Source organism: Euwallacea fornicatus, chromosome 24 (genome assembly GCF_040115645.1).
Source record: "Euwallacea fornicatus isolate EFF26 chromosome 24, ASM4011564v1, whole genome shotgun sequence".
Classification (NCBI taxonomy): Eukaryota; Metazoa; Arthropoda; class Insecta; order Coleoptera; family Curculionidae; genus Euwallacea; species Euwallacea fornicatus.
In genome coordinates this window covers 1,584,740-2,161,455 of record NC_089564.1, presented here as the reverse complement: position 1 = coordinate 2,161,455, position 576,716 = coordinate 1,584,740, and the positions used below count along the sequence as shown (strand labels likewise).

At 36.6% G+C, this 576,716-nt stretch overlaps 15 protein-coding genes, 3 long non-coding RNA genes and 1 other non-coding gene across 48 annotated transcripts; 9 read left to right on the top strand and 10 right to left on the bottom strand.

Moving 5' to 3' along the window:
• Positions 1–21,815: 21,815 nt before the first annotated feature.
• Positions 21,816–177,090, top strand: LOC136346742 (neuroligin-4, X-linked-like). 5 transcript variants are annotated; one of them, XM_066296122.1, is made up of 15 exons: positions 82,790–82,987; positions 107,030–107,126; positions 115,546–115,840; positions 115,900–116,164; positions 116,521–116,673; positions 136,682–136,882; positions 138,766–138,931; positions 143,610–144,096; positions 146,800–147,076; positions 165,564–165,710; positions 167,990–168,163; positions 168,223–168,362; positions 170,308–170,511; positions 170,929–171,243; positions 176,953–177,090. In XM_066296122.1, the coding sequence occupies exons 3-14, from the start codon at positions 115,625–115,627 to the stop codon at positions 171,058–171,060; spliced, it is 2,562 nt and encodes an 853-aa protein (XP_066152219.1). In that variant the 5' UTR covers positions 82,790–82,987; positions 107,030–107,126; positions 115,546–115,624; the 3' UTR covers positions 171,061–171,243; positions 176,953–177,090. The 5 variants fall into 5 exon arrangements, with proteins under 5 accessions (XP_066152223.1, XP_066152222.1, XP_066152219.1 ...); XM_066296124.1 differs by lacking the exon at positions 82,790–82,987 and adding an exon at positions 83,067–83,085; XM_066296123.1 differs by lacking the exon at positions 82,790–82,987 and adding an exon at positions 83,657–83,675.
• Positions 93,586–96,545, bottom strand: LOC136346717 (uncharacterized). Its single transcript, XR_010733352.1, has 3 exons — positions 96,140–96,545; positions 93,719–93,873; positions 93,586–93,668 (listed from the first exon to the last, which is right to left on the bottom strand). It is a non-coding gene; the product is annotated as an uncharacterized lncRNA (long non-coding RNA).
• On the top strand, positions 175,924–176,041 carry LOC136346855 (5S ribosomal RNA). Its single transcript, XR_010733377.1, has one exon. It is a non-coding gene; the product is annotated as a 5S ribosomal RNA (ribosomal RNA).
• A 5,219-nt stretch (positions 177,091–182,309) lies between the features above and the next one.
• On the top strand, positions 182,310–188,450 carry sub (subito). 3 transcript variants are annotated; one of them, XM_066296138.1, is made up of 11 exons: positions 182,310–182,375; positions 182,457–182,723; positions 184,804–185,086; positions 185,144–185,384; positions 185,487–185,707; positions 185,979–186,237; positions 186,293–186,419; positions 186,631–186,764; positions 187,004–187,211; positions 187,701–187,933; positions 188,096–188,450. In XM_066296138.1, exons 2-11 carry the CDS (start codon positions 182,523–182,525, stop codon positions 188,100–188,102), a joined length of 1,914 nt encoding a protein of 637 aa, XP_066152235.1. In that variant the 5' UTR covers positions 182,310–182,375; positions 182,457–182,522; the 3' UTR covers positions 188,103–188,450. The 3 variants fall into 3 exon arrangements, with proteins under 3 accessions (XP_066152235.1, XP_066152234.1, XP_066152236.1); XM_066296137.1 differs by having other exon boundaries at positions 182,330–182,723; XM_066296139.1 differs by lacking the exons at positions 182,310–182,375; positions 182,457–182,723 and adding an exon at positions 182,985–183,100 and having other exon boundaries at positions 188,096–188,449.
• A 12,801-nt stretch (positions 188,451–201,251) lies between these two features.
• LOC136346682 (uncharacterized) lies at positions 201,252–214,340 on the top strand. The gene is made up of 4 exons (XM_066296029.1): positions 201,252–201,561; positions 205,930–206,037; positions 206,137–206,250; positions 212,821–214,340. The coding sequence occupies exons 1-4, from the start codon at positions 201,396–201,398 to the stop codon at positions 213,087–213,089; spliced, it is 657 nt and encodes a 218-aa protein (XP_066152126.1). The 5' UTR covers positions 201,252–201,395; the 3' UTR covers positions 213,090–214,340.
• Positions 214,341–216,057: 1,717 nt separating this feature from the next.
• LOC136346683 (uncharacterized) lies at positions 216,058–229,498 on the bottom strand. Of its 3 annotated transcripts, XM_066296030.1 has the most exons (6): positions 229,358–229,498; positions 229,216–229,278; positions 223,665–223,805; positions 223,216–223,236; positions 222,137–222,229; positions 216,058–218,456 (listed from the first exon to the last, which is right to left on the bottom strand). In XM_066296030.1, exons 1-6 carry the CDS (start codon positions 229,413–229,415, stop codon positions 218,317–218,319), a joined length of 516 nt encoding a protein of 171 aa, XP_066152127.1. In that variant the 5' UTR covers positions 229,416–229,498; the 3' UTR covers positions 216,058–218,316. The 3 variants fall into 3 exon arrangements, with proteins under 3 accessions (XP_066152127.1, XP_066152129.1, XP_066152128.1); XM_066296032.1 differs by lacking the exon at positions 223,216–223,236; XM_066296031.1 differs by lacking the exons at positions 229,216–229,278; positions 229,358–229,498 and adding an exon at positions 226,220–226,645.
• A 559-nt stretch (positions 229,499–230,057) lies between these two features.
• On the top strand, positions 230,058–238,428 carry mus312 (mutagen-sensitive 312). Of its 2 annotated transcripts, none has more exons than XM_066296004.1 (7): positions 230,058–230,468; positions 231,772–232,027; positions 233,306–233,876; positions 233,932–235,978; positions 237,185–237,632; positions 237,788–237,986; positions 238,053–238,428. In XM_066296004.1, the coding sequence occupies exons 2-7, from the start codon at positions 231,930–231,932 to the stop codon at positions 238,119–238,121; spliced, it is 3,432 nt and encodes a 1,143-aa protein (XP_066152101.1). In that variant the 5' UTR covers positions 230,058–230,468; positions 231,772–231,929; the 3' UTR covers positions 238,122–238,428. The 2 variants fall into 2 exon arrangements, with proteins under 2 accessions (XP_066152101.1, XP_066152100.1); XM_066296003.1 differs by having other exon boundaries at positions 230,058–230,497.
• Positions 238,429–239,861: 1,433 nt separating this feature from the next.
• On the bottom strand, positions 239,862–241,768 carry IscU (Iron-sulfur cluster assembly enzyme). The gene is made up of 2 exons (XM_066296034.1): positions 241,612–241,768; positions 239,862–241,557 (listed from the first exon to the last, which is right to left on the bottom strand). Exon 2 carries the CDS (start codon positions 241,542–241,544, stop codon positions 241,080–241,082), a length of 465 nt encoding a protein of 154 aa, XP_066152131.1. The 5' UTR covers positions 241,545–241,557; positions 241,612–241,768; the 3' UTR covers positions 239,862–241,079.
• Positions 241,769–241,774: 6 nt separating this feature from the next.
• Positions 241,775–248,603, top strand: AlaRS-m (alanine--tRNA ligase, mitochondrial). Of its 3 annotated transcripts, XM_066296011.1 has the most exons (12): positions 242,027–242,553; positions 243,577–243,750; positions 243,807–243,949; positions 244,012–244,203; positions 244,260–244,404; positions 244,455–244,594; positions 245,240–245,387; positions 245,856–246,919; positions 247,181–247,382; positions 247,548–247,705; positions 248,026–248,236; positions 248,287–248,603. In XM_066296011.1, the coding sequence occupies exons 1-12, from the start codon at positions 242,323–242,325 to the stop codon at positions 248,491–248,493; spliced, it is 3,015 nt and encodes a 1,004-aa protein (XP_066152108.1). In that variant the 5' UTR covers positions 242,027–242,322; the 3' UTR covers positions 248,494–248,603. The 3 variants fall into 3 exon arrangements, with proteins under 3 accessions (XP_066152110.1, XP_066152109.1, XP_066152108.1); XM_066296012.1 differs by lacking the exon at positions 248,287–248,603 and having other exon boundaries at positions 242,021–242,553; positions 248,037–248,200; XM_066296013.1 differs by lacking the exons at positions 248,026–248,236; positions 248,287–248,603 and having other exon boundaries at positions 241,775–242,553; positions 247,552–247,693.
• On the bottom strand, positions 248,600–264,562 carry wwk (white walker). Of its 5 annotated transcripts, none has more exons than XM_066296006.1 (22): positions 264,334–264,562; positions 263,723–263,879; positions 260,871–261,114; positions 260,537–260,778; positions 260,253–260,369; positions 259,610–259,716; positions 258,819–259,004; positions 258,139–258,321; positions 257,936–258,071; positions 257,783–257,838; positions 257,489–257,563; positions 256,668–256,821; positions 255,626–255,741; positions 254,604–254,801; positions 254,382–254,513; positions 254,158–254,324; positions 253,826–254,105; positions 253,561–253,671; positions 252,901–252,933; positions 252,393–252,570; positions 252,133–252,341; positions 248,600–252,076 (listed from the first exon to the last, which is right to left on the bottom strand). In XM_066296006.1, exons 1-22 carry the CDS (start codon positions 264,334–264,336, stop codon positions 252,020–252,022), a joined length of 3,141 nt encoding a protein of 1,046 aa, XP_066152103.1. In that variant the 5' UTR covers positions 264,337–264,562; the 3' UTR covers positions 248,600–252,019. The 5 variants fall into 5 exon arrangements, with proteins under 5 accessions (XP_066152103.1, XP_066152104.1, XP_066152105.1 ...); XM_066296007.1 differs by having other exon boundaries at positions 258,139–258,291; XM_066296008.1 differs by lacking the exon at positions 252,901–252,933.
• Positions 264,563–264,970: 408 nt separating this feature from the next.
• LOC136346680 (tigger transposable element-derived protein 4-like) lies at positions 264,971–269,019 on the top strand. Its single transcript, XM_066296027.1, has 2 exons — positions 264,971–266,511; positions 266,570–269,019. Exons 1-2 carry the CDS (start codon positions 265,450–265,452, stop codon positions 266,621–266,623), a joined length of 1,116 nt encoding a protein of 371 aa, XP_066152124.1. The 5' UTR covers positions 264,971–265,449; the 3' UTR covers positions 266,624–269,019.
• A 505-nt stretch (positions 269,020–269,524) lies between these two features.
• Positions 269,525–271,336, bottom strand: LOC136346685 (uncharacterized). Its single transcript, XR_010733341.1, has 2 exons — positions 270,315–271,336; positions 269,525–270,142 (listed from the first exon to the last, which is right to left on the bottom strand). It is a non-coding gene; the product is annotated as an uncharacterized lncRNA (long non-coding RNA).
• Positions 271,337–272,760: 1,424 nt separating this feature from the next.
• Positions 272,761–281,774, top strand: LOC136346678 (uncharacterized). Its single transcript, XM_066296024.1, has 8 exons — positions 272,761–273,427; positions 273,507–274,177; positions 276,650–276,790; positions 278,070–278,908; positions 279,589–279,903; positions 280,005–280,259; positions 280,319–280,513; positions 281,522–281,774. Exons 1-8 carry the CDS (start codon positions 273,294–273,296, stop codon positions 281,585–281,587), a joined length of 2,616 nt encoding a protein of 871 aa, XP_066152121.1. The 5' UTR covers positions 272,761–273,293; the 3' UTR covers positions 281,588–281,774.
• On the bottom strand, positions 274,263–275,784 carry LOC136346686 (uncharacterized). Of its 4 annotated transcripts, none has more exons than XR_010733345.1 (4): positions 275,303–275,784; positions 275,161–275,252; positions 275,023–275,109; positions 274,263–274,583 (listed from the first exon to the last, which is right to left on the bottom strand). It is a non-coding gene; the product is annotated as an uncharacterized lncRNA (long non-coding RNA). The 4 variants fall into 4 exon arrangements; XR_010733343.1 differs by having other exon boundaries at positions 275,316–275,784; XR_010733342.1 differs by having other exon boundaries at positions 275,338–275,782.
• A 1,282-nt stretch (positions 281,775–283,056) lies between the features above and the next one.
• LOC136346672 (uncharacterized) lies at positions 283,057–299,884 on the bottom strand. Of its 2 annotated transcripts, XM_066295999.1 has the most exons (22): positions 299,600–299,884; positions 299,390–299,536; positions 298,543–298,692; positions 298,358–298,498; positions 298,136–298,310; positions 297,307–298,084; positions 297,006–297,252; positions 296,131–296,685; positions 295,935–296,077; positions 295,683–295,881; positions 293,100–293,335; positions 292,876–293,048; positions 292,818–292,834; positions 291,062–291,186; positions 290,794–291,009; positions 290,610–290,734; positions 290,402–290,543; positions 289,239–289,467; positions 286,537–286,937; positions 286,288–286,455; positions 284,125–284,495; positions 283,057–283,395 (listed from the first exon to the last, which is right to left on the bottom strand). In XM_066295999.1, the coding sequence occupies exons 1-22, from the start codon at positions 299,853–299,855 to the stop codon at positions 283,260–283,262; spliced, it is 5,130 nt and encodes a 1,709-aa protein (XP_066152096.1). In that variant the 5' UTR covers positions 299,856–299,884; the 3' UTR covers positions 283,057–283,259. The 2 variants fall into 2 exon arrangements, with proteins under 2 accessions (XP_066152096.1, XP_066152095.1); XM_066295998.1 differs by lacking the exons at positions 283,057–283,395; positions 284,125–284,495; positions 286,288–286,455; ... (4 more) ...; positions 290,794–291,009; positions 291,062–291,186 and having other exon boundaries at positions 291,975–292,834; positions 297,307–298,310; positions 299,399–299,884.
• Positions 299,885–299,951: 67 nt separating this feature from the next.
• Positions 299,952–302,752, bottom strand: LOC136346679 (tyrosine-protein kinase hopscotch-like). Its single transcript, XM_066296026.1, has 5 exons — positions 302,096–302,752; positions 301,384–301,558; positions 301,066–301,325; positions 300,885–301,010; positions 299,952–300,253 (listed from the first exon to the last, which is right to left on the bottom strand). The coding sequence occupies exons 1-5, from the start codon at positions 302,644–302,646 to the stop codon at positions 300,067–300,069; spliced, it is 1,299 nt and encodes a 432-aa protein (XP_066152123.1). The 5' UTR covers positions 302,647–302,752; the 3' UTR covers positions 299,952–300,066.
• A 2,282-nt stretch (positions 302,753–305,034) lies between these two features.
• Positions 305,035–309,787, bottom strand: LOC136346681 (phytanoyl-CoA dioxygenase, peroxisomal-like). The gene is made up of 8 exons (XM_066296028.1): positions 309,630–309,787; positions 307,849–307,953; positions 307,404–307,515; positions 306,095–306,262; positions 305,871–306,014; positions 305,673–305,807; positions 305,397–305,537; positions 305,035–305,259 (listed from the first exon to the last, which is right to left on the bottom strand). Exons 1-8 carry the CDS (start codon positions 309,641–309,643, stop codon positions 305,185–305,187), a joined length of 894 nt encoding a protein of 297 aa, XP_066152125.1. The 5' UTR covers positions 309,644–309,787; the 3' UTR covers positions 305,035–305,184.
• A 4,849-nt stretch (positions 309,788–314,636) lies between these two features.
• Positions 314,637–554,038, bottom strand: Ser (Serrate). Of its 3 annotated transcripts, XM_066296001.1 has the most exons (18): positions 497,993–498,663; positions 481,797–482,093; positions 379,309–379,363; positions 373,455–373,709; positions 373,326–373,386; positions 364,906–365,039; positions 350,870–351,103; positions 332,821–332,934; positions 332,555–332,764; positions 329,640–329,767; positions 322,557–322,710; positions 320,026–320,175; positions 319,860–319,973; positions 319,231–319,800; positions 318,901–319,176; positions 318,115–318,371; positions 317,648–317,985; positions 314,637–317,590 (listed from the first exon to the last, which is right to left on the bottom strand). In XM_066296001.1, exons 1-18 carry the CDS (start codon positions 498,083–498,085, stop codon positions 317,140–317,142), a joined length of 3,891 nt encoding a protein of 1,296 aa, XP_066152098.1. In that variant the 5' UTR covers positions 498,086–498,663; the 3' UTR covers positions 314,637–317,139. The 3 variants fall into 3 exon arrangements, with proteins under 3 accessions (XP_066152098.1, XP_066152099.1, XP_066152097.1); XM_066296002.1 differs by lacking the exon at positions 497,993–498,663 and adding an exon at positions 553,737–554,038 and having other exon boundaries at positions 318,901–319,800; XM_066296000.1 differs by having other exon boundaries at positions 318,901–319,800; positions 497,993–498,666.
• Positions 348,361–573,432, top strand: LOC136346677 (GPI ethanolamine phosphate transferase 1-like). Of its 9 annotated transcripts, XM_066296021.1 has the most exons (8): positions 560,458–560,565; positions 571,671–571,864; positions 571,917–572,055; positions 572,107–572,227; positions 572,279–572,406; positions 572,467–572,611; positions 572,677–572,840; positions 572,896–573,432. In XM_066296021.1, the coding sequence occupies exons 2-8, from the start codon at positions 571,677–571,679 to the stop codon at positions 573,178–573,180; spliced, it is 1,170 nt and encodes a 389-aa protein (XP_066152118.1). In that variant the 5' UTR covers positions 560,458–560,565; positions 571,671–571,676; the 3' UTR covers positions 573,181–573,432. The 9 variants fall into 9 exon arrangements, with proteins under 9 accessions (XP_066152115.1, XP_066152111.1, XP_066152118.1 ...); XM_066296018.1 differs by lacking the exon at positions 560,458–560,565 and adding an exon at positions 348,361–348,388 and having other exon boundaries at positions 572,107–572,406; XM_066296016.1 differs by having other exon boundaries at positions 572,107–572,406.
• The last annotated feature ends 3,284 nt before the right edge of the window (positions 573,433–576,716 follow it).

Sequence of the window (576,716 nt, the reverse complement as noted above, 5' to 3'; positions counted from 1 at the left end):
ACCGGTTGGAACAACCATATGTAATCCTATCAGGCCATTACGGTTTTCGTGCTTGTTGGCGCTCCTCAGGCAGCTCTATCGCATTACCTGTCTTTCAGGACTTAGTATATTCTTAATAGGTGGTCGGTTTCGTCATCAGGATTGCCCTCTTTTTAATGATACCGATTCTGTGGCCAGATGGGCGGATGCGTCTCCTCATCACTCGATATTTTCTATGGTTCAGTTACATGCTTGCAATATGCACTTTAAAGCTTGCGAACGGAAAGAAAAATGGCGGATACTCTAAATTTATGCTCTACGTGCCGTCGAAAATAAACGCACAACTGTCGGGAGCTGAATCCTTAAAATATGTGGTTGCACTGAGCTAATCTCGAAAGGTTGTTTGTCTGTCATGTGCGGAAACAGTGAAAAACGACCCAGTTGCAAAAACCATTTGCAACGCCAACAACAATGGGGGAGAACTTTAGATTTCGAAACTTTTCACGACGTACAAAAACGTCGGATTTAGTTGAACGCCGGTTTATTTCTGCTGCAATGCAAGAGATGTTGTGAAATTTGTCCACTAAACTTTAGAAATTGCATGTCAGAGGGTGCTTGAGTAAAAGCCACTTTTCAATTTTGGCTGCTACGAGAATTAAACAATTATCACTTTACGTATCATACGCGAGATATACAGGGTGATTCGCGGTCGATGGGAAATTCCATATTTACGGGACACGGAGTTTTTCCGAAAATTTGTAAACGTCGATCTCACTTTGTCCACCTGAATTATACTATGTGACATAGAAAAGAGAGCACCCTGTAAAAGCGGCGTTATTTAAGTAATTTTTGGTGCGCGTGTTTCGCAAAAAAATTTAACAAATTTAAATGTTAAAAAGAAAAAAATTATTTGTCCGTCCTGCGCGGTGTGTCATACGTTCCTGTACACGTGCAGACGTGGATTTAACGAGGTGATTGGTGACCTTTTGGGGGTCTCATTGCAGGCTAATTGGAGAGCATGATATAGTGCTGCCAGGGTTTGTGGATTACAGCATGCGTCTTTCTACCTACAATATCTCATACATGTTCAAAAAAGTCTAAAAGACGAGGTGGCCAAAGTGCATTGCGTTGAAAGAATCCATAGTGAATCTAGCCACATGTGGTCGAGCACTGTCTTGCTGGATTAACAAGAGTTTCCAGATAATGCTCGAGCTGAGGTTCCAGACGTTCATGGATGCGTCATTGGGCTGTTATACTGCCTCCAATGAAAAGTGAAGGTGGCCTGCTACCATATGCAATAGCGTCCCAAACCGTTACTCCAACAGTCTGTTGGACGTGCCTTTGTATTGCAAACCGAGGATCCCGTCTTTCACTCCGTCTTCCTCTTACTCATGTCCGACCATCATACATATCCAAACGGAATCTGGATTCGTCACTAAACACGATATTATCCCATTCCAGATTCCAATGTATCCGTCCTCTGCACTACTACAATCGATTTTGACGATGATTTAAGGTGAGGGGTAACACAAGATGGGGATGATAGGAAATCAGTCCAAAACTTCTTATCCGGCGATAAATTTTTCGAATCCCAATGGGGCTTCCATACTCGGCAAACCACTGATCCGCCAGCGTCTTCGACGAGACAAACTTGTCTTTTAGGGCCATAATTGGAAAGAGGCGATTTTGTCGTTCTGTGGTTCCGCGGGATCGTCCAGTACCTTTCCTTCAGTCTGTTTGCTCTTCTTGGAACCATGTCGGACAATGTCTCACTATAGTGTTTAAACTACGGTTCAATCTAGTGGCGATTCCCCTAGATGACCAATCAGCCTCTCGCGGACCCATCAGTCAACCTCCCTCTAACTCGTTCATTGATGAAAATTTTAGCTGCATTTTGCATCTAGGCATATTTAATTGATCTAAAACCACTTTCTAAGCGTACTCTACAACAATAAATTATATTTTGCAGTCATTTTGTTGATATTTTACCGCAATTTTTATGGTAAAAAATAAATCTGAAATTCCTGTTAACTCGTAAATATATTGATAAACATGACTGAAAATTTAACTGTGTGTTGTGTTTCCACGTACATACATACATATCAAAAATTATTTAAATAAAACCATTTTTACGGGGTGTTCTATCTTCTGTCACGCAATATATTTTCAAACATGCTGCATTGCCGCTTATGTAAAAGGGTAGCAAGTACCGTATGTTTCATTTTTAGATTCGCTACTTCCCTTTGAACCATCTTGCGTAACAATTTCTATATCGAAGTATTAATCAATGTTCCCCTTGGTTTGCCCAAAATAGGGCTTTAATAAAATCTCTGTGGCAACGTTATTTGATTTCGCAAAAAGTTGAAATTTTGGAAATTGTTTGGGGAGGGCCCTCGACTTTGCTCCATGTAGGAAAAGTGACACTCCCTTGTAGAGGGTGAATTAGATTTAATATTTTAACGATTAGACCCTAAACCTGAGGGAAATATATGTTTTTTTTTTCGTAGAACATCCTGTGTATTAGCAAAGCGCCGAAAGATAATTAAATTTTGCCTAAAACGATGTATCATGTTCATATAACTAAACCGTCATATTTCACAAATAAATGCTGTTTTGTGTATTGCCTCTAAACATTGCATTATTTTGGCATTTTTGCCAAAAGTGCCCGTGGAACGTCATGATGGTTGAAAACAATTCATTTGTTCAAATAATTGTGCATATTCGTTTGTGCGTTTTTATGGCTTCAAAGCAGCATAAAACCGCACTTCAAAATGACCACAATTACAGACTGATTTGTCCGCTGGATTCCATTTGAATCAAACGCACGAAGGCGTAATTTCTCTTTACAATGTACTGGTGTGGTGTAAACTCGTTCTTTTGTTCTGTTCCACGAGTAAAAATCCAGTGGAGCAAGGTCGGGAGGTCTGTCAGGTCTGGGACCCGAACGCTTAAACCAGTGACCGTTAAACATTTCGAAAAGCCCTTGTTTACCTGTTAGCTGCAATGAGTCCGTGCTGCGTCTAGTTGAAACTAACAAATGCAACATTCTTCTCGAGTTAAATTCTCTAAAAAACAGTCTGCCAGCGAGTTTAGATTTTCGAGATATTTACTGGAATGTTACAATACGAAGTAAATGAATAAAAGTTATTTGATATCCTGCAGGAGATAAACAAAATTAAACTAAATGTTCCTAGAGATTCAATTTATTTAACTACATGTGGATTATAATCAACTGGGAAGTCTTTGTTTTGTGTGTCGAGAAGCCTCCTCTGGAAAACTTTATTTTTTTGAGCCAACCGTATATGTAGGCTTTTTCTTTCTATTGGGTAGGGTTTTATTGATGAATGGGACTTGAAAACTGAACTAAGAGGATACTTGCGTTCCTTGACGGCACTCCCGACACTCCGCAGCCTCATCACCTCGAATCAAAAAGAGGGCGATTTTTTTTTGGGGGTTTGGGTGGGGAGGGGGGTATGCGACCCCGGGGTTAAAAATCTTGTCAGGAAGACGTTACTGGAGCCCGTGCTACCAGCCTGTGTGGGGTTTCCACCCACTAAAAAATCCCCGTTAGTTTTGAGAATTCAAGCCCGCGCTCCAAAATTCCCAATCGCACATTCAGGTCGCTTTTGTTTTGGTCCTTTATTAACAGAGTCAAACCGTACCTCCGCCCTTTGCACTGTTCGCTCTTTGCTCTGTAAGAGGGCGATCCCAGTTTCTAGAATACCTTAAGTAGAAATTCCCGAGGCAATAAAGCAGCGTCGTACCCTGACCAGGAACCTGTTGCCGCTCTGCCACGTGGCCGGCTTCATTTGGACACCGTAAGCTGTCCTTTGTCAGAACCGTCGTCGACTGTCCTTCGACCCTTTTTCCTGGTTCTAACAGAGAGAGGCTCGACTTTCTTTTGCTTCACGCGTCGCTCAACCAAGGATAATAACTGGGAAAATTCCGGTTATGCTGCGAACCACATGAACTCAGGCACCATACCCATGGGCGTATCATCAGGGTACCTCACTCTCTATTCCCTCAGATTCCTCTAACTTAGCCTAAATTATACTGGCTAGTTTACAACTTATGTCCTGTTCGCGGCTCGATTGGGTCAAACAGCAACAATTATACATATTAATTATGTTCACAAAAGGATTGCAGCTATCCGACAAACGGACCCTTCATAGATAAAGCTGCGATACCTTTTCTACTTTTAGAGAATTGAAGTTGCGTTGCAATGGAAGCTTTCCCGGGCTGTATTTGGAACCAAGAATAAGGACATTAATTGATATTCCTAAGATAGTTAGAGATAGGCAAAGGAATTATTGAGCCAGGAGTGGCCAATTCGAAAGAGCGGACTTAAAAATGAAATAATATACAGGGTGTTCTATTTAATATATCGAAGTTGCTCTTGCTTTTCTACAATACCGGCAACGTCGCATTGCTGAAAATATTCAAGGCCGATGAAGAACGATTAATAATATCATACTTTCAGAATGATCATGTGTCCCGTTTTCCGCAAACGTCTAATCCATCACCGACCGTGAATCACGTTGCATATCTCCTAGCATTGTTCTTAACCTGATAATGGTAGAGTACGCTGCAACTACATAAAAGAGTCTAAAACTAAAAGTTTATAATGTTTCTCACAACTAATGACCCAAGCTTTCACACTATGAGTAGTCGGGAAGTTGAAGTTCTTCATAAGTTGCCGTGCTTCTCAATGCAAACTTCTCAAACGCCATTTTCGCGAGGGGCTGAAAGTTGTATTAAACTTAGGACTCGTTGAATAATATTATCTGGAGATTAATTGGAAGCAAACTGTTTCCACTCTAATTTTATTACTGAAAGTAGGATCTTTAGTCTACGTAACTTTTCGGTCTATAATAATGATGAATTAACATTTGAAAGCTGTTCACTGAAATCTTTACAATAGCTGCTAATCTTTTTAAACTCGGCAGTTGGCAGTTTAAAAACATCCAGATTCCAGATTTAATGCAGAAGAAAGTTGGACTTTTGGCTTACCTTCAAGTAAAGCTCTTGCCCGTTTATTGTACAGGGTGGTCCGGCCCAAGCAACGCGCATGATTGCAAGGAAACTATATTTAACTATTTATTTTACTGTTGTCCGGTGTGCTGCTGGTTCATTATTTATTTCGTACATTCACGTTTAAAAATAATTTTGAATTATATACAGTGGCTCAGTTGTAAATTATATACCAAAGGGATTTTTTTAAGCGGTGCATACTGTGCTTGCTCCTTTCCCGGTGCTATATTTTGATAGGAGCTAATGTTTCAGGGCAGTAATGACCTGGCCTGTGTGGTCTAATGGGTTTTAAAATAGTTGACTTACCAGTTGATGATGAAAAATCACTTATTTTTATTGATTTCCTTGTCGCTTGCGCAAACGGTATTTGATTCTTGTACTGTGATATTTGCTTTATTTTTCGTAAGTAGCATTTTATAGTACTTTGTTTTGTTCAATTTCTTCGCATGCTTTCGTCGATTTATCCTGTCGATATTAGTCTAGGAATGACTAATATTTGTGTTGAAGCTGTTAAGTATTTTTAAAAAATTAATTATCTTGTATGTGCGTGAAGAGTCTGCACAGTTCCCTTTTACTTCGAATCGGCCTCAATATAAATTTGAGCAGGGTAAGTTGGAGAAAGGTGTTTGATAGGGACTCTAAGTTACTGGCTTTTGTTTCTTTTTATTTTTTATTGTTGTTAATGTTGGGTTTATCACGTATTTGCATTTTATCCCTTAAGTTACGCCCATGTACTGCGATACTTATTCGGAGAATACCATCTGGGTGCCAGGCCTCATGGCCCATCAGGCCAAAGCTAAGGGCACGCTTTGGCTGGGGAATGTGCTACTATTCAAAGGAAGCTTTCTCGATTGGGACTGTTGCTGTGATGGTCAATTTGTTGGGCCTGCGATATCCCCAGAAAAGCGACTAGTATAGGTATTCCCCAGATGGCCGCGAGTTATGGGACCCGGCGTAGCCATAGCCCATAATGGTTCTTGGTGGTGGTGCGCCCCTGGTTGGAATTCCTCGGGGTTAGTACTTAAGGGATAATCGAAGTAATTTTTGCTCTCTTCTTTTTCTCTTTTTCGGGTGAAAGCTGCGTCGATGTCGGAATGTGATCAGAATCATATTGTGTAACCCGCCCAATTAAGCATTCTCCCTCTTCCTACTTAGACCAAGACTCTTTCATTATTTTGATATAAGTGCAAATTAAATTCAGTCCATTTTTACGTAAAACAAAGTGTGTTTGTAGTGTTTCATTTATCGAAGGAACACCTTAACAGTGTTCGTCAATCGTTGGGGACTTTTCACGTTATACAGGGTGAGTCGGGAGGATCGTGCCAAACTTCAGGAGCGTGTTGTACATGAAAAATAAATGTAAAAATACTCAAATGTTGTTATCCGATTTTCGTTTGTTTACAAGTTATAGCGTAAATAAAATTAAAACATAAAATTTAAAAAAATTATAAATTTCATAAGAAATTCCATAAATGAACGTTTGGATATCATAGTAAATGTTCAAAAATATTGCCATTAACTTCTAAACATTTTCGGCTTCGTCTATGAAGAGCATTCGTTGCGCTCCTGATTGTTTCATGTCTTTCTTTAATAGCAGCTGCAGCATTTCTAATGCTGCAGCTGCAGTGCATCTTGAGTGTCCACTTTTACTCTGTACACTTCAGTTTTAAATCAACCCCACAAACAATTGTCTAGTGGTGTGAGGTCTGGAGACCTTGGAGTCCAACTAATAGGTCCACCACGACCAATCCAACGTATTAATTTATGGAATTTCTTATGAAATTTATAAATTTTTTAAATTTTATGTTTTAATTTTATTTACACTATAACTTGTAAACAAACGAAAATCGGATAACAACATTTGAGTATTTTTACATTTATTTTTCATGTACAACACGCTCCTGAAGTTTGGCACGATCCTCCCGACTCACCCTGTATAATGGAAACATTGCTTCATCAGTCCAATACGTTGGAGCCCATATTGGAAAATGTCTATAACATCCACTGCTTTCATCCTATAAAGAGTTTTTAGTGCGGCAGTGAAATAAAACGCTAGCGATGACCGAATTTAAATAAGCAATGTTGGAAACGTTTGAACTGTGATACGCCATAAACCAATTTTTTATGAGGCATTTAAACTTTGTTGTCTTTTTAAGAAAATGCTTAAGTAAATCCTGAAAATTCGATCCTCCACGAAGGTCGGAAATCTAGCAATAAATGGAACTTTTATGTTCCAGTGGGTCCCACTTAAAGATTTTTTTTCGCATAGCGAATTTCGTTTTAGAATCTTTGCAAGTACTTCGTAGTTGTGAAAGCTAAGAAATGACCCAAAAATGTCGATTTTCACACTGTTGTCTATCACGTTATTGATACAGTGTTCCAACCTCATATCACTCAACGTTCAAAAGGGACTACTGTCCAAGGGTTCATTTCATTTATTATATATTTTTTGGAGCCTGAGCGTTTATTTTACATAAATCGTGGGTGAAGGAACAATCATAAATTATTCATCTAAAAAATTACGGATTACGTTGTGCCCCTGCTTTGCAGAAAATCTGCGGTTTTGGGTTCTAAATCGTCCCTTTTAATTTTAATGAATACCTCATCTGCCTTTTATTTTATTTCATGTTTTTTTGTGTGGACCTGATAGATGGTCGTGAATATTTCCATATTTAGAAAAACGTATTAGATTAGAGTATTTTAAACAGAACGTTAAAGGCTGGAAATAGCCCCATACCGCTTTTGGAACGCACCTTTCCAGCCGTAGATTTCCTAATTCCTTGTGGTTGCTAAGACAACTTGAAAAAGAGCGGTCGGAAAAGGAGGTTATTGTTCGAAGTTTCCTAGCAACCACGTAGAATTGGAAAATCCACGGCCGTACTCAAGCCTGAAACGTTTTGTCTTAACGTTAGGTGTTACCATGGATACAGATGTTTCTTACGGGTTGCGCCATTAGGTACATTCGAAATGCTATCTGTTGAGCGATATGCAGGGGTTCCTTCCTTGGAGGTCGGAGATACCACCCGCGAATTATTACACGCGAGCGCTACTTGTAGTACTTGTCGGTTCAAGGTACCGACGTTGCACTTCTAGTTACGAGAGTCCAGGATGGACTAGATACCTGCTTAGCAAGGTAAACACGTGGGATCTCCCGAAAGTCCTGGAATTAGGACAACCCGTCAAATTATTGCACTATTTATTAACTTATTCGTAAATATATATTACTAAACTTAATTGAAGTAAACACGGGATTGATTGATTGCGAGGCCGAGTATTAGTACGAGTTATAATTTGTTGGGGTATTCGAGATGCTGAACCGTCAGCAGCACTGGTCAGAGTCGTGAGTATGATAACGAGAAGAAATGAATGTCATGAATCCCATCCTCTCCCAGCCCTTAAGTCGTTCCGAACGAAACGTGACGGTACCCCCAATTTCGCCCACCGCCAAAAGGTAGCGATGGGGAATTCCGACACCCAAGAACTACGTCCGATGCACATTTTGTATTTGCTTGCTTCCCAGATGTCACGACCCGTCATAGTTAAACAAATGGTTTATTAGTCAAAATTCCTCGGCTTTGTGTTCTTCCAAAGAAACTATATTGCGAGGTAATCAAGTTATAAATGTGTATCGGACGTAGTTCTTGGGTGTCGGAATTCCCCATCGCTACCTTTTGGCGGTGGGCGAAATTGGGGGTACCGTCACGTTTCGTTCGGAACGACTTAAGGGCTGGGAGAGGATGGGATTCATGACATTCATTTCTTCTCGTTATCATACTCACGACTCTGACCAGTGCTGCTGACGGTTCAGCATCTTGAATACCCCAACAAATTATAACTCGTACTAATACCCGGCCTCGCAATCAATCAATCCCGTGTTTACTTCAATTAAGTTTAGTAATATACAGGTTGTCCTCGAATTACGTGGCCAAAATAATACCGCAGATTGTTTGAGTGAAAATAAGTCGATTTAACTAAACTTCCCTCAGTCAAAAAGTTGATAATTATGGAGCTACAGGGTGTTAAAGTTGAAAAAAAAAATCACATTTTCTTTAATATCTTTCGATTTCTTTGAGTTAATTTCACGAAATTTCATATTTAAGGGTGTTTTAGGATACGAAATTCAAATTTATTAACGATTTAGTTGTTTCTTCTAGGGGGCGCCACAAGTGACCATTAGGACACATTTAAATCTCTGTAAATAATTCTAATGCGCTGCATATTTGCGTTGGCGCTTTTAAGTAAATAACTCAGTTGGCTATGTTTTTAATTGACATTTTAACACTTGAATTTGTTTCTCAAATGTCAGTTTTTTTATTTAGCCCTCAGTTTTTCTTGTCAGTTTCGCTTCTTGTTCCTGTAAATATCCATAAGTATGGCCAATAATAATTTAATTAATTAGTAAGTGTTATTCTCGCTTGTTGTTGTTTCTTTGTTAATTATTATTTTTGTTTTCTATTTAATAATATCTGATTTTGAAAACTTATTGTTATACCTTTACTAATAATTATTTTTGAAAAACTTAATTTTTTTTAACGGAAAATAATTTTAAGGTAATTTGCATGCATCATCAGGCTTAGATGCATTTTTCTCCAAAACCGTTGCTTCTAGCGACGTCAATAAAGTATACCTTTTCCAAGCATAAAAGGTAGGGAAAAAGGTTTTTAAATACCAAAATAATATACACCGTGGCACGAAAAAGTTACAGAGATTTAAATGTGTCCTAATGGTCGCTTGTGGCGCCCCCTAGAAGAAACAACTAAATCGTTAATAAATTTGAATTTCGTATCCTAAAACACCCTCAAATATGAAATTTCGTGAAATTAACTCAAAGAAATCGAAAGATATTAAAGAAAATGTGATTTTTTTTTTCAACTTTAACACCCTGTAGCTCCATAATTATCAACTTTTGGACTGAGGGAAGTTTAGTTAAATCGACTTATTTTCACTCAAACAATCTGCGGTATTATTTTGGCCACGTAATTCGAGGACACCCTGTATATTTACGAATAAGTTAATAAATAGTGCAATAATTTGACGGGTTGTCCTAATTCCAGGACTTTCGGGAGATCCCACGTGTTTACCTTGCTAAGCAGGTATCTAGTCCATCCTGGACTCTCGTAACTAGAAGTGCAACGTCGGTACCTTGAACCGACAAGTACTACAAGTAGCGCTCGCGTGTAATAATTCGCGGGTGGTATCTCCGACCTCCAAGGAAGGAACCCCTGCATATCGTTCAACACTATCAGTTGAGTTCTCGATTCAATTGATCACGTAGTTGAATCTCAAACGAATTGTCGGTTGTTGGATTGAATTTTATATCAGTTTCCAAAAGTTGCAGTGGTTCAAAAACATGTTTAAGCAAATTCCCAGCCTTTAAACAATATTACCTGTACTAACTAATGCAGTTGCAATAAGCCCATTATGAGGCATTAACGGTCAATGCTTCGCAATAATATTATTGTAAATGTTACGCCCTGTTGTTCGAGTATATAGGAAACCGCAGAAATATAAAGCAAGCCCATTATTAACCATGGGGAGTAAGTAATTTATACATAGTTGAGTTTTGAATAGTCGTTATTGAAAATAGTAAAAGTCTGGACTGAAAATTCATTCGCGTTCACATACATCACGTTGAGAACTTTTCCTCGCTCAAGTTAGCACCATATGGTTCTCAGCTCAGATTTTGGTCGATTTTCTATTCATAACACCACCCCTGCAGCTCTGATAAATACAAACTCATTATAGTTTCATACGAAACTTCCCCATGGAAAACTTTTAGAAAGCAGTAAAATGTTTACGAAATACTACAAACGGAAATCTTAATCCGAATAATGCCGGCTGCAATTTCCGTTTTCCCGTAACGGGGTGCATTTAGTAGCTGAAACTGGAGTAGTTCCGACCAAATGACGCCCCAGATAAAAACGTTGCAAATGAAGTTTTCCCAGTTTTATTTTTGGGTTTGTGGCCCGATTTGCGACCGTAGCAGTAAACTGTACTGAGTTTTTATTTTTGTTTGGTTTTATTGTTCTTTTCCTTTAGTGGATAAACGGCTTCAGCATTGGAATTCCTTATCTGGTCCACATAGTACGTTACGATTCGAAAGGCCGCTATTTAATAACGGACTTTTGAACGAACGGCAAAGCCAGTTTTAGGAAAGATAATGGCTCAATGGCCTCAATCACCAACGAAATGAATGTCAGAATTGATATTTCTCCTATTTTCTGATTTTTAATTCCTCCGTCACGTTATGACGCATCGCTTCGAAGTGGTCAGGTCTAATCTTCGTAGTAATCTAAAAGTCATGAAGGTATCGAAGGCCCATTAAAGTCATTTTCTACGGGATGTCCGGAAATGACACAGAAATATTTTGGAAGGTGATTTTAGGGCTCGCAATAATAAAAAAAGTTCCTATAAGCATAATCGAAAAAATTCTCTTTAAAGGGGCTAAAACCCCTTAAAGGGGGAAGTTCGATGATGGTTTTTTCGAAACTATTCGTGCTAGAATTATGAAATTGGGAATGCTGGGATAAGCTGATGTGGGAAAACTTTTCGTTTTAATAATTGCAGATTTTAGTCAGAGGCGTCACATACAAGAGGTTTCCTACGTAAATTAGCGACTCGCATTTTTTTTTTTTTTTAATCTAAAAGTCCTCTTATTTCATCTTGAAAACGCCGTTTTCCAGAAATAATTGGTTTTTATGAACCCACGCACAATTACATGAAATGTGTCAAGAAAAGACTTCGAGGATCCATTGAGATGAACGGAGGCCATTTTCAACATTTTATTCAACATCCTTAATAATATTATTCTTGGTGTCGCTGGTTAATAAAAATATATAGCATGTCTATTACCAGGGCGTCTATCATGTTTATTAAGGTGCATTTCGAAGTTGACGCAATCCTGCATCGGTTCGTAAAAGCTCATTTTTCTAGAAAACGTTCCATTCTAACCATATGAAATAAAAGGCCCTTTTCTACTGAAAAATATTTGCGATTCAGTAATTCCATTTCAAAAATTAAGAAATATCACAATCAAAGAAGTTCGGGCAACATCTACTCAAGAGACCCTCGGTATATGCCTAATATCTATAAAAAACTATTCAAATTTAATTTTATCACGGTGCACTGAATTTCATAATTTCAACGCAAACCATTTAGAAAATATTCCAAAAAAACTATCTTCAGGGTTTCCCCTTTAATCTTTCGGGGGTCGCGCGCGGAGTCTCACTCCGCAAGATTAATATATTTAAAATAATTCCGTGATGCGTCACCTGCTGATGTGGCGCTGCACAGTAGTCTTATAAAATGCGTTAATAGTGGCGCATGCGCTTTTGTACGTCATTTAGTGCGTTTCGTCTCGGTACTTTCTTCATTACGGACGGTAATTCCCCATACGACCTTCCTTGCCTCAGTTTTGTGTTTAATAAAAGTATACAACCAAGTTAAAATTGTGTTACTAAACAAGGTAAGTTGGTTTTTTTCTTCAAAAATGACATCTAAATGTTACGGACTATTAATTTTTTAGATGTGTTCTTGGGAAGACGAACAGAACCATTTGAAAAAACTTATGGAAGAGTGTTTGTGGGAAGATATTCCACAAGATACTTTTGACGATGACGATAAAGATTTGGAAGAGGATGATCTGGTTGAAATAGAACGTATTGATAGCAGCACCGAACAAGAATATTCCGATTCTGAAAGTGGTGAAGAAATTTCAATGCAGGGACCTAGTTTCACTGGTAAAGACAAAACAACAATTTGGTCAAAACATCCAATAGCAAGATATGGAAGGACTCGAAAAGAAAATCTTATGAAAGATCTTCCAGGTGTCAAAACTTGTCTAAAACACGTAAAAAAAGAATCAGAAATTTTTAGTCACTTTTTTTCGGATAAAATTCTCAACGATATTGTAATTCACACAAATCAGTATATACTAGGGAATCGAGATAATTACCAAAGAGAAAAAGATGAAATAGACTGAAATCTATATTCTATCTTATCTATGATCTATAGCGGAATAGTAGTCCGCGTGCGACCTTTTATGTCTCGATTTAAGCGCGACCTCCGAAAGGTTAAGGGTTTCTAACCTCTCTAAGAAGCAATTTTTAGGGTATGTCTACAAGAATTTTTTTTATCATTTCAATCTCTGGAGTTACTTCCCAAAATACTCCAACGTTAATTCAAAACATCCTGCATAACTTTATACACGCTTAATGCTACACATTGTTGCATTTATCAGTTCAGCAAAACAATAAGTTCTAGCTTTAGCTGGTGAACACTTAGTTTAGACATCTAACCTCTGTAATTGATTACCTATTACAGTTCAGGTAACGATCGGCTAGAGCCGAAACGGCGTAAAACCGTCATGTTCTGGATTAATTCGTCGAGCGAAAATTTAATTGATACGAAATTTAATTAACTCTATTGAAATTAGTGAGAGAGACCGTTAAGTACTATCAGGAATTATACAACTGTTAAGATTTCTCACGAAGGATTATTATTCAAATGTGCGCCACTGACATTAATTAAATTTCGATTTTTTTTAGATGAAGCAATTAAGAATACAACTTTTTCGTCTTTCGAATTTTCGTTCTATCTTGTTTGGTTTACGAGATGAAAAATAAAAGCCATTTTATTGTATATCCATTTATCACACAGAAACATTTTCAAATATTCTAGAAATAGCGCCAAATCAGCCTGTTATTACTACAAACAGTGCTACCAAACGAACGAAAAGTCTTTCAAAATGTATTTGAATTATTTTTCAAAAACCGTAATTAAAAAAAAAATACATCCTATATCTTGGAAACAATACATTTTCAAACCTATGTCTATAGGAGCTTTTTTCGATAAAAAGACCTGAGAAACCATCCTCTTAAATATTGCTGCATATTTTTTAAACACCCTGTAAGTCAAAAATTATATATCTGTACCAACGAGTTTCAACAAGGCGTGAAAGGATGTCTGATACTTCCTGGAAAATCGAAGATGACGTCCATAAGAGCAAACGAAGTCTGAAATGGTTGTCAAAAATCGAAACGTCGAATTTCAAATATAGCATGGTCACGTTGTAGAATACTTCTACATAAGACATCGGAATTTTTTACATTTTGAAGCAACATATTCTCGAAGTCCTAATTGTGTTACTTTGCCTTAATCGAACCGACCTCCTATCTTTTGTAGTTACCGAGATACTCGGGATTTAATGGTTGACCTCCAGAAACGGACATTATGTTTGATTCTACAATTAGATGCGAATAAGTTAATTGAGAGCGGACTTTCCGAATGTAGAGAACTTTTTCTGAACTTAAGGTAACTTTACTAATGGTTTACAGAAAGTCCAGACGTTCCATGGTTGATTAGCCGAGACCCCCTTTGTGATTGTGCATGGTGTACAATATAACGTGATAGTAAGGAAATCTCAAAAATGGTGAGAGATACAGATTTTGTTAAATGGGAAAAACGTTGCGTTGCATTTGTTGTCAAACGTCACGTCACAAAACATCATCCAGAAATATCGAATATGAATTTCAGTTTTTTGTTTCGTGACAACGTTTTCTCATGGCATTATCAGACATTGTCATTGACATTGTCAAAAACTACGTCAAATTTTTAAACCGACCTTTGGCAATCGATGAACTGTCATTAATTTCATTATTTTTAATACGATCTCGATTTTTGAAATTAATTTCAAAAGTTACTCTTTTAATTTTTTTTGTATTAATATATTTTTTTCTAAATTTAAAAATAAAGACGTAGTCGATGATGTGGTTTTCAAAATGATCTCAAGCTGCTCTGCTTTGATAAGGTTTTATTAGATCTCCTGCTTTATGAATGTAATCGTCAAAAAAAATCTTTAAAAATTGTTACTTTTCGTATTATTTATATTTATTCGCAATATGTACAGGGTGATTTTTAACCTACATATAATAAATTTGGGAAATTGTAACTGTGGACAAATAATAATTAATAGTGGAAAGAAAGTGGTTAATATTTTTTGTTTCGGAGGTACCAATTTATTTCGAATGAAAATAAAAGAACACGAATTTCATAATATTGCAAATGCATTTAATATGTCACGGGTTCACCTGATAAATTTTTTATGTCTGAACCCAACTGTGAATTAAAACTCATGGAAACTACTTCGAATAGTTACTTTGACGAATTAAATGCATTTTCAATTTTATGAAAATCTATTTTTTTATTTTTATTCAAAATAATCTGGTATCTCAGATACTAAAAACGTTTTACCACATTTCGTTTTGCCATTAATCATTATTTGTTCTCAGTTATAATTTCCCAAGTTTATGCGTAAAGGTTAAGAATTACCCTGTATAAGTAGGGCTCACGATCGGCGTTAATATGATCAGATTCTTATCCACATTACAAGCTCAATAACGAATAGGCAAGTAACGAATAACGGGGATGATAAAAATATTATTAACGGAGAAAACGTCGAGGTTTGTACTCAACTGAAAGAAATTGTTTACGTTTAAAAGAAGTTTTACTGGATTGTGCAAACACAACTCCTGGCTAATTGGCCAGATGGAAGGTGTGTTCGAAAAAAGAATTAATAATCATGGCAAAAACGTAAATGAATGTGTGCGAGGAAAATAAAGAATTTAGCAGTTCGAGTCGAAATAGTAGAAGAGGCATTGTGGAATCGAGTTGCATGCAGATATACTGTAATTGAAAGTAAATATTGTTGAAGAAGAAAATAAATATGCATGTTATGTGGCTGCTTTCAGCTTCAGTAACCGTCATGCTTTAGTTAAAATTCTCAGAACGGATTTTCAAGTCTAATTTAATGTACGTTAAATGGAAACAAAAATAGGTATTGTGTAACGAAAATAACTATAACTGCACAGCGCCTCAAATTAAAAAAATGAATTTGGATATGCTCATTACAATTCTGAGTCGTAGGAACGTAGCAATGCTCACAATTCAAAACATCTCGTGTTTGGTCGTGAGACATTCAGAAGGTATACAGGCGTCTTCAAATCCCAAAGCCATTCGAATGGTAAACTCGACAAAGTTTTGAATCTTTTTTTTTTTTTAGTTTTGATTTTCGAATTGATCTTTTTTTTTAAAGTCATTTGAGCGAGAAGTTTGTAAAATATTGCTTTGACGTCGAAAAAAAGCTTTAGCGAAAGTTGGGGTTCAACGGCAACAAAAAATAGATATTTCCGAAAATAGATTAGTTTCCACAGAGAGGAAAACTCGGTCCAGATAGTTAGAAATACGCGCAGTATGCTGGTCGAGACTCTTTGCACGTGTTTCTTTCTGTTTCTGACGATCTAGAATTAGTTTTCTTTCATGTTCGAGCACAGCTGGTGGCAGCGAGCCGACATTGAAAAAATTACTCGAGAAACTTGAGGTTTTGGAGAAATGTGTAAGGTGATAGCTGGTCTACTATTCAGCAGTAGATTAGACCCGATGTTTCAGACCAAGGAGCATGCCCCCCGCTTCTGTCGGTCTGGACAGTCCCACAATAAGAAGAGTTTCATGCTAAACTGTCCAGGTAATATTCTCTAAAGTCCAGTATTTATAATGCTTATACCTCAATACAATGGAAATTTTCATTCAAATTAAAGTTCGTCAATGCACATTTTAAATTCTGAAGGCAGCTCCGTTCACTGAAATCCATTTCTACATATAACATTTTCCAGATGTTCTCAATTTGTATTAAGCGATATAGTCTCCATGCGAATGTTGAATATGTCATTATTAACAAGAAATAGCTGCGATTTTTCATGGAAACCTTCCGATTCTCAGCTATCGGAGCCGGATAAAATCGAAATCCCTGCAGGATTGGACGATAAATTAAACCCATACGATTTACGCGTAGAATCTGTTATTTAATATCTCCTAAACCCTGATGGAAAGTCTGTTATCGCATTTCATCAGAAAGTAATTATTACTATTCGAGAGTTTAATTACAATCTGTGTTTATGTATATAGTTTGGATTGGATTTCAAGTGGGACGAAGAATGTTTTCATGTTAAATTCAGCCATAATTGAAATAAGAGTTGACAACAAAACAGCCACTAATAAGCTGGAAAACAATGGACAAATTCATTGAAATAAAAGCTTAGGCACATAATTTATCTACTGTATCGAAATTTATAAATATTTAACACCCAGCACGGTTCTCCATGACTACTGGTTTTTATTGAAATTCAATTATCCAATTCGCATATTTATGACCATGGCATTGGTGTTCGTGGTCCTCGCATAATTATGGAGTGGTTTAATTCACGCCAGGTTATTCTGTTTATTTACTAGGGAAATAATATTGTTTTCAAATAAATCCGAAAGCATGAGAATGATATTTCATTGATCAATTGCTTTTCCATTAGGTCGGTTTAGAATAATATACTCTCCGGGTAACAACGCATACTGGTGTTTGTGCTTCTGTCTTAAAACCAACAAAGAATTGTTACGATTCTATTGAAGGCACGATGGGCCATTGTCTTCTGAAAAAATTATTACTGCGAAGATAAAATTCTGAAAGAGCCACTTTACGATTTTATGAAGGAAAGATCGCGCTTTCATGCAAAGTGTTAAGGATTATTTAGTGCTCTATCCTTAGAGGACAATATTCCCTTTTCTTATTCATCAGGTAGTAAAAGCGGTGCACTCTTTTTTCGACTTTTTTTTTATTAAGTACTTCAGTACGCCGAAACAACAGTTTTGGCGAAAAACTCCACTTTTGTAGCACAAGCAAAAGTTTAATTAAAACAATAACCAAGCTTTTTCAATTAAAAAAGTTCTCAAACGTGAATTTTTACACGATCTTTGCAAATGATAATTACTATTTAATTCAGCGTTGCCAGGGAAAGTCGAAACGTGTACTGAAGTGGATAATAATTACTACGGTTTATGGAAAAACATGAAATGAATATTCATTTGGCACAATTAAACCTGGTTTTTACAAAATAGTAAATAATGAAAATATTTCCAAACATTTAATTGTATACAAATAAATAATCAAATATAAAGGCACACAATCCAATAATTATGATATAACCAGTTTTTATGATAATACGCGAGTATTTCCATCACTTGCGAAAAATAATATTTTATTAATATTCTTTCCGAATTGGCTGCTTGTGCTTTGCTACAAAATAAATATACAGGGTGTCCCAGAATGAGGGGATCAAGGCCTTTTTTTTTATTTTATTTATTTTATTTTTTTATTTTTATTTTTTTTTATAGAGGGAAACCTTCAGAAGGTACCCGGTCTGATGTTATAGCGACCGGGTTATGTGGGATTCACCCCCTGATGGGAGGCGCCTACCCACTAAAACCCTCCTCTCTTCACCCAGAGTCCCCCCCTGGAACCGCCGTAAGGCATTCCTTCAGGGGATGAGGGGATCAAGGCTTACCCACATATTCCATGGTCGAAAATATAACGATTCATGGTGGTACCCTGGCCCGCAATAGTCTTGGTACCCTTCTATCAAACGCATATTATTGCCTATTCCTTTTTAACAACTAGTATAATTTTTATTTACACTTTACATATCATTAGGTCGTGTAGTATGAAATGAGTAGAATTGAATTGAAACTTTCGTCAATTTTTTTTCATATGAAACGTTTTTACTGTCAATCGAAACATGCACCGCCATTATCAATACACTTCTGCCATTTAACGGGAAGTTCATTGATTCCCCTGCTGTAAAAGGCTGCAGGCCGGGAGTCGATAAACTCGTGGAAGGCAGCTATGAGTTGAATGTTTTCCCTACCAAGAAGTTATCCAAATTTTGAAAGAAGTGGTAATCAGTGGGTGCTAAGTCGGGTGAATACGGTGGATGACGAAGAGTTTCCAATTCCAACTCCTGTAGCTTGGCCGAGGTGACTTGTGCGGTGTGTGGCCGAGCGTTGTCGTGCAACAATAGCGGTGCGCCTCGATTGACTAATCTTGACTGCTCAACCGTCAGTTGCCTCATCATTTCGGTCAGTTGTCGGCAGTAGACATCAGCCGTAATCGATTCACCAGGTTTCATGGAGCTGCGATGGATGACACCTGCGTTGGACCGCCAAACGGACACCATAAGCTTCTTTTGATGAAGATTTTTTTTCAGACAACGTTTTGGTGGTTCATCTTGATCCAACCACTGCGATGAACATCTGGTATTGTCATATAGGATCCATTTCTCATCACAAGTAACAATCCGATTCAAAGATGGATCGTTATTATACCGGCACAACAAAGAAGAACAAGCTTCGAGACGTCGTTCTTTCTGTAAGTCGCTCAACTCATGCGGTACCCGCTTGTCCAGCTTCTTCACCTCACCAATTGCAGTCAAATGAGTCAACATTGTTTTTTTGGTTACACTGAATATTAACGAAAATTCGAACGCACTTTGATGTGGATTCGCTTCCACCACGACTTTCAGATGATCGTTGTCCACTTGAGTTTCAGGTCGTCCACGTGGTTCATTTGTTAGGTCAAAATTGCCAGAACGAAATTTCATGAACCAACGAGATACTGTTTGCTGTGAAGTGGCTTCAGTACCAAACACATCATTAATATTGCGAGCCGTCTGAGCTGTTGTAGTTCCACGGTGGAACTCATATTTCATTAACACACGAATTTCACTATTTTGCATGGCTGCACAAAAATTTTTATAAAAATAAAAGTTTTCAATAATTTTTAACACTTTTTTGATCGAAAGAGGAAGAATGTGCCTTTTCCACATAAAAAAGTCAAGTCCAATTATAGATTTAGAGTGAAGTTATTCGCAGTTGAATGTGGCATTTCGAGAATCTACTCACTTCATCCTACACGACCTAATAATTCATACACTTCTGCTACATTAAATAATATAAATAATTAAAGATATAATTATCGGCATGTTAAGAAAAAAATACATTTTCGTCCGGCGGGCAAAATTCAACCTCGCAAAAGTCTTGGTACCTACAACAGAATAAAGTTATATTTATGGTACACACAATTGTTAGTACCCTGTTGGGTACCCCTTTAACTTTATAACTTGTAATAGCCTATTTGGCATTGAATGAACAAGTTTTTTTGTTACATCAGCGGTTGTCTTAGGCCATTCCTTCAAAATAATCCGTTTTAGACATTCTTTATTTTGAATATGGTGCTGACGAATTTTAGACTCTAAAACACTCCGTAAATGTTCAATCGGGTTTAAGTCTGGACTCTGAGGAGGTGTTTCCAACAAATGAGGGGCATTATACAGGGTGGGCCACGAGTAACGCCTCGGAATTTCATGACAAAGCCAAGAGATTTTTTAACTGTTTCTTTTTTGAGTTGTATACAGACTAACTAGAGCTACATTTTAAAATTATTTTCAAGGTATTCAGAGTGTCCCAAACACATTTAATTGATCAAAGTTGCATTTTTTTAAATGGGATCCCCTGTATATTATATAATTTTTGAACTCAACTATCAAAATAAAATTAAGTTGTATTAAGGTTTATGGTATCGAACTCTAGCAGTTTTTGAAATAATTCAGTTTTGTCAAGATGCAAGACAATTTTCAACTCCCATCCCATATTTAAGTTTTTAAAACAAAATTTTAATAGGAAGCCATCAAGGGACCAAATTCTGTACTGTAAGTTTCAAAAAGTCGGCGAATTGTACAGGGTGTTCTAAAAATAGCGCCAAATTCGTTCAACTTTTAACTTTTAATAACTTTTTTAATTTAAGTGGGACACCCGGTATGTTGTGTTACTGTTAGGTGCCAAATTTACTTATCTATCGAATATCATTAGGGTTCCCTATACCTAGCTTTACTAATTTTCGCAAAAAACATACATTTTTATAAAAATATCTAAATCCCCAATTTTGACATTATGCCATATCAAATTGCTAAGATATCCATGTATATGAGTCATTGACGTACATTGTAGGCCTTACGTTTGGGGTCGTTGTCTTGCTGGAAGTAAACATCCTCAGCAAGCCCCAACTTTTGAGCACTTTGCTTCAAATTTGTCTTTAAAATGTTGAGATACACCTTATGATCCATGATTCCCTCTATTATGTAAATATTACCCACTCCAGCTGCTGACATACAACCCCAAACCATGATGCCGCCACCTCCATGTTTCACGGTTTTAATAGTGTTGCTTGGACTCAGTGCCGTATTTGACTTTCGCCACACATTTATGCATCCATCAGATCCAAAAACATTAAATCGACTTTCGTCTGACCAAATCGCTTTATCTCAGAAGACAGTAGAAGAATTTTTGTACTCCTGAGCAAATTTCAATCTCTTCAACCTGTTCTGCTTACTAACATATGGCTTCTTGCGAGGAGTACAACTTTTAAAACCACCTCGATGTAATACTCGACGAATTGTGTCTTCATGCACCATCTTTCCATATTGTTGCTGCAGCTCAGCAACAATTTTTGGAGCACTTTGTTTGGAATTCTTTTTGGACTTCCATGAGTATCCATCTTTCTTCTCGTTGCGTTAACTTCCGTGGGCGGCCCGTTCGAACTTTATTTTGAATTCTTCCTTCAGTATTAAGTCGATTAATAACTTTTTGAATTGTGGATTTACTTCTTTTCAAAATATTTCCAATTTCAGTGTATCGGGGCACGTTTGCACAATGAAACCGCTGCCTTAAATTTGCAGTTCTTCTTCGATTTTACTAAATCTGAAAACGTCGCATGAATCATTTCTAAGACCGACCACCTGCAGCTATAAAAAAAAGGCAAAATAAACATTTTTTGCATGTTTTCGTACCGATATCACTTCGTAAATGATTCAGTCCAATACTGGTGCGGTTATGAGCGAGATTTTCGTAAAACGCGCTGCATTAATAATTGTGAAAATCGGGTTTCCTTTTGTTTTAAAAACTTGTGAGGTACTCTGCCAGTATACCCATGACTTAGTGAGTGAAAGTGACCTGGATTTAACCGTTATTTTGTGAGTGGAAGTGGATACTGGCGACTTCATAGTGGTGACGTCATTCTGATTCATGTCAGGTGCTCGGGGGTAAGTTCTGATTGTTGTTCTTCGTAGTTTTAAGTTAAGCTTCGGCGGGCCAATGAGAGACCAATTTATTGTGAAATTCGTAACAGTTAGCATGACTGAAAATATGTTATATACAGGGTGTCCCGGAATGAGGGGGCCAAGTCTTACCGACATATTCCTTGGTAAAAAATATATCGATTCATGGTAATATATACGAAATTGTCTCCTGCTGGAGATACAGCCCGTCAAAGTTTCACTTTCTTCGTTACTTTTGCAAATAAATCGAAAGCAGCTCTATGGATTGTAACGAAATTTGGTGCATAATCTTTCTCCTTCTCGGGGCACATTGGACAGGAGTTATTATTCCAAAAGCATCAGGGGTAGTGGTCAATTCCTGGAAGGTCGAATGTTAAATACGCCAGAACTTTTTTATTCGCTCATGAAGACTTTTGGTTTTTTTATGTGAAATTTCCGGTCTCTTATGCATCTTTTTTATCTTTTATGGAATTTTGATTTGGAGCCTCAATTAGTTGGAAAAAATGTAATTCTTCATTTGGATTTCTGGAACTGCTGAGTAATCGACAAGAACGCGGTCACCAGCTCAGCTCATTCTCGACAATGTCAGTGAACGCAAAACCTTCAAATTTGGTTAAATTTCGTAGATTTTAAGTAAATTTTGACGAATGTGTAAGTTTGGAGAAGAAACAGATATGTCGCTCACATTGGGATTTTGTCAGGGAAATTATCGTAAAAGTGCGAGACTTTATGCGGAAAGATTTCCAAACCGACGATCTCCAAATTGGAAAATGTTTGTGCGATTGGAGAGAAACCTCCGGGAAACTGGCAGCTTTGCTGCTCAACGTCATCTATGTGGGCGCTACAGGGCGCTACTGATCGAACGGGAAGAACAAATTTTAGAGAATTTGGAGCAGAATGCCCGTAACAGCATGAGGAGACTAAAACTTCAACTTAACATTCCAAAAACATCAGTGCGTAGAACGATAAGAGAAGAATTTTTATTTTCTTCGACTTGTGAATTTCTACACTCAAAAACGGGGTGGTCATGTTGAGCATTTATTAAATTAATTTTTTTTTGAAATTTATGCTTTTAATTCCTTGTGAAGTGACACTGACATTGTCGAAAACCAGCTGAGCTGGTGACCGCGTTCTTGTCGATTACTCAGCAGTTCCAGAAATCCAAATGAAGAATTACATTTTTTCCAACTAATTGAGGCTCCAAATCAAAATTCCATAAAAGATAAAAAAGATGCATAAGAGACCGGAAATTTCACATAAAAAAACCAAAAGTCTTCATGAGCGAATAAAAAGGTTCTGGTGTACTTAACACATGACCATCTAGGAACTGACCACTACCTCTGATGGTTTTGGAATAACAACCCCCGTCTAATGTGCCCCGAGAAGCAGAAAGATTATGCACCAAATTTCGTTATAATCCATAGAGCCGTTTTCGACTTATTCGCAAAATAAAAAAAAAAGTGAAACTTTGACGGGCTGTATCTCCAGAAGAAAACAATTTCGTGTATATCACCATGAATCGATATATTTTTGACCAAGGTATACGTGGGCAAGCCTTGATCCCCTCATTCTGGGACACCCTGTAAAATAGATTTTTTCTTGACGGTTACTGTTCCGCATTTATTTATATTTCATCTTCGAGTAATTTCTAAAAGATCAAATAGTTATCTAGTAGAAGTGGATCTAATTTTACGTTGGGAGTATATGCAATGCGACTTCAAAGTTTAATGATTACGAGAAATTACTTAGCGTATGGAAGAATTCGTATAAATTAAAGTTGAGTGAACAATGGATAATGAAATTATTCGTAATTCGGGTTATAAAACGGATCCTTTAGAATATAAAACTCGTTATTGAAACGCAATTGGGCCATAAAGGTTCGATCATTTAGGTGCATTAAACAGTTTTTTCTTAAATCTTTGCAGGGATGAAGAAGTCGAGGTAACCGATATCATCAGTTTCGTCCAAATTACCATGTCTATCGAACTTTCACCTATAGATCGTGTTTAAATGGGAATGAATCTGGCATTCATTTTCGATATTAGAATATTTAAAATGCCGCAGCATAATTTAATTAACACTCTTAAATAATGCATTCTTCAATTAAAAACGGTTCATCTCTAACCTGATGCTAAACCTAAGATTTGAAAATACATAATTGAAGTAATTGCTTTTGGATGTTTCCGTTGATGAGATTTTTACAAACGCGAGAAACACGGTTTTTCAAATTTCTTGATATTACATTCACTTCTTGTTCGTGAGATTCAAGCCCTAATGGTATATGTCTGCTGATATAATTAAACTTTGATGTAATAACAGAAGTTGAGGAATTTAAATTCCTCTCATTCTTAACGAATTATTAGTTACGAAACTGCTCAAGCTCATAAAGAAATGATTTCATTTGCTCCACTGATTATGAAATTATGATAGTGTGTGTGTGTGTGTGAAGAAGTGACAAGATCAGGATTCCTTCATTAAAGAAGCTATTTTTAATAATCATGTCAAGCATAGGGGGTGTTTAGGTCAGGGGTTTCCTGAGTTCCTGCCTAACAGTAGTGACTGCCTCACTAGGCACCCACAGAGGAATCCAAATACGCTGGCGAGGTTTCGTAGTTGAGTCGAAGGACTAGACGGGCTACCGTCATAAAATAATGGGGTTCTAAAGGTTCGAAAAGATATATAAACTCTGTTATACAAATTACATTAAATTTAATCACAGACTAGTTGAATTACAGGGTGAGTTGTGATTAACTTATTAACAATAATGCCCGTGTATAGGGTTCTATGGCAACGAGAGCGAGAGAAGTTTGCTGTTTTCGCGACGGGGTGAAAAATGGTTCTGCCCTTTGCTCCAAGAGGAGTTCGTGCCCCTTCCCGAAAAACGCAGGTTCCCGAGTTTGGTTTCCCACGATTTCGTTGGAAAATCACCACCTTGATGCTTTCACACCATTACCTTATCGCTAACACCCTCTGGTTCATGTCCACTTGCGAGTTTGTTGCCACATTTCATCCTAATTTACTGCTGCCCTTAATGTGTTTGGGCAATTTGCACTTCATAAATCAGGGTGGATGTGCACCAGATGAGAGGTGATTAGCGCGGTACCCATGGTTTGCCACCCAGTGGTATGTCGAGTTTTTGTTTCTGGTTTCTCTCTTTACCAGATTTATTACCCGGATGTTAGGGCAATGCGTGAGAGCGATCTTTATGTTGGAGTTTTTCCAACAGGGGGTAACTAGATAAGCTTCTATCAATTTTTTCGTCATCCCTTCAGTGTCAATATATAGTATTACAACATCATCCCGTAGAAAATATAAATTTTAAAAATTTCGCGTAATTTCAAATTTTCGAATCAAACAAATCGTATTTTACTATGACTATGGAGATATATTAGAAAATTCCTACCCTCGTTCGCTCTACAGAGACTTAAAAATATTTTGTCGTCTGTCTTTGGCCATTATGTCGAAATGCCAGAAGAGGCCAAGAAAAAATCGTCATAATTTTGCTGTAAATTTTGTATACATAAGTTGGTTAGTCCACAATTTACTGTTAACTTCATCATTTCAGGGATGTCAAATTTGAGCGAAATTGAGGTATACAGAGATATCGCCAATGTCCCGTATTAGCACACAGTACGTTCAAAGGGCCTCCGATATATTGCGTTTCGCAATAATCTTAGTTCTAACCTTCATAATGCAGCTTACTGGCGTTCCCATATCATTCTCAGAAATACATTGATAGTTTTAATGACCGCTGGTATCACTGAATTGGACGCACACTCTAAGATAGCGTTATCAAAATCATAGATCTATTATAGATTTTTTAAATGATACTGGACTTTGTTACTCCCCAAAAGACTATCTGATATGTCGATTAATCAAATGTCCCATCTCTATCTATTCCATGAAATAATCATAATCTCTTTCTTATAGCGATTGCGACCGGACTAATCGCATGATATTTCGAATTCATTGAAATATATAGAAACATCATTAGTTTCATTATTAATTAAAATATGCTGACTAAGCTAATTCTAGTAAAATAGGAATGGTGATATAATAACGTTGCACATCAATAATTAAAGAGGATTAAAATATTATTGCTTTTAATTTTAATTACTTTATCGTTTCCGATAATAGCAGGTAAGAATAGTTTTGCTGGAATATTTGTCTAGTTCAAGCCTTATCATGAATCATTTAGGGCGCGAATGCAGAATATGCTTAAGTTTCAATCAAAAGCATGTCGTATATGCTGTTAGGACTTGCGACGTATTGTTCTGTCATGGACTGTAGTTACGTTATGTTCAAAGTGAGTTTAAGAAACTGACGTTACGCCCATGGACAGCCCCAGCCTTTGGGTGATACCAGTGGAATTCCCAGCGCTTAACACCCGTCTTCGGACGAGGGAAGTTACTTTCTGATTGGGATTTCCAGCGCTATTCTTTGTCGGACTAAAATTGTGAACCTAAACTAAAGGTACCGCCAAACGAACACAAGGGCTGGGCTCCAACAGAAGTCCAGCGACCATGGCTCTAAGCGCTACGCTTTAACGCGACAAGGTAGCCTAGAAGCCGCTAATGGGTCTTATCGGAAGTACGTCTATGGGTGACGTACCTCCGTATCAGTACTTAAGGAGGGTGCGAAACTGAAGACCCTCTCTTCTCTTTTCCTTCTTACTTTATCACGCACACGCGCGCGCTACTCTGCAACATCCTTTATGTAGGACATAGTGATGACTCTCCTCATATCATCTCGAAATGCTCAGTGGTAAATAGAGGTCGTGAGTCACGTGCGCGTGAGGAATTGACTGCTCAGTTGTGATGGATCTTAACGTATTTATTTTAACAAGTGACGAAGATAACAACTAAGACAGCGATAACAAAAAATCCCCGAGGGATATCAAGTGCGCCCGTTTTGATCACTTGCCAAGGGTGTTCTGCCATCTTGCAGTATATCGCCATTGCCTCTCTCCCTGATCCTTAGTCATCTGCGCCCCGTGTGCGGCACAGATGTTTCCTAGCCGTTGTCCACTTGTAAAAGGTGCACGCGGACCTATGTGTCTCCTTTCCAACAAAGGGTATTCCTTCCCTTGGCCGTGATTTACAACGGGAGATGGACAATGATTTACAACATGCAAGAAGTCCGAACACTTTAAACAACGCATCTCTCGATATTGTATAGTTGTTAACGTCACGAATAAGTCTTTGTTAAATTAAGAAGGTTTAGTCTCTCTTATACGCGAAAACTGTGTCTCTGAGACTGCGCACTCAGAGTGGTCCTTCCTAATGGGTCAATCCAGTCAACGATCTACGTGGTTCGGGGTTGTCTCGTTGAAAGGGGGTGAATCGACCCAAACACGTGCACGTGCAAAATCAAGGACCGAACATATGTAGGGTTACGTAACTAACCCTCCGCTTCAGTTTCGTGTCTAGTCATTTTGTAAATATGCGTTAAGTGTAAGTTCGATAAGGGTTAGGCAGTAGGAATTATTTTTAAGTTAGAAATACCCCTTGAGGCACGGCACTGGTAGGCATTGGCTAGAGCATGAGAATTTCCCATGCCATGCCTTGTCGATGTCGGAAATCCCCGCAGTAAACCTGGTCGGCATTGGAGCTGCATATAGTGAGCTTTGTCGGCGCTGGAATTGCCCGCAATAGACCTTGTCGGTTTCACCGCTGCAGTTCCAATTCCCGGTTAAGACGCCACGGTTTGATGCGGCAAATGGTGCAGATGGCACCCTGGCCACGGTACGCCCATGGTTTATCACCACGGGTGTTGGTACTTAAGGATGGACAAGGCATGGAGGGCTCTCTTTTTCTCGCCCATGTTTTTGGGATACGGTCGGTCATTGTAACGCAGTCGTCGTGTCCGCGCTCATTAGATTCATTAGTCTGTATATTCCGTATTAATAAACGTAAGCTCGTATACCTTCTCTCTGACCTGTGATTTCATTACAAAGATATAACCAACATCATATATCTAAAGTAGTATCAAAAACACCCGATGCTACACATATGCAACAAATTCAAATGATATTTTTTCAATGAAAATGTTCGGATAAATGCTACAAGTAAAAACCAGCTGGAAACGCAGAAATTCCTTAATAAATAATTTGCCAATTTAAGGCGGTACCTGGATAAAATTTAATTATAGAATGGAAAGTTGGTAATTAATAGGTTTTCAATAAAATCGACATATTTTTCCTACAAACATAATTTCTAAAATTAGCGTGTTTTGATAATTATTCCAATATTAACTTTGGCGTCTAATTTATAAAATTATTAACTACTGCGGCTACATATATGTGATATTTTCATTAATGCATCAGGAATGCAAATCCAAATCAATTAATTGGCTGAAAACTAATTATTGTTTTAATGTATAGTTCATATTTTTCAGTTATGTACTTTGTTCACATACCGTACAGTTCAATTATTCCTGATATTACCGGTAATACGTAAATAAATTTGTAAATATGCGGGCAAGAAGGAAAATTAGTTAATCTTACGTCAGAACTGAAACGGACGTTCGGAATATTTCCTCCTCAAGAAATATGGACCCATCTTTTTTAAGACTTTATACTCTATTTTCCTTACCTTCTCACCAGGAAGCCTTAACGTAATTATTTTGTTTTAAATATTCACGGAGGAAAATAATCAAGCTTGTCTCTGAAATTCGCGCAAACTGTAAATAAATTCTAATGAATATTAATTTGAAATATTGATTATGTCAACGACAAGCAGATTTAACAAGAAAGGATTTTATCCATAACAGGAAGGTCGTTGACAAATTTGTTTCATTAATTTTAAAAGGTCGGAGACAACCTAACGGCGGAATAATGAGATTTTGGAGTTTCCCTAAATTATATTTTATCAATTTTAGGATTATATCAGTGTTTCAGAAACCGATACAAAAGAGGGGAATTATTGAAAGGTTTTCGAGAAATATTTTATGATTCCGGAAGCGTAATTGAAGTCCTTGAAAATAAAATGGAAAAATGAGTTACATTTTTTAGGAAAATTTCTAATTAATGTGAGTGCTCATTTGAGGGTGTGTCACGAAGTTTGTCGGGATAAGAAGTTTTTGAAATTTTGACGAGTTATTGCTGCTGCCAGAAGGATTATGGAGATTTATGGAAAAAGTGTTGGACTCTGCGAGTTTTCTGAAATTCATTAGAGGCCCGCTCTTTGTATATCTGTTTTTGGTTTTCACTGTTAATGTCGCGTGTCATGAGGAAAGTCTTGAAAACTTTCGAAGTAGTTACTGGATATCCAACAACTCGCAGGTTTGCAATAATTTTAGGTGATTTCTCAACGAGCCCTACCCGTATGAAATGAGCGCTATTTTGTGAAAATAAAACGCCAATTTTAACAAGGAAAGAAAAAACTATATATTCAAAATATTGACCGTTGCTTTCTACACATTTTGTCTACCTTTCTGGCAATACCACGCCAATAGAAATGTGCCTCTTTGGCATCAAACCAATTAGACGCCCAATTTTCTACTTCTTCGTAGGAATCGAAGTGCTGCTCAGCCAATGCGCGTCCCATCGATGAAAACAAATTGTAGTCCGAAGGGGCCAAGTCTGGTGAATACGGCGGATGGGGTGGCAACTCCCAGCCAAGTGTTTTGATGGTATCCTGTACCGGTGTTGCTTTGTGTGCAGGTGCGTTGTCACGGAGCAAAATTACCTTCCCGTGTCTTCTGGCCCGTTCTGATCGTTTTTCGATCAATGCATTGTTTAAATTAATCAATTGTTGTCCGTAGAGAAGAGTATTAACGGTTTCACCAGGTTTTAAAAGCTCGTGGTGCGCCAAGTCTTTCTGATCCCACCAAACACACAGCATTGCCTTCTTGCCGAATCGATCAGGTTTTGCAGTCGATGTCGATGGTTGTCCCGAATCAACCCGTGATTTTTTCCGTTTAGGATTTTGAAAATAAATCCATTTTTCATCTCCAGTAACAATTCGATGCAAAATTGATTTTCTTTCGTGCCTTTGAAGCACAATTTCACAGGTGTTTTTTCGGTTCTCCATCTGTCTTTCATTCCATTGATGCGGCACCCTTTTCCACACTTCTGGATCTTTCCCATAGCTTTTAAACGATCAGAAATTGTTCCTTGTGCAACATTTAACATTTCTGCCATTTGCTTTTGACTTAAAGTGTCATCTTCATCCAATATTGATTGCACTTCGGCGTCTTCGAACTTTTTTGGTGGTCTGCCACGTTCTTCATTTTGCACATCAAAATCGTTATTTCTGAATCGTTGAAGCCATTTTTTTGCATATTGCTTCTGATAAAGCATAACCACCATATGCCTCGACAAGCATTTGATGCAATTCTGCAGCATTTTTCTTCCAATGAAAGTAAAAAATTAATGCTTTCCGCAAATCATCATTTTGTGGTACAAAACCCGACATTTTTAGCACAATGAAATAATATATTGTTATTTGTTCAAGGACTTGATGTGTACTAAATAAGTTTGTCAGTTTGCATACCAACCAAGCAATAAAAACAAGGTTTGTTTACAACAAATTCCCTATATCGAGACATTTATATCCTGAAGCTCACTTCATACCGGTATACCTGATATATAAGGTTCTACATAGGTTTATTAGACTTACGACCGTTAAGTGTGTTATTGAATAGAATGCTACGCATCCTATGAAATTTTAGGAAACTATACAAGTTACTGTAAAATTCGGTTCTTGTTCGTAATTTTTGACACCTGGTCACGTATGGTCACCTTGTAAGAACTAATCTTACTATGGGCCGTCACAATGCATTTTCATCCACGGCAGCATGGCATCCCGTCAGGTATGAGTAACACATGAACAGTATAATTCACGATTACTGTACTGCAAGGCAGAACGAATTAAGGTTTACTCACCGGGGGTTACGTGGGCCCCTACTCTAACCGTGGCTACCTTGCTTAGGTATGTTAGATATCCTTGCCCTAATACCTCACAACAATTCCAAACGTTTACGTATAGAAATAAGAATGTCTTCGATAACTAGCTAGTGCCTTCCTAAAACAAGTATGGGCTCGCCCGGGCTCACACCTGTGGCCAACAGGTGGAATCCCAACGGAAACAGTAGGGGATTACCTTTCTGGCCTTCCCCAACCTATGCGTGTCGTTCAGGCCGCATGTAACACCTCCAAGTTACAAGACACGACATCCGAAGGAACGGCGCTCGCACCCTGATCAACAGGCAAGTGCAGAGGATTTCAACAATACCAAATTATGGCCATCAACACTCAGTTATACACCAAGTGTATATTATCATTAGTAAATAATGGGCCTAGGCGAACGACACACCTGCTCCTGTTTGCCACCGTTCTCACACACAGGGCTTCTTAGTAGAAGTTAATCGAGAACCCTTCAATAATTCAGGGTTTACACGGTTATCACAGGACAATACGATACCTTCGTGTGGTACCACATCTCTCGGGAGTGCCTTCTTTAGCTCGTGTCGCGAATCACTGCCTCTCATCCCGCACAGGGTTCGCCATCGTGGGAACCACAGTAAAAGAACTATTAGGGAAATTTAGCATGTGTTTTGTTAAAGTTATATTGTTTTAAAATACCTTAAAAAATACGTAATAACTCTCGATTAGGATTATATGTGTTTTAAATGGGCGTTCGCCCTCAATGATATAATTTTTTTTTCTGTTATTTCTAGTATTATTTCTATTCTGAATTTCATTTATGCCATTTGGTGCCTCTTTGACAAAAGCATTTTTATTCACTTTTATTGCATCGATCCCTACCTGAAATTAAACTGAATATAGATTAAAAATATTTTTTTTACCGATGGGGAACAACGGGACCAAACCGCTCTATTATTTGCAGTGACGAGGGACGAGAGTTTTATAGCCACAATAGACACAATTACGAGTAAGCTTGTTAAACTAGCTTTGTTGAAGCTAAAATGCCACTCGGCTTAGTGTTGATTTTTTGACTAATAATTTAAGCTCAGCAACTTGAAATTTGCATATGAATGTTGCAATTTCGTGATACTACATCGGTCCGTTTTATAAGTAGATCTCTGGCTATTTAATAAAGTAGACGAAAGATAGCCGGGAATGATATGCCGAAGGCATCATTATTCTAATAAAATTTCGCAATAGGGGCGTTTTCCTTCTGAGTTAAACGAGGGGAATACTAAATGAGATTTTTACACTAACAGCATTTCCACGCACACAATCCACTCGAATTAAATTGAGATGTTTGAAGACAAAGCGTAAGCTCTAAGTTAATTATGTCATGAAAAATCTGACTCTTATGGATTCTATTCCATTCAACTCGTTAATCTCGAAAAAGATATTTCTACCCTGTCCTTAGGCCGTAAATTTCCAGCTGCTACCTATTATACAGGGTTCGCCATTATTCCGGCCTTGGTTCCTGGTATCTTTGTATAAATATCAATATGAAATGTTTAGTACAGTACTCATTTATATTGCAAAGCTGCATGATTTAATAATATTTTTGTTTATACAGAGTGTTCCGTTTTCGCTGGGCGGCATAAAGTTATATTTTTGGTAATTATACCGTAAACGGTTTTTGCCCCGATCGTTCTGATTTTTTAATATGTTACTCTAAAGGTTATTTTGAACAACTTTTCTGAAGGGACAAGGGCGCGCAAATGCCCCTTTCACACTTTTTTTTAGGTTGAACATTTTTCCAAATCCAACTGTCTTACGGGATCGTGGAGCGAATAGGGGTGCTGGGTGGGGTAAGGTAAGGTCATATCCTTTATTAAGCGACATTCATTATTTCTCTATTGAAATTGCAAAGTTACATCCACCTCAGTAAGAAAATGTATTTCATTTAGTTCAGGTTAGTTCAGGTTAGTTCGGATCACCTCAGTAAAGGAAATTTATTTCATTTAGTTTCAATTCTTATCAAGCAATATGTTTTTCATTTACTTATTTTGATCAAAATTTTTTTTTTCAATTGCGATTGCAATTAAAATAAAATTGTAAAATTTGTGTGTATCTTTCTAGCGCAGGGGCGACGCTAGTATTTTAGTCGATTAAGTGAAGTGTCTTTCGGGATTCATGGAGTGAATTGGAGTGCTGAGTGAGGTAATTATCAACAACGTTTCAGATCTTTAAAGCAACAGCAAAATATTACATATCCATAGTGAAGCAGTTTACCCCACCCAGCACCTCTATTCGCTCCACGATCCCGCAAGACAGTTGGATTTGGAAAAATGTTCAACCTCAAAAAAAAAGTGTGAAAGGGGCATTTGCGCGCCCTTGTCCCTTTAGAAAAGTTGTTCAAAGTGACCTTTATAATAACATATTAAAAAATCACAACGATCGGAGCGAAAACCGTTTACGGTACTGTTACCAACATTTTTTAAATTGGTTGCGGCGTTGCCATATTAGAAGGTAGTGACAGGTAATATGACAACTAAATGAAATAAGTAATTTATGCTTTTGTTAAATAGAAGCAAAGCCTACTAGAACAAATCCGTTGGATTATGGTAATGCCTGTTGCAGTTTGATGGAAATTTTGTAAATATCTCCATAACTGTAAATGCTAGATGAAAAGGTGTTATTGCAAATTAATAGAGAATTAAAAACTACATTAGAAGGACATGAAAAAAATCATGGATACCATTAAAAAAAACGAGTTTCAGCAATTTGTAAAATTTGCAAATTAGCGCTTTTATACAAAAAAAGTATGGTGCATTAAAAAAATGTTTTAAAGTTTTTAAGTATCTCTAATTTTCATTTACTACTTTACAAAAACAAATTTCAAAATTTCAAAAAACACCATTTTTGTGATAATTTTCTTCTGATGCTGCATTTTTAAAGAAATTTCTCTAATATGGCAACGCCGCAACCAATTTAAGAAATGTTTAATGTATTTTCCTTCCAAATTAAGGTTTCATCGAATGGCATAAAAAAACTATGGGTTGTTATTTAAAAAATTATAATTTTATGCTGCCCAGCGAAAACGGAACACTCTGTATAAACAAAAATATTATTAAATCATGCAGCTTTCCAATACAAACGGGTACTGTACTAAACATTTCATACTGATGTTTATACAAAGACACCAGGAACCAAGGCCGGAGTAATGGCGAACCCTGTATACGGCTATAGTTTTACGTTCGGATTGGAGATTATTGACGAAACAATGTAACAAAAAGAGACGGTTTTTACAAGTTATGCTCATTAAGCAATTAAGCAGTGGTTGTTAAAGAAGCAAAAAAGCTGTCATTTAAAAGCTTCGTTGTCAATCGCCCACGTGGTTACAGGCCGCGTTCCTATAACTTAACCATTGTTGCAGGTTTTTTTATTTTTTTCGTTTTGGTTAATAAATTTTAGGGAAAATTTCTCTAAAGGTAAATAAGTAAAAATGAAATAATACGTGATCCATCATGTGTCGGAACAATGCTCGCCTTTTTTGGTTGTAAAATATCACACTGCGATAAACGCAAATTGCATCGGCAAGGGAAATTTTCCATCGGATATTGCATCGAACTTTCATGGTTTTTGGATAACTCATTTCAGTTCCACCTTTCGGTAATTCTGTTTTGAATATTTACCAGCAAGGGAGAGGTGAGCTGTTGAATGCAAACAATGAAGTATCCAATTAGTAAAGCCAATTAAATTATGTTGTTCAGTTTCAGGTTTGAGGGTTTTAAGTTCTGTGCAGCTAATATTTTTAACATTATGTAACAACGTAAAATACTGACAGCAGCGCAGAGGTACGAAATAACGAAAAAATGAAACGGATACTTTTAATTGAATTATCTGTGTATAAATAAAATGAAAAAGAAAAATATTTGATTGCGTCGCACATATTTATTTTAATCACAAATTTTATTTTATTTTAGAAGAGATGGATAATGGGTTTGCAATAAATTGGAGCTAAAAACAATGTCATATCTTTTCATTGTTCCAAAAAATATTAATCTCGTTGTAAATGTAATGTTGAAAACGGTATCTGTTCTGCACAATGCAAATATTTATTGAAAAGTGCACTTACGTAGTTATTACGCCGCCCGATCGGTCGTCAGAATTAGAAATTCCTTCAAATGAGAATGAAATTGAATAAATTAAATAAATTGTTTAACGATTTTATTTGCTTAAGTTTAATTTTTCGAATTGAAGTGGAACAGCTATTCAAGTGTTCCTTCGAATTTCTGCGGTAAAAAAGTTGATTTAAGTTTTTAAATTATAAAAATGGGGTCGGCGTGGTCAGGCTCCGTCCACGAGGTTGGTGCACAAGGGCAATTTAAGGGGCGGAACATGGGAGCGGCTTAAAAAATCCTTTCCGGAAGCTATGCGCATGTAGTCCTTTCCTCCAACGGGCATCTCCCTTGCGTTTGGGAATTTGACCAACTACAAACTATCCATATTAACATCACCGTTATTTTCAATATTGAATAACGTAAAAAAGGGGGAGTTACTTTCAACGATTTCCCCTTTTTTTTAGTATAAACTAGTTGCTTCTTTCTTAAAACTTGTATATAAACTGACTTTCAAAAAAACCGCAACACCAAGACGAACACATCGTACACGTTTGAAATTCTGGCATTACGTCAGGTAATAGACAAAAACGATCAAAATATCAAGAGAAAATTATCGTGAATAAGTGAAAAAATTTAATAATAATTTAATAATGGGTGGTATCTCCTCATAAATTAATACATTCCTGTAAGCGATGTGGCATGCTTAAAATTAAATTATCAATATCTTCCTGCGGTGTTGTATCCCAGGCAATCTGCACCTGCTCGCGGAGTTCATCTATGGTCTCTGGAGGGCGAGCTAAACGTTGAAGTCTCCGACCCATTATATCCCATATATGCTCTATTGGGGACAAATCTGGAGATCGAGCTGGCCAAGGCAAAGTATCCAAATTTTCAGCTTCCAAGTACGTCAAAGTATCGTTGGCTACATGTGGTCGCGCATTATCCTGTTGAAATGTGCTTCCAGGATGGTCGTGCATGTATGGTACAAGAACCGGTTCTAAGACACTATTAATGTACCTCTGAGCATTTAATTTATCATAAATGAAAACAAGAGGAGACCGACTACCATACTGGATGACACTCCAAACCATGACACCTGGAGTTAAACCAGAATGACGCCTTTCCAAAAAGTCCAAATTTAATCGCTCCCCTCTGCGTCGTCTAACACGTAACCGTCCATCAGATCGCCATAAACAAAATCGGTTCTCATCACTGAACACGATTCTTCTCCACTCATCCACCCATTGCACTCTCAGACGACACCACTCCAGTCGGGCCACCCTGTGGTTGCGTGATAATGGAAGCCGACCCATAGGGCGATATGAATTTAGTCCAAAACTTCGAATTCTGCGATACATCGTGCTAAGGGAGTCCCTACGATTTAGGGTGGCTACCCAAGAGAAGGAATTGTTTGAAACGGGGCGCCTATCGCTGAACGACGAAGTCGCCGGTCTTCGCGTCGGTTCGTCATTCTTGGACGGCCACTACCACGATGACGATTTACTGACCCTTCGTTAGACCAATCTCTTCAAGCTCTTAGCACTGTTGATGCGTTTCGATCCAATCTACGTGCAATTTCGCGGAAAGGTATACCTGCCTCGTGCATACCAACAATTCTTCCCCTTTCAAAGGGAGTTAACTGCCGATAAACTGCATTTTGGCGTACACGAGGCATTTTGCACTACCACACATTCCATATGGTACTAACAATGATACCTTTATCGCTATCCGCCTGTAAAAAAATTTGCAAAAAGAACGATCGTCACAGATAAAAAAGTAAAGAAAAACTTCATATCGCACTAAAATGCGAACTTGAAATTTTTATCATTTTTTTCTCTTTACAAGTCTAAAATCATACCAAAATTTCAAATACATACAGTGCGTTGTTCTTGGTGTTGCGGTTTTTTTGAAAGTCAGCGTATTTTGTTGCTTATTAGCGCAGTCGCACACGTACAACCTGATTGTGACGACACTAAAGAAAAAGAGCGATCAACTGTCACTCCAGCCTTAAGTGTAAAAAAAACCGGGCGCCATCCATGGGCGTACCCTGACTAGAGCACAATTAAAACTGTTTAGCATAGCATAAAGGCAGCTATCCTGCAGGATTTCATTTCTCGTAAAGGGTTCCGAGTCCAGACGCAAACGCTGCTCTTTTAAAATCAAAAGGAATACGCCGGGAAAATCCCTGCCGACGGGGCACCTTATGCTTAATCTTCAAAAGCAGCATTATGATTCTATCCCGCACGATAACGCTAATCATAGGCGTAACACAGGGAATACATCACCTGCCTCGTGACAAATTAAAATAATAACACAATAATGGTAAATAATTATTAAATCCAAAACGAATAATATACAGGGCTTTGTGTTGCGGGCTCACCACTTTTCCTAATTTATCTTACTCCACATAAGTCTGCGTCTTTAAATACGTCATTCGGAAGAGGAATAGTCAAAGAAGTTCTTAAAGATGCTCGACCGGCTCTTCCATTTGCGTTGCACTTGCATTTCTATCCGCTTACAGAGTCGACTTTCCACATTCAAGAAGTTCCCGTGGAGACTTTTAAAGAGCCACAATGTTTTTTCTATATGCGAACAACGTAGGAAATGTAGATTCCGTTGCATGTCTGATATCGATAAAATACACACTCGAGTTTCTACCAAAAAAAAAAAAAAAATTGACTCAAATCAAATATTCGACTGATTTTTTGTCGTAATTTATATGGACGCGAACAGCGAATTTGGCAAAATTCGGAAAAGTGACAATATCTCAAAAAGGGCGACTCTTTGTGTAATAGTATGCGCGATCGAATACGTACGTTCAAAATCATCCGCCCCGCCACCCCCTCTCGGATGTGTACCGGCGGTCCAGACACTCTGTATGTTGACATATCAAAAGAAAGCGTTGTGACAAAGGACTTCTGTGACTCTCCACAGCTAGTTTCTAAATTTAGAATTCTAGTGACGTCCCTAGACCTTCTCCACCTGCTACCCCCGATGCACTCATTAATATTCTTGTCGTTATTAGAATTGTTACACTGCCGCAGTTTGACTGCTGATTTGAGCTCGATTTATTAGCAGTGACGACGGCTTTTGTTTATAAATTTATGTATTTTGGCGACAAGTTTACAAACTATTTTGATTTATCGGCTACACATTACTCAGAGAGCCGACCTGAATGCTAAGTTATTTACCTTTAAGTCCAGGGTCCGCTACAAACTTACGACACGACATTACCCATCCTTTATAGTGGGCAGTGGGGTGCAAATTAATTGAATGCATTCAAAATTGCACCCTATTTGTTATCCTCGGTTGATGATCGATATGACACAGTTCATGGAGTTTCTTGCGCTCGCCTTTGACGACACCTCTCCACGTAGTACTAAAACTTTTGCAAATAACTACTTTAGTCTTTTCGTTGTGTCTTCAACAGAATCCAATCTAATTTCCATTTTCGCCTTTATATATTCCGCAACTGAAACTAAAATAGTTTCCACAAAATGACACCCCGGACAAAAACGGCGGAAACGAGCTTTCTGCACTTTTATCTCTGATGTTGCGGCCCCGTCGGGGACATTGCGGTAAGTTGGTGGATGGCTAATTTTTAGTTAGAAAAGCTCTTACGCTTTCTATCCCACAAATTGCGATTTCGTGACTGTCGGTAAGAAGATCCCATTCATAAAGTATGGAATTCATGAGCCACGATGTTGCCAGACCCAAAACAGTAATTTACGGTGGCAGTCGTGCAATATTTCATGCATGGCTGATTTGCTGCGGTGTCGATGCTATCTGGTTTTCATATACCCGTCGCTAACAGAAAATTTGTGAGGCCGTTTAAAAGCGTAGAAAGTTAGGAAGTATCAAACTAGGACGTGATTTATTGTTGAGGTGTTCCAGCATGATATAAGGAACAGTGCATTTCTCCAGAAAGCCGCTGTTCTTCTCCAGCCAGGCTTTAGGCTCAGCTAAGACTAACGCGGGAACATGCATAAGTAACCACTGTTCGCGGGGGGGTTGTAACGTGTCTACGACTATAATGTATTTCTTTAAACGTGAAATCTTAATGTTTCACCCACACACGTCCCCCTTTCCACGTATGCTTTTCAGGCGAATTTTTCATTCTTCCTTTTATTGTTAGAAATAATGTCTCACACATCTGTAGAGGTTGTTGAACCGGTGGAATTGCACACTATTCTCAGCTCAAAGTAGCTCAGAATAATATTTATTCTTTGCTAAGGACTCGGACAAACACTCCTGTTAACGTTTCGGTAATGGGTCTGTTACCGTCTTCGGAATCCAGCTAAAAGGTGCAGATAACTGCAAATAAACGGTAAATTGAAATGTTCGAAAGGTAAATTTTTAAACTGTGTGAAACACTCCCAAATTTCCCTTTTCGACTGCGAAAGGTTAATTTCAGATAAGTGTTGGTGCTTGATTATTCGATCTGATCAAACCTCTTTTTTTTCATTTTCCTTATTGGTGATTACTCTTTTTATGTGTTCGAGACTGACCTCTTCTTCGAGCTTTGGTAACTAATTGTTAACCAAATTTATTGAACAAAACACCGCACATGGGTTTTTATCAACTAAAATATATACACGTTCCCTGATAACGGTTTCTTGATAACGGTTCCATGATAACGGTTCCTTCGTAACGGTTCCTTGATAACGGTTCCTTCGTAACGACTAATTTTTAACATTTATTTATATTTAGAACTGGAAGCATTACTGAAGGCGTGCCACCACACAGCGTGTTATTGAATAAACGTCCAATATTTCACAGAGTGATCTTTCAAGTAGTTATAAGATGGAAAGTTCCTCGAAACATGTATCCTAACTCCTTTATTTTTCAAGATGCGGGGTATCGAATTTGGAGAAATAAATCACATATTCTTTGATGTTTTCGACCTTTTCCGACTAATTTTATAAAATTTCATATCCGCGGTTTTTTGGGATAAGAATTTCAAGTTTTCAAGAACAACAAGTTTCAACCATTTAGTTCTCTTGTAGAGCGCATCACAAGTGCGTTTTGGGGCCCTTATTCAATAACACCCTGCACATTTACAAGTAACGGTCAGTTTCAGTTGATTTCCCGTGAAAACTTGTTTCCAATCTCTGCAAAACCTTTTTGGGTAAAATACCTAAGGGAGGACGTTTTTCAGCCGTGGTAGCATATATTTCTCTCGTATTATTATTATTTTTTTTTAAATTTTTTATATATGACATTTTTTGTGTGGTAATTTTCGTGTTTAAGTTGTTTTTCGGTAAACACCTGTTTGCGCCATTTGTTAATATTTTTTCATTGAAATATCCAAGAAGCGACTTTTTTACGGTTTTCGGCGTTCCTAAATTTTATACAGGGTTATTTTAAACTTAGATAACCGACAAAATTGTCCAAATGATGCTCGTACATGATTTGAAGCTCATACATCGACAAAACATCATCATTATACCATATTTTGATGAAATAAATGTGACAATGATTATAAACGTGATTAAATTCAAAATTTTCCATGAAGAAATTACCTATTATGGGAGAAAATGAGGATTCCATTTTGAACTCAAAATTTCACTGACAATAATCATTTTAATACTGGAAATAAATCCTGCTCACATAAACTATGAGTGACTCCAATGGTCCACTCCATGGTAATGTTTATGTTTGATTTAGTACACTCCCCAAGATTGACGTTATTTCAAGTTAATTTCAACCATTCAAAGTGTTTTATCACTCATCGCATTTGTGAAAAATCTGAAAAATTACGCATGGGCGAAGACCTGAAAGACCATATGGATCGATGGCACCTTTCCATTGGAAATAAAGATTTGTTATACATATACGAATGGGCGATTTGGACTTAAATCTGTACCTTTTAATTTTCAAAGCAATAATTACAATGTGTAATTTAAGAACCTATTTCTTCCCAATAGGTAACTCATGGGTTGTTAAGGGGTTCCTTCGACAAACGAAACCACGAAAACGACAATTTGGTATTTAATTTCACTTATTTGAAATGATGACAGAATTTGTTGGTCTAAGTATGAAGAGGGAGATTGCTTAATTGGGCGGGTTACCAACTATGACTTGGATCACATATCCGACACCGCTCCAAGACGAAGAGAAGGAAAAAAAGGGCAAAGTTACTTCGATTATCTCTTAAGTACTAAACCCGAGGAATTCCAGCCAGGGGCGCACCACCACCAAGAGCCCTTGCGGGCTATGGCCGAGCCGGATGCCATAAATCGCGGCCACCTGGCGAATACCTACACGAGTCGCTTTTCTGAGAATACTGCGCAGGCCCACCGAACTGCATGTCGTGGCAATAGTCCCAACCGAAAAAGCTTCTTTTGACTAGTAGCATATTTCCCAGCTATAGAGCACCCTTGGTTGTGGCCTGATGGGCACCGTGGTCTGACACCCAGGTGTAATACTTAGCATAAGTATCGAAGTACATGGGCGTAACTTAAGGGGTGAAAGTACAAATAACAACTACTAACAAAAACAAAAAAAATGACTTAAAGTCGCTAACACGGGCAAGAACAGTTTACGCCTTTTGTGCGATGATTTGATCCAACTCTGAATTTTTTCGGTGTTCCTGTGGTAGGGTTTGAGCTGTTTCTTCTATGGCTGAAATGAAGTCAAACTTCCCTTTGCAGGGGTTAAGAAGATAAGCTAAAAAGGCCGAAGTCAAATTTGCAAATATAGTGAGATACAGAGTGGGCAGCAATAAATTTATATCACGAAGCTTTGTACCAGTGGTTTCTACGGGAAACATGAAAAATTGAAACATTGACCTCCCGTGTCATTGTAACTGTTTGTCATTCTTATGCCTCGGTTATGTTGGATATATGATATACTAGAATATATTAATCCGAGGGATATTTTTTCTATGAACCAAGATATGTAGTCCTGCAAATTGCATTTACAAATTTCCATGTGCTCATTATTCGATCCGCAGACTTCTTTTTATTTATTTTAATGTTTTGCTATTGCAGATGATAATCAGGTGGTAATTTACTTGAAGAATGTTGCAACAGAACATCGACCTCCACTTTCATTACGTGGGATGCAGATCCGCACTTCTAAGTTATGATGGAAAATTTCGCCCCATTTTTTCGCAGATGGATGGGCTGGTTTTCTTTGGTCTCTAAAGGGTCTCTTTGCTAAGATGTGGCACACAGTTCTTCGACCTCTGATTTAGCATTTTTCATTTAGTCCAATACATAGTCCATTTACATTTCCAATCTTCCACTGAATATCTTTTTGAGGTTTCTTGCTTTCTTCATTTGGAAAATTTGTGAATCGATCATCTTACAGGTTCTTCAGCACACCCATCAGGTTAATTATTACATTTCGCATTATTTATTGAATCACTTCCAATATCAGAGGGTCACGTGTGTTCAACCGTAGAGCGACTACGATTTCAACGGTATGAATGCCCCTCACTAATGATCAATTAAACTGCAAAATTGGCTTTCACATCGGTGTATTGCTGATTTCTCTGAAAGGTATTTTCGGTAACCGCGAAAAACGACATTCTTTTTATTGTAACCATTTTCCATGTTGCCCTTATTAGCAGCATGTGTGAAGTAAAGTTAACGGTGTGCAAAGTATCTATTTCGCGCATCGTTATTTTTAGGAGATGAGATGCCTCGAAGCTTTAACTTTTATACTTAAGTACCGTCAGGTTTAGAAAGCATATTGTTTACAGCTCGCAGGCGTTTCCTTATGCCTGATTTTTACGTGAACATTTATCATATCATCAACCAAAGTAGCGTTCTAATTAAAGTAATTATTACTATTTAATAAAGCGATAATTTGCAAACAAGAACGGTTATTTTGTATCAAGTGCATAAAATAATGTTTATATTTGTCTGAAAACAGTTCAAACTTTTCTGGAAATTCCGAATTTCTGCAATAAAGTATTCTAAAGGCCAATACCCGGGGGACCAATACACCCGCGGTATTATCAGGGCCTGAAATTCAAAGGGAAGCGGCAGTACAGTTTACTGTTAAATAATAAAAGTATCTGGAATTTTCCGAGACGTCTTAAACCCATAAAATATCGGTCGCACATGGGCAGTTATCCAAGATCCAACATCTGGGGTTGCAAGAAGTACATATGGCAACCGTAAATCAGAGATCAACAAAGGGCTGGTTCCCGGTTCCCATGGAACCCAAATTTATGGTCACTAAAATAAATGGAAGGACAGAAATTGAACTGACCGACGACGGAAATTTCCAACCGCCTTGTTGGACCACGGTTCAATCCCCTCCTGAGGGGGTGGCCGAGATCTGGGAAAGGAGGGGAACCGGAGAAACGAAGTCAAGTCAGTTCCATCGGTGTTTTCTCAGAAGAATCATCTTCAACCAACCCTCGCATCGCTCAGGGCATATACAGTGTATCAGCATCACTAACCGTGCATATTCAAGCAAGGTGCGGTTTCATCACTCAAGGGACTCAATTACAACCCTATCAAACTAGTCGTTCTTGTAAACACCAGTGGCTAATTATTATTAAACCATCAACTAAATACAGTCCCTTACAACCTGTATTGCGTGGAACTACTAGTTACATTATTTACGCAATAAAGCGTTAAATAATTAAACAAGAGAGCTTAAATCCAGTTTTTCTCTGTCTGGAAAAAACCACAGTGGTCCTTCGGAGTAAACTAAAACAGAACCAGCCGCGGAAGCAGATACTACTAAGTTACGTCAGTGTCCTGGAGAGGTACAACAGCTTCTTCAGCGTACAATATTGTTGGATGCGATGAGAGGTTCGAAGATCAAATTAGGTATCAAGTTTTACATACCGGTCACAAGCAAAATGTTTTCCAAAACTGGTGAAGGTACTTTGTGTGAAACGTGAAGTGGAAATAACAATGTACGAAATGTGCATCATGTGCATTTGGTTTCGCAATATGTGTAGCTATATTGTATGTGCACATGCCTGATGATGCCAATAAGTAGAAACACGTATTGCCGCGTTTCCCAATATACTTTTTCAGTTTCTATTCGAATGTTTAATCCCTTTTGCGCACTGGCCGCTCTCACACATAGCCCCAACTTTTCCCATGTGATTTTTTAACGGGACAATTGATGAATTCAATATTGATCCAGAGACCAAACACTTCTTTTCAAAAATGTCCGTTCCCGGTCTTTGCAAGGCGACATCCGATATTTTGACAACATTATAAGTTGTAAAATTGTCGTTTAACTAGGTAATTTTGCTGTCAAACTAGAAGACAGGTTTCGTCCCAGGCTCACAACACGAATATCACATCTCCCTAGGTTGCGAGAGGATCGCAATTCGCATCCAAATGTTGCAAAATGAGTGGGCCCATATTTCCTGGGATAAATCCGGTTTGTCCCTCGAAGTTACTATAAAGCTCCAAGACTGATCTTAATAGTCTCTGAATCTCGGAAACTAATTCTTATGTCGTTTCCAAACAGAGATTAAACATCTGATGTCCTCTGACTAAATTTACCGAAATAATCCCAACGTTATTGCTTGTTTGTCTTCATCAAAACATAAACATCAAGACCATCAATCCAGCTATCCACGCTTCTACAAATTCCCTGCAAACAGTATTTGCGTAATACATTATTCAATCGTGAGACGAAACTCCATTTAGAACTTCAGCCAAAATGTACCCTTCAACTTCTTTTATTGTTGCAATTTCGGAAATGTATTTGCTGTTATCTGCCATCGGCGACACATATCGGATTTGTTACTGTGCTTTCGGACCTTATTATTGCATTCAGACAAAATTTACAAGAGCTGTATATCGTAAACTCCGGAGTTATGACCATTGTTACGACAACCGTAAAATATGCTTGAACATAAAAGACGTATTGTGCTATTCATGATGTGACGCTGAATATTAATGTTGCTACTTCTGGTAGAAATTGAGTGGATACTCAGATGTTGCACTGGAACTTTTAACAATGTGCAACACTTTAACGTGTATGTGTTGCAATACAAAAACTCCGAAGGTGGCGAAACGGGAAAGATAAAGATGGCACAGGGCTTTCGCAAGGATTAAAATGCCTGCCCGAGTGCTGTGAGTTTATGGAAAAAAAATCTGGAAGCATTATAAGGAATCGACCTTTGCAAACGAACTGTGGAAGTATAAAACGGTGCTCGCTGTGCTGGAAAGCCTGAAAAACAACGATCGTTTTGGTGTCTCTTTTAAGTTCTTTATATTAAAAAGACGAACGAGTCTTGCCAGCTTGGTGTCGGAGCAACTTTTTATTATAAAATTCACGTCACTAGTTAAAGTGAAACAACAGTAAGGACAGCAAAATGCGAACGCGCCTCAGCATTTCAAGTTATTTATTGTTCCACTACAGAGTTTTCGGTTTATTAATATCTCCAAAACGGTTACCAGTCTGATGCTAATTTTCTTTTACAATGAAAATCACACTCATTACTCATACAATGTCGTTTTTTTGCGTTTAACTAACGTCCGGACTGATAAATACAGTGAAACCAAAATTGCATCGACAGGGGAAATGTCAAGCGAAAATTACATTTTGGTGGCCTTTTTGTGCTGGTCATTATAACTTTATTACTGCCATTGAAGGTTTAATAGTCTTTTTATGAAAGGGATGATGTGTGATGCTTTTATGATTTTTTTTTGGCAACTGAAGAGTGGCCCCAGGACTGTCTATCCACCTCTATCCTCTGCACTAGTTTTCGCGGAACTATTTCGTTGCCCAAAACATCATACATTCATGGTTTCAATTTGAAAACTTCCCACCCCCATTATCGCGAAACGTGGTAGATGTCTTTTAATTCGCAGCAACACATCGATTTTGTTATTGAGGGTGAACACTTTTTGTGCAGAATTCACTGCGCCTCGCTCAACCCTCTACCCCCCGGAACCGTCCCCTCAACCATCTTAAACGGTGAAGGGGGTCAAATGATATATAATTTTAAAAGGTTTTTCATTCTCTACATTTTGGTATTATTGCTTTGGTGGCGTTGAAACTGAGACTCTTTCATTCAAACGTGTCTCACGATTAGGAAATTGTTGCAATAAATCTATTTATTAACTTGTTGACTTATTATTGGTCGAGACGAGCATCAAACGAAAAGATGCATCGATCACTTGAGCAAATGTTAAACAACTACATAGAATATGAATTTTTTATTGTTAATTTTAGTTACCAACGGAATGTCGTTTCGATAAATTTTACTATTACATTGCATGTAAAATGTCATTGTTAAGACTTGGTGAACCAAGTCTTGATGTCTTCATCGATCAAGTTAAAACCCCAAGCTGCGCCCCTGCACATCTTACATTTGTTGCCTCCCAGATGTCGCGATCCGTTAGATTCACTAGAAATGGTTTATGGTTCAAATTCCTCGTCCTTTGTACTTTTGCTAAGAGCTAAATTGCGAGGTATTCAAGTCATAAATGTGCGTCGGAGGTGGTTCTTGGGTACCGGAATCCCCCACCATTACCTTTGGTGGTGGTCGTGATTGGGGATACCGTCGCACCCCGTTCGGGTTGAAGGCAATATTCGGGTCACGGGATAATCTGCCCGTTGGCCGTCAGGCCTGGCGAAATGGGCATTCTTCGGCTGAAACGCGCCCCGAGTAAGAGTACGCCTACGTCTGCTGGCCATCAGCTTCCAGTACTTAAGGGTTGGGAGAAGCTGGGCAGCATTATTACTATCACTATTGTCACTCTCATCAATTGAAGACGATTCGGTGCATCGCCAGTCATCAATCATAACTCGTACTCTTCATCGGAATCGCGATCATCCAATCTTGTGTTTCTTCAACTAAGTTTTAATCATATCTATGTGATACAAGTCAGTCATTAAGTCGCGTTAATGTTCAAAGGGTTGTCCTAATTCCAGGACTTTCGGGAGATCCCACGTGTTTACCTTGCTAAGCAGGTATCTAGTCCGTCCTGGACTCTCGTAAACAGAAGTACATCAGTACTTCGAACCGACAAGTATTACAAGTAGTGCTCGCGTGTAAGCGTTCTCGTACAATAATCGCAGGTGGTATCTGCAACCTCCAACCTCCGACCTCCTGCCTATCGCACAACAATTAGCTGCTTACCTGCAGTGCTAGTCGATGTTGCTGTGCATTGAAATCGATTAAGGTTTTTTTTGTGATAATTCGTGTGATATTGTGAGCAATTTTAAAAATTCAGCGAAGAACTGAAATTATTTTTATTTATGGGGAGCAAGAAAAATGCGGAAGATGAATAGCGAAAGCTTCTAATATTAAAAATCCTGATATAATAATATAATATAATATAAATAATATCATGTAATATAAATAATATAATATAAAATAATTCGAATCTGAATCAGAGGTACGTTTTAGACTTAATAAAAAATGTATTGAAACGTGTTCTAGAGCAAACAAAAAAGGGCTGTTTGCCGGGTTTTTTATGGAACTACTCAAATACAGATTCTGGAAACCTTCGGTGCAGAACGCGGCAATTCCCTGCATACGGCCGCAAGTCAAACTGGAATGTCACGTGAAACCGTACGAAAAGCACTAAAATTTAATCAATTTCATACCTGCAAAACATAAACTCTGTAGGAACTTTGTAGAGACGATTTTGATAGGGGAATCGAGTTTTGAGAAAACATGACCAACTTAATTAACAATAACTAAATTTCTTTAACAAACATTTGCGTCAGTGATGAGTGCACCTTTTTCTCTTAACGGTCGAATCAATAAACAGAACTTCTGATATCGGGGTTATGAAAATCCCCACGTCTTAAGGGAAGGTGCTACACGGTGATCAGAAAATATCAATCTTCGGGCTGGTATTCTCGGAAATGCCGTTATAGTACCGTTTTTAATTGGGGAAAATTTAACTGGACTGCTGTGTTTAAACTTACTTAAATTCACAATTCATCTTTTAAGAACAACTCATTTGGAAGATCGAGTTAGTGGAAACATATTGCCTGACGACCAAATATTACATTTTCCGCAAAATGGAGCTCCACCGTTTTCGCATCATTTTCGCCTAGTGCGAGAATGATTGGATGACCGATTTCCCGACAAATGGATTGGTAAAGGGAGAGCGATAAATTGGCCTTCAAGATCACCAGACTTAACGCCGCTAGATTATTTTTATGGGGGCGTACAAAATCGGTTGTTTTCACAGAGGCGAGCAGGGCTATCCCAGAGGCGGTATTTGAAAATGTCAGGGAAGAGTTTCAAAATAGGCTTTAGTTTGAGAATTAATGGAGAACATTTCAAACATCTAATAACTAAAAGTGGTGAAAATAGGAATTCCAATTTTGAATGTATTTTTGTTTTAGAAACGAGTAAAAGATCAAATATTTGTTTTATAATTGGAAACGGCCATGCAAAAGTTTATTGCAACCATTTTGTAATCGTTTTAAATGTTGGAATTAGAAAGTCTTGGTTTCAACACTGTTAAAACAGCAATAGAAATAGTGATTGTGGAGTGATCAGAGATGCTTAACTTGATCACGCAACCGTCAAATTTCATAAATTAGATATCGAAATGTGGAGAATTAAAAGCCCTTTGAAGTGGTGTGTCACTTAACCCCCTTTAGCGTTTAAGATATTTAAGAGGGAGGCTCTAGGGTGTAGAAAGGGCCACAGTGAATTTTACATAAAAATTGTTCCCTCTCAATAATAAAATCGAAGTGTTCCGGCGATTAAAAAAGAACCCATCCTGTTCCGAGATAATAGGGGTTTTCAAATTCGCACCCTCTACGAAACATTTTAATTTAATCCCTTAAAATCTTAAGCGGCTGTGAATCAATCTTTGAAGAATTTCACATGCGAAAAGGAAATAAGTTATATTAATACGAGCAACCACATTAAAAATTATTTTTAGCAACTTCTCACGTCTTAATGAAAACTCTTCACAACTGATATTAAAATCAACAAATACGCGATAATTTGAAATAAAAAAGGATTCCAGACGAGTACATGTAATTTTTTTTAACATTACTAATTTTGTATGTTTTTTTTTATAAACTTTATAACTATATTAAAAGTAATAAGAAAGCACAACATTAATATACAAACTTTTGACTGCCTTGTTGGTGTCGGCATTTTTGGGAACGAGTCGGACCGGGTCTAAATTCTTTTGGCGTTGGCCTATAAAATGAAGTCCGCTGCAGGACCGTACCAGCGCTCCCTACGCAATTTTTTAAGTCCCGTTTTCCGACGAATCAATGAAATGTGTTACTTCTGAATATCTCACTTAAGGGCTTACAGCCTTCGAAAATACAGTTTGAAGTATTTTTATTTTAACCTAATCTAGTGTCCAGATTTTGGCGATTTCGTGTCACATTGAGGGACAACGCTTAGCTTGCACTCAAAATAACAAACGCAATTTAAAACTGTGCATTTACAAAATTTAAAATGAATGTAAATAGCTATTTTCATTCATTTTACATTGAGCAAGGTCCAAAATTTCAGTTTCGATCAAAATTCTGTTCATTTTAGGACACTGTGCTTTTCCTCGAATAAAGCTCCTAGCTCGATGTCGTCAAAATATACAGGGTTCTTGATTGTTGTTGCAAAATCACTGCTAACTTTCATAGTTTTGTCGGCTCACCTGAAGCACCTCGATTTGCTCGTTCTACAGAATTTCACTCTTTACCCGGAACAATGCATTTACTAACCGTCTACATAGACAACACATAAATATCAATGCATACAGGTTGTATCAAGTAAGATCTGCGCCCCATGACATCTTCTATTTCGTTCAAATGTGGGAAAATTCCTAAAATGTGTCAATTCTAACTTGAGGAGGAAACGAGTTTCATCTTGTTTGCGGAATAATTTCTCACCCTCATCAAAAACTTTAAATGGCACGAGGGGCCGTATGACACATGATTTTGAAGCCGCTTCCATTCTCTATGCAACCAAGTTCTTTTCGAGTTTTTCGGAACCACCAAATTATCGTACTCTCATTGAAATTTGCAACATTACTAGTCCGGTACACTCTCATTCAAATTGTAATTTTTTTTTTTTTTTTATACAGGAACGGACTAAGAAGTTTTACTTCATTTGCACTAATTTTGAAATTTTTAAAGTGACAAAAAATTTGGCTTAAGGCGCAACGCTAAGAATAAATCATCTTTTAGTTTTGTACAAGAGATCTTGAAAATCCCCTGGACAATGGTGCTAGTCAGTGGGTCCTGCTTCCGCGGCTGGTTCTGGGGTATTTCTGTTGTATTCCGAAGGACCACTCTCGGTTTTTGTCAGGTCAAGAGAAAACTGAATTGTACTCATTTGAAAATTTAATCAATGTATCTTTATTTACGACTGAGTTCTTAAATTAACTAATCCTTGTAATCAACGTTAGTACGATCACACGGTTGATGGTGCCTCACTTCTCCGGGGTTGCAACAATGAAGTTCTTTCCCTTTTTTGTCACAAGTGCGGTCACCTGCTGGTATGAAAGTCGTTCAGCGTCTCTTGCCTTTTTTTTTGTCTCGAGCAACCTTGCTTCTTCTCTTTTTCCCTTCAACCTGTTTTTCCCCCCGCTCCACCCTTAGTCCGGGTGTTACTCAAGGATAACTTAAGATTTATTGCGGCATGGGTTTTCTTTCCTTGTAGATTATTCCTCGTTGACATCTGGTATGTTTTGTTTCACTCGGTTGCAACCACCAGATGTTGGCTATCACCTATCGCCCGTTGGAGTGGAGTATTTTGGAAGATTCCTTTATTGTGGGCAATAAATCAAACAGTCCGAGTACTTGAGTCACGTTAAGCGCCTTACCCGACTTCATGATTTGCCTTTCTGTACCCTTGTTACAAAATTTAGGAATTTTCCCAAACGTCTGAATTGAATTCAGACAAGTTTGGAATTTGATTTCGTGACTTATCGTCGTTCAGTAGAGTTGGAAATAAAAACCCTAAATTGCAAAATGGTTTATGGCACCGAGCAATGGAATTAAACTGGTAAAACTGTACTACAGACAACAATTGCGCCAGTGCTGCTGCTCGGCTTTTCAATCAAAATCATGTGGAACATCAAGTTAATCGTCAGTTACATTGCTAATTTAATTGCAAAATTGTATGCAACCGCCTCTGTTACAAACACAAAACAAAACCATTAACATCCTATCTAAAATGAACGTATTAAAGTGGCCGTTCTTAGTCATTTTTTAACGAATAACGGACAATCTGCAAGAAAAATTGCTCAAGAAAATGGTGAGTTTAAAAGTAGTGTAGATCGGATTGCCAACAAAATACAAATTTCGTCCATTCGAGATGAGACTTGGCCAAGAATTGAATGAAGATAATCCGGATCGTCGTTTGTGGTTGATGTGAAAATTTAACTCGTCATTTGATGAATGACCCAAGCGTACTGCACAACATTTCTTTCTTTGATGACAGTATGCTTCTGTTGAACGGAGAGGTGGACAGGCATAATTGTCGTCATCGAGGTGATACAAACCCGCTCGTGGTCAGTGAAAGTCACACAGAAAGGCACCAAAAGTTAAACGTGCGGGCGGGCATTCTGGGCGACCACATTACGTGGCCATTTGTTGTTGAAGGCACTTCGACCGAAGAAAGTTATTTTCAGTTGTTAGGAGACCTTATTGAGCCTTTAATCACCCAAACTCGGGAAAAAGATGTAAAGCTCCACGAAAACCAGTGTTTCTGTCAACACGGCGGAGCGCCTCCCCTTTATCATGTACAACTTGACAGTTTTTTAGATGCTGTTTTCCCCGGACAATGGATAAGCCGGAGAGGTCCCATCGAATGGCTGGCTAGATCCCCCAATTTAACTCTCCTAGATTTCTTTTTCTGGGGCCACTTAAAGTCTAAGTTTTATATTACACCACCTGTATCTCGACAAATGCCACGAGAACGTCAGCAACGTTTTGCGAATCGTCGCCGAGTGCCGTTTGATCAAGCCAGAAACGTTGCGAAACGTTACAGAAGCTTTTCAAAATTGCTCGTGTTGTTGAGTGGAACATGGACATTTCGAGAAATACATTTGTCGAACTTAGTTGTGTTTCCGTAATCACATTTCTTTTTCTATCGTCTAAGCGGTGTTCTGGAAAAATCAATGGAAAAAAGAAACATGTTTGCATAGAGGATGGAAGCGGCTTCAAAATGATGTGTCACTCGGCCCCTCTTGCCGTTTAAAGTTTTTGAGGGGGCGAGAAATTACTTCGGAACAAAGATAAAATTTGGCCCCCCTCAAGTTAAATTTGACATATTTTAGCATTTCGCTCGCATTTGCGCTGATTCGGAGGTTTCACGAGGTGCAAATTTTTGTTGGGAGACCGTATACAGGGTGTTTCAGAATTTTACGTCATAAATTTAAGGGGTGATTATATGAGTAACTTCGAGAAAAAAGTTTATTCGAACCTAGGTCCGTTTTCGCTTTCTGTCTGAAATACAGGGTGTTAAAATTTGCTATAATTTTCTGTTTTTTTTTTTTAATAACGCCGGACCTGCATTAAATATTTTTATCAAACTTGGTGGGTGTTAGGGGTAGAAACACATCTTTTAAGAGAAAAACGAATATTTAAATGCAAACAGTGGCGCCCCCAATGCCATGACCCTGACGATTTTTCGTGAAAAATGTGTTACGTCGCTGCTTTTTCAAAAAATAAAAATCGTTTTCTTAATTCTAGTTCTTTTTGTTGAAAAAAATGGCCTCTTAAATTTTTTTCGTAACATCCAGCGTTTTCAAACAACAAACGGATTAGTTAACGTTGCACGTTATAATAACGACCAAATTTGTTATAATAATACTTGATTTGTAGTAATTTATAACGACTGTTTAGACAAACAAAAATTAAATAAGTCGCTGAAAATGTCCTCCGTTAAGAAAAGGATTTTTATTTTTTGAAAAAGCAGAGGCGTAACATATATATATATATAATCTTTATTTCCAAAAGGAAAAGGGCTATCGACCGTTATTGGTTTTTCTACCCATGATATAAATTGCTAAACTTATTGTTTTATATAATCCAAGAGAAAAAAGAAGAAAGAACAAAAATCTTTTGAATCAGTTGCACTATTTACACTTACAGGCTGTAATGCTCTAACAGGGTTGTAATGGGGAATTGTAGATTTGACAGTCTTGTTTGTCTTGTCAGACACAGTGGGGTTACTATTGCCCAGTTGTCAGGATTGTCCTTCCATTTCGTTTGCATGTCCAAAATTCCTTCCGTTATTCGCGTAACACATTTCTCACGAAAAATAATCAGGGTCATGGCCTTGGGAGCGCCCCTGCTTGCGTTTAAAAATTCGTTTTTCTCTTAAAAGATGTACTTTCACACCTAACTTACGCCCACCAAGTTTGATGAAAATATTTAATGCAGGTCCGGACTTATTAAAAAAAAAAAAATCCAAATTTTAACACCCCGTATTTCAGAGAGAAATCGAAAATAAACCTATGTTCATATAATTTTTTTTTCTCAAAATCACTCATAGAATCACCCCTTAAATTTGCGGCAAACTATCACGGAACACTCTGTATTACTGCTTATTCAACCCTCGAGAAATTCCTCTTCCAAACCCAACTATTTTCTAATTTCGACAAATCAAGCGACAGTTTTCGTAACACACCCAGGCCACATAATGAAAATAGCTATCTTTATTTCACAACTCGGTTAATAAATTGCCCACGCAATAACAATTGTTGCTATATAGATAGGGCGCAGCTTGAATGCGTCCAAATTGGAGCTTTATTCTTCGGGTTTCTTTTATGGTTTTTGTAATGCAATTCGTATCTTACCTCAGTTTGCCTGTCTCACAAAATCCCAATAGTCATATAAAATGATGCATTTCCTAACTGCTCATATAAATAGCAACTTTAAAATCCAATTCGAGAGTTTGCCTTTCTTTTCGGATACATGCCTTAACTCTTAACATTTTCCTACCTGCAATTTTGGGACTTAGAATCCTATTACTCTATTCAAACTATAAATTAATATCAGTTCTAATATAGACTGTTTCTATAAAGTTAGGAACGTTCGTTGCCTATAGCAAATAACTTCCCTGACCACAGTGGTTATTGATGGCCGCAAAGTACCCTCGAAACTTATTGACATAGTTTAACTCCCTCTAGTCTGGTTAGGCAAAATAACGGCATTGTATGCATCCAGGCTATTTCTAATCGAAACTCCTATTGAAGTGTTTGATAATGGCCGAAATTGTGACTTATTAATTGCTAACTTTGCTAGGGGCGTTGCTTTATTGTGACCGTATTGCAAGGACTCAATAACTTCAGTCTTTTGAGAGGAATTATGGTTAATTGATCGAAGGTGTTGTGGGTTAAAAAGATTAATGACGTTTCCGTGTGGCTATAAGGAACGTAGACAAACTTGATGTATGTAGCATATGTTGAATGGATTTCGTTCGGTAAGTAGCGAGGAGATTGTTTCACGAGGAATGTGTGTGAAATCAAAAGTTTAACAATTGTAGCAGATAAATTCTACAGGGTGTCTCTAAAAGGTCTGTACAAAATTCTACCACAGATTTCTGAGGTCAAAACATGACAAAAAAAGGTCTCTTGTTAAAAATTTCTACGAGGCTTCCTTCTTGAGATATTTGAAGCTTAAAGTTCGCTGCGTGTCTTGAACAATAATTTTAATGTACTAAATATCTATTCTTACAGTTGGATCGAAAAAAATCAAAACTTAAAAACAGATTACAAATTACTTGAAAACATAGATACCAAACATAAACACGAAAAAATTATACTTTTAGTAGATGTTCGAAATGACCACCATTGACTTGCACACAAAGATTAATCCGACGCAAGAAATTAAAATGTACTCTATTCATCAATTCTTCGTCGTTCTTTAAAATATTTACTGCATTTTGAATTCGTCCCCATAGCTCCTCTTCACTATTTATGGCCGTGAAGTATACCATGAACTTTAGAGTCCCCCATAAAAAATAATCCATCGGAGTTAAATCCGGCGAGCGCGGTGGCCATGGTACTGGAGCATCATTTCCTCTACCTATCCATCTTCGTGGGTACTGTTGATTTAAATAGTTGCGCACATTTATAGTAAAATGTGACGGAGCACCGTCGTGCATAAACCACATATCTTGCCGCAGTTGTAAAGGAAGATCTTCCAATAATTCTGGCGTTGTATTTTGAATATGTTCCAAATAACTTTCACCACTTAATCGGGGCGGCAAAATGACAGGACCAATAATAAAATTGTCAATTATTCCTGCCCACACATTAATCTTAAATTCATGTTGACAATGTACCACTTTGTAGTACATTAAAATTATTGTTCAAGACACGCAGCGAACTTTAAGCTTCAAATATCTCAAGAAGGAAGCCTCGTAGAGATTTTTAACAAGAGACCTTTTTTCCTTAAAAAATGTAGGAAACCACAAGTTTAGTCATAAATAAATTTTATACCGGGTGATGAAAAAGTTATGCCCTTTTAAAGAGGGTTCATCGAGCGCTGACAACGCCCTCTACATTGTGCATCGAAAATGTAAACGGATTCTGATTTCTTATCCCCAAAAACCACCCGATACGACATTTTGTGTAGATAGCAGCATTACCAACCAAGAAATTAATTTTTTTGCTTTTTTTTGTTTTCACTTTCACGCCCTGTATTTCGAAAACCGTCCACTTTTGGACTAAGGCAAATTGAGTGAAATCGTCATGTTTTGACCTCAGAAATCTGTGGTAGAATTTTGTACAGACCTTTTAGAGACACCCTGTATAACTTGGACAGAGAGATATTGAGAATTGCATGATGCATCGCATATACGGGGGCGTTTCGAAAAAATGAGGACAACGTCCCGGAAATGGAAAGTGTGTGTCAAAAAGTTGTTCTTAAGCTTATGTAGGTTTTTCCGTTGTTGTCTAGGCGAACGTTGGGGTTCTTCAGTGATAATCACGTTGACTTAGCGACACGTATATTGGATAATCAGGAAGACTAGAGTTTACGAGAAGAAATAAACGCGGACGCGACTTCTTGGTCTCGAGTGACGGGCCGAAGAACCAGAAATCGATCAGTAACGAATAGAAAAAGAGGGGGCTTTTTTTTGGGGGGGGGGGACCCCGGGGATAAAAAATCTTGCCGGAAGACGATACTGGTGCCCGTGCATCCAGCCTGTGTGGGGTTTTACCCACTAAAAAACCCCGTAAATTCAGAGAAAATCGAGAGACTTTCGATAATTCTCAATCGCGCTTTTTGGGTCGCTATTGTTGTGGGTCGTTAATTATCAGAGTCAAACGGTATCACCGCTCTTTGCTCTGTAATCATAATTGGGCCCTTTGCGTACCTCTTTACGGGAATTCCATGTTATTCCCTAAAAGAGGGAGCTTCTCATTCGTCCAACCCTTAAGTAGACCCATCCATGGCTGTAAACTATGGGCGTACTCCGTCTAAAGCTCGAAAAGGGGCCTGTAAGCCGCCCTCCCTGGCGGACCGTTACGCTCACATCTGGCCAGAACCCAAGGCAACGGTCAACAACGACCATGGATGCGTCATTACCGCGAATGTCCTCCGAATACTTTCTACCCCTTAACTTATAATCTATATGATACAGATTTGCGATATTCAGATTGCATCTCGATCTGGATCTCAGATCCTACACTTACACATTGTCTTCCCAATACGAGTCTTTGCGGAAATGCAGCTCCTCAAAATTTGTTAGCGAAAATGTTTTTTTCTACATACAGGGCGTTAATTACAAAACGAACCACCCAAAATATCTCTTGATTGGGAGAAATATTGAAAATGATAGAAGAACGTCTATTTAGATACCTAGGGGGAAGTTTAATTTGACATTAAAGATAATTGTATTAGTTATCCCCTCACCCCCAGCAACCCTCACTTTGATATTTGAAATGGCACCCTCCATCGAATGGCACATAATTGCAAGCGGGATTCAATTTGCTGTGTGATGTAACTGTACCAAGAAAACTGAAGTCAATTAATGAATCCGGGGGTTAGAAGGAAAAATGTGTACTTGTTCAAGTGATTTATTGATATCAGAGAGTGAGCCGTTATTAATGAGGCAATAATAAAGGATGTTTTAAAATTCTTGGCGAACATTTTCCAAAGTTTTCCAGTAATACTTCTAAACTCCAAGAAAATTCAATCTTCAATTTTTGAATACTTTCAAGTGGAGTTCTAAACACTTTACGTTTTAAATAACGCCATTGGAAAAAGTCTAGTGGACTGAGATCTAAAGATCGTGCCGGCCATACTAATGCATCTCTCCTCGCAATCCATTTTTCGATAAATCGTCCATTGAACCATTCTCGAAAGAGACTCTACGATTGCTTCGCTAATAACGGTTAACATATTGAGCAGTTAACACAATGAATTATTTAATGTCAATAAGCTATTTGCTCTAGCACACGTTTTTCCTTATAACTCCCTACTGCACAAACCGATTTCAGTTTTCTGGGCACAGTTACATAGCAAACTGAATTCCGCTCGCAATGACGTGCCACTCGGTGGGGGGAGCTATTTCAAATATCGATGCGAGGGTTGCTGGGGGTGAGGGAGTGATTGATAAGATTCTTTCTAATGTCAAATTAAACTTCCTCCTAGATACCTACATAGATGTTTTTTTATTATTATTTTAAATTTGTCTCCCATTCTGAGAGATATTTCAGGGGAGGGTGGGGGGGGGGGGGGGTCAGTTTAAAATGAACACCCTTCAAATAAATTTTCTTGCACTTTATGAAATTCCATGAATTTATTTCAAAGTAACGTAGTATCCGGATTCAATGGGACATCAAATTCTAATACTAGAGTAGATGCGTGGTGGTGGTCATATCTACGAAAGGAATCACAGTTCGAGAAATAAGAGCTAGAAGTGCGCGTTTATTAACTAAAATAGAAGAACTGAAGGAGGAAGAGCGAGCGGACCGAGGCCTGTCTCATCTCAGTTCGTCGGTTTTGGGACTGGCCTGGTCGGTCTCTTCCTTTTACCAACTAACTTAACTACCACTTGGGTTTCTGGGTTTCTCACCCCCACTTGGTCACATCTGGGCACCAGATGCCCAGAGGATCGTCGCTCTAATTGTCTCATCATGTTGCCTTTAAGGATGGGGACACGGCATTGTGGAACGGAAAGAACCGACACATAGATTTAAGAAAATGTCGATGGTCAACTAAATTATGACCTGGTGTTGTGACCCTATAGTGATAAATTCATTTTTAACAATTTCACCACAGAAATGTTTATTTTCGTACCTAGATGTTTACACTAGTGAAAACTGCACGCAAAGCTCCGTTACTTTCGTAAAATGTGTCCATTAACAAAATTGTGTTTTTGCGGAAAACAATTTTGTATAATATACGTACACGAACCAAGAGTACTTTTAGTACCCATATAATGGTAAAAAACCCACGACAAGGTTAGGGATGAGGAATTTGAGGGTGGCGTTCTGTAATGTGACCGCGGGGAATAATACGAGAATTAAGGTAGAACACTCTTGTTCAACTCCTCAATGGTACAAGAGCAAGACAGCACTGGGCACTAACTATTGGTGTCTTCTTACATCGGTTTCTGAGGACGAATCTGCGTGCCTTCTGTAGGGAATCTGTCTTTTCGAGGGGTTACGAGTTACTTATATGCTACTGCTTGTCGTTAAAGGCAGTTGGTAGATTAAGCCTGAACTTAGAACTTTGCCCCGGCAAATTGCATTGGAATGAAATTACCGTATATGAACAAGGAGTTAATATCTAAACGTAGCAAGTAGCTTAATTGATCTGTGACGTGCTAAATGTTCAAAAGAAATATTCCATGAGAACTAAGGTAATACGGGAGGTACATTGCGCTTCCCCTCGCCTCCTTGGAGATGTAGAAAGAAATTTCGGGCCCCATATCGTTAAACTCGGGATGATGGACCCAAAATTGATTATATTTCATCATCTGGGAGGAAATTTATTTAGAAAATACCATTTTCGATGTCGAATTTTGAAGCGGTGTTTTTCCGCAAGGTTAAATTTCTGGAACAGAGCTTATAAGCACAAGTAGAATCTTTCGACGGGAACTTTTCATTCTCAGGATATTGCCCACATTTTCGGAAACGCCCTGTATATACAAATAATTTTTTTTTAAATTTAGTCCTTAAGATTAAAACAAAATAGGCATCGCATTTTTTTTGCCGTATTGGCACTTCCAATGCAATAAACAGAGCCGGATCTGATTCAATATTTTCATTGATTTTCCTTTTTAAAATCGAAACAGTGAAAACACTTTATGTGTTGACAAGCAAATGTTTGTTGTTCCGATTCGAATTTTTAATTACAAATTTAAATACTGCGCGACAGATTTTTTAAACATTGTTATTAGTTGTATCCGGAAATTAAAAGTGTTTGCTGACTTGTAGATCGTTTAATCGATATGACAGAGTTTTTATCGTTAACATTGCGGACATGAGCACTGAGTCCATATAGAAAAATATTTAACGATTTTTATGTAAACAGTTTATGTATGTAAATATTACTTGATTCCAACTGAAAACGAGTAGTTGCGGCTTTGATAAAAACATTTATCAATAGTCCAGGCTAGCTCATTGCACTGCTGAGGAGAGCCGAAGCTCGAAATAATTAGAAATGATCAGAGATTTTTTCAAACTCAAAAAAAAAAGCAAAAACTGAGGTAGTTCGAGAAAACCACCTCGAGCCAGGAAAAACAGAGAAGAATTAAAATCGCTAGCAATTTGTTTAACTAATTCACTTATTTTTAATTTACCAGGTCTGTAAATATGAAACCGGAATTTGCCTCCAAATATCCCTAGTGGTCAATATAGGTACTACTTTATCGTGTTATTAGGGTACTACATCTCTTATTTACATCTGAGAATGATTTTCAAATCATAACAATACAGGTTCAATACCGCAGTACAGTTTGCAATAGCTTTGAGTATGTCGAATTTTGTGTCTACAAATTACGATTTGCCAACAGCGTTGATCTTCTGTCACCACGTGATAAAACGGCTGCAGATTCACATCGCATGCTTGTTGAAGCTTACGGTGAACAAGCATTTGGAAAATCACAGTGCTATGAGTGATTTAAAAAATTCAAAAGTGGCAATTTTGACGTCGATAACGAAGAGCATGGAAAACCACCGAAAAAGTTTGAAGACGGCGAGCTGCGAGCTTTGTTAGATGAGGACGATACTCAAACGCAACAACAATTAAATGTTACACGAGAAGCCATTTCCATTCGTTTGAAAGCTACGGGAAAAATTCAGAAGATAGGAAAATGGGTTCCACATGAACTCGATGAAAGACAGCATGAAAATCGAAAAACCACTTGCCAATTGTTGCTTACCAGGTATAGCAGAAAGTCATTTCTTCATCGAATTGTGACTGGTGACGAAAAATGGATCTATTTTGAGAATCTCAAACGTAAAAAATCATGGGTAACTCCAGGCGAACCATCAGCATCGTCAGCAAGACCAAATCGATATGGACGGAAAACAACGCTCTGTGTTTGGTGGGGTCAAAAAGGCGTAATTTACTATGAGCTGCTAAAACCTGGAGAAACAGTTAATACTGAACGTTACCGACAACAAATGATGAACTTGCATCGAGCTTTGCGTGAAAGACGACCAGAATATCATGAACGGCAACACAAGGTGATATTGCTTCATGATGATGCACCATCACACACTGCGAAACTGGTGAAGGAAACGATTGGGAGGTTTCATTGGGAAGTACTATCGCATGCGGCTTATTCACCCGACTTGGCACCATCCGATTATCACTTATTTGCATCGACGGGACACGCTCTTGCAGAACGGCACTTCACCTCTTACAAAACAGTTCAAAAATGGCTCGATGAATGGTTTGCCCCAAAAGAACAACAGTTCTTTTGGCACTTTTTATTAAAAGATTCCGGTTTCATATTTACAGACCTGGTAACTATTGACAATCAGAGCTACTGATACTTTTTAAAATTGATATTTCATGAATCATTGTCGAATTGTAGGTGAAGTTCTGTATAACATAGCATTAGCCGATATCCCCGTGATTGAGCTCCAGACACCCTGTGCGCGCAGCATACAGGGTAGCGCACCGAAAAGTTTCCACTCGGGCTATTTTTCTTGTAAATGAATAAATGAAATTCGGCTGGTGCTGGAGAAACTCCAACGTAAAGATCGCTCTCACGCAACGCCCCGACATCTGGGCAGTAAATAACAATAGATAGAAATCGGAACCCATACCTCGACATACCGTTAGGTACCGAACCATGGCTACCGCGCTAATCACCTCTCATCTGGTGCACATCCACCCTGATTTATGATGTGCAAATCGTAAAATAGATAAAGGGCCGCAGTAAATTAGGATGGGATGTCTCGCGAGAACCACGTGGGTGGCCCAAGAACCAGGGGGTGTTAGCGATAAGGCAATGGTGTTGTTTAGGCCAGGGGCTTTTAGTCTCTGCCTAACAGAATCGACTGCCTCACAAGGCACCCGAAGAGGTATCTCCCTTTCACTGGTGAGAGTTGTTATGATTCGAAGGACCAGACGCTGCTGCGTCAATTGAGATATACGGGGTTCAAGGGTTCGGGGAAAACAAACTCCGTAGCACGAACTAACGAATTTACTTCACACTAAAGATATCACTCTAACTTACACACTACAGCTTTACGACTTTATATACACTACAGATTTACAGAGTCGGTACTGGGTTGTCCGAGATCTGAGAAGGTTTACGTGTACGGTTAGAGAGGTGTTTTACTTATAAGTTACGGAACAGAGGCTGGAAACAGAGAGTTTCGCGTTCACGGATCGGGCAGAGTCCAAGAAAAACGAGAGAGAGTTGAGCGACCGACTGTGAATATTTAGGGTATAACAGAGTTAGAGTTGAGAGCAAGAGGGTGTTTCCCTTTGGGGTAGTGGTTTTTGAGTAATGTTATGAGAGAGATTTGAGATAGAATTTCGCGTTCACGGATCGGGAAGTGTCCGAGAAACGGGAAGGATAGCGTTCGCGAGCACTGTTATTGAGGTAATGTCTTGGTAAGAACTGTTAGATTTTTTGCGTCCCAGGGATGGTGGAGCTGGAGGGAGATCACCACGATAAGCCCTTGACCAATCCCAACCGATACCGCCCCCTGGTTCGTGGAAAGTTTTTTCCCAAGAATCTCCACGGTCAAAGCCCAAATGTGGCTCGCTGGTTCCTTTGGTATATTTATTGGTGCCCCCCCCAAATCGGAAGAGCGATAAATCAAGGAACCAGTGCCATCACCGTGGCCGGGTTTAAGCACGTAGGGGTAAGATGTGTATTGGGATTGTCCCAATGTCTTTAGGGCCTAATTGGAGCCCAGCGATGCCGCTGGTTTATGTTGGGTTTTTTCCCAACAGGTGTGAAAGCATCAAGGTGGTGATTTGCCCACGAAACCGTGGGGAAGAACCAGTTTCTGAGACCTGTTTTTTCGGGAAAGAGCATCACCCCTCTTGGAGCAAGATCAGAACCGTTTCTCATCTCGTCGCGTTAACAGCAACTTCTCTCTCGATTTGCCAAGATAGAATAAATCACTTTGCCAATTTCTACCTCATCTTGTCGCAATAGAAATCTCTACCCGGGCGTTATTGTTAATGGTTTAATCGCCGATCAACCCAGTATTCCAACTACTCTGTGATTAAATTTAGTGCGATTCGTGTAACAGAGTTTCCGTACCCTCTGGAACCTTTGGACCTTAATTATTTCATGACGGCAGCCCGTCTTGTCCTTCGACTCGAGTACAAAACCCCGCCAGCGTTTTGGATTTCTTCGTAGGTACCTAGTGAGGCAGTCGCTGCTGTTAGGCAGGAACTCAGGAAACACCTGGGTCGAAGATGTTCCTCTCCGACTTCCACGCAATTATAAGGGCACCGTCCGGAATGTTCAGGAACATTATGGAGTATTTCGGGAGTTACTTGTTCGCATCCATACACCATTCGTTGCCGCAAGTGTCCTTAAGAACTGAATTCCTCCACAAGAAAAAGTCCAATGGTAACAAATCAGGAGATCTTGCGGGCCACTTACATCACTTACTTCATTGACGCGAGTGGCAAGAAGTTTTGTTACTTATAAATTTAGTTTCTTTATTTCTCACGTACTACGCAATCGATTCCGACCAGGACGGTTCCATAACAAAGGGAATTCAATTTCCTTTAAAATAAGATATCACTTGTTCCTCCCTTTCCATTTAAGATTTTAAGGGTAACAGTCATCACTCCGCAGGGATTGGGGCAGAAGGGGTGCAATATGTAAAAAGTGCGTCCTTCGGAAAACTAGGGTTGACGTGTCCGAGCGTATCTTCACTTATTCGTGTACAATAAAGAAAATACGATAAAGAAAACTCGAATGGAAACTTTTCGGTGCGCCGCCCCATGTATGTATATTCTCTTTTTTGCTAAGCTTGCCACTTGTCGTGGCTTTGACAATAAGTGAGACTACTTCTTGAAATTTGTAAAACCTTAGCGAACGAGGTAGAAAGGTTTTGAGAAGGGCTAGACGAGTGGAAAAATTGATCAGGACCACCAACGGGATTTCGCGAGCTTTACAACTGATGGTAATTGGATTTAAAGGCATCTCCAGGCGAAATAAGCACTTCGCACCCTGTTATTTCTACTTCGCGCTCGCTGCCATAGGCAACGTCAATAAATAACAATGAAAAGTATTACAAATTCCGAGACGGAACATCCAAAAATAATATCGGGGGGCTATGTCTTTGGCGATAGAATAAAGGAGCTGTTCGCTGAATTCGAAATGAATTTTGTTACTGATAAGCTCAAGAAGAGTTTCCAACAATTATATTTGATCGTCTTGGAACCTCCTAAAATTACAATTATTGGAATATCGGAGAATATTACATTTGCCATCCATAATCCACGTTAAATTGATACGTCTTCGCAATTACGTGCAACATCTTATAAATAACTGTTGTCGTGGAACTACCATTACCGCTTTAACCCGAATTACTTAATTATTAATGAAATCTACTCAATATGTCTTTCAAATTTAATTCTGCTTATGTCTCAGACGAAAAACTCATTTATCTTACTCGTGACATAATAAACACCAGCTTAGATAAATTGCCTAAGAGTTGCCTTGGGAGCACGCTAAAGTAAGAAGAGACTTTGCTGCTTAGTTTTCCAAATATTGTCTTTGCATTAGGACGAAGTTAGTTTGGTAGTTTTAGGATGGCAAAAATAGGCTCGTGTCTGCAATATTAAACTTTTCCTTGTTAGAGACTTTAAGATTGCATGTGGAATTGCAAAGTTTTACCCTTATACAGTAGATTACACAGAGGCGCAATTGCATAAAGCTATTGAGAACAACTTCCCGGAACTTTCTTGGAGTTGACATCAACTCCCTTCTCTAAGGTAGAACTTTCTAGTTAATAGCTACGTAGTAAACATTCAATGTGCCATGTTATAATAAATAAATTTATTCAAACTGCAGTTGACCCCAATTTCGCTATCTTGGGGATGTTTACAGCCCCTAATCTGATTAATTCAGAAAGCGATCGTTTGCAACCCTAGAGGATTACAATCTCATTTGAACCCAAATTAATCGGCTTATTGGCTAGTTTCCAATTACGGTTGATACAATTTAATTTTTGTTTTTCTTCTTAAGGGCATTTTTCCAGGTGGGGACAATTAGCGGAAAATGTGGGCGCCACTGGCGGAAAACAGGTGCGTTGAAGTAATTATTTCTAATATTTGCGGGGCATTTTGTCATGAAATAATGCGGGAATATTAGAAATTAAGAGTAAAAGAAAAGGGCGCCAATTCCATTTTGCAGTGTTTCGCTGCAGGGAAAAGCGGAATCAAGCGGATGATTAAGGCCACAAAGGTTGAAGTGAAATTATGAGTTAAGATTCTCGGAATCTCCCTTGGCAGACTGATTGATGGCGTCGATTTACACTATTTAAAAAAAAAAAAAAAAAAAAAAGAAGAAGAAGAAGAGAAGAGAAACACGGCTTCGTGTCTATTCTATTTTTAATAATCTAAGGCGAGCTTTTTCAGAAGCTCAGGTAGAAATCTTGTTGCAAAAATGTGTTAAATTTTTAAAAACTGGCAGATTCGAAAGCTACACTCAGGGCCTTTAAAGCAAAGGCTTTTGGTTGCTGCAATATACTATAGTAAAGTAATTTATATAAGCACGAATTTTATCCGAAATCATATGGAAATTCCAAAAACGTGGCAAATAAATTTTTAAAGAAGGAACTTCCAACTTAACTCGAATAATTCACGACACTATAAATCGGCTTAATATAAGCAGATATAAACCGAAAATTCCAAAGGCGTTATCAAATAATCGGCTTTTCATATGCTTATTTCTCACATTTTATAGTCCCCTTTCAAGCCTCTTGAATAAGTTATTACAAGCGAGAAATAGGTCAGATTTTTCTTGTGATTTCCAATATTTGAAGACCGATTTACTAGTAATCTTCTGTGATAGAGGCGATAAATTCGACTGGCAAGGTTCGAATTTCAGACTTATTCCGTTTACATAATATTATGGATGTGCGAAAGTTGTCTGTAACGCCCTTTTCGCATACAGTTACTCAAAAAAGTATCCGTACAGCCGGAAAAAAATTCTGTAAACCGCAACTTTTGACTGATTTTGTTCGAATTTTGTATAACGAAAATTCAAACCGAAACTCAATTTGCGTAATTGAGCAACTTTTGAAAATTTAACTTTTAGAGTGCTTTCCAGCGTTTAAAAAAAACTCCGTTTTGAAAACTTGTTGTGCGGTGGAAATTTTTCAATGTGGTTTTAACGTTCTTGCAGAGAGGATTTTTCTTCATACATCCTGAAAATTTGATCAAAATCGAACCGCAAATAAGGGAGTTGCAGTTTTTTAAAGTCGTCAAAAATGTCAAAGTTTCGTCATTTTGCGCGAAAATCGTCACTCTTTGGCGTTTTTGAAAGGCTGCAACTCCCTTATTTGTTGTTCGATTTTGATCAAATTTTCAGGATATATGAAGAAAAATCCTCTCTGCAAGAACGTTAAAACCACATTGAAAATTTCCACCGCACAAGAAGTTGTCAAAACGGAGTTTTTTTTAAACGCTGGAAAGCACTCTAAAAGTTGAATTTTCAAAAGTTGCTCAATTACGCAAATTGAGTTTCGATTTGAATTTTCATTATACAAAATTTAAACAAAATCAGTCAAAACTTACGGTTTACAGAATCTTTTTCCGGCTGTACGGATACTTTTTTGAGTGACTGTATTTATGGTTCGATCGGTAACTAATTTGAAACAATCAATTCGTCGATGAAACATTTGTCATTTTCACTATCGCAGCTTACTGAACGGTTGAATTGCACACCATCTTCTGAAAAAAATCAATTGGGAATAACGTTTACCCTTTGCTGAAGACTCGGACAAATGCTCATGTTAACGTTCAGATGACAAAACCGCCATTACTCTTCAAAACTTAAGAAAAGTTTTAATACGTTTATGAAAGGGGGAAATTAACAGACTAAAACGTCTAAAATGTGAGTTTTTAAAACGTGTGAAACACTGAAAATTTCCCATTTCATTCTCTGGGAAATTACTTAAAACTGTCATTTACCGGCGATTGAGATGAGTAATTTTCTGAATATAAACTGGGAGGTTTCAGGGCGAATATGATTACTTATGCATTAGTGTTTGAAATTTTCGTTTTTATGGCAATTTTTTCCTAGGTGCAGAAGGTGGTGACAGGTTTGACGCCGAAACGTTAACAAGGGTTGCACTTTAGAATCCTTTGGAAAGGGCGGATTATGCGTTGACCCGTAAACGAGTAGCGACAAGAATTTTTATTGCATAACGGAAGCTATTAAGTCCAGCTTAAGAATTTTAGTAGTAGATCGGAAACGTATAAGTATGTTAGACGCAAATACTACGTATTGGTAGTCAAAGGGATAACTAACGCACGGCCTCTGTACATACTACTACCCCCTCCCCCTCCAAAAAAATCACAAAATCCCTTAAACACCTTACCTCAGAAGAAATTTATTTCTCTATCGAATACCTTTGACGAAAACAAAAAACTTTCTTAATAACATTTCTGCTGGTAAAGTGTGCACGGTAATGTTCGCAATATCCCACATACTACATAGATCCATATAATCCGTCTCTATGTTTGGTTTTTCCATAGAACATTTAATGCAAACAAAAATTAATCCTGTATCCCGGCATCGACGCGTTTAGGACCTCTAGGTATTACTAAACCGATTTATGGATTAAAACGCTATTTGACGAGGTGAGTAGAGACGGTAGAGAAACTACAATGTGAATTACCTTTCTGGCGATCCTTCATATCTCTACTAGACAGTTACAGTCCCAATTTGCAATATTGTCGCTTTTTGGGCATTTGACAGAAATTTTGACTCGTGAGGATCTCGGTAACCGTAAAAGGTCTGAGGTGAGTTAAATCGGGAGAAAGATGCACTATTCAGTCTTCGAGTTTAAGAAAATATTGTTGGTTCAAAATTTGAAAAATTTCGATTACACTTTTGGAGGTGTTCGAAAAAAAATTTTGACGTTTAAAAAAGTTTTCGTCGTTACAACTCTTCTTGTATATTTACAATATACAGGGTGTTTCCTAAATGTTAGGCAAAAATGTATAAGTAATTTTAAGACATTTTTCTTCTTCGATAATTTTTGGAAAACGCTTCATTCCCCAAATACAAGGCCATAAATGTTTGTTTGACTAAACTTTTTATTTTTTATTAAAATGGTTAAAATAAGCGTAGTAAAACAGTGTCAATCTTGTAAAAACACCGGTAAATACATTGAACGAAATTTAATTTGAATATGTATCCAAATTTGTCACTTTTAACCTTTTTTTTTATCATGAATATCTATACAAATGCTGTGATGACTGACATGCATTTCATGTATGGACTTGTCGATGGAAATTCGTTGCGGGCCAGGCAATTTTACATTGAACGATTTCCGAATCGTAATGTTCCCAATCGAAAAATGTTGGAGAGAATTCATCTTTGTCTTTGTGAAACAGGTACATCAAAAGGAAGGGGAGGTGCAGGAAGACCAATAATAGTGAGAACGGCAGAATTGGAACGAAATGTGCTAAATATAATAGAAAAAAAATCGAAGTGCTTCTACTAGAAAAATTGGAAGGGCTTTGGATGTTAGCATCGAGCCTGTGTGGAAAGTTTTGAGGGAAAATTTGTGGTACCCGTACCACATAAGACGTGTTCAGGCTCTTAGTCCTACAGATTTTCCCTTGAGGATTGCAATCGTCAATGGCTTTTCCACACATTGGTGCCAATTCCGCAACTACTGTCGTTGATTCTTTTTACCGATGAAGCAAATTTCTCGAGAAATACAATAAAAATTTTTCTTAACATTCATGCACGAGCTGAAGAAAATCCACATGAAGCGCTAAAAGTAAATTTTCAACAACAATTTTCGTTAAACATTTTAGTTGGAATTGTGGGTGATTGGCTAATTGGACCAATATTTTTACCAGAAAGACTTACAGGCGCAGTTTATTGTGACTTTTTGGAACAGTCGCTTTCTGAATTCCTTGAAGATGTCCCATTAGCAACTAAAAATGCAACGTGGTTTATGCACGATGGAGCACAAGCGCATTCCAGTAGGATTGCTAGCGATTTTTAATGGGAATATATGGAGATCGCTGAATTGGTTGCGTTAGACCTCACTTATGGCCAGCTATATCCCCAGACTTGAACCCTCTGGACTATTTCCTACGGGGTGATATAAAATCATTAGTTTTCACTTATTCAGTGGGAAACCTGGAAAATTTGAGAAATCGCATAATTGATGGGTGAAATTGAATAAAAAGCAGTCCTGGTATTTATGAAAGAGTTCGGCTGTCCATGAGGAGAAGATTAGAAGCCTGTGTCCAAGCTGGCGGCAGTCATTTTGAACAATTATTGTAGATTTTAATAAATTTCATGAAATCACATTTATCAACTTGTATCTAAGAAACTAGGCATTTTTCCTAATATCGTCAAAGAACAAAAAATTCTTAAATTCCTCAGAGAATATCCCCTTAAATTTTTCACTAACATTTAGGACACACTGTATATTTTTATACACAGGGTGTTTGGATAAGACGCGGCAATATTTAAAGTGGTGATTTTTCTGGTTATTTTAGGAAAAGAAGTTTTGTAAACATGGGTCCGGAAATTGTTCCAAAGATACAGGATGTTACTTTTTTTTTTAAATAACGATTTTGAAAAATAATTCGAATGTCTTTTAATCGATTTTTTTTTAATTTCTTAGCGTTGTTCGTAGCAATAAGGGGCTAATTTGGTCCTAACTGGATTAAAATTATTAATTCCAGTTGCGTTAGGGAAAGACACCTTAACTAAATTTATTAATAAAAGAAGGCATGTCATTGACTTTAGTTAAATTTCGTTATATTTTTTTTGAGATGAAGCACCTAACAATAGAAATATTTTGGTTCTTGAATTTTCATGGTACCTTGCTTCGTTTACGAGATAAAAAAACATTTTATTTCACGTCCATTTATCGTACAGAAACAATTTCAAAAAATTCAAGTGTTTATTCCTTAGTTTCCCAAGAATATTTGTGAATCGATGATTTAAAAAAAAAATTAAAAATCGGTCTAAAGATATTTGAACCATTTTTAAAAAACTATTATTTGGAAAAAAAATTCACCCTGTATCTTGGAAGCAATATATTTCCGGACCCAGGTTTATAGGATTTATTTTCATAAAATGAACCGAGCAATCACTTCTTTAAGTATTGCCGCAACTTTTTTAAACGCCTTGTATAACATTTTACTTATAATATATTATAACGTGACGATGTAATATTTAAAATTCGAAGTTTCAGTTTTGTTCACCATCACCACCATTGTTTTATCACATCGGCGCAATCTTCAATGTTCAAATCCGGAAAATTAGCTCCTTTTCTTGTCGTTATGACGTAGCGTATGTCGAGGTGCAGTCTTGCAGTTTCGTGAAAGTGTTAGAAATGGCGTTTTTACACACAGTACATGGGAAATAAGAACAAAAGGAGCAAATAAATAAGGGAAATTATAAGAGGTGCTCAAAGGCTATATAATCTTTCAAGCACAGCTCTCTTAAATTGCACTTAAAACGTCTCCCTTTATTTTGGTAATTAAAGTTGTGATGATTTTCCTTCGCAACTCATTAATATTGGTGGGTACCGGTTTATAAATGAGGTCTTTCATAGTTCCCCATAAATAATAGTCTGGTGAACGTCTCGACCAACGTATGTCTCCATTGTTTGAAACGACTTTACCAGGAAATATTTCAGGCAAACAATCAGTCACTCTCATCTTTACCATCCATTTCATCTTATCCATTTTACTCATCGTCTCTAAAATATCCACCTCATTCTTATTTGGCCTAAAAAACACTCCTCGTAGGCTCAGAAAATGCATTTAATTCCGCCGGATGTCTACAGAGGAATTGAAAATTATTTTGAGCTGTTTATTATCATATTTCTGGATACCGCCGTAGATGCGTTTACGAAGGAACTTCTACATTTCAATGCGAAGCGTGATAAATTTCTGGCATATCTCGTTCTTCGTTACTTAAAAAAGGCATTTTTCTATTATTAGTATGAAGCTAATTCATTTGTACTAATTTTGGTCGGAAACTGTAGGTGACTTCGAACGAAAGACGTTTAATACAAAACAGGAATTATTTTTGTATTTGTATCAAACTATTACGTGTATACCTATGACTGCGCGTTTTTATTTCTAGTTCTATTTTCTTTGAAAAAATATTTTTTTATTTAAGGAATTTTATTTCATTTTTTGCTCCGTATTACCAGCTTTCTATTTATATATGATAATTGCCATATGACCTTTTAAAACTTTTCAATTAAGGTTTAAATACGTCCAATTTTGTGCCGAATAAACATCATTTGCGGGAAGCTTTGCTCTTCCTTTCCCATCTTAAGAAAAACGCCACTGCCGCTCACCAAATGCTCGTTGAGGCTTATGGCAATGATGCTGCATCTGTAAGAACTTGCCAACAATGGTCTCAGCGCTTCAAATCAGGTGATTTCGACCTCAACGACAAGGAGCATGGTAAGCCATCGAAAAAATTTGAAGACGAAGAACTGCAGACTTCGTTGGACGAAGACGCCGCGCAAACGCAAGAACAGCTCGCATCTTCCCTTAACGTCACGCAGAAAACGCTTTCGGTTCGTCTTCACGCTATGGGAAAAATTCAAAAGGAAGGAAAATGGATGCCTTATGAATTGACGGAAAGGAACAAGGAGCAACGAAAAACGACGTGTGAGATCTTGCTTGAACGTTTTCAAAGAAAGTCTTTTCTACATCGTATCGTGACCGGAGATGAAAAATGGCTTCACTTCGACAATCCAAAGAGGAAAAAATCATGGGTGAGCCCGGGTGAGCCGACAACCTCGACCGCAAAGCCAAATATCCACGGGAAGAAGGTATTGCTCTGCATTTGGTGGGACCATCGCAACATACTGTATTACGAGCTTCTCCAACCTGGCGAAACAGTCACTGTCAATCGTTACGTCCAACAACTAGTGCAGTTGCGTAATCAACTCGCAGTAAAGAGGCCAGAATGGGCGGATCGACACGACAAAGTCATACTGCTTCATGACAACGCAAAGCCTCATGTCGCTCAACCAGTCAAGGACACCTTGAAGGATTTCAAATGGGAAGTCTTACCGCACCCGCCATACTCGCCAGATGTCGCCCCGTCGGATTATCACCTTTTCCGTTCAATGGCTCACGGTTTGGCAGAGCAGCGCTTCCAGAATCGCCAAGAAGTCCAAGAATGGCTTGATGAATGGATCGCTTCGAAACCGACGAATTTTTTTTACCATGGAATCCATAAACTGCCTAATCTCTGGGAAAATGTTGTCATTAACGATGGAAATTATTTATAATAAACATTGTTAATAAATTTATACAGTTTCAAGCAGTTGAAAATGCGTAAAAAAACGCGGAGTCGTAGGTATACACCTAATAGAATATTTAACGTTAACGCTTGATCGATTTAATAAAGATGGTGCCCATAAGAAAAGACGAAGTTGATGATGGTCGTCGAAAATCGAAACGTCGGATTGCAGGGATGAAATGTCAATCAGTCAAAAGTAAAACACTTTTTTTTCCAATACCTCCGAAAATCGTAAGAATTTTTCAAGATTTGCGACTCGTGATAAATTCATTATCAAGCCGAAACTCTTTAAGACAGGCTTACTGCTATGAGTACTGCGTACTATAACGATTCTTCGGCTTCGTGGTGGTTATGGATAGAGGAATGCCCAACAAGCACCCACTAAAAATGTATCAGTCACAAGGCACGATTTCTCGAAGTTCTCTGCGTGTCGGTAGTCAATATTTGATATTCCACCGAGTCCTCGTAGTTATTGAGCTTAATCTTGAAGAACGATAATTATTCTTTGCATGAGAGACCTTTTATCTCCCGAATACAATGGCCACCAGAGGAAAACTAGTCTGTTCCTTGAAATTTACGCTATCGCTAATTCTCGAGAATTCCCGAATACGGAATTAATTATCGTACAGGGTTCTGAGCTAGACACCTCGCCTATTTACTACTGTAACGTATTGCCTTCGTTATTACCCTCTGGCTTTTCACGTGAACTGGTGCAGTAAGTTAATTTCTGCAATAATTTATTATCAGTTTTATTGGCAAGGAAAACTATATTCCAACCAATAAATGCCAAATATGGATAACCAATCGGATTTATTGTCCTATCTCTTATTGAGTCATGGTTTTGAGGAATATAGACGGGCGCAGCCGAAAATATCAATTTACTCACTTTTCATATTTTTAAATCTTCAGATTTCTACCGTGTGCAGTGTCAAAAACTATATACGGGGTGGCCGTTTGAAAGCGAAACACGCCCAGTCGTGAGCGGCCAAAAGAATTTATGAAAAAACGCTCTAACGCGTGAAGTTTATTTTTGAGGGTAGAACATTTTAGGTTAATTCAGATACTTCTATCTGCAATCTCTTAAATCTTAAATGGAAAGGGATGTAGAGTGACACCTCACGTTGAAGGTAACTTAATCCACTTTATAACGCCCGAATTTGCGGTCTCCGCTATCAACATAACCAAGATGGCGGCTTCAGATATTCACGTTCAGTCATTTTACCTGTTTCACTTTACTGCGGTGACAACAAATATTCAGGTCAAAGTTAAAGAGCACAGTTGAAAACAGTGCTACCTACGCATGCGCGAATAAAAATGTACTTAACAATATACGACAATTTTACTTAACTTCAATTAGATTCTAACACAAAAGCAGACATTGCGTCTTAAGTTCTGTAGAGAAACGTTAAACTTATTACGAGTGAATCGAGTAAATGTGGGAAATGCCCCTCCTTCGACCTTTATACAATAGAAATGGTTTTGTTCGAACCGTCGTAGGACGTTCTGAAGCGTCCGTGGAGTGATTTGATTACACTCGTTAACAATCCGCTGGGACAAGTCGTCCAATGATGTTGATTTGGTGACATCGATTCTACTTTTATGCGGACCCCATAAAGAGAAATCCAATAGGCTTAAGTCTGGAAAACGTGGAGGCCATGACGTGGGACGCCTCCTTCCAGTTAATTGCCCAAAAAACGTTCGATGTAAACACTGAGGAACGGTCAGTGCATGATGAGGTACCGCACCGTCTTGCTGGCATATGCCAGCAAGACGGTCAGCATATGAAATGCTTTTCCATATATTGGTTACGGTTTGCAATGGATCTGTATTGATACTGAACTAACCTTTTTTTTTCCCGAGGAGGGGGAATCTTCTTAAGACACCCGGCTTGCTCCTCAGCCGGGTAGTGTGGGATTCGACCGACCATTACGTCGCCCGCCTACCCACTAAACCCACCTCCCCTCTTCTGCCCCGGAACTGCCTCTCAGCATTTCTTCAGGGCTTGCTCGGACTAGGTACGGACAAGGCTCCGCACCCCACTCTTCTTCCTCTCGTTCTCTTTTACAATCTCGGCCCTCAAGATCTTCTCTATCAGGCCCTCAAACGCTACCCACTTGCTCTTACTTTCAACCAGCTCGTTCCCTATAGTACTTCGGTTCAGGTCGAGTCCCCCCGCCCTTGCCTCAGCGCGATAGCTCTCCCACTCCGGACACATCCACAGTGTGTGCTCCGGTGTGTCCTCCCTTTCGCTGCAAAACCAACATTCGACACTTTTCTCCACTCGTATCCGCTTCAGGTATTTCCCGAACACGCCGTGTCCGGTGAAAACCTGAGCCAACATGTACCCGCTCTTGGTCCGCTCGCACTCGTACCAGTCGCGAATCCGGGGTACGAAGGTCTTTATCCAACCCTCGTACTTCTCCCAGTCCCGCTCCCACTCGGTCATTACCCATTCCTTCGCTCCACTTTTTCCTTCCCACGTCATACTTTTCTCCATCACTCTGATTTTCACCGGAGGTATTTTGGCCAATGCCAGCACTGCATCGGTCGGAGCCGTCCTGTAGGCACTGGCCACCCGGAGCGCGAGCAGACGGTTCGCTCTCTCCAGTATGGCCGCGCGTATCTTCCGTATTCCAGTTCGAACACTGAACTAACCTGAACATTGGGGAGTCCGAATTAGCCAAAAAATTTTTCCCCTCAAAAATAAGTTTTACGCGCCTGAGCATTTTTTCAAAAATCCTTAACTGTTCAAAACTGTAGGTGTTTCGTTTTCAGACACCCACCCTGTAGGTTTGTGGTACTTCCATGCATTATTATTGGAAAATTTGCTTATAAAAGGCACAATCGCATATACCAATCGCAGGAATACAATTTGGAGTAGCAATGTATTCTGATTCAGCCATTCGCGTTGCATTTCACCTGAAAATTAATCGAGGAACGACCATAGAATTCGACATGTATGAAGCACGAGAGATGATAGCTTTACTTTCTTCGAAATCCTAAAACGAGAATTTGTTTGGTTATTTTTTAATTAATTTAAAATCCGGTTGAAAAAACATACAAAATTTAATATCTCTCATATGACGAACATACACACAGTTTTATCTCTCAATATTATCTTTATTAGACTGCTTAAATATAATTAAAAGCACGGAACATGGTGTTTGTTTAGTGAAGGGCACATTGAATTAATTAAATTTTAAAGACACAATCGTTAAAAGGGTTATTTATTATTTAGCCCTTACAGCGTTAACGCCCGTCTAAGTTACTTGGCCACCGTAACTCATGGTTTTTTCATATATTACATGTGTTTATTTGCAAATGGTCCAAATAACAAGTGCATGTTTCCAGACATTTTGGTGGTTTGGTTTTAAGACAAATGGTTGGTAGGTAGCTGAACTGATATTTTAACATTCTGCCTCTTGTGCCCCTCGTACGAACTTTCTTCAACGAATTTCGCCGCGATATCTATCAGAAGCTGATTAAATGCTCGGTCATTCTTTTCTTTATAATTTTTACGCCGGGAATCACCCGTTTCTAGATGCTTACCCGTGAACTAACCTGAACTAACCTACGGTCTCCAGGAGGGTTCGGGGGTTGTAAATGGACGAGCATGGAATTTCTGGACAAGTATGGATTAGTGAAAGTATCTGGTTTTTGCAATCTCAGCCTAGCTCTTAATCAAGTCCGAGGCTGCGATCGTATCATCTTTGTAACTAACACGGAATTAATCTCGTTCGTGCACCTATTTTATTGCTCTATGTCCGCAAGGTAGCGAGAGGGTTAGGAGTCGTCCATTTCATGCACCGTTTAGGGATACCGAGCGTTTTTTCCATTAGGCCGAGCTTTTTTTCACTTTGCGAGAGAAAGAAGACGAAAGCTTCCAGATAATGAAGCAGGCTTAGCCTTTTTTAACTTTGGAGTTAAATTAAAAGTGGGTCAAACCATTTGACTTTCAATTTATTCCCGGATGCCCCACAACAGTGATTATTTGTGAAAATTGAGGAGATGAGCGTTGAGATTTAAGATATACTTAATTTCTAGCGTTGAGTGAGAATTTCGTAGATACAAATTCGGTCGGTTTAGTTTGCAAAAGAGGAAATGTAAAATATTCTCAGGGTTGCGACCAAATTAGAAAATCTGCGGTTTTGTTTCGTAGTTAACACAGTGAGAACAAATAAATCAGGATAAAAACTCGCGGCTTTAATCGCGGGTACGCAATGCTAAAACTCCCAAATTTAAATGTTTAAAATGTGGGAGTTTCACCAGTTCCAACGGAAAATGAATTTTAGGCATTCCAGCTGAACAAGAGCACTCACAAAAATGAGCCAGTCCCCAAGAATTGGTAATTTTTCCAAATTTGCGCTTCAACTCCAAATTCGAATCGATCCAATCCGAAAAAAAATTGAAAATTTGAAAATTTCGGCCGGGATTCGTTGGTTCAATATCGGGGTAAATGAGGGAAAAATTCTGAAATCTGAAGCGAAATTGGGAATTTTATGAATTTGTTGAGTAGTTTGAAATTACGCAAGTCAAAACGCTGACAAATCCTGAAGTTTCAGAGTCACAAATTTTATAATTTCACCCAGCAATCCAAAGGGCTAAAAATTTGAAAGTTCTGGTCGGAAAACGAAATTCCGTGATTTCTATCCGGGATACCGAAAGGCAAAAAAAATCTTAAAATTATGAAATTTGAGATGCATTTCCAAACATTGAAGCTCTACTTCACACGCTACTTTTTCACTCCGCCACCGTCACCGCTGCAGACTTTTTCAGTTTAGAAAGTTCTTTAATCGGCAAAAATATGTTCGTGTGTGGGCATATTCACCAATTCGAAATTGGCCGATTAAAAAGATTGATGGACTGCATGAATAGGAGGATGTGCCCCGATACGACTAAACTATCGCCCCATTGTGTTTAGGTTGTAGCCCGAGTGAGCTCGAAAAAGTGAAATTCGGTTTTCGCGCAGAAAACAAATTTCTGCCCTTCTGTGGATGAGAGGATCGAAATTTTTTCAATTCTGGGCAAAAAACAAAATAAATTATTTTAATTGTGTGTTAAAAATGTCCAAAATTACTAAATATTAATAAGAATTGAGACTTTGATATCATCGCCCATTTCCTGGGAATTTCTATGATGCTTCTAAATGTTCCGTTCCTTTTAACATGGAATTTCTGATAAAAAATTCTCCTTGCCGAAATTTTGCGACGATCTAGAGAGGTTTTTGATGTTTTGCTGCATTTGATCTTACCATCTTTCAGCGTTATGATGGGGGAAAGGTTTACGTGCAGTACCCTTTCACATAGGCTCTAGGAATTTTTCGAGTATTTAATAATATTCTCTTTTCATTTTTTTTTTTTGCAAATTCCACAGACACCCAGCGCGTAAGTATTTCAAGTAGAAAAATGTTTGAGGCTTCCAATTACGTAAATTAAAGTGCATTCAAACCTCGTTATTAAGGAAATGTCTGTAATAATTTTCATCTGAATATCCCAGTTTTGAAACTTCTGCTCCAGCAGCTGCTCTAAAATGATTTTGTGTGTTCCCTAATGTAGCGACGAATCTTGGGTGATTGTTGGGAAAAAAACAAGGGCAGTAATTGTTATTTTTGTATTGGGGTTTGAAAACTGCACGACAATTATTTTTTCAAATTTGAGGAAGAGCTAATAAAATTTAGGAAATTGGGTCTACTCGTGTGAGAACATTTAACAGCGCATTTTTCATTTTTTTTTGCATGCGAAATCCAGCTTTCTTACTTTTTTTTAAATTAGAATCGTTGAAATAAGCAAAGTTGTTTTACTTTAAATATTACATTTTTGTATTTCAAGTGTCCTCACGTTATTGATTCAGAGCTCTTTTTGCTTGTTACGTCTGTTTTATACAACGCGCACAAAGAACTATAAATTTACAGGGAAACGTGAATTTTAATTAGATAAATTTCAAAAATGATTTAAAATTTTCTCACATGAGCGGATGCAGTTTCCAAGTTTTGATGATGTCTTTCTCGTCAAGTTTATGAAAATTCTTAAAATGCAGTTTTCACCCCCAATCTTTTGTAGATGATAAGTTAAAAATGGGGCACTTACCGATATAAATTTATAGGAATTTATTATGAATATATCTTGTACTGAAGTTCTTTGCGCACATTCAGGAACACCCTGTATGTACTGCGGAAAAGGTCAAACGTTACGTATCTACTAAACATCGAAATCACAATACTCACATCATGAGCTCAGCATACATGAGTAATTATGTACTAATTCCATGGAATTAATTTTGTTCATAGTTCCATTTACCACTGCATTTTCATATGTAAAATACTTATCCAACCCCATGTTTCCCGGAGCAAAAGTAGCGAAATTGAAACATATATTATACCCCTTTATATTAAGTCTCAGTCACATATTTTACATCAACGACCTGTGACCATTTAAGTAAATTTAGCAGAGGAATTTCATCAATATTCAAATACCCCGATATTATCCCTTAACAGAACGTGTTTGGAATTCCCTAATTGCGTAATATGTAACCTCAGTGGTAGGTAGATAGTATGACAACAAGAAAATTGTTATAGTCGATTAGGTTTAATTAGAGTTAATTAGAATCTAGTTTCACCAAAAGATGAAGAAATGTTGCGTTATGGAGATTCGCAGCCCTTGTAGTTTACCATAGGGCGATTGAATTCATGGTTTAACCGGACTATTGGCTCACAGGTTTCTTTAAATGTCGTAGCATGCCATAAGCGATTTTTTAGCACGGTTTTATTGTGAAATTCGTATCAATTAGCATGATTGAAAATATGTTATATACAAGGTGTCCCAGAATGAGGTCAGGGCTTAACCACATATTCCTTGGTAAAAAATATATCGATTCATGGTGATATATACAAATTCGTCCCATTTTGGAGACACAGCCCATCAAAGTTTCACCTTTTTTTTCTATTTTGCAAATAAGTCGAAAACGGCTGTATGGATTATGACGAAATTTGGTGCACAATCTTTCTGCTTCTCGGGGCAGTTATTCAACGGGGGTTATTATTCCAAAACCATCAAGGGTAGTGGTCAATACCTAGAAGGTCGAATGTTAAATACGCCAGAACTTTTTTATTCGCTCATGAAGACTTATGGTTTTTTTATGTGAAATTTCCGATCTATTATGCAACTTTTTTCAAATCTCTGTTGAGTTTTGATTTGGAGTTTTAACTAGACGAAAAAAATCTAATTCTTTATTTCGATTTCTGAATCTGCTGGGTAATTGGCAAGGACGCGGTCACCAGCTCAGCTCATTCTCGACAATGTCAGTGAACGCAAAACCTTCAAATTTGGTTAAATTTCGTAGATTTTAAGTAAATTTTGACGAATGTGTACGTTGGGAGAAGAAACAGATATGTCGCTCACATTGGGATTTTGTCAGGGAAATTATCGTAAAAGTGCGAGACTTTATGCGGAAAGATTTCCAAACCGACGATCTCCAAATTGGAAAATGTTTGTGCGATTGGAGAGAAACCTCCGGGAAACTGGCAGCTTTGCTGCTCAACGTCATCTATGTGGGCGCTACAGGGCGCTACTGATCGAACGGGAAGAACAAATTTTAGAGAATTTGGAGCAGAATGCCCGTAACAGCATGAGGAGACTAAAACTTCAACTTAACATTCCAAAAACATCAGTGCGTAGAACGATAAGAGAAGAATTTTTATTTTCTTCGACTTGTGAATTTCTACACTCAAAAACGGGGTGGTCATGTTGAGCATTTATTAAATTAATTTTTTTTTGAAATTTATGCTTTTAATTCCTTGTGAAGTGACACTGACATTGTCGAGAACCAGCTGAGCTGGTGACCGCGTTCTTGTCGATTACTCAGCAGTTCCAGAAATCCAAATGAAGAATTACATTTTTTCCAACTAATTGAGGCTCCAAATCAAAATTCCATAAAAGATAAAAAACATGCATAAGAGACCGGAAATTTCACATAAAAAAACCAAAAGTCTTCATGAGCGAATAAAAAGGTTCTGGTGTACTTAACACATGACCATCTAGGAACTGACCACTACCTCTGATGGTTTTGGAATAACAACCCCCGTCTAATGTGCCCCGAGAAGCAGAAAGATTATGCACCAAATTTCGTTATAAACCATACAGCCGTTTTCGACTTATTCGCAAAATTTAAAAAAAGTGAAACTTTGACGGGCTGTATCTCCAGAAGAAAACAATTTCGTGTATATCACCATGAATCGATATATTTTTGACCAAGGAATACGTGGGCAAGCCTTGATCCCCTCATTCTGGGACACCCTGTATATTTAACATGGATTATCCATTATATCTTTTATTAAAAAAAAAGTTTTTGCATGGTTTTGAAAATCAATCGAAATTAATATTCTTTAAAGATTATTTTTGAGGTTCTAGCGCCTCAGTAGGCGAGCCCAGGACTAATATAAAAGGAAGAAAGGATGGAGGATGAGAGCAGCAAACATCACCTCAAGAGGTTCGAAAAAATTTCTGAAAACTCTCTGAAGTATTGGGGACTTCCAATTTTAACTATTTGTCAACATTTACAACTAAAAAATTCCTTCGTTAAGAATAAACTTGAAAACGACGTCAATCTTGGAGAGCGTATTGAATTAAAACATAAAATCTACTATAGAGTTACTAATGCTCTGTGCGAAAACGATTTATTTTTAATATCAGAATAAATATTATCAGCAGGATGCTGGTCCTGCAATGGGATCTCCATTGGCTCTCGCACTAAGTAATTTCTTCGTCGAAAATTTTGAATCCGATTTGTTACAATTATAATTTTAAACCTTTAGTGTAGTGGAGATATACGAATGATGAACTTTTTCCACGATTTTAACTGGAAAGAAAAGTCTGGATCATAAACCAACTCACGCAGAGCATTTAAATTATAACTCCAAGCGCAAAAAAAATAAAATACCTACTGATTTATAAGTTATTTAAAAATCGTAACCGTCTCGAAAGGGCGATCATCGAAGCTGAATATCTGAATATAATGTCGGAGACAAGAACTGTACTAGACTACCGTTCCTTCTTCATATTCATCTAGGGCTTCCTGGCTTCATGCTCGAGACTCCTTTTTAATTTGCAAACACGGTCTTGATTAAACAGCGGTAAATTCGAGGACGACCCGTTATAAATGTGTCTTAGAAACTAATTAAGGACCCGGAGAATGAAAATTTGTCAGCTCAATTAACGATCAGCCAGGACTAAACAACCGAAAACTTATTGCCGAGTATTTGATGTATTATTTTCAAATATACGGTTTCAGATATTCTTGCTCTCCTAACCCTCATCACTCTGAAACCATTGATACCCACTTGTGGCACGCTGAATGTTCCCTTCAGATAAGGGTTTTGCGTCCGTTTATAGAATTCCAACGCACATTTGTTCTACGCCCTTAATGTCGAGAGTCCAATTATTTCAAACTTGTATCTTTCAATTTTGCTAAAAAATGATTAGAAGTTTAATACGTAAAAGACTCTGTGCTCCCTCATTTTCTTTTGTATACCGCACGTAGCAGGAATATCAGGCCAACTCAGACGATTAGGAAATAAACCAAAGGTTAGGTTTTTGGGGTAAAACACGCTACGTTGAAAATTCACAAAGACAAAAGGGAAGGGAAGTGAATACGGAAAAAGTAGAACATTCTAAACGAGAGACGTTCATAGCGTTCCGCGGAATCGAGATTTAATGTGATCTATAGAGCGCTCCACCTAAATTAAGCGAATCGACATTCAGTTCCGGTCTAACCAGAAGTGGTAGTTTCAAGCAAATACTTTTAACCAATAGACTTCTTCACTTCAGTACGATACCCATATTTCAACTTTTTCCAGTCGCAGCACTCAAGATCTGGATAGAGGCCCACATTAATGGGACACCCTATATGGTACGTTCGCCATGGCGAAACTCAACCACATGTAAAATTCCTTTTGGGAAGTGAGAAGTTTTTTATTAGCAGGATATCTAGAATCTTAAAAAAGGGCACTGACGAAAACCAAAGTTGCCTTATAAACTGCCTTGAAAGAATGAAAAATTATTTTCATTTTTCTGCCATTACTTTCTCGGCGCTAAGGATGGTGACAGATTTGCCTCCAATACGAAAGAAACGAAAGAAGTAAGATTGAAGGTGTTCGTAGGCCTGCTGTAATCGGCTTTCTCGAGGAAAGCAGATCACGTTTTTGATATAAGTTTTCGATTTATTTACTGTATAAAATGCGCCTTATAGGTCTCTCATACATATTTAATAGAAGACAATAAGGGAAAACAAAACGCTTCCCCTTATTTAACATCAAGTTATATAAATTCCGATTATGAATATAGTTAAGTCACATTCAACCCCCTTAACAGCCAGTGGGGTCTTAAATTACGACACATTAAATAATACCCCATGTGTAACCTTTGTTATCTCCAGTCTAACCACTATTATCTTACGTTCTGTTATGGAGGAGGAATGTCTTTGCACTTAACGTAAATATTATCGAATGACGAATCGGGAGGCATTTGTAACAATAAACACCTAAACATAACCAATTAACTTGGCCTATTAGCGAGTGTTATTGCAGGAGATTAGCAATTGAAAGGGAAGACTGAACATGTCCCAGCGAGCATGTTTCGCCGGAAACCTTATGTGGCTTAATTAACTGCAAAGCTTCTTTGAAACCTTGAAAATGGCAAGTAAAATTTAATCCTGCAAGCCTCGACGGCAGATTTCATTTACCATGCTACAGGATGCAGCTGGAACCAGCGCTGCAGATAAAGGCAGTGCAAATGAAGTTTTCCGCTGTTGCACCTTTATTCTTGTTACCCCAGTGGGACTGTAACGATTAACTTTTTTGTCCCTTTTTGCGGACTGAACATCGGGGAACATGCAGAAGTAAACACATTCTCCAGCAGCACATCTCCTGCGCTTTGAAACCGACGTGGAGGCTCCATTGAAATCCATCCGGAGCCAGTAGCGCTTTGGATGTGGGAGATTCGGGCTGCGGCGGGAGTTGCAACGTCTCGGTCACTGGGAGAATACGCGAAGTGAAGTTTAATCGAGTTCGATAAAAAAAAATTCGGGATTAAGTTGTGGATTTCGGTTAAATTTTTTGTGATCTCTGTGAACTTCCTATTGCTCCTCTAAGGTGGGTTTTCGGGTTGTTCTGGGACATCCCAAACTTTTCAAAAGAAATCCCGTTAGTCGGCGAGGTTACGGGTTTCCCCCTTTTTTTTTATTGAAAAAGTTAGTTTTTCGCAGGAAACACATGCGAAAATTGATATTAAGATTCCGATTTAAAATGAGATTTATCAATAGTAATAAAGGCTTTGCCAGCGGGACAAAGCCATTGTAATAGCGCCTTTTGATGTGGATTTCATTGCCTGGAAACATGCCCGGATATTACTAACACAACAATCCATTTCTCTGAAAGCTTTGTGCGATCTTATAGATTTATCTGATTATTTTCGTAATAATTATCTTCCTTTGTGGCGTTTTAATTAGTTCGGCAATAAAACCCATGGCCGCCGTCCCTATCGCCAAGAAAATAAAGTGGGATGCATGCAGATATCCCCGATGGTCGAGGAATAATTTATAACGACCCGACAAGAGACGCACAGATAAGGGTAATGGTATTGAAGGAATAATTGGATTCTCGATATTGAGGACGTAGAATAAAAATGAATTGGGCATCCTTAAACGGACAAAAAAGACTTACGTAAAGGATCCATTCAGTGTGCCATAAGTGGGTATCAATGGTTTCAGAGTGATGAGGGTCGCGAGAAGAACAATAATTGAAACTGTACAGCTGGAAATAAAATAGCAAATACACTGCAGTAAGTTTTCAGTTGTTTAGTTCCGGCTGGTCATTAATTGAGCTGATTAAATTTCATTCTCCGGCCCCTTAATTAGTTTCTAAGACACATTTATAATACGTCATCCTCGAGTTTACCACTATTTATCAGGACTGTCTGCAAATTAAGAAGTGGTATCGAGCACGAAGAAATTGAGCCCGAGGAGAACCTGAAGTAGGAACGATGGTCTAATAGATTTCCTATCTGCGACGTTGTAATCAGATTCGATTATCGTTTCCTCGGAGCGGTTACATCAGCGGGGGTTGTTGGACCGGTGGAATTGACACTTTCCTGAATTAAAACTAACTGAGAATAATATTTATCCTCCGCTAAAGGGCTCGGGCGAGAATTCTTGTAAACGTTTTAGTGAAAAATTCATGGTCTTCTCCAGGACTCAGGGGAAAAAAATTGAAAAATTTAAACTAATGCTTAATTGAGAATTGTGGGACGTCATTGCGGACCTTTAGTGAAATGCTCTGCAATTCCTTACTTCAGTCACCGACGAATGACAATTTTACAAAGCTGACCGCGAACGAGCAGCAGCGCGTACCCGCGTAATTCGTTTAAAATAAGAGAAAATCTAAACACGAAAAACCTTTTTTTAATTTTAAATCTAACAAAGTCAATTTAAGTCACTAAAAGTGGATGGAAACTCGTCCGAAAAAAATTTTTTTTTTAAACTCGAGCGTTAATAATTTAAGAAAGTTTGCAAATGTTATTTTAAGTTTTAGACCGCTGTAGCTCTAGTAAATTAGAAAAGCGAACAGGGCAAAGTTTTCTGACACACTATTTTGAAAGTTCAGATGCGAATGTAATAAAAATTTAAACTACTGACGATGGACTAAGAGATACTGGCCGTAAAATGTATTGTGTAATATACAGGATGTTGTGAGTTAGTAGGCTAATTGCTGACCACAGATTGCTTGGGCGAAAATAATTGGACTTCCCTTATGCGGTCTTTTTTGGCGCTTTATGCTCACCAAGCAGAGCGTGGAACAAAATTATGTTGTTAATAACTTCGCTGTTTCCTGACATATTTTAATGAAGCAGAGATGCATAGCTCGATAAGGCGCATTTTTTCCATAATTTTGGGTTAAAAAAGTTTGAGACTAAAGAGTGGAGAAAATCGAGGGTCATGGACACGTCCCCCCTCCCCTCCCCGCCCCGCCCGCAACACCTTCGAACATATTTCCAGAGTAACTTTTCATCTTATTTGCAAATAAATTTATAGTTTTTCACTCTATACTATTTTTATTCACTAATTTTACCAACTCGAACGGCAAATGGAGAAGAATTTCTATCATTTCCCATAATAACCGATGTGCTCTTAATTACACAGGGTCGCTCATTAGTGCGTCAAAGTGCGATGTCTAAGTAAATATAAGTTTTGGGAGGAAATTTGTGTTAGTAAAGTTTTTGGGGAATAAAAAAAAATAATAATTTTCACAAATACATCGAAAATGGTAATTTTTTTATATAAGACCTATTTCATAAACTAGCCTTAAAATTTGACGATAAATCCGAAAATTGCAAAAAAATTGGGGGGTTCCATTTAAAAAAACACAATTTGGTACTACCACACTTTTATGACAGACCCTGTACATTTGAAAATAATTTAAAAGCACGTGCCTTTTAGTCCCCAAAAACTTTACTAAGACAAATTTCCTTCCAAAACTTATATTTACTAGGATATCGCACTTTGACGCACTTATGAGCAACCCTGTATAGCTAACATAATAAAATCAGCAAGAGTAATGATTTTTGACATCGCGGTTGACGGTTTGCACCATTTATAGGAAAATGCAATTCTAATGGTAGCTTAGCTGATAGATGCTATGCAGATACGTTTCCTATTCAGAACCACAATAAAAAAGAGATCGCTTCTCCAATTTGGTTGTTCCTTTGAGGGGATCGGGAGAATTTGAGAAACGGAAGGCAGGACAGGGCGGACTATCTCGCAAGCTATGGCCAAATCAAGAAGATCGTATTCTTTAAATAGCGGAAGTGAACTCGGGCAGAAGTACTTGACTAATCGCCACATAAATAAACGGGATTATCGAAGATGCGCATGTTCATACTTAAAGTCTTAGAACAAAATTTATTATATCCATATCGTGTTCAGAAAGTGCGCTTCTACCACCAGATCCTCTAATAAGAATTACTCTTAGCAATTGGCTTTGCCAGCAAAATAATCGTGACGTCAGATACCTTAGATTCTTTCAATTTTGGATAAAGCCACATTTACGCGTAATGGGCTTACGAATGTTCATAATACCCTCGTATGAGCAGAAGATGATCCAAAAACTACGGAGGTCGTCAAGTAAATTTTCGCTTAAACGTATGAGCAGAATTGGTTGACAATTTCCTCTTAGGTCTGCTTTTCTTGCCTTCGCGTTCACATGCTGAATAATTTTTTCGTTAGATATTCGTTCAAATATTCACTTGACGATTTGCCTTTAGATGTGGGCCAAAATATGTGATTTCAGCTAAATAGTGGTCCATCGTATTACGGTCCGAATGTTCGGAACCATCCAACCGTGGTCTTAAACAATCGCCGGATTGGCCGGGAACAAACACCTATTCAGTTGCCACCTGGTTCTTCCGACCTTAATCCACTAGAGTGTTATTTTTAGGGATCGATGAAAGATTTCGTTTGCATGTTTTTGATACTAAATGAACAGCATTTCCGAGAAATAAGCATAGACGGAGCAGAACAATTTAAAGTGAACCTTAAATTATTCGCATTTTCTGTATCTCTGTACTGAAAACGGCTCGCGCATGCTCTTAAAAAGGGGGCAGTTATGTTGAACGTTTACTTTAGATTCATCAATGAATTTAGTTCTAATATCATCATTTCTTTTTAAGTTTCCAAAATCGCCGTCCTTTTGGTCAAGCAACTCATTTTGCGTAATATCTAGAAGAAATATTGAGGGAAAGATTTTTTAAAAATTATTATTCAGATTATAGTGCCTCAACTACTTAGGTTATTGGCACTCAACATACGGTTTACAAAACGTTTTTAGTACAGGTATATTTCAAGTAAACATAAAGATTACGTTTAGATGGAGTTAAAAAGATCGATTGACTTCAGGAATTCTATGGTTGTTCTCTGATCCACTGTGGAGTGCAAGTTCTTGTGCAGTTCATCTTTAATTTGGAAGGAGGTCCTATTGGCACTACACACTGGACACTTTGTGACGATATGGTCGACTGTCATCAAGACACTGCTCCTATCACATTTTGGCGGAGATGTCCTTTCCATTAGATGACCATGAGTTAGTCTTGTATGTCCTATCCTTAGTCTTCTTATGGCCACGGCGTACTTTCTGTTCAGTTGAAGTTGTTTAGATGGGAGCAGAGACGGTTCAATTCGTGACAGTTTCGTGTTGGATAGATTCCAGAGATTTTGCCACTTACCTTCAATAGATGCTTTAAAATATTTGCTTACATCCTTCGGTAGGTAAAAATGTTGCTCTATGACCCCTGAACGGGCCGCATTTCCCGCACTCGAGTCCGCAAATTCGTTACCTGCTATTCCAATGTGTGATGGGATCCATACCAAGTGGATCTTGCAGTGGTTGGTAGATAAGGTGTGGATGTCGTCTTGGATGTTTTGGATTAGAGGATTAGTGCTGTAAGGGTCCTTGATTGCTCGTATTGCACCTAGTGAGTCCGAACAGATAGCAAATGTTCTGTTGTCTCCGTTCAACACTTTCACCGCTCTATAGATAGCGAACAATTCACCAGTATAGATGCCGCACATTTCTGGAAGACTAGAGCTTGCCACCAGGTCTCGCGCGCTCGTGACTGCCCATCCCACGGAGGGAAAGATTTGTTTCACTCACAATATGATATTTGAGATAGTCATTTAACAGTACATTGTATCTTTAAAGATACGTTCCCGAAATAAACGAAAAATACATGCTACGTAGTGAGAGGCAATATTCTGGAATATCTTCTGAACTAAGCGGCAAATTCTAATTTTTCGAGAATGAAAAAATTAAGGCAAAGAAACATTTAGTTTAAAAAGTTAAACGCGTTCGCCATTGGCGGGCGCAAAGAAAATTCGTGCCGGGGACGTGTCCATCACCCCCCATTTCCTCCACTGTAGTTTCAAATTTTTTAACCCTAATTAGGGGGAAAATGCGCCTTATTGAACTGTGCATCACTGCAACATTTCATTACAATACGTCAAGAAACGCCCCTTTTCAACAACGTCATTTGTTCGACAACTTCAACGGTCTGCATAGTGAGCATAAAGCGCGAAAGAAAAAAAGTCGCATGAGCCAAATCTAATTATTTTCGCTTAACGAACCCGCGGTTATCGGTTTGGCCTAGAAATTTGCGATACTCTGTACAGAATAGATTGGATATATGACTAAATTCAAACCATGTATCCTCGAACCACTACGGAAGATTCTGAACCGCATTTGAAAATATGAAATTGATAATAAATTTTCGAGCACGAAATATTACGTAAAACACCCGACGATTTCAATTTCAGTGTAATTTAACACTCGGTTAAACAATAGGCCTTTGCAGCATTCCTCCGAAGATATGGAGCGATTTAGTTTTCGTGGTTCGCCACCTGCTTTTATCGAAACCGAAAAATATATTTTTTAAATATTCGTTTAAGCATACTAGAAAAAAGCTCTTTTGATCTTTTCTTTGGATTTGCGTTTTCCGAAAAGCCGATGGCGCTATTTACTCATTAGAAATATCCGGTCGCGTCTGTCTCCGCCACTGGGGAAACCAAAACATTTTCTTTCCTGTAAAATGTGTGTATTTAATTTTAACGCATGCGCAAGTTCATTAAAATATCTCATGCGTTTTAACAGAAATTTAAAAATTCGTTTTTGTTTAATAAAAATTTTTCACCCCGTATCTCCGTAACGATTCTGTAAAGCCCCATGTGCTTTCAAGCGGTGTATTACTAGAAATTTCATTGTTTTGCGTCAAATTACACCCATACGTAGTTAGCATCGGATGTAAATTGGTACTGAACCTAGGCCCAATTGCAACTTCAAATTTCTGCACACACTTCAATCATTTGGACCTTACGTTGCTATTATTACATTCACGTTGTTGTAATTTGAATTTTATAATTACTACATTTGCTATATCCCATAGAAAGCTTAAAAGCTGGATAGACCCTATACCCACTTAGATTAGATGAAACTGTAAGGCCATTACGAACGTACCGTTTTGAAAAATTCCGCTTTCGTCTTGATGCTATAGTTATTGTCTTTAATATAACTTCATAATTCAAATTAATTAAAGAAGCTCTAGCTATTAATGAATTGCCTCTAGTAGCCACAGACATATGTAAGGAAAAGGGGGTAATTAGGTTAATTTCGAACTAAATTGAAACTTTCTTAATTAATACTCTTCGTGCTTCTCAAAATGCACTGCGTGTTTGTTTTAGAAACTCGAGATTTTTACCTCTTCTACTACTCATTTAAAAAGCAGCAATTGCCTTATTGACACCTCCCCGGGTCAGGCCTTTTACCCCCCTCCTTGCCGCATTTTCAACAATTTTGATCTTGCAGTTTCGAATCTCCGTCTTAGTTCTGTATCCCAGAATTGTTGCTTAAGACGAAAATTTATGAAAAATATGATACAAAGATTAAAATGCTCTTACAGAAGACTTTCCATAAAATTTACATTTCCCGTTCACTCAAATAGCAAATAAGAAAATTTCGCAATTTTCTTTTGATCTTTCCTGAAAGTAATTTTATATTTCAGACACTAAAAACCTGTTCGCTACGCTATATGAACCGCGCGGCAAGAAACCTTTGAAGTCCTTGGCTTTACCTTTGTCACAAATTGGAATTTTATTAAATTTTTCAGCAATTACAATGCAACCAAAAGGGTGGAAATTATGTTCAGTTGAGCTCCAGTGTATGCACTTTAATAATGAAGGACTAAGTTCGTTTGAAAAATGGTAATTTTCCTCTAAAGTTTTCACATGAAAGTGCCCTCGTCGTTTTCACATAGTGCAGCCTGTTTGGCGTTTAATTGAAATATTTAGACGTCCTTCAAGTACCGAAAACTTCGGAAAAAAAACGTTAATTGCTTTAGATCCGATGCATGGAGTTTATGAGTTCAAGAGCATATGTCGATCATTATCACGTAATTACTGGTGCGTTGCAGCTTGATATTGATGATTTGTGATTGTCCACTTATAATTGCTGACATGTAGAGTGATCGAAAGCTATGAGTTTAACCATTTCCATTCAGTTCGTAATAGGGTATATTAAAACGCTTATGTCTGTAGAAAGCTGGGAAAGCTTCACAATAGGGAACTTTTCGAACTGTTTATATGTCGATGGAAAAATATTCATTTGTAACTTTGTATCTAACAGCGAGGGTGCAAAGATCGTGAGTATTAAAAGTGCAATAAAGAAAGGAGATACCTACTTGTCGAAATTTATCTTGCTATCCTGGCAAGGCCTCTTATTTCATAATGGAAAATATTTCTTTGCAGCCCGACATAAACACTTTTTGAGGAGAAGATCATTTCTCTTATATTTTTTCACTGAAACATTTTCAAAAATTATTATCCCGTTAGGGGGCTCCTTTTCCGGACCGTAATTTGATACTTAATTGTCAAGAGTTTTCTCGTCGTTTTACTGACTATTAAGGTCAGCCGAGACTAGTTCGATTCCTCTTTTAAAGTGATGTTCTCAATATCTGGGGTAAGATTAAATTCTTCAGAATTTAGTATGTGAAAGTCCTTATAGCATTGGGAATGGTTCTCTGTGACCCATTTGTTATGAGGGACTAAGACTATCCCAAGCCAGTTAGTAAGTTTACAGGTGTGTTAATTTGTAATAACGCATCCGTGACGTATTTTAGTATCTATAGGAGCAATCCGATGTTCATCAATCATCGTACCCTGGCCCTGTTCTCTGGGAATATCTCTAATTCTCAATTTACTGTAGATCATCTTTAGGATATCCTTTTTAAAGAATATTAAACTCCAATTAATCTTCGAAGAGGCAGAGAGAGCGTTCTCATCTATATTTCCATTCGTTATTATTATTTTTTTGGCATGTTCGTCCATTGTTTTCGTGCGGAAAATTCGATCTAGTTTAAATCGATGACAATCTAAGTATCGAGAGATCGGAACGATTAAAATTGTGGTGAGGGGGGTCGAGCAAGTTAAACCCAACCAAAAATACGACAATTAAGATGGGGATGCGCAAAACAAAGTCTTAAAAATATGTAATGGAACTCGCGAAACAAAACTCGGGAACACTTTTGTAGATTTTATTCCACTCGTTATGACACACACAACACTGAATCGTTACAAAACTAAAGACCTTAGGCTTTAAGTAGCATTTAAATGGAGAGAGTCAAGAGTTAAGGATGCAAGATTTTACAAGATTCCGGGAGCGTCGAGCTATATCAGTCGTATCGTTATTATTAGAAAAATAGAATAGAATAGAATAGAGTAGAATAGAGAGTGGTACAAGGTTCGGGATATCTTAAGTACTAAAAATGGGGGTCTGTACCCATAGGCGTGCTCCGGTTTTAGACAATAGGCAACATAACCCACAGATGGTAACTTTCCAAATTCTTAACCCGTAAAGTCAAGACAATGGTAAGAAAGGATAATTTACAAGGGTGTTGCAGCTGTAGTCTGATTTTGGCAAAAATGAGGATACTTTAGTGTTTTGTCTTGACGAGGAAGAGGAGTGAAAGTTTTTATGAAGGGTAACCCTTATTGGAAGATAATGGGTTCCCGACATATGGCCATCCTGGACATACCACTAAGGCAGTGGAAATCCATAGGCGTAGCCTAAGGGTACATTACAAATAAAGGCCCTTACTGTAAAGGAGAAAGCCATCTCTCCATTTTTCCTCGTTCTTGCTTTTGGAACTGGCTCTTTCGGTCTTTGACGCTTCCTCAATAATAGTACTGTTAAGCAGATTTTTTTGTAATTTACTTTTTGGACTTGAAAAATTGTTTTGTCGCTCTATACTCTGACAAATGATAACTGACGCCATTTCGTTCCTGAGAAAGGGAATGAATCGCGCTTTCAACTACCATTAGAATGAACAAAATGAAGTCAGTCCTTTCGGAGAAACTGTAGCTTTAACAAAGGAAGAGAAAATACTGTGTGCTATTCCTTTTGATGGCCCGTCCATCACGACGTTTTTAAAAATATATACATATCAACAAGACCCTTGCAAACGAAGACTCACTTCCCTTCATTGTTCACTGATTAGTTTTTTGGCTTTGCTTTTTTGATACAACTGATCCTGTGAAGTATTCATACAAGGCAAAATAGACATTTATGGCTCGTCACCAAGAAACTTCAAACATAGGCCACACAGGCTGTCCCTGCTCCATTTGCAATTCATTAATTCTGTAACAAACCCTTATATTTTTAATGGCTTACTCCGTAATTGCTGCTCCACTTTCATTAAACTAAAATTACACAACAAAGTATGGCTTTTACTAACCGGCAGTACATTGAACCCTCAAATTTATCTTCACCCCTGAGAAAGCCACTTCCATGCCCTTCTGTATCATTAAATCATTAAAAACCATTAAGTAAATGAACGGCGTGTATACCAAGAGAGGGAAGTATCATTTGCAGCATCATAAAATTTATTTGAGCTGTATGACTAAAAAATTAGGTGAGCGTCACGCGCACACCTTGGTAGGCAGCATGGCGGTGTAATGTTATTCCTGGATATGGACACGACCAAAATAAGTTATTAAAGCTGCATGATGCATTTTATTTATATTTATAAAATTCACTTTTGTTCAAATTTCAATTGCACAATTTTTGCCCCACATCCTATTTGTTCTTATGCACTTAAATGAAAAACTGCAAGGGACTCTTCCCCATAATTTCAAAAGCGAAAACTAAAAAGCACTCGGTAAATCTCCACTGATTTATCTCAGGCACTCCTTTCAGGTTTAAATGCACGAAAAAGCACCCAAATTGCATTTCCATGCCGCCTTCTATAGTTTTTGCAGTTACATAATATAATGTTATTTCACAGGAATTGTTAAAAGCTATTACGAACAAACGCATTTGGTTAATAAATAATTTAACGCAGCAATATGTTTTGCCAATGGGCTTTTTAATCAGAATTTAAATTAGCATTATTCGACTGCGTTTGTGAAAGTTTAATTGCTGATGAGAGATATAAATTTGCGGGGAATTACACATTATTAATTAATTATTCAATAATCGCTGTTGGCTGCCGCAATTAAGAATTTTCGTAAGCATGACTTGCCGTTCATGTTAACGCGTAAATGGCCACAAAGGCGAGTCGGAAAAATAACTCTTCACCCTCTATGTCTCCTGCTCGAGCTTCCGATATGAGAAAATTCGATAAAATTCGTAGAAAAATGTAATAAAATCGCAATACATAACAAAGGTGAACCCATAAACATCAAAGCTTCCTGGTTGCTGGAGCTGAACTTTTTCCTGAATAGACGATCTCTTTAGTGTACCAGGTTACTCCTAAAAAAGATCAAAAGAGTTCTCGATGATGTTCAAATCTTTCCTTTTGCTATTCGAATAAATGGAAACGCGCTTCTTCAAGAGTTGTCATAAGTACAAGATCGTAGCTTTGTAAGTATTCAAGGATATCCCTTTATGCAGTTTTTCGTTATTAGTTTAGCTTGAAGTAGGTTTCAATGCTTTGAGGTACCGAACCCATCAAATATTGAATAAAGAAATTGCTTCCAGCTCCTCGAGATAAAAGGAAGCGATAAAAATAGCGACACCGAAACCTAATTACGAAAATACAAATTTATCGCTGCTTTTACCTTAGCTGAAATTGTTTATGGGCTAACTCGTTAAACCGAAAAAAGGTTACCTCTGGGTTTTTGCCGGTAAATTTGTAGTCCACATTTTACGTCCGCTCATAATTTTATATTTGTTTTTAACGGCCATTGTTGAAATAATAAAACCGAACTCCCTCCTTCCGATAGTTGCTAAATCCCAACTACCTGTGGAAATTTGTCTTTTATCTAGTGATGTGAAAATTGCCATTACTTGCCAATCCGAAGGTGGGGAAAATCTGTACTTTTGAACTTGGAACTTGAATGCGAAAACAGTTTGAAATGTTCCTGGAAACACTCTGTCAGTGGACATCACGAAATGATCTCAACGCGTGCGATGTGAACACAGCGGTGAATGTTCATAAGTTCCTGCAAAAAAATTCATGGCTCGAATCAAATTTTTCACGTTACACGTGTTAGCATTAAAATTTGTGATAAAACTCTTTGCAAAGATATTTGAATGACACCTTTAATAGATATTTCAACGTGAAATTTTTAGTCTTCGCGCAGAAGTAAGCTCAATATGGTAAGCAATAAAATTACAAAATGTCGACAAAAAAAACATTAAGATATTTAATTCGTAATTACCTGAAAATTGCTTGCACCTACAGTAGTGGAAAAAATTATAGCAACTTTTTTTTAAAAAGGTTCAAAATTAGTTTGCACCTTGGGACACAGATGGCGATTCTATCATTAAATACATTATTTTATTGGTAATCTGTCCAAACGTATTTTAACGCATTCTGCCTTATCTCTGGAATTTGACACAAAAAAATTATTTACTAGTGGAAAAAAATATAGCAACTTTTATTTAAAATTGAAAGAATTTATTTTTTTTTGTAGGATATCATCGGGTTCAGTCATTTTGTAGCAGTTGTTTGAGGTTGTTTCACTATGGATAGAACGAAAACTTTGTCATTAGATATGAGAAATCGTATAATTCAGTGTTATTGTAGTAGAGAAAAACAAGTTAAAATAGCTCAACGTTTTTGTATACATTGTATACATTGTATACAAAAACGTGTCAATTGTGTCCCGTGTTATACTACCGATTGTCGGGAAAGAAGACAGTTCGAAAAAATCCAGAAAAAAAATAATAAGTTTCAAGATAAACAAATTATCAAGTTGTGTAGAGAAAACCCTTTTAAGGGATCAGACGAGATTCGTGCGGATGTTTCGACAAATTATGGAGTAAACGTCACAGCAAGGACTATTAGAAATAGATTAAAAGATGCCCAACTTTTTGCCAGAAGACCGGCAAAAAAACCTCTGCTCTCTGAAAGAAACAGACGAACCCGTCTCCAATTTTCCAGGTCTCGTCAACACTGGACTTACAATGATTGGAAAAGAGTCATATGGAGCGATGAATCGAAATTCAATTTATTCAAAAGTGACGGTATGACTTATGTACGACGTCCGATTAACACGCGACTTAATCCAAAGTATGTGTGCCCCACGGTGAAACATGGAGGAGGATCGGTAATGGTGTGGGGTTCGTTTTCGGGCTTTGGGATGGGACCACTGCACCGAATTGAAGGAAATATGGATCGATTTGTGTAACGTGATATCTTAGAGATGCACGTGGTTCCTTATTCTGATGACATTATGCCCCTAAAACACTTTTTTCAGCAGGATAATGATCCAAAACATAAATCGCGTTATTTAACAGCTTGGTTTCGTGAAGGAAAAATTTTCCTATCGGATTGGCCATCCCAAAGCCCGGACATAAATCCTATAGAAAATCTATGGGAGATTGTAGATAGAAAAGTTAGGTCTAAAAATCATTCTAATCTAAATGCTTTGTACAACGAAATAGAAAAAGCTTGGAAAGATATTGACAACACTGTAATTTTTAACTTAGTTAAATCTATGCCCAATAGATGGCATGAAATTGTAAAAAATAAAGGTTATTATACAAAATATTAATTTTTATTCATAAATTAATTGTTAAAAGTTGCTATATTTTTTTCCAATTCATGATACTATTTTTGAGGTAAATTTTAAAAAAGGAATAAATATTAGTTAAAAATGATTAAAATTGATAAAGAATATCATATTTTAATTTCTGACTACTGGTTGTTGCAAAAAAATTATAATAACATTTTTACTTGCTATTTTAAAAAGTTGCTATAATTATGTCCACTACTGTACTTCCACCTATAACTTTCAAACTCGAACTTACAGACATCCACAATAACGTTAAATTTAAGCTGAATGGGTCTAGGGGGCCTCCACCGAGGGAACTCGCAGTTTGGGTTTCGAACGCCAGAGCGCTATATTTAAATTTACCAGATTTTAACGTCCGCTTATACTCGTTATTTTTCGTTTCAATGATTTTAATAGGTTACAGTACGGGTCTGAAACAGCCACTATGGAGGCATGTAAATAAACCAGTGAAAAATAGAAGCTCATCAAACTGGACCAAGTGTCCCATTCATCTTGCCTCCCTATGAATAGTTTAGTAATTTATCACAATGATAGACAACCCGATTATCAAACTTTAAAAATTCTTTATGACGAACTGGGTGAGACTGGCTTACCACGTCCAAGGTTCGATAATGAAAGACCAAATGAAGGGGTATGGGTAAAAATAAGGTACGTCCTAGAGGCAGGTTTTTGAACTAGATGAACTAACCTGTTCTTTTCGCATGTTGGAACTTGAATTTTTACTAGCAACTCAGCACATTCTTCCTTTTTTCCTCCGATAACTTGCGTGCACATCAATTCGATTATCCTCTATAAGATAGTGCCAATGGTCTGAAAACTACCGAAACGTGACCATCTTTGTTTTTTCCCCATGCCATGTAAACATTCTTAGTGCGGATGAAGAAGAGATTCGCCGAACACTGCAAAGTCCGGAGACAGGCACCAGACGTATCTTTCAAGCAACGGGGGTTGGCGAACCATGAATTTTAGATCTCGCGTAAAATATAGTTCACTGCCGAGGCAACATGTACAAAGAAATGTATATTTAATTTGAAAAATTCCCTGTATATTCCTTGAAAATAACACAAAGTTTTGATGGAAATATACGACGCGAGTTGTGGGTTATTAAAAAGAAACGAACGAAAGTTTTTTGAATTAACCCTTTTAACACTGAAATGCTCGCGTTCTTTCCGCGCTTTACCGCGAAGGTCAGTTCAAGGTGAATAAATTTTGCCAGTTAAAGGGCAAAAAAACATGACGGTTTCAAGAACCGGTTATATCCGCATTCCACACATTCCACTGCAAAGTGTTTTAGCGCAAGTTAAAGGGGATGGTCAATTTAATAGAGAGATAGCTCCGAAGCGAGTCGATGTTTCATCATAGGTAAGACAGAGCCCCGAAACATCGAGACTAGTGCTAAACAAGGATGGTTTAAGTGCGTAAATTCGACGATTGATTGTTCAGTTCCGATCATCAGAGTCGCGTAATTTAAACCATATTATCTATTCTTGTCTCGGGTTTCTAGGTGATACGCCTCAGATAGAGAGAGAAAGAGAGGGAGAGAGAGAGAATGGATAATATTCAGGACCTTCTCCCAGACGTAAACCGTTCGTGACGTCCTAACCTCAAAAATATTCGTTTTTATTTGAGTTTAATTAGAAGACCTTTGCGATATTACTTTATTCCCAACTTAAATGTACGAAATGTAGTTGAAGTGTTTACTTTTTACTATATACTAGTAAATGCTTGAATCACTACTACATTACATCGTAATAAGCAATGTCATTTAACCTTAAGAAATAAACCAAATTGCTTTAAGGGAGTAGATAACTGCGCCATTACACGTTGTGAAAGAGCTTACAAAACACAAGAAATGGTGGTTACTGAGCCGTGTAGTTGCATTTTCGATTAGTGTGGTGAGTGGGGTGTGAAAAAGGCCATTCTTAAAACACAGAAAATTCTCGCTTAATGCCATAACATCACTTTCAATATGAATTTTCATTTAATGTTGCGAGTTGGGATTTTGGGGGATATGAGTGCGATTAGTTGCACTGCCGTTAAAACTGAATAAGGGGAGGTACGTGAGCTTCTTAAGAAACAACTTACGTCTAGTTTCGGAGGATGTTTCTCTAGCATTAATATAGTGCTTCTGATTTATGCAAGATGATGCTGCCTTTACATAAGGGGAAGTTCTTGTACATAAATTTTTCACTTAGAAATACTGGCCGAGGAGTGAACGTCTATGGTCACCGCTAAAAACTGGCTTAAATCCATTAGATTTTTTTTGTATTTTTTTGACGTCATTGGTGTACAAATCCATACCTAACAGCAGAAAGGATTTAAGGTATAATATTCAAGAAGATTTAAATGTAATTCGAAATAATAAGACGCTTAGAAACTCATGTTTATTTAATTCGAGCGCACATGTTTCCGAAATAGTATTTTTTCTGGTTCAGGTCTGTAAATAACAGTGACAGAAAATTCTAACTTATTGGTTATAAATAAACTTAATAAATACCCCCAAGCAACGTAACCGCAACAACAGAAAATACATGAGTGTTCCCGACCTCAAAGAAACCGAATTTAACTTCCAGTCTGAGCATCTTCTAAAATAATATCTTTCTCCATCTCAAGAAGGCGCTTAGTTTTAATAGCCTCCAAAGAGAGACATAATACTGTTTCTGTTCCCTAACGAGCCACTTTAATAGCTACAGTTATTTTTAACGTTGTGCAAAATGCTAGTCACATATCACTTCAACCTATTGAGAGAGTAAATTTCAAAAGTCAATTAAATGAGTTTAAATTACCACTACAAGTTTGAAAAGAAAGACTTACGTCGAAGAGATAAAGTGTCTTTTTCAATTGAGGCTTAGAAAGCATGTTTTACGATTGTTGGGAAGTTGTCGTTTCGTTGTCTTCAACTAGAAATGAATTGAATAATATTTACGATTATTTATCTAGTATACATACAATATGTTGTTTATACAAAGTGTTAATTAGATACAGGTACTTATTTCAAGGGATGAATCTTTAACTGATTTTATCACAAAAAGTTCTTATGCATGTAGGTCCGCAACGTCTTCGTTTAAGAACTAGAGGGTCTTGAAATTTAATTTTTAATTCGGTTTTTAAAATTGATTTAATAACAATTATTGAAATTATCAAAATTTATTTAATATTTTAATAGTTTTTGAAAATGGTCACCTCCCACTTCTGTACGTGCATCTGTGCTCAATATTAATTGGCGAACTCTCTCAAACACACCAGGTGTACTTTCGATTTCCATACAAAAGTCGATTATTCTATTTCTCGGGTGTTCTTTATTTTTTACGGGAGTTTTGCACTAAAAGTCGGACGTGGCCATTTTCAACAACTATGATAATATATTAATTTTAATAATTTCCATTAGTGTTATTAAATCATTTTTACCCAAGTCATGATAATTGCAAACCCGTTTATCACCAAAACGGTTACTTCCACAGACATTTTCGAAAGGTACCTTTTTCAAAAGAAGCAAACGTACAATAAGTCTTGATACAAAAGTTGCATACAGTGTAGCGCAAAAAAGTTAGGACCCATTAAAATATGATTGAACCCTGTATGTGGCGTCCTCTATCAGTAATCAAAAAATAAAGATGATATTTGGATTTACCGTGACAAAAAATCCCCGTATACCAAATTTTGTTCGATTTCTATCCAGAAATCTTTATAAAAAAATAAATTTTCATACCCTCTGGTTCTTACACGAAAACGTTGCGGGCCTGCTTTCATAGGAATTTTTGGTGACAGAATCAGTTAAAAAGTCATCCCTTGAAATAACTACATATACTTAATTAACATCCTGTATAACATATGTGGAAGAAATGCAATACTAAATTTAATCGTTTGAGATTCTTTGCACTACAGAAGTATATTAAATATTTCCGCCTTTCACGCTGAATATACCGAAGCTACAGCCCTTGAGCTTCGCTACTGCTGAATGAATATTTCTGGCTTTAGCCGAAATAAGTCGACAGAAATGTGATATAAAGAGGAGTGTGATATAGAGTTTAATGCACCTTAAATTCTCTTTCCAAGTAGTTATAAGAAAACTTAACAAACAAACTTTCCAAAGCAGTAAAAATGCAACTTCGCTTGCAGTGCGCAATTATTTTTCTCATTAACCAACACAATTGAAAAGAAATCGATTAATCTAAGAACTCGACCCGTAACTCCGACTTTGTGAGATTACCAAGGACTTGAAAGTTTATTAAGAATTATGCTGGGTCATTTTTAAAACTCCCTCGTTTCTAATTTATTACTCTCAGCAGTTTGCAATTTTGCAGAAACCCATGAAAAACGTACGTAACTTTTAGCGCTGTTTTCCCTCAGAAGCAAGGTGCAAACCTTTTATGGAAGATGGAGAATATGATGGAGTCAGACTGTTTGTGATATAATATCTCTATAATGTCACTCTAAAATATTTTTGTTTCTTTGAGCCTGTAGATAAACGAACAGGAAATCATCCTTTACTCGTCTATCTATTTTGTAGCTCTTCGTCTTCCCTTCACAAATTCAATAACTGCCCTCTCTCAATGTAAATGTCCTAATCCTAAAAGCGGCCCCTTGGGGCAATAAAGACCGAAAAGTTGCCCCTTTTATTTCCATAACAAAGACAATAGGGTCTAATATTGGGTCGCCAAGAAAATCGACTTCTTACATGCAGCTTTTTAGATTTTAGATTCTTTCAGGCTAATAAAATGAGATAATCAAGGAGAAAAGAAATACGTGTAGGAGGAATTCTGAGTATTCTGACAGTAGGTCCTTGTTGCAAAATTATATGAAGCATATCAAGGTACGATAACTACTCAAACCGTAACTCCCTCATTTACGTACCGAAAGCAGTTTATAAAATATGGAAAAAGCTCGATATTAAATTTTCACTCAAGTTTTAGTTGCATAGTGCTAGAGCTGCTATTTCACATTTTCATGATTTTTATTAGTCTTACCATTTTTATATTGAGAATTTTACTTATTTTTTATTTCCTCTTGCATGGACAGTTTCCAGATCCTTCCTTCTGGATTAACCTGAAAAATATCTACTCTGTTTCTGGCAGATTTGTTTTTGCATTAGAACTGTAGTAAAAGAAAAATGTATTATTTAATTTTGTTGTGCGTGACAGTGGTACAGGAAGTAACATACGGGTTTGTGAGAAAAACTGGAGAAAAAGACAATTTTACCTCCTCTTTATCATCGTACGTGATTAATCCTGAGCAGGGTAAATGGCCCTTGAAAAAGTGAAAGGTCCATTAAAAAGACCGACAAAGGTAGGTTGCTAGGCCTTTATATCATGATATGGAATTATATTAGAGTAACTACAACTCTCCTCAAGCATTACCTGCCGAAAGGTATCTTTTGTGATTATGCGACAATGAGTCATTTTGCCTTCAACCAATAATAAGTATTAAGCACAAACACCGATCCCGCGTACATGTAAGTATAACACAATTCATTACATGCCCGCAAAATAGTATTTTATAGGCCGAGCCGAGCAAACAGAGAAGAGGCGAGCCGCAGGCAAAGCCTGAAAGCTCGAAGAGCACTGCTAAACACATTTCGGTCGCCTGACGTACAATATTTGTTTTACGACAGACTTTAGCTGACACTTTAATCGTTCTTTATGTTTTATATTGGATTTCGTGGAATAATGACATAAAAATATTTTCCAGAATTTTGCAGAATTATTTCGCAGGCAGAGGACTCGGAAAAAGAAAATAAGAGAGATTGAAAAATGGGTATACCGATCCCTTAGATCAGCTTTCCGATCTTATCCATCCAGTAAAATGCATTCTTTCTGATTGTTTTTAAAAAACGATATGTAAGAGAATCCATGAAGAAGATTGCCTTTGAAGGATTATGAAAGTGGCGAAAATAATAGAATGACGCATTATCGGAAGGTGTTTCCTTCTACTTCTGGAGATTTACTTCTTCTAGGAAACAAACTATAAAATAAGGATGTTTCCCTTGCGCTTTTTCAAAATTTCAGTACTGCTGAAAATATAGAGCGTTAAAACTTTATTTAAACAATTAAGAGTTTTGGATTTCTTTGAATCTGTTTGAGATACGCATATCATTAAACTTTTATAAATGTTGATAATTTCTGGGGATCCACATTTACCATTAATATATATGGCGCTTATATATATGTATATGTCGGAGCATCAACAGGAAGGTTTTCCATGATGATGCAATATATTTAGTTTTATTTCAATAGCAAGAATAGAAAAAGGGCAAAGCCAACGAATTCGCTACCACACGAGCGCTTCTCGTCACTTGCCAATCTAATCTGCCTGTCCCTTTTTGGTTTCTGGTTTTTCAGATCTCGCGAGTCCTTCAAATTCGAGGGACAAAGTACCTGCTAGTCCCTGTTTCCCGCGAAGGCTCGCACACATGGCCCCTCGATTTCGCCCTTGGTGGTAGCGACCTCGTTCGACAGTACTTTATCTCCACGATAAGCCTGTCAGCCTGCTCTTCAACCTTATTGCTAACTAAAATTTTACATTTCTAAACTTAAGGACTAATAAATCTCCGACATATATAAAATAAATACAGCAAAGGCAATGAATTAATAGGAATCCCATTATAGTCAATCATCAGTATAATATACAAGGTGTAAGTGAAATAAGAGGACACATTTTAAGGACTCATTTCATATTCAAAAAAATGCCGAAAGGTTGGAATAAACATGGATTTGAAGAGCCTCCTAAGGGAGCTGCGGCCCTTCGAAGGGGACTCCCAAGAAATGCGGAATGGCGTGCGGAACCTCTGGAGAGCTATATTTACTTAATATATTCCTTTATTCTTTAACTTTTATGACAATTCAATATTGGACTATAATTTATTGTCTAAAATTACATAAAAAAGTTACTCTTGATAAATTATCGTAGAACGAACCATTTAAAAGGTGTGCGGCTTTAAAGGAAGCATTGCAAAGTGCGAAGCTGAAATTGGGTAGTAAAACTGTCTAGCCAAATAAAACTTATTTCATTGATAGAAGGTATGAAACGATAACGAAGCTTAAAATATCAAATTCAAAATCAATTAAAGTAAAATTGCAAAACTATGCAAATTAATAGTCTTAAAATCACCTTCAAAGGATCGCAGCTCCCTTACGATCCTTTTGCGGACCCATGTTTACACCAACTTTTCTTTATGAATGTAAAATCAGACCTTAAAATATGTCCCCCTCTATCATATACAAATTGTATGGGTATGCATATATTATTTTAATGGGTGACTACAATATACATGTAATATACATACATATACAGAAAGCAATTAAAAATACAATCCAGAGGAATTCACTCTATTGTCCTTTCCGTACAATAAAACGCCCATTACTGACATTGATTCTTGGAGACGGCTTTACAACCCGTGATCTACTACTAAGAATGATTAGAATATTGATTTTTAAGGTCAATATCAACCCTTTCATTGCCGACTCTACAAGAAGGGCCAGAGATGCTTCAGTTTTCAGCGATTCAGCTCTTCCTATATAAGCATTACTTATTTTCATTTAATACGGGGTCAAAATATTTTTTCATTCTGTAAATTACAGCAAAACATCCCAGTTTTTGATTTGTAGACTTGAAATTTACTTCTAGGTTTGGCTTGAGTACAAGCGAGTTTACTTTGAATAAAAAAATTAAAAAAAACTCCGGTGATTATTAATGGAGATAGTGACGAAGCTTAATTATCCATAATTGATTAAATTGCAAAATAGAATAATATCTTGCAGTAGTTTCAATTTTTTACTTGTAACATTAATGAATACGAATAATTGATACGCGCTCTCAGTTTTTCGCTTAGTTACTTACATGTGTTACGGCACTTTTTAAAATATGAAATTTTTACAGGAAATAGTATTGGAACCATATTATGACATGTATTTAATTTGTGACTATCACTCAAAAACCGCAATTAAAAACTAGCACTTAAAAGTTTTTAGAAATGGTGCGACCCTTTAAAAATTATTTAAAAAAATTATATATATTCTTCAGAGTCTCAATTATAAATTAGTTTTTTTTTCATTTTTGTATCTCTTTTAGTTTCTGAGATATTCGAGTTTAAAAAAAATGAAAGCATTTACGCGATCTCTTTAATATATTTCAAGGCCATTTTGGAAAATCCACCCAAAGTAAAAAGAAATATTCTTTTTGCAACCCAATAGATCTATTTTACCCAGAAAAGTTGAATTCTCATATACATATAGGCCTATCCACCATGCTCATTTTGCTATACACTTAATTTAAAATATTTATTTAAAACTGGCTGACAGGTCTTGATCTACGCGCTGAGGAGTAAAAAATCGACTTAACTTTTTCTTATTACCGCCGATAACTTGAATGTCTACGAATTCTGATACTCTTAACGGTTTTACATCAAGAGATATTCTGCACCTTTTACACCAATACATTTTCCAAGTCTTAAACCAAAATTTTGTCGCACCTCGGAAAGGTTTAATCATAGTTTTTAAATAATATCTCATAACTTGTCTCTACTGTCAAGTACTGATTGGCTTATCAGGGATCCAAGAACACCAAAAAAAAAAAAAAAGAAATCTAATGGGCTTAAGTCGGGACATCATGGAGGCCACCGATGTTTACCACTCCGACTAATTAATCGATATAGAAAATTGATATTCAAGAACTTCTTTACACGCATAAGGTAATAAGCAGGTGTGGCATCCTCCGTAAACCAAAAACATTGGTTTCAAACTAGAAAGACTTCCTTGAAAACTAGACGTAAGTCGTGTCTTGCGAAGGCTAAGTACCGTTCAACAAAATTGGTTTGAGGTACGAGTTTTTTTACAAAATACCTTTTTTAATGTGAAGTACAAGAATTCGTACAAATTTTGAAGTTATCGGCACCGATGAAAAAATTACATAGATTTTTTTTATTATCTCAGCGTATCAGCTGGCGTAAAACAGAGATTGTAAATGAATTTATCATACCGAGGAACTCTCCATAGAAACAATGCCAAGTCGGAAAATCAAGAGCTGTGAGATTTATTTCCCAACTTTCGGAATTGACAAAATCACTTTGATCTCATAGAATCAATATATTAACTTTCGTACAATACAAATTTAGCTGCCGAATACTACCTTGTACCATTTTTTTTCTGGGACGTCCGGTATATAACATATAATATCTCCCGAGAAGAAATAAGGTCTGAACGTATTATACGTGTTTGTGACGATGGATAAACGACACAGAATCGAGAAACATCGAGGATATTTGTTTGTTTACCCTTTGGCGATTTGTTCGCATTGGGAACCAGAACAACATCTACAATACAGGGTGTCCCACAGGAAACCACCGTTAGATGTTCTGGGGAAACTATGAATAGCAAAATTACGAAAATTTGGCGATTTGATGGGAGCTCCGGGGCGACTTCATCTAAAATATCTTCAATGACGTCGCACTTCCGGTTGTACCGGAAGTCGGCATTCGCTTGGTTGTTTTAAATGGCACGCACTGTATATGTTTTGCATTTTTGTTTTTCGTAATATTTTCTATGGGACTTTCACAAAAGTAAAACCAACTCGGGGATCGGAAAATGGCGAAAAATTCAAAATTTTGAAAGGAACCCTCCTCTTATATTGGCGTGTTATGAAAATGCGTGGAAAAAGAATCAACTTTCACACATTTAATCACCTAAAGTAAAGTTGCATAGTTTTTGGGTAGTTTCCCTTTATAAGTCGATGCAGAGATAGAACATTCCTAATTTCAAGCTACAATGCTATAATTAAAGTTGTTTTATACAACTAATTGTTTTATTTAAGTATGCATGAATTGTGTCTCATAACAATGGCAATTTACTGGCATTTCCATTTTCCATATATACATGTTTCATATACTCATCAAAGTTTAAAATTTGGGATGAAGTATCCCTGCGTCAACTTATAAAATGAAATTATCCAAAAACAATACAACTTTACTTTAGGTATTTGCCTAAAGTAGAGTTGCTAATCTAATTATGCGTAAAAGTAGATTTTTTTTCGACTCAGTTTCAAACACGTTAAAAGAAGAGTAGGATCCCTTTTAAAATTTTAAAGTTTTCACCATTTTTTGATGCTTAAGTTGGCCTCATTTTTGTGGACACTCTATAGAAAATATTGCGCAAAGCTCGGCAGGATACTAAAATATGGATCTTTTATAGTATAGTGGCGACAAAGAGGTACAAAATCCTTTCGCTTTATCAACAATTTTTAATTGTGCAGGCATCTGCATATGTCACTTTAAACATTCAATTATACATATCCTGAAAACTCTTAATTCTAAAAAAACCCAACACATTAATAATTTATTTAATCGTAAAAAGTTGCTTTTGAAATTGTATTAAAATTGCACGTAGGATCCAACACTGCAATAATATATAGGGTGTTCCGTTTGAAATAAGCAAGGAAGTATCGACTTCCGGTACGACCGGAAGCGTGACGTCATTAAAAGTATTTTAGATGGGAATGCCTTAAGACTCTTACCATACCGCTAAACATTCGCAACTTTGCTGTTCACAGCTTTTCCAAAACGTCGAATGGCGGTTCTCGGTGGGACACCCTGTCTAGCTGCGACTTTTTTTTTATCTATTCAGTGTTCTTTACCAATTGATGTGATTGTTCTATTTTAAGCTAGATTTATTATGATGTTTCATTTGCTTCTAATACGTGTATTATAATACACGACTTGAGACGTCTAGGTCGAGTACTTATTCGCAAGAACACTTCTTCATTTTGGTTAAATTTGAAATAGCTATTAGATGATTACAAAAACACCTAGGGTAGGCAATGCTTTTGCGAAAGGAATATACTGAATTTCACACGATTGACTCATTTGGAATTTATAGCCATTTATTCTTACCCACGCCCCATTCTCCGGCCTTCCCTGATAGCTCCTGAATTGCACCAACCTCCAGCTACCTGCACATGTGCTTAAATGGAAATTAATACCATATACACGCAAATGAAGTTCTTCCATGTTAGTGCACAACACAGGCCCAATTTTAGGCCCCCCAGGAATAAATTTGCACCGGAACGTTATAGCCAATTAACAACTTGAATGACAAATTGCCTAATTGTATATAACTTGTTCCGCATTCCTGTTGGGTAGGTATCCGTTCTAAAATTCACTTTGGGATGGTGTATACACGCTAATTGGCTAAATATTGATTCTGGATGAGGGATTTTCCAGAGAAAATTGTATAATGCAGGTTCTAAATAATCGGTTTCTGAAGCGAACAATAATACATACAAACGGTAAGGACGGAAGAAGATCACAGAATGTCGAGTCGGGGCTTAAGAAACGTTTTTCTCGTCGATTAGAAGAGGGCAGATGCAATGCTCATAGTTCTGCCGAAAATGGTGTTCTTTCTCTCCAAAAAATTCCCTCTGAGTGTTCTCAACAGCTCGAACTCGCGATATTTACGTTTTTACATGGGCTCAAGCTGAAGCGACCCCGACACAATGACTTAAGTAATAGTAAAACGTTTTTATGAAATAAATAAAAAATTATCTCCGGCTTATAGTGTGGGTTTACTAACATCACTCGTTTCATTTTCAGATAGTGGAAATATCACTGATGTTGTCAAACCTTTAATTATCATGTCTTGAAGATCAAGCGTCTCCATAATGCGGTTTAAGAACAGCGTTCCTCCCAGGTAATCAACAATACAAACCTTTATTGAGAGTTATAGTAATGTGCGAGGTGTCCCAAGTGGATGCAATCAGGCGATACCACTTGCTGCGAAAAATGGTGCCAACAATTACGTTCTAAAATTCTCGCTAAAATATTCAAATTTTTTCACATATAAGGTGGATTTTTAAAATTATAACTGCCAATGTCTTAAAAATAATGTCTGCAATGGAAAAATCCAAAAACACGTTTACCATACTATGATGGGTATGACGGACTCACCCTAAAAATTCGCTCCCTTAACCATTCAGTTGTTTCTGGGTGGGTTTCGAACACTACAGATTTCAAGTGCTCCCAGAAAAAGAATTCTAAGGGCGTGAAATCGAGAGACCTAGGGGATCATTTTATCGCTCCTCTCCTTCCAATACATCTTTTGGGATACTTGTTTCCGAACCAATGCCTAACGGGTAAAACGAAATGTGGCGGTGCCCCATCGTGTTGAAATTTTAATAAATGTTCATTCGGTTGTAATTTGCCATTTTCGACCTTCTGATTCACTAACTCGTGGATTATCGATAATTCAATAGCATTTCCTAAAACGTCGCGGTAGATTTCACCATTTAGATTATCGTCAATAAACAAACGGCCTAGGATACTATCTCCAAGGAGCCCAAACATTCAGTGTTTGTGAATATTGAGTGCTTCCTTCTCTCATAACACGAGAAGTTGCATCATTCTCGATTATATAATTATACCTATTGAGAATACCATTCGAGTGAAATTTGCACTCGTCACTGAAATCAACGTTTGGCAGTAGCCGGTGTTGGTTGGTGATCAAAACTTATGTCACCTCGCAGTATTCAATTCGTAGGGTCTGGACCATCTTCATTCAATTCTTGATGAAACTGAATTCTACACGGATGAAATGTGTGTAATTTTAGATCTTTTCGCACTGACTCTGTTTATAATCAGGTTAAAGAATATAGATGCTACACAGATAGATAATGATCGATATTGAGCAAATTGTTCAAGATGTTGTTTGAGTAAGCTCATCTAATATCCACAAGGTTGATTCCATTTTTCGTTAGCCGGTTTCGTTAAGTTTTCGTGTTAATTTCCTAATGTAGGAAAGACGAGTTCGTTCCAGAAATGTCGCTGGCGAAATATTTCTGTGATTCATAAAAGACAATGTTCCTCGTCACCATAAATAAAAACGATTTCGACCCGATCCGCAATTTGAATAAACCATGTTTCTATTGAAAATCTGCAAGAAGCAGCACGAACCGACTCTCAGATAATAAAAAGGATTTGACGATTCGCTGAGTAGAAAATTTTCGTAAATATCAATAAAAGAAAAATATCAAATTTTTTACATTTTTTCATTATTAATTTTTTAGAGAGGGCGGATATCGTTTGTACTCTTGTATGAGAAATATTGAACACGTATTATAAAAAATTACTATTAGAGCAGGACAAATCTTATGCTTTAATTTAATTACAAGAAAACTTCGAATTAATGGTTACTTCTATTACTTGTTCCTGACTGAAAACCATTTAATTCTACAGCAAGGTGTCTTACTCATGGAATTTGCATTTTGGACCTTATCCAGACACTATGCTACCATTGAAACGCTTATTGAAAATGCTTTCCGACGATCTATTGGAACCACGTCCGTATTATCAAAAAAAAATCGACTTGAGGTGGCTGGGAGGCATTTGGTAGAAGGAGGTGGGTTCATCGTACTCTCAATCATCTTCGCCCATCATATCATGGTAAACGTGTCTTTGCATTTTTCCGTCGCCGGTATAATTTTCAAGATATTGGCATTTATATATAAAAAAAAACATTCTGCATACAGGGCGTCCGTTTCTGGAGCTCAACCGTAATGTATCCCTCTGCTACGCTTATGTATTAATACATACATATTGAACATGACATATTATACATCACAGACAGATTTCAATATCCGTTATTCTCAAAAACATGTGGTTCTGCGTAGCAAAATTTTTATCCAGTTTCTGTACAAGAACTAGAATTTAAGTACAACCCCGTTCTGCTAAATCGGTATAACTGCAACATACCAATGAAAGGTCCATCTCGCTATTCAACTAAATATCACTATCTAAAAGATCAACAAGAAATTAGCCGATAATTGTCTCTCAGCCGCAGTACGCCTATGTATGTGTGTTAGCCCTTGGTCTTTGTACTTAAGAACTTCGCAATACTTGCAAACCTTCTCTTGGTCGAGATGTCTCGTGGAGGTGTATTTCATTAACCGAGTTCTTTATTTTTGCATATCTAATTGAATGTGTTGCGTGTGCATTTTGTAACAGTGAAATAAACTACTTCACCAAGACCCATTACACAATCGTGAAATAAAAGATACGGGGTCGGTTAAATTGGGGCAAGGTTGAGTAATTTGGAGTTAAAAAATATGCTGTTTCAAAATTTGAAAAATTTCGATGACTTTTTGAGATATTCGAAAAAAACTGACATTTTTGAACGACGTTTTTATTTTTTCTCAGCTTATTTGATGATGAAAAGTCAAAATCTTCAGTACGTTGCCACATCGTTGCCTCTTCTACAACGTAGCGATGTCCAATTTTAAATCACACGCTTTATTTCTCGCCAATAATCATCCACTTTGTGTTTTTATCAGGGGCATTATCGTCAATTTTCAAAATTCCAAATTCAACTTTTTTCCTGATTACTATTATGTGTCACATGTTAATGTTCGATTTTGCAGTTTGGTGGAGATATTCGAAAACCTGTTTGCGGAAATATTGCCATGAAGGTAATAAAATAAAAAACAAAGAAATGGAGAAAATTATAAGAGGTGCTCAAAGCGTTTACCCTCCACTTTCAAGCACCGCTCAATGCACGCTCTTAAACTCTGCATTAATTTCAAAGCGCCCCTACTTCATGTTTTTATCCTTAAAGTTGTGAGGATCTTCTTTCGCAAGTCCTTAATATCGGTGAATGCGGATTTATAAATGAGATCTTCCATAGTTTTCCATACTCAAACAACAGATAAGCAAACTCTGGTGAACGTGCTAGCAAACTTATGTCTCCATTGTTTCCAATTACTCTAACGAAATGCGATGATGATGTTCCTACATATCGCTATCTTCCTTTGAGAATATTTTGGATGCAAAATTTGGTTGATATGAATTTTAAACGGACGATATTTATGTACTGCGTGGCATAGAAAAGAGAACACCCCGTAAAAATGGTTCTATTTAAATAATTTTTAATATATATGTAGGGTTTTTATATCGTTAGTCTAGGGTCCAATTCAAAAATGGATATTTAAATGTAACTCTTGAAGATGCCCCGTAAATAGAATAGATTCGAATCGAATGTCAATAGGAATCGGAATTGGAATAGGAATTCCCCGTCTTCGGGAAAGTCTTAAATGCTAAACCCTCTGGCGGTGCACCATGGACGTACCCTAGTTGGGGTGCCATCGACACCACGTGCACTACCCGCCGCATTAGATCATGGTGGCGAAGCTGATAAGAGGTCCTTCGTCACTGGCGATAATTGAGTCTGCAATATTGAGGCCGACAAAGCTTTTCATAAGTAATACCGATGCCGACAAAGTCTTCCGCGGGGAACTCCCATGCCGACAAAGTAACTCGGTGGGAATTCTCACGCACCAACCAAAGTCTACCATGGACGTGCCAAAGGGATACATCATCTCCTTAACAATAACTTAACCCTAACTCTATTTACAATCTACAAACGTTCCGATAGTCTCGACCTGATCGGAATACACAATGCAATACAATTAAAAACTATCTACAGGGTGGTTGATTTAACTACTGGATCCTACATACATGTTTGTATATGGGAACACAAAACACGATTTACAGTCATATTTATCAACGTATTTAAAAATTATAAGGAATTTTAGAATTTTTTTAACTATAAAAATTGAAATAAAATATCAACAACATAACTGCAAGATATCATTTATTGATGTATAACGTCCTTAGAAACTGCGTTTAGATTAATTAAATATGTACCAGACGCAGAATGCAGCGAAAAGTTCATCAATTTAGCGAGTTTGAGAGAGGTCGAGTAGTGGGTTTACGAGAGGTCATTTGTGGAAATCGCCACTACATTGAACCGTAGTGTAAACACTATAGTGAGATGTCCGACATAATTCCAAGAAGAGCAAACAGAAGTACTGGTCGATCCTGAAGAACCACAGAACGCCAAGATCGCCTCTTTCGAATTATGGCCCTAAAAGATAAGTTTGTCTTATCGAGGACGCTGGCGGATCAGTGGTTTGCCGAGTATGGAAGCCCCATTGGGATTCGAAAAATTTATCGTCGGATAAAAAGTTTTGGACTGATTTCTTATCATCCCCATCTTGTGTTACCCCTCACCTTAAATCATCGTCAAAATCGATTGTAGTAGTGCAGAGGACGGATACATTGGAATCTGGAACGGGAAAAAATGGTTGGTAACGAATCCAAATTCTGTTTGGGTATGCGTGATGGTCGGACAAGAGTAAGAGGAAAACGGAGTGAAAGACGGGATCCTCAGTTTACAATACGGAGGCACGTCCATCAGACCGTTCACATGATGGTTTCGGGTGCTATTGCATATGGTAGCAGTTCACCTTTACTTTTCATTAGAGGCAGTATAACAGCCCAATGATACATCCAAAAAATTTTGGAATCTCATCTCGTGCCTTATCGGGAAACTCTTATTAATCCAGTTTTCCAGCAAGACAATGCACGTCCATATACGGCTAAAATGATTACGGACTTTTTTCTACAAAATGAAATCAATTTGCTACCTTGGCCTTCTCAATCTCCAAGCCTCTAACCGATTGAACATGTATGAGATATAGTAGGTAGAAGGGTGCACAATTTACCTCATCCCTCCCCAAACTCTAACGACGCTATGTCATGGAATCCAGTTAGTCTGGAATGAGATACCCCAAGAGGACATCAATCACCTCATTAGATCCATGCCCAGACGTGTACACGAATGTATAAAACTCCTCAGAGAACTGACAAATTATTTATTTATTTTTTGGTTCATTTAAATTTGCTCAATTTTGCAATGAAGTATTTGTTTTAGCACAAGAAACATTTAAATAAAACCATTTTTACGGGGTGTTCTCTTTTGTATGCCACGCAGTACATTTTTACAAAATTCTCCGCCTACCTGAAGCCATGTTTTAAACCAGAAGGATTTTTTTGAATCTAATGGGGAACTCCATTCATTATCGTTTCATTATATTTAAGTAGGGTTTAACATTTTAGCTAAGCGCCTACAGTATTGGTCTGGAGGTTCCCTTCCGATGATCGCATGAGCGACATTGGGTATGGTCGGCAAATGGATGGAGACCGCTGGTAAAGGATGACCTTGTGCATCACCACAAAAAGAATGGGGTCGTGGTGCAAAAAATAAACACGTCGGAGGCCCTAAGTGCCAAGACGAAACAGCAGAATACCCACAAAGAGGAAAATTTTCTCCGGCACTGACGATATAAATCTCAGGGACAATTCCGGGTCCGAGAGGGGTTCCTACATTTCCAAGATTTTTAATGGGTAGGCGCCCCGGTGAATTCCATACTACCCGGCCGATAAGACATTAGGCCGGGTGTCTTTCGAAGATTTTCTTTGTGATAAAAAAAAGGTTTAACAGTTTGCTCACTCATTGTAAAATTTCCACGTCATTCCCATTTGGCCTATAAACGCGTCGTTTGGGCTTAGAAAATGGACCAAACTTGTAAATTCAAACTCATTTCACTTCGCTTGAAAAAGATATTTTGCAACTAAATGTATATTGATTTTGTAACTCGGAATAACGTTAAAGGAAAATCAATCAAACTGTGAAAAATGTTTTAATAAACAAAAACATTGACGATATTTTCCAATGCATAATCTGCAAAAACTGGATTTTTCATATTTGTACTAAACTACAAAACTGAACTTTAACATGTGATATATCATCGTAATCAGAAAAAAAAGCTGAATTCAAATATGGTATCGCCATATTACAGAAGCGGTAAAGTTGGAATAATGCAATGTCAATCATTTTGATTTATCTCGTTAGATAAGCTGGGAAAAAAGGAACTTTTTTTCAGTATTTAATTTTTTTTTGAATATTTTCCTTCGAGTTTCAAAAAAAGGAAATTATGTGTTTAGCAAATTCGTACTTCTAGCTTTCAGCGTTTTTTTTTATAAGCATTTGATCATATGAATTAGGTAGAAGCTGTGAAATATCTTATTAAGTTCTATAAATAGACCTCGTGATCTTTTAGATACGTTTTTATACACGTACGTTTCCAAATTTATCTATACCCCCCCCCCCCCCCCCCTCTGGCTGTGTTCCTATTTGAAGTAATAATTTCTTTTTATTCAGAAACAGCATTAAATAGAGCAAAAACACTTTTTTTTTGTTTTTATTTATTTCTCTAAATATTGTTTACGTCCCCGGCAGGGCAAAAGGGCCTATTTAAAGGAAATTGGAGCACGGATCAAGTGATACCTTGAGTTAAAAGCGTTTTAAAGCTGCACCTAATGACGGAATGTGATTTAAAAGAGATTAATTAGTCTTTGAGTAGAGGAACTATAAATTGAAAAAATTTATGTAAGAAATGCAATGCAAGTTCAGTTTCATAGCGCACAAATAACTAAAAATACTTTTTCGTTAATAGGAAATAGAAGAATAATCCGATGACTAATATAATTTATAATGATAGTAACAACGATAAAAAATATTTAAAAAAGTTTTATTAAACTATCTAGTGACATCATGGTAGTGTCGGCTAGCTTCAACAAAAATAAAAGCAACTTAAATTTTTTCTTTTAACACACACATAATTAATAAATTATTAAGACTCATTTATACAGGGTGAGTCGGGAGGATCGTGCCAAAGTTCAGGAGTGTGTTGTACATGAAAAATAAATGTAAAGAAACTCAAATGTTGTTATCCGATTTTCGTTTGTTTACAAGTTATAGCGTAAATAAAATTAAAACATAAAATTTAAAAAAATTATAAATTTCATAAGAAATTCCATAAATTAATACGTTGGATTGGTCGTGGTGGCCCTATTAGTTGGCCTCCGAGGTCTCCAGACCTCACACCACTAGACTATTGTTTGTAGGGTTAAAACTGAAGTGTAAAGAGTGAAAGTGGACACTCAAGATGCACTGCAGCTGCAGCATTGGAAATGCTGCAGCTGCGATTAAAGAAAGACATGAAACAATCAGGAGCGCAACGAATGCTCTTCATAGACGAAGCCGAAAATGTTTAGAAGTTAATGGCAACATTTTTGAACATTTACTATGATATCCATACGTTAATTTATAGAATTTCTTATGAAATTTATAAACTTTTTTAATTTTATGTTTTAATTTTATTTACGCTATAACTTGTAAACAAACGAAAATCGGATAACAACATTTGAGTTTTTTACATTTATTTTTCATGTACAACACGCTCCTGAAGTTTGGCACGACCCTCCCGACTCACCCTGTATACTATAAGACTGAAATCGAAAACCATTCAATTACACACGTACACGCGATTCGCGTTATTGCTTATATTCTACTAATCTGAACTTGTATTGCACTTTTTCGATTTAATTTCTTTAATTAATAGCCCTCTCATAAATTAATTTCGATATATAATAATCGATACGTAAAATAATTAATCGACCGATTTTAAATCGCATTACACCATTAACTGTATAATACCTTTAAGACATCTTTAGTGCACGATGTTACTTGGCCTACGCTTGAATTGAAAAAGATCGATTCTTTTGCTGTACCAATCACGTAGAAAACATTTAGACAAATAAATAAAACTAATAAAAAATAAAAAGTGTTTTTGCTCTATTTTAGTGCTTGTTTGAGTTTTAAGAAAATAATAATTTGTCAAAAGGTTAATAGGAGGGGAGAGGGAATAATTTATAGTTGCACTGCATGTTGTCAGCTAAAACAAAGAGTCAGTGAATAGCTGAATGTTCCAGTTTAAAGCTATACTGATATATTGGTATTTGTATTCCGATCAGTTCCTGAAGTCTTTTTTGTGCGTTCGAGGACTTTACTTAGCAACGGACGTAACGTAAAATATCTATACTTTTGTGTTTGTGTATTGTGCAGTCCATTTTTTGGGACAGATGTTTTACCTCTTTTTTCAGTGTGTCCAGTTTTTAAAATCTCCCTGTATAAGTGTAAGTTCGCAAAGAAGAAGTTGGCACGTTTCAGCAGTTTGTTTGGCGTACTACGGTTCTAGAGGCGTAAAAAATAATGACAAATATTATATAGGATTTTTTAACGAGTCATAGATCCTTCGCAAAAAATAGATTTTACTACCTACGCACCCTGTTTGGCACGCCTCTGTTCTTCTACGAATTAATTTCTACCAGACAGATGTTACCTCGATTTTCTCACGGTAGATGTATTTGCCTAGATCGCCTCCTTCTCCGGTCTCTGATCACCTGAGGAAGTGGCCACAGTAATGCAGGTCCCCCTACTTCCCACAACGGATCATGCTTCCCCCATGCATCACCACAGACAACCACTCAACAACTTTCCTGATTTTGTTGCGTTGCCGCTTAATTCTTTTATTTCTTTTCTTTGCGACTGGCCCGCAGGCAAAAGCGGGAGGTCCTCCAAGGTACAGCTCTAGGATAGTAGATATACAAAACGGAGCCATCAGAGGGGTGATCATGGAGCTGAATTCGAGGCACTTGGAGCCGGTAGAGGTAGGCCGTTTGATATCTAAATTACAAAACATTGCAACGCGATGAACATCTGGATGCAGGTTTTTCGTGGGGTGCCGTACGCAGCAGCTCCAATTGGGCAATTGAGGTTTGAGGCTCCTCAACCGCCTCCCGCTTGGACAGGGACTCGATTGGCGGACAGCTTCGGCCCGGTTTGTCCACAAAAGTATCCAGATATCAGCAACAGGACGGCAGCTCTTGAGTTGATGCCCAAGGGACGGTTCCAATATTTGAAGAAATTGTTGCCGCTGTTAGAGAACCAATCAGAGGATTGTTTGTTTTTAAATATCTACGTACCTGGGAGCGGTAAGTAAAAAAAAAAAAAAATTCGTTAACGTTAGCAGGCTAGAAAATACAAAAGTGCTGTCATGTAATAAGACGCAAACCTCACTACACCCCAAACTTCAACTTAATCTTACCATTAGACCTAACAAAGCAAAGTCACCAACAAGAAACTTAAAACCAGGATTATACTCCATATACAAGACTATTACAGTAAATTAGTGCCGACCTTCCTGAAAGGCAAACATAAGAACGGGGCCCACGGGAGGCCTAACATCTGCGACTCGGTTTATTATCTAAACTGCGTTCTGGAATTGTTTGGCTAATCGCTCTTAAGATAATTAGGTCCCATTAGATCTAAATGCAAACAACCGTTGCAGGAAATCGGGGTTTCGAGGCCCCCTACGCAGTTTTAGTCTTCGTGCACGGCGAAAGCTTCGAGTGGGGTGCAGCCCATCCCTACGATGGTAGCGTGTTGGCATCGTATGGTCACGTCATTGTCGTTACGTTAAATTATCGTCTGGGAATTCTTGGTAAGTTTGTTTTATTATGAAAAAGCAAATGTTACTTTGTTCTTAGAACGGAAACTCCTTTCAGGAATTCATTGAAACCATTTGAGATTTCGTAGGCTATCTATAAAGTATGAGGGTTTTGTAGTATACCATATGTAGCGCTTGTAAAACGTTTTTAACTTTCATAAACCTGATATTTTTTAAAACTGCTAAAAACACGTATAATTTTGTCTAAAAAGGGCATTTAACGCATTATTTTCGGTGTTCAAATTTTTCATCACCATCCAGCTAGTCTTGCTAACTTTTTATTTGGAAATGCAAGGGTAGCCATTCTAGTATATCAAATGAAAGGTAATTTAATAAGAGATACAACAGTATACTCAAAATTAATATTGAATCTACAGTTCCTTGAAAAAATCAAATTATTTGACACGAAATAAACTAACTCACTATTGGGTCAAAGAAAATTAAAATTCCTTCAATAGATGCTTAAACTGAGCTCCAGTAACAATTTGACAATGGCTCAGTCGTTCCTCGAACTCTTTTATTCGATTATCCAGTGTTGCTCCTTTTTAAATTTTAATTCTGTTTCAATTTTAAAACGTTAAACAATGAAATTTTGGGGTCTATTTTTGTAAACGGAACATTTCAAGTGACCCCACGGGAAAAAATCGAGGGGCCTAAGATCTGGACACCGTGGCGGCCATTCCATTGCTTCTCCTCTGTCAATCCGTCTCCTCGGTGAAGTCTCATCTAGATATTTTCGCGCGATCATAGCATTATGTGATGGTGCACCACATTGCTGGAAGCGAATATTGCTGGCCACTTGTTTTCCATTTTATCCAGAAAAAATTGCGACGATCGCTGAAATTATTTCGTTTTGCAATAAGAACAAGTATGATGCGTTGTTTACGCATCTGTGTGAAAGATGGACCGATGAACTACTATGGGCGACTATATTCATCCATGCATTGAGTTTTTTGCGGGTGTTGTGTATGCAGAGTCTGCATCCAATAAGAGTTGTCTGTAGATCAGTATCGACAATTATGTCGCTGAATAGATCCATTTAAGCAAAACGTGGCTGCATCCGAACGTCAAATTCTAGAAAAGAACCTATTATCCTGAATGCCCTTTTCTTGCATCAATTCACAAAATTCGATTCTGCGATCAAAATCTTCAGGCGTCAACTCTTGAGTAAGAGAAATTTTGTGTGGATAAAGTTTATATCGTTTTAAAAGATTGCTTACTGATTTTGAAGATACATCAAATACATTGATAAGAGTGCTGATAAACGGCAATGGGTTTTCATCGATTGATGAAGGAACGTCTAGTGCTTTGTCGTCATTAGTTGCTGTTCGAGGTCTTTCACATTTTGGAGGAAATTTCACTCTTCTATCAACAAGTCGGTCTGCATATCTCTCATTAAATATGAGGAACGCCTCTTCGTACGTTCTTTTGGTATCTCCATACGTCAGAAAAAAATTAAAATTTCGATTCTTTGATTCTAAGATAAACGATACATTATTTGATATTCTAGCTGTGGTAGATGCCCAAGAAGTGAATTCCATGAAAATCAAAATATTTTGCTTAAAAAAGGGGTTCATATAAAATTATTCCCCTTTTTTTTAATATAAACTCGCTGCTTCTTTATTAAAACTTGTATATTTTATTTATTCACGGAGTCGTGCACGCACAGCTTATTTGCGGCGACATTAAAGGAAAGAGAACGATGAAGGCGTCTTTCCAGTCTTAAGAATGAAAAACACTGAGCACTAACCATGGGCGTACCCTGCCTAGAGTGCAATTAAAAACTGTCTCGCATCGAATTTTAAAGGATCCATCGTGAACGTAATAAAATAATTATTTGTTTAGAACATAATTCATTAATGAACGAATTACGATCTACAGACGTTAGATCAATCCGGCAACCATTCGGGACTTAAGAGCTGCCCATACTCATTGAATCCCCTCTATATAACAGAAAAATGCTATCGTTAGCAAAACCAGGGAATCTGTTGGTCTATGTTACGATTGTAATAGATAAGCTCATATGAAATTTGAATCCCTTCCGGCATCTTTAACGTTAGCTCATGATTATTCATCGTTTTCTAAACGCACCATTCAGGTTGTAGATTTGTGTGTTATATGCTTATACTTTTAGATCAATAGGTCTTTATGGGGTGGTCATGTGACCATAGAATAAAGCAGTTATCATGCAGGATTTCATTCTTTATTAAAGATTCCGACACTAGACGCAAACACTGCTCTTTTAAAATCATAAGAAATACCGCTAGGAAAATTCCTGCCGACGAGACACCGCATGCTTAATCTTCAGAGCAGCGTTGTGATTCCATCTCGCACGATAACGCTAACCAAAGGCGTAACGCAGGGAATGCACCACCCTGGCCTACCTTATGACAAACTAAAAAAGATAATTATTAAATCCTAAACAGTTTGTGTCTAAAAACGTGTGTACACTCATGGATGGAATTTCTAGGTCGTATTGTCTTTTTTTCACTCTTTTTCAAAGTAAAATGAGAACAGAATGTCTGTCTAGGAAGCATAGATTAAAACTTTAAATTTAATTAAGATATAAAGTTTGTCCAATTTTGTTTAAGGAAACTGTAGATACAACTTCAGTTCTAGTATACCGTTGTATCCCTTATGGAATTACCTTTTATTTGATATAGCACAATGGGTACCTTTCCATTCGAAAATAAACACTTAATAGCTATAGCCAGATAGGGGTGAAAATTTTGAACGTCGAAAACAATGTATTAAATGTCTTTTTTATTTAAATATATAACTTTTTATTTAAATAAAACTATGCAAGTTTAAAATATTTTTTTAATATCGGGTGCATGAAAGTAATAACCGTGTTGTAATACTTTTTGCAAGCGCTGTACAGTCTCATATTCCGTTTTGGAATATTGTTCTAGTATTCGAGTGCGAAAAGGTGCACTTTGACGACCAATTAGGCACAATCGATGATACTAAAGAGGCCGGTTGGCTGCGTCCAACCGGAATATGACCTTTGTTTCTTACCATTTAAACAGCCCAGTTGCACGAATTCGTGTCGATTGTTTTGCGTTCGTTAAGACACATAGAGCACATTGTGTCCATATATTTCACCGCTACGACATATAGATGTAAGATTCACGGCTCAAGGGCGGAGAGAAAAAAACACAATTCTCAGAGCACTTCTTTATTCTCCGTGAACCAAAAATGGAATCCCGATACAACCCGGTATCCATACAGAGAACACATCCCCTCTTCGTGAGAGAACCGATCAGAAGGAAGGGCTGTCCACCCTTTTTCCCACGGGTACCAAACCCCTAAACGTCATTCTCACCTACGCTAAAGGAATTTATAAACAACGCTCTCTTCCCACGCTAATCTGGGGAAGAGTTTGGTACCAAAAGCCTGTACCACTGTCAGATAATGCCAATTAATGGTCTTAACATAAACAAGAAATGCGAAGAGATTCATGACAGCCCTTTTACCATTTTCCCGCACTTATCTTGGGAGGAATTTAGAGCCAGACCCCCATGATATTTTCAGATAATTGATTAATTGTTTCAACATGGACAAAGAATGCTCACATGAATATTTCACGATACGAATATGAATTTTACCGGCCTCAAATTTCCACCGAAAAGATTTTATGTTCGTCTGAAGAGGCCTGATGTAAATTCAATTAAATAGTGAATTCTTCTGGAAATTTCGAGACTTGCGAAGTCTAATTATAACGAGCATTTTATTGCTATTACTTTATTGTCTCGGAATAGTCGCAGTTGAAACTATCTGACAATAGTTCTACCCTTCACTAAGGACTCTAATGAACGCCCTTATTAACGTGTCGGTGACATCGTCCTCTTTGGAATCTTGGAAAAAAAATGGAAAACCGAAAATAAACAGGAAACTAAAATGCATGAAAGGTGAATATCAAAAAGGTATGAAATAGTCTAATCTGAAATTCAACGTTTCGATCGCTGAAGAATGAGAGTTTCTTCGATACGAGTCAAGCCATCATTCTAAATGGTTGATTTGGGTAAGCATTTGGTATTCGATATCCCCTTTTTTAAATTGCAGTTGCAGCATTCATGATTACTCCATATGGTGTTTGTTTGTGTCTTACCTATCCGAGCTATACATGGTGGCCGACCAAAAACATTCCACTGAAGTGTTTTGTCTTATGATGTAGGAAACACGAAACGGCTCGGCCCCCTCAATTTTAACTTTGAAGGGTTCATATTTCTTTGGTATAATCATGTTCCTATGTTAAATCTCGAAGTTGGGGCGACTTGCACCATAAAAGCCTTAAGGAATGAAAAGGAGTATCATGTTATATATCGTATTAAAAGGCATTCAATTACCTTTTCAATGCTATTTTATTTCTTAATGTCCGATGATGTTTTAAAAGCGATTTTATCGATTTCACTTATCAGTCATTTGAATTTATTAGATGTTGAAAATGACTACCATCGACCTCCATACGGTAGTGGAGCCGTTGTAGAACGTGCTTTCTGAGATTATTGAACATTTCTGGTTATAAGATTACATTCGTGTACAGTACGTTGCAACAAGTCTTCAAGTGATTCAGGTTGTGTGGTATAACTTTTTGAGTTTAAATGGCCGCGTAAAAAAGTCCAGCAAATGTCGGAAACGTAAACGCCTTCGGCCTTTTAAGCTATAATACGAGGATAGTCCTGGAAGTGTCCAACTTCACATATAGATGGCGCTTTTTAGTCAAAGATTTGCCTGTATTACAGAGATCTAACCGTGAAAAGCTTATGATTGACGTTTGAAGGTGCTACGTTAATTCGTGTTTGTTTCGGGGCCATTTTTAGTAAACGCTATTAGAGATTCTATGAACATGAAAAAATTGGTCATCAGAACGTGATTCGATATTTTCATTTGCAAGGCCTTGGTCTTAGTAACATTGGGCAGCACAGGGTCGTACGAGCTGCCAAGAAGAACTCCGCAGTGGTCGACCTGATGACACTCTTGATTTCCCCACTCTAAGAAACTGTGATGAAAATTCACAAAATTATACTGGAAAACGTCCGGCTAAAATAACACGAATTAGCAGGCGTGAGAGGCATTTTAAAAAGTACTGGACGCCGCATTTTGATCGGACAATTGGACATGAGAGAGCTGTGCCCGAGGTAGGTGCCGCGATTACTCACAACTGAACAAAAACAGCGTCGTGAGGATGTTTGAAGGGAGCGTTTAAGGCAAAGTTTCGCAGCAATAAAGGCGAGTTTTTGCTTCGGTTCATAACGATGGATGAAACATGAATTCATCATTTTACATCTGAGACGAAAGAACTATCAAAACAATGGACTCGAAGGGGAGAATCAACTCCAAAGAAAACGAAAACTGTTCTATCTGCAGGAAAGGTGATGACGTCGTTTTTTTAAGATGTACGAGGCATAATTTTTATTGACAACCTCCCTGAAAGAAAAACAATAAGCGGAGAACATTATATAAATTTATTGCAATATTTGAGGGAAGAAATTGGAAAAAAGCGATCGCATTTGGCGAAAAAGAAAGTCTTGTTTCATCAAGACAAAACATTAGACCACGCTTCCGTCATAGCGATTGCCAAAATCAATCAGGCTGTTTTCTAGCTTTTTCCTCGCCCACCCCATTCGCCAGATTTAGATTATTTTCTATTTCCAAACTTGAAAAAATTGCTCCATGGAAAGAGATTTGCCAATAATGAAGAGGTGGAATCTGAGGGCGATGTCTATTTAGAAACGTTCAAAGCTTTTGACTATAAACGGGATATAGAAACTAAAGAATATCGCCGGGAAAATGGATCAATCTGCAAAGAGACTGTTGAGAAATAAGGTAATAATTACCAATTTTTTTTTCCTTCAAGTGTTGGGTCGGGTACTTCTGGGACTATCCTCGTACTATCTAACTTTCGAAATAATTGCTTCTGCGCTAGACCACCTGTAACTTCATTGGGAGCACTCCAATGCAATTTTCTTCAAGTCCACTGGGACCTCCGTCCTTTCCATTGTTCGACTGTGTTAGGAAGAGCAACAAATCATTCTTAATCCACTTCGCAAAAGCTACTTTGTTTAAGTATTGATCTATGCAGAGTAAACGAATAACTTGCTAGATACAACACATCTCATCTGGTCTCATCCGCTGTATCGTAGAAATCCTAAATCTTGGCGTCTTTTCTACGTGCTGATTTAACTGTATTTAGCTGGATCCCTAATCTCCTATCGTTAGTTGGAAATTAGCTCTGAGCTCGTAAATTCCCTAATGTATAGCTGAGATTTAGATAAGGCGTTTCGGGGATTCGTGGCAATTCAAAAACGAGAATCAATCACACAGTTCAATTCGGGGGAGTGAAATACTTTTTATTCACGATTCGGGTGCAAATTTAGAGCGACATCTGAGATGAGTGATTTATTGTGGGGGAATCGGTATTTTCGTGCGGTGCCAAAACCAATTTTCCTTGGAAAAGATTTTAGACGTCTTGATCGCCGTCGTGTAAAAAACATACGACAAAACCCTGGATTCAATCGGATGGATGGGAATTTTGTGTATGTGACGCCCGATGGGATAAAACTTAATCGATGGCGTGATTCTGTGTTTGGAAATGAGAGAGATTAAGATGGATGTGGCGGGTTAATTCAAATTCAGACGGTGATGGTAATTGTGGCAGGGAGAAAAAGAAAATTCACTTAGCAAAAACCTTAACGGAATCGAGGATAATGATAAATTATGGGTATTGTTTTGATTGCCCTCCAGTTAGTCTCAGTGTCCATTATTTCATTGATGTGGAATTATTAATTGTCATTTCCTAAACGATAGATCAATTTCGGACATACAAAAACAAACCAAATACTAATAAACACTACATAGAGCAACCACCAACGTAGAAAATTAATTTAAAAGAAAGAGATTTGGATTGAGTGCATGATTCAAGTTAAAAAAAAAAAAACGCCTCATCCTCAGCTATTGAAACGGTGAATTTCGGAGTGTTTCACACATTTCAAATATTTACCCCTCATACATCTTAATTCACTACACGGGACGGTGCCTAAGGGTGTTTTAATATATAAGCGAATTCTGTGGATTGTTTCAAGGGGGAAATGCTACATAAATATATGTCCTAAAATGAATCGATTCCGAGATATAGAGGGTTAAATAATAAGAAAAATACAATTCTTTTTTTTGTATTTTCATAGTAGTCAAAGATACGTTATTAAAACTCGACCCACACACAGCAGTCCAAACAGTCCATTTACCTTATATTTAAAAAAAAATGCCGTAACCATAGACGTGCGTACGAGTTACCATACTAATTGAGGAATGGGGGCTACGTCACTGCCAGTAATAAGTAAGAAAGTTCCTCAATCAACATTATCACAACCACTAGATTGGTCTGCGGAATCTCAGCCATGACTTGTTTGGTCCCCAGACCTTAATAGCCTGGACTTTTCTTCTGGGAACATCTTAAGTCATTGGTATACCAGACCTCAGTTAACACAGAGGAAGAATTGCGAAACAGAATGGTGACCTCATGTGAAAATATTCCTGACACTCTTGGCATTTTTGAGACAGTCCACTAGTCTGTGAGGCACAGAGTGGGAATGTTGCGCATTAGCAAGAGGAAGACATTTTCAGCAGTTCCTATAGTTTTGTGTTTATTCAGATTTACTCACTTTTACTATTAGTTTACTAATTTAATGCATATTCATTATTAAGAAATGCTTCAGATTTTCTCTTGCTCCCTTTACACCTTCCTTAATACGCGTCGATAGCTATTTACGCAAATTTTTCATAAATAGTGAAAGGGGAATGGGGAGATGAGAGGATAATGTGAGAGATCCGAAAGTTACAGAAATGAAGAAGAAATCTAGATGTGACATTAGATTCCATACGGGCGTCTCAAGAAAGGGTACAAAGCAAAAAATAGCACGTAACCCAGGAAAACGTAAGACCCTATATGTGGAAACCAACAACTTTGGAAATTTTTTGTAAAGACTCTTAAAAACATAGGAATGAGTAATTTAATTCAGTTATCTTTAGGCATAAAAATTAGATAAAGAAAATAGTAAAAAAAAATTGTCACCCTGTATATAAAAAATGGTGCCTTTTTGAACAATGGGCATATTAGCATTTTTTTCTTATTTTACTAAGTAATACTACTTCCCGAACCATCATGCATGATGATCTGTTACACCTAGTAGATTTGCCACGAAAACGCTATCAAGGGTGTTTCTCCGAGCTCTTAGGGCACATACGCACTAAGCGGCCACCCGTAATGCAGCAGCGCTCCGATTAGGCAATAAAAATGTGTGTTAACTTCCGGGGAAGTTTCATATCTGTACCTCACCATTATGCGGCTGATACGCACTTGGTGCGTATGTACCCTTAGTTGAGGAAAAATATCATTTTGACTTAGTTTGAATCAGAATAGTGTGCAATTCCACCGTTCCAACCTCATCTACCAGTGTGTAAGGGGCGTTATTGTAAAGAAAAACAACGCAAATAATTCGTTAATGTTTTCTTGAAATTCAATGACTTAAATGAAGAACCTGATTGCCGTTTTAGATTTGCTTTTATCAGATCGGACCTCCAGTGGTTCTCTAAATTCTAATAAGTTATAACGTGATTGACCTTTAGAATCGAGGGTTCGGTGTTTGTATCAGAACACGCGAGATACCCGAAGGCAATATCTGCGGAACAGATGTAAGAGTAACCCAAATATGGCAGGATATTCAAATATACCTAAGTGAAATACTAGGAAAAAACCAATAAGATAAAAGGGATTCGCGAGCAGGGATAGCTCGGATCCATTCTCGATTATATTTATCTTCCATATTATATCTGTATAAGACATAACAGACATTGTACGTTATGGAAAAATTTTCATATAGGTATACGAAAACATACATATTTTATGATATATGGAGGTAAATGTACGCTAAAAGAAAATAGGGTTGGGTGCTATTTCAGCTGAGTCCGGTTTTATAAACATGGAAAAATATGAGAAAATGTATTGCCTTTACATCCAGGATAAAACATAAATCACTTCGAACTATTAATTTTCTGGTTACTTAAGAGCTTTTGCATATTCACAGAATTTGCAAAATGGGTCTTATGAAAATATGATTTAAACAACAGGTACAATACATGTGCCGAAGCAACTTATATTTTCTTTTCTTTAAGAAAAAAAAAAAAAAACGTTATTTTTTAAACAAAAATTCCTTCATGTAGCAAAGACCAAATTGGCAATTTAAACGGTGCATTCGCATTGATCACGATATTCGCCATTTAGTGGCCCAAAGTTGGCGAGGCCATTAAGCGAAATTTGCTGAAAAAGCTGAAAATGGTTCGAAGTATATGGATTGGAAATTTTCAGGTTTGTTTAATGATAAGGAAGGTACGGCTTAAAGAATACCTTATTCAAGATTTTTGTTTAATGAAGTACGATATGCTGATAGTGCACTAGAACAAAACTGCTTGATTTGTTATTTACATACTGCAATTGTGGATATAATAAAATTAATCCAGAGATAATATAAATAAAATCTATCAATTTACATTGCAATAATGAGCTGAAGGTTATATTTCCTTTGTGGAAATCCATTTCTGGAGCTCAACCATGAGGACTGACGTAAAAATAAAACAATTGGGCGAAAGTTGCTCAATTTGGAGTTCAAGAATATCCCGTTTTAAAATTTGAAAAATTCATGATAATATTCCTTCGGGGCCCAGTAATATGGAGGTAGTTACTAAAATAAAAAATCTTCATAATTCCCTATGGATAACATTCTAATGGAGAAACGTCTGGTGGCGATATTTAAACCTTCCGAAAACTTTCGACCCGCCTGAAGAGCGTTATGTGGCGGACCATCAACAATGCGTTAGAACTAAAGTCTATTTAAGCATATAAAGAAAATGTTATCCATAAGATAGATCCTTAACACTAGAAGATTGAGTTGTTTACAAGACTTCCTCTTCAAATTTTATTTATACTGTAATGTACCCTTAGGCTGCGCCTATGCAATACGCTATCTTAGTAGATTGCCCTGGGATGACCACGTGTTGGGGAACCATTACTTTCCTATAAAGGAACCATTACATAAAGAACCTTTCACTCCTTTACCCTTATCAAGACAAAAGTCTAAGTACGTACCCATTGGCTAAAAAAATCAGTATGGCTGCGATTCCCCTTAAATTCTCATTTTGCCATTCTTTTAAAACGTACGGTTTAAAGACTTAGAAAGTTACCAACTATGGATTACCCTGTCAATTGCCAAAACCCGGGGTACGTCTATGAATACCGACCCCCACCTTCTGGCACTGAAGATACCCTGAAGGTAAAAACAGGAAGTGAGATAGAGAGACGGAGAAGATACATAGTGTCAATGCAGGACTAAAATAATCTCTCAGTATCCCCTTTCGAATAACTACATCATAAATTCTTTAAATTTGTGAAGATTAAGGTGTGAGTGTCAAAACCAGTACAATAAAGATCTACCGAAAGTACTCCCGAATTTCGTTTCGCGAAGTCCCATTACAATACATAATATAATTATTAATATTTCATGGTCGTATTATGACTTTTTTTAAACTAATATATGCAATAATATTATAAATTATTTTGTTATTGAGCTTCCGTTTTTCAGAGATATGTGCGTGATATACCTAAATACTAGGTGAGCAACTAAGCTTCCGGATTTCACACATGGATGGCGCTAACGACACATGTAGCCGACATAACATGGCGGAAATTGTGTTTTGTTTATAGCTTGAGCAGTTCTTAAGAATAACCGGTTGTAATACCAACACACATATCGCAATGCGAATGTATCTTTTCTAAAAACGAAAACGTCGAGTTTCGTGCCCAATAAACAGCATTTGCGGGAAGTTTTGCTTTTCTGCTTTAACTCGAAAAAAAACCGCAGCTAAATATGTCATTTGCTTGAGGAGACCTACGCCGAATATGCACCATCGAAGACCACCTGTGAAGGTTGGTTGAAACGCTTTAGAAGTGGCTGTTTCAACAATGAGGACAAGAAGCACTTCGGAAGACCAAAAGTAATTGAAGACGCCAACCTGCAAACGATATTGGATGAGGATCATGCGCAAACGCAAGATCTACTTGCGGAGGCAATAAACGTGACTCGTCAAGGTATTTTCAAACGTTTACATGCTATGGGAAAAATTCCAAAGGAGGGAAAATGGGTGCCGCATGAGTTGACTAAGACAGGTGAAAAGCGGAAGAGCCGCTTCGGAAAAAGGACAATGCTCTGCGTTTGGTGGGGCCAGAATGGAATCGTGTACTGTGAGCTGCTCAAACGGGGCGAGGCTGTCAATATGGGCACTGCTACCGACAAAAACTCGTCAATATGAATCGTGCATTGCTCGAAAAGCGGCCAGAATGGAACGCGAAACACGAACGAGTGAACTAACGCTCCGTGCTATCGCACTTCCGTCGTCCAGGACACCATCAAAACGCTGAAATGGGATCTGCTGCCGTACCCGCCATGTTCGCCAGACCTGGCCCCTTCCGATCATCACTCGTTCTGGTCGAAGGCACGTGGTTTGGCAGGGCTACACTAGGCCAATTTCGATGAAGTGTAAAATTGGTTGGATGAATGGTTTCGGTCCAAAGACGCGTGGTTTGATCGTCGCGGCATTCACGTGTCGCCAGAAAGATGGAAAAAATGTGGTGTGGGCAGACAGGGACGATACTTTAAATAAACCATTTGAAGTATTTCTCTTGAAATTTTCCATTTTTCATCGATCAAACATTACGAACACATCTTGGAGACTCCATTAATTTCTATACCTCGATAATATTTTTATACGAGAAATTCCCTGACACAAAAAATGTTTATGCCCCCTATTTACTACGTACATTTGCATATTCAAAAATCAATTTTCTTGTTGTCGGTTGTAGTGTATGTACACTTGAAATACGTATAAAATATACATGGGATTTTTTATGAACAATTGTGTTGCAGACACTTCTTTATAATTTTACATTATTATTGCTCACATGGAAAGTGAATTGTGAGTAAATATTTTCGTTGTTATATAAAAAATATATATTTATCGAGTTATGAGAAGTTTACCCTGAAAATGCCGAGATGTTCGAAAATACCAAAACTTCTTGAAAATTTAACGAATCTATGTGAAGACATTTCTGATCTTAAAAGTGTTGATTTGAATCTTGACAATGGACTAGCAGATATTTGAGAAGATCAGTCAAAAAAGAAGTCTATGTACCCTCAGCCGGCGATAATATAGAAAAGACCATCCTCGATGTGCCTGTACCAAGAAGAAGCATAAGGTTGCCGTCATCTTTTGATAAGAGTAACTATGAGCAAACTGAAATTGCTGCCAATGGAACTATCTAGAACGTAATAAAAGCTGAATCTACTCCGGGAAGGGGGCCAATAAATACCATTTCCAAAAAAGTAATTGAATCTACGGGGTATGCAAAAAGAAACATAATTAAGGATAGAGCAGTGCTTTTTCGTTGAAAACTAATCGTCAAACTATAGAGGACATTATAAAATAAACAAAACAAGAATCTCTCCAAATTATTGGTGAAAATTAGGCATATTTCGAGGAAAGGACAAAGCATATCTTCCAATTGTATATACAGAAAAGATTTCTTGTTGCAAGTAACAGAAGAACTTTCAACAAAATGTGAATACTCATCTAAACCAGAATTCTTGACCGACCTCTTCAAGATCCCCGAAAATTCTCATATTCCAAAAACCTGTCATATCAATTTATGTAGTGAGAATGAAACTACGAATATCTGTGGTGGTTATAGGAAACAGGTTTGTGATAAATGTACTTTTAAGAAAATCTCTATATGTAGAAGTTGCAATAAACAAAATGAAGCCTAAATAAAAAATAAATAATATTTCTACTATTTTTGTATATTAATATATCATTTATTTTCAATATTTAAATGAAATATATTTTATTTTCTTTGCAACTAATTTGTCTTATGATTTTATAGCTTAATTTTTCGAATTCTAATGTTGTGCGAACTAACCATCAAACCGGCCATTTTGACCAAGTAAATTGATATAGGTACGCAGTGCCTCAACTTGTAAACGGACCACCCTCAATATTTTGTTAATAATGGAAAATACGTGAATATGCAAAAACACGTCGATTTTATTTTCAATGGGGACATCCTTTAAGTTGGTTTCTTTTAATTGCATGAACCCTCTAGCAGGGGCGGAAACTACCACTAAAATCGTAAAAGGGAAGGGGGGTTGAGTTATATCTCGTTACAAAGGTCTTTCAATTACCTTCCAAAATGTACATTTTTTTCATTGAAAAATCGTGTACAACCCGTAAACAAGCTTCGGCATCAATCGTATTATAGAAAAATTGTTTATTAACGTATTAAATGTTCGAAATTTTTTCCATTATTTTCTAAATAGTATTATTCTATTCTCAAACTCCACTCCAACTTTCACAAAAACTTCTACTTGATTTACGTACGTGCAGCTGTAATTCCAAATCTTGAGGCTGAGTTATATAAAAAATAAATTTAGGAGATCCCCAGAGAAAAAAAACCCAGAGGTGTCAATCGGGTGATTGCGGTGGCCACTCAATTGGTTCAACTTCGACCAATCTATTTGCCAGAAAACCTATCGTGTAGCCACTGCTTAATAGGAAGACTATAGTTTGGGGGTGCTCCATTTTGTTGACAATGAAGAGAATCCCCTTGTAAAATGCTATTACCAGCCACGTCAACTTGCCTTCCTAAATTAGTTTTTATTAAATGATCTATTATCTCTTCTGGCAGATTTAAGTAAAGCTGACCATCTAGGTTTTCCTGCATGAATAAAGGACCAATAACGGCGTTCCCAATAATACCTGCCCAAATATTTACCTTTTATGAATACTATGTGTTACCGTCTTCAATTTGTTGGGGATTTTCATCGCTCTAATATGGGCAATTTTGTTTGTTAACATGTCCATTAAGGAAAAACGTACTCTCATCACTAAAGCAAATATTTTGTAAAATGTTTCGGTGGTCATTTATAAAATCTTTCATAGTGTTACAAAATAAAATTCTTCCGTCAAAATCATCGTCTAAAAGGTTGTTGAAAGATTTGCATCTTATACAGGGTGTTTCCTAAGTAGGATACATAACTTCGGGAGCGTATTCTACAGCTAAAATAAAGGTAATTTTGTTATATAAACTATATCCAAAAAATGCTTCGTTACGGAAACACAGGGTGTGAAAATTTCTTTAAAAAATTACAATTTTTAAAATATCTCCGAAACTACTTGAGACATTTTAATGAAATTTTGCAGGGTTTGAGAGTTAGCAACGGTGCGTATTTTGCGCTAAAAACAGTGGCTGTTGTGTAACCAGTGGCATGCAGGCAGGATATTTGCTGGATATTTTAAAGGAAAAATGTGGCACGCCACTGTTCTTTTCCAATATTTTGTTCCTTTTTTAATTAAGGGTTCAATTTGGAAGAAAAAAGGTCTCTTGACTTTTTTTTCCGTAGGACGCACCGTTTTCGAGCAAATAAATAAAAAACATTGTGGCTAAATTTGTTCATTCTTTTTTATTATTCTTAAGAGAAGAAATACCTGTATGAAGATATGAATTTTTTTGTTGTGTACTTGCCTGTCTGGTAGCGACATTGTCGACATTTTACTAGTCACCAACACCGTTTACTTATCTGTGCGTGAGACATCAAATTTCAGACAATAAAATGTTCACACCCTGTATTTCCGCAACGAAGCGTTTTTGGAATATAGTTCATATAACAAAATTACCTTTATTTTAGCTGTAGAATACGCTGCCCGAGTTATGTACCGTGCTTAGGAAACACCCTGTATATATGGAATTTACTTATCTTTAGCGCTTTCCGTGCTGTTTTGTGAGGCATTCCTACTTCATGTGAGAGAGTACGAACGGAGCTGGCCGGTTCAACGAAAAAACCAAAAAATTCATACAAAAATGCAATCAAATTCAATCAAATCAAGCAACCAATCAACAAATCACGAGCCACTTCGTGTAAAATACCCAAATAAACTTTTTTTTTGTTGACAACGAAACCAGTTTCGGTGAACTTAGCAACTAATTCCAACACCCATTTATGGTTTAAATTGGTGTTAGAATTCATCTCATTAAAAATTGTTGTTATTCTTGCACATTCTCCATAGATGAAACCAATCTCGGTTCTCTGTTGAACCGCATATAACATTTTGGTAGTTAACCTTGCATCGTACTTTTTCAGTCGAACAGTTTTGTTCTTACTATTTTTTCTACAAGTAGAATATTTAACTAAATTCCTTTACAAATAAAAACAAGCATGTAACAACCCAAATAACTGTCTGTGGTTTGTAAAACCCAGACCCAAGATTTGGAAGGGTTGAGCAGAAGGATTACAGCTGCCTGTAGAGAAATCAATTAAAAATGTCTGTGAACATTGTAGTGAAGTTTGAAAACTGACTCTATTACCGTTTTGAAAATAATGAACAGCATTTTGAACACTTAAAACATCGATCGATGGTGTAGATTGTTCCCAATAAAGAGATACAAGTGCATTTGGAGAGGTAATTAAAAGACCTTTCAAATGAGGTATAACTCAACCCCCCTTCCCATTTAAGATTTTAGTGATTGTATTCACCCCCGCTAGAGGGCACATGCAATAAAAAAGACTCACTTAAAGAATGTCCCACCTGAAGATAAAATCGACATGTTTTTGCATGTTTACACATTTTCTATAATCATCGAAATATCGAGGGTGGTTTGTTTTCAAACTGACACACTTTATGACGAATATCAGTAGTTTTAGTGTTAAAAAGTGCCGACACCCATCTGCGGTCAAATTGTCTTTGTAAATGTATGGGCCAACTCATGCGTTTAAGCCGAAACGTCCTTGATATTCGTGTGGATTTTCCGGACATGTGAATTGTACGATTGAACATGCTGAGTTGGTAGCCCTGCACTCGTCCATGGATATCACGTTGGAAAGAAAATGGGATTCGCTCCAACAGTGCCATGATATTCCTACAAAACGCTGTCCTCCGTTCAATATCTCCGGGATACAAGACGTGGATGATCTGAATTTTAAACAGGCGACATTTTTGTTTATTCAAGACTCCCCGCGCTGCCCAATGAGGCCCGTTAACTTCTTCCGTTATAAACCTTGTCGAAGTAGAAGGATCACCTTGAATCTAATGGAGAATTTGACTGATTGCCATTTGTTATCTTCGAGGAAATTTTAATATTTAATTCTCCTCCAGGTAAACTTCCACTTGATTCCGATTTGATCTACGCGCTCAACTTTTAGGCTTGCTAGGACAATGCACCCGAGTAAGATAGATTTCTAAGAAGGAATGGAAAATAATTTTCGATAGGTTGTTGCCCTTCAGGATACCACTTCAGATATGTTTCCGAAATATATTAACTTTCACAGTTCGATACGAAGCGTAATACGTTTCTAGCATATCTCTATTTTCTTCACTTGAGAGAGGCACATGAATAAATTCATATTAAGTTATAACTGTAGGTAGCATTAAACGAAATTCAATTGAGCTGTTAAAAATAGTTTTATTAGACGAAAATGTAGTTGCTAAATCCTACGCATGCTCTGCAAAAACGGGATTTTGTATTTATAAATCTCAAGATGGCGCCCTTAGGAGGAACAAAATTGATGATGGTTGCGGAAAATCGAAACGCCGGATTTCAAACATGGCATCGTCACGTTGTAGACTCGGAGGACTGGCAATGTTGAAATGCCAATTACTTCAATTACTTAACCGAATAAGTGTAAGAAAAATAAAATTTCCAAAATTTCTGTTTTTTTTTTTGGAATATCGCCGAAAGTCATCAGGATTTCTCAAATTTTGAAATGGCACATTTTTTAAGTTTAAATTGTGAAATTTGCTCAATCGTGTCTCAATTCAACCGGCCGAGCATATTTTATTTAAGCCGAATTCTTCACGGTTGGATTTCGGAAACGGCGACCCTGTTAGACGCCTATTTCTTCTCGATTAAATAAATATAAATTCAACTAAATATTGATTTTAGTAAATTACTCAGAGAAGATTAGTGGTATAACATCAATTACTAAGTAGAGCAACTCCATTTAGCACCGTTCGATAACTAAATTCTGCAAATGCAATAGTTCAAGTTGCAGTGCATTATACTGCCTGCAGTTGCAAGAAGTCCCATGTTTCTAAATTGAACTAAATACCTACATTTTTACTAATATTTGTCCAATGTCCAATGTGTTCATGCAAGCGACATTTTGACCATAGAAGAGACTGAACTCTCAAATCCTCTTAAATATTTTTCATATTTGCTTCAGTTTCCGAGATATTGAAACATATACTACGTGACATAAAAAACGGAACACCCCGTAAAAATGGTTTTATTTAAATAGTTTTTGGTACGCATCTTTATACAGGGTGGCCCATTGAAAACGAAACAGAGGCATTTGCGGGTACTTAGAAATGTATATTTGAAAAATGCTCGGACACGTAAACTTTATATTCGAGGGGGACACATATAAACGTATACTCGATCCTTTCACTTCAACACCCTAGCCGGGGTGAGTTAAACCATTAAAATCTTAAATGGAAAGTATGGTCGAGTAGCACCTTGTTTGAAAGGTCTTTCGATTCTCGTTATAATGATACCCAAATTAACTAACTTTTATTCAGTAGTTTTCGAGAAATTTGGAAAAATGTGAATAAATTGCCAACATCAGAACATTGCCATATCAGAACACAAAAACCCATTAAAATTTCAGCCATATTTATCAATGTATTTACGAGTTATTAGGAATTTTAGGTATTTTTTACTATAAAAATTGGAATAAAATATCAACAAAATGACTGCAAAATATAATTTATTGTTGTAGAGTACGCTTAGAAACTGCTTTTAGATTAATCAAATACGCACCAGACGCAGGATGCAACGAAGTGATCATCAATTAAGCGAGTTTGAGAGAGGTCGAGTAGTGCGTCTACGAGAGGTGGAAATCGCCACTAGATTGATCTGTATTGTAAACACTAGAGTGAGGTGCTGTCCGACATGGTTTCAAGGAGAGCAAACAGGCAAAAGGAGAGATCCTGGACGATCCCGAAGAACCACAGAACGCCAAGATCGCCTCATTCGAATTATGGTCCTAAAAGACAAGTTTGTCTCGTCGAGGACACTGGGGGATCAGTGGTTTGCCAAGTATGAAAGGCCCATTTCGATTCGAGCCATTTATCGCCGGATAAGAAGTTTTGGATTTATTTTGTTACCGTCGCCATCTTGTGTTACCCCTCACTTTAAATCATCGTTAAAATCGACTACAGTGGTGTAGGGAATTGATGCATCGGAATCTGGAATGGGATAATATCGTGTTTTGTGATAAATCCAGATTCGGTTTGGGTATGCGTGATGCTCGGACAAGAGTAAGAAGAAGACCGGATCTTCAGTTTACAATACAGAGGCACGTCTATCAGACTGTTAGGATAATGGTTTAGGGTGCTGTTGCATATGATAGCAGTTCACCTTTACTTTTCATTAGAGACAGTATGACAGTTCAACTATACATCCAAGAAGTCTTGGAACCTCATCTCGTCCCTAATCTGGAAACTCTTGTTAATCCAGTTTTCCAGCAAGACAATGCATGACCATATATGGCTAGAGTGACTACGGAGTTCTTTCATCAAAATGCAATCAATCTGCTACCTTGGCCACCTCGATCTCCAGACCTCTCACCGATTGAACGTGTATGGGATATTGCAGGTAGAAGGTTGTATAATTTACCCCGTCCCCCATAAATCTTAGCGGCGTTATGTCATGTTATTCAGTTAGCTTGGAATGAGATCACCCAAGAGGACATCAATCACCTCATTAGATTCATGCCTGGACCTGTACAGGAATGTGTAAGGCACCGCGGAGGACAGACGATTTTTTTTTTGGTTTTTAATAATTAAATTTGTTCAGTTTTTTAAAGCAGTATTTGTTTTACCGTAAGAAACATGCATACCAACATTATTTAAATAAAACCACTTTCACGGGGTGTTCTCTTTTTTATGTCGCATAGTATATTTTCCCGTCGTCAAACGTATTCAGTTACAGAAAAAAGATTCTGTCCTACATACTTATAATCTCCTGCTGACAAATTTACTCTTTTGGCAGTATAAAAGCGCCGAAATCGAGAAGAAATATGGCATGGCACTCGACATTGTCACGCCTCTTACAACTCCATTAGAGTGTCAATGGGAATTTGATGATTTCTGAAAAGAACTAGGGCGGAAGTGCCTGTCAATACGCAGTTTGCTGCAGCAGATAGCGAATGCCAAATAAAAAAAAATCATCCTCAGGTAATGTTACACTTCAAGACGGTCTCGCTTACGTATGAAAACCTTCATGTGATTTGAGCTGATAAAGTCACATATAAAAACATTCTCTGATAATTTTTCGTTCTCTCATCCAATTTGGGCTGAAAATCGTGTTGCGATCGAAAACATGAAAATAGCCGAATTACGACGTTTTAGACTAACCTGAACTAACCCGGAAATACAATGTGTTCCTCAACATAAGCAGGGCAGGTACGCGTGGGTAGCTACGTCGTGGCAAATATCGTACTAGACATGGAACTTATGAACAAACACCTCTCAATCTACATGAACTGAGTAACGTATGAAAATTTCTATAAGCGAAGTTAATAAGTTCTTCACGAGCGACAAAAGATCAATTTCACCACCCACTGCCTTGGAAACTCATTTCATCTAGTGTTCGGTAATTATTAATTAGAGCGCCTTTGTCCTTTGTCAAAGCTACTCCCAGTGCTACTTAACAAACCTCCAAAATTAAACTTGAAACTAGTTTAATTATAGATGTTGTAATTTACCTACTTGGGGTTGAGAATTCGGATTAATTACTGAGAATCTGGATAATAAGATTAAAGAGGTGGTTGCAATGAGATTAAAAGTTGTGAATCTTCATATCTAGGAACTATGGAGAGACAGGTAATTTTTGTTTCAGGATTCCTACGTATGAAATCTAGTGCAGATTCCTCGGCAGCAGATTCTGGAAATTTCGGTATCAAGGACGTCATGGCAGCATTGCGCTGGATAAAAATTAATATCGCTGCCTTTGGGGGAGATCCCAATCGCGTGAATCTGATAGGAGAAGACACTGGGGCTGCTATAGTCAATTTGTTGTTTCTGTCTCCAAGATCCAAAGGTAAGTACAATGAAGTATGTTATAAATCCTTAATTAATTTATAACTGGTAATAATATATTACTCATCATAGAAATCGCAACTCCTAGTGTTAATATAGCAAATTGAACCAAAGTCGGTATAAGTATTTAGATGTATTATTAGTAAAATTCATCAGATCTTATACACAACGCCGTGCGCTATATACAGAAAGTGTCAGACCCAATAGCTGCACCGTACATTAAACGCATTGGAGTCGCGCCTTTCCAACAAGACAATGCACAGCCACACATTGCTCGTATAATTATTGCTCATCTATAACACCGTAATGTTAATGTGTTTCTTTGGCCCCCACGCTCTCCTGATCTTTCCCCCATAGAGCACGTATAGGACATGACAGGAAGAAGAGTTACTACATTAGAGAACCCATTACGTACTTTAGCATAGTTGCGAAATACAATTCAAGTTGCCTGGGATATACTGTTTCAAGAGGAAATCGACCGTTTGCTTAGAAGCATGCCCAGACAAGTTTCTGAGGGTGTAAATTCACAAGGTGGTTACACACATTATTCAAATTTTAAAAACTTTCTGGACTTGGTGCATTCCCCAGTTACCCCGTTTATTTATTATAGAATTGTCAATATAGTTGCAAAGTTTAATAAAAACACTCGCATTATTTCCAAGTGTTAGAATTTTTATAGCATATATACAGCAATATATACTATTATATAATAGTATATATTGTTTGTAAAAAAGCATTTGCATGACCAAATAGGAACTTAGCGATCACCTAAGTGTCGCTTGAGGCCAGTTTATTGATTTTATAGTCGGCACCGTGGTATTTCAATGGAAACCAAGAATGGGCCACAAACTCCCTTTTAGAAAGGACTTTATTGTTATTCCAACCTATACATTTCGTATTTTGAATCTTTGGCGATGGATCTAAACAAATCTCTGGAAGACAGAATAATTTAATTAAGCTATTACAAACACTTAAAAATGTCTCTTACATCTCTGTTCAAGATCGTCGTATAGAAATACCTATTATAATACATTGAGACGCTGAAGAGCTAAGAAACTTCTCTTTGTCAATTAGTTTATAGATTTTGAAAGGAGATCCTGTTCTTTAACGTTTCGTCTAAGCTCATATAAACACGAATAATATTCATAATTTCCAAAATTCTCAATCCGACGTTAAAACGCTATCAAAAATTTTTGGTTTTTGATAAATTTTCGAAAATTTTTAATTTTTGAGAAATTTTCGAAAATTTTTGGTTTTTGAGAAATTTTCGAAAATTTTTAATTTTTGAGAAATTTTCGAAAATTTTTGGTTTTTGAGAAATTTTCAAAAAATTTTTATTTGTTAAAATTCTACTTTACGGCCACTTTTTGCACAAACGACATCCTGCAGAAATTATTATTAGTTTTATAACATTTTAGATTTATGGGACCATCCTCAAGTTTCAATATTGTTTATCACATATCAATGTGTTGAGAATTAAGAGCCGATTTGAAATTTTCAGTAAAACATTCAGGGCCAGACTTGAAATGCCCAGCCTGAGGGCACACACATCTAAAATATCGTAAAATAAATACTTTAACAACATTCGGTAAAACTTAAAAAGTAGCTATGGCGAAGTAGTTTTGGCTTTTCGATGCCTTGTTAGATAATCTTACAATCCGCAAAACAACGTGTTAACCATTTTCAATGTTTCTTAAATATCTCAAAAATAAAACATTTTCAAAACTGTTTTAAGGTGAAATTGATATGTGAATATCACCAGTTAGAACTCTTCCTCTTCAAGTAATGTTGTTTTTCCAGTAATAATTAAAGAACCCGTAATATCCGTACAAGAACGGAACTCAGTGGAAGTCTTTCAATAAACAATGCTTTTTTTATTTGCAGGATTGTTCAAAAGAGTGATATTATTAAGCGGTACTGCCTTAAGTCCTTGGGCCACAATGCACAATGCGGACAGCATTAGACTTTCTGTGGCAAGACAAATGGGATGTTTGCCACAAGATGCTAAAGGAGATGACTTGGAAGACATAGCACCATGCATGAGATCAAGGTAAGATCACTCAGAATAATTAGAACACTCTTCCATACCACAATTCGAACAAAATTTCAACAATCCCAGAAAAATATTAGTGCCTTTTCGAATTTTAAGTTCGATAAATTTTATACCTGATATGGATTTATAATAGATCGAAACAGTATGCCTACAATCGCGGCCATTTCCTAAAACATGCCAAAAGATTTATGTCGAGCCATCAGCATAACAATAATGTGGACGTTGGCCAAAGTTTGTCTAATAATACTTCTACATTTGAGGAAAATTGTATCTTCCAATTCTTGAATACTTTCAAGTGTAACACTTTACATTTTAAACAACTTGTTACGAAAAAAGTCTAGTGAACTGAGATCTGGAGATCGTGCTGGCCATACTAATGCATCTCTCCTCGCAATCCATTTTTCCAGAAATCGTTCATTGAACCATTCTCGAAAGAGACTCTACGATTGCTTCGCTAATAACGGTTAACATATTGAGCAGTTAACACAATGAATCATTTAATCTCGATAAGCTGTTTGCTCTAGTGCACATTTTTCCTTATAACTCCCTACTGCATAAACCGATTTCAGTTTTCTGGATACAGTTACATAGCAAATCGAATTCGGCTTGCAGTGATGTGTCATTCGAAGGGGCCTGATATAGAACATTTTTCCGACAATGTAAAATAGAGGATCTTTGTATCTTCCTTTTTTAATGGATTTTCAGCTATTGTAAAAATGACTCTTTGGACTTTTATTAATTAACTTTTTTTATTTACATAAACATCATTTAATCATATTAATATTCCGCTTCAATAGTAAGTTCGTAAACAGTCCTATATAACTGATAACTTTTTCCGGTTATGTAAAGAAACCATTGTTAAGGGTAAGTTAGTTTAACACTAGTAGATCTATAAGGACAAAGGAATTATAATAAGCTCTATTAAAGTATTTAATGGGGAACTAGCGACTATTAGTAGGTGAATTGTGTTTATTTGTCGACTTAATGAATGGAATTTACATTCATAGCAAGTATACTCGAGTTATTTAAATCAGCAATCACGACGCTATATTTCAAAAATGCTTCTTTATCAAGATAAATGGTGCGAGATCACATTTGTATATGAATTTATTTCAGAGTTGTTTCAGTTCTTGAGTTATTTTCGTTAAATTTTGAACACAGAACGAAAATCAACATATACAGGGTGTTCCAAATCCGATGTGCCATCATAACTATTTCTTAAACGGTAAGAGTTACAGGGTCGGTTAAATTAGAAAAAATGTACCAAATTTCATACCCTACTAAGAACTGTAAACAATGTTGCCAAATAATTTTTAGTTTATGAGTTATTATGAAAAAACTAAAATTCGGTCAAGTTTAGTTTTTTAAATAAATCAAAAACTAAAGGTGTTTCATCAAAACATTTGAAATAAAAACTTCACAGTTTTCTTATGTCTACAGTAAATTTCAAAGTTTTAACCGTTGCTTAGATTTTGAGATAATGACAACAACTTGCGGTTTTTATATACGAACCTATATATTTTTTGGCCATTTTTAAAAGTTCTTAGTAACCCCCTTGCAATGATCTATCCCAAGATAGAATTTTTTATGTTTCAATAAAAAAAAAAATGTTGTATTTTTATCTCAATAAGCCAAGCCGGTCCTGGAGTTTTAAGTAAAAAATGCTTTAACTTTATTTCTCTTTAGCAGGCTTAGCAATAAGTGAAATGTTATTATTGTTGCTCTGGAGTTAAGTGGTTTGTCAAAATCAATGTCATATTGCAATACATTTTTTAAATTCCATTTGCGTCCGAATTTTAATACAAATCGTAATGCAGTTTTCAAACGAGGAAAAAACCGATATGCTGATCATTTACATTAAAGAATTTCGAAATGCTAAAAATGCCTTACAAATTTATCGAAATTTATTTCGGGATAGAAGAGCACTCCATCATAAGTTTAGTTTACAGCTCTTAGAAGAGTTTGAAATTTGGTACATTTTTTCTAATTTAACCGACCCTGTAACTCTCACCGTTTAAGAAATAGCAATGATAGTACATCGGATTTGGAACACTCTGTACATATATATATATATATATATCCTCTGATAAAATCCATATACTAATAGCATATCAATCATTTCAACATATGTGCAAGCTTTGGCCATTTTAAAACACGAAATTGCACAAAATTTGAAAATTTATTAACAAACTAAAAACAAAAAAAAAACTTCAAATAACTCAAAAAGGCCAATTTTAATTTGTTATATCGAATTAATCTTTGTAGGGATGTTAACGGAGGTCACTTTGAACGTTTAATAAAAGCAAACAGTTAAAAAAAATACACTTATTTATGAAGTGCACGATTTATAAGTTAAAATTGCGTTTTCAAATAGTTTACGAGATATTTAACTTAACGAATAGTTACTGCACTAGAAATGCGGCAAACTTTAAAAATCAAATATCTCAAGAAAGAGTGCTTGTAGAGAATTCCATCATGAGACCTTTTTTTTCCTAAAACTCGTAGGAAAACACAAATTTAGTCATAAATAAATCTTATACCGGGTGATAAAAAAATTGTGCCTTTTTAAAGAGGGTTCATCGAGCGCTGACAACGCCCTCTACATTGTACACCGAAAATGTAAACGGATTCTGATTTCTCACCCCTAGAAACCCCTCGATACGATATTTTGTGTTGATAGCAACATTACCAACGAAGTAGTTGATTTTTTTTTCAATTTTTTAATTTTAACTTTGACGCCCTGTATGTCGAAAACCGTCCACTTTTGGATGAGACAAACTAGGTTAAATCATCATGTTCTCGCCCCAGGAATATGTGGTAGGATGTCGTACAGACCTTTTACTGACACCCTGTATATCACATCACAATCAAAAACCAATCACTTACTACCCCCAATTAATTTTCTTTAATTTCAGATTCAGCGTGTTCCACAAATTTCACATATTCGCCTTTCATAAATTTTAGTTCAGGTTTGTTCGTTGTTCTACTCATCTTTTCTAGATTCTGAAAACGGTGATTTGTAACCCAAAACAAGGGTTTTGATCTAAGCTCTTAGTAAATTATTAATGTTATTCTTAGTCAGTCTTAACTGAGAAAAATGCGCAATTCTACCCTTAATTGTGTGTAAGACGTTATTTACAGATGAAATAAAAGAAGTGTGCGTGAAGAAAGTCCCAGAGAAAAAGAGCCATCCCGGCTATTTGTTATATTGCCGTGTTTGGAGGAGTTTCCCGAAACGCGTCGATTGATTTTTTTGGGAGGTATGTTTTGACGTCTACTTGAAGCCCGAACGACCAACCCCCTAAGAGGGGGCGGTACAACCCCATAAACTTGAATAAGGAAGAGGACTCGTGTGACGCCTAATTTCCAACGTCTTGGAACTCTGTTCAGAACAGGCCATGACGAAAGCAATTTTGGCGAGTCCTTTTTACAAAAATTAAAATTTCGTTTATAATTCTTTTGTGTGTGTAATGAATAAAATTATATTCTATCTGGCAGAAAATAACATCTCAGTCACTTCTCATTGAAATTGGTAAAATCTAGAAACGATAAGTGCGTAATTTGCAAAGTCTGTTGGGTTTCTTGCAAGCAAATTTAACTATGACAAATAAAATTAATTTTTTGCAAAAACCACTGGTTAAAATTTCTTATACCATAGTTTGTTGTAAAGGGGGCTTCATGATACTTAAAATCAAGTACTACACGACTCTTCTTCTCAACTCAAATTTCACTGATTGGAACGCCCCCTCTTGGGGGGTTGCTCGTTTAGACGCCGAGTGTACATCAAAGCATGTTCCCAAGAAAGTCGACACGTTTCGGGAAAATTCTCGACGGTATAACAGGTATCCGGGATGGCTCCTTTTCATCGGCACGCCCTGTATTTGCGGTACCTTTGTAAATTTTTGACGTGAAGACTGAAGTTCTTCACACAATGATAAATTTTCTGGCAGTGGCAAAAATTTAATAGGGACAAAATTTCTTTCGGTGTTTATCACTAGTTATGGCTACAACTGCTGCTTAATTACGAAATGCCCGACTTTTCGTGGAGAATTGAGATGGTGAATGACATTCTCGGTAAAATATGTTAACCGCAACCCCGAATAGCATTCGGGGCATCCAATATACCCCGTTGATAAAAGTCAGCCTGGAACGAGTTTAACGTTCAAACTTTGTTCGCAATCCCTTGCAAATATCAAATGCAGTACATCAGAAAATCGACGTATACATTCTTATATTTCCTTTTCCTTTTCCACAACGTCAACAACTTCGAAGACTAATATTTCACGAACAGTACACCAACTCAATATCATAAATGTAGCTGCCGCGAAGCACTCATGTCCAAACTTGCTACTAACTCCTCACATCTGCTTCCCGGACCACAAAACTCACGTCAACTATAAACTAAATCGCTATCTTAACATCTCAGTTTGACCTTCCTGAAGTGGAAACTTATCTGCATTTATACGGGATTTCGGTCTTATTCATCGTCTCTTGTGAGAGATAGAATCAAATAATCTGTCAAGCCCAAGAAATTCTCCAGAGGGAGAAGACATTCAAGATTATGTGTGCGTGCTTACATGACGTGCATGAATAAACATGGTTTAGACAATGGGATTTGTCTAAGTGCTATTGTTCTCGAATCCGCTTTACTTTAAATGGAAACTTTCATTTTCAGACCTCTGCAGGCAATTTTAGAAATGGAATTGAATAGCGTCCGTTTCATGCCTCCAATATCTCCTTCTCTCCCCATCGACTCCGAGTCTACCGACCCGGCATACGCCATGGAGCACGCCAGCGATACCTTCATCACTTCAGAAATCATGCTCGGGATCACCACCACTGAAAGCTACGCGGACTTTAATGCTAACGACATCCAGTATGGATTTGAGGAGGACCAAAGAAATCGAGTGCTTAGGACGTTTGTAAGGAACACTTTCGTTTACCATTTGAACGAAATTTTTAGTGCTGTGCGAAACGAATACACGGACTGGGAGAAACCGATACCTCATCCCATCAACATTAGGGATTCTGTTATGGAGGCTTTGAGTGATGGACACACAGTGGCCCCTGCCATCAGAGTGGCTTATTTGCATGCCCGGAGAGGAGCCAAGACGTATTTTTTTCATTTTGGGTATCAGAGCAAGGATAGCGACTATCCACAGGTAAAATGGCGTCTCGGTTCGATACTTCTATCATCCGAAGTAGCTTTTTATATACGGGGTGGCGCAGATAGGAGTTACCACTTTCCGCATACGCGCATACATACGTCTAGAGGAAAGAGCTTCCACCTTAAATTTAGATAAAAGTTCCCACATATTTAACTTAGTACATTTTCATATTACAACTGAACCACGCGGCAATTTTAAAATCCGGGGAGAAAGAGCTTTCACCTCACATTTAGCCGAACGGATTACCAGTAGGTCGTAGGACCTTAATATGCAGTCAAGGGAATGAAATTCAATAATCCATTTTCTGAAATTGAACTCTGGGAGGGATGCAATTCTGTTATTGTTTTACGAAAAATAATGATTGTGGCCTATTTCTCATACCCAAGTTGTTAAATTGTTCCGAAAGTTCGTTGAAACAGGATTAGTAGAAAACTTAAAATATAATCGAGCGAAGGAGGCAAAATTGTAAAAGAAAAATAAAGGAATAGAAAATTGGAGTGTATGTGGAACTAATGGATATTCAGAAGCAGGTAAAATTTTTATGCTCTAAAATGGAGTATGCAGGATATTCGAAGTTTAGCAATTTTATTTTTAAAGATTGATTGACCGCCTCAGAACGCCGTAATAAAAGTTGCATAATACCACAGAGGGGATTTTTAAATCAATTAACTATCCTCAATAACCTATCGTTGCCTAATTAACCATCGAAAGCGGTGTAGCCCCTAAGGCTTAAACCGTGTCTTCGAAGTGGCATCGCAACTGCTTCAATACGGTTAGAAAAATATCCGACGTCATGTAGTCCGTTGGTACGTACCAGATCCTCCGGACGGTCCCGTTAATAAAAATCAAAGGGTGCCAGATCGGGTGCCCGAGACGTCATGGAACAGGACCGCTAAACGCAGGAAATGACGCTCGCGTTGCAGAGCCTGCACTGTTTCCACGTGAAAAGGGGAGAATTGATTCTCACGGGGTGTTCTCCAAATAATCTGATTGGAGACGTTTGGTTGGCTGGAGGTCTGTCGAGTACTGGCAGGAGGATCTTCCTCAGCGAGATTCAGGATGTCGTTTTAGAAACAAAAAAAAGAAATGATCTCCAAAGATTCTTTTACATTATACTGTATGTTTCCACTGACACACGTAAGCGCACTTAATGCAACTTTGCGGATACCCTGAAAAGCCAGTAATTACCAACAGCAGGTGAAATCTGACGGATATTATCGTGTGAAAGGTCATGAATAAAAAGTCATATTGCTATTATTATGCAACATTTATTGCGATGTTTTTGGCTAAGTCGATTTCTTTTAAGGGTGATTAATCACCTCTTAAAAATAAAATTACAATGTGTGATGTATGATAATTAGAAAAAAAAATGAAATTTAAATTTCTGAAAAGAGTTCGTGCAAAATAGCTTAAAGGCGTTTAGATATTAATAAAGTTGAACTAACATGGCTCGGAAACTAATTTATTTACGTCACTACACTTTTGATCGTTGAAAAGGGTACCACTGGTCCCATTTTACCTTATTATCTCATGAGAATCAGTAGCGTTCCGAGTCAAATGCAGATCCCCAAAGAGAGATGATGCAGAACAATTTAGAAGACTTAATAGATTTGAAAAACCGTAACTCTCCGAATTTTCAGGGTTTTTCGCGCATTTTACCCATACTTTTCCCCGTACATACTCACATATTTCAGCTCCTTATTGCTAATTTTCTAGTAATTTTTTACTGTGTTCGTAAAGTTGTGACAAATTTGTCATCTTTACGTTAACAAGGGTTTCATCTGAGCCCTTAATAAACGGCGAATGTTATCCTCAGTGTGTTTTAATGGAGAATAATGTACAGTTCCAAAGCTTCAGCGTCCCCCACTAGTGGATAAGACGTTAGTCCCAAGCAAAATGAAAAGATTAGCATTCGCCTCAAATTCATGAAACAGATTTTAATTTAAATCGAATTTGGTAGAAAATATCTAAATATAACGAATGTTACACAGAGTGTACAACATTGTCGGACCTTTTGTGCTTGCTTGCCGACTGGCAAGTGACTTTCACCTCTCGTCCAACACATCTGTAGGCGCAAAGGGAATCTTTTACCAATTTAAATCTAGAAAATTCTAAAAAAAAAAAATGAAGACCGGTAAAAATACGTCCGAATATTACTGGTTTTTTCATGGACTTTCACCGATTTTTGAACGAACATTTTCGAAATCACTGAATTTGGCGAATATGTATAATAATAAATACAGAAAGGCCGCCGTGCTCATCCGACCTCACCCTCCTATTTTCTCTATCTGAAACCCTACGAAGACACGCTCATACAATGCTACACAAGCTGTATCTTTGAAATAATTTAATGCGAAAATTACATGGGACTGCCAGAAGTTCCCTTCCCTGATGCTACAAGACATCAGGAGGATCGAAAAACACCTTTTGTATTGCCGTTTGGGGCGGTAAATGCACAATTTAAACATTTTAAACAAACAAATCATCGCACAAGGATGAAAATTATATATGCGCTAAATTATATCTACGCCATCCTGTACTTAGGCAAAATTCGATTTTATTGATTTTACTATGATTACCTTTAAATAAAGACAATGATTGTGATGTAGGCTAAGTTAACCAATTGAATTATGTCTACGTGTGCACGATTGGATTTCGACAGAAATCAGGCTTGTTTCAATAACGTTCATATCTCAGCGTCTAGGCAGTATCAGGGGCGAACACCTGGGCTACATTCTAGGCCAGCCTCTGGTGGGGGGACTCCCAAATTTCCCGCAGAACTACTCAAAGCAAGACATGGGCGTATCGGAGGCACTCCTGGTCCTCGTGAGTAACTTCGCGAAAACCGGAGACCCGAACGTCCCCGGATCGCACAAGGAAGTTCCGGATTATGGGACTGCTATGGAGAAAACGCGCTATCGAGGGCTTAACTGGGATCCGTACGAAAGTAGCACTCAGTACTATTTGAGTATAAGTAAGTATAATTTATTACAATGAAGCTAATCATTCCTCTTCACTATCAGGCATAATCCTGTAATAATCGCAGATGCCACCATGGCACATTTAACTCGACGATTCTCTTAAGTTCAGGCTTTCAAGCGGAATACTGATAAACTGAGAACGGGTATTAGGTCGATTGTCCCCTATATTGCGATGACGATGCATAATGTAGTTTAGAAGTCAATACGATATGTTTGGTGACCTGATTTAAAAATTTCGATCTACGGGGTATCACGGTAAATCCAATTAAAAGTTTTCCAATTTTGAAAATAACTCTTCCTTGTCGTCCCCTTTTGCAGAGCATATTCATAATGCCTAAATTTGTTTGTCCTGCTTCGGCCATAATAAATCTTGAGGACGGTTTCACAGGGTTGGCGTCTAGGGTTTGTTTGAGCCCTTATTCATTTTGATGTTAATTTATAAATTTCATGCAGTTTGGAATATAAATGATAGCGTTGATAGCTGTTTAATGCTTGAAATAACCGACCGATGTTTAATGAATATACGTATGTGGCCGCCAGAAAGTCCCGACTTACATCCGTTGGACTTTCTGTGCGTTTTGTTGAAGTCGTTGGCATGCAAATCCGTACTTAACGGTAAAAAAAGGTTGTGAGGTGGTGTTCGAAAAGGTGTGTTTACAATCGGAGACAATAAGTAAACCTCGTTTAATGTGCGATAAAGTTTTGGTTTAATGCTTGGAAAATGTGCTGATGTAAACGGTAAACATTTCGAAAATTGACTTTAATTAATATTTTACAATTTGGAGGACGAAGGTGAGGATCTGAGATCGACGAAAGGCATTATTGACTTCATTAAGTAAAGTAAAATTGACTTGATTGATTCAAATAACTGTAGACTACAATTTTTCAAAAAGCTATTTTTTCGTTTTCACATTCGACCTTGCGGGCGAGGCCCGTCAAGCAAGTAAAATTAAAAGTGTGAAAATTCACGGAATAACTTAATTGAAAATATCTCGAAACCCGTTAAAGGTACGAGTTCGTTTACCGAATCCTTTTGGATATGATGTAGTTAAGAGCAGCAGAATTCGATGATATTTACGTTGTTGTCGCTGATAAATGAAGGTTAAGTCGATTTTCTGCAATCAGGCAGAAAACTGAAACTAAATTCCGAATTTACAGAATCGAAAAATTATTTCGACCCCGTATAAAATAAAAATCAGCAACTTTTCTATGAGGAAAGTTTAGCTGAATCGCCATATTTTTTTACCGTGTAGCACACAAAATTCGGTTCCGGGACACCCTGCACACCTGCCAACTACCCACCCACATACCCAAACTGTTCCTGCAATGGTAATGGAGCTTCAAATAATTTTTCGAAATTTATTTCTAATCCAAATGAGCTGCTTATTCATTGTCGTAGTCACTGGTAAGAGTTCTGTTATGTCGGAATTATTTATTTCCTTTCTTGTCTGGTTCTGATATTCTATTTAGGTGGATTTTTTTCTGGATGCTACGCCTGTGTTAGACAGTTAATGTTGTCCATCATGTTCATTTCGTATAATCGCAAAGCCTGCATCTACATCGAAAAAAATCAACTTGAGAACCGAAAGCAAAAGCCAACCAGTTAATTTAAACGTTAAACTTCGATTATCCGAGAACGCGTGAAGTAATTGCTTTAAGAAGGAGCTCCAATTAACCGCCTCTATGCACTTTATGATCCTACTTAAACGAAGTTTCAAGACTTCTTTTGGTTTCTGAGATGGAGCGATATCGGTACCTATTTTTTGCGATTTTCAAAGTGCTGTAAAATGAAGGCCCCAAAAATACTTTTTCGTTGGAAACGCCATTAGCTGGCCCTTAAATTTCAATTACCTAGTGATATATCGCATCCTTGTTCAAATAAGCTTGAGTTATTTTATCAGGCAAAGGACAACGAATAAAGTGTTTCCTTTTACGAAAGATTTGGCGACGTTACGTTTGCAATTTCAGTCTTTATCAAGACTAAACCCGAAATCCAACAAACAGGCACTTTTCCGTATTCCCTATGCACAATCGAATGATATCCTTGATAACGACTAAAATTGCAGTTGAAGAGTCGGCAATTCTTACCTAAAAAAAAAAAAAAGGTTTTTTTTCGTATTCTTCACTTGACGACGTCCTTCAGATTTCAACCCCTGTTAACAGTCGTTGGTTTTATCGTCGCATCCGTAAAACTGTTAACATTTAAATGTGCCCTTCGAAAGTACACAGTATAATGTCAAAGATGGGAAATCGTTTCCTTTTTCTGAAATGACGTTCTAAACCGTATTGAGTAAGACCCTTTCAGCAATACTGAAAAAATGTCCCATCAAATAAATGTCTCTAATCACATATATTGCCTGGATAACGCCGCGTAAGAAGCAGTTGCACCCTTCCGACGTACGAAGGGTGCAGGCTTTGCAACCCAAAGGTCATCCGCTACGTTTAGTGTTCCTTCTCCATGGGCCCCGCGGTCACCCGATCTAATACTTCTTGACTTTTATTTATAGATCGGTATAAAGAACGTAATATACAGGGTGTCTGTAAAAGATCTGTACAAAATCCTACCACATGTCCCTGGGGCGAAAATACGACGATTTAACCTAATTTGTCTGATGCAAAAGTGGACGGTGTTCGAAATGTACGGTGTCAAAGTTAAGATTAAAAAATCGCAAAAAATTAATTACCTCGTTGGTAACGCTGCTATCTGCACAAAATGTCGTATCGGGGGGTTTTTAGGGGAGTGAAATCAGAATCCGTTTACGTTTTCGAGAGGGCGTTGTCAGCGCTCGATGAACCCTCTTTAAAAGGGCACAACTTTTTTATCACTCGGTATAAGATTTATTTATGACTAAATTTGTGTTTTCCTACGAGTTTTAGGAAAAAAAGGTCTCATGATGGAATTCTCTACAAGCACTCTTTCTTGAGATATTTGATTTTTAAAGTTTGCCGCATCTCTAGTGCAGTAACTATCCGTAAAATTGAATACTTCGTAAACTATTTGAAAACGCAATTTTAACTAATAAATCGTGCACTTCATAATTAATTATAAAATATTAAAATTATAAAATATTAAAATAATATTAAAATATATTTTTTTAACTGTTCGCTTTTATTAAACGTTCAAAGTGATCGCCGTTAACGTCCCTACAAAGATTAATTCGACATAAGAAGTTAAAATGGGCTCCGGAAATATGTGGTAGGATTTTGTACAGACCTTTTACAGACACCCTGTACATTAATGAAATACGTACGATCGAAAATGTTTGTAACTATATTGGAACAGTTGTGAGGAAAATTCAAAGCCAGGGCGGGTCCTGTAAGTTATGCCAATTCTTAGATACGTCGAGTGACTCTTGTGCTCAGCTGTAGATTTAATAGTCGTCATTGTTCAAAATTGTTAGTTTCATAAACTGTTTATAAAATCATATCGCTAATATTATTCAACTTTTATTATTGTTTCTTTTCTCGTTCAATTGGCTTCTTTTGAATGGATTAACCGTCCCTTAAAAGTAAAATCGTAAAACTTCAACCACCCTTCGTAAATCAAGTGCAAGATGTAAGGGAACTCCGTCTGCATTTTAGATACCAACCAACGGCTCTATACGTGCAAAAGCTATAAAGTTGTTGAGCACCCACATGATGGTCCCATATAGCGCATTAAAAGCAAGGGCAAGACTGTTCTAATATGCGGCTCACATACGCCTTCGTCATCAACGTTTTATATAGAATTAGTTCTAGGTGCAGATATTTTACATGGGAAATATATTTTTTTCGAAAATAAATAGAAAGCTAGATTTTTCGCTATTTCTTGGAATTCTCAATATTAGTTATTACTAACAATCTCCCGCCGCAGCTCAAGGGTTGCTCCTATGTCGCCCATACACAGCTATCAGCATCAATTTATTCCGTAACCCTTACAAAATACGCAATAAGTTACTTACTATATCCGTTGTTCCACAGTGCCATTGTGTCTCTCAGCCAAACTATGCAATTTCAGGTATAAAAATGAAACTGAATTTATCAACCCTCTTTAGCCCGAATGGAGCTCCATTGAAATACGCACCAAGTTTGCAAAAATACTGCATTAGCAGATTAGCCTATATTATGTTATGAACACACTTTTGTTATTGAACAAATCCCTGCACGGTCCCTCTAGTACCATAACAAAAGTGAACATTTTTTCGCCTTTTGAATCGCGAGAATAATCAGGACCCCAAGACCCTGAGGTGCGACCATCGAAAAAGTCTAATGATATTTTTTCAAAATCATAAAACCAATAACAAGTAATTTCAGCTGTTGTTTGTAATCTACTACGTTAGGGCAAGTCCTCACTCTGTATACGTATTCCAATAGATTAAAAAAAATCTAAAAGTAAATAAACAATTTTTTTGCTGATATGAAAAAATATGAATTATATGCTCTGCTAAATTATTAGGTTGATTCAATTTCATTCCTTCGGTACTAGCTGGTGTTTAGCAGGTACCCAGAAAATTCTGGGTTTTACCATGGAACGAAAACATTTAACTCTAGATGAGATGAATCGAGCGGTAGGCCTTCTTTAACCTGGCTAGAAACATATTGAATTAGATGAGCGCATGGATGTTTCCCAATGTGTTATCGGTCTAATATGGGGGCGCTTTAGGGAAACTGGAACTCCGCCCGAACAACAGCCAGAACGTGAACGCGTTGCAACTGCAGCTCAAGATTGATTTTTAGTTTTAACGGCTAGAAGACGATCTACAATCGTGGTACCTGGATAGGTTGCAGATTTACAATTAAGTCTACATGAAGCGGATTTTCGTAACTGAAGACCATTGGGATGTCCACCTCTTTAAAGAGCCAATCGCGCTGCAAGATTAGAGTGGGGAAAAAATATCGAAATTAGAATCGAACTGATTGAGCTACAGTTCCATTCGCTGACCAGTCCAGATTAGATATCGCTCAGATTCTCACCGAATAAGACTGTGGAAACGGTCTGGAAATATTGAACGCCTACGACATGTCCAAGAAGTCTGTTCATATACAAGATGTTAATGAATGCGTGTTATACCCTCAATCTAACTTACATGGAATCGCTCGGTATTTTACAGAAAGGTGTTTTCACTTATTTGTTTTTGCATTTAAATTTAAAAAAATGTTGTATTTATTGATAAATACTGGGATGTCTCAAAGAACTGTTGCCCCTACAGTTGGTGTTTCACAGGGGGTAGTTTCAAAAACTTATTCAAGGTACTTAAAATTAGGATAATTGCAAAACAGGCCAAGAAGAAGTCGCCAAAGCGTTACTACTGATCGATGAGACTGATTTTTAGAGCAAATAGCTAGAAGAAATCCAACGGTAACAATTCTAGAGCTTTTAAGGCAATTTCTACAAGCGACAGAGATTCGCGTATCCATGGAAACGATTTGGAGCTAGAGAATTATTTAGTCGAAGACCACTAAATGTCCTCGAATTGACGGGACAACATAAACGCGATAGATTAAATTGGTGTTTGCAGCACCAATATTGGTCAATGGACGGAATGGCAAAACGTCATGTTTTGGGACGAAACCGAGATTGGTCTTAGATCTGATGATCGGCGTTTCCCTGTTTTAAGAGGCTGTGGAAAGCAAGCCAGGCTCCAAACCGCCCGATCTGTCGCGAAATATAAAGGGGGAACAGTAATGTTTTGGGGCGGCATAATGATAGAAGAAGCTCCCTTAATTCCCATTCGACCCACCTTAACTGGGCAGAGGTACGTAGATTTGGTGCTCCAACCAATAATAACAACTGGGAGAGATGCTGTTGGAGAGAATTTTTTATTTGTGCACGACAATGCCCCACCGCGCACCAGTAGAGTCACGAAAAATATCTTGGAAACGGAGGGAGTTTTAACACGGCCTGCTTATTCTCCAGACCTGAATCCCGTAGAACATTTATGGGACATGATTTAAAAAAAGGTTGGGGCTCGTCAATACAATCTGGGAAATACAGAACAACTGATACAAGTAATTCTTGAAGAATGGAGAAATCTTCCTCAAGAAAAAGTTGACAACTTTTTAAGAAGCGTGCCGCGTCGCGTTCGTTCTTGCATTGAAGTTAGGGGTAGAAATACAGATTACTAAAACACCCCAAAAAGTCTATAATTTCATTTATAATTTGAATTTCTTATAAATTTTACTTTTACAAAATGAGAGCTTTTAGCTTATTTTCGTTATTACATACAGAATTGTTTTTTTTTCTTTGAATTCTCGTAATATAAATAATTTTTGGACCTAATTTTCCTAAACCCTAAATTTCTAGCACACAATTTCCACCAAAAATCATTTCTTTGCAAAATATTGGATGATTCCATATAAGTTTGAGTGTATACTTATAGGGCATACAGGGGGATTGAAAATTGACCAACTTTTATTAACAAACTCTTATGCGGAAAACGTAGCGTATCTAGCCAGGGCTAGATTTATTAGTGATGCTCATATTAATAAAACACAGAACAGTAGCAGTTAATAGGGCAAACTTTGGAGCTCAGAAAGATCCGTAGAATTTGAAGAAGAGGTGCTTCATAGGATTGAACAAGGCCATTCAAGTAGCACTCGAACTATTGCAAGTGACATGACAGTTAATCACGTAACTGTCTGGCAAGTTTTCAGAGAACAACGGCTCCACCCTTATCACCTAGTTCAAGCACTGAGTTCAACTGATTATGTATGGTATACCTTTTTCACCCGGTGGGTCATACAACGTTATTAAATAGAGACTGAGCTTCCACGGTTTGGTCTTTTTTCTGACGAAGCTATCTTCACCAAGAAGGGTATTTTTAACTCCCGGAACTGTCACATTTAGGCTGACGAAAACTCTCGTGCTATTCGATCCGCCAACTTTCAACAAAAGTTCGGCATCAATATGTCGGCCAGTATTGTTGATGACCATTTAATCGGACCATACCTTCTTCCACCTTGTCTTATCACTCCGATTTAGTTGAATTTTGGTCAAGAGATCTTGCCCGAATTGATGGAAAAAGTGCCTCTGGAGATTCGTCACCAAATGTGGCTACAACAAGCTGTAGCACCGGCACGTTATTCGCTAGTCGTTCGAAAATACTTAAATAAAAAATCGATGAAAAATGGATTGGAAAAGGGGGCCAGTTGCATGGCCACCACACTCTTCCGACTTAACTCCTCTCGACTTTTTTTTATGGGGCCATATGACGAGACTTGTTTATGAGACACTCATTGAGTCGGAAAAAAATCTATTATTGCCCAAGCAAGACCTGACATCTTAGAAAGAGTGTATGAAAATATGATACGTAGAAGCAATACGTGCATTGAGATCGATGGTCGCCATTTTGAACAATTATTAGAGTTATCGACAGATTAAAAAGTCGTGCTGAGTGTCATTTGCCGTGTTTGATTAATATGAGCATCACTAATAACTCTAGCGATGGCTCGAAAACGGTGCTTTTCCGCATACGAGTTTATTAATAAAAATTGGTCAATTTTCAATCCCCCTGTATGCTCTATAAGTATGTAACAGGTATTCATTAACACCGCGTAGAGATGGCACAATAATGGTATGGGCGGGAATGATGATTGACGGCACAACCGAACTCGCATTTCCAAATCGATTCCTAACAGCTTGATAGTACATCGACACCATTCTTGACCCAAAAGTTCGACCATTTGCTACCCATCTCGGCCAAAACTTTCGCCTCGAGCATCACAATGCTCGTCTACACGTCGCCGGTGTTTTGATAGACTTGTTGACCAACGAAAGAATAGTTGCATCGCCGTGGCCAGCACAATCGCCAGATCTGAATCCAATTGAGCATGTCTTGGACATACTTCGAAGGAAAGTTTGGCCACATATGGCCAATATTCAGGTGCCATTCGATTCCGGAAGCTACTGTCAGAAGAATGGGTGAGGATGCCACAAGCGGAAATCAACATTATCGCATTGAGTACAGACGAGAGAAGTAAGGCCGTATTTAATAACCGTGGGGGGACAAACTTTGTATTAGACTTCATCTTTTTTGGTTGATCAATAACTTTGGTTAAGTTGAAAGAAGGGCGTTTGTAGTTGTATTTACAACTTATGAATAAATCAATATAATTTAGAAATGTATCAACAAGAGCTTAGGTATGTTGTATATTAAACACTTTCTGACGCTATAAATGCGTAAATTTATTTTCTAACTAATTTCAATAGAGCTTCAATCTATTTATGAAAATATTCTTGGATTTTTCCGGTGTATGTATTACCGTGCGGTGCCTATAGAAAATTTAAATCGTGTTGTATCAAAGGTAAGTCGAGAAGCTTTAGTCAGGTCATAAGGGCGCGTCGCAAACTCCTCTTCTGTAATAAAGCCTCTTCTCTTCTAGAGAAAGATATTAATTGTATCATAATTATGGCAGAGATATAATATAGGTAGAGCTTCAATTAAATGCTGCTTTATTAGTGCTCTGTCAAGATTTGTATTAGTTATTCACAAGGACCAACTAGAAATTTTGATATACTCGCAGAGGGTGAATTTCGTTAGTCAGAAGAAGGTATTCTAGATTTCCAGAAAAATGTTACTTTGTTACTATGCCAAGTCATGTTTTTATGAACACAGCAGCAAAATGGATAATCCAAAAGGTTTTTGATTTACAAGTGCAGCCTGCAGTATACTGTAACTAGTTCCTTAAAGACTCAATATAATGTCTTACTGCAACTGTCCAAATCAACCACTTTACCGGCTTTCCACTGGCATGGAAAGCCAAAAATTTTTGCAGAGTTTGGAGAGATTTTAGAGCGAACCAAGTTTCGAATGAGCCTTAAGTGGCTTCACATTCATATTAATATCATTTTGATCGTAGTTTCACGGAAATATGAAGGCAATTAACGGTATAAGGTGAGTGTTATCATAAGAAAGACAACTCCGATGTAATTCGAATAATCCGTGTAATGCATCATGTGCTGTATAAACCCATAATTAATATTAAATGTTATTCAGAGATTACGAACTCAAGTTGTCATTGCGAGCCATTACGTGTGTTTGATTTTAAAGGGTAAATACACGTTGCAGAATACGCGTCCTAAATTGGAGACAAATATGGAAATAAGCCTAACAGTGTTTAATTTTACAACAGGCTAATTTCGAAGCCATAGCGGTTAAATAGTTAAGCCAGTTCGATTTCGGGCTGCTAATGAGAAAATTTCACACGTGTTTAACCGACAATTCGATAAGATTTGTTTGTTTGTTACAACGGTTAATTCAGCACAAGTATCGGCTTTTTCCCTAAGAAACCCTGGATATCTCTATATTTTCGTTACATCGTTGATTAGTAGAAGACCTGCAGGTCGATGGTCATTAGTTTGTTCCTCTTTGCACGGTCCCTTAAGATCCAATCAAGGGAATAGGAATACTCTCCGACGTCTTGAGACATTCAACAAATGTTTGCGAACTCTTAACCCGTGTCTATCCATATATTAAATAAGACGCTTCTCAAGGTAACACCTGAGCAAGACGGACACATAATTTTCAAAGTATCAGCGTTGAAAGTTCGATACGCCCCTGGAAACTTTGGGGGTGGTGGGAAAAGTTGATGAAATTGAAACCAAAAAGATATCTGGAAAGAAGTGTTAAGTTGGGTATCTGGTGCGTCGCATTTCAGCAAGGAATATTGAGAAAACATCGTTATTGTGGTTAAACGACGTGAAGCTTCTTGTGAAAGTAGGAGTAGTGATATTTTCAACTCTGTGAAATAAGCATCGAATGGCATTCTACCAGGTATACCGGTATGAAGTGAGCGTCAGGATGTAAATGTCTCGATATAGGGAATTTGTTGTAAACAAACCTTTTTTTTTATTGCTTGGCTGGTATGCAAACTGACAAACTTATTTAGTACACATCAAGTCCTTGAACAAATAACAATATATTATTTCATTGTGCTAAAAATGTCGGGTTTTGTACCACAAAATGATGATTTGCGGAGAGCATTAATTTTTTGCTTTCATTTGAAGAAAAGTGCTGCAGAGTCGCATCGAATGCTTGTCGAGGCATACGGTGGTTATGCTTTATCAGAAGCAACATGCAAAAGATGGCTTCAACAATTCAGAAATAACAATTTTGGTGTGCAAAATTAAGAACGTGGCAGACCACCAAAAAAGTTCGAAGACGCCGAACTGCAATCGATATTGGATGAAGATGGCACTTTAAGTCAAAAGCAAATGGCAGAAGTGTTAAATGTTGCACAACGAACAATTTCCGATCGTTTAAAAGCTATAGGAAAGATCCAAAAGTGTGGAAAAAGGGTGCCGCATCAATCGAATGAAAGACAGATGGAGAACCGAAAAAACACCTGTGAAATTTTGCTTCGGAGGCACGAAAGAAAATCAGTTTTGCATCGAATTATTACTGGAGATGAAAAATGGATTTATTTTCAAAATCCTAAACGGAAAAAATCATTGGTTGATTCGGGACGACCATCATCATCGACTGCAAAACCTGATCGATTCGGCAAGAAGGCAATGTTGTGTGTTTGGTGGGATCGGAAAGATGTCATACACCACGAGCTTTTAAAACCTGGAGAAACCGTTAATACTGTTCGCTACCGACAACAATTGATTAATTTAAACAATGCATTGATCGAAAAACGATCAGAACGGGCCAGAAGACACGGGAAGGTAATTTTGCTCCATGACAACGCACCTGCACACAAAGCAACACCGGTACAGGATACCATCAAAACATTTGGCTGGGAGTTGCCACCCCATCCGCCGTATTCACCAGACTTGGCCCCTTCGGACTACAATTTGTTTTCATCGATGGGACGCGCATTGGCTGAGCAGCACTTCGATTCCTACGAAGAAGTAGAAAATTGGGCGTCTAATTGGTTTGATGCCAAAGAGGCACATTTCTATTGGCGTGGTATCCGTAAATTGCCAGAAAGGTGGTCAAAATGTGTAGAAAGCAATGATCAATATTTTGAAATTTTTTTTTTTTCTTTCCTTGTTGAAATTGATGTTTTATTTTCACAAAATAGCGCTCATTTCATATCGGTAGACCTGGTATACTGAGATGACCAAGGCCTCGAAGAAATCGACAGTGTCGACGGCAAGTTGTTGGGCTGCCAGAACAATATATGATCAGAGCCATCTGCCGTGTTATTTTTCGCTGGATCTCGACCCAGTCTTCGAGCTTACGACTTGCAGTACAGAAGGATGACCTGGAGCTAGGAGCGACGAAAACGAACGTTAATAGCCGTAAAAGGACACAACAGATAACGCTAATAGTACATTTTCCTCCAGAGCCAAAATTTTTTCCGTTCACATAGCGAAATCCTGCCTGGGTCTAATTGATTCAAAATAAACTGAACTGACAAGATTTAATTCGAATAATCGTGTTAATTAAATTCAGAGCTGCAATGAATTCCTCCTGTTGTCATGATAGCTTTGAATTTTAGTTCCTTATAACGGACCTTGTTCTAAAAAAAGAAAATCATGCTCTCCAATCTAATTCAAAATCGAAACTAAAGTTTGGTGCTCATAATAGCTTTCGCAACAGGGGGATAAATTGGCTTAGTTTGGATGTGCTTTAAGCCGATTAAACGTCACATAGAGAAAGCCGAAAGCTCCTTAACGAAGTTAGAAAGGTGTAACGCCATTTGAAGCTAAAATAGCACATTTACCTCTGAAATAGCTGGAAGTGTTACGTTTGGGTTTTGCTTATATGGGTTATTGATTGAAATTTCAAGATGGTAAACGGTTGAGTTGTGGGGGTATAGTGTAGTTTCAGGCTCTTTTATTAATCCATTAAATCTGGAATATAGCGTATATGCCAAAAGCAAAGCATCAATAAGGTAGCGAGAACATGGGGAGGGTCTTAAACACGTGCATTCGCGAATATGACGAAAGATACATGTGGATTTTGTGGTGCTAAGATACATATTTTAATGGATATTTTAACAAAAAACTAAAAAAAAAATCAAAAATTTTCGCCGATATCTTAATGTACAAAAACGAGGAAGGTACGTAAATGTGGCATGGCAGGACACATAGTCCAGTCGTGCTAAGGGAGGGTATGTTTTGGATAGTAAAACCAGTGATTCTGATATACAGGGCGGCAGAAAGCATTCTAAAATTTATGAAATTTCGTCGAGACGTTACTTCTTTCAAAACAAACTCTTATATGAGTTTCAGAAAAAGAAGAAACTTAATCTGCTCAATCAGATTTCATCAATCTCCAAGAAACTTTGTATTTTATGTTTAGAGATGAATAAAAACTCATTTTTCATTATTCCAATGAAAATATCTACTTTAAACTTTCTCAGATTAACAACATATTATACAGGGTAAAAAAATGCGTAATTTCCATACCACAAAGTATCAATCCACACGTCTATCATGAAGAATCTGATAAATCCAGAAGTTTTTAGGTTAAAAGTAAGCATCATCGCTATGAGTAAGAAAGGCCAATTTTCCTTAGTTACTCTCACCCTCTAAATTGGAATTACGTAGATCCTTTCCCCCGGCACAATTAAATCCGCTGCCGGTTTCAAAAACGAATCTGGGGGGTGGTAAATATTATGGATACTAAAACTAAAATCATACAAAATTGCTAATGGCATGAGTGTCACTCTCCACCTACGTGTATTAGCATTAAATATTGAATTTGAAGCCGAGTCAAGTTACACTATGAGAAAGTCTATGGTGGGATTAAGCTGATCCTTTGAAATCAATGATAAAAACATCGACAATTCTCAACTGATCTCTGGCTTTGTAGTTTATGTTTTCACAGCTTATCCCTTAGTCTTCTTCCGTAAAACGATGATTTTATTTCACATGTTATCAGTCCGGTGAATCGTGTTTAACACTACATTGAATAAATAGCTTCCATAATGAACATGTTCGGGCATTACAAAATCCGCACGTGATTAAACCAAGGAGATTTCGGCGTTAACGTTTAGGGCGGAATTTTTAACGACAATTTACTAGACTTGCATGTATTTAAGGAACGCTTAAGTGCAGATTAGAAGGAGCCTCGACTTAACTCCTTTGAACAACTTTTTTTGGGGCAAAGTGAAGCCAGATCTTTCCACAACGCCACCAACGCGTGAAGATATGAAATTGAGGATTCGAGAATCATTTTGGAGCATTACCGCGGAAATGCCTTCCAATACCTGAAGACCTTTTTCCTCGAGAGTTGCAGCGCGTGTGGAAAATGACGGAAAACGTTTTGAACAACTGTTGCTCTAATTGTCCCTAAAATATTTTACGCCAATGCTTGGATTTTCTACAACTGATAAATTAATGTCCAGTTCATTTTCTTCTAGCAAGACCCTCTTGTTTCGACTTTTCTTTTCATAATTAACATTTCCTGTCCGTTCAAAATGTGCCTTTAGACTTTCTAGCCTTCGGACATCTAGGTGTCCTCTGTTAGGAAATCGTTGCGCGTACACCCGAGATGATGATGATAAACAATTTCCATCACACGAACTAATTACATAAATCTTACCAGTAACTTCTCGTTAATTATGCGTCATCTCGATAGCCAGTTTTAAAATAAACAAGAAACCGTAAACGAGCTTCTAAACACTCAGACATTTAACCATGGATGCAGTTTTTCCTGGAATAATTAATGGTTCCATTAACACTTAAATAAACATGACATTCTTTCATACCAAAATAAAGAAAATTGAATGTTCTTTCATCCTGCGTCGTAGAAAAACACACAATATTATTCGGAAAAATCCGGAAAATTGCAGTTGAAAAGGTGAAAATTGAAGTTGTTATTGTGGACACCCTGTATGCATTTTCGATTAAGTTAGTTTTAGTACCTGCTAAGGGGCTCTTACGTAAGAGTCCCTCCTGAAATTATTAAAATCTAAGTTAAGGTGACTATGGTATTAATTTTTCTATGGGGCGTTGCAAATGTCTCAAATTTCTTTTAATACGTCATGGCTCCGAGTCACTGCATCCGAGGGTAAAAGAAAATCTACGAACTGACACCGGTGTAAAAGAGGGTTCTATCACGTGAAAAAAATGCGGGTGGTCCCATTTAAAAAATTACATTTTATATCGCTCCGCTTTCTTGGAACACCCTGTAGGGCAGTCGCTAATTTTAAAATAGACCTTCATTAGCCTCATATACATCCCCACAATTTACTTTTTATGGAATCGCAAATAAACTCATAGAAATCCGAGGGGCTGTTAAATGCACACTCTATATAGAATGCAGATGGCTGCCGTTGATCTATGAATTGGTCCAGATGTGTTGATTCAAGTAAAAAATTCATTACTTCGCCGTTGTGAAGAATAGATTATTACAGGAGGAGCACGTTTTGAGCAACTACTATGATATTTTTTCCGTGAACTGTCTCCTTTATACCGTTTTTACTAATAAATAAATAATTTGCAGAAAACTTGAAGATGTCTTCTAAATCCTTAAATAATCGATATCGAACATGTTTCTATATAAAGTTTTATTCCTTAAAATTACCTCTCCATTAATCTGCCTCATTTTATTAGTGCAATAAAAATTTTTTTTTACTTTAATTAGAAATTTTTTATTGCTTTTTAAGGTTAATAATTTAATATGGAAAACCCTGCACGAGCATTGAGGAATTTCTCAAATAACCCTAATTTGATGCGAGTGTAGTTAACTCACCTTAAAATGTAAAAGATTTGTGAATCGTTTCGACACAGTTTTTTAAAAAAACATTATGCGATTTATGCTAATAATAAAAAAATAAAATCATTGCTAATTAATTGAACCACTAAACCTGTGATGAGATACCATGTCACGCAGTCCGTGTTGGAATTGTGGGTTCTGCTCAGTAGAATAGTATAATATTAGAGCGAGGTGCTCTAATATTGCAGCCTCGTACTATGACAACTACTACGGTCGTACAAACTGGTAAACTTTCAAGACAATTAACAAATACCCTTGCCAGGATGTTTCTGGATATGGAACCGCTTAAGCTAAGGAATATAATCGTTTGTAAAACACACGTTCACCGATCGTAACGATGTAGCTCAACTGAATACAAACCTTATTGCTTAATTTAAAACTTAATGGTAACAATTGCGGGGACTTTTATTATGAAATGTATATGTTGCAAACATGCGAGTTTGTCCTTTTCCAAGAAACCAGTGAATTCGAAATATACTGGGTGTTTCCTAAATGTTAGACAAAAATTTAAGGGGATATTCTCCGAGTAATTTTAAGACTTTTTTATCCTGTGACGATTTTTGGAAAAACGCTTTGTTCCCTGGATACAAGACCATTCATGTTTATTGACTAAATTTTGTCTTTTTTATTAAAATGGTTAAAATAAGCGTGACAAGATAGTATGAATCTTGGAAAAGCACTAGTAAACACGTTGAATGTCATTTAGTTTGAACATGTTTCCAAATTTGTCACTTTTATCCTTTTTTTATCATAAATACATATATAAATGTTGAGATGACTGGCATTCATTTCATATATGGATTCGTGTATCCCCAGACTTGAACCCTTTGGATTATTTCCTATGAGATCATTTCAAATCATTAGTTTACACTAATTCAGGAGGAAACATGGACGATTTGATAAATCGCATAACTGATGGGAGAAATTGAATAAGAAACAGTCCTGGTATTTTTGAAAGAGTTCGGCTGTCCATGAGGAGAAGATTAGAAGCCTGCGTCCAAGCTAGCGGCAGTGGTTTTGGACAATTATTGTAGATTTAAATAAATTTCATGAAAAACATTTATCAGCTTGCATCCAAGAAACAAAGCATTTTCCCTAAAAACGTCAAATAACAATAAATTCTCAAAATCACTCAGAGAACAGACCCTTAAATTTTTGCCCATCATTTAGGACATACTATAAAATGAAAGTTAATCAAAAGTTTGTCTAAAGGTACCTCCATAGACCGTTTAAAACTGAAGAACCCAATGAAACATTTAGTTCTACCTCCCACACGTCAGATGTTTTTTTAGGGAGTTAGAGAATCTGCAATCTCAACTGCCTGCATGGTGGCAGGTTGGCTTTTCTCCCAAATCAACGATCGACCAAACTTTTTTCCTCTCCTCGGTATAACCGTGAGGCATTTCTTCATTTCAGTCTTCGAATTCAACTTTTGCCTTAACTTTACCTTTACTTCTCAGTTTTCTTTTTTTGTAAGCAAATTCCGATATTCTCTTTTGTGACGTTTCGACCGCATTTGATATTTGCTTCTCGTCTCTCGTTCCAGACTTGGTCGCAACCAAATATACAACGTTCCAAAGTTCGGTCCCTCCGCAATATCAATAATTATCCTCGCTCTGCTGGTTAATCCCTTTCACGTAGGCACCGACGACAACATCGTCATCGTTTGGATAAAATAGTGATTTATTTCCCCAAGTTTTGCTTGCACTTCCCACTTAACGTTTGGAATAAATCACTTCGTCTACTCACGTTGCATAAAATTAAATTATTTTTAACACACTTCGAGCTGTTTTATTTAAAGTGACAAAAGCGATTTTCTTCGAAATTAAGTTTAAAATTTTTAAAAATGCCAAACGAACATTTCTTGTTACGAAAGGGAAAACCCAAGGTGCATAAAAAAATTGATACTCATTCTCAGTTAAAGAACATTTCAACTCCAAATTTGTTTTTTTTATGAAATCAATTTTTTGGTAAATTTACGAAGAGGTTAAACGATTTTTTGCTGGAAAAGTTTTTTACTAAATCTGTTTCTTTTCCAGATATCAACATACATTAATGTGGCACGTTTAAAGTAACGCGTAATTTAAAGTAGGAAAAACCTTTATTAATGGAAAATAAAAATTTGCACATTTTAAAATTTTACCCAAAATCATGCTAAAAATTATTTTAAAAAATTTTTTAATTGAAAATATACTCAAAATCTTGACCGCCCGGGATTTTTTTACTTGTCTCCATGTTTACGCCCTCAGGAAATTTCTTAATTATTCGACAAAAAGTTCGACGACTAAATGCTCTTTTTTGAGAGAATCTTTACACATAAATCCAATAACTTTCAGCGCCGTTTTGATCACTTTCTTCATAAGCTAACACCATTGGAACTTCGTTATCCTTAAAAAAGTTCTCCATTTTTCACTTTTCAGTTAACAACTTTAGCTGAAAAATAAATAATTAGCTTCGTCTTAAAGGTTCTTTTGAAATTTATAAATGAATTCTATACTTAAAAAAATCTCTGAGTACGTTTTAGCGAAAACAGAGTTTTTATTCGACTGATAAATGTTTAAAATTAAGTTTTACGATGATTTTAAGTTAATCGTTCGAATCTGCGCATTCTGATTTTCCATTAATAAAGTTATTTTTGTAATTTAAATTATGTGTTATTTTCAATGTGCCATTCCAATTTTTCTTGATATCAGGAAAACGGAAAGTTTTAGGAAAAAACTTTTCCAGCAAAGAACACTTAATTATTTTAATTCTTCGAAAATTTACCAAATAAATAGATATTCCATTTAACAAACCAAAGTTCATATTGAAATATCGTATAAATGACCTGAAGTAAAAATTTGCTTATATGCGTCGAACGCCCCCTTTCATCACAAGCAGTTTTTGTTTGGAACTTTTTTTTTTTAATTTAATTTAAGTGATAATCGCTTGTATCGCTGTAAATGAAACAACCCGTATGGTAAATCTAACAGGGGACATTATCCATATGTTAATTATCAGCAATGCAATAAAAATATCATCAGAATCAGGCCAAAAATTTAAACAATTACGAGCGAGATACATAGAGACGCAGAGAGTGACGGTTCTTCCATATGGTCAAATGGTCAACGATCCCTCAAAAATATTTCAAAAATTAATATTCTTAAAATATATTTTCTTAAAAACATTATACGTATAATTTATAGCATGGTATGAACTCCCCGCATTGACCCAAAGACGACGAATGCTGTTCAATTGCAGCTAATGCCCGCAATCTCGGTCAAGAGCCGTCTAATGACATCTCTTGACACCACACATAGCTCACGTTTCACCGTGACTACCTTATTGTTCAAACCTTGGTAATACGCAATTTTTGAACGTGCTCCCAGATAAAAGAAATGATGGAGAAGATTATGGACGAAAGCGAGAACAACAAAGGGGAGCGGTGAAAAGTGCGAGATAATGATATTTAGCTCCTGCGCCCCGCCTAAATCAACGAACTGGAGTGATGGAAAGTGAGTCAGGGCAAAGCAATGATCCAGCAAAATCCCGGAAAATATCATTAACGTACCTTAATTTAGTCTAATCAGGATATAAATCCCCTTTCGCGTCCTGACAATTTTCCAGTAAATTTCACGGAATAGTTGTTGACATATTCGCGAAAAGGTTTCTGTATCAGTTTCCTTACTATAAGGAAAGTCATTTAATAAAGTGAAAATTCTTGTGTCTCTTTTCTTAAGCGTTCTTCCCTTCTACGGCACTCCTTCAACGTTTATGGCCCTAAGAGTTCACAATTCTTTATTTTCATTTGAGAAAAAGTTAAAATTTCAGTATGTTTTTCTTTCAGCTCAAAAGCCGAAAATGAGAAGTCATTATCGCGGTCACAAAATGGCTCTCTGGTTGAATTTGATACCTCAGCTGCACCAACCTGGCAATGATGATGTTAGCATGAGGCATCACCACTTTTTTGAGAGGGAATCCCATTATTACGCAGGTAGGTATGTCTATTGCAATAATATCTCTTAATCTAAGATAAAGAAGTCCCCGAGTTTCAATAATAAATAAATTGCGTTTTACAGGGCGGTCCCTCTCTAGAAAATAATCATAAGGATGTCAATAGCCACAAAAGATACGAGGTCGGTTAGATTGGGACCAAGTTGCCCGACTTGGACTTCAAAGATGTGTCGTTTTGAAATTTTGAAAATTTCGATCACTTTCAGGGATATCGGGAATAAAGCTGAAATTTTGGAAATTTTTTTCATTTCTTATCATATTTGCCCGGGTAATTTAAAATTATTAACGCTGGATTATTGAAGCTTTTGCTCTTCTACGACGTAGCAGTATCTTATTTCAAATCCAACGTTGGGACTATTGTACAATCATCACCCATTTTGGTGTTCATCGCAGACGCCATCTTGCATTTCCGCTTTTCTACTCGATGTTCGCTTCTCTACTACTTGTTTCTTGTCCTGTCACCTCTGAACCATCCCTCGTGAAATCCAAGCTTTCGATACTTGTCCTAAACTGCACGACCACACTTCAGTATGTGCCATATCATCGTAACCAGAAAAACAACTGATTTCGAAAATACGAAAATTCGAGATTGCACCCATGGCAAAAATCAAAATTGATGGCGGTCCCGAAAAATTTCTATCTCGAGGTTCGTATACGACATCGCCACGTTACAGAAGAGAGAAAGCAGCGATGATGAGGCACCGATCATTTTGAGTTGCCTTGCGAAGTAAGCCGAGGAAAAAAAAAACGTTTTGCAAAACTTCAATTGTTTTTTTTTTAATTTCTCGAAAAAAACGCCGGAATTTTTCAAATTTTGCAGCTGCACATTTTTCAGCTTTTCGCCAGTTTAGCGGACCTCGAATCTTTTACGGCCACCCAAAGTCCTCACCGACGAGGTTCAGAAACGGAAACCCCTGTATGCGCGACAGATATTTTACCCTTTATATTTAATTAGGTACCTTCCGGGATGACATGGAGCAGGATCAGTGCCTGGAAGCAACGGATCTATGTCGTTTTCATAATAATTCCGAGAGCTCATAACCGCGAGGAGGGGGCCCGGGAGTTACAACTGGGAACTCGTTACGTGTGCGCATCGAGCATCGGGGACTTTAAAGTTCACATTATCTTAGTTGACAGTCTTCTGTACACAGCAAAGCAACAGCGAACTCCAAACACAATTATTATTAAATTAAAACATTAAACTGCAGTCATTTCATTTACATCCATTCTCCCGTGTAACGTCAACAAATTTAATATCACAAAACAAGGAACGTTCCAACCAGAAACGTTGCCAAATCAAATTGTTTTATAATTGGATTTTCCAGAAGTTTTCTAATTTTTGCAATAATTTATTGTGGGAATTTTTCAAGTCCTCAAACTCATTTCAGCAAAGTTTTATACGCTCGGGGCCAATTTGTTAATTCTCCAACTTCAAACCGAAATAAAGGATTTGATTTGGATTTCACCGGGTCCTTTGAGACGGGAATTATGGTATAACCAGATGGAAATAAAAATTTAGTTGAAATTGTGTGTAATACGAAATTTTTCTATAACAACAAATCTAGGGCGGAATTTGTTTCTAGTTTAATTAGTTGTTTGTGCAGACCAATTCCTGAATTTCCAGCTGCAAACAATCAATATTAGTCCAATGTTTGAACCTAAAACCGAAAGAAGGAAGGCATTAATAATCGTTCCATTATTTTCTCAACAGACTTGCAGGTGGAATAAGAGGTAATTAAATTTTCGTCAACAACACTCCACCAAAGACATTTTAATTAAACCTTCGCGTATTGTTTCGTTCGGTTACGAATTTCTCGTTTAAATCGTTCGGCACGGCTTCAGGAAAATTTTCTTCTTGTTTTTAGAGTTAAGTAACGGCCTCATTAATTGGCTTATTAAGATAAGACCTTTGGCTCTGAAACTATTGCCGTGAGAAGAAACTAAGAAATCGGTACTTGGAGCTCATTAATCTCGAACGTCCTCAACTTTTCAGCAATAAGAAGCAGTTTCATTTAATCACTAGCGACTCGTCAGACTATTCTCTCATGCAGAAAGATCGGAAATGGGAAGTTAACAAGCTCTTGTCAGTGCTTAATCTTAATTAATTCCCAATTAGCTTAAGTGCCCAATTCCTTAAGAAGAGGCTGATTGAGGCATTATTATAGTTTCAAGTCTCACGTGGCCAATAAAGTGTCGTCCCAACTAGAGCATCGATTTGAAAAATAATAAAGTTAAGTTTGCTCATTTTTTTGCTTGCAGGGGCAGTCCGACCGGAATCTTTCACAAGAGTTCCTCCCCTTATGCGACCAGTATCCATAGCTGATTTGTACGTGGTAGATGGGCAAAGATCAGTCGTAAGTACCGACTGTCTACCGCAGAGTACCACTGACGATCGCCTGTTAGAGGTTATTGGCGACCATGTGAAACTCTCAGGTAACTTCGGTCTTTTAGAGGGGAATTGTAAGTGTCTGATTGTATCATCGTAATCGCAGAGGAGGAAATGGAAGAAGACTCTCTGGATAACTTCGCACAGAAACATTTGTACAGTTACACTGCCTTAAGCATCACGGTGGGTGTTGGGTGCATGCTGTTGGTGTTGAATATGCTGGTGTTTGCCGGCATTTATTACCAGGTAAACGTTTGCTTAATTTGAAGGTGTAAAAATGCAAGTAGAAAAAGCAAGGCTGCAAATCGTAATGTTATTGAAGTAAAACCCATACGAAAGAAAAAAAGTGAAAATTGCTGGACTAACGGGCTGTGCGGCCATAAATATCTTTTGGGCTTGGTCGCCGGATGCTGTAGTTATTCTGTAGGCAAAGTGAAAATTTTGCGTTTAAGGCCAAGAATCGATAAAAGTATACATACAAAATTTCCATGGAATTGAAAACTACCGTGGCTTAAAACAATACAATGCTCTAGTTAATTAATGCGCATTACGCATTGCAGGGTTCTCCAGAATTTGAAAAATATGCGTTTGAGGGAAACAAAAATTGGGAAAGACAGAACTAAATTTTTCAAGTAAAATTCGAAGCCAGCAACAAGTAGAAAAATTACTATCCCTGATATTGAAAGGAGTTAAAACAGTCAAAACCGTCAAGGAAAAGCTTGTAAGTTACAATCTTCAAGCTCATCGTCGCTGAAAATGACGAAAAATTCGTAAACGCTCTGAAGAACGAGGTACACGTCACAAAATCACTCATTTTAGATCGATCATACCAAAAAAAAACGATTTTTTAAATTTGAAAATGTGTTTTGAAAGTTGAATGGAATAAGTTGTTGGTTGCTACCTAAAATTCGTAGAAGCTATTAAGACGCGGTACGCCACTGACTATCATGGATATTAATATCTCATAAATCATAATTTAGCAACACTACTTTGTGACAATCAGGATCGTAAGGTGGAGGAAATACCAAATAAACGCACGGGACCATTTCTTCGCGTAAACGTCTACTTTATCTTTCTAAATTTGGAAAATTTGTGGAAGTTTCAAAAAATTAAGTACTCCACTTGGGCTTATGCCCTATTGGAATGAGGCTATGGAAAGATGATAAAATCAAATTTCTTAAACCGATTTAAGTCAGGATCAGAGGCTCACCTAACCGAGATTCTGAGTGTCTGAAAGAAAGTTTTCTATTACAATAAATTTTGAAAATTCGAATAAACCCTGAAATGTCAAATGCATTGCTGAATTTCATAAGAATCGAAACGCCAATAGCATACTGTATTTTAGCACTGTACACGAACGGTCTCTGAAATATATATAAAAAAATATGGATTTGATGTTTTAAAGAAATGAGCGCACAGAGCATATTTTTCAAGTAAAAACCAGCAACAAGAAAAATATTAAATGGAAAATACTTAGATAAATGTGAAATATTTCCAAATCATAAAATGTTCTAATACGCTAATGATTTAGTTCACATTGGGTATTGCCAATGCTTTAAAGTTCTTTTAAATTTGAAAGATCATCCTATGAAAATAATAAATTCTGGGGCGTACTGTACACAATTTTCAGTTGAGAAGGTTAAAAAAAAATGTCATTGCTGATTCAAAAAAAATCACCGTTTATATATTACACAGTCTCAGAATTTTTTGCAATTTCCAAGAAAATGAATTTCAATCCAATAAAAGCAGGGACGTACATAACATAATTTTTAATATCGAATGACGACATCAAACTGAATTATAAGCAGTTATGTATATAGGTGTATGGGCTTCCTTAGGCAAGACTGTAGAATTAGTCCAACACATTGGCAATCTACGAATGACTTTATATCTAAATTTCTAAATATATTTAAGGATTGTATCTCTCATGTATAAAAACCAAAAAGGTTAGATTTCAAAAATCACCACATCCTCCAGTTAAACCACTTGGTTAGCGCCAAATTATTAATGTTTTTTAACTTTAATTGCAAAGTAATTTACATAAAAACGTTAAAACAAAGGCGAAACTCAGTCACATTTTTAGTTTCCGCGGTAAGTAGTTTGATGATATTACTAACAGATATTGACACAAACCAAACATGTATCAGTAAATGTTAACCAGGCTTCTCTTTCATTTTTAACCAACGCGCAGCGCAACAGAGGTAGGCGAAAACCAGACAGCCCCTCTCAAAACCCCAACCTTCAACCCTCAAGAAGCAATTCAACACTCTCTATAGAGGAATCAATTTCCATGTCTCATCGCCCCAGTACTCCTGGAAGCAGCACGAGACAATCCCCTGTAATTGGTCAGCAAGACCAAAGATTTGGGGACATCTCCTCATCCTACCATACTGTTGTAAGACGTTTATTTTAAAGTCAATCAATATAGATTTAAAGTAATGACAATGACCGCTACTTTGATCAGCAAAATGAGAAAGATTCAAAAACATCCAGTATGTTAACCAGAGGATAACTTCCATTGAAATGAAATAGTTTTCCAACCGTTACCTCCGCTCCAAAGTTTCTATGGAAATTAGTTGGTGGCCATAGCTGTCTGTGCCTACTTTGACATATTGAGACTTACTCTACAATCATACGTCAGTGTCAATTGCAAATTAGCTGTCAATTCAAGCTAAAAGTCAACTTACTGCCATTTTTTAAATTTTGATCAGTTTTGTATTACAAAATGGCGGCCGTTGTTGTTACTACTTTATATATTCGCTGATATTGCTTTTATTAATCGCAGTTTAGATTAATTTCATGATTTTTCCAGATACCGATGAGTAAACCTGAAACTCTAAGCACCAACACACTTAAAGTTAAACCTCCACCTCCCGTGCGCACCTGCAGCAACCGTGTTGGCACTATCAAGAAGCGCGTTCAAATTCAGGACAATCCTGTATAGCATTCAGATAAAACGGAATGTCTACAACAAAATTTGGACATTTCGATTTCAACCACTAAATCGAGCTTCGTCCGTCCTAATGATGAAAACATCTGTGACGAAACTATTTTACTGGATTTGGTCAGTGTTCAATTATAACACATCGTTGGTGATCTTATAGTGGTGGTGGTGGACGAATCAGGGGTAAGTATTGAGTCAGTTTATTGGGTTTGTTATATATTTTTGCGATAGTATGAATATCCGATGTCCAAACTCCAAAATCTCAGATCCGCATTGAATGTGCACGGATGTTCATGCTTCGCATACATAATTTACAATTGCAATGACCAATTTTGACAAATACGGAAGGTTAGAAATTCACCAAATGTCAAAATTTATTTGGAATTTGCTAAATTTCTAACCTCACTCAGTCTGCAAAAAACTCAGAAATCTAGAGCCGCGTCGAGATTTTTCACAAGTTGGAACGCATAATATAAAATATCGTTCACGTCCCCTGTAATGCTAAACACAGAATGTTTGTCTGAAAAGAGGAAACAGCAAGCGAAAAAACGTTCCATTAAAAATTTATTTTAGGTCGTGTATTGAAAGGGAAATTAAATTACCTTCAAAGTTTCGCAGTTAAGGGTTTTTGCCTAAGGGAATATTTGCAGTTTTGCTGGCCTAGAAGGTGTAGCCCTCGAATGAAAGTTTATTGTGTTTTACTTATATAAAAAATTATGTTCCCAAAGCCTTTATTGCGTTTTTTGTGTGTTTTTTTCCTTTTCTTGGCCTAAAAACGCTTTCAATTGTCTCTTGTTTATACAGAACACCCCTGTACAGTATGTCTCGAATTACCACTACATCGTTACTGGAAAATTGAAAACGGTAAAAAATATAGAATTAATAATGTCCAACCCAGCAGCAAAATCTTAAAAAAACATAAAAAAACGAATGTACGGAAAGAGAGTTCTATTTGTTTTAAATTTATTTAGACAGGTATTTCCAAATGATGGAATTCCATTAATTTCAGCCACTTGTTCTCTTCTATGTCGTGTTCAATATAAAAATATAATTGGACATATAAATTGTTTATAGGTGAAAACATTTTGTACTCAAAGTAACACCCAGACACGTGTAATGCAACGTTGAAAATTTTGTTAGAAATACGATATTATCAGTATCAGGAGCCGCTCTAAATATAGAGAAAACCTAGTGGTGCGAATAAGAGATGAACATTATAACAAACCTTTGTACCAGATGGTAAACCGTAAACCCAGAACCGTTTGCTAATACGATTAAACATGTAATATTGATAACTGATAACAGATGATTTTATCTAAGATATACGTCTGATGTTTCAACTCCGACGTAAGTTTTTTTAATAATTATCCTTTATGTAGAAGCTAGGTCAACACAAGCTGAATTGGTAGAAAGTTGGTCTATAGGCTGACGTAAGAATCTTTGGAAATATTCGGAATATAAATACAATTCAAATTGCGAAAATTTACATAATGGTATTTACGCTGAAAATTGGGCTGCTTTACAAATTATACAACTTTGAACGCCAAAATAATTACTTCGTATTATCGAAAATCTACTGAAAAACAGAGAAATAAACATTCAAATTGATAACACTCTTTTTTCCCCTTTTTCCCTTTTCGCCTGAACAAAGGGATCGGCGCGCGTACCCTTCCTAAAGGACAAAAAACATGTAGACAAACAAGACTTGTAACATATGGAAAAAGTACTGGGAGAGCAAAAAGAAATATTTCAGACATTACAATGATTCACGTCAACACAATGTTCTGGTGCTGGAAATGGAAACGAACACCAAAAACCAACTCCTCAAATCACCTAATTAAAGCAGAATACCTAACACATTGATAGCAGATGGTCATACATTAACCAAAAAAACTACAGAAAATACTTAGGAGTATCAATGGGAAAGACACTGAAACTGAATTCTAAACAGACAAAGCATTTTCGACCGTTGACGTACATATGTATGTATATAGAAATCAGTACCAAAACTGCAACAAAAATATACAACTCGATTTACAGACTGCTGTTAGGTACATAGTGAAGGCAAATACAACGAAAAAAACTAAAGAACACCTAAAAACAATAGGATAGATTGTACTAAGATTTTGTTCTCTCTTCATATGTTTATACAGAGTGTAACATATCATCATGGAGATATTTAAGAGACCGATAGTACTCTGCAAAATTATTTTAAAAAAATGTTAATAAACCCATAGTCAATAACACACCATTTTCGATGTACAAAATGGCAACGTTTAACATATTTCCTCATCCTTTGCAGTTTTCTCACGTTTGCCTTGAGTTAAATTATTGAAATTTTATACACCTATTTTCTTTAAGATTCCTTATAACAAACTGTCAAAATCGTCGGTAGCCATATACGGAGTATTATATTTTTTGGGTCACGTACTATTTCGTGTTTTGTATCTTTGTTGCAACATTCTGTATGAAGTCTGATTCCAAATTTGAATGCCTTCTTTAACTTTTCAGTTTCTTGTTCTTCGGCAGTATTTTTGTATATATTTCTCCCTTTTCGTAGAATTTGCAAATATATCTATCGATACAAATTCAGAGTATAAAGGGAGTAAGAAAAAAAACATCCAGTTTAGTTACCAACTGAAGCAATTCGTAACGTGTAATGAAACTTCTTAAAAATTAATGTAAACGTAAACGAAAACAAAATTACAAAATATTAAACGTAAAATATAAGAAAAAAATGTGAAATGTTGCCACACTGTCTATCGAACAGAAACATTTTTGACCACGTGTAACTTATGAGAATTTTCTTTTTTTTTTTTTTTAATTTTTTTTTAATTATCTTGCAAAATACTATCATTCTCAGAAATATCACGATGCTGAATTGTTACACTCTGTATATTTCATTTAATATATATTATTTTTAAATAATCGTGAATGTCTGAGTCACCTCGATGTTTCCTACACCTCTCCAATTTTGATATAGAAATACAAGTTTACGCTCTAATGATACATGAATTTGATACGCTCATCAACTGGCCCTCTTTCTAACTGATTCCAGTGATATTACATTTTACATATGTATGTATGTACATCTTTTAATTATCTGAGCAATTAATTCTAAACTTTTTTTTATCGCGTTTTAATATGTAGGTATTCGCATCCGTTTAAAAATGATCTGCGCAAAAAAACAAGTAAACAACAGGCTATATCCGTGTTACACCTCCACTCGAAGCCCCAATTAAAGGACAAAGAAGGATGACGCCACCAATAACCAGTTATGTCCAGTTTACCAGCGTCGACATAAATCCCAAACATTTCACTGTAAAATGCTTAATCGCCAGTTAAAAGGGGATGTTTACTTAATAAAGAGATAGCCTTGAAGGTACTGGTCAGTTAGTCGAGACGAAAGCCGGATAAGGACGTCAATTTACGTAATAGAGGATTGATCCGTCATACATCTACCCTTGTCTCGGGTTTCCACATCCTACGACACAAAAAGGGACAAGGTCATAATAATGGAAGGCTGCTGCCAGATATTTCCTTTATTGCTCTCCCACCACCAAAACTATAATAGAATCATAGAACAGGGTACTTTATGTACATACATATATCGAATTCATGCGATATTACATTCCCTTTTCCCCATCCTGTTGTGCCTCTGGAACCGGTAAAATTCCTTGACGTATATTTATATAATAGAATAAAATGTAATAGTATTTTATATTTGTTTAATAAATCAATTTAACTAATATCTGAGATAAACTTTGATGGCGCAGTTTTGAAGACGTTATTCAAGAGGTTATCTCCAACAATAACCCCAATCCGAAAAAAAATCTAATTCATCTTAATATTTTAATATAGTTTTTAGTAGTTTTTTTTTTTTTTTAACTATTGATGCTAACAATAGTATTCCATGTGTCTAGATATTATTTTATTAATTTTTATTCCTTAAAGTTCGCGACCGTGTCATATTTAAAATTAAGAAGTAGGTTAGGATTGCTCAAAAATCGAAAAGAAGGGATCTGATGAGACGTCAATGAATTTTATTCCCCCTTACAGTGCAGAGATGAACCTCTTTTGTCTTGCGAATTGTAAGCACAGACATGTAGGTAGCAGTGAAGTAGCACGATGGTCTACCAATTTTCACCTGATCCTAAACCCATATCTAGACGGGTAACCACCTAAGAACACCACGTGTAGTTGTGTTTTGTTTTTGTTTTTTAGACACTTTTATTTATTTCAGATTTTTATCCGTGGATGTCACAAAATTTCACGCCCAACTGCCATACTACGTTGGTCTACCAATTCCTGTCTTTACGTATTATCTGAAGGCGCCCTTTAAACTGTTTTTTTTTCATTGATTTTTCCAGTAGAGTTCCTAAAAACATTATGTCATGTATAAACCTGCCTATCTCTTAAAAGCTCGTCTTCCACACGTGTACTTAATAGTTGGGCAGATGTTCATATAAAAGCCAAAACCTCGGATGGTGAACTGTCCAGCGCGCTCTCGTTAATGCACCCTGTGATAGCTATTAAACGTTACATCATCCACCGGGTCTTACGTACGACCTATGGCAAACCACTATACAGGTGCGCTATATTGGGTGGAAATACTTGGAGGTCTCGTGTAACTTGTGTATACTTAGCTTTTAAAGTGTAATGTATTAATCATTAATTTGTAAAAACGGTTCTTTTGAGTTAAGTTGAGGTTTCTGTCCGATCACCGAAGGGAAACGACGTCGGGCGTGGTTAGTACCTGGATGGGTGACCGCCTGGGAACACCACGTGCAGTTGCGTTTTTTATTATTTTTTTAACACTTTATTTTTTCTCAGTTTTGTACAAAAATACCACTAATTTCTATATGCAACTGCCATACCACGTTGGTCTACCGGTTCCCGTCCGATCACCGAAGTCAAGCGACGTCGGGCGTGGTTAGTACCTGGATGGGTGACCGCCTGGGAACACCACGTGCAGTTGCATTTTTTATTTTTTCTTTCTAGGCACTATTCTTTTTCATTTTTATATAAAAATATCACTAACTTCTACGTGCGACTGGCGTACGACAATGATCCACCGGTTCCCGTCTCACAAGGGACGAAATAGTGACTGGCACATCACCTCAGTCTTCTTTTACCGTATTTTCACAAATGAAAGTTCAAAATCAACCCAGAACACGGTCCTAATCCATCAACAGAGGAGTGCGAACTACCTTGAGATCATGCTTGAGATCATGATTCATGAACTTCAATGATTCCTTCAGGAATCAAGTCACGTATGCCATGCAAAAAACCTTTGAGGGCTAATAGAAGTTGCACCCGCTCATTAACCCGAAATTGCTCATGAGCCCGGACAATAAATTTCAAATCTACAAAGTACTCGTAAGGTGAACAATGCTCTACGGTCCACCTGTGAGGTGTATGATACTTGACTCGAAAAAGAAGAGACTGCGGTTATTCCAAAATCAAATACCGAGGAGAATTCTGTCAGTCGGCAGATATACTCGGATACGTAACATTTAATGCCTGGAAAACCAAAAATTTTCAAAATCATTTTTAAAATCTCCTAATATTGTAGACGAGACAAAGTTACTACAGAAATGTAACCTCTTTCGAATCTCTCCATAAATAAAATAATAAAAATTAAAGACATTAGTGACCATAAAGATAATATGTTTTACCGTTTTCAAGATCCTAATAATGTAGCTCGATTTTGAGATACCACGTACTTATATTTTAGAGTAAAACATGACCTAACTAAGAGACGCCGTCACAGCTGAAAGACAGCCCTCTGTCAATTCCTTTTTCGTATTTCCCGATCGCAGAATGTACCAAAATTAAAAATTTTCAGTAAGATGATCAGTGAAACAAAAACATGCCTTCCCCTGTTAATAGTGTTCATCAGTCATCAACTGCTGAGGTTTCTCATGTCACTCAAGTCGAAATCGACCCTAAAAATAAGAATCCAACCGTATTAGAATCCTATGGATATTTGCTTGGAAAGACCATTGGGACTGGTTCGTACGCTACTGTACGAGTAAGTTTTTACTTTTCGGTAGTTTCTACTTGAACACAAAATGTAATTGAGCCTCTTGTAGATGGCCTATAGTCAACCACACCAAGGGAACGTTGCGATTAAAATAGTGAGCAAGTTCTCTGCACCTGCTGACTACTTGAAGAAGTTCCTTCCAAGAGAGATTGAGGTGGTGAAGGGGTTGAGGCATCCGAATTTGATACGGTTTTTGCAGGCAATTGAAACTACTCACAGGTTGGTTTACCAACATAGTTCAGTTTTGTTCTGGACTAGGTTACGTAAATAACGATTCTTGGATATGGCAAGTCGTTTGGTTCTATTTTACAGAATGTACATTATAATGGAATTTGCTGATAATGGCAGTCTTCTTGACATCATCAGAAAGGAGCAATACATTGATGAGACGAGGTCGAGGAAATGGTTCAGGCAACTTGTTAGTTCTGTTGAATATTGCCACGACCGAGGCATAGTCCACAGGTAAAGTAATTTTTTTACGGGGTGCGGCATGGGAACCGAATGTTTTTGGACTGATTCTAGAATCGTTAATTTTTGACATACAATTTGTTTTTTTTTTTTAATTATTGCAACATGTTCGAAAACATAGCATTTTATAATCATGAACAGAACATTATATCTGGTGTACGCTGGCCATTCTCGTTGACGCAATATCTAAGAGGTAGCCGGTAGTTTGGATGATTTGATGTCGAATTGCTTCTTTTAATTGTTCTGATGTACAAGGCTTCGCCTCGTAGGCAGATGCCTTCAGATACCCCATAAAAATAAATCACATAAGGAGAGGTCAGGCGACCGCGGAGGCCATAAAACGTCACCAAATCTGAACTGCAGTCATAGACTCACGACTCCTAACAAAACGCTCACAAGCGAATATTCGATATTTCAATGTCCCCGACGGCTCTGCAGAGGCAATTCAAAAATAATAACAAAATGCTCTGAGCCAAAGAATGACATGCGTATTCAAGCATAACACTTCCATTGTAAACGGTCAAGTACTATCCATTCCAAAACCGCTTGATTTTCGAGCCGCACCCTGTATATTCGCAAAATAAAATCCATCAGTTTAGAGTTCGTTAATGTCTAAAATGTATTCAGTTTGGTAGAATCTGTGTAAATGTCGACGTAGTAACATCGCTATCTGCCACAGAGCGTTATTTTCGCTGTTTTGGTTTAAGTATTTATACAGGCAAATACTCTTCTTAAGCAGCTCAGCTTGCAGGTTGAAATACTTAAAAAATTTATCTCAAAGAACTCGTCTTCAAAGAGACTCCTTACTCGCTTTGTCTCGTCATTCATGTAAATTACCCGTTTTTCTCAATATTGTTTTAACCCATATACAGGGTACTCCGCGTCGTTATATTTTAATATCGGGATCATAAGGTAGACTTAATCCTAAGACTGAAAAACACGCAAGTAGTAGATTGACTTTTCATTCGTTCCAAAGTTACAGCCCTATGAAATTATAAAAATAAATAAACAGATTCACAATCGAAAACCAGATGAAAATGTACTTTTCGCAAATATTTAATTAATAATACCTTCAAAATATCTCCCTTCTTGCTGAAATTACCCGTGCTTGTATGCCATGGATGCCATGGAATTATTGGAGCGTATTCAGCAAGCGACCCAACATTTACGCGAAAATAAGCGTGAAATAAGGAGTGTCACTTTATCCGTTCGCATACGAACACCAGCTTGTATTTAGGAAGAAGGGTATTTTAAAAATATGTATTATTAATTAATTATTTGTGAAGATACATATTTATTTGCTTTTCGATTTTAAATCTATTTATTTATTTTTATGACTTCGTAGGGCTGGAACATTGGAACGAGTAAAAATCAACCAATCACATTTATGTTTTTTAGTTTTAGAATTAAATCTATTTTATGCTACCAAAGTTTTAATATAACGTCATGGAACACTTTGTATTCTCGTCTGATAGCAAAAAACCTTGTCTACAACTAGAAAGGCTGTTAGTTACGTTGTGCACGAAAGATGCCACTGAAAGTGCAAAATTAGGTTGGTCCGAATCGAATGTCCAGTCCATAGTTAGGGTAAGGTTACTAAAATGCTACACTTTAAGAAAAATATCGTACAAAGTGAGGACTTATAAAAATAAATAAAATTGATATGCGATGTGATATTCAAAACATTCACAAATTATGTTTTTATTTATCACAAAAAAATTAGTAAATTTATGTTTTTTCATAAAATAAATGAAATTTTTAAAAATTTACCAAGATACGACTAAAGAAACCAGCCTCTTTAAGTCGTACCGGCTAGAGCTAAAATGGTGCCTAAGAATACAGTTAACCGACCATAAAAATTATAGCGTATTTTTCGATAATAAAATAACTAAAAATATACAGGGTGTCTAGAAAAGTCATGTCATAAATTCAAGGGTTATAGAGGAGGCTAAAGTAATGCCGGTACTTCATATAAAAAAACTTCCTAGCAGCCTTCGTTACCAAGTTATCCGCACTCAAAGTAAGAAGTTAAAAAAAGTATTTTTGCTGTAACTTTCAAACAATTATCATGGTGGCAATAAAAGTTGGATGGTTTCAATAACTCATAAAAGTGCGTATTTTCTATGTAAATAGCGAAAAATTTTGAGAAACAGAGTCAAATGTTTACGACCATGGTTGATTAAGTCAAATATACATTAGATTGTTGTTCCTTGAGAAGTAGCACCCGTAATATAATACATTCAATATTCAAAAGGTACGACTTAAGCATGGGTACAAGTGAAGCAACTTTGCCCTAGTTTGGCGAGTTATTTTATGAATTTCGGTAACATCGTTGAAAAACATAATTTCCTGCTCACGTAGAGCTGAAAAATTAAATAATTATGTGAAATATCACAGCGAAAAACGAAGATATTCTTTTATTTATGGACAAATACACTTATCGGCTTCCTATTAAATTAGATAACAATCTTTTTTTAGATTATAAGTGAATTTTCTGATGTTGCCTTATGAACGCACGGTTCAAATACTGCCCATCCGTCACTGTATACAGGCTGAACGAGACTATTGCTTTTCGTTTAAGTTAGACTACGCGTTTTAGTTTGGATACAATATGGAATAATTACACAATGTAAATTCTATCTCCTGTTTTTCATTCCATGCTACTATTCTTCTGCAAATATGAAACCCTAAACTTTGAAACATGCGCAAAGTATGTACCAGGCTTCAAGACCAAAAACACAAACTAACATCATTCATTTTCAATTACACCGCCATGTGAAACATTAATTCATTGTAGAGACATCAAATGTGAGAATATGCTTATAGACGACGGATGGAATATAAAACTTTCGGACTTTGGATTTGCAAGAGCAAACATGAAACCGAAAAATGGAAAGCCGATACTCAGTGATACTTTTTGTGGCAGCTATGCCTATGCCTCTCCTGAAATACTCAGAGGAATACCATATCAACCTCAATATGCAGACATTTGGTCCATGGGGGTGGTGCTGTTTGCCATGGTACTTGGGCGGTTACCTTTCGACGACAGCAACTATAAGGAATTGCTAAAAGTCTGTTTTATCTGTTTGTAAATAGTATCTAGTTCAATTAATGTTTCTCAATTTCAGCAAGTATCCAGTAAAGTGATATTTCCGAAGGAGCCTAAGGTGAGCAGTAAATGCAAATCGTTGATAAACAAAATCTTAACTCCGCTGAAAAGCAGAATTTGTATAAACGGTATCAAGGAGGACTCTTGGTTTGCCTGCGAGCAGGAACGAGCAGGGAATAGTAAGGATGCAACAGCTTCTCCTACAGTATCAGTAAGTTATAAAACCTTCGAGAAAGCTAATAAAGTAATCAAGTCATGTTGTGACAGAAAACCGAAGATGAAGGAAAACCTTCAGTGGACTGCGACATGTTGGTACCACCAAGCATATAACATGCCATAAAAATCAGAAACGGTGAAAGTGGAATTGAGCAATCTGACACGGGAAACTCCAGTGGGAAATCAAAAATGTACTAATACCAAGCTGTGTTCTTATTTTTCTAATAAATTGTCTAACATTTTCTATAATTTTACGTCCTGCTTGTAATACTACAGAATCATAACCTCATCATGAATGGAATCACATCTCTCTAAGACCTTAAAAACATTCTCGCTGCTCCAATGTCTCAACTGTAGCTGGTAGCACTTCGGATCATACCTTGAATATTCAGACAATGTACACGGAGCGGATAGAAATGGATGCTCCACGTAAAGACTGCATCCAGACACTGTGTCCAGATGTCACTTCATCTTTGAGACTCTCAGAATTTTCGGTAATACTCATTAGATGTTTAAATCCCTGAAGGTGACTGTCGCCAGTCAGTAGGTCGGACACTATCCTCGTGCTATTTTTTTCTAATGGAAGAAGTTTATTCCAGTCGGCATTTAGATTGGCTATATGTGCCCCGATTTGTCCAATAATAAAGGAACATCCTCTCACTCATCGATCTAACTGCCACTATCTTGAAAATCCCTGCAATCGGTTTAGGACTGTGGAGCGCTAGTCCAAAGCCTTGTTTGGCTAAACCATTTGTCCTCTCGTCACCGGCTGTGTGTGCGCAATCCAAAGGAGACAAATTTTATTATTTTTTCCGGGAAAAGATATCCAGGACGTTTTCACATTCTAGAATCAGATTGCAGTGTATCACATTGGTACCAATAGCCAATATCGCCGCCGTTCTGTAAGGGAATAGTTGATCTTGACATATGTAAGTGAAAGAGTCAACAGTTCGAGCCCCCATGCAAAGCTTGCAAATAATCCAGTCCGGAACACTTTAGCATGACTATCCAGAGTAATGTTTTTCTTTTCGTCAGTATCCAACTTGAATTAACCTAGAGCCAATTATATACCAGCTGTTTGTGCAGGAGTAGAAGAACATTAGTACCCCAGTTATCGGGTATTACTACTTCCAGAAGGTTTGAAGGTTTGAGTGTGGATGGTTGAAGATTACTATGCATTAAGAGGACCAGACAGTTTTTAATGCCAAAGTTCCAAATGCACGTAACTGAATATTAACATCTGCAACTGTTCCAGTGTCCACCTCCCATATGCCGGATGTATCGTTTCAGATTTAATTATTAAGTTTAAGAGCGTTAAAATTCGATATTTCTTTTATAGATACGATTCGATACTGCATATCGATATTTCGCCCGAAATCGCATAACCCTACTTTCTCTGACACTGACATTGACATTGAATTCCGTTAATTGTTTGATGCTCTATGTCCCGGTTTGTGATCGTTTGATTTAAAATATGTGAGTTTACTATTTAAATTTCTTGACGAATTTAAAGGGCTTGTTGCAGTATAACTCCTGTTAAAATTAAACAATTTTTAGTCAAAGACGTATAGTGCGATAACAAGAAATATCTTGCTGTCATTGTCACCGAGTTAAGACCTAAGTATGGCTGAAAAGAAGTTTTCTTATTGCCCTCCTCGGCCAGTATCCTACTTGCAGGCTAGAGATCCTAGTATTTTAAGTTGGAATTATTGGAATAGAGATAAATTGATCAGACACAATTTATTGGACGACTTCTGCAAAGATAGTACAATTTGTAAAAATGATTCAGAAATCAAAGAGAAAGTGGTAAATCGAGTTGTGCAAGTAAGTGATATTTCCTGCTTTATTTCATAAAGTTTAATAAGTATTGACCATTGACTCTTTAAATCTATTGTACCAAACGCACAGAACTGTTTAGTAAGAATTTAATATGCATAGTTAGAGACATGGCCTTGTTCTGCTCTTTTTCCTGCATACTTTTACGTTTATTTTTTGAAATGTCTCTATAATTTCCCAGAGAGAGAGAGAGAGAGAGAAAGAGAAGGAGAGAAATTTAAACATTGACAATAAATAAAAAATAAACTATTTTTTACCAAAAATACAGCAAGCAGATACCTTTTCTTGTAAAGACATATTATTTCAGTGTCTATCTTCCTAAATACTATTTCTGTGTCGCAATGAATGACTCTCAGGAAATAATGGTAAATAATTTTACAAATACATAAAAACAAATGCTGTTTCGTGTTACACAATTCTAACATATACCACTCATTAGAGACATTTTATTCTGAAGATTTATTAAATATTTTCTGTAAAGCTCTTCTAAAGAAACTACTCAATAAAAATTTTAATAAAAAATACCACTTGAGCTATGTTCTTGCGATATTTTTCTAGAATTTTTTACTCATAAATTTTCATAACTGTTTTGCATAAAAATACTTCATATACACCACACATGTATTCAAAAAAATACTCAACACAATAGTATAATTAGCAAATGATTTTCAAAAAGTTACTAGAAACACTTTTGTCACCATGTGAACTGTGGGAAGTTCATTATTTACTATATAAAATGTGTTAGAGTTAAGTTATGTCAGGTGATTAAGAACTTTTTGAGAAAGTATGGAGTCCATGTAGTGAGGTAATTTGAAATTAATCTTCAAAAAGTTTTACTTTAAGAACTGGTTATTAGAATAAACACCTATTTAAAGTAACCAAGTTAGAAAATACAAATATCATCCCTATAAATATAAAAAACATCAATAATGGCTAGAAGGAAATAGAGTTCAAACAGCTGAGTTTTGTTTTAATGTTATAAAGCAAGCAAATAATGACTGAAACTTTTTGGAAAACATCTGTTTTACGAACGAATCTACGTTTATACTAAATAAAGGACTAAATTGCCAAAACTTGAGATTCTGGAACAAAGGAAATCAACATTGTTTAATTGAGGCGAGACCAAAATATCTCCAAAATATTAATGCGTTGGCGGAAATTCTTGGGAATTGTATCATTGAACTGATTTTTTTACAACAAAACCTGATTGGAGAGTATTTTTTGGAGATACTTCAGGATAAAATTGGACCGACATCAGCGGAAGCTGTACCAGAAGATGGAGAGATCTAATTTCAGATAGATGACTGCCCACTATATAGTACACATTTAGTACGAGAATATCTGCAAAACGCATTTAGTGGGCACGTTATCAAACCATATAACACAATTCGCTGGCCCGTCTGATCCTCTGATGCTTCAATAAATGTTTTTTTTTTGTGGGGTTACTTGGATAGCATTGAAAAAAAAGTCCGGTATCGAAACTTGGACGAATTTAAAAAATCGATATCGGTCCGTTGTGCTCAAATTTCCCATCGAGAGGCCAGCCACACAAAAGAATTTTACGATCCATTAGGGTACTGTTTATTATTAAATAGGAAATTATTTGAACATTTACTAACTTAGAAATTGAATTAAGAATGTTTATTTATTGTTTGCTAATACTATTAAATACATTATTCTGTTGCTGGTAATTTAATTGAAGTAAATGTCAAGGCAACATTATAAATTTTCAAATTTTAGAAAATCTCTTTCTAGTTTTGAGGTATCAAGTTGAAATTTTGTAGGTACTACTGTTTAGACTGTAAGTCTACATGATCGGATTTTCAATATATAAAAAAAAATTATTATAACTATAAGTTAAGATTTTTTTGGTGCGAGTTCCCTTTCTTCCTCTTGCATCTTTTTAATAGCTTACCACTAAATTGTTCAAATTCCAAAATTTTTAGCAAAATCAAAAATGTGTGGTAAAATCCCTAATGGAGGATTGATTGATATGATTTCTATCCAAATCTTGGTTGAAAAATCGAACGGATCAACAGTTATTACGATTATTTTTCTTTCTTTTAAGGACGAAGGCTTAAGTGTATTTCTGAGAATAAAGGGAGGCGTCGTGGAAAGTGATCAATACAAAGTGGAGAATAATGTGTTATCTTGCCTAGGGCCTAAAAGCTCACAAAATAGCAGAACAGCGAAAAACGGTTACACCTACATAAAGCAGTTCACTTTTTCTCACATATTCCAAGCAGATAGTACACAGAGTGATATTTTTGATAGCACGATAAAAGAAAAAGTGTTGGGTTTTATAAATGGCCTTCCCTGCACCCTCCTCGCTTATGGCGTGTCTGGCGCTGGTAATACTATATTAGCGACTAATTGATAATGTAGTTTACAACGTTAATATCTCCCAGGAAAAACTTTTACTATGATTGGATCTGCAGAACAACCAGGAATAATACCTCGGAGTTTAGATTACTTGTTCAGAACATTGTCAAACCATATAAATAAGATACCCATCGTAAAACCGGAGGCTAACAGAAAGTTTCAAGTACTGAACACTTATCAAAGCATGTGCGAAATTGATATACTAGAGAATATGCTTCGTGATCCGCACACACACCGAAATGAATCAGTGCATAAAGAAACATTTTTGTAAGTGTTTTATAATAATGTTTTTTTGTGTGGCTAATCGTCGATCTGTTAAGTATTAATTGCGACATTGTGCTGCCTTATTCTATTTAAAATTTTTGCTAGAGCAATGGAACGAAGGCTTAGTTTCAACGATGTTGGACATATAGACAATATACCCCCTATTCTGGGCCTGTGGGTCTCATTTGCCGAAATTTATAACGAGAATATCTATGACTTGTTCCAAAATCCTCCGGCACGAGGGATGCAGAGGCCGAAATTAAAACTGGCAGGGCTTCAGAACGACACTTACATTAAGGATCTGAAATGGGTTTATGTTCGAAATGGTAAATGAAGTTTTTATCACAATTGCTTTAATATTAAGAAATATTATATTCCGTAAGTATACAATTCTAGAATCAGAATTTGTTCTGGTTCAACTTTACCACTAATTCTTAGATAATAGTGTGTAAAACTTTGTCCATATCGATTAGTCCCTTTACGATAACTCTTAAATGTAATAGTGTTTTGGATCCAAATGAAGCGAAACGAAGCTGGGATACACTATTCGACCATCATTAGTAAGGAACTATAGGTAGACATTGAACTTTTCCGCAGGTGTTGAAGCTTACGAACTCTTACAATACGGCCAGCAGAATCTTAGTTACGCATCTACATGTATAAACGAGCATTCCAGCAGGTCACACTGCATATTCTCTATAAAATTACTGTCGGGTTTTGATGAGAATAATTGTCAGTCTTCAGTATTTAATTTTTGTGATTTGGCTGGTTCTGAACGGTTGAAGAAAACTCACAATGAAGGATTTAGACTAAAAGAGTCGATGAAAATTAACACGTCGCTGTCGACGTTAGGAAGGTAATTGAGAAAACAAGAGTTAAAGAATAGAGGAAAAGATGACAATATATTTCAGATGCATAACCTGCATTAGAAACAAACAGCAAAACAGCAAAGATTGCAGTAAAGCCCCTTTTAGAGATTCTAGATTGACTCAATTGTTTCAAAAGGCCTTACAGGGTAAGGAGGACATTCTTATGATGGTAAGTTTTTTTCTGAGTACTACATGGTATTAGTCAAGTTTGTACCTTTACACCTTTGTGTAATTATTATATATTTTCCGTTGCATCAAAAAACTGTTGGTGTTAATGAATCTACTGAATATTTTTTTACCTTGCTGAACATATTTTTACGTTCGCGACCATTATATACATATTATGTTCTAATTTGATCAGTGTAAATATGCGTTTTAAGGTAAACATAAACCCTTCTAAAGACATGTTTGAGGAAACGCAACATACCCTAATGTTCTCCGCCATTGCCAAAGATATAGTGATAAAGCCATCGACAGTAGAACCACTGGTACCAGTTAAAGAATATGAAAGCAAGTAAGTTGATTAATGTTATTTTGTAATATCGTTTTTTTTTTATCCATTTCAAGTGTAAATTGAAGAACAATACATATTATCGGTCAGATTACTTTTGGATCATGACCCGGTCAATTATTGTAATATTCATTTTGTATTCTTTATTCACATTGGCACACAGGTCGTTTGGACGTTTACTATACACTCTTATTGACAAACACATGAGAATTACAAGTTGATCTATTTTTTTATAATTTTAGGAATAAGGAATTAAGTGAACTACATAAGGAAAACGACAGACTACGTCAGGAGCTGTCTAAATATCAATATCAAAACAAAGAAGTGAATCAAGTCGAAGAGGAACTGAGAGAGCTACGAAACGATAAAGCCATGTTAGTGCTTCAATTGTCTGAGCTAAAACAGGAAATTTTTAACATCATTGAGAAAGAAATGGAAAGTTCACGAAAGGTAAATATATCCAAACTAACTTACTACGATGGTGATAACACCAGGTTCTACGTCATAGTTTCGCGATTAATGTTAACGAAATTCATTTTGTAATTCTTCTTTGAGGGAAATCTAGCTTATATAAACTTCGTCCTTTATGTCACTTTTAGGTAATAAAGTCGATTACATTAGAATTATGCCGCATTGTCAAAACTACAAAGTGGTTAAAAAAACATTTATCAGGAAAAATATTAATGCTTTCATTTTAGTTGAAGAATGACTATTAATTCCACTTTGAAATCAACTTAAAAAAAGATACTACTCTGTGTTATACTGGGTGATCCGGTTGAAGTAAATTTTGAAAATATTGAAAAGTGTGGTATATACCAAAATCTATTAGTTTAATTTAATTAAAATATTTTTGAAATGGCGATACTTTCTGTTGTACCACCCTATATCATTTTTTTAGCTAATAACATAATAATTTTAAATAAAATTAAATTTTTTAAGGAATGGAATGAACTGATTGCATATTATGAGAAACGAATTAAAGAACTGGAGCCTGATGCGGCCGCTTATCAGAAAATTAAACGTCAAGAAAATTTCAACTCCGTGTTAAGAAATATAGAAACTGCATGCAATAGTAATGTCTGCGACGATGAAGGGGATGAAGATGACTGTATATTGGTTAGTGACGATGCGTCTGATTTATCTTCACAATATAAAGAGGAGGAAGACGAAAGGTAAATTTTGGAGGGCACCACCTAGTTTTAGAAGTAACTTCAATCTTGTCGATTTTTCTTATAGGAGAATAATCTTTGCCTCTTTAACAGTACTTTCCTATGTAAAATTACAGTAATATAAATATTTATTCCAAGTCATTAAAATTGTATTTCTAATTTCAGCCAATAATTTACTAATGGCTGCTAAACTTGATTACTTGGCCAAATACTTATCGATGAAAAGTCGTTCTGAAAACGCTCAGCTTTAGCAAAATAGTTCCCGCAGAATTGATGTGTTATAATTAAAGGCTAATATACGTAATTTTCCTCTGCTCTCGAATGTACTGATATGATAGGCGCCTGATGTCTGCACAAGTATAAAAGAAGAATAAGTTTAATTATAATAATAAATAATATAAATTATTAATGTATATTTTACCATAAAATAACTTTATTTAAGACGTTTTAGTCATCTTTTCGTTTAGTGTATTCTATCTTAATTTTAATTATTCATGTATTTTATATATTCTACCAATAAAAAGTTTAAACATTAGTATTATTTCCTGTCTTTACAATAGCGCAGGCCTGCTCCAGAAAGATAATTCACTACCGCATATCAAAATGCAAGACAATTAGAATAAAAGTTAATATAAAAGATTCCAAGTTTATATATGTAAGTAGTGAATACGTCGATTAATTAGAGAACAGCATAATTAGGAAAAATGACAAAACATGAAATCACTTGGACCAAATAATTGACATATTTTTGAAAAGAAGATGTCAAATGCAAAAGCTGTTAACCGTTAAAATCTCCCAATAGATATACACTACATCGTAAATTGAAGAATCAGTACCTAACTAAAGAAAACCAACGAGGGAATCTGTTGCCATCGATGAATAAATGAAAACTGCTAAGTTTATACCACAAAAACTATCAAATTAGATTTTAATGAAGCTTTAACTTACTGACATTTCTTGTGTTGGCACTTTGCATGACATTCACAACCTTCTATAGCTTTTAGATTTTTAACACTGATAGTAACTTTAATTTTTTTCATGAACATTAGATTTTTATCCCGCTGAATTCCACTGGCATTCAATCTATCAATATCGTCCCTTATTGTTCAACAGTAGTGGTATTCACTAATAAAACAGCAACAATAACATATAAAATCTGCTTACATTGATATATTCTTTTCACATCGAACTCAGGAATTGTGGAACTTTGGTGGCGCTAAAGTGTACTGCAATCATAGGCGGAGAGAGTGATTTTCCCGCTGATATCGTAGATATTAATATGTATAAAGTAAAAGTATAGGGTGCAGAATGAATCCCTGAGGGGACTTTGTGATGGACGTTCAAGATCCCAGAGGTATGCTTTCCACGATGAACCCTCTGGGTTCTGTTGCACATATGTGACCTATACCATTTAATATCATCATCCCTGAATAAGGAAACCTCATAATTTGCGCAGTCGAGAGTTTTTGAGAAATCGTAGGAAACCACTGTTGCACATTATTGTCAGATAATTAAATCATCCGAGAAGAAGCAAATAGTACCGTTTGCACAGCTTGAGTGTGAAATATAAGAGTTTTAACAAGTTGCAGTATTATTTTGGAAAGTGTCGGCAGCAATGCTATAGCTTGAAAGTTTGGTAATTTACTTGCACTACCGTCTTTAAACGAAGGTTATATGTCGACTATTTTAGAGAAGCGAGAAAACAGATAATTCAGAAATAACAAACTTGTTGTCTCCAGAAAAACCTGCATTACGCGATTTAAGAAAATTTATATACGGGGTATCTCAGAAGTAAGTGCTACAATTTAAATCAATAACAGAACTCATAAAAAGCAACATCTTTTTCAAGTACATTTTTTGTTTAAAAGGTGTAGTTTTCTAGTTCATTTTAGTAAAAGATTTATCACAGTTTGGCTACCCGCCTATGACATCTAAAATTGTTTATCTTATTTCAGCCCCTTCGCATACGTGCCTACTGAATTTTTTTTTGCTGCTTCCTGATGTGCATGCATGTATTTCGAATAATCAACAATTGCGTACAGGTAAGTAGGAGTGTACTGGTTATTGGAGTGTTACGTTTCTTACCATTAAAACAAATGAAATTTTCGACTTACCCACATAAACGATTACACTAAGAATTCACCTTGTTTTCGCTTAAATCATTAACACTAAAAAGTACGGTCTCCATGAACTTCCCCATAAGGTAACGCCACATGATTGAATTTATTACTTGAAAACCGAGGCACTTTACACCAAAACTTCTCAATAGTTTCAATCACTATCACAATAACTCAAACGACACCTACCAATTGCACGCAGCGCGAACGTCGTGCATCTAGCTTGAATCACAGTTAGTAAAAAACTTCACAATAACAAAACATCCATAAAGTAGTGCGTATTTCAATTTTTTGCATTTCATAGGCGGGCCCTGAGAGCGATTTTAATAGGTAAAAATGGCGGCAAGTAAAGTTAGGTTAAAAAAAACTTATTTGAAAAAAGTTGCCGCTTTTGATGAGTCCTGTTACTTCTTCAAATTATGGCACGCGTTTCCGGGACACCCTGTTTCTGTATATACATATCACTGGTAAATGTAGATACGAACAGGTCATGTGGCCGATGAAGATTTAGCATAGAAAGAAATAGAAAAACCAACAGATACAGCTTGCAGAATCAGAAAATAGGACTAGGAAGGTGGAAAGTCTTATTTTTTCTTCATTATAAAATTTAAAAATTCCGTATTCGATCCTCTAATTAGAATGATTGCAAAAACTAGCTGCTTGAATTTAAATATAATCAACGGGGTACGGAGGAGGCAACTCGCAACTGGATACGACACTGGCAAAGTTGACAGTGGTGACACTAAGTTCTTATACGATTGTTTTACGGTAATTAGATTGTCACGAGAATGTCCCCCCGGATGATTAATAACTAAATCTGAAAACAATCCATTAAATACAATATGTAAATAACAACAGAACATTTTTTAGATCTTGTTATATCTCCATCTTCGGAGAAGATCAGCACTCTCGTGTCTTTCCTCTTAAAGCAATTTTCAATGACCGAAAATAACAATTGGAATTAACAATAACTGCTTCTCTCATCTTTAGAAGGAGCCTACCAATTTGGCATATCTTAACACTGCCAAGTATTAATACCACAAAGCACGCTGGGGCAACCAGCACCCAAAAGACCTTTTGAGTGTTTACTTTAATCATGGGAATCCACCAATTGATCTATGATGCAATTCGCATAAGTTTTTTTATGAATTATGTGTTGAGTTCTGCAGAAGCGGAATAAAAATAATGCATTGAAATCTCCGGAACTTATACCTACGAACATATCTACAATGCGTACTTTTAACTGATGTAAATAAGGATTAAAGATAAGTTAAGATTTGATAGGTAATAGATGAGTTTGCCAACCACGTATAAATCTTGTGCCATTATGATAAGAATGAGTAATGCTTTGTGAATACAAAAAATATTGTTTGAACACTCCGAATTCGGTTGGTTCATAAACACAATTAAGTAATTAGGTAAGAAGTTTCTCTAAACTGTAAAACCATCTGCCTTATTTTCATCAGCACTTCCTGTAATTATGGATGTGACTCAAGAGTTCGGAGTCGATGATTTGAGGGTTTAGCAATCCAAGATCCCATGTCACTAATGTCTGTGCGACTGTTGGGAAAGCAAATATTGCAGCAGGATTTGAGATATTTAATACTAAACAATGAGACTGAAATGCCTAAAGCAATCTAATTGCTTGTATTCTTGACCTGTAAAATCGAGGTAATGCAGGTGTTTCCTCCTTGCAACTACGTTAGAAGTCAGCTCCCAGTTTCACATAGAAAAAGCAGTATATCTGTCCAAGCAGAGAAATTCCATAAATTCTCGTGCACCATAGTTAATAATATGTTCATAATTACATATGTCTGTTATTATTGTCGAAGTAGTTTAAGTTAATTCAGGTTATAGGAATGGCAGCCAATGCCTCCTGAAAATCTTGAACTTATATATCGGTGATAAATATGTGAGTGGAGGCACGCTTCAAGATGTCATATGGAATTTTTTCTATACAGGGTGTTTCGTAATGAAAGGTAAGAAATGAAATACGTGAATCGTGAGCTTATTTTAAAATAAAATCTTCATATAAAGGCATGTCCTAAATTGCTCTCATTTTGCTTTACGGGGTGTTCAAGTTTCATTTTTTTCTGATTTTTACTAATTTCTCTCGTATGTATAAAGTAATTAACTCAAATTTGGTAGTAATTAATCATTTAAAATACTTTACGGGGCGCTACTTCTTTCGTGGTCACTCTCAGTATTTTACATCAGAATTTTTTTGTCATATTTTTAGATTTCATTCATTAACTTTATTTAATCTCTTATGACTTTTATTAACTTTTTTGTCTCTTGATTTTTTTTTAATAGGAACAATACTTTATGACATATTTGTAAAAATATCTAACAATATTTAATCTGATTGACCTAAAGATGTGATAAAATGGTAAATCAAATTGGAAACAATTTAGGACATGCCTACATATAAAGTTTTTATCTGAAAATAAGCCAATGATTCACCTATTTCATTTTTTACCATCCATTAAGAAACGCTTTGTATACAAGCTGTGCATTTAATAGTAACTCTGACTCTTATGAGTTTATTTTGATTTCGGAAAATAATCAATTATGATGATGTATTTGAAGCTAATGAAAGTAAATTTTAAAATTACCTACAAGGTGTCGCAAAAATATGGGGCGTTATAAAGTATAATTTTTTTAAATGGGGCCGCTTGCACTTTCTTGCCATGACAGAATATCCTTTTGATCCTGTGTTAATTCTTAGAATTTTTTTTCCTTGAGATGCAGTGACTCGAACCTAGGATGTTCTGAAAGATATTTTAGGAATTTAGAGCGCCTCATAAAAAAATTAATATTGCAGTTGTCCCCTGGACCTACCAAAGTAGAAAAAAATAAGCAAAAACATCATATCACCTTTTAGGCTTAGAAACAAGAGTTATGTATGGTATGAAATTAAGTTTCTTTATTAAACTCAATAAGAAAAAAAAACTATTTTTATTACGCTAAATGGCTAATTTACAATGCTTATACTTACAGCATACATGCTCACAAAAAATTATGATGAATAATGATGTGGTTTCAATAATAAAGTTAGTTTTATCTTTTTCCTACTTACTGGGTCCTAATGGGCTCTACTTGTCCATGGCGCCACGCGTCTTTGCCGAGGATAATATGTGAAATATACAGGGTGTTTAAAGAAAACGAGGCAATATTTAAGAGGATGATTTCTCAGGTCATTTTATGAAAAAAAGTTCCTACAAATATAAGTCTGGAAATGTATTAATTAATTAATTAAATCAGTGAATACGATTTCCTAAATTCCCGAATTACGACATAAAAACTAGGATCCAAGTTCAAAAATGGTGTGTGCCCTGCGTAGGCACTAATAAAAAATTACTAAGAAGTTCATATAGGCTTACAAAATGCCAACAATAATATAATAAATCATTCACAGGAACAAATACTTCACTATATTTAGTTTTTATTTGAACAAATGTATTAGCTTTATATCATTTTACTTCATAGTATTTCTATGATTAACGTCACTCTTTGTTGAACAGGCGAGTTCATATAAACTACATGATCTTCAAAGCAGGCATTTGGAAAAATTTCAATAACTTTACTAATCCTTAAGCTCATTTCTACTTACTCAGGATGTTGTATAATGCATTCGAAAAAATAGACAATCCAACGTAGTAAATAATTTGTTATCGGCTGTTATTTCCTCTATAATGTTTCAGGATACTATTGATATTATTCATGTGTTTTTATTTATGTTGGCTTATCATTGAATGACTTTATTAGTACCTGAAATTCTAATCGATATTCTGGGTATGTTGTAAACGCTAATCAGTGAACAATGTAATATTTTGAATAAGTTTTTCGAACAAATCAATCGAAACCGTCAGAGACTTCATAATCCAAAAATATTTTTTATGAACTTAACAAATTTTCTAAAATGTCCGGTTCAAATAAATTACTCATCTGCTCGTTTAAATTTTCAATGCTTTCTGGCTTTATTTTAAAAATGCCCCTTTTTACTACGTTTCCACTCGAAAAACCATTAGGAGTTGCCGAGGGTAACTTGGTAGTACACGATAAAATTGAGTTCTCTTTTCTTGTTTTTATATGAGAAAATACGGGTTGGATTTTGCAAAATTAAAGTTTTTTAAAGTACTTTTTTTTATTATAATCGACCTAATTCAAAAGTTTTTTTAACCGCTAAATTCGCACACCTTGCGCCACTGAGTAGCTGCGCTCGGTCTTACATCAGCAATTTTCTTGTGGAAAAACTGAAGTTTATCACGAAGGATTTTGGAACGTAGTTTATGGAGCGAACTAATACTTAAACACTTAATTTTGAGACTCCTTACAGATGAATCTTAATAGAGGCCAAAGACTGAATGTAGTTCAAGATTATAAAACCAAATCTCACCTTTAGCTTAATGCGTTGTAGTCGTTCTTTCCAATTCAGCTTTCTGGTTGTCGCTGTGTTTCAAAATTTGGAACTGTCCACCCAATTAAAATTTCAAGTCTCTTCTTTTTAACCGGTGTATGGAATAATCTCATAATGAAGGGCTCAAAGTAAAAAAAAAACTCAAAATTACCTATAAGTAGAAGATCAGCCGGAGATTTGCACTGTAACTACTTTGGATGTTAAATATTTATTGTGATAAATTGGTGACCGTATTTTACATTGTTCCGTAACTAATTTTTGCAGTTTTTGTGTTTATATGTCTATCCAAGAAAAATGGTAATAAATTCCAATATGATTACAGTTTTATAATTAGGAATAAAATAACACCCCATTACATCGATCTCCGATTAACTGTGTCGATAATAAGACGATTTCAGTATACAAAATATTTGTGATTTCCTCATTTTCATAGAAACTGTCTTTTCTGTAAAGGTACCTATACATGTACAGTTCGCCGGACGATTCTTGCCGGAGGAACCAGAGCCGGCCGGCCGCTATCGACTACACACAATCAGTCAGACGGCAGGTCAGAACGTGTCCGCCGATACATGAACGAAACTGAACGTGTGTAGTCTCATATTTCAGGTCTTGGACTGCCGGCACAAATCTTAGTCTGTACCAACATTTTTACCATAAATAAATACATAGGTACATTTTACCATAACATGGCAAATCAGCCAGACTTTATTAAAGAATTTATAAATATTTATCGGAAACATTAGTGCTTATGGAAAGTTAAAGACACGGTGTGCTTTAATAAAGTGCTTAAGACAAACGCGTATGGTGAATTATTGGGGCTTTGCAAAACCGTAGATCAGAAGCGCCTTTAGAAAAGAACTATAATTTTTTAAGTCAGCAACACTTGAATAACGAAGCTCCCGTATCAATTCCATATGTGATAAGGTACTACTTTTTTGTAGCCAGTCCTTAACCCAAATTTTCTTTCTTTTTCTCTTTTGCCTTTCTTCTAATAGTGCAATTATTGCAGCTGCACATTCTTTTTGCGACATTTTTTAGAGTGAAAACTGTCGTTCTAAATCGATCGTGTATAGCACATTCTATAATGGTAACAGTTCTGTATCGTAAACGGCATAGAACCGAAGGTCATAATCCTCAAGTGAAACTGTTCGTGTGTATTAACCGACGATGGTGGCCGGCCGTACCTTTTAATCCGATCACGGACGGCCGGCCTACCGACCGTACGTGTATAGGTACCTTAATGGTAACGAGACATTGTTATATTGGTTCTAAATTAGATAGTGATATCGACAAGGGTCCCCGTGGTTTAAGGGTCACGTTATTAGACGTACATACATAAAACTTTTCTCATCATAGATGTTACAATGTTAAATTTACGTATTTTATGGTATTGTATAACAATAGAGTTAACAAGCATTTAAAGATATATGAGAAAAATTATATTTAAACTAGGGAAGTGTCATTATACATAATATTCATTTTTTTTCCCGTAAGTACCTTTGTATAGATTGTTTCATCCGAAAAAGGTAGTTTGCTAGGATACAGGGTGGTAAAATTTTAGAATTTTTAAAGATTTCGCTTCATAGTTATACCATATCGTTGAAGGTTCTGTCGAACAAATAGAAGAATTCCGATATTTCAGTTATTATCTGTCACCCTATAGAATTTAGGAATGATTTGTAAAAGCTAATTATGTGAATTTTAAAGAATAGTGTCTGTTGAAAATATCTTTTTAATACAATATATTAAAAACCGGTTTGGTTATTAATATCCTATATATTTACTAACGGTATATACGGGGTGCCTCAGATTTCATGTGACCGCAACAGAACTTCATGGACACAGACGAACTGGACATAATTTTGAACATACGAAGTGGCGTAGGATCAAAATATTTTATATTGAATAAAACCCCTAGTACATTTTCACATTTTCGGCATGCCATATTCCGAACTTTAACCGTTTACAAAATATAGTACTTTTTGCTCTTTAAAGAGTCATAATTTTGAGATGGACCGTGGCAGAGACACTTATTTTAATTTTTAGAGATTTCAGAATTCCAAATTTGGCAAATCAAAAATGATCAATGTTCAAAAAAATTGATACGTGTCAAAATTACTACTCCAATTTGCATTGAAAAATTAAAATACGAATCTGCTAAAAAACCTTTTTCTATCATGCAAACCGTTGCGACGTTATGACCGTCGAAAATGTAAAAAGTACCATAATTCAACGTTGATATTTCGGAAACATTTCAATTCCGGAAAAGGGCTTTTAGATGTTCGAAAAACATAAAGATAAATCCAAAGATGTACAGGGAATTTCGTGAAGAATTAAACAGTTGAGTTCTAAAGGAATTTTTTGGGTCGCACCGTACGTTTAAAATTACATTCAGCCTATACATCTGCTTCCAATTTACAACTTTCGTATTTAACAGGCTCTTCTATCTCTAAGACACGTTGGGACAATTTATCTTATATAAAATCTGGAACACCCAGTATATCTCGGTGTGATAAAATCGCAAAAACCGAAGATTCGACAAAAAAATAAATTGAGTTCAAAATAACGATTGTATAATTTTTTTAAAGTGATTTATCACAATAAGATTACAATACAATAAGGGGGAACAACTCCAGTGGAAGCTGGAATATGGAGTGTACAAGTTTCTTCGTTATCTTTTTAAGTACTTAACTCGATAGATTCGAGATACGCACGTGGTTCCACGGCTCAGACAATCGTTTGACAGGACACAATACTTGATTAACAAATAATAAAATCTTATCAATAATTCAAAACCTAAGCAAACAACAAAATATTTCTACTTGCTTTAGGACAAGATTATGATTACTAAGTGGATAAGAATGCTGGTAAATTGAGGCAGAGATAAGTAACTCGAGTTACCTACTACTGAACTGAGGAAACGTTCAAACATTTTTAAGTGCCTATACAAGGTGTTCCAACTAAAATTTACACCACTTGAAATTTCCGATTTCGTCCAAATAATAAGAAAAATGCTAAAAATATGTCAATTTTAGCTTATTCAGGAACCACATCTTATCTTGTTTTCGAAGTCATTTCTGCACCTCTCTAGCGCCCAGAACCACCCCTTCCAAAACTTTAAATGCAAGAAGGGCCAAGTAGCATACCATTTTGAAACCGCTTCCATCCCTTTTGCAATTATGTTTTTTTTTGCAAGTTTAAACAATTGGCATTTTAAAATTATGAAATTGTTATAGGCTCATTAAAATTTCCAACATTGTTAATCCGGTACATTTTCACACTCTCTCGCGGAATAATGGATTGTATTTCGAATATTTCTTGAAAAATTAACAATTTTGAAAAAAAATTAATAAAAAGAACAAAATTTTAGCACGATTGTTTACAATACTTGAACACTTTTAAAATAATGTGTTACTTGACCTATTTTTCCTATTTAAAAAAACGAAGGAGACCTCTACGATCTTGTCGATCAAGTGTGGAGATTTTTTTTATTCTTTGCCTTTCTCCTCCATTTTAAGGTACACGTATCTGAGCATTGTCAACTTCGGTTTACACTTCTGAAACTCTGGGGCGGTGGCGAGTTTTTAAAAATACACCCTGTATTTTTTTTATCTTAAAAGGTTTAAAACAGATTTTTTTATGACTAACATCTTTTAAAGGCATAATTGTTGGGTATGCCGAATGATTGTGGCGTTTGTTTTCTCGCCTTTTTTCTAAAATTATTAGATAATAGGAAAAATATATAGGCTAGGCAAATAATAGTTCATTATTTACCTAACGAACTAATCAGCTACAATATTGTCCCCATTAGGGTTTTATTTATGATTCAAAATGCGTTGTCTATTTGCGTGTAGGGTTAAATTTATGCTTCATTTTGGCAAGTTTCTATACACTGGGGATGTGAAATATTTACGCCCCTCACGTCTTGAGTAGTAAGCTTAACGTTTAAGTGACAATGCTTTACTCGAGTGGAGATTACGATATTTGATACAATTGGGTAAAAGAGTATTTTATTCTATATAATGTTATTAAAAAAAAATTATTAAATTAAGACAAATTTATATTGCTCCTGTTCACTTTAAAAATTACTTTAATTTACCAGCGATGTGTGCGATGACGAGGCAAGAAATACTCCTTAGCCACTTTATATTGAGTTGGATATGGTATATTCATAAATTCTTATGAACGGAAACCATATCAACTAAAATAACTTTTAAACAGAACATGAGTTTCCGATAAAATTTTCTGATACTACATCTTACAGGTTTCAAGACCCCAAGACATACATCGCCAATTCCAGATTTAACGCCGTTCGACTTCTTGCCTTGAAACCTTGCCAAATACGGTAATATACAAATTGCAACCTTCTGGTACTGAGCAGCTTAGACAAATTCAATATCGTATCATCAAGCCTAGTTTAAGAGTAAATGTGGTTTAATTGAACTCCATAACATGCAAAATTTTGAATTTAAGCCACGTTTGAATGTTAAGTCCCTCGCAGACAATAAAATTTTATTCACACGGGCCAATAAGTCTCAGGGATTTAGTATCTTTCATTGGAGATTTATTTTATTTTGATAAATGAGTTAATAATGTTTGGAGACATACAGTGTGTCCAAGATAAGTATATCCAGAGTAGGAATCTGGTAAACGGTAACAGATGCAGACTTGGCTAAGTCGGAAAAAAACTGAGCATTCAATGGAGCAGCTTCACGTTGAAAACAGACCTGAAAATTATGTTTGGTTTTTCAATTATTTTGAAAAAACCTAAATTTTCGAATTTCTTTTTGAGCTTTTTCCTGCGTTATGGTAACAGACAGATGAAAACTAAAGCCATTTTTCTGTTGCACTTTATAAGCTTCATTATGACACTCGTGGTTTCAACCAATAACATTTATGAAAAATGATCATAATTTTTTTTTTCTTAATACGGTTCTGGCAAGTTTAATATCAATTTCCAGATAATTTTTTATTACAAACATCGCTTTCGGTTTAACATATGGGTTGAAATATTTAGCATTCAATTAATTCATCCTTTCATTCATTGTTTTCTTACTCGAGCGAGCGCTCTTGTATTTTACTTATAAGGGATTAGACGGAAGCATAAATCCTCTCCCGTTAACTGTTGACAGGATAGCAAACCGGCACATAATGTAAGGGTTGTGAAACAATTGCTATCACATAGAATTCCTGGCAACCCCTCGAAAGTCAGTCCGCTTTCCACAAATCCCCTCGTTAGAGTTATCCCTTTGGGACGACCTCCAAAGTCGTGTTTATCACTACTCCTCTGAAACGAGGGAAATAGAAGAAGAACTTTTGAAGCTTTTGAAACTATCACAAAACGAGATATTTTTCGCCTTTAGAAAATAACGAACTCTTGTTCGGAACATTTTTGTATTTTAGATAATGAACAATTAGTTAAAAAAATAAGCGAAATCAATTTTCTAATTTTCACTACGCATTGATAAATTAGAAAGACACGGAAAATATCATAGTAAAAAAGTAACGAAAAACCAAAACAATTCGTAAATTACTAAGCAGGACACGTCAATGAATTAAAGGGAAGGTTGTCTTAAATCAACCAAAAAAGTTAACAGGGTCGTATTAAAAAAAAACAATGGGAATCGTTCTTAGCAATTGAGACGCCATAGAATGAAATCAAGACTATCATGTTAAAGATGATAAAAAAACTATAATGGAAAAGTGGTTTTAATGTCTACCTATCTCTTGTCACAACTCGAAAAAATGTTTTTAAAGGAATTCGAAAAAATATTTTTTTCGAAATAATTTCAAAAAACAATTTTGCATATCTGTTCGCTTGCGAAATTTCTCCCTTAAGTGCGCATCTTTCTCACATTTGGTCAAATTTGGACACATTACCGTTTCCAAGATCGCCATGCTGGATATCGTTATCTAGGACACGCTGCAAATCAAGCGGATTTTTTTTCCTCCAACTGTGCAAAACAGCATTTTCCCTATCTAAATCGATGTCTTCATTCTACTGGTAGTCATAGACCAAATTCTTTCTTGGAATTGAATTGCACCTGTACGTGATCGCATTGCGTTAATCCGGAAAAGAAATTGCCGCAACTTGATTGTTGCAATCAATTGCATTGTTTGCTGGGAACCTGACGGATAATGTGGAGATCCGGGAAACAATTTTAGCAAAAGTGAGAGAGGAACATTAAAACCAACTTTATAATTGTCAGGCCAAAAATGATGATAGTTTTGAATTGTACAGGATGTTCCAGGACCATTTACAAAAATTAGTATGGGGCGAAACAGCATTCAAAATAACGCTACTAAGCTACACGTGTCTTATATGAAACTTGTTCCTCTTCGACCTACAGGGTGATTACAAAAGTCGTGGTTCCAAATGCACGAGAACGCCATTTTCGATTTTAGTTTTTTAATCTTTAATCTGTTTCTTGTTTAAAACGAAGTCTCACTTGACACGTCTTTTGAACTTTTCATGCTGTGGTGGCTGGAAGCGAAAGGGCGCCAGCAACTTTGGTTGGGGGGTTCCCTTTTAATATACACGAATACTAATGCGAAATTGTAAATGATAAGTAACAAAGGTTACGCCGCGACTCTGCGTTAAACAAAAAATTTGAACAACATAATTTCTGCAACATCATTTTCCAATCAAGTCAACAATAGCACGAGATTTCGCGATATCCATGATAGAAATCACCGTGTCTATATCTCGTATACACCACCATCTTTCTGTTTATTGATAATGATAACACAAATGGTGTTATAATTGTTTTTAATATTCGCGAAACCCCAGTGCTAAGAGCAGCTCATAATTGGTTCCTAATTAGCGTTCCTTAGACGATTAATTATCTTCCTTATCAGAGATGATAAAGATTTGAAAACAACTTATATTTAATTGTTGATCTGTCATTTGTCACTAGAGTATCTAGAAATGAGCGTAGATGTAGTGCGGCACGATGCTTCGGAAAACGTTTTAGTGGGAAAGACAGCGGTACTTTTGGACACCGTCCAGAAAAATGAAAGAAATAACTTGACCGCGGGTCTTACAGCCGGTATAACTGGTGTTTTTGTTTTGGTTCTGATTTTCGTGTGTTTATGTAAGTACCTTTGCACATCTTACTACCGTTAATGCTGCCATTTAAGCGTTAATCATGGTCCATGATTTGCCTTCGTGACAACTCTATCACGAGACTCTACCTGTTTTGTTTGGACGCGTTAATTAGTACCGTAACTTGTTGATAATGAATAATAATGATAAACTTGCATGAATGTACCATTATACCGTTTTTTTTCCTCAAAGCAAAAAAACATTTATTTAAATAATTCAGATTTTGTGGCGGTAGTACCTGTCTATAGCTACTTATATAAACAATTTATTGGAAGTTATTGAATAATTATGAATTTATCATACATGTAGTGTGACTAGGATGTGACGAAAATCAATCGTCCCTGCAGTACCTGCGTCTTTTTTAATCAAAATTAAAACTCGATTAATTATCGCTCCGTACAATCGTGTTTAGTTATTTAATTGAAAATTTGCTTTATCAATATAGAACACACGCATATTCTACATCCCAGATAAGAGTCCATTAAACAGTTCCAAGTCTAAGTTTAAGGGGTGCTTAACTACTGCAAAAAAAGTTACTAAACCAAAAACGCCATAATAATAAAGATATTATTTTTTTAACACTTTATCAATTGGTATTTTTTTAAATCATTTATCCTCATCTATTCACGAATTGTTGATGAGATTTCTGCCTGCTACTAGTAATTTTTATATTCCTCGTGCTATATGTTTTGTTACCAATTACCAGATTGCTTTTATTTCACAATTTACTTTTATTAATGTTACTAATGAACGTGTGAACTAACGGCTCGTCACACTAACTCGGAATACGTTGACATGTTCATTTATTGGGAGACGCACGTATGCTACAAAAGTTTACCGCCCTAGTGCGGCAAACATACCGTAGACATGGCGGTGGACCAGGCCAACTACGAGTTCTGGATATTGAAAAGTGCTAAACCTTTATGTGGAAGATTCTTGACCGGTTCTCCAAAACTGTGCCTCTCAACGAATGTCTCCAATAGGATTGTCTGGAGACCCCTCCACCAGAACGAATTGTACTTTTTCCATGCTCAAAAAGCGCAGGCTTTATCACGTGAACATCATTCCCGAAGTTTTCTGTTTTGTAAATTGTTTCTGTAAAGATATGTTGAAACTTCTAATTTTCTTCTATTTTTGCATTGACTACCAATTAAGTAAATGTTACAGACAATAACTCAAACAACTTTTACAACATTCATTCATAGGCGTGCCGAAAATGTATATTCTCTTCGTGGTAAACAATTACAACATGGATTTCGTGGCGTTTAAATAGAACACCCTATATATTAGCAAATGCTCTATAAGGCAAATAAATTTCCTTTAAAACGATATATCTATACCTAAACCATCATATTTTATAAATAATCGTTGTTTTGCGTGCTTTCTTTAAACGTTGAATTATCTCACTTTGACATCCTGTAGAATAAAAACCTCTCCAAATCGCGCTACTATTTTGGCAGTTAGCACGCTATACTCATTTGTACCAACATCTATGGGACACTTTGTATATGTATATTGAGTTTTTTAAAGATCATTTCACCAACAAAATGGCCTTAATAGTTTTTTTTTTCACGTAAATAGTATGCATAGGACTTCGCGAATATATTAGGGTAGTATGATCTAAGGAAGCGCTATACAGAGTGATTCAAAACAAATGTCCTATTAAGAATTTTAGCAATTTGACCACTACTTACGTAAAATCGAACACTGATTAAATTTGAAGAAGAGCAACCCATTGTTGATACCTTTACGAGAATTGATCTGTGATTTTTGTAAACAACTCAAGTTCTTACATTTCTTCTACTTTTTCTTCTTTTTTCTGCACGCTGAAAGTCGAACTTTTGGTACCGTACGTTGGGAAAGTTTTGCACAAATTTTAATTTACCAGATTTCAAAATACGCCTTAAAATAAAGCACAACTAAAAACCCCACGCGATTCTGCTTGTGAGGAAAAAACACATCAAGAAAATGGCAAGAACTATCAGGCCAACTTAATAATCTATTAATAAATTAATAAAAGTTAATAATCTTAGTTTTGTGAATGAACGTAAGTCTCAGAAAAGTTGATTTTATCCAAATAGCTGCTACTAACATAAATAAAATAAATTGGGTATGTTGAAAGGCTCTTCGCTTTTCCGCTTTATCCTAAAAAAAAAAAAAAAAATATAACAAATTCGTAATGGAATTCATACGGCTCATCAATCTAGCGAGTCAATCGGTCGGACTATCGCCGTTATCTCCCTTCGGGTCATAATAAGGTACTTCGCAACCTCGATACATAGTCATAGTATTTCAGGATTCGGTGGCAGCGTTTTTAAAAAAATTAAAAGCAAAATAGATATTTCGAAAATAAATAAACTTTATACATACATAGGTAAATATGCACTAAAATGTTTCAATTTACCTGTGATATACCAAATCCAAATATCTACATTTTATAGCCAAACACTCTGTAAAATTTCAATTCATTTCTTCAATAGCACTGCTGTACAATTTAGACACTTTTTGATATTTTCAGTTTCTTGTTCAATATGCTTTTAGGCATTTCACTGTTTTTCGTCTCGTCAATGCATTGATCTATTTATCTCAATTTTGACTTTCATGATATATCCTATTCTGCCGGTGATGTCACCTTTTCCTATCATGGAGCATTACCTTTGATGGTTTTTTGCCTCTTGAAACATTTTATTTATTAATTTAATAAGGTATTATCATCATAACAAAGGGTAATCCCAATTTCACCGACCGATGCTCACCGCATATTCCATTTACGCTGCGCTCAATAATTGATTATGATTATTGTTTATTTTTATTAATTTTTGTTAGGATGTGGCATATTTATCATTGCTTATTGATCTGTCCCTCCAATAAAAGTTATCAATTGTAGTTTTAAAAAAAATTAAAATTAAAAAACAGGTTTATTGGTATAAATTAAGTTTAGATTTTAAAAAAATTAAAAAGGTTAAAAACTAAACTTTTTTAATCTAATATCGTCTAGTAACTAAACATTAACTATAACGTGACACACTGCATTTCACGCGACACCCCTGTTATTCAATGTATCTTGGTGTATGTAATCTTTGGTGGCATAATCATTGGGTGTTTCGTAGACTATACAAAGTGTTTCAAAACATGTGTCGGAAAATGAAGGGTGTAATTCTTTGGCTCGCTATAAGCATAAAAGTTCCTATTAACATGGATCCAAAAACGCACCATTTTCGAGATACGGCATGTCAGAAGGAATTTTTTTCCAGTTTTTTGACGATATCTCAAAAACCGTTTGAGATACAGAGTTCAGAGTTTGTACACCCTTTTACATTAATTTTAGTCATGTTTTGAGGACTACTTAATTTTTTTACATATGCCAGAGGCCGAGATTTTAGGGGTGAGTGAGATTTTTTGCCTTTAATTTTGGAAAAATTAGCATTTTAGAGTCGCAACAATTGGACCACAGGATTGATCTCGTTAGTCTCCAAATTTTAAAAGGTTTAGTTTACCCTACACCAGTTAATATTGTTCAAAAACTGAGGAATTGCATTATGGTGTCCTGCAATACGATCTGCAACAATCCGGGCATTTTCGAACTGGTACGTCGGTCGCTAAGACGTAGGTTGCGGCCTGCATTACCACAGGAGAAGGCCCTTTTTAACTATCGTGGTGATTCTAAAATGCATCTTTTCCCAGTGACGTAACAATTAGGGGCGAAAAAATCTCACGCAATCCTAAAATCTCCGCCTCTAGCATATGGAAAAAAAATTAAAGTAGCGCTTAGAACGTAACTAATATTAATGATAGTAGGTGGACAAAACATGAATTTTGTATCTCAAGCGATTCCTGAGATATCATCAAAAAACTGTTTTTTGACACCTTGCATCTCGAAAACGATGCGTTTGCGGACCCATGTTAATAGGAACGTTGTTTCTTATAACGAGCCGGAGAATCACGCTCTTCATTTGCCAACGCATGTTTCGAAACACCCTGTATATACTATCTGGCGGCTCGACGATGTACCTTTTGTTTTAACCTTACATAAAACTAAGTGGCTTTGCATTTCTGATATATCAAATATCAAATATGATATACGATTATCAAGTTGATGGCATCAAAGTGTCCCACCAAACCGATACAGTGGTTTCCCCCGAAACACGCCTTACTGATTTGCAGTATCTGTAAAGTAGCTTCCATCTACTGATACACTATGTTATGAGGAAAATCAAATACTCATTCCACATTAAAATATTTGCTGAAACTTACGTTTTGCTCTGATTGGGAAGCAGATCGGGAACATCCATAAAAATACATATTAGTAGCAATGCGTAACACATTTCCAACCGTAACACATTTTTTCGTTTTACAGGTACCAAACGCCGTAAAAGGAAAACTGTCAGAGACGTAGATTCATCTGGTTTTAACTCTACCGGCACTACTACATCGTCGGGGATATACAGTATTCCCATTGAAACCGGTATTGGTTTAGTGTTTAATTCAAATTGTTATAGCATTCTTATTCACTAATATGATTCAATATTTACCACTGAAAATATAAATGAGACAAACTTTCCAGGGGTCCTTAGAACACCGCAAGATGTGGCGAGACGATACGAAAGGAGCGTCTCAGCCCTTTCATCTAAAGAGCAAGTTTATTTAATTCCATTTTCAGCGCTTCCACCTGATTTTGGTAAGTAGTACCAGTTGGTTTCAAGTCAGGGTAATGCCCTTTCTTCAACTGCAAACACTACTTCATTATCCATCTGCAGCTGAAAATCCGATTTTGCGAGGATAATAGAAGTGTCGGTAAAGTCGATATCTTTTTTTGAAAATACATGTTTTCATTATTTTCTGTTTATTCAAAAGTTTAATAATCTACGCAGTTTTTACGTGTACATCACAATGTTATCTGCATATTACGATTTTTTTTATTATAGACTTATAACCTCCTCATTTGAAGCCACTTAACACTAGTGTAAATTAATGATAAGTGAGAAAAATACAACTGTACAATTACTGCACTTACCCAGTTTCAAAGTTTTGTAGATTCTCGATATCAAGGTGCTGCAATATTGAAATTAGTCATATACAGGTATCGAGTCAAGAGTTTTGAACTGCTTGTGATATACAGTGGTGGCCATAAGTATGGAAATTTCAAATACCGCTGTGAATCTTCCTTCTACGTTACACTTTTAGAGTTATTTGAATACTACTGCTACTTAAGGGTGTATACTCTCAAAGTATATATTAAAGTTAGGTCTAAGTGACTCGCGCATAGTGATAACAAGAATATTTCAATGCGGACGAAAGTATGGAAACCTATAAATTCTATTTAAATAATGGGTGAAAGATAACATTTAGTTTAAGTTTTATTTAATATTTGGTGGCATATCCGTTTCCCTTAATAACTGCAGGACATCTTTGATTCACAAAATAAACAAGTATTCTACCAACTTCTACGTAAATTAATTTTAACTCTCTTTCTAAAACTTCGAACGAATGTTTGAGATTATGAGTTTTTTCTTTAAAAATTTGTCTTCCGAGGCGTTCCTAAAGATGTTCGATCAGGTTAAAATCAGGGTTCCGGGACGGCCATTCCATTTTCGGGACACGATTTTCTTGAAACCAATTTTTAACTAGCTTTTGTGCGTACTCTGGGCCATTGTCTTGTTGGAAACTCCAGGACAGAGGCATTTCCCACTCAGCAAACGGAAGCATATAGTTTACCAAGATGTCTTCATACATGAATCGGTGCATGGTCCCGTCTATTTTAATTACTGGCCCAACCACAAATGCGGAAAAACACCCCTAAACCATGGCAATTCCACCGCCATGTTTTACAGTATGCAATTGATACTTGCGGATGATTTTTGCATTGTTGGGATATCTTACGTATCAAATAACTGAAATTTACTCTTGTCGCTCCACAAGATGGTATTCTACTCTTTTGCGACCAGTTTGAACCAGATCGAAAACCAACTATCATTCGTTTGGTTCGACCGAATCCAAACCAAACGTATACTGGACGTGCCTTCCGATTTTTTTTTGGAAATGAGTGGTTTCTTGACAGCAACCCTACCAAATAAACCTCCAGTTACCAAAATTCTCCGTACCGTTCGATTCGAAACCACAATATTGTGTTCTTCTGCAAAGCGTCTTGAAATATCCATCGAAGTTCATAGTGGATTTTTCCAGACATCTTTCTTATTAATTTCTCAGTTCTTTTTGGATATTTTTAGGCCTACCTGACCTTGGAAAATTGTCTATGGTAGCACGTCCACGAAAACGTTTAAATATTTTTAATATTGTTCCCTTGGGGACATTTAAAGTAGTAAAAATATCCCACTGCTTGTGTCCGTTCCTAGATAACTCAACAACGCGTTGTTTTCATTCTTGAGACAAATGACGTTTTGGCATTATTAGTGAGATTGAACTCTATTGTATAATATATATATTTCATAAATTTAATAATTTTTTTTTATCAAGAAATGCAAAAAGTTTCCTTATTTTTACCCGCAGTATATTTTTATTTTTATCTCTATTCGAAATCAAATTCCCATAAATACCAATATACCAAGGAGGGCGATAAAGTATTAAAAATAGAATCTATTATATATTTCGGATTTCAAATTATACCCGTTGATTAAAAAAAAAAGATATTTAAAAAGGTTCCATACTTATGGCCACTGCTGTATATATACTAGCAACAATAATACACTTATTATGTAGGTCGATATTTATACGGACATTATTATACACATCTTCAGGAATCTGTGTCTAATATATAATCTTGTAATTAACAGACGATTTATATCAAATGCTTATTTACTGAAAAAGTACAAGGTAATCTAACGAAAACTTGACCTTTAATTTTGAAAATTCAGAGCTTTTCGGAAAATTGCCGAAGTTTGGCAAAACAGTTTTTGAGAGGAACAAATTTTTATATATAAAATTCGACCCCCAAACTTGACCCCTATGCGCGTCACAGCAACCCTCTTAAAAATTCGAACTGGCACGAGGGGTCATGTGATACCACAAATAACAGGTATTTCAAAATTGTATTAAGTGATTTAATGCGATTCAAAATCAATCAGTTAGGTTTTGAAGAAAACAGCTACACATTTCGTAAAAAATGCAATACAAACTCAATTAAATAGTGGGTGAGCAAAGAAAAAACTTGTTTATTGAAAAGAAATTGATTAATTTTCGATTTTATGCTCACAGTCTTTGGCCATTTTAATTAATTTAATTATTTTTTTACTTTTCTTTAATTTCTTTAAGTAGACTGTTTGCGAGGACAAAATCGAAATCGAACCAATTTCTTTTTAACAAAGAAGTTTTTCTTTGCTTACGTACTATTTAAGTAAATTTTTATTCCATTTTTTATGAAATTTACAGCTATTTTTCTAAAAATTTAATTGATAGATCTTGAATGTCATTTTGCAAGACCTTGAATTTGAGGTGTTACGTGACCCCTCATGCCATTTAAAATTTTTGAGAAAGTAGCTATGACGCCCATGGGGGATTTTTTTTTTTTTTAATTCGTGTTGACGTGTTTTGGAAATTTTGCGAACAGTTCTTATTTTTGAAGTTTAGAGAGGTGAGGGATCAAGTTTTCGTTGAATGGAACGTATTTATTCGAAACGGACATTCTCTCTTTGCCTTAAAATACATTTAAAAACAATTTTAAAAAATTTCAGTAAATAAATTTTAAAATCATCGATCAAATTTAAGAAACATTGATTGATGATTTTTTAAAATCATCAATCAATGTTTCATCATAGTTCAAGATAAAACTCGAACAGTCTAGCAAAACTCTGTCAGTTTAAAATGCTACATAGATGGATCCCAGGCAAAGTGGGCTACCCTGAAGTTTTCCATTCTGAAAACCTTTAGAACAGCGTTTCTTTGACCAATGTAACTTTGCAGTCCATTAAATCAATGGATGGTTTAGTGAAACTTACACTCAGAATAATTGATTAAAAACAACATAAGGGATACAAGAGACTGGTTAGACATTCCAAGAGATTCTATTAACCAAAAAGATTAAAAACTTTGCTTTAGTTCACCACTCTTCAGCTATTTAGCCCATGATTTTTTCATTTTTTGGATTAAATGTATAGTTTAATCTTGGCTGAAGCACTGAGCATATTATCATAGAAAATTCAGTTATTCTCAAAGATTTGATTTAATCAAATCAAGGCACAACGCTGCAGAGACTTATATTCGCAATGTCGTCGCTTATAAATAAACAAAGTTGCTGCTTTCATACATTTGTTCGATGCCGAAAGTGTGTATGTAAAAATCCACGATCCTTCCATTCTTCCACTTTTTAACGCTTGTTTATATCGTGTTCATAGTCTTCTAGACTCAGCTGACCTTACTCACGACCCTTCGAAGGCAACAATTCCATTGGAGGGGGATTGTTGTAACAATCACGAAAATATTTCAATTAACAGATCAACCAATTTGGCCGATAATTATTTGTCTTAGAATATCAAATTTGCGATCAATGTTTCAGCACTCGATCACGGTTCAATAAAGAATCATTTTTTCTTTCTTCGCTTCTCGTTTTTGAGTTGAGTACTCCTTAAAATGTAGTTATTTTCTACAATTTCAATATTTTTACGAATTTTTATTTTCTGCTATATCTAAAAGCCATATTATAAAAAACTTCGTATTACTTACGGTTTTCGAGATATTTTTGATCAAACGATTTAATGAATTTTCTATCTTAACATTCTTTCTCGATGCACTTTGCTAGTGTGATAAAATATAAGGTAAATGCGTGAAAAAAAAAATATATAACTTAGTTTTATCTGAAGCTCTCAAGTTCGTATCATAACTGAAGGCTTGATTGCTCTCCATTGCGACCAGGTAAATAAATTTTTAGATACTCTCATGCTATGACTATGCCAAGAAACTTGACCGGTTTTAATGCATAATGTCAGTCCGCCTCACAGTTAGGAGAAAAGACACTTTCTTAGACATCCTATGAGGCTCATATTGGGAGTAAGTGAGAGATATGAGAAAACAAACTGTAATATGGCACGAATTTGACGTTGTACATTATTTTAATTCTGTTAATTAGATTAACAGAGATAAGAAAACATTGAGAGCTACAAACATCGGCAAAGATAAAGCATAATTTTTCTGAAAGATGAATCTCCTCTAAAACGAATACCACGAGGATCATGAACTTCCATGGTTTGTTTGCGATTCTGATTTAACCCATTTTTTCTATTCCTAGTTTCCATTACATCGACAATACACAATTTAATTCGTATTATCGTTACGATCGAACGATAAAATCGCAAATATTGATGACCCATAGTTATCTCAGACGTCACTACAATTTAAATTAGCGAATGTCACAAATATCGTAAACGACGAACAATATATTACGGATTGCTGCTCATTAAATACTTAAGTCACATGGTCTTAATACCTGATAAAGATTTGAAATATTTTTATTTATTGCTTATGGTTATTCGCTCGTTCCTACGAGAAACTCGAATATTGTTCCAAATTTTTTTTATAAATTTAAGTTTGTAGCTGTTTTCAAAGAAAAGCCCTAAATGCGCTTAGTTTGAACAATATTTTCTAATATCGGGTAATTATTTATTTGAATTGTGACACAAATTAATTCACTAATTATTATCTTTGTTGTTGTTTACCCTAATTAATATTAATAATTGGTGACATGAATCTCGGCATATAATCTGGCTGGTGGTCTCTCTCTCTGGCATTCACCGCACCATCTGCCCATTAAAAATTTCGGGATTAAAGACCCTTTTTCGACTCCGAACACAAGTTACGAGGCAACTCGAAACTTTTCCTCTTTTCAAACAATTTTTCTATGCCCTTGTATTATTGTACTTATTGTACTATTGCCTTGTATTATTATAAATTGAGCTATGCACACCCAACAAACATTTTTGCTCCTTTCTTCAGCAATGGAAATCGTTTCTGTATATTGATGCCTTCTCCCGAGATGCCTCTTTTTCTGTTATGGCGCTCATACGTGTATGACCGTCTTTGGATATTTGGTCTTAATCTCCTATGGTCTTTCCTGTCGTGTCTACCCCATGGCTGGTTTCTGATGACGCAATAGATTATACCCTCGGCGAGGCTGCGTCCAGGCACGCCCTGGCTTTACCCATTGCACATCCCTTTTTTTTCCTTCCCCGTCTGTTACCTCTCTTTCCCTCCTGTGATGATGATTACCCGAACTCGAGCGAAAAGGCATCTAGATGTCACCACGTGGAGACGTGGAGAGGTTTTTGACCAACCAAAAAGATTTTTTTAAAATAAATACTTACGTTCAATTTCTGATTTTTATGAACAGGGAATTTTTAATCCTAAATTAAATCGCCGTATAAGACACACGTTTCTACGGGTTGTCCAATATCCTCTTCCCTTTCTTCCTGAACATTCGATGCTTTTGCACACTTACTATTAAAGAACAATTCATATTATGGGTCAATAAAGACCATACAGAAGAAGTTATTTACAATATTAGACCTGATTGGTAATATGACTCTTCCCTAACTCTTCATACATTACGTGCATGCGCACTAAACTTCAATTTTTGCCAAATTTAAGGCATGAATCGCACCATTAAGGATAAATCAGATACCTTGAAATGAAGTAAATAACTAAAAAACTTAACATGATTCTGGTTTGTTATCAATTGACGTGAACTTATTAAAAGTATTCAATAAGTAGGTGTACTCGTTAAAATTAAAGTCATAAATGATAATATCTGGCATGTGGTCACTACATAAGCCTCTGGCCCCGTTTGCCTGATTCTTGACTGATAAAGATGTAATCGCCCAGCAGTTCCAAACATATTTGCACAAAACAATTAAATTTACTGCTATACACACATTAGCTACCGTAAATTAATTACATCAATTGTTAAACATCAGATCAGACTACGCTCAAACACTTCAAAATTTTTCTGTTTCCTTAAATACCTCAACTCTCAATAATGAATTTCCAAGATTAATGGATCAGCTTCCTATAAATACATAAAAGAATCGTAATATATCATTGGCATGTCATTAACTACAATAAATCCTGACTTAATCCCAGAGTTTTATATTTTAATCCGCCTTTCTTTTTCGTGATAGTACAAATTTGTGAACCCCAAAGCTTTATTACATCTACTGGAATAGGTAACGCTATTTATGATTTTTCAATTTTCATTATACCACAAAAATAATAATTACATATTCACACATATTTGTATTTTCAGATTACTCTTCAAGGGAGGTGGAGGTGAAGGGAGATTTTGTGATATTAAAAGACTTATCGTTACTAGAGAGGTACAACAACTCACCCGTCGATTATGGAGGCGTGGTCAACGAAGCATACGAGCGCCAAGAACCTTACAACCCATATGTTTATACTAATATTCCATCGCAAGAATATAGGCAATACAACCCATTGATCTATGGTACTGTTCCACCATTGGAACATGACACGTACAAGAAACAGCTGGCATATAATCCAACTTTTTATTAGCGAGTTTTAAGTTATTAGAGAGGATTGATTAGATATTAAACGACAATTTGAGCCCTCTATTTAAACATTATAAATAATGTATTTCAAAAAATATATTATTAATATAATATTTCTCTATGTTGGGAAAAAGGGACCGCGCCATAAGTTCTTGGTTATGTAGAGGGAACGGATTATTATCATTAGAAGTTTTTTCTATGGGTTTGTCAACTACCTTATTTTCATTTTTACTGAGGTCGAGTCTCAAAAAACTAAAACTAAACAAACGAATAAATAGAGAAAACAATTTTTTTGGCGCGCTTCGGAGCGCAAAACACTACGGCACATTTAAATTTTCTTAACTTACAATCTACTGTTTAGTGCAAAATTGTTAATGAATCCCGTCTTTTGAGTATTAGCTTCACAAATTTGATACTTCAACCTCAAGCTTGGTTACCGTGGAAGAACCCGCTATTCTAAAATTCAAATTTGTATTTCATAACTCCGATTCTACATCTCTTTATAATTGTGAATACTTACGGACACTGCTTTCTAAATTGAAAATTTAGGATTACGTACCTAATATCTCACCCTGTATAAAGCTATGACAAGAGTACCTAAGCATTAGCATTCTTCCACATGTGATTTTTACATGATTCTCAAATATGAAATTATTATTAGTTCCTTACAGGAGATTTGTTATTATTCTGTGAAATATTATTGCTTCCAAATTACAAGGTAAAGCAAAAAAATATATGTAATAACACGAAGCAACATTAGTTTTTGGTAACCATCCTTATTTGAAATCCTCTAAAATTAAGACATACCAATTTCAAATTACTCCAAGTTTCCCAGCTAAAATTCTTTTGCGATCATTTTCAATGATATAATATCTCCAATCCAAATCCGAATAAAGTAGTAGTTAATATACTGGGGGCTTATTTGAAATAAGAGTAATTAACGGTCGTTGTTGAATGTGTTAAAGTCCATGTTTCATCTCCATTATTGTGCACAAATTTTACTTAAAACACAATTTGATTACCTAAACTACCTATGTTATACGTTTGATGAATATCGCACGTTTTGCCTACTGAACTACATTGTGAGTCCTCACATGTAATATCCATCAAATTTATGAGATGTTACACTAATGTTATTTATCGAACAAATTCACTTTGTTATCTAGAAATTCAGGGTAAAAAGTATGGAAATATTTTTAATTTGTATTGTATTTGTTGCACCGAAGAACTCATTTAATTATATTATTATATTGTACGTTTTTTTATTGATTAATTGTTTTTAAACGTGTTTACATTTTTGGGAAGCCGATATCTCTTTTTTGCTATAAATATTATTTATACAGGATAAAAATATGGAAAAATGAAAATTACTAGTAGTTTCGAGCCAATAACTCCCACAGTTTTCTTACTTTGCATCTCTAAATGTCTGCACAAATAGGTAAGAATTGGTATTTGTCAGAGGGCTTACGCGAAAAGATTGTAGAATTCAATCCACAAGGTTTAGATTAGTTCAAATTAGGTTTAAAACAAAATATTATTGCAAACAATTTACTGATCAGTGAAGTTGCTGTATTCAAAATATTGCGAAAATTGAAACTAATGGACAATGTAAAAACTCGAAAAAAAATTGGACGTCTCAGGAAGATCACCCTGGACATCGACAAACGCATTAGACGTTTATCACTTCCGAACCCCAGCAAGACAGCGAAACAAATTAGGCAAGAAATATGCGAGAAATGCAATGTAAACATCACAATTCGTACGCTAAGACATCGATTATGTACTATTGGTCTCAGGAGAAAAACTGCCGTCAAGAAACCTCGTATTTCCAAGAAAAACCGAAAGGCGCGAATTGAATTTGCAAATGGACATTTGCCTTGATTTTCACAAAAATGGAATAAAAGTCTCTGGTGCGATGAATCCAAGTTTAACATCTTTAACTCAGACGGGAAAGCGTATATTACAAGACCAGTGTGCCAAAGATCAGATATTAAATACCAGAAACCAACGATAAAACATAGTGGAGGCGGTATTATGGTGTGGGGATGTTTTTCGAGATCTGGAGTCGGCCTTCTTGTGAGAATTGATGGTATTATGGGTCCGGTTTGTTTATCGAGATATTTTAGAATGTAAGATGTTGCCGTGGGTCGAGGTGAATATGCCCCTTTTCTGGCGATATCGATAGCATAACGATCCGAAACACTCTTAACGGTTTGTGGAAAACTGTACAAATGTATTAAAGTAGCCATTTCAATCACCAGACCTGAACCTCATCGAACACTTTTTGTGTGTTGAAATTTTTGTATCGCCATAAAGACTTTCAAAAAGTATTTAATTTGATGTATCACTTAACCCCCCTTCCCTTTTAAGATTTTAGGGGTGGTTCATCCCCAGTTCAGGGGGTGAAGGCAATCACTGTAAATATCTAATAAAAAATCTTCCCCCTTCACACTGAAGTTGACGTGTCCGAGCCGTTTTGCATAACTCTTTTATCAACTGAGAAAACAGCTGTTTCGTTTTAGTTGGCGCACCCTGTATACACATCCTTTGTTGGCGTTTAGGGCAGAATTTACGCCAAGTTTAGAGGAATGTTAAGAGGGACCTATTCGAATTCAATTAACACAATTTTTATTACGATTAATACTTCTGCTAGAGAAGTGGACTCGAAATTATTTATTTCAACCAGTACCATGCATGCAAAAATGATTTATATACATTCCAAACCTAAGACTGTTGTTCTCTATAATTATTACAAAGCGAAATTCATCAATGACGGGACTTCATAATTTTATTTAAGGCGGTGATAGGAAAGTAAAAAACAGAGTCTCAAATGAATTTCATATTATCCCGAAACACGAAACAACGGAAGTTTAATGAAATCTAATGAGAATCTAATAAGCGAAATTGTTACCTACAAATGGTTTAAATCCATTAACAAGCAACCCAAATGATTAACAAAACAGTCATATATATAAAGAATAATACATTTATTTGATTTTCGTTAACCATACAGTCTCGATTAACTTATAATGTATCGTAAGTACCTACTATTTTACCACACTTTTAGTCCGGTATAGGTACATAATATACTCAAATAACATAGAATAACATAGGCCAAAATGCTAGAGTCTATATTTAAATCCAACAGCCCGGCGGTAATTAGCTAAGTCAATCCTCGAGATACAAATCCAGACTATAACATAATGGCTTAAATAACACATATTGAATATCACAATAATATAAACATTTATAATACCAAAAGAAAAATGGAGAAAATTGGCTTGCAAAGTAGATAGCGTATAAAGAACGCGGCTATATAAAATTTTCTCTGGGGTTTCTGAATCCATAAGTTAATTGTACGTATGAAATTTTATGTCGTGCCAGGAATTCCCCCCTTCATTTCATATATTTTTTTAATATTTAGGTTCTGTGATATGTAAACGAACAGCGCCAGTTAAAACGTTAAACTATTCGGAAGAAACCAGCTACACGGTCTAGTGTTGTTGTTAAAGGGAAGACCCAGCCAGCACGACGATAGTTCAACGAATCGACTTAAATAAGTGTCTTAAGCAATTTTTATTGAGATAATAGTTCAGTGCAATTCAAAAAATGCAGTCTTGTAATGGTAAAATCATTGACAGGGTAATTAGAGTTGCGAAAATAAAATCAGAACATAAGAGGAAAATAAAACTCGCCGCCTGAAAATGTACAAAAGAGAAACGTTTGCCTCCTTGCTTTTTGAAGATGTTATAATTACGATTAAATGGTATCTGTAGTTAAGCTCCTTTCATTTAATTTAAGTACGTTTATAAATACGTCTGAGTTTTTAGTGTAAAATCCACGCATGTTCATCTGCGTTTGACTTGTGACTTGATAAGTATGTCTCAATTCTGAAAGTCATTTCAATACCTCAATCCGTACAAGTGTAACAGAGATGCTTGGAATCCTTTCAACATGTAATACCGAAGCTTCATGCCAGAAAGAGTACTAAATCACTTTAATTGGTACAAACTAACTTAATCATCGCAAAACGGATTAATTAAGTTTAGATTTTTAGCATATGCCATCTTTTCAACTACTATCACTGTCTTTAATTATTGTCATATACGAAGACCACTTGGTGCGTGTTTTTAACATATCTAACTAAAGTAATACATCCTCACCAATTCTTTGCAAGGTTATCCTACTAACTGAATATTTCACTTTAGTTTCTTCAGTTCATCTCCTACCTAACCTAACCGACTAATAATAAATATCTCTGATATTTTTTCGCATATACTTATCATACAATTCGTATAAAATTACTTGTTGAAAGGAGACGTACATTGGCATGATAATATAGATAACCAAATAGTCGACTGTAAACTACTACCACAAAGAGGCAAAATCTGAACGTTTCAATACACCCCAACTCTCTGAAATTATTTTTGTTTAAAAAGTATAAAACATGAAACAACACTAAAAATAATTTAAAAAGACATTTTCGATTCAGTTGTTCCAATAAGTTGAATATAAAACTCTTAAAACGACATATTTTCTAGTCTAATTGTAATTTGAATAGATTAAATTTGAATATTTTTGTGTTTACGCTAAAATAGTTACACTGAATATGAAGTAAGCAATAAAATTACAAAATAGGAATTTGCAAGCAAATCCGAGGAAATTAAATACGAGAAGCTTTGTTTTGAAATGTGAGCCAAAGATATATAATAGATTTAACAATTAGCACATTAATAATGAATTAAAATCTATTTTCAGTACGCATTTTGATAACTTTCAAAAATGAACGGAACATAAGTCGAAATTTTACTAGTAAAATTTAGTTACAGCAAGGACACTGATGAAACAAACGCAGTTACGCACCTACAGAAAGTTATTTTACAGTCACTTTGTCTGAAATTGTTAAATTTTTTTTCATTTTTCTATTAATTTTTTCAATTATTTGCTTCATTTAGTTTCTTTTTTAATTCTCTACCTATTATAATATTCAATTGTAGCCACTGGAATGGCCGCAAAATAGATTTCTCCATTTCCATTTTACAACAGCCTTACCTCATATTCATTATACCTAATTATGCGTCAACACTGAAAACTGCCTAGAACTATTTCTTGGAAAACATAAATGAAAAAAAAAACAAAAACGAAAAAGAAAGTAAATTCTATTCCAAATAATTTTAATAGTTACATATTATACCTGCTTATCTATTCAGTAGTTAAGCAGAGAGGATCACTTAACTCTGGTAATGGGGGTTGTATGGAGCTTGTTTCCCGTAGACCTCAGTTTGGGGTACTGGAGGTGATCCTGGGCCCATGGACATTGCCACGTCGTATGGAGGTGGTTGATTTTGAAATCCTGGTTGCGGATGATATCCTTGAACAAATATGTCAATTTATGTGTTTCATACTGAACTGTGACTTTCGATGAAAAGGAACACTCAATAAGCGGCGAGAAACTGTAACGATGGATCATTAAAAAGTCATTTTAAATGTATGAATTCGATTTTTTTTTAAGGGAAAGCCATATTTGATTTTGTTTCTCAAATTCTACAACTCAACCACAATAATAACAACTGCTGACGGACGGTGTCTTTGGGTTCAAATTTCTTCACATTATTTTTCTCCTTTGCACATATGCTTCAAGCCTCTGTTCGTGCCAGAGGGAAAAGCACTAGAGGAGTATATATAGGTTGCAATTTGTATCTTCTCGTATATATCAAATTAAGGAGCACGTACATATTCAAGAGGGGGGGGAACGTAATATTCAAACAACAAAGATAGAAATATAATCTGCAGATCTTCTACAGATAGGACCAACGTCACAAAATTGATAATGGAAGCGTATACGGGTTGAGGAAAGATGGTGGTATGAATGTATGTGTTTGAACTGGTTATTTCTTACAATTCTTGCACAATCAGAGACAGGACAATATATGTTAATGATTTCAGTGAGTTCTATGTAACTATAAACAGTTTTTGTAGTTCTACTTTTCCTCTTCTGATGTTTAGTTTATAAATTAATAGTTCTTTATTTTCGTATTCCTTTGACTGCCTTTGTTATACTAACTTTTTTTATTTCAATACAAAAACGTAATTTCTGAAACGCCACTACTCATATTTTTTTGTGGGCCTTAAATTGATTTGATGCATACGATTTGTATGTATGACACACATGCAAAGATCCAAACTACAAACTATACCTTCACTTGCTAAAAAATAACGTTACATATTAGGTAACGTAATGTTACTACATATACAAAACTCTTCCCGTCACAAACAATTTTAGAGAGACTTTTCGTCAAAATAAACTAATTGGTCGCTTCTATTTTATGCAGTACCCTGCACTTATCATCAAATATCATTTTACACATTATAATAATTTTTATTTCGCTTTTTTCCATATTTTAGAAAGATTCATATTTAGTTATTTCAGGCTTAGGAGTTATCGTTTGTATTCCATTTAAAATAGTCATGCGGCTAGATGTTTGTTCCAACAAGTATCACAGAAACATAGTAATAAATATCAATGCAAGACAAGTAACAAATCGTTACAATTTATACAACTTGCACTTGTGCTGGCCTCTTGCAGACAAACTGAGTTGTTTTCTTCATAAAAGCTAAGAGAAAAGGAAGGTAATGAACATTTTAGGGACGTAGATTTAATATTATTTTAACATAGATCATTGAAATGAATCAATGCAGCAACCAATAAATTTATCAAACACAACTCCGTCTCCGTAATATTTATAATAACTACGGTTTTAAACTATTAAAACTAATAATATATCCACAAACTAGCACATCGAAAGTATAGCTTTAAGAGAGTTCTCAAATAATGTAATTTAAATAAGCTTTGATCTAAGATAAAACAAGTATCAATTAAGCTCAGAAAATAACCAAATTCATTGTTAATCAAAGATGTAAAAATATTAATATTTTTAGAACAGGAAACCATTTTATTATGCTTTTACGAATTAAGGAAGGATGAATAGCTAGCAGAAATGAGAATAATTTTGCTGAAACATATTTTTAACAGGAAATATATACGATATGATAAAACTGTGATGCTATTTGAGTGGCGATATAAAGTTATTTATGTCTTAAATTTATAATAAACTTTGTATCAAATGAAAGACTATTAATTTGCCTGAATAAACATTTTCGTGATATGAATTTGAGTGCTATAAACAAAGTTTATTCCCTAAAAATATAAAATAATTAGGAAACAATATGTGATTGTAAAATATGCAAACATATTATGCAATTATTTATATATGATTCTCCAACAAACAATCAAGAAGGGTGAACCTTTTTTCAATTCTTAGGTAATAAACGATTAATCTGATTATTTAAGTTAAATTCTTTAAAAGTATTTACAGGAAACAGGTGATTCAGAAGATGACTGGCCATTACAACTATTTTATGTTTAAAACCTTAGAACTCAAACTTAGAAAGTTTAAATTTGGAGCGAAGCTATATGAGAATAGAGTCGATTGATTGGCGTTCATGACGTTTATCTGGTACTTTCGGTTTAACTGGATATTACTACAACTTTTAATTTTTAAATGTGATGCTCTATGAATTTTTACTTTTTTGGAATTTATAGGTAATTTTTAGCCTAAAAATGTTTCAAATTTTTTTTTGCAAAAAAATTGAAACGCTCTTAGTATTTCGAAAATATTGTCAACAGCTTTCCGATTCTGCACGACTTTATGCGGAAGGGTTTCCACTTAGAAACCCTCTAAGTCGCTACTATTTTATAAAAATTAGCAAATAAAATGAAAACGGGAAATGCTGATGAAGAAATAAACTTTATTATCAGTGAAGACTAGGAAATCGATGTATTATTTATGGTAGAAGTTAATCAAAGTACATCAATTCGTGAGTTCTAGAATGCGAGATTAGCTATACGTCAGGGCGTCGAGTTTTGAAAAAACTTCTATATTCTTGTAGTTATCAACAAGTAATTAATTGAGATGTTCAAAATGACCACCTTGTTGTTCTTGGCAAGCAAAAGCATTTTGAACTCTTTTCCTCATAACATTGTCCAATTGACTTGGGGTAATATTATTTATCGCCCTACGACCTTTTTCTTCTAAATTCTACCCAATTATTAGAAGGTGTGGCGTAACTTGTGCTTTTATATAATTAAAAATATATATTTCTATATATAGAAATATTTTAATCTTTCGTTCTGTTATTTGAAAGTATTTTTTTCTAAATTTGAATGTTTTTAATGAATTAACAGTTCATTTCTAAACGAACACACGTTATGTTTGATATAAAAAAGTTTTGACAAAATAGTCTTTTAGAAAATCGCAATAAGCCACCATCTTGCCATTTGAAAAACGGAGCAAAAATGGGAAGAACCATTTTTCAGAATTTACATTGCTTATAAAACAAAAAATACTCAATAAAATGACAAATTAGAATTTATTTCATAATTTTGACCGAAAATTTGTGCCTAATACATATGCCTCACTGGCGTAGCTTAAAATGAAAAAATCACAAAAAAAATATATTTTTAAATGACTTATTTTTGGGCTAAAAATGACTCCAGACTTCAAACAAGTAAAAACTTTTAGGGCATTAGTTTTAAAAATCGAATATTGATATAATTTTCGATTAAACCGCCAGTGTTAGATAAACACCATTAATGTCAATCAACAGGCACTACTCTTATATAGCTTCCCTCCTTCTAAGTTTAAAAACAACGAAGTTATAAAAGCGAGCCAACTTCTTAAATCACCCGGTATGCCTTACTGACATTCGAACGATTAATTTAATCAGTTCAAATGCAGAATAATATCACATGGATACAAGGTTCCAATTTTCTTCTATTAAAATCTTGTTAATGGAACAAACTATTAACAAAATATAGCAGTTTACAGCATTTGAATTGTTGAATTTTATTCTATTGAAATTCCCTCCAACAATATGCATATTTTAATAGCTCTATGTAGAGTCCTCAGTTGCTAGTTTGTCATTGTAAATAAAATCCAAAATTAGGATGCCACCGCACCAAGATAATATTAAATAGTTTCAAAGTACTACCTGTTGGTGGGTATGGAGGTCCTACAGGACCTGGTGCTGGGGGATACGGCCCTGCATGCGGAGGAGGATAAGGTCCTGAGTGAGGAGAGAAACCTGCAATAATTAATATCATCTTTAACCACTGCCAGGTTACTATATACTGCTAAAAGCTTCCAAAAAGGAATGCCAGTTATCAAACAAACATATTTTGAAACAAAAATGTGATATAACTACCAAGCTACTGATGCAAAATTCTTATCTTATTCGGTAGAGTAAAAAGCGCATAAAAATAAGGATGAAATGTGATCATGCATGGCGTTGCAAATTGAACTTCCACTTCAAATAACGCATGCATTGAATGCCTAATCGCATTTTGCTCGTTCAAGAATACGATATCATTCAAGGTAAAAATTATTACAAATTGTAAAGATTGGCAGGCTAATCCCAACCTTTCTCATTCGAATTTTAAACTTATGTAGATGTAATTAAAATCTCACCAAAAGACACATCGTGAACGTTACGTAATTGTAATGACTTGAAAAATGGCGAAATTATTGCATTAAAATCGCTATAATTCATAATTAATGTATTATTAAAGCAACTTAAATTTAACCACGTACTTAAAATTTGCAAAGCATTAGTCTAAATATTATACTTACTTGCTTTATATAGTTGGAGTAAGACTCCATTTCTTTCAATTAAACATTAGTAATTAAATAAAGAGTCAAAAAAAAGGGGAAAAACCTATGTCCTATAAAATAAAAAATGCATTTGGCTTTGATTTTCTGTACCTGTATCATACCGAAGAATGGTAATACAATGTAACGTTTTTTGTATCTTCAATAAATCTCGCACGTACTAGCAATTCATTAATAGGGATAATTTTGATCTACTGCATAAGTGCAAATAATTGATTTACTCATTATATCAAATATTGACTAAGCTGCATTAAATAATCTCTATATAATAACATCAGGCAATTGAAAACTTGGGCAAGAAACTGAACACATACAAAGCTTAATAGAAATAAGTGCTTCAAATGCATGTTGACTTAAAGGCAAAAAGTGCAAAATGTATCCAAAATTACAATAATCACATACCCATTGATGGTGGGTAAAATCCTGAAAAAAAACAAACGTTTCTACTTATTTATATTTCTTCTTCTCTATATATTTAATACCTAATTGCATATATGCAGATAAAAAAAATATTTATTAAATAAGTACCCCGCTCTCCAGATTTAATTGCGTAAGATTAGATTAATACTTTTGAATCCTTTAACATAATATCAGATAAAACTGATCAATGAACTTGTGTTGCTCCAAAATAAAAGAATTTTTTTCAACAAAATATTGATAAAATGAGACCTGCAAAACTGTAATTTTGCATTGTGTGCAACAAGGAACATTTTCATTGTTCTCATTTTTACAGCTTTCTCAATATAATCCCTTGCTGAATATTCACTTAGGTTCTTATAAAAATACCTAGGCGTACAGTAACTTAAAAATCAAAATATAATTATCACTTTCTATTTTATGCAAAGTGTTACCTGGCTGTGGTTGTGGAACAGGCATTCCAGGCCCAGGCCCATAGTGGCCAGCACCTGCGTAACCACCAGGTGGTGGTCCTCCATGTACCGGATAAGGTTGAGGAACAGGTTGGGTAGTGGTAACCGTCACACTTGTACCATCTAATAATGAACAATAAGATGTCTTGTATTAGTATTGTTAAATGACATAAATAAATAAATCAAATGAAAATAACCTGTTGTGTCTTTTAATTGTTTAAAACAATAGATAATTTTCCCTATTCTAAAGGGTATACGGCAGATGACTTTATTTGTTTATTACTATTTAACTTATGTGATAACTGTATATATTAACATTATCGCAACTATGATTCACTAATATTCGTCATAAGGCTTATAAACGCCATCATTAAATAAAACTCCTTCATCACTATTAAACAATAGATAACAGATTAATTTGTACAAAACATATTCTTGATATTTCAACGTAGACTTGAAAATTTTTTAAACAGTTATCCTTTAAAATATCCTGTCGCTCCTATATGTATAGGGAATTAAATTTAAAGTAATTAAAGTAATAATATTAGTAAAAAACATAAACAAAGCAACTATCAAATCGTCATTAGTAAGTACTTTATGCTAAATATAAATTATAATTTTGTTTATTCCTTTTAAGATTTTGCTGTCACAGGTTGGAATAATTGCATTAATAAGATTAACAAAAGAATCGTGTTATAGGTAATACACATATACAGGGTGTCCATTAAACATACAGCAACAACTCATGGGGTTATTCCCTGGACTAATCGGCCTTTACTGCTCAGTACGGTCAATCATAATTACATCTAAATTTTCACGATTATTGTCGTTTATCTGTTGACATGATTTGTGTAAGTCCCTTATCAATGTCTTCTTAATACACTTTTGTACATATAGGTTACTTTTTCTAGGGTAACCAGATTTTGAACGATATGCTACAGTGTCTAGAATTTGATATTTCTTTAAACTTTTCAAAACTACAACTTCTGATATTCTTAAAGATTCTGCAATTATGCACTGTTTAAATCCTTGTCTATTTAACTCTATGACCTTGTTCTGCAAGTCTTCTGAGACATGAGTGTTTTTACTAATTTCTAACAATATGTTGCTGCAAGCAACACTAGTAGAGGTAAAGTAATGGCCTCAACAACAAACATTTGAAATAATTAACTTCCTTTACATACTTTTCACTGAGCCGTAAATAAGGAAATACTGATGAGAAAAGAATGTGTATGGTCCAAAGTAAAAACAGTTAAAAGTGTTTAGTACCCATCTTGATTTTTATGATGAATAACAATAATGTTCATTTTTTTATTATCCTGCTGAGTAAGTTTTAGGACCTTGCTTGAATAAAATGTAAAATGAAAATCTTTTGATACTTGTGCCTTCCATTATATCTATTAACCTAAATAAAATAAATAAAATACTACCTTATTGTAAGTTGTGGATAAGAGTTGTAATCAATTATCATAAAGAAATTTAAATTAGAATATATGTATTGTTAATTTTTCTATGATTTTATCAAGCTTTTTGCACTTTTCTAAATCCAGGTACTTATACCTTGTTTAACTTGATTTTTAAATACATACATTTTAGATACATCAATATTATCAAATAATAATATTTCTGTTCATGCCCAATCAAAATTTGAAGTCATGTGGTAACCATACAATGATAAATCAGATCATGAGTAACATAAAAGTTAAAAAAAGGTCAAAAGCACCACATCCAAGAACACAATCGCCCAGAAGTAACCAGGAGAAACATTTGTGATGGAGAAATGTTAATATTATTGTGTGTTTTTACTGGTTTAAACTTAATTTTTGAGAAGGTAAACATCAGAGAAATTTGAAATTAAAAATTAGGTTTTTAACATTGCTTTTAATATGAACAAATTTTTATGTTCCCTCCTCAGAGAGCTAAATTCTCTCTTTCAACAAATAAAACCAATAAGTAAGAAAATTTTCTCTGAAGGGTAGCTCAAGGTTGTCATGGAAAAATTTTACCAAAACCGCTAAGTTGTGCCAGATTTTAGTCATTGTTTTATGCAACAAATTGTTAAAAAATTTAATATATTGAGAAATTGTGACAAATGCAGATAACTGATAAATTGGATAGATGTGATTCAATTGATGAATACAATATAAATTAATAATAAAACCTACCAATTCTAAAAAGCTATAAACAAGTTTTGGGTCTTTCAAATAACTTTTAGGTTACCAAAAACCTATAATATTTGCCATCTTTCTCTCAAACTGATCTGAGTATATTTAATTTATTAACTGATGCATTTCAATAGGAAATTAAAAACCCTCTATGATTAATAGTCATATGAAGTTGTATAATCCCATCTCATGTTGGATTTAACTTGATTTTGATTTGAAGCCATGCTTAATGCTAACATGATGCAATTAGTCATACATATATGAGTCGAGCAACTTTCTGTAGGAACTTAATCATTTACTCTGTGACATAAACCAGATAAGTTTTCAAAAAATAATGAAATTAAAAATCACTACTTATGAAATAGTACTCACTTGCAGTTCTATACACTGTCCCATTTTGCCTTCTTCTACAACACCATCCACACAAGGAAAATATTATTATACAAATAACAACTATACATATTGGCACGACAATATCCATTTTATTTAACTACTAAGCTTGGAATGATAAATTTAAAGAATAAATCCTATCTTATCACAATGAATGAGAGTGCAAGTGTCCACATTAAAGGAGAAATCAATGGGCTGCCACACATTAGGATAGCAAGCTATTCGGGTGTAAGCACTAGAAATTAGTACTTATAATAACTAAAAGTAATATTATTTTAATATATTTTATTATGAAACACGCGAGAACTTTAGGGCAGATCCTAAAGATTAAGGACTGTGAACTATTCTGTACCCAGTAATAAAAGTAAACACTGCATCACATACCTTCACATTGCAAAGCAATAAAGCAGAAGTATGCATTGACACTTCGATTGACAATTGACAAGTGTTTCATAACTAGAGATGAGACCGCTGGAAAATTATTTAAGAGTCGACATTAACTACTCTCAGTGACGTACTGAAATTTTTCGTGTTTAAATTAAACTACAATAAATTTTATAAAATAACAAGAAGTAAGTATTACTGAATTATTTTTATTATTAAGTGCAAAAATGTGCACTACGTTTTTTAACACGCAACACACGGTTTTAGATGTTAAATTTATAACCCTATGTTGAGCTCTGTTGTATTACAGTTAGAACTATGAAAATTAGTACAAGTAAGATTTCCAATTTTAATTTCAATTCGTCAATTAGTTAAAAAAAAAGCTAAAACAAGTATTTCTTTTTCGAAATTCGGGGCTTTCCCCCTTCTCTATTTTAATAAATTTTTGTTGCCCAAGTAAATTGCACATTTCTTTAATGGTAAAATAAATTATTACATTTTTTTTATCTTGAAAATGGTAGGATTTAAACAAATAGAAAAACACAAAAAAGGAGACTTATTTTAATAATAAAGAGCAAAATGAATTACTAAAATAGATTATTTAAATTTATTTTCTGAAACGACAATAAGCTAATCAATGCAGCTAAGCAGTATACCAAAACGAATGCACGTTTTAAGTATTTTCAAATACTTTTGTGACCTTATTGACAAATTAAACTAAAACTTGAAGTCTTAGGTTATATTGTGTTAAGTTTTATAGCTGTAGCTCTAACAGAAGAGATCTCAACTTCGGGTAAAACATTTAGCATGTGAAACCCCATATTACATATTTAAAAAAATACGCTGTATACTATGTTTAATACTATACATAAAAACATTTTTACGCTTCTTTTCTATTTTTCAATATAAAAAAAGGAATAAAAAAACCTGCGCACGTATTTAGATTCTAAATTGGTATATGTACAAAATTTCAACTGAATATAGCAAAAGCTGAAGCTGTTAAATAAATCTTTTAAAAAATCTAAGGTTTAAACAGGTGATTGTGTTCTAGGTGATGCAGCTTTTTTATTAAAACTATTTTTCTTCAGTCATTTTTGAAAAAAAAGAAATCTCATTTTGAGGACAAAAATAAAATTGTCAGCTTTTGTGTTGAGTTTTGCAAGCAGCTTTACATTATTCTGACTGTCATTAGTTTTGTGTAGGTTTTGGTTTTTATAGTTATTTGATTTATAATCTGCACCTGATTGAACATGTTAATGAATGAAAAAAACTATCAGAAAATAAAAAAAACAATAGTGTTTTTAAAAATCTCAGGTGGGATTTTTTTATGGCTTATCACTGGTGAATTAAAAGACCGAAGGTTTTAAGAAAAAAAAGATCGCAAGAAGTATTAAAATTGCGCTTTTGATGCCTATATTTAAAACAAAGGTATTAATTTTTTGTTATAATGATAAATCATGAACCAGTAATTTTAACGCACAGTCAAAAAAAAGTTTTAACCCTCATGCTAACTTAACCTTTGCATATGAATTATTATTTAAATGAAAAATTTTAAAATGACAATCTCAATAAAAAGTCATAGTTAGAAACTGCAATGGAAATAATAATGGGACGGTTTTTTTATTTAAATTATTATTTTCTAAGCAGTATTTTCAATACCTTGTGTTTATAACTTCTCACAGAAGAGAACAAAAAAAACTACTGTTGCAAACATTGAAGAGTATGTCTTTAGTACCCATCGACACCTACATAATTTCTTTCAAATATTTAAGGATAATTTAACATAAATAAATGTTTATACAATATTTTAAAAGAAATACTCTGTATTATCATTATTGTTATTATTTCACAAGATTGCCAAGTGGAAAAAACACTTATGAAGTCTTATTTGCTGAAAAAGCATTTTCCCAATTGTGAATTCACCCTATTAGTATGATTAATTAGATATTTATAAAAAGTAAAAATAGGGCTTTCTAATAATTTTAAAAGAATTCTATAAGTTTTTGGATTTCAAGACATTCTTTGAAAAAACATTAAAGAACCTATTTTTTTTCCTTTTTATTCAATACTAACTATTATAGTTTAGAAAGTCCCAAAATAGTACAAGTATACTTCACACTTACTTTAATGTATCCCCAAAAAAATATTGATAAAAGTTTTATTCCATTATTAAGTACCAAGATTATAGCTTTGCTGTAGATAAAGGAAGAGATAAATCGTTTTTGCTAAGGACCGCAGTGATATCAGTAGGTCATTTCTGTTCATTACAGTTTGTTTTCAGTGCTTCCACTAACATTCAATCACAAGTATCGGCCACAGTAGATTTGTATCAGCAAAAGTATTGGCATACATAGATGGTAAAAATTGTTAATTTTTACTATTAGAAACTGAAATGCATCATATTTTTAATAATATGTAACATTTTTTGTTCAGGTATTGAAATCTACTGCACCATAGTTAGTTCTCAATGTTTAATAATATTGTTTCGATATTTCAGTATCCACATGGGTAGCTGAAGTAACTCTCTTTTCATCTCATTATTTTCTGTAGTTCAGACCCACCTCTTTAGGATATGGATATTAAAGCATACATACTTGTATAAGGACGTGATTGCGGTTGGTTGGGACTGCTATCCTTACAGCATAAACAGCACAATCCTAAAACAGCAAATCAATGTCATCCATTATTTTCCATGTGGCCAAGCATTCAGAAACTTTAATTGCAATTGTTTCTTACCTAAACATAAACCACATTCACAACAACACCGTAAAAGTTCACAACAATTATCATCCATTTTAAAAAAATAATACTTTAGCCCTAATCGGTTCTAGTGTTTAATTTTTAATGTTAAATGTTCTAAATAAACAATAACGTGATGGTGACTCAAGATATAGCAAGACCTTCAACTAATATTAGCAAGGTTGATGTGGCCTTTAATTTTTATTGCACATAGTAAATAAATTAGATATGAATGTCATCCTCATAAGCCGTTATCGTTGGTATTTTTTTTGTTTTAATTTGTATTATAAAAATTTGTTAATACTAATACTTTAAATTATTTTAAAAAAATGGTAATTGAGCGTATGGACCTCTAAATAGATCAGATCATACACAGAACTATAAAAGTTGAAATAATGAAATTGTAAAATGAAGCTTAAAAATGTAACCATACAACTAGATCTAGGCCCGACCAGAGCTAGGGCGTATTCACAATTTTGTTTAGTCAAGGTATGGATTGATGCAACAGTCAACTGTTGCTATTGCTAGTCCTTTTTAAAGCTGATGATATTGGATCGGATATCCCTCTCAACTAATTTTCTTGTAATCGGATTGGCTGATTATTACTATAGATTAATCCGATTGGTGAAAAATCAACTGAAAAACATCCATCCAATTCGGATCATAGTCTCCGAAAAAGCTCGATGTTGGGCAATTGCTGCGAGTTGTGACAGATATAGAAATGTGGGCTTATATCGATTTCGCTAATATCTTTACTCAATTTAACCACTTGTCAATGTCAATCTTCTCTCAATCCGCAAGTACGTAAGTACCATCATACTCAAAATTAAACTTAAATTCAAACTTTTGGCCTACAAGTGGAAAGTGTAAATTGCCAAACTTACGGGAACCCTACTCATACTAAGACTCCTATTATTCGTTAACATAATAGTTGCATAACTGTATATTTCTCTAGAAATATAAGTACAAGCAATGTGCCTTATATTTCCAGTTTGAACTTGATTCAAATATGGACAAAAGAATTGATGTGAGGTTCCGTAAACCAACAAGGACCAAGGGTACCCCATTTTATAAGCAAAGAAATTATTGGGGTGGTGGAGTTATTGCTGTAAGTGGACTTCTCTGGGTTGGATTTGAGTAAGCACCTTGAAATACTGTAGATTAACGTGATTTGTGTATATTATACATGCAGCAAATATGAAATCAAATAATACTCCTTTATTGCCCAAAAGTTCCAAGACATGACAAACAAAAATTAAAGTAAAAACAAGCATAATGCAAACTCGGAGCTACTATAAATTTTGGAATATTGTCTAGTGTCATAGAAGAATTTATCTAAAAGGTAGCTTTTCAAACCCTTTCTAAATACTTTTATGAATTTAGTTGAGTTAAGGTTATATAATGATTTTCATATAAGGTTACACATAAATTGTAAGGATTTTTCTTGAATTATTCAAAAGAGTAAGGCAGAATGAAGATAACAGTGTTATATCAAGTCATGTGATCGTATATATTTAAATTGTGTGAAAATTAGGAGAATTATTTTTTTACAAATGGGACTGCTCAAAATATAAATGTGCCAGAAAGTGGTAGTATTGTGTGTCTGCAAAAGTGTAATTTACACAAATCTAATTGGATTAGTAAAAATATATTTCTAATTATGTGCTTTTGAAGTATTATCAAATGTTAATAATTGAAATTTCTATAAAATTCTTGAAAATAGGCATAGCACATGCGGCATAGGAATTGCACAGAATCACTTATAAAATGCAACAAAATAATATTATTGATGTTGTTCCATTATAAAACCTAGTTTATAAATGTCACATTTTGGTCAGGCACCGTGAATGTATATTTTTTACAATTTTAAAGTTAAATTTGAATGGTTGTTATGCCTGAAACTCTTCTTTTAATCTTTTCGTCCTGTTATGCCAAAAGAGATATTAATAAATTATTGCAAACTGTTTATCTAAATATCTCAGAATACATGAGTGATATTAAATTTGGGATTGAAGAATATTAGGATATATTGTTGTTGTATCAGGGTATATTGATATGTTTTGGATTAAAAGTAGACTATTTTTTCTTAAATCAGGAGGTAAAATAATTTAATATCTGGATTACCACAATGAAATTATTCTTCAAGTATTTTAAAGTTCAATGAGTTCGTTATTATTTGTTTTTAGTATTTGATATTTTTCTATCCTTTGTTTGTGAAAAACTAACAGTGATATCAAACTCAAGAGTTTCTATTAATGTTATGTTCAAATTGTTTTATTTTGCATCTGTCATCATTTTCCAAGTCTTCAAAAATCGACTGTAACAGATGAGAACCAGTGGGTTGTTTGCTTAGTGCAGAACAGAGCTTTAAAAGAAACAACATCTATGGATGTTTCTGTTTCCATTTCTAGATTGCTTCCCAAAACTAACAAAGTGAAACAGTTAATTACCAATAAATTAGAAGATTCTGAAGCCCTTAAGACAAGAATAGCTCACGTTCGGTACGCATGGAGTGACCCAATTGTTGACCACTTATTGCACAAAGTTAGAGAGAAAGTCGCATACAAGAATGAACCAGAACCAGAATCAGTTTTCTTTAAATTCCTCCAGAACTTGCGAACACAACCAATCGGATTCGACGACGACACAAATGAATAGGAAAATTAGGTTTGCAATTGGTTGTTATTTTTATCAGTAGAGAATGTGGGTAGTTTATGAATAAATGTTGTAATGGAATTTTGTCTTTTTAATGAAACCCTTAAACTTTCTTTTCAGCTATATTTCTGCATTGATAAGTACATAGTTTAAATTCTAGCTGGGTACCTACTTATACATATATAAACTTCTCAACAATAGATTAAGATAATGTATTTTTGGACAATCCAAAATAGATAATAATTTAGTGTTTGAAAGACGATTTATAGATATGTTATATGCTTATTAAAAGTTTAATACATTCTAATGTGTAATTGTAAATGTAACAGAGAAGGTTCATGATGTAGGGTGGAGAATAAAAGATGCAAAACACCAAACACTTTAGGTGCTAACAATTTAGATCTTTTTAAATGATAATTAAAAAATAACACGAATCACCAAAGCTTCCTAGTATATCTCCTTATTTGTCCATAAATTACGTTATCCAAATCTGTTAATGAGTAATTTATTATTAGTTTAGTTTTACCTTAAAGAAGTATTTTGAAAACCATTATCGCTAAAATTCTTTCATATCAATTTGTAAAAAAGACAAGATTTTATTATAATGAATTAAGTTATTCATTGGTTAAAGCTTACTGTTAAAGATTGAGAGTCAATTCCATTTAGTATGTGATCAAGCGGTGACGGTCAAAATACTTAAATAATTTCATACAGTGCGTTTTATTTAATGTCCAACATCAAGTGTTCCATAATAATTTATTAACTTCATACTAATACATTAATTAAGTCAAACTAACAAAAAGTCTTGAAAATATAGTTATTTCTTCAAGTCGTATCTTTTTATGCTCTTCATATTTAAATGTCTAATTTTTTTAAAGATACAAATTTTACACAGATAAGTGTATTTTTATGACTTAATAATCCATTTTTTAGCGTAAAGTTAATAGTGCCAAATTAACATTTAAAGTAAAAGAGGAACTAACCTAGAGTCAAAATGCTAACACATGAATTTTTTATCTTGTACGTTAAAACATGCCCTCTATAATATTCTGTTGCCTCAAGTAGCGTCCTCAAATAAATTACTTATTAAAATCTAATAAGAACTGTGTGTGACCAAAGTATTAGTAATGGTTTAAAAGACTATGTTGTAACTTTAGCTGAGACATCCTCCACATTATTCTTATTGACTGTCCTTTTGTTTGAAATACTTAAAATGATATTAGACACCCTTTTGACTTTAATTTATATGTTTTGTACCATAAGCAATTACTTATTCTTATTTATTTTCAGCAAAACCCAAACGTCCAGTAAAAATGCCAAATCCGCAAAACCTACAACAGAATCAGTATCAAAATATTTCTTGAAAAACGAGTTAAAAAACGTTCGGTATAATTTCACTACCAAAACCTCAGAGAAAAGTACCTTACAGAATGTCAATGAAGTCAATCCTCAGTCGGCACATAATGATTCAGGAGACGATTTCAAATCGCCTGTACTGCTCAGAAGGCGCAACAATTGCGCATGGAAACTTAATAAAAACCCAAATAAACCAACAGCTAAACCAACAAACACTGGCAGCAAAAAGAAAGTTACTAAGAATTCTACTTTGGAAATCATTAACAAAAATGTCTATGGTGATGATACAAATCCTGAACACCTGCAATTGGCAATAGCTTTGTCTAAATCTAGTTTTGAAGCTGAATATGGGCATAGTTCAAAAAGCCAAGAAAACATCAATACGCCTGATATAAGCGTAATATTACAGAATGCGAAACCGACAAATTTAGAGAAATTTGGCTTTAAGTCTTGTCGGTCAGTATTGCCTGTATCGAATCAGAAAGTTCGTAGCTCTCCGTTAGAGGTTAGTTTTTGTCTTTAATGCGTTTTAAAAAAGTATTTCATATTGAGATTTTCAGGCTTCCAAAAAGATTAAAAACCGTTACAAATACATAACTCCTATTCTTTCAATCCGCACGAAGGAAGACCGGGAGGCCCTAATAGATTCAAAAATATCTGAACTTCTAAGTCAATCAAGTCTGAAATCTAAAGCTAAATTAGATATGTTGCCCATTAGTTCTACACTCGTCAATTATCTACCGAAAAGACGATGTATTTTTCCATTAGATGATATATATGAGCGCAATTCGTTCAAAATTAATTGCCTTAAATTGTCTAATAATCCAGCCAGGTGCGGTTGTTTGTTGAAAGATTGGAGTTCAATCCCGGGTAGGGATAAGTCACCTGTTAAACAGAAAATAATTTATCAAAAATCTAAATATTTATCTACTGACTCTATAAGTTATAGAGTCAGCTCTTCTGAGACTTTAGACAGTAGTATGAGTTTTAAAAATCAGAATTTGGTTCGTACCTCTTGTAGAGGTCTATCTCCTGATATTTTTGGATCTGAAGAAGATGAAAGTTTCCCAAAAAATTCACTTGATTTCAGCGAGAAAAGAATGAACAAAGATCCAGAAGAGATAAAAAATATTAGTGAAGAGAAAGTAGAAATCATTGATTTAACAAATGATGATACTGAACATCCAATTGCCAGAGAAAAAAGTAGTTCTTCCTTAGCTAGAGTTGCAAGTTTCTATAATTTAGATGAATTTGAAACTGATTCAGAAATTAAATTTTGTAAAAATGACCTTGTAAATGATATATCTGTTAATGGCAAAATGGAGATAGATGTGCCTGCCTCCTGCAATACACTAATAAATGATACTCACAATAAAATAAGGACAACAACTTATATTGATGAAGAATTGAATTCTTCATTAGGATGCAATAGTGGGGACGATGGAATAAATGAAAATGTATCTGTAGATGACTCATTTAAAATGAAAAATTCACAATCCACTCCAACTAAATCTACCAATGATAAAAACAGTTCTAATTGTGGTTCAGATAAACCTGATCTACATTATGAGATTTCTCCTGATGTTGAATTAGATGACGATGAATCTTCTCATTACTCTTATTTAACACATCTAAGTCCTCAATCTGTTAAAACTATTGCAAATTCTCCATTAACACACCACAATTCCCCGCAAAATGAAAAACAATTATCTAATATAGAGTTAGATTACAAATCTCCAGAACCTCAACATTTTGAATATAACGAAATAATTACTGAAGCGGTTGTACAAACAAACCCCAAGACTTCTTTTCAGGAATTAGAATACTGGGATTTTGAAACGCAGTTTTGTGATACTAAAAAAAAAGAAAAACAATTCTGTAAAGAGAGTCTGCAGTCGCCATCGAAAGAGGCCGACCAAGACGCAAATTGCATTGAATTATCTGATAATTCATTTTCCGAAGACGAAATAGATCTCTGTTTAAATAAATCGCTCAAATGCGATCAAAAGTGTGCTTCAAGTTCAATCCTAGAAGTAATTACAGAGATCAAAACTTCTGAAGATACACATTCAAGTGTCACATTACCGTTTAATCATGAATTTGAAGTTTGTTTGGATGACCAAACTAATACTAGTTTACAAGAGGAAAGTAAGGTTTCCAAAAATACATTTTGCTCCCCAGCAAAGCAAAATAGAGTCAGTATTGAAATATCTGATGAAGTATTTTCCAATGAACAACAGAACGCTCTTAATCCTAATAAAATTCTAAGTCCACGTCAAGTACAAGCACCAGCTTCATCTCTAGCACTTTCGTTACACAGTAATGAGAAATTCTCGATTTATCGTCCTTCCCGAGGATATAATTCTGCTGACCTCAATGTGACAGATTATGTAAATGATCTGCTAAGTAAGGATTACTACAGTTTCGAAAATTGTGACGTGGTTGCCGATAATGATTGCAATAAGGGAGACGAATACCTATCGTGGAGTCAAGACAGTTGTATTGAAGATGAGGAACTGAATTATTCCTGTTATTTTACAACACCGTCAACGTCTCGACAATGTAGCGAGGAGAATGAAAATGATTTAAATGATGAGATTTGTGCAGGTAATATACTAGATAAAGAATATCACTCAACTAGATGGATGGGAAACTCAAGACAAAATTGGTAAATCACTGCTCTAAAAAGGATCGTTTTCATGAAAACTGCATACTCGTGAAGTTTTTACAATAATTGCGTTTCTTAGCAACTATTACAAAAATTGTTGTCACATAGAGAATATGGTTGTCAATATCGCATTACCGCAATGGGGGTTAATACTATCTTTTTTGCCCATGAGTGTCATAGAATTATTTTGACTACTCTGCCTGTCTACAAGAACGACAATTTTATAATTCTCTTCTACTCGCAGCTTTTCCTCTGAGTTGAAATCAACTCAGTGTCCACGATATAACACGTTGTGAATTGTCACTCATAATAGGACTATCGCTCTGTCGGTCTTACATACATAGTGAGATAGTCGCAATAGTTACGCAATTATCATGAGAACACTCTTAAATCTAATAAAGTAGTGTGATAGTGACTATAGTGTTGTCTATACAATGATATTTTTTATTATAGTTGCCACGTGATAGCAACTATTATAGAAACTCATCGTTAAATTTTAAATTAATAGTGGATTCTCGAGTTACGCTAAAGTAACAGTATTTACTAATAACCTATTTTGAAAGAGTATCCTTTGTGACTAATATGACCCGTCACAGTAAATTTTGCCGTTCAAATTAACATTCTTATCCACTTAGCGTAAAAAAGTTAATTCGTAGGTTGAATAAAAGAATTAATTTAGGTTTTTGACTTATGAGTGCTGAGTTGAAGAAATAGATAACAAAAAAGTTGTAAGCGCGAGCCACCTGTTAAAAACTTTGTAAAAAAAATACGGGGTTGCCATTCGGAAAAAAAAATTGCCCTTGAAGTAACCTTAAAATGACGTTTTGACTAAAAGTCACGATCGTCATGACATGTCCTCTTTATCGGACAACGTTTATTTGACACTTTTTCATACAATCTACCATTTAAGTGTCATTTTCAAACACAACTTTAAATGAGACACCCTATATACGGTTTGAATATGAAGGAGCATTTGAAATTACTGCAGCAGTAAATTCTCAACATTTTGAATTAGAATCAATCTGTCAATGGTTATTCACCTAGATATTAGACCAACTCCACTTCCTACCCATCTAATTGGGTGATCTGATGACAGCTAAAGTACTGAAAAATTGTATACGTTGCATTGAGCAACTTTCTTATAGTTTCAGAAAAGATAGAAGGCTCAGCCATCCAAAACGGACTAACTTTACCGTCAAACTCTCCACAAAAAATTATCCACACTCCTGAAAACTACATAATTAAAACCAGGAACGTCACACCAATACCTGATTTCGATTCAATGACTACTCCTATAATACAAAAAGAGCTGGAAAAAGTTGGAGTGAAGCGCTTGAAACGTGCTAGAGGAGCAAAATTGCTGAAATACATTTATGAGTCGACACATCCTCTCGTGGGTTCTGTGGATTTTGTGGAGAAATCCGGGTCGGATGATGAAGGAAAGGTTATTAAGAGAAGAAAAAAGGCTCATGGTAAAGTACAGAAAATTGGAAGTGTTTGTGATGTACAGGATAGTCAAGAAACTTCAGCGATCTCAAACATGGAGGTAATATATTCAGAAATGGATATTATTGGTGACCGTTTGTTAACGGAGTAAGTAAATAGTACCTACATTTTTTTTTATTGTGTATTTATTTTCATTCAAATACATTTTATTATTGTGTTCTGTGAAATACCAGTTAATGTTAAAATTGGCATGATACTGTAATTCATTTTTCATACTTTAAACTTTTTTATGGTGATTTTAGCGAAAAATATGAAGATTTAGTGTTTGAGCGACGTCAATCCACAAAAATCCCGTCGTGTCCAGTTCCATTGCAAATAATTTGGTACAATTTTTTATGCTGTAATACTGACATCAAAGAAAAAGTACTTCTTTATGAGCCACTACAGTTAGAGACACTTCACAGTATGTTGAAAGAGTTGGGTTTTAAGTTTCATATCCAGGTAAACGCTATTTTCTACCACTTTAAAGAAAATTATGAGAAGTTATATCTGAAAATTTTATTATAGGATCTTCTAAAGTTTTTGGATAAAAAGTGCATTACGATAAGGACTGCTCGAAAACGTGCCAAAAGATGACTCATTGTAATTATTGATTTGCTTCTGATTTATTATTTCATTTTTGTGAAACAATTTTTAAATTTGCTCGACTTTTTAATTGATGACTGTGTCTATTTTTCTAGAAATGTCGCGTAAATTTGTGCACAATGTTGATCATCATAATCATGTGAACAAAACACTTATTGCATGTATTAAGTACCGTTCCTTTGCCTTTATACACATATATATTATTAAAAATTACTATAATAAATCTGTTATTTTACCGAGGAATCCTCATATAGCAAACTAAACTTGAAGCTGTATTATATTGATAATTTTCGTCAAATTTGTTTCTCATTACTAGTAGCCTGTGCCAACCTCATTGTGATCGAGAAAAGCATATTTTACCATTCCATATGCTTAGTATTTTGGGTAATTAGTATTTAGATTAGGTCGGTGCGCAATCATCGAAAAGTTTACGCGCGACGTTCTTTGTGATTTAATTTTTGCTTTGTGATTAGTTGTTTATTCGTTATAAGTGCCAAGACTTGTGTGATAGATCAATCCGCCGATGACAGGTGTACTTTATTTGTTCTAATTTATTTTTTGTTAGATATAGGTATAATTTTCGATTAATAATTAGATAGACCTTTGGAAGTACTCTGTTAGAGTCAGTTATATATAAATTATACTTATAGGTTTAAATTTCAGTTAGCAAGGTATTTAAGAGTACTTCACGACACGTAAATACGACAGTAATTTTGAGAGGCAACAGAGTAATAATACACAAAAATTGCAAATATTTGTAAGAATTGAGAATGCAGCTGGCTAAAGAATACATATGGAAAAGATCTACAATGGTCAATCTCTCAACGAATCTCAAAAGAAATATTAGGGAACATTTGAACATAAGTGATAAATATGGGAAGCTAAGAAGCTCTGTACCAACCACATCCAGTGCATGCAAAGGACACTGTAAAATATGTCCCGCAAAAAAAAATACAGTATAAAACTCAATGTGTATCTTGTTCTAGACGTATTTGCAGAAATTGCACTATATTTGTTTGTAATGAATGTTTTATTGACAAAGAGACTCATGCAGAAAGTAGACTATAAGTACATAGTTTTTTATGTACACATAAATCTGTAAGTATCATGACTTTGCTTTTTAAATTATGAAATTTAAAAAGGTTAACGGAGAGGGGCTTATTTAAGTTACTATTTTTGAATTTTCAATTTCAAACCTAGAAGTCTACGTTACGACAGGAAAGTTTTTGCATGACCTTTGTTTATTATTTGTATGTAACATTAAGTGAATTCTTAGACTTATAATAGAAGTTAAGTGTGAGTTTACAACTGGAAAAATTACTAGAAATCAACACGCTGGGGTATTCATTTGTGGTGAATTACTACAGCCCTCTTAATGGTTTAATATAATATAATAATAGAGACAAAACCATTCGACATATACTTTTTTTAGCCTTCGTAAGACATGTTCATGATAAATGGTCAAAATCAAACGTATGCGTATAGCTTGAAAACAAGAGGTAATCGAAATATTTTTGTATCTCCAATAGACTTGTTTAAAAGAAAAAAAGACATCGACGGAGTAATATTTCTCGTCTTTAGCTCCTATAATAACCTAGATTGCCTATATAATTGTTGAAATTTGTCCACCTTACATTCTTTTGATATTATCACGTGAACGTCCTAAAAAAAATCACATACCCATTTTTTTAGGTAAGCAGACACTGACCAGCAGCAGAAAATAAAAAACAGTTCATTTTTATAGGTATTTATTCATTAAAGCGTCTATTACATTTAATATTAATAATTAATCCAACCAATTCTCAAAATATATCACATTTTTCATTATAAATGTACTAATTGCAAAAATAATAATATTTATAATATATCAAGGTATTATATAAATATTTTAATATTTAGTCACACACTAGTCAATTTTCTTCACTAAAACTAATTACTACGGTCTTTAAAGCCCTTTTAGCTAGCCTATTTAAAACCCAGGTAGACTATTTTAAATATTTTGTGTTTGTTGAAATTAACCAGTAATATGACTGAAAATGTAACTGCATGTCAGTGATAAGTTCAGTAATACAAATACAGGTGCAACTATGGTTAAGCATTATTTCTGGTGGGTGATGGATTCCTATGAAAGTAAAATTGACAGAAATAATGCAATTCAGTAGGTGAAAACCGTATTTATTTACCAGTTGTAAGATTGTCAAAACCAGTGAAATTACTTTTTTCCATTTAAAGTATAATCATTTCTAGGTTCCCAAGAATCCACCATTAAGCATTGTTTTCAATGAACTTATTTAATATGAAGTTGCATTTCTGAGACCTACTACAACTCAGTTTTAATTGAATATTCAATAAAATTTATGCAAGTTTTAAATAAGAATCTTACTAAAATATTCCTCTTAAAATTGTAATGAATTTAATTGATATATCAACTTCTTAGATACACCACTGAAACTCTAATTTTGGCTCAACTTGTTAGATAGTAAATAATGGTTAAAAATGTGTGTTGCTAGTTTACTATATGTAAGTCAAAGTTCCAAATTACTCAATATTTATGCCAGTACATATTTCCCTACATACACAACAAAGGATACCTACTCATTAAAGTGGCCTATACTTTATGTTAAGTTTGTAAATTTAACTTTTTACGTTTTTATAATTAAAAGAAATATTAAGGATTTTTGGTTATGGATGTGCATTTAATATGGGGAAAACAAAATTGAAATATTGCCTAAAGACACAAAATAAGGCATTTTAAAGATTAAAACAATATACATATTAAAGATTTTCACTTAAAAGTTTCATATTTGTTTAATTTTTTTTAACATTCCTACATTTCAATACAACATATGAGATTGCTGTGGTACTTTGTAATTTTTTGACCAATAATTTATTTATTAAATTGCAAAGGACAAACATATAGCACCAATTAAAACAAAGAAACACTCCAATTTAAGTATCATTTTTCTTCTTCTGTTTAATTCTATAGTCTGAAAGAGCAGCTTTAATAGCATCTTCAGCCAACATAGAACAATGTAATTTTACTGGGGGCAATGACAATTCTTTTGCAATTTCTGTGTTCTTCAATCTTAAAGCTTCGTCAACAGATTTTCCTTTAACCCACTCTGTTGTAAAAGAACTGCTGGCAATAGCAGAACCACATCCAAACGTTTTAAATTTTGCTTCAACAATTTTTCCATTCTCATCAACTTTGATTTGCAATTTCATAACATCACCACATGCAGGCGCTCCTACAAGACCTGTACCTACATTTTCGTCGTTTTTATCCAAAGAACCAACATTTCTTGGATTCTCGTAATGATCGATTACTTTCGGATGATAAGATGCGGCGGAAATTCTGAAAGGATTGCACAATCCACAGAATTTCAAGAGTGTCGAACTGCGATTTAAGGCCATTACTGTTCAGTATCTGAGGAAAAACAACTGTAGCTGGTTCCACTTAGCATCAAATAAACTTAATTACCTTTAAATACAATCGCTAAAGCAACTTAAATACAGTTGGGTAAGATGGAAACGAATAAATTCTATCCAAACTTCAACTTTGAGTCTTCTAATGAATTTACGATGTCAACAAAAATCACGTGTTGCATGTTGTTGAAATGAAACTGAAATATGGAATGGAAGTGGCCAATCCGATTCCAAGTGCTCTAGCTAAGTTTAGAACCAGTCACCTAGTTTGAGTGCGGTATGAATGCCTTATCACGATTTATTTCCTCCAGTATAGCTGTTTTTTTCGCTGTGGACAACCGGCACTGTTGATCGCTAAGACAATCAAATGAAAACCATTAAATAAGGCTTTTTTTCCTCAGGTTGTATTCAAGTATATTCGACCCATAAATAATTTCAATAAATTTTTGTAAAAAAAGACTAAGAAGAACCGCGTTTCACGATGCTCGCTTACTGGGTGTCTCAAAAATATTACCCCTCGTGTGAATTTTGAAACTCACACGTCACTGTTTTCACGTCGTGTCTTTGAAATTGGGAAAAAGAAACGTCCCGATTATTATGTCATAAATTGCGCATTGCGATTCAACACCAATTCCCTGGGAAATCAAAAAGTTTGTGATAATACGATTGAGGTTAGATCTGTCTGAGTTGTCTCAATTTTTTGTCAATACGGTAAAATTGACTAAACTCCCTGTGTATTAATAATAATAACATATATTTCATCATAATGGCTTTTCAATTGTATCCAAAATTCTTGTATACCTCCAGAAAAATGCCATGTTGTATATGGGTTCGTAAAATCAGTAAATACATCCACAAAGATATTTCAGCCCAGACAATCAGACGACACTTTTTCGATTATTTTATTAAATCGCACGACCACACGTTCGTTAGGTCCAGTCCTGTGGTTCCATACTGTGATCCAACTGTCCCATTTGTTAATGCTGGAATGAATCAAGTATGTAAACATAACTGACATACACTTGTTCCAGACTTCCTTACTTATTACATACTTTAGCTATTATTTGACTATTACATTGCCATAAGACTGTAATAATCTATCTAATTATAAGGGAAGATGCAACAAGCCATGGTTCTTACCTTACAACATCAATGAGTTGAGAGAGATAATTTTTTAATTTTTTTTTTAAGACAATATTATTAATTAAAGACACTATGAATATCTGGGTAATCTGCTCAAAACCAGATATCGGAGGAATAAGACAGGATCCTAGATGTTTCTGGATAGTATTTATTTGGCAAGGTGTTTGGCAATTATAACTATAAAAAAAAACCATGTGATACAGATTTAAAAGACTATTTGCCTTGGTTATGTAATATGAATTAATGGATGTTTGATTTAAGACAGCTTTGCTGCTCCTTGATGTTGATTGAATTTTGTCCATTTCGTACAAAGATTTTAACTAATATTTACATGACATAAGACACATATATTGTTTTTGTATCATTAATTACAAAATGATCTTATAATTTACTGACTATTTTTACTCAAGCTCCTATTTTAAATTATTAAATACCACTTTACATTGACAATAATTTTGGGGTAAATTCTATTGTAAATGGCCCAGTATGAAACCCTGTGGTATTTCACACTTAATTCTTTTTCCACCCATTGAAAGAAGAAATTCCTAATCATTCAGATTTGACATAATAGTGCTGAAATCAAAGAGCCATTTACTTTCATTTGGATCAATTCATTCACAATTTAGGAAAGTTTTGAAAAGAAAGATAGAGAAATGTTTTCTACCATAATTTTTGAAGATTTCAAGTTCTAAAGGGAACTTATTAGCATCCCCCCCCCCCCCCCCCCTTCACTTCTTTGATTTCCTTTTTTCAGTTCTGCCTTTGATTATAAACAAATTTCTATTTGGTATAGTTTAAGTATGCCGAAAATTTAAGAAAACTGATTACCTGTCCCTTAAATCACCATTGTAGCAATGGCATCTTATTTTGATTGCAGTTTAAAGGAATATTTTTGGGTACCCAAACACCGCACTTTACAAGAGTAGCCAACAGTCAAAAGTGCATTAGAGTCGGTGGTAAACACAACGATTTAAATGTGGTAGGAAAGGATGGGTATCATCACACGTTTTTTGAAATGATGGGAAACTGGTCATTTGGGGATTATTTTAAAGTAACTTATTCTTCATGATTTGGTATCCTTCTGATTTGTGAAACACATTTTTGTAGGAAGAAGCATGCAGAATGGCATGGGAGTTATTAACACAAATTTACAAAATACCTCCTTCAAAGTTATATATTACTTATTTCAGTGGAGATAAGTTAGGTCTAGATAGCGACATAGAAACGAAAGATATTTGGAGAAGGATAGGGTAAATAAATCAATATCACCAGCAGTAATTCTATTGTCACAATAAATAATTATTTCCAATAGGGTATCGGAGGATAGAATATTGCCTTTCAGTGTAAAAGAAAATTTCTGGGAAATGGGAGTGACAGGGCCTTGTGGACCTTGCACTGAAATACATTTTGATCATAGTGGAAGCATTAATAGGTCTGAGTTTGTAAATAAGAACCTCCATGATCTAACTGAAATTTGGAATTTAGTTTTTATACAATATAATAGGTAATTATTTTTACATTTTATTGTAAGCAGAAATTAAAAAGATTTTCTAATTACAGACTCCCAGATGGTTCACTGAGCCCCCTTCCTAAAAAACATGTTGACACAGGATTGGGTTTGGAAAGATTGTGTTGTGCTTTACAAGGAAAACAATGTACATATGACACGGACCTCTTAGATTATCTTATAATTGCTATACAAAAGGTATTCTTATGTTATTTATATTTTGATTTTATATCTATGATTTTCTATAGAATTGCAGTAGTATTCAGAAGTATTCAGCAAAATTTGGAGAGCAAGACAGGAATGGTATTAATACATCATATAGAATATTGGCGGATCATACGAGAATGATTACGGCGTGCTTAGCAGATGGGGTAATTCCTGAACAGAAGTGAGTACAATTAAATATTATGAATTTTTGGTTGTACTCATGCTTGTTCTATGAATGTGGTATCAAAAGAGACTTGTCATAACCCAGACAATTTTGGAGCAAACACTGTGTTACATAATATGTTAAATGTGTAAAATTTTAAACAATTTTGTACTGATTTTATACTGGGTCTTGAATTCATTCACTGTTATTTGATTTCCTAGATGTAACGCGAAAACTTAATGCCGAATTTTTTTTTGAACTAATAAATACGAAAAATTCGAAATGGTTCATATAATAGCTAACAAAGTTTCACATTATTGGGAACGCTTTTCACGATCAATAAATAGTGCTGTGTTTACTCGACTGGTGATTTCGGATCAAAATGCGTCATAATCATAAAATTATAAGTAATAATATACAAAATCACATTATCTTTAATTTTAATGTAATAGATATTTACAAAATGTTTTTGTGTTTATAAGTAATAAACGAACTTAGCTATTTTATGTTTTTGTATAAAATCTTAGTAGCTAAGTCTGATTGATCATGAATTTGAAGGGATTTGAAGTCTAAAAAACTAAATGATGGCAACGATCTCGCTTGTATTACTCGTCATATAGTGACAAGAATTAATGCATATATAAATCTTTGTTATTGTTTCAGTCAGAAACTCCGAAGAATATTAAGAAAATGTTTTATATTGTGCGAGAATGTCTTCGGCAAAGAACGTGGCCTAGTGAAAGAACTAACAAACTACGTTGTAGAAAACTTAGGAGACGTTTATCCCGAAATGGAAAAAAATATAAGCCAGGTATTATATCGAATTGAGGATTACTTTATCCCTATTTCTCGTTAAACTATTTGGAACAAGAGAGATAAGAAAACGAAACATATTATCTCCTATCCACTTATTAAATGAATCTCAGTACCTTTGGATACATAAATTTGAATTTATTAAGTTAGCATATCTTGTTGAAGTGTCCAAGACGAAGATATGTAGATAGAAGGTACATAAAGATTTCTTGAATAGAATATACGTCTGATAGCAACTAAATAAATATTTTAAAAAATATATCCTATGTTTGGTTAAACTTTATTTTTATAACAGCAACTACTACCAATTAAGCTAAAAAATTAGACAATTATTTTAGTATTATTTATGTGATCTTTTTAATGTTTCATATACAGGCAACAATCCTGTACAGAACAGTGATAAAACTCTAGCATATTATTTATTAATTTGAACGAGCCAATTAATTTATCATTGTTCTTGTTATAGATTCATCAAATCATCGATTACGAAGAAGATGTGTACTCTGCGATAAGGACTGAAGCAAAAAAGGATTGGCGGAAATTTTCAGTAAAAAAAGAACTGCCAAACATCGACAATTTCGAATTAACTCCTAGTTTTATAAAAGCATTTAAAGAATTATATACAGCAAAACCGAGCGAAATTGATGAACAGTGGGCTCATAAGCTTTATGACAGACATGGGTTTGATGCAGAAGGAATAGAGCAGCTTTCTAAAGCCTTGAACATAAAATTCAACCCTGAAACTTTTGAAAAGAAAATGGCGGAAGTGAAGTTAAAATCCAAGACAAGTAGGCAAATAACTATAGATAAATTAATCACAGCACTGGTTGAGACCGATCTGAAAAAAACTGATGATTCGCAGAAATATTCATATACGAAAACCAACAATTCTGAATATAAATTTCCTGAAACACAATGTCGAATCGTTCAAATTGTAGACAAAGACCAGTTTGTATCCGAATTGAAAAACAGGAAATCTTGTGGATTGATATTAGATAGAACAAACTTATATTGTGAAGCAGGAGGTCAAGAATCAGACAAAGGGAAAATATTATTTGACAATAACGCAATTTTTCACGTGGAATCTTTATCGAGCGTCAACGACCTTATAATTCACAGAGGGTACCTAGAAGGTAACTCTATCAAAGTCGGCTCGGAAGGCAAAATAATTATTGATAAAAACCATAGGCTAAGCAACATGCGTAATCACACTTCTGCTCATCTAATGAACGCTGCCATTAAAAAAATCAAATTGGTTACATGTCAAAATTCAAGTAAAGTAACACACAAATACGTGAAGTTAGACGTATCCGTTTTCGATGCTAAATTAGACTTGGAGGATGTGATTAAGATTGAGCAAATTATTAGTAATATTATTAAAGATAAAGTGGATGTTAAAGTTAATGTGACAGATAGCCAAGGATTGTACAGTTATGAAGATGTTACTCTGATACCGGGCGAGGTTTATCCTGATAATGAAATTAGAATTGTTGAAATTAACGATGGAGAAGTGAGGAATTTTGTTTCAAGGTAAGCTCTATATGTATATACAGCATGAGAACGCGAGATTAAGTTTATAGGTTTTAGTAAGAAAAGAGACTTTAACCGTAAATGTTCCTTCTATTGATTACAAAAAATTCTATTGAATTTTTCAAAAAAAGTTCTGAATTATTTGTAAACATATCCCATTTCGAAATAGTTACAAAAATTGTTAAAATCAACCAAATCCTCAAAAAAACTACCTCTTTTAAGTAAAAATATATTTCTGCGATTTTATTATTCTAATTGTAGAGAGCCTTGTTGCGGCACACACGTTCAAAATACAGGAGACCTCGAAGATTTTTGCATAATACACTTAAAATCGTTAGGAAGAAGTACGTCTTCAATTCATGGGGTTACTGGAGAACGGGCTAAACTTGCGAGAGAAAACGCGAAGGACTTGTTTGCAGATGTTGCGAAGTTCAAGGATTCAATAAAAGAACATTTCGATACGGTGAGTACAAAAAGTGACAGCTGTAACAACACTAAAAATAAGAGAAAAGATATATGAAATGTCTTTCTGGGTTTAAATAAGGTCAGTTGCAGTTATATCGATTAATTACAATAGTTATATTTCCAATTCTATCTTGTACGATAGTGAAAAAAATATATTTTCCAGTTAGAAATGCTAGACATAGGTGTAATGTCCTTTAAGGAAAGATTCAAATTTGAGGTAACTGACGATGCAATATTGCCCTACGTGTTTAAAACTCAGATATTAAACGAACTGAACGCGTTTAGTAAGAAGATTAAAGACCAAAGCAATGAAGATCTCAGGTAAGTCAAAATGAAACCTTTCTTTTGACGTTCAAATTACAGCATCTCTTTAATATATTGCTTGTTCAGTTCGAAAAATCGATAGTTTATTTTATTTGGATAAAAATGTTTCTCGGTGTGGAAGACATGGTTTGGGATATAAAATTTCCAATCAGAATAAGCATTTCAAGTTCATTAAAAGTATCTACGGATAATTGAATATGAGCCGCTTTATATAAATTGCGCGCAGAGACAGGTCTAAGTTAGTTCAGAATTTTCCCATTAAATTAGTATAGCAATATTTTATTATTATGTTTACACAAGATAACATGGTTCTTTAGGAATTTTGTAGACTTGGAAATGCACGACGCCATGAAAAATAAAATTCAAGTGACCAAGTCCAACAAAAAATACATGATTCACTATTTAAAGAGTTCTGTGATGTTTGAATCAGTGCCCTTACAAAGAGCAACGTCCGTATGCCCTAACATACCTGTGATTGTCATAGCATATTCCGATGGCATGGTGAAAGCAAGATGTTGTGTGCCTAAAGTAATTAAAAATAATTGAGGTAAATGTATTCATTGTCGATTGGTTTTCAGGACGTACAAACTGAAAGTTTTGATGCCAAAAAGTGGTTAAACGAAACTGTAGCCTTAGTTTTCAAAGCCGAAACTACCTCGCAAAAGTTACAAAATGGTGTTTTAGTGTGTAATATGATAGCCAAGAGGATACACGTACAAGAGTGGCAACATTTGCTTGCAGAAAGCGTAAGAAATGCCACAAATTATATCGAAGAGGAGCTTTAAAAGTTTTAAGTCTGATTGTTAGAATAATTATTTTTTAATTATTAATTTTTTGATATAGTAGCCATCCAAATATATCTTATTATTTCAAATAATAAATATTGTTGAATTTAGATGGAGCGATTTATTTTCGAATCTTCAAAAGTTTTCTTTAAATATTTTTTATTTATAAATACAATATTAACAAGCTTAACATTTATGCGACGTATCTCACAAGTAGCCACAAGTTTAACAACAGAGATTATATACTACTTAACAACTGATATAAAATAAATAATTAAGATTCCATGATTCCGGTAATTTTCACCCACTTAGAAAAGTTTAATTGACAAGTTTAAAATTTTATTAGTGAACACAATCTCGATCATGGAAGTTTTATGGGAAATGCTTTACCCAAATGCTGATTATATTACGCTTTCTTACTCTCTACGGTTACATACGAATTTTGTAAATAACATTTGAATGGATGAAAATTTCTTAAGGATTTTAAAAATTTTCAAAAGTGACCTACCAAAATATAATTTTGCAGTCTTATAGGTAGGTACTATTTTTTAGAATTTTAAACGCCAAAAATAAAAAACACCTTTTGCCATTAATTTTAAATGCTCACCAAAGTTTCCACATTGTCATAACTTTATTCACACCTATTATTAATTCACAAACCGCAGCTCTAACATGTTTTTTAGAATTGATTTCCTTGGCATATTTAGCAGATGTACAGAAATTTGGCATCTAAAATTTAACATTTTGGATAAGAGAATAATAATATTACAAACTACTTAAGGACTACAATGGATTGCAACGACATAGTTTCATGGACGATCAGCATCATGGCAAATTAACTTTGAGTGGCATAGCGGTGTTATGGGTGTTCGCTATATTATATTTTTTAAAGCACTATGCGAAGCCTTATATTAGTATTTATTAACTCTCTTATAAAGAGTCATGCGTTGTTTAGATAGGTAATTTTAAGCCTATTGACAATAGCTAAGAGCTATTGTAAAATCCCAAAAAATATGTAACCGGGAATAATGAACTAATAAATTGCAAATTCCCGATTTATAAATAATAAAATACTTGAACCCTTAGTTATGCCTTTTTTATTATTCATAGTATTAATAGCATACTTTTTGCTACTTAATACTACTAGACTCTGGTCTAGAACATTGCTTTTTTGCCTCTACAAAATTCTAATTCTTAAAACTAACGAGACACTAAAATATATCCGTTGGTTATAAAAATAATTAAAAACGATCTTATGCAAGTAACAACATTCCTTTATTATCTAATTATTTGTATATTGCCTTTAAAACTTCTCGTGCAGGTGTTTTTGTGAGTTCTATATATAATTTACGCACACACCCAATGAATATACGATTTCGTGTTTGACAAAGAATGTGAAATGTTCGACTGAGGATATGAAATAAAACGCTTAACAAAACTGCATTTATTATTGCCCAAACGAATATATTAGAGGGCGAACAAATCAGTGACGCAAATTGCAAAGGCAGTTATGAATTTTTAACATTTACGCCCTTCCCAGCACGTACTTAAATCACCTACCGCCTAATTTCAAGATTAATTGGAGATATCTGACATCTCGATTCAAACGCAGCATTTCACAATTCTGAAAGGACACCTGTATGAATCTATAAACTAGTCATTTCTGGGTTTTCCCCTGGCTACTTCCCTATAACTTTGTTTTAAAATTTATAATTAATGAAACATTATGGAGCTTTATACTTTAAAGCTCTAAAACAATCAGCGACGTAGCTTGTATTTCAAATCATAACTTTAAAAATTCAAGTTTTTGACGAAGAAATGATTACATGTAAAACAAATATTGATAAGAGCTGCGGTTACAGGACTCTTGTGGGTCAATACGGTTGGTTTAGTTACACTACTTATTAAAATATATCCTCTGTCGGCCATTGTAAGATTTCCTATTTCACTTCTTTCTATAAATATTCTAATATTTACGTAATAGAAAGTAGAGAAAAATGTATAACATTTGTTAGAGCACCAATACCCTTATATCAGATTTCATTATCAACTTTTAAAACACTTTCCTCATAAATTGACTTAAATTTTCTGCTAGTTGTTCTGCAAGCTTTAAACTCTTTAGAAAGTATGAGAAACTGTGTTAAACGGGTGGATCTGTCTACTATATAATAATTGTGTAAACAATGAATTACACCCAATTACCCTACGCCAAATTGCATTCCAGAATAAAGCTAAATTGTTAATATTACACGTTAATGATATTATAATTAATATAAGTTATAATATACCGGGAGCATTCACAGGAATTGATTTAACCATACAAGATTTATCGGGTTTTAATATAACATTCAAGAGAACAATTTTTACCTCATGGACTATTAAGACAATTGGGAATAATCAAACCAAGAAGGTCGCAGAAATATTGGTAAGTTCAGTGCGCTCCAGTTGAATTACTAAAATGGAATCTTAGTTTTCATTAAAAAAAAAACAGCAGCGAACTAATGGCAAGTCTGTATTTGTCAGTTAAATTTTTTTTTATATCGGTTAAAGCTTACGGAGCCTCGATAATTTGGCTCTTAATATACGAACTCCCAAACTTAAAAAAAAATTATATGTGCCTAGTTTTCGAGATATCCAATATCAGGCAAGACCTTCCATATTGGAATATGGATGAGTGATTTCTTCACAATGATTAAATAAAAATTGTTCGAATTTCGGACGCAACGAATGATTTACAAGCGATCTCTTCAATTTTATTTGCAGTAAAACTGCATATATTGTGAAGGCATTTCAAACAAGATTATTTAACAAATGACTTAGTGATTTTGAATGTTAAAGGATGGGTTTTACATGCACATTTAGAAAGAGCGGAAACTTTCCTTTTCAATTAGGTATCACATATATTCTATTAAAGAATTAAACGTGTGTCTTCTTAGCTGTAAAATCTTATATCCGTTTTTACTAAAAAGCATAACAAAATCCGTTTAATAAATAGGAAATATCGTATCCCACATGTAGTTTAAAAATTGTGGAGCACACCAGGCAGCCGTGTGTAGGAGCCCTTAATGGTAAGTCTTCTCCAACTATATCGCAAGGGTGGGGCGTGCGAAGATTAAGCTTAATAAATGGGCGGCGTATTTAAGGGTGGAACGGCAAGAAAATAACATGTTAATATTAAGCCTGAGAATTACTTGCAATTTTGATTAACATGCTCTACTTAAGATTCTTGATAATATAGAGATTTGGGGACGTTGGACGGTACATGGGCGAAATACAATTGTTGACGTTCTTGGTTATAAGTATCGTTCAAAGAAAAAGGTGTTACTAGTTAAACTTTAACGTGAATTTCTGCCATGGGTTCTCGTTTTTTTTTTTTTAATATTTATAATTCCTGTAACATTAAGTCACTAGACATTTGTACCTTAAAAGCAATATTTAACAAATTTAATTGCTAAACCTAGCCTATACAGTATTATGTCAACAACTCTCTATTCCAACAAAAGGCGCAATGACTATGTGAAACGATTTATTGATTATTGGGCTTCGACTGAACGTTCTTCCGAACGTCTTCTAATTGGATAAGCTAAAACCCGTAAACAATAAAATTACACACAAAATAACTGCTGAGATACAACTCACCATTTCAATAGGAATACAGGACAATTCGCCCCCACCACACTGAGGTGGCGGCAGAGGGGTAGAAGGTGTCGGTGGTGCTTTCGTAGCCTTCTCTTGTGCCTCTCTCGCCCTTCGTTCTTTCAATTTTAAAGAAAAAATCGCAACTGAGCGGGCTCGTTTCATTAAGCTTTGTTTGACTCGGGTTTTCTTTGCTGCTAACTCTTCGGCAGCTAGCATTTCAGATATTCAGTGTAAAATAAAGAGTTTTAAAAACAATTTACCCTTGGCAGCTTCATCCGCTTCCTGACTGGAAATACTCCTGGCGCTATCGCTTAAAGAAGGATCGATGGGGATGATCGGTGCCCTGATTCGGGGGCCGGAGTGTTCAGGTGGAGACCTGGGCCTCGGAGGCCACAAGGGGCTAGTTCTATGGAGCTCTGTATCCGAACTAGAAGCTTCCTTCAAGGATGAATTGGATTACAAATAATGATTTGTTGAAATACTAAACAACAATCATCGAATTGTTTTGAGAAAGAAGTACCTACCCAATTTGTTTACTGCTCGTACATAGTCAACACACAAGAGGAGTTTCAACCAATAACAGTTAGTGTAAGTAGTAACGTGAAAGATGAATATGGCTTCGGAAATATTAAAAGCGACATCACTGAACTACCACAGCACATACATAAATAACGAAAGATTAGCGATAGACAGGTTAAAAGCGTGTTGGCGGCATTTATATACAGAAAAGACGTACATTGGAAAGATGTCTGAAAAATATATCACTACCTTATACGGAACGTCCTTGATTCTATTTAGGATCTGATTCGGAGGCACAAATGGATAAAAAATTATTATCTACATATGAAGGTATTTGAAAACGGGGGTAATTCGGATGCTCATAGAACACGCTCTATTAGGGACTTATGTCATTTATTGGCAACGGTGCAGATACGGTGACAGTAAAAACCTTTAAGTTTGGTAAAAATGTTGAGCCAATATTCACCATTTCGGCTTCAGTCGGGTTCTGTGCAGTAGTAGTTGATTTTAAACAGTAAATTTTGGTTTAAACCGAAAAATCTGTTTAGAGTTTCGAATTAGCAAAATTAACCCTAAGATAATTTGTTACCAACATATTTTATTGTGTTGCCGTATGGCTTTATACTTAATTACTATTAATTAATACTAAAATAGTAGAAATTAATATAACAGAAATTAGTAGCTGAGTATAAAAACCCTTTTCATGTCGAATACGTCAAGGTGCACCATTTTTGAAATTATAAAGTCCTCAATAGAACAATACCCCATATTCTAAACATTATAAATTCTTAAAATCACACCAACTAGTTGATAGAATTTTAAAATAACAAAAAATATGCGAGGTTATGTACTGGCTGCAAAATCATCACAACGTTCTTTATCAGAATACCAATAAAGAAACTAAGATACCTTTGGAGATATGCAATCCGTGCTTCTATGTATGTCAGTTTCTTCTTTCAATTTTTTTGCCCATTCTACTCCCCCACCAGGCCCTATGGTTAAATGGTGGCTACCTTCAACCTGGAAAACAAAAGTTAAAAAAGTTCAGACAGTTTCAAAGCATTTTTAATTCATTTAACATCATAAAACATTCTAAAGTAATATTTCTAATCAAATTTATTCAACATTAAATTTATTTTTAAAACGAAGTTATCGAAACAAAAACTTTACCCACCACCACATTTTCAGGAGTCCATTCTTTCGATTTTCTCGGCTTGAACGGTGGAATTTGCTGAATACTATCCGGAGTTATCCCTAATCCTATCCGATGTGCTGAAGTTATGGAACTATGAGACGTACTTGGTGTAGTCGGTGTAGGAACGGGAGACACATGAGAAGATCTGCTCTTCACCTGCTCAATTAACTCGGACTTATTAATTACAGCCTCATGCTTTTCTTCGGGTTTCTTTATATGGGATGTATGTGCGAGACTGTGACTTGGCGACACCGAAAACCTTATTAGGTGTATGATTAGCACTACAAGAGACTGCAGCTTAAACAACAAACCTTCCAATGGTTTTTGCTTGTATTTCTTCAGGAGAAGGAGTTGCCGTGTTTATTGTGCGATTTGCATTTCTTCTAGCCCATTCTATTTTCGCCATCTCGCTAGCTAACCAACCAGGAATATCTGGTATTGCACATGTTATTATAAAGCGAATAACCAGCATGATATGCTACAAAACCGCATTCATTTATTCTGGAAAACATCAGGGGTTTATATGAGTGTTTACCTCAAGAGCTACAATTAACAAAATTGTTTGTGTGGCTGTCATATCTGGAAACATTCTATGAACCTGTCCCGATAACCCGATAAGAGCACAGTTTACCAACACGGCCATGATACTCATGTATTCCATACAATTCTGCAAATTCAGATCATGAAATTTTTCAATTTGAATATATATACAGAAATTAATCTGTTATTAGATCAATATGTATTGTTGATTTCATACCTGCCACGTTCCAATGTTAGGAACTCTTTGCCCAAACGGTCGCTGACACACGTATGCTAATCTGAATGCATCACTCCGTATTTCTACTAAATTGTTTAACATTGCACATAAAGCAGCGGGGGGGAAAGCAGAGGAGAACAGTATTACATAGCCTAATTGTATAGTCATTTCCAAGTAGTCCGCAAATGTGCCATCGTACTGAAATGAATAAAGCATGTTTACCTATTAAGGTTGCTATTAAATCGCATATGATGAATATGGAATCATTTTTGCAAATTGGTGGTGGAAATTAGCTAAAATGACAGGGAGCTTTTTTTAATAAGACAATATATTTTTACATGACATGAAAAGATCTGTGTTTACTAATTTCAATAATACACGCTATGACATAAGGTTACTACTTAGGGTACATAATCTTCAGACCATGGAAAGTAAAGAACTATTAAAATTTTCTTAAGGTAAACTGTTTTATAATATATAAAGTTAAATTTAATGATATAAATATTGATGATGTTTACTTTAATTAGTTAAAATCAGCGTAATCTTGTTTATAGTGCACGACAGCTTGGATTTGAAATTATAAATATTTGAATCATAACTCATAACAATATACTCCTTGGTAATATGAAAAAAGTTTACTATAAAGCAAAAATATCTTAAAAGTGTAATCTATTTTTCCTGAAGATTAAATCGTCTAAGTAGTGGCCTTGCATATTTAACGAATGAAAACATTTGGTAACATAAAGCGGCTTGTAAGATACATTAATAGTTCTGTTCGACAACCCTTGCATTACTACTGCTGAAAACTATTTGGAACGACCCAATGTTCAAACTTAAATATCCGATAAACGAATAAAAGTAAATATACAGAAATTTTATTTGATCAATGTGCATATACATTTAGTTACGTATGTAATAAAACAGACAAATTGAAAAATTTTAATGAAAGTTTGTGTCACATTTTTAACCTCATTTTAAGTCGCGCTAACCTTAACTAAATAGTTTAAACCATCATGACTCACCTTGTATAATGAGCTCTCTAATTCCGCCTGACTCATGCTCCTTTTTTCGGACAGTTGAATCTCACGTCCATCCTCCTCTTTCGGTGTTTCTGATTGCTTATCTGAATCCTCAGCAGCTATAATAAAAATAGAATACGATATAAATATCATGTACAAAAAAATTATTGAAAACGAGGAGAAATAGCAATTTAAAACGCTGTAAATAGAAAATTAGCCTGAAAATAACGCAGTGAAACATGTCATACTTTTTAATTTAATAGTTAGTTGATAATGTAAATAGATAACTCACAGTGAAAAATTTAAGTAAAAAAGTAGAATCTGAAAGCGAAACTGCCTAAAATAAGCAAATACAACTCAACGTACTCTATTTTGAAAATTAAAAACCTGTTCAATACAAGATCATGTTGACTAAATTGCTTTAAAAGGCCCCGTGTGAATGTTTTGCTAAAAAAAAAACATATCCAACCAATATAATATTTATTGATCGAATTTCACTTAACCAGACATATACTCATTTTAATTTAAGGAATCCAGGGAATAAACAAAAAAAAATGTTTTACTCACTCATCATTGTTATCTATTTAACCAACGCCTTATAAAGAGGGGTCTATTGAAAGTACCTGCATAATTCTTTAAAATATATAGATTAGATAAGTAAATTAGTGATGATAAATAGTAATTTGTAACTATAATACATATTAAACTTGAATATTACTTCCTTTTCTTTGTGAGTAAGTGTGCCATTACTTTTAGAACTTTAGAATCCTGGAAAGTGGAATATTTCATGAGAAAAACTTTCAAAGAGCTCTCCAATTTGGCAAGATGTGCAAGCGTAAAGTATATATACTTGGTAAGTTTTAAATTAAATTCGAAAAGTTAATAAAAATCCGTCAATACAATTGTTTATTGTTTTCAAAACAAACGCAGTGCTGTATATTACCTAACATTACAATTTTGTTCATTGTCCGGTACCAGTAATCGGAGAAAAAAAGCGCAAATTATTGCATAAGATGCTGTACTGCTACTATAAAAATAAACTTACCTTCGCCCGGCGGCGGTTTTGTGCACAAAGGACTCAATGCGCCCCAAAGTTCAAAACTCATTTTGGCCAAACGAAGATGTTCCAACACATATGGGAGAACTGACTCCTTTAGGTTCCCTATCACTTGTCTTGAAATCAGCAGAGCTGCCAATTGCTGCAAATATAAACATAAACATTATATAGGTATACCGAAAATTTATACTGAAAAATACCTATAAAACCCTTGTTTTTGCAATTCGCAAGACCGCCTTAATTAACAAAATGCATAATTCAACCTTCGACATTTCTATGCAATCGTTCATATTCTTTAGTAAGTCTATTTACGTCTTGAAATGTTTTCATGATAATTACAATTCAATTGGACGTCTGCATCAATAAGAGACGAGAAGCACGAAAAACTATCAAATGAAGATTAAAAATATCTCTTTAAAAACTACCTAGTATATTTGAACCGGAATAATGTTTTTTCCATTGCACCAACCTTAGGTTAAGTTAATCTCTAAACCATAACTTGTTTTTACTTGTCACAATTTAAAAATTATACTGTCATACCTTAGATCGTGTTCAATCTCATAGCTGAAAAAGTAAAACACTTTCACAACTTAGAGATAAGTTTTGTATTCACCCTTTTGAATTCATGGTGAAACCGCACCTTTTTATCTGATTTTAATGTAACAAAATCTTCCCAAAAATAGTCTTTTGTTTTTTTGTTCAGTAGTTTAGATAACAGTTTGAAAAATAAATATATTGTAAAATGGGGTAAAATGTTGAAAGCTTAAGGTGGATAGAGGTTCAAAATTCAAAAAACGAAAGTAACTTACCTCTTTAAGCCTTGCCTGGTCTTGCAGATAGAAAGCGATGTAAAATAAAGACAGGAACGAGTTGACAAATTGAAACTGAAATAGCAGTAAGAAACTTTTGTAAATATGTCGGAAACAGATTTATATTACAAAGTAAAAGCAATGAAACTTGTTTGCTCTTTCTAAGACATAACTACTTGCATTATGTCAAAATTACGTTCGAAAATGGTTAATAGATTCTCGCAGAAACGTCTTAGAACAAATGCCACATAAAAAAACAAAAATAATTTGTATGTAAAAGCTCAAAATACCAACCAACGCAACCTTTCCGATAAGATGATTTTCGTATTTAGTCTCTAGACGATAATTCTCTGAGCAGCAATAGAGAAAACAATACGTTGTAATTTGTATAGGTACAACAACAAATTAATGTTAATTAAAATTACAATATCAATTAATTCCACTCACCTTTATCATTCAGCCATACAGCGATTTTGAAATAGGCCTCATCCATGAGTGATATCACAACGGCCAACATGATTTTGGGAATATATCCTAACCAAAGAGGCAAACCTCGGTTGGTTAAAAAGGCATCCCACCAGTCCTATAATTAAAACTTATCGTGTCAGACGCAAATTGTCACTAACAGTAAGAACTCGGTTTATTTTTACCTGGATTTGTAACGAAATAATCATGGCGACAAAGACAGTAAACAAAGACACTGCTATCACAGGAACAGAGACGCAGTAGCGATAAATGTGTCTTTTCCATACGGGGTGATGAGGCTCGAGCCTTCCTGTGACGGGGCTAGGCCTCAACGGTCCCTGGGAACAAACAATAACATGTCGCGGTAGCTGTACGACGACATGTTAAAAACACTACGTGAAATTGCTAATGCTTGAAGCTGAAATTATATAAAATATGCAGTGTCTTTCAAAAGTGTGGGAATGATCACAATTCAGAAACGGTTTCAGAAAAAATCGATACGCAGATAATGGGTGCTAGACTCTTTAATGAAACTATATATGCATATATAATATATTGTTTCATAATACTTCGGGTTTTATTGTAAATTATTTCACTTCGCCATAATTTCTCAAACATGTGCCCTTGACAAATAAACTTTAAACGGTTTCCCAAAAACTTTTGAGATACTCTATATTATAAAAAGAAGCTAAATTAAAATTTCAACTAATTGCCTAAAATGCTCGGCCTAATAGACAAAGAGGTGAAATAATCTTATGATAAAAAAAAACTTCTAAAACGGTTTCTTGACTAAATACAAATATAAGTATTGGTAAAAGTAAAACAGGAAGGTAGATAAACTATAAAAAGCTTACTATCAACTCACTCTAAACAAAGGTCTAGGTTCAGCTAGCAAATCATCTCTCTGATCTAAAGTACCCCATCTGAAGGCTAACTCGGCTGAATACCTTTTCCACGCTTGGAGATATGTGGTTACCCAAACGACGTTAAAAATAGAAAATAATACGTAGCCTACGTCTTGGATTGTTTGATGTTTGCTCGTGCACGTTAACTAAAAATCGTTGGTATTGTAGAGAAGACGTGTTGGATCATTTGCAGAAACGATCAGTACATTCACACAATGGGGAATTAACAAAAAATATCAAAGTTAAATATTTACATGAAGTCGATTTAATTTCAAACGAACCGATTTTTAATTTTTTTTCTGTTAATAGAAATCTTAATTATTCTGTAAAGACGCATACAGACATTCATCAAAGCACGGTATTGCAATACCGTCTTACAGCATGTTCTCACTGCGCGTCTATATTTATTATATAAGAATTTGTATTAGTTTACGTGCAACAGAACATCGCCGCGAGTTATATAAGCAGACTATACCAGCGTTCTATAAAAAAATTCATTGTTATACGTACGGTGAAGATAAAAGTTGAAGAAATGCGCGCAAATTTTGTTATGTCGATAACTGTTGATAAAATCAATGTTAGATGTTTCTCTCCACACAAGTGTACTCAATGAAAAATAAATATTGAAAATTGGCGATACGATGTTTTGTTGCATGCTGTATACACTTTTAAAAACTATTAATTTGGTTGAATTTGCAAGATTGGAAAGTAGTGTAGTGTAGTCCTTAATCTTCATATTAAAAATACTTACCCAAAATAAAAACCCCACTACGGCTGGAATACTCAAAGCAGTAGTATAATGCCCTAACCAGGCAAAGTACATGCCAATTTTGACCCCAAAATATTCAGTTATTTCATCTAAATGCAAAATATCAAAGTTAGTTACAAATTTCTAGTTTCTGCTTAGAATCGTTCTCATTCACAGAAAAAGTTGCTCAACTAAACGCCAAACTATCAATGTACAGTTAACTTTAACACCAAGCGAGTTTCCACAGTAACCCAGAGTCTGACCAATATTCATTATCTATTCCACCATTTCTATCAAAATTATCAACAAATTATTAATATATTTACTACGTTGGAATGCTACGGAGAGATGAGTCAAGTCAAGAAATGTCAATAAAACAAGTTTCATTACAATCGAACTCACAGTTTTCGCTGCATATCAGTTCTTTAATGGACATGTTTTCACTTTTTTAGGGATATTTCTGAAAAAACGTTCAAGATGTACTCCACTCTTAATGAGCATTAAAACGTGACACTTTTTCGTAATTAAACCAGCTTTACATCTGTAACTTTTTCTTCGACTCTAACTCTTTCTTGATATTTTAATTAATTTATATACAGGATTATAGGCTATTTTTATTTGAAAGTTTAATATAATCTGAGCTTACCCAAAGGTTGTTTTGCACAGATGTCCTGAACCCATATTTGCTGTAATCTCTCTAAGCTCCCAGACTCATGAATTGGAAAGACTTGGGATATTACGCCAGCAATTAAACATTTTGGAACTTGAATGTAAAAATAATTAATAAATAATATAAGCATTAATAATAAACCATAACAATTAGTACGAAGGGTTGAACATCGTATATATAGTAAAAGAAACAACAAGCTCACATAATTTATCCAAGTAATTAATACATACATATATTTTATAAATATATGCATCACATACCTATTGGTTGCCCTTCCAATAATCTCAAATTTGAAATGGCGCCTATATCTTCCTTTTTCGCTCTGACACCTTCCAATAGTCGAAGAACCAGCCATTGTCTTTCCTCAGTTGTAAAGAAATTAGCTTCATTTTCGGAACCTTCATAAGTATCATAGTGGTGTACAAAAAACTCTTTCAACCCACCACCTTTTGACTCTTTTAGGGATTTTGATAAGTGATACTCTTCAGCAGCTCTGCAAAGCCTGACATACAAAATACAGTTTGATATTTTATTTATCCCCAGTTATTTTCTAAATGTAAAATATTATGTGGAGTTACTGTCTCTTTCACTTACACTTGAGGTGAAGCTGTAACATAAAATGCACTGGTGTGTGTAGAGGCATGATGACGCACATGTATAGATAACCCTGATGATTGTTTTAATTTTGGAAGAAGCCACAGCAAAAACTGGTCGTCGGTATTTGGTGGAAAACACATAACAACATCACAGTTTGGGGTTGATACTCGTTTGAGCCACAATCGTTTTGGCGCCAAAAAATGGCCAGCACAAGGGATCTTTTTCTTTAGTAACTCAGAGGCTACAAATTGCATAAAAAAATTAGAGGCCTATGAATTGAAATCAAACGTGACTTCGAAGTTTCAATCTAAGGGAATGTACAGGCTTATATTTTGAGAACTAAGAAATTTAAATAGGCAACTTGAAGTTTTTTTAAGTTTCTAGATATACATGCAAAATAAAATCAAGTGATCAGAAACTCTAGGAATTCTAAAAATTTCATTTCTTTAATGAAACGCACTGTATAGTACTACTAGTATTATCGCGTAAAAAAACTAGGAAAAAAACCCTTTCACTCATATTAAAAAAATTTAGATCTATTATTTTATACTGCTATTCGTGCTTTTTGCCCACAACGATAATCCGTATATAAATGTTTATTTACCTAACAAATGCAAAAATGGATCTTTTCTACAAGTGCATGAATGCCAATTTAATTGCATTCTGTAACTTTAGCTAAATATTAAAACACAATGAAATTTTTACACGCACCGTAGGATAACAGGTTTTACTACAAGCATGTTAATATAAAATACCCACAAAAGTTCTGACACTGGCTCATGCCACTTAAATTTACATGTGATAAAATTTTTTACAGCACACCTGCAGTAAAACGCTACTTTCAGTTCGCACGTGGGTGCGATAAAACCACTTTACTATACCTTTATGGTGTGTAAGCAAATGTTATTTGAAGTTGCAAATCAAATATCGCACGCATGCAACCTGTTTAATAAATGCTGAACTTTTGGAGAAGTTGTGTAAGTGTCATTTTGACCAATTAGAATATTGGTTCTTCCAGAAGAAACTAAGTCTGAATATGGATAAAACTTAATGAATTTACTTTAAATGTTATTAGAACGCACACTGAAGGAACGGGATACATATATTAATAAGCGATTCTACGGGTGTCTTGAACTTGCAGTTGGATCGAAGTTTATTATAAAATTTATACACCAAGAATTTGGATGATAAGTTGTCATCTGTGTGTGACGTCCTGAAGATATTGGGTAGGTATTGTGACTTAGACGCACTTTAAGGTCACTTATTACGGAATCACATACTTCTTGTCGAAACTCGCAGTTTGATTCTGGGAAAAAGTACTAACACTAACTAAAAACTTGTTTTACATAACCAAATTGAATCACATTCTTAAACCAATTGAGAAAATGTGTTTAAGGCAAATTTCTTTCTGGCTTTTCCAGGAATCTCAATTTTCAAGCATGTATATACCATGTAATATTATTTTAAAAAATACTTGCATCTTATCTCAGTTAAAGCCTTTCAAAGCTGACTTCATAAAAAATCATTGAATAAATTTATAAAAATGTCTGGATTCGTGATTCTAGATTTGAATGGCAACAACATAAGCTACCCCACATCCATTACAACTAAATTGCAGTAAACATTAGATATTTGTAACACCTCATAAACACATACACACACCTACATGCAAGAGGACCTTTATTAACTTGAACAGTTGTGTAAAATAAAGTTAAGGCTGGGGTATGTATATAAGGGAACTCATGTATGGCATCTGATATATTTTGATTTTGTCGTTTTGTGTACATATTCCAATAAGTGACTCTTTCACACTTTCTTAAAAACTCTAAATTTTAGAGATTTCAATTTTAGCTGAGCCAACAATTGGAGGTACATTTGAAGAATAGAAGGTTGTAACACTACCATTAGTTTGCAACGGATATTTTTAATTGGAAACTTCCAAATATCTAACCATTATCACTGGTAGATACATAGCGTCGCCCAGACTACATGTACAAGTTGTTCTGAACAAGAAGTTGGATCAAAAATCTGAATACAGCATCTTCATAGAGGATAAAAAGTGACAATGAGATTGTGAAATTTATTTTAACATTTCTTTTGGAATAAAATCAGAAAATAGTGAAAATAGAATTTAAAAGATCCAGTTTTTCTCAAATAACTTTAGATTCACTGAATATTTTTCAAATTTGAAAACATGATTTTACAGAACACAGAAAGGTGGAGCTTTTCTCTAATTTTACCACTTCCCTATCTCTTATATTATTGTGGTTGATGAGATCCCTGTACAATGCACTCTTATCCAGAATAGCCTGTATACATGGATCATTACATCCAGTGTATATGCAAAATAGAGCTTATGCTTGACAACTACATCATTTTGAACAAATACAACTCAGTGTCTATTGTGTATCAAAAGCAGTAACTGAATGGAATAGAAACACCACACTTTAATTACTTTATAATTACCGACTACTTTCTGTTGTTAAGAGAAACTTGAGGTGAAACCATAAAATTTTCATTATGTATAATGGGGGTATAATAATAGGTATATATATATATAAGAGCTTTCGTTGACATTATCCTTAAATAAAGGAACCGTAACAAAGGGAAATCATTACAAAAAAAATTTATGTAGACATTGAAATAAAGGAGGCAAATTTTGGATATATTCTTCTGTTATCAACTGTCAGTTTGATGTTTGATGATAAAGAATAAATAACTTAATCAACGCCCGTTTTAAGTTTTCAGTTTACTGCTTACTGCCAAGTCTTTTGATCATCACCATTATTATGAAAGCCATATTCCTATTATAATATGCCTATTGTAAAGCCCCGTCCTTGTCTTCTTACCTTGTTCCAATGTTTGTTTGGCACATTTCACAAGTTTTCTTCGACGTATTGCAGATTGATCAATAGATTCTGAATTTTCCTGTTTTACGTCCGACATCGTCTCCATAACAATCGAACTTATTGTGGCTGGGTGGCGAATAATTAGAAATTCGAGATGCTAATCAAAAAATCATTATAGTGCCTGGAACTTGATAACACTTCGCTTGAGAAATCACTTTGATTTTTCATACCCCAATTTTTTTTTTCTTACAGAAATTTTCCGGCGTTTCTGTTTATTGACTTTATATGTCATAAACAGCTGAGTTAACTTCCAAACGTGTTTTCGGAATCTGGATCAGACTGATCCTTATCAGCTGAGTTTCAACTTATCGGATTGGCTAGCTGTCATCCAGGATAAATCCGATTGGTTGAAAATTAGTTGCTAGGAATCAACCCGATCCAGATTATTGTTTGTGAAAAAGCCTTACTTCGTAGCGTTGTGTTCAAAAACCAGCTCCAAGTGTTTGGAGATACAACTTTGTATTCAAGTTTTTTTTTAACGAAATAATATCTGCTAAATTAATTAATTCGATTGTTTCAATTGGACGTTGTAAATAAATTTAATTACAAACCATACAAAATTTACATCCCCTGCTCAGTGATTCCGAGAATTGTTAGGCTCGAAAACTGTAAAGAGATAGACAGTCAAGCGTTAATTCAAATGAAGTTCTGTTTTTCTAGATCCACATATGTAGGTGCCAATAACAAGAATAATATAATCAAAGTAAAATTCATGTTTAAATGTGTTTCAATCGTGCCCTGAACTGGACAACCTGTTACAAATGTACACAGTAGAACTATACTTTGTTTCTCGAAGATGAAATATTCATGTAAACAAATGCATGCCACATTCACGTGATCCGCTCACGACGAGAGTATTGAACAGGACCGTAGCCACACCACTGTTATACTGAAAAAGGTTTTGAAACAAGCTCTTTTATTAAATTATATTTATGAACAACTGCTAATACGAAATCCTAGTGCACTAAAAGGACATTATCAGCTAAATTACTATCCACCTTGTAATGTCGGCAATAAACATTTTTCATTCAAAATGAAACAAGTTCAACCCTGTAAAATGTCGTCACAGTTGTGGAATAGCTGTCGTTGGGACAACGCAACCAACCAATCAGCGCCGACCGACCTAACAATCACGCGTTTGGTTTGTTTACATGCATCTTTTATATTGGGAGACGGACTATAGTTTAATACGAACACGCTTAATACGAGATCACGGTTATACCGTCCAATTTATAAAATCCTGTGAAAAGTTCAGTATAAACACATGAATTTGTGTTTGTTTATAACGAGCTTGCATATAACGAGGCATCGTTTAGAACGAGCACATTTGTGAGTCTTAATATGACAAAATAAATAGTATATAAATATTCGGACAACGAGCAAGCTTGGTAACCAAACATCAAACGAGCCGTCAGCATAAAAGATCAAAGTTAAAGAAAGGCGTCGTAGTGCCGACAGATGTTTAGGCGAAAATTAAATACGAGTTTCCACAAAAAATTTCGACGCTCTTAAACTTAGATTGTTGTTTTTTAAGAGTTTTCCAAACGCTGGAATTGCATTTAGTTTTCAGTTTTCGTTCCTCAGCCAATATTCGAAATCTTCACACAAGGAAATATTATAATTGTGACTTGTTGATCAGTGCGTGTTAAAACTTCTCAGCACAAACTATGGAAAAAGTTAAACGTAAATCGTTAACATTAGATAAGAAACTAGAAATTATTCACAAATTACAAAATGGCGCCACAAATGTTGCCATTTGTTGTCAATATAAATTGACAAGTTCCACTGTTTCCACCATATGGAAAAATCGGGAAAAATATGTAAACGTACAACATGTGAACTCGTTAAAATTCAAAAGATTACGTGAATCAAAACACCCAAACGTGGACAAAGACTTATTAAAATGGTTTTCCATAAAAAGAAGCGAAAACGTTCCCATTACGGGAAACATATTAAAAGAAAAAGCAACAGAGTTGAAGAAAATGCGTGAGAATATCAATTCAGAAAATGATAAAAAGACTTCCGGTATTTCTCGCGGTTGGCTTGATAGATTTAAGCGAAGATACAACATTAGTTCTGGGAAAATTCATGGAGAGTCGGCAAGTATATCTAGTGAAATTACCAGTGACTGGATCAACAGTGTGTGGCCTAAACTATGGCAAAAATACAATACATGCGACATTTTTAATGGCGATGAAATGGGTTTATTTTTCAAAATGACACCAGATGAAACTATGAAATTCAAAGGTGAACGTTGCTCTGGAGGAAAAGTATCCGAAGAAAGATTAACCGTTTTTGTTTGCGCAAATATGGATGGCAGCGAGAAAAAAAAACTTACCGTTATCGGTAAATCTGTTTCTCCCAAATGTTTCAAGAACACCAATGTTAATAATCTTCCTGTAACTTATTTTGCAAACGATCGAGCGTGGATGACCGCAGAAATTTTTAAAAACATTTTAGAAGATTGGGACAAAGAACTACATGAGACTAACAGAAAAATTTTGCTTTTGATAGATAATTGCCCTGCTCACTCAAAGTCTTTGAGATTGCGGAACATTGAAGTGGTGTTCCTACCACCGAATATAACAGCCACACTGCAACCAATGGATCAAGGAGTTATACGGTCTTTAAAAGTTTATTATAGGCAACAACTTCTTCTAAAATTAGTTTGTGCTGCAGATGACAATATACTGCTAAAAGTTACAGTTCTAGACGCAATAATGATGTTGGTAAATGCCTGGCGGCAAATAGACAGCATAACAATTTTAAATTGTTTTCGACATTCAGGTTTATCCTGCGATGAATTTGATGAAGACGAATTGCCGCTTGTTGAACGGATAGAATCCCAAAAACTACGAGAATCCACAAATGACACAGACATGGAGGAATGGAAAACGCAAAATTCAGTAACATTGTTCGCAAATGAAGATTTAATTGACTTTATGTCAGTAGATGATGACTTAGTGGTTGCTGATGTTCCTTCCGATTTAGAGATCGTTTCTTCAGGACGCGGACCCGAAGAAGGTGATGAAAGTGATGTGATTGATGAGCACGAAGACGATCTTACTGCAGTGCCCACAGCTTGGATTGCATTGGATTTAGTGGATAAAGTGAATCGATTTGTGAGTTTTAACGATGTTGGCACTAAATGTGTTCAAGCTTTAAACATTGTTCAAACAGAAATTCAACGTTATGTTTTAGAAAATAGAAACAACAAAAATAAGTGATTATTTATACATTAATGTTTATTTACTACGTTTAATTTTTTTTGTTAATATTTTACTAAAGGTTAAATGTGATCTATCACTTTATCGCATAAGCCAAGAAAATACAATTAAAAATATGGTCTCTGTCCAATATATACAGAGTGTCTCGGGGAATATCTTTTTTGTCGTTTATTAAAAAAAAGCCAAAACACATCAACGTTGACAAAGGGGAAGACGTCATTTGGTAAAAAAGTTACTTCTCTCTGCTATTGAAAACTACCATTTGAAAATTTTCAAATTGGAAGAGGGGTTGTTTGAAAGATAATTTTATTTTCTAGACGGTCTAGCTTATATTTTTTATTTTTTTATGTTGGCCTTTTAGAAATTAAACAAAGACCGAATAACTTGATTTTAACCATAAATATTATTGTAATAAATGCTGAAAGTGTACAGTTTGACCTCAAAACATTTCGACGTCTCTAGGAACAATTTATTGATATTTTCCTCTACACTTAATGGTTTTAGTACTTTGAAGCAAGATATCACTTTACAGTTCGTTCAATTTTTGAATTCATTAAAGTTGTTTACTCGTTATAAGAGAGAATCGAGATTGTAGTCTGCATTACAAAAACAATAATTCTACTAGAGCATCAATTCGTGTCTTCAATTTAAATTATCTTGACAAAATGGTATGCTACCCTCGTGTATTTAAGTTGCTAATGAAATTCAGTGAGACCGGTTTCGTCCAAAATAAAAAAACACGACGTTGATCGTCCAATGAGAGGTGATGAAGTCCACATTGCAGTTCTGGGGCATGCTCAAACGGATAGCAGAATGTCTGTATGAAAGATTTGGGGGTTCCAAAAAAATACTATTCATAGAATTAAAAAAAAAAGTAAAATTCTATCCTTATATCACAAAACTAGTACAGGAATTAAGTAAGGATATTTCGACCATTGATTTGAATTCTGCGAATCCTTTGGTAACGTCACATTTAAACAGCCATTCGTTGTATAATAAAACATTTTCTGATAAATTTTCGTTCTATTTAAATGACGAAGTTAGCAGACATAACTATTATTACTGGAGTAATGTTAATCCTCAATTATTCTGAAAGATTCATATTCAATAATCTCAAAAATAAAACGGTTTGGGGAGTGATTTTGAGTAATAAAATTGTTGAACAATTTTTCATTTCTGGAAACATAAAAATTTCCCGGAAGATAGATTGGCAAAAAAGATCTAGTGGGATTGCCCGGATATCGGCTGACTTTTTCTGGGCATATTTGAAGGCCAAAATCTATCACATACAATCTCATTCCCCCGAGGAGTTACGTTTCTGAATCGTCGAAGAGTTCAAACCAATTACACCAAAAATATTACATAATGTGCGAAGACGTTTTGAAGATCAGTTGTACATATGCATGGATGTCAATGAAGATCACTTTCAATATTTCTTACGATAGAATAAATAAAATATCAATAAAAATGGAAAATATGAAGTTACTTTGTTTTTATTTAATTTGTACAAGGCCGACGTAGAAAAATACAAAATAAAAGCTTGACCGTGCGGAAAATAAAATTATCTTTCAAATGAGGTATAACACAATCTCTTTCATTAAGAAAATTTATAAAAAGTGGTTCCCAGGTGTAGAGGAATAACATTTTGAAAACAACTCTTTCATCAAATGGAGTTGCCCTGCCTATCAAAGTTGATGCGTTTTATAATTTTATTTTCTTTAACAAATAATAGAAAATATATTCAGGGTGGATATTTTTCTCTGGGATACCCTATACACAGATATATGCCTACATACGTACAAAACTATATTAAAACCACAATGGACCAGATGCAATGAGCAACCGTTTATAACCAGCAAATTGCCACAACCTTGAGTCTTCATATTAAACGCATTGTATATATTTGTAGTTGTTAAACTTAGTAGTAGTGATTTTATTCTAATTTCGTTTTATGCACATTTTAAAAATCAAATTAAATTATCTTAATGTGAATAAAAAACATTTCTAAATAGCCCAAATTTAATTTTTTAAAGAAACCATCAACCGCTCATCAAGCTGTTTAAAATAACGAAACATGCTAATATTGCTAATCGCAATCTGATTATCATATTTAAAACTGTTGAGTACCTATTGGCATAGAATGTACGATGTAAAATATATTTAGAATTGTTTGCACAATTCGAATATAAATTAAAAGAGGGGAATTGAATAATGGAATTCGATTTATCCATATCCTATATCTACATACATTTGTTGAAATTTCCAATGCAAGAATTTTAAAAGCAACAGTTCAAAGGTCATTATAAATGATAATATTAAGACTTATTTTTTCTACGTATTTACTTTCATGTTAACTTGTTGCTAATTAATCAATATTTATAGATGAAAAGTTCAGTCAATCTACAAATATTTTTTGTAAATATGATCTATATTACATTGAATAACCATTATAATTAAACACCACCTATTAGTGAATTGGTACTGGATAATAAGGAAACTGAATAAAACCATGTCATACATATCGATAGGCCGTTACTTTTATTGCTTGACTAATTAAAATTTTTTCATTTATTTACAAAAGATGTAATTCTATTCTATATTGAATTAAGTATAAATAAGGCATTAGTACATAAAAAGAGGGTAATTCTGCACATTCCCTTATTTATCTTTACCATGCATCAAAATATCTATTTTTTGGTCAAACTAAGTTAAGTCCGTGGAAACTTCTGATTTACAAAATAAAATTTAAACCAATATACACATTGCTGTTAAATAATTATTTACAACATTATCTTACAAGCAGTTAATTTTAGTAGTAACATTTTATAAGGCATCTGTCATACTTAAAAGCTAATAAAATTTTGCAGCAATAAAAATACACATCCTTTTTTTGCTCAACAAAACTCTTAACCAGCCTTAAATTTTACTTTTTTTAATAGACTTTTTGTATTTATATAATCTCTATTTGTTGGTGGAATTTCTCTCTGGTATTAAATGTAATCTAGAGTCAAATATAGTATTATCATCTTCATCATCTGATAATGGTAAAGGTTCCATTTCCATATCACTTCTAGTTGTTCGAACTCCATATTTACGATGTACTAAAGTTTTGGCTTTATTTGCTTTTCTCTTTCTGTAACATTAAATTGAAATACTTTTTAAGTAACTGAAGACATTCATTTAGTACTTATGTTGGAGGAGAATATATTATTATGTAGGAATGTGATGGAAAAGAGTATATAGTTCACAATTAAATATTTTTGTTGCTCAATATAATTCAAAGGGAGATAAGGTTAATAACTCACCTACAAGTTTTAAGTCCAACATATAATAAGAAAACAAAACTGACCAATACAAAAACTATAACTGCACGACCTAGAGCACCTGGACCAAGTTCCCCAGCTTTTTCTTCTACTTCACTTATGATTTCACCTGTGTCAACAGTTTCTTCAGGTTGTGTTGTTTTACTTGTTACAACTACTGGTTGTGTCTTATTATTTATACTGTTGAGGGTAATGCTTTCATTTGCTAATGGTTTTTTTTTGTGTGTACCTTTTTGAGCTAACTTAACAATTGCTGGAGAATCGTTTTGTGCCTGAGGGGAACTTTTAGGGTGTATATTAGATGCACTCAGGACAGGACTCTTTTGTCCTGCTATTTCTTGGGGAAAGATCGCTTGAGATGATGTATAAGAGATCGGCAACAATGTGAATATAACAAAAATTAAAGAAAGATATTTCATGTCTCTTCATATGTGATTAGAGTATGAAGAATGTTATATTTATTCTTATTGAGACCAAATTGAATTTTCTGGTTTACATATTGCTTACGATCTATTGATCACTGACTACAAGAGTCACAAGATTTTATTCACTGAAATCATCGATAACTTTATAACTTATATTTTCTAAAAATTTGTTGAATGTGTACCCGTGTAGAATTATATACGTGGTAATAGACTGCAAAATTAAAATAAAAACATTTAACGCTAAACAGAAACAGACAATAACCAGAACATAACCTAAATATGTAAAAAAACAAAACAAAATGGAAGGCAACATCGTCGTTGACCGTCGTATTGGGCGCATTCAGAAACGCGACAACCATTAAAACAGCAGCAGCAGTTACATTTCGCTACAGCGCTAACCTAAGCGGGAAATCATACTACACTTCAAATTTGACAAGACCAATTTAATAGTTATTTACAAAATTAATAGAAAAAAAAGCAGTCGGCAAATTCAAGCTTCCATTGATCCGTTTATTGCCGAAAACTCTCTATAATTCTCAACTTGGTCATATTGATATTTAACGTTTAAAGGAAGGAGGAGGGTAACTAAATCAAACTTAACCAAACATGACGGATTCTTTCTATAACTTTAATCTGTTTCTGTTTTGCCATTAAAAAATTCTACAAAATTTATTTTGTTACGCATCTTATTTAGTCCTAGGTTGTCTTGACTCATCGTATATTTTCTCTGCATTTAACATGTTATAAAATCTGACACTTGAAATATCCTGTATATCAATAACAAAGGATTTTTGAATATTGTTGACATCAACACCATAATCGCACCATAAGTATTATTAGATTAGACGCCATAAATAGTAAATAAAAAGCCAATCAAACGTACAAAAAAATGTAGTTCCATATTTGAAAAAATAAACTAAACCGAGTATTGGTATTATTGTTGAGTGGAATTTTTGTTTTTTTCTAATAAATTATTCCATATTAAAATTGGCAATATCGTATTTTAATCAACTCTTTATCTCGAATAATTATATAAATAGCAATTCTAAGACGTCGAATTTATAACACCCTGTATACTAGTACAGGGTAATTAACATGTTTCACATTAAAAAAAACTCACCCTGTGTAGTTACTTTAAGAGTATTTACATGACTGGCAGCTCTGAAAAAGAAAAGTCGTATTTTGATGAATGGCATTTGACGGTATTGATTATTCTACTTCTGCTAATTTTGAAAGCAAGGATTTCTTCTTTCGTTGCAAAATTATTATCAGTGTTTCGTATTAAAATTCTGTTAATTATCGCATAATTTCAAGACAGTAATATTTAATTTAGATGTCTGATTATTTTTCAAACTTAAAGCCCGTTATGCCGAGCATACCTCCGGAAGAAGGTAAATGGAAACGAAAAAGTGTACGCGAAACCAGAGGAATACCGTCAAAGTGGTATTTAATTGATTACATCAATTCATGTGAATTAAATACCCGTATCAATAAATCAAGAAGTAACACATCTTCGAAATTACAAGCGCTAAAATCAAAAGGTAACTTTTATGCCCAGTTGTATATTCATTATTCAAAAGTCGGTTCAGCTAAACCCGATTGGTACGTTAACCACTTCGTAAGAAAAGAATTGCTGTCAAGGCGCCATTTTGAAACTTGGAGATGTCAGCTTAATGACAAAAAGTATTGTAAAGAGAGACCATTAAAAAAACCTCTAAATCTATATTTGGGATCAATTCGTCTGTGGGTCGAGTGTTTGATGATAAATAGTGTAGTATTAAATCAACCCCTTACGTTAACGGTTTATTGTCTACTGTCAGGTTTTTTTTATGTTGTATAACGTATCTCCAAATCGACATGTCAATTTATAACCAACTAACTCGGACTTTAAACATGTAATGTATAATATACTATATATCAAGGTACTTGAGCCATTGAAATAACGGGAACGAGATAGCATAGCCTCTTTCTTTTGATTTTTTTACTTCGGATCAAGCCACGTGATTTATGATATTACTACGGTTTAAAAATCACTTGATTTCTTTTAACAGCATAACGTGATTTGATTCGAAATTAAACTCGGAAACATCATATTAAGTTCTTATTTTTTTACTGCGCATTCTATATTTCTCAGTTCTTTAATAATCTATGTGACGTCAGAATTTTACTTTGGGTGTACTATGGGACGAATGGTCGAGTTTTTCGATTATCTGGTTTCTTGTATGGCGGTTTGTAGCGTGATAAATGTTAGGGTTCCGATTTCTAAAAACATATGAGAGGGAGCGTGAATATTCTTTCCAATAGAATTAACCAATGCCATTTTCTGACCAATCAACGTCAAAAAATTTTTATTCTCACTCTCCCGTGTTTCTATAGCATCAGGAGCAATAGGAAATCGCTTCCAATGCTTGTCAACGCGTTATCAATCTGGCAATTGTCACAAAAACATAAACAAATCAAATAAACACAAGATATAAACCAAATATCAGAAATTGGAATAAAGTAGTGCATTTTTCCGAATTTTAATGAATCAATTATGAGGACATCAAATAAACGGCATCCAGAGGATGGAAATGCCAATAGTTATCGCAGATCTTATCATAAAACTTATTCTTATCACAAAGATTATCATCTATCTCAAGGGGGATTCCAAAGGGATTATTGGAGAAGGTTAGTGAGTAATATGAATTTCCAAAAATGTGGCACAGAATTGTGCGTTTTAACTTAATTACCAATAAATCTATTCAAGATCTCATTCCTGGGGGATCCATAGTGGTTATTCATCAATTGCACCAACAAGAAATAGATTTCTTAGAAATGGTCATTCCAAAAGTGCAAGCTGGAATTCAATAGCACAGTCTCGGTCAGCCTCTCCAGTTGAGGGTAGTGAAGAGTTTATGACTCGTAAAATTGAACACACAAGTGCTTTAATTATGAGACATCTACTTACACCCAATGAACCCCTTCAAATTATTTGCCCTTCAACTAATGAGGAACAGATTCAACCAGCAGCAGACATCAATACGAATCATGTAAAAGCTGCGAGTTATGGGTTAAATAATATGAAAAATAATATTAACAAAACAAAACCAATAAATGTAACTACCAAGCAAATGTATGAAAAAATTGTGAATCACATTGTGAACTTAAATGAAGGTAGAATGAAAAATTTTGTTAATGCTAAAAGTAGTACTAATTGGGATGAGGCAATAAATCACATGCAAAAGCAGAAGAGGCTCGAAATCTCAAGAGTGTTGAGAGATATGAGCTCATCTCTGCAAGGTGGAGATGAATGTGACAGTATCTGTGGTGATGGTTCTATTGTTCCAGACATTGGTATTAAAATTGAGGATCTCCCATTTGATGTAATTGAAGAGCTTAGGCAAACTCTAAACCTTGATTTAGAGAATTTAGATAAAGGTAGGTAACTATTAAAGAGTAAGATTGAAGAGCAAATTAATTTTTCTATCCATTTGCATGAAATGTCCCTTCCCAATAAATAGGGTTGTTTTGATTTTATATTTATATAAGAAATCTCGGTAATTACAAGAGGTCAAGAAAATATAGTGTCTAGTGGAATGATAAAACTTTATCAGTTATCATTATTTAAAGATAAGAAAAAAAAAATTATTTCATGTTTAGTTAAATGTGACTACTAAATATGTTTATAATATATACAAATTCATTAACCTGGACATTTAATAGCTTACTATATACAGTTGAAAATATTAAAATAAATGGATATCAACAATAGAGTGCTTAGAGGCAGCCACATATGTTGGTAATTCTTCAACCTAATGGTGGCGTCTAGGAGCAGAGCTGCAAACTATTATTAGATGTCAAAAGCGAGTGATATCCTATTGTTTGTAACCAATATCATTAAAAGTTTGTATGTAATAATTGAATTAGTAATAGTTATCTGTGTATTATTCAAGTTCATTGATAATTTGCTGGAAAAAAGTATGTTGCTTGAAGTAAAAGATCTTTGATTGCTAAGTTGCTAGCCTGCTCCTTGAAAGCAGTTGTACTTATATTCTTAAGCTCCAGCTAAAGAATTACAGCTAACTGCAACCATATGCACATCTTCATAGGTTACAAAAAAAAAACACGAGACGAAAATGAACGCATAAAATTGTGAACATGTGCAATTAACTTCCATGAAGAAAATGTATATTTGCGAAATATCGACACCCTTAAAAATATAAAAAAGGTAATTAAAGAGCGTCAAATTAATATTAAAATCAAAATAGTATATTTGTTTTTACCGTAATTGCTACTTCAAAATGGAGTGGCTTCACCTTTTCGATCAGATTTCCAATTCCGTTTGTTCTCGTTGACCAGCCAAAGCTTATCTGCAAATAAAAAAACAATCGGAATTGTTCCTTTTAATTTAAACAACAAACCCATTTTATTCCGATCTTCGCCCCCGATCGACCTTTCGTGTGTGTGTGGCACTATCCAACGGAGTCTTTCCAATTATTTTGTTATCGTTGATCTGCCAAAACAGTCTCATCAATCCCAAAAAACAATTATCAGAACATTCACTTTTAAATCAAACCTCGAATCTTTCTTATTCTGACCTTCTACTTCCATTGCCCTATCCTGCACGTGGGAATATTCAACGGTGGTTCGTCGCTCAGAACAGACCTCCTGTATAAAGTCCTATTCATACATCCTATCGTACTTTTCCACGTAAAACCGAAGTTTAACGTTACAGAGCACGGCTGAAGATCTTGTTTTATTCAACCTTCAGGAAAAAACGCACCTCGGAGCTCATTCTCTTTCATCGCGAAAGGAGTAAAAATTGCTTTTAGCGGCATTCACTAAATGACAATTACACGCTAGTCACTGCCCCTCTTTGACTGTCAGCTACACTAGTAACGTATCTCACAAGTCTTTAAATAAAATTATCTCGACTATTACTTTATTTCATACAATGAACATCTTGTTTGTTGTCGCGCCAACACTCTACTGAATCTAAAAAATGATATTGTTCGGAAACATACAAAAAAATTTACAGCTTTTTGCAAACGTAGGGCTGACTGATCTAAAAATCGATAGGTGACGCGAAGTAATGTACACGTGTTTATATGTTTTTATATTTAATATTTTTACATATTGACCGTATGGAAATTTATTTCGATATGTTTTTATCTTAGACACGCCGTATTTCATACAGTATAATATGCAATGTGTCCAAGATGAACTCTAGTATGAATATCTTGTAAATAATAATAGATACAGGCTTAGTTAAATTGGAGAAAAGTTTTTCATTCAAGAGAGTAAATAAAAGTGGTAAAACTGAAATTTTCGAATTTATTTTTGATTTTTTTCACGAATTGTGGTAATAGATTGATGAAAACTAAAATCACTTTTTACCTAGTAAAAAAGGATTTTAGTTAATACCATTTGGAAAGAAAATTATATGATTTACTGAGCAAAAACGTTCATATATAGTATGCAGTATGTACATAGGTGCATACATCGCCTTGGCTCCAAATTTGTTATTTTCCGCCTCATACATGCAACAGAACTATTATTGCCTGGACATAAAAAAGAATTAATACAAGGCGGAAAGTCACAAAAGTATCAAAATTGAACAAGATATTTTTTCTTTAAAATTATTTAATCTCTAAAATTCGAGAAATGATATTAAAGAAAACTAGTGATTGAGCAGAAAATATTGCTTGGACTCGATTTCCTATGGTACCTTATATGTAACTACGTTATTACCGATGTCAAAGAACAAAATCGAGAAATCGTTGGTCTGATGTTCGGCACTGTTTTTTGGAGGAAACGAAAATGTTGACTGCGAATTTAAAAAATAGATTTTTTCTTGTTGTAGTATTTTATTTTTTATGAAAAAAAATTATCATGTCCTTTTGTTCATAGAGCTCGCCGCCACCTCAAACACGCATGATTCTGGTAATAATGTTATCCGGATGCCAGCATTGGATGTTGAGTTAACGAGGCTTGATACTCTAACAATTAACTGTGTAGGGGAAAATCTAGTTACTTTTCCAAACGATGTAGGTAGGTATTTAATAATATATAGTGGCCTAGTAGATAAATCTTGCAGGTAATGTTTCAACCCTGTACTGGATTTCTATGAAACGAAAATTTACGGTAATAAAAAAGTCGTCGCCAACGTAATGTCGTAGATACCAGATGTTAAGAAAAAACGTATTTTGAGACAAAATGCGAAGAAAATTATTCTTTTAAAATTTAACCAGTTTTTCAAATACTTTACCGGGCGATTCAAAATAATTAATAATATATTCAGGGTCCGACTTAAAAAATTATAATTATAATTATCTGCAGCTAAAGTACACGGTGTAGAAAGTACGAAGAACGCCACTGAATACTACTGTAAAAATCCTTTCATAATCGGTTTTTGCTTTCTCGATATTTTGCTCGACAAATAAAATACAGAGAGAGTTCCAAAATGTAGAAGTTTTTAAAACATCCTGTGTTTACAACACTAATTTGGAGATTACTTTTCTGTGATTGTCAATATAATAGGTCTTTAACTTCAATAGTAAATTAGGTATCTGGCAAAACCGTCAAAAAATTTTAGAACATCCTATACACTAGTGCCAAATTTACAGGGTGATTCATAAATTTAATTACACTATGATTTGGCCTATTTTACTTCCCCACAGTCACCATTCTTATGGCCCTAGAGCCTCAAGAATGTCGATTTCTTGCTATTTGTGATTCGCCGGCAGCCACATATGTACACGGGCAAGCATGGTCGTTGTCTTATTAGATTTTTTTTTACCACGAGGAATCATTATCTTCCTATATAATAAGGATGTTTTGCATTCTAAAAGCATGTGATAGGTGATGTTTGCCGCTTGAAATTTAAGTACACTTAAATTGGTTTCTATAGTCTATAAGTGAGTCCTCAAAATGAATTAGTTTTTTTTTCAGGCCAAATAATAGTATTTCTGAAATAAATGCTTATAATTATTTTACAATTACAGTTATCTTTGAAAATTCATTTCTACTACCAATGATCAGAAACCCCATTTAAAAGGGACAGTACATTAGTTCGGCTTCGGGTTCGAACCATGAAAGTTTCTGTCTAGCATATATTTAAACGTTTACATTTTTTTTGGTTATTTTAACTAGCCAACACCGTCTGCGCGGTACACAAAATTTCAGGTTCCATAGATATGGCCACCCTACCCCCTTTGCGTAATATATTATTAACTAATATTATTAGGCGAGATAAAAAAATCACTAGAAGTTTTTGTAAAGTGGATATTTGACCTATTAGTTTAAACCACGTGTTTCAAATCCTTTTTAGAAGAGAAAGTACCAGGATTACATTGCCCGAGTGATGCACCACAGGAACCACAAAATTCTAATCCGAAACCTCACAATATTAAAGAAGAAGCATATGAAGTAGTTGAAATTAAACTCGAGGACATCCAGGATGACCCAGAGAGATCTTCTACGGTGTCTACGAATGTAGTTGACAGTGTATCCGATATCAAATCTGAGACTCAATTAGACGACGACCACCTGAATTGCAATAATTTTAACACTTTGCGAAATGAATCCATTCACATAAAGGAGGAAGATAATTTCCAATCAAATCCACTGCAGAGTGCGCGTTTGCAACATCGAACTTTTTCTGAAGAAACAGTAATATGTCCACTTAAAAATAATTCTTGCGCGCAGCAAAAAGATCAAGAATCTCAGATTTCTCGTCTAGTAGAAACGGAGCCAGACGAGTTAAATAATATTTCGTTTACGCAATTAGAATCAATTATTCAAAGAGCAATATCTCAAGATAAAAATACTGAATGCACCGATTTGGATGCGCTAATGGAAAAATCTGACTTAATAGATACATGCATTCAACATTTGACGAATTATCGAAAGGAATTTATGAACTCAGCTCGCCACAAAAACTGTTCGAGTACTAATAGTGATACCGGCGTAACGTCGATTGACGAAAAGAGTTTTTTTCTTAGTCAGAAACGGTCTCAAACGACGGAAGATAAACGGGTGTTGAAAAAGCGGAAAACTCTTGATAACGAATATCATGCTGAACTTGCTGAGGATATAAAGTCTGAAGTTGACCTTGAAGAGAAGATTTTATCGTTTTCGGATATTACAGATAAAATTACCACGATAGAGGTAAGGCGGACTTGTATGTATAGGTTGTGCAAGAACGTGCGATTATACTAAGGGACTCGTATAGAATGCATGACATGACAAAGTTCCTATCCTTTTTTTTGTCTTACTTCTTACTGAGATTTTCGGCTTTAAAGGGCACGACCCGATATAAGTTTTTTGTCACAAACTTTTTAACTAATGGGTGTAAATTAATAATTCTTTATTATGATTCTAATTAGGAATCCTACAACGGTGGCCTCAGTGGACCTTTCCAAATAAATATGTATACTTTAGTTCGCTAGTTCGCCAGCGACGGAGTAACTAATAGACTAATATCTATTTTTTGGCGCCCTGTATGGCATAGCTTCAGTCGTTGATACTATACAGCAATAAATTAATATATTCTGTCTAATAACTAAAAATATTTCATTACCCTTAAAATTTCTCCATTATTCTTCTACTTATCTTAATTTTGCCCTGTTGAAAAAGTATGTTAAAAACATCGGGGAAAAATTTCCAAGTCTACGGCAAAAAACTGAAGGTACATCCATTTGAAAAGTAACTATGAAGTGATAAACTATTAGGAAATTAAAACACATTCTATAATCCTTGGTTAACATGTGTAACATACATTATGTTAATAATTACTAAATTATTATAAGAAGATTATGTTTATTTTTATGGTAGTTTTTAATTTTTAGGCTGTGGCTAATGAGTTGGTGCTAGGCACAGATTCAGGATACGTCCACTTCGTAAGCTTAAGAGATGGTACCAAAATCGAAAGTATTGAAGCATCAGATTGCACTGTCACCAGTTTAAAATATGTTAGACGCGTGGGTGGTTTCAATCACATGTATATCGGCAGTCTAAATGGAGTTGTTCGAGTTTTTGACTTAGAACGCAGAAAACTTTTAGTAACTTCTTATATTCATGATCAAATCCGATGCATGGATTCGGCATGGCACTATGTGTTTTTAGGATGCAAAAATGGATCTTTGGTGAGGCTTGGATGTAAGGTGAGCATTTGTCTTGAAATTTAAAAATAATAAGTAAAGCTCCCCTTGTTCAATTTATTTCTGCCTAGAACTAGTTTTTTAAATAAGTACTTCAATTCTAGTCACTAGAAATAGAGTTCGAAGAGCAAACAGGTAAAGAGATATTGGTGATTAAAGCTTCTCAAGAAGGACCCAGACAAGTGTTATTAATCGGCCATCGAAACGCACCAATTTTTGTAAGAGATGCATTTTCTGGGCTATTTTTAAGACAGTTTAGTGACGATGCCATAGCTCCAACAGTCTATTCTTTAACACTTCATAAAAGTAACATTTATTGTGGAACTTCTAAGGATGATATCTTAGTTTTTTCATTCCATGTGAGGAACAAAAGTATTATAAATGAATGTAAATAAATGTTTATGAATTTAATTTGTAGGACGGAAAATTGATAAGGAGAATTGTAGCAGACAAATTTAAAGGTGTGACATGCATGATGGTACGGAAGAACTTTTTATTCGTGGGATGTTATAATGGTTTTGTTTATGTATATAATTTGGATAATAATCAACTGGAAGCCACATTGATGGGGTCTGGGGGCAGTATTACTTGTATGCAGGTTTTGACAAAGCAGGTAAAATTTCTGAAGGATGTATATATGATTCTCATTTCCGGAGGAAAAAGCTTTCGGCATTTTAATCTTCTGCTTTTCTAACAAAAACATTTATTTTAATACGTAAATTATTATACGTAAAATGTAAAGAAAAATATATGTTTGAAAGTAATCCAACAGAAGGGTTGAAGGCAAAAGGAAGCGCGATTGTCTTGCCAGGCAAAGAGAGTCAGAACGGTCTAGTTATGACGATTTTGTTTTTTTTTCTCCTGAATTTATTGGAATATTTAAGTTATTTTTGTCATGTGTATTGTTTCGTGTAGTAATTGGTCTTAATTTTTATTTTCATATTTCGAAAGACTAGTGAATTTCAATATTTGTCGATGGTTTTTTCAAATATTTTACGTCGGTTTTTTAATTCAGTTATGTGACTGCTCACTGTTAATGTTGACTTGATTTAAAGTATAGAACCATGGCACTGTGTTGTCTTTTAGCGTTTGAAGTATTTCTATCACTTTTTTAGTAGTTTTGTCATCATGCCATGACATGTTATGTTTTGAAAAATAATAGAAATCAACGAAAAAAAACAGAGTTTTGAACATTTTGCCGCAAACAACCTATGGTTGCAAATAAATGAATCCGCTATGTGATGTCAAAACATTAATTTACCGGCAGGACATTGTTTTCTAGCCTCATTAATTTAGATATTTTTTATTTATGGTTCTCTATCACGTTCATTGTTGAGAAATCAGATATGTTTTGTTCTTTTCTATTTTAACTTATTTATTAATATAATTACTCAAATTACTGTTAGGAATCAACTCGATATATGCATTAAATAGATCAAACTTACGCATTTTTGGACGTAATGACTAAATTCACATTTTGTAGATGCAAATCACTGAATAGCTACAATTTTAAAAATTTTACAACTTAGTGTCGCTAGTTCTACGTAAACGCAAAAACTTGCGAGTAATGTAAACTATTTCTCACAAAAGGATTCTTCTGTTTAACTTATTTTCATTTTAGGTGATTGTTGGAACACTGGCAGGCAAAATCAAGTCCATACCTTTCCCTAATCATCTTTGGATATAATATTTGCATTCAATAAATATCTACAGAGTTGGGCAAAGTACCTAAAGATATCTAACATGATTCTATTATGTTATATTGTATCATTTATGTTATGGGCGAAACTATTTAAGTAAAAGTAGTTGTTTTGTTAAGATTATGCTTGAATAAAAGAAAATGAAATAAGGTCGTCATTCTTAATAATATCAAAGGTTGTTTTGGATTTTGTAAATTTTCAATTAATATATATATTCGGATAAAAGGTATTTTGCGATGTAAATAATTTTTAGCTGTTAGGAAATAACGTTTCATTTACTTTACTTGTCCACTTTAAAATATTATATAATAGTATTTTATAATATGTATACGTAAGTGTGTAAGAAGACCTTTAAAGTAAGTACGACATATTGTGAAACACCATGTATAGGGGAGTGTTTTGTAAAACCAAATGGCTTTAAAGATCTTATAACGCATATTGCATAATACTTTTTTATTACAAACACATGAATTGTATCAGGTAGCACGAAGTGTTACGAATTTTGTCATAGTATCTAGATAACTCGGAAAAGGACATTTCAAATATTGTTTTTAGAACAACCACGCATACATCATAAACTGTTTTATGCATGCTGCAGCAGACGGATCGTCGGTTATGACGCATGTGTCATAAAAAGTTAAAAAGAAAACAAATATAATACGAAATAATTCTTCAAATTTACTTGTTACCTGTAGGATGTTCCTTTTGCTTTTCATATCATTCCGGTTTTCTCGTTCTTGCAGCTTTAGATATCTGTTATGGATTTTCTTGTCCCGCATTTTAAAACCCTTAAACAACATAATTTTATTTGACCGCGTTGTCAAGTCCATTCATAGATACCCAGTTTGATAAAAATAAGTTGGCATTTCAGTATTAAGAATACAAATCAAATGCATACAGTGATCCGAGAAATTATTAAAAGTAAAGCCATTGTTTATTTTATCATAAAGAGTGATTTTAAAAATATGTTGTAACTTAGAATTTAAAATGATCTCTTTTTCTAATTTATGAAATTTAATGCGGAAGCTCGTAATTCACGGATGCCAAAAGGAAACAATGAATTGATATATAACACGGATGAATTTCAATGCGGCGATTGAAGAAACGACGTAACTGTGAAATGCAATTTTACAAACCGTTCTATACATAAGTTAAATGGATTCAAAAGTACAATAATTAATAAATCACTTGGAACCTTTTTATTTTTCCAAAAACCATTGGGAATTACGAATAACCAAGTTTACGTAAACACATACCCATGCAACAGGTACCAGAAGTTTCGTTTTCCTATAAACTTCAAAAATCCGAGTTAGAGTTTTAGAAACGTCTTTTCAATGAGCGAGGCGTAACGTAACACGGAAAATTATGGCTGGAAAGAAGCTAAGTTCCATAGAAGTGCGACTTGAAAATACTATTCTACTGATATGTAAGTTAAATGTATTCGAAAATACAATAATAAATAAATCACATTTAGTCTTTATTTTTTTAACAAGTGTTTTAAATTATTAATAATCAAAACTATATAAATATTCTATTCATTTAAACTACATTGGTAAAGCGAAGCATTGACGCATCCTTAAGGAACGAGACCGTGATGTTAAGCTTCTCCGAGGTGAAAGCTACAATTTATCACATAAAATCCGAGCTGAAGAGGGACTCTTAGTAGTGCGACTTCAGTTTATCCACTTCAACGATCAGGTCTTTGAATGCCGGCCGTGCATGCGGGTCCAATTCCCAGCACGGCTTAATTATGTTGAAGTAGACAGCTTGAGGACAGTGTTCAGGACACGGATATCTGCAAATAGAATAAAACGATACCGAATAGCACGCCATTACTACGTAATGTCGAAGAGAAACTGAAACGACAATTTGTTTAAATTATGACGAATTATAGAAGGCCTGCTAGCAATAAATCAATAAATTATGACCCGAAATGTCATAAAACGACGAAGGTATAATTTAGCACGAAGCAAAGATAAAGAAAAACTGACAAAATGGCGAATGTGGAGGATTCAAAATTAGCGTGATGATTGCGTTTAAAAGAATTGGTTTTTAACGAGATAAAAATGTACAGCTTTTTCGTTGTCGCGTAAATTGTAGTGAAATAACGAAAGCGCGAAGAAAAGTGGACGTTGTGATATTCCTTAATAAGAAGTCATGAGAAAGTAGAAAAATCATGGTATACTTAAATTTTGTCAAATGCCAAAACCGCAGTGCTAAAGTGGTGGAAGCGCGGAATAAATTTCAAGCTGTAAAATATCTAGCACCTAGTGTTAAGTCTCAAAGAGCGAAAAAAATTTTGATTTCAACTTTGAACAAATGGCGAATGCACGGCGTAAACTGTTAAACGATATATATGGATTAGGACGAAATGGCGAATGCGAGAAAATAATATTTCGGAGATGTTCTATAGGTTTGAGGCCGATCGTTAATTTTTTAATTTCAGATGTAAATTAGATAAGTAAAACGTACTAAATCCCATTCGAAATGGTCTAAGCTGATGAAATGATGCATATATATTCACCTAGCGCCACGGTAGATTGCGTCTAACATTGATTTCTGCAATGAAGCTTGCTCTTGACTTTCGGGCGCACTGTCTAAATTGCCGAGCTCAGGTGGTGAATCACCGTACGCAAACATTTCGTACAATGTGACGCCGTACGACCACACGTCCGACCTGACTGAGAACTTGCCATTGTAGCCGAAGTTCTCTGGGGCGTACCATTTCAGTGGTAACTCGCGATTCCTGTTACGCACAGTGTAGTATTCGTCACTGCCTATGAACTGCGCCAGGCCAAAGTCGCTGATTTTCACGTGGCTCCGTTCCACGACCAGGATGTTGCGGGCGGCCAGGTCGCGATGCACGATGTTTTTGGTACCTAGATAATCCATTCCCTAAAAAAAATATTTTATTCACAGGGTCGTTTGAAGACGTCCGGCAACACTGTGAATTATAAATGGCGAATGCTGGCTTGAGTTTACTCAAACAATTATAGTTCAATCAATTGTGACGAAATAAGGAAAATAAAGTCGATAAATAGCGACAGTTCAGGTTAGCTGTTAACTCTAGCTGTAAGTTAATTTTCAGAGAAACGTTGACATAAAGTCTATGAGGTATTAGATTCGTCCCTGCTAGGAAATTAGTTTGACGTTAACTTAACGACACGTTAATGAATTAGTTCACATAGCACGGTGCAAATCGATGAAAAAATATAGTCAACACAGCACCAGGACGCCGTCCTGGTCACTCTCGTTGCTGTCGCACCAGCAGTTCCTACACACTCCGCCACACTATCCTCAAATTTAACATTTTCGCTTCCGAAGGGTCCGGGAAAAACCTTGCTTGTCTCTTGACGAATCCTTGCTATCCATTTAAAACGATTGAATGAGCAAGCTAACCCTTTTATTAACGGAAGACAAATTATTGTTTATCGAGGGGAATCATCTAAGTTTTCTAAAAAGTCCTTAACTAGTACTTTTAAAGCGTAACCTAGGAAACTAACAAAAAAAACAACACAAAAGAAGAGAAAACAGAATCTTCTGCAATTGTTTAAAACTACTTAGAAAAATAATTGTTAAATTTGCTTAAACCTAGACTACCGATTAGCCCGGATTTTCTTACTTTTTTCTTGAGTGTCGTACTCAAATGTCCAAAACTCAACAGGAGCGCTTCGTGGGTATCATCTGTTGAAAAGCTCATCGTTGAACCCTTCAATTGGTATCAGCAGAACTAGCACTGAAGTTCTTCCGAATGCGGATGGCACTCAGCAATACCAATGTCCCTTACTTAGCTTCTTCTTTAAGGGTCGAGTAATCAGTTTTTTGGGGGACGAATTATTTCTCTGTCCTTCACTTCACTCAATTTAATTTAGACAGGAGATTACATAAAAATTCACTTAACTACAAGGAACCTCTGAGAGTAACTTTTAGTGAATATTTTTCTTTCCTCCTGTCTTGTTATGGAGTGAACTTAAAATTCAAGTTTTCCAAGAGTGAGTATTTTGAGAAAATCTAATTAAGTTCTCCACAGAATGCAACAGGTTCGAAGGGCAATTGAGAACTGTTGTTCTTCGTCCGAAATGTAAGGGTTTTATAGTCCGGCTGCATTCTTCGTTTCTTTCAAATTACATTTCACCCTGTTGATTAATTAGGCTGACATTTGGACGAAAGGTCCCTAGCATGAAGCCTCAGAGGGTGAGAAAATTTTAGCTTCCTTCAATGCTAAACTTAGGAGATTTTCATAATTAGGTCACTTTGTTAATGACCTAATGAATGGAGAGAAACTGTGCTTTATCCGAGAAAATGGACTTCCTCGTTGGCGTGGTGGTCTGTTAGTCATCCAAAGACGGAGAGGAACTATTGTTGTTTCGATAACAAGGGATTCCTCCTTTAAATGGTTCTTTAAATTTATCAAAGACTGGTTGGACCAAAGAGTTCTTCAGCAGGCACGTCTTTTTTTTAAGTCACAGTAGTCGTATGGGCAAGGTATATAATGAAATGACGAAAGAGCGAAATAATACAAGAAGGGCAAAATCGAACCCATCTTGTGATGAAATGGCAAACATGGAAAAAATTGATGAATATTGATGCAAACTGGAAGCAGGCAAATTTAGCATTGTAAAAATTTATAAAATGGTAAATGTGTGAAATCGTAGATGTTGGTTGGGTTACGCGAATTGAAACTAACCTGAGCAATGTCCGTCGCGTATTTGAGTAACAGCGGAATTTGTAATTCATCCTTTTTGTGCTTTAAGTGCGCCTGCAAACATCCGTCCGGTACGTACTCCATCACCAGCTGCAAATCAGGGTCGCGGAGCACTCCCAAGATATGCACTATATTAGGATGCTTCAGCCCCTAAAACATCACTACTTTCAACGCCAAAACATCGCCTTTACTGACAAATAATATGATATTTAACAACATTAAATATCCAACCTTCATAATGTTAATCTCCCGTTCAAAATCTTCAACGCTGCTCAACGTGGACCCTTTCACTTTCTTCACGGCGACCATGATGGGCTCGAAAGAGTTGTCGCCATAGCTTTCCAGAATGCCCTTGAAAACCTGTCCGAAGTTGCCCTGTCCGATGCACCCTTTGAGTACCACGGCATGGCTGTCGTCCAGTTCGAAGATGCTTTGCACCGAGGTGAGGCTATCCTCTGAACTTGCCAGTGTCGAAACCGTTAAGTTCGAAAGCAAATGGGACAAATCTCGTGACTCATCGCACCCATCCGAGTTGAGCGCCCATTGCTGCGATGAGGCACCAAACAAGCTGTTGGAGCATCTCGCGGTCGAGGTATCGTCCAAGTCGCCGGCCGAGACCAAGTCGGAGATTTCTGTGGAATTTAAGCACAAAAGTTAATTGTAAATTCTAAATAGAGTTTCCTGTGGTACGACTTGTGAGTCGAGTGAGTATATTAGTCAATGAAGCTCTCAATAAAAGTAAAAAATTGCGCTATCCCTATCTGGGGTTATCTCGATTAAACTTACTTTGAAAACCCTTGGAGCAAAGCTTTGCTTGGTTGACTATACAGGGTAATTTATATTCGCTGCTCACCATTGGGATCTAGAAAACCATAAAAAATGTGAGATACAGTTTAAATTAGTGCAAAGATGCACAGTTTCGAACTTTGTTAAATGCTGTTCTAAAAATTAGAAAATTCCGATTACTTTCAAAGATAATCGAAAAAATTCGAATTTTCCACAAATAGTTTTTTTCAATTATATAATGAGATTTTTAAGAATAAATTTATTTCTCCATTGACATTTTTGCCCCTTTATAAGATGGAGGCGTTATGTTGTAAATGCAACGTTTCGAAATTTGGGAACTATCATCAACTTCATTTTTTTAAATACGGACCTGAATTTTTTTATTGTACTTTTGGAAAATCTTCGATTTTCTTAATAATAATTAAACGGCGTGTCACGCTTGTAGTAAAAACAAACGTAATAGTGAAAAATACATTTTTACTAAATAAAATAATGAACTACCGCTCAGATACGAGTGTTGCCATGCAAACAACAAACTAAATGCACCACATTTTCCCAAATTTCGTGCCAACCGGCAAAAGTGTGAATAATGTGGCTATCACTTTCAGGATATTCTTAAAGAAGTCCTTTACTGAGCTCACTTAACTTCTGTGATGCATGAAATGAAGTCGCCACATGTCATGATATTCTTCATGTGTGTAATCCATGATCTGTTATTTTTTTTAAATTTAATATTGTGTTAAGAGTTTTATAAGTGTTACAAAACGACTTAATATATTTTGACATCTCAAAACTGACGTGTCATGGCGACTTAGTTTGTTGTTTCCATGGTAATACTTACACCTGTGTAGTGTGTAATTTTTTTAATTTATTAAAACTATATTTTGCACTGTTACGTTTGGTTTTGCTGGTAGGAGACATCGTTTAATTCAAAAAATTAAGTTGATGTTGGTCCTAAAATTCCAAAACGTTGTATCTAAAAGCTAATGGCGCCATCCTATAAAGGAGCAAAAGCGTCCATGAGAAAGGAAAATCCATTCTAAAAAATTCCTTTAAATCATTTTTAAAAAGCCATTTGTAGAAATTTCGTTTTTTTATTATCTCCGGAATTAACTGGAATTTTCCAAATTTTAAGACGGCATCTAACACGGTTCGAAAATACGCAACTTTGTCTCAATTTAAGCCATTTCGTATCTTTTATGATTTTCGAGATTCGAGTACCGAGCAGCGAATTTGAATTACCCGGTATATTTAAGGTGAGATATCTGTCTAGCACAGAAGTATAAAAGGTATCAAACCTTAGGAAAAAACTACATTATATTTGAGAGACAAAATTAAGTTTTTCAATCACGTGACGAGTTCGTAAGGGATTAAAAGACATTTAACTATCGAGGAATGTAGCTATTTTCTGCACTTCGACAGGTGGTTGTATTCCAATTATTTTAATTTAAAATAATGTAGAGTACTAAGTGCTACCCTGTATATTGATGCTACATAATCAATTAAATATGTGCTCAATTAATTCCAAAGTCGTGAATTTTACCCTTGAACGTGCTGCCAAAAAAGCCACAGCATGTTTACATGCAAACTGTGTTTTTGGTACACTTTTTGCTGAGAATATCGTTTATCCTCAAGGACAATTTCTCTATCAAAATACCAGATGTTTTTAGCATTTAAAAAAAAAACAAAAATGTGGGTTACAAGCCGAAGAAAAATTGAATATAGATCGAATAACTGATTTGCTACTGAAGGCTTTTTACAATTGCTGCCTACTAACAAAGGTAAATAGAAATAATTTGGTAAATATTTCCGTATATTTATTTATTTTTAAGTTTGCTCTGATCACGGGGATAGTAAGTGCCTGTCGGAGGTGTGACTCCTGCTAATTATCCACTAATGATGTGACCTCTCATGGCTCAACTGTTACCGTCACTATAAACAATAAGTAAAATTATGTGGAACGATGGCTAAAGGGCGCAGTAACAGGTTTTGGTTAATTTACTGTACTTAATAGTAATCATTGAAAAAATTGGTTAAAACTGGTTATATCCGGCGGGACCCTTTGCTTGTAATCGAGCTGTTTATAAAATTGAAAAATTGGCCGGAGTCTTCAAATTCAAGAATATTGTCACAGAGCTATTTCTTACTGTGGTCAGACGAGCTCAGGTCGTGATTGGCCGCGGTTCTGCCGACAACATCGTAGGCGTGATTCTTCCTGGAATTGTACACTTGGTAGAGCAAATGGTTGACTTCTCGACTAACTTCCTGTGCCTGTTTGCGCGTTTTAGGATCGGCCTGCCAACATTCTGTCAGTAGGGTGTAAATCTCCTCCGGACATCCCGCGGGGCGAAGCAGGCGATCGCCATTTAAATATCGCTAAAAAGTTGATAAAATCATGATATTTACCACGATAAAACAATCGCCATGCTGAAATTTTCCATGAATGAATAACCACGCCCCAGTTACCGCCATATTCGAACAGTGAATTCTCAAAATTCATGCGCCACCCGACGGGCAAAACATATCCATAACAACAATTGGATCTATCTATGATTTGTTTTTCTATTTGTTTATATTTTGCAGCATTTGACCTGTTTTAGTATGAATTCTCCAGTAAAAAATAGCTCATGTTTTGGCAAAGATTTCCGACTTTTTGATGTTTTTTTTTTTTAATAAAACGGAATCAGAAACCTTTTTGTAGAGGAGTCACAGGAGATTTCTTCTTGAAACTCTCAAGGATTTTATTTTTGGTTAAATTTCTTAGATAAAACTAGGAAAAATATGTATTTGGAGTAGTGAGAGATCAGGGACGATTTTAAAGGACTTTTTGGCGGCCTTCATAGGTTAATTTCATTTTTTGGGCGCCAGGAAGGATTTTTTATGCAAGCGGAATGAACTCGAATTAAGTTTTTAAATGCGGGCCTAACTTTTCTTCATTAAATTTTATATTTCAAAAGCGCATTTTATTTCTGAATAACCAACGCATCATTAGTATCAGTCCTCCTGATATCGTCCCAATAGAGTTTTCTATTTGAATTCTGAAATCTTGTCCCGGAAATTTTTTCTGTTCCCTTCGTATACAGCCGATCAAGCACATGCATACATTAAATACAGGGAACGTTCAAAAGATCAATTAATCAACTCAATTATTCCTTATATATCTAATGACGTTTCCTGATAAATTTTTGATCAGTCATTTAAACCACGCCCCTTTGAACTTTGCAACCAATAGAAAATAGTAGCCAAACTCCGCCCTTAAAAACACTACTGTTTACAGCCTTTACTTAGTCCAAAATATGTTTCCTCTTACATTCATCATCTTTGCGTAATCTCCCGTAGGAAATTTTCTCCCATAAGCGAACATCTCGTAAATGGTAGTGGCCATGGCCCAAACATCCGCGGCAGCGGTCCTTTTCTCTGACGTGTAGCATTCAACTGCAATCCAATGCACCCTGAAAATCAACTACATAACCTCCCCCCCTACCTAACCTTTCTCATTATTCTTTGCTAAAACTCACTCTGAAGCATTATAACAGGTCTGCACGGCATTATCAGCGAGTTTAACCGTAAAGCAACTGTCGTCATGGGCGTGTACCATGAGTTTGCGACACCTAATCCTGCCATGAACTATATCGTTCTCTCTCTGTTTATTTAAGTTATCAAATAGATTTTGTAAAACACTAAGAAAAATGAATACATTACCAAATGCCAAATTGCTGATGCCAATTGTGACGTGGCTTCGATCAAATCCACAGTTTTAATAATGCGTTGATTGTGCCTTAGGTACTGGTCCAGAGGACCTAATTTGAAGTACTCCATAACTATGCTGACGTCATTGGATTGTAGGGCAATGCCATAGAATCGGACAATGAAGGGGGACTTAACAAAGGTCCATTGACCCGTGAGGCTGAGGTAACTCTGCAATAATTCATATGAATTCATTGTCGCTGCGAAGCAACTGAAGACACACCTTAAGGTGCTTCTCCTGGTCCTGTTTCAGGAATTTGAGGGCGATTTCGATCTTTTTTTCACGAATCACCTTCCACATACCCCGATACACGTGGGTGATGTTGCGAAGGCCATCTTTCCTTTGTCCTATTTTTTTTTAAAGGAGAGAGGTTAGTTACGTCCAAGGGGGAAGCACACAACGGTTACAAGAGTTGCTTTTGACTGTGATGATTCGTTGACCGTTGTTAAGCAAAAATATCTTATAGATTATAGTTTTTAACAAGGGTAAGAGGACGAGTTTAGGCGTTTATAATTTTTCGACATTCGTTTTAAATTAAATTTGAAGTGAAATTGAAAAGGATAATTTATAACAAGTTTCCTTTGCCGATTGCCCGGAAAAAATAAGTTAAGGATTTCCAAAAGTTGTAAAATATTAAAGTTTCAAGTTTATGGTTCCTAAATGATTTGTGGAACAGCTGGTGAGTTTGCACGAATATGAATTCAGAATTTGCAATTTAAAAAATCGCTGAATTATGGCAGATTTAAAAATTCAATTAAAAACCAAAAATTACAACATTTCCTTCGCCAATTGTCAAGAAAATGCACGAATTAAAAGCATTTCTACAAATTTTTAAAATTTGGTTATATCTTTTACATCGGTTTTCACCAAATCTCCGATCCCTCGTAGGCTAGATTAGAGTTTCCATCTGTTGTAACGATTACAATCAATCAAATCTCCTTTCGTATCAAAGCTTTGTAGATAGTATCTTGAATGTTTTAGGTCAGATTTGATCTGTTACATTGGTTATCATCCCCATTCCTAGGGCTCCGAATTTTTATAACTAAATGTGAAATTTAAGTTTTCATAGAGAGACCTTCAAGCAGTTAGTATTAAAATGCAACGGCGTATCTTGAGTTTGAATTAAAACCAATCATTATTAAAACCTGTCATTTTTATTGAAACCTCCTATTTCTCCTAGTTCTTGGCTCTAAGTAACACATCTTGAAATAAACGAACAAAAACCCAGTGACACTCGCCAGTACTACTATTACAATCATCAAAATCATGACCGAAACTGCTTTTTCGCTTTTCATCCACCCGAACAAGGGACTCGTTAGTCGATCCTCCATCAAATTCGTGAAGAAATTAGGTCGTTTCTTTACATTGATTTTCACGTAGTTGGTCACCCACTTTAAACCCAAATCCTTCTGATCCACTACGCACTGCCACGCTCCTGAATTTGATTCATTTAAAGGATTCAACATTTGAGTACTGACTATTGCCAGGGAGGTCAAGCCATGGTCCATGTAAATCTGGTTATTGAAAATTATTTTCAAGCTTAAACTCGAGTAAGCGTAGCCTAAAACCACCGAGTGACATTCCAGGGTGTACGCCCTTGTAGCTCGAGTGTCTATGTCAAATCCCTTTGACCGAATTGCAAGGGAAATTACTTTCAAGATCACTTTATGTTCACTGAGCCTATGGATCATTGACACGTATACGCCAGAATCTGAAGGCTTTGCCGAATAAATCTTAATATCGTCCCCTTGCATTACAACTCGCTCGCTGATATTCACGAAAATCCCATTTAAAGTCCACTCGAAATAGGCCTCTGGCGATTCGTTCTTGACCTTCTCCCACATCTCTCGATCGTTCATCAACAAAATTGAATTTCCTTCGTCGACAACAAAACTATAAGCTTTCTTCCGAAGATTTTCTCTGATCTGTTCAATGGTGTCAGGATTAATGTCCCCGCAGGAGAAATCATTGCAAACACCAGTAGCTGTGGGGTTACTAATTTTGACTTTTAGACCGATACCAGCGGAATGATGTACCCTTCACAAAGCTTTCCAAAGATATTTGGGCGGGGATTTGAGCATGTCCTAGTGCGGAAGCCTTCTCCTCCTCCGCATGAAACAGTGCAGGTCCATGGAGACCAGGAAGACCATCCTCCGTCAATAGGAGGGCCGTCTAGATCCAGGGGTTCGCAATTGGCACTCCACGTGATCTAATACAGTCAATAAGAAAAATCGTACAACCTCGAAAGTTTCGAAATTACCCAGCCGCTCGCTGCTGCAATCGAGAACCAATACACCAAAATTGGACTGGAGCTTTCGTAGCGTTTCACTAGCTGATCATTCAGTTCAATATCGAAGACTCTTTCAGTCCATGAAAAGTAAATTTTAGTCCAATTAGTTGGAATCATGATATGGGGCAGTTGCTTTTCTATTAAAGAGGTTATCTGGGGCTCATTGCTTCTCGTGAAATTTTTTATGAAGCGAAGATCTATTCTACCTGAAAGGAACCAAGGTGCCGTATTTTTAAGCATGAAACTAGAGGGAATTCTCAATACTGTAAGCACAGGTTGTGGTTTCTTTTGAAACTTGGAAAAAAAGGTATAAACGCAGCATAATTTTTAGTGATTAAATATATATATATATATATAAAAAATATATATTTTTTTATTATCGTGAAATACATTAGGTGTAAGTATTTATTTAATCGCGATTAGAAAGTGAGCTATATCAGACACGTATCTGATGTGGTTTAACCTTCCTGAACGTCCAAGGATGATTTTAAAACTTGCAAGCACATTATGGACACAATTTGGAGGCGTTCTTGCCTTAAATAAGTAGCCAATTTGAAACAGTCCACCTGAACTATCTTGCATGGAAGTTTTTTCATCGGGGAATCCCGAGACAAGTCAATTTGACTTTAAAGGGGAACATTTTTAGATCATAAATTCGTAGGCGTTGTCATCCCTCTAAACGAAATGACAACCCCTTCAATAATCTCAAATAGGGGAGTCAAGTGGCACATCAAATGAAAGGTATTTCAATTCTGTTTTCAAGTATGCTGAAATTTTTTTGTTCTGCTTTTATATATTGTAAAAATTATAAAAAAAACAAATTTTTAAATAATGTTTTATTTAATCAAGTGTTCAAATTGTGACCCATTTATTTCCATAAAATAATGAAGTCTTTGTCCAATCTCTTCCCGAACATTTTGTCGATTTCGGGAGTTATTTTACTATCTGCTATCACTATTCGGTGCCGAAGATCTCCTAAAGAGGTAGATTTCGTTTTATAAACAACAGTTTTTAAATGACCCCCTAAGAAAAAGTCCAATGGTGTTAAATCAGGCAATCTTGGAGGCCCTTCAATGAAATCTCTTTTACCAATCCAGTGTTCGGGAAAATGTTGATCCAAAAATTACGTACAGAAACTTCATAGTATGATGGAGCGTCATCCTGTTGTAAAAACACGTAATTCTCTGGTATCTGATGGTCGTTTTCAAGGATATCCACAATGTAATAGTAGATAAAGTCTTGAAGCATATTGAGGTAAGGTTCATCCGCCAGGTAGAAAAAAAATGTCCAACAATGCGCTTTCTCAAAATCCCAGCTCATACATTCAATTTTTCTGGATACTGTGAATGTTGTTCTCTCATAATTCTGTGATTCACATCATTCCAATATCTGCAATTATGTCTATTGACGAAACCATTCAGAAAGAATGTGAATTCGTCAGAAAAGCATGTAAAATATCAAAAATGAGATTGGTCAGAATGCTTTCACTCATCACCTCGCAAAATTGTATACGGCGATCTAGATCGTCCTCATTGAGTTCATAAATGAGATTTATCTTATAGGGATGGAAATGATGCTCTTTCAAGATCTTCCGAATACTACTGCGTGGAATACCTGATGTTCCTTCTAATTCTTGGATGCTTGAAATAAACATTTCTTGATTTACATGATCCAGTTCAATATGTCAATAATTGCAATTTATGCAGTCTCGTTGGTAATGGTGTGCCGTCTTCCATGTTTTTTTATTAGCAACAGATCCAGTCTCCATGAATTTAGATATTAAATTTATTACGTAGAGATGGCTCAGATTCTTACGGGGACGCATTCTATTAAAAATTTGAGCAGTTTTTCGGGCTATTTTTTTGTTTTTGAAAGAGATAGTGACAATTTCAATCCTCTCTGCAGTGGTGAAAACCATCATGCTTTGAATTGCCGGAGGAATCGATAAATTTCGCGGTAAAATTCTGGTTACTCTAAAATCGGAACAAAACCACCAGTTTAATGCTAACAAAGCCCATGACCTTATCTTAAGAATTCGATGATAAACATCATTTTTTGTAGTATTGGTAAGTTTATTATTATTAGATATTTCTTTTCGATTTATTTCACCGATGTTTTAAAATGGTTTTTTTATAATATACAAAGGCGAAGTAAAAAATTTCAACATAGTTGTAAAGCGAATTGAAATACTTTCAATTTGATGTGCTATTTGACTCCATTTTTGAATGAATTGCCACCCCGTTTAGGGGGATGACTCTACACCTACGAATTTTTTATCTAAAAATGTTTATTTTAAAAGTAAAAATGACGTATTTCGGAGCTTTTTGAAGAAAAAAAATCCATTCAAGATATTTCAAGTCGACTGTTTTAAATGAGCGACCCTGTATATATTACATATAAATTCAATATTTCCAACTAATAAAAAAGACATAAACCATTCATTTTTTCTGCAAAATTTGCAAACATTTTTCTTTTAGAAAAAGTATTCCGAAATGTTGCAGCTGTAGAGCTTTGAAGCATAATGTCAATTTCAAAATTTTAATTTGCACTTACCACTAACCGAATCGATTTCAATTTGATACGAAGATGGGTTGTTGATGAGTGACATGAGAGATACCCTAGCCTTTCCCACCCCCCGTACCATCAACGTTAAATTGGTATGATGCGCTCCCTCCGTGTCAGAAGACAGGCCTATAGGGATGTATTTTTGAAAATCATTGTTTGTGGTGTTCTCGGTATGACAGTCATCTTTCTGTGTTCAAAACACAATGTTCAAGGTGTTTTAAATGGGGTTTACTAGAATACCTGATGGAAAAAAACTCCTATGGGTGATAAGTAGAATAAAGAGTGGTAGGATATGAAGGCAGGTTCGAAGGCTTTGGACATGTCTGGGTTTGTCCATTTGAAAAAGGGTGTGGATACCCCTCTGAAGCCGAGTAGAATCTCTCCTAAAGCATTTCTTCTTTACGTCATTATTAATCTCAATTTGCCTTAAATCTACCTCTCCGTATTTGCAGCCAAAAGTCCGTCCAAACCCCCGAAGAAATCAAGTGCGGGAATATTTTACTCTCCATCAACTTTTTATCGACGTAAAGCTCCACCTTTTCATTGAAATGTGCCCCTATAATTAACGTTATCTCACCACTTCCTTCTTTAGGGGAAATGGCAAAAATTATCCCCGAAGGACTATCTGGATTCCACCCTTTAACGGAGAACCTCAGCCCTCCATGCAAGCCCTCTTCCCTCCATTGAGGGAGCACAAAAACCCTTCGTCCAGTATTATTTGTGGCCACAATAATTGTTAATTCTTCTGGTTTATCGCAATCTCTGACTCCGCAGACATCCTGTATCACCTGAGGATCTTTGGTGAAGCACCAACTGCCCGATAGATCTCTGTTGGGGTTTCTGCAGAAGTTTTTCGCTTGAGTCGAATTCACTTCCGGAAAATATGTACTATTGTAGTTGAAGTGTTGGTGTACTGAGAAATTGTTAGAGTCCCAAAAATCGCATTCTCTGCCTGATCTAGTGACTGTTAATTGGCCAATGAAATCGTTGCCTATTAAAAAAAAAATATGTGAAGATACCCATTATTTTTTCTAAATGCCGCTTTCGATTTAAGGTGATGAGAGGAAAATTCAAAGAAATTGTAATATTTTTATACGATCTTTTTCATTTTTGTCACTGAAGACTTTTGAACACGTAAATTTTTAAATTTTACTAACATTCTTCAAGATAGTACTGGGTGGATGAACCTCTTATAGAGGAACAAAGAGATGAGACTACTGTCAAACGAACTTAAAGGATTGTGAAGGAAATACATAAAATACCTGGTAACATTGTTTGAAGAACAGTATTAAGTTCATCAGATATACGTGCCTGTACCCGCCATTTTGCACAATTGGGATTTGCATTTTCTCAATTGACAAAACTGCTTTCGCACTTGTTTCTGATATTGATCCAGAGCAAAGCAAAAGGTGCCATTTCCGAATTTTCCGGGGTCTCTACAGTAGTTTTTCGACTCGAGCATCAATGTTTTGTTAGTAAACATTGTTGATAAAACATCTTTGGGAATCATCTTGCTTCCCGACCAGGGCAGACATGGTAAACCACTGCTGGTCACATCCTGCAACGTTGCCAGTGACTTTCAAGGGCATGATTTAAAGTTAAGAAAGCAGACTTGCGTTCCTGTATAATCAGGCCCGTTACTGTTCACTGCACACTCTGGCAACAATGCGGGAGGAGGCTGCGCGAAATCAGGCGGCTGACAGTAAAAGCTCCAGTGCGCAACTGAGTTTTCAGAGCTTACACTGAACCAGCGCATGACCCTAAACACTTCACGTGAAGCTTCAAGCAGTGAGTGCATTCCTATGGCTTTCTTCATGTAAATATGTAGGCTATTTGCGAAAAATGATATGGAAAACTCCCTCCATTCCCAATAATCTATAATGTCCTCTAATTTTAGCTGAAGTAACACCACTTCCTTCCCTCCCAAATATTCTCTAGTTATCACACGAGTTAGCCCATTAAGACCCGCAAAAATCACTCTTAAGTTGGGGTATTCAATAGTCGGCGCTGGGGTAAATAACACAGAGGCAGAATAAAAACCTCTAAGGTGAAAATACAGGTCAAAGACTATGTCTTTTTGCCTTAAAGGCCAGAATTGTTGGAATTCACCCCCAGTGGTGGTATGCACGTCACACTCATCATCATCAAGACAAAAAGGGAAGTTCCATAACACATTTGTTCCCTGTATTGAATAAAAACTAAACCGGTCCTTTTCCACCCCCATAAGATTCCCTTTGGTCTTAATTTCTGCTAAAAAAATAGGTTTTTTGCTGCTCTCTATTCCCAAGGTAATGAAACTTCGATCCCAATTTAGGGTGAAAGTTGTGAAGTTTGTGGAACTTAAAATCCCTGGAGTGGACTCAAATTCAGGCTTGTCTTTATTACCAAATCTACGATAAGTCTGCTTGAAAAAAAAATTATGAAATAACTGTAAAAACAACCTCAAAGCAGATTCCTTATTGGAAATAAAAACCTCAATTCCCACTCCCAAATCATCAATTTCTTGCCCGGTTAAAGGTAAAGCCAACACACTTAAAACTAATCGGGCACTAGCCTCATTGAAATCATCGGAATTCCACAACTTGATGCTGAATTTTATATGCGTGAGGACAGTACCTGCAACTCCACATACAAATAATTGAACAGCAACCTCAAAAAAATACCATTGAAGTCCGTATAATGCATATAAGTCTTAGAATTCTTGGCAAAAACCGAGCATTCAGGGTCATAGCAAAAGGGGATGTCACAGTATTCGCGTTCTATATAGCCCCCTTCCTGGTTCTCCATGAAGCACCAAGGACCCCCTAAAATCTGAGGTTTCAAGGGTAAACAGGAGGTTAAAAGCTACCTGAATCCGCGTCTGGATTGCGGCAGTACTTTTTGGCTTTAGATACGCTTCCTTCAGGGAAGTGGGTCGGGGAAAATTTGGGATACATTGTATAGTTTCCATTGAAAAAAACTTTCATGCGTTTCTTGTCCCATTTCAGGCACTTTCGGCCTAGAAGAGAAGGTGGAGTTTCAAACTTAGTGCTGAATATGAAGAAAATTTTTGCGGCAGGCACTAAATGAGTTACATACCTAATATATTTTTTTGTTTTTGAGATAGTATTAGAGAATGTAATTTCACGAAAAAAATTAACTTGATGAAAGAATATTTCAAACAAAGATTCAAATTTAATGTAATTTTTGAATACTTTTGTCGGACTCTTTGAGATGCTATTGGAAACTTCAATTGCAATTCTTAGGACGTCATTTGAAATTTCAATTCAAAGCCAGACAAAATTGGGGGCAATAAATTGTTATTACATATAAAAATGTAAAAATTAGTTTTAGAACGTTATTGGAAGTTTCAATTTCGCAAAAATCTTACAACTTTAATTTTGGATTAAGATCGAAGTACAAGTGCGACCTAAACTTGTACTGGAAAAAATCCTATTCGAAGACGTTCTTGCAGATATTAATTGTTAAAAATATTATAACTCAGAGGTCTCTGTGCATCTAATAAACCAAAAAATTATGATGAATTTCTTGAAATTTAGACTTAATTTTTGACAGCTAAATAGCGCCAAATAATGCTCTCGTTTTATTATAGACTGGCAGAAAATGGAGGCTAAAAAACAGAAGGGCCAATTGAACAACCAAAATAGTCAAAAATAACCATAATAAAATCGAAATTTCTAGAATCTTAACGATACCTGATACACCTTTGTCACGAGTCCCCCCGTACTCTATTCCGGCCCCCGTAATCTTGCACTGAGAGAATGAACAAAGGGGCACCGCGCAGGTATCATCAATCAAATCCTCATTCATCGTATAACACCAAGGCCCCGTGGGTTTACGATCTAAAAACACCCCAGGACTGACAAAAAAAATTCCAAAATATTCTCCCAGAACTTCAAAATTACCAGGGTTTCTGCAATAGTTTTTTGAATCCTTTTTTGAACTAAAAGGGAATTTGTCATTGGTCAACTTAGGATCAACCTTATGGGGACTATCGCTATTCCAAGTTTGGCATCGAACATTGGATTCTGTTGAGGCAATATTCCCCAAGTATTCCACCCCCAAGAGAGATACTTTGCACTGAGTCAAATCAGTTAAATTTCCAGGGGGCATTTGCCCCAAAATTGGGGAAAATAGTAGCACAATAATCGAAAAAGACATTAGACGTAAGTCAAAAACAGCTCTTTGTAACCAAAAATTATTGATTACCTACCTTTATACACCTGTAGATCTTTGAAATTGATGCATACAGGGTTTTTTAGATTTAGTTCCGGTAACAAGGAGCTTTCAGTAAGAGACTCTCCTACCATATTTTCTTTACGGCACAGCAAAAGAGGGGAAATATCTGCATTTTTTAAATTTAAACTATTTTCTAATTATGAAAAAGAGGTCGATCACCATATTCTGAAGGGTAAATGCATTCCTTGAGGTAAATTGCTCCTTCAGGCTGGCTATACGCGTCGACGAGTTGATTAAGGCTGTTGTAAGGCTCCAAGTCGTTGTTGAATATATATTGATCGTTTTGGAGGCGTGTGAGCTTAAAGGTTTTTGGTGTGGAGCTGCCAAAAAAATTCAACCGAAAATGTAAATTTAAAATTTACATTTCATAAAACGACGATGTTTAGTATTTCTTGTTGTTGTGGAGTTCTTAAATCTCCTTTGGTGCAAGATAATTCTTACGTATGCATTTTCAACAATTAATACATATTCATAAATTACTCATAAATCTTACATTAATAGCAATATTAGAAGTTTGTCATTATTTAAATTTTTATGAAATTTTACAAGTGAGGGGTTCGGAATTTTCAACGCTACTGAAGATATCGTTGCATGATTATTTCACTAAATTATGCATCATCTATATTTGCAGATGCATTAATTTCTTAAATGTCGTTTTTCAGTACCAAATATAGGGAACAGAAATTTATTTTTCTATTTTTGATAATTAATTTAAAAATTAACCACTGTAAAAGTTAGGCACCCTTTTATGCCTGAATTTTTAAGGGTGTGTAAAGTAAAGTTGTGTAAATGCACTACTGCAACCAGCATGGACGTTCATGTATTATTTTCAGACTTAACGTTTTCTAAATTCAATTTACCATATAAAGTTTATTTTAGTATAATAGACAATTGTCTATCTCCCTGTTTTTCTGAGGAACGTTATTTCCTTAATAAGCGTTATAAACTTACCTTAGTCTATCTTTAACGCACACATCAATATAGTAGGAATTAAAACTGGTTTCTGACTCTCGGATTATGTAACAGCCGACTTGGTTGTTCCCCTTGATTTCTAACTTCGCGTAAGAAAACTCCCCACTGAAAGAAACTCTGAATCAATTACACACAAATACTTTTCTGTTGAACAACTAACCCCACAGGTCCATGACACTTCATCGAGTGTAACCTCGTCATGGCGGGCGTGATCAAGCTCTGACACAAAGCAAAAGTCCATTTGCAAGTCAATCTGTAGTATCCATGGAGTAAACTAATGAATGACCACATTTCACTCAACTTGTGGAATTTTATGTAAATAGGGATACCATTGAGGCGAGTTATTTCAATGCTGGCGTCATCACGAGTGGTAACAAAACCCAGCTCCTCAATGTTACACATGTGGATCCAATTCTGAAGCTAGAGCAAGTTTTCGGTAAATTTTATAGAGGCTTTTCTAAGAAATGTAACTACTGACATTTCTTTTGGATTCCCAACAGTATTTCACTCCTGAGTTAGGGACATGCGGTGGGGTGACTTTTACGACGATAAAGCAGGAACGGCCATTTACGTCGATGAGTGCTCTGAAGGTTTCACAGAGATACTCAGGAGCAATGAGATCTACTTCGCTCAGATATTGGGATTTTAGGAAGCTGTAAAAAGTTCTATGTTTGAAAAATTTCTTTCAGACTATTTGAAAACTTATAGTTTGGTACTTAACAAGATGTCTAACTAAATTAATAGAAATAAGGGTTAAACTGTGAAAATATGTTGATAGAAAAGGATCCTCTATGATACACACAAGTTAGTCTCTTATTTAAAAATTAAGCTTCAAGAGAGGTTATAAGAGAAGAATGGAAAATTATACAGTTGCAGAATTTCTTATGACTTCTGAAAACATGCTATGCCTTTAATTAATTAACAGATTCAAAGCTAAAGAATGTATCTATAAAATTTTCAATGGATCATTCTAGTATTGGAAAATTATACAAAATCATCATCATCTCATAAACCTTGAAGACCTACTAAGAATATAATCACACTGAATATTGTTCCTAGATTAAAAATTTGGTTTTTGAATTTTCAAATAACACACAAACATGTTCTTCTACACTATCCACAGAACCACAACAAAAATAAAGGAAAACTGAGAAACAGCTTCAAACCTTATACATAAAACAAAAACTTACTCAGCACTAAAGGGTTTGTCCTTCATTGTCTTATAAAGGTCGACTAAGTTTTTCCGTATAGGTTTTTTAACAAAGAATCTGTGCTTTTTCAACAAAACTTTTGGAACAAACTTCCGGTAATCTTGTTCCACTGCCTCTACTGAAACCCCTTTCTCTATAACTACACGAAACATATCAGTAATGGCTAGTCCCAGTAACTCAGCCCTATGCTTCTCATAAACAATATCAGGCACATTGCAGTCAATCACATCAAGCCGAGTCTGATGATAGTAGTACTCAAATGCATTAGAGTCAAGCTTCTTTAGCTTAGCCAAACTGGCTACCTTGAACCTAACTCGGAACTCCAGGGAGGTAGTGGTGTCCCAAAATGTGGCAGTAGGGTGGAGGAAATTTTTACTAGATGCTCGAAGGGCAAAAATGTGCCGGGCAGAGGGACCAATGTTCAAGTGGGTGCATATAGCAATACATACTTCGTCAGCTATTGTGGAGCTTGTATAGGGGATAGAAACAGTCTTCTGGCTTTCCAAAGCAAGGTTTATAAGAAGGAACATGGCTATTTGGCAATGTTTAGAGCTAATTGATTTTAATTAGATTTCAGTTAAAACATCAATAACAATCTCCCATAGTAAAATCAAAACATTTTTGAGGTTATGACCTGATAAACAATAGAATAACGCAGGCAAAAGCGCCCCATATTATTACTCTATCTCTCTCTATGTTGCACGACCGGGAAATTCCTGACAAGGATAGATACATGAAGCATCAATTCTATATTACATATAACATCCTTATTCAGCTTGTATCTTGCCGTTTTCGTACTCCGTCTTACCTGTAGTGACCTACCGATCTACATACACCTTCAGAGCTATCTTTTTATTAAAGAAAATATTTCCTCTAACAGGTGTTGTAATACTTGACAGTGGAATGTCTGGAATGCGGAAGTAACTGGTTGTTTACATATTTTTTCTGCACAGATTATTTTTAGTGGGAATCGAGCGTTTAAAACGACTTTAAAAACAGTTTTAATTTAATTTTTCATAGAGCTAAGAGATATAAATGTGTAAAATCTTTTGTGTTTGGAATCGGCTTAAAGAGGACTAGCTCCTGAGAAGAGCAAATTCACGTATGTATATCACTTGAAAAATTTGAACTTGGGTTTCTGTATCAAAATTGAAGAGATGTAAGAAAAATAAGAAATCTATGTACGTAACAACATATATTTCGTCGTTTTTATTAAATTTATCATATCTCTGTGAGATGTAGTTTCTGGTTTAAATTTTTAGTATTTTCGCAAAAATTAGTCATAAATACTTTTTGTTCACTGACAAAATAGTAGACGTGAGCAAAATTAATCTGTAGTAATTATTAGATTATCTGATACACTGCAAATAATATTTCTGAATTATGCGTCAGTACGAATTAAGTTTTTGATATTTTAAATCCGAAGAAATAATTTATTATGATGATAAGTTTTGGAAATAATTTGTAGTAGTTAGCGGATGGTCCGGTGAGAAACAACAAATGTATACCAATTTCTTATTTTTATATTTTTTCTTATTCCATTTGGTTATTCTACAATATACGGTATCTACAATTGCATATTTAAAAGTCCTCTTACAACCACGATTGTTATCGAGCAATTATTGCTATGTGGGGTGTCCCACCTTTTAGGCGTCAAATTTTAACTACGATTTTCATCTAGAAAAATAATCGTAGTTTGCTACATAGATATCTCAAAAATGCTTCGTAACAGAAATGCAGTGTGTTAAAATTTCCCTCAAATATTACAAATTTATTAACTTCTCATAAACCGCTTTGGTATATTATATGGCAATTTTGTAGGTGTTACTCACATCAAACAATTAACTTTTTGAAGTAAAATATAGCATTTTATTTCAAAAGAAGCATTTTTACGGGCACTGCTTTGAATATATTTAGAGAAAAAAAAAGTATAGCACCCATTCTTCTCTAAATAAAAATCACATTTGTAGTCTGCATTTAATTTTCAATAAAAAAGGTATCAAACTCTTTCTTTGGGAAATAAAACGGTTTAAATTTTAAAAGTTAATATCGTCTTAATGCATTAACAGTCCATTTTTTAAAAATGTTTTCTTAAAAATAATGTTGAAACAATTTTCATTTTTTTTTAATAGAATAAGTTTAAAAATATTTCATTAATATATTGTTAAACATGGAGAAATGTGATTTTTATTTCGAAGAAAGCCGCTGCCGTACTATTGAAATCAAATATTATATTTTACTCGAAATATTTAGTTTGATATGCGTACCACCTACAAAATTGTAATAAAATATACTAGACGGTTTATGAGAAATTAATAAACTCTTAGCTTTCCGTGAAAACTTTATCGCTCTGTATTTCTATTTCGAAACATTTTTGAGGTGAAACATATACATATGTATGTATAGGAAGCTACGATTAATTTTCTATGTAGAATTCGTGGTTAATGTTTGACCCTTAAAAGTTGGCATATTTTTTATAATCATTGTTGAATTTTCGTAACGGAATTACTAATAGTGTGCATAAATACTGACAAAAATGGCAATGCCATCATGGAAGCACATACTTTGAAGGTGTTTATATTTCTTGCTAGTACTGTTCCCAAAACTTTAATTATTGAACAGCCTTTCTATCAGGTATAGTATGTAACATCCGAATAAGTCTATCTAAAATTTGGAGCATACAGCATACTACTCTCAAAGGATCAAGAGTTAGACGTTGTAATCTGTAACCTTTTTGAGAATCTACAATCGACGTGTGAACTGAATGTGAAGTGAAAACGAATATTTTTCTGCAGTTGACTTTTACTTCTGACACGGATTAGCTACAAAATTATCAACATAAATGTTCTATTTTTCAGCTTTTTTGGATTGTTCTTGGCCATTTTAGCATTGCTTTTGTCTCATATTGATTGTACACATAAATTTAATAATCTATATATTAATTATCGTAACCCAACAAAGGAAACTAATATTAAAAATTAAAATTTGATATATTCATGCATTCACATATAAAAAAAATCATAGATACTTTCGTTTCTGCCATATAGGGTGAAACCTAAAATGTTCGCTTACAAGTGGCTACTAGCATTGTGAAATTTGCCCAATCGCCCCCTAACAAGCCTACTTTTTGATGTCCATAATTCCTAAAAGCGGAAGAATAGAATGAAATCAAGAAAATATTATAAATATTTCTACTTTAAACTTTTCTGCTTTTCATATTAAGTTATTGAGAAGGACAACGAAGTCCGATCAATAAAATTTTTGCAATATTTACACTTACATTTATGGCCATGTCAAGTCCGAATACTTTTTGTGCAGAACTTTGTATTTCCTTTGCCAGATTTTCTTGGATTGTGCCTTTTACATCTATAAATTCACAATCACTGCTCGCATAATGGCAAGATATTGCTTTTCTAAATCCCTAAAATAGCATAGAATCGAAATGGAAGCATAAAGAGTGTTAGGTACTTCAATTTTAAGCTATTGTCCTTCATTTGACAATGTGAAACTTTTTTTAACGTGATTTAAACAATTCTTCTAAAACATGTAAGTTTACCTGAGTTCTATTTGGTCCTGATCCATGAAGTAAGTGGGGATGAAAGAATACAGTATCTCCTTTATTCATGATTACAAACTTCTTTTTTAGATTTTCAAATCCTTGAACACCATGGTATAAATTTTTTTTGAAGCCCTAAAAATTGCAACACGTTTTAAAATTGGCACATCTAACTTAACGTAATTTTTAAGCGCTTACATCCGGGTACGTATGTGCATACAACGGTCCTTTATGGGACCCAGGTACTACGTAGAGGCATCCATTATTTTCATTAACACGTTCTAATGCTGTCCAAGAGGCAACTATTTTTTCCGAAGGTCGTAATGGAAAATAATGCATATCCTATTAATTCATAAGTTTAGTTTCATAAATACCTAAAGATGGAAAATCTGCACTCTTTAACAGAAATAAACGTTTCTTACCTGATGCATCGGATGTAAAGATGACCCAGCATCAGCATTAGGCGGTTTGTTAATAAACATAGAATGGATAGCTACAATGTTTGGTCCTATGATTTCTTCAACTACGTCGACTACCGCATCATCTGAGGCGTATTTCCACAATATCTCGTCATTCAAAAAGTCTTGAAGCTTAAGAAACAATGTTAGTTACAAAGCATTAAACAATCTGAATATGGGGTGATTATCAGAGTTTGGGCGTGGAACATTATTATCCATAATTATTTCGGATGATTCTTCATTTGTTTCAGAGCTATACCTAGTGTTTTGCAGGTATCAATCAGAATTTCCTTTTGAAATACTTCATTAAATCAGCCAACGTATTAAGATCATTTTGTACAGGGGGTCTCAAATATGATGGTTTTACGGACCACCTCAGATATCATTGAAATTAGAGAGATACGATTTTTGCAATCCTGGGCTCGATTTCTGAACTGAAAGTTGGCGATGGCGAAAAGGTCGTCGGCATCTTGATATCGTAAATACGGGGTGATTTAAAAACTCTGAACATTGTTGCATTCAAATCGCATTACAAATAATTTTAAAAAAGTAACAGATGAAGTAAACATTTTCATTTACTTGTTTGAAATGCCACTAAACTCTATGGCATAAAACTCTAGCACAGGATTTCGGAAATCGTATGTCTCTAAAATTAATAATAACTAAGATATCATGCACACATGAGTTTTGAACTCATGAAGTTTTCTCTCTCTCTCTCTCTTCCTTTTGAAGGTGACAAACAAGTATAGAGATTACATGAATAGTGCGTATATTTTCATCGTTTCTTGAATATATGTACCAACTTTCAATGTGTGTAGACACTGTTCACAATATGATATTCTTGGACCCCTTTCTATATTTCATGTATTCGCACATGTAACGTTTCATTGTCAGTAATGTATAATCATGTCAGATTTGTCAGACAATATGGTAGGTGCAGACAGAAAGGTCTGATATTTTACGCGCACTGAATTTATATTAACAACACTAAAAACTTGATGGACTGAATATTTATGTAGTAACAAGATGGTCGAAAAAGCTAAATGCCTAAAAACAGCCCGTAGCTCATGAGAATAAATGCAGGTAGACTCACTGATAATAGCGGTTTTGGAGTGAGTACCTTGCATACACTGATGACGTAGTTTTTCAATATAACACCACCTCGTATGTAAGCAAGAGCAAAGTTACTTCATGTTTTGGTGTAAGTTCATGACCAAAGTGTAATGTGACAAGTTTAACTCCTAGTCTAGGCAAGTTTTACAATTGTACTCACCTTGTCTACGACATATTCTCCCTTAACACCAGTCATTTTCAATGAAGGTTCTTTCATAACTAAGTAAACTTGATGGTTGATATTTCCATTACATATATCCATAAACCTTTGTCTACAATAGAAATTATCTGTTAACAATATGTGAGTTTAAATCCCACCGATGGAAAATAGTTTACTGGATATACTGTAGGAACAATAGCAATCTGTTTGTTTAAAAATGACCATGCCAAAAATAAGATAAATTCTAGAATAATTGACTTTTAACATGTTGTCTTAAACTGTGGGATTTATGTTTGATCCTTTTCCATCTTTTTAAAGGAAATTATATGATTAAGTACTCATATATACTCATTTAAACGAGATACTTTAATGAATTCGAAAAAGACAAGACACATAGAAAGATAGATAATATGAATAGTTGAATAAAGAATGTCTGTATATTTACTTTACTTCTTCCATTAATTTTTCGCTAACATTTCTTTCAATCAGAATATATCCATTTTCTGCGTAGAATATTTTCTGCTGCGGAGTCAACGCTGGAAGACCTTTTCTGGAAAAATATGAAATAATGGTTTAATTATCAGGTAAATTTAGACAGTTTTTAAAATTCTCAATATTTCAAAAACATTATTTTCAATAAAATTGTTTTTCAACTAATAGCAATAAAAGTCACTACTATTAGACGCATTCAATGACTCTGAGGTTCGTTTTCCTGATTGTCTTTTCTAAGAGAGTTAAGTGATAGATTAATGACATGTAAACAGCTCATTATTTATCTAGCGCGTTAATGAGCCCCAATAACGTCTTAACCCCATTGTCATTTTGTTTATAGTTATCATGGAAATTAATGTCAAAAGAAACGTCACAGTCGGTGGGTAGTCGAGATATAGAATGGCAGAGGTGCGGTCGAGTAATAATAATAATAATAATAAATTGGTCAGTTTCTCTTTCTACATTTTGATAATACATTAACATTTATAAGTTATGGAAATGTTTATAATGTTATTCCGACATTTACATGACTAATAGAAATTTTGCAATATGTGTTTTGAATTTTAGTAACAATATTATTTTTATGTTATTTTTTTTATATTATCATTATTGTTGTTATAAAATATCAACACCAAACCATGTATGTGTCCTTCAGTTGCATCAAAATAAATTTGCGATAAGAACGGGCAATATTTGCTCTAATTTTCATAGTAGCACGTTGTTTACTTACATTGTTATACAGGGTGTTTCAGAATGGTATTTCATAAATTTAAGGGGTGATTCTATGAGTGATTTTGAGAAAAAAAAGTTTATGTGACTCTAGGTTCATTTTTGCTTTTTGTCTGAAATACAGAGTGTTAAAATTTGCTATATTGCTGTTGTGGTTTTAATGAAAGCACGTTTTGATACATTGGTTCTGATTTAGACATACAACAATGGTGCGCAATAAAAAAAATCTTATGGAAACGGCAAAAAGGCATATTTATCTTGAATATGAATGAAAATTTTAATAATTTAGAACTTCCATTCGACTCTTTAGCAGTACTGTTGTCAAAAACATAATTTGATGAAATTCATTTTCTCCGTGTTTCATGCTGGTTTCAATAATACGTGTAATGCAAGTATAAATATACAAGTTATAGAATTTATGACAAAAATACTAAATCTAATACTCAGCAAATATTCGATACTGCGCTTATAGGAAAATCAAAAAATTATTTCCGAAAGTTAGGTCGTAACCAGAAAACTGGCAACCCTGCTATCAAGTTGTCAAAAAAGTGTTTTAATAATTGAAAATTTTCATTCCTCTAACTGTAACCGTATAGAACATATGCAGAAAACGAAAACTGCCAAATTCATGTTTTTCCAGATATATTTTTCATAACCATTCGGAACTTAGGTGGTATAAAAACAGATTATTAGTTTGCTGTAAATACTGCAACTCGTTCTTAATTTAAGTGATTTTGTACCTTTTACCATTTCCGAGATCCCTATGCTATTCATCCTTACGTGGGACAGGCCATGCATATAAAGTAATACATGACAAAGGAGAAAACATGAACTACACTACCGGGCAGAAAATATATACAATTTTCATAAATAAAAATTGTTATTTTTAGTTCAAATATACATATATTAAAATCTAAAGCAAATTGAATACTATAACACTAATAATGAATGATACTATTTTTACTAATTGTGTGATAGAAACAAAAGTGTCATAATTCAACATACCTATAATGACCCATGGTCAAGGTTTAATAAGTTATACACTATTGGTTTTAAATATCACAAATAGCAGGTTTGGTTAACGAACTTGTAGCTACAAGTTATTGCACCGATGCCACGGCTTTATCGGGTATATTTACATCTTGTGCAGGATTCATATGTAGGTTGTTTCAATAGCTTTCACAGCAGGATTGTGTTTAATGAGGAGAGGGGACTGCATCGGTATACGAGGATTGTTTCAAAAGTATCTAACCTGATCTATAAATAGCGATTTTTTTTAAATTTGTCTACATTACAAAGGCCTAATCTTAAAAAGCTTATGGCCCACGTTTGAGGGCGCTACTCTGATTTGTATTTGTTTTAGAGCCGTTTTTAGTGGATGGTTTGAGAGATTTTGGAAACATGGAAAAATTCTACGAATAGTGAATACGTGATTCAATACTTTCATTTGGAAGGTCTTAGCCCCCCCAACATCAAAGCGCAGTTAGATTTTACTCTAGAATAATCTTGTCCTTCGTTAACAACTGTAAAATATTTGGATGGCAGAAATTCGTTGCTGTCGTACGAGTTGCCAGGAGGAACTCCGCAGTGGTCGACCCTACGACACTCCAGATTAGAACACTCCAGAAATTGTGAGAATCTACAAAATTGTACTGGAATACCCTCGGTAAAAGTCGCGCAAGATAGCGGACATGATACGCATTTAAAAAAGTACCGGACATTGCATTTTGACCGAACAATTAAATATGACAAAACTGCGCGCAAACTGGGTACCGCCATTACTCACAATTGAAAAAGAAAATGGCCGCGAGGATGTTTCAAGGAAGTGTTTGGCAAAATTTCGCAGAAGTAGAGTTCTTGCGTCGATTCATAATCATGGATGAACCATGGATCCATCATTTCACATCTGAGGCGGAGTCAGGTTTTGAGGAGAGGGGCAGTTAAAACAATGAGAAACGAGCTCGAAAGGGAAAATCGGCTCCAAAGAAGGCAAAAACCATCTGCAAGAACGGTGATGGCATCAGGTTTTCGGGATGCACGTGAAATAATTCTCACTGACTATCTCCCTAAGGGAAAACCAATAAACGGAGAATATTACATAAATTTATTGCAGCGTTTGAGCGAAGAACATAGGAAGAAACGACCCCATTTGGCGAAAAAGAAAGTCTTGTTTCATCAGGACAACGCACCAGTCCACACTTTCATAATGGCGATGGCCAAAATCAATCAACTTAGTTTCGAATCTTCTCTTCGTCCACCCCATTCGCCAGATTTAGCCCCCTCAGATTCTTTGCTATTTCCAAACTGGAAAAAAATTGCTCCGTGGAAAGGGGTTTGCCGATAAGGAAGAGGTGGAGTCAAACGATCATGTCTATTTTAACAACATTCGAAGCATCTTGCTATAAACGGCATATAGAAGCCATAGGAAATCGTCAGGTCGGGTACTTTTGGTACTATCCTAGTACTATTTGTTTCAACACATCTCGCATGTAAAATTTCGGTAGATATAAACAGTGGTACTTATATCTATTGTGGACTTTAATGTGGAGATATAATTTTTTTTTTTTTTATCGAAAAACGCTCACAAATTTCCCCCTTTTTCGGTTAAATATGAAGTAACTGTTACAGCGAGCTGGAGCCGTTACAACGGTGTTACGATTACGCAACTATTGCGTTACTGACATAGTTTTGCTCTAGAGCACATTCACACTCGCGGGTCGCAGGTCGTACGGTAAGTAACTGGCATAGCCCTGCTGGAAAAGGACTATGTGAGTTATTTGCTTTGACTAATGGTGACTTTACACATGCACGGATCTAGTTACTTCAGTAAGAGCTGGTGCGTCAGTAAATTCCACTAGAACCGGTATCAACTTGCCTGTCCTCCAATAGTGACTCTCGCAAGTGAAAGAACTAAAAAAAATGTACTCTCGTCCGTATTTGGTAATGCAAACAGGCAGTTGGACATGCGCTTACCTATTTTTAGTTGTATTTTCGTTTCGGTGAAGCTATGTAATTTATTGTATGTATATATGTAATTTTTGTCGATTGTAGGTTGTGTTAATAATGCTTAAAAAGTAGTTTAGGAATCTATTTCACGCTTATGGGATTTATTAGTTTTTTATCACCTTTACCTTATAAAAGTAGAGGTGATCAGGAAAGCGGACTCAATCAAGAACTTTCTCAATAAATGAATTTTGGAGCCATTTCATTGGTAACACGTCTTGTTCTCTATTTTCTCTACTTTTCTTTTCATTGCAAGTTTCGTGACTGTCCTTCGCATTCTAGTCTAGATAATTCGCAACATGCGGTCAAGTTAAACGCGAACCTGATATGCCAGAAATTTCTGATCTTCCCTTTTAGTGTAGAATGTCCCTTTCACCTGCACGCAAGAACTGGCGTCACCAGTGGTGTCACTAGATCTCTGTACGCGTAAACTCGCATAAACACATGTCAAAGCCAGGATTAACTGAACTAAAAGGCCTAAAGCCTCGCCTTAATAATTGCAAATTGCGAAAAGCGAAATAAACGACGTAGACAGAATCCGTATTGAAACCACAAATCACTACCAATTATAAAGGTTTCCCCACAACAAAACTAGGTTCTTGGTTCTTATAACCACACTGTGAAGAAGGCTTGTTTTCTTCAATCATTGATGATTAACATTCACGATTAACATGGTTGATAATAAACTAAAACAATGTTCTTTGACTTGTTAAAGGAATTTGCCCCTATAGTTAATAGGCTTCTTCTGAGGACACTGTCTATAGTGTAGCTTTAGGGCTATTTTCACTTCACTGGTTACAGCATGCACAAGGGATTGGTTTTTGGTTCTCTGCTGGCTTTGCTATTTGTGATAAATAACTGGGTTATTTTTTGTCTAGTTGCTAGAGATGTTACAATACATCTAAAATATCACAAATCGTTGCCATGACGAGTAAAGTAATGCTTATGCAACCAGTTTTGGAATATGTGTTTTGTGCAACGTGTGGGATCTCGGGATATGCCTGAACAGATATTTGGCGATATGACACAGACATTTGTTTCCGAAAATGTAATTTTTTAATGAGTTTTACGAACGGTTTTTCCGAATTGTCCCGCACAATGAAGTCCTCATAAGAAAAATGCAAATACTAAAACGAATTGCAACTGCAAGGTGAATATGTAAAACTGCAATTATCGCTGTTATCAATATTATTGCTTCATGTTACTACAAAAAGTTAATCGTTTTCTCAACGAATTTGGTAGATATTTGGACGCAATTTTTTTTGTAACATGACCAGCATTCCCATTATGCCGTTCCTTCGTTTCAGCAGCAAAGAAGTTCTGTCGCAGGAAGAGCCTTCTTTTAAAAGAAAATTTTAAGTTTTCCATTATTTATTAATTTTTGTATTCTTATTTTTATAATGCCGACGCACGATACTTCCGGCTCCTGCGTGAGATTCAGTTTGTTTAAATCCAGAATCTGATTTATAAGTTTCTCCAGTTTTCGTTGCAAGAGCACTTTCTATTGAAGAATTCACACTCGGTCTCCATTAGGTAAATTTACCACTATGCTCTATCCCAACACTTCCGTTTCTTGAGTCTTACGACTTTCGGTGCTACTTTCGCGTCACAGCCCAGATTCCGCAGTCCTCACTGTTAGATTCGCATTATTTGTTAGTGCATTCGAATTGTTATTTTTTTTCTATAAGGAACCACATTTTTGGTAGTGCTTTCTCCTCTACCAGAAACTTGTCATTCTCTCGTCTTCGGATGTGTTGTGCCCTTTATCAATAGGTTTTGTTCTATTTTCTAATTTGGTTGTTTCTGAAGCAGTGTGAGTTCCAGATTTCGCAGCATCTACTCTGTTCTCTGTCACTTTTGTTTTTTCATATTCTGATATAGTTTAATGGGTCCTAGCAGCTTCTTCGCTTGCTGATGTGCCCCGTGATTCTTGCAGAAGATTCGTACTAATCACTATTATGTCTAGTCGTTTCTCCATCTTGAGTAATTTCTAATCTTTTAATCGAATCGTGTGTTTCAGGTTTCTTAATGGAATGATTTGAGTTTTTAGGTGGTCGGTACTTGTTGGATTCGCCCTACTTCCAGTTATAGTCGATAAGAATTACAACTTTGAATTAATTTTCAAACTCTCCTCTGTGGGTACTTTTACCTCTGTAGTTTCGGAAGATAAATAATCAGTTAATCCACTTTTTGCCGTGTGATTTATTCTTTCACACATTTTCAAGGCGGTGATCGCTAGGTCATCTAAACTAAACTCATCTGAGCATCTCTCGCTGCGTGCTTTTCTGGAATTTTTCAGATATTCTCACATTTCATCTTGTCTTGAATTGGTATATACATCATACACATATACAATCTCGTGAGGAAGAATTGTAAAATTCCATTATTACTCTTATAATCACCTTTTACGTTAATACGTAATAGGTATTAGGTTCTATTAAAAATCTTGTTGAAAAATTTGGTTTTAACGCAAAACTAGACACGTGAAAGCAAACAACCTAAAATAACTCAGATTGTACCGAAGTTCGGGGTGCTTATGCACAATTAATCTGGTAATTTATTTTTCTACCACCGTGCGTAATTGGCACTATCCTGCACTCATTTTTGGGGGAAAACTAATACCGTCATGCACAGAGGGTGGAAATCCCTTCTCCTCCTCGTACTAGTCCTGTTTTTTTGTAAGCATACATTTTACCTGTTTCTGTTATCCCCGACAATTAATAAAGGCCTGTTATCTTCCTAACATGAGTAAAGCTAGGTTCAAAATATGCGATGGTTTTAATTTTGAAACATGGAAATAAAGGCAGTTTTTTTTATCCAGTTAAGTTTTAGTAGAAATCTAAAAAAAATGTTTCTGAAAGTGGCTGTGACGTTTAGTCATTAAAGGAAAAAATCTGAGGTCTCAATATGCTCATAGAAGAAATATCGTGATTAACTATTTCGTAAAGCGTCTGCGCACGTCTTAGCAAGATATGCCTATTTGGTAGACAAATTAAATCATCATTTTTTTATATCTAAATCATTTATTCCTATAAATCGACAAGCTTTAATTTCAATTTAATTACAAAGCAGATTTGCAGAAAGTTATGCAAAACGGGTTTTTTTACAAAATATACAGTCATAAATTTTCTTATCGACTATTTAATACTTTCATTCCATAATAATAAAGACAAAATGTAGATATTCGTTGACGATATAAGTCTTGCTCAGTGTCAGGCACAGGAAAGGCACTATTGTATAGACCTAATATTATTCATAAGTACTGATTTCGTATTGAGGGTTTCTAAAAGTTATGTTCGTTGACTTTAATTAACAATGGAATGATTTGAGGTTTATAACTTTTAAAAACTTTTCTATTATGGTACTCTACTAAATATTAAATTAACGGACTGCTTCATTTGTATTTAGTTCATTGTTTGATCTGTTAATTAAGAGTAAATAATTGTGTAGAACAAGAATGAAACAGCCAGCTAAATTGGTTTATACATATGTACAGCAATTAAAATTAATGTTTTACTTTTTAAAACAAAAATACAAATACATCAGACGAACAAATAAATACAAAACCGGTTTTATAGTTGTTTTTAAAAATGAGTATAAAACTAAAATGTAAAAAATATAAAAAAGTTCATAGTATAAAAAATCAGGAACAATGATACAATAAATACAAAATAAAAACAAATCGTATATACACATAGTACTAAGCTTACTAATTTACTTGACCTACATTTTAAATTGATTTAAATAAATGGTTTTGTTAAAAAAATGTAACAAAAATATAAAAACAATTTTTTTTAATATTAAATAATATCACACTAATATTTATTAAATATCTTCTGTTCGTGATGGTACCTGGTTGATCGATTAATGAGTTCCGAGATCAATTTCCGCTTATTAAGTAATTTGTTATTTATTTTCGTATAAACATTGTGTTTACTGCTTACTGTTCTTGAATGCTGTTGCGTAAATTGATAAATCTATCTTATCTTTATTGTTCTATATTTTAAATTACGTGTAAATACGAAAGTTCAACATTCAAGTAGTTTTAAGATATGCAACAACATTTCTATCGTGATATTGGTTTTCGGCAAACAAATATGTAAATAAAGTTGGTTTCTTGACTTTAGGTTATTACGTTATTTATGCGGGCTGGTGTGTGGAGAACCTGAGAAACGTGCGGCAATAATCGACAAACTACCTCAAAAGTTAAAATAAAAAATTATTTTTCAAAGTAATGGTTAAATCGAGACTTAAAATCCGAATGATATTTTTCAACCATGAATATTGATAGATTGTATCGTAATCCGAGAATATGTGTGAAATTTTCTATTTCCTCAATCTCAAAAACGGAATCGTCACTGATATCAAATGATGGAAGATGAAAAGCTGCTAGGCACATGTATTTGCGATGTACTTGCGTTTCCGATATTTTGTTAGATTTGAAATAAATGTTGTTCAGAAACGGTATTTGTATAATTGAGGTGTTTCAGAAAAGTCAGGTGTCTCTAATTTTGTTCGAAGACTTAACTTAAAACAGTAAATTCTATAAATTTAGAAAAGTTCGAGCTTTTCAAAAAATTGCTTTCCATTCTTCCAAACTTTGGAGCTTACCGCTAAAACTTTTTCTATTTATCAACTTAACTGAAATAGAAAGCGAGTTAATAAAGGTAATTTGCACAGGTTGTAAATGCCTCGACTCAAACCGTAATTAGCGAATTTTAAAATTCAGTAAGTTTGCCGCAGTTGTTACATAACTCTCTAGTTTCATTGAATTTCGGAAACGTTGCTCGATATTTTGACAAAACAGTTTTCTTAAATTATTTTTTAATTTCTAAAACTTACATTTTTTTTCCGAGCCATTACTTAAAATTTTAGCTAATGGTGGCGATGTGAAAACGTCTTATAACTATTCGCTAAAGCGACGATTTGACATAGTTATTGTGTTCATCTGTGATTGTGAGGATAGTGATGTTGTGAGTGTTTGTGTGAGTTAACATAGAAAAACAGTAAATAATCTTTGTGACCTGAAGCCTAAAATGCCGATATGATTTAGTATCGAGTTTGGCTACCTAATGGGTACTTAATTACTTTAATTAAAGTTAGTTTTAAATTCAAGCAATACTTGCTATAATAAGAGGAAATTTAGCATGTTAGAACCAAAGAAATAGTTTTAATCCAGGTATTCCCATCATGTTCAGTTCCAAAAATATTATCCTGTTAAGTTTTAACTTACACAAAAATATATACAGTGAAGAAACGACTTTTTAGACGTTCAAATTAAATTAAAAAAATTCCCTAAAGTGTAATTAATAGTTTACTGCAAAGCCTTTTCTCAACAGTCGAAAGTTCCTACCTTTACACTTAATAATTGCACGAAACAATAACTCTTATACGGTCACTGAGAATGCAATAACTCAAACTACAACCGGAATAAAATAATTTAATATTCTTCGTGAGCACTCCGTTACGTTAAACTTACACTTTAAATTTACTTTTTAAAACTGGCCCTCATCTACACGAGCACTGTTAGAACATCCGCACTAGCACTAGTGTTCTGTTGCTGTGTCCTCTGTTTATTTACATTTATGATGTTCTTGCTAAAGTCCTTGTGACCGGACGAGTCATCAAACGGCGCAGTATTTTTTCGGACATCAGGGTTCTGCGCTTTGTAGAGCATAATTTGGCTGCTCCGATGCGCGGGACTCAGACCGTCCAGAGTCATGCTGTCGCTGAGTTTCAATGAGTTCTCGGAAGCGCTCGTTCCTGGCAGTACCAACATTGTTTTCCTCGAACCAGGGCATTCTACCTCAGAAATCATTTCTAACATTTCGCTGGAACTCTCAGTGGGCAGCATGGAGGAGAGGGGACGAACAACACTCACACGAGGCATGTCCAAGGCGCAGGTGCTTGCTGAGTTGATGCTGGCCATGCTGCCAACGTCCTCTTTTAATGGATTCGCATATCTGAAATAGAACGCCATGAATTAGATCTAAAAATTGACTACGTGCCTATTTGAATACCTTCTAAGATTCTCTTCATTTTGCAAATTGTTGGATTTTTCGTCTTCGTGGTTCCGGTGACATGTGTCTGATGAAGGGGACAGATTCATGCCGCTAAGACCCAGATGTCTTCGTCTTTGCCGAATGTACAGCACTCCGGCAAGTATCGCAGTCGCTATTCCAATGATAATGAAGCATACCAGGGCTACCAAAAGTTTATTGCTCTGCTGTTCTCCAGACACCAAGGCAGTTTCTACTTTTACTTCCACTATGGATGCGAGAGCTAGGAGAGAAGTTTGTTTCCTGGAGATGGCTTCACCAACCACTCTTATGCCTTCTAGGACCCATTGAGTTCCATACTGAAACAATTATTATGAAAATTTAAAAGTGCGAGATGGCAGAGAAAACTTGCAGACTGTAGAGAAAATAAGCGGAGAAATTCAAGGTAAATGCAAAGTGGAGGTGAAGAAGAAAAAATAATTGCTTACTAATGTGACTTCGACGGTGTCGTTGTAGTCGGTCTTCAAGTCGCATAAAAGAACCAAGTTATCCTGTAATCCTTCAATGGCTTGCTGATTAGCTAACAATGCCCGGAGATCCCCACAAAGGTCTTCTACGGTTGTGCCTTGAGGGAGCTTCAACTTGTCTAGTAACAGAGTTAAGCGTGCACAAGTATTGCTGAGTACTGCCTGGTTGGGCCAGCACGAACTTGGACTTGGCAGCATTGGAGGCTTTACTCTTCGACCTGAAAATAATGATGTTATGAAACTACTTAGCCACAGAGCGACCTTATGCCTAGAGATGGGATTTCTAAGCATTGTGTTTACGCCAGTTACCATGGTATAAGCAATTATACTATTCCGAAGGAAATGTATCTAAACATGTTTGCTTCTTCACAGCAAATGTTTTCTTGAATTTTATTTAGCCTTTCTTTAAGTTTTTGGTAGTAGTTTTCCGTTTCTATGTTTATTTAACGCTTTATGGTTCAGTATGACTGATTTTAATATTCTACTAAGTCCTGCGTTTTTATTCTTGAAAGTTTTAGATTATGAAAAGGTTTCAACTTTTGGAATTTTCAGTTTTTGTTTTTTTTTGAGCTTTCAACTCTTTATGTATATATGGAATGATTTCTCAGTGAAAGTTAAATCACTGTTAAAAGAATGTTATATGGCTTATTTTTTACCTATATCGAAAACATGCGAAATTGTCAGTGAAAGCTTTTCGTTTCTCGTTTCGAGAAGATTGTAAATATTTGGAGGTTTCTCATCACTTACCGCCTTCTAAATCTCTACACTCTCCGTAAGGGGTACAAGGAGGAGAAAGACAAGATTCCGGCGAAGATGGCAGACAAACTTGATTCAAATTACACAGAGAGTTTTGTTGACTAGGTGATTTGCAATTGCCCAATCCACACCATAATTTGGTGCACTTGACCATTCCGCTGTTGCAAATACAAGTATTGCATTCATGCTGCCATGTAACGTTATTTTCCAGAGTGTGGGTATTCCAGACGCAACTACCTGGAGGAGGGAGGTATGCTATATCGTCCACTGGAAGGAAGATGTGAATTAATGTATTGTAGCAACAACAACTGCGACACATACTATTGCAGTTTCTTCCTCTTCTACCAGGAGGGCAGATGCATTGGTAGTCTCCAATACCATCTATACAAGTCGCCCCATATCCACAAGGATTAGAAGCGCAGTCATTGACGTTGATCCGACAATCAGGACCAGTGAAACCGTTGGCGCACTCGCAGAGGAACCAGTTAACCCCATCAATGCACTTCCCCCCGTTATAACAGGGCTGAGGAGTGCAGTCATTGACGTCATCTTGGCAATTCGCCCCCTCAAAACCATCTCGGCATATACATTGATAATAATCTCCAGTATTCACGCAAGTTCCTCCGTTTAAGCAAGGATTTGAAGTACACGCAGTTAGCTTGGCAATGTGGCAAGTAGTTCCTTCCCAGTCTGGAGGACAGCGGCATAAGAAGTTGTTCCCTAAGTCTTGACAGGTGCCACCATTCTTGCAAGTGGTGTGATCACAGTGACTGTCCTTCAAGGTGCATGCTTTGCCCTTCCATCCGTTCTCGCAACTGCACTCGAAGTCTGCAATTCCATCTATGCAAGTGCCATTGTTGCGACACGGATTCGGGTTGCATTCGTCTGTGTCTGTGAGCACGTTAGAAAATGAACATTTTTCCGTATAAGTGCTAGCGGAAATAACTTACTTATACTGCATAAGGCTCCTTCCCATCCTTCGTTGCATATGCACTGAAATGAGTTTACTTTGTCTACGCAAGTCCCACCATTCTCGCATGGGTTTATTTTGCAGTCGTTGATATCTGAAAATTAGGTTTCATGACTTCCATCTTCGGTAATTTAGGCAATACTTACTTTCATGACAATATTTTCCAGTATAGCCCGATTGGCACTGACACTTGTATCCTATTCCCGGTTGGGTTACACAGTGGCCATGTTCTCCACAGACGCTGGGAGGGGATCGTCGACTTCCTCCAACAGAAACTACCACGCAGGTGTGAATTCCTGAAGCAAAGAAAATTGATTTTTTAGATGGAATCCTTGTTATGGTTCTTCAGGAAGGGATGAGGTTGTGTCAATACTATCAAGCATCCAGGAAAATCGTATATGGTAGACCGGTAATGTATTGTTGCTAAGACAGATTGGATGGACTCTTACTGAGGAAAATCGCAAATGGATATTCGTTTAAATTAACAAAAGGTGCAGGAGGGAATATTTTAAATTCGCGACAGAATGGAATTTTTCCCGAATCATTTTGTCTAATACTCTGCGCCTAATGAGGAGTTCATTTGCCAGACAATAATGCTCGAATCATATTTCACCAACGGATCCCAGATACCTCGCACCTTTAATTACATTGAAAAAAAAATCGATTTCAAACTATTCACGATGGCATCATACAATCGGACGTAGAAAAATTGCGCCTCCACAATGCCCAGCCGCAGAACTGTTTACTCTTCTGTTTGGAGTCGCGATGGTGCAAGTCACCCATGTTGTATGGGCACAATAACGCCGATGAAAAGATACAACGGCGGCTATCATTTTATCTAGATCTTGATTCGGAGGTTAATTCTGATATTGTACAATGGTTGCCAATAGGTTAATTGAGTGTGCTGGTTCCTTATTGTAGATGCGCTCACAATAGATTTTATATTTCTTATACGTGGGGTAAGAACAGTTACCAAAGATGCGCTTTGTCGCGTACGCTGAGTTGGACACATAAAAGCAACAGACTGTTCCAGTTTTAAATTGCCTTATAGTCCGATGGTACAAGCACATCAATGTTTCAGTGCCACTTGCAAGTGGCCGCGTAGAATTCGAAAAACCGGTCCGGGCGTATTCTGCAATGTCAAATGTAATAACATTAACATTAATACCATAATCATAAAAATCTTTATAGCTGACCTTAAAGCTCGAACCAATGTTTATGCATGTAATACATCTACGTGTCCGCTCTTTTTACTAACTGCTAACTGCGTGGCGACAACAAAGAACGCACATTTAACAATTTTTGTTTTTAATAAGCGTATATCGGGCGATCCTTTTTAGGATGTTTATAACACCCGAGCTCGTAGTTTTTAACTCATCCATGTCAATTAAGCACCCTATATATACCGTGGCAGACAAATAACAAAACGACGGACTGGTCTGGTCTCATTTCTGAAACCGCGGGGGTCGTGGGTGCCCCGCAGATTTCGCTCCCCACTTTGGGTGTCTTGAAATTAGCTGTCAACTAGAGACTCTTCGAGAGATTCATGCACTATGCAACGATAATGCACTGATTTGTGAGCGTGCGAAATTTCACCTTAGTTTTATGTTAAAGATGCTAAAAGTGCCGACCATTGGGTTAAAACGAGATGTTAAAGTGCCTTGTAAAGGGCATGGTCATTCGTACGGGTTATTGAGGTTAGCTCCTCGCCATTGGCACCTCTAAAATCGTAAGAGATGCGAAGTCGGCTGACTTGGGGCAAACTTTTACTTTTTTGCGATCATAAGAAGGACTAAAGTTGAGGACGATTATCGAAAATCGAAATGTCAGATTTTATGTATGATATTGCCGGTTAGTAAAAGAGAAACAGTTGCAGCCAATCATTTTGAATCACTTCAGCAAATAAGCTGAGCAAAAGTGAAAAACTTTTTTTAAAAAAAATGCAGTTTTCACACCATCTACAAAAGTGGTAGGAATTTTTCAAATTTTAAAACGGTATATTGCTGAATTCCAAATCGTCCAATTTTGCTGCGGTTTAACCGACACCGTATCTTTTATGTTTGCCGAGATCTCCATGATTAAGCTGCAGAAACAGACATTCTGAATTTCTCTGCAGCTCTTATAGTTTTTGATATACTGAGTGGAAATTGTCTCACATATAACAATATTCCGACTTTTACTGCGGTTTTTGACGTATTTTGCGGCGCAATGCGAGAATTTTAGAAATGCGTGCGTCCTACGGACCAACCACACGAATGATCCTATTAAATTTTCAAGATTTTTGCATCTTTCTACTAGGGAATTATGAATAGGCCTTTAGGCTTGGTAGAATGGTAAACGGGAAGTTGATGGGATGTAAGAAATTACCATCGGCAAGACCAAATTAAGGATGGTGAGCAGAGCCAGTGCACTGCAATCAAAAAAATTCGCATCATCAGAATTGCACATACAAGGCTACATGAGCCGTTTGCCCAGAATGCCCGAATTTCTGAGAGAATATTTTAAATTTCATGTAAAGAACTTCATCACCATAATGGAGATTCTTATGAAACCACTCAATTTCTTTGCTGGTAATTTTAGGCTTCACTCCTTTCCTCAGGTCGGTCCTACCAATTTACTGCACAGGTTTCTGGCTCCAGCTTTCCACCAGACATGTCGTTAATTAAAAAAAACTCACCGTTATCGCATGGAGGAGTTTCGCATAAGACCTTCACTTGACTGCAATTCTTGCCCTGCCATCCTTCTGGACAATGACAATAGTAGTCATTTTGCGCCTTGAAACATGGAGCTCCGTTCTGACATGGGTCGGGATTGCAATGGTCGTAATCATTCTAAAAAATGGAAGTTTGTTAAATCGCATATTTTCTTGGTGTAACGTAGATTAGAAAGTGCTGTAAAACACTTGAGTTATGCAAGATAAACCCTATCTTCAAATTAATCAGAATCAAGTGCGAGACCAGATTCCGGTTAGAACGGCCTACATAAAAACCTTGAATAAATGACATAAATATAAATGACCGACGCTTTCAGAAATCTACAAGAAAACTGTAGATAAAATTGCCATTTAGCCACACCGCACGGTTATGGCGAACTGACCGTTCACACGAAATAGGAAAATTAATCACCGATTTCACAGATTTCGATTTAAATTGTAACAGCTATCTGCGGAACCCGTATATGCTAATTTTTCGAGATTTGGTGCCCAAAAAGTAGCACGGACGATAAATCTTTTTGATTTTTTGTGTAAACTTTGAACAGCAGTAGTGCCTGTTATTGATTAAGGCAATTAAGCCTGCCAAGGCCCCCATTTCTCAAGTTGTTTTTTTTTTATAAAGTATTTCTCTGTTTGCTCCAAGTAAAATGCTACATTTTGAGTTGGCAATTTTTAAACTATCGACCTTTTAAAGAATTGTAAATCTCATCAATCATCATCAATCGTGTCTCATCAATAGCAATCTATTATACTATAAATGGTAGTCTTGCAGGAACCCAAAGGCACGATAAAGGCTACTCCTCTAGTAAAAATTCAGGTCAGGTATAATCAAGACCTAATGAATAAAGAACTAACTCAATCACGAATTTGTAATGGAAGTAATAAAAAAAAACTCTCTAACAAAAACATGATGTATCTCTTTGTAATTAAGCCGTTTGGAAATTACTGGTTGGTTGCATGGTAATGTTCCGCTGAAGGAATGCAGATAACTATGAATCTTCTAGGAAAGTTGCCTCGTGGTTTAGTGCTAAAATCGGTTCAAAGTTGGTTGTAATGTCTACAAAAAAGTCTGACATGAGCCAAAATGAGACTAAATTTAAGGAGGTTGTTTAATACGTTTTGAGGGCGTATCGTACGCTTGATGTATTGTGTTGAATTCTTTTACTCTCTGTGAAGATGGCCAATGAAGATGGGCTTGCTGCTAAAAAGTCAAGCAATACAAGCTAAGGCTGCTGGAAAGTTTAGCAGAACGATCAATGTCGTGATTTGATGGCGATATGATTTCGCGGTTAAATAACTCACCCAATTTGTGTAATTTAAATTGGTGTCTAGAAGAGCTTGATTTTCTAACTAGTTACACCACGAAAGCAGCTACCTTGACTTCATAACTGAATTAATGAATAGCGGCCGTAAAAACGATGGTTGCTGCAATTCTACACGTATAGGACTCAGCTCGAATCTATTTAAATTTCTGCATTATTCTTTTGGTTTTTTTCATCTCAAAGAAGAATTAGAACAAAAATTGTGTGAAACTCGTTAGGAAATATCATTTTATATTCATTATATGCAATTATACGTTTCCTAACTGGTTACATACATAAATAGTTGTTTTCTGATTTTGGCATGTAAGGTGATGGTTGTAATCGTAACTCACGTCTCGACGAGTCCAGTTTTGTAACAAGGTACATAATGAAAGCATATGCCTTCATTTTGTAACTCAGTTAAAAAAGGGGATCGGCGTTACAATAGGTATTGCTGCAGTTCGACAGATACAGGGCGGATTTTATTTATTTACTCTACGTCAAAATTTAAAAAAATGATATACGAAATTCATTGGAAAATATTATTCTTTGTAGCTTGTCACATACGCGTTTCCTACTCGTCACGTAAAATCATGCATGGTCTAGCAGGTTACCAAAATAGCTGTTAAACTGGGAGATATTTTATGATAACAATTTCTAGTACATAACAAAAATCAGGCCAAAACAATACAGTTAGTAATTCTAAAAATTCATTAACGTAGAAATATTTCGCTGTAGGTAGCATTTACTTAGGGTTTCAGGACGTCTTTACCGAAAAATTACCAAAAATGTAACTTTGGAGCAGTATCTATTCGGCAAAATTATTGTAGGGCACTAGTGAAGTGGTTTTTTTCGCTGAAAGTTTGATCCGCAAATTCTACTAAAAATATCATAGTAAGCAGGACTCGTTGTGAGAAGTACTAAATATTTTCAATGGCGTAAGAATGAGTTTGGTCAAGACTTTAATGCAATATAATTTAAGAAAAATTTATAGCAATTGAGACAGAACTAGTATATTTTGGAATACAATACATCAACACCACCAAACTTAATACAGTAACAACTAGTTCGAATATCATATTAAGAAGTACAGATCTGATATTTATTCCATGATGTTCAAGGTATTTCGGAACAAGAGGGTTTCTATTTGACTATACTTAGAGAACCAAAAGTACCGCGTCAGTTCGTTAAAAATTGAAGAAAATTTTGTCCAAGAAAACGCGATAAAACTTCAAATATTGTTTTTAGTTGTGCATTTTTTGATGTAACAGTCATGTGTACAGGGTTGCCCATGTAGATAATAAATGCACTTTCTCCTTTATCTTATGGAACTTCATGTGTATCATGACGTTTTTGAGTTAAATGAGAACTCGTGCACGTATCTCATACAATATACACATGTCTAAAGTCGACAGTTTTCGAAAAAAAATACAAAGATTAGAAATAACAATAAAATTGTTAATACTTCAAAGATGGCAATACAAACTATTACAATTTCATATATTAAATGTTCTGTGCCCCGTTAGTTGACGGGGCACAGGAAGAGTTTCCTGAGAGTGGGTAAACACGACAATTCAAATTTCTCAAGAGCATTTCTTATCATTTGAGGAGGTGTTTGTTGGACTTTTCGTGTAATGTTATATTTAGCTCTTTTACAGAGTGTTAGGGAAATAACTTCCATAAATTTAACCAATAATTAAGAACATCACTTCGAGCAAACAAATTCCTAACAGAGGTAGAAACCCTAATAGTTAAAAAAAAGTTTAAGTCGGCAATCGAAAAGATATGATAAGCTTAAAATTTTAATAAAATGATGAAAAATGTACTTAACAGATATTGATTCTTCGACGTGTAAGAAAAAAGTTAAAATCATTTAGCAATAATATTGTTAAAAACAATTTAAAACTTAATAACTGATAATACAACTCAAGCGGTAAAAGTGAACTTGAGCGGCAACGCCGCGCTGAACGCGCGAGAAGAAATTGAGTTTTTTTTTGTTATGATTATTTTTTGCAATTCCTTAATACCCGAAAGCTGATAAAACTTGACCTTCTATTAGTACGTGAATTTATTCGGGCTTGTTAACAGTACCTACGTGAAAATGTGTCCTTTACGCGAGTACCATGAGGTTCTTTTGATTCATGGAGAGGCGTTACAACATTCAGAAACTGGGCGCACTTACGCTAATGGTTATTCAGGAAGAAAGTTTCCAGCTTTACGTGCGAATTTTTTTCTTCGTGTGCGGGAAAATCGGATAAAACCCGGTTGTGCATGGATAGACTCAAATGGTGGAGGTTCTGAACATTTTTGTTTGTGACGCGAGTGGTGTAAAATGTGCAACTTAACGTGTTATGCTGATTAGAGACGATGACAATAATTTAAAGGTAAGTGGCTTTTCAAAGTAACAAAATAAGAATCGCATAGTGGTAAAATTTTAACTGTAAAGCCTTCGGACCCACAAAACCTGTGTAAAAACGCATACCTAGTTGATACGGAGGAGGCAAATGGTCGTATTTACGGTCTCTGTTGTTAGTTAGTTAAACTTAGGAAAGTTACTTCCCTAACACTCTGTATATTATTAAGCTTATTTAAATACACCCACCATTTCAGATAACTCCCAAAAAAAAAGTCGATAGGCATGAGATCAGGCGATCTAGCAGGTCACTCTAATTGTCAAATGAAATATGTTCAGAACTTATCAAAGAACTCAAAAATGTCATAATAAATATGAAGTTTTGTTAAAAAAAAAATTAGAAAGCACATTGATCTACTATATGGGTCATTTTGTATACATGTCTGTTACGTTAAAAATGCAGAACTAAAAACAATATTTAACGTGTTCCAGCATTTTCATGAAAAATTGTCTAAATATTTAACGAATGTATGTAGGGCTTTTAGCCCCCTATGTCTGTGGGGCAAGTCAAATTGTAACGAAGTTTTATGGCTTTCTTCCAAATTCGCCCTCCTCCCCCTCCATCTCCTAATCTCAAGGTTTTTCAAAATTTTTTTCTTTTCTTCAATTTTCTCAAAGTTAATTTTTACTCCGAACCTCTGTTCAATTGGGAAAAGTATTTTTGAATTGGGCGACTTCAGTTTTTTAAGTAACGTGCCGTAGAAAATAAAAACTGTTTTAAGGCACAGTACAATTAACGACAATCCATTGAACCAGAGAGATTAGCGCCTGGTAAAAGTTACCGAAAACGTATTGAATGTCTCGATAGAACATTCTTATGGTAATTAGGAAGACAAGCAGCTACTTACTACCGTATTATTCAGAATTTATTGGTGAACTCTGCTACCTGCGATAATGAGTAAAAATTGTTTAAAGTCATCGTTGGCGTTGTAATTATATCAATGTTGGTAGCTGCAAGTATACACGTTGCTATTCTATTGTAGTGGGAATTCTAGAATTTCGAACGTTTGCTGAACTTCATGGAAATATTTTCTTTTATTAACTTAGAACCTCTTTGGGTCTGGCCCCGTTCCCAGTGTGATCATTAAATAGCAATTGAGTACTGCAGAGATGGTAGAAAGCTGCAAGGCCTCTCAAACACCAATCCATGAACCTGGAGAGGCTTAAGTTTTCTGTTAAATCCTAATGATGGGCATCGAATTAACAAAGTGATCATTTAATTACGCGAAACAAAAAAGATAATACAAAATCTTCACACAGATATTAACTGAAACATATTAAGGATAAGTATTGCGTTTACGTGAGTTTCGACTTGAGGCGAAACGATTTAAGCCGCTAATGTATACGCCGACCAACCGACTGCCCATGGCGACATTTAACCAGGTAATTGAGCACGGAACATGAAAGCGCACAAACAAAACAAATGCGTAAGGTAGCTGCTACTTGCGCCAGAGCTTGACTGACAAAGCGATTTTTTATTGCTGCATAATTATACCTAATTATTTTGAATATATTGGCAGTAGCACCTGAGGAATGTTGCTAAACAAATGATTAGTCCCAAGGATTTTTATCATTTTTAATAAGCTAGGAGATGCGGTGTCTAATGTGCGTATAATTTACGATCGTACTATCGCCCCGCATTATTACACACAGTATGCGATAATTGGATAATATATAGGACGAGTGGGAGCGGATATGTGACAATATGGTGATGCTAGAGAAGGAAGGTTTTATAAATCAGTTAATATGATGTGTCAAGTGCGCATACCTGGTGACGTAGGCAGTACAGTTACCCGAGCAAAGCCGGTCCGATTAATACACCCAAGGTTAAAAGTCTTGAACCCTCGCAGTCTCGTCAAAGAGAGGTCTTTTCAGAAAAACAAAATGTATGGTTTTCTCCATCTGTTTTTGTGATAGAGGAGTATTTTCCACAAATTGGGATTCTCAGAAAACGAAGAACTAACAAACCTATCATTTTGTTCACAAAATTTATCGAATCAAAAAAAGTAATAAAACATGTTATACCATGACAAATAGTCAGTACGACCTCTTCTACGTTACAATAACGTATTGACACGTCTGTGCATCGAAATAATCAAGCGGATGATAGTCTTTTGTGGAATATTGTTCTCTTCCTCTACCGCCGCTACGACCAACTCATCTGCCGTCGATGAGTCGATACGGTGCGAACGGCTCTAGCAACGAAATACCACACGTTTTCAACAGGATTCATATCAGGTGAGTTGGCCGGCCAATTCAAAACAACTATTTTATAAAAAGGGGGGCCAAGGCCTTTGACTTTGTGTGAACAATTAAGAATTCAAAAATGTGCAAATCTAAGATAGCGCCCCCACAAAATAATCAAATTGTTAGCGGTTGGGGAATGGGATCTCGCCAGGTTGTTGAAGAGGAAACGTGACGTGCAAAGTGTCCATCATTTTCAATTACGCCTTCAATTAAGCTGACGAAAAATACGAAAGTTATTGCAAAATTTCATTTTAAATGAAATATGTCCGAAGATCATGGAAACTTTTCAAGTTTTAAAGTGGCGTTTTTTTCAACTCCAAATTGCGCTAGTTTGCCCCGATTTAACCAATTTCGTAACTTTTATGGTTACTCAGATTCTCATGGTTGAGCTTTAGAACCCGACACCCTGTATAAATTAGTTTTTTATTCGCATAACCTTATGACTCAACTAAAGTCGCAATTCTTTATAATTGGCTTTCATTATTGACTCATGTAGTTTGATATTAAGTATCCGTCTAAAGGTTCTCTTAAGAGGCCTTTCATCATTTGTAATATTATTTTGATTTTTTTATTTTAGATCAGTTTCCTCTTCACAATTTTCGATCGAAACCCACATTGGCCAATGCCAAGTACCCGACCGTTGCTACCCTTCTCTCCTCGAATTGCTGATTTCCATCACAACAAGTACCAATATCGTTTTAACATATGTTGGGTAATAAGATACTATCACCTACTAACATTTACCTTGACAAAACTGAAACATTGCACCATCTGGATTTTGGATTTGAATTTAAAATGGCCCAATACAAGTCCGTTGCGTTTTACCTATCGACATCTCGGTCACGACGACCGGGCTAAAGTCATGTATGCGTGCGAGCTCGTTACTCGTTCGAGGCTCTTCCGGATATTCCAACATTGTTAGAATTAGCAACTAGCTTAGAACAATCAGTTAAATTCAAATCTGAAGAACACGATTTTGGATTAAATGAATGCTTAACACGGTGCGAACTTTGCCCCGGATACACAGCCGACAAATTGCTCCGAATGGGGATTATAGTTAAATAGCTCATGCGTAATAAGGCTTACCTCGCATTCGTGTCCAGTAATGCCAACCGGGCAAATACACCTGTAGCCGTTGACTTGGTCCACGCATTCTCCGCCATTTTTGCAAGGATTGGTTGCGCATTCGTCAATGTCGGTATGGCAGTCTCTTCCTGCAATTAAAGAAATTGCTTACAGAAATCTGTAAAAAGCTTTTAGAGCCCAGAAAGTAGTATCGAAAGTGAGCTGGTGAGTAAACCTAACAAGGTTTTAAGATGTAAATTCATAAACGCAATCGCGATGGCGGACAGTGGTGTGAAAGTTAATAACACAGATCAATCTTGAGTTTCATGAAACACCGTTAAGGTAGACCAGATTTCGTGAGAGTATGACGATTATTAAACGGCAGTGAGCGCTGCTTACATAGATATGTGGTAGTCGAAGGAGTGTCCATAATTACACTTAATTTACCAAAGTCGTGCATCACAAATCTTATTTCGCATGCAAATCTTTTTAAAAACTCGTTAATTTTAAAGCTAAACTCTGAATAGGGGGGGACGAGGTTGTATCTACATAATCACCGCCTCATTTATCTTTAATAACTTGCGATTTTTGGAACTACATCCCCCCCACTTAAAACCTGAACTATGAAGCCCTACGTCGAATTTAAAATCAATTACTATTAGTCCGATTTCAGGGCTTCTTCGGCATCACTTAGATAATTTCGATTGGAACCCGAACTGACCCGAAATAACCCCAATTGACAGTGCGATGACAGAAGTGGTCGATAGAAATTGCAATTATAAGTAAAGTTGATAATCTCGTTCGTTATTGAAGCAACAATGTGTTTTTGCCGAGATTTCCTTCTTAACCACTGCATTAATACTGAAATTTTCTTGTCGAAGTCACAGACCACTTTGTAGACGCTTTACATGTTCCATCACTTTTAGCAAGCCAATTATTGTAGAATGTTCGCTCATTAGAGTCCAGTAACTCATTAACGATAAACTTGAACGTACCTCCATTTCACTTGGTGGCCCTCAAAATTTCATTTCGAAGAATCTATTTCACCCAAAAATTCTCCTTTCGGACTTCTCTAGGAAGCTTGTAATTTATGCAATCAAGAAACATATTGGCCATATTTGACATCAATGTTGGGAATTTGACACACAACAAAAGAAGGTTGCAACGTTGCCATTCCCAGTATCTTGTAATTTGGAACTAAATTTTATTTACTCAATAACTATCAGTCAAAGTATAATTTCAAATGAGTTTTGTCTTAGAAACTTTTCATCTTGATTACGGAGAAACTCAGTTGTCGTTACGATTAAGAATTGATTTTTTAAATTTGGTACCTGTTTTTTCCCATTTGGCAAAAAACAAACGAATGCTGCAACGTTGCCGTGTTTTCTGAAAGGCCCAATTCTGCAGGCGACTTTATTTAATATTGATGAAAATCGAATGCGGTCTGCTGTCGAATTTCGCGTTATTTCGTGGTATAAAATTGCGATTATCGTTAGATTTCGTCTAGAGTAGTTTTAGTGCTAACTCGTACGCGCTCTACACAGAGCCTCGCAAAACTTGAAATAAAAATTGTAGGTATTTTTCCATTGTACGATATGACCGTAAAGAATATTAATATACTTCATTTTCGTTCTATTTATTCGATAATCTAATTCGCTCCTCCTCGCCTTTGCAATGCACTTTTTTTTGTTTGACGGATGTTTCTGGAAAACGATTCCTCCATGCCAGATCAGCCAGTGTAAGCGGCTTTCACCCATAAAATTTAAATGCCAAAGAATGAACTAAAGAAAAAAAAGTTATTAATTATCATCAAGTGTTCTTAAAATCTAAAATTAGTGCAAAGATAAATACGTTCCTCCTTAATTTACAACAAATTTTTATTAAACAAGAGAAATTAAATACCCTTGACCTATGATAAAGACATAAGACAAAAAATGGGGTTTCTTCAGGCGTTAATCGGGAATTGAAAGTAACTTAGAAAAACAATGAAGAAGTAAAATAAACTAGAATGAGTGAAAAATAAGACCAATTAAGGTTCTCATCAAAATTTAAAGGGGAATAAATAAAGAAGAAAATGCTGAAGCTGCATGACAGGATTAGCGTGTCTAAATGTTTTAAAACAATCTTTTAACAATAAATTAAATTAAGTATGCAGTGAAGTGTAGCAATCAAATTAAGCGAAATTACCATGATAGATTAATTTTCTGTACATATTTAAATGAAAGCTCGTTCCCACTGCCCCAATGTACGACCTTAAACGGCTAGACACTTAGTACCATTCTTTTCTACGTTTTTTCAACATAATACTCCGGTTGAGATTTTTTCTCGCTTTGATTCATTAGAAGGCGAATCCGTAAGAACCAACAACTCTATCTAATCAAAATCTTGATTGGGTCGTAACGAACACTTGACTTTGAATGTAATCTAGATCTTCGCCGTTTTTCATTAAATTCTGCATCATTGTAAATTAAGTTTGTGATTTGGGGTGGACTCCATCTAAAAGTGGTTTAAAATGTCGGAAGATTAATAAGAATTGTTTGATATAATCAAGTCTAAAGCTGTTACAGCGATATGCGCTGGCAAGTGAAAAATTTCCATTTCTTCCGCATCACCAACACACGATTAACATATCTCTTAAATCGACCTTAAAACGTGCATCAAAAAAAAGGCAGAAGAATGTTCGCGACCAGACATCCATCTCGTCCTTACATCAACTCGGACAACGTATACAGCGTTCGATCTAGTTGAATAAAATAGATCGTTTAAATCAAATGCCTCAGAACAGCATATTTGAATTCCCTTCGTGCAAAGCGTGGAATAAGAATGCAGTCATAAAATACCCGACTGATCTTAATGTGTGTGAAAGTTCGGTTTTTAGAGAATAATCTGGAAGAGACATCTGGCGGGATGTAGTAGATAAAGGGTTTAGTACCCACCGGTATATCCGGGCTGGCATGCGCAGTGATAGTCGTTGACCAGGTCGATGCAAGTGGCTCCATGTTGGCACTGTCCTACGCAATCGTTGATGTTTTGGTCGCAGTTTTTGCCCATCCACCCTACCCTGCACTTGCAATGGTAGTCACCCACCAGGTTGGTGCAGGAGATGGCGTTGATGCAGGGATTTTGTATCTGACACTCATCGGCATCTGGAATTGGTGTTGTTTAATAATTTTATATTAAAGAAAAAATGTCAGTAGCTTACCGAACTGACAAAGATCGCCTTCCCATGCTGCTGGACAGTCGCATCTGAAGGCATCTTCGAGGTCCACGCAGGTGCCACCGTTTTGACATGGGGCTGACGCACATTCGTTAATGTCTGAAATAAAAATGGAATTATTAGAGTTGATTTTATGGGGCTTTTAGCAAAATGAAGTTTATTTAGGTTTTTTCTAATTAGGGTTTTTAGTTAGATGATTTTCAGCCGCAACTCTTCTATTGTGCGCCCGATGATGGTGGTCATTTTTAAAATACAATTTAGTTCGTTGTTTGTAGTATTCGGAAATTTCTTTCTCTGCAGCGGTTTTTTGTTTCAACCATATTGCTGAAAGACCGGTTTAATAGAGGATAACATGAAGAAGATCGAAAAATTAACAACGAATGGAACGTGAAGCCACGACAATGAGGAGATGAGCAAACATGTCGATATAGAAAGCTTTAGATCATTCACAAGGAAACTTCCTCTTGTTCACCCGAACTCCATAGTCCCCACCATTGGAACTTACCCTTACTTTAGAACTTTATTTTGGCACTGAGCTAACTCATCTGAGTTTAGTAGACTTTTCGGAGTAAGTTTCTGAAAAATCCAAAGCGCGAGATATGGAACCATAATTGAGAAGCACTGATGGTAAATTCTCGAAAAAAAGCGATCTGGTAGAATCCAACCAATCGATGAATTGAATTGGAAACTTGGAGCAGGAGAGATTTTCAACTTTTCCGAGTTCAACAACTGCACACCAATTCGGAAATATACGGTAATAACTAACTGAAATCGTCAAAACGCACAAGAACCGTAAGAAATTCGGGTTATCAGGCGTCATCATAATACACTGAAAATAGGATAAAATCAACGGTCTTTCTTACGGGGATTGATCTCGTTCCAACAGAAGTTCGGAGAATTAAGCCCCGCCACAACCGAACGATTGTGCGTCATCAACGTTTCAAGAATGTCAATTTCAAAATTTCGTGACAATGGGAAGATATTTTGGTCTATCGAGGAGAACTCGCAGAGAATTCCCAACGAAGCGGCGAAGGCAGAAGCAACATCCTACTGCATCGCGAGAAACTGGATGCAAATCCATAGTGTGGATCGGAATTCAATGTTCTTTGATCGATCTAGGTGGAACATGGAAGTAAACCGCCCGTACTGAAAATAGGTTCACTGTACGGTGTTCTTATCTTGAAACCCGTATAAATCAGTACCGTACCTTGCAATTACTTTGTACCTCGCCCCCTTATTATATCTATTAGATGCAGGGAGCGCTGCGATCGCGGGGAACTTAATTACGACAAAATGATGCGCTTCTCCACCTTTGACCCCACATTCCACTGCTGCCACCTATTCGACACGATCACAGTACTGCCCGGTACTATCATACCTTCTAGAGTCAATACTCAGTAACACTAGCTTAAAATAATAAATTCACCTGCGCTGTGAAGGAATTCAATCAGATCGGGCTTGGACAGGTAGAAAAATCTCTGCTTTGTCTCATAATAAGAGAGCAGGTTTTCCATGGCGAGCGCATGGGTAGCGGTTATCGTGTTGTAAATAATCGTTTCAAAGATAGTTGCCTGAGTAAGACGTCAACTTTGTTTTATTATTAATTGATCGGTCATTATAAATGACAATTAGAGGTTCATTAACGTTTCTGAGAAATACCAACGCTTTTTGATGGATTCTTATCGGCGCATACAGTAAAAACTGTTCCGCAGGAGAATTTCTCTGCCGGGCTGAATCCACAAAGGAGATACGGCCAGATCTGATTTATGTTCATGAAATCATATAGGCAGCATGGGTATTTGAAGACAATATATCTGGCTAATATCGACCTGTCTTGCTGTACTTTTCAATAGTCAATTAAAGTTTTTAGTTCACATTAATAATGGCGTACATGTGGAAGCAAAAAAGTTATATTGTTCTAAGTTTCTAGTCTGGCTTCGTGAGAGGGCAACGGAGAAAATATGGGAAATATACAAAAGCAACATCATTTTTTCTCCGGATCAGCATTATGCTTTTACAACACGTGGGGTTGTTTTGGGTACTTTTGCGGGGTTCGCTAGTCCCTCATCGGGCGCCTCCCTGGGTGGCGATTAAGGGAACGCCTCTCACATATGAGCGGTACGGAGGAAATCAAACACACGGGGCGGACCAAAACTAGCAATGCAGTGGTCGCCTTAGAGTCAGCGGCTGCAAACGACGTCTGTCCCAGAATGGACGGCTGGACCGAAACTCACCAGCCCGTCCGGCAGGCGGGGTGTATTATTTATCATTACCCCCTTGCATATATGGCGAATTTTGAAACAAAAGGAAACGGTCCACCGGCGGGTGGGGGAAATTTCCTGACTCCCGCACCTCTATGGTATGCCTCACGGAGTCCGGGGGAGGCGACAATTCGCCCTCGATAGAAAAGGTTGCTTTAGGGCTGCAGATTGAAGTGATAATAAGATATACAGGATGATGCATAAAGCTACGGCGAACGAAACTTGCGATTTTTTATACGGTACACCCTGTGTATTTTTGCATATTTTAGTCGAAATCCAGGCACGTCTGGTATATTTAGCATATGTTACACTTAAAATCCATTTTTACACTTGCAAAACATAGGACGGTCAGAAAATAAATATTTATTATCACATTGGGAAGGCGGTACTTGAAGATTTTCAAATTGTCCTATTTGGGACTCCAAACATGCTTCAAATTGTCGAAGTAGTTCTCTAGTACAAGCTCTTCGTATTATGTCGGACATGAGTGTACTGCAGGCCTCTCGAATGTAACCTTTCATGTCTTCTAAATTAATTTGACTGGTTTGGTAAGCGATTCGTTTCAAATAACCCCACAAAAAGAAATCCAGAGGGGTAAAGCCGGGCTTTCCTTACCTGTCAAGCACCTAATCCCATTCAATGGGTGACAATAAGGGCTTCTTCCAAAGCATAAAAATTTTTTTATTATTAATAATTTTAGAATTTCTTGTTTTTAAATATAGCATATGCTACATCAAATGTGCATAGGTTTCGAACTCAAATATATAATATATCAAAAATATATAGGGTGTACTTTTAAAAAAATTTCAAGTTCCTTTCGTCATAGCTTTATCTATTTATAGCATATTTTATTATTACATAAATTTATAGCCCCAACACAACTATACACGTTTTTATTTAAAACTTCTTTTAAATTCCTACAGGGTTGTAAGATATTTGTTGTAAACTCTATCGTGGGACATACCGTATAATATAGAGTGTTTCTAAATATCATGCACATACGCAATGGAGTAACTCTTTAGCTTATTTAATGACTAAAAGTTCGTATAAACATAAGTCCACCAGCTCTTCGTTATCTATCTACAGGGTGTTCAAATTTCAGAATGTTTTCAGTTTGTTCTCTGCAGCTTCTGCAGTTTTTGAGTTAAAATTTTGAATATACACTGGCGAGCATAAAATTCGGGTCACTTCGAAATTTTCAAATATAAATGTATTGAAAGAGAAGTGATATTTTTCGCTGGCATACCGACATTGCTTCATAAAATTTCGAATCATTGGGAAAATGTTTACGGTTCTGCATGGTTCTACCATGAAAAAAAAAAGATTGATAAAATACCTTTAATATCAAAATGTTACAGTGCTTTGGCAATGGACACCTGTACAATACATCGGTTATTTGGGTACAGGATCGTGTTTTTTTTTACCATTTACCCTTAAAAAGGTTAAAGAACCTCAGAATCGATAAAGGCTATCTTTTTTTATTTTTTTGGAAGTTAGGAAGGCAAAAATTTCGAAAATACTAAAGTGACCCGAATTTTATGCTCGCCAGTATAGTTTGTGCTGTAGGGCTTACATAATTGGGCATGCCAAAATAGGTCTGATAATCTACAAGGTGATAGTCTTTTATGAGTCATGCCCCATTTTCTCCCCCTGAATTTTTTCGCAGTTCGCCATTGGTAGATTTCAAAGTATAAAAATGCTTTTGTTTTGACTTTAAACCTTTTTTGGTTGTAGTTCTTTCGTATCTGCTTCGGCCACATAGAAAAAAAATAGAAAACTATTTTCTGTAATTAGCCAGATAAAATTGAAATTTATAATGGGTAAGTTATTATTTATTACAGGTAACCGTTTATTTTTAAGAATTTTCAAGGTTTATCTGGAACTACATATTAAAAGTTAAAGCCGGAAATATAAAAATCAAAAAACGTCTAAAATTTTAATACCCTGTAGATAGGTAACGAAGCGTTTGCGGACCTACTTATGTTTCGATGGACTTTTTGGCGTGAAATAAGCTGAAGGATTATTCCCCTCCGTATGTACATGATATTTAGGCATACCCTGTATATTTAAGGCAGATTCTTTGGAATTTTCTCGTTTCACAACTTCCTTACGAATCAGGGATGATCAGAATTGAATCCGATGGCGCAAAACCACAGGAACGTATCGCCCATGCGCTGCAACAGTAGTTTTACTTAGCGGAAAAAATGTGATTTTTAAGATGAGCAGTGCTCTTTGATGTGAAGGAATTCAGGAAGTTTTATCATTAAATAATGCAAATTGAGACAACGAATATCTATGCGATATATACATATATCCTATTATAATATTCGGTAGCCCCGAAAGGAATCAATTTATCATATCGCTATTGCAACATATGAATGACATTACCTTGTTGAAAATCAAGATGATGATTCATGTCGTCGGACTTGGCCCTGCCCTTTTGGTTGTCTTTTAATTGCTCGTATATTTGATAACTTCAATTCCATCCCACGCACCGTGCTACGACTGCGTTCTTTCCCTGAAGAGGTACTGAGAGGATGAAACAGTGGTATATTTCGTTTAGAGAACCCAGATAGGTCATTAGAAGATATTGACTCAGCTAGCCAATCTTCTTGTACTTTCCCAATTTGATGCCGCAATCCAGAAATGTCATACAACATTTTCCCGCCAAATCGTGTTTGTTCCTAATCAGAAACCCAGAATTGATTTATTGAACGGTACAACCACTGCTGGCTGTCAGTTTAGGTGAAGTTTTGCAAATTCGTTGATTCCCGGGAACTCACTATAATATGAGGAACAGCAATCGATTCACGATGTCTCAATTAATTTGCACCTTCCAGATCTTTTCCCAAAGTCTACTTTCCGAAACGGACAATCGGTATATTTTTTACGTTTTCGTTGATGTGCAGTGTGGACTTTGTCCTGTTTCGGATTTTTCAGCGTATCTTAGCAATAACGAAATATCTCACTCTTAATTTCAGTGATTTGATAATGTTGTCTATGGGTATTACGTTTTCTTTGAGCGATACAAATTCGCTTGCTCTTCCTGTGAGCGCGATAAGCATTTCGCATCTGTTTGCTGCTGCTCACAATGTTCTTGTGGCGCGGTCGTGGTGGCTTCTCCATGCGCGGGACATTGTTTTGCCATTTCTATCAGCATTCGACTTCCAGATATAGATACTGGCCCATCGCGGCCTCTTAATTAATGAATTAAGATTGCCCGTCCTCGGACATTCAGGTAGTTTCTCCGTCCCAAGACCTAGCCCGCACATAAGCTCTTTCGGAGTCCCGATTTTGTGAACTCCCCGAGGTAATAGATGGTGACCACTGGACTGGGCTATCGCAATGGTATGCCATGGCAGACCATATACATCATCAAAGACAACTTCATCTAATCTGGGTACAATCGCGAGCGACTGATTTCGAAAAATTCCTGCCATTCGTTTATCACCGGATTCGGATCGGATGATTTATCTTCCTGCTGTCTGAATTGTTCCTTTCGTTTTTTCGATTTTGTAACTCAATTAATTTGCGGGCGTGAAACATCATTGTTTCATGCAAAGAATTGCTCAATAAATTCCTCCGGAGTTACGAGGATATAACGCAACCCGCGGTCAAATTCAGGAGAGTAATCGTTAATTGTGGGAGGATGCTCCTACGTGTAGCACTGAAAAAAGTGTGTTTTGCTGGCTTCTTGTTTAACGATGCTACGAGGGAATTGTTTTGCTAATAGAAGGTCGTTAATTTTGCACCAAACGAGGAGCAGCATCCGCTTCATTTTCGTAAATGTTACAGCTATTGTGGCCGATTGTTCTATTGTGGCGTGGCGAACGAAGCCGGCGAATAAATATGCAAATGGTGGTTGTTGCGGAAGAGCTTCGTCATACCACCATCGCCACCACTACACCGGTGGTTGTCACCGCCAATTTCGTGGGGCCGGAGGGCGGGACGCGAGTTGAACTTCTTTTCAAACGGAGTTCGGGCACACTTTCCGTGGGTCACTACAGCAACCGCAGAGACCCCCCCCCCCCTCACCCCGTAAATGATCAAAGTTACAAACGGTCTCCGGAGGAGTTTTGTAGAATGCGCATTCCTCTGCGTTATCAAACAGAACGCTGTAAATTACTCCACAAGTGGAAGTGGAGATTACAAAATGATTGTTAAGCAGTGGAGCGAGTTCATCAAAGGTAGCAGCTACTTCACACTCATGCTGATAGATTTATTTAAGTTCCCGGAGGGTTTGTATATATAATCAAAAGATCATTTATTTTTTGTCCGCTAATGGGAAGATGCCATTAGAGGGCTCGAGAGGAGTGGAGCTGAACATTTTTTAAATTAGTCACTTTGGGTAATAATAGTTTTTGAAACTAAGTTGTTATTAACTGTTAGGAGCCGTAATTGCTTATTCTTTTCCGAGGGTAAATATCGTAACGTTCGCCCTCGCTCAAGCGGGTTCGCGACGAACGTTTCCCGTGGCTCTCCGTCACACGGCCAAGGACGCCTTTAGTGGTTCCCGAGATATTTGCATGGCAGCTGGCCAAATGTTGTCGTCACTGGGCTTTAATTACCCCCCCCCCTCCCCCATGCATGGTGCTTCGGACGTATCAATTTTAATTGTTCAAGCAAGTATGATTGAGGAGCCGCACTGGGCACTTTCCCAGTTTATCAAAGTCGAGCTGAGAGACCGCCATGGTTTAATAAATGATCGGATGGATGCCGGACGATAATGGTGGCTCCTACGAAACGTAGGCGTTAAATTTAATTAAAAAACGTATAACTTTCAATTAAAAACCGTCTATCGGGCACGTCTATTCGAGTCGAAAATTAATCCAATTCGATTATTTGGATAAGAGGCACCGTGACTGCTTATTAAAGCCATAAAGCAGCTAAATTATTTTTTAACTTCACGGTTGTCTTTTTATCGAGAATAAATAGCCAGTGCTTTAATGCGGAGTAATATACTATTTAATTATTTAAATTTGAGTTTTGGTCGCGTACGGCGTGTAATGCTGCTGTTAAGCAAGGATCTTCAGAGCTTCAGCTTTTGTGTTCGTTTTCTTCCATTCCGCTCGTGAAGGGTATTACGTAGGATTAGTAATTCCGATCATAAGTACCTGGACTAATGAGATGGGCATTCATGAAATGTCTCATGGTGCGAATTAGCGCCGGGGACAATTATTATTCCCACCTTAAGGGAGCCGCTTTCGTTTCACTAAGGTTTACTTGAAACGTTTGAACTACCCGGTATACAACTACGAAATGCGGATTTTGTGTTCGAAAAATACATGTCGAATTTGAAACAACGATTAAAGCTGAACTATTCAAAGTGTGCTCTATCGCTAGCGATGCATTTTGTCCATATTAACGGATGGCAATTTATGGATACCACGCCAGTAAAAAGTTTCCTCTTTTGCCGCGAACCACTTTTCCACATCATCGTACGAACCGAAGCGCTGCTCCGCGAGTGCGTGACCCGTAGATGCGAGCAAGTGGTAATCGGAAGGGGCCAAGTCGGGGGAGTAAGCCGCACGGGGTAGCACCTCCCGGTAGAGCGCTTCCAACGTGTCACGAACCGGTTGTGCCGTGGGTGAAGGAGCATTGTCGTAAAGAAAAATGACCTCGTGTTGTCTTTTCTGACATTCCGGTCGTTTCTGGAGCAGAGAACGGTTCAAATCGAGCAATTGTTGTTGATAGCGTTTGGTATTAACCGTTTCACCAGACTTTAACAGCTCACAATAGACCACTCCCTTCTGGTCCCACCACACACCAAGCATCGTTTTCCCGCCAAAGCGATTCGGTCTCGCAGTTGAAGTGGACGGTGCGCCTGGATCTACCCATGACTTCTTGCGCTTTGGATTTTCGAAGTAAATCCACTTTTCGTCACCAGTGACGATGCGATGCAAAAAAGACTTTCTTTTGTATCTTTCGAGCAAAATTTCACATGTGTTTTTGCGTCTCTCCGTTTGCCTGTCGTTCAACTCATGTGGTGCCCATCTACCGACCTTTTGAGTCTTTCCCATCTCTCGTAGGCGGATGGAAACGGCTTGTTGACTAACGCTTAATTGCTCTGCAAGTTGTTTTTGTGTTTGTGCATCGTCTTCAACAATGCCTGCAATTCTGCTTCTTCGTACTTTTTTGGCGGTTTTCCGCGTTCCTTGGCCCTAACATTAAAATCACCACTTCTGAAGCGCCGAAACCGTCGTTCACACGTATCTCGCGATGAAGCATGTTCGCCATAAGCTTCTTGAAGTAATCGGTATGCTTCAGCAGCGGTTTTCTTTAAACGAAAACAAAAAATTAATGCTGTCCGCGAATGCTCCTTATTTGGCACAAAGTTCGACATATCGAACGCAGTACAACACTACTATGCAAACACTTTTACAATGTATCATATAGTCGTGGCTATCACTTGTCGATGGCTAAAAATAAAAAAAATAAAAAAACGATCATTATCCTATTTCTTGTACTGATGCGCTATCGGTTTTTCAAATCCGCCTTTCATACTTGTATACTTGGTATTTAATTCCAGAAAGTCGAGCAATTTCCAAAGGGCTCATCGAGCTTCAGTCCCGGCCTCAGATTGTTATTGAATTTAGGCGATCTTTTTCAAAACATGTTTTTTCCCAGATTAAAAAAAAAAAAATGGCCAATTCGAGCGGACGCGCTTTCGAAAATTTTCTCTGACTTTTCACATTATTCCAAAAACAGCCAGCAAGTTGGAAGTTCAACGTTCCACTGCACCAACATGGTCCTCTCAGGGTTTGGTTTAAGGGCGTCGTGCGGAACAATTTCTCCAGACCTGAACAATTTATCACAACGAAACGCTTTTCGAAAATGAATAATTTTGATTTTTCTTTTGTGGAAATGCCTAAGCACATTACCGCAAAAAATTTTCCGATCGACTTCTGCGCTTCGGCCGGAAGAGGCGAATTTCCAATATGACTCTGCACGACTTTCGCCGTGCCGTTTCTCGTGGTTGCAGAGGCTCGTATGCACGCATAACAAAGGATACTCACCCTGTAATGAGCAATCTCGCTCATCTCGCTACGGTCAGCAGGAAATTGTGTCAGTAAACATAATTGGCGAATTTGCAATATCTTGAGAATTAGATCGCAAGCTATAATTTTATAAATCCACCTACAGATGGATGAATGCAATTGATTACGCTGTTACAACATTATGTAAAAGTGAGAAGTAAAGTTGGCGTAAATAAAAATCTCAATGCAGGAGCATCGTCTAAGAGGGCAGAAACCAATAAGACAGAAATTCGGTGAGGTACAAAGAATTTAAATGTTCATAAAACAAAACTTGGCGAACAAGTACACGCAAGATACATAGAGAAAATGCTCGCGTATCGGAGACGAAATGCGAGAAAATTATCATGCATTTACAGGGTGTTTCCTAACTACGTGTAAAAAATTTAAAGGCGTAATCCTCGACTGATTTTGAGTCAAAAATATCTAATAAACATATGTCCGCAAATGCCTTGTTTCCAAGATACAGGGTGTTGACTGAAAGACGTTGAAAAAGGTTTTAAAGGTTTCTAAAGGTTTGGTGGTATTTACTAACTTGTTTATTGTTAGTTTTTTTTGCTACTTCCACCACTATAAACAAGATAGTCAGTGTTATTTTTGTGTTTTACTCTCTAAAGTGAAAGAATTTCGTTCTGTGTCCCAAAAATCAGATTATACCTCAGTTTTGAAAATTTTTCAAATGCCTAATTACACTAATCAAGAAATGACCAATGTGGTTTTTGAAATGTGAAACGATACGCAACACACCAGGAGTTTTCGAGAGAGTGAGACAATCATTAACAAGAAGGATGGAAGCGTGCATTATGAGTAATGATGGTCATTTTCAGCAATTCTTATGATTAATCATTAAAGCATTCCCCCCAAAAAAAAAAATTCCTAAAATTCAAACACCCAAATTGAGTCATTTTGGAAATAAAATCTCTTTTTCTTCTCACATTTCAACACCCCGTATCTTGGAAACAAGGCATTTGCGAACATATGTTTATTAGACATTTTTGACTCAAAATCAGTCGGAGATTACGCCTTTAAATTTTTTACACGTAGTTAGGAAACACCCTGTATATTGAAAAATTACGTTTATAATAACACACATTTTTTAACGTTTAGTTTACAAATAATTAGTATTCGGACGTTATTCTTAATTATTTAAATGAAAAAGGACCCAGTATTAAATCGAACAATCAGTGGGGACAAAACAAGTAATTGCAACGATGGGAAATCAAAGCAGACCTATAACAAGCATTTTTACCATACAGAGAAACTAAATCAAATGATTAGGAAGTAAGTTCAATGTCAAAAACAGTTTTTAGAGCAGGAAAAACACTACGTTCGAAAATTACAAAGACAAAGTCGCGCAACGGAAATAAACACATTGAAAAAGTCATAAATACATAGATAAATTTCCCTGCAAAAGTGAAAAACGCTATTAATGGAAGTTAGAGGTTTAATTTGATACAACAAACCACTTATCGAATGGTGACATGGTTAATGTTAAAAAAGTCCAATCTTCAGCGACTGGAAAGAATTCACGAGTACTTCACGCAATTTAATATCTCCGAAACGATTTAGTTTTTCTCGAATTTCTCTCTTCTAGGCTTGAAAACGGCGACACGGTTGACCGCTGAAAATTCACAGGGGCGTTCGTCCGAATTCGCAAAGGTTAAACGTTAATATCGGCTAGTTATTCACTGAGAACAGCGAGCAACGATCCCCGTTGACGTGCCGCCTGTGACGCGTTATCTTCGAAAGAATTGCAGAAAGTGTGAACGTATTCACACGAACGCGCGGTATGTCGGGTTAATTCTCGATTCTGCTCGATAAATCGAATTACGAAACTCCTAAATGGGCAAACACAACGAAATAATAATTAGTGTAAATTCAAATGAAGGACTTAGTTAATATCCACCCATGTGCGGTCTCATTTGTAGATTTACCGATTTAACATTTACCCACAGTATTGTGCAATTCGAGGCATGTAGAACAAACCAAAATTGATTAGATTGTCGCAAAAGTAGCAAATATCACTAACTTAAGCTTTGATAGGTTTATGGAGATCTAAAGAGTGGATTTTCTCAAATAGGACACCTTCGTGATTTAAATTTCCACATGCGAGGCTTTACCTGATGCATGGTCGACTGCCACGATATGTGAATGAAAGGTGTAATGGATTTTAGTTTGTATCAAAACATTTTCTTAATGTCTTCATCTGCCGTATGTTGGAGAAGGAAATCTGCATATAGGACGCGGTCGAATTTGCATTTAGTTCTTCCTCGCTTGGGAACTGGATTGTACAGTACGAACGTTCCACACCTTCCGTGTCTAAATAATTCACGATGCAGATATCTCTTATTTACATACAAGTTGAGACTACGTCACTACCCTAATTTCAATTGCATTAGTTTGTTATTCAGGTAACCCAAATAATACAATCATCCCGTATAATAACCGCTTTCAACTACGTGCTTAAATTAATATTGGTTCTTCACCTTTTCTCTTTGCAATTATACGTTTGTTGATTGCTAATTAAAATCGCTGATGGATTACATATGAATGATTCCCATGTAAATTTATTTATGATGGGAGGTTCACACATTGTAGGTTACCGGGTTTAAATTATTAGTTTCCTGATGAGTACGGTATTAAAGAGATTTCAACAGCCTGTATTCTCAACACGTTATTTTTTTTTTTTTAATGAGATAAATGCCATTTAAATGTGTTCATTTTGTCGTCCTACTTTATCGGTACTCATTGCGTTTAATGCCATCTTAATATCATGACTAATCAGCGGCTCATAGAGAAGGGGTTCGCTTACCTGCGCCCGGTAACGCTATTTCATGAGCCATTCCGTTAATGTCAACAACATTAATGCTTCAACAAAATCAATGTTGAAGCAACTTACGTGTTAAACGCACGCGGCTTCCTCGAACACTTCTTTGCCGGGAAATTCAATGTTCGGTCGTTAAATATCGAATTATTTTCGGGGGAGCCAAACCAACCAACGAGGCAGCCTCGATTGGGGCTGCGATTCAAGCGAATCGAGGCTAGAAAAATCCGTGATGGCCTCGCCCTTTCTGGACCCAGTCCGGCGGATCAAACTATCACAGTGAGGTTCGTTCAGGTTGAGAATGGGAAAGTCACGTTTGAATAAACCGAAACCCTGAGGAGGGCCGATTTTTTGAAAACACTGAAAATCCCGTTTATGTGCGCCACAGTTGCCAGACGTTGATGAATTGCAGCGAATTTAAAAAAAAAGAGAGAGAAATTCAATTAATTTCGTCAAATCTGGACGTGCAAGCACACAAGACCTCCGTCTACGTGAGAACGTCCCCATCGGTCGTGGCGCGATTTCATGTTTCTGTTTAAGCTCGAGTTTAGCAAGAGACATTTTTGGGGCACTTCCCCGGCACCACTTGTTCGTTGCTTTTTGCTGGCCGTATCTCGCCATTTGAATGAACTGCGCATGTCCTCGAAACTGTTATTTACGACGTACGTTATTGGTCGAGATCCACGAATCTTGGCTGGGGTTGGACGGGTCGTAGGCTTTTTTTTGTGCCAAACACGGTTTCTGAGACTGCGAACCTCGGGCGGTCCGAATGTAAATAGCCAGGCCATGGTCCGGCGGGCCACATGGAGATCCCGAATCTCGTTGAACACCTCCGGAACGTCTCAGTGTTAAGCTGAGCATCGTGAATGCAGAAAATTGGGTGTCCATGAATCAAAGCTGATGAAAGTTAAATGCGAGTTGCGAAGTTTCGAATTATTACGTAAGATTTTAATGGGCGGAAAGGGGGAGATAATGCCATTCATTACTACGCACATATTCAAATTTGCGCGTAGAATCACATTATTCTCGTATCCCACCGAACTAAATGAGGTTTCAGTGCGCATAAGTACTAGGATAGTCCCAGGAGAACGCCACCTAACACTTAAAGAAAAAAATCGAAAATATTACGTTATTTCTCAACGCAGTCTCTTTTGCTATTGACGTACTTTTCCCAGCGACCCTCTATGGCTTTTATACCCTGTATAGTAGGAAACTTCGAATGTTTCAAAATAGGCATCGACCTCGGACTCCACTTTTTCATTATTTGCAAATCTCTTTCCACCAAGCTGCTTTTTTTTTAAATTGGAAATAGCAAAGAATCTGAGGGGGCTAAATCTGGCGAATGGGGTGGGCGAAGAGAAAATTCGAAACTAAGTTGATCGATTTTGGCCATTGCAATTATGAAAGTGTGGGCAGGTGCGTTGTCTTGATGAAACAAGACTTTCTTTTTCACCAAATGGGGTCGTTTCTTCCTATGTTCCTCGCTCAAACGCTGCAATAAATTTATATAATATTCGTCGTTTATTGTTTTTTTTTTTAGGAAGATAGTCAATGAGAATTATCTCACGTGCATCCCAAAAAACTGATACCATCACCTTTCTTGCAGATGGAACGGTTTTCGCCTCCTTTGGAGCCGATCTTCCCTTTTGAGCTCATTGCTCATTATTCTGACCACTCCTCTCCTCAACACCTGATTCCGTCTCAGGTATGAAATGATGCATCCACGGTACGTCCATGGTTATGAATCAATGTAAAATCTCGGTTTTATTGCTATGAGACTTTGCCGAACACTTTCTAGAAACATTTTCTCACGGCACTGTCTGGGTTCAATTGTGAGTAATCGCGCCACCCATCTCGCGCTCAACATCTCTTCACGTTCAATTATTCGGTCAAAATACCATTTCCAGTACCTTCCGAAATGCCTCAGCACGTCTGCCAATTCGAGCGAATTTTAGCCGACGGTCTTCCAGTATAATTTTCACAATTTCTGGAGTGGCCAGGTCTGGAGTGTCGTCGGGTCGGAGTGATGCCGGTTCAACTTGGCAGTTCGTACGACCGCTGTTTAGGCCAGGGCTTCCTGAGTTCCTGCCTAACGCCAGTGAGTGCCTCACTAGGCACCTACCAAGTAACCCACTTACGCCGGCGGGGTTTCTTACTTGATCGAAGGACTAGACGGGCTACCGTCATAAAACGATAGGGGTCCAAAGGTTCGAGAGGGTGAAGAAACACCGTTAAATATACGACACTATGCTTACTCACGCGCAAGTTGTTGCACAGGGCTTGATTAGCAATTAGATTGTTGACTATGTATTTTCGCATCCAAATTTCGATTTGCAACGAGATGCGTCGGAAGTTGTCGAAGTCTCCGATATCGGGAGAGTTGAGAGTTCGTTGAGGCGACGAGACGGGAAACGCTTCTGCCTGCCACTCCAAGGGGGATGGTGTTCTTCCCCTGAAGTGTTGGCGCCCGTCTCGGATTTGCTGTCCTTTTTATTTGTCGCCCAGATATTCGGACACTACCTGAGTGCGAGATCTTTATGTTGGGATTTTCCCAAAACTGATGTCCTATATTTCGTAATCGTTAACGAATGACGAGATCCTCTCAAAGTAAAATCTAACTCCGCTTTGATGTTGGACGGCCCGAAACTTTTCAAATGAAACTATTGAATCACGCATCGGTGCGCAATCAATATCCATGTTCGCAACATCTCTAGATCTTCACCAAAAACGGCTCCGAATCAACTTAGAGCCCTCAAACTTAGACACAGAGCTTTGCAAGGTTGCTTATAGACACAGTTTGAACAAAAAAATCGCCACCAACATGCGAGGTCGTGTACTTCTGGGACTATTCCCGTGTGTCAACTAATTCTCCCAAAGAGCCATTTCGGCGGGCGTTAAAAGGATTCTGGAAACCATCGACCGTCCGATGGGTTACCGCAAATGAAACCGGCACATACACTGACCATTCCCAAATACCTCTCAAGTCGCAGCATGAATGGTCCAACTAAAACACCATAACAACAAAGATCGGCAATCAGGCCCATCGAACCGATTGCATTCGCAGAAAACCTCGTACGCGCTCCGGTTTTTAAATTTCTTTGCTTGGACAAAATTACACGTTTGGACCACGGCCAGGATCCAAAACAAGATAATTTAATAAATAATAATTTAAAAAAACGGTAGACAACTACCATTTACTGAAGAAGTTCGTCTGTGGTTTCATTATAAAAGTCGGCACAAACGTTTCACCTTAACGAAACTCAATTAATTTAAGTTCCCCGAAAATAACAGGTCTTCGTTTGGTTTTCAGGTCGGCTTAGAAGGCGCGGTTCACATCAGACCAACCGGGAAAGTTCACTACCATAATGCTTCTAGATTACAGTCGAATAGACACAACTGATATTTGATAGAGTGATTTCTTCACAAAACCAATCGTAAGCTAATTTCCTGTTCCCATTAGGTTTAAAACCGTTTCATCCTTTTGAAATGTGGTACCACTTGAGGCTATATCGCGAATGCAGGATCTGCAAGTTGGGTTCTCTTTAGATTCGCACACACAAATAAATAGCTCTCGTTAAATTAAGCTTATACTGTTCACATGTCGAGCCAGGTTTCCGGATACTTTAACCTGGTAGCCGCCAGTATGAATGTTTGTCATTTTACAATCAAAACGTGCAATTCCGTGACTTAACAAATTACTTAAGGTTATTTGTTCCAGTACCCACAGAATCCCGTGCAAATTGGTTAGTTGAATCCATTGGCATTTGGTAAATCGGCACTCGAGTACGGCTGTGGAATGGGTTAAATTACATCTGAACTCGTTAAAATACCATTCGGCTGAAGAACGGACTGTGATGGCAAATTTTATTAAACCGCCTCTCTGAACAATTAGAGCTTATTAGTGGCGAACTATGGTCAAGGTGGAGCATGAGTTTAACGATGGATTTTTACGCTCTAAATCATGTGCATTATACCAATTTTCGTGTAATACTACATAAGAAGAACAAATATAATTAGGGATCTCCTAGGTTATCATAAAGGATCATTATGTTGGTTCAGGTTGATTTTTCAATGAATTAGCAGTTCTCGTACTGGACACGCTATAAGTACGTCTTCCGTCTCATTCGTTGTATGGGAAGGTTGTATGGAATTCATTTTCTTCGCACTGATGCATTAAAAAGAACTATTTTCATAAGCTCTATAGATAAAGGGTCGAATTTCTTCGCAAATAAAAGGTCGAAACGCGCATGGTTCAGGGCTTACTCCTTTTCCACTTGAGCTTTAGGTCAAGTCCAAAATTAACGATTCGTGACTGTCAACTTTGAGAATTATCTATGACCACCCTGTACGTTGCTTCGCGAGTTTTAACGCACGCGCGACGAAAGTTGTGCTTTATTAGCAATCCCTCAAAAAATTGCGGCGACATAACTTCCCCTTTTCGTAATATCAGCAAACGAATCAATGACGGCAACTGTCAAATTTCGTCTGTAAGTGTGAATATCTCCAGAACGGTTAAGGATAAGCGTAAAACGTTTCGCATAGCAGGTGTTCAGAAGTCATCGCAGAGCCCAAAATGCAATAAAATATGGGGCGTTCCGTTTAAAATAAGCGAGTCGACATCTGCTTCCGGTGTAACCGGAAGTGCCGCCATCTTGAAAATATTTTTAGCGCATGTCCCCCAGGAACGACTCAGGTATATTTCCTCATTTTCGGATTTTTCTAAATTATGGTTTTCCTGCGATCGATCGAGGGCTTCCCGGAGGACCACCCTGTGTGTGAAAACAATTATCCTAATAATTTTATAGACAAAAGTTATCGCTAGTGTAAACAGCCTGCAATGAGGCAAAATCCAACCAAACCACATGAACAGGAGATAAATTTAAAACTGTTACTTATTTCCCCATGCTTTTCGTACTTTTTACATTACTTCTCGTACTCCTTTCCTCATTTTCGCAATCTTTAACACCAATTACGCCCTTTTTTCTTAAAATTTAAGGCAGACCAAGGCAAACAATTAGGAAATAATTTCAATTTTAGAACGGTTTCTAGTATAGAACTCCCCGCGTTAAAAACTTAGAATGGCAAAACCTCAAAAGGAAAATGAGCACAAAAAATGTCATGTGTAGGAGTCCTCGTGAGTGTTAGAAATTTTGTGCTTGAGAACCATCCAGATCCTTAAAATAGTAATCACAGAATGCCCAAGCCACGTTAAAAAATGAGAATTTCGTAGATCGGTATGTGCCAGCGTGCCTCCGATAACGGTCACAGGATTAAATGGAACGATGGTTGTTAAGGAACCATTCTCAAAGAAGCGTAAAATTTTATTTAATAAGTACTGAAGTATGGCTTCTTGTTCAGTAAGCATGAATAACATTTGGTTACTTTTGGTTGAGCAAGAGGTCAACGTCGTGCCCATAAATAGAAACCAAAACACTAACAAGTACCACGTGGAGTAATCACCATACACAGGACGAAATTGAAAAAAATGATGTCAAAAAAGAACCATTTCTCAGCAATTGACCAGAGGAATTTCAGTGTTTGAACACTCACAAAGTTTAAATATTTACTTTGCACAAGTTTTAGTTCACCGTTTGTTTTTGACTTTTTTCCCTTGGTTCTGAAAACGGCACAAATTTGCCATCGAAACGTCAACAAGAGGGTTCGTCCGAACCCTTGGTAAAGGGTGAAGATTATCGTCAGTTTGAGCAAACTGACGATAATCATCCTACGACAACCTGAACTAAAAACAATGTGTAATTTCACCTCTCCAACAGCCCCCAGGCGTGTAAGGGGTGTCATCCCCAAAAAATACAAGAAAAAAAATGCGACGTTTAAAGCTCAATGAAGCAAAATATTCTCAAAATTTTTGTTAAAAATTAGTTAAACTCCCAATCTACACGTTAATTATTACTTACCGATGGTGCAAGTGGGACCAGTCCAACCAGGTGCGCATTCACAGGTGAAGGACCCGCCGGTCTCCATGCAAGTACCCCCGTGTAAGCAGGGTGCCGGAGCACAGGGGTTGTCCACAACTTCACAGTTGGCACCGGAGAACCCCTCTGGACACGTGCACAAGTAATTATCGGGTGCTGTGTTCTCGCATGTGCCCCCGTTGAGACAGGGTTCGTGGGTACCGCAGTAGTTGAGATCTGAAATCGAAGAGGTATAAATTAACGCTAACAGAAGGTTTGTGTGTGTGTGTCTGTTTTTTTTAATTTTTTTAATTAATAAAGAAACGATTAGATTTTTTTTTAATCGAGCGTATAAATTCGTTTTGAAACTCGATAAATTAATGACGCGTGAATTGTGGTAGCAAATGTCCAGCTAAGCCAAAGAATGGATTATGGGCAGACCCTCTGTTAAAAAAATAAACTGCTGAAGTGTCAGATGGTAGAGTATAATAAAGTAGGGTTGACACTAAGCCGATTTGTCTTCTTATGCTGCTTACTATTGGCGGCAATGTGGTGTAGATTTGAATGATTGCTTGTCATCGTGTGAATGAAAAATTAGCATTATGTATCTCAGGCTTATGATGAAGCATCACGATATTAGATTACATGAGAAAAAGGACGAAAATTCAAATTTAGTTCCAGCTGATTTACGAAAACCTAGTTTTTATAATTCCGAACGGTTCAGGCAGATGCCGGCACTGCTAGCAGTTCGATTATGAGTTTCATAACCGCACTGATGTAGGTATTTTTTCGCTTTTGTGTTGGCTACGATTCGTGTATATAATTTGAATGGAAAATTAAAAAAAATGTGCGATAATACACGCCAAATATTTTTCCGTAGTATTTCAATCAAATTTTTGACGTTCTTAAACTCACTAGTTACTTAAAAGCATATATATCTTTTAGTTTTTATTATAATTGTTCGACCTTAAAACAAAAAATATTAAGAGTCACTACTGAGTATACCACTGGCGCATTTTTCGTTTTGCAAACATGGATTCGTACGTGAAAGTGCTGTCTTACGAAATTTGTATGTTATTATTATACAGAGTGTCCCAAACAAACGGACGATGCTGTAACTCAGTCATTTATGAACGGATTGCGATGAACTGAGAACCAAATAAGATTATACTTGTCAGACTGCTAAGTAATGTCAAAGTTTTTTTTTTAATTTCATTTTTTTTAACATTTTTTGATCGAAAATATTTTTCTGAATTTAACAATGTAGGAAATGTTAATGTTAAAACAATTTTTAACTGAAAACAAATTTAGAAGTTTCAACAATATGAGTTATGTAGCCATCTGTAACTTAAATTTGGACATTATGAGTTATTTAACCATCTGCATCGTCATAAGGCCATCTGCGTTGTTCTGTGGTCATCTGCACTTCATCCCGTCTCATCGTGTAGTATCATCTTGTGTGTGCGTAGACCCTTGGCGCCATGGACGAGTGGCGCCCATATGACACCGAGCGGGAAGGGACAAACCACCCTTGAACATTGGAACCATATCATTCTTTAGTACTCGAGGAAATGAGATTGTCCAGCTTTTTCAGTTGGAAGTTGATTTAACATTAACTTGCCATACATCACTAAATTCAGAAAAAATTTTTTTTAATCAAAAATTGTATATTTTTTTTAAAGTTCTATTGCATTTTTGAAGTTGTCACGGAAGCAGAAGTTGAGTTAAAAAAAAAAATGAACTTTCGAGTTACTTCGTAATCAGAAAAATGTAATTTCGTTTGGTTTTCAGTTCATCAAAATCCATTCATAGATAACTGAATTATCGCCCGTTTATTTGAGACACCCTATATATTTGAGTATAAAACGTGACATATTTAAGAGGAAGCGATGAGAGTCCTTCAAAAAATGTAAATCCGAACAGTTCTTAGCATAAACTGAGCACCGGCTCAGTGATTACAACTGCAACTGCCAATGGGAGTATAAGTGTGGGTCTGACTGTAAATGTGAGTGTGTTGTGACTGTAACTATGACTGTGCACGATGCACATGTGAAAGAAAATCTTTCGAAGTTGGTAATGAGAACCCATAATTCGATGATGAAAGCAGTGTGTTCTCACTCTGTTCTTCTCAGCTTTCGTAGTGTTCATCTAAACTTTACATGGGTTGTCTTGGGTTATTTATTCGCCAGGTTTAACTGAAATGACACTTCGAAGATACTAAGCGTTCGAGATTTATCTTTTCTTCAGGGTTATCGAAATAGACAAGAAGACCAGCAGGAAATCACTAGTGTCGCGTAGTCTTAGGTGGTCTCCGTGCGAGTGACCTAAACGTCCAGTTTTAAAATTATGGTAAAATATTTTAATTATTCGATAATTGTGATGTTATTATTGTTTAATGAAAAACTTGGCAGCATTGCTGCTGCTCAGAAAATGTGCTGTACTTCGCGGTATACCCATCATCCTCCGTGGAACACCCATATCTTTTTGGAAACGCCACTAAATGACACCAAACATCGAAGAACCACCCTTCTATCCACGTTTCCGGGGTCATTCGGATGGTTCAAAACAGAGGGCAATTATGTACCTCTGGAAATATTCGGAAAACCCCCAATTCACTCAAATAACTTTCTTTTTTTCTGGACCTATTGGATTTCACTTCTCGAATGGCATTTTTTCGTCTCCATGAGATGGTGCTATTAGATTTTACACGGGACGTTTCGCCTTTACGGTAAAGCTCTTTATTTATGAGGATAGGACTTTTTGTTGCATTTATGTAAAGCCATTAATATTGTGAATTACACCATAAATCAAACTTATGTTACATGTATAAACAGATGGTTGTAAATGAGACTAAACATCCTAACTTTATAAAACAAATTGAAGCTGTTACCAAGGGAAACAATGTAATGAACAATCTCATCAATCTATTCACAAGAAACATTCCTGATAGCTATTGCTTGTCCAATCAAGTCTCAAATATGAATAATGATTTGTTTAATTTGAGAAACTCATGGTTGACTTTTCACGATACCAAATGCAAAAAAAAACAGTTCAGTACATGCTCAGATCGTGTGTTTCGGACCTCTTCAAGTGTGAAATATGGGTGAAGTCTGGAAACCAAGAAGCTTCTCCTTGGGTATTCTGAGTCAGCTTCGAAACGTCGCACTTAAAATCCATTTGCATTACCTTGTAAAGGGGAAAAATGCTTGTGATAACTGAAATTTATTTTGGCAAATCTCTAGAGTCAAAAGTGGAACAAGTAGTTCAGTATTTCAGAAATTTCACACAGTACGGGACAGAAAAACGAACATTAAGAATCTAAGTAAATAACAGAGATGAAGGTAGAGAAAGATGAAATAAGTATTGTGGTACAAGAGATGTATTATCAAAAAGGCAGCGCACCAATATGAATTTTCAAATGTAATAGATATGTGTGTACACAGAGTGTCCTATTTAAAGCTGCGATCGAAGATTAGTCAAAAACGGTACGTTGTATGAAAAAAATTTTAAATGAAAGTCGTCCGGTAAAGAGGGGACGCGTCATGAAGATAGTGAATTGGCCAAAACGTCATTTTAAGGTCATTTTGAGGGAAATTTTTTTCCAAATGGTGACTCCGTATTAGATCCCCGTTGACCTTCAAAAAATGAAAATCTTTTGTTTGAACAATTTTCTATTAGACCTTTTGCTGCAGTGTTGTCCTGGATTTTTGTCAAATTTTTGAGATAGTCGAAATTATTGCATTTTTTTTTCTAAAAAAGCATATTCTGTTTAAACGCCATAACAATCGTTCTATCTAATAAAACGTGATCGGGGTTGTTAAAATATGAAAAAATATACTGGTCGGTTGCAGGCAAATTTCAATTTTACAACGGTTCGTTCACAGCAGCTACAAACATCAATTCAATCTTACAGTGTTGCCACTTCCCGGCATTGCAATTTGCGACAAAATTTAAATTTGCCTGCGAATTTCCATCTCCATCAAACCACTTCCGCTTCGTTGCTGAAGGTTCCGAACATCAGCATTCATTAAATGCACCATTTTAATTAACAACATGTTTAATTTGGAATTTTCCGAACGATCACGACGAGGGTGATTGATGCAGAATGCGAGTGACATAATGATTTCCAGTCGCTCTGCATCAATTCTATTGCTTAATGATAGTAAAAATTCACCTAATGCACCGTGCCTAATGAAAGTATTCACATTGATGCCACTAATGTCCGAATTAAATTACAAAGACCCACATCGTCGTTTCCATCTCCTGAATGCTTGCAGTTGTTAAAATAAATAAAATAACTGCGGACGCAAAAATATCACTATCGTCCCTTGGAAGTTAATAAGGAATATATGATAACGGTAACTTGAATTAGACATATTCGTGAAGTGCTCCGCCCATTTTATGCGGTTGCAAAATGAAATAAATATACACCGTATCGATCGGTCCGCCCTTTTCATCAACAAAGGCCTACCGACATTTTAACAGAGAGGTCATATTCGTGAACTTTACTATTAATTACCATCATTGCAGGAAACAACATTCATTGCCAACAAACACGACGTTTTAGACGCGCCTGAAGAATCTTCACATACAACCTCATCAGTGCGATTGCACCTGATCATCAACACAGATGAAATTAAAAAAAAAAAAAAAAAAAAACTGTTTGTTATACAAAGTATATTTACCGTAGATAATGTCTTTATTATTAAAGAGAACAACACAATGGAAGCTTAAGCCGAAAATAATGCATTAGAAACAGATGCACCCATTCAGTAGGCATTTCGGCCCGTGAAGGACCCCACTTGGCAACTGCCTAAAAAAACATAAAAAATACCTTCGGCCCTTTCAATACCGCACCCTTGGCTATTCATCAATATTATGGCAAAAAAGTGGAGTAAGCCACAAGGGTAATAAAATCATTTCGACTGTTTCATTTGTAGGGTGGGGCCTACGATCGTGCGACCGAGGCCGGAGTAATCTGAACGAGTTCTAGTTCAGACAAGTGAAGGCTAATAGGACGTTCTAAATGAGAGCTGAGGCCGTCGTAATACATGGTTCTTGGGACACGAGGATTTTGAACATAAGCAATGCACTCGAAACTCCTTGTCTGCTTTCGAAAAACCCTTGATACCATAATAGGCCCTCTAATGACACCCCATTTTTTAACCCCCGTCTTACGCATGTAGATGCCCGTGCCACGGCAAGTGAGCACCAACAATGGTGCACTTGATCATGTGACTGATATCCCCGCAGATTAAAAGCATAATAGGCGAAAAGCTTTGGATAGGATAGTGCACTGATACACTCCATATTATAGCGATTAACTAACCCTTTTACACCGTTTTTTTGGTCGTGTACTTAAACATGTGCGTCAAAGTGTGCTTAAAGGGGCGTGGGTTTCGTTCTTGGACTAAGGGTCTTGATTAATTTGTCCATAGTATAAATTACTAAGGAATAGGGTTGTTTCGTTTCTTTTAGTTCCCGACTTTATGTTCATTCTAGAGGTTTTGAAAGAGCCTTAAAAACTCTTAAAAATACAGTTTCAAAGCTCCAAAGCCTCAAGGGGGTTCCGGTCCTGATATAGGATCCATGTCTGTCGATCAAGGGCGTCTCAAAAATTTCCACAAGGGAAATACACAATTTTCACCAATTTTCAAGCTTCGAACGCGAATATCCCGGAAACCTTGAGAGTTATTACATCGTAAAAACGCAGATGATAATTGGGGCAAATTAGCGAACAACTTCGGGCTAAACGCTAGAGGGGGTAGAGTATAAGAGTGAAGGGTACAGGTATCAATTTGATCAACCGAGTATGAGAATCGACTTAACTCAACTTGATATAAGTTAAGGCGCAGATATCGGGGTCGATGAAGAACGTTCACAAATGTAGTGAGAACGTTTAAGTTGGGAAATACCAAAGGACCATTCCATGGTATTTCAGTTAACGGAAGGATAAATTATGATTTAGGTGATGGTAAAGGGGTCTTTTTAGCGAAAGAACGGAATAACTTGGAAAAGCTACCATCAGCATATGCACAAGTCGGGACAAGTTTATTTCTTTATAAGAGTGAGTGTTGCGACCCATATCAGTTTGCTGTTTTTTTATTACAAATTTTCGGTAAAATTTTGAAGATTATCTTGGCTAGGTGCTGTCAATATGTTGGAGTGGTTTCACCCATGTTCATTGGGACCCCACCCACAACTGTAGTTTCTCCTTTCGATCAGTTAAGCAGCCTTCTCACTGCAATTTTTAGGAACTAACAACTTTTTCATTGGTTCACAGACAAATGTATATTTCAAAATTTATGAAAGTGCTGTAGGGAGGATCGTCACAGTTTCTAAAAATTAATGAAATAAGTTTTTAAAGTGAATCGTTATTAATCGATTGGAGACCCGATATCGATATCGATTTGTTCTGGTTTTTATTCTTGTACATATATTCAATATCCAGACAGTCAAGTCATAGAATGAAGCCAATTTTTTGGTCAATATACAGAGTTATTGGTGATGCGACGTATTTCTTTGGGGAGGTGATAGAGTACGAAGTGAGGAATGAATCGAATCCATATATGCCTATTCCAAAACTCATTAGATTATGAGTTATTTCTGTTTTTTTTTTTTACTTTCGGTACTGGGTCACTGGTTTGGCGTTATGATTTTCTGTATGGAATAAAATATGAGCAAAAATATTTGCATTATGTGAAGATTTTGAGTAAAAACCTTCATAAAATTATTTTTGGAGCCCACTCACCTTGCCTCCTTCTGAGCAGCTTTCAAAAAATGTTTAAGGTAACACGCGTAAAAATTACTCTTAAACTTCCTCTTTTCAATAACCTCTACCGAGGTATTAGATGTTCAACAAATCTACTGCGATGCTAGAAAAAAGTCGAAAAGCTTTAGACGAACAATTAAATTTAAGTAATAATTAAATCTTCGCATAATGCAAATGATTCCGGACATATTTCATTCCATACGGAAGGTCACAATGTTTGACAAGTCATCAAGTGTAGTGAAGGTAAAAAAAATCCTTGTAGGATTTCTTGAAAAATCACTTTGAAATCTCCGAATAAAAACAAGATAACTGAAAATTAGTGAGTTTTGTAATAGGTACATATGGGTTCAATTTATTCCTTACTTCATGCCTTATCACCTCTCCTAAGAAATAGGCGGAATCGCCAGTAACCCTGTATAGATGGATGCTTTCTTTCCACTACGGTATTTGTGGGAAACTTATCCAGATTTGCAGATCTTAGAAATTAGGACTTTTAGTATTTTAGTCAGTACGTTTTTGTCATACATTTTAAGTAATAGATAGAGAAAAATTTTTTTGTCAGTTGGTGCTTATACAGGGTGAGTCGGGAGGATCGTGCCGAACTTCAGGAGCGTGTGGTACATGAAAAATAAATGTAAAAAAACTCAAATGTTGTTATCCGATTTTCGTTTGTTTACAAGTTATAGCGCGAATAAAATTAAAACATAAAATTTAAAAAAATTATAAATTTCATAAGAAATTCCATAAATTAACGTTTGGACATCATAGTAAATGTTCAAAAATATTGCCATTAACTTCTAAACATTTTCGGCTTCGTCTATGAAGAGCATTCGTTGCGCTCCTGATGGTTTCATGTCTTTCTTTAATAGAAGCTGCAGCATTTCTAATGCGTTGAATTAGTGCATCTTGAGTGTCCACTTTTACTCTGTACACTTCAGTTTTAAAACAACCCCACAAACAATAGTCTAGTGGTGTGAGGTCTGGAGACCTCGGAGGCCAACTAATAGGGCCACCACGACCAATCCAACGTTTCTTATGAAATTTATAATTTTTTTAAATTTTATGTTTTAATTTTATTCGCGCTATAACTTGTAAACAAACGAAAATCGGTTAACAACATTTGAGTTTTTTTACATTTATTTTTCATGTACAACACGCTCCTGAAGTTTGGCACGATCCTCCCGACTCACCCTGTATATTTATGTTGGTAGTGTCATCCGTATTTATTCAGACTTCGTTCAGATTTACACTCCAGCCTTCGCTCGTGTTAATTGACTTTTTTACTGCATTTTCCAAGAAACGACTAAAAAAATCAGGCAATCGATGAACACTTAAAAAAGATCGGTTTGACGTTGGGTGCTGCCCGGAGGTTTCCATTGTTTGAGTCCTTTTTCATCCATTATTCCTCGGTATGTTGTTTCTTGCAATACAAATACCTCTGTTAACAGGTAAATGTTTCAGTTAGGTTGTTCGAGGGAGCTCATTGGGATACGCAGATTTTTCGTTTTTGCATACATTAGGTGCGCTGATTTATTTTTTCACATCCGAACCATTCTTCTTCCTTTCGACAGATTTCAACCGACGCCTGTAGAATAGAAGGTGTACAGGGTCTTTTTCTCTGAATTTACTGGGCGATATTTAAAATTTATCGCGCGCTCCTCAGTTCCTCTACGTGCGCCCTTTAACCCTTTTTTCCCTCACTTTGACCGAACTTTACGTTTACGCACTTTCACGTATTCCTGTCCCTACATTTAATCCCTACGAGGACCGAGCGCTTGATGAAACATTTTTTCTGTTCGTTAGGCACCTCCAGGATTTTTTTCCCTTTAACGTGCACTTCCTGCCACTTTAAAATTTAGAACGAGTGGTGCACACGACGTGAAAGTCCTAAAAGTTCACAGCAGAGAGAAAACTCTCCGATATTGTTGCGTTAAATAATAGTATTTGATTGTTCTGAGCTCCCAAGGGCATTATCGCAGACAAAGTGCGTATGCATTTTTTGAATTGAATTGCAGCAATACTAGGTTGATCGGTGCTCTGCCATCTTGTCCGCAATCCACAGGAATTGGTTTTTTAATAACGAGAACTTTTTCCCGCGATCATTAAGCCTCCATCGAGTGCGATAGGAAAGGGTTCCCCTCAATCTTCCCACTAGCGATCCTACTTTTCAATGGGCACATAGACGACAAAAGCCCCATGTTCGGGCTACCCCAAAAAAACAACCCATCGGTGGACATCAATTTTCGATGGCTTCCGAGCTTGGTAAATCGATCAGTGACGCGTTGCTTTTTACCTTTAAAAATGAAACATTAAATTTTAGTTTTTTTTGTCCTTAATAATAACATCGTTTTCACAGTAATTACGGTTCGGAGGTTTTTGTTGCATGTGCAGCGCAGTTGGTTAACAATAGAGGCATGAACTTCAATTCGATCGCAGGTGACCCAATTTCATGCTCGTTCATTTCTTTAAATTTTTATTTTTATTTTTATTTTTTTTGTTTTAATCCGAAATCAGTCCACCCGACAATTTTTCCGACCCGGTCGTGTCAATTTAAAATTATGATGCGCCAAAAATCACAATGAGATCGGAATTCCTATACCTAATAGGAGATAATCGCCGTAAATAAGAGGATTTGACTTCTCGGTAACTTAAATAATGATAATAATACCCTTCTTTTGACACCTTGGCCACGAAGTTAATCCTCTCAATTAGCAACCATGACTTTCCCTTTCTCGGTTTTGTACAAATCGTCGAAGGCGCCCTTCAACTACCTGAAACTCGGGGTAAAGGACCTTGTTGTTTACGCCCTTCAAGACGAAGAGGTGCGTCTGGGATTCTTCTTTGTTTTTGCCTATTAATTGTGTTTGTAAACAGAGATCGGAGGTTCGCCCTCTCGCCCCGCATTTAATACTATTCGGGGCTTGCCGAACATTAAGTTTTCAAAGATCTCACGCAGAAATTAGAGTTGCTTGGTCACACGTTTCCATTCACGGATTTCCGATTTCGGGTAAATTTTGGAGCCTTTTGGCGCCAATCGTTAAGAGAATTTAAGCAACACTCGGGTAAGTTGAGCCGAAACTGGTCTGGATTAAAATTTAGGCCCTTCAAGTACCTCCAGACCTCATTATTAACAATGAACGTGCCGTTAACTTTAATATCGAGCCAGCTGCCGTGGATACCGAAAATCTGACCAATACTACACCTGTATCTTATCGTTTCTATGGAAATTAGTTTACCAAATAAGAAAGCTATAATAAACCTGTTGACGCCCTGTATAAAAGACGCGCGCAAGGATCTGAAAGTGTCCACAGACACAAGGAGCAATGTCGGCAGAGACATCTATTGATGTGATACATTGATTTTTCATTTTTGAACAGTAAAACATTCTTATGGCGTCCGCGAAATTCACAAAAATAACACACCCTTAAGACCTATTGTTAGTGTCGTAAACTTACCTAAACATCCCCATGCCTACATGTTTGTTATATATTCCAGATCCGTCAGCAAGAAACGCAGTTCTTATAACGAATATTCTAGTAACTTTTGGAAAAATTTATACAAATTTAGTCTCGAATCACACATTGGTACGTTTCTAGTAGATTCATAGAGCCCCTAATGGTTCGTGAGCAAACGGCTCGTTTTCAATAGTAAAATGTGAGTCAGTAAAAATCCGGGATGCCATAGAACTTCAAGTACCTCCCATACTTTTTATAAGAAAATTTAGATTCTCAATCATTTCCATTAAAAAAAATCCGGTTATTTTTAATAAAAAAAAAATTTAAACCTCTTAAATTGAGCATTTTAATCAAAAAAGAGTTACGAAGGTTCGAAACAACCGTGCACCGGAAACCACCTCGCATGAACCGTTACTTGAATTGTAACTGGAACCATCCAATCATAGTGAAAAGGCGATTGGAAAATGTGTGTGTGTGTGTGTGTGTACAATCGTGGAAAATTAGTATACAATGAACAATGTTTCAATGCTGAAAGACACGCGTGAAAAATATGATGCATGCGAAAGCAATCATCATGGCAATTTTACAAACAAATGATTATTAGAGAAAATTTTAAATGATGACGCGATTCATGTAAAAAAAATCTTTCGGAACGACCAGCGATTGAGAAGAAGAACATCAGGGTGTGTCTCACAATTTAAATGTTGGCCTTGGACAGACGTTAATGTCGTAGTTTTTCGCACGGGTGGGGACGTCAAAAGTCTTGCACATCGAAGACCATCGCCGAAGTTCGGAGCTTCGGCGACACATCAAAAAAAAAAAAAAAAAAAAAAAAAAAAATTGTGCGGCAAAGCGCTATGTCCGCCCGGAGCTCGACCTGATAAGGTACAATTTAAAATCAATTACACGAATTGAGGGAAAAATCCGCAAATTTGGCAGAAGAAAATGAAACTGTTACCGCATGATGCAAAATACTTGTTGGAACTTCACATAATGGATCCTTTTCAAGCCCGACCGTGCACGCACGTCATCTAGCCAGTTAGGCCTCTACATATGTAGCTATATGCGTGCGTTCATTACAGTCATAAATAATCGCACAATGATATTATTCCTCATCCACTTACGCAACGTTCTTAATTAGGATGTTATTTCCTTAAATGTCAGCCCCTGCACCCTGTATTTACATAAACCTAAAATGATTACCATAAAGACTAGGGACCTAAAGTGCGCTCATTTCCTTTTCCTGGATTTCCATTCTTCGTGTCACGCACAACATTCTACACATTTTAATAAATAAGTCTAGAAATCTACATGCAGAAAAGTCGGACGTTTCTGCATAATTTTAATTTTCCCATGGCTGCCTATAGTGCCTCTTATGATCGCTTATTATTACTGCAAATGAACGGAAAAGTATAGAATGTGTGTGCGTTAAGTGCACACCTGCTAGGACTTCCAGCAAGGGACTAAATAAAGTTTTTAATCGCGATTCTCTTTATGGCTTTTCCGTACATGATTCTTTATTAACTGGTACATAAGGCGCGAACGTAGGCACAGAGAATAATTCAACAACAACCACTTTGTGAACAATGGATATAGACATCCTGAACTTCAAAACAAAGAGAAAATAACTTGTAATTTCCCAAATATCTTTCCTTACCATACATCCATGAATATACATGTGTGCCGTCCATGAAGAAAGAGGCTGTAAACCGATTTAAACATCGCGGTAGATCGAAGAAAAAACTGGGAGATAAAGCGAGCTGATGTACCGGAAGAAGCTTGAGAGAGAGAGAGAAAGAGAGAGAGAGAGAGAGAGGGGGGGGGGGGAGCGCTGTTCAGGAGATTAAACCACCGTGGGATAAACGCACAGGTGCTTCAAGTGCGCTTTTAGGGCTGGGTAGCTTTTAATGAATGTAGATTATGTTTAAAATTGTTGTTAGGGTCCTTTTTTTCGGTTTTTCGAGTGTTGATTTGGGTTTTGAACGTCAGCAGCAATTAGGTGGCGGCTCATAATAAAAGAGGCTGCTGCAGATATGTGTAATAAGTAATTGTTGTAAACAATTAGTCATGGCGTCATTTATTTTTTGCAGTCGTTTGTGACAGCTCGCAGAGGGGTTCGCCGAAGGTGGGAGGTTGCACGCCGTCCTGAGTTTGAACTAGCTGAGAATGGCGCTCACCCTCCGGCCGGGGCTCGGACGAACGCCACCATCGGACCCTCGGCGAACGAATGCCGCCACGGTCGCGGCACCAGGTATTCACACGTGTACGTTCATGTACCGCGTGTTACCATTGAAAATTCCCATAAAATGCAATGAAAGCGGCACTAATCGTGTGCAACTTTCTTGATTTAGCAATGAAACAATTCGTTCGTTGAAATTCGATCTACTGGGCATTGTTCTGGCAACGTGCGCTCGTTCGTTAAGGGTTAAACTTTTGCCGATGTAAAATTTCTCCCATCGGCAACGAACTCTGCATATACGACATTTCCTGTTCGTTTCTTGGGTTATGTGCTTCAAAAGTTGTTCTAATATTCAATTTACATTCAAATTATTCGATTTGGGCTGTCCTGACCGTTAAGAAAATGAATCATGCCATCGTTCAAAATTCGACCTGCTACACGTTTGCCCACAAAATTCTTAGGATAATTGTTTTCACATATAACACGTTTTGTGCATGTCTTTTCGGCATAAGAATGCTGTTCATTGCATGTTCACTTTGCCTGATTATAAATTACTCATTTAACAAATCCTCTTTTTACTCCGATCGGAGGGTTGGAGTTGCAATTGGACTAACGCTCTGTGGGAGGCGTTTTTCGATGAACAATTGTTTCAAATCTTTGTAAATAATTTTTTTATCAAAATATCCACGAAAGGGGGCTTTTTGGTTTCCGTCGGTTCTCAATCAGAAATTCTATACTGGGCTATTGTGAATTTAGACGATCGAGGAACTTAACCAAATGATTTTTATCGCACTCGTTCATTGAGAAAACGTCATCAATATATCTCCAGTACACTGAAGGTCTAAAACCATGAATACAAACGTGATTGGGTTCAAAATTTCCCTTAAAGAAATCATAAAGTGTAGGGATATCCCTGCGATTCCAGATTTTTGCTGACAATACGTATTTTGATCTGGAAAGATTGAGAAATTCAGGCGAGATGGAAGAACCGCGAGCACAACTGGACCGTTCTGAGCCCTCCCCACCTTGCACGATAAACAAAACAATTCTGCTCCGTTTTCCCATCAACCACTCAATTGGGATATTTCCGAACGTAAATTGTCTCTTTTCCTTCGATCTTTATAGGAGATTATTTCAGCGGTTCAAGGGAAAAGGACGTGGCATCACCTCGTTCGCTTTGGAAGGCAAAGAGGATTCTGAATGGTCCAATTGCACCCTACAACAACCCCCGGTGGGGTGTGAAATGGTGTTTCCAAACAATATCATCTCGACCGTGGAGAACGTTTGAATAAATGTAAAATTAAGCACGAGGACTGTTTTCAAGGAGAACTTAATGGAATTTTGGGCCCAATCCAAAAATATGTATTGCGAATTTGGATGAGATTCTTACGAAGTGGCGCAATTAAGTTTTGTCATTGAATTGGTGGACTGCTTGTTGATTTCTCTCCATAATCGATTTTCATCCATTGCCAAAAAAAGAGAGAGATTGTTGGTATTATCTCGTATTGCAATAACAAGAAAGCGGCTACTCAGTGATGGATTCTAGCACAAGAGACTTGTAAGATTGTCGAAATTGGTTTCTCCTATAACACTAAATACATTTTTCGACCTACGTGTATGCATTAAAACTCACCCTGATCGCAGAGGATACCTCCCCAGTTGGTGTCACATATGCACTGCCACGAAGACCCGTTGCAATATCCATGTTTGCAGCCTGGATAGGGTTCGCACTGGTCGCAGAAGTCTCCTCTCCATCCAGGTCGACAGCTGAAGATGAAAAGATGGTAAAAGTGAATCCGTGTGCGGAAATATACTTATGCTGATGCATTGTAATAAAATGATAATCGTTAAGTACATGACAAGACATCTTTAATCTCAACATTGTAACGGTAGGATTATGCACTTTTACACGTGATGTAGTGGGGTATAGCGGTTGCTTGAAGATTACAGTGATATCATCATTACACATTTACATCGGGGTTACACAATATTACCATACCAGTGCAGATGCGCCTATTGTGGGGATATTTATATGCCGATCAGCCACGTCAAATCTAAAAATGTTTGGATGTTGAAATAGGCCAATTTTCGACATCCCTGGCAGAAATACAGTTCGAGTCTTTATGAGTCCACTTATTGCATTTTGTCATAGTTGCATGTCCTAAGATATGCAACATGAGATATCAAGTAAATATTGCTTGGAGATGTAATCACGCAATAATCGTACATTAGGGCATCATTTGCGTACGTTGCCGTGTTTTACGATACTCCGAACAACGTCCATTTAAAGCCGCTTAAGATCTGTACCATTATACAGCTTGTAAAAAAATATTGCGGCACGTTTGTAACTTTCATATACTGGGGGTTTTTTTAAATGCTTTAACACGTATAATTTTATTTCGAAAAGGCATTTAATGCAATATTTCTGATTTTCAAACTTGTCACGTGTCTCCAGCGACCCCTTCCAACTTTTTATTTTCAAACTGAAAGATAGCCACTCTAGCATACCAAATCTAAGGCAACTCAGGAATGAGTGCAACGGCGTATTCAGAACTAAAATCTGATCTACAGAGTCCTGGAAAAAAACTGTTAGATGTGAAATGAAGCAACTCACTATTACAGCAAACGAAATTTAAATTTCTGCAACAAATACTCAATTTGGGCTCCAGTAACAATTTGGCAACGACTCGCTCGTTCCTCAAACATTTTTATGCAATTATCCAGTGTTGTTTCCGTTATTAACAATAATTCTGTTTGAATTCTGAGATTTTCAAATCGTCTAAATTTTACGGCCTCTTTTTTTAAACGGAATTTCGTAAGTGACTCCACAACAAAATCGAGGGTGCAAGATCTGGAAATCATCGCGGCCGTTCTAGTGCGCCTCTTCTACTGATTCTCTGAACAAACATTACTTTAGCTATAAGAAATTAAAGTTGCTTTCGGCTTTTAAATGATGACGATACATCACAGTTGGAACTTTCCAGACCCTGTCCCTTGCTACTATTCGATCTGAACTGGTGACTTTTGTGGGGTTTCATTTCCTACCTATATTATACATACACTACTTCCCATATACAGTGTCGGAAAAAGGTATGTAGACACCGCTTGAGACGGAGTATAAAAATGTTCATAACTTTAAAATATTAACTGCACTAAACAATGCATACATAAAAATAAATTTCACAGCCAGGTCGCTTTAAATAATTTGATTTATCAGCAATAAAAGCATGTAAAAGCCAGGAAAAACGAGTTATATTAAATTTAGTGTGAAAAGCCACAGGGAAAAGTACTCAGACACGCGCGCATGCTGCTTCTCACTCATTTACTACTTCTGAAAAACCACTTGTACAGACTCTTTTACGGAGATAATTTAGAATTAGTTGCTGCTTCATTAAAATTTAAAAAGCTTGAAATTTTGTATCATAGCTCTAAAGAAAAAAATTGGTTATTAAATTTTATAAAGACGGTGAGTCTGCACGAGAAATGGGGAAACTGATAGGTAGACACCATTCGACAGTGGCATATACTATAAACAAATTTGAAATTTCCAACACAGTCCAAAATAATAAAAAAAAAAAAACGACCCGGCAGACCTTCAAAAGTTGCCGACAAAGATGAGCGTTTTATTGTCAAAACCATTAAGAAGAGCCCTTTTGAAAGCTCCACAACTACCGCCAGAGATTTGGAACCTGCAAGAGGAGAGGCTGTAGCACCAAGAAAAGTGAGAAACAAATTGAGAAAGGAAAGATTCAAAGCTCGTACTGCGCGTCTTAAACCAACAATTAATAACGTGAACAGAAAGTAGAGATTAGATTTCGCTAAACGCTTATAAACTCAAGTCAAGTGAATTTTGGAAAACTATCATATTTTCTGATGAAAATTAATTTGAAGAAATAAAGATACAGGTCTGAATGAAGAAAATCGTTAATCGCACCTAAAACAAACAATACAACGTCACATTGGAATTGTTTAAAATAAATCCGACAGCTGAGAAGGAGATTAACAACAATTACAGCAACGTTCCCCAGAGGCACTAAAATCGACATTAACAGCAAATAAAATGCGTATTAATAGTTTTATTTCTCACCATAGAGAATTGCAATTGCTTAAGTCAAAAAGCAATTGAGTGCCAGTTGCGTTGCTTCTTCAATTTTATGGTGAATAAAGTAACAGAGCTTATTACTATTAACACATTAATCCTTTAAATACCCATTAATATACATGGTGTCCCGTAAGTCAACGATATCTCTTGGAGGGTGTTAGTTTCGGTGTACCTTCTAGAGGGCGCCATAGGCGGTAATTAGGACTCACTTGAACTGCCGAAGCTTTTTTGTGCCATTGTGTATGTCATTTTGGGCTAGATAAATCTTTTCTTGCACCTTTCCTCCTTGAAAAAGGTATATTGTATTAGAGTCGCTAGTAGAAACGATTTCCGAAAAAAAGCGTCTAAAGGTGATGATCCATACAAATTTACTGAACAAGAACCTCATTGTTAAATTATTTCAATAATTAAGAATTCAAGTGCTAATAATATAATAATAATAATAATATTAATAATATTAATAATAATAATAATAATATTAATAATAATAATAATAATATTAATAATAATAATAAGAATAATAATAATAATATTCAATAAATTTGAATTTATCATCTCAAGAAATTCCCGAATACAAAATTTCGTGAAATTAGTTCGAAGTAGTGGTGACGTATTAAAGAAAATGATTTCATTGTTCACCTTTGACACCCTGTATCTCGGTTGCTATCAACATTTGGCCCAAGGCAAGTACAGTTAAATCGACTCATTTCGAGTTGGCCCATCCACCCTCCAAGGAATATCGTTGATTCACGGGACACCCTGTACATACGCACTTATTCGACGTCGGCACAATGTTTATACTCTCCGGATAAGTCCAAAATGTGAGATCCTGTTACAAATTCGACGACTTCAAATAACTTTCTAGATGAATATTGCGGGAAAAACCCTGGAAGGGACAGTTAATTAGGAACTAAGCCTTAATGGGAGATCTTAGTTACAAAGAATGGCCATAGATCTCGTACAATGAACGTCTGCGATTTTATTATTCGATTTTTTTGTTGCAGATATATCAATGGACACTCCTTCCATAAATTCCTTTTAAAAAGGCTAAAACGAAAGCAAAACGTTTCCGCAAAGATTAAAGGCACATTCTCACGTATTCCGCAAAGGAGAACGCCTAATCTATATCTCATTTAGCTCTCCAATAATTGACATGTCTTCTTTATGTTAGATCAAGATTTATCTGACAAGTGATCTAATTTTTGTCTTGAATGATGCCGTGATAGCGTTCAATTGTTGGGAAATGAAGGCGGCAAGGGGGCTCATTTGTGATGGAAGAATATAGAAGAATGCGAACACTTGTTTTAGATACATGTTTGAATCGGCAGTTTGTCCGTTGGCATCAAGTAGATGCCTTTAAATTGAAAATGTACATCGGTCAAATCGCGATGTTGGGGGGAGGAAACCGACGGTGTCGCTTTGCAGGACCTTCTCCAATTAATGGACAACTCAGCGGTACCAGGTCACAATCTAAACTTGGACAAATGAAACTGCCAATGTAGTTTTCGAAGGAAACATTCCTATTAAAAAAAAACTTACAAAGTTCACAAAAAGCGATTGAATTTATTTTATCCGCCATTTGGTTTTTACTGAGAAGAGCGGGAAAATGAGTCGAGAAAAACCTAAGTTAGCTTTCCTCTATTTGATTCAGAAGTTGACACTTGGAATACATAACAATTTTGTTTAGATTAATCTGATTTATACTGAATTTGCTCCATACGTGCGTACCAGAGGACCAAAAGGTCCACATAAAGAATTGTTTTTAGTTGTATATTTTTAGGTGGAACAAACACGTATACAGGGTTGCTCGTGCAGTAGGTAAAGGTATTTTTTCATTTTTGCCTTCATGGAACCTCATACATGTACGTATTATAACGCTTTTGAGTTTTTGGAGAAATTCTGAACATATTTCATGTCACCTACACGTGTCTAAGTTCAACAGCTATCTAAAACAATTAAACAACCTGGAAATAATAATAGAATTATCAAAACTTAAAAAATAATAACACAAATAATACAATACAAACTACTAAAATCTAATTTATTAAATGTCCGAACTCTACGCCGCTGACTTTTTAATAGCAACCAAACGGCAATCCAAATTTCTTCGATTTCTCAAGCACTTTTCTTATCATTTGAAGAGGTATTTGTTGAGCACTTTGAGTAATTTTCTTTTTTAACTCTTCCATATTATTGGGTTATTTAAATACACTCTACGTTTCAGACACTTTAAAAGAAACCCCATAGGGGGCAGATCAGGCGATCCAAGAGGCACCCTAATTGTCCCTTTCGCCCAATGCATCGATGGTATTAATGTCATAATACGGGTGAGTTACATGAAATATGTATAGAATTTTTTGAAGAATTCAAAAACGTCACAATATAATACGTTGGGTTCCATGAGAAAAAAATGCAAAATTACTCTTATCTGCTACACAGATAATCCTGTATACAGGTCTGTTACGTCAAAAAGTGCGCAACTGAAAACGATAGTTGTGATGCTCCGATATTTTCGGGGGAAATATTTCCTGCAATTTTCAAAGAACTTATGCGGGACTTTTGATCTTCCATGGATCTGCGGTCAGTGCGGTCAAGACTTTCCCAGAAATTCGCAAAAATCCCGAATCGAGTCAGTTCCAAGGATAAAAATTTCAAAACATTTCACTCTGGCCTATCGGAGGTGCGCCATGGCGGAGCCTCTTCACACTGCGCCACTGTTCACTGCCAGTTGGTAGAAGATGCCCAACATATTGTCCCGTTAACCCTTCGATCTTGCCCTATTGGATTTTTTCCCATGAAAATATTTGAAAAGCCGAGTCATACATACTATGGAGCTGAATTTCTCGACGAGTCACATGCAAGAATCGTTGTAGACCGTAGGTCAATAACATCACACATGGTGAATAACATTCGACAATACCTTGAGGACCAGCAGTACATGGGCATAGAAAGTCTGTGGAGGTCACTATCAATATTTATTACAGTAAGTAGGTATGTGAACTTGTTCCATATCTATGAGACTGGCATATGTGAATGGAAAATGAAAGCATCGCGCAAGAACAAGCAGCACACGTGAGGATTTCAGTTTTTGAAGTTTTTTGACGATCCCTTAAACAATAATAAAAAATGTATATATGTCCTCTGTGCCCTTTGTCTCAGAACACTGTGTGTATTTAAGATGGCGAGTGCTTGAGTATATAAAGAAACAGTTATGGAAAATATAGAGGAAAATGCACTGTGCGCGCCTTTAGTAGAAGCATTTAATTTTGAGGGAGCAATGGCCAATTTGTAGGCATTAAGATGGAAAATTGTTTCAGCGGCGTTTTCTCATGGAAATATGGCGAAAATTTTATCGACGATACGCAACATTAACGAGAAACGGGAGGATCGAACGTTTCATCGCATCAAAATCGTCTTTGGCAGAAGTAATTTCGAAGCAAATACCGGCAAGTTGAAAATTTGTGAGGTGTTGAGGTGGAAAAGTTGGAGCGAATGAAATTTTCCGCAGATATGGAGGAGAGCGCGAAGAGTCAGATTTCGTTCGCGAACGAGCAAAGGAACCGAAGAACCTCCGCACCGTTGCTACGACTTATCCACGATTATCATTTTATGTGAGAATCGAAGTTCTTTCATTTAATCATTCGTTTCGCAGTGTAATAACGAACAGTTTTTAAGTAGCTGAATTTAATAATAGCGGTTTTTCAGTGTTGCTTCTTCTAAATAACGGATCCCCTATAAGACGGACACGGGCTTTTTTCCGTCCACTAAAACATGAACATACCTGTTAAATTACTTGTTAATGGCGGCCGTACAAGACATCTGTTCTTGGTAACGTTGTTGCACGAGTCGATTTCAAAATTCAGACGAACCTCTAACGAATTACTTTATGGTTCTATGTTAACGCTCTTAATTGCGCCTCTTAAGTAAACTCTCTCTGGCATTTATATGCGCTCCGGTATGGCCTGCAACGCATAAAATACTGAAAGATATTCAGAATCATTTTGCATAGCAAAAAACGCGTCTCGTGCTTTAATTAAATAAGAAGGAGATATATTTCACGATAAAATGAAAAGGGCAAAGCAAAAAATTACTGCAGACAGTTTCAAGCGTGCAAGTTGGAAAGTATCAGTTGAACATTATCTGACGTAAATGTTGATACGCGCTTTATATATTTTTTTCTAATAACAATCTCGTAGTCCGCGGCATATTTGATTTTTATCAAATTTGTTCTTACTTAAAAGCATCTCGGACGCCTGTTTAGCTTTAACAATGAAAATGATCCATCATCTAGCACTAGTCAAATTTCCGTCTCCGAAAACGTCCCGAAACAAGCTAATTCACTGTCCTTCCTACTGAAAACAAGATCCTAATTATGCACCAACAAATTACATCGACAGCCGAACATGATGTAACAGTTGGTAAAAATCAGTTGACCAGGCGGTATGTAACGCTCACTTCTGCCGGTCATACGATTCATATATTAATTAATTAGTGCCACTATATTAGGCCATGTCTAGCATACTTTCGTTTTAATTGAAAAAATAATCAATCACACGCAACCACTACGGCAAATCGTGCAGAAGACATTTAACCGTTACTCCTCAGCCATATAGATGATGACGATCGATTGGCCGTTATGGATAGGGAATTCTTTCAAGTAATCGCTATGAATAGTGGATTGTGAGAAAAATCCTTCAATCAATCTTCGGTGTGATTCGTATCGACTTGGGCAAAGTTTCAAAATTCCTTTCAACGAATACCGCTAAATATTGCCATTTTCAGGAGCAATTCAGGCCTTGTGTGGTAATGTTTAAGAGCCGGAGTCGGAAAGGCAATAACGCTAAAGCACGGTTGGGCTTTTCCGAAGGGGGAAATTGTTCGTCTTAAAATTGCTTCAATTTCGTTTGGGCATTCGCAGCCTTGTAGAGACACACGCAGTCGTCAAGTTGATATGAATCACTTATTGTTTTGCAATTTGAGCGAAAGTTTAGTGGGGATTTTCCGGAAGTCGGCGAAGGGCTCTGTTAGGGATTTTCCGCGTTTGGTTGAGCGGAAAGACATTTATGATCCAAATTTTTAAAGATCGACGCAAAATCGTAGCCATCGACGCTTAAATCAACGAGCAATTTCTCTGGCATTTTACGATTTCACCTTCACACCGTACCAACTCAAAACATACAAATTTTCCCATAAATTTAGTTAAATCGGCTCATTTAAGTCTTAAATTGAAACGTACTGCTAATGAACAGTTACACTTCAAAGACTGTTGTTAATTAAAACGCCATTAAGCATGTATAGATTTCTATACTTTATCGTTTCCCCATAAACCGCACGTTAAACCATTTCTTTCTCACAGCTCCTTTGCGAGCTTGTACGATCTTATCGAGACCATATTTATTCAAATTAATGTGGATTTTACTTTGTAATGACACATTTTTCTGCACTTAACGTAGAAAATTTCAATTGTTCCAGCTTAGCCACATGAAAAGCGTATAAAAAAATCGCGTGAGTGCGTGAAATAAAAAAGCTCGGGGTTCGTAAAAGCTCGCTCCCACTTAAAATTGACCGTACTTCACAAGCTAAATACCCTTTAAATGTTTTAGGTATGTTTTTTAATTAACAAAATAGAATATATATTGACCAAAATTACTTCATTAAAGATGGAGAAATGTTAACCTATTTTAGTTATACAACCCCACTTGGATGGTATAAGCGATAGATACCAGGCTGTTACCCAAACTTATAATACTGCTAATTAACATATAAATGCTGGAATTTGTGTAGTTTTTTAGGAAAATAAAGCGTAGCTTCGCCTGGTGATGGGCAACTTATGCATATGCATGAGCAATAATGGATGTGACTTGGGTTAGACCTTTGAAAACTATCGACTATCATTTTCTATGGACTTTCAATGAAAGCACAATATTATGTGATGTTGATTGGACACTTACTTGCATTCTCCTGGAAAATCACACTTTCCGTGTATGGGATGGCATCCCGTTTTACATACAGCTGCGAGAAAGATAGAAAAAAAAACAAATCAGTATTGTCGGCATTACTGTGAACGGCGCAGCTCTCACCTATATCACAAATATTTCCCTTCCACCCCTCTATACACTCCTTATCACCATTAGCATCACAGATAAAATGGCCGAACTTATCGTCCCTCGGCCGGCAGAATTTTGTACAAGTAGAATTGTAGTAGTGACTATCACATTTTACACGCACCCTGTAGGTGAGATGCGCACGAGGACCCCTGTGGTTCAGCGTGTGCCACTCGGGGCTGGGGTCGATTATCCCCGAGTAGGTAGCTTCTTCTATTATGTCATTTGTAGCTGAAAGTAGAAAAAAAAATTAAACTTGAAAATATCACATTTCATTCTAGGCAGATATACAGTGCGAGTGAAAGAGTTGGGAACCCTTTTGCTACTCTCTTTCACAGCAAAGGGACTGAAACACTTGAAAATTTTTATTTATGTTATTTTTTTCAATTTTTGTTATTTATTTGTATTTTAACTTCTACAATAAACCATCCATCGCAGCGCGTCTGCAGAAGTCTCAAAATCTCGTTATCTTCATTGCTTGTGATTTTATTTTTAAAGAGTGACTAACGGCTTAATCGATTAAACCAAATATACCATATACCATACCATAGTGAAAGTTGTATAATGAGAAAGATATGTTTTTTGAACATATTATCTTTTTTTTTGTCTTCATGTATTCACGAGTTATCTCTCCGGTATCTGGCCACTACCAGTAATTTTTCATATTTGTTCTACTTTATCATCTGTCGTCAGTCACTACGTTGCTTTGATTTTACAATTTTACTTTATTATTATTACTAACGACGATATGCATTAATACGAATCCGTTGACATATTGGTAACCCCTACGGAGGCGAACCTATTCACCAAAAATTACCGCCCTAATGCCGCAACCACACCAAGTAAGCTTGTGGTGGTGAACCAGGTTACCAACGAGTTTTTAACACGGAAAAAGTGCAAAACGTTTTTTTTTTTTTTGAAGCAAAAGTATATTCCATCAAATAAAAACCTCCCATTAGATTGCCTGGAGAACCCTGGGTGAGAAGTGCAGGCCTACCAACCTGGACCTGATCCCCTAGGTTTGGTACTTTTGTTTTATGACCTCCTAGGTCATCCGGGCTGGTACTCCTTGATTTTTATCTGCGGGGACATGCGAAGAACACGGTATACACCAAAGAAGTACACGATGTTGAAGACGCTTGTAGCCGTTTTTGAAGACCCCGTTTTCCATTATGTTATGCCGATTGCTGTTGTTAATTGGATAAACATCATTCGCTTGAAACAGACTACTGGACACTGTGTAAAAATAAAATCCCGCAACCTTCGACATCCTGTACATGCAAAAACCTTTTTGTCATCTGGAACCAGCTCAACCAAAAATAATAAATCATTGTAACAGGTTCTCAGAATAGTAGCTAGACTAATTAGACCTAATTCTTCTATGATGTCAATAAGAGAACACTGTATTCATTGAGTTTCTATTGCACAGAAGTACATGTACAGTTAACTTCAACTCAAAATATTAACATTGGAACGTCTTTTCATTGACACTTTTCCATCATTCAGAAGCTTTGAATTTATATTGTTGACTACATATACGAGGATAGACCCAGAAGTATCCAATCTAACATTTATGAAAAAAACTTTTTGAAAATATCACATCGTTTCTCAACATAGTCTCCTTTGAGGTTAACACACTTCCAAGCGATGCTCCAGGTCTTCCCTACTCTGTTTACAGTTAGAAGCTTCGAATGTTTCAAAATAGGCATCGATCTCGGACACCAGCTCCTCCTTATTGGCAAATCTCTTTCCACCGAGCCAATTTTTCAAGTTTGGAAATAGAAATTAGTCTGAAGGGGTTAAATCTGGCGAATAGGGTGGGCGAGGAGGAAGGTCGAAACCATGTCGATAGATTTTGGTTATCGCGATGACAGAGGAGCGTGGACTAGTGCGTTGTCTTGACGAAACAAGAAATTTTTTCCGCCAAATGCGGTTGTTGTGTTTTTCGCTCAAATGCTGCAATAAATTTGCATAATATTCTTCGTTTATTATTTTTCTTTTAGGGAGGTCGTCAATAAAAATGATCCCACGTGCGACCCAAAAAACTGACGTCATCAACTTCCCTGCAGTTGGAACGGTTTTCGCCTTCTTTGGAGCCGGCTTTCCCTTTTAAGTGTGTTGTTTCGATCACTCTTTAATCCTAGGTGTGAAATAATGGACTCATATTCCATCCATGGTTATGAACCGACTCAAAAACTCTACTCCCTCGAAACGTCCTCACGACGCAGTTTTTGTTCACCTAGCGCACAGCTTCCTCATGTCGTTCCTTCTCAGTTCGGTCAAAACGTGACATCCGGTACATTTTGAAATTCCTATCATGTCAGTTACTTCGCACAATTTAGGCCGACGGTCTTCCCGTTAGTTTTGTGAATTTTCATCACAATATCTCGAGTGGCCAGATTTGGAGTGTCTTGGCAGCTCGAACGTCCACGTCTGAACCCTGCCACCCAATATTGTACAGTTGTTGACGGAGGACCAGATTCCCCTACAGATGGTCTGACTGCGCTTCAATGTCGGATGCATCAAAAACTTTCATATGAAAATAGCGAATCACGTGTCGATCACCAATCTCTTCTGTATTCGCAAAATCTCTGAAAACGGCTCTAAGACAAACACGAATCGACGTAACACCATCGAACTTAAAACATAAGCTTTTTACGGTTAGGTCTTTGTAATTCATGCAAAATTTTGGTCGAAAAATCGCCATCTATGTGTCAGGTCGGGTACTTCCAGGATTGTCCTCGTGGTTTTGGTTCTGAATTGCGTAGTATCCGGGAATACCAAAGTCTTAAGTTTCCTTTTCCGCCTTTGCGCTTGCGAGCTCTTCTTCCGCTACGCCCCGCATGCGTTTTGAACATTATTGGCGAACGGCTTTGATAACGATTTTGGCAGTTTAGAATGGTCCATTAGCGACTGAAAAAGGACCGAGTGGCAAACATGCGTATAAAAGCGAATCGGCTCACTCGGTTAACATAATGATTAATACATTAAGAACGTACACTCAACCTGTTTCATTCCCCGCATGCCCTAAGATTGCCGAATAAATTATGAATGGTATGTCATGATGTAAATACTCGTTGAAAAGAGATATAAGAGCTATTTGGAGAATGCAAAACACACGTAGCACTTGGAAATGATTAAGTGCTAGAACGCAAGCAAGCAAACATTAAAAAAAAAAAAAAAACAATTATTGTCAAGGCTACCTGAAGAAGTTAATCACTCCCGACGTCGAATCTGTAATTATTGCAGGCAATTTGACACCCGAGGAACAATAATTCACACATGTCTACAAAAACGTGGATAATTATTCAAATGGCCAAAACACGACCAAACCGACTGTTCAAATATAAACAAAACTACTGTGTTTACCACTCGAATAGGTTAATAGGATTCACTACAGTGGTGTAAAAGTACCACTTAAATTATGCCGAAGAAAGTGCAAGGTGTGTAGGACGACCGGCCCTCCGGCTACAAGAGTCAATATAAGCACTCTTGTAAACGATTTTAAAATGGGATAAAATGCTCTTGAAGTACTTATTAATGAATGTACGGACGCCTACGACCCATGATTTGCAAATCTAACACAACGACCGCTCTGTGTATACACTACAAAATCGTTTAGTAGCACTCGAAGGTAATTTTATTTAAATGCACATTTCGCGAATTCCAATTGGGTGCGACCTTACTTAGAGAAAGCCTATTACAATTAAGATATAACTACTACATTTCAGCAAAAGAACGCTGCATGGGGAACCACCGGGACCGAGGCTGCAAACTGTACAGGTTCGTTTTGCAAATTCTTATTTGGAATCTTCAACCGAGTCCGATCGGTCACCGTGGCGTAAGTCCGTGAATCTACACGTCGATTGCGATACCTCCGGGTAACTCTCATTCGTGGTGAAGGTTGTTGCGGAACATCCGAGAGATGTAACTCCCCAGGACGAATTCAATCGTTCGAGTTTTGGACAATTTTAACGATGAATTTGAAACAACTGCAGATGATCGCTGGCGAGAAACGTTTCAAGATAGAAATGAGAGAATAAATGCGCGTATTCGAACATCGGTTCGAGTAACTGTTAAGATACCATGTGAGATATGGATATTCGGGGTTTTTGAACTCGGAGAGTCGGGTCTTAAAGGCATTAACGCAAATCTGAAGGGAGCCTCTTCCGGAAGTTAAGAATGGAGAAGGAGCACAACGATGTTGGGGAGTTCGACGGGCGATTCCTTCCAGATTGAAACGCGAGCGTCGCTTCGGGAGTCTCGACAAATCGGGGGGTGAGCATTAGCGAGCGCATAGAAACAACTCGAGGAAACGTTCATACGTTTGTCCTGTGGACTTCAAACACTGTCCGAAGTGTGGCCATCTTTAAAAAATCGTCCCAGGTCGTCGCCATAGTGAACGTTTGCCGGAAATCTAAAAATGCCTAAAGAATGGTCAATACACGCCTGAAGAAAGCTTAGGACCTTGAAATATCGATTTTCGACCTTTAATAATAGAAGAAGTGACAATCCTAACAAACATTTAACTAGTTGAAACAAATCGCTTGCAGAATGAAGAAGTTATTATGGACGAAAGAATATTATATTAACGAACCTGAAGAAGGCTTTCAAACAGTCTTTTGTAGATTTTGGCGGAACTCGAAGTGAGGCTCAGGTTAAAAGCTCCGGAAAGCTCCACAGACTTCAAAAGAAATAAATTGGTTAATGAATTTGATACGTTGTTTGGCAAACGTCGTTTTGAAAAATGGCGAAGAGGATCGAAGAAATGTTAAAAAAACCTGAGGAAAACCCTCTCATACCTACTTCTTTTAGGAACCTGACGATCGACCAAGTTTGTTAATGTCGGCTGATTCGGAAGTCTTAACAGTTCGAAGAAAATATTAGCATATCTAAGGTAAGTTTGCAATCCTAAAGACCACAAATGGACACTGTTTGCGCTAAGGCCTGACAACTTAACTATATTTCAACTTAAAAAATAAGGATATTTTCACCAATTGTAGAGAAATTTTAATCAATATAATGAAAGTTTACCACACGTGGTAAGTAATACTCATATATTTAAGAAATGGTTTACACTTCGAGAAAAGCTAACATACTTGGAGAAAACCTACTCCTAACCGATTTAGGAATGCTAAGGTGTTGCTTTATGTGCGGTAATTAGGGCTTACTTCGAAGTCCCCGCGGACGGGAAAGTATGATCGTCCGATTGTTGATATGATATGAATTTGATGTGTTAATTATAATTTTAACATTTTTCCTTCGGATTTTACCGAGATCTGCGGCCTGTGACACAGTTTGCAAAATCAGGAACGCTCTACAGAGCGCAGAGGAAATGTTTGAAGATCACTTTTTTAGATAAAATTTTGTGGCCAAATGAAACAATCAGAAGTTTAATTAAAATTAGACACGCCAAAAGACTAACGGACTTCCTATATTTATTTCTCTTCATAGTTGTTTCAGGGTCTCCTATTTTTACTTATGGACAAACACAACACATTACCGACATGGAAAAACGGATCGCATGGCCAAAATGTGTATACAAAAAAAACTTTCAATTTAGTCGCGGATGGAACTGCATTAATCATCAATAAATGTCTTGATGATGATCGCTGGAGTACCAGAGGAATGAATTAAGTTATTGCAAGCAGTGGACCGGTCTACTTTCTTCTTTTTTCGTCTAGTCTCAGTTTCGATGGTATGGTATGATATGGATGGATTGATCGATAGATTTGGTACGGATGGGTTTCAAGACACAAAGTAATTCATTTACGACTGAAGTGGTTCCCAAAACTGAAATTAGAGTAGAAACGTGAGCCCCTTCACTTACCTGGTATTGAGAAATTATTGTGATCCACAGCCTGAAGAATTAGTGTGAAGGATCTCTGAAACAAACAAGAGCAAGTATTAGATAATTCCATTATGCTTAGCGTTACCTAGAGATTAAAAAAAGCCGCCGAAAGAAACGGGAGATTTCCTGGGTCGATCAGTCTCTTTCATATTTAATTTAATCATACTAGGCCAGCAGAAAGATAAGGACGACAGAGGCGTAGTTCGATAGATTTAAAACTATAGTGCAATACGCCATAATGGGAAAAATGCGTTTTTACGTCCAAATTCATGGTAGAAGAACGGTCGAATTATTCCAATAAGATCATCAGTATGCGGCAATTAGCCTTTCGTGTTAATTCAAACCATTGAAAATGCCATCATTAGTACAATCACCATGGGAGGCAAAGACACTAGGTGAATATGTATTAGCACTAAGTCGGGCTCTCTAACGATTTATAACCAAAAGTGGAAGAACACATCGGCTATATTGTTACCTGTGGAATTTTAAATGATGTTGGGTTCACTGGTACAAAACAAATCCTATTCAATTTTTCAACAGTTTCTTCTCATTGTGTGCATTTTAAGAACGGGCACTCCACTGGAATCGATAATATTGTTATTTAAATCATTTTTTACCGACCCACTGGAATTTCGATAGCCAGATATTCCATAATCTACTTCCTACTCAATGCCATCACAGGAACTGTCTTTGCCAACTCACGCATTCATTGTCTTTAATCTGGGCGTATTTCAAAATTTATTGATAAAAAAAATAATGTATCTTTCGTATGTCTTTAAGTCGATTTTACTGACGCAATGTGAGGAACAGCTGACGAAACCTGAGGAAACCTGGATAAACACGCAATCGTTCTGTTTTCTCATGATGCAATTCTACCACCATTTTACTGATATTTCAAAGGCTTCCTAAATACGTATTTACTTACGTTAAGCTTTAATCTTTTTAAAAGCCCCCCCAGTTAATCCTCTTTCGAAATCAGAGTTGATATGCGGATGGTCAGGTTTTTGTCCCCTTTCAGTCCATTCGTTTGATTGGATTAGTGGATCAGTTTCCGAGATATAGATCCTAGATCTTCGTCTGATACCAATTTTCCTAATCAATAGTCATTAAATAATGACGATCTATGCTAGCAAATTAGTAACGGGCAATTATTATTAAAAAAAAAACTTGGCCGTAGCCGGCGAACCGTAAACGCAAGGCGTTGATTGAGCTTTTTACTGTTTAACAACAAACACCTTATGGACAACAGGTGAAAGTTGAATTTACTCCTTGAGCTTTTTTTTAACGATCATCCTTATATTATGTAATGAGCACGAATGCGGCTCATGCGCAAATATACTCCGTGTCATCGAAAAGAGAACACTCCGCAAAAATGATTTTATTTGAATAATTTTTGATATGTATGTTTCTATATGGGAGCACAAAAAATGATTAAATTTCTCAGCCATGTTCATCAATGTACATACAAGCTATCAGGAATTTTCCTTTCTTTTTACTATAAAATTTGCAATAAAATATCAACAATATAACTGCAAAATATTATTTATTGGTGTATAGAGTGCCTAGAAAGTGCTTTTATATTAATCGAATATGCAGTGAAGTTTTGATCAATTGAGCGAGTTTGAGAGAGGCTGAGTAGTGGGTCTACGAGAGGTGGAAATCGCCACTAGATTGAACTGTAGTGTAAACACTAGAGTGAGGTGCTGTCCGACATGGTTTCAAGGAGAGCAAACAGGCAGAAGGAGAGATCCTGGACGATCCCGAAGAACTACAGAACGCCAAGATCATCGCTTTCGAATCATGGCCCTAAGAGATAGGTTTGTCTCGTCGAGGACGCTGGTGGACCAGTGGTCTGCTGAGCATGAAAGACCCGTTGGGATTACCACCATTTATCGCCGGAAAGGAAGTTTTGGCCTGATTTCCTACCATCTCCATCTTGTGCTACCCCTCACCTTAAATCATCGTCAAAATCGACTGCAGTGGTGCAGAGAGGGGATACATTGGAATCCGAAATGGGATAATACCATGTTTAGTGACGAATCCAGATTTTGTTTGGGTATGCATGATGATCGGAAAAGAGAAAGAACGACGGGGTGAGAGATGGATCCTCAGTTTACAATATAGAGGCATGTCCATCAGACTATTGGAGTAATAGTTTGGGGTGCTATTGCGCATGGTAGCAGGTCGCCTTTACTTTTCGTTAGAGGCAATATGACAGCTCAACGATACATCCAAGAAGTCCTGGAACCTCATCTCGTCCCTTATCTGGAAACCCTTGTTAATCCAGTTTTCCAGCAAGACAATGCACGACCACATATGGCGAGAGTGACCATGGACTTCTTTCATCGAAATGCAATCAATCTGCTACCTTGGCCACCTCGATCTCCAGACCTTTCACCGATTGAACATATGTGGAATATTATAGGTAGAAGGTTGTATAATTTACCCCATCCCCCATAAACCCTAGCGGCGCTATGTCCTGCTGTCCAGCTGGTCTGCAATGAGATCCCCCAAGAGGATGTCAATTGCTTCATTAGATCCATGTCTAGGCGCGTACGGGAATGTATGAGACACCGTGGAGGACCGACATACTGTAAATTTTTTTTTGTGGTTTAAAAAAATTAAATTTGTTAAATTTTCTAATAAAGTATTTGTTTTAACATAAGAAACATTTAAATAAAACCATTTTTACAGGGTGTTTTTTTTTCTATGTCACGCAGTATATGTTACAACGTCTCGTGTGCACGGACCCTCTCGGTAGAAAGTGGTTATTTTTTGTTAGATAGTTTTTTCACGACGATAAATTTGCAGAGAAAAGGGCATTTCACAGGATTCGGTGTTGTGATGGCCGTATTGCCCACTGGGTAAGTATAAAGGATCGAGGATCGATGGTCGGCAACAATGCAATATCCCAATAGTCGAGGAAAAATATTACTTCGTAAATATGTTTGTACACATTTCTGGGCTCAATAACCTCCTGGACATCTTTAATCCATTAAATACCAGTTAAACTCTTTCATATCAACTAAAATGAATAACCAACGGTTCCAGGATGACTTTCAAGTTCAGGTCTCATTCTAATACGCCGTATTAAAGCTTAAATGTATCGATTTTGACAGGGTCCGCCTGCTGCTTTTAGTTTTTTGGGTTGGTTATCCGACATTAACGATGGTATACTTTTGCCTTTTGGTGAAGCTATTAGCATGACATATGGGTTTTTACGTAATAATTTTATTTGGGTGTCGATGAATGGTAACTCGAGGTCAAGCAACGTGTTGGAGATTTATTTATTTATTTTTTTTAATTTTAGGTAGCAGAGGTTGGTTACTGGCACCGCTCCTATGGATTTCAATTCTTTGAATGCAGTTGTCAGCAGGAGCCATTTGAACTATAAAAGCATTTACTGCTTTCCGTCTTAATCTTCGACTGACATGCAATACTACACAGATTGAACTTTAATGTCCCAATTGAGGCCCTCGAGCTTTGAAAACGCAAATCGGGAAATTTGCATTGCAAGGAATATAACTTTTAAAGAAAAATTGATTTGGAGCGTTTTAGACACTAAACTAAAAGTAGTATTACAAAGCGACTTATGCAGGCTTACACAGGGTGAACCTCAAGTAGCGGTTTTTCTTCGAATACGACATAGATCCCAAAAACTAAGCGATATATTCATGTAGCATTTATTCAAAATCTCAAAAACAACCTAAATGTGCGTGCACGAAAGTAGTAGAAAAAAATACGGAACTTTTTAAATAATTTATTTTCCAACAGGTGGATAGGTCGCGACGGGAGCAATAAGCCCGCGATATCGCCAGATCTAAATCCGTGTGTTTTTAATTTTGCGGGGTTATATGCAAAGATTGATGTGTACGGCTGAGATTAACACAGAGTTGCATGAGCGGATACGAAACGCCGCAGAAATGCATCTAGAGGATAAATATATTCCAACAGCACGCACAGAGTCGTGGATAAGGCAAGCAATAACTTGGGTAATGGCAGCAAATGGCGGCAATTTGAAAGCCAGTTCCGGTGTAAATAATAATTAAAAGTTTTGTTAATTATTAAAACGTTTATACACGCATATTTTGGTTATTTTTGAGAATTCGAAAACAATTTACGTTAAGATTTTGCATAGTGTTTTTAAGGTCCATGTCGCGTTAGAAGGACAACTTCTATTTAAAATTCGCCCTGTAGAGCTCATGGAAACGAAGTTACAAAAAGTAGAAAGCTATCTCCTTGAAATCTCTCCTTGAAATTTTCCAAAAAAATTTCAAAATTTTTGAGTACCACTGTTTGGTTCAATGTGTATACAAATATCGATCTCACAACGAATTTGGACAACTTACTTGAGTTCGTCAAGTCTTGGAAGGCTTCACTTTGAATACACCTTCCAAATCGTTAGAACAAATATCTTAGCTTATGTTTCAGAAACTATAGGAGCTATTACAACTCAGTTTACACAAGCTTACAGGACCCTTCAATGTGATTAAACCTCGTTTTGGGCGAGCTCGAAGTTACACGAATTCAAACTTGCCATTACAGTCAAATACTTACGCCGATCTGAATTGGTTTGAGCTAGAATTCGCAGACAGAGAAAGAATTGAGAACTAAATATTCTCATAGGCATGATTCGAGCCGGTTCAAGAGAGTAAAGCAATACGAAACGCAAACCTGGAAATGTTTCATAAGAGCAATTGGACTTTAAGGGGTCAGGGAAAGTTCAGCCGTAATTCCTTTACATGGCCGAATAGAAGAAAACCAGCGATATTCGAATAACTCCACGCCCGAACGTGAACATAATCGCTTATGCAAAAAATGGGTTGGTTTTTTTTTTTAATGGTCCGTTGGTACCAATTCATGAATCAAGGGAGGAGTATGAATTGCAAGTCGAGAAATGTCTGATGGGAATCGTCGGGCTTCAGAGAGTCGGGAAAACAGTCCTCGCTGCTAAGGATACAATAGAAAGAAACATGCGGCTTTACAACAAATTCCGTAGCTAATCGGAAATAAAGTATTTGCAGACCAACTGGAGGTCACCGCTGCAAGAATGAATATGCATTGAGATTAATATCATATTAAATAATTAACTCGCTTCATAATCAATAAATAATAAAAAAAAAAGCTCCTTTCTATCCACACAGAAAAAACATTCACACGTTATTCAAGATCAATTCATCTGATCTTTGAGAAAAAAACAACAAAAAACACATAATCTCTCATCATCGTAATTTCCATATTGGAACTCTTAACAACTACATTAACAACGGTTTCGTTTAGTATAACTGGTCATTAATGTATTAAACACGTTTTTAAACACGTTAGATAATATCAATACAGTTTTAATCGAGTGGAAGTGAACATTGTCAGGGAACTTGTATTGTGGCCAGTTTTCCCATGGATAATTAAATATAAGTTTTAATGGAACGAGTATCACATTACTGGCCACACTAATGTAGATAATAACTGTTCCGATGCTCTTGGTTGCGTAATAAACTTTGTCGTTTCAGTTACGAGTCCATAAAGTAACTAATTTAATTATTATAATTGCTTTCCGCATACGTCTTTGTTGCCCAACTGAAGTTGCCTCATAACTGCTCTAATCATAATCTATTGATGTTTTAAGCAATTGCTAACAACTCTGAGAATCACAAAGCGTAAAACTATCACGTAACGACTATGTGGGTAAAATTCCTAAGTGGTAATGCACATTTCAGGTTGTTAAGTTTTAAAACCCTGAAATCGATGTAATAAATCAGAAAGATTACTGATTTATATTTCACAACGTTCACTGGCTATTGGGTATTGACCACCACGCGAAACATTAGGCCTTCGCATACCATGTTCCTAACTATACGAATGGGGGAAAGCTGTGAATGTTTACATACAAGAGCGATGCACCTGTGTACATAATATCTTCTCTCTATACCTCTACCAAACCATAACCAGTCCGTCAAAAGGAACACGTGGTTTATCAGTGCATGTGTAGATATGTACGAGGATAGTCCCAGGAGTGCCCGACCTGACGTAGATGGCGATTTTTTCGTTCGTGATTTGTCTACATTGCGAAGGCCCGACCTTAAAAAGCTTACGGCTACCGTTTGAGGGTGCCACTCTGATATCTGCACGTTTTGGAGCCCTTTTTGAGTAGACGCTTTTAGGGAATTCGCGCGCATGGAAAGCTCTTAGCCCATAGATTCCACCCCGAGGGAATCCGGCCCTTCGTTAACAACTCTAAAATATCGGTAGGCAGAGTTTCGACGAGGCGGTGCGGACTGTCAACACGAAGTCCGCAGTGGTCGGCCCGGTGACACTCCAGACCTGACCACTCCAGAAGTTGTGGGGAAAATCCACAAAACTGCACCGGAAGAGTGTTGGCTAAAAAATGCGCAAGTTACCAGACGTGAGACGCATCTGAAAAAATACTGGACATCGCGCTTTGGCCGAACAATTGGAGATAGCCGGGCGTGAGGTGATTGCTAATGATTGGACAGAAAGACCGCCCCGAGGGTGTTTGAAAGGAGCGTGCGGCAAAGTGTCGCAGAAATAACGTGGAGTTTTATAACCACCGATGAAGCAAGCACGAGTCCACCATTTCGCACCTGAGACGAAAGAGCAGTCAAAACGACGGACTCAAAGGGGAGAGTCGGCACCAGAGAAGGCGAAAACCATTCCACCTGCAGGAAAGGCGTCACCTTTTTGGAATATACGTGGACGAATTTTATTATCCTTAAAGGAAAAACAATGAACGGAGAACATTACACGAATTTGTTGCAGCGTTTGAGCGAAAAAATTAGGAAAGAGCAACCGCATTTAGTAGAACAGAAAGTCTTGTTTCATCAACACGACGCCCCAGTCCGTGCTTCTGTCGTCGTGATGGTCAAAATCAATCAGCTCAAGTTTCGACCTTTTTGCTTACCCACCCTCTTCGCCAAATTTAGCCCCGTCAGACTATTTTCTATTTCCAAACTTGAAAAATGGTGGCTAGATGGAAAGAGATTTGCCAACAACGAAGAGGTGGAGTCCGTGGTTGGTGCCTATTTCGAAGCATTTGACGTTTCTCACCGTAAACTGGGTATAGAAGCCGTGGAACATCGCTGAGAACAGTGTGGCAATCTCAAAGGAGATTATGTTGAGAAATAATGTAATATTTTCCATTTTTCTCTCTCTAAGTGTTAGGTCAGATTCTTCTGGGAGTATCCTCGTATACCTCAGTTTTAGCTTCGCTCCTGACCGATTTCGTAACTGAAACTTCTGAGTTTGAAATTTTGTTACCAAAACTAGTAGTCGAAATCATTAAAAATTAGTAATCTTATGTAATGTAACGATTGAATTGAGCACTATCAATTGATTTTAGCTTGAAATCTATGAATGCAATTTGGGGTGAAAAAAGCACGAGTGCGCGTAATGAACGAGTGTTTTTTCTAATCTCGGTTGCACGACTAAAATTATCTAAAATATTCGATTCACGAGTTACGTGTAGGAGACTTGTGCACGAAATATGTAGGAGAATTTCACAAATCAAGTGCAACCTGCTTGTGACAACATTTTCGAGTCCTACAAAATAAATCGGCGCAAATTGGGCCGTAATGTCTTCTTCAGTTCCCGAAACGTCAGATAAGACGTATGTTTTAATGATTTTTTAAGGAATCTCAAAATTAAAGTTCCTCAAACTACACCTCCAAGTTCCGACGGCCTCAAGTGAGCTATCCAGATTCAGTGTAAGATCGACATTAGTTATTTAGACCAAAAAGAGGCATTTCAAAAATTTTCGAAATTTTCCTTGAACCTCCCAAGGGACGAGTCCATCAACTCATTAGGACCAGTCACGTTCGAGTAACATTTGGAGGAGACATTCATGGACCAAATGCTATCTGACGACTTTGTGGAATGTTTGAGTCGTAGACATTGAGGGAAGTTCGACCGGAGTAGAATTCCTTTCAGTGCCTAGTAGCATAATTACCATTGTTACTTCGCGATGAAATACCAAATTTTTAACACGGAACACGCGGCGAATGACATTCTCGGCGTTAAATTTGGCTTGCGAGTTGTCAAGGTGAGTTGAGATTGCTGAGCCTCTGTAAGCTCCAAAGACCGAACGCCATATGCAGGGTTCGTATCCTTCTTTGATAAATAATCTCAGCTTCCCAGTAGGAAGTAATACAGCTGCTATTCTTATCGTTTAATTTCAGGGGGTCACGTACCTACCCACACCAACAAAATCTACCATGAAATAGAAAACAAATAAGAATTTATATGCTGAGCCGAACACCTCGAAACGAATAGTCTTTATTTCTTCCTGTTCGGGCCCTCTAGAAAGCCCAAAGTTTTCGTTGGCTGACACAGTATGAATTTTCTTTTTGATCCTTTTTCATTTATCCCTTTATTTTCCAAGTTGCAGCTCTCGTTTAGTTATTCTTCTCCGTGGCTTCTGTGTCATTTTAAGTTCTAACTTGACCGTTCTCACTGGTCGCCTCTATCCTCCATCGTATTTGTCTTACTCAAATTTTATTTTACTGCAAGAGTGCCTTTCCGAAGGGATATTTTCAGATTAACTCTTCTATAATGTAAACAACAGTGAAATTTGAATAATAAAAATGTTGTGTGAATTCGGTGCTGTCGCGGAGGGTGGGACGCTTATGAGAGAATACCAGATTGTGCATGCATATGTAACAGTGAATAAGAGTAAATAATATGTTTCTTTCAAAGGGCTTTTTTCCCAAAAACATTATAAAAATCAGAAGCGATGTAAGATCGTTCGATGAGCCTGTCCAAAGGAAAACGGCCTTTTTCGCACCTTCGCAGACCTCTGGATCAATGCTGCAGTACTCGTTACTCTGGATTGTTTATTACCTATTATTTACTGAATAATGTATAACTAGACTAGAGGTTGGGATAAACGTTCCCTGTTATTTTTTGGACACATCGTTTGAAATAACGCTTGTACAATGTACTTTCAAAAAAATTCTTTTAATCCAAAAAGGTACGAGACCGTAAACAAAAAACTATTTGTTGGAATACCCTGCGGGTCCAAAAGGGGTTTTGAAATCGTAAGGGCAGAAGACCCATCTTCCTGTCTCCTCCACGTTACTGTTCTTGCCCTTTCAGAACTTCTAGCAATGGCTAACCACATTTCAAGTTGATACTGGCACTTTCAGACGATGCTGCAACGTTAAGGATTTTTTGGCTTTGGCGAGGCTCTCAATACCAGTATCTCCTCACGTCAAATACCCAAAAGTTGTCTCACTAAAGAAAACAGAATCATTGTTTTTCTAAATAAATTACGCCTTCCTCTTCAAATACTCGAAGGTTGTTGGGTCCTAAGGTCAATATTTGACTAGAACTCACGCCTGCTAGTCAAATATTATTAGGCATTTGAGATTCCTTCAGCGCAACAACCATTAGAATTCCATTAATGGGTTAACGTGTTCCATAATAGCTGTAGCTTAACTTGAACTTTTCTATTTCTAACTGTAAAACAATGTAATTTACACTTTTTAAGCTTAAAATACATTGCAGGTTATTAGGCAAGTGATGGTTTAGTGTACTCTTTATGAGTAACAAGTCTTGTATGCGAAGTCAGTTCGGCTTAAGCGAAATACAGCTTAATTTTGAACCTTCTAGGGTTCAGGCAGAACCAGATACGATTAATATGAAACAACAAAATGATGGAACGGAAGGTGGAGATGCAGGCAAACTTCCATTTGGTGATTTCTCTTCCGTCGCATTAATTTCTGTTCTTGCGAGAGTTGCATCAATTTAAAAATATGATTTAAAATTTTATTAGTTAAATTTAGTTAGAGAAAGCCGCACTGAAGGAGCACGCGCACTTGCGCATCTGTGGCAGGAAAAGTGGTGATACGATTACAAAAAAAACGAGTAAATTTTTAATCGATTTATTTTGTAAGAAATTGGTCGCCTCCTTCCATCGATTACGGAACTAGTAGAAATTACAGTTCCGGAAGTGTCTTAAAAAGAATTCTTCAAAAAATCGCAAAGATACCGCTTCATCTTCGATGTCTTCAAAACGCACATTAAGAATACACGCGACATTAGAGGAAGTCTACTCCCGAACTAATCAATAATTTCCTTCTTCAATCATATCTTTCTCACGTTTCAGAATCAACTCTAATTTTTCCCTTAAAATTATCTTCAGTTATCTGCTCTATTGTGCAGCTATTCAAGCTCAGTTTCGCTGTCTCTAATCTCCAATTCCAGCCAATGGAATGGCCGGAAGGTAGATTTGCGTGGAAATTTGCATTTGGCAATTTTATTACTTAGTTCTAATTGAACACTAAAATTTCCAAACTACAACTTTGGCTCCATATCACTTCGACCCACTAAAAAGTTATAATTTCTTTGAAAAAAAAAGACTTTTTTGATATTTTAATATGTCTGTTTAAAAAAATATATCAGATACTTTTACCTGTTTTCCATATAGTTATTTGCAAGCTTTTGAGACCGTGGAGTGCATAGGGGTATTGGGTGGGGAAAACAAACAGAAAACAATTGAAAAATATAATAAATAATATAAAAAAAACCTAACCTAATCATAGCCCAACCCCCCAAAACCCAAACTAACCTATCCAAACCCAAATTAACAAAAAATAACATAACTGTAAAACACTTATAATACATATGGTAGGTTTGGCAACGGTTAGGTTAGATTTAATTGTATTGCTTATTATGTTTTTCAATGAGCTTTGGTTTTATTTTACTTCGTCCAGTACCCCTATTCGCTCCACGATCCCGAAAGCTTGCAGGTACTTATACGGAAAATAAGTAAAAAATCCGAAATTTTTTGTGAAGACTTGCGCATTTCAATATCAAAGAAGTAATTTTTGGTGAACTATAGTGATACGCCGCCAAAACTTTTTATCAAAAAAAAAAAAAAATCTTCAATTCAAGCAAAACGTACATAGATCCCACGTGTTTTTGAGTGATCTCTCAGGGCAATAAAGATGAAACTTTTAATTGGTTCGTTAGTAATTGAGACATCTGTAGATTAAACATTCAAATTAAATTGTTCACACTTTGCTGAGCCGCCTGAATGAATTGCCTTAAAACTGCGGTTATATCATTATTTCCTTATTAGGTAATGAACTTTATCAAACAATTCGATTCAGCCATTCAACCTTCTGAGAACTAATTTATGAATATTAAAATAAGACAGAGACGGTACTGCTTTAAACATGGTATAATTAGACCGTCCATTAAGATACATATGTCAGACAAGGAAACATTGGGTCGCAGACTGGTAAAGAACAATGTTTCGTCGAAGTACCAACCGACAGGTTAAGAAGAGGAAGATCGACCATCGAACTAAAGAATCGACATTTTTATTGGTGGTCGCCAATGTCGTCGTTCATCAATGTCGATTCAGGGTGGCAGCACCTTTTGTGAGAGGAAGACTGTTGATTGTTGATAACCCTCGCTTTTAGACCAGGATCATTCGATAAAGATCACGATCGCTTGGAACAGTGAATACATGTTTTGACTTGTATTTTGAATTCATATTTCCCAGCATTTTCGTCGCAAAATGTGAGTGGTACCATTCAAAGACCGAACAAAGGCCAGACGCAAAGTGGATAAGTAGTTTGGACAATATGAAATCAATTGACTGTCCCGGCTTAATAGCGTTTGTGAGATAGTACTATTGTAGTGGTAGTAGATTTTTTAATTGGCGAACAATAGGGAATGTCTACAGGTTGCTTTTGTAACAGGATAATAGCGGTGTCGCCTAGTGGACGCATCTTTGTTAGGAAGATTTGTTGCAATATGAATCAGTAGTAGGTTCTATGGTCCGCCATTGTGTGTTTCATTTATATGTTTACGAGGCAAGTCGAGGTTTTATGTTTAAATATATTTAATGAAAAATGGGGGAAAAAGACAGACAATTCGCAGATTTTAGCGAATTCGAACACATGTATTATGACGACTGAGTAAATTGGCCTTTAATAACATTTAAATTGCCAGAAAGTCGCGAGCACATGTTATTAAACCAACTAGAGGGTGAGATGTTATGATCTCTCTCGTATAAATGATATAATGGAAATTCCGCCGAAAAACTAGTAAGATTCTTTAATCGAGATTCCTCGAATGTGCGACATAGAATGATTCTTCAATACGTCAATTATCAATTAAGTACCTCACGAGAGAAACTCAAGAAAAGGTCCAAGGGAAATTTTGTGTGTAATAACTTTAGCTTGTAGTACTCCGTAAATACACGCAACTGCCCCTGTACACAGACCTCTCCATGACAATCCATTTTTGTCAAAAATTTTCCTGAGATGTGTCTTGGCATATGAAACTGCTTTAGTTGGTTCTTTCGTCCATTCTCTCTGTTAGCGTCTGTCCATTTTCATGCCTCCCATTACGTCTTTCCGGAGCAGGCCTCCAAATCTCCAATCATTTCAGTAATCCTCTTTACGATTGGTTGGCCGAACTATCCAACAATTACATTCTTTGGCATTTTCGTTTTCTCCAAGGATAAGAACCAAATACTACGTGGGTTCGCGTTAGAAATGATGTGTGAATTAGTTATTCACCTAAAACTCAAGATAGAGATTGGGGGTTTTGTGATCCAAGTGAATATAAGGTAATTGGAAATTTAGGCTTTCGAGAATGTGTTTTCATGAGGTTTTACGTAGGAAAGTAAAACGACTTCAGGTTCCACCAACTCGGACTTTTTTACATAAATTAGAACGTGAAGAACGTTCCGATGATGGTTTCGATATGTTTTATCCTAAATCACCATCGAGAGGCCACAGGTCAAGTTTTAAACAACGCCATCACAAACTCTTTGCAGTCATCGTTGCTTTGCAAACGGGCAGATATTGAGAGAATCTTCGGTTCCAAAAGCAATTCATCAACAAATATCCGCCCTTTTATACAGTGCGTTTCGGAGTAGAAGCGACAGAAGAACACTGTAGATTCTAGTCAGCAAAATATGGGAAAGAGTTCATACGCACATGAGGCCGCTCGCTTCCGAGATACAGGGTGATTAGTTAAAAAAATGGGTTCTTCATTAATAGCTTGAAACCACTTTAGCCAATTTTAAGGGAATTTTTACAGTCCATTGAAACGATTATCAGATGTCGGCAGGATCCATTAGGCTTGATCCAGAATTTCCAGGGGGGTACCCGACGAGCAAGTCGGCTGTCGTCGAGGGTACTTTGAGTGCTAAGAAGCACTTGTGCATTTCAGGGACAATTTCATTTTTTTCGTGATCACAAATTGAACACGCTGTAATCAATTTTTGGAAAACTGCCAGGCATTTTCGCTCTTCCCTATGGAGTTTCGAGACGTGCCGAGGTGTGGCACTGCGGTTCATCCTCGAAACTGAAGGGAGGCACTAGAAACAAAAAAAACTTAATACCCCGTATTTCGAAAACGAAAGCATTGTCGGGCCACATTGGGGCTCTTTGCCATATTTTGCCGAACGCGGTCTCGTCGTGGCTCGAGTCGCTTCGACTGTGAAACACCCTGTACAGGCGTTGCGGTGTCGCAATTCAAGGCACTGTTATACGGCCGAAACAGACGATACATCAACAAAATCGTTCCATATCTGCCAGATACCATAAATAGGCCGAATTACAGGTAGCCAGCAATAAAACCCGACTTAACTATAATGTTAATACACTTTAAACCCAATAACATTTTTATGGTACCATAAAGTAGGCATGAACAAACTTAAGAGCAGGTTTAATAAATTCGCTCTTGAGTGTTTTATTTAAAAACGACTAAAGAAAATTTATTGGGAGATAAGGTAAATGATTAGAAAGGAGGAATGTAGGGCAGTCACCATTCCCAGGAACGTTTTAATTCTCGATATGTTTGTTTTTATGGGGCTGTAAGAAAGTATATCGCTTCGCCTCTTAACTACTGCTGATTAGTATTTTACGGCTAAGTAAAATATATACTCCGCACAGGCAGTTTTGGTCAGAGGAATTCCAGAAGGCCCGTCTCTTCATTAAACTCGAAGAACCGGAGCATCAGTACTGTACCATTAAGTTTTCCAACCGCAAATGTTAACAACCTAAAGCTGAGATGCCACAGAAGTAGAAAAAACTTAAACGATATTAATCTAATTTGATTTTCTTGAAGATTGTAATTTAAACGCAATTTCGTACATTGAATCGTGTTCATGAAACTGTTTTTTCGACTTTGCGGTATTAAAGTGGCTGGTAGCCCATGGCGAGCCACTACCGCTTAGTGGTCAGTTAATTTAGCGTGTCATTAAGTCAATTCAACTGTTAAATTTACCTGCTTTGATACTCTTTGTAGCTGAAGATCGACCGTGATACCGCCATCACATTAAATACGTATCAAGCAATTATCTCGGCGCTTTTATAATGGAAGAGATCACGATGACATAAATGAAGGATTGAGAATGTTGCGAGATCATTTCTTCCCAGATCTCATGAAACATGGTGCCTATAATCAAAGTGATAAATCTAGAATTTATAATGAGAGGAGATCGAAATAGACTGAACGGGAGAAATCTGCGACAAAGGATATCAGGAATTACTTGGATTGGAGCAAAACAAGTATACTTCTGTTTGAGTCGTTGGTGTAGCGGCGGACTGTAATTTTAGGGCACAATCCAAGTCATTGCGCACAACCCTGTACATGTTCAAGGGTGGGGATGCAAAACACGAAACAAGTCCGGGTCGAACCCGCGTCGGTTCAAATGGTACAAAAAGCTGGGGATTAATATTACGTATTATTGTTAACACCAACCTGCGAAAGTTCAATATGACAGTGAGGGTTAATTGTTCGATTCCAAGGAAATATCCCTTAGAAACTCATATTAGTACATTAAGTAGCTGGTAAAGTACGAGGGCAGTGCCCGAAGTATTCTACCTAACGTTTGAAGAAAAATAATTAAATAGTACATTAGCCCTCAACATAGTGTCCTTTGAGACTGACACACTTTTTCCAGCGATATGGCCTGTTGATAGTAAGGATCTTCGAACGTTTCAACATAGGCATCACCTTCGGACTCCGCCTCGTCGTTATTGGCAAACATCTCTCCACCTAGTCATTTTTTAAATTTGGAAATAGAAAGTAATTCGAGGGGGCTAAATCTGACGTATGGGGTGGGTGAGGAACAAGCTCGAAACGAATTTGATTGATTTTGGCCGTCACGATGACGAAAGTGCGAATTGGTCCATGGTCTCGACCAAACGAGACTTTCTTTTTCGCTAAACGTGGTCGCTTTTCTCTAATTTCTTCGCCCAAACGCTGCGACAAATTCGGATAACATTCGCCGTTTATTATTTTTTCCTTGGAGAGATTGTCAAATCGAAATGATCCCGTGTGCATCTCAAAAAACTGACGTCATCACCCTTCCTGTAGATTCGACGGTTTTCGCCGTCTTTGGAGCCCATCATCCTCTTTGAGTCCATTATTTTGGCCGCTTTTCGTCTCACGTGGGAAACGATAGACCCACGTCTTGTCCGTGGATATAAATCGATGCCAAAACTGAGTTTCGTTGCTGTAAAACTTTCCCAACACTCCCTTGGAACATACCCACGACGCTGTTTTTGTTCAATTGTGAGCAATTGCGGCACCCATCTTGCGCACAGCTTTCTCGCACCTAATTATTCGGTCAAAATGCGATACCCAGTACTTTTTGGAGTGCCCATCGTCCAGTACAAATTTGCGGGTTTTCACCACAATTCCTGGGGTGGTCAGATCTGGAGTGTGGGTCGACCACGGCGGAGTACGTCTTGGCAGCTGGCATGTGCGCGTTTAGACTGCGCCATCCAATACTGCACAGTTGTGAACGAAGGATCCCATTCACCTAGAGTAGAATCGATGTCCGCTTTCACGTTAGATGAACCGAGTACCTCCAAGTGAAAGTATTGAATCCCGCATAGATGACTAATTTTTTCCGAGTTCACAAAAGCTCTAAGTTTTCACTAAAAACGGCTCCAAAACAAACGCAAATTACCGCAACACTCTCAACGTTGGCCATAAGCTTTTCAAGGTTAGGTCTTTGTAACACAGGCAAGTTTTTTAGTAAAAAAGCGCCATCTATATGTCTGGTTGGGCACTTCTGGGACAATCTTCGCACTTACTTATCAACCCACATCGAACCACGTGTGCTCTCTCCTTTCACAAATGTTTATTAGTAAGATTTACCAAACTGCCACGATTTAAGTAAACCGAACAACGAAAATGTGATTTTATTAAGCTAGTTCAAGAAGAATGATTTAAAACATTCTCCTCTAGCCATTCTTCCATTGAAAGGCAATAACCTCGCACTACTAATTAGTCGGACAAATTAAGCTAAATGAAGCCTAAATTACCGATCCAAAATACCTTTAATTAAACTTAATTTCTACATTATTTCCACACAACTCCGCATCGAACTGTTAAATTGCACCAATTCCAAAGCCATCAATCTTCCCAGCTCATAGCGAAGTCACAGAAAAGCCATAAACACCTCTTTCCAAGTAGTAATCTAGTACGTGAAGACATCACAAAAAATGGGAAGATCTTCTCAGATCCCAGAGCTAACTAAGTCCGTAAAATTAAAGAAATTCTTTCACGATTTAACACTCATCGATGATGCGTTCATCAACAACGTGCTGATATGTATAGCATTAGGTATTAATCCATCGGAGACACCATTTTATGGCTTTAATAACTATAATGCGAACTGAGGGTCGATTCACAATTAAAACAGCTATTAATTAGCCAATTGGCTTTGCTAAGTTTCGGGTGGCTACGCCTTAAAACAGAGATACCGCAAAATTCCAATAATGTGACGTCCTGAATTCGCGAGGGCAGGGCCGGACCGGAGTCCCGTTAGCTCTGGCCCAAAAGTAATGATTTATAGCTATATTAGACCATGGCTTTGCCTCGGTTAATTATCGTGTCAAATTACAAAACAATTAATATCGTAAAGACCCAACTGGTTCTACCGTTTTTCAGTCATGGCTTCATTTTTCTGTGGTATTGCCCGGGGCCAACGCGAATTTGTTCCGCACGAGGCCCGCTCGACCTCAGGAAATCCTCACCTCCAGGAAATGGAGGGAAAGGACCGGAAAATTGCCGAGACTCTGACGAACCATCGATCTGCGAGCGTGCTCGCACGGTGCTATCCGAGTTCTCCGTAGGGGGGGGGGGCGACTTTTGCTTGAAGTACAGTAAAAGCAGAGATGGGCTGGACACATTTTAAAGTGGGCAAAATACGGGGCTCAAAAAAGTATAAAAGTGATGAATAATTTTGGAAAATTGCCGGGTCTAAAAGCGTTACACTACGCTAATAATGACTTGTTGTACGTTAACGCTATACGGGTTCCCTGTAATTTCGAAAGCATGCAATTCATTTGGGCCAAAGTAGGGACGCAGGGAATGTAATTTTCGAGAACGAGCAAAAGGAAAAGATCAGATGGGGGAAAGAAACATGGAAAACTAGTGTACCTTACAAGTCTCCGATACGCAATTATTCAGAATATCGATGAGGGACTGCGAAGGGCCTAGCATATGGAGAGCTGCAAAGCTTCTATATCTTCGTAAAATTGTCATTAAAGTGTAGTAAAAGCCACGCTGTTCCGAACATAACGTCGAGGTAGTGACCATGGAAACCGAGAGAAGAATAAACACGGGACGCAATTTTGGACAGTTGTCGGGTCCTCACATTGCACCTTCAGCGCTACAAGCAGTGTACGGCCGGCCCGTTTCTACGGCCCACTTACCCCTAGCTCCGCCCCTGGGTATATTAATCGAATATCATACAGGTTTGTATACAATCATGAGAAGAATAGATTTTTTCCTATGCCAAACAGTATTGTTTCCACTTATTTGTTTTTCAATCCATTACGTATTTAGATTTTTATTGAATCCGAATCCCACAAACGCGGTACGCATCAATCGATCAATGGCATCATAAATCATGAACCCTGCGTGAACTCGGCGCAGAAAAATCAGAAAGAACGTTGTTTGATGGTATAACCGATCTATCTGTCCGGATTCATTTTTCTGATTGATGATCAATTGACAAGGAATGAGAGTCGATTATTTTCAGTTAGGTAGCTTCCTATAAGGTATCTGGTATCATTAGCAGGGATTTATTGAGCAATGAAACCTACTATCCAGCTGATTATGAGAGTTTAGTATCATTTTTTATCTTGTAGTTTGTTTGAAAGTCGTAAACGGCGTTTGAATTTAAATGCTCGGCGAAAGGAAAGCACCGGGCTTTCTAATTTTGATCAAATTCATGAGTATGGAAGCGTTGAATAAAGGGGAAAATTGAATATAGAATAAATCTCGATATGAATTTAAACGGCGAACGGCACTATGACCGAGGGGCGTCACTAGAGAACAATAACGCTCATTCGACCTGTGCGGGAACGATAAAATTAATTTGTTGTCTGAAAGCACATAACACCAAATTCAGCATAAAATTTTAACAGAACTACATGCATAATTGCCATTTTCCTTGGGCTCCAACTGGTCGGTCATAATTCTTCAAGGCTCAACTCAAGAAAAAACGAAGAACACCCCTGTACGCCCCAAGGCCTGCTCTACTGAACCCATCTTTAAATATGATAAACAAGAATCGAAATATGCACCATTTCGGACGGGCACACCTATGCTGACCCTTGGTCAGCGTTTACACCTGTGGTATTGCATTTACTCTCCCGGGCCGACGACCGCGAATTATCATACGCAACCTGTCCTACCAGTCTCGATTTCGCAACCAGGCATGGTTGAGGTGCTTCTCAGTCCTTTCTTCGATTTCTTCGTCTTTGGCGGGCTTTCTTGAAGCTCCCGGACACCTGGAGGGAATCTCGTGGTCGCCGAAGGGAAGGTTGGAGAGCTGTCAATGAAAGGCCCAAACGGAGGCGTGCAGGTGTTGTTGGATGCAATGAGAATTGCTATTCAAGGCTGGTCATGAATATGATATGGCGAAGATGAATGACGATGCTGTCGATTTTGGACGGGTTACCAAGGGGCTTACGGCTCGATATACATTTTGTGAAGGAGTAAATTTATCAGCTATCATGCGAATGGAACAATCTGACTTGGTGATACGTTCGCATTAGGCGACAGATGGACGAAATTCCAGTTGGCAACAATTTGAAAAATAATTTTTCTCGACTCGCCGTGAACGCCTTCACAACATGGCAGCCAATGTCGAATCTCGCTTTCGTCGTAAATTCGTGTGTTCTCTACGCTTGAGGCCGAATGTTGATAATTTCTTTTCTTAGGGAATAACCCCTCCCGGATCAGTGGGGGCGTCCACCCTGAATGGTTCCACTAATTTTATACCGTCCGTATTGCGATGGTGCATCAATTTACAGTTAGAAACTACTGATTTGCTATTTAGGGGTGCTGGCCAGGTTCTAGCCCTCGCCCAGGGCGCGTAGAGCCCGGGAACTGCGCTCGATTGAGTGAAACCAAATCGGCACGTGGTTTTATGAAAGTTGGTGATGCAGCTTTTTTCTTGTTTTTTTTTTTTTTTAATAAAAAAAGGCCTTGGAGGTAAAACAATAACGCTTCGGCGGTGAGCGTTGATGGCGTCTCGAGGTTCTCTCGCGTCTCGCTCGCGATAAATATCAAATTTCGAGTGAAAATGTAGAAAAATTTTGGAAAAGTCGTTCGCGAATAAAGTCGCACGAGTGCTCGGCTGGAACCAGGTAAAAAGTGGCGGTTTTAAAATTCGAATGGCTCAACAGCACCCGGAATAACGCGTCTTCGGCCTTCGGAAGGAGCTCGATGGCGGAGCGGCAGGCCTGGAGAGCTCGAACGGAGTGTAAGTCAGAAATTCCGTCTTCCGCCTAGGACTATCGGAAAACTAACCGATTTCCCAATCGTGTGACTGTCACGCCGAAGCCACATTCACCGAAACGGAATGCTAATTCATTTAAAATGGCAAGTCACAGATCAATTAATAATCCCCACTTGTTGCCAATTTTGTTGCCAAATATGGCAATAATTGTGTTTTAGTATCGCTTAAAATTCTCAAGGAACCTGGAGGTTACCACAACACTAATCGCAACTTTTGCCATATGCGGCGGCAGCCAGCCTCTTTTAAGAATAGTTATTAGACTTTCGTTTTCAATAAGGCGAAAGGGAGACGACATTGTGTTTTAGCAGCACTCCCAAATACAGGCCGTAACAACAAAAACATTGGCGTGCTATTTATAATTACTTTGATTCTTCACAAAGGTAAACGAACGAAAATTTTCGGCGCCAAACCCCCAATTTACGCGAATATAATTGGCCGTTTCGGGTATACTTTTTTTCGGGTATAAAATTTGTATGCGGTTCGCGTAGTAGTATGGTAATTTTGAAAATTAATCGTACAATTCATTCATACACAACAGGAATTTCGAAACGTTCTCACGCATCATGGTTGTGACGAAGAAGAGTCGGATTTTACCACACCTTGTGGGCTTCTTTGTTTAAAGAGAAATCCTCATTTTGATCTATGCATTAAAATCTCTTGTAGTTATTTGTACAGTGACATGTAAATAGAAACACTTTTTTTTCTTGTGGGGCATTACGTGATTATTTTTAACCGTTTAAACGTTTTCTCTTATTCAAACACGCGATCGAAGGTCTGCTGTCCCACAGACTAAAAGGGGAATGAATTGATTCGAGCGCTAATTCCTGTTGATCGCTCTCGAAACCGCATCGGGAATTCTCGAGTCTCTACAACGTACCGTCGGCGTGTGTGGACGTCCGAGAAGTTGAGGGCTCTTTCAAAATGGGAGGACCCTGTGTGTCAGTGGGGTCCGCCGTACCGGCATCTAAAGCAGACATCGCGACTTAATCTGAAGAGGTTGAGGGAAACGACCAAGACGGTCGATTTGATGACGATTCCAATCGCCCTCGGAATTTCGGATGTCTGTGGGCGAAACTTGTAAAACCACAGGAAGTAGCCATGTGGCCCCCTTCTCTGGAAACCGTCAGGAGATGGACATTTTTTCGATGACTGACTGACTTTGATTTTCTGTCGAATCTCACGTATAACTCAGTTCAGGTTTCGGCGCCTCGGAAATGTAGTTGCAGGCGCTTTTATTCCACAGTCACATAAAAAAATCGAAAAAATGACCGATGTGACCGCATGTCCCTTTGATGTGAACCGTGAAACTTCCAAATATATTTAAATCCGCCTTATAACAGACCGAAAGAGCTCAAGCAAATAGGCAAACTAGCCCGAACTAACTCGACAGGCATCGCCATTGGGGCATTTACCGTTTTTTTTTTGTGTAAATTTTTAATTTCCTTATTTCGAAACCGTCCGTTGCTTTTTGTATCTCTCGTGAACCTTGGTTTTTACATGCACCATGATCCGATCAAAAGCTGGGAACTGAGCTTGCTATTGTTTCAGACAAACCAATAAATCACTCTCGCAAAAACCCAGCAACCATTTAATTGTTGACTTTCGTCTTTTAATGTCTCATTCAAGTTGAATTTGTCAGTTTTTCACCAATTTTTCACCGCCTCTTCTGGGCTTCGGCCTGGTGGCCCACCTTCCTTATTTAGCAACGCACAGTGCAATATCTACGTGACGAGATTTTACATTCTTGACAAATTACCAGTTGCTTTGGAACTTTTTACCGGAATTTTGTTAACACTTCGCAAATAGTGCAAAAAGTTCTGCGGTGATTGACGATGACGGTGAAACACTCGGTGGAATACGGTAAGTAAATCGATTTGAAAGCGTTCAATCGCTAACCCAATTTCTTTGCTCGGAGTTTATTTAACGACTGATCATCACTTTCTTCGTTAACACGGGAAAAACCCGAGTGAACGACAAGATGTCGCGGGGCTCCCAGGCAACGTATGCCAGATCTGTAACAAATCCTCCTTAAGTACGGGCACGTTCAAGACTGAATAACATTCATCATGGATATTTATTTTCTCTCATAACACTAAAATGCCATTTACTAGCTATCTTTTACTTTATACAATCGCACAAGAAGTAGATATATAAGAAGTTACCTCGATTCAATGGCATGTACGAGTACATCGACGACAAAACATTGTTGTGATGTATGTGGAGTAACGGCGTAATAAAATAATACATGTCGTGAGGCATGTAAATAAATAATGAATATTGGCATGTTGTTACGACTACCTGGGAGTACAATCCGAAGAGCAAATGGCAGTGTGCAGTGGAGAAATTAACGACCATGTTATTAGGAAACGTTCTCTATATGTATTAATTTTTAATGTGTGTCATAAAATACTCAGTTTGAACCAAACAGCCGGAAGAAAAAAGGTTTAGCTGTAAAATTACAAATGCGCGAATAACAATTTATTTCCATTTAACATTCTATTAGACATTTCAAATTCACTTAACTGTTATTTCAATTACAGAAATATCATTTGTAGATCACGTGATGACTAGTAGTGGGTACTAAGATTTCATAATTTCAGGCGATATCTTGAGCGCCCTTTTCCGTAGCGAAGGGGAAGCACCGTAGAGGAAGGAACCTAAATCGGCAACGTCTTTTCCGCACCCTCAGTATGGCATTTCCCTCCTCTAAATTCAAATGTACCCACGTGCTCTAGTTCTTTTAATTTGAAATTTTTTGATTGTGGAGAAGGAGCTTCCCGGACTACTTCTGACGTCTTCTCCTCGAAATTTTTATTTTAACTCGATTTAATTAAATTTTAACAAATTTTCCACAAATCGTGACGTTTGACATTACATTTGCACGCATTTGTTTAATTTAACGTTAATTGTTAAGTAGCCAACTTATTAAACAGTCCGAACGCGTTAAAACTGTCCTCGCTGTTACCAGACAGCTGCTGACGTCACGGATGCGACTACCAAAACATTTAGGAACCAAAAAGGGACAATTCTCGGGGACTCACAAGTGGCTGGGCTTAGGGATAGGGTCGTGATAACAAAAGTTCCCGATTTTTAAGTTCAAAACTCGATGCCGTTGAGAAAATCGGGGCACTCAATTTGAAATCGGCAAGTTGTTAACGTTCGAGACGATGCAGCTTCCAAGACGTGTTTCGATGATTGTGGGAGATTTTTGTTCAAATTCAGACACGTCGAGACACAGCTTGTCGGACCGTCTTGGAGCTCCAGAAGACCGATTTTGTAATTTGGAGCGGGTAGAGCACAGCACCGACGTCCGTGGAACCTTGCAGCTGTCCAAATTCCTAATGCTCGCGGACAATTCGGAAACGGTCGATTTTAAAGGTACGAGGCCTTAAGTAAGCTGCCCTTGAAATCTAATGAGAAATCTCAAAATTATGAAAAATTAGGGCGTTCCATTTGAAAAATCCAATTCGTCATTGCCGCACTTTGTAGATTTGAAAATAGCTTAAAAATACGGACTCTTTACGCACTAAAAACTTTTTCTTTTCCGTCGCATATTTGCCGAGACACCGGGCTTTCTCACACTAAGCAACCATCCTACATATGTTCAGATGACGAAGTGATGTTTTTATTAAAAATGGCGGTATGTCCTCAATTTGAATACTTCCTATCGGCCATAAACCCGAAACATTCCTCAGTTGTGACGGCAAACGTAAGGGAATTTGGATGGCTAACAATATAATGCAGAACACGAAGCGTTTCCATAATTCGAGATGTCATACCTGAAGGAGGCACTTCGCCGTTCAAGTTATTAAGCTCCGAAACAATGGGAAGCTTATGACACAGCTGAATAAGGTCTTGATGAACAATTCCACGTTTAACCCTGAAATGTTGCAACTACCAGCCTCAGAGCAGCTACATTTCAATATCCAACCCTGAGAACCCGTTTCCCATACTGAGCAAGTTTGTAGCATTCATTTGTAAATATCACGTAACATTATGAATTTTAATAAATCATACTTAACTGGCACATAAGTAATAAATCTTCACAGCGAACTGTCAAATCAAAGAAAACAGCCAATTGACCAAAGCAAACAATCCACTGCAGAACGTGCAGTAAAATAATTATTGATATTAATCGTTTAAATTATGCCTGCCATTACCCTCGAGGAAAAGCTAATTATACCTTCCTTGAATGTCATGATTGACATGTTTAAGCAATACTGAAAATTACTTATCATGAACATGAGAGCAGCACATGGTCCACCCTATACTTGGCTCACGTTGTTGCAATCAGAATGAAAGGAAACCGCTTTGAAGGAAAAGAAAGAATTATTCGAATACCGTCTCTAGACATAAAGTCATGGTATCTCACAAAAGAAGTACCTTCCTTATACATCGAATAAGATGTAATTAAAGATAAGCTCTTGTGCCGGCAAGCGAGCTGTTATAAACTTGTGTCTAAACCGATTTGTACCATATTATACAGCAATGGGACACCAATCTGTAATTAAGCACTGATTTGTTATTTAGGGTTGTTAGCAAGATAACGCATCTTCTAACAGGACTTCTCGATAATCTCGACACGTAGTTGATCATCCTTAACGCTGTCTAATAATAATTAGTACTTTGTTCGGTTATTGAACATATGTCTGAGATGGATTGCTCGTTACACTCAATTCAAATTTACTGAAAATAATGTTTTATTATATCAAGAGATTAGACGAGCATCCTTATTTTAATTCATGACTGGTGACAAGTCCGTCGCCATTTTCAGGACCTAGGAGATGAGAGTGGTAAAACGGAAATACACGGTATAACTGCCCTCGAGAAGCTATGACCGAACAAGAGGTCAATCTCGTGTACACAAAAAGAGACTAAACGCTGGCAAATACAACATAGAGAAATGACGAACACAGAAAATGAAATTAAAAAAAGGAGTACAGGTTCAAACCTGAAAGAACCTCTCATCCCAAATCAACCTTTCGGAATGGCTACGTGAGTAATGTACAAGAGCCGTTAGTAAAGCGATTATTGAAGAGACAAATGTGTTTTCATTCAGATAACTTTCATTTCCCCCTTACGCAATTCAGGATTGAATGCTTCGATTCGGATTCGATCTCCTGCCTCGACTGGTGGGATTAAAGTCTGAAGGACTGAAGAAAATCCTCGGAAATTACGAAATTCCACGGATTCAAATGATGTCTTTCAACACCAAAAGCACTGAAACTCGCTCGATTTTTCTGGAGTGATCTATGAGAAACCCATTTTGGCTCGGAAAGAAGTCTCAGAGGAGGCGCAATTGATCGAATTCTTCTCAAACTTCATAGTTATGAGTGCATGAAAAAATTTCTACTTCAAACGCAAGAAGACAAGACTGCAATGATTCAAGTGCGTCACATTTTGACTCAAAAACGACGTCGTAGCCACATTTTTCAGAAAATGCTCTAAAAAATGTAATTTATTTATTTATTTATTTTTATATTTTTATATTTAAATATTTGCTTCTGCCAGTAGAAGCAGGCTATCAATCTTTAGGCCTTTCTGCCCTTGAAAATATTTATAAACATATTTATAGACAATAAATTGGACTATCTAGCTCGTTGATGGAAATGTTCGAATTTCGAATAGGGTTGTGTTGGGGAATCGAAATCGGGAATGTTTCGCGATTCTGGTTATACAGGAAGGGCACAGTACGATTCAGTTGTGAGGGTCGTTTTTCCACTTTTTACCCGCATTTGTATCAATGTCTCGGTTATCTTTGTTAAGTTTGTGAGTTAGTAAGGCATTTGGTTAGAAAGGTTGCGTAATGGGTCGTTTGGCAGTTTAATCTTTGTAATTAGTCTAAGTGCGATTTGTTTTGTAATTTGTACAAATTTTGCCTTTTATTTTGCGTTTGTTCTCAGTATACGTTCGTACTCTAATAGGGGCCTGCACATTGCTTTATATATTTTATTTGCCCTTTTTGTGACTTTTTTCCTAGTAATTCTTAATGTTTTTTTTTTATTTAGTTTCTAGCCAATTATTATTCCTGGGTATTTGGTGTCGTTCCTGGTTCGGTGATGTGCCCATTGACTTCCGTTTCAGGAGAGTCCACTTTGACTTTGTGGTTGGAAATTTAAAGTTTGTTTTTATTAGCGTTAGGTGCTAATCTCCATTTGGAAAGTCATTACATCGTTTTGTTAGTTAGCTCCTGAAGAGCCTTCGCAGCCTTTTCCGGCTTTGCGTTAGGTGCTACAAGTGCCGTGTCCTCGGCATATTGTAATATGTATGATATACTGTCAATTTGTTGGTCGTCTTGTAAGTTGCACACATATGTCACAACACCAGAAATTTGTGATGCGACGCTGCGAGTAGTGATCCCTGGGGTTGTTGGAGAGTCAAGGGGGAGGGTAGGGTGCTGTCGATTCTTACTTCTAGTTATCTATTTCCAACAGTAAATTTTCCATTGTGTGAAACGGGTATTTGGGATTGTAAGCTCGCGTAGCTTGTAAAGAAGGCCCCTATGCCAAGCACTGTCCATTGCCGTTTTAATGTCCATGAATTGGCTTGCTGATTTTCCATTGGTTAAGGGCGTTGCCGATAGGTTGTTCGTAAATACAAATAGAGGGTGGACGATCGAACTCTTTGGATTAAAACCAAATTGGTAGTTTGCAACCTTTTTCCCAAAAATTTTTTTTTTCGCTTTTTGATAATGGTCCAAAAACTCAGTTTTTGGACCGTAATTTTGTACGAGTGTGTTGTCCAGTCTTTCTTCGAGCATGGATCTATTATCCTTTATTTCCACGCCTCTGGGTTTCGTTTAACTATTGTGCAGTTGTCGATGCTGTTGAGTATGGTCTCGTACGTTTCAATTGTTAAGTTTCATGGATCATGCTTTTTGTTTCGCCTTTTCCCGGTGCCGTGTTGTCCATAAGAGCTCCATACTAATCCTGTTCTGTAATTGATTCACGTTCGTCGTCCGATCGGTCGTTAAAATGGATTTGCTGCCATTGGTTCACTCGATTCCAGTCGTTTTCGTCAAATTTAGAACTCGTTGATTTCCTGAAGATCCCCCGAAGGCGTCGGCCAAAGACGTTGGCTCGGCCCTTGTCAGTGTGATGTTCAGTTCCGTTTTTCTTTGATTGCGTTGTTGGGATCTGTTTTTTTTTCTCCTCCAGTATAATTCGCCTCCATCCCTTCCTATATCCTGGCATGCCCCTATCCACTCATCTAATCCGTATTGTCCAATCATCGTCTTAATGTACCTGTCGAGGTTACTTAATCCTCTTTTTAATTATTTGTCTTGCGTGTGTCTGTGTAGTGTCTGTATAGTTCCATTTTGTGTTTGATCAGTCTGAATATGAATACGTTGTTAAAGTGTTATTTCGGTGCGAGTGAGCATTTATGCCCTGCCGGTGATAATTGTTGCTGAAAGAATGTTAAACTTCAGAGTTTCGAATTGCGAATTTCGGGAACTGCAAGAGCACAGAGAAGCCCAGCCACGATAGCAAAGGGTAAATACTATTCTCGGTTAGTTTTAATTGAAAGTAGCGTGCAATCCAACTATCCCTACAATCCCTACAGGTGTGCGAAGGGCCATTGCCGAACAATAAAAGAAACTAGGTTATTGAATTACATGTACGTATGTGTGCCACACAGCCAATAGCTGCGTGTTACTTGTATATTCTTGGCTTTATGAAGCAACATAGTTCTTCTGCATTTATTAGAGGCAACGAGCAATACAATTCATATTTTATTATAAACATACGGCGGTAGGGTTATGTTCGGCGATCTCATCGGGAAGTAATTGAATTGACGAAAGAGGCATAAACAGGGAATTCAGCTTATACAGATGGGCTTTTATATAATAAAATATGCTGGAAAATATGCGGCAGTGCATATATTACGGAAATTTCACGCAGCGGTATGTCGGTCGTTGTTAGTTCAATGAGGATGATGCAGAAAAAATGATGAAGGATCGTCACGAACAAGCCGGGAATCCGCTAGTTGAAGACTTCCATCAATAATGAACATGGTGTCAAATGGTAGGCCGTAATGATATTTCAAATATAGAATTCGACACGCACCTTCGATAAACCAGAGGCGGGGAGTTTGCCTCGTTGCTTGAACTCGAACGAAAGACATTCTTCATCTTTGGCTCTTCTTCAGCCTTCTGAGCCGATCTACCAAATGGCGACTTTCGATGTGCGTTAGGAAATTAATAGCATATTAGTTGCAGCAATCGGTGAGAGATAAGAGGCTATTCTATTGTACTCGGCGAGTCCAACCAAACTCGAAGAAGAAATGTCAAATTGATTCGACTCAATATACAGGGCGTTTCGCAAACACACCGGCAAACTTTCTGCAGACGTAGAGCCCATAAGAACAAGTATTTAGAACGAATAAAGCTAGGGCCGAAATAGCGTCGTTTCCAAGATATAGGGTGTTTAATTTTTTATGGTAAAAAAAATGTTTTTCTTCAATATTTCAAAAACGATTTGAGGTACGGACATAAAATTCGGAATGCGCTATGCCGAGATAAATGTGCACATACCTGAGTAGGCAGAATATTTCCATTTGCACCAGTGGCGTCGGTGCTGACATGCAATGGGGCGTTTTTGATTTAAAAAAATGATACGCCACTGACTTTATTTAATACGAATATTTTTTTCAAAATATTCTATTAATTCTTAATGGAAAAAAGGCCTTTCAGCGTTCTCTTGCTCAAGTAGCGGTTTTCAAAATAAAAAAACCATTTCTCACTCACGTGCCTACCAAGAGACTGGTGTAGGTTTTTAACAGGGATTTTTTAGAATTATTTAGAAATTCATTTAAAAAATTAAATACCCCGTGTCTTGGAAACGAAGCGATTTCAGGCATATCTTCATTCGCTCTGAATATTTGTTTTTATGAGCTCTACATCCCCTGAAAGTTTGTCGGTATGTTTATCAAATACCCTGTCGAGTGTGACCCGTAAAGTCCGCATAATGTGGGAAATTCTTTTACTTGGATAAATTTCAACTTTCCCATCAGGCTCTGCTTTAGAAATGATGTGAAATGACGTATAAATCGAAAAACAAATGACCGTGTGCAACTGTCAAATAGCAATTTTTTTCAAAAACCTTCAAAGTCTACCATTAATTTTCGAAATTTTGAAAAATCATAAAGGAAAAAGTTTCCCAAACTCTCATTTTCTACCCATATGCAAGTTTTCAACTTTGCCGGACGAGTGTTAATAAATGTCTTTTTTTGTATTTCTGCGTTTCCGAAGTATTCAAATCAGTCAACATCAATCATTTTACGCTGATGTTTATGTAAATCTACTTCTGTGTCAATAAATCGCATAAAAATACAGGAATAAAGTAACCTGAACATTTTATTTATGAACTATGAAACTATGATAATTATCAATGAATAATTTTAATTTGATAAATTAGCCATTCCGGGTGGTTCTGAAAGGCGGTTCCTCTAAAGTATATATTTTTTGAAGTTTTGGAATAAAAATTTAGTTATCTTTATGGTACAATGTAGTTTTACGTATGTAAAATCAGCATTAAAGTGGTGTTACGAGTGTGTATCATAAATTAATATTTTGACCTGAGGATCATTAAACCCGGTATAAAATCGCTTCCTAAGGTAATATACAGGAAGACGGAAGTGAAATATTTTTTTCAGTTCCATTCTTTTTGACGAGCACTATAATGAGAGTCCATTCAACTAGTGACTAAAAACATTTCTATACCTAAGGCAAAGGTTCGGCAATAATTGCTTGGCAAGAACTTCTATGTAAATAAGAATTCTCAAATGAATACAAATTGTTAATTACCCTACAACGTATCATCTTCCCGGAACCAACTCATGCAGATGCAAATAATATTCCTGATGACATATTACCATAAATTTTACATAAGAACATTTTGATGAGAACAAACACCTTGTAAAATATACATAAACATTTCAACTCCAGTGATTAGAATAGCTTTAATACTGGCCAGCAGGTAGTCCAAAGAGATTAACGCGGTCAATAGCCCTTGGCAACTCCCAGTTTTATACTTCGCATAAACAATGGCGTAATTCGAAAATAAACATGCCGGGTGGTAAAAAAAGTGTACAAGGATCAGCCTTTAATAAGATCTGATCCCTTGACAATTTGCCACAATAAGGGCTATTATGTAGGTTAGGAGGGTTGGGAAATATTTCGTGGTGCTATAATTTAGGGGGCGCTGCATGAATGGCACTTTCGCACAATGGTTGTAATTGTTAGAGCACTTGTAGGCACATTCTGGCCCTAACCACATATATCACTTGCGATGTATGCGCACATGTTGCTATTTTAAAAAATACATATCCAAAGCTGTGAAAGAAGAACGTACTGCAAGAACTCATCGATCCCCGTGTGCGGAATACGAATTGGCCACATTAACTGAAACCGAAGAATTAACAATAAATGATTAATAATAATTAAGTAAATAGACGGGCAATGAATGTAAACTGCATTGCTCATCGGGTCGAGCTTAATTGGATAAGCGCAATTATTTCGTTAAACCATCGATGCATATCCAATAGAAAAATTAAATTACAGTAGGGCCTTGTCTTACGCTTGTCTCGGGGGCAATTTTTAATTCTGGCGAAACTCGTTGTAAAGTGAAATGTATGGAAATAATTTTAAATTGCTTTAGTTGTTTGGGCAATCGATACAACCACAGGACAGGACCAGAGTCGATGCTTCATGGCAATTCCCACTGCCACTCCACAAAGAAACGTTGATAATATTATCAGCGTTTCTTCGCAATTCGACTGAAATTGTACAACTTCAGTCGAATTTCTCTTTTGAATTAAAACAAGATCGCGTGGTTTACACCTTATGACTTCCAGTGATTCCCTCGCACCATCTGACGCGCTAGTCAGATTTTCAATGTTTTTCCTCGTGGTCCTAATTTTCGTGGTCGTTTCATAGTTACTCTGCACGCTTCCTGTGGACACTAATTACCGTTGATTTAATGCTTCATATTAGCATCGAGGTGCGACCAACAGCAAAGAATTTCTTCTACGAAATTCTCAAAACCACTACTCACACTTCCAATTCCCCTTAAATAGGTTGAGCAACAATTGTCCCGCATAACAGTCCGTTAAATCACGTTCGACTCAAAAGCCATGGAAAGTGGACGTAATTCTCATGAGCCATCAATAACCACACAGAAGACCTCCAGGTCAGCATTGACAATGTACGCCATTCCGTATGTGACAAACTTCATCGCCGGGTATACGTATACGTAGACCGATCGGGTCAAAGGTCGGAACTTTCTTGACTGTATTTCTTCACAAAGTTAACGTATGAGTTATTTGTCATAATATCTTTCCACGATAATAGTTAACTCGAGATGGGATCGATTCGCTATAAACAATCTATCAAACTACAATAGAATCAATTGTGGTAGGCTGCTTTGCGTAGGAACGAATGGGAGGTTGATGGTGTTTGCGTGCCTCTTATCTCTTTTATTATTGTACGATTATTTGTTAATAATCGTGTAATTCAATTTCCTTGCTCAACGCCAAATATCGACTTCCGATAAAACGGATTGTTACTGAGTGTAATGGTATAATTTCAGATGGTTTAGAATGATCAAACCTTGGTCTCTTGGAGCCGTGGGGCTAGTTCACGATTTTATGCTCTTGGTGAATGGACTTTAAGGCATCGATATTATGAACTGGAAGGTGATTAGTCCGACTTCCTAGAAGAACTGTAGGTGGCTATTTCCAGCATGTCAGGTTGGTCCAAAAACAGCAACCAATAAAATCAATTTCTGGATGTAAGATACGCTCAAGATAAGAATTAACTTCGCACTTCTCGAACAACAAATAGGAACTTTTGATCATTTTCATGATGGTTTTGGTATGGAACAATAAAATGCTCATTACTTTTTTATGGAGAAGGTGCTGAGACGAAGAAACAAGCCTGGTGCCAAATGGGCCATTTGTCTCAAAATTGCCATTTTTCATTGTTAATAGGGAATTATAGGTCAAATTCACACAATCATTAGAAAGCGGAACTTCGAATTACTCTCGTGTGAAAGTGTGCCCCTATGAGATTCTGTTAAGACTGTACCTTTATGCAATTTTTTTTTTTTTTTTCAACACGGCTTTAGCACCTCAAAAATGCATTTTACACTACTATACAGTAAAAAGTTCTTAGGAATACTCGACGCTGCTTGTATTTTCATCACAAAAAAACGCTGAACAGACGACTGCCCAATAGTGGCGAAAGAACTTGAATAGTTCATAAGATCTCAGAAACCTCTTCTTTAAAAAAAAATTATTAAAGTACTTTGCCATTATAACTTTAACACACGGATATTACCTAATGGAGGATATTAAGACAGCGAGGTTTAAGATCATAAAATACAAAATCATATTGCTGAAAGACGGTTACATAAGGAAATCGACTCATGTTCGGTTTTCAATCATCTTTCGTTTAATTTGTATTAGTTGAATGGTCGTAAACTCATGAAGTGTATTTTTTCGATATTTTACACCAAAACTTGTCTTATCAATCATTTAAACATTAAATGTGGCACTCTAAGCTCTCACAGTCAATCATGTTAGGATTGCAACTTGTCAAATGGGATTTGTATGAGCTGATGATTACATTCCAAAACGTGTGAATGTTGTGAATTACACATATGTGTGTGTAAAGTAACTAACTTTTCCTGTGCGTGCCTTAATTAAGAGAAGGCACGTAAATGGGAACCTAAAAATCGCGGATTATAAAATACACTTCACACCCTTCATGCCGAACATCTACGAAAGAAAAACATCTACCTCTCGCCCGGTGATCTTTCCACTCGCGTTGTGCTATTTTTGCGCTAGTTGCGAAATGGGCTGTTATTACGTGAACGTCACATGAGGGGCACTTCGTGGTCTTCTCCTCTTTACCGGCTGGCTTTCCATAAAATGCGGAGACTGCGTACCCCCCGCAGCACCTTTATTATCGTACACAAACCAATAGAGATAGCAAAATACGTATTGCGTGTTGTAAAACGGAACATACTCATAATATTTTGAAGTTACCCATGTTTATTGATACGTTTCGCATGTAAATGAGGTGTCTCTGAGATTTCGCTCTTCGCTTCTGAACGCGAACAAAAAACGCATCCTGCGTGATTATTGCAGGAACGCAGCAATTATTCGCGGCAGATGAAGCTTATTAACGTAATAAATTTCGAAAACGCTCAGTATATTGACGTCTGCAAGAATAATGTAGTACTACTTGCTTTTTATCTCTGTACGTAGTCCGTGCAATGCGGTTCATAACGAGGTAAGTATGGAGTTTCTAGATTTACATAAAACGAATTAAAGTGTCAGCTTTGTTGGGAGATTCATAAAGCTATTAAGTAGGTAACGAATGAAATCGAATCGGAATATCTTCATTAAGCCTAAGTAACGTTCCTGGTCATGTTTTCCCAGTTAAATCAGGAATTAATAGGTTCCCCACAAGCACTCAAATTAACCAAAAAAACTTCTTTAAACTAATACCGCCACAATAATGATAATAACAATAATAATAGTAATACAATAATAATAATAATAATAATAATAATAATAATAATAACAATAATAATAATAATAACAATAATAACAATAATACTAATAATAAAATCAAAACAAACAGCATGCAGCGTGTATTTATGGCATCTCTTCTCTATAAGGCAGATGGCCATTACTTCTGTACTTTTACAGTTTGTGCGATCCACATAAGCTATGTTAAGCAATTGTTAGATAACACGTTTGCATGCCGAATCATGCGATTCATGATTTCAAGTCATTTATCAAACTCCATGCTTCAGGGCGTTTTGAGTTTTTTTACTGATAGATGTCGGTAAGATAGAATACATGAGCATGATCCACCGTTATTTGTTTGACCATAGGGGGTTTCGAGTCATTAATGGAATTAAAATTTTCGGTTTCACAGGCTATAGTGACAATTGCATTATCTTGATCGTTAATAAAAACAAAAATTAACGAAGATTAATTTTTTGAATAAATTTGCTGAGTGAACAACTTGATTCCACACACGTGCCGTGGACGCACGCGCGGCTACAAGCCATCGGTGCCGAAAATTGCGTGGAACCATCGAATGATCGAAATTGATGAGTCCAACGGGATTTTTTGAGGACATTTTGCGGGAATTCCGAGCAACTTACAAAAGAGTCAGCAGACTGCCTTTGAGGATTTTTGAACGACTCAGGGGGGCTCGGTTTAAGTTCCGTTCTTCGTAGAGATCTCAATTGCGCACATTAGGCATTTTCATTTAGGGGGCTTTGAAATTATGCCTGGACACATCTCAAAAACTGAAGCAGACGATGTAACCCAGTGTGCGCGGGCGTATCGGGCTCATCGAGTCGAATAAATCGAGATGTTTCTTTTAAGATGACCGCTACATGGACACCTAAGAAGTTGGCACTCAAAACGTGAAAAGTGGCGGAGTGGAGTTCGAGAGGTCTTCGCGTTTGAAGTATCCGAGGAGGAAATTTTTCTGCCTATTAAGTAATGTGGATCTTATGCAGAACTTATACAAGGCATCTGAAAAGTCGTTACAGTAATTTTAGGAGGTGATAGGTGACGTGGTGTTGAGTCGATTGAACCGAACATGCCTATATACCAAGCGTTACAGTTTTTGCGACAACTGAGTTTTAATATTTTCTTATTCGGCCGCACTTTTTTACAATTACCGAAGGGCAGAGAGGCGACAAAGCTTTTAACCACAAAAACGTATAATTTTTTTTTATTGTTTATGTATGGATGTATTGTTTTAGTTATTTAAGCGATAAAGTCTAAGACAGCTTTTCACCTACTTAGAATTTCCTAAACATGATCTTGCGAGTTCGCAATTGCAATGCACTCATTTCTTATAGAGGCACTTTCCAAATCGTGGAAATACGTATCGAACGAGATAACCTCAAAGCTCAGAAACTAGAGACAACATCTTATCGGCTCAAGAAATCGTCCCGTGGCGTTTCATACGTTTCTTCTTCCATCGTACGTACGGTAAACCCGAGAAAACTCAACCTAATGCGGTAACTTAAATCCGAACCAACTTCCAAACTCAGCTTTTTTTTATAAAATCTTCCATGTAATTTTTGACAATAAACCGATTTTGAGCGTAAATTTCCGTAAGACACCACATCGGTGTCACGACTCCCTAATGAGAAACTACCGAGTGTGTGAAAGCTAAAATTTATGGGAGTTCGAGAGTAGAAGTTGAATTAATTCGTTTCCAAAGGATCGGGGCCCCCTCGAGTTGTATACGAATGTAAATCAACGATTAGAAATATAAAATCTTTACATTGAAAAAATATTGAAATTTAAATGCCATTTATTTCGTATTAAGCGTTTGAGGATCAGGATTAGATTCTTCGAGGTATGACCATTTCGGTAACTTGACAAGAGGTACTGTAAACGGAGATGGGACTGTCAAAAGTGAGCCTCAAACATCGAGACGATTCTCGGGGGAAATACCAAAAGGGGGGGCGTTTGCACCCAATCCGACGGGAGAAATTGCGAGGTGGTCAGAAAAATTCGAACTTAGTCATATTTCGTTGAAGCAAATGAAGAAATGCCAATCTTGGTCGTGACGAACGGACGTAACACTACCAGAAGTTTTATACCCCGCGAGATTCGACACTTTTCACAGTTTAAAGATAAAAATGCGGTTTGTCCCATGTACCTATGCGCCATCTATCAAGGCGTTATAAAATAAGACGAACTCTCAGAATTCAAAGCCCTAATCAAAAAAATCGTAGGGTTCCTTCGTGTATCTCCCTCTATTCTCTTTTTCACCCGCGCCCACCTGCGGGGATGTCTCAACATCTCCATTAATTAATACGAATTCTTGGAAATATTTAATGGTGCCCCCCACACCTTCATACCAACCATGGTCCAATAATGCCTTCACCAAGGTAGGTACGACTGGTCTTTTTAATCTTTGGACGTTGTGAAATGTGTTCGGTGCATAGATGGGCGCATTATCTGATGGATTAAGCAATTAATGCTGGTGTTTTAGCTGGTTTCGTGAGGTTCGGTATCATTAGAGTTACTTTATGAGCAGGTTTACTTCAACCGGGATATCTGGTTTATTTTTAACTGTACGATGACCCGGGTTTATTTCATATTTAATTTGGCAATTTCGGATTGAATTGTTGCAGCTGTAAGTAGGCTTTAATGCCTTCGTCGCGGTGAAATTCAACCGTAACGAGCAGGAGTTATGATAATTTGCAGTTCCTGAGGAAATTTCAATAAAGGACGAAACACCTCTCGTACCCGAGACCTTATACCCTGGCCAATTAATAAACCTGCTAAGGTTTGGCCCTTATAAGGACTATCATCGTTTCGAGGTATTGTACGCTTCGTAACCCGACACTTAATGAAGTGTTAATTTCTACAGAACCATTTGGGTATGGTGCAACTTTATCCGGCGGGAATTCGACTGTAAATCGCCTGCATCGGAATAGCTTAATGGTTTGATAATCTGTTGCTAATTTGTTTCATTTCCCCCATTAGTCTTGGTTAGGCTATTTGTTTTTAATTCATCCAAGAATGGGGATTTAATAAACGGTTTGTGAAAATTACATTTACGACGTACATGAGCCATCAAACAACAAAAGCAACGGACTACATAATACCCTGTGAATTTATCAAATTACTAACTTGTGCAGGTAATACGGACGAAAATTGTACACTCAGGGCACCCACAAGTCGCTCTTCACGTAACAATGCAGTTATTACGACAATAAATGAATATACGGATCTTTTGGTAACGGTTGGGTTGCCACCAGCTACTGTTACCATTGTTGCGTGGTGTGAAAGATCACTAACAAGTTCCTCAGGGGGCTCGTAAATTTTATTAAAGAGATATTAGACACTTTCACATTTGTTATTACACGCCGCAAGGCACCAATATTTCAGCCAATACTCCATGATATTCGATGATCGATTCTACCTGCGGATACATTTCATGCGTTAGTTATTTAATCAAGAGAGGAATTACATTTAGCTAACACCACAGAAATTAATCTCCTAATTATCACTCTTTATCTCCACGATAACCCGTTCGCATCCAATACCACCATTCATTTCCACTTTTCGCGTCTTCAATTGCAACTATGAATATAATATTTAATGACACCACAATAAGGTAATTTATTAAAGCTATTAAAATAAGTAGGTATGAATCTTCGAGCTGTCAATGGATGAGTCGTAAATTATTCAAACTGATCGAACCCAATCTGTGGAGGTTCCGCATTTCAAATATGCCCGCCAGTCAAGTTCAGCTACCGGACTTCCTTTTGTTGTATCTTGTTTGCTAGTTGGTGTTATAAATTGAGTAATTATTGTTCGCTAATTGAACCAGACTACATAAATATGTATTTTATAAGGTTCATTGGCCGCAGACATTGGCGTTTTGTTTGGTAATCAGTTCAGGTCTTTCTCTCTTGCATGGGCATTCCGACTTTTTTTTTTTTTTTTTTTGGATGGATCTGATGGAGATAATGCAAGAGATAAGAGTTTTTTTTTGTTTTTTTGTTTTTTTTAATTGAGAAATTGATACTGCGTGGAACGAACGTGGCAGTCTTTAATTTTTCACATTTGGAAGATCTCTTTCAAAATCACCTCTTGTCATCTCATTAAAACGGTAACGTAACGTCGAGACCGCGAAGTGACGGTGAGACGAGAAAGCACGGATGCGTTCCATATGAAAGTTTCAGCAAGTTAAAAAGTGAATGTGGCGGGCAAGGAACGACACGAATAATGGCGAATTTGCGTATTAAATTTGGTTAATTGCTGTCAGTGCGTTGAAAATTATCAGCAAAATTTTGGGACTGTCCGCGTGAACACGGCTCAGGACGAAGAAAACTGTGAGCGCGCGCGCACTGCGTGAGCGTTCTTTGCTGAACCCGAAAGAAAATTTTCGGACCGGTGTAACAATTTATTCGTAGACGTTGTCGGAAATTTTTCTGTGATACAATGCGTCGACAGTACAGAGTTCGATCTGGCGGATTTCGATATCGATACGTGACCGATTTGGTCCCCTTAAAAGGGCGCCTTTCAAGTGGATTGGTCTCGTTTGGCCCCCCGAGGGTGGGCTCCTTTTAACGGAACGTAATTTGTTCCATACCGTCCAATAAAGACACAACAATATGCATTCGACGCCCAGGGGCTTAAGTTAAAAAAAGTACTCTTGATTCGCGGCGATGGAACGAACCGCACCCAAGAAAAACGTACTTTTACGATGATTTTACGCAGTATTTACCTAATATGAGTGACGGGTCTGTCATTAGAAATCAAAAGTTACTTGTAGCACATGTTCATTTTCGCCGGTTCTTCCCGAAGGACATTTCCTACAGAGGGACTCCAGACACTCCGCAAAAATAAATAAATTTTCCTTTTTTTGGAAAGTAACGGAGTTGTCCTAGTTCATTACTACCAAACAAAACTAAGGCTTTGTTCGTGTTTGGTAAATCTTAAATATGTTTCGACTTCAGAAGGGATTGTCACGTATCAGTAAAAAATATATATTTTTGATAATCGATGTTCAACTGGTTTTTTTCATTAAAAGCAAATTTTACATGTAGAGTCCGTACGAGGAAAGAATTATTATTGTACAGGGCAGCTCGAAAACGAAGGATTTTAAGTAAAAATACAAATTATTAATTAATATTAATAAAAACGCATTGATGAAAATTAATGGACGATGAAAAAACATACGTGCTCGCCTATTAACTCGCAAAAATACAGGATTTTTTTAACTTTAAGAATTTAATGAAAACCCTTTTTCAAAATTGTTAAAAATCAATTTTAAGCTCAGTAGTAGACGATGACGAAAAAACTCGCGCACTACGCAAATCGAGCTTTTTTCACTCCAAGCTTTTTCATTATCTAAAATTAACGGGCTGATTTCACTAATCCTTATATACTACCTATGACAGCATCTCTTTCGGTGTCCCACCGTCGCTACAATTGTTCTTTGTGATGTTAATAACGAAATATCTAATTTTTGGTTCGGAACAGGTGGCCAGCGAAATTGGCCGGGCTACTTTGGTGAGTGGCTCATTAAATGTTTCTGCCCAATAAATCTCTCGACCTAACTGTTAAAAACGTCGATTACCAGAAACATCTCTAAGCTGGAACATGCGGATGCAGCTTTCGGTGAACACACACACACACACACACACACACACACACACGCCCGACGAAGAATTTCCGCGCGCCAATGAACCATTATTAACCATTTTTTCCGATGATGTCTATTGCCTGACATTACGGTTTATACCACATACTGTGCAGAGAAAAGTCAACGATTGATGGAGGCAATCTCGGTAGTAATCCATAAACCAAGAAACGTGAGATTAACTGACAAACGGATAACTTAAAGTTGAGGAAGAACTTTAAATCCATAGTTTAGATCTATAGGGTTCATTTCGTGGTGCAGAGTGTACTTTGAAATATCTAGCGAAATTTATCTTTCCTCCGCAAAATAAATCAGACGTTGCAATTTCTTGCTCTAGAAAGGATCGGTTATCGTTCAGGTTATCGATAACTTATTCTCCGGACGTTGCACTTGCGTATGACGTAAACTCCCTATTATCCCCCCAGATCTATCATGTGAACATGTTAAATGTGACGTCTTTTGTTGCAGCGAAAAGCAAATCCTTGTAACGACAAGTGAGGAGATAAGTAAACTGTTATGGATTATTCATTTGTAACACCCCCTCATTAATTATTCATAAGTCCAGTACTGGCCGTGTTCATTTTCATGGCCTTAAATTCTGACGTGCTGGGAGCAAATTATTCGATCATTTACATACATCATTCGAGCAAGGCCGTTTTTTTCGCATTAAACTATCGCAGAAGTCGAAATGTATCTCGTTTAAAAATAAACGGCCGATTGTGGTTTGAGGTCTTGCGCTTAAAGGCATAGGAATGTCCGTATAGAAGAAACATCGATTTGTCCACTGATATCGAGAAACGATATTTCGTGGTTAACGGTATAGGCAAATAAATTTATACGCATACAAGTAAACGTGTGCAACTCATAAATTTCCAACAAACATAAAAAGTCTGCATACCTTCATTAAAAGCTTTTATATGTTCAGCAAACAGTCATTTGAAAGACCAACGCATATATAATTAACGAAATGTATTTATGTTTCACTCGATTGTCAAAGATGTTAAAGGGAAATGTTATGCAGAAAAGTCTCTAACGCCTTATGCCCGATTAGAGGTATTTTGTCACTTCACTCTGCGGCTTCTCAAGTTACCACCGGAGCCTTCGAAGAGAACATATCAGGTTCACATTTTTCGCAAATTTGCTTAATAGCTTAATCAGTTATTGTTCATTAATCAGCGTTTCGCCATAGATTAAGGTCATCCCAACCATTACCCCAAAAACCGTAATAACACCATTAAATAAAATTAATATCTCTATCTATCTGTTGGTATATTGTACCCGCAAATGCTATTCCTTCTATGAGGAAATGTTTTACTTTTGCCTCGCTAGGCAATCACAATTAATCACTCCATTAAATGAAATAGACAGGAATTAATCACATTAATTGCTTATTCGTTCAAATGTTTAAAGCATCATTTATTACAGAATCCTTGTGGCCATTTATGAATTTGTAATATGCGAAACTAGCTGTTAATACCAAAGGGAGGCTTCACATGCGACATTAAGATAAATTATCCCGCTCTTGGCTGTAGGTCTAAAATAGGAACAAGTTTTGCAATAAATTTCCGCTATCCATTTGCACCAATGCCTAAATTCCAATAAATCATTGAATCACATGAAAAATCGACACTTCCAACATTAACTTTAGCCTTCTAACCGAGGACCCCCTAAGCGATATCTACTGCTAATGTTCCGATAGTCAATCGATCTTGTCATGTATCGATGTATTTACAAATGAGATCTGATAGTTCGATGGAGGTATGTCTGACTGGTGAAGGTGGATCGCAAGTATTGCATTAAAAATTACGTTTGAGGAAGATTATATTATTGAAATATGTCCATCGGTAACGAAAAATGATGCGAACAATGCTAATACTCGATTACAAGAAATCTAAAAAAATAAAAAAATAATTATTTTTTTAACATTCGAGAAAACGGAGCGACAACAAATTAATTTTATTCAGTAAACTCCATTGATTGTGAAATGACATTTTTTTTTATGTATAAATATTATCAAATATTATTTCATTTATAGCACATTTCTAGGCGATTTTACATTAAAGAATACGTAATCTCCGAGAGAATAATTTTAATTTGCATTCAAATAGCCACAATTTCTCGCTTTACTGTTCCCGCCGGTAGAACCACATCCAAACTTACTGGTCTCTCTGAGACATTGATAAGCGAGTAGACTACAAACCCTCGTTTTAAGTTGCTGTATATTGAAACCGTTCTAAAATCACGAAAAATAAAGTCGATCATAATAAAAAGAGGAGAAAGGCCGTAGGGTCGATAGCCTATTTCTAGTAAGTGAAGATTGATTATATATATATATATATATATATATATATATATATATATATATATATATATATATAAAGAGGAAGCTCCATAACTCAAAGTAAGGTAAAAAAATCTCCATGAAATATCCACGAAACCTAGGAATTTAAGCGAAACAAGTCTCTCAGGAAACTCAAATGACTATTGAGCAACAATGGAAATCTCTGATTAATCAAGGAAGAGTAGGGAAACGGCACGATCAGAATACTTTTAGGAAATTAACACAACATGTCCACAGACACTCAAAAGCTCTCGAAAAGGAAGAACTTCATCGAAGGACTCGAAGTTTAAAAAGAAACACACACAGTAAACTATCAATGTTTTTCCCCACGTTTTTAAAGGTTTTGGGCCCTTTAGGGATAAATCGATTTAAAAAAAAAATAAAAGTTTCAAAGTCTTCAACTAGGTAGTAGCCTAAGAGCATCAAATTTAATTCAAATAAAGACAGAAAGGACGAACAAAAAGTTAAAACAATTACCAAGGAAACATGGGACAATCCGACAGAACTATTAGAAAGTGAAGACTGAATTAAACAACTTCGATATCCAAAATAATCCATTTGACAAGAGCTTTAGCCTGTTATTGATATAATTATTTCTTGAGAAATTGAGGTGCGTCAGCTTTCTTTCGTGAAATATTTTTATATCTTTTTCCTAAAACCTCTTTGGCACTTTTGCTTCGCATTCAATAACACTTTCTCTGGTGCCATAGAAGTGCGGTTGGGTACAATTTTCAACCATGTTTTTCTTCTTAAAAATTTGTTTTGTACCTTTTGAGTGCTGAGGCAAAAGTATTTTGACGTACTTTTATCCTTCATCGATTCCATTGTTAATGGAGAAACAAATTTCCCCTTCGCTATTATTCTTTCCCTGTCGAAGTGGAAATTTGAGTTCACTAAATGCACTTTAAAATAGCAGCTAAACCTCTTATCGAATTTCAATTTCTCTGGATTTGTTTCTTCACTCCGATTTCCAGTTATTCAACTTCGAGCACCAACCACCTCTGACCATATTTGCCTATCTTTCGGTGCTACGCCTCCAGATCAATTTCTACAGTAAGCCCCTGCACTAAATTGCATTATTTCCGTTCAGTATTATTCTAATTGAGTTGCCTTATCCATTCTAAAGGTCCCAAAGGTTGTAAACACGCAATAAAACATGCTACCAACTTTTTGCAGACATTGTGTTTAATGATCTTAAACTTCTTCAGATCTTCAGTTTGGCTGTAAATCATCAACTTTGAGAGTTGAAGAAGTGCAGGCTCATTAGATGAAACGTTGGTAAAGATTGTTTATTGGTCTAATTATCCACTCGTCCAAAGCTGCAGTCATTTTGCTTAGCCGTTCGGATACGTTAATTGCTTTTGGTTTCTAAGGTTTTGGGTTGAAACCCACTCAACTCAATTCTCCTCCACCTGCTTAAAGAGACAAATGGCTTTGAAAATACAAAAAAAACCTTTATGTTTTTCCTTGATTTTTTTTAAAACACAACAGACTATATCCCAACATGTTTTGTACATTTTTGACGCATACGAATTAGGGTAAAGTATCGATATCAAAAATTTAAAAATGCATCTAAGAGAAGACTTTATCGAAATATCTGCATTCTGCGGTAGTAATAAATCTTTTCGTAATCGTTCATGAACAGAAGATTAAGAGAAATCAGTAGTAAGCGTTGTACTGTGATAAAATTACTTCTGCAGTTTTATCGAAAGATAAAGAGTAAATTTTTATTCAATTATGATCTTTCAGTTTCAACTGCTCATGTTAAAGGGAGTTACACTTGTTACACGTATTAACTTCTTGTCAAAGATGTTTTACCAATTCAATGTCAGTGCGTTGTACAAAAGAGCGGGGAAGAGGACCAGAACGAACCTATAAGAGGAAAATGTGTCAAATAAAAATGTGATCATTAAAATATATTTTTAGCATAGAAGACCAACAAATTTAGAGATGTGAGTCACAGACATGCATAGAAGACTTTTAGAGTTTTCTCAAGTTTAGTAGTAAAGTTCTAAGTGCGACAATTCTGCAATTTTGTTTTTTTTTAAAGACGAAAGTGAAGAAGATGATAAAAAAAGTCACTTGTTTATTGCGCTATTTTGACAAATTGAAGAAAATTGCCTTTTCCCGCCTGTAATTTTTCAGATATAAAATTCTGAGACACTTCGCTGAGATGGTACGCGGTATATAATGTCACAGAAGAGACAGGAAGTAATGTTAAACGTAGACGTTGAAGAGCGGACAAAGAAAGTAAATGGAGACATAAGAAGACATGGGGAGATCTTTATTTAAAACTAAAAAGAAAATCGAATTCAAACAATATGAGATTTTAAAGAAGCAAATTTATACTGTTGAAGACGAATAAATGTGAAATTATAAAAAAAAAAATAAATGACATTCCTGTATGATCAAATTAGACTGCAAAAGTACGGAAAAACTGTCATAAAATCCCCAATCCAGACGTGCTATATTGCCTAGTTATGGTATACACAAATTCACTCTCCATTATCAAAATGCTCCAGTACAGAGATCAGATATAGAGCGTCCCGAGATGGGTGAAATGGCTCTTGTAAAAGGTTAAAAATTGTGGATTTCCCGAAAAACATATTTTCGTTTAGTTTTTGGTGTTCAACACTGGCTCGGTAAAAACTAATTTCCACCATGTCAATTCCGAGAAATGAAATACTCGTGAGTCACAAATTTTCAAAAAAAAAAATAAAATAAACGTACTGTCTTGTAGAGTAAACTGTCTTCTATGTGGTAAATTCCACAGGAAGTTATTTCAAAAAAATCGTTTAGAATCGACATCCGGGTAGAAACTCTAATTCAAAATCGTCGGCCAATTCTGCCAGGACGTTCGGTACAATTTTTGCAGTTTATATCAGAAGGGAAAATGGGAAATTCGAGTCGACCGATGGTTGGCAAAGATGGTGCGAAGATCTAAATGCTGTTCCTAAAAACTTTTCTTACTGATTCAGTATCGTATTTGCCATCTAAAGTGCATTTTACTCTAGATAAAAACGTGTGTTTTGTTAATGTTCCGGTACAGACGTTATTGTTCAAACGTCTCAAACAATTATATTATTTATGGAGCGAACGTGGATAACAAAAAATACTACTGGAAAATTCATTTCAATCGCTTGAACAACAATGTATAACTCAATGGAGACGCGAAGTGAAGGACACAACGTATTTTTAGAATTTCTCTCAAACCATCTGAAGCATGTTGCCAACCTGTTAATCTTATAAGTTGATAAAAAATGGGAATGGAGCCGTGTAATGATTTTATAGTATAACGCACCATGGAAAAGGCTTTTTCAGGTCCACTTTCACCAGAAGCTGAAAGCCAATAAAACCTCTTGAGATTATTTGGAAAATGACGAGCAAACTTGCGGGAGATGTAAAGAAATTCGTTGGAAGTTGGCGAAAACGGTACATCGCCGTAGAGCAGAGTGACCCACGCCCAATGGTAACAAATCCCAATGGGAAATTGTATCCAACCGTACGAGTAATAACGTAATCCAAAAGTGAAGAGATACAAATGTCTTAAATTAAAATGCCGTGGGTTCAGTGGTTCAGTCGCGACTGGTGTTGAGTAATGAAATTAACGGCAGGACAAAATTAGCTGTAAAGTGTTGTAAATTGACTAATAACATGTCCGGCTTAAAGGTAAGCGAGAACGTAACACAGGCCTATGGTAAAGCTTAACGTGGCAGAAAAGGCCGTTGCAGCTTCACTTTCTTTGAAAACAGCAGGACCAAAGAAAGGACGCAAAATTGCTACCAGCAAGAATCCGTTGGTGAATTTAAATGGGCAAAATTAAAGGAACGCGTTATTGTCACACACTCGCCGTAAGAACACGAAAGTAAAACGTCACTTAAGTGTAAGAAATAGCCGTGATTGTCCGTTATTTCTGCTGAAATAGTTGCTCGAGAACCTTTCAAAAGTTACCCAGAGCGAGCAATCGAGAATCTCGCATTTTAACAATTTTCTCGGCTCCATCTTCGATTACCATCACCACTTTAATTAGATATTTCAAATAAGAAGGCGAAGAAGTAATAAACCAAATAACTTGGAACGACACAGGACTGCAATTCCCATTTCGGGAATCCAAAGAGGCATTTACACCTCCCACACACGCTTTCATTTTCAAGAGCGGATCTGGTGTTAAAATATTCATATAACTGGCCTCCGACAGACAAATAGCAGGTGAGTTAAATGGTGTTTTGTTATACGGCTGGTAGGTACCAAAGACGGCCGCCATGTTGCGTAGGTGGAACCCAGAGTGCTCTAATATGCAATTACACGCTTGTGTACCATAACCTGCTTCAAATTTTGCATTCTTGACCCAGAATTAGGTCTGTTGTGTGAACATTGCAGGCGGCGCGGTACCCGCTAGTTTGCCCATGAACAGGTACTGGCTTGGCTCTTGTCAGTTGCCTTTGCTATTATGTTCCCAACTTTATAGCTTCATTTCGAGGGCCCCTTAATTTAGAGATATGATAACGAACCCAATTATTAAAATCAGCTCGTAAAATTACGGAACCCCTGGTGTCCCATTGTTGGTTCCGAGACGTGGCAGAACGAAAGGGAGTACCTAAATTTGATTATTGTTCGGGTTTTGTGAAACCACCGACAAAAGGCGTCAGATTTCGATGATTTTTTTTTTCCTATTTTTAGTTATGTTTAATGGGGAACCATTGGAACTTTATCCGCTCATTTTTTCACGATTCTAAGAGAACATTCCGCCACTCCCTATCGTACTTACTAATTTCTTCTTGGACAACTCGCAAATGTGAAGCTCACTTACCTAAAACAAAAGACGCATTATTAATATTTTCCGCAACAATCAAATGAATAATAAAAGCTGATCATTCAAGACAATATACAGTTAATTCGCTCTTTTGAGCTATTGTAGTTCTAATTACAAAGATTATCAGCGGTGAATGGGTATTGTGAAAGGAAGTGTCTAGTAAATCTATCATTTTGTCCGGCAATGTGGTCAAATCATGATTCTATACTTACACTTGTGAGTTCACATGCATTGTTCGTTCGTGAACTCAGCAGATTCGCTTCAACGTCCGGCTGTGGAGGGTAAATGCCGAAATTCACCCCATCTACGGTTGATTGTGGCTAATTGGATGCAGTAATTGATTTGAGGGGTCAAGTAATAAGTGACGATTGAATAGTCATTGAATGTGAGTTTGTATACTGTGTACTGCTTGTGATGTGGAATTCTGACAAAGGTAGAAAATTTAAAGATTTTGAGAACACTTAACATTGTAGAATCAGTTGTTTGACTAAGATTTCCCCTCGGGACAGGAGGTCGTTACTTAATGACGGATAAGCTCTTCGGTTCGTTGTTGGAGACTGTTGAAGGACTCTTAGAAAAATTATTTAAAAATTCCTCCCCGACAATCCACCAAAATATGAAGAGGTAAATTTGAGAATTCATTTTTCTGCATTTTCCAAAATTTTGCAACGATTTTTAATAGAATCTTATGGGTCTTGAGTTGTCATATGTAACAAAAATTACTTAAAACCTTCCTCTTTGGGCTCATTTTTTAAATTCGAAAATCATGATCATGGCGAAGCTGCAAATGTCTATTTGGCAACGATATTTTGAAAACGTCCTTCGACAATTAACATGGTATGCGGGTATTCGGTATAACAAACAGTGCTTCTACCTACGTATCAGCATCATACCAACTTTTCTCAGTATGTACGTTGCTAAATGTCAAATTACGTTAGTAAAAAATAACTAAAGAAAGGAAGCGGATGGATTTTTAAAATTATTTTCTAAAGCCTCCCTCCATGGTTCCCTGCAATATGTCGAAGGGCTTATTCGCCGTTAAAAAATCCCCCTGTATATGTCCAAAATTAGCTTCTCAAAGTCCCACGCATTGTAAATATTGTTCGGTTGATTGATCGACAAGCTTACCAAACTATATTTAATTTATTAATACATTTTTAAGCACTAATCTACATACAATAGAGCACAAAGGTACAAATTGCTGAAACTCAACTTTCGACTTTTGCACGATGGAAAAAACTTTTGCACGCACAAATGTGTCTGAAAAGTCAAAGGTTCGTGTGACGTAATTTAAGGAACCCGAGCTGCTCCTACGAATAAATTACTTATTGGTAAGTCGGAACGTACGTCGATCGGTGGCACCACTGAAAAGAGTTTACTCTTTGAGCTTCAGGAATCGGACGCTTTCTTGAAATTTTGCCCAACTTCATCATACACTCTTTCAGCGCTAATAATTATTTAGAGATATTCGAAAAATCCCGGACACGCGGTATATTTCAGTTTGTGCATGTGTGGGAACCTCTACTGACATCTGAAAAATTACACGTACTGGCCGTGTAATTATTTTTGAATCGGTCAAATTTCTAATAATGATGCGACTCGTGGAAACCAACGCCTTCATTCCCGTTGAAAAACCTTTCATGATGATGTCTAAATCAAAGAATTTAGAATTGAGGAAATTTCCTAAACCCACTTGGACGTTCGAAGTGAACTTGAGAAGTTTCCTCGACAACTTTGAATTTTTATCTCATGTATGATTTATTTATGTACATATGAGGAGGCTTCAAAGAGAAGCACAGAAATGATAATTTCTCTGATTGTCGTTTTTGTGATGGTAACCATCTGAAAAAATGTCATCGTATTACATATGTATATGTATATTCCCACGATAATCGCTATTCCACGGTCGCGACGGCGCTCTCTCACTATCTCGTCTGACTAGATAGTTAAGAGTAGTTTTACGATAGTTGCTGAACTATCGCTACTACTGTGACCCCGCACACAAGATCGAAACCGCGATAGTTCTCTCTTGCGTGATAGTTTCCTCCCTGAGCTGCAACTGGCTCAGTACCTGCTATTTTGCTACTTAACTCCCAATGGGTTTCGTTACTGTCACCGGAGTATTTCGCGCGTAGGGGCCAGAGCTTGTGGCGACTCTCACAGGGATTCCTTCGTGGAACTGCTACGGCACCGTCTCGTTGCCTCGACAGTTGAAAGCACCTTCGCGATAGTCATGGAACTGTCGCAGCCACCATAATACGGGACCACCATCGCTATGTCCCTCCGTCGCGCGATAGCGCTCTCCCTGCAAGGTGCAATCCGCCGCGTATTCGCCATATTACTAGTCAGGCATTACAACTGTATTTGTTTCACGTATACACTTTCATGAATCAGCTATTGAAGCGACTCTCCTCTCATGAGAATATTTTCGCCGAAGTGCGAGTATTGTTTGAAATCTTTATGACTGAATTCTGCAACCACGAAGTTCATCGAACCAATCCCAATTAACGTTACTCTAGGAGCGAGGCTTTTATTCGATTTCCGTCAGGCATCAAGTCATTTGAAAATATTCATGTGAAGTCGACCATTATTGTGGAAAAGCTGAATATCAGACCCGATGTGATCGAGCGGGATCAGACCTCAGGCGCATCATGAGATTTATTGCGGAGCCGCGGGCGGCAGGCCCGAGAGCCCAATTCCGGCGCGTTTCAGCCCTCGCGGTGGTGTCGAATTCGTTGGGGCTCGCCATGCGGCGGCGGGAGAATGCGCGTTAAGTCGGTTGCTCACCGGTTCGGGGAATCCCGAACGGCCCCGTTTTCGGTTGAAATTTCTACAGTAGAAGATCATATCGTGTCGTATGTTAGAGTAATCAAAATCGCCGAGGCACTTAATACTCTTAATTAAAACCCTCTCTGTTCTTATGGACGGACGCTTCGGGTCTATTGCTCTGAAAACTCAGATCCGTTCTCACTTTCAAGTTTCACGATAAAACGGCAGTATAATCCAATTTTATTGATTCGCTCCCGCTCGTTACACAGATATCATAATGGAAACGAAAAATAAATACGTCTATGCCATTGGGGTATGTTAATATTTCGCAATAACAAATTACTACTTAAGCCATTTAATTTGCTACTCCGATAATATTTATATTTATTCGTTTTAGGTTTTATGCAAATGAGCCGATCGGCTGTGCACATTGAGCCGATCTTTATATAAGAAGGACCGGCGTGCGAGCCGTTTAAATTTATTATATCTGAGTGGATTCATAAATATTTAACCGCTTAATTGGTTTAATTGCCGGTTTTTTGGCACGATGGGAACGAGTTTTTGCATGTTGCTACAAATGATTCAACACAACTAATTCTGCATTATTTTATTGGTGTTGATTGAGTTGGAAGGTCAAGGTTGTGCGAGCCGCCCGTCTAGCTGGTCAGACGTCCGGCGAACGGCCAAAAGAGACAATTTAATTGTCATTGATAATGGAAGTAAACGAAACTGCCGTTCAAATTCGCGGCTAGGGGCGACGTTGTCCCAAATGCAAATGTCCAACAACAGCCCAGTTATACATACACAAATCTCTGATAGCATTCATTGTAAAGGCGCGGCGCCCATGAATGCAACTTTTTATACGCTCAGGTGAATTCAAAATGACGTTCTCGAGATTTGAGATCCATTGATATCTGGTGCCCCGAAGGGAACCAGTTTGTTGCACCCGATCAAATGAGTCTTAATGTACTGAATTAATGTCGAATTGTATTACTGAAATTGACTGTATGAAATTTAAAAAGATTTTGAGCCGGGTTCTCGGTAAAAAATAAAGCCTTCTCGGTCATGAATCTCTCCCTGAATGAAAGCTCTACCTGGGGAGGTGCAAACTCTCACAGAACGTGGTCGAGACCAGTTGTACGGGACCACATTCCTTTTTTCCCCAAAAAAGCTTATGCGTACGAATGAAAAAGCGAAAAATCACTGCCCGGTTAAAATTAATGATCTTAACTGTTAATATTTTGGATTGATGGCCAATGACAATGTTTTTGTTTTCATCGTTCAGCCAATAACCGGTACTGAATTTCGTTTTTGAATTTGCTAAAGTCGAACCGTGAATGTTAACAAGCCCCCGCTTATTCACTGCTTACTGAGTAAGTTCGACTTGGCCAGAGGCTTTTAAATGATAATAAAGCGTGGATTCGCTACCATCTTTGGTAAGAACAACTTGAAGCAACTAAAAATCGATTCTTCGTTGGCGCTAATACTCTAACTGGGCGATGAATAAAACGTGTAGTCGAGAGAATGGATTAGGGGAGTTCCACGTCAAATCTCGCCCCGAAGGCGGACAAGAGGTCAGTGTGACAAAAACCGCAGATCTTTCTCGAAGCCAAATTGGTCTGAGGAGGACACAACCGCAAATGGTCCTCCTTTTTTTTTTTTCGCTTTCATTTATCCGATTCATCTTTAGTTGCGCATTCAGCGATTTACGCAACACTTTTACCATTACCTTATACGCTTTATTGCTAAATTTGTCTAATTTACAAAAAGTAAAAATCCTGCAAACCCAAGACGTTGAAGACCCCGTTCGTGCGGCAAACCTCTCAACTATCATGATCGTGGAAATCCTGCGTTGAAAATTTTAGTTGGAAATTAATTCCATTTGGTTGCTCGCCTAATGATGACCGATCATAATACTAAATTGCAGCATTGCAAATAATTTAAGAATAATTTATAATGTTGGGAAGTCGCCATGGATGATATTCCCTAAGAAATAGGTTCAAACTCGTTTTTAGCCTTTTAGGAGTTATTTGTTACTTGCCGGTGATTTGCATAAGATCGTTATACGAATTGACGTGTAGTATTTTCACATGCTATGAGCGGATATGGAGCGGCTTTGCAAAAGAAACAGCAAAAAAGGTTGCGTATAGGAGGGAATCATTTTGCCCTGATTACTGCGCTGACTCCGAAGGTTCCATTTATTATTTAGCCGTGTCTAATGTAATTACGAGGGAAAAACGTAGAAGCGAAATAAATTGCTGCAGAAATGAGAAAAATGTAAAAAACACTCCAATGAAAACGATCCACTTTGAAGGAGTTTTACATTTCCGATTCATACCGAAAAAATGATGTTGGAGGTCGATTTCTGTATTGAGATTGCGCAAGAATCAGCGGCGGACACGTTTTTTTTTTGTCAACGTATACGAAGGAAGGTGATTGAATCGTTTTTATAGAACGAACAAAGTCATGAGTAAAATACTCGTGACCAGAAGAAATTACCGTCTAAGTGCGTCAAATCCACTGCGTTTTTTGGACGAGTATGAAATTTTTTTCGAAAATGACATCACTCGCTTAAGAGATGATAGATGTAGCGCGGCCTTATCTAGCAATGAGGGTGAAAGTGGACTCTCACGTATAGAGCGCGCATACCTCGATGTCTGACCACAACAAAAACTGTTATTATTAATTAAATAATAAAATAAAAAAATAAAAAACATTAAACAATTATAAATTTATTAATAAAATGTGGGCGTGAGCCTAGAACGAATCATGATGTCCTGTTAGGAACATTCAAAGGGAATCGAGGGAATGGTAACCTGAAAACGGTACTAAGACGCGCGGGAACCCCACGACTGCAAATTAGATAGATTACGGAATAGTATAATGGGTGCCGTCAGTTCCGGTTTAAGCAGTTCGGAAGTAATAAAATTATCATGGAACGCAGGGAGAGGGACGGTAGCTCGTGCCCCCCAGGCACATATTCGAACAACATCGTAAATTTGTAGAGTTTATGCAAAATACCGTGATGTCAAATTCGCTTCCCTCTCCAAAGAGCTGCTGTTCGGCACCAGAATGGAACGCTCAGATGGGTGAGACTTGAATTAAATGGGCGGTGGCTACGTGGGAACGCTATTTAACCCAAATGGGAGACACACCGAAGCCAGCTTACCGGCGATAAATAAATAGCCAAAAAACGATGAGAAACCACATCTTATTCTAATCAACGGGCGAATCGCGGGTTTCTTACAAAAGTTCCCAATTACCAGTCTTTACCCCAAAATCGAGTGCTTGAATTGAAAGAGCCACGGCGGACACGTGAGAATGCGGTACATCCGCGACTGGTGGGCAGGCGAATTCGGCACAAGTCGAAGCCTGGATTTTGACCGAAGTCAGATGTTGAGTTACGTAAAAGTTTGAATTAACAGAAACTCCCGTTTTCGCGATTCTAAGTTATCCAGTGAGTGGTTGGAAAAGTCGAACTGGTAAACCTGGATTGCTCGGCCAGGTCGGTTCACATTTGAGTCACGGGTCAAACGCAAGAAACTTATATCTTCATCAGAAACCAGAGATTTTAGGACTCGAGGTGAACGGAGGCGAGTTACGTGCGAACGCGACTGACGATGGATAATCGATTCAAATAATTTAATGGAAACAGCTAATAAAAATGATTTTTCCGAGTTGACGCGCTATACGACGTTGTGCCCTTTCCTTGCGCCAATCGAATTTTGATATTTTCTTTAAGCTCATAGGTGCGTGATTTGATGAACTCCTCATAATCGTATCGTTCGTTTAACTTTTACAGAGAAGCTTTCTCAGGCGACATTAATTCCACCTTACCTGTACGAAACTTGTCTTCGTGCAAATGGTATCGTCAGATCTTCTGAACAATTAAGCAGCTTCCTACGCAGAAGAACAACCTCATCAACAATAATATTAAAAGACAGGTACACGTGATATCCAGTTTAATAAAGCAATCGTTATGTTTCACACGCTCTCTGTATTTGGCACAAACCACCTTACGAATAATTTAAGGCATGTTATGCCAGTGCTCTTGTAACGCTCCTTTTTGTCTTACACACTTCTCAATATAGTCGAGCCAACATAGAACTTATTTAATACAAATTGCACTACCACTTTAGAACACTTTAGAATACATCGGGCTTCCTTTTTAGGGGGCATCGGAGTATAATAACTTGACGAAGGCATCTTCATTGTCATTTTAACATAATGATATGGCTAGTATGGCAACTTGAACGCAACAACCATCCAGTGGTATGCCCCATATGTGTCGGAAGTTATGTGTCAAGCGAAATATCGGGTTTACACGTTTCGGTGTGGATACAACAGAAATTTGCAGATCTTGGAAGTGTTAAGGCCACACCTTGTGAGTAATTAGCAGTGCTGACTAGTTTTTACATAATTACTAAATAACACTTAATACCTGCAAGACAAGGAGCGAGGCTCCTTTTTGGGCCTGCTGTTTTAAAAGGACAAGCAGAACATTCTACTGCTCGTTGATACACCTGTAAAATCGTTTGAAAATGGGAATTTCCCTCCAGTTTTTAATGCTCTTCCTGCATGTTGCGGGCTGAAAATGCGTAGACTGCCTCAAATTGCAAAAATTGAATATCGTCGAAGATATTAAAGAAAAATAGCAATTTTCAACGCAAATCCGGATTTTAAATGCAAAAAAATGATATTTTTTCCAGTCAAACAGACATTGTGAAATCCAATGGAATTCCTCCTGAAGAGAGTCGAGGACGTTTCCGTTATTGCCAATCGAAATCGAACAAACCCAAAATGACCGGAAGGTTGTAGACCCAAATTTTTTATGTATTGAGTTCGTAATTACTATATTCAGTAAGATATTGTGGCCAGAAGGCGTTCGTTACACTAATCTGAAGTGATCTGAAGTGCTGAAATGGAAGTAGGGAGTTATTTCAAATTGTGCAACACGCGTTTTGAATACAAATTACTTTAGGCTTCATTTTTTTAACTTAAATTTTAACCGTTTCGAGATGAGCAATCAAGGTTCCCGAACCTTGCAAAAGGCGCCCTGGACAATGGAAGCCACTCCAACAGACCTTAGCTCATCGTAAATTTCCAACGCAAAATACTTTATGTATAACACATTTGAAGAGCAATACTAGAACCTGCTTTCCCATGAAAAAATATACAAAGAGAAAATAGTCAAAGTAGTAGGCATTTTCTGCAAGAGAACCCTCGACAGAGGAAAACTACTGGAATCAGATTAATCAAATTTTAGAGGCTTGACATACCATGAATGTTGCAAAGTAACTAAAAAAAAAACAGAAAATGATTTTTTTAGATCTTTGGAAGAAACCTCACAGAAACGGCCTTCATCGACCAAACAACGCAACGAGTGAAACATTGTCAGCAAAAGTTTTCCAATGATTCCAGTAAAGTACACAACACCATTTTCAAGTATAGTCTCGTTTGATTATTATTAAGGCCTAACAAACGCGGTTCGTCGACCCGCACGCTCTCCGCACCTCACCCCTTGCGACTTTTCCGTGCAGTTTCCCCGTGTGCACATGGGACTACCGCCAGTAGCTGAACTAACCCGTAGAGGAACGTATACTACGGACGTTAAAAAGGGAATTCAGAAATAGTTTAAGCCGTGATAAGCTATCTGAAGTAATTAACATAAGGACATAGGCGTCACCGTTGGGTAAGTTCGGACGAGCAGGTGGAGGAACCTATTAAGATTAACCAACTCATCAACCGTCCCCTACTTTCCATGGCAGAGGTAGCTATTTAAAAAAGAAACCAAAAAAATTATTGATCGCGAGAAACCCCGATCGATCATCGTATTTGGCAATGTTTAAAAGCCTTGATAAAAGCTCATCCATTTTATTTCTAGACACGCCTACAGAAGAATTTAAAAGTGTATGTGTGCAATAAAACAGTATTCTCGGTCAGCGACGTTGACCGCAGGAAAAAACGTCAGAGGCAAATGAAGTAGTGAAATCTAATTGTACCAAAAAAAAATGTAATACCCATATAGCATGTGTAAACAAGAATCTACTGTCATTTCCTACTTCAAACGACACTTCTAAAACCTTTTAACCATCTATATATTCAATCTTCCATACGATACGGGCTCTTGTAGAGAATATTAAACATTGTTTTTAAACGAGTAAACCATTCCTGAAGACTTTTACCATTGCCGCAGTGTAACATCTGCTAAATAGACAGTGGATGTGCAAACATATATTTTCACAGAACAGCAAAAACTGAAGACATTTTGAGTGATAGGCATCAAGCAGAAAGCTTTCAGTTAGTATGCATGCAATGGGAAACCCGCAAGTTCACGTTTTGTGTTTCAATCAGAATTTTAGAACGGTCATGGAATACATTATTTACGTTTAGGTAAAATTGTCTTCTCCTTTCTTTTATTGTGGGGAACAATATCTCACGCGACCGATGGAGGTTGCCGAAGCTGTGGAGGAGCACGTCGTTCTCGGCTAAAAGTAACTGACCATAACGCTCACCCTTCGCCACGCTCTCGGACGAACGCCCTTATTAACGTTTCAGTGAAACGTCACTCACCGTCTTCGGACGAGCAGAAAAACGAAAATCAACAGTAAACTGAAATGCGGAGATGGTGAACATCTAAAATGTACAAACTATTCTGAAAGTCCTTTTCTCAGTGGTTGAGGAATTTCGGATTGTTTCACACACTCAGGACAATGACCTTTCGTATATTATATAATACGCTGACGGACACAATTAACGCACCACTTATAAATTTCAGAGAAATTTTAATAAACCTCATTTACCTGACAAAAATTAATTTTATTTATTGAGAAAAGCAATAAAGGAATTAAGTCACTTCCCCTCCCCTGCGCTGAATGGGTTACGTCAGGTTGGTTTAGTTCTTCAAATTTTTTGGTAAAAATTTACATATAATAAAAATTCTTAATAAACTGAATTTCCCGTTTTCAACGATTTTACTGTCGTGTATCCCCCCCCTCCCCACCTCGAACAACTACCTTCGAACGTCTTGTGGAACGCCGTTACCAATGTTTGTGATCAATTCTTGAAGCATGTTGTGCCATTCCCGAAGAGCCACGTGTCCCGGCTCAGCCTTGTTGTCAGAAGCATGATCTTGTCGAATGCGTCGTTTGTGATAATCTCAATCATGTTCGATCACGTCCAAATCACGACTACGGACCGGTCACACCGGGCGTCAGATGGCAATGTCGTTCGGAAATTCGCGCGCGATCTGGCGTCATCATTCATGAACAGAAATTGTCCCAGAGTGAGGTGCAAAACGTACATGGACACATCCTTCTAAAATGTCTTGAATATCCGAGCCTCCGGGAGGATAGCGCTATTCCTCGGATCACTACCAGGTCTGTACGAGCCCCCGAGGGAATGTCGCCCCAAATTGCTATTGAGCCACCGTGAAAAGCCACTTGGAAAATCATACACGTTTGGGTGTATATTTCACCTGGTCATCTCCAGATAAAAAATGCAGCCAGAGTGTGCTTGTCCACTGAGAGCTTCTACCCCCACTCCGACCTCATCGGCAAACAAGATTCTTCCAGTCATTCAAATCCCAATCGACGAGTTCTTGGTCAAACTCAAGCCTAGTTTAGTTGGCACTCAAACCGAATTTATCGATTCTTCTCCTGTCTTGGAAAAAATCGCAACCTTCGGCCATTTTGAAGTCGATTTTTTTAATTTCGTTTCCAGCGAGACCCGATTTGTCTAAGCTTAAAGACGTGTAAAATGATCGTCCGCTTGGTTGGTGGGTTTCGGTCGAGCTCGCCCCTGGCGCCTGGAACGGCTCCCCAAACCGCTGAAAACGTCGCCCAATGGTGGTATGATGAACGCCCAACCTTCGGGCAACCTCACGTTGGGTATACCCTTCTGCCATCGCGCTGACAATTTCGACTGCATCATACTCACGTGAATTTCTTACTGGACACATTCCGATGCGGACGTACGAAATTAAATCCGTCAGTACAGTTCACCCTTTATCTGCGTTTCTTTACTCGATTTCCATTCTGAAGAGGGTGACTGAAACGTTAACAGTGATGGTAGTCAGAGCCCTCAGCGAACGTTTTAGCTGAGAAGAACGCGGCAACTCCACCCTCCTAATAATTGCTATTGATGTCTGAAGCGTTACCGTTGAAAGCTGAAGAAAAAATGAATGATTCGCCTTAAATGCATAGAACATATTTGTAGTTTTTTGTTGAGGAAAGTAAGCCTTCTTAACTACCATGTCAATGGCTTCTAGACACATTTGCTTGCTTATTTTTCATTAAAAACAATGGAATCATAAAGGAATGGTCCATCCCATGGTCTCACGTGCCACTTTCTTAAATATCCTAAATGCAGTAATGATGAAATGTCACAAAAGTCCACAGGAATTTATAAACAATGTAGTTGAGATTTAAGATAAATGAGCTGAACGTCCTAATTGTTCGGGAAGTCGGCTTTTAATACTGTAAATCATTATTGTTAAACGAACTGGTTGTAAATTTATAGCCCGATTTCTACAATGGCGACTTTTACCTAGTTCAGGTTAAGGTTTTACACTGTCGTATTATTAAAACAATTTTAGTCGGTTGTCCACTAAGGTGGGCAAGTGGTTTGGGCAAGATATCGGAAAGAACACCTATCGTCGATCTCTTCTAGGCTCCGGCGATTTAATTACCCAGTATATCTATTGCGACTGCGTAATCACCTGCGCAAACGTTAGGTTTAGTGAGATTTTTGCGTTTCGAGCAGCTATATTCAAGTCCTGCCAATTTGTGAGCGAAGTGGGTTTCTGACTGGTGGAAACTTTCGTGCAAATTAGGAAATGTGCCATTTTATTCAAGGGGAAATCTCAACAAAATGAAAGCAGGCAATTCAAATACGATCCGACACGCTAAAACCCAAATGTGAGGATAAAATGAATAGAAGAGTTGAGAATGGGGGAGAAAATAAAGATGAAAGTAAATTATACCATATGGCTAAAATACGGGTTAACCTCATCTTTAACACTGTCGGAAAACTGCTATGTTGCCTAAACCGAAAAAAGACCGTGATGCAATGAACAAAAAAACGAGTGATAAAAGGACGAAATAATATTCCAAAGGACGCCAACGAAACCGGAAGATGTCACCTAGATTCGATAGGACAAGATCGTCATAAGCGCGACAGCTGTACGAGGCGGGAAGTGCGAAAAGAGCAAAAGAAAATAAACAACAACACAAATTAAATTTAAAAAAAATGCGTGCTTACACAAAAAGACGAAATCAAACGGCATTAGATGGTGTGCGTGTTATTCTTAATACTGATAAAACCGTTATCAAGTATTACAGAAATGCAAACCGACAAAGGCAGCAAATGGGACATTAAACGAAATTAAGACGATAAGAGGCGGAAATGAGAAAGTCATAGAAAGACGTAACTAGACTTTCTGTTTAGTCCAGGAGACAGACTAATAAGACGTCGTGAGACTATGAAGCCCAAAAGATAAAACAGGTTTAAAGCATTGACAAGATTCCAGATACATTTTCCAATAGCTGGATGAAAAGATGAAAAAAAAAAACAAATATGAACAACCCGGACCTAATTCGAATGGACGATAGATTCAAACTGACGAGACAATTCATAAGTTAAAGTGTGTGCCAGCGAAGAGCAGGGAGGCTTTTAGATGGAGTGAAAATTCTGCGAAGGTGGTCCGGCACCGTTCGGACGTTGCCACCGATGTCTTGGCGTACACTATTGACCGCTCTACTCCGCAGGGATGGATTAACAAGGGATAACGAAGTAAAATAACCACAATTGCATGCCAAAATGAAGTACTGTGTTAATTAACAAAAAAAATTTTTCGTAAATTTTGAGATCAGCTCGTGCGGTTTTTGAGATACTCGCGTCAAATTTGAAGTTCGCGGTTCGATTGAATTAAATGTTAATGGAACGGCCAGTGATACACTACGCGAAAATTTATTTTTAGGTCCAGCGTGACGCATTGAAAAATACCAGCGATCTTCCGGGAAACCCGAAGAAAAATTACCTTTGGGGATGGTAGGAGGTTTTGGTAGCGCAGCAGGATAGCCGAGTTAAAACTTGGCGAAATAGACGATCCGTCCGCGCTAGCGTGATACAGGGGGATTCCCTTCCAAGGAGACAATGGTAAACTACCGTACCATGATCATAGAAATTCTCGAGGTGTTCAACTTAAAATAAACCATTCCGGCTGTTAACATGTGACGACCTCGTGTTCGTTACACTGTTCGGTAGGAATACGTTTTTGGCTGTGTTAATAGGAACCATCACTGTTCGTTATGTTCGTCTAAACTACTTGAGGCATGTGCACGCCTCGTTCCACGAACTAATTCGGTTCTGAAACGTAAGCACGAGAATCCATTTATTTGTAATATTCATGAACTCGTTTAGGTATCCGTTTTCAAACAGTTTTCATTTAATTAAAGAACCGAATGCGCTTCAACAGAACTGTTTGTATCAAATATTGTATTAAAATTAGTTTTAATAACCCTTAACCGTCTATATCTAGATCGCGAAGCCTGGTAACGCTTACTTTTTCTTAATTATTAGTCTCTTCATTAATCCTAATTTACGAGCAATTGGGTATCTAATTAATAGGTGTTGGGTTCTCCGAGAGCATAACGAGAGTAAGCAAATCATTAGTTTCATGATAAATGATCGATTTTCTTTGGTAGTAACTTTTTATATTAATCCATTGAGCAATAACGAATTTCGATTTATAACGCTTCCGACATCACTCAAGGGAACTATGCTTTCTGTTGGTTTGATGCACACGTAGGAAAAAATCCGAACCACAGTATGTTATGCACTCAGATAGCCATATCCATTAAAAGGTACTAATTAGATACGATCCGAATAAGGCTTGACAGAAGGTGAAATTCGTGGTAATCAAAGCTTTTAGCGTTCTTTGACCTTTATGGTGTCAGTGCTCATGTGTTCTGCCCTAATATTCGTTTATATGTATACCGTTAATTGTTAATTATCGTCTGAAATTGTACCATCTATTAGGCTACTTTCTACTCTCTGCTGGATCTCGACCTCAAAACGAAGTTTAAATTTATAAAAATGCTCCATGCCTGTCCGCATTAATATTGATTACCCACCCTTGTTCTTGAATAACGTAATTATAGAGAACACACCGCTATTTTAGGCTTATTAATAAATAATACGGCGTTCCCGTATCGATATAAAGTATAATAGTAGGATAGCCGGACTCTTGAGGCCCCATCAGATATTAATGTCGTGATAATATTGACCTTTGTCAAAAACTGAAATGTATAGCAAGCGTTCTTTTAATCTCCAATTAAAAGATAAGCGCATCCAATTAGAATGGAGTTAAATTATTGCGACGATCAATAAAAAAATAAATTAAAACATATCGCCATATTGATATGCCTCGTTTATTAGATGGTAAGATGACCTGGTGCTTTTGCATTAACGATTAATATACAGGTTGGGTCTTAAAAAAGTATGAATGACAGCATCTAGAAAACGACGCCGGCAACGCGGCCGTTGCGACGTGACGGGGGAGGGTGATCAGAGGACGACGGACCCGCCACCCTCCGCCGAATGGACCTCGGCCACCCCAAGTCGTCGTCTTTTAAATGGCACGGGCACGGTGGCGACGCACAGCGGGCGGCAGTTCGATTAAAAGTCGGGGGTTTGTTTTTTGGAAAAACGCTCGGGCCCGTCGATTTTGGCTTCTTCCTGCGGCTGTTCCAGTGGCAAGTTTATGCGTGCAGGGCGACCCGAACAAAAGTTACGACCACCAACTTTATTTTCTTTAAACGGGGACGCCTATTTTTTATTTTATTTTCGAATTCCCCTTCAGATTTTATGCACGTTCCGTTTTAAAATATATACGGGGTAGCTCAAAAAAATGTTTAGCGGTCTCGTCGCCGCGACCAGTAAAAATGAAGATTTCTACTTTTTGAGTTTCACTTAAACTTGCCATGTCAGTTCACTAATAAGGGAGGGCAACTTAACTTAAACACTTAAGTTGTGTATGTAAGTACCGACGTAAGCGGAATATTCTCCGAATCGACGTACGTACTGGTTGGGTTTCCGTGACGATATGTTCGTTAACTTGAAAGTGGAATGTTGGAGTTTCGGCCAGAGCTCATGAACGAAATAAAAAGCTCGTAATTCCATTTGAAGAAATGAAGCTTATTATCGTAGCATTTTCTGAGCCACCCTGTATAAATACACTTTAAAACGGAACGTACGTAAAATACGAAGGGGAGTTGAAAAATAAAACAGAAAATAGGCGTTCCCGTTTAAAAAAATGGAGTTGGTGGTCGTAACTTTTTTTCGGGTCGCCCTGTATGCATGAATTTGCCATTAAAAAAACCGCAAGAAAATTAAAAATTGACGGGTCGGAGCGTTCTCCCAAAAAGCAAATCCCTGATTTCTGATTGAATTTGTTCCACTTAATTGCCGCTCACTGTGTCGTCGGAAAGTACCTTCGGTAAACCTTTGAACGGTACCGAAGCTTCTGGAGCTCCGTCTCCAAGTGTATCCGATAATGCCTGAAACGCGAAATCCACGAGAAAGACACCTGGGCGTAGGACTAAACGGCTTTCAATGGGGAACAGATAATGGGACTGATAATTAATTCAACGTTTTATTGGAATTAAATCAAAGCGCGAGATTTACTGCTCGATATTAATAACTTTTTATAATGGGTGTCCGAAGCGCGGTCCGTTATTTTCCATATACATGTGTAAGCGCACCAGCTATGTTCACATTATTGCCGCACATTGCTGGCAAAGAAGCAATAACAATGCTAAATGTAAAAAAATAGGTATTTTTCCTTTAACGGTATTAACGAATGTTTTTCTACCCAGAGAACGATCGAATCTTGCTTACTCTCCGAGCATCTATTCGTGTGCCTTCTCGTAAATTTTCAATCGAAACGTGGCTTATTCAATTGCGGAATGGGTTGAAATCGTTTTTTTTTTGTTATTATGGTACCGATGAACGTTGCCTTTGCCGACCATAAAAACATTTCGCCAGCAACATTCTAGAACGACCATTATCGTTTCTATGTTAGGAAATTAATATAGAAATTTCAAGAAACTGGTCCTGCGGCCACTAAAAAAAAGAAAACGTCCCAGGATGTTAGACGAGTTTGCCCAAATCGAAGTTTTCGGACAATTTGTCCAAAGTCCATCGCCGACTTTCCTTCGGGCGTCTCTCAGATTTCTCATGGACGCGTCAACATTTACTCAAAAGGAGAGGGAGGGGTTCCGGAAGTTATTGCTTAAAGATTTGTACCTCCCCACGGGAGACGAAGGGCCTTTTTCTCAATGCTCCTTATTGGACAATGGCCGGGAATCACAGAAAACATCTACGCGTGCGCAAATCGGTCGTTTGAAAGACATTTGTCGATTTTAAATAGGCCAGTAAGTGCGCGCACGTGCGTTTAGTCCCCGAATCCGACCAAAATTGTTTATCGACTGACGAAGTCTATGGGGCGCGAACTGTCGATGACAGAAACTCATTGCGTTTTCATCTGCTAAAGATGGATGTAGAGGAAGCCCGTACCCACCTCACTTATTGCCACTATTAAAACAAACGAGAGAAATCGATCATCATCAACAAAGAAATTCTGTAACGCTCCTCGCTGCCATTTCGTCATTGTAACAATTACGATTAATACTCCGATAGTTCAGTCGGTTCCTTAACGCACAAACACACACGTGCGTGCGCACATTCGTCGATTTTGAATCGGTCTATTAACGTATGCACATGATTAAATTATTGACCGTCAACAAGGTGCTAATACACGCCGACTCTTAAGTATGGCTTTTCTGTGAATTATCTCTTCGTTAAATATTTTCTGTGATGAAAGGGGGCTTGTGTTTCCTAGTAGATTAATTCACGCAATCTGACGAAGTTCCTACTCGATCAAAGGGGCTCTGAGGGGCCTTTAGTAAAATCGGCTATGCGAACACTCATCAGCATGATTAGTAAAATTCTCTAATGTCCCTTTCATTAAATACCCTCAATATACAGGGCGATTCATCGGGAATGGGACGTGGCAAAATCCGGGATTGGGCGTGGTCGTGTTTTGGTGTCCCCTATCTCGGGTTTGGCGATACGCCCTTCCCAATGAATCACTCTGTCCGTGTACGAAATAACTCGCGATCGATTCCTCGCTCCTGTCTCTACACTAAATTTCCCAGATGAACCTTTTGGGAGATTGATCTGATTCACGGAATTCCATTGGAGATCAAAGTTTTCTTATTCAACTTTGTAATTGTGTCGTTGGTTTATGATTTTGCTAGGGTTATGAGAATTTTGGCAGTGTCGTGCCCCATCAGAGGCGTCGGGAAAACGTGTAGACCGAACTAATGATCGTCCAACGGGAGGAATTCAGCAAGGTGGCATTCTTTCGCCGGCCTGAATAAGGCTCTAAATACAATTGTAGAAGTGTACAAATTGTATACACTTGTACAAGGCTTGTTTTCGTTCAGATGCATGCATACATATATTTGTACCCAAATATTTAAATTAAGTTCTTGCGACAAACCAGTTGCGGAATAACATTGGCTAGTCACACTGTGCCATTTTTTAGCCTCCATTCGGTTGCACCGTTACGTTGCGTTACGTTACACAGGTTACGCACCTGAAAAAACGGCATAATCGACATCGGAATAAGAGATTAGCAGGAGTTCAAAATCAGAGAACATCGAGTGGTGATCGACCACAGATGTTCTACATGAGATCAAGCCGAGGAAATTGAAACCGCACCGCGTATGTTGAATCGTTGGTACCATTAGCTCCAAAGGACGCCGCGGGGTCGGTACGACTCGACTAAAAATTATCTCAAAAACTTCGGGCCGTGAAGCGTTACTCGATTTCCGTCACAATGCACGAATAAGGCGCAATCGATGATTTTCGACCGCGCTGGATGGCAACCCTGAGGAATCAATTGTAAATCATTACATGTATGAGAAATAACGTTTTTACAGGTTTCTCCAATATCTTTGGTCTCATCCCACTTTCTCTCCTAATCCTGTAGAAAAACGAGAATTTACAGTTACAACGTGCAGAGGTAAATAACGAGGTTCCATTATAATTTTATGGGACAAGCGGACAAGTACTTAAGTAAATTTTTATGTCACCGACAGGCGCACATATTCATGCAAAACTTTCTTGTGCGCATCGTGTTAATGAGCCTGTGCATTTAGATAAACTGTCCTGTTAGACAGTTTGAATACGCCTGTCTGGTGATTAACTTTAATTGTGCGAACATGTTTTATGACGCACTAACGGAGATTAGATGTACGAGAAATGAATTATAACTTTTCACATTTAGTTTGATATCCATCAACACCACTTTGATCTCCCTTTAAAATTTTTTGCTGGCCGCCCCGAACCGCGTTTTAATCATTCCAAATGGTGGACGGGCACCTGATCTAAATGTTAAACGGACATTTCCGTTTGTGCGATTTATTCGCAGCTTCGGGCTGTTCTTTTCTATAATTAATCATAAAATTACCATCAAAATTGCTCGCACAATCCATAGCAACCGGGCATAACTTAAACGGCTCATAACGACAATTAAGCTATCCCTTTTAAGGCGTTTAAGCACGCGATTCAATTTAATTGGCCCTCGTATGAATAGAGAAAATGAAAATTGTCGCCCGATGGCTGCCTCTCTTCGGCAATGGGTGAAGGTATTCTTGTGTCAATCGATATGGGAATTATCATTGAAAAAGGATCACTGAGGTTTAATGTTTATATTATGCGCATCCATTTCTGCTTTGAAACGTCATGGACAGCAGGAAAAAATAACAATTGGTTGGCAGTAAAGACGACACAAGGCGATTTCTTCAGCGATTCAAATGGTGCACTTCGTTGTGTAAGAGCTCGCTGGGTAGGGTTTTATGGCATGTTTGTATTCAGTTATGCATGTAATTGTCCAAATCAATAGGAAATATTTAAATGTGCGTACTTTGGAATTTCATATTCTGAAGTGCGCCGCTGCACTAAAAAGAAAAAAAATTATGAGCTTCGAAAGCTCACGTTGGGGTTCAAACGGACGATTTTCACGAAGCAACGAACGTCGCCCCACTGGTATACCTCGAAATATACAGGGTGTTCCAGGATTATGGCGACAAATCGGTAGGGGCAACAGATCATCGAAAAATAAATATAGTTCACTTAATAAAAGATCGTCTTAAGACCCGTCATTTCTGAGATGCAGGGTACTGAAATTCTACTTTTTCTTCGTTCTTTTTTTTTTAGTTTATTTTAAAACTACTGGGAATATTGAAATGAAAATTGATCTATCTTCACTTCGAAATCCGATAAATTTGATGGGCATAATTAAAATTTAGATTAAAAAAAAAAGAAAAAAAAAGTAGAATTTCAGTACCCCGCATCTTAGAAACGACGGTTCTTAAGACGACCTTTTATTAAGTAAACTATATTTATCTTTCGATAATCTGGTACCTCTATCGATTCGTCACCATAATTCTGAAACGCCCTGTAGACGTGATCGTTACGTCGCAATCGAAGAAATTTATTTGGATCATCCCATGTGCAAATCTAGATGAATGAATGCTAATCAATGCAACGAGCCAACGGTAATATGAGGTATTCGTGTTTGTGATTTCACACTGTCCTGCCTAAATGTTAGGCATAATACTTCAAGTAACTTTATATCTTATCCGGGTTATCTTTTACAAGATCCTATCTGAGCAAGTGTGCAAGCAACATCATCGCCACAGGTGTCCGACAATGCAACAATGAAAAATATCTATTACGATACGGACCTTTCGGATACTATACGACATTCACCTCTGTATATGAGTTTTCTGGGTAACTCGAGGTTAGATGAGTTGTGTTTGCAGTGTGCGTAAGAACTATATGATATCGAACGTAAATACATAACGTTGGACACATTCGTCCATCAGTTGATCGCCCTGGACGTCACGTGTGTGTGTGTGTTCACGTCGTGCGTGTGCACACGCATTCCGTGGGATCACGCCTGATTAAAACAACTATGTAGCGGCGAAAACTCAGTGCAGTAACCCACTTCGATGTTTTCCGGCTCTTACCACAGGCAAAATGTCGGTCCTGGTCTCCTACGTGTCACTGCAAGCGCTCTCCGAATCTTTCACCATAACATGGAGCAATGCAACTATCAACAGAAAAATCTGCAGGAGCTCCTTAATGCTAATACTCTACAAATTTTAAAGAACCGACGTGAAACGTAACCACCACAGAATAAACCCTCGACTATCAACGAAAACGTACCGAATTTCAACTAGCTTAGACCCGTTCTTCATGTCCCGTGGGATTACGCCTTTAAGCAATGAGGCTAAAACCACTCGGGCCCAGTAAATCAGCTCGAGTTATTTTTACGTTGCGCAATTCTGATCCTCGCTTAAGCAGGATTTATAAGCTCGAGTTTAAATTCTGATTTGGCATCGACGTATCGGAGTTTATTCGTGTGTGTGTGTGTGTGTGTACAGGCTCAAAATTAAACGCGAAATTCCGATCTGATTATCCTCTCTCACTGCGAAAACCCCATTAAAATTTTATCTGGGACCAGAGCTGAGAATTGCTGGGAAGTTTTCATATTGTATTCAATTGTTGGGAAAGTGCTACCGGTATTTCTGCAAAATATCGTCAGCGTTCAGATAAGCGGAAAGAGGATGTTGGGCAACTTGGAGACACGTGTTCCTACTTATTGGTTTCATCACGCAATGTGAGTAGTGTAAGTCATACGCCCGTACGGGTGCGGTTTGAAAAGAACGGAAAAAAGTGGAGTTCACACGAAATCTTTCAATTGCGGGCTTATTAGGAATTATTTTTTTATATATTTTTTTATTTAAATTTCAGGGCTTCAACAGCGAGGCTATTGGCACTTAATGCCATTACGTAGATATATGATAGTTACTTAGTGCAATAGGTTAGAACAATTATTATCATCATTATATTACACCGCTATATACATCCTTGTTAACACTCCCCATGAAGTGCCCTGCAGCAGGACCGCGTACTATATGAGTCCGTACAGACCCACATCTCTCAGAAAGTTTACAACATCCTTGCTTTTCTCTGGCATTGTGAGGTTCTCATTTAAGTCAGGACCAATGCCGTGTTTTTCCCGGTAACCATGGTACTGGGGACGTTCTACCAGAAAATGTCTGCAGGTGAGTAGTACCCCGCTTGGGTTACAATGTGGTGGCCCTTCTCTCTCCAACAAATATCCGTGCGTTATTCTGGTGTGGCCAATTCGCAGTCTTCTCATTAGAGTTCGGTCCCTTCTATTACCTGTGATGATTAGCGTTTTTCCAATTGTCTTTTCAATTTGCCCTAGTTTTGCATTTGCCCGAGTCCACATGTTCTGCCACTTTCCGCCCATTTTCCGTTCGTAGTAGGACTCGAGATCATGAGGCATGATTGGATCATGCCTCATCATGATTTGGATTTGCCGCTGTGTCCGCTTTCTCGTTGCCGGGGATACCTATGTGGGATGGTGTCCATATTAGATGCACTGTGTTGTTTTCAGTGATGAGCCCGTGGCACGTGTCTTGCATTTCCCCTACCAACGGATTCCTGCTATAAAGATCTCTTGTAGATTCTAGAGACGCCGGAGAATCGGTGCAAATGGCAATTTTGTGATTTGCGCCATTTATGGTTTTCAGAGCCTGTAGGATTGCGTGTAATTCTCCCGAATGGACGCTGGCATGCTTAGTCAAAGTGAAGGTCTGCCGAGTACTTTCCTGTGAGCTCACGATTGCACAACCCACTACATCTTCATTCTTTGAAGCGTCCGTGTGCATGATAGTGTCTGGCATGATCGCATCCAGCTTCTGTTGGAACGATGATTTAATTTTAGAGTGAGGAGTGTTTGGTTTGCCGCTTAGACGTAACGAGTCGTCAATGATCGGTGGGTTTTTGGACCATGGCGGCGTATTCGATGCGTATCTGATACCAAATGGACGTACCTCGGAATGCTCTAGTGGACCGTTCAAGATTATTAGAAATTTAAACGGAGACGAAACGTAGTACTTTCCCGAATCTTTAGAACGTCCCGTACTGAAACGTGTTCGTGTTAATGGCTGCGTCTACCACACCCGCATCGCAATCGACAGCAAATCTTTATTAATCGTTTTCATGCACATTGCTCTTGCAATTAGTGCAATATGATTAAAAGTTAATTTATGCCTAAATTCCTGTTTCGATCTGCAACAAAAGGTTAACTTGTTGATTGATATGATTTAAGGCTCTTTATCGGAGCCGAAAGAAGGCGTTGTTTACTTTATCTCAGTTGTGTAAAAAGAAGTCGGCAACGGCCGAAGAATGAATTTTTTTCATTCAAACGTTGCAATTACCGCCCAAGAACAAAACAATGACAAATTGCCTTCGACAGTGGAATTTATGTATTGAGCGTGTTCCCACAATCGCCGTTTTTTAATTAGATTACCCAATTGCAAAAACGGCATTTATCCATGAAATGAGTTCCCCATATTCCCCCCTTAATTGCCTTAAAATATAGCCGAAGATCTCTTTATTTTAGTTCCAGTTGATTACTTTTTAACCTCCCATAGCGAGCGCGGCAAAAATATGGCCTAATTAGCAGGTATGCAACGATCTTACCTGTCTTGTATCCAGGTGCCAATAGCGGAGCGCTGCGGTCGAAATGCTCATATAGATTTACTGGTTTCATTATAAAATTATTCGGGACTAAAAATAACAAAGTTAGATTAAGATCGGTTCAGATATTTTAATTAAAAATCTTTTGCCGCAAAAACTTGTTTATACCTTAGGTCTGGGTATTTGTGGTGGAAGGCTGTTCCGTCGTTAAATCTAACTAGACGTCTAAGTATGATGGTGGCCGATATTAACTGCCACAGGTCTTGAGGGGAAAAGTGCTTTTTCATGCTTCTCCCATTCAACATTTGCAGCGGCTCCGCGCACATTACAACGTATTCGGGACAAACGAGTGGAAACCGAGTGCGTAAATAGACATAACCGTACAGGTCGCGTACGAATCATTAATAAAAAATTAAAAAAAGAAAAAAAAAAGACGATAACCAGTTATACAAATCAGTCCTAAATCCCACTTAAGTCAATATTGAACTATTGTCTTTTTATCTCGTTCAGATGTTTAAGAGTCACATCTACCTAAGCCGTTCCAGCCGGGCGTGTGATAAAAATCTGACGCATGTTCCACGGGTATACACGCCATAAAATTTCGAAGGCCAGAGGCAGAAGTCATCAATTAAAATTAATTAATAGATACAGAAATCCTTTCAGATAAGCCATCTGAATTTTTATATTCGGGATTGTGGTCCCTTCCATGTTTGTATTTGCGATCAGAATTAACTGATCTCTTTTTGGGGAATGTGAAATGGAGAACCGAAAAGTTTGAGGCCATTAATCGTGGAGCTTCTCCCGAGCGGAGCCGCCGACGGAGGATTTCCCTTCCGACGTGGAAACGTAGAAAAACAGATGCGAACCAAAAACTTTGAGCTTTAAGGAACCGTTCCGACGCGTCGAACTTAATTTTTAAATGTCAACTTCTCGCAAACAAATTAATTTTATTGCCGCGGGTATGGTTTCCACCAAAATGGTATTACATTACCGCCTTGTCCTTTTAATGAGTTCGTTTATGTCTCGAGGATTGCTTTTGGGAACAAGATTTTCGTGACAAATCAACAAAGGACGCGATCGAAGAGCGTCAATTTTGGAGAACTTGGAGGCCACGGAATTAACCTCGTCTGTTAATCGTCCATCTGTAAGGACGGTGCGCGGTTAAGAGATATCCCCGAACGCCGGCTGTTGGTTAAAATCCTGCTGAAACCTAACAATTGCACTAAACATCCCACGTTTGTTTCTATCGCAAAATAAGTTTGTCAACGCAGAGACGAGCTCTTCTTGTAAAACCTGTAGGTGTCTCGGCTCATCTACGTTTAAATCGCCGAGGTTAGGCCCTACTAACCGATTTCTTACCATTCTCGCCAGAATGGCGAAGTTCGGTGAGTATTGTAGTTGAAATTTTCTCGACCACCGAAGGTTTATCGTCGCTCGGTACCTGCAGTTCTGAGCACTAACCGCGGCATGTCCCACTCAATGAGAAAGAAGATTCGTTTGGGAAACGGATGTTCCAAACTACTAATGGATCGTCGATCGATATTTTTACAACTTTGCTCGTCGACGTGCGTCTCCATCGATTCTTCCACAAAGTGCTGTTTGAACGGACGCCACTTTTCCACCGTCCCTCCATTTCAGCACGTTCTCCTCACTCGATTTTCAACAGAACTCGTTCTCATAAATCCCCCGTACATTCTGCTAATTAACTGTTGATTGTGTCATCGGACTGTTGTCTGCGTCGGTCTTGCGTCCACTGTACTGCTGAGTTATTCTCTAATGTCGAACTTTATCCCCATCATTCGTAGGATTCCAACCTTTTGAGTAACAGATGAGTTCGTAGTCGACCTTTGATGAGCGCTACAACATGCACGGTGGAGAAAAACCGATTCGATCAAATTCAATTCGAAATTTTCGGATTCTTAAAGCAGCCGAGGAAACTTAGAAACTTGACGGTGTGCTTCCACTGCTGCATGTTGATGAGATTTCCGGCCTCGAACGTTGCAAATCACCGAATTCATCGTCTCAAGCGAGTTTTCCTCGTTACCAAATAACGAACCCCGTGCAAATGACCCCATCGAAGGAACAAACCAAACATTGCGTGACCTCAAGACCGAGTCACAATTTGCAATACCATAAACGGGCATTCCCGTTTCTAATTAATAAGAGGAAAGCTGCTAACTTCAAGTAGCTGATTCGCCGAAGATAAATATGCGTGTTTATGTAATTGATTTTGTTGCTATATTCAGACAAAACGAAGAAGGAAGTGTACGCCAGCTTAATTAGACCTAATGTCCAATAGATCTGAAGGAACCGACTTATGGTCAATTATTGACTCGCTATTCAACGTTCATTGCGCACGGGTACGTACAGGTACTCGGTTTGGAAATTTCTAAGAATCAGACGACAGGATAATGAAGTAGATTTCTTAATTCTTTTTCGAAATTATTGGAGAAATCTGCTCCAGTTTCTCGGGGCGCTCTTAGGATTATGCGAGTCCTGCTCTGGCCTAACGGCAGCCAATGCAGGAATAATTACCTTTGCTACTATTAATTCTCAATAGAGATAAACCTTGAGATAATAATCTCATGTCGAACATGAAAAGTGTAACTATCAGACAATCGACAATTTACCGGGGAACTAAAACATCGTGTGTCATATGCCTAATTAGCACCAGAAGTGTCCATATCGGAGTTTTGAGATCAGCGGTATCGGTTGCTTATGATCTTCGCTAGCATGCCAAGTGGAGATGAAGATACCACTGGTCACAGTTATAGATGCAATCGAAGTTTGTTCTTAGCCTGGTTATGATTTTAATTACAGATCATCGCGTAAGGAAAGACGATTTACCGGAGAAACATCGCTGTAGCTTCGCTCTTTCTCTTGGATCTAGAATAGAGCAGGGGAAGTGCCATGATTTGTTTCCCGGTTAATGTCGAGGCAAAAATTCCTAGCAAGACATGCACAGGTGCTCCTAGATTCATTTTCGAAAAGAATGCCGCACACTCGTCACTTTCATTATATGTGGTAATCAAAATGCCTCTTCTTATTAAAAAAAGTAAAATCTACTCATTGCAGGAATGTTATGGTATGATAAGCCGCCTGCGTTCTGTATCACCGACTCAGTAAATTACCGAACTCGTTATAAAGAGCTTTAAACGTCAGAGTTTTTCGTTAAGAAACAAAGTGAAATTCCTTTGTAATTATCGCAAGATTTCCAGCTTAACGCACAATCTGAGTTAATAATTAACAATTTTATTATTTTCTTCAAGGGCAGCGACAGACGTCATTCTCTCGAGGTCGCGATGGAAGGGCAATAAACAATCATCTAAAGGCACAGCGATGGGTTTCACCGTTTTTCATCGACATAACACCGACGTGAATAGCACGTGAACCTTTAAAAAAAAATCAACATTTGCTCCCGTTCAATTCAACAGAACGTTACGTAGTTCGCAAAAGAAAGATTTAGCTTAACCTGAGCTAATCTACCACATGACACGGAACAGCGTAGTTCGCCAATTATTCCATATCGAGAGACGATTCTGAATCAGGATTCGTTTAAAAAATCCCAAAATTCCATATTTTTCGATTGGGAGCGGCTGGAGCGTCCCCGAAACGCCACGGCCGCATGGAAATCAAATCATTAGATGGTCTCAGTAGCATCGAGAGTACAAAATTAATATATGTTAATTCATCAAAGTGATATCGAGTTGATCGATCTGAAACGGGCCTATACAAAAATTATAGTTGGGAGATACCGAGAGATATCTACCGGTGAAACCCGTGCGATATAAAAATGCCGCACGGGTATCACCGCAACATAAAAGTGTTAACTGTCAAAGACTGTCGAAAATAATTTAGGTTTCCAAGTTATTAAAAGTGAAAATACTGAGTGAATTTTTCTTCGGGCATTGATGCCCGATTTAGAATTGTGCCTGCTCGGAGAAAGGGGCCGATTTCAGCGGTCATAATTTAGCATAAGTGTTTGTAGAAGGTAAATCTGAAGAAGCGCTGCGTCAAACAGTTTTCTAGTATTTTTTTTTAATTTGAACTGAGGCCAACACCTGTTAATTCAATTACCTGAATCGAAGGACTCAGAAGGACCTGCTCCGTAGGCCGCTGAAATGCAGCATGTCGATGAAACCTTTTAGTCCTACTGGATAAATATTCCTGTCTAATAGTACTTGAACGATTCAAACACTTCAACCATCTCATTTGCAATACCGGAGCCAGTTTTGTCCAATGAAATATGTTTAAATGTGTCTTTGATTTAGACCCTTCCCAAGACGAACTATTCACAAGAATATAAATTTCTTACTTTCGAATGCCGAGATATAACTTACATGCGGGTTAACCATCTTCGACTTGAGACATCCATGCGCCTCGGGTAAAAAATAGCGACTACGAGGACATTTCTTCGGGGACGAGGGGATAAGTGACATACGGATCATAGACGTAATATTCGGAATCAAACTGTTTTAATACGGGATGCCTTATTCCAAACCTCCATAAATATGTACATATTGCATTTATTCATTTATCGCCCATGTGAATATTTTAAAATTCATGGACGGGAAAATCTAGATTTTATTGAAACATGTGTATTTATTTCACATATCCACTCTGTAGACTCCTCTAATATTTATAGTCCGAGATATTTATCTAGGGCATACCTTCGGACTACGAGTATTAGAGCGGTCGTAAAATATTTATGTCTTTGTAAGGGAATCAATATAGAAACCGGCCATAGCCATTTGAAACGGACTTTCAACCTCGATTGAAATTAAGTTCGTATGATTTATTGCCATTTTCATTAATAAATTATTTATGAGGTGAAATACCATTTTTGTTTCAAAACTCCTGACTTACTAATTCCAGCAATTATTATACGAATCGCTGACCTGTTTTGTGCTACCTTTGACCGAATAAAAAAAACCTGCAGAATCTTAAGTGCAACCTAAATTAGTCGGTTTAAAAGACTTGTTTATTACAACAGCAATAAAGCTATCGATTATTGCCTCCCAAATAAGGAAACAAAATCCGTGCATTGTATGTTCGTACTGGCCAAGCTAACTGCATGGTTTCAGTCTCGTTTCGACCATTTTCTTGATTTATTAATAATTGTTTTGAATTATTTAACGATTGCTAAGGCTCTAATTAGACGTAATTAACTGTTGTGCCTCCATCTAACGATTCTAACCATGAACGGATGGTCTGCCGATCCGAAGCAAACTTATACTTAATTAAACGGTCGGTATGTTCGGTTGAACTATCGGTTGTTAAATTAGTTGAATGGCGTGTCTTGAAGTAATCTGCACTTCTTGTTGGGTGCCATTAAATATTAGAAGACGTAGGCTCTCTCTTCGTTCTTTTTCAGCGTATCTCAAGATCCCCACTTTTCAGACCATCGATAACTCCAAAGTCAAAAGTATTTTGCACCATCCGTTCAGCTTTGTTCCCATCCAATTAAAAGAGGTCGAGCATTTCTTTTATATTGACAAAACCTGATTTTTATCCAAACTGATTTGCATTTCCACCAACAGTGCAGTGGAGGTTAGAATTAATCTTGCATAAAACCCGAGGTGGTTGGCTATTTAGAACTAATATATATTTTCAGATCTTATCGGTCTTCTTTACGGAGACGTCGTCGTGTCGTTTAATAGATGGTATGACATGGCTATTGTCAAAAAAACCTTGAAAGAGGCTGACTAATTCGTGGCGATTTGAGGTCTAGAGGGCACCCGGGAGGGCACCTTCGAATTAATGTAATTCGAGCCGCCCTGGAGGACGCCGAGGCTGGAACGAAGTGGGTAAACTTAAATCCTAGACGCGTCAAACGCGCCATGCAGGCCGTAGCTTTCGCATAAAATCGAAGCTTTCAGAGAAGTCTTAAGGAGTAAAGCCTTGTTTAAATTCGTCAAAACAACGAGAATATACGTCGGTGTGTCGGAAAGTATATGCCCCCTCTGGAACGCCCCTGGTTGTTCATTTCGAAGCAAGACCTACGAGGAAAACTAGACTCTACTTTTTAGATAAGTTAAATTCGAGTTTTACAGTCGCGCAGCAAGAACTCAAGAATGTTTGGTAAAAACTCAAAAACGTTCATAACAAGCCTAAAGTGCGGTTCCACATTAGTCAATCCCCTAAGAGGCGTCGGGGCTTCTGAGTGAAATCGGGTTTCGATATTGCAGGCCGTTTGGCAATTTTTCGGCTTGGAATAGGTGCTGACAGTGGCGTACCTGAGAGTTAAGAATTTCGAAGATCGTAGATTGAAACGGGAACCGCGACCTGTAAATACATATTTCCTTCAGATTTAGAGGAGCACGCGTCTAACTGTTTAAGGGAACTTCCAGCAAATCAACACAGAACTGCTGATGCGTGTGTCTATTACCTCCCAGAGGATCGTCTAGCCGAGAGGAGTCAATTTCGGAGTTAAATTCCGCTGGAAATTCAGGAGCCTCGGTTTTATTAATTTATCTAGCACAAACTTGTGGATGGCGTTTTACGACCTTGCGAGCGAACGACGAGAGAAAAAGCTCCACTGCCAGTCTAAATCCTAAAGTAATTTAAGCCACCTTTGGAGCTTAACGAATTTTACTAAAAAACGAACGTGTCGCATTAAAATTTTACGCGTTTTATGGTTCTTTCCAGCAACGCGTACTGTGAGCGTTTCAATGGCCTCCGGTTGCATCAGGTCGGTTCGTGCTATGCCCGGAACCACCTCTCCACCAACTGCCTGTTCCATTACGTTACGTGTATCGAACGAAATCGACCCAGCAACCCTTCGTAATGCAAATATCATTAAGCTTACCGATGGGTTCATTATTGCGGCATGTCATTTAATCGGTCACTCAAACGATATTATCTGGAATACGTCAGCATCGAATGAAACGTGTATCGGAAGATTATTACGGGCAATTTAGAGCAAAAAAGCCACGGAACTAAAGGCTAATCTGAAGATATGCTATTAATAGCTTTTAAGTGAAATAGCCTAACAGCCATAACGATCTCATCATCATAAATTTTATGTAAAAACACTGCCATAAATTTTCTTTTCATCCCATCGATGGATGGGAACAACTACTTGTAATAACTTGGGAAGAGCGGTAGGTAGGTACTTACTGTTCTTCGTTTTTTAGCCCGTTTGGCCGCAGTTGGAAGCACTTACCTGAAAAAGAAAGATATCATCGTTAATTCTTGTTTATAAGGAACATGTAGAAAGGAGCTTTTTTCAATGCCGTTCACGTACTACAAGAGTGTAATTACTTCACACGCTATAAAGGCTAAATTAAGCACACACAGTTTGCATAATCTGACAGGCACACCAGTAAACACCGTATTTATATGGTAAAGAACTAGGTCTATAAAAACGGCTAGCGTGGGTGTATGGCCCTTTTTATTAGCAAGAGCAGGAATTGAAAAAAGCATAAATTTAGCTAATGAAGTAACAATAATATTTCCCAGGAATTCTGCCGCATAATTTATCCCGTCCTGGGTGTCATTAAAATATCTTAAAATCGATGAAAATCATAGCGATGCAGAGGCATCATGGTCAAATGTTCACATACCTGCTGCAAATGGCCGAAACGTTACTTCGACGAGTGAAACTAATGTCTTCGCCTTATGCAGACGACTAATGCCACAATTAACGTTAGCAAATTGATATAATTACAGCCCGCTCAATGCTTTTGATCCAATTAATAACCAGTATATATTGAAATACTACAATATCACCACAAATGGCAACGTGCTTTAATTCACTGATTAGCAAATGAATGACTGAGAGCATCGAAAACATCAGTATTCAAAACATGTTTTCTTCATTGAGCTCGGGGTATATGCAGTTATTCTGCATTTAACGCGATTAAAATTACGTATTAAAAATATTCATTGAGAAGTCGTAATGTGATGACATGTCGGCAGAAATTGAAATAATGAGGAGAGTTCGTAGGTAAAAACGGTTCTTGAAAGTTAAATAAAAGCTATTGTTGGGTCATACACGGATGAAAACGTAGCTTATTTCAATTTTTAAATAATTGCAATTTTTCCATATTGTTCTGGTGATTTCCCATAGTTTTTTTCAAATTTTCCCATGTGTTCATTCAGAATCTTGGAATTCGAGGGAATTTTTTCAAGTGGAGCATTGAAGATCCGATGGATTGGAAATGTTTCCTCGGAAACTTGCGAATTTTCTGAAGTGGTTTTGTATTTTCAGAAACATAGAAAACATTGAGGGCCTACTCCTTGAAGAATTTTCGAGATCGCCTACGGGTCCCTAAAGCGCCCGCAGCTGCCGGACTTGATGGGAGTTCTCGGCGATTTTCAATCCCGCGGGTTCATTTCAGATTTTCAAAAGCTCCCAGCTACAAAGAAAAGTTCGCCCGCCTAAAGATTTTATCAATTCTCTTCCGCAAATTGGATCAGCTCGAAACTGAACGCGAATTTGCAGAGAGCTTTCAAGATGGCCGCAGTGTTGAATGAGAACGAAAGTTTACCATTTAGTGGAGTTTTTCTTATTTCTCCACGAATGTTCAATCGACTTGAGGGCGATTTTTACATTAGAATACTTTAATTTTTTTATAATGTTTTAAGATAGTTCTCTCGAAAACAGAGGGGATGTTTGTCGATTGTCTAAGGGCTGAGACCGCCTTTCTACGGGCTTCCTTTTTTGGATAGTTAAAAAATCCGAATGCGAAATTTTCGTTTTTGGGCAAAAATCGTGGGAAAACAATGAGGCGAACTAATTACATGAGTTATGAATCAGGAAATCATTCGATTGCCAGGTTTTGCGTTTCATTAAACAATGATTTACACCTTTGGAAATTCCTGGAGGTCTGTGGGAATTTCAATTTTTTTTCGAGTTTTCCAGGGGTCCTTTTCGCTCTTTAAAAGTATCGAAAACAAAAAGCATTTCCGAGGTATTTTTCCACATTCTCCTCCATAAATTTTCGTAGGATTTGAAAGTTTCGGGCAGCCCAATGATTTCGTAAATATTTCCTGGGCTCGTTTCTCTGTAAATGGAGGAGGTTCGACTGTATTATCCGGAGATTTTTTAACTTTCTTTCGCAAGGCTTTCCGAACATCTGCAATGTTGGGGCGTTCTGGAAGGGCTCCAAAGGTCCGAGGCTTCTTTGACTTCCCGAGTTCGTTTTGATTTTCCATGACGAGAAGAAAAATCCGCTTATCCGGGATTCCCCGCTTTTCTTCCTTTGATTTTCGAAGAGCTTTTTTTTCAAACGGTGATGGTTAGAATTTATGAACTTCGTCTTACTCACTTACGTCTGCGTCTGCGTACTGCGTTTAAGTGAGCAAAACAAAATTTACAAGTGCTAAACCCTTTGAGACTTAATCAACGTATAAGGTTTTCCTGCCTGGTCAGTTTCCATCTTTCTACACCAAATTCGGCAAATTCTCTACTGATTTGGGAACAGGCCAGTATGAGCAATCTTGTAAGCAAACAGAGACGCCTAAATAATAAATTTACAAGGAAATTGAACAATAAACAATAAGTTTTTGACGTTACGGTCTCGAGGTTACAGTTATTTAAAGATAAATTAGTGCATTTGTCTTCTCCTTATTACTCTGCAGTCGCTTTCCCACAATCCCACGTATTAAAAAAAAATAATAACGAACTTAAAACGATAAACTATTTCGTTTCATTAGCAACGATTATTATGTTTATTAAGCGCTTATTGTTAGAAATTAAAACTGGAAGTTCATTGTATTTTAAACGGAGTTTTTCGTTTATTTGCGTTTGCGTAAATGAACAACTTTTTAAGGATAATTCATGCGACACTGTTAAGTATCTGCTTCCATTATTTAAACATCATTAAGGTGATAATGAAAATAAATTTCACAGACCTGAAGCCAACATCTGCTCAGGCTTAAATGCGCGCGTTAGCGGTCAATAGGTTATTAAACTAATTGTCATAAATTAACACAGACATCTTACACAATTAATGACGGTTTATTAAATTTATGAATCTTGAGCCACATTTGAAACAGTGTGTGTGTGTGAACCTCTAGGTACAGGCTTTAGTCAACTACAGACATCTGCTTTCCTTATGTTTCTTCTGAATGATGACTGGTCTAGAACGTGGCAAAAACAGGCTCAAACTTGCAAACGACATGTTAACGAACTCGATGTTATTGCTCAGAATAAACGTTGCGAAGGGTGTCATTTTTGAAATAAATTTTAATGAACAATCGCCATAAAACAGTGTGGTTTTTATTATTTACTGTTTTTTGCACTACGCGATTAGAATAATTCACGTAGCATTAATATTAAAATTAATGCTTTAAAATAAATCAATTAAATTTTATCGCGTTAGTGTTAATGTTAACATATGCGGGTATTAAGTCTTAACACACAAAAGAGTGTGTTTCTGTTGATGACAGCACAGGTAACGAGGCTGAGATTTATGGATGTAATTCTCATTTAATTAATAAACGAAGGCAATACCGAGACACAGATGTAAAATGCGTAGAATTCGAAATATTTTCAAAGTGCCATTAGTCAATGCCGATTATAATGTGTTTAGAAAAAGGATTGAGGATTTAATTATCGTTCACTTTAATCCTAGTGAACAATACATAGTGCAAATAGTAAACGATGTGCTTTGGATAAATCTCTCAAAATTTTCTGGACATTTTTCCCTTTTACACAGTTTTCCTCATGAACAGGAGTGAATGGACCTGCTCCGGGAACTCGTTCAGCTAATAATCCCGTAAAACGAACACATCACTTTCCCAGTGGCGGATTCGTTGATTGTCCACCCTCCCTTCCTGCTCTATCGTTTTTACAGGTCTTCCGATACTTCAGCGGATGGTCACGATCACGGCAGAAGTATAACACCGGCGGGAGGGAGGGGAAGGGAGCGGCGTCGGGAGGGGAGGCTTTTAAGAATTTTCAATGGCTAATTTTTAAGGGTAGTCATCAACGTTTTGAACAAAACTTCACCGAAAGACAACGGCAGCCGCCGAGTTTCGCAACCATCGGAAGTACAGGAGACCCGTCCGAGGAAAAAGGAATTAAATTGAGCTCACAGATGGAACGGCAGCTTCTCTCCTCCATGTACCTAAAAGACATCTTCGGCTTCTTAATCCTCCTAATTTTTTAATTACATACTTTAAGCGTTTCAGCCTGTACTCGCGGACTTCATAATTTTTCGCCTTGATGCTACGAGCAGTAGTCTAATTTTCGAGCTCGAAAGCTGTAGTGGGCAAAGTTCGTCGGCTTTTGACATACATATAAGTGAGCAACCGATCTTCTGTGAGAATCAAAAGTGTAGGGATCATTTAAATTGTCTGATTATTATTCAAAGAATGAACAAATCTAATAACGTATGACCTCCAAGAAATGGAAAACTGCATCTTGGATCGACAAGATTCTGTGCCTGACGGACACTACCGTACGGAACAATGGAAAAAAGACAAATTAATTTGCATAAAAATAAGTAAGCGTAGAACGTGTAGATGCTCAGCTCCAGCTCTCGAGTTTCGTCTAAAACACACCCTGTACAAACATTCAAATTTTATTCTCATTTTTGTAGTATTTACACCCTTCACGGGCACATACTCAGTTATCATCTGCGTCAAGTCGAAACCGAAAATCACTAGAGAATTTGTGTTGATATTATTGAAACGCGTCCTCCTTAATTTCCACCGATTAATATGAGGAGATCGTCGGCATAGGTACGTGCTCACCACAACCACCAATAGGCCTACCTCATACTTAGAAGACAAAATATTACCAAACACGAAGGCAATCGAGTTCAAGGAACACATGCTGGTGGGAGACGAGGACAACGTAAAGGATGCGATTATTGCATTTCGACTCTATACCATAACGAACAAGCATGCAATGATGACCGTACGTAGATATTAGGTGTTTCTGGAAGATAAAATCTATGAAAAGTATACCTGAGCCCGGGCACCTTATCTAATAGCAATGGGGATCGTGAAATATCACATTTCACAAGTTTTATTAATAAAAAGTAAATAATTGTTGGGAATTAGACGACTCCGACCGCATTAATGTGAGCGTGTTACATGCGAAGTGAATTTATAGAGGCAATAAACGCATCCTGCAGATGAGGGAGCAGGGAAAACTGGACCATTTAAGTATGTTCTGATATTCCTGATGGCTCCTGAAAGTAAAAATTTCAGGAAGTAAAATTAAATAGAAGATTTATTCTATGCAAGAAATTGCTTGAATTTAGAATTTTTTGCGTCATCGCAGAAGTTGGTAGAATGACTATGAGGTAAGTAATAAAATTGAGTAAAGTGTCGTTATTAATTTCGCAATCGCGATAATGGCAACTTGACACCAACCGGTAACCTGAGCCCGGACGTGAAATCGTCAAACAACAATGCCAGCTCATAAAAGGGGTATATCACGTGAACCATAATCAAATGAGATACGTGAGAGTGTTGAATCTGAAATAGACCGGTAAGACCGGCCACGAACCAACAAACGACGAGGATTCCTCTCATTTACTGCCAATGCAACAAACAGCCCCGATTTATGGAAGAGGCCTACTCCAACGACCTTAGAAAATCCCAGCTAGATTTCAGACGAAAGTTCGGTTCCTCGTACTTGGTGACATTTTACTGACCATTCCATTATGATTCATCTTATTTCGAATCTTCTACTTTCTTATCTTTTTGTATTTCTTATTTTCGGTCTGCGAAGCATCGACGTATTCCTGGCCGGACTCTTTTTGAAGAGAGAGCAGATGGCGTGGTCTGGATAAATATTCCTCCGATCCAGCAAATGATATTCTTTCAGGTACTAAATCTTGCAGCTCGTCTGACGGTCAGTTCTTCAACGTCCTGCCAAAACTGGACGCGAAGTAACTTACGGCCAAGAGTACGGGTCTGCTGACGTTTCAGGAGTAGCGGAGACTCCACACGCGCCCTCGGTAAAATTCACGATAAAGGATCGAAAAAGTTGATGAGAATAAATGAATAAAAGACGGTTTCAGTGTCGTTCACATAGTATTGCAGAAAACCGACGATTTTATGCCTTGGGCGAGAACCAAGAACCTCTCGGTGCCGCGATTTCTTTCTTCATCCCATTGAAAAGGTTTGGTACGCCTAAAACAAGTTTAGATGTTCTTTATTGCTCACACATTATGATCAAAGTTATGCACGCTGCAGCGTGATACCTAAAATCAATTCATGTGATATTGATGTGCTTGTAATAAAAACGACTGGATAAAATTTGTATGTAGGGACCTTAAAAGACGTACAGCGGAGTGTATTGTCCACTACGCGTCGTGATTAGCAATATGTCGCGGATGCTTTAAAGGTCTTCTTATGTATTACAAAAGACTATTATTATTATTAAAATTAAAGTCTCGAAGCCTTGAGTGAAAGGCGATGATCCGACAGACAAGTTTCTTCTTTCCGTGTAAATTAAAAAACGAATGACTCTATTTCTCCGGTAACTGTAGTTCCTATTTTACAACCTTTACGCCTTTTTTGCGATAACTTCTGCCGCGAACTTGTATTTTATCATTTATCGAATGCAACTGAAACCGTCATTTGACATTCCCCTTCGAAAGTTTTTACAAAAGACGAACTGAAAGCTTTTAAGCGCTGCACAGTCGTAAAAGATCCCCCTCTCGAGGAAGGTCCCAAACCTGAAGAAAAAAAAAACGTGGCTCGTCAGAAAACGGCCAGTTCATAAAAATCTTCGTTACCGGCGAGGAATCCCACAACATTTTCTTATTACGTCTTTTGTTAAGTTTATAATGGGTTTTTCACCCGAAACACCAGACAAAACGCTCGCATCCATCTTAATTAAATTGGGTGTAAATTAAAAGCTGTGACAAGACCAGTTAAAGAATGTTCGTCATCTTGACAAGCTTTACCGCTACACCACGGATTTTCGGTAACATCTAGAAGTTACCTCTTTGAGCTTTTTCGAGCTTAGCAACGACCGCTTTCCTCCGCGCTTCGTGGAGAGGCGTAATTTCAATAACGGAACGAAAAATCGGGAACATGCTGAGATCGTCACGTGATCCTTCAGCGGAAATTGCCCCAATTTCGCTTTTTTCCTTCTACGGAAATCGCCAGAGTCAGGTTCATCGCTCCCCTTTTCAACTTAGCATAGAATTAATATGAATCGGGCGTCCACTCATGTTTACTGCCGAAGAACTTCATAGAAATATAACATTGTGTAGAGTTAAAAGACCAGAATGATCGATTGGTATTCGCTAAGGATAATATTCACCCGATGCTGTTACTTATAACAAGAAAGCATGTTTGAATGCATAGCGCAGTTTAAGGTGGCTGCTGTTAAATCCGCAGAAGAAATTACGTAGCATCGTTTCAAATGATAAGCGATGCTGGAAACTGTGTTACCAAGTATAGAAGCAAAAGGAAGTTCGTTCTGAGCGCTAAAACACTGCTGAAGGTTGCAGCTACAAATCTCTTGCAACAGCTGATTTATAGCAGATCAGACGCATTGCATAATCGCATACCCACTTCGAGACTATAATAATTGGAAAACAATAATTACTCGTTTTTTTTTTTTTCAATGCTTTTTCTCGTAGGAAATTAACCTTCTACTTCTGCATTCTTAAGATTCGATTTTTTTCCTGAAAAATGCCATCGTTTAAGGCAATTTATGCATCGGTTACGTTAGTGTGGTGACAAGCGAGTGGTCAGCCTTGGTGCTGGTCAACTGCAATTAGTTATTGTCAATTGTGATAGTTTGCTCTTTTACTGCGAATATGGGTTAGCGGAACGGTCACCTTACGTGGAAACTTTCCTGAATTCACAAAGTTCTGTGAAATATGACGGAAATAAATTTATGTGATCTTTAAGGTAATCAAAAACCGCAAGTGGGTGGCTCGCTGATTTCCGTTAATCGGCTAGCACGCTGGCCATGCCTTGGCTATTCGAACAGCTGGCAGGGATGGTATTCGCCCAGCCTGGATTTTCAGGAAGCAGGAAAGTGCAACGAAAAAATTTTCTTATACCGTCCCGCGTTTGCTTTCTCCTGGCAGCTCTGGTCTTATGCGTTTTCCCAACCTCGATCTTTCTTCTCCTTGAAAAGAAGAACTGATTTTATCACCGGGTTATTAATGATTACGCACGAGAGATATATTCAGTTTATAATGTCACGATGAATAAAAAGGTATGTATTTAAATTATTCTTCCACAACATTCTTTTTTTTTAAGCTGTAGTGTAACTATTCATATTATTAATGCGATAAGGTAATAATATTAATACGTATAATTAATTTAAACAGAAAAAGGCATAATTTACGCAATACAATTTATCATCTAAGCTCTAATAAGTCGGAGAGGATTTTTTTCGACGGGCAAGTATCAACGTTTTTAAATTGGTTCCTATTAATAATAAATCACTTTTTTTGCAACATTTTAACATTAAATGACAGACTTAAAATATACCCACGAAAGATGTCATTAGAAGCCATTGCTGGGGCTATTGAGAACTTAACAGGGAGACGATTCGTCAAGCATAGTCAGACAAACTGACTGAAGAATTGAAAAATTGACCCGTCATCACTTACGGTACCACATTGAAGGACATTAATCAAGATCTTCAAAACTACAATTTTCAGGATCATTATGTATTTTCATCGGTTATGGGCAAAAATGTAGCTTCCTTTCAAACGGGCTAACCTTGTTTGAAGGGGGCCCGGATCCTTTTCCGCTCAAATAAGCTTGATAAAGCTCAATGAAGCTACTTACTCCAGGATCGAAAAAATTCCTAACGCTATTACAGATATTTCACCTGAATAAATTCAGAACGTGCGATGAGAAGAAAGGCGAAATATCGCTCCTATCAGATTTTCGGCCTTTCGAAATACCCATAACGTCGTTTCCATATTTGGAGAGTGGAAGAATTGGAAAGTATAGACGGGATATGTCACTAATAGAAGATGCTCATAGGTTTTAACGATAAAACCTCGTGGAGGTGTCTGAGCAGCGGGTATGCATTAATTCTATCCAATTTGTATAATTACGTCCTACCACATACCTTAAGAACATCTCACTTGCATTTCTTGCATGCCCGCAAAACATCTCCACACCTCCCCGTGTAATACCCGCAAATCAGAGACAGAAAGTACCATAATTACAGTGATACTTTTAGTAATAGCCATTTTATAATATAATAAGAAGCTCAAGACAATAACTATCTGCTGTCACGGAATGCAAGGCAGTAGCCTAAAGGAAGAATTTATGAACACATTCGGAATAGGAAAAAGCCTTTCGCATGGTCATTCGTTCCTGGTACTGACCACGACATTCCGTCACGTGATGCGTACCCGATAACCCGACAGACCTGATCATTGATTGATTCACGGTCTCTAAGGTACTCTGGGGACAAATGTTTCCGATTTGTCCTGTTGTAAAAGGGCAGAGGAGAGAGATAAGAATTTCTTGTTTAATTTATTACATTGCGCTGGGAGTTGTCGTTTCGCATTGTCAGTGATATTTATAACTATTAACGACGCTTCAAATCTCCTCAGGACACTTCCAACATGTGGCCTTGGAGAAGTTTAATGGAAATTTGCAATTTCGAATTTTCGACGCAGTTACTCGATCCACCTGATTATATAAGACAAGGAAACGTAAAGAATAGCTCAGAAAACAAGGAAAAGAGCGAGGTGCCTAAAGTCTGCAGATGAAACAAGCCGAATGAATTCGATTTACCTATTGGGAAAATGGGTGTAGTTTCTGCGTTCAGAGGCTTCGAAGCCGAATTTAAAATACAAATTTCAAACATGCACTTACAACACTCTCGTGGGTGCAACAGGGGGCCAGTAAACCACAATACTCTTATATGAGCCCACACATCGTAATACTTTTAGATTTTGTTAAATCTGGAAAGGTCCTGCGCAGTAGCTCCTTGGTGCCACCAAGCTAACGATACTGCTTTCGGTGTTTGAGTGATTTCGAAAAATAAACGAAATTTTCCTGATTCACAATCAGAGACGAATAAAAGCTACCAGAATTGGCATATTTAATGAGCTTCGATGCATGACGACTGTGATTTACTGTGTATGTTTCGTTTATGAAGAATCGTCGCCAATTTTTGTTCTCTAAGTACGGCCCTGATAGCGTTTTTACGGATTTTAAGACGACTTTTTACCTCGAATTAATTGATGTGCCACATTTAACCATTTACCCTTTTTTTTCAATCAAATTTTTATCATTTTACGTATCATTTCCTTCAAGTATCGTACTCGATTCAATGTTGTTTCTTCAACACTTTCCGTTTCCAATTTTCCATTGCACCTTTACATTTTATAATTTGGGTCAAGTACGAGTAATCGGGGAAGAAAATGAGTCGTTTCACTTTTGTAACGATGAATTCGCTAACTACACTTAACTGAATTATTAGCATGTGAAATTATTTTAGAAATAATTGATAAAAATGCTTAAATGATTAAGTAGCGTCGGTGATTTTTTAATAAAAACGTTAACAGTTAACAAACGAAAAATCCATATCTTAGATTTGTCACGCTTCTACTCGCATATGCCGAGCTATCGTCGAATCGAATGGATGATGAAAAGAATAATTAACTTAAGCCATTTGCATAAATATATGTAAAAAGAGTGGAACTGATTGGTGTATAAATAACCACATTACGGACTTAATGAAAAGCTATATTTATGTTTTGATAGTTTAAATACACTTTTAAAATGGTTTAGCCACATGAGGTATTCGAACCAGTTATAAAATGCCTAAATAAACGTTATGTTTGAAAAGTCAACATGAGGTATGCCCATAACCGTGTTATAGGGCAATTGGAAACTCGTCAAATTTGATGAGGCTTTTGATCCAAAATTTTTAATAATGGCAGCAACTCTGGTTGCTCGTCAGACCATGTTTCATAGTTCGAACCAACAAAGACGCGCTCTAATGTTTCTTGGTATAAAGCTGTATCTAAGATTTCAATAGATTAGGCCTTCACAAACGGTCCTAATCAAGTATACAAATGTGACAGTCGAGATATGTTTGTGTTAATTGAAATAGAGTCGGACCACCACATATAGCGCCTATTCAGGTTTCTAAGCCGCACTGCTCGGCATTGTGGCCAAAACAAATAGGAAAAAATTATTAATCGCGTTTAACGTCTTAACAACCGTTCGAACGGAATGGTTTCTGGGCATGGTAAAATTTCGTTTAACACCAACTTCAAACAATCCTATCAATCACATCACAAAAACCCGACAATTATGACGTAGTCGCTTTTTGCCACATTCTGGTACGAGTAGCACAATAAGTGCTTTAATGTCACGAACCACCATCCCACCTTAAATGGACATTAGAGAGAAAAAAAGGGCAATTTTCCTTTATGGACGGTTCTTTAAAACACTGATGCGATCTACCTGAGCGGTATACATAATACGGGCTACAACTTCCTACAACGTCATATAGAGTTAGTCTTCGGTAAATGCAGATTACCATCGTTTTACGATCACACGATTTCAATGCCAATGATTTCTATATGGCTCACATCGACTAGTGAACATATTCCTCTAAGAGGATGTTGCCGTATATCAGACAGGTCTTTTAAACAGCAGAGGTCATCGAGGTTGTCAATAATAAATAGCAGATTGCAAGCGGTTGAGTAAAGAATGCTGGCGATTCTGAAGGAGTTTTGAATATTTTTGCCTCTGCGACTATCAAAGGTGGTTACTTGGGATCATAATGTGATAATATAATTGTCGTTTGGCTTACAAGTGATAAAGTCTTTCACACGGGGGTAATGTCCTTAATGCATTAGAGCTTTTCTAAGATTTTAACGTCCCCGTTACGGAGCCGTGTTTGATGTTATAAGAAAATAAAGTGAACGGGCGAATGTCGTAATGCAAGAACTCGTGTAGGAATATGGAAAAGCCAAATGATAAGCTAAATCCACAGAAAGTATAGACGAGACACCTCAGTTTCCGGCCAAAGCTTTGCCTTCATTCTAGCTACATCAGGTTCTCGTTCTCTTCTTAAATGTGTTTCATACGTACCAGAGAGATTGTGCATTCTTCCTTTAATTTTCTGTGAGCGAAGACGTGAACCTCGTATTTGTTCTATTTTCAAACGAGCAGAAACCAAACGTGCTTTTAATTCCACAGAATTAATATGATCGTTAAATTCACCCTTCAAACTTCCATTAATTTGTTTAAAAATAATTCACACCCAACGGTTGATGTGAGCGCATTCGATCACGTGCGGGATTGCATTCACAGCTGCTGCATTGTCAAATATAATCATTTAAATAAATTTTACGACTTAGTTGAAGAACGTCTTAACAAGATGTTGCGAAGATTGAATAATAATAATGATAGTGATGTAGCTATAAAAACAGTAATGAATCTGCCCGACATACACCTCCCTGAGGCCGAAGTCCTTGCTCGTTCTAAAGGGTTACTTAAATTGCCCCGTAACCCCCAAATACGTTTCCGAGCTTGGCCCTATTGCAGCTATAGAAAAAAGCTCAAATCTTCGGCCACCACGGGAACGCACCATTACAAACTTTTTTTAATATCACGAACACCAGCAATTAAACCATTAAGGAACAAATTTAAGGCTGTTAACGAGCGATGCTTGCATCGTTACCAAAGAATCATTATCGTAAATGCGTAAAATTAAAAAAAAGTGCATATTTAATAAAAATTTACATGGGGCCTTTGTTGAGTAAGCGTAGATACCGCTTTGCTACCTATACTGCAACTAGAGGTCCACTCCGGACATATAAAAGGAAATTAAACACTAACGAACACCCATATAAATTAATTGCTAACACAAAAACCGAAATAAAAAAAAAACAAGTTCACTTAGGTGCAATGACCAAGCATCAATCGGTTCCCTCAAATCTACCCACTGGAATGATGACGTGTCTCATATGAAAAAAATTGTCATTCCTAAGCGATTGTGAAGAAAAATTTCAATGTTTCACTAATTTTAAACTCTCGCTTCTTATGCATTTTACCTTACCGTTCATTTTCGTCATTTCTACTCTTCTTTTCTGGGTTCTGAAAACTGTGACAGATTTGTAACCGAAATGTTAACATAGATGTTCGTCGGGATCCTTAGTAAAGTGCAAATACTGTCCAACAACCCCTAGTTGGGTGTAACGTGTTTTTCAAAAATAAAATAAAACACGGGATTCTTGACAATGGCGAATGTGATCTAAGTGGAACAACAGCGAGAGCACTCGTCCGGTTTTCTAACTGGCACCAAGTGGAGGGTGAATGTTATTTTGATTTAGTTACAATCGCAAACAGTAAGCAATTCATCTACTCCTACTAACCCCTACTAGCGTGTGAGACGTTATTGCCAAAAAAAAAAAGAAAAAAGAAAGAACTATCCGCCTCAAACGTATAGATCGTATTAATTGCCTCATTGTTCCATCAATGACCACAGAGGCAGCTGCAATTCATTCACAGCCGAGTCCCAAATCAAATCGAAACTTCACGAACAGCAATACGAAGAATAAGCTTCAAAGAAGTCGTTATTAAACGAAATCGCTTGATATTTTGACGAGCAACTCTGCGTGGAACGAATTCAAGACGATGACGAGCACCGGTGCTGGTAGAGCATACGCAATGAGGTTGGCAGCATGTTCCCACGGTGACCGACCATACCCGTGATGTCATACGACCAAAGTGGTTCCATTCACAAGCTGTGAAAGTTGCAAATCTGATTCCGAAGATTTTGCAGGTTGGAGCACCATCGCGTTAGAACTTACTTTTCGATGTATATTAACGTTGTTTGGACCATGTAAAGGGCCATTTGATCCGAATGCGTTTGATTAATACTAGTTGCGTCAGCTTCGAACTTTTAATTGGGAACCTATAATACACCAAGTTATTGGACAAATAATGGGTCCTTAATGGGCAAATTAAAGAGGCAAATAAGAGCACATCGGGCCCCAAGTGGAGCTATAATTTCCGATATGCGGAATGTTTGATCTGACCAAAAACGGCAGCTTGCCTTCTGAGCCAAAAGAAAATAGAACGTTTTATTAGATTATAATGCAAACTAATTTATTCCAAAACCGGACCGCAACTTCCGACCGAGATTGTATAGCGATAGAGTCTTAACGACACTACTAAATCGCTTCAGGACGACCGTAACACGCACTTAGCTCGGTAGTTAGACCTTTGTATCCAACGTTTAACTAAAATGAACTACATATCTTTTCTGCTATTTTTATCTAGTTCATTTCCATCTAGGCTTTACAAGAAGATGCATGATTTCACGGGGCAGTTTAACTTGGTTAATGATCAACATTATTTTAGACCAGAGAATGTCTATTCTTTAGTAAAGGACAGTTTATTTGTTACGGGCTACTGCAGACCGCTACTGTAAATAGATACTTTTATATACTTTATCTTGAACTGGTAAAAACTCGGCGAAGACTCAAGTAAATCAGGAAACTTCGTCTTCCGCTGTAGCAGTACTACTTTCATTTTGAATTGCAAGTTGATGCTACAGGGAAAACTAAAGAGAGGCGACGTTAAAATAGGAAGATAGTGCGGTGACAAAGAGCTCCTCGAATTTTAATCGTCCAAAGAGGGATTGTAATAACGCGTTATGGAAAATTGAGAATTTTACTTGTAAGTTATTTTGATGGAACATATAGGACGATCTTGTCCAAGCTCACTTTCAGTTTCACTCCTCACAATAACGGGTGATCATTAAAAAAAAAACCGCATCAGGCGGTGAACCTTAAACGTAGGACGTTGATTGAGCCTTTTTGCTGTTTACCATCACACATCTGACAAATAAATAATGGGTGATAAATTAATCCACGACATGCTTTTCATACTTTAACGCCTACTTGAGGTTTGTTTTAATGATCGCCCCTACACCGTTTTCTCGAAAACTTTTTTCACTTTTTTCTCGCACTCTTTTTTCCTGCACACATGTACAGGGTGTTCCATATACGTACCGACAAACTTTCAGGGGATGTAGACCTACCAGCAAACATTGAGAGCGATTAAAGTTTGAAGAAGAAGAAGAAGAAGAAGAGTATTACTTTGCGATGGGGCGTATTTCACACGTGCCTGTCTTCAATGTTTTCCCAAAGAAAATTAAATTAGTTTTTCCTAAAGAAAAAAAAAATTGCACGTGGAAACGTATGCCGTTTTGTTTGTTTGGTAGGCACAAGAAAGAAAAATCACTTTCGATCTTCAAAACGGTTAGCTGAGCAGCAAAACGCTAGCGGGCTTTTTTATTAAGAATTGACGGAATATTAGAAACACATATTCCTATTCAAAAAAGCCAGTGACGTACTATTCTTGCCGTTAAAAACATCCCATTAAGTGGCCGCACGGACGCCACTGACGTAGGCGAAATGTTTTGTTTGCCCCCGAACCGGCACCCTCATTTCGCCACAGCGCGTCTTTAGCTCCGTGTGCTCGCCTAAAACCGTTTTTGAAATGTAAAGAAAAATAAATGAAAACACTCTGTATCTTCGAAGCGATTTCGAACCTAACTTCACCCGATCTACATATTTGTTTTTACGAGTTCTACATCCCCGAAAGTTTGTCGGCATATTCCTGAAACGCCCTGTGTATCTAACAAAGTTGACAACGTAACACCTAACTTTTCGGACAACGCTGGCGTCGGTCACGAGTCCGCCCCTATTTGGGCCTTACTATGACGCAGATATGAATTTTTCTTCGTTCCAATAATTCCCGCCAAATGTTCGAAGAACAATTGAATGTCAAATTAATCTTCAGGTCAGGCCCTTGTGAGTGGTCGAAAGAAGGATAAAATGCTTGTAGAACGTGAAACTTGTTAAAATACTAGAGATTCTGCTATGAATGCGTTGTGGCAAAGTTCTTCAGTGATTTAGCTACGTAAAAATCATGAGTAAGGAATCAATTCCGGTTGTTCGGGTTACTTCAAGTTATAGATTAGTAAACATCTCGTTCAGTTTGGTCCAAGTTGAACATCGCGTTCCTAACATGTCTAGATAGAGATCAAACGTCTAGATCTAATAAGCGTATTTCTGTTTCACTTCATTTGTAGTACCTATTTTCTTTCGATTCTGAGTGCTTTTAGCATATCGAGAACCGGGACATGATAATAAACACTTAAAACAAGACCACGAACGTATCTAAATCTGCCCAAACCCAGTTTCGCCTTTGCGATAGGTGTAACGCTCTGTATGAGATGCGTGATGGATGTTTGTCAGAATTCATCCTTGGCATACGGAAAATTCCTACAATTAAAAAAAAAAAAAATTTAATAGCATTTAGCTGAAAATAAATTTTGTGTCCCTAGGTGTCAAGTTTATTAATGTCTTGGTAAACCCAGTAAAAAAAGACTCTGGTCAGAACCCAAAGTCCACTCTAAGGTGGACGAAATTAATGAGACTTTTGGTTAGTTCAAGTTAATTTGGGTTACGTTGTTCAGGTTCTCGTTGGCACGGTCGCAGTAGGATTACAATGCTGTTTCTTGCTTTCTACGCAAATCATCATGAATCCTGTAGGCAGCTCGACGATAGGAGTTAGGCATTCCAAATTTGTTTAGGTTCTAAAGGCATCGAACTCTAATTGAAACTGGCACTACGTCTACAAAGCTCATTCGCAGGATACTGGAGGTACTAATTTTGATGTGCAGATGATCGAGTCGAACATTGTCGATGCAGCAAGATTTACTAGCTTACAACGTGTGGATACAAGAGAGGAGCGCCATGGACATTGATGCTTCGAATGTGTAAAAAAAAGATTACCGTGTAAAAGACGGATACGATAAAACGAAGTTGAAAACTGAGCTACCAGCTACGGTTACTCTAGAACTTTCAGAATGTCGCGAGCACAGCCTGTGCGGAGGTTCGAACGTCAACAGCTACAATAACGACTGAAGAACGACTTAAATCGATGCTGGAAATCATCCATACATTAAACAGTCTTAATCGATTCGTTATCTAAGAAATAGGACATAAACGGACCTGGTGTTCCTAGATATTTGGTTTTCACGTGTGCAGATATACCGAGTTTATCAATCACAGACAGAATTACTCCATTAGGTCAACCATCAAGACCATCTTATACGGACCATCTTAAGCATCGAATTGCCGAAGAATAATATCCGTCTTTTGTCAGGTCTCTCAGGGTTCATCTCTTTCTCCTCGTAACAGTACTCTGAACTGTACACCAACGAGCCCTACATTAAAAAAAAAATTAATAATAATTGGATAATCCCACAGTCTCCTCTCTGCCGACTTCATCTACATGTTAAGGAAATAATACTACGTGTTGTTAATGATAAAATTCATAATATTCTCATTAAAGGCTATGAGCATCCTGGGCTATTAGAGCAACTATGTATATCGGTAGGTTGTTGCCATTCCATCTTGACTTTATTACAAGATCTTTCTTCAATATCTTCTATAAATTTATTGAAAACAACACGAAAAAGTTGCCTAACAAGCGGATTATAAATGCAGATTATGGTCGCAGTATCAATGAGGCTGCTAAGAATCATATGCAAAAAACCTGATTACGGGAATATGTAGGGCAAAAAATTGAGATCGTTTATGAGGTACCGTTAATACCTATTTGTTTATATGTCCAAGTTGATCAACAAAGCGTTAAGTAGATGAGAACGTTATTTGAAAAATAATTACCCTGATATTAATGTCACTTTACTCTAGAAAGCAAATAAGAAGAGTCGGTACGGGGCCAGATTCAATTTGTGATTCTTCCGAGATTTATAATGGAAACACAGTCGTAACTAAAGAACTCAGAATGACCCTGTTTTATTACAGCACCTTTTATCTCCGTTTTGCGGCTTAACATTGAGTAAAACCTAAATTGCCGGCACGAAAACCACAACCAAGTTAAGCTTTTCAGAATATAATCCGAATTGCGATTGAATATTTCTGCATGGTAATTTTCGCTACTCACTGAATTCCTTTAAATCCTGTAACAAATTGCTGTGCATCACGGTACCATGTAAGTATTCAATAATTTAAATTGCTCACGCCTGGCTTCTGAGAGAGTCCGCTCTATTTCCTTCGCCTATTGCGAAAGTTTCATCAACCAAATCGTTGGGATCTGAAACTGGACATGGACTAACGCGACGGTTCATTAAAGCCAGATCTGATAATAACGAAAAAAGAACCATGAAAACACCAACTTTAATTAAAACGTTTTTCTGGGTAGTGGCTTCAACCGTGAAATTTGACAAAAAACAAGAGGCGTTTTAACCAGTTTGAAGATATTGTAGGATGCCATCGGAACGCTCCTTCTATTCTTCCCCGACGTTTTTTCCTGGTATTGTTTAACAGTAACTGAAAGACGGATCTTCGTCCATAAATTGAATAAAAGGAGCTGAGTAGTCGTCAGTAATGACGTGACAGTTTATGTTTTATAATAGCACTTTTTTATATTTCACAAAAGCCGGAGGCAACGGGGACCAATAAGACTCCAAGGAGGTCAAATAGTCCGGAACCGTTCGGTCTGCTAATTATTCCCCTGCTCGACCATCAAGTTCAAGACTATAGTGTTCATATTCACATTTTTCCCATTCTTAATTAAAACCTAATTAAAAGAACAAGGCAGGCATCAGGTCTCATACTCAGGCACTGTACCATAGCACAGTAGTAATCACAAAAGCACAGGTATTACGGATTAGGTCCGGTTATAGTTAGTGAAGAATTTAAAGGGTCCACTCGTTTATTTTCTTCATTAACAGTTTATTGGTATGGGATTTTTTGTGTGGGGCCAGGTCGGCTTATTTCCTTTAAAAATAAATTGAACCTGAAACTATGGCTCCCGTCAGTAATTAAAATACTGTTTCAACTGCTAATTGTCGTAAAACGGTATTGTTTCGCAAATAAAATAAAAAGTCAGTGGCATAGTAATGGTAAAACGTTAATCGTCCATCCTTAATGAGACCAGCGTGTTTGGGAAATTCTTCAGATTAACCTGGACCGTACGAGATTTCGTAATTATGGGCTATGGTCAAGATGCACTAATGAGATTTCTTATATTAAGCCCAATATTAAACCCAAAATATAATAAAAACTAATAACGTAAAACCGGTTTGTATTAATTCTATTTTTTAGTGAGATTTCTCTTTTATTGACATTTAACACTACTTTAAAGCTGCCGAATTAGCATGACGTAAGCGACTTATATATAGGACTGAGACTTAAATCAATGTGACAGATTAAAAAAGCTCTTGGTGTGAAACAGCGGTGCTAAACGACCAATAGTATCAGTGAATAATACTATATATAAAAACCGCACCATTCCAAAGTGAGGATTTTTCGAGTTGTATCTCCAAAACTACAGCAGACGCATGCGTTCTGCAATTTAACCTATTGACCCCTGCGTTATTTACCTCGTCATTCCCGTCTTTTAATACCTATAACGTCTCTTGTTTTTTGTTACTTAAACTCTTCTAAAAGGCTTAATCGTCTTGTACGTATTCAGTTGCAACATGTTTTCGGTGAAAAACCCTCACACAGATTCTGGCCCCAGAAGGAAACCAGTGCAAATGAAGAAATCCTAACTGAAGCTTGCTTGACTTGGTTTGTTCGTCGGGAAAAAGGTTGTTTCTTCACATGGATATTCAAGTTAACTCACTAATTAGTAGTTAATAATTTGAGTTCCCCATGTAAGTGTCTTGAATGTAAATTACATGCAACACTAAACATTCTCGAAAAAACTTTACCGCTTCAATGGGAAGCTTTATCCAGGCTCCATCTATATCCGGGTTAACTTTTATTTTCTTTTGGTGAATTTGGCAAATTTAGATTTCACAGTTTAGGTTAATTGGGGTCAAATCATGCAGTATTTTAATTTAAAAAAAATTCCCTTTCACCCTTATCGTGACTCTGTAAGTTTATTTTACTCTTAGAATAGTACTATTGATATTCTACTACTAATTGCACAAGTAGTTTCTCGTTTAGTCGACTCTCGCCAGTTGATATGTGTTTATAGGAGTAATGAAGCTCTCACTATTAAATTTTTTTGTTAACGGGTCTTCAAAAAAGAACAATGAAGCTCACACACCTGTACACCACAATACCCCTTTTTGTTGTCGTCCAAGAAAGTGGATTGTTCAAATTCGAGTTGTCTTACGCCCTGAAATCCTGAGTCTTCCAAACAAAACTGTTTTAACTGATTCAAAAATAGTCACGAAGTCCTATGCCATAGCACCTGGACTATCTCTGTCGGATCTACCTAGTTCGAATCTCGATCAAATCCTACTGTTGAGTAAAAAATCTAGAAATGTGCTCATTTATATGTATTAACAGACCCCCATACGTACAAAAATGATATGAATTTGGTACTAGTTCTGTGTGTGTGTTTGTGTAACGACCTAATTTGGAATCTACTGGAAAGATTTGAAATGCATTCTGAACGATTTTGAACAGACACTGAACTTCCGTTATCAAATCGAAAAGGTGATTAAGTGGTTGAATTGATTCAATATGCCTTCACCCAAGCACAGCAATTAAACCTGAAGTAATCTGAGATATTCCGAACATGAACGTCACAGGTTAAACTCGAACTACCATAAACTGTCTTAACCCAAATTGATATAAATTGTCTTAAAGTATTTTGAGCTAACCTAACTGCCAATAAGCTCTCAAGCTCTTCAACGTGAATGAATCCGCAATACTTTTCCTAAAACCGAACTTCAGTTATGCCGAACCAAGCAGAGCGATTATTCTGTTGGTCAATTGTGTACGTCTGATCTATACATGGCGTTCCACCGGAAACCGTCATTAAACGTTTCGGATAAAATATAAATAGCATAGTTACGAAAGCTTAGTGGTTTAGAAAAACTCGTAGGGCGACCTCAACTAAAATATTTTCAATGACGTAACACTTCCGATTGCACAGCAAGTCGATACTTGCCTGCTCATTTGAAATGGAACATAAACGACGACAACATATTAACTTATGAAATTAAATTGCTCAAAGAGTATGCAACATTTTTAGGTAATTAGCTGTGCATATAGGATTTTTTGGCACAGTTCTGTAGTATATTTAAAAAATAGTAGAATTCTATTTACAATTTTTAAATGTTGATCATTCTCGGATGTCCAGGTTGGCACTGTTTTTATGGACGCTCTGTAGCGCCTATTAGACGAAGCTCGGCGGCACGCTAAAATATGAATCTTCTACACTGTTGCGGCAAAAAAAGGATTACAACGTACCATTCTGTTTGTCAACAACTTGCAATTCTGCAGACATCTGCATGTGCCAATTTCGCCATTCAATTGCACATGTCTTGAAAACTATTGATTCTAAGATAGATAACATATTAATAAGTTTACATTAAAATCGAACGTAGAATCCAAAAGTGCAATAATGTATAGTGTTCCATTTAAAGTTAGGAGACGAGTACCGACTTCCGGCACGAGCGGAAGTGTGACGCCACTGGAAATATTTTAGATGAGGTCACCCGAACGCTTTTACCAAACCAGCAAACTTTCGTAATTTGGCTATGCACAGTTGTGGGACACCCTGTATTATATTTACATATTTAAAAAAATTATTTATACCTGTACACCGGAGAACATTGATGGAAAGAAATGGGAATGCAGTGGTACTTGGATAAGCACCTGTTACTAAGAGACTCGCTGGGAATCTTTGCTCTCCCCTTCGTACAGCCATGCTGTTTCGCAACATCGGGAAAAACCAGATGCTTATAACGTCGAGAAATCGGTTTGTTGGAACAGCTGCTCGGTACCGTTCTGAGACTGGCACTTTCAAGTTTTGTAAGTCTGTGAAGCCTGAAACTCACGATCAGAAGCAAGTTGGCACTAATCCCATCGCGATCCTTCTTTTTCGTCTTGATATGGACGATTTTGTTCTTCTTATATGCCAAAACTTAGTAATGCATGTTTGAACAGTGTGCCTTCAATTAAACCAAGCGCCCAATTAGTCCAATTAACGTCTATTAAACAAACCTGTCACCAGTGCGTTTTACCACCGAAAACTGTGTTGTAATAAAGAAATTACCCACCAATTAAACGATTGTCTTTTACAGCATTACTCACGACTCGGGCAGATGGAATTGGACTTCGGTCCAAAATTTGAAAAAAAAAAAAGGAGCTTTTGGCGTCTGGAGGTGCATCCTCTCACGATCCACTTCACAGCGACGATAATTAAACCAAACTCATTTTGGGAAACACCCCAAATTAGTATTTATTAATTACTCGTATCAAACATGTGGCCCCCGAAACAGGTTACTCATTACCCCAATTTGTTTTTGGATCGTTGCCAAAATTCAATGAACACCGTGGCAGACCCTTATAAGACGTCAATTTATTGGGTGATTCTTGCCCTTGCCATATAATGAAACCGGAATATAGTTCACTCGGCCAGAGTACCAATTTGGGCAAGGCAGGTTCGCTGAGCTGATGAAAACGTACGTTGAAGATGAACTGTGCAATGAAAAAATCATGGTGCAAACGAAATTAACAGACTAGAACAAATAATTTAAAATATATGTATATTGATATGGTGAATTCTGTTATATCCGTGAAAGAGTATTATTATTTATCGGGAAGCCAGTGGTGATTATCTTGGATAAATGAAATAACCTATTAAAGCAACTTAAAGGAAAACAAGAAAAATAGGCGGTTGTAATTAAAGTGTCATAGTAAAGTAAGGTTTTAATGAAATTACTGAAGCTGCACAACAGGAAATATGCGAGTGTATCCAATGATGCTCACTAGACACGAACCAAAGAGAAGCATTTAAATATTACACATGACTATGTATGTTACAGTAAATTTATACATATAGTATTTTCTTCAGATTTTAATAAGCAATATCTGATTTTGTGAGAACTAATCTAATAATGGCAATCACCAAGCAAATACGAAGAAGTAGCTAATTAATGAAACGGCACCTAGTGAATAATGCCATCCTTAATATGATTCTTAATTCCGGCTGTCATTTTTTTTTTATAAATGTACTTAAGTTCAGTAAAAATAAACTTGTCATGCTTCTAAAGTTAACGAACGCACGATTTTACCTTGGCGAGTCATCTCCGAGAAGTCTGTATGATACCCACGTGAGTTGCTCAGATATGAATAAGTATCATTTATTGTGTATTTCTCTGATGTAACGTGATGTAAGGCAATTACGTGATGATCTGGTTTAGAAAAAGGAACATTGTCGGGTCTGTGCTGGAATGCCAGATGGGGTCGTGTGTCTTTTGAAAAAGGGGCGACGGACCATTGGCAGTAATTAATTAAGATTTCAATGAGAGTAACTTGGTTTCGTTAGAAACGTATCGCTCCGATGAAGAACGAAGCTGTTGGGAACAGCTACGGAACGGGTAGTTTTATGTAATAGATGGAAATGTGACAAGAGTAAAAAAGGTTTTCCGAACGGGCTTGAAAATTTCTTTTTTAGGTTTACTATGCAATCAAAGAAATGAGAAGACCATATTGTGAACCATTCTTAGTCGCGGTCCCATTCGTTAACTGGGCATCAAATGAAGGTACTTTTATTATGTAACCAGCACTGTCCCGTGTTTCATAGGTATCCTTAGAACAATCGAATCCCAATGTCACCTCAGTATCTATTTTTCGTATTCACCCAATAGACGTATACATTGTAGCACCAAAGTTTTGCATCTTAAATTATCTATTTATTAACTAAAACGTGTGTCCTTTGTCAGTACCCCCTCCTTTCCTTGTCTCTACCAATTTGTGTTCATTGTCTGAGACAAAGTTCCGCCAAGTCTTTCAAAGGTCACAACTTAAACTTATCTTTTCCACAATCCTTCCTTGTATACAGAGTGTCTCGTAAATCAATGAGATCCTTTGAGGTGAGGATTAATGAACTAAGCCGATTTAACTAAACTTGCCTTAGTCCAAAAGTCAGTAATGCAGGGTCTTTTGCAGTGAATCTGCACGCATCATCAGCTTCATATGATTTTTTCTCGGAAATCGTTTCTTCTAGCGACTTCAATGGGGTGTATCTTTTTTAATGAAAGAAAAGATTTATCTAATCCAAAATTACACACACCGTGGCACAAAAAAGTTTCGGCAGTTTAAACGAGTCCTAATTGCCGCCCGTGGCGCCCCCTAGAAGGTACAGCGAAACCGTCGATGAATTTGAATTTATCACCTCAAGAAATTCCCGAATACAAAATTTCGCGAAATTAGTTCGGAGTAGTGAAGACGTATTAAAACAAATGTCATTTATTTTTTCACTTTTTACACGCTGTATCTCGGTTATTATCAATTTTTGGACTGAGGCAAGTTTACTCAAATCGAGTTATTTTGAGTTGGCCTATCCACCCTTCGAGGGATATCGGTGACTCACGGGACACCCTATATATGAGCATATGAAATTACCGAAATTTTGAACGAACAAATGCTTTTGCAGTATGCATCCTTTTAGATCCTGAAATACTTCTCACCCCGGAATTTGAAAGAAGAAGTTTTTAGAAGATATTTCCGATAAAAATTTGTAAATTCTTTGGACTCTCCCGTGTCCGTACATGCGCAGTTATTATTCATGAAATAAGCCGTTAAGATCCTTCAATGATAAAAAAAAAATTGAAAAATGCGGAAAAAAGATTTCAGAAATTATTACTCATCAGACGAAAATACAGGGCGATTGAACGATATTTGTCTATATGCGATAGTGCTTCGTTCTTGCAGGCACTTTGAGCAGGGCGAATCGTAATGAAGACTGGCAGAATGAGTCATATGTAGCAAGGTCACAATATTTTTCGCAGTACCACACACTTGTAGTATATTGTAGTAGTGTAATATTCTTCAATATGAAAAGCTACAAGGCGTTACGGAACGTGCTTATATGGCAAAAACATATGTGTGAACGTTGAACCGAGGTACGTCGAGTAACTTTTCCCGATATTGCCCCGGACGTATTTCGCATTCGCATTCCGCGTTACCACATGACGAAAGTGAACTAAAATATTTTTCTGCGATTTTCGCCCAACTATTAGGGGGGTCGCGTCTTTAATGTATTCACCGTGGTGAAATGCAAATTTTATGACATTATCAGAAGTTCACATTCCTCGTACACTGCAGGTGATCATGTCCTTATAAGCAATCTTCAGGAATGTTTCTGAAATTGCATTAATTGTCGGTAAATTGTAAATGAACCCGAGACGAAAAATTACGAAAATCTCCCTCATTTCTCCCCACAATCTTGGCAACTATCGTGGCAGCACCACCTGCTGGTTTACAAGCGAGCGACACTAAAATATCCACCTTTCACTGTGGTCATCGTGGTCATAGTGACTCGTGATAAATGTGCATCACCTCGCTGCAGTATAGCACGTATATAACAATTAATTTCTTCCAAATTGCAAAAATTTAACTCGCAATTTTAACTTAAACGTCGAATAAAAAACAGTTTTAATTTATTATTTTATTCGTCCCTAAGCGAATACCTGTTTCGGTGGTTAATAGTTATTAATGCTTTTCTGGTTTGGCGAGCGAATACGAAAGAAGGGAAAAAGGATAACTTACGGGCCTACGGGATTAACCATTCGAGCATATGGCTGCGACATTAAATATGTGCAAGAGGAATTGGCTTAATATGAGCATTGATCATTTGCTGTTTTAAATTTACGGCATAACTTTGCGCATAGTTGTGACATCGGATATGTATGCCTACCCCTAGATGAAATTAATTTAAATATCTTAACTCGAATTGATTTATTGGTCATAAATCAAGTAGCGCTAAGGTACGTTCCCGTTTCTCTAACCTGGTGGTTTCTGCATCGCGAAAACGAACCCCTCTTCAATGAACAATTGTCGCTCACGGCACTCCTCAAAACTCTGCAAGGTAAGACCCGTAAATGACGGTGGTCAATGTGATCCCGTTGCACACCAATTCTTCGGAACAGTTTCCAAAGCCCCAGTGCGCGGGGTTCAAGCAACCGGAAGTGGGATCAACGACATGTTTGCAGAAACGCGGACTAAAAAATTTACGATGAAAACTTTTTAGATTGAAATCTTATGGCAGTCAGTACTCAAGCTGACACCCATGCAATGTCATCGTCGTCACTGTCGATTTAAGGAAATTCATAGTCAAAGAGTTCTCTTCAGCTCGCATTCTCTTCTCCTGCGCGCCCTCGTTAAAGTAGAAGAATCGTTTTGAATTTACTCGGGGACTCATTGCCGTTTATTTTTTTGGGGCAGTTTCAGAGGGGGAGCAAGAACTGCAAGATCGTTTTTAGTTGGTTGCTGTCTGTGTGGACGCAGCTGCAACTGTTTACATTTCCGAAGCGAGCTGCACATTTTCATACGAGGCACAGCGAGTTTCTAGCGTATCCAGTTTTTATTCACGTGAAAAGGGCACTTTCTTTAAAAACTCGTGCCGATCTTGCCGCGCGGGCGACACCAAGCGAAAATCAACCGAACTGTCAAAAATATAAGCAAAAGCGCGGATGGTTTTTTCAAAAATATTCTTTGTAGAAACGGGATTCGCGATATTTGAACCAAACCGCAAGACTGGACCTCGACGTCCGATCGTCGCGATTGGGAAAAGCCGAAATCAAAAGTGTGAAAATTCAAGATGGCGCCTGTAAAAAAAACAAACTGTATGGTGGTTGCAGGAGACTTAAATACCAATTTCGCACAGGCGATTGCCGCGTTCTAAAAGAGGAAAAATAAGAATGATTAAGCGGCAATTATTTAAAATATTTAAATTATATACATCATCGATGAATGCGCTGAGGGAAAAATTATCTTCGAAAATTTCAGTTCTTCCTAATACCTCCGAAACATATCGGGACGTTTGAAATTTCAAAACTGCACACTGACGAACTCCAAATTTGCCCGCGCGCGCAAGTCGCCGCGGGCAATTTTCACATCATCTCTGTTTCGGAAGCGTCATTCAAAATTTGAATCTGAAGTGTACTCACCGTCCATCTAAAAGTAAACGGCAACACCAATCGTCCCCTCTCAGGATCAGCCAGAGTGAAAGTGTCGCGTCCCAGAGCCTGACTAGAGGTGTTCCCAAAGGAGCACGAACCGGTACTCGTGACGTTGCTTTGGTACTCCTTCAGACATAGCCGGAAGAAAGTCTGGCATGGCGTAGAGCAGCGGCTGGTTATCGGCGAGCGTTGTCCGTCCCCGCAACATTGACCGGTGGAGAGTTCGCTACGAGGATTGGCCATTTCCAGTACTTGAAGCTCGAAGATGCCGGAGCCATGAGAGCACTGAAATCAAAGAGGAAAATCAATGGACGAATTATGTCGCGACTGCAGACGAACCACCCCTAACTACAAAATTCTAATAAACGAGGTCATTTCGTCGTGCCCCCCCCCCCCCCCCCCAAAGTTGATGGTCATCGCATTTTGACCCGGTTCTTAATTAAATCTTAAATTTTTAACTGGGCTCTTTCCCAGAAATTTGGTTTAATGGCTGTTAAATGTGGTTAAAGGTGCATGTAGTGGTTTTTCAACTCGCTGCATTCTTTCTAAAGCATGTGGTTTTATCTTGACGATTATTATCGTCAAGTCCGTTCACCAAGGTGTTCGATGCGGCTGCCTGTGTGAATTATTGCCGCAGTCGCTTATTTCCATTAGATTTTAAGAAATGTGTGTTTCGTTTCCAATATTTGCATAATCTTAATATAGACACACTGCGAAACGTTCGAAATCCAGTATTATCTAACACCCTCTTCCGTTTCAACGCGACGACATGACGGATGATACGCATTCCCACGCGTCTGTGTTGATAAGCCCATTCGGGCCTTGTTACCTTTGTGGTTTCACAGTTTACGATAATAATTTCATACCAAAGTATATTCAGTTTGTTGCCTTAAGAGCATGTTTATTTATTGCTCAGATTTAATTATGACTCATTACGAAACCATTAACGAGAGGCAAGTTGGAAAGAGTGTGCTGAGGTGATAGTAAAATTAGATGTTATGCGAGTTGCTTCCTGCGTAACAGACTTTCTGAGCCTCGTACGAGATTTATTCGAAGACGTAAATAAGACATTACTTTTGCCCAGAACGTCTCTAAGGAATACTGGAATGGGAGGCGTAAGGTGAGGGCCGTTACGTAATGAGAGACCTTCGTTGGAGGAGAAGAACGTTGCCCACAGTTTTGTCTGCACAGCGACTGGAAACAAGGCAAATCCTCGTTGGTGTTTTGTGTTCGCGTTGGGACTATTACAAACTTCTTTGAATGTCTTCGCGTTGTCGCCTCTTCCATGGGAACAATCTTTATGTCGCAATAACTAATACCCTTGAGAAATTCGCCACTACAGTGAACGCAAAACGTGATAAAACTCTTAACAACAATTCGCTCTTGCCGCCGTGTGTTTCGAGCAAAATTCGGGCCGACACGAAAATCATGTTCCAAAATTGAACAATAGCAACCAAATTAAAAATGTAGGTGATGTACATTACAGGACGTCTAATTGTATGATAATTGACGTGGAACTGGCAATTAAACCACCTTATAATTTACAAGTTGGGAGTAAACAGTTTTCTTAATGAATCTGTAATTTAGGACGCCAGCCTTAAATGTAGCGCTTAAGAATTAATTATTTATTAGATCAGGGGGAGGGCAACAAGGCGTAAGAGCGTAAGTGGAGGTGGTAAATTGTAGCAAAAATTCAGTTTTTTAGCATTGTACAACATTGTTGTAACCAAAGATTACGCAATAAATAATGTTAGTTAAGAATAAGTTAGCAAAAAACCTAACACTTCCAAAAACTCCATAGTGTCCGAACATTAATGCGAGTCGCTGTACATACATTTCATATAAACTTGCAAAATAAACTTTTTCCTTCGAATCGTGTAAATAAATTGTTTTCGTGTCGCCTTCAGCATTTTCATAACAAGGAACAGAAAGACCACATATTCACTGGCCCATTATAAAACAAATAATATATGCAATATGCAAAGTGTTCCGTATACAGAGCGCAAATTTAAAAGGTCATTTTATGAGTAAAAAAAAGGAAAAAAGTTATTGTAAACATATCGTTAAAAAACTGATAACTTTTTTATGGCGATTTAATTCAAATTTTCGCCGTTTAAATAGGAGAAGAGCACCCAGTGGATTCTGGCAATTTTCACACTTATGTAAATTAATGTTAATTCCGGAAAACATCAATGGATATAAATATTAAGTTTTTATATTCGTGCATTTCTTACTGAGAAACAAATACCATTTATTTAAATCTGGAACTCTGAGCAATTACTTCCACTACCTACTCATGGACTAGGAAACTGCTCCTTCCAAAATCCTTGAGGCTCCACACTGAAATGTGGAGGCACGCCATCGCGCACACGCCACTTGGGCCAACAACTCTATTCGATAATGGTAAATTACTCTATATTGAAATGGAATATTGACTGTAAATATTTATTCGATTTAATGCGTTTTGAGCCCCGTCACGAAATAGGAGTCCTGTCGAAAACGGCCAGTTTTTCGAAATTTTGACAGGAACGAAGAAAAGTGCATAGTTCAATGTGCTATGAAAGTAGTAGAACGTGATTGTAAGTTAAATAAAATCATAAAATTTTGAAGCTCCTAAACCACCTCCTATCGCCACCGACTTCATGTTTCGACGAAGATGTCGATCGACATAAAAAAAAAAAACTTCTGTTCTTTGATATATTTTTTTGTTACCTGGATTCGTTCGTTGCGTTTAAAAAGCAAATGCCGCATCTCTGAACTAACCTAAAATAAGCTAAAAAGGGAAAAGAAACCGAATTAACTCCTTAAAATCTATACAAATAGGTTCAGAAAAGTTGCCACCAACTAGGACACATGAGTCTGACCCACTTCTAAACCGCCGCCGAAGCATTTCGCAAACACCAGGGTCGCTTTTAGGCACCCCGCATTTCGGATCTGAAGTGCCTCCACACATCACAGGAACAGAGTGAATGGACAATGGACAGCACAGATTACGTGCAGAGGACCTCAAAACAAGTCGATTTTTCGTATGGATTTTTTTTTAAACACGTGCAGTTACGCAGCTTTTCAACTCGAAAAGTTTTTTTTTTTTAAGTCGAAAAAACTCTGTATTTCAACAACGCTTACGTAGCTTACGTATGCCCAACGCAGAATACCAAATCTTGGCATGTGCGCATCTTTATTGGCACCTTCAGCTCGTCGAAACACGGCATAACTGTCAGCTCAAGAAGGGATGGGCTTGGCGGTGGGTCGACTTTGAAGTTTTATGATTGTTTCAACCCCAAGTGGATTCACAATTACGTCCGATCAATACTAGAGCAACTTCAACGTTAGTCTCTCTGTCGTTTTTGTTGATTTCGTGAACGTAATAGATCATCCTTCCAATGCCCATCTTCGGCAGTTTGCAATCCTCAAATATCGTTTCCGCCATAACGTTTCGTTGCCATTGGGGCTTTCTACCATTGCTTGGTAGTTTCTTACGTTCGATGATTAGGTCTTAAGTCTGGGTTTATGATGTTGACAAACTGCGCTGCTTTGCATAAATCTGTACTTTAAAGCTGCATTTCTCGTTTCCTCGTTTGTAATTTCTGCGCCTAAATATTTACACAAGTCAAATTATCTAAATAAACATGTGAAAATTCCTTGCGCCCGTTATCAACTGCGGAGTGTCAGATTTTATAGAGTCAGGTTATACCGCTAGGAGATTAATCTCTGTAGCTGAGAAATTTGTGGTGCCGTACTTCTGCAGATCTTCCGCTTCCACCGTTAACGTTATGCGCGTCCAAAAGGCTTCGTTTAACTTCATTTTTCTTTGGTGAACGTGTGAAAAATTAAACGCTACAACACCTGCTTAATAAGCTCGGTCCTGGTACGTCGCAATAAATTTTTTTTGCACAGTTTCTTAGGCAACAATTACCGATGCGAAATGCGGCAGCAGCGGCAAAAACTGCAACAATGATCCTTCTAATCATCGTCAGTGAAAACAAATACGTATTGCATAATCATGCAAAAGCCCCATCCGATACCGTGAACTGACGGTGCCAATTGCGGCGTGGTTTCTCGCTCGCTTGCGTTATCTCATAAAATGCGACAAGGGGGGAAAAAAGGGAATATATTAAGTTTAATTAAATCTAATATTGAATAAACTACTCGCATTCCATTACGGCTTTTTGTCGTGCGAGCCTCTCGGCCATAAAGCATCTAGTTTTCTTTTGTATGTGAAAATTCACCTCAAAACCAATTAAACGCGACCTTTTATAGCACTGACAAGACTCGGTAGGTGCACTTACGAATCTTAATTGTGCATGAAGTGTATCTGCCTCTCCAAAAATGGATCTTTTCCCAAGGAGTTTTTCAATCCAGCATAACAATAATTGCATAAATATGGTGTGGGAAGGGTCATATTTCTCCAGAAGCGTTTCTTCCACCTGCAGAAAAACAACGTGTGCTTCCGGCAATGATCATCTGATTGCATTAGAGGCGGAGTAATTGAATTCTTTGTAAGCTCTATCGCGGATGTCGCGAGCTGATTAATACCTTGGACAAGAGGAATCGATACACATAAGGCCGTTTAATTCGTTTTATCAAAATGGCATTACGCGTCGGTATACCCGTCCGAGAGCAGCGTATGAAAGGCCTTAAATAAGAATTAGGAGTCAACGTAACGGAGGGATTTAAATTAATTTTCGGAGAGCTTATAAATAGGATTGATTGAGGTACGGAGTGTGTTTTACTCAAAGGAACTTTGAAGCTTGTAGTGCTGACAGTTAAATCGGTAAAGGAAGAATATGTCCGGGTTTCGGATGGCAATTAACCTGAATCGTGATAAGGCAATGAAAGAAAATGCACCGAAGAGAAGGAAATGCAAAGAATACTAACAGGACCTAAAGCGCTGCGAATCTCTTGGCATGAAGTTACGTCTAATCGAGGAAATAGGCATCGACCGCGACCTCACGGGTTTTTCATCTCTGTTAACCTACTCAATCAAATGGACGTCAAATGTGATATGACGCGTCACGGTCAGTACTTATTCTACGGACTGCACCACTATTTTTCTGCATGATTTACACATTTTTCCTCAACACGAATTGCACACTCACTCCCTACACGTTCGCCTTTGGGCCACTGTGTAGACCGCATTCAATCTTCTCAAGGCAAGATAAGAACATTTTTTCAATTTTCTGCACACGCCTTACAATGTTTCCTTCCAGCCTATTCCCCGCTAATTAGATAACATCAGCAGTAGCAATTATTAACAGTAATTAGCATTTAAACAACATATTAATATCAGTTATACATGATATTACGAAACGCGTCATGTAACGTGCCATTCTTGAGGCGGTTCGACACACTGAAAACGGCCTTAATGGATCAAAAAACGACTGATTTTCTTATTAAATGGGCAGTTAAATTTAATGCGATCGCTAAAAAAGTGGGTTTCCTTTATTGACGTATCGATGATATCTCAAAGTAAGGTGCAGCATGTTTACGCGAAACTGTTAATGTAATGACCCAAGTTTATCCCCCCCAAGTTTGTTTTATGGCGCTCCATTGGCAATTTAACGTCAAATAATTGCAGCGGCGGGTTCTGGGTTATTCGATTAATTTGCATTCTGTAAATGTCCAACGAACTTTAGTGCTCAAACCTGAGACGATCCCTGTTGGTCCCGAAGGGACAAGAAAGGCAAATAGACCGGTAACAATTCCATTTTGAACAAAAACATCATCAGTGTTTTAAAAACGAAATCCTCTCGGGTCTAAAAGCATACGAGGTCACTTGTGCGGTTTTAATATTTATTTAAATTCCAGTTTGTGTACCACGGCGAAGTTCAAATACAGCTGTACCAGAGCCGTTCTTGGTTGCGTGATGTCGACCCAAGGCGTACATCGAAAAACAAGGTACTAAAATCACTGGCCTGTCGTTTCTTCAAGCCAGTCCGTATAGCGTAAAAAAGACCAAAAACGAAGGTATTCTTCGTGCTAGACTGTATCAGGAGAGTCTTCAACATGTATCGCAATGGTCTTAGAAGAAAGCTGATTAAAGAAGAATAAACGGTGGGGAATGTAACAAATTAAGAATTGTTTTGAGAAAGCGGTGGAAAGAACTCAGAAACCGAAGGGGAAGATGATGAGATGGTTCTATAAATGGAGAGTGACACCAAATACGAACGAAAACCTACTTCTGCTCCAAAATCGCCGAATTAAAGCAGAATTTCCAACATTAATGGCGAACCGTCACGAAATGAAATTAAAAAAAAAAAAACGTCGATGTAACATTCTTAGAAGGAGCAACCGACCAGAAACTGAATTTTATTTAACAATTATTAACCGAAGAAAACATTTTCGACCTCTGACGTATAAATATAAAGGGATAGGTGTAAAAGCTGTAGCACAAATACATATATACAAATCCATCTGCAGATCATTGTTGAATTATGGATAGATATTGAGGGCAAGTGAAATAGAAAAAATCAACAAGAAACAGGAACAGGACAGAGAAGCATCAGAACAAAGTGCATCAAGACGAATTACAAAGATAAGATGCCTCGACATGCCCGGCAACTTAATGCACAATCAACGGCAAGAATTCACGCAAGAAATCATACATGACAAGAATAATAATCTAAAGGCAAACATCACAACTGGTCGCTTTGAAAACACTTTTATATTTTTATAAAATATATACAGTGCGGCAATTTGAAAACTTTGGATTGCTCATAAATCTGAAGATTTAATTTTTTTAGGACGTTTAAAAACCGTTTTGGCAAGATGGAGGATAAATCAGTTTAATAGTGGTTACGAGATTTTGCATGCACCCCTGGGGGGTAGCTACCCCAACTCTAAAATTTTAAATTGAAAAATCTATCGTGCGGCACTTCATTTTAAAGATGGTTACAAACTGCGTATATAAATCCTAGTTTCGATAAAAAAATTTCATATTTTGACAATTTAGGGCACACAAAAATATCACATTTAAAAAATATTCAAAAAAACTCTCCAAAATGCGCACTATTTTTTTTTCTAAACAAAAAAATAGTCGGAACTCAACTTGTCTGATTCTTTTCAAATGTTTTAGGGAGAATAAATGGACGTACTTCGGTAATTCGACGCTGTAAATCTTGCAGATGGACCGAATTAGTTTTGCAAACGACTGACTTGACGTGACTTAAAAAAAAATTAAACGGTGTCGGATCCGGTGGTCGCAGTGGCCAATCTATTGCTCCCCTATAAATAACAATAGTAAGGTTCCATTTGAAATTTCAAGTTTTGACCATTTTTTGATGTTCGAGCTGGCTTTATATTTGCGGACACCTTGTAAAAAGGAAAACTTGATACCGTGCTAAAATACGGACCTTCTTTTATATTGTGATAAAAGAGAGTTGCCGAATACCTTTCCGTTTGTTAACAACTTGCAGTTCGGCAAACATCTGTAACTGTCACTTTCAACATTCAATTGCGCATATCTTGAAAATACTGATTCTAAGATTGCCGACGTGTTAACGAACTTGTATTAAAATTGAACATAGAATCCAACAATGGAATGGTATATATGGTGTTCCATTAAAAATGAAAAAAAAAAAACGTTTTTTGCTGTATCTTTTTTGACAGACCCAGTATAAATACAAATATTTTTTAGATGCACCTCGTAAAGTCGTACATATACAACTGTAAAAATAGTTTTCAAAAAAAGTATAAATAAGGCCGTAATCGTCCGACGCGCGCTTAGTGGACATCCCTGTACAAAGTAGGAGAGTAGTAAAAATAAATATAAAAACGAATAAATAAAATGAAAATGTTCGGCAACGTTCTCCAAGCTTCCTTTATTAAAGTTCGTAACAAATTGTGGCTAATCCAGGATATCACTCCCATTCGAGTTCATGCCTTTTCATGTCTGTGTTAATAAACGAAATAACCGAGTAATACTATTAATAGCCAACGTTTCCCGGCCATCATGCAACCTTGACCGTGGTTCCTTTTTATAAAATCACCAACTAATTGCGTCCTCAATTCCACAAGATAAAATTGTAGAATAATGACCTCTTTAGCCAAACGGGAAATCGTGGGACATTCATCTATCAAAATAGTAAAGGAAATCGTTATTACTGCTATAAATTATTAATCATTGTATGGCATGTAGCTAACAGAACGCACACAAGATCCGATTTGGTTCATTCAGAAAACCGACAAAATAAAACCGCAGTTCTGTATAGCCAACACCTGAAGGTTTTTTTACGGTTTAGGTCATGTTGGATCATGATGACATTTCCTACAACAAGCCTGGAAACCTGACACCGATGTAGTACGCAACGTGATCTATAACCGGTATCATGTGACCGAAATCAATCCTACCCTTTTGTTAGGATCTTTGTGTTTGTTGCAGGTCAGTTAATGCGAAACTATAAGGATCGATTTATTCAGGATATTCAGACGTTCGAATAATCAAAAACGGGACAAACCAGGAGATTCGAAAACGCTACACGCGTTGTGATCACAATATAACACACACACACGCTATAATAGCAACAATGGACAAAAACTATACGCTCATTGATGGCTTGAGAAATGACATGAATAATGTGGGTATTAATCCATCGGGAGTAAAACAATGGAGCCTAGAGATTCGACGTGGCTGATAACATCGCGATCTTCCTTATTTTGTTTAAGAAAGACCGTCGAACAGAGTAAATAGTTTAATTTGTATGTCCAGCATGGTTGTGCTCCGGAAACGCTGAAACAATGCCCAGATCTCTTAGAGCAACGCGAAGAATTGTTTGTCTTTGAAACTTTCTACATTGTTGGTCTTGTTCATTACCAAGATGACAGACTCGCGATAATGATGAATTTTGCATTGTTTCAGGCATTTTTGCATCGCCTAAAACTGATGGATTTTCGTCATAAATAAACAGCACAAATATATCTCAGACTGAAGAAGCGGAAATCGCTGGTAATCATCATGTATTCCCAGCAAGAATCTTCGATGCAGGTATTATCCCCATACCATTAATTAACTGACCTCTTTGTTATATTTACCTTTGCGGAGTTTATCTTATCATTAATTTTAGTATCAATTAAAACAGACAGTATTAATGCGAAACGATGCAATTTATACTTTGTACAACCACTACAAAAGCCTTTATAGAGATAACTTGATTAAACCATTCAAAAGGTTATCCAGCTCCATTTGTCCTCAGTAATAAATGATTTCAGCTTTAGAAGCTTAGTACTCCCAGGTCAGTAACAAGTAATAAATTGCTACTTTATCTATCGATGTATTCGTACCGGTCAAGTTCGCACACACCATGTTATTTCTCACACTCTTTTTATTTCAGCCAATTACATAGCCGGGATATTTAATAACACACCTATTATCTTAGATTTCACGAGAAGAGACTCAATAGGTTTTTGCTCCCATCATGTTGCAAAATTTCCTTTAAACTGGTTTTCAGGAGCCAGAACAGAAATTGAACGTTTCTAAGGAGTCAGTACAACAAAGACGACGACAAGAGAATTTTCTAGTTATTCATCTGATTTGTTACAAAGATACTTGAGGCTCCCTATTTATGTCGTTACCGATTTGATTCGATTTTTTCGAAGCGGCTGAAAAACCAAAGACAAATTTGCAGATAATGAAATTATTCCATTTAACCAACTCCGTATCTCTCACCGTTTACGAGAGCGCGACGATTGGGATACCCTTTATCTTTGACGCACTGCATCTATTAACGAACGATGATAAAAACTTGGTGAAACAAAATGAACGCATAGGGGAGGTAGGGTTAATGCAATCAATTTCGTCGAATCCCATTATCCGTTAATTGCAATTTGTGTACGGGGTGTTCGGGAAGATCATATTATATATTCTAAGGGTTGTGGAGAAGGCTAAAATAATGCTGGTACTAGATATAAAACAAAATTCCCAGCGGCCTTTGTTACCACGTTGTTCTCTCTCGTAGTGAGAAGTTAAAAGAAGGCTTTTTTAGTAACTTCCAATTATCATGGTAACGATGAAAGTTAGGCGATTTCAGTAACTCGTAGTCGTACATATTTCCATATGTAAACGGGCGAAGCCAAAGTTTCTCATTTAAACTTATTAACTTTTTGGCGACTTCAGTACGTTAGTCGTAGCTTGATTTTTCATGACTGCTCTACAAGAAGTACGCCTTGCTCTAATCTTGTACCGTTTTTGAGAAAATCTCATTTCATTATCAACATACGCTGCACGTGCCAACCATTTGAAACCAAATAAAATAGCAGTTAACTATAAAAAAAATAGTATATACTACAGCTAAAGTTATCGAAAATATTTGATATGAGCATCTTGGACTGTAACACGGCAACTTCGGCAGCGTTGCTTTCTGCAAGTCCGAACGTTAGACGCGCATCTGCATAGTCCTCGCTGGTAAACTTCGAAATGTTATTAAAGTAACTCATGTTGATGACAGTGAATGTTAACATGAACATTTCTTATATGTTTGATATGATTGATTTCGTCAACTCGTTGAAAAAATTAATGAATCTAATCGAACAATTTTGACGTCCCCTGTATAAGGAAGACATATGAAACATCAGTTTACATATGAAAATAAGCACGACTATGAGTTATTTAAACTGTCTTTATTTAACTTTTCATGCCTTTCCATTTTTTTTTTCTCAATTTTTCACCATCACCATTAAAGTTACACCAAAAACACTTTGAGAACGAATACCTTGAATTATTTTAGCCTTCTCTATGACCCCTGGAATTTATGACGTGACTTTCCCGGACACCCCATATAGTAACCATGCTTAGGCTCCTGGTAAAATGCTTTGTGGCCTGTGAGTACTAAGAATTTCTTATTTGTTCACCTATCACTGTTCTTCAAGCTGTTGTGACCAACATTCTCCACTTGGCATCATAAGTTGAATGTTCACAATTTTGTGAAAATGCAAGTTCTGCGTTGCGGGAACACAGTGAGCGACTAATTTATATCAAAATGACACATATTAAATAAAACACTTAAAAACCAATCTGAAGAAATAAATACAGTGTCTGCGATCTACTGAGCACTGAAAACTTATCATTCCTCCTACCAAATTAAGGGAAAATTGTATCGAACTTGGACCTTCTCACGGTATTTTTGGTTCAGAGGACCAACTTGTCTCTAACCGAGTCATCTTTAAGCCGTTGATTTCTGATTAAATGGCTTAGGAACAGGAAGTACTTTTCTTCAAATGTAGACCGGAAAATTGAGATTTCAAGATTTACACCGCCTTAACCCTTTTTTGCTGCCTATAGTCGTACAGTAAGATGAGATATAATAGATAGTTCAGGTTTTAATGCATGAACTCCAATATCGTGTTCTATCTCGAAAGACAAGTCGATTAATATTACTCCTTTACTGTATAAAGTGAATTCTCGTTTATACAACATCGCAAGGACAGGAGACACTTTAATGAATTTTTGTAGACCATCAGTAGAATGGGTACCGCCACATCTTTGGATATTTCTGAATGGTGGTGGCTTGGTTGCTAGCTGATGTGCAGGATTAAAACTTGTTTCCATAACGAAGCGTTCTGACATAAGCTTTATATGTATAACAAATTACCGGGTGTTATTTTTCAAGGTGACAGAGCTGCTAGGCGCTGCCGTTATGCAAACAAAAATTATGTTCAATCCTTCTGGTCGAGAAGCAAATTTTAGCGATAGTGATGGTATATCTAGCGCGAGTTTTTTCAAATAATTCTCTTCTGGCAAGTAATAATAATGCTTAATAGTGACAGCAATGGAATTCTGTGTGACCAATTCGCCTTTCGTTAAGTGGGAACGCTTTCCACATAGGAACTTGAAACCCAAAAATATAAGGCAACAAACATCGAAGTTTCGTATACCACTAATTAATTAACACAGCAATTATAAACATCCGTTAACACTATTGTCTAGATCCTGGACCGAATGAATTATACCTTAAGGTGTTACAAAATCATTCCTTCATCGAGGTTTGACACCTAGAAATGTGGTTTATGACCATATAATCAATTGTGTCAACTGTATTACCATTTTATAGTCTACAAGCACAGATTGCACTTCACACCTTGTGATACAAAGTGAAAAATCCACGTGAGGCTGGTGGAACTGGTTAAAAGAAATGTGAGCCATCGCTTTGTTACTGATCCTGTCTTTTTGCTCGATCTAATCTCTCTTGCCCGACACTTTCTCTAGAGGTTATAATTGGAAAATATCCGGTGTATGATTTATAACTAAAACATGAAAATGAGACTCCAGCTGTTTGGGGGTATCTTAAATTAGAAATAATTATAGGTTAATAAAAGAACAAATTGTTTATCGATTTCGGCACGATCATAAATTCTACAGCGGTTGAAAGGTCGAGTATGAACGTTGAGAGCTTAAGCATAAATCTTCAATTATCGAATTCTTGTGTGCACCTAAACTACAATGATGAAATAGTATCTGAAAATGCAGGCTATGGTTGCTGTATACCTTTTGGAGTGAAACCCTAATGAATGCACGCGAATTGTAAATTTTATAGAGGATTTAGCACAACAGTGTGAAGAATAACCATAAACCTTAGTTAAATATGCTTCGTTACCTTTACTACCCAGCATCAGATTAACGTCTTGCTGTGATGTAGCATAAAAATGTTGCTTGCTGAAATTGCTTGTAACGGCTCAGAGTGGAGGCTTGTTTATGTTAGTCATCTCGGACGATTTTTTGATATGATCGATTATTTATTAATTTATGACGTCCGGGGTCTGGGGTGTAACAAATTTAATTCAACGATGTTTGGACCATGGCTTCGAGTGATGCCTATATTATGAATGTGCTGTTTTATTTAGTTCAACTAACAGTGCTTTTTAATCAAAAAGGAAGACTCGTGGATTTATTTTTAAGTGAAATTTAATTACAAACATTGCAAAAATAGTCTCGAAAGGATATTAACGAAAGTGAAGCTGGTTGGTACGTGTCGTCGAACCAACGTGGGGAAAAACGGATTGAAGAGGGTGAGAATTATGTTATTATATCATTTACTATCCTCGATTTTACCAATACTGAAAAGCTTTTAAAACATTTTTTCATTACTCTAAATGTTGCTTTTATTCCGAGTCACCAATGTAAGTGCCTCAGGTAGTTGCTCTCCCCTGGCACGGCTACCTCTCCTAGTTGCTCGCCCTGTATTCACTCCTTGTAGGTCATTCTAACGTTTATCCCATGACCGAGCCGATGACCTTTTACAACCAAGAAATTCCCATCTAATTTCCAATCCATAAAATTCAAGTCGAAACCCACCTCCGTTAATCAACTTGTTCCCATTTCAATATTGGGGATGAACTTATTTGTTAGTTTAAAAAATTAAGCATATCAGCAACAGAAGCATATTCCGGAAGCGCGTTGTTCAAAGCTGCCCTTCGCTGGGATTAAGAATGGGCCACATGTTGGGAGACAATTTACTATATTTATGTAGACCAAAATCCTAAAAATACTAAAAAGTGTTTTGCGGCGCTAAAGCGGAAAAGTAATGCATAACTCAAAGATGGATTTGCGCGAGAAGTTCTCGGTTAGGTTTCCGCAGGTGTCCTCATTTTAGAGCCTCACTCAAAACTAAAAAGGAGTATCAGCGACTTATTGAAAAAACATAACTTTTTCGAATTTATCATTGACCCTTATTCGTCTCTTATGTTCCTTTTTGCTGTCTAGCTCGTCGCTTGTTCCTAATTTAGACCTTCAGCAAGTAGGATTTTCTTGAAGTTACCTCTAGAAATTCCTGTTATACCCAGGTATCTTTTGCACATGAAACGCTTCTAGGTAATTCAATTTATCACAAGTTGTATATGAGAATTATGAAGTTGAAAATCCTAACTCAGACCGATTTCATCTATAATTTTAATTTCAATGGGTGTGCTCGTGAATTTTCAGGCATTTTAACGTACTCCCAACCCTCCTAAAATATGCGTTTTCTAGAATATTGAAGTTGACGGATTGACATCCTTTTATAATGAACTCACATGTACATATCCTGGATTCGGGCTTCTGAAAGTAATCGGACACCAGACAATACCAATACACCAATTTGGCTTTAGACCACAACACTGAACTATACATTCACACTTTCTTTTAACGAACAACATACATCCGATGCGTCTAAAGCGTAGAAAATCAGCAAGCCTATTTATCAATGTTAATAAGGTATTGCGCAGTGTCTGGCACAGTCACTTACTTCACGAATTATACAAACTTCAAACGCCAAGACAGTCAAACTCGGTTATGAAGAACACGAAAAAACCAGACATTTTGTTCGCTACAGCTGGGCGTGTGTTATATCCGATTCTAGTTAATATGCGTACATATGTGCGAATACATATTGTCCGCCTGAAAAATTCTTATGTGTTGAAAATTATTATTTTGTTATGCACATAGTTAAAATTTACACACCAGTCAAAAGGAAAAGAAAGGCAAAAAGAACATTTCTGTTTCATTTACACTTACGTAATGCCGATGTGGTATATCGTGTTACAACTACATACAAACATACTATTAATTTGATGCTCTAAAGTAGACAGTCATTTTATTATGCACTTGGTCTTTAATAAGACGATGTCATTTAACATAGCCATATAATTTATTGAAATAAGTCCTTCAGCATCGTCTTTTTAATGTACATTAGCTCGCTAAAACCGACCGTTCGTTATGGCCTGGGTTCGCTATAACAGAATTTGACCGTACCAGCTACACATTATCAAAAACCTATTGGAAAACAAACAACTAGAAATACCAATTGGTGACGCTCGTTCCCTTATTCTCTTGCATAAGGGCTCCCTCAGGGCTCGCCACTCTCGCCATTACTTTGTAATTTACCCTGCCACCACACATGCGATCGTGGCTTGGAGGACAGAAAATATACAGTGAAACAGCATCCATATTGTAATGTGGTGCCGATCTTGCACTCCTTACACATGGCGTAATAACGAAGAAGGTGGTAGAAAAATCACGGATGGCGCAATTATATGATTCAGTAAATGGAGGTTAACGCCGAATGCGGCAAAAACCAGCTTTTACTCTTAAGTCGCCAAATTAAAGCAAACTCCCAAACACTAATATCATACTATTACACAACTAAGTTAAAAGAAATTACGTAAAATACTTATGAGTAACAATCGGCAGAAAGCTGAAACTCACTGGACGCGTTCGAAAGATGAAGATAGGAATTATTAAACGAAGGAAAAGACATACGTTGGAAAAGGATGGAAAGTTGAAAATGAGGGGATCAGTACTAAAACTGTAGCGGAAATGCACAAGTCTTCTGTGATTTTACCTGTAAAATCATTTGTACACTACGGACTCATGCTGAAGGCAGATGCAATGGGTAAAACTAAACAGTTAAAAAAAAAAAAAACAGTGCAAGTTGCACTAAGACCGATCATAAAGATTAAGCATCCTGACAATCAACTGCTCAATGAATGACAAGAATTGACATATGAAATCACACAGGGCACGAATGACTAACAGGCTGCAACAGATTAGGGCAGCATCGGCAAACAATCGTCGCAACTGGACCATTCTGACCCTCTTTGTTTTACGAGCCCCGCGTCACTCCCCCTTCAACCACTCCATTGGAGCATTTCCAAATGTGTGTTTTTTCGTTTTCTTCGCAGTTTACGAATGATTATTTAAGCACTTGTAGATGTAAGTGTCTTTGTTACGAGGGCAGAAAGACCGATTGGTTGATAGTGTTTTTTTATGTGAAAATTTAGATTTTTTTTTTCGTATATGTATGAAAGCACATATTTTAAATGTATCCGCCCCTGCGCTGAAACAGCATTGGGGCGTTCAGGAGATGCCGTTACCGTAGACTGAGTTTTTTTCTAGATTTAAATAACGTCGGAAATGTGGAAATTTGTCCTCTCATGTCCTGTCAGAACCCAATAATTTGCATCGGCCTAATGCCGAGCATCGTACCACGTCGTGCCCGTACAATATCTGGGCTTCCAGTAATGAAATAACTGAACTAACGGAAGAGGCAATGATACCGCAGAAGTGGAAACTGTATCTTAAACCACATCGTAATTTGAATATTGCACAACCATTTCTCACAAAACGATAGCCCATAGGTGCATACGAACCAATAAACGATTCACGAATTTGTCACATTATGAGTAGTTAATATGCCTATCTGAGCGTCGAATTTTACCTGCAAGACATTAAGCAGCAGGAAAAACAGCAACAAAAAATATCCATGGGTCATGCTCCTACACAGCAATCTCCACACCACACTGCACATCATCACTTCTTCGAACGTATCCGCGGGGCGGATTCACCAACATGGAGAACATCCACCATCCAGTTGCTGCGCGTCACTACTCACTGTTACTTTCAGTCATCAAGTCTACAATAGGTGACCTCATCCGGACACTATAATCCACCCTTCAGTCTCATCTGGATGAGGATTTTTAAGTCCGGGACAAGAATCTTTAGAGTTTATGTCAATTGATCTTTATAAATAGGTATTTATGTCCCAAATAAAAATAGGTTATTCTCAGACCTCCTCAAAATGTCCAGAAGGGAAAATGAGAAAAGTTCCGGTGATTGAAGGCAGACTAGCGGTTCCGGTAAAACCACGTCGCGTCGACGATATATCGGTAAGTTCATAAGCGTACGAAACTGACACGAACTCTTCGACAAACGAACAACAACTGATGGTTAGCGCAGCCGCGGGGCCTCCCTCTCTTCTCCCCGGGGCCACAGAATCCCGCTGGACCAATAGTGAGGGGCCTTTGGGGCTTCTTTGTGAGGCTGCGAAGGGGGCAAGCCGCGGGCTTCGGTTGTTTGATGCCCGGGGCTACCACTTGTTGCCTCTGACGATGGTGCGTTTTACCTTCTTCCTTCGGCTGCTGTGGCGATTGCGGTGTTATTGTGTGGTGAAGACCGAAGCTTTTGATTTTCGAACTAAACTGGTTTATGGGTTCAAGTATTGCTTCTTCGGTTGATGTCAGAGAAGCGTGTATACAGAGCTTTTAAGGTTTTCGGTGTGCTTTAAGAGCTCTGTGATACGATTGACCAACAGAATCGGTCTGATAATTGCATGCCTGTTCTCTTGGCAACAATTCCAACTCACATGCCGGGATTAGATTCAGCAAAAACCGTCAAATGTTGAACCCTTTCGCTCTTTCAGATTGCAGGTGGACGGGGTTGGGGAAAAAACATAAATTCTTGGAAAATATATTAAATGCTATTAGCCGGTGATTTCTTCTGTTTCGTTTCGTTTTTGCGAGCAATAAAAGGTATAGCACCTATTAAAAAAAAAATACAAAAACTTTTCAGCATTTCAGTGCGATTCACAAGGCATGAATCTCGCCTTGGAAACTGGGCTATCCAGGTTCATACAGGGTGCGTTGTAAGTCAACGATATCCCTTGGAAGGTGGATAGACAAAATAAGTCAATTTGCCTTAGCTTGCCTTAGTCCAAAAGTTGATAATAGTCGAAATACGAAGTTTTCTGCAGTAAATTTGCAATACATTTACTAAAAAGTAAAACGACGATAATTATTTAAAGATGAATAGGCAATAAATTTGCGTGCATCGGCAGCTTTAGATGATTTTTTCTCGGGAACCGTTTCTTTTAGCGACTTCAATAAGGTACTCCTTTTCGAAACAGAAAAAGTGAGAGAAAAGATTTATCTAGTCCAAAATGACATACACTGTGGCACAAAAAAGTTTCAGCAGTTTAAACGAGTCCTAATTGCCGCCTGTGGCGTCCCCTAGAAGGTGCAGCGAAATCGTCTATAAATTTGAATTTATTATCTCAAGAAATTCCCGAATACAAAATTTCGTGAAATTAGCTCAAAGTAATAGAGACGTAGTAAAGAAAATGTGATTTATTTTTTCACCTTTGACACCCTGGATCTCTGTTATTACCAACTTTTTGACCAAACCAAAATATCGCCTTATTTTGAGTGAGCCTATACACTCTTGAAGGGATATTGTTGACTTACCGAACACGCTATATATCTTTTTATATCTGAGTAAAACAATTTTATTTAATTTATTTTTCTGTAAAGTAGTGACTGTAATCAATCCAATGAATCAATTACCTACAAAAACAAATGCATTTTACCATTTTTATGACTGTATTTTGACACAGTGTTAGATAGGAGATTTTAATATCAAAAATTTTTGAGAAATCAGCTTCATATGCATGTCTTAAGCACGCTTTTTCACCGTTTTCGATATTTCGATTAATAAAAAATTAGTCCTCAGTGACTTGACGTTTTCGTGCACTGTTTTTTTTTCCTGTTAAAAGTCAGTGAGAATTAGCAATGACTCTATTGCTAGCAATATCAAAAAAAAAAAATTTTACACTCATTTGTATAAACGTTATTAGATTATTTCGAGCTCTTCACTTATCTTTACCTCGAAAAATTCATATCCGAACCTGTGCATTCACTCATGGTAAGTTTCAACAGATCCATTTACGCCTGATTTTGAGTTTCGTCTTGCTTAAATATCTCGTAAGACACTCTTTTGTTCAAAATACGTAGAATGAACCGTTTCCAAGAAAAACATTTTTTCCCATTTCCAATTTTGCCTCAATCCTTCATTGAGACTTTGGATTCTTAAAACTGCAACGTGAGGAACTTTCGTTTGCTTAGTTGCTGTTTTGATTTCCAAAATATCGCCACTTTAAATTTGAAAAGTGATTATGAACCTTATGGAAACCCTGGAAAGTACCATTAAGGCTCTGGGACCAATCATACAGGGCATATATTAAGTACTTGCGCAAACTTTAAAGAGTGAAACTTGGACAAATTTTAAGATAAAACGTTCGTGTAAGCATGGGTCCGTATCGTCTCGGTTTTGGAGATACAGGGCGAAAAAAAAATTATTTGGTATTTTTATTATATTTTTGCTCAATAACATGTCAATGTGACGAAATGCTGAATAATGGGAGTATCGGTAATGAGAAATTCAAATATTCTCTTAGTTTTTTGTTTAATATTAGACAACGCCACATACATTGTTGCGCCTGAATCTGAATAACCATAACTCTTTTTATTTATCCTTCAAAGGAGCTGTTTTGGTAAAAAATGGATTTAACCTTAAACCTGTGTCGGAAGTTTATAGGTTGAATCATTGAGAGTTTTTGAAACATAAGCGGAAAAATGTGTTTTTTCCTGACTGATAATGTGACAAACTTAGATCACTTACAAGACCAAAACTAAACTATTTTTCCAAGTAAATTAATAACATTTATCATAATTGTTGAAAATAACTGCAATACGTGCATCAGTTTGCTTAACATTCATTGACGAACCCTTTTGAATATACCTGGTGTCGGATTAATAATGGCACACGATTCAAATATCCTGTTCCTTAGAGAATGTTCATTTTATACTGGAGTTTTGTAAACTAGCAACCTGATCTCACGGAAAACAATCCAAAGGATTCAAATTTGGGGATCTGGAAGGCCGAACTCGCGGTCCCGCTTTTCTTATCCAATGGTCAGCGTAGTTCTTGCGCAGAAATTAACGCGCAACCAAACTAAAGTGTGGTCTATTGCGCATCAACCACGTCCTGTTTCTGGTTTCTAAATTTACTTCTTCTAAATGTTCAGAAAGCTCGTGCTCCACAAAACTTCGATGCTCTTCGCCAGTAAGTCTTTATGGAAAAACGCAAGGGGCCCGATAGGGTGATCACCGATGATTCCAATCGAAATATTAAAAAAAAACTGTACCTGAAAAAGATTTTCTATGACAGCATCAGGATTACCCTCAGCCCGGTTATAGTTATTGCCAAAAAGATCAGAGATATCGACAGCTCCCCCAGTTGGGATCGGCACCTGTTCTAATGCAGATACAATCCCAACTACATTACCCACCCGGGATCGGGATTATCGATTTTCCATGAAGAACCTGCTAAAGCTTCTGCATGCATAATATAAATTAAAACCAGAAGCTCTGCAATGATCCCACGTCATATTCTGAAGCGCCTTGAAATCAAATATGAAAGCCCGTATTTTTACATCAGTTGGATTCTTGGACGCTTTAAAAGTTTATAGGAAATCGTAGTTAATAGGTCTGATTCAATATTTGAACGAGACCTATACCAACTTAAAGACTCTGTATTGTTACCTAATATTAATATTATAAGTGATTTTAGCCAGCGATAGGTGCGCGTCTAATAGCTCAACCTCAGGTGTTCTTTTTCGTCTCATTTATGAGATTAAATAAGGGTAAAACATACCGATGCAGGATACCACTCGCCTTATTTGTCGTTGAAGCGCATGTTTTAATCAGTTTCTAGAGGAAGTAAATGTAAAATTTTTATGCGGTACATTGGGTGTTGATAACGGTTTCTCCGATTTCAGGTTACGGGAGGTTTTGCAGAATTTTTAGTGCTTTACTGACCAAAACTTTGTCGTTAAAATGAATCCAGTTTGAGAAACCTGAACCAAAGTCGCCTTTCTAGTACCACCGCAAAACCCCAGCAAAGCGGAAGAATGGAAGTTGCATAGAAGTAAAATTGTTCAAGACGTCGTAATTGGCTTCTTTCAGCGTGCACCAGTGATATTGAAAATCGATTTAAAATAATTGTTTTTGAACCGTGTACTTCCCGAAAGTTCACAAAGCTTTGACTTTTTCTGCCACATTGAAATTCCGTTTCGCTAATAGCATTTGTGGAATGGAAGAAAAATTTGTCACTGTTTAACGCGTTTCAAGGAAAGTATTTCCTCACAATTCCCTTTTATAAGGTTTTAAAAATAGCCATCCAAAAACCAACATATGTTCCATTGTTGTCTGGAATTTAAACAGAACAAGTAATTTCGGTATTGTTTAGGAACTACGTGGTTTTCGTTTCACAGATTGTTTGTGATGTTCCTTTGTTGAACACACATATCGATCAACAAAGGTTTAAATGTTTTTTTAATATGCTTCTTTGTAAATGCTTCGGAAAAATCGTCGAACACGAAACGGAAAAAAATCTGTAACAAATTATTTTAAAGCCCCTGAGACGCTTAGGCGATATTCCATTTCGGAATGTATGGTTGTAGTAACTGAGCATCCCATATCTTTGTACGGTTCTCGCTTCGTGCCCTTCGGGTGTTCTTATCTTCGCAGTTTGCGACGTGATTGTTTATTGTTTTTGCTTAATTTTCTGTGAATCTTTGAATCTTATCTCATTCTTTTATAGGGATTGATGGCGTTATCTGCGGAAAATTATAACACCATGAGCCCGCCGCCTTAGAGATACGCTTTGCCGCCACCAGTGTTGACATTCTTCGGCTAACAAACTTCGACATTTAACTAACGGATTTATATATATATATAATAGATGTACAAACGTATGTATACAGACATATACAGTCTGTCTCAGATAAGGACGAAAAGAATAGGGATCCTTAGAACGACAATAAATAAAAAATGGCTTAAATTGGGAAAAAAATGCGCAATTTAAAGCAACTTAATAATCTGTTTTTATAATGGTAAATTCTAAATTGTTACGAAGATATGCCCAAAAAAACGAATTTGGCGGTTCTCGTTTTTTCCAAATAATTTACATGGCCACAGTTAGAGGTGTAAAAGTTTTACATTACCAAAAAAATTTTTTGAGAAGTTCTTGGCAGTATTGCCAGTTTTCTTGTTAGGTCCTTACTTTCGGAGGCAAATCGTTATAGTTTCGATTTTTATACAAGCGCAATATTCAATATTTACGTTTTTAAAATCGTCACAAAATTCCCCTTTCAGCCAGGTACTACATTCGGTATTTTTCTCAGACACTCTATGAGATATGATCATTAAAACGTTTTTTGATAAGTCGGCTATGATTTTGATTTATAGCAATGGTACCCAACAAATAAATCAATGCTATGGAAATGACTGGGCAGTTTCCAGGAAGATTTATTGGAACCCGTAATGACAATTTGCGACCTGCGCGATCTCCGGGTATAGCCCCATTGGATTTTTTTCTCTAGGGCTGCATAAAAAACAAAGTGTATACTCAAAGTTTTGAAAACGAAGAACGATTACAAATTTGTGTGAGACAGGTATTCGATTCCATTACCCCAGAGACGCTGAAGAGTTTTAGATTCGACGGTGAAAAGAACATATTTATTTTTAGAAAATAATCGTGATTTATTTAAATGTTTGTTATAATTTGAAACTTCTATTGTATCCAAATTTAGCCATATTGTCGTTGTTAAAAACATAATTTAATTTAATTATTTTTTTAACCTTATGCCGAGTTGCGGAATACGCATGGGCAAGTACAATTACGCACACGCCTAATAAATTTACGGTTTTACACATTTAAAATATTTTTAATGATTCCATAGCATTTATTTATTTATTGTGCACCATCGTTATAAGTTAAAATCATACCTGACTTATCGAAAAATGTTTTAATAGCTATGACTCATAGACTCTGTAGCAAATATTTCAAATGTAACGTGGCTGAAAAGGCAATTTTATGACGATTTTGAAAAAGTAAATATTCGATATTGTGCCTATATGAAAATAAAAAATTTAACAATTTGCCTCCGAAAATAAGGACCGAACAAAAAAATAGCAACACTGCTAAGACGTTCTCAAAAAACGGCAACTATGACCATATAAGAGTTATTTGCAAAAAACGACAAAAAAACATTTTTTTTCGAGACATCTTCGTAACCTTTCGGAAATTAGCCAGTGTAAAAACAGATTATTAATTTCTTTTAAATTGTGCAACTTTTTCCCAATTTCAACGTTTTTGTATTTATTACCCTTTCCGAGATCTCTAGGCGGTTCGTCCTTATCTGCGACAGATTGTATATGTAACTAGTGACGTGACTAGGGTCAGCTCTACCATACGCAACGTGTGGTAGTTGATCACAATCTCGAAATTGTGGTCTTGTGTTGGTTAATTTGTTTAGGGGAGTTGGGTCAATTTCTTCTAATCAAAGTCATTAATCTCTTCTCGTCACAGACACTATTCAGGTCTGTTCGTTCCTCAGCTACTGTTAAATTCGGGACTTTGGACAAATCAGAGAACGTATTTTTCAAAGGTTCTGCCATGAGCATTTTCAAATGATCGCCATAGAACGTTCTGAAAGCACTTTCCCTATTAACCTATAGGTTTTGCTGGCTTAGAGCCTTATTTAGACCTAAAGGGCACCGTCATTTGGCATCAATGCTTAGAATGTTAGTTTTCCATCAGGACAGATTTTATACTAGCACCCGGCATCCACGTGTGTATTGTAACATCTTTGAAGTCTTTTGCGCTGTTGGACACCACCGACCACCCTGGCGGTGTGCATACTAGCTCATACTACTTTTTTCAGTTACAGAATTGTTGGAAATACCTGCAATAGCTTATAAGCTTGATCGAGTGCTTACCGAATGCGTGTAATATTTAAGTAGCGTTTTCGAATTTAATCGTGAGAAGACCCATGAAACATCCAATTGCAGCGATTTACCCTCAATATGAAAGTTGGCAGCACATTAAGCGCATTGGGCACATTCAGCAGATGAGCAACCGTGCATTTCCGCTGAATGCGCTACGTACTGAAAACTGATGTTTTGGGCTGCATTACTCATTTATATGTAATTTATATTTCTTCGGTATATTTGGAGAAGAGCCTCAACCCCCTACTAATTAACGATGTAACGAGACGTTACAAGGAGCGAGAAGGAGCATAATATTTTTCAAGAATACAACGACAAACGATATTGTTTCGATGTTTTTAATGCCATTTCATATTTTCGCAGCAGTAATGAATTTTTTTAGTATTTATAATTTTAAATTCGCATAAGGAGATGAGCATAATAAGAGTGTGAACTTAAAGGCAATAAATAAAATATACCGTTTCACAAAGGACAGCCGCCGCAGTTCCATAATTCAGCAAATTCCAAATGGACATTAAATTCCGTCTCCCTAGTAGCGGGAGGTCTAAATGAACTGGTCAAATATGGCCATTCACATTATTCTCTTACATGATAGTACTTGCATAGAACATATTAAACCCGACATTAAGGCTATCAAGATTTAAGCATATTTTCGCTTGTGGCGGCTCGACAAGTCAAGGCACCTCTATGACGAGATTGCAAATGCTCCTTTTGTTTGACCGTCATGCACGACCATCGGTGATCTTGTCTGGAAACCTTGTTATCAATCATCTGCAGAAATGAATAATATATTGCGCACGGTGCGGTCATTTTTTATGTTTCACTGTTGAGAGTGATATTCGAAAAGACAAATTTGCGAAATGAAGTAGTTTACTTGCCGTACGTGCATTGTTTTCCAGATGTTTGCGGGGAATATTGCCTTATCCTCTCGTAAATCGTTGAACAAAATCATGCTTTCTACTGTTAATCTCTGAAAGCTAGAATCATAAACATGGTAACTGGGGCACCCGGAGATTCGTCGGGTTCGCAAAAATCATCGGCCGTTATGTTTGATCTAACAAATAATTGCTGGATTAAATAAGCTACATAGATGCGACACGTGGAAAAATCACGACGCAACGCATAAAGAAGAATCAGCTCTATATATCGCTAGTTCAAAACAAAATTTCAGTTAATCCTGAAGAATTTATCTGTACCGTAAAATATATTTCTTATAATTTAGTCTTTAAATTTTTCGAAAATATCTCGGTTCTTACGCGATAAGCAGAATTTATGTTATAAAAAAAGCAATTATGGCTTTCACGTAATCTTAAAAATTTCTGTGAGGATGAACGGAAATCATCGTGACGCCCAATGAAGAGAGAGCTAATACAAAACACATTTTGATACATTTCACATTAATCCTAACACATTAGTAGTAGATTCAATAACGGTAGACGGTTTAGTAATAGCAGTTAAATCATTAGCAGCATTTGATGCAGTAGCTTCGGGTAAGTCAGTAACGACGGTTGATTCATATGTATCGCAGTCACATGTCACACGATACCTACTTTGGTAAGTTTCTTGGTTACACACCTTTTTGAAGTTCTTCTTTGAAGCTTTAACAGCGGCTCCAACACGAGCACGAGTTTTAATGCGTTTTACCCGATTGGTCCGTTGGTATTATCTGAATTAAATTTTCTAGCAAGGGAGGATTTGTTTCTCTAACACTAAGAATCTCTTTTTCAGTTTTCTCGAGCAGGATCAGTAAATAATCGAAAGCTCTTTCAGTCTTGAGAGATGGTAAGATGGTATACAGGGTGCCCAGAAAGGTGATTTCATACATTCTAAGGGCTATCGAGAAGCCTAAAATAATGGTAGTACTTGATATAAAAAAATCCTAATGGGCTTTGTTACCAGGTTATTCGCTCTTAAAGTATGAAGTTGGAAAAAGTATTTTTGCCGCAACGGTAAAAAGTTCTGGTCACTTTTGTGCGAATATGGCTAAGAACTTTCCACTTTCACATTGCAAATAGACATAAATGTTACGTGGAGATGATCTTTCCACTAATTAATAAGTTTACAATAGGTTTCATTGAAAACAAGTGAAACTTTCTCCAGATAAAGCAAAGAAAATGTTCTTTTTTTTAAGAATTTTGGCCGTCAACATTGGCACAACAAGGGTCTAAACAAGACAATTTTTTAAATAATTTTTGAGCCACACCTTCATGTATTGGCGCAAATAATCTCAAGATATACGGGACACCCTGTATATGCACCGTAGTCGTTCTACAAAAATCCCGCAAAGAGCAGAAACTGCTACATAATTCGACCATATTTAGGGTTTGTTTCTTCCTCTCGCTCATCACGTTTTAGACAGAGACCACTCACATCTAAATACGACACTGCTCCCATCTGGCAGCCAATGATATTCAATGCTTACATTCAATTTTTTTTACTTCCAACCTATCCTAGATTTGAATGACCTATAGTATAATTTCAGCCCTGGGATGAGTTCCCCCCGCGATCCCCATCCATTGGAACACCACTATCAATGTATACTCGTAACCGAATATCAAACGTTGCATTCATGAAACCCCAAAGGTACCTCAAGGTACCAAAAAACCTCCTAAAGTTCCATTTACTGGCGAGACACGTGATCTGAATTGATCTCTAAATAGGTCGTAAGCTTTTATGATCTGCTTAAAGAATAGCACACATAGCTGTTCCGAATTATAATATTTAATAGGGAAAAGTTCTGGCGATTTAGGAGGCTGAGCACGAAGCAGCCCAGTTGATATTCCAAGGTGGTTTCAGAGAGTTTCGTCGACCTGGGTGACCTGAGATATTAAGATTCAATTCGGAGTGTTATCTGATCTCGTGTGAGGTCATGTTGTGACGAAAATGTGAAAATACCAAGAACATTTCCTAACCTGATAAGAAGAGAAATGTTTTTAAGTCCTCAATGAGTTTGTAGATTTAGGAAATCGTGTAGCTGTGGGGATTAATGTTTGGCTTGATGTCTGATGATGATTGCTTAAGTAAAACGTATCCCAAATATTATGCGGCCAGATGTTATTGTCTATATTTGTTTGTTACGGTATTGTGGTTTCCAAATCTCTAATAACAGGTAATTGCGTGACTGAATGACGAAATTTTTGATAAAAATCTTTACTATATGCATAAACAATATGTCAAACGAACAGTTCATTAACCATTTTTTACTCCCGAACTCAATCATTAAAATATTGACTACTGAATGCGGTTTAGTGTTGGTAGTCTTTGCGGCCATAGAGGTAAATTAGGAATACTTACATAACAAAACAGTCTTAATAATATCAAAACGTAAAATAAGAAAAATCGAATTAATAGGCATTATTTGTATCCACTTCTTAATAAAAGTTCATGGAAATTGAATGTTTTAAATAAATACAACTTTCCCAGGTACGAACACTTTCTGGTTCATTGAACTAACAATAAGTGTATCATTATTTGAATAAAATCAACTATTGTCACAAACACTTTCCCCCGTGTTGATGTTACCCCCATTCTACCCTGATACGATCTAACGCAAGAACTTACCCATTTGTAAGCATATGAGAAATGGAAAAATCTTCGAAGTTAAAAATCGATTTATCCTAATGTTAGCCCCGTTGCAGCCGAATGCGGTCTAAGGTAAAAAATCGTCTTGTAATCAAATGGATAATGAAGAAACCTTTGAAGTCACGTGGCTCATGCTACCGTCTGTCTCCAATTCTTCCCCTGTATGGAATACAAGTCTAGATAGAGTAGAAGGGTGTAGCCGAATGGTAGAAATGGATGAGCGTTAGTTTAAAATTATGTATATTTCAGAGGAAATTCTGGTTAGCTTCGGTTTTTCCACTAGTGAAGCTTCTAGTTCTGCTATGTATCTATGTATTACGAAAATACAGTGGAAGTTTGTTGCTGGAATAGACGCCAACAAGTGGTAGAAGGATTGAACGAAAGTACAGGCGTTGAAAAAAGTAACAATAGTTATTGTAAGACAGGAAAATTCCTCAAATCCGATTTATTACATTATATTCGGGTTCCCAATTCTTACATAAACTAAATAATAAGAAGAGCAATACGCTATCATCCCTCTAGAATGCTGTTTGCAAGAGTGCTCATTTTAAAATAGTCTTATATGTGAAAAAGCTATATATAACTTATTTGTACAACTGTTTATGTGTCAATAAGATAACTAATCCGTATAATTCTCTTTCAATAAATATTTCTTCCGAATATTGAACACCCCCAATCCCCTGGAGTAATGCTGAATGACGGTCCCGGGGGACCCAGGGTGGAGAGGGGAGATTTTGAATAAGTAGACGCCTCCATCACGGGACTAACACTCCGGTGCCTACGAAGGTTTTCCTCCTCTACAATGAAAAAGAATGTCGACCCAACTCTTAGTGATCAATAGTTTTTCCGGTGATACAACAGATTTTGTTGTAAGCGAAAGTCCGAACAATGAGTCAAGCTAAGGCTTCAATTTCCACTATTCATGCTCGCGAGTCCGCGGAACTTGATTTTCATTTCGTAAAAATAAAGGCGTATTCCCACGTATCTTCCAACCTTCACTGGAACCCCGGCTCATACTGTTTATTTTTTGGATCCGCTACGAAATCAATTCTTATTACTGGTCGATCACTTGTCAAGTCGACTTATTTATTTATTGTCGATTCCATTAGTGATAATAAACTTTATTTTCAAAGTTTTCCTGTCGTTATCGATTACTTCTCTAAACCCGTTTTGCCAATGTGCTCTTTGTGACAAATAATGTACAAAGCATGACGCAAAAATCTTATAAAAGTTTTTACTTATTATCGAATCGAAATCTTATAAACGAATGAATGCGCACATCTCGAGTCGTGTCGATTGATCTCGAGATCTGCATTCAGGACGCAATTCCTTAAGAATCACGGAAAAACCTGCGGGTCACAGGAACTACTGTGCGATGCGATTTATTGAGTCAGTCTCACTAATATTTACGTTTTATTACATTAATTACCTCTTTTTGTCGCAGTTGCCAGACACAAAATGTAAACTCGAAGTCCATAAGTTCTCAGTTCACCCCCTCCATCCTCTGATCGACCTCACAGATCAAGATCTTAAATATATCGACAGACTTATGAATCTTGTTTTGCAAGAACCTAAGGACACCTTAAACAAGCCTTTAACTCAATTAGACACGGTGATTGTTGTTAAACTTGCTGAAGTCCGAAGAAAGACAGAATGACAGCTAATAGAAAAACTAATAGATTCGGTTAAGGACGGCGCCAGCCCAAAAAGTCTGGAAATCCTTGGTTGCCTCGAAGGCGACTTTAGAAATGTTGAAATATCGCAAATTTGCCTATAAATTTTATTGAAAGAGCTGTCAAAATTACTGGCCAAGACATGATTCTTGTTCTAGAAGACTTGAGAGACCTGAATCTGAACCTTTAGGAGAATGAGCAAAACTCGGAGAGATGCAAAGAAATTTGGCTGCTGTCAAGTGTACAAAAGGTATTTTGTTTGAATTGGGACAAGCAGCTTTAGCTATTTTTGATCAATCTACAGTTGATGTCGATGGAGCTAAGTTGGACTTTGTCAAATTGTTGTTGGAAGGTTCCAGTGTGCCCTTAATGCAACTGAAAGAGCGAAGGAAAAAGAGGTAGCTGCTTTAAATAGTTTTGTTCAGCGTGTGCAAAAAATGACAACTTAATTATTGTCATTTTAAAATTCCAATAAATTTTATATGATTGAAGAGCGATTACTTAATTTGAAGCGTAAGAACAGGAAGATGAAAAATCCGATATTTTCTTCACTCGTAACAGTTTTAGATCAAGAAATTTACCCCAGGCGTTTATTAACTCCGTTGCAGAGCCCGCCACTGAAATTAACTTGATTAACAGATAGGTAGTATCTACATAATAGTACAGGTGCTACAAGACGCTGAGGGCAAGGCTGAACTGTCAGAAAATAAGAATAAGCGCCATGCCAAGGTAACCCTTTCTCTACAGAGAGGGATCGTGTAAAAATTGATAGCATAAACAAAGCGTGAATTATCACTGTCTCAAGTATCAGCTTGACACGTTGTCAATATTATCATCGTTTTTACTGAGGATGATCGATGAACAAATTGACCAAACGATACCATCGCACTAACCAATATTTGTCAATGTCAAAAAATGTGAAAAACAACGCATTAAACGTTCTTGAAATATCCGTAATTGGTCACAACGCCCACCTCAGCATGACGTTTGAGATCTAGAGAGTAAAAAATTTTTAAGTTTTTAATTGCGATAAAACTTACTGTAGAAGCTTGAATCAAAATCCCCCGTAATTCGTACCTGAATCCGTCCCTGTAAGTTACTAAAGCGTGGTTCATCGACTCAAAACTTGCTTCAGGGTTATTCGCCAATTACGTGAATCGTTTAGTTTGACCCAAAGATCCGCTCATCCCGATCGTTTATTAACTGGCAATATTGCTCTCACCGAAAGGTTTCTGCTGCAGACCGTCCCCTTATTCTCGAGCAAATATTATTTTCTGGGTAATTTTTCAATGCACGTGCGAAATTCCAGGAAGGCATCAGATCAAATGAAAAAGCTCTAAAAAGGTATGCATGTCCCAGACAAATCTATTAAACCATGAATTAAGTATGAAAGTAAATAAACAATGTTAATTCGCCTTAATCACTGTAGAGGGGGCTCGTTTCTGGACCTCAACCACGAGGATCTCGGCGACCATAAAAAATACGAAGTCGGTTAAGTCGACTGAAAGTTTCACAATTTGGAACGACGCATATGCCGGTTTAAGATTTAAAAATCCCATTGACTCTCTCTTATCTTCGTGAGAGTACAGAGTGTCCGTTTCTAGAGCTCAACCGTGAAGAACTCGGTAACCACAAAAGATACGAGGTCGGTTAAATTGGAACAAATTTGGCCAGTTTTGAGTTCAAGAACGTGCCGTTTTAAGATTCAAAAATTCTATCGAATTTCAGAGATATTAGAAAACAATTTAAATTTTTGATAAGCATTATACTTTTCTCCTCGTTTATTTGACAAAAAACTTCAAAATAATTTGCACTTCATCGTTGTAATTTTTTCGCTTCTGCAACGTTGCGACGTTTCATTTGAAATCCGACGTTTCGATTTCAGGCATCCATCATCAACCTTTTTTTCATAACTCCATCTTGAATTTTCACATTTTTGAACTCGACTGTTTTTCATTACGATAAAGTATCACGTGTTAATTTGCGATCGTGCACCTTGGCCGAAATATCAAAATTTTTGTTTTTTTTTTTTGAAAATGACTTAGAAATAACAAAATAAAAAACAAATAATTAGAGAAAATTACAAGAGTTGTTGGACGGGTTCACTCTCCGCTTTCAAGCACAGCTGTAAGTATCTTCTTGAATCCTACATTGATGAATCTACTGAATGATTCAATTTATTGCGGTTTATTATTTTTAAGAGGTTTAACATTTCACTCACCGCCTGCAAAATTCCACTTAATTCTCATTTAATCTATGATCACGTCTTTTGGGCTTAGAAAATGATCCAAACTCGGCTAAATCTCTATGCACGAATAGTTTTGAACTAATTGTTATGTTTCTGGATTCCTTTCACATTTCGATGCGAAGCGCAATAAATTTTATATATGGTGTAGTCCATCTAGAAAGTATCCGTAAAAAATGAAGCTCTGTATTATTAAAGATTACTTTATCGCTCATTCATCTCGTTTACTTATATAACCTTCGTTAAATTCTAAACACTTAACTAAACGCCCAAATACACCAAAAACTAGGTCACCACCATAATGTTCAACGATGGTGATCCAGGCCTGTCAAACTGCCCGAATCAAATTTTCTTTATTTCGTGATGGTGCTCGTTCAACTTTAATCTTCATTAGTCCTCATATATTTTCAACCGGCCTAAGGTCCGGTGGAGCTGCTGGCCATGGAATTCTTGTCAATTGGAGTTCTTGCATCCAAGCTTGACTGTAGACGGAAATATTGCATTTTACATTCTCCTACTGTTACAACAAAGAAATACAGTAAAAGCTGAATATAACGATAGCGATAGGGAACAGGTAAAAGGGGTCGTTACCTTTTTCCGTTGAAATAACTATGTAGCGCAAAACCGTTCAGAGTTTTTAGTGCTTCTAGCGCTTCTACAATTGATGGTGACATAAAACCACCATCCTCAGAATCTTCATCGCATTCATTTTTGAGTTCTTGAACGATGAACACTTCGTCTGCAATTGGCTCATCGGATAAAGCACCGTGTGTTTCCACGACAGCTTCTTCAACGTTCACAAACTCAGCCATAATCCATCTGATAATGTAAGATTTTCTTTTATCGTAGTGAGACGCGCGTCATTTTCTTTTTTAAAATCATTATTTGCCCTTCTTGGCACCTTACCCAAAGGAGGACCGCCCTCCTCTCCATAGTCGTCAGCTGCTGGTGCTCTACTAGTTGTAAACCTGCATACATAGGACAAGTCGTGATTGTTTGGGGTGACACTCTCTTCCGTGCTTTAAAAATCATTGATATCACGCCCAAAAGGTTAATAGCATGCTCTTTGTTTTGCAGATACTGTGATACCTCGGCGAACAGGCAGCAGAACCTATATGGTATTTGGTGGAAGATATTGAACGTCAATATTCTCTAAATTAGACATTTTTGGATGCGCTGGACAATCTTCTACCAAAAGCATTGTTTTTCTTTCTTTCTCTGTAGTTCAAAGTCACAGCGCTGCAAATTTTTAATAAATAGGTCTGACGTCACCCAGGCTTTTTCTTTAGACATGTGGGACGCAGGGAACGACTTAATATTGTTAAACCAATGAGGTTTTTTTGATTTCCCAATAACGGATAACTGACGTTTTTCTTATTTTGCCATATATTGGTGGTAATGAAAAGAGTAACTCTTTATTTAGATGTTTTTCCACGTGTGCACTTCTCTCTTTTAAATTTCAGTGCTTTATTCCGCGTCATTTTGCAAAAAACCTGTTTAATCTGAGTTAAAAATCTAGTCATTCTGATAATTTTTTCTAGTTTCTGACCACACAGCGATAAACTAATTTTTTATCACTGCAAATTGTACACTAGTAGCTTCAACACTAATTACTCATACGCTATGGTTGGTCTTTCCAGGAAGCGTTTTATCCAACTTCCTGAGCATTTATTATATTCCAGGGGTTTATTCAACATTTTAGTAAACTGCTCCGCTTTCGGCTGTAGTATTTCGCTACCGGTTGCTGATCATTTACCTCTTTCTTAAACCACTTAAATAACGTCTGATCAACAATTCCATGATGGATAACTTTACTTTTTTCTTTGGCAACAAAGTTTTGTTAAACGCATCATTGATATTTTCTTTCTTTTCCAAATTGTCGAAACGGTCGAATGCGATAAATACACCGGACTTGCAATGATATTGTTGCTTTGGCCTACCTCGCGCCTAGAAATCATTACACGTCTCTGCTCAATGGACAAAACTTTTCTTTTTCCTGAAATCATTTTTCAAAGCACAACAGAATTACAATAACGCAAACAAGCTGGATCCATCAAATGAATACTGTCTTTAATTTGTAAAGTCTTCGTTCATAATTAAGGAATTTTCCCAATGATTCCCATTGTCTCAAGACTATTCTATAAGAAACTAATTTCTTTGAGCCATTTGCCGACACAAAACGTAAATGAAAATTTCGACACATACAAAACTCAATTTTATATTTATTTTTTGTGTATTTGTTTATAATTGTAATATAAAATCGACACTGCGAGCATTCCAAAAATTATAAAAAAAAACAGTGTTTTAGTAGCTTTAGATACAACGCGCAGAAAAACCACAACCATACCTAGGTGTGTCAAATATACATATATTCAAAAAATATTATCTGGGATGTGTCTGTAAAGCCGCTAAAGGCACTTTAAAAAAATGTCGGCAACTTTTTAAATAACTTTTCGAAGAATGCTGGCAGCGTGGACTTCATACTACTATCACTATACTACATTTCGTAACGTCCTTGTACCCGGCTAGCAAACCATCAAAAGTACCTTTTTTAATGGACGTTAAAAGCGCCTTTTCTACAATGAAGCAAATGCAAATACAACCAAACGTTCCAATCCCGTCGCTGTATGTGCCTTGTTATAACCAATGTCGCTATTCGCGACTTTCACTGTATATCAAAATTAGGAAAAATATAAAATTCCGAACACTTTCTAGACGGACTACATTTGCGGTGGTTTGTGATGGCAAATCACAAGCCTTTTTCGAATCACATATCATTCCATTGGCTAATTAAGATTGCTTCCACGGCACCATCAGTAGCGTCATAAATTTTCCATCATAGTGATTTATCCACTTAGATAATAGCATATTCTATTGGTATTGGTTAATGTATTTTGGTACGTTTGATATAATAGACTTGCGAAATCAGTAGGTGTCCATAAAACATATTACTCCATAAAAACATGAAAACAGTAGAGATATATCAGGTGAATTGATATTTACAGTTAGGAACACGCAAACGTTTACTATTTGTTTTCTATATGGGCAATTTATTGTATTTGCTTTCAACATTTAATATAAGAACCTGCATAAAGTGACATCAGATTGCTGGTGTTTGTCAGTGGCGGAACTACCGTACACGCAATGCGATATTTCGTATTAAAATATTAGAGGCATACGTCTCGGTACCTTAAATTCTTGCTGATGCCTTCTAGAGTATCGATCCGCTAGTTCTTTAGGAAAATACTGCTTAAATGCCATCTATTTATTTTTTACTATTTTCTGCCCGGATACCTCCCACATCTCCGGTACCGAGATCAGAACATTCGACTTGAATGAAATATGGGAATTGTAACCAAGTGCGCCACTGAGGAAAATGGATGGTTAGCGATGGGCAGGCCCAGTTATTACCTCTAAAGTCAACATAAATCAACAAGATTGTATACAGATTCTGCAACTGGAGCAATACACATTGATCGTGATGGTAAAAACTACCAGAAAAGCCAATGAAATATGCGCTTTGTACGAGTACAAAACCATTCTCTTTGTATGGCCGATTATGATAGTTTCCGTTTGGCCTATAGGTTACCCAACTAGTTGTAAAAGGTTTCTTGGTACAAGTTTTTGACTAATACGAGTGAGGATGGAACTTCCCTTGCCTACTAGTACACCTAATAAGCGTAAAACAGTAAATAGCGTGCGTTTTTGTAATTTTTGGAAATTTCAAAAATTAAAAATTCCAAAAATAGCCCGAATGAAGTCAAAAGTCTGCCAATTTCTTCCACGGCTTTCATTTTGCCGCAAAATTAAGAAGAAATCATTTATGGAAATCATTAATGCTTTTTATGTACCCAACTCGTGTCCGTTCCCCACTCGTTACGGAAAACTATGAATTTTCTAACTGGTTACATAAATAGCTATTTTGCTTTCAAATGTGATTCCGCTCACTGTAAAGTATCCATTTTTCCTTTAAGGTGTAGAAATTTAAATAAAATATTGCCTGTTTTGAGCTGAAACATATTACGCATTGAGTGTAAAGTGCTTAACACTAATTGAAGTTAAATCTTCTACTCATATACATGCAAAGCCCAATGTTTATTGCACAAAGCCGTTTCTATTAGCTGGGGTAGCATTAAAGTTAACAGCAAAAAAGCTAATTTTCATGCGTGCTTTACCTACGTAAAGCCATCAGTAAATGAATATGGGCGAAACCGCAAAACACACTAAAACGGAGCTAATTAAATTCGTGCACTTTATTTAATGTATAAACTAATAAAGCGCAATTATGGCATGAGCTCTTTAATATCTTACGTCAAAAATGTGCAAAAGTGGCGAATGAATTGGCCAACAAAATGGCTAGTGGAGTGGCAAGCGAGCACGGAAGTGACCAAGACTACGAAACCGTTTCTGATGACCTTTTGAACCTTTGCATGCTCTTCGGTTTGGTCTCGACTGCTTCGGTATATCAGGAACTGTCGCCGTCAATTCCGATTCACCACATCATCATCATCTTTGTCTACATATCACAGAAACCTTCATTTTCAAATGATTAAATTTACTTTCTTTTAGAGACGAAATGGCCAATGCAAAAAGGGTTCGTTCAAAGCTGGTACCAGCGAGGGTCTGCATCGCGGGTTACATACTTGAATTCTGCAAGGCACGGGGGAATGACATCAAAGTGAACGCATTTAAATGATCTTGCAGTGTAAAGTGCAATGGATATAGTTCATCGCCGCTTCACAGTGACATGAGGATCCTGAAAGAAATTCCTCCCCTGGTGTGTTGCGATCGTAAATTTCTGTTATGCCCGGAATTTTATTTTTTGAGAATTTCAAGAGTTTCAAAACGGCAGAAGCGCAAAGGGTCTGCACAAAGCTTTTCTTTCCTCGCTATTGACGTTCCTAAAGACACCAAATTATCATGCGTTTTCGGCATTATACGGGGTGTTTCATTTAAATTGACAAAAACGATCATCTTCGAAACTAAATTTAAAATTTAAAAAGAACAGTCAAACAAACGCTGCTTGTTACGGGAGGGAAAGACCGACGCACATAAGTCGATTTTCACTCGAGTCCATCTAAAGGACGTTTTGTAATCTTCATAGTTTAAGGCCCTCTACATGCACGTACTTTGTGTCGGTTTCGTTATGATTCACCCTGTATACATAGAGGACCAAAAGTCCCGCATAAATTCGTTAGAACTTGAAGGAAATATTTTTCATGAAAGTGCTGGAACACGACAAATATTATTGTTACTTCTACTTTTTTTTTATCGTAACAGATATATATATATATACAGGGTTACCCATGTGGTGGATAAATGCCCTTTTTCGTGTTTTTCTTATCCACGCATATTATGACGTTTTTGCATTCTACGAAAAATTCTAAACGTACATCATATAACATGTAACATGTCTAAATTTAACGGTTTTTGAGAAGTATTGCAAAACTAGAAATAACGATAGAACTACTAATACTTTAAAAAAAAGGAAAATAAACTACTTTAATTTAATGTGTTAAATGTTCAAATTGTGCCTCGTTGACTTCCTGCCAGCGGGCAAAACGCAATTCATATTGCTCGAGAGTTTCTCTCATCATCCGAGAAGCTATTCATTGGGCTCTTCGAGTAGTTTTATTTTTTAACTCTTCCATATTGTTGGGCTCGTTGAAACACAGCCTATGTTCCAGATAACCCAATAAAAAAAGTCCCTAGGGGTAAGGTCAGGCGATCTAACGGGCCGCTCTAATTGCCTTCTCGTCCTGATACACCAACCACTTTCCCAATATGAACTAAGTCTTAAAATTATATACGAATGTATCATGTCTAGGATTTTCACGTTCATATATCCGCGAGTTTATATATTTTCTTGAATTGAGACAGTAAACCTCTTCGTCACAGTGTTGTCTACATTTCTATTAAGTAAATACGGTATTGAAATGAAGCTTTAACTTGCAGCTCGTAATTCTTTTATAGCTAAATTCCCATCTTCAGTAGATAGTCATTTAGTACATTTACGGTAAGGAACTATTTAAAATAAACAGGCACCACTTCAACTGATCTTTCATTTCAAATAAATTTTCTATTACTTTGGATTCGTCCTATAGTCTCAATTTATACGCTTTTACTTGATGCTGATGGGGAAGTTGTTTACTTATAAATATTGACTTTTCCCTGTGCATCAACAAATGGTCTCACGCAGAACTTAATCATCAATATTTTACCATTGAGATGTAGAATTATTCTTCCGAAGCCGAAAGAAGTAACCTTGCCGTTGCAGATCTAGTTTTCCCTTCAACGTATCTTCCAATAGCATTTATTCAGTAGGACAAGGGCTTCAGTCTTTTAAGAAAAAAAGAACGTACTTAGTTTATGGAAGAATCAAATGCCACGATTAAGGACAACTACTTCGCTTAAAACGGAAGAGTCATGGACACATCGGATCACTATCCAGAAAAGAGTAGATTCTAATCCGGAGCCTTGAAAGAATTCCAGAAACTAACATGAAAGAGGCTTAAGTTTGATTTCAATAAGTCGAATCCTTCTAGGAATCAGTGGCATGACTTAATTTTTAAGATACTTGACTTCGCTCGATTTAAATTCACGTCAAGTATTAATCAGCTTTATGAGAAGACAGAGACAGTATTTTTAACATGTACAGAGTAACCTTGATGCTATTTAATTCTGAAGATTGTACAGAATTCTTTAAGAGAATAGCGGAACTTAGGGGTGTATCTTGTTTCTCTTAGCTACCAGAACTTTTCAATGTTCTTGGCGTCTGAAGATTAGAGAATGAATTAGGAGTACAACCTGATTTTCGACTTGAGGTATTTTCATTGGAAACAACGATTTCTCCTGTATTTTAGGTTAATTTTTGTAAATCCCTTCAAACCATAATTAATTTTTCATAATACGTCATCAAGTCTTGAACTTTGGGAACAATGCCTCAAGCGCATACTTAAAAACACGTTCGAGTCTAAAATGTCACAGAGCGGTCCTGGCTTCCCCAAATTAGCTTTTAACTATTCGATTTTTCTCTTGAGGAATCTGTGACACCGTCACCAACTAAGAGCTAACACTGGAAAAACTGGTGGCAAAACAAGCTGCTTTAGATTTCGAACCTAAGATACATTCTGACCAAGAGAAGAATCGCGAATTTCATATCTATGAAGAAAAGGGTAAACTTCTAGAAAGAGGACCCGAATATCTTCGTTGCATCTTCAAATTTTTCAAAATTTCTTTTTACCTCTTTTTGGAACATTGTTTATGCATCCACTGGACGTACAGTTGACCCCACCTAACACTTACAGAAAAAAAGTGATAAAATATTACATTATTTCTCAACAGAGTCTCCTTTGAGATTGACACACTTTTCCCAACAATGTTCTATGAGTTCTATATCCTCTATATGGTACGAAATTTCGAACGTTTCAAAATAGGCATCAACTTCGAACTCCATTTCTTCATTATGGGCAAATTGCTTTGTACCGAGCCACTTTTTCAAGTTTGAAAATAGTAAAGACTATGAGGGGGCTAAATAGGGTGGCGAATAGGGTGGTTGAAGAAAAATTCGAAACCAAGTTGAACTCTGGACTGACGAGATGTCTAAATTAAATAAGACTCTCTTTTTCGCCAAGTCTTTGCTGCGCAAAGTTACTTTTTTCTAATTTCTTCCCTTAAACACTGCAATAAACTTGTCTCATACTCTTCATTTATTGTTTTTCCTTTAGGGAGATAGTCATGGATAATTATCTCGCGTGCATGCCAAAACACTAACGCCACCACCTTTCCTGCAGACGAAACGGATTTCACCCTCTTTAAAGCCGATTTTCCCCTTTGAGTCCGTCATTTTGATTGCTCTTTCGTCTCAGGTGCGAAACGACCGACCCACGTTTCATCAATGGTTGTTAATCGACGCAAAAACTGTTTTATTGCTGCGAAATTTTGTCAAATACTCCCTTGGAACATGCTCACGGCGGTTTCGGTTCAATTGTGAGTAATCGCGGCGCTCATCTTGCGCACAGCTGTCTCACATCCAGTTATCCAGTCAAAGTGCGATGTCCAGTACTTTTAAAGTGACTATTTTCCAGCACAATTTCATGGATTTTCGCCACAGTGTCTGGAGTGGTCAGATCTGGAGTGTCATCAGGTCGACCACTGCGGGGTTCGTCTTCTCGGCACGTACAAAGTAGAATCCAACTCCGCTCTGATGTCGGGTGGACTGAGACCTTTCAAATGAAAGTATTGAATCTCGTATTGATGACCAATTTTTTTTTCAACTTCACATAATCTCTAAATTTTCACTAAAAACGGCTCCAAAACAAGCATAAATCCATGTAGCACCCTTAAACTTTAGGCATAACTTTTTTAAAATTTGATATTTGTAATATGGGCAAATTTTCAACAAAAAACCGCGATTTATATCTTAGATTAGTTCTGGTCCTACCCTCGTACGATCTAACGGTAGTCATTTGCAGGAAAGGTACTAAACTGAACTAATTCAACCTGAACTGGCTGACTAGTGGAAAATGCCGAAATTGTGTCATATCACTTAGATAGTAATGATAAAAAATTCATAATAAAACTAAAAGTTGTTTATCTGTAAACCGCAGGAAGAGATGAAGATCGAGACAGTTCCCATCTGCAGATTGTACGGAGTGCTGATCGCATTCTATTTTTTCTGGCAAAGCGAAGCTAACGTGTCGGATTTTTTTCCATTACGAAATTCTTCTGCTTCAAGTTAAGCTTTGGTCTCAGTTTTTGGAGCGAACATGTATTCTCTTGTACTGCAGTCCAAATTCGTCAAGTCTTTGAACATGAAATTTCTACTGATTCGTTCTATATTCGGTCGCAATAAGAGCGTTTTTGGTCAAAACTTCTCGGTGAAAGAATGAGATTAAACTGGCAAAGCGGCAGTTAAAGTGCAATATTTATTTGACTTTCCCTACTTCTTGAGCTAAAAATGATTGTGGAGAGATCTCTTGAAAGTTTGTCAAGTTTCGAATTTTGTGGACTACTTGGTTGCTTTATCAAAATTCTACCGTGACCGTATTACATAGCGATAATTGGTAAATACGTACACTGCCAATATCATACTGTCAGTCAAACGTCTTAGCATCAGAGCCTTAAGAGAAGAGTAGTTTTTCGATGGCAGAACATGAGCGTTCTGGGAGGTCTCTTGCATGATTTTCGTACAATCGAATCAAGTTGCAAGTCGGATTAGCATTAAAATATTACCAAAATAATTGGTCAATTATGGTTTAATTCGGTTTAATAATGCCCTCTGTAATGGTCGTCCCTAATTATAGAGCAAAATGGATTCTTGGAACGTTAAAAGTCTGACATAAAACACCCAGTTAAAACAATTTTAATTTAAGTAAGCAAGTTATCGTCTTTACTTGTTATTACGCAACGAATGGTCAGATTTAGCGGGCAAACCCGCAATGAGAGGAAACTGAAGGGAGGAAATAACGAAAACGAGGCGAGAAGTTAATAACGAAATAGAAGACCAAGGAATGCGCGTAAACAGCTCCCATGAATCATATTATCAAGTAGTTTTAATAATCATACCTTTGTTAAACTTCGCGATAGCGTCTAGTTTCATCAAAGCAATATTCAACCTCTGAATCTCGTGAACGAAAATCGTAAATCGCTCCAAACAAGTTGGAGATCCCGCGGCTTTGTTCACGCATCAATGATTGTCCAGTTTTTATTAGTGTTTTAGTAACGACGCATTCTGAATATTAAGAGAATCCATCGAGTTCTTTCAGATTTCAATTCTTCTACCACTTAATGAATTGCTTTCCTTGAATTGTATTTCCTTGCTTCTGAATTAATTGCTCAATTCAACGGAGGACCACCGTTGAGGAAACCTCTTCGTTTCATCGATTACGTGGAGGCAAAAAACTAAATGCTTATTGAGTAGACATCATTATTTCCGGTCAATTGCAGCTTGTTGCTAATTTAGCAAGTAGGGAATGTTTTGTGGCTGAAAAATGCTCTTAACGATAAAATCCGCATCAAACACATGCCACCATCCGAGATGGGAAGGAATTTGATTGCTATTTCTAGACCATTCGGCCACTTAAAACTATCAGTGATGCTGTGCCCGAATTATCACCTTTTTAGTGGATAATAGCGATGGTAGTAGCTTCTACCGAATCCTACGCACGCAAACACTATAAAGGCGTTTTATTACAAATAACCATTTTATTTCGAGATTCTTCCGTTTGTCATTAGACGTATTTAACATAGGAATCGCTGAGATATTATCGAAATGCGTCGATTAAACCGTGAGCTTGAAATGATGCCGATCATAAAACAAAAACGAGTCATTAAAGCTCGGAAGCAATAGACATCTAATGCTATTTCGGGTCTCATGGGGTAATGTCATGAGACACTTCAGGGAACGGTTCTTTTAATGTGGAATTAACAATTATAATCAGCATTTACCTCCAGAGTCCCTAATGACGTCATAAAACTAACTGGTGTTTGTTAAGTGTATCCCTCTTCGGTTTCTCGGGCACTTAGTTAAACTCTTTCGAATCTGTGTTATATAAATACATTTATGTTCGGCTCCCACATTCGTTTTTCCCTTTTCTTTTCGTGTTCTTAATTTTTGCTTTTCCTCCGGGTCGCACAAAATCCGAAGTTTTCTAACAGTCTTTTGTGCCATTGCGCCCCACCGAAGGTGTTGCTCGTTTCCTCTTTAGGTCCTTCAAAATCGCTAACCCACTGGTTTAATATCCATAGACGATGGAAGGACCACAGATCGAGGTAATAAATATTTCTGTACTTCCGCGTTCTTTACCAACTTCCAAAATATCTTGAACTTACATTTTGAAACGGAGTCAATTTCGTCAGTGGTACCTAGAAAGAGAAGTAAGATACTTACAATCGGCCCTGATAAGTACCACCCATTGTTCACAGCGGTACCACCGTAAAGAAGTTCGAATCCTTTCACGCTGCATCGTGGTTAGGCGTGACGGCAAATGCGCTGTTTGCATTTATTGTTACAATTTAAACACAATCTACTTTCCAGATAGGGCCAATTTGCATTCGACTGAAGTAGAATAGTTCGTAACTAGTGACATTATCAGTAGTTAAAAGGAGAAGCTCCTTTTTTGGTGTTTGTTTAACAGCAGATTACTTTCCAAGAAAGTGGTTGTTAAGTAACTGTGCCGAATCTAAATATGTGAGTGTTCCACGGGTTCGAACTTCGTTGTGAGGTATATGAAAGACTTGTCATGATGTAAAACGCTTTGGAGAAAAGAAGTACTCGTTGCTTTTGAGATCGAATGGCCATGTGTAGTATCCAGGTTACGCGGAATACCTCCTCAATAATTGTCACACCTCAATGAAAACTATGTTGATTTTACTAATAATAAATTTTATTCTCGGCCTAGAAGCATAGTGGTGATTAAAAATTGTCTTCTTTAATTAAGACCATGCATTAAATTTTAGGTGTTAAATTTTAATTAGCACTTGTTAGGACTAATTCTATCCCAGCGCCGCGTCAGAAACCTCAAATGGTTGAAGCTTATACCCCCGATTCTTAGAAAATTACCAGCTCGACCAAAGAGTAACCAGATATTTTCTTAAAAATTTATTAATTGAAAATTATAAAAAAATTATTAAAAATTGTTCTTTTTTCCGACCTCGCAACCAATGCTCCCTTAATTTAAACCTCCAAGTGGGGGCATCAAACTGATATTGGTAAAGAATAATTTACTAGGTGCGTAAAAGGCACAATTTCTCTACTAGTTATATGTAAAACGCATTTTAAAAGTAACATCGCGCTGATATTTCAGCCCACTGGTAATTTTCTCAATTAGAGGGGTTGTGGCTTTACGTGTTCCATGTTTCAAGCATTTAGGTTATATAAAAGGTGTTCTAACAAGGGGTTGGGAATTTAACACGTAAAATCCTAAGGATTGCTTAAAAATACTGTGATACTGTATAAGCGATTTGCATAAGAAATGCATACAGGGTGGCGATTGAATATGGAAAGCTTCAAGTCAAACGTATTTCGTGTACTATTGCGGTTAATACAAATCGTTGACTATAAAAGATGTACATAAATGTTATTTTCTTTTGAATTAATTGTTTTTATTAATTTGATGGGTAACTGTAAGCGTCTTCTATGAAGCTTGTCCTGCAAGTTTTTTGTTCATTAATTACGGTTTACATATGATTTTCACTTTCTTCCTTTTCTTTAACCACCTTTACGTCAATATTACTTGAAATAGACATATGCGATTTGCTGAAAAACTAATTTATTTTTTTTTATTTTTGAAAATTTCAATGTCAAGACGATTTAATAAGTTTTCTAAAAGTAGGACACGATTGTTTTGCTTTTCTCGAAACTACCTTGGTCTTTAAATCGACAAAAAATCCAATTTTGGCACCCTTCATATTTTGCTCAAATTTTAAAATTTGCACTTTAACATTTTTAAATTTATTTTTATTTTGAACTTTCATTTCTTGATAATATTATGAAAGATTGCCACACCAAGTGTATACACACAACGATACCTGCGGGTATAAGCATACTATTTTCTCTATACTTCTACTTTGACAAAGTCAAATAAACCCGAAGGTTGTTAGTTTTTCGGTGCTTACAAAAAATGTAAGTACTACTTTCGTTCAATTTTATCTCAGGTTAGCACCGGTCTGCTTTAGGCACAACCAGCCCCGCAGTTTCAGTTAAGGTTAGTGAAGAGTGTTTGTTTTCTGTTCTAAGTATAAACATAAATATGAAATGAAGTTGTTGACTAATCAGCATATATAATCAAAAACTATACCACTTTAACAGTTTTTTCATCATTTTAAAAATATTTTAGTGGTCATTTGTGGAGTAATTGATTAATTTCAAAAGTTTAGATCGATTGTTTCATCATCAGTCCAATATCATACATTTTATTGGAACTTCAAGAATCACCTAACATGTAAAAAAATCGTAACATTTTACAACATTACACTATAATTATCAATCTAGGCTAGTTCAGAATACACGAAAAACGCGAAGAGATCATTCTTATACATAAAGGACCGAAGGTCTCGCATAAATTAGGTAAAAATTTAAGGAAATAATTTTCATTAAAATGCTGGAGCACGTTAAATATTGTTTTTCGTTGTGCCCTTTTGACGTAACAGATATGTATGCAGGGTGACCCATGTAATACCTAAATGCACTTTTTAGTTTTTTTCTTATGGAACCCCGTGAATGTCATGACTTTTTAAATTATTTTGAAATTTTTTAAAGGTATTTCATGTAACATACCCATATAATAATAATAATAATACGATAGATGCATTAGATGAGGGGGACAATTAGAGTGCCAGCGAGATCGCCTGACCTTACCCCTATTGACTTTTTTTAATGGGTTATGTAAAATATTGTTTGTATTTAAATAAGCTCAACAAATAGCTTCTCAAACGATAAGAAACGTTCTTCAGAAATTTCAAGCTCATTTGCGGCTTACCCACTGTCAGGAAGTCAAGGGGGCACAATTTGGACTTTTAATATATTAAATGGAAGTAGATTGTATTATTTTTTAAGTATTAATGTTTCTATCACTATTTCAATTTTGGAGTTTCTTTCAAAAATGTTGAATTTAGACATGGGTCTGTTACGTGAAATATGGTGAGATTTTCTTAGAGAACTCAAAAAAGTCACAATATACATGGGATCCCATAAGAAAAACATGAAAAAGGTCACTTATTCACTACATGGCTAACCTTGCGTACATGTGTATTACGTCACAAAATGCAGACGCAACAACAATACTTGAAGTGTTACAGCAATTTCATGAACAATATTTCCACCAATCTTTAGCGAATTTATGCAGGATTTTCGGTCCTCTAGGTACAGATACAACGGGAAACTATGAATATCATGGTAAGCTGTAGAATAAATAGAAGCAAAATTAAAATCACATAGAGGGAGATGTGAACTAAAACCCAGACTGCCTAATGTATGTATGTAGATGCTTCGGAGGGCTGAGTTCAACAATTATGGACTAAAAGGTTATTATTTATTGTGTGGAATAAATAGATCGAGTGACTAAGTTGTGTAACCTCAGAATAGTAGAACAAAGATAATAATTAGGAGAACTTGCAGGACATGAAAGCAGGTTTCCTGCTGATTTAAGCGGTATTGTCTAAAGAGAGGCCAAGGCATATACAGAAGATATAAGTCAGAGGAAGGTCGGACATATCATGGCGCCTGAAATGCTTGTGCTATGAATATTTACTGCTTTCAACGACGTAATTGATTTCTAATGGTTACCCGATTGTTGGAATTAGACAATATATCTTCACATCAGAAGCTTCTGTTAAAAAGTTGACTACACTTTTTGTACTTCCACATCGTATGTGGGATATAATAAAACTTCAATACTCTGTCAAACCGTTAGCAATTAGCCGAATGATAAAAAACCAACTTATGCATTTTGCCTAGGATTTAATTAAGAATCATTTTCATGTCAGTGAATTAACACCCAGGTTAGGAACCTTCCGGTCAGCGCAAAGGAACATAAATTTGCACTTTAATCGCGGAATCACATATTCCGTTGTGATAAATCTCTCGAAGCACTAAATAAGATCACCACCCATAATAAAATATCATTAACAAGCCACTAGTTACGAAATAATTAAGCTTCAACCCATTACACCCAATAACGATGCTCTTAATTAACATAATTCTGCTCTTAAGATCAAAGATCAAATCGTAACAAAATGTCTCAAAGAAGTTATTTATACGAATTTTTGGAACACAAATAAAACTATTTTTTATCGTTTAATTAGGAAGAATTCTTCGACAGCATTTCAGGCATGTGAAGGTCAGTTCTGCTCGGGATTGAGTAGAGAAGCCAACTATCGACTTTTTGACAAGAATAGAGATTTAGAGGTGCTCGTTTCCAAGCGTTAAAGCGCTGATTTAACGTTTTCTACGTTTTATCGCATTTGCTTTTTTTAAATGCCCCTAGGCTGTCGCTTTCTTAAATAAAAAACGCTCGAAAATGCCGATTATCGATTCGACCCAAATCGATATTGGCGCCCGGCTTTATTAGCTCTTTGGTCCAAAATGCCGGTCCTAATCAAATGCAGCCAAAATAATTACTAATCTCACAATCCTATAAACCGCGATCGGCGAAATCTACAAAAGGACAAAGGACGTGGCTGTTTGAAAAGTATTTATCAGAAACCGCAAATTTGCGCTACCAAGGCGAATTTTAATTGGAAACAGAATGTGAAGATGGGTCTGTGAGAGGTGAAGAGGTTTGATCTCGGATTGTTGGTGGTTTTATTTGGTGAAGTGTCCCGGCGATTTTTAACAATTTTCATTTTTTTATTAAAAAAAAAAATTATCCAGAAGCCATTAGAGAATAACTTTATTATATTATTTAGAGCCTTGGGTAAGTCACGTCACAAAATGACTGTTGTAGGTCCGGTTTCTTAAATCGCTGGTCACTTGCCCGAGAGAAATTTCCATATAAACGACCCGAAGCAGGGAAAAATGTACCAGCGCTGAGGGCAGAGCGGTGCAAAATTTTTCATTCACATTATCGCTCTAGAGGTTGGCAAACTTCCAGATGCCTAAACGAGCTGGTCAACCTCTCAATTACGCTGTCCAGTATTGCATTCTGCCATTCAAATCTTGCAGTCGGAACCGCAATGGCCGTAGAACCCAATAGCACGGAACAAAATCTGCAATGGAGCGGGCTCGAATGTGAAAAATCACGCTCATATTTTCACTGAAAATATATGTACGTAACGGCCATTTTTTGCTTTTAAAATTTCTGAAAAATTTGGCGGCAATGTATATAATTTACTTGACACACAGCACATAATTCTAATGATGTTTTGCCCCTAATTGCCAAAATTTGTTCAGAGGTACGCCCTTAAGCGGATAATTTGCCTTCCAACAATTAAATCTACCTATTACACGACGTTTATTAAATTTAATTTAAGACCCATTTCGCCAAGAAATTCTCATCAATATGACTATTATGAACATATAAAACTCTACAATGAATCGAATACCGAAAAATCATCTAGATCGTTCCAATACCACAAACCGTCCTCGTCAACGTGTCTGCTTCGTGCTTTGTCCCCGTTCAACTGTGTTTATGATACTTGCCGACGACCACAGCAGAAGAAATTTAATTATATTAACCTCAGCGAAATCTTCTTAATTAGAAATAAGGAATCTGGACGTGGGAATTACTGAAGAACTGCAGGTAAAGGTACCTATGCACTTCGTCTTAATCCTTACTGCACGATAAAAATTCTCAAAATGGTGGCAGTGTTTAATGGCGACAGAGCAAAATGGTTGAAATTTTCCCGCTATAATCAGATATACTCAAAAATGCGTTTGGTATTATTTCAGGGAAATTTTGACGCTTTTCAGCGGTCTTTAGTGCGCCTGAAAGTGAAAATTGATAAAATTAAGGAATAATGACTGTTCAAAGCACACATTCTCAGGTGCCAAGTGATCTGACTGAGAAATTTAAATTCTTATGCAAATTTGATAGATAAGCTGTAGTAAATCTCGGCCCACATATCTAGGAATGTAAAATAACAGTTTGATTTTTTTTTTCACTTGAATTAGAGTTAGGAGCGCTATTGAGGCCTCGGTTTGCAAGAGACGCGTTCATGAACATTAGAAATACAGGAAAAGTTGGATATAACGAGAGCTAGGGGAGCGGGTAAAAAGGGCCTCTATATCCGGTTGTCGGTGCACCAAGCCTTGTTTTATTTTATGATTCGAGAATTGCGATAAAAAAACGCGAACATTTATTTAAAAAATTGAAAATTGCCGCAGATAAACGATAAAAGTTAAATAATTTAATGCAACTTCTAACTAATTTATATTTACGTATGCACGGTAAAAACGCCTTATTTATTTAAATATTCTGTCATTTTATTTGTTTTTTGCGACGTAAGTTAAAATAAATCAATTCAATTTATTTCTCTGCGGAACTAATTTCATTCAGGATCTTTTTATCGCTGAAATAAAGAAATAACGCAAAACTGATCGCGGTTTCTACGGCTTGTAGGGTTTCTACAATTGATGGCGACTTAAAATCACCATCCTCAGAATCTTCATCGCATTCATTTTGGAGTTCTCGAACGATGAACACTTCGTCTGCAATTGGCTCATCGGATAAAGCACCGTGTGTTTCCAAGAAGGCACCTTCAACATTTATAAGCTCAGCCATAATTCATCTGATGATGTAAGGTTTTGTTTTATCATAGCAGGGGGACGCCATCTTCTTTTTCAAAATCGGTGCTCATCCTTTTTGCCACCTCAGCCAAATGAAGATCGTTCTTCTCTTGGTAAATTACCATTGCTAGTTGTAAAACCCTTCATGTCTAAAACAATTCGTGATTATTTGGATCGATGCTTTAGAAATAATCGATATTGCCTCCGAAAGATTAATAGCACGCTCTTTGTTTTGATAATTGTTTTTAATAATATTCATTAATTGGAGCTTTCTAAAGTGAACTTTCATTGATCTTGTGATGTCCCGGTCAACCGGCTATGGAATTTATACGGAATTTCGTGGGAAATATTGAACATTATTAATATTCTCTAAACTTGACGATTTCGGGTGCGATGGATAATTGTCTACCAAAAGTAAAACTTTGTACTTCCTCTTCTTTAAATCAGTGCCCAGACTTGCAAAATTTTTACTAGCAGATCTGACCCCATTCAGGTTTTTTTATTAGACGTAGCGACATGCTATTCTTGAGACAGCACGGATTTTTTAATTTTCCGATGACGATTAACTAAAGTTTTTCTGATCTTGTCATATTGGCAGCAACAAAAAGAGTATCTCCATCTTTGGACGCTTTTTCGCGTGTGCACCTCTCTCCCTTAAATTTCAATGCTTTGTTCAGACTTATTTTGCAGAAAAGGCCCGTTTCGTCTGCGTTAAAAAAACGGAAATTCTGGAACTTTTTTCGAATTTCTGGCCGCACAGCTTTGAGCCAGTTTTCTGTCGCTGCAACTCGCACACAGCAGGTTCGCCACTAATTTTCCCATACACAATGCTATGCCTTTGCAGGAAGCGTTTAATCCAGCTTTCTGAGCATTTATGTTCCGGGTCTTTCTCCGATACTTTGGAGAAAAGCCCGGAATATGTTCCGCTTTCGCCTGCAGCATTGCGCCACCGATTGCTGATCCTCCACTTCTTTCCTTTTTAGACCACTTAACTAATGCCTGATCAATATCTGATATGATTGGACAATCCGGATTTTTTCTTTGGCAACGAACACAATCTCTAATTTACATAGTGCTCGTTCGTGATTCGGGAATTTTCACGATAATTCCTGTTCTTCTCACACTCTTCTGTAAAAAATTAATTTCTTCGAGCATTCTTCCGACAGGAAACATAAATAACAGTATCGACACGTAAAAGCTCAAATTTTACGACTTACATCAACAAACCCCTTCGTCGCAGCTTTAGTTGCTTGATGTTCCTAAATGGCTCAAAGAAATTTATATTTTGTGCATTTATGCTAATAGCAATGTAAAGTCGATACTGCCGGCATTCAATTGGAAGTTCCGCAAAAACAGACCGAAACGCGTAAAAAAAACAACATTTTACGAGCTCTACATACAACTCGCAGAATAACCCCAACCATAGATGGGTGTGGCAGACATGTATATTATAAAGGAGTTCTCTGGGATTTGTCTGCAAAGCCCCTGAAGATGCTGCTTTAAAAAAATGTCGGCCACTCTTTAAATGACTTTTCAAAGAATACCAGCATTGTCGACTTCGCATCACGATTACCGTACCATATCCCGAAGCGCCTTTACATCCGGGTAGCGAACCACCAAAAATGTCGCTTTTGCGACCGCCAAAAAGCGATATTTTTACAATGGAGTGAATGCGCGTCCGCGCAAACGTTCGGATTTCAGTTATAGCCGACGTCTTTACTCGCCACTTTCACTGTAATCGAAACAAGTACTAAAAAGGTCGATTTCGATATCGTTCAAAATACAACTAATCGAAGTAATTTTCGTAGGCGAAGACTGCAGCATTGGTAATGAAGGGAATAAAACTGTGGCCTTTGCAACTTCCCGCGGCCACTCCCGCATATTTAACAGATCAAAGGTGATGCTATTATATAATAGCCCGTATTAACGCGCATACATAACTTCGGTAAAGTACAGAAAAGGAAAGCGGCCATTATCCACTTGTCAACAATGATTATAAATCCTAACGTCGACGTTCTTTACAGACGGACGGAACGGAACCGAACCAAAAATTTTATAAAAATTTATGAAACAAATTAAAAATATATTTAAAACAAAAATGAAATAACAGTGCGTCCTAGCAGCATTCCGTTCTATGGCAAATAGTACAATAGATTTCTTCGTAAGACAGCCCAGGGTTCTTTAATCGTATAACCAATAGCGAATGGTATTGTCTAAGACATTCTTCTCGTGATCATTACTAGCTCCGCCTTTCATCGTCCCACTTGCTTAAATTTTGCTACAGAAGTCGTTATTGTTCTTCGTGTTATGAGATTCTTGAGTCACGTGTTTGTTAGGCAACCGTGTTCGAATCCATCCTTCTCCAGTTACAAGAACTACAGTGCGGCAATGTTGAAACGGCCAAGAGACATTGAAGGGGGCATAATCTTTCAAATTGCCACATCGATTATATTTTTTGAAGATGACCGGCACCCAGACGAAATCACTCTAATTCCCAAGTGGCTCTGGCATGGAAATGGAACATTCGCTTCTCTCGGGGTTCCCATGTCGAATGCTATTTGTTTTTATATTATTATTTTCAAGACAATCTAAGGTTTAAAGCGCAATTTCGAACTGCACATTTAGAAACACTTTATTTTTATTAAAGATTAGTCCGAGCCCACAGGGGCAGGAGCTACTCACTCTGTTAGTGAAATTGCAACAGCCAGTTATCGATCGTCGGTCATCCAGATTGTTCCAGATTTCACGATAAGGACTTCAGGAATGGTTAGAAAAAGGCATTTTGAGCTGAGTTGCTAACGTGTGATAAGGTTTTCAAAAGAATTTATTCTCTTTACTTCCGAAGGTTGCTTGCCACTCGCTGCCCGAATGCAACCGGTGCAGGGACGATAAATTGCAAAAATTAAGCTGAAACCGCCAACATACAGGGTGTACCATTGAAAACTCTGCACTCGGCTTATTTCGAACTACGATTAAAATATTAGAAATTGCCGCAACACGTGGACTTTGTTCCCGAGGAGACACATTGTAGCGTTAAATGGCAGATCGACCAAAACAACCCCTCTCGCGAGGCTGAATTCCCTTTTGGATCTTCAATATCAATAGGTCGAGTCACACCTCGTTTGAAAGAATTTTTAATTCTAGATACATTGAAACATCATTAATATACAATAGAAGAAATTTCAATTTTTTTGAATTTTTCATTCAAATTGAATTACTGCTAATTAAAAGTGCAAAAATGGTTGGCCGCGGATGCAAATCCGATAAATTGAAACTGAAGATATTTTCCACGTAGCCACCTCAAACCTTTGCTCACCTTGTACCTAATTTAAAATTCGGGAATTACTTTGGTTTATTAATTAGCAGATCATCTAAAATTGAAAAAAAATTCATGCTGGCAACCAAACTTCAAATCCCAATTAAATGAGGTACCACTCAAGCTATAGCACCATTTCAGATTCTAAAGTTGCATACCTCCCGCACAAATGGAGTTTTTTTGTTTAATCTGCATTCAAAGCTGAAATGTGCCAACTCCACAATTCGATACCGATACTATATCATTCTACCTTATTCATCTACCTTCACGTCATTGCAGATCAGCTGAAATGATGAGTATTAGGAGTAATGAGTAGAGAAGCGGTAAGTCTTTCAAGTGTCACCCTTTAGGATGCATAGTACAGGACAACAAAAATAGCCAACTGTCCCGTCAGATTATCGCGCTCTATGAGTTCTACGCGAGGATTAAATCTACTCTAGAGATGTGAATATAACCAGGAATACAATAGACTTCTCACGAATCGGAAGATCGATCTATCATATCCAGTATTAAATCTTCACTCGGGACCTTTTTAAACTATGCCGAACCCTCTCAGAGCCCCTAGGCTGTTTCAAGTGTTTCAGTGCGTTCAACAGTTTCATCTGAGACGGATAATAGTGCAAGTCTAGCTCAGAATATCAGAAAACCAGTTTCAGCTTCAAAGCCCTTCGAAAGCCACAAATAAAAAAAATGTAGTGACTCTCAGCATGCTGGTAAGGTTGCAAGACTAACAACTCTTGAGCTATTCTGTATCGAACCCCCAAATCAAGAAATTTACCTTCGGGCCGCTGTTGGGTCCCCCGGCAACAACTAGGTGAAGAAGAAGGGAAGAAGGTATCTCTAAACGCACGAAATATGAAAACCTGAAAGTAGAAACAGTAAAGAATGCAAACGATGAAAATCAACCCCACAATGAGGATCAAGCAAAAAGTTTAAGCTTTTCTTCCTACACACGATATAGTGCACGATGGGGAGAGGTCTGTGAATGGGGCCTCTCCGGTTTGCAACTGTACGACACAGCGTTTATATTAGACAATGTGGCGGTGAGGGTGAAGGGGGGGGGAGTGTTAATGTTGATATCTCCTAGCAAGAGATTATTGGAGAGCGTGAGCAATTTTAGCTTTCCCCGGTGGTTTTAGAGCGGTTGAACTCTATCTGGAGTTTCACAAACAAGCACCAATTGAGGATTCCCACTCGAGACCCTTTATTCAGAGAGAAAGCCATAACTTCAATCACAGGGGCTTCGGTTGTGGTGTACGTGAGTAGGAGGAGCCCTCAAAACGACTCCAGAGCAGCCATGGTGCTACATTTAATAGATGTTCAGTCCTTACCTGCCGATCGATAATTTCAATAACTGCCCGCCTAACTCATCCACTATGCCTTGTAGTTAGGAGAAAAAGTATTGTTGATGAACTGAGAGAGAGCTAAGGGCCTTGGCCTGTCGAATGTATTAGCCCTAATGCCCCTGTGGTCGGATCCAGAAAAGCCCATTCCCGACTACAGAAGGTTAAATCATTGAGACTCATCACTCCAAGGCATGAAGAGATAAGTGAATAAAATTACTTGAGCCGCATCTCATCCATGAGAGTCCCATACAGGGTACTCTCAAGCATTTTGACTAGTTCCACAGAACAGCTCATATAATATAGAGGGGTTTAGTTACATTAAAGTAAATTCAATTTCCGTTGCGCATTATACTAGGAGGACGTTAATGCAGCGATTTATTCCTCATTGTTTAAAACGTGTTCCTTCCTTAATCATGGACTCACATGTAATGATTAATTGCTTTTTGTGTTGTTTCAAAGAATGGCGTAATTAATTTCTTTCGGTAGATAATCTATATTATTACTTGAATTTGTTGAATAAGACGGATTGCAGGTGGCAGTGGAAGTCAACGTGGCAATGCCGCTTTTTGAAACTCCCCCTCCCTGGACCGAGTGAGACGTTGTCGGTTTTTTTCATGTTCCGCGTTTGGAAACGGTCCGTTTGCGTCGTTTTCGGGTTGTATTTTTAAATGATCCCTAATAAACCCTATATTTATGCGAAATAGTTGGGCAGCTTCGCCCATAAGGTCTACCACCATCGCGAAGGGAGAATGAAGATGTTGGAGCCCGCGGAAGCGGAAGCCGCAGCCGCGTTGTTGCCAGCTAAACAATTCTCCATGGATCTCCCAACTTCAGCCTTACGTGAAATTAAAATTGCTTCCTCAGTTTCAACTCGAGACTACTCTATCATTAATATCATTTAGCATCATGTGCTTTTTTTTCCATGGGTTTTTTATAATACCAATTTGTAGTTTATTGCGTTATAGTTCAAGGATAATCACCTGTTCCAAATTTTCCAAAGACAAAATATTAACATAAAACGCCTAATTGGCTTCATTAAACGTAAAATCAGGTTCCAATAACAAGAATATATTAAATCAATTTTGGTAATTTTGGAAACAATCACAAGAGAACGTGATGCGTTGATTTGCATAAGCGTTCCGGCCAAACATAAGTATACTTAATTTGGTACGTAACGGTTAACGATCGAGATGATACCATAAATTTCCTCATTTTAATTGCTTGTTTCCGTTCTGATCAAGAAATGAGTATTTTGCCGTGACACTGTTCTTCTCATTGAACAACTATTAATCAGAAAGTGCAACATTTACCCATAGAAGTTAGATCACGACTTGTAACGTCGCAGCTGAATAATAATATGTAATAACATACATTGAGGATGAACCTATTTTAAACGAGCATTCATTCACATGATTACAGAGTGATACAGATGCATACGTTGCTTCTGTCGGGTAATAGCAAGTAGTGATTTGTAATTATGATTGTTAATGGATGCTATTATTATATGGATATAATTGCAAACGGAATTAATGGAACGGTGCTTTGGATTCAGTGGCGTTGGGTCGAAATTCGCGGGGTGTATGGACAGAATTGCAAAGAAGTTATTAACGCGAAATGAAGTAATAAACGAAAACACGAGGCCGAATGAGACATGAACCGGAACTATTTTTTTTTTTTTGTGTTGAAACGAGATTGAAAAGTGAATGGTACAGGGTGTCGACGCGAAAAGCCCCACCCTCTATCTTTTCAATATATTGAAATAGGAAAAAAAATTCAAACAAAAAGTACTCGAAAGTCGACGTAGTTTTTCAAGACAGCAGTTTTACACAGGGTGTTTAATAAACATGTGCCAACTCAACATTGCATTTTTTCAACAATTAAACATTACTTTTTTTTACATATTTAAATTTGGCGTTTTATCCCGAATTCAACGACATACAGGGTGTCCCAGAATGCGGGCGTCAAGGCTTACCCACACATTCCTTGGTCAAAAATATATCGATTCATGGTAATATATACGAAATTGTCTCCTTCTGGAGATACAGCCCGTCAAAGTTTCACTTTTTTTTAAATTTTGCAAATAAGTCGAAAACGGCTATATATGGATTGTAACGAAATTTGGTGCATAACCTTTCTGCTTCTCGGGGCACATTAGACGGGGGTTGTTATTCCAAAACCATTAGGGATGGTGGTCAACTTCTAGAAGGTCGAATGTTAAATACACCAGAATTTTTTATTCGTCATGAAGACAATTGTTTTTTTATGTGAAATTTCCAGTGAGTTATGCAACTTTCTTATCTCTTATTGAATTTTGATTTGGAGCCACAGTTGGACGGAGAAAATGTAATTCTTCATTTGGATTTCTGGAACTGCTGAGTAATTGACGCGGTCACCATCTCAGCTGAAAAAACCTCATAATTTTTTGAAGGATCAAGTTCTTTTGCAAAAGGAAATGTATTTTTTATTCCATCGGGGCACGTTTGCACAATGAAACCGCTGCCTTGAATTTGCAGCTCTTTTTCGATTTTACCAAATCTGAAAACGTCGATGTATCATTTCTAGGACCGATCACCTGCAACTATAAAAAAAGGCAAAATAAACATTTTTTGCATGTTTTCGTACCGATGTCACTTCGTAAATGATTTAGTCCAATACTGGCGTGGCTATGAGCAAGATTTTCGTAAAGCGCCCTGCATTAATAATTATGAAAATCAGTTTTCCTTTTGTTTTAAAAACTTGTGAGGTACTCTGCCAGTATATCCATGACTTAGTGAGTGAAAGTGACCTGGGTTTAACCGTTATTTTCTGAACGGAAGTGGATATCGGTGACGTCATAGTGGTGACGTCATTCTGATTTACGTCAGGTGCTCGGGGATGAATTCTGATTTTTGTTCTTTGTAATTTTAAGTTAAGCTTCGACAGGCCAATGAGAACAAAGAAATTTCAGTTTCAGTTGGATGTCGGAATTATTAGCAATTATGGATCTTTCTGGAAGACACTTGAGACAATCTTTGGACGTTGCCGAAAAATGATATCGCAACTTTGATCTGTTTTGAAAAATTTTAATATTTTTTCCCTAAATAATATTGATTTTCTCAGAAATTAGGTAACAGAAATTTTTTGCGTTTTAGATACCAAATGTAAGCGCCTCTGCTTCGAGTCAAAATTAACTCAAAATTTTAGCTGCTTTGAAGGTTTATTACATAACTAATACTGTTTTCTTATTGTTTCAGGTTTGAACTGGGTCCGTCTTTGTTTAAAATCAAAATTAATTCGAAATTCTAGCTGCTTTGAAGCTTTTTTACATAATTAATACTGTCGTTTTTTAAATTTTATTTCCTTGTGAAGGCTCTGCTGACATTAAGAATGCGCTGAGCTGGTGACCACGTTCTTGTCAATTAACCAGCAGTTCCAAAAATCGTAATAAAGAATTACCCTAATTATTATACTAATTACCTACCCTTAATGGTTTTGTAGGCATTTAGTTATCATATCACTTCGATTGACGTCATTTATTATATTTGATACTCTTCTTTTCTTTATAATTATAAGGATAACAGTTATAAAATTTGAGGTATGACCTATATTGTATATCGTTGAATTCATAATAAAACGCAGAATTTAAATATGTGTTAAAAAGTCATGCTTAATCTTTCAAAAAATTCAATATTGAGTTGGCGCGCGTTTATTAAACACCCTGTACAAAACTGTTAACGATCGGTATTGTCGTGAAGCAGAATCACGCTTCTGATCGACATTTCTCGTCTTTTCCGGCAAGGTTCGTCTCACCCAGTAGTTCATGGAGAAAGTGAATGTGCAAACACCCTTGGAAATTCCAAAAGACTCACTGGGCCAAGGGCGGCGAACATGGGGCTCGTTCTCGACTGTTTCTCGTCCTTCCAGAAATGTCTTGTGACACTCGGACACTTGAGTTTTCTTTACACAAGTCTCTCCCAACTGTGCTTTAAGTCTTTGAACGGTTTTGGCTGCTTTGACATCTTCACGTGCAAGAAATTTTATAACAATCCGTTGCGCAACCTGAAGGTGTGCTTCGTGGTCACTCGTGGTGATGCCCACTGAAAACGCGACTTCCAGCGCCAGTGGTCTTTTGGTAGTCCTGCCTGTTACCCCGAGGCACACGTGCTCCCTCCCGATGGTCTCCTAGTTGAACGTGAAAAATTCCAGTTCACGCTCGATCACCCTCGTGGAAGCAAAACTACTATTCCGATGTTTCCTAATACCGATAATCCAGATCTAACATAAATATCGTGTGCTGTATGGATTATGAGGACCTGTAAATTAGACCACCTGTTAAGTACTCTAACACGAAAGCGAGTAAATTTCAAGCAGGCGTGGTTCATTACCGGTATTTCAATGTAAATAAATAACTAACCGCCAAATTAAATTACCATGATAAATAACATTTCCTTTATTACTGTGTACATGCACCAATAAAAGTAAAAGGCAAATTTAATATTGGAGCAGAAAAGTAATTCATCCTCAGTATCTTTAATTGGCGTTTCGATTTCATGTTAACATGATACCGTCTATTTTTAAAAAGCTGTTAACATCATAATATTATGTATGGAATTTATAAACCGCCTGAATGGAGTCTAGGTAGGTTTCGATCACGTCGTTTCCAGGCAAGATTAGATAAACTCACGAAGAAAAAAAAATTAGAGAGTCAGTACTGGAAGTAGGTATCGTGAACAAAAATACAGGCTTATAGTCCCACGGTTCATATCTCAAAGCGTTCTACGAGTTTTTCTCAATAATCTGAGTCATATAGATTGTTATGTTATTGCTATAGAAGAAAACCGTAATTAAAGTCTCATAAAAGCCATAAAATACGATTTCTGTCATTAACCGAATCTGAGAGACCAGAGTACAATAAATTGAGGAACGTACCTTTTAATTGCAAATAATAATTGATGGATTTTTCATGGGTGCAGTCAGCATTGGCAATTTTATACAATTAATCACAATATAATCTGCGGCAACGTGAAAATGTCCACCTTGGCGAAAAAAAAATGACGAAACTGTTTCGGTTCGAAATCCTTCCGATGGTCATTTTGTGAGCAAGTACGGCTCTGCGCGATATATAAATTTGTCAAAGAACTACATAATACATTACAAGTCTCCGAAATCAACACTCAATAAAGCAACCCATAGAGTCAGTGAAGTGTGTTAAGTTTATATCACCGATATGGATTAATTAAGAGGACGTTTTACAATATGGAATCGGGCTCAGGTATAAGAGCAAAAGTGGAAAAGGCCTTACTGGAATGCTAACTTTAATTATGAAGGTAATATAGTGCCTCACTGATATCATGTTATACGCGGGAATACACTCTGCATTATGGTTTATCGCGGATGCATCGGAATTAATGATGTATATCCACTATTCCTTTTTGCAAAGGAGAGATATTTCCGATATTGGCTGGTATTCAATTTTCAGACTTAAATCTCGAATGTAATTAGTTAGATATTCTCATATTGTGACATGACCCGCGACATGGCCCGTTGAAAGGGGAGGCTTGAGACGAAGGCGCATTTCATTGTTTTGCCATTTTTTGATGAAAAGAGAAGGCTTCCTTGAAATAACTTAAAAAAAAAAAAGAAAAAAAAGAAAAAACACTTTTTTTTCCCCAGATTGCACGAAAAATGGCACTTCCACCGAACGACCTTTTACTCCCTGGGAGTTGAAATTATTTCCTCGCCACACACCATACGTAGGCAATAAATCTTTACCATAAGAGCCCGCTTTCAAATACAGTGCACACATAACCCGCCTAACATCAATAATTATTCCCGGGACTCGGCGTGGTTGTTAAAATCTTGGAGTAACATAACTTAACACCAACCCTAGGAACATTTATAAAGTTCCATTAATACGGCCAAGAGGCACTCTATAATTATCACCTAAATACCTCTATATATCTTAAATTCATAACTGCTATTATGCAAAACGTCTCCTCATTTATAATCTCTTCCTTATATGTTCGCTTATGGGCACCGGCTTTAATTTGGCCCCTCAATATTGAAAGGCACAATTAATGTATTCTTGCAAATTTACTGTAATCCAATTAAGAGCATCCTCACTAACCAATTTCTCAACTTTCCATGCTTCCTCTAATTAAAAACGAATTTCGGTAAACACTTCTCCATTGCAGCAGGATATTGATTGTAGCGGTTTAAGTCGAAAGCCGCAACCAAACGAGAGTCGTTTAGGTACTGCCCCGAATTCAACGAAAGCTACAAACCAGCTCGTTAGAATAAGTATCAATTAATATAAATTTAATTGGAGACATTCTTTTTGTTAAAAGCTTGCAGGATTTAAAGCAGTGTGGAATGTGAACCAATTCTGTTCTCGCACTTATTGCTACTCTATGCTGCTTAAAGCTCTCTATTAAGCTCTTGGAGATTGATGACAACACAAGTAGGCGATTTGCCTACGAGGTTAGATCAATAAACCATCTTTTTGGAGTGTAGGTCAGCAAAATAAAATTAGAAAACGCTTCGTTATGTAGTAAATTAGCACCTAATCTACTCCAGATAAAAAAAGTTGAAAGAAAAGGTCTAATTTTTCTTTTTTCTTACGTATTGGACGCCTAAACAATAGCAACAAAGCAGCTATAAAGCAATTTATGTATCTTGGCTTCTAATTTGAGAGAAAGTAGACCCAAGAAAGTGCTGATTCAAACTGTATAGATTTATGACATAAATGAATGGAATATTCAAGCGAATATCGATCATCGAGCATCTGTGAGGTTTGTGTATATGGTAACCAGAGTTATATCACAACAATTTGCTTAATAATTAAATAATAAGAAACTGCGTAGTGTTTACTACCATCTAGAATTTGCGATTAGAAAACGTATTACCCCTAATTGCGATTTAATATTAAGTTCATAATGTTCTGGAAGCCTTATGCATGGTCAGCATATATTTTAATATAAATAGGGAAAAACGTAGATTTAGGAATCATAATTTTTGTAACCGTATTGTTAGTTACATTTTGTGTTGTTTCCTGTAAAATAAATTTTTAAAAAATAGTTTGGCTGAACCTCAAACTTAACTGGCGCAGTCGGTAGGATATTTTGAAAAAGTGTTAAAAAAAAAAAAAATCGAATTGCACGATTAAGAAAACACTATCAAAAGTTCACTACAACCAAAACAGGAAGCAGCGAAAAGCACCCGCAACGAGAATCTGATAAAGAAATCGAGCCTGAGACCAACGACTATCCTCTGCTAAGGATGAGGCGTGGGTAAGTGCCACAAATTTTCCTTTTGTCCATTGAACCCTCTGTATAAGGATTTGATAGGGATAATTAGGTATTGCAAACATATATATGTCAAACAGTGAAACTGATAAATCAATTGATGAATTATCATCTCAGTTAAATAACGTCTCAATAAAAGGTAATATAAGTACAAGAAAAAATTTAAAAATGACTTCTAGTGATGGTTCTTCTAGTATAGTACAAAAAAGAATAAATTGGGATTTGTTCCAATCTCGGTTAAATTCACTTAAACCTTATGATGGTGATAGCAATACATTAAATAGATTTGTTGACAGATGTGAGAGTATAATTTCCAGTTACCATATGTTTAAGGATGATGAATTAAATACACACATATTCGAATCAATCCAGGATAAGTTAGTAGGGAAAGCTGAAAGGCTAGTAGGAAATCGTACGGAAATAAAGGATTGGATAACATTGAAAAATTGCTTAATTCAGTGTTTTTCTGATAGAAGAGACCTAGATAATTTAGTGCAAGAATTAACTAGGACTAGGCCTGAAAAAGGTGAACATCTTTTAAATTTTGGGAATAGAGTACAATTAATTTTAAGCAATGTTATCCAACGTATCGGGAACGATAATACCATTAACATAACACAAAAACAGTGGGATATCAGACATCATGAAAAAACAGCATTGGATACTTTTATTGCAGGATGTACAGGAATTTTAAAAAATAATATGCATCTAAAAAGACCTGATAGTTTAGAGGATGCAATGGCTTATGCCAATGAATTCAATAATTTCCAATCATTGTACGGTCGTTTAGAAGATAGACCGGCGAGACAAAATTTTTATCAAGAAATGACCACCCGAAATTATAATTCGCAACGATCAAATCCATTTTTTCAAAATCAAAATCAAAGTAATTCGTTTCCCCGTCCAAGAACAGATTTACCACCAAGACGATACCCTACGAATAGACAAGTTTTTGGAAATCAAAAACCTTTAAACGTATTTAGACCTGGTCAGATAAGGTCAGACCAGTTACCAAAACCAACCCCAATGTCAACTACATCAAAAAACCCCACGATTCGAACTAATTATTCAAATTTTAGGAATAATTCAGGAAATTTTGGAAATCCTAATTATTTCCAAAGAAATAATGCTAATAATGTGATCAGTGAGGAATTATTTGCTCAAGACTATTTAGATCAAGGAAACCAGTTAGATAGTTACAATCAAGAAACTAATTACAACCCTGAAATCACGGTAGAACCACAAAATACTGTACTAGAAATTGATAATGTAGAGGAAAAAATGAAAGGAAATTTTCAAAATGTTTTCAAACAGCAAATGCACCGATGACAGAAGTTAATATTTCACTGAAAGGTGCCCTACCTTATATAGAAATTAAGTCGTTTAAAATAAAACTTTTAATAGATACGGGTAGTAGTCGCTCAGTAATTAAACCAACATTTGTCAAAGAATATTTTCCGAACAACATTTGGGAATCAGAAAATATTGTTAAAACGGCTTTGGGTAGTCAGAATACAAAATATTGCGCAAACATTCCAATTCTAAAAGACTTCAATATTAATGATGGTATCGAATTTATATTATTTGATTTTCACAATTATTTTGACGGAATCTTGGGATTGACAGATTTATTGAATCTAAATTTGAATATAGATTTAGTGAATAGAATTCTAGTAAATACCAAAGTTAAAATTCCTTTCAAAATTAGGCATCAATTAGATGAATTCTATCATTTTTCTTTAAAACCACGTGAAAAGACTGTCAAGAGAATTCCGGTAACGATATTCAAGGGCGATATCTTAATAGATCCTGTTGACCTGGACGGAATGATGATTTCACAAGGCGTAAGTACTTCCAAAAATGGATACGCCCTCGTGGAAATTCAGAACTATTCGGAGGAAACCATTGACGTTACAATGGAAGAACGCTTTCCAGTAAAACCGTTTGAAGAAGAAACTTACAACATATGTGACTTGAGAAAATTGGAAAGTAATGTGTTATTTTTAAACAATATAAATTGTGAAGATATAAATGATATACAAAAATTAATCAGAACAGATCACATGAATAAGGAGGAAAGAAATGAAATTATAAAATTATGTAAACAGTACTCTGACATATTTCTCAAACCCGGTGATAAACTAACATTTACGTCAAAAACTAAACATGAGATAAAAACAATAGATGAAATTCCTGTACACACTAGGTCATATAGATACCCATTTATTCATAAGGAGGAGGTTCAACGTCAAATTAAAGAAATGCTGGAAAATGAAATCATTCGACCATCCTCAAGTCCTTGGAGTTCACCAATATGGATTGTGCCAAAGAAGATAGATGCAACAAAGAAACAAAAGTGGCGGATCGTAGTAGATTATCGAAAAATCAATGAGAAAACTATAGATTCACGATGGCCCATTCCAAATATTAGTGATATATTAGATAAGCTAGGACGTGCACAATACTTTTCGACTCTGGATCTTGCTAGTGGGTTCCATCAGATAGAAATGGCCCAAAATTCAATTGAAAAAACAGCCTTTACAGTAGAAAATGGTCACTATGAGTATCTCAGAATGCCTTTCGGATTAAAAAATGCCCCTAGCACGTTTCAAAGAGTTATGGATGAAGTTTTAAAAGATGTACAAAATAAAATATGTATGGTTTACATGGACGATATTATTATATTTAGCACTGGCCTCCAGGAACATATTCAAAATTTAAAACTGGTATTTTCCAAATTACGTCAAGCAGGCTTTAAGATACAATTAGATAAAAGTGAATTCCTTCGTAAAGAAGTAGAATTTCTGGGACACGTAGTAACACCATCGGGAATAAAACCAAACCCGAAGAAAATTGAAGCAGTTCAAAATTTTCCTTTACCAACAACCGTTAAAGAAATAAAATCTTTTCTAGGATTAGTTGGTTATTATCGTAAATTTATTAAAGATTTAGCTAAAATAACCAAACCAATGACAAAATGTTTAAAGAAAAACGAAAAAATTGTTCACACTAAAGAATTTCTTGATAGTTTTCAAACTTGTAAAAATATTTTAACTTCTGAACCAGTATTAGCGTATCCGGATTTTTCTAAACCATTCGAACTCAATACAGATGCATCAAACTTTGCTATAGGTGCTATTTTATCTCAAAATGGACATCCGATCGGTTATGCATCTAGAACATTGAACCCAGCCGAAACAAATTATTCCACAATAGAGAAAGAATTACTCGCAGTTGTATGGGGATGTAAATATTATCGTCCATACCTATTTGGAACAAAATTCACAATCTTTACAGATCATAAACCACTTGAATGGGTTTATTCCTTAAAAGAACCAAATAGCCGTTTAGTGAGATGGAGACTCAAACTGGAAGAATTTGATTATACAATTAAATACAAAAAAGGAAACTCTAATACAGCAGCGGATGCACTGTCAAGAAATCCAAAAGAAGATTTAAATGCTTTAGAAACTGCTTCAATAGTTAACAATCCAGGCGATTGTGATGAAGAAATTTTAGAATTCTGCAAAAACATAGAAAGGTACCCACAATTAGATGAACAAACGGTTAAAGAAATATTAGAAAATATAGAACCACCAAAAATTAATGTTATATCTGATATACAAATCAAACCACCCGATAATAAGTGCGGAAATAAAGAAATATCGAAATTAAAGGAAATTCCAAAAGAAACCAATGAGAATACTGACGATGATTTAGAAACAGTGCATACCTCATTAGAGAATCCCATTTTTAATCTACCAATCACAGAGAGAGTATTTAATGGATATAAAAATCAAATTCTTGTAATAATGGGAGATATTCCAGCGGTAAGGTGTCAAAAGGAACAGATTTTTGACAATACAAGGTTTAATGTCATATTGCCAAGAAATAATTTAGTTCCTGGGATTATTCAGTTCGTGAAAGAATATGTCAGTCCTAAACGTTCTTATGCATTTTTGTTTCGAGAACCACAATTGGGAGAAATTTTTACTGTTACGATGCAAAATATTTTCGTAAACACTTCATTTAAATTTGTCCAATGTACAAAAATGCGCGAGGATGTTTTAACAAAGGAAGATCAAGTACAAAAATTAGATCTGCATCATAACACGAAAACTTGTCATAGGGGGATAACAGAGATGAAAACTGCGTTACAAAAAAAATATTATTGGCCAAAAATGGATTCGGATATTGAAGAATATGTTAATAACTGTGAGATATGTCAAAGAAATAAATATGACCGGAACCCACCAATCATTAAGTTTAACTTAACACCAACAACTTCCAAACCTTTTGAGCATATTCATATAGACACATTTAGGATAGAAAATAAATCATTTTTAACAATCATAGATACATTTTCCAGATACGGCCAAGCCTATTTGTTAGATAGTATAACGGGTATATCTATTTCTGAAAATTTGTTCAACTTTATTACACATCATGGACTTCCCCTAAAAATCACTTGTGATCGAGGATCAGAGTTTAAAAATGCTGACTTAGAAGATTTTTGTAAACTATATAAAATAGACTTGCATTTTACCACGTCCAAGAATAGTAATTCCAATTCTCCTGTCGAAAGGTTTCATTCAACAATAATTGAACATTATCGTTGCCTTAAAGAAACTAATAAACATTTGAATCCCGAACAACTTATGAAGAGAGCAGTATTGGGATATAACAATTCAATCCACAGTGTTACTAAATTTACACCTTTTGAAATAATTAAAGGGCATATAAATAATTCGGATTCATTAGACATGAATGATCACGTAATTATATCACATTACGTTCAGGAACATAAAAAAATTTGTCAAGAACTATATAGAGAAATCGCCCAGCAGAATCACAAGATAAAAGAACAAACAATTTCAAAAAGAAATGAGAAACGAGAAGAGCCAGAACTCTACCCCTTAGATAAACCAATATACGTGAAAACGAAGAATCGTAATAAAGCCCTGCCAAAATTTAAAATTTATGATTTAAAAGATCAATCAGAAATTAAAGTAAAAACTGCAAATGCGGAATATCATAAGAATACACTTAAAAGACCTCAAAATACAACAGTCAAAATTTTTCAGGACGACTCCAAAATTTGTGCTAATAATACTGACAATCAGCCTTCAACCAGCAAGGAATGAAGAAGCAAAATTTATTTCAGTTCCAAATCCTTTGTTACCAATTAAATTAGGATCAGCAAGAATAATCTATACGAAACATACATTTCTGTATTATGTAGAAATGGAGTCCTTACTTTCGCAATTAATTAATATTAAGAAATCATATGATTCAATTAGGAACTGTATAACTAAAGATAATATATCGAATCCGATATCTTATCATGGATTGATTGGAAATTTGCTTCCTAGAACAGAGTTTTTTATAAACACAATTGAAAAGAAAATATTCAACCTTTATCCAAATTCAAATCTTCAAAGAAAACGAGGTTTAATAAACGTAATTGGTCACTTTAATAAATGGATATTCGGAAATTTGGACTCTGACGATGGAAAACAATATGATAAGGCGATTAGAAATTTGGAAACGAATCAAATAAGGTTCGAAAAAACTGTAAATGGACAAATAACAATATCTCAGAAAATTGTAAATTTTCTTAATAAAACGATGCAAATAATTTCAGATAATCAAGGAAAACTTAAAAGAGGTATAGAATTAGTTCAAAGTACTATAGATCGAATAATTAGGAATCAAGACCAGTACCTTAGTATTCAAAATATTTTAACGCAAATTAATTTAGATTGTCAAAGTTTAATCTCATTCTTGGACAATTTAGAAGATGCTGTTGTTTTTGCAAAACTCAATTCGATACATAATACTGTAATATCCATTTCTCAAATTAATGAACTATTAATAGAATTAAGTAACATTTATGGAGATGATAAAATACCTAAATTAAATAACTCAGTAGAGTATTATCAATTATTGGGAACGCAAGTATCTTTTGTCAAAGGAAGAATAATTTTTGCAATACATATCCCAATCCTGAAAACAGAAGTTTATAACTTTCATCGCCTATATTCCGTTATCCAAAGAAAATCCATGCTTCTCTTAAAATTCCCTTTCGTGGCACAAAGCAATGATAACCTGCAGTTTAAAGAACACATCTGCCCAGACATTGGAAGAATATTTTTCTGCAAGGAAAGTGAAAACTCTGCCGACGAGTGTGTCGTCAACTTATTGACAAACCGTCCCTTAAAAGGATGCCAAAAGACCCATGTATCGTTGCAACAAACATTAATAGAACAAGTTGCAAACAATAAATTATTAATAATTCCTTCAATGCCGATACAAGTACTGTCAAAGTGTCCATCGGATCATTATACGGAAATCGGAGCACCTACCCTAGTTGAATTTTCAACTGATTGTGAACTCGTTATAGAAGGAAAAACATTTATTAACAAAATGCAAATAAGTCAAGGAATTGCATTTATTCTACCAGAAGTTCAAATGGATTATGTGCCAAATGATCAATCATCAATAGTAATCAACCTCACAAGAATGGATTTTATAGAAAGCCACCATATAAAGGACATTATCGATCATCTACCACCCATAGAAGAAAGCCATCTAGATGAGATATCAATGTGGTCAAGTGCAACTCTTTGGACATTTATAATAATCTCAATAATAATTAGTATTCTTATAGTTAGGTATAAAAAGTTTTGTAATAAGAGAAAAACATTGGAAAAAACATATAATGAAGTAGAAAACACTAACAGTCAAACCCATTCCATTAAGTTTGCCTCTTAAGGATGGAGGAGTTATATCACAACAATTTGCTTAATAATTAAATAATAAGAAACTGCGTAGTGTTTACTACCATCTAGAATTTGCGATTAGAAAACGTATTACCCCTAATTGCGATTTAATATTAAGTTCATAATGTTCTGGAAGCCTTATGCATGGTCAGCATATATTTTAATATAAATAGGGAAAAACGTAGATTTAGGAATCATAATTTTTGTAACCGTATTGTTAGTTACATTTTGTGTTGTTTCCTGTAAAATAAATTTTTAAAAAATAGTTTGGCTGAACCTCAAACTTAACTCCAGTTGCAGTTGCCTGTTAGAGATATCTACTGAATCAGACCAAATCGGTAATACTGTTGAAAGTTATTACTTATTGTTAATTGTTTATTATTTGTTATTGATGAACTGATGTAAACGGACCAATCGACCCCACCAAACTAAATGTACTTCCAAATTCTCCGTCGAACCCAATCAAATAAGAATTATTGTAGAAAGTACGAAAGTTACCGACAAACCAAACACATTTGTAAAGATACACGTTAAAAGCTCCGCCCGAATGGTCCGTGAAGGGATCTCAAAAATTGCCAGAGGCCCGAAACCAATTTTCGCATTTTTCCAATTTATTTCCAATTTTTGCTTATTTACGACAAACCATCAGAACGAGCTCAAAATAAAAAAATAATGATTTTCGACCGTTTGTCAATCGTGTTCTTAGAGGAAAAAACTTCTTTTTATCTGCAAACGATGAGGGTGGGCCGGACGAGAAATTAGTGTAATATTTAATAAAAAATTATTATTTTGGCTAAAATTTGTTAATATTGGAAGCAAAACAAAACGTTAGCCACATTTTGGCACGTACCCACCCAACATCGAAGTGCTAGTGAATTTCTGAATGCAGTGGATTTCGACGGTGTTTTGGATCACATATGTACATATGTACCTTATATACCATACTAGTGAGAAGTCCACTCTAAAAAGGACGAATGTGCACTGATTTTGCGGAACATGATTCTATTATCGAACAGCTTATGTAATGATTGTAAATGTTCAATAATTCTCAAATTGGCCAATTACAAATCAACAAAAGTGGCTTCTTTAAAGTGCTGAGTTCACTCCTCGAAAAAGAGCAATTTAATTAAGGAACACCCATAAAATTAACCACATCATCAAGTAGGTACCTTTACGTTATAAAACTTTTACTGCTTTCCTTTTTCGTGATCTATTACCCTTTTATGATTGATTGCACTCTGCGAAAAAGTCTCATATTATATGTTGGGTGTTCCAGATTTTATGTGACAGCAATTATCTCAGAGCCTCGCAGAGATAGAATAACGCTTTAAACGAAAAAGAAATGAAGACGGAGACCCTGTACAGGCTGTAGATAATTTTTAGCGTACGTAGTGGCGCAAAAAAGTGCTTGAGGATTTTACTTTTCATCATTTCAAATGTTACCTTCTGCACACTTTCATATTTCTGTAATTGTCTTGAAATTCTCATAACACGTCATTCGGTTCCAGACTTGAACTGTTTCGAAAGTGTCGACGCTCATAAAATGCCATTTTTATGCGCTTTCGGCGGCTTTTAATTTCCAATCGATTTAGAATGAAGCAAAGTGGAGGGAAAAGGATCTCTACATATCGAAAATTGTCAAAGGGTTGTAAAAAATTTGACACGCGTTAAATTTGGTACTCTAATCGGCACTGAACGATTAAAATAGGAACGCAAAAGCCCTTTTGCCGCAGCTCGAATCGTTAGAAATTTACAGCTGTCCATAATGCAAAATTGCCGCATACGAAACATTTATGATTCGAAAAGAGCTGAAACTCGGAATAGGTTATGCTACATGAAAAGTTAATAAAATCATAACGTTCAGCTACTATCAATGTTCAAGTGTACGTTAAAACCGATTGTTAGGAAGATTTTGCGAAATGGACTAAATGTCCTAAAAAAAATTTGAATAAAGTTCCGGAAACACTTGCGAGCAGGCCTTAAGAATGGAGGAAGAGACTGCGATGTTTTGTGGACAAATCGACAAGAATGGCACTTAATGTAGCATTGAAGATGAAGCAACGAAAAGGGAGAATATCATTAGAATTGAAGTTAACGCTCACTGAGAGCAATTAAAAGATGTAGGAAGAGAAAATTTGAAGAACGGAAACGTTTGGAGACGGATTTAGTTAAAAGACACGCAAAGTGCGAACACTTAAAATGCGCAAAGATCAAAAGGTTACAGTGACATAGGAAAAACGGATTTGTTTCAACATAAAGGAAACCGCTATAAACGGAATTACGAGACACACAAGGCGAAGCGAAAACGGACACGCAAACAATATCATCCATAAAATTCCTGACGAATGTGACAACCACAATACCAAAACTACATTAAAAATAGAGAAATTTATAGATCAATATAAGCCAGCGTGCCTTTGATGCTGGTCACAAAATTAAATGGAACGATGCCTCGTTAGGAAGGAACCGTTATCAGAGACGCGTAAAGTCAAAGAAAATGTATATTTTACTTAATAAAAAAAACATGTGTGGCCTCTTGTTCAGTAACCATAGATAACAGTTGGTTACCTATGTTTGAACAAGAGGTCGACCTCGGACACATGAAAAGAGGCTAAACACTAACAAATACCTCGTAGATTAATCATCAACACAAAAATCGAAATTAAAAAAAGGCAGGTTTAATTGGGTACATCGTCAAAAACCAGCCACTTTGCGTGAATCAAACTTTTGACATGGTTGCATGATACTTGTCGAAAAAAACCGTTGTTCTATGTAATTAGAAGAGGAATTTTAGAGTATTTCACACACACACACAGTTTGGATATTCAACTCTTACACAGTTTCATTAGTTTCCTGTTTATTCTTCTTTTCCTACTAATTTTTCCTAGGTTCCGGAAGGGGTGACGGACCCGTCACTGAAACCTGAAAGGTTCATGTCATTCCTTCGAGGGGTGAATGTTATTCTCAGTTAGTCCTAACTGAGAATAGCGTACAAATCCGTCTCTACAAAAAAACCCTGCTGGTGTGTGAAGTGTTGTCGGCCCCTCCCTCCACCCCCGAACAAAATTAGATCTTAATTACTTCTTTATTTAATGAAAAAATATATAAATAACTTGCAAACGCATGCACTGCATATTGCATTCCTTTTTTCAGAAGTGAACCAATGATGTACTGCCATACTGAATACTCTGTAACTTTAGAATTCTCAGTGGATTCAGATTAATGGTAGTACCCAGGTGGTAAGCCTTTGCGACATCCGCTGTCTGCAGGAGAGCACTGATTGTCGACCACACATTTACAGATATATTACTTTATAAAACATGCGGTATTGACATCTACCATATTAAGAATGAGGTTCTCTTGATATCTTTTTCACACCAACAATTTTATGGGTTTCAAATTATGTCACGCAAGTAGTCGTACCGAAACTTATAAGGGAGTCATTAACGTCCTTTGATTGATGAGCATCTGAACACAATGTCAGCAAATGTTCGACTACGGTATATAAATCAAGGAAAAAACAGTCTAAATCTGCAGGTATCTACTTCGTCTGAACGAATTCGCATTGCTGTTTACGACTCTTTAACTAACTTTAAGGTATTCAGTACCTACTCATTCCTAGTGGCTACGATTAACAACATATTATACCGGCATAATAACCATATTTCTCTCTTCTGCAAGTAATTTCCCACCTAGCTCCGGATGGCAAAAATTTACCTTCGACCAGCGTGACCATACTTTAAAGAGAGGTACCAATATTTCAATAATCAGCGGTGTATATTTCAATGTAAGGCTGGTCTTTCCGGATTCCATATGTTTTACTGCCAATCGGAGTTAATTTCATCTTCCTATAGTTTATGGGCATGATAGTCAATAATTTGCTTCAGACATTGTGCCGAGAGAACTCATAATAATTCAGTTCTATGAAATGTTAATTTCGCGTCTTACTAAGCCTTTTATTGCTTTTAAATATCAATCTGAAAGGCAACTTCTGGTTACTCATTCTGGTACCCCAATAACAATTGATCAGAGCAGCAACCTCTGTGACAAGAACTTTCTGCAATAAGTTCACGACACAGTAATTATTACTGTCTAAAATCACGTAGTTCCACAATGGATCGGCCGAGAGTTAAGTTCACGACAATCGTGATCGAACTAATAATTAAAACAAATGCAATTATGGTGGCTGTCCGCTTTTCGGTACGGCAATCTGTTAGTGTAATGACCGTTTTCCCAGTTTCTAGGACAGCCCTGTCTGAAGCAATCATAGAGAACGACTTATTTTTGCCATTAATGGCCACTTCGCCACTAATCGTTTATCTGCTGAAATTGTGCCAATTATTACTTCGCCTCTTGATGTCAAATAACTTGCGCCTAGAGAACATTAAGGAGGAACATATTTATTTTACGTGTGCATACAGGATGTGGCGTTGTTTAGAATTAGGACGAAATAACCAAAGAAATAATACTTGTAAAAAGACCATCAACTGCTTACTAGCTCTGCTCTTGTGCCAAAAACACTCACGTCACCCTTATACGGGGTGATTAGTACACCAATAGACATCTGAAAGAGGGTTGTAAACAAGATTCCACGCGTATGATCATACAGGGATTTTTTTGGTGTGCCTGTGATTGTTGTTTCCGAAACGGTGAGAGCTACAACTTCGGTTAAATTAGCCAATAGCGCCCCCCTGTGGAGCTGATTAAGGAAACCGCTACGAGGTTGCCACATTCTAATTTAACCGAAGTTGCAACTTTTCCCGTTTGGGAGATAAAAATGGTACGCATACTAGAAAAAACACCCTGTGTACAAGGTGTTAGGACGATAACTTTGATAAGTTTAACCGCAGATTAAGAACGTCAGTTTAAATTAAAAAAATCCGTACAACAGGGATGTAAATAGAACCATTTCCCCGGAAAACAGAAAAAAAATCTTTTGAAAATTGGCAACGTGGCGTCGCGTTTGATCCATTTTGATACCTCCCTAAATGGCCGCATCAATTAAGTATGCATTTTTACACGGGATTTGTAGGTCCGATAGGTTTTAGAGTTACAATTTTACCGTTATGTGATTCTTATTTTGTTACTTTGAAAAGCCACTTACCTTTAAATTATTGTCATCGTCTCTAATCAGCATAACACGTTAAGTTGCACATTTTACACCACTCACATCACAATCAAAAATGTTCAAAACGTCCACCATTTTAGTCTATCCATACACAACCGCGTTTTAACCGATTTTCCCGTACACGAAGAGAAAATTCGCACGTAAAGCTGGAAACTTTCTTCATGAATAACGATTAGCGTAAGTGCACCCAGTTTCTTAATATTGTAATGCCTCTCCATGATTTAAAAGAACCTCATGGTACTCGCGTAAAGAATACATTTTCACGTAGATACTGTTAACGAGCCCGAATAAATTCGCGTACTAATAAAGGGTCAAGTTTTAGCAGCTATCGGGTATTAAGGAATTGCAAAAAATAATCACAACAAAAAAAACTCTATCTCGCTCGCGTTCAGTGCGGTGTTGCCGCTAAAATATACTTTTACCGCTTAAGTTGTACTATTAGTTATTAATTAAGTTTTAAATTGTTTTTAACAATATTATTGCTAAATAATTTTAACTTTTTATTATACGTCAAACAATCAACACCTGTCAAGTATGTTTTTCATTATTTTATTAAAATTTTAAGCTAACCACAGCTTTTCGGTTACCAACTTTAACATTTTTTTTCTTAACTATTATGTTGGCAACACCTCTAGTGTAAGAAACTTTTGGGTTCAAAATTATATTCTTAGTCATTGGTTAAGTTTACGAAAATTATATTCCTAACACTCCGTATACTAATATACAAAGTGTAACACATTTCAAGGTATCGTCATTTTTTCGAATTTTACCAAATTCGCTTCTTTCTCCTATATCAGTTTCAGTAAAAATTTAGGGAAACATTTGGTTCGACTCTATCTTTCCTCGCATAAACCTGTATAGGTATTTTGTCGAAATCAAACAAGTAACGGGATCAACATATGAAAAAAAAAATGGTGGCCATTTAAAACTTCAAAAACGAATTTCTTGAATAACGATGGATCAAACGACGATCAAAATGACGGATGTCCCACCCATTTATGGAGAACTCTGAGGGAGTTTTTAAATAATCCATTTCCTGAAAGATGAATACGGCGAAATGGACCGATATTATAACCTGCCAGATCTCCGAATCTGACCCCAGTCGGCTATCACATCTGAGGACGACCGAAGAGGTTGGTATCCAATGAGGAAATTCATGATCAAGACCATCTCAGCCAAAAAATTAATGAGGCAGCAGAAATAATGAAAGCTGAAACGAGGCTAAGAGTAACCACTACAAAGATGCGACGAAGATGCCGACGTTGTGTCGGAAACGATGGTTCTCATTTCGAGCATGATAATTAATCATAAGTAAATAATATAATTAATGCATAAGTAATAATCACTTACTATTTTTTAATCAAATTTGTTAAATCGCCGTGTCAATTTTTTCTGCATTGTTTTTTAATTAAACATTTAATTCAACATTAAGTCTGTGTCATTCAATACATTATTGAAAAAAGCAATGATGAAAAAGTTTTTAAAGATATTTGAACGACTTCACCATTTGCATATTTTCTTATTTGCTTACGAAAGTAAGTTTGATTTTCGAGAAATTCATCTTTAGAATTTTAAAGGACCACGATTTTTTTCTAATGTGTAAATATCATTACATATTTAATTTTGATAAAATACATATTTAAATTTATACGAAAAAAGATAGTCAACTCAAATGTTGCACTAAATTTTCATTGTAACTTACATCGAAGTGCGCAGCGAATTTGGTAAACTTCGGAAACATGGCGGTATTTCGAAATTCACGACGCATCGTATAATAGTGTATATATACAAGGTGTTAGGGAAATAACTATCGTAAATTTAACCGATGATAAAGAACATGATTTTAAACAAAAAAGTTATTTACAACAGGGGTTCGAAATCTAATAGTTTTTTCAAACAAAAAATTTTAGTTGGTAACAGAAAAGTTGTGATACGCTTAAAATTGTAATAAAATATTGAAAAACGAATTTAACAGATGTTGATTGTTTGATGAGTAACAAAAAATATAAAAATGTTCAACAAGAACATTGCTAAAAGCAATTTAAAACTTAATTAATAAGTAATAATGCAAGTTAACCGATAAAAGTAAACGTAAGCGGCAACGCCGCATTGAATCCTGAAAACCTGATCCTTTAAAGGGTCGCCCAAGTTCACTCTGCGAGTGAAGCGATAACATTGAAAGGCAGTTAACGGATATAGGACACAAAAACCCTTGCAAAAATGCATACCTAGTGTATGCAGCTACTTAGGGAGATACCTAAATGAACTAAACATGACGCAACGTTGCCAATTCTCTATAGATGTTTTTTTTGCCTTCCAGGGAAATGGTTGTATTTAAGACTCTTGTTGTAAAAAAACTTTTTTATTCAAAGTGATGTTCTTAATTGTTGGTTGAATTTACGAAAGTTATTTCCCTAACACCCTGTATAGTAAGATACGTTCAAAATCATCTCATCTACCAGCCTCTTTTGGATATGTATTGGTGAACCAAATACCGTCTTTCAAAATAATCATTAATAAAGTGCAAAGAAACAAAAAAAAACTCTTGAAAATGCTCCAATACAGTGGTAGACGCGGAGAAGAACCGGGATTGTCCTATTTGTCTTATAAAGGAAAGAGGGTGTAGTAAGGTCCAGTTACAATTTGTATCATACAGAGTTTCCATTTAACACCCCCTCAGATTCTTATGAATTTATTGGCGATTTCATAAAAAAATCAATTATAGGAAATATGTGAGACCAGTGACGATACATTTTAAAATTAGCGACAACTCTACATGGTATCCCAAAGAACGAGGTGACATAAAATGTTAAATTTTTAAATGAGACCACCCTCATTTTTTGCACATAACAGAATCCTCCCTTAAAACTGTGTTATTTCCTAGATTTCTTTAACCCACGGATACAGTGACTCGGATCCACTAAGTGTTAAAAGAAATTTGAGACATTTACAGTGTCTCAAAAAAATTGATGTAGTTACCTTAAGTCAGATTTTGATAATTTCAGCATGGATTCTTATGTAAGAGCCCTTTCGCAGGTATTAATACTCACTTAGGCAAAAATGCATACAGGGTGTCCACAATAACAACTTTAATTTTCACCTTTTCAACTTCAATTTTCTTCATTTTAGTATAAAATAACGTCATATTTATCTTAAGTATAGAAGGAATTATTAATTATTCCAGGAAAACCTGTATTGCTAAGTGAGTAAACACTCACTGAAGTATACTCAGCAAGAACTTATTAGTAAAATTTATGTAATTGGTTCGTGTGATGGAAATTGTTTATTAGCATCTCGGCTCTACGCGCAACGATTTCGTAATAGTGGACATCTTGATGTCCGAAGGCTAGAAAGTCTAAAGGAGTGCTTTGAACGGACAGGAAGTGTTAATTATGAAGAGAAAAGTCGAAACAAGAGGGTTGTGCTAGAAGAAAGTGAATTGAACATTACTTTATAAGTAGTAGGAAATCCAAATATTAACGTAAAATATTTTAAGGATAATTAGGGCAACAGTTGTTCAAAAGGTTTTCCATCATTTTCCAAATACGCTGTGCAACTCTTAAGAAAAAAAGATCTACCGGTATTGGAAAGCATTTCCGCAGTAATGCTCTTAAATTCTCTCGAATCTTCAATTTCATATCCTCACGGGTTGTTGGTGATTTCTGTAAAGATCTGACTTCACTTTGCACCAAAAGAAGCAGTCGAAAGGGGTTAAATCGGAACTCCTTGGCGGCCATGCAACGGAGCCCAACAGAATTTAGTAATGTCATTATCAATATCCTAAGCCTGTATTGTTGTTACAAACTTTGCTTAACAATACATTTTTCACGAAAATAAATTGAAATGTGTTCTTGTACACGTAAATTAAAATGAGATGGAGCTCCATCTAACTGAAACCACATTTCATCTTGTATGTATTCCGGGATGTGATCTAATAAAAGCGGAAGATCTTGATTGAAAAAATTTAGAAAAACATGTCCAGTCATTCATCCTTAAAAAAAAATAAGGTCCATCAACAAAATTGCCGATTATTCCTGGTCAAACGTTTAAACTCCAATTCTGTTGAAAATAATTGATTTAAATAACGCGGAGGGTTTCTATTCTATAAGAGTGAAAGTTGTGACTATTAACAGATCCACTCCAATGAAAGATGCAAAGTCAGCATCAGATAATTCTTGATGTAATGTGTTGATGCGTTGTGCAAATGATATGGATGAAATTTATTGGCCTTCAAACATTTCATAACTGATGATTTTCCTATTTGCAGTTCCTGGCTAATTTCTCTTTGGTTAATTTTTGGGTTTTTTACTACTGATAAAGTGATGTCCAGTTCATTTCCTGCTAGCAAGACCCTCTTGTTTCAACTTTTCTTGTCATAATTAACATTTCCTATCCGTTCAAAACGCTCCTTTAGACTTTCTAGTCTTCGGATATCAAGGTGTCCCCTGTTAGGAAATCGTTGCACGTAAACCCGAGATTCTAATAAACAATTTCCATCACAGAAACCAATTACATAAATTTTACTAATAATTTCTTGCTGAGTATACTTCGTCTCGATGACCAGTTTCAAAATAAACAGATTTTGAAAAACAAAAAACCGTTAAAACCGTACGAAAACTTAAAACAAAAGATGCTTTGCCGTGAATGCAGTTTTTTCTAGAATAATTAATAATTCCATTAATATTTAAGATAAGTATGATATTATTTTATACTAAAATGAAGAAAATAGAATATTCTTTCGTTCTGCGTCATGAAAGACCATCCTATTTGAAAAAATCAAGAAAATTGAAGTTGAAAAGGTGAATATTAAAGTTGCTATTGTGGACACCCTGTACGCGTATCTAGCAAAATGAATATTAGTACCTGCTAAGGGGATCTTAAATGAGAATTCATACTGAAATGATCAAAATCTAACTTAAGGGTCACTATGATTGTTAATTTTTTATGAAGCGCTGCGACTGTCTAAAATTTCTTTTAATACGTCATGGCTCCGAGTCACTGCATCCGAAGAGAGCATTCTATAACGTGAAAAAATGCGGGTAGCCCCATTTAAAAAAATTACACTTTGTCACCCCGCTTTTTGGAACACCCTGTAGGGTTGTCGCTAATTTTAAAATGAACTTTCTTTTACCTCATATATGTACGTCCCCATAATAGATTCTTTTATGAAATCACAACTATACTCATAGGGGTCTGAGGGACTGTTAAATGGACAGCCTGTATAATAATATATAATATTGTCATACCATCTCGCCCCAATTCGTTGCAGTTTTTCGATTATTCTTCTCATATGTATTGCGCTTGTATAATTTTTTTTTAAAGTTTTATATCGTTTTTTTGCGTGTTTAATTGTTGTTTCTTTCACTTTTGTGGCCGACTAAACTATTAATTTTGGGACTTCTGCTTTAATATAGTGATTTGAGAGTAAAAGTTGGTTTTTGGGACATTTGGTATTAATCCCGATTTGTAGAACCATGTTATCCGTTAGGATCTGGAATCTATCTACCTCTTTCTCAGTAGTTTTATTGTATGCAGGATCGTCAACTTATTGCAATATGAATTCTCTTTTTATAATGCAAATTATTAGGTTTTGATACAGCACACGATGAGAATTGCTAATTTCGACATTTCTAGCATTGACAAGATCTGAACCAAAGGACGTTTCGGTTAAAGACAGCATTTTTTGACCGACAACATTATTTGAACAAATGATCTGAGACGGTATTACGATGTTCCCCTCACTACTACAGCAGGTTTTCCCCTCTATGCTGTTGCAAATCAGAGAAAATAGTTAAATTATTTTCTTGATTAACATATTTTCTCAACATTCCTATGTTGAAATCGGATTAAGATTTCTTTTTCGATAAATCATATTCTCGGTATGGGTTACATCGAAATTCTCGAAAGGTCACAAGCAATCTGTTTGCGTAACTTTTCAATTTTCAATTATTCCCGTTCAGTTTGGGTTAGTTCGAGTTGTCCAAAAATTTCTATTTAATTTGTCACTATTTCGTATTCTGGTTAATCTGGTTTCCTTCACAATATCCGAAAAGTTATCATCAGATCAATCCGGGATCTTTAATATTCTAGAAAATGTATCATTCAGATCGAGGCCGGTTTTTTTTTCATCACGAGGATTGATGATATTTTGATGGCCAGATAATATGGGTTTCACTGAAGTACTTAGTCACTAAAAAGTAGGGGATTTCTGCGATCTTAACCTGCCTCGATCCGGAGCTATCACTGCGAGATATAAATTTTAAATTAATGCCATGATGATAGTTTTAAATCAATGTCAGTCAGTTTGAAACCCCAAGTCTCCAGACTGACTCGAATATAACTGGTAAGTAAATACCGCTATATATTTACTTACCAATTATATTGGTAAGCGGTTGGTATTTACCGATCATGAATAGTTATCTACTTGAATCTATGCTGGGTTTATACAGTGCATAACGCATAACACGATGCATAGCATAGAAAATCAGTTTTATAGATAAACCTGTTTTGATTTATATACCGGATGGTATATGCATGTATAACGTAGAAAGATATTTTTTTAACGTTCTATGTATGTAATTCTTATGCATTACGTTAGGTGTTATGCGATATGAAAACCCAGCATCAAATTTCTGAATGATCAATCTGGCGATTAATATCACCATTTTTTAAAATGTCAATAGTCATACGTCATAAACGTCTTAACATTCTCATGAATGATTGATTAATATAAAAAGTAAAGCAGTGATGTGAGGTTAAGTTGGGTAAATGTTTTTGTAGAGTTTGCGTTTACATAACATAAAAGGTAAGATTAAATGTATAATATTTATTTTACATTAAATTCTAAATTGTGTAGGATGTCGCATCGTTTTTTTTATTGTAAATTATACCCAAATCTGTTTACATCCATTTACCGAGGTAATAGACTAATCGTCATCGTCAAGTCAATGAAAAATAATCGTGCATCAGACGTATAGCGCCACATATCGATAATGTCTGTAATCGCCAGGAAGCCACGTTACAATATTACAGTTTCCTGCGTAGTGACCTCATCACCGCACAAATTTGCTAGCGAAATCGAATCCACAATGTCGATGCATCGAAACTATAGCTCGTTTCTTTCGATATACCTTAATTGGTACGTAATTAGATTAAAATAGTGAAACAAGAAATATTTGGGTTTGAATTATTTCAGTTTAAGTAAAATATAGAAAGATATTCTGAACGGTACATGTATAAATAATGCACTGCACGTTTTTCTATGGTCAGTGAAGGTATCTTGGAAACTATCAAAGTTCAAAGATCTCTGAAATGCGGAAAGAATTTCAGTTTTTGACCCCTTTCGTCTGTCATTTCAGTCCATACATTTTGATCGATTTCATTCCATCGACCTAGTTGTGTGGTTTTAGAGTAATAATGTGAAATATAATCGCCTTATTACAATATAAACCAATCTAACAATGATCGTTTCGATTTGCTTCACCTTCCAAGAAAATAATTTTAAATGTTATTATAACATTTAAAATTATACAAGTTGTGTTGAATATACGGAGTAGAACTTTTGGAAATTAAAGTTCATATGAGTTTTTGCTGTTACTAGAAATATCTTCAAAAACACCCTAGCTGGTGTTCTAGCGACCTGGTATGAGATTTCCTAAAGCACTTATCCTCGAAAGATATATCATCAAGGTCGGATAGGACTGCAAGTAGCTATTGTCTACTTCACTCGTCTTTTGCTAGTTGGTTCTGCACTCTGTTCATCTATTGTGTTTTCGCAACATGTACTCTCTTTTTGGATCATTTCGGTTTGTTATATTCGTTTTCGTCCTTCATGATGGCTTCACGCCTAACCATGCTTTCCATTGTCTCCACTTGCATCCTTTAAAGCTGCGGGGCAACGCACCTTTCTTACTTCCAATCACTTTTTTTTATGCCCTTCTGGTCCTCTATTGTGTTCAATCCTCATGTATATATCTGACAAAACTTTTTGCTTTTTTCTTGGACAATGGAAATTATTCTGATATGTTTGCATTTTCTCCTGATATACTTCTCTTTGCATTATAGGACCCATATGTGCATAGCTGTCTTTGGGTGTTTGGCCCCTTTGTCTTTTCATCTTGACCTCCCCTCCTTTTCTGTCGTGTTTACCTCAAGGGTTGATTTCCAATGATGTTGGCCTAAAGGAATTGTGCAATAGATCTTTTCTTCTGCTTTCTGCCTCTATTGCCTTTTTCTCACTCCTCCGAGGTTGATATTCCGCACTTCAGGAGACATACGGGGGTCACCACGAGGAGATGTGGCTGGGTTTTGACCCCACATTCGGTGACATACAAGATATGTCTGCTTATTCTTATTTTTTCTTTCTGTCCCGAACATTTTCAGCTTGCCAAATATTTTACCCTACAAGTTTACATTACGAAATGCTTGAAAAATCTGAATTCACACTAATTAACCACCTCAAACAAGTTTCTGCCATGTCACAAACTTCTCTACTCAAATAATTTGAATTCTAAATTCCATCTGTGGTCTTTTTTGTCTATGCATTTTTTTTTGTTTCTACTGTCTTCTACTAAACATATTTGGCATAACCGAAGAATGTATAAGGTGGTTAATTACTGTGAATCCAGGTATTTGAGAAATATTTAATTGGGTCAACTTACAGGGTAAAATGTTTAGAAAATTGAAAAAATTCACGGAAGAAAGAAGAAATAGGGGTATGCAGTAATATCTGGTACTTCGCTAAGTATTTCCCATTTCACGACTACATGAAATTTAATTCCCAAAAGTTGTACCCTATACGTTCGAGACAACTTGTATAATTTTTAATTGTTATTTTACCTACTTTATTCAAAATAACCTTTGGTCAAAAATTTATATTTTATCCAACCAACAAATATTTTGAAGTTTATATTTTTACTCTTGATAAAATCTTTCAAATTGTAACCTAAATCGTGTATTTCAAAGCCATTTACCTCCAAACAAATTTCACTTCAATACTGCTCAGTGCATTTCAATGGATAAAAATTTCTCCGAATGAACCTCAGTAGATGGTCAGCAATAGCCAGCTGGAACTAAATCAGAGATCTTCTTTATTTCAGTAAGAAATTTGCTATGGGACATGATGACACGAGCAACAACAAATCCAAGAAGTACAAGATCATAATTTTGGGGCTGATTATCCACTTTCTCCTTCTCTTTGCTGTGTTCGACATATACTTTGCCAGTCCCTTAGACCATGGCATGCGATCAGTGAAATCCATCACGAAACCACCTGCGAAAAGACTTGTTATATTCGTAGCTGATGGGTTACGAGCAGAAGCAGTATTAGATAATAAGCTAGACAGAATACCATTTTTGAAGTCAGTGATTGAAAATAATGGATCGTGGGGTGTTGCACATACCAGAGTGCCCACAGAATCCAGACCAGGGCACGTAGCTTTGCTTGCAGGTATTTATGAAGACCCCAGCGCTATTATGAAAGGCTGGAAGGCCAACCCAGTTTTGTTTGATTCCGTTATTAACCAAAGTTCGAATGCTTGGGCTTGGGGGAGTCCTGATATCCTCAACATCTTCAACAAAGACAACTTGCCCCACATACGTATGCACACGTACAGCTCTGAGCTCGAGGACTTTGGAGAACAAAACACAGGGCTCCTGGACATGTGGGTTTTTAATAGGGTCGAAAAGTTTCTTGCTGAAGAAGTTGACAAGTGTATGACAGCCTGTGAGGATTTTCATGCAAGCGGCAACGTGTTTTTCCTTCATTTGCTAGGCATTGATACGGCCGGTCATGGGTACAAGCCACATTCCAAAGAGTATGTTCAAAACATTCAACTGGTAGACAGGAATGTTAGAAAAATATCTCAGATGTTTGAAAAAGTATTCAACGACAAGAAGACTGCGTATGTATTCACAGCAGACCATGGAATGACCGACTGGGGTTCTCATGGAGCTGGGTCGCCACATGAGACTGAGGCTCCTCTAGTTGCATGGGGGGCAGGAATTCGGCGACAATCACACAGACAAGACTTAAAACAGATTAACTTAGCTCCGCTATTATCCTCTATTATCGGCACCAACATCCCGAGCAACTCTTTAGGAGTTGTTCCTTTGGAGTACATTGACATGCCCGAAGAGTCATTAGCGGAAATTCAAATGGCCAACACACTTCAGCTCTTGGAATTATTTAACATCAAACGGCTGCGAACGGAAGCAAATGCCTTGATATTTATACCCTATAAAGGATTAACATCAGACGTGTTGGATGAAACATTAGTTGTTTTGGAGAAAATGCAGGAGGATCAAGAATTTAAGGGGCTAATCAACGAGTGCAGACGCTTGGTTGAAGTACTAATAAACGGACTAGATTATTATCACAACTATTACCAGTATCCTCTGCTGATTTCTATCTCGATCGGATTTATTGGGTGGATTTTGTTTTTAGTGGCATCCGTGTTAGATAGCCAGGTACTCGTCAAGAGTTCTTGTACTTCTCCAGGCACTAAAACGATGGTCGTAAATATGGTACCTGTCGGGCTGTGTTATATGCAAAACTTTCCTCTCTCTTATTACGTCTATTTCTGGTTTCCCTTTGGAGTGTTTTCTCTACTTCTTGGTAATCAACAGTTTTTCATTTTTAATTCGTTTCGATTAACTTCCACAAGAAAAATTATTAACGTTCTCATTTATGTTACTGGCATAGAGCTGCTGGTGCTAGGATTTTTTACCAGAACTTCGTTTTCGATTCTGTCGATGTTGATTGGGATTTGGATTCTGCTTCCAGGGGCATTTGGGAAATTTGCCAATAGACGCGACAAAATTCTCTGGCTAATTTTGTGTCTGATTCTGTCGATCTTCCCTCTTTTCCCTGTGATGAAAACCACCTTCAATTTGTCAATGTACTGCTTAGGGGCCATCACATGGGTTTTGCTTTTTTACGAAATGTTTTATAGGCTCAGATATCAATATCAATTTAAGCGTATTGGGATACGATACAGTATATTTTATGTACAATTTTCGTGCTTGGTTCTGGCGATAATTTACAGCATCTCCATAGAGTACGGCTTAATTGCCAACAACTCTTCTATTAAATATTTTTCCTGGACCCTCCTTGTGATACCGATCTGTCTTATTCCATTTACGAGCACCTTTCTGGCCGTCAGGTTATTGGGGACGTTTTTTGGTTTTGCGCCCTTTTACCTGCTGGTTTCTTCAAATTTCGAGGCCCTTTTCTCTGCAATTTACGTCGCCGTCTTGTGCAACTGGTTGCTGATCGAAAGCAAATCATTCAGTGCTAGTGACTCGACTAATCTTCTTTATTACGTTAACTTTGATGCTTACAAAAGTAAAACCAAAATCACGCCTGATATGTTCCGACGAACTTTCCTTTTTATGGGGTTTATTTTTATAGGTTTCTTTGGGACTGGCAATATTGCCAGTCTCAACTCCTTCGACCCCATGTGGGTTCGAGCTTTTCTCACAGTATTCAGCCCTTTCAAAATGATGGGGCTAATTTTGTTGAAAATCATGGTTCCATTTCTGTTTACCTGTTGCGTTTTCAGAGCCATCAATTCGATAGGGAAGGAAAATATTTTACAAATGTTTTGCATCATTTTGATTTATTCAGATCTCATGGTTTTACAGTTCTTATACCTTATTACCAATGTTGGCTCGTGGTTAGATATCGGCTCAAGTTTGTCCCATTTCATCATTATGGAAGGTTTTGTCATTATTTTATTGCTCTTATACGGTCTGGCTCATTTACTTACCACTACAAATTGCATCAAACAAAAATGACTCATTTTGTATTGATTTTTAGATTAGCTCTTTATTGATCCCAGTAATTGTAAATAAATTGTGTTTTACAGAAACAGTTAATGTGAGTTTGAATCGAATCTCATACATTTAACTATGCATTCGAAGTAAATTAGCTTTCAAATATGCATCGCGTGGCATAAATAATGGTATCTACCTGTTTATGTAGGGCAAGCTTAAAAATCCATAATTTAATATTTAGTTAGATGACAAGGCAGGGTTTAAAAGGGACAAACTACACAAGGAAACAATTGCCGGAAAAGTACTTGCAGGAAAAAATAATAACAATTTTAAACCTCAATTAAAATAATTGCGTACAAAAATATAAAATTAAATCCATTATTTTGGTTCTCCTCAAATGTCCACTTTATTCTTCACATTAAATGATAGTTTACACTTCATTTCTCGCTAGTATTCAATCCATGTAGGATTGCTGCGGCCAAATAAATTTTCCTCGAAGTTTGAACAATAACTATTGTTGTGGTTGTTCCTTTTTATGTATTAACATTTTCCTATAATTACATGGTTTTACGAGGATATTTCAGTCTTTATTTTTTCCGCTTAGGAACTTCTTCATAAAGAAGGAGGAGTATACCCTTTGATCATCGTTCTCTTAGTTTCAAACGTATACAAGTAGGTTCAATATTAATATTAAAGTGCGCTAAAGCCTATCTTGGACCAACCAATTTCTTGTACATACGAGGTATTAGACAATTTTCAAAAATCTGAAAAAACTCCAATATTATTTGAAAATAAAGTATTATTTAAATAACTCTAAAATGTCCAAGGCCTTGGCCATACAGTCTGTCAACAGCTTACTTTACCGACTTTGCGCAACGTCTTAACGCAGGTCTGAACTAAAAAAGTTTCCTTAAAACTTGAGGCGCGACTACTGTCATATTGATCCTGCATGAGCTGATCACCGTTCACCACCTATTCTACACTAAAAATCAGGTATTTCATTACTAAGTAACACGTGTAATCACTGTAGTAGACACTGTAGATCCAGTTCCAATTTTAAAACCATTAAGTTTCTGTTAATATCTCTGAATCAAAATTTATACGAATTTGGCACAAACACGTAGCATTTGGTTCGTGAGTTCGCCTTCGAATGTAACTAACGAATCAAAAATGTACAAACATTTTTTTTGCCAATATGCATTCATGCAGTCTGAACCGACCTCTTTTGGGTTACGATTTTGGATCAAAACGCGATATAACCAGTTCTCTCTAATATCAGTTCTGATCATGATTTATATCTGTTAAAAACATGATTTGCATCTTTAATTTCCTTTCTCCGCCGGAACAGAAAATATTTACATGTTTATTGCCATTGTTTGCTGTATCAATTGAATCGTGATTAAAAAGTAAAACAGATCATAATTCATACATACGTCGAAAGAAGATTTGTGCGGTAGAGTTATTACGTATTCTCAAAGATTTGCGCAGGTTAACCTGCTGGATTTCAACCTTATCAGGAGCACCATAAAAACTTCTCTGATGCACGTTACGCTCCTAAATTCTTGAAATTCAACACTGTGTTCAACCGAAATCAAAAATTATGTCAAACTTGAGCCACTTTCTTTCGGTCTATGATTTTGGATCAGAATGCCTTAAGATTTAAATATCGCCTGATTTTCAAGTCAATATTAATATTAGAAATCACGTAATTTTTAAATTATTACGCGTTTTTATCTGAAATCACAAGGCGAAGGACGAGGAGCTCGTGTTTATAAGATATAAAAAACTCGAATTCATTCGGGAATATTAAAATTCAAGATTGCGTGAATGATATTCTGGAAGATCTGGAAATCTAAAATTGTAACAAATAGTGACAAGTTTGAAAAAATTGTGTCGATTTTGAAACGCCGAAGTGGGTTCGGATGAAACGTCTCCAAGTTTGTAACTGGGAGGTACCAACTTTTTTGACCATGAACAATTTGAAAACATTTATTTTTATATAACAATTCACAAAAGCTAAACCTACAGCCACAAGTGTGTAAAGACTAGACTCATTTAAAAGCAGTACATTTGTTTTACAAGAGCTATCAGATATACCCCCGAACATGCATGGAACGACCAAAGAAGCACTATCACACCTCGCATGCCAGGCAGGTGTTGTTGAAGTCAGATCTGGTGATAGTTTGAGTTACGAACTCGGAAACGGGCACTTCGAGCCGTTTTCTTGAATTAATTTCGAATCTGAACCACACGACTCAGATACAATGCCGTTTTCGTACGAATTTATTCACCTTTACCGTTACCAACCTCGGTTTCCTATACTAATACATTTGTTTTTTAGCTGTTGCTACATACGTGTATACAACTGTTTATCGAAAATCTTAAAAAGAAGTGGCAAAGCGAACATCCACGATTGAAAGACGTGCAACTCTTAAAGGACATTTTGTTCTGGGTTCCTCTTGGGTACTGCATAAATTAGAATATCGTAGTTCTCTCGAAATTTGTGCGGTGTTTGCAAAAAGAAGTATTGGTATCAAGCTAAAGATTATGTTAACGAGAGTAAAAGAATACATTGAGATTATATTTTAATTAAAACAAACTGTATTCATAGTGGTACCTATAACCTAATACAATCGCTGTCTATTTTCCCACACTGCTATAAATTGCTTGCTTAATCCTGAGGATGTTGTTTAAACAAGTCATAACGGTATGATAAATCATACTTAAAGCAATAAAAATTATTTTCCATTTAATTAGGTAGGTACTCATCATTACTACGTATTTCTTATGCTATTTAATAAGGGTAAAAAACAAATAATGTATTACTATTCTTCCGTACCGCTATATTCCAAGATTTCTCAAGTATCCAAGATTCTTAGAACGAGGTGAACATAGTCAATCATCTGTAATAGAGGACCTATAGTGTTTTAAGTCTGTTATAATCTGTGTGTAAACAACCTGCTTAATTTATGTACATATGCATAGAATAAACCACATCGGAAAACCATCACTACCTGGTAAATCTGGAAAGTTTTCATTTGTGCTTTTTTGACATCCCTCTATTGATTTGGTACTCGCCATGCACCACCAGAGGCATGAAAAGATGGTTAATCATGCTATCATTTAATTTTAGCTTCAAGCATGGAATGCTTGCATGAAACGCCATTTTCATTCGAAAGATGCAACAAATTAGAGTGATTCCTAGGTTTATCGAAGAAGTTAAAACGGTCACATGTATATGGAAGATTTTTATCAAACCACAAGCTCCTATTTTGCTATTTACGCCTCATTGTGTAAGTCGTTTCGGTAAAAGTGCGAACGTATACATTTCCCAGAACAATGGTAGAAGTATTGAACATATAGTTAACATTCAAACCTTGATTTACAAGACCCCAGGATGTCACAGAAGCTAAACGCGCCTAGTTGCATTATAGGCCTAAATATTTTCCCCACCTACACTTCATTTTTTCACATACACCCCCAGGCACCAAAGACATCATCAGGTTTATTTGTCTTGATGTCTCATACATAGTCTGCTTGAAACTAAACGACTCCGCCAAATTACAAAACCTCAGGTTGAGAAACCCCATCATCAAGAGGAATGTTAGAGGCCCGCCACAATGATATTTACAGAGCGGCCAAAGCTCAACAACGGCGAGAAAGATACCAAAATGGCCTGCAGATAGGCGGTATGAAGATAAAATATTCCTCAACGTTATGGATGTCCACTATTTTGACTGCAAACAAGTTCAAAACGTAAAGCGAAATATCGCGTGAATCTGTTCAAGTGCATTCTACACCATTCTGGTTCTGGAAAGGCTTGCTCAAAGAAGCACGAGAACACCTTAGATAGTGCCTTAAACAATCCATGCATGTATGGGTTATATCACGTAATAATTATCAACTTTGGTGTTAGATCCTGAAACATACTTTCCAATTATTTTAGTTAAATTTCGTTATAAATAGAGTAATAACGATTTTCTTCTAAAAGTCAATATAAATATTTTTGAGATTATAACGAAATAAACGAAAGAATTATCTAGAGAAACATCTACCTCTCTCTGACTCGTACAACCGGTGAATCCAAGACAATGATAAATGGATGATGGAACAGCTTCAACAATTAATCCCTTATTACATATATATGGACGTCCTTTTCTAGCTTTCGTCTCGACGTTTTCGTACTTTGTCTTACTTACAGGGACCGACTGACCAACTTTCCTTTTAGGCTATCTCCTTATTATATAAGTAAAACATCCCCCTTAACTGTCGCTAAATCACTAGATTGTGGAATGCTTGAAATATGTCTCCAATTCGGGAATTCCGGACACAACCGGTTCATGGACACTGTATTACTATTTTTATTAAAGAAATATAAACTTCAAATTATTCAAGGATACTTAAAAACAGTTTTGAATTAATTTCCCTAAGAACTAAAAGAGATAAATATGTAAAACCTTATATCATTGGAATCAGCTTAAAGATGGCTAACTGATGAGTTTATAAAATATCCATGTGCCTTCACAAGAACTTAAACTTGGATTTACATATAAAAATCCGAGAGTTGAAACGACAATTAATTTTTGGAACCTTTAAAAATGTTCAACTAAGTGAACCTTTCGATATTTCATTGTAGAAAATTGAAACATTGAGAATTTATTTAACCATTTTGGAACAAGCAAAAACTTTCATAAAAAATACATTTTTCTCGTAAAATGAAAAATAAAAACTTTCTCCTCTTGACAATCCCATTTGAAAACACTGCATATTCTAGAGCTCCACCATGGCGATCTCAGTAAACGTAAAACGTATGAGGTTGGCTAAATAGGGATTAAGTTGTGCAATTTGCAGTTCAATTTGAACCCTCAGAGGTATCCTACAACGTGGCGATGTAGTATTTGAAATCCCAAGTTTCGAATTCCGATAACCACCATCAAATTTTTTTATTGTTTCTATCTTGATTTTTACAATTTTGAATTCAACCTTTTTTCTAATTTCAGTGATACATTACATGTTTACGCTCATTCTTGAAGTTTGGTGGAAATGCCGAAAATCCTGTTTTTGCAAAGAGTAGATTGGGAATAAACGTTAAAAAAATTTTTGAAAGATAAAAAATAAGACACAAGTAATGAGAGGACGATTTGAAATTAATAAAACTGCTGGTTTTCGATTAAACTCATTTGTATTTATATCGGCCCTGGATGCTCTGGATATCCGAGAACTTCAGAAATAGAGTGTGGAGCCTTTAAATTTCTAGAAACGTTTTCAAGACGTAAAAATATGTGTCAGAGTGAACCCGTATCTCGAACAAAAAAAAGATACTGATATAACATGGAGTCGCATCTCCAATTCCTAATGAAGTTCCATCACATAAAATTTAATAACATCTCTCTTTTGCAAATTTTTGAGAGATTTCGAAATTTTGAAAGAGCTGTATCACGATAAAAAAAAATTATTTGGATACCACAACGACCATGGATACCTCTCTCAAAATCGATGGGTTTTGTGACTATAGTCTGATGGATCTTTATTTAGCATTTTGATTTCCATATTCCTAACAATGTGGTTCTTTACTACACTCGTCGAGAGATATGTTTAACTTTTCTTAAACCAAAATGAAATTGGCGATCAGTACCTTTTCCTAAGATTGTCTCTGATTGATTTCTCATGAGGATCTTTAGAGAAAAAAGTGTCATTATCAATATTTCCATCCAAATCAATTTTTCATTTTCACTTTTGGAAAGGTGTCACCTTTGTTTAGTTTACCAAATCTGATCACGAGATGTAATTTACAGTTGTTACTCATTACTCTCTCTATTTTATTGTTTGCATATCGAGAGAAACGACATTTCAGAGAAATAATTCTAAAGATACGGGGAACTATATCATAAATTTCTTAATTGTGTAATTCTAAAATAACTGTAGGCATCTACGAGAGTATTTCACACCAAATTCACGTGGGCAGGTACCATATTTAAAAGCTTACGTTTACAAATTTTACATCTATTGATAAAGAATTAAATAACGTGAGTGAAAAATCTTTAACAAAACATTGCACTATCGCTGGAAAAGCTAAAGTGAGCGCATCCCTTCTGTAAGTACTCTTCAAGTACATAATGCAACATTTCGTTTTAGATCAATATGGAAATAGGAATTGTTGGGGCAGGAGCTGCAGGATTAGCTGCCCTTCGCCACTCCCTAGCACAAGGCCACAAGTGCGTTGTTTTCGAACAAACCGACAAAATCGGAGGTACATGGAACCTCACAGACCTCACCGTAGTAGACCAATATGGATTACCAATCCATTCGTCGATGTATCAAGGGTTAAAGTAAGGCTGCAAACTAAACGACTAAGAACAGTGTCAATTGATATTTTCATAGGACCAACCTACCTAAAGAACTCATGGAATATGAGGACTTCTTTTATGAAGGGATTGACACTTCTTTTATTACTCAGAAGGAAGTTCTAGAATACATGGAGAAATTTGCTGAGCACTACAATCTTCTTCGACATATTAAGGTAAAAATTTGATTATTTACGCATGCACATCTATAAGAACACTTTATGTAGTTTCTAAGCCATGTGATCGAAATCAGTCCCCTTGCAAAACAAAAATGGAGACTAAAAGAAAAATGTTTAAAGACAAATTGTCGAACTGAATACACGTTTGACGCAGTTATGATCTGTGTTGGTAACTACTCGGTAGCTAAAATGCCTAACATACCTGGTATGGAACTTTTAGGATCTAGGGCCATTCATAGCCACCACTATAGAAAACCTGACCCTTATATGGGGAAAAAGGTTTTAGTGATTGGCGCTGGGCCCTCAGGAACTGACATTGCCAGGATCGTTGGAGCAGTTGCTGAGAAGGTAGGCATTCCGGATAGACCGCAAAATTGATTACTTTTCTTACTATATTTTACTATGAAGGTGTTCTTGAGCCACGGAGAGAACTTTTTCTTCCAAGTTCCAAACTTCGTCATTCATAAGCCATTAGTTCAGAAATTTGAAGACGGAAAAGCTATATTTGAAGACGACTCTGAAGAAGATTTTGACAACATTATTTATTGCACTGGTGAGTAAAATATGTTTTTAATCCGAGAAAACGATAATTTTCTTATTGAAAAACTACTTCCTCAGGCTATCAATATTGCTACCCATTCCTAACTGAAGACTGTGCCATTTTTGTGGATGATAACTGGGTGAAATACCTCTTCAAGCATGTTATTAATGTAAACCATCCAACAATGGGATTAATTGGAATAACATTCAAAGTATGCCCTTTTCCGACATTCGACATTCAGGTAATAAAGCGAAAATACACGTTGGTCCGGTCAATAATAACACGATCAAATGTAGGTACGCTTCTTCCTTGAATTTATTAAAAATACTGCCAGATTCTCTAGAGAAGAAATGATTCTGGATATTCTCAAGGACGTTCACGCAAAGTCGGCAGCTCCCCATCAAGTCCACAAAATTGGAATGCCGTTGCACCAAGCTTATTTCGATGATTTGGCAGACACAGTGAAAATCCAGAAAGTTCGGCCAGTGATACATAAACTTTATGAACATCTTTGTACTAACAGAAACACTGATAAGCGTTATAAGATATTAAATGATAATGAATTTGAGGAACTGGTTTAGTTCGAAATTGTTCTAAAACTATGACCTATTTAGGGTTTTCTATGTGATAAAATGTGATATTTCGGTGCGATTTTTCATAGTAGGAACAACACGTACATTTCCGCTTTAAAGCACCGTAATAATAATTTGTTCCATACATCATTGAGAAGAGAATAGAAACATTGTTGGGTGGAGGTCCTTATCTAATATTATAAGAAAAATAGGAATATGCATAAAGACAGATATAAATATAATATAAATTTTACAACATTACTTAATTTTTTGATACTGTATATATACTTTCGCATAGTGGAAAAAGAATCAAAAATTTATTTTAAAAAAATTCAAGAAACCGATTGTTATCATTCCTTCCAGATTAGCTCAGGTTAGTTTCGGAAGGAGATTTGATCTGAACATTAATACTATGTACTAAGAGAGCGATTTTTGATGAGTTAAATCGGCACTCAATTGATGACTGATTATCAGTGAGGAGGGGATGTATTTTCAAATCGACCATCAAAGTATCAAATTTATTGATGTTGTCTCGGGATCGTTTTCTGCTCCTCCTCAAGTCCTCGTTGGTTGGGCAATAATAGAATTTTCGAAAATATGTAAACTTTTGGGTCTAAATCGACCATATAAACAGAATTTTACTATTCTGTGTTAGTAAAATATTTATAGGCAAGTTTAAGGAGAGCATGAAGAGAAATTCGTGCTGCAGGTACTGCGTATTACATACTAAAAAGGAAAAAGATATAATACAAAATTCGAGTATTTGCATTTTTGGAAAAACGTGCAAGAAAAGTCATTAGACTCAATTTAATATCTAGTTCATTAACACAAAGTTCACAACCCATCGACGCATGACTCAATGTTCTCAGAGCGAGAAGCAAAGCGATTAACTTGAACAAGTGTGCGCCAATCACGTTAGGCGTTATGTGTCTTATACTATCTATGAATGTCCAGTAATGATAATAAAAACTTAAATAGTCGTTAACCGAACATTTGCCACCCTATATATCGGAAATGGTGCGTTTTTGATCATGGGTCTATTAAAATTTTTTAAATTATTTTGCAGAGTACTACGAGGATAATCTCAAAAGTACCCCACTTCACAATTAAAGAAAACTTCGTTTTTGAAAAATTACATTTCTTCTCAACATAGTCTCCTCTGAGATTAACAAACTTTTCCCAGTGATGCTCTATGTCTTCTACATCCAGTTTATAGTAAGAAGCTTCAAATGTCTTAAAATAGGCATCAACCGCGGGCTTCATCTCTTCATTGTTGACAAATCTCTTTCCACCCAGCCACTTTTCAAGTTTGGAAGTAGAAAATAATCTCAACGGGCTAAATCTGACGAATAGGGTGAACGAGGAAGAAGTTCAAAATCAAGTCGATTGATTTTAACTATCCCGATGACGGAAGTATGAACTAATGCGTCGTCTTGATGAAACAGGACTTTTTTCCCCAAATGAGGTCTCTTTTTCTTAGTACCTTCGCCCAAACGCTGCAGGAACTGGCGAAGTCCATTCTCCCCTTTGAGTTCATTGTTTTGACTGCTCTTTCGTCTCAGATGTAAAATGATGGACACATGTTTCATCCATAGTTATGAATCGACGCAAAAACTCGCTTTTATTGCTGTGAAACTTTGCCACTCAAGTATTTTCACATCGATGCTTTTGTTCAATTTTGAGTAATCGCGGCATTCATCTTGCGCACAGCTGTCTCATATCCAATTATTCGATCAAAATGCGATATCCAGTACTTTTTGAAATGCGTATCGTGTCTGCTAACTCGTACGAGTTTAACCAATGGTCTTCCAGTACAGTTTTGTGGATTTTCACCACAATTTCTGGAGTGGTCAAATCCGGAGCGTCATTGTGTCGGCCACTGCCGAATTCGTCTTGGCATCTTGTACGACCGCGTTGAATCTATGCCACCCAATATTTTACAATTTTTAACGAAGGACCAGATTTGTCCAGACACTTTTATGTTGGATGGACTAAAACCTTTCAAATGAAACTGTTGAATCAAGTATCTACGATCAATTTTTTTCTGGATTCACAAAATCTCTAAAAGCGGCTCCAAAACGATCAGAAATCAACGTATTACCTTCAAATTTTACACACAAGCTTTTTAAGATTAAATATTTGTAATACAGACAAATTTTAAAAAAGGAGCCATCTATATGTCAGGTCGGGTATTTCGGAGACTATCCTCGTGCCATCTGTCCTTGAAACATCTCAATGATGATATGTTGCACCCTGTATATGAGTACCGAAGAAAGTGTCCTAGGTATTAACATGGAAAGGTGTTAATATTGACATCTGTCCTCTCTATTAATATTGCTTATTTTATTAACTTAATGCACATGTTTATTTATTATCTGCTCGTGTATTGTAATAGACGAGCGAATTCTACTCCCCTCCGTTATGATTTTTCGCACCTTAGTCGAATTTTTGTTAAAGCATTTTATAATGACGTTGGGAATATTGTTTATTGAATCCATGTGTCTCTTTGGCCACGTCATGCTTAAAATTGCACGAATGTCTGAAGTACAGGTGGTACATTTTATGGGACGCGGTGACTTGCCAAACATCGTTATGTATGGTCCTTGGCATGTATTGCATTTAATTAGTTCTTTGCAGCCTTCTGTATGGTCAAATGGGTTTCATCGATGGCATAGAGGAAGAATAAGTGTTGTCGGCTCACACGCGACTGTCCTGAAACTCTTCCTCAAAAATGCACGTTACCGTCGCTCTTCAGTCTCTTGTATGCATTTAAATTGCCTATTTTGGGTCTCATCAATAGTGTTGGTATTTCTCTTTGTTTTCAAATTATTTTTTTGCGAAATGGTTTTTGCATTGCTGTAGTGACGTTAAGGTGTGATTTGCATGATCTTACAATTTTCTGCTCTTTTTGGTTCCTTTTCAAGAATCAAGAAGCTCGCCTCTTACTTGATGATTACATCCCTGTTGTTCAGGCTCAGTTCTTCCCATTTGTAGGCAATCTGGACTCTCGTGGTGGCGGTAATTGCGATGATGTTGAATATGTGGAAAAATGACGAATACAGATATCGTATACTTGCTGATGTTTTGCTCCTTGTCTCGGTTATCGTTTCCTGAGCTTTGGTTAATGCTGAGCTTTTTTTTCGTTGCTCGGGGTTTTGAAAATAGAAGGGGTAGAATTGGACTTCGTACTTCTTTTCCTTGCTTTGAGTTGAAAATCCCCCTGAAAAGTTAGGTCAGATTCGAATTATTGCGAGCTTTCAGGATGGACGTTTCTTCTTCAAGGGCCCCTGTATTGACCAAGTAACGAGATGGTTATTACGAATCTTTCGAATTCTTTTGTAGTTTTATGGACACGGAGTGATAAAAAGTCTCTCTCTCTAGACACGCGTTATTTGCACCGAGGTTACCGCAAGACTCCCTTGTATTTTAATAGCGTATTAAATGCTCCTTTTTATGCGAATTGCGGAGATATCACGTTTTGTGGTATTACTATACGTGTTTCGAATCGTTTTCTTCAGGATCGGGATAAAACGACGGATTTAATA

Excerpts from the sequence above, each read along its gene's own strand:
- LOC136346742 (XM_066296126.1), top strand. The coding sequence starts at position 115,625 with ATGCTTCCCCCATGCATCACCACAGACAACCACTCAACAACTTTCCTG. Across the intron at positions 116,165-116,520 it reads TATCTACGTACCTGGGAGCG|GAAATCGGGGTTTCGAGGCC; the intron begins GTAAGTAAAAAA and ends CAACCGTTGCAG. Across the intron at positions 168,363-170,307 it reads TTGCCGGCATTTATTACCAG|CGCAACAGAGGTAGGCGAAA; the intron begins GTAAACGTTTGC and ends ACCAACGCGCAG.
- sub (XM_066296138.1), top strand. The coding sequence starts at position 182,523 with ATGGCTGAAAAGAAGTTTTCTTATTGCCCTCCTCGGCCAGTATCCTAC. Across the intron at positions 182,724-184,803 it reads TGGTAAATCGAGTTGTGCAA|GACGAAGGCTTAAGTGTATT; the intron begins GTAAGTGATATT and ends CTTTCTTTTAAG. Across the intron at positions 186,765-187,003 it reads GTTAAAGAATATGAAAGCAA|GAATAAGGAATTAAGTGAAC; the intron begins GTAAGTTGATTA and ends TTATAATTTTAG.
- LOC136346682 (XM_066296029.1), top strand. The coding sequence starts at position 201,396 with ATGAGCGTAGATGTAGTGCGGCACGATGCTTCGGAAAACGTTTTAGTG. Across the intron at positions 206,038-206,136 it reads CAGTATTCCCATTGAAACCG|GGGTCCTTAGAACACCGCAA; the intron begins GTATTGGTTTAG and ends CAAACTTTCCAG. Across the intron at positions 206,251-212,820 it reads AGCGCTTCCACCTGATTTTG|ATTACTCTTCAAGGGAGGTG; the intron begins GTAAGTAGTACC and ends TTGTATTTTCAG.
- LOC136346683 (XM_066296030.1), bottom strand. The coding sequence starts at position 229,415 with ATGGATGATAATTGTTGTGAACTTTTACGGTGTTGTTGTGAATGTGGT. Across the intron at positions 223,237-223,664 it reads TGTTCCACAACCACAGCCAG|GATTTTACCCACCATCAATG; the intron begins GTAACACTTTGC and ends GTTTTTTTTCAG. Across the intron at positions 218,457-222,136 it reads ACCTCCATACCCACCAACAG|GATATCATCCGCAACCAGGA; the intron begins GTAGTACTTTGA and ends TATTTGTTCAAG.
- mus312 (XM_066296004.1), top strand. The coding sequence starts at position 231,930 with ATGAACCAGAACCAGAATCAGTTTTCTTTAAATTCCTCCAGAACTTGC. Across the intron at positions 232,028-233,305 it reads CAAATGAATAGGAAAATTAG|CAAAACCCAAACGTCCAGTA; the intron begins GTTTGCAATTGG and ends ATTTATTTTCAG. Across the intron at positions 237,987-238,052 it reads GTTTTAAGTTTCATATCCAG|GATCTTCTAAAGTTTTTGGA; the intron begins GTAAACGCTATT and ends ATTTTATTATAG.
- IscU (XM_066296034.1), bottom strand. The coding sequence starts at position 241,544 with ATGGCCTTAAATCGCAGTTCGACACTCTTGAAATTCTGTGGATTGTGC.
- AlaRS-m (XM_066296011.1), top strand. The coding sequence starts at position 242,323 with ATGGCTTTTCAATTGTATCCAAAATTCTTGTATACCTCCAGAAAAATG. Across the intron at positions 243,950-244,011 it reads GATATTTGGAGAAGGATAGG|GGTATCGGAGGATAGAATAT; the intron begins GTAAATAAATCA and ends TATTTCCAATAG. Across the intron at positions 244,405-244,454 it reads TTATAATTGCTATACAAAAG|AATTGCAGTAGTATTCAGAA; the intron begins GTATTCTTATGT and ends GATTTTCTATAG.
- wwk (XM_066296006.1), bottom strand. Across the intron at positions 260,779-260,870 it reads GTTACAGCTTCACCTCAAGT|GCTTTGCAGAGCTGCTGAAG; the intron begins GTAAGTGAAAGA and ends TTTGTATGTCAG. Across the intron at positions 252,077-252,132 it reads CCTGTATTCCTATTGAAATG|CTTATCCAATTAGAAGACGT; the intron begins GTGAGTTGTATC and ends TACGGGTTTTAG.
- LOC136346680 (XM_066296027.1), top strand. The coding sequence starts at position 265,450 with ATGGAAAAAGTTAAACGTAAATCGTTAACATTAGATAAGAAACTAGAA. Across the intron at positions 266,512-266,569 it reads TAGACGCAATAATGATGTTG|GTTTATCCTGCGATGAATTT; the intron begins GTAAATGCCTGG and ends TTCGACATTCAG.
- LOC136346678 (XM_066296024.1), top strand. The coding sequence starts at position 273,294 with ATGAGGACATCAAATAAACGGCATCCAGAGGATGGAAATGCCAATAGT. Across the intron at positions 279,904-280,004 it reads TGGTGAGGCTTGGATGTAAG|TCACTAGAAATAGAGTTCGA; the intron begins GTGAGCATTTGT and ends CTTCAATTCTAG. Across the intron at positions 280,514-281,521 it reads TGCAGGTTTTGACAAAGCAG|GTGATTGTTGGAACACTGGC; the intron begins GTAAAATTTCTG and ends TTTTCATTTTAG.
- LOC136346672 (XM_066295999.1), bottom strand. The coding sequence starts at position 299,855 with ATGTCTTTTTCGATTATTGTGCTACTATTTTCCCCAATTTTGGGGCAA. Across the intron at positions 298,085-298,135 it reads AATAAGGAATCTGCTTTGAG|ATTTGGTAATAAAGACAAGC; the intron begins GTTGTTTTTACA and ends GACTTATCGTAG. Across the intron at positions 297,253-297,306 it reads CTGATTATACAGGAACGCAA|GATGTGACCAGCAGTGGTTT; the intron begins GTCTGCTTTCTT and ends GCAACGTTGCAG.
- LOC136346679 (XM_066296026.1), bottom strand. The coding sequence starts at position 302,646 with ATGTTCCTTCTTATAAACCTTGCTTTGGAAAGCCAGAAGACTGTTTCT. Across the intron at positions 301,326-301,383 it reads GTTGGGAATCCAAAAGAAAT|CTTCAGAATTGGATCCACAT; the intron begins GTCAGTAGTTAC and ends AACTTGCTCTAG. Across the intron at positions 300,254-300,884 it reads TGCGTTAAAGATAGACTAAG|CTCCACACCAAAAACCTTTA; the intron begins GTAAGTTTATAA and ends TTTTTTTGGCAG.
- LOC136346681 (XM_066296028.1), bottom strand. Across the intron at positions 306,015-306,094 it reads CTTTACATCCGATGCATCAG|GATATGCATTATTTTCCATT; the intron begins GTAAGAAACGTT and ends ATGAATTAATAG. Across the intron at positions 305,808-305,870 it reads ATGCACATACGTACCCGGAT|GGCTTCAAAAAAAATTTATA; the intron begins GTAAGCGCTTAA and ends TGCAATTTTTAG.
- Ser (XM_066296000.1), bottom strand. The coding sequence starts at position 498,085 with ATGATGTGCAGTGTGGTGTGGAGATTGCTGTGTAGGAGCATGACCCAT. Across the intron at positions 373,387-373,454 it reads GGGAAATATTTGTGATATAG|CTGTATGTAAAACGGGATGC; the intron begins GTGAGAGCTGCG and ends TCTTTCTCGCAG. Across the intron at positions 365,040-373,325 it reads GATTTTCCAGGAGAATGCAA|CTGTCGACCTGGATGGAGAG; the intron begins GTAAGTGTCCAA and ends TTTCATCTTCAG.
- LOC136346677 (XM_066296014.1), top strand. The coding sequence starts at position 562,872 with ATGGGACATGATGACACGAGCAACAACAAATCCAAGAAGTACAAGATC.